The 502,191-nt window shown below is 26.1% G+C and overlaps 4 protein-coding genes across 5 annotated transcripts; 1 reads left to right on the top strand and 3 right to left on the bottom strand.

Annotated features, from left to right (window-relative positions):
* Nucleotides 1–34,083: 34,083 nt before the first annotated feature.
* On the bottom strand, nt 34,084–124,827 carry LOC113549237 (neuroglobin-1-like). The gene is made up of 5 exons (XM_026950445.1): nt 124,664–124,827; nt 119,971–120,323; nt 62,131–62,235; nt 40,195–40,315; nt 34,084–34,689 (listed from the first exon to the last, which is right to left on the bottom strand). The coding sequence occupies exons 2-5, from the start codon at nt 120,225–120,227 to the stop codon at nt 34,525–34,527; spliced, it is 648 nt and encodes a 215-aa protein (XP_026806246.1). The 5' UTR covers nt 120,228–120,323; nt 124,664–124,827; the 3' UTR covers nt 34,084–34,524.
* A 25,791-nt stretch (nt 124,828–150,618) lies between these two features.
* Nucleotides 150,619–183,512, bottom strand: LOC113560319 (A-kinase anchor protein 200). Of its 2 annotated transcripts, none has more exons than XM_026966102.1 (8): nt 183,170–183,512; nt 164,354–164,702; nt 161,781–162,074; nt 151,761–151,889; nt 151,538–151,693; nt 151,330–151,473; nt 151,169–151,252; nt 150,619–150,922 (listed from the first exon to the last, which is right to left on the bottom strand). In XM_026966102.1, the coding sequence occupies exons 2-8, from the start codon at nt 164,549–164,551 to the stop codon at nt 150,842–150,844; spliced, it is 1,086 nt and encodes a 361-aa protein (XP_026821903.1). In that variant the 5' UTR covers nt 164,552–164,702; nt 183,170–183,512; the 3' UTR covers nt 150,619–150,841. The 2 variants fall into 2 exon arrangements, with proteins under 2 accessions (XP_026821903.1, XP_026821904.1); XM_026966103.1 differs by having other exon boundaries at nt 164,354–164,697.
* A 233-nt stretch (nt 183,513–183,745) lies between these two features.
* Nucleotides 183,746–184,926, top strand: LOC113549379 (succinate dehydrogenase assembly factor 3, mitochondrial). The gene is made up of 3 exons (XM_026950651.1): nt 183,746–183,918; nt 184,353–184,541; nt 184,622–184,926. Exons 2-3 carry the CDS (start codon nt 184,365–184,367, stop codon nt 184,811–184,813), a joined length of 369 nt encoding a protein of 122 aa, XP_026806452.1. The 5' UTR covers nt 183,746–183,918; nt 184,353–184,364; the 3' UTR covers nt 184,814–184,926.
* A 14,832-nt stretch (nt 184,927–199,758) lies between these two features.
* LOC113561104 lies at nt 199,759–482,421 on the bottom strand. Its single transcript, XM_026967325.1, has 6 exons — nt 482,002–482,421; nt 222,454–222,656; nt 208,893–209,028; nt 204,466–204,599; nt 203,437–203,767; nt 199,759–200,495 (listed from the first exon to the last, which is right to left on the bottom strand). The coding sequence occupies exons 1-6, from the start codon at nt 482,057–482,059 to the stop codon at nt 200,395–200,397; spliced, it is 963 nt and encodes a 320-aa protein (XP_026823126.1). The 5' UTR covers nt 482,060–482,421; the 3' UTR covers nt 199,759–200,394.
* Between the last annotated feature and the right edge of the window lie 19,770 nt (nt 482,422–502,191).

Raw genomic sequence — 502,191 nt, 5'->3', positions numbered from 1 at the left:
TTTTATATTGTTTTTATTTTTTAATTGATGAAATAATAAATTCAATGTATTACAGTGGTTATTACGTATTATTATTACTACGTCTATCTGGATTTGAAAGAAATGAAATAAATTGCACACGTAGAAATTTCTTAAAAAATGTTTCACTTTTTTTAGCTTTTGTAGTTTTGCCTAATATTAGTAATTGAAAAAGTTGAATATAATTTTTTTTTTAAATAACATCGAAGTATTATTTTATTCTTGTAAAAATACTGCGAGGAACTTATAAATATAAAATAAAGATAAAAATCATCTTTTTTTTATTATGTTAATAATATAATACATATTTTATTCAACAATTCGTTAAAAATTTGGATATTTAATTTTTATTCGTAAAATATATAGTTCAGAATTAAAATGAGAATAAATATATAGTATTATTTGTTATGTTGTTATTGATAAATAATTATAATACATGTTGTAACAGCTTATAAATGTAGGCATAGACAAATTATTTATTTTAATTACGTATTATATTATTATTTATCATACGTTGAAACTATTCAAGTACATTAATAATATTATGTGAATGTGTTTTTCAAGATATATAATACTGATAGATGGACCCTTGGCTACTTCAACATTATTGGAAATGAACCGACCAAATCATTTCTTTCTTAAATTGTCTCACATAATGATATATTAATACTATACTTCTTAAATTAAAAAAACAATTTACAAATGCATGCTTACATGGCATACACAGCGATTGTCACAATCTACAAAGTTACACAAAATTAAGCAAAATATATATTACTGACCTTTCCTTCTTGAATTCTCCAGAATGTTCAAAGTCATCAATACTACACTAAGAATAAGCCACACGTAATAATTTTACATAATTTTTAAATGGCCAAAAACGACACCCTAATATGTACTGTTTACAGAGTGCGTATCGACATTAAATATATTTTTACCGAATGCCGTTTATACGTACAAGACAGAAAACATTTTTTGCTCCCAGAATCACTTGCTTTATTGACTCCAACTCTATATTTCCATCCCAATAAAATTGCCAATCTACTCAACAATAATATTATATAAACACTCCTTAACGTATTATAAGTATTAATTAGTAGTTACGACTAAGTAGTCTTTTTATTATAATTTACTCATTTTTACACTTACACATTATACATATAATGTAATTAGTCTTGTCAATATCACCTAATAGCTATTTCCGCCACGAGTTTATTTAAATTAATTAAAAAAAAAAAAAAAACAAACATTTATAGAACATATATTTATTCAGTGGTGGTGTGAATTATTTTTTACAACTTATTTGTTAAAAAAAAATACCATATACTTATAATCTGTCCCGAGGCCAAAAGCTCTTTATGTTCGTATATACATTATGATATTATTGCCTAACTAAGTCAGTAAGCCACGGGGTGCAAATCCACAATTCCCTGCTTATAATATGATATATATATATATATATATATATATATGCTAACCTTTATTTATTATAAATTACTCACGAGAGTAAAATTGGTCAGTTTTACGTCGCTGTAGCACAAATATTAAGTATTCTTCATGTAAAATATTAAATTGTATTCATCATTAGTTTATCTTAGTACTTAACAGTTATCTTACCTATGTAATCATTTTGTGCACGCACAAGTGGACATTTATTTGAATCTTTAGGGGGGGGGGGGGCTAGAATAATTCAAAGTAAAGTGACCCGTAGGATAACATTTTTATAAAGTTTCAATTTTGGCTTAGTCCTCCTCTCCACTGATAATATGTAATATTTATGACTGTATGAGAAAAAACATATCAATCGTACAGGTAACATATTAATTCATCAAAATCCAATGACTTTTAATAGTGCCGATGACTGCTGTGTTAACTGGATGACATTGATATTTTATCAAAGAAAATGATACGTGTTCATTTATTTTTTAACGTTTTGACGTTATGTTGTTTTAAAATACACTATGAGTTTATCTATGTTGTCTAGAGTATGGTTTATCAAATTCTCATATCCCCTTATAAATATATGCTACTACAGTATGTGGTGTGTTTGCAATTAGTATCCAGCCTTAAGGTTTATTCGGCGTACCCGCCAGAGTGAAATATAATTCTCGATTTATATTTTACTTAATCTTGGTTATTAGATAATAAGTTATTTACTTATTAGCATTTCTTATAGTATAATGTATCTTTTGAATTGATTTAATTACGAAACATTTAAACAGCCTTGTTGATAATTAGTGTAGTGTAATCATTTAAAGTTTAATTATAAGTCACCGAATATACACGTAGCAGGTACTTATAGGTAAACCATGTTTGTCATTACTTATAATTTATAAACGCGTTATACCTGTAAACAACGCCGTTATTGAGTTAAATTAGATAATTTTAATCCATTCATCCATATTGTATATTTTCATTTACAAATATTGTGAATAATTAGTATTTGGCATCAGTTACACTAAAACGTGAATATCGGTATATTGTTATGATTATTTGAATTATAATTATAATATTATTAATATTGATATAAGCTTGAAGCACGCATATTTTGCTATTTTGGATCAAAGCTCCTGGCTTTGTTAGTATTTGGCATATGATGTGAATATATTATTATGAATTATGAAACTATATTGCGTATATGTGTAATGTGAGTATACACAAACATACACATAAAACCACTATATTGTATTGCAGAGGCACCGAAGTCAATTTTTACAGATATGGCTAAATAATATACATTTGGTAGTATAATTTTCTTAAAACTTCAAGTTAGCGAGAAAATTAATTAAACGCGTTTCAGCTTAGTTAATTAAGACACGCCACTGCTTTTTTCACATAGCTAATAACATAAAAAAAAAACTTAACAATTAATATTGTTTGTTTAGATTTTTAAGAGTTTTAAAAAATAAATATCTTCTTTGATTTAAAAAATGAGTTTTATAGACTGTAGTTTAGAACATTGTTTATGTAATATTATTTTTGAAAAATAAAACTGTTTTAATATTTATAATTTTGTAGATAAAAAAATATCTTGCTTTAAAATGTTAGTTAACATACCAAGTTAAACTATAATGTCAAGAATTTATAAAAAATCAATTATAAATTTAATGCGGCGGCTGTCGTTGAAAGCAATAATACTTACCTCTTTAATTATCACCACATTTAGTCATTTAGATTCTGAGCAGGGTGGTAAAAATGTATTGATTTTAAAATTATTTTTTTTTTTTTATCATATTTTAGAGCAGTAAAAATCTTCAATTTTCGGAGTTGATTAAGTAAAATAAAATTTTGGTTTGTGACTAAGAAAGCTCGAAAATGTAGTACAAGATTACTCATAAGTTGTACTTATACGGCAGGTTAACAATTTAAAAAATATATTGAGACATTTTTTTATATGTACTTAAATTTTAATATTTTACAAAATTCACAAATTGTTTTTTCTAGTAAGTATGCAATTAATATTTTAAATTAATCATAGCTAGAAATATTGTCCATAAACATTTTAATACAAGGTTTCTTATAAGTTATATATTTTTCGAATAATAACAATTATAGTCATTTTGTTGTAGTTTATAAAATATTATTTGTGAATCTTGATTTTTAATTTTTTATGCAACAAACCTATTCAAAAAATTCTATTGCATGTCTAAATAATTCATAAGGTATAAACAATTGGCTGTTGAGTAATACATAGATATAATTTAAGTTGTTTCAATTGTTTTTAAATAATAAATAATGATAATAAACAGAGCATAATATTATGATTTTATGAGTTAAAATCTAAATTGTCTATTCATTCAATAGCTTCAAGGGTTACATTTAAAATGTTTTCATGCTTTTCGCGTGTTGAATTTTCTCTTTGGGTAGTCTTATTGTGTAGTGTGAGATATACGATATCATATTTTAGTTAGGGTGACCGCAGTCATTGCAGCTTGGATTAGGAAAATAGGAACAATGACCCATTTGTGCATAAGGTTCATCTCCCGTATCTGTTTCGAATCCGGATTCTGTATACATTAATAGCAGTCGGTAATAATAGTAATGTTACCTCTATGAAATATTTTCATAATAATTATTACAATACAATTTATGCAGTTTACTGTTGCCAAAAATTAGTTCTACCTTCAATCGACCGTATTATACTATTTACTAATAGAAAAATAAATAACTTGTATTATACGAGTATATAGATATATAAGCTGACAGACCGTCTTAATTATTTTTCGTTGAATTCAACTTTCAAATTTAACGCTTCCATTAATCGATATAGCTTGTGATCTACTCAATAACGAGGTAAATTTAATACCTATACAGTAAAACGCATTTCTTGGTTTTTTAGTCGTAAAATATGTATCATAGAATTCTATCTTAAAAAAAACGTACAAAGCATATTTTTCTAAGATTTAAATAAAGAATGATAATACAAATAGCATATTTTGATTAAAATAAACACAAAATAACAAATGCACGACTTCCTTAAGGTATATAAAAAAAGTTCTGTTGGGTCAATTTGATAGTGATCTGAGCGAATATATTATTCAGATCTTCGAAATAAATAAATACTCCAAAAAAATATAAAATATAGAAACTTAAGAAACTATCTTCTAGGAAATAATAAATTAACATTTTATATAGGTAGGTTTAGCTATCGTTACTAACTATTCGACACTATTCAAGTATACGTATTTAAAAAATAATAACATTCCAACTCGATGTTAAACGTAACACTACGCTGAGGATCAGGACGACTCCGTAAAAACAAAACTGCGAAGTAATATGGTAAATTAAACATTTTCAATAAAACAGTATTTACGAGTCACTATTTGTCAGTTAATTATCGATTAGCTTTGAATAATGCAGTTTGCAGTACAGTCATGTGCGAATATTTTTGGCGCAAGATGAAATTTATATAATTGTACACCATTTTCAAGGTACTTTGATTCTTCGATTTTTACTATAACAAATTTCGGGGGACAATTTACGAGCATAGATAGGAACTGTAAAACTTGGCACGTAATTTATAATGTAATTTATACATAGGTTTTCACTTAAACATTTTTTTTTCGTTACCAATACAATTATTATTAAAAACACCGAACATACGAGTATTACGAAGTATCGTCGTATCATTAGTCATTACGTTCTTATATTTTTTTTATTTATATAAATATAGTATTACTAGTATATTATATAATAATAACGTTCTAGATGACTAAACATAAGTGACTTTATTCGTGCGTACGTATGTTTATGTTTATTTAAATGAATACGCATACGCATAATATTATTATTAGTGTGTATTATACATTTCAATGGTTTATTCAACTCTCATCGGTTTCACATGATCACGGGCATATTGCACTACACGGCGCCGCGCCCTTGTTACTTACCGTCGGTATATATACATATATATATATATGAATGTATAGTTTGTCACTCACTGCGGCATATATACGTACTATTATATATTATTAATATTGAAAATTTACGGTCGAAAACGCGCAGCAAAGGCCGTCAGAAATGCAAGTGCGCTTTATTTCGACGGCCATAAACATTTGATGTGTGAGAAACGCACACGGCACGGTTTTACGGTTAAAAACATTTCGCCTGTGCAGTGTAATTAATTCGCGAGTTGTGCGCGTGAATAGTCCCGTGTGCTCGTTATACGCGCCTATTGCAGAGCGTATCGTCCGGATTTGTTCGCACTTTGCTCGCGCGACGCGAATCATAAAAACCCTACATGCGCGCGTCACTAGCACAAATAAATATAAAGAAAAACCGGATACACTGCTCGGTGAGCACTGTTTTCCATCGATTCGATCAGCTCGTTTTGCAATAGCCGTGTTTGAGATGTCGATGCTAAATAATAATTTGAAAGCAATTATCACCGTATTTGTAAACGGATATGACGAGCGGAGCTTGTTAAAAATCGGAGCTTATTTAAGTGTTTCGTCGGCATTTTCTGTACGGTTGTTATAGACAAGATCTAAATATCTCCTTTTCAAAGGCCCGATTTCTGGTATCTATAGTATCATATAGTTATGCCATTTCATTACGATTTTCTAAAACCTATTAATATTTCGGCCGAAAGTTCGTAGTTAATAAAATCATCAACGGAAAACGCGTGGCCCACAGAGAAAAGCACTAAAACCCCTATATGTATATATATATATATTATAGTAATTTTAGCGGCATATGTGTAAAAGCGTACATATTATATATGATTTTAATCGAAACGCTGTGCTAAAACGTTTATCTGTTTATTCTCGTACGGAGAATATGTATAGTATATATATATATATGTGTGTGTGTGCGCCTACGCTCTTCAATATTCATGGAATATACTTTGGACGGTGGACAAAATATGTGTACGTCCCTTGTCGCGTGGCTTAACATGGGACAATGTAAAATATTATTTAAAACAATAGAAACTTTAAAGGCTAAACTCTCCGAGAATAATTTATATGGCGTATAAAACGACTTCCGAAAAAATACGTATATGCGTTCAATATTCATATTATACGTAGGTTTCTACAAAAATATAATATACTATTTTCCTTACGAATAAATCTCCGTTAAATCGATTTCACATATTGTTGAATGTTTATTTTTTTATAAAATAATTATTATATATATATATTAGGCAGGTTGAGAGTGATTTACATAAATTGTATGATATGAAATTACATGTCTCGGTGCGTGTACTGCTAAAGGTCCAGAATTTAATTTACGGCTGTATCTACATTTAATACTTGTTACTTGCTACAAAAATTTTAATCCAAAGAGTTTTTTGAATAGATGTTTAGACATTATTAAAGTCGACAATTATACAATAAGGATCTGTGTGCGAAGTAATTCCAGCTATTTTTGAGAACGAAAACATTCCGTGGGACATGAACGAAAAAAGCATCTGTATGATCTCGATGACACCACAGAGCAATACCTTCATAGGTGAAAAATACTTATCGATGGTATCAATAGATATCTGAATGGCTTTACCTCAAAAATAATCCCCCTTTGTGTTAGTTTAAAATCTACAAATCAATAATCGTTGCAATACTACAAAAGTATTATAATTTTTACTGTTAAGGTAATAAAAATACATAATGACATTTGGAATAAAATTATATCAACGGTCAATATATAATACATAGAAAACGTAAATTCTATATTATTATTCTTATTATGCATAACTGTACAGTGTACAGTATGTACAGCACAGTTCTCGGTATTTTGGTGATTATTAGTTAATTATTCAAGAAACTAACAACGAAGCAGCAGAAATTATTCGAAAAGTCTAAATGTCTAAATTAGTTTTACTCCGAGATCGCATTTGTAGAATATTAATTTATTTTAGTCAGCAATCAACAAAATTCTTATTTTAATCAATAGGTTAGGAAGTAGGAACTTTTTTATAGTTAATTGGGTATTTTAAGCATCCTAAATTTATTAATAAATTACTTTTTTTAATTAATTAATTAAATTATATGGTATTCGAGAGGTCCCTCTATGTAACATATTAATGCATGATATTCGTAATTAACGTTGGTAGGTATAAAAGTAGAACGAGTTTTAGTTGAGTACACTACAAATTTTACTGACGAAAAGGAAGTTTTATCTAAAAATAAGTCTATTATTTAAAATATTTGAAAAAATATTTTTTATTTATTCAATGTTAAAATAAAAATATGTATCGTCTTTCACCATTATTATACTTCTTCACCACAAAAATACAACTATTCAATGTTTTAGAAATATAATTTTTGGAAATTATTACTTTGTTAAGATAAGATCAAAAATTATGATTAAAGTGTATATAACTTTGTAGTTGACCTAAACAAAAAATTATTTTTCATGTTTTGTCAGGTATTGGAAAATTTCACTGGGATACACACGGTAAAACACTTTTTATTGTGACAATACTAATATTTTATATTTATTTAAAATTATAAATAACAATTATAATAAGTTTCTGAAAACCTATCAAATTAATTGATTTTCCATACTTTTGTGGTTTCTTGTATCAATCAAAATTTCCATTTATTGTATTCTTTGTTACCAAACTTTCATTATTTTTCAAACTTTATATAATATTTTTTAAATTATTAAATTTTGTATACGTATAATAAAACGAAGCCACAAAAGAATTAGAAAGACCAAGAAATATTTACATTACAAAACTCGGAATAAAATATTATCAACTATAAAGATATTTATTTAAATTTATTTATATCATTAATGAGAGAGTGCTTTACTGGGACAGTATTTAAAAAAAAAAAATACGTAAAAAGGTGTTCATAAGTATGTGAATTTAGTTAAATTTAGGAGTTATACGTATGCTATGTTTTTAGGTGTTGTTATGGAATTCTGTATATTTCAGCTATAAATTATGATTACTGTTTTACACTTAACCGTTGTATATATTATACTATAATTGTTTAATTATTATTTTATAGGTACATTTATAGTTATGAAGTTATATTAATTATAAGTTAATTTAATTATTAAATTATTAATGGTTTACTTTACGTCAAACGAATTAATTTAAAAAACAAATATAAAAGTTCCGGTGTAAGTAATATTTTTTAAACATTTTATTACGTACCCATAGCTATTATTGTCATAAAAAAATTTTCTTATTATAATAATATTGTATATTAATATAATAAATTTTATTGTTAATAAAAAATGAAATTATAAATATTTGGTGAAAATTTAAATTATCTATGGTTATTTGTTTTAGTTACATCAAAAAACAAATTCGATTTTATTGGAAATTGGATTTACGTAAAATTCTTGTAAAATTCACGTTTTTTTTTAAATTTTTGTTTGTTTTTATCAATTATTAGAATAAGTATTGGGAATTTTTAAGTTTGATTTCCTTAAAGTAAAAACTAGGTCCAGTTTTATATCCAAAATCATACATTCCTACATTTATTTTGTATTATCACTAAGTCTCACAATACATGTTTAACTATATTTTCATTTTTTTTTCCAGCTTTTATAGCCGGGTTTGGTCCTTCGCTGCTTCTACTATTTGATTCCATCTATCTTTATCTACATTCTATACTCTCTTTTAAATTTGATCTTGGTGCACATTTTTACTGAGCTTTGATTTAATTATATGTCTATTAATCTCTGTCTATTGGTCATACCCTAGGCGTCTTCCCGTTGATAGGGCTTGTCATTTACATCTTTTATTACTATTTCTCGGTTTCATAAAAATATTTATAATAATTATTATAGTATAATTTTTCATTCAGCTACATATTAGTGTGCCGAAGCAGTCTCGTTTCATCCCTTATATTATATTAATATTTTATTTCAATATGCTTTAAATTGTAGTGGGTGTAACTAAGTGTCTTGTCTAATATTCTTAAATAAATCACAGATACAGCGTATCAGAGATAGACAACGTTTTAATTGTTATCTACCACGTAACAATATGTATAAAATTAATATTATATTTCTAAATTATTCTAATGAAAATAAACTCATTAAGTCAACGCTGTGTCGCGTAGATATTAAACTATTAAAGATGTCTCAAAATGTAACGGCGAAGAAGGACAGATAATTGAAGTTTAAATCTGAATTTCCTGTTTAAAGATATATTACGACGTACCTAAGCTAGCTTGTATTATGTGTAAGCCATAAATTGCAACATACGCATGGTTACCTGATTCTTATGTTAATGTTTGAGATATATTTTGAGGGTTAATATTCAATGAAATATTAATACAGTGTTATACAAGGAAATAAGATAGAAGTTTAATTATGTACTTTTGACAAAACAAAAGTTAAAAAAGATTTTTAAAAAAATGAAAGAATAAAAATCTTCATAAATTGTTTATGAATATAAAATAAATTCTTTAATATTATTCAATGACTTCAGTAATATTTATATTCATTGTAATAATAATAATAATAATAATAATAAAAACCGTATGCAATGTACTTAATTGGACTAAAATATAAAAAATGCCTATAATATACATACATTCAAAATAGACAATAATTCAATAAAAATTTTATTTTATCCTACAAAATATTAAAAATATTATATTATATTTTTGAATATTTTATAATTTTTTAAAAAATAAGCGTATTTTATAAGATCTAACTTAAAAAACTTTGTAAGTTCACAGCAATGGCTTGTACGACATGCAAATTGTTACAAATCAAAAAGAAAATGTCGATATTATTTCTTACGTTTTGGTGAAATTTGGATGTGCTGTACCTAAAGTTTGTTCACTTCACAGTTTATTAACATTACACGGGTGAAAGGGTAAGTTTTAAATTACTTACTAAATATTGGTTGGTATTGCTATATTGGTTTGAATTTTACATATAACGTGAAACGGGTAGGCAATTCGATGAACATGGTTCAGCGTAGCACATGATTTTATTATACGAGTATGACTAATGAAGAATAATGTATTGTGCAATGTGCATGTAATAATATTTTATGATTTAATAATTTCATGTAGGTATATAATATAAAACATGAGTTTATCTATTTAATAGTGAACACTTATTAATTCGAGTAGTAATAACTTTATTTTATAAGTTTTTAATTTGATAAATTTTTATTTATATGCATTTAATAATTAAGAAGTAGGGACGTAGAGTACAGGTAGCTCATTATAAATTTCGTGGTGTGTACGGAGTTTTTTTTTGACACATACTTCTAATATCAACTTTTTTAATGATGATAAATAAAACAAAAGTGGGCAAGTGGGTATCGCTTTGCTGTATAGTAGAAATAGAGAGTAGGTCGCTGGTCTCTATAATGGATGTGTTAAATTTGAATGCAATGACAGGTATCATTGTATACGAAAAACGATTCTGAACGGAGATGATTTGTCAGTCAATGATAATTAGTAAGATATATTATATTATTACCTATATTTAAATTTTAATATATCATTATTTTACATGATTTTGAAAAAAATTTTCATTTCATACGCTCATAACATTTTTTCTATATTGACGCTGAAATTTTTTTTTACAGTTACCTGAAGGAAAACTTATGGATAACTTTGTATTGGATTTTTTAACCTTAGGTATAAATCACAACAATTTTATGAATTTTCAACTTTAAAATTCCTTGCAAATTTTCGCGATTTTGATATATTTTGTAAATTTTTGAACTTTATATGCTTATAAACAAAAATTGTGACTAACGTTTTTTGATTTTTTTTTTCCACGATAAGTAAAACTTATAATAAATCTTGTATTAAATTTTAAAGATTTTTTGAATAGCCAAATTTTTTTTTATCGGCATTTCAAGAAAAAAAACTTAGAAAAGTAGAAAATTTCAAATGTCTCTAAGTAGCTTAAAAAAGGTCAAAATATTTTGAAAATTTAATTGTAAATAGATAACGCTAATATAAACATTTGGTGAAAATTTCAAGTATTTACAATGATTCGTTTTTGAGTTACAGCAAAATCAAAAAATCAATTTTGTCGAAAAGTGGTTATGCGTAAAAATTCCCGGTTTTCCGTTATTTTTTCAGGGTTTTTCCCGACACTTTTAAAAATTACTGGACATTTTTTACTTTTGACTCCCCAAAGTACCAACTAGATGAATTTTCCTGTTCAAAGAGTGGCTGAAGTCAAAAATCGAAGCATTATTACTACTCCGAAACGTGATGACAGACACAAAAATAAAAAAAAAAGTAATAAAAAAAAACACACATCATTGTAAAATCAATACATTCATCACGCCGTTCAGAATCGACTTGTATCCATAGGTATATTTTCGCGTAATATTTCGCAGAAGATTCCGTTTTCTGATGTTTGATGTTTCTATAATAATAATAATAATAATCCAATTCAATTCCAATTCTTTGGTTGATAAAGTATAAGTGTGATACTGCTGTATATATTATATTTTATACTTTCCGACTTTCGTAATAGCATTATAATAATAATTACAAAACAACTATCAAGTATGTAATTATTTCTATTTATTTAAATGCGTGCTGTAAGCAGATGATAAGAACATGTTAAATTAAATCAACCTCAACGAATGAAATGCATACCGATTGGGTTAAAAATAAGCAGTTTAAAGAAATAGCTAACAGAAATTTAATTAATATTAATTAATTCCATTATAGAATTAAACGTTGCAGTTTGCAGATCATACATAGATATAAATATATAACGTACATACTTATAAATACAATTTAATATACATCTATTGGCTATTAAAAAAAAAAGTACAAGATGTTTGTGTTGTAACTTATAATATTATACATCTTTATTTTTATATTTTCACAATGGGTTACAGGTATTTAAACTTAAAATGTTGACAAAAAGAATGATTCAACGAAAATCGATTATTTTTATTATAACGATTTTCATTATTTTGTCGTAGTTAAAAAAGATTACTTGTAAAAAACTTGAAACGTTTTGATATTATGTTGTTATTATTATTATTTTGTATGCAATTTTTTGTTTTTTTTTTCCTGTGCGGTGATATTGATTTATGCATTATTATAATAACAATAACATTTATTATAATGTATTAAATTTGTATTTAAAGAAATATAATTGGTATGACAACTAAGAAGAAAAATATATAATTAAAACTAATAAAAATGCCAGTTATAAGTTAAAAGTGGGGCCAGCGAGTTAAGTAACCACCTATCTCTTAGCAATTAATAATAAAATATAACGAAGTTTTAGAAAAACATTTAAAAAACCAAACCTTATTAATGAAATATTGCGATTAATATGAGTAAGTACATAACTCAATGTTTCCATACCCCAATTCGTAAAAATTTAATCAATTTGCTCAAAAGTGTTGTATTATACAATATTCTGTAAATGTATTATACAACATTCTATAAATGTATTATTTAACATTCTGTAAATGTATAATACAAATTCACTGTGTTTTTATCCGCATATCGAGTATTATAAGTGTATAATAATATAATATTATTATACGTTTCATTATATGCTGTAATGGGCAATCGTGTTTAATCAAGTGATAAAATAAAGCTTTTTTTCATATCCCTTAGTACTTTTCAATATACACCTATTATACTATCCCAGATTTCAAAAGAATTAAAATTTAAAATATTTTTGTATTGACAATTTACAGGTACAAAGGCGTAATCCTCGTGTTACTAAAATACACAGAATTTCAATGCTATATAGTACCACCACCAATGTAAAAAGCTTAAGAAAAGCTTATGCTAACGTTTTTTTTTTCATTCGGTATAAATTCAATTCTCTGTCTTTTAGCACGAGTAGAAAATAATTCGGGTGACGAACTCACGTAATAAGGATTATGGTATTGCATGGGATGTATTTAAGCCGTTTCCTTACAGAACAATATGAAGGAGTGTAAAAGCTTTCATACCTTGTGAATTAATAATTTTAAATTCATTTCCCTTTTCTACATCATTATACAGCTATATACAGCTACGCGTTGTAAAATATCTGAAAATTACCAATGATCAGCGGTTAATTAAATCATATCCGAACGTAATCATTCATTAAGTATTTTCTGTGGAAATGTTAAGTATAAGAAATACTTATTATTTATTTTAGCTTATGTAATAAATAATTTAAGCATTATTTACAAAAATATAGTTTTTGTTAGTATATATATTATGATTAATTATAATGGCAAAATAAATTAAAGAACATCATGATACATATAGGGAATTGAATCAGGGAATTTTCAAAGGTGAGCAAAAGAATAGTCATGTTATATCGTATAACTTTTTAAAATGTTTTTTATTTTTTTTTTTATATATAGTTTATTGTTCTGTAACTGAACTTTCTCTTATTACGTATTAATAAAGTTATATTATATTAAGTTATATGTATTTACAAACTAATTACTAATTATAAGTTAAATTTATATTATACTATGTTATTTTAATAATATGTAGATAAAATAATCTTTTCACAACCACAAAACATAATACATTTTATGTTTAGAGTAATTCGACCTTTTATCAAATTTAAAAGTAAGAACATTATTTGGGGCTCTAAGTAAGATTTTATTGAATTTAAAAACAAGTTTTTAGCATTTTAAAATTAAAATTTATTTTTAAATTTAAAATACCTACTTACTCATAATAGTTGCTTTAAAATTAAAATATCAAAGAAGATTACGGGTGACTAAATAATATTCTTGCCTTTAAATTTGATAATAAATAAATTCACTATTTAGTCTGTATTATTAAATTAACACTCAACAGTATGTAAAATAGATTATTCTGAACTTCAAAAATTGTTTTGTTACCTATGCGTTAATAAGATGGAAAGAATATATACGGGTACAAGTCCTCTCAAAATATTCTTATAAAAATAAATATTTGTTTATAATATGTAGGTAATTAATACAAATTATAATTTGATGCACATTCTGTGTTTATCCCTTCTTCTCCTCCAACAAATGGGTATAGGGATACCCTTGAAACAGACAGTAGTATTAGTATTCCTATTTGATAATAAATAATAATAATAATATATATATATATATAATGATATAAAATGGCTATCAAACTAATATTATATTTGAATTCTATAATAAATTTCTACTTTTGAGCTCTTAAACTACAAGCCAATTCGCTACCAGAAAAACCTCTCTCAAAGTTTAAGACCGTTTTTAAATTTAAATTGACATTAGATAGAGAAAATGTTTTTTTATTGATTTGTAGTGTCATGGAATTTTGACAAAATGAATCTTGAATGTGTTTCTATATTACTTCTGGCAGACCAACCTAACAGAGCCCGCCTTTTTCCCGACAAAGCACATATAAATATATAATAGTCTTTTATTCTGAAATATAAACATTTTTCTTAAAAATATATTTTACGGTATACACAAAACTGTTTTAACTGCTGATCCTCGTCATAATCATTTAGTGTCATAACAAAATTGTATGCGGTTAGAATTTTAGGAAACTTATTTCGTGGTGTACATTGATAAAGGTACTTACAAAAAATAAATTTAAACCATTTCAATATTTTCTATTATATGTAATATAAAAAAAATCTGCAAAGAAACTCGTCGGGTACGGTAAACTAGGAAACCCTCTTAACGTCGAATGTACCCAGGCCAATAGCTAGGTCTATCGAACGAAAAAGTGACCTAATAATTTTAGTCATGCACGCGCGCAATTTCGGTGAACTTGAAAATGGCTAGCCCGTAACGCCAACTTGTTTTGCGCGTAAGTATCAGCCGGATGAAGTTTGTATAAAGGTATATACAATTATTATATTATGTATCGATAGCTGAGAATTCAGTGGTTGTTGTAAAAATATTTGGCGAGAAAGTAATATGACCAGACATTTTACCGCTGCAGATATTGAGATAAATGTATTTTTGTTAGCTATTTATTTTATTCTGCTTGCTTAATTAATAGATAGGTCAATTATCATGTAAATAATAGATATTTTAGGTACTACGACACACGTTTTTTCAATCAATAATATGGGAGACTAAGATCCCCCTTTTCCTACTAATTTTGGGTAGAGGCGTCATTTGGGGGGGATCAGGGTGTGCGATTGCACCCCTTACTTTTAAAATAGTTCCAATTGTCCTGCATCCTGATAAAATAATGCACAATTATTAATATGATTTAAATTAAATTGTTTTTTAAATATTTTGATTTTTATATTGACATTTATCAATATTGGTATACTGTTAATCATGATTACAACTTTAAATTACATTTGTTGTACACAAATATTGTGCTATACATTTTTTTTGTATTTTAGTTTTTAAATTGATTTTTAATATTTATGTTAATGCATTGATTAGGTTCATTATGTATGAAAATAACGTACATGTACGTAGTACATCTTATTTTTATATGGCCTGGTGAAATTTCAAAATGGCCTGCTTGATACTTTGCACACCCGAAAAAAAACCCGAAATGACTCCCCTGATTTTGGACTATTTGTGCGTATGTACAAATTGTTAACTTTAAGTGATTTAAATATACATAATATAGTATAGGTAGTAGGTGTTGTAAATGATAATAATATTTATCTTAATTAAAAGCCTATTTCATTTGATTTTATTCCGTTCACCAGTTATGATGAATATAATAAGTGATAATGACGTATAATATATTAGTATGTTATGATCAAAAATAACGTGGACGCCATTGTTTATTTATTTTATTGAATATATAATATACCCCGTTAAGACACCATGCCTATTATGGATGGTGAGAATAATAAACGTTATGGTGTGGTGTATTCAGTGATTAGATATACTATGTGTTTATGTACCTACCGATAAATTATAGTGAGCGGTCGAGGAATTAATTATTGTTTCCAGCTAACAGTACACCTCGGCATTATTTTGTACCTGTGTGTACAATATACTTTTGGAAAGACCTATTTAACATTTAAATATATTATCGTCGTATAAGTCAGTACCTACTTAATATATTATATACTCTATGTGCATGTTCGTCCGGTGGGCACGTTATAGAAAATACCCTGCACTGACCACCACTGACCCCGCCACGTATAATATAATGGGTTGTATTCAAGATATATTTTTATTAACAATGCGAATTTCGCCAGTAAAAATAATGTAATTCACATTTTTTTAGAAGTAAAATATTATGTATAATTACGTATACAAATTACTTAGTTTATAATATGAACAATAAATTAATGTACGAACATAATAATTTTCTTCCACGTAAAAACTTTAGTCAAATCACGAAGATTAAAACGCATAGAAAATAAATAAAATACAAATTAGTTGAAATTTTCGCGTTAAGACTAAAGACTTTTTTTAATAACTATACTCGAGTACTTTAATGTATAGCATATAGTTTATTATTCACACAGTCACATGCATTATTCTCATTTGCAAACTTTTCGATTAAATTTAATAAAGTTATTTTAACCATTGATAATATTAGGTTCATATATTCTGCGGTATTAGTGTTGTTAACCATTTATCTATTTGTATAGTTAATGTAGGTATACTCTATATAAATTAACAAAACCATAATATGAATGTATCAACTGTTTCCTAGGGTTAGGTATGCCTTATTCTTGTAATATATATATACTCATCTGAATAACATTTTTTTTATTATATAATTTGTCATACTGTATTTACTACAACTTCAATAGTAAAAAAACAGGGAAAGTCGCTTTGTTATTTGGTTATGAGTGCACATCATCAATGAATAAGCTATTGTAATGGATGTAATAAATTCGTATTTAATGATAGAACAGTATGAACAATTATTCTGAGCGATGACGGTGTGTGTTTATTATAATTTATTTATATCACTATTCAATTTGGTAATATATTTTTTATTGTTAACTAGTTCGGTATCGGTTTGTCCAAAAATGTTTTGATAAAAATACCACATATGTATACTATTTACTATTAGTTATTATTATGTTATACTACTCTTTATTAATATTATTAACTTTTAATTTATAAGTGATTACTGTAAATCGTAGAACAACTAACACAGTATACGAAATATAAATTTAGTATATGTCGTGGTGTTTAGTATTTTACCAAGATATATTTTTGATTTAAAAAAAGATTGAAAATTAAATACAAGGTTCCTAATAAGTTGTTTTATTAAAAGAAATTACAAAAAAAGTCGATTTTAATTTCACAAAAAAAATTATAATTGCTTTAAGTTAAAATTTTAACAAATTTCGTCAATATCACGAAAATTAAAAAATTATAAATAAAATATTTAATTTTAAAATGTAAAGATTGCTCATATTAAACCTCTTTTTAGGTGGTTAAATAACATATATAATATAGCATCATAAATATTAAATACATATTATTATTAAAATTAAATATTTTTAATAGATAAATAACAAATGCAATATTTCTTGGAAAAATAAATCAATCTTCCGTAATACAAATAGTAAAATAAATCATTTTAATAATTATATATATCATGAAATGTACTTAGTCATATAGGTTGTCAGATTCTTTTTAGAAATATTTTTCGTACACAATTATATTATATCATTTAAGTCAAATGTGTAGCACATCTATTACATTGAATCCCATCTACTCTCAGCAGAGTACAGTACCCACTTGTCCACTTTTTTAGTTTTGTTTTTACCAATTACTTAGTATTTTAAATTTTAATTGAAGCATTTGTATGCTTAAACAGGTAATGGTAGACACATAAAAACAAACAAACAAACAAACAAACATCTAAACGATCAAAAATGTAACAATAAATAAATAATTATATAAATAAAAATATAAAATCAGTACAAAATTATAAAATGAAATGAGTGCTGAAGAAAATATATTATTGGTTAAATTTACGTTATTTAAATAGGACTGTGTCTCTATAAATAACACCAATGGGCGGTGTTAAAACTTCAACTTTGAGTTATAATGCCTCGTACTCTTGTTTACTACGTACACATAAATTAATTAATGCAATTTTTATTTTTTTAATCTTTGTATTTTTTTACATGCATATTATCTATTGATTTATTATTATATAAGTTGACTATTTGAATAGAAAATATATTTAAGTAATGTTATTTGTAAAAACGTATTTTGTGATCTGTTAACTGTAAACTGAATGTTGATAATATTTTATTTTAAGTCGTAAGTTATAAGATTTATAACAAGGGAAAATAGATTGAGATACATTATGCTATAATATTATAGACGATAGTGTATATTATATACAGTATATTCATCATCCATTTGGATTAAAAAATATTTTGTTTTATTTAAAGAGAAATTGGAACAGTTTTTTTTTGTTTGAGTAAAATAATCAGTCAAGCGGAACGTTTGTCTAATGTCAGCTTTTATGATGTCACTAAATAGTAAATACACGTATTATATACGTAATAGCTATTAGGGATAAGTATGTAACAAAGGCAGCTTATATAATAATTCGCGATTTTGTTTTTTTACTAAGTAGTATAAATATAGCTGTGGTGGTTTTTATCATAGAAGGTACAAAACAGTCATTTATTTTTTATCCACTAATAATGCATTGTTTTTCTACATTCATACATACTATGTTTAAATAAATTTATTAAACGTTTTATAATAGAAAGGACAAAAACAAGCCCACTAGATACATTATTTAATGTAAAAATGTGTGCAATGGACAGTAAAAAAAAAAAAAAAATAAGAAAATAAGTGAAATAATCATTTAAAAGATAATAACAATGTAAAATTCGTCACCAACAAAGTTATTGAAATAATATATGCAATGTCAGTAGTCAATAATAAATTACTATTACGTATGCATATTATTATTATACTGTTCGGCTGGTAAACGAGTCATGGCGGTAACGTAATATTAATTTATCTTGAAACCGGTCGTATAGCGCTGTCTAGCGGCTTTGCTCAGCGTCGGTCACTACACTCGGTCGTCGATTGGGCTATAAACAGAACGTTATGCCATCGCTCTACCTTGTGACGGAAATCAGGTGGTTCACTTATATATATACTAGCCGGGCCACGTCAACGTTCACGGAGGTCTGTCGTACGGTTGCCGTCCAATTTCGCCGTATGGTGAACATAACTATTCCGGTGGGATACATAGTGATTAATGATAAATGGTAATAATAAAAATAATAATAATAAATCAGTGAGTGACGGGTCCAAAAGGGGCTCCTCTCACCCACTGAACACAGCGGCGATGTTCCTTGAGAACAACAACGTGATGAGCGGGTTAATGTTCACACACTTATAAAATAGTGTGATACACACCCGCACCTAACCATCGCGGTGCCGTACGTATCTTTGCCCTTCGTACAATTTTTTCGTATTTTGTTTTACAATAATTGGGGTTAATTTTATACGAGACTCTTTTTAATTTAAGAATTTATCATTTTTTAAGCTGTTACCATTAGATTTTTTCCCTTAACAGAACTTATACATTCAATTTTTAAACTTAAATTACAAATTACCTTGTTCTTCAATATTCATCGTAAATATTGACGATATTATGTGTATTGTGTTAACTAAACTACCATAGGTGTAACTAGTTCTTTTAATTAGGGGGGGGGGGGAGGGCTAAATTCCTAAAAATGTTTAATAGCATTTTTTTTAATTTGATTTATTGTTTCTATTGGTGTTTACAACTGATTTGAATGATTATTTGTTTATATGAAACATTATATTTTGTAATATTGTAGGTAAAAATAAAGTTAATACTAATATGTTTATATGCACATACATTTACCCGAAAATTCTGGGGAGGGGGCTGAAGCCCACTGAAGCCCCCTAATTACGCCTATGTTAACTACAACGGTAAAATAATTAATGTAATATTCATTATTACAATGAGATATTACTAATAATATCATATTCTTTATTTTTACAAGAGGATATATCAGAGCACCCAGTAATGGAATTACAAAACACATTTTAAAATACCGACGAATAATACAAATAATGATTATTGGCTATACACTTACGTCGATTATCGTAACAGCGGTTAAGTTATCCTTTAACTTATTTACTGAAGCTACACGGGACAATCAACAATTACATTTCGCCGTTTTAGGCTAAACGTGTTTTTGAATTGTTAAACCCTTGTGGATATTGTTTGAAAATTTCAGTTTGGAAACGTTTTGCGCTGTACATTTAAGACACATAAATGGACTGCCGATCAGCGATGTGTAAATATGTATTCATACGCCTGTCTGTTACATCATTTTTAAAGACGACTATACACAATTTAATTTATTTCATGCTTATATTCAACGAAATGGTGAAATTAATATTTGCAACGAGCTGGTAAAATGACCAACATTATTATATACAATTATTATCGTATTCTTAAATTTGAATAGTAAAAGTATTACATAATATTGTATATTAATAAATGATAATTTATTAATTCAAATAGTAGGTGCTAACTGCTAATAAGGCACCTAAGATCGATGAAGTTATTATTAATGTGCAATATAGTTTTGAGGTGAGTAAGTATTAAAGTATTAAACAATTAATTATTATTCATAAAATCATAATCATTATTATCTTTGATGCCATCGCTCAGTGCCGCAACTAGACTTTAACCAGGCCCACGTGTATAGTTACATACTCAGTAGTTAACTCAGTAATTAGGTCCTTCATTTTATATGCAATAGTTAATATAAATCCAACATTAATGATGTTAATGTGATGTTTGTAGATTCTTAAAGGTATTTTTAAGTTAGTTTAATTTGTCAATATCGACATATTTTACTCGTTATGAAGCCAGTATCCGTATTATAAAGTTATTAAAACATTTTTATTAACCAATACTATGAAGATTACTAAGTCTTAATAATAAGTATAATAATATTAAAACTCGTTGGAGAAATAATATCAATAAAAAATTGATAAAAATATCAATTAAAATTTAAAATTATATTACTATACATTGGGTTACCAAATTTAGGTATAATTTTTATTTTTGAATATTCAATTACAAATAAAACACGCTTTTATACCTCTGAACTCTGAAAAATAGCACACAACTCAGAATGTGGGCTTTTTGATTTTGATTAATCGTAAGTTAATAAATGTAGGTATAGTGACTTATGAGTTTCAATAGAAACCACATCATATTATTAAACATCGTTCGATATAGGTACATATTATTTTGATCAAATACAAATAAGACATTGGCTATGACTGTTTAATCAAAAATTATTGTATATTAAGTTAAAAAAAACTTTATTGTTTTTCTGTCGCATATAATAATTTTAAGTTGTCTTATTTGACGTTAATATTTTTTTGTCCTTGCTCTTTTTCTGTAATGCCACCATCTTGGTTTACAATTTTGTTTTTTTTTTTAAATATTATAATAACGACTAGTGAACAAGTTAAAATCGATGTTAAATAAATAAACTTTGATTTTTTTTTAACAGTATTTAAACAAAATCTTAAATCGAGACTACCAATGAAAATAATAATGCTCAGTTATAACATCTAATATATTTTAATAATTATTTCTAGTTAATATTGAATTATAGTGTTAGTATTTAAGTGGTAGAATAGTTGTAATAGCTATAACAGCTGTATAGTTTAACCACAGAGTACTGAAATTGGTTATAAAATAGATTTTATCTACTAGGTGGTAGGATGACAAAACCTAATAATCAAATCAATTTTCACTTTTAGTTATCGTTTTGAACCATTTATACTTTTAATTTTAATTTTTATGACTGCAAACCATAGAGTAATAAAGTAATACGTAATTATTTAATAAATCTGTGCTGCAAGCCATTAAAATGTTCTGTAGTTATGGGTAGCTTTGTTCACATTAAAAACATTTAGTTTTTATGTTACAATTATCAATTGTTATTCGTTATTACTTATTAGATTACATTACACTAACTGTCAATCTTTTTTCCTAATAATAAAATATTTCATGATAATGACATACGTTATAGTGACATACTGATTAACCGATATCATGATTTGCTAATACATCATATTGTTAAAAATTAATTATAATTATTACTTATAAATTATAATTAAAAATAATGAACATTACAATATAAGTAAATTATTTGTAAAAATCAAGAATATTATCAAAGTTAACTATGGCTATATGCCTATACAAGGACTGTTTGAAAATTTTTCCGTACATCTGTTTTAAAGATGAAAATGAAATATTATTACTTTTAAGTAATTGAAAACGTGTCATTTTGTAGCCTAAAATTGTTATTTGAATTCTTCTTAGAATTTATTATTATTATTATGTAATTTAAATTTAGAAAAAGGTTATATTTTTATTTTGAAAATAATAATACTTCTTTTGATTTTTGATACGGGGTGGATGTACTAAGTTGAGTTTTAATTTTTTTTTTTAAATTTAATGCAATATAGTTTCCTTGTGAACTTAAGTTATAAATACTGGAATTAATAAAAAAAGTTGAGCATAAATAGATAATAGTTTTTTATGAGTATTTTAATTACAAAAAATTTTGAAATGTTAACATAATTTGTTAAAATGGGGAATATTTTTAATTTTTTTTATAGTAACAAATTTGTAGTCATTGAAATTTATAGTATTTATACTTGTATTTGAAGATTTTAAAATTAACAATGCATTACCTATATACATTTAAATGTTTGGTAAACAATTATATTAAATGCAATATTATCTATATTTATAGTCGATTGATGTAAGTTGTAAACATTTTTTTATTTATTAAAATTAATATGTTTCAGCATATTACATGCTATTACAAGTTGGAAACATTTTAAATAATAAAGTATTTTTAATTTTTATCGGTATTCACTGTTAAAATATGTATAGTTATAAGTGAGGGCGAGTCTTAGTCAGATAATGGATAAAGGACAGAGTATACGTCATAGTACAGTACATGACAGTAGTAGTTCTGACTATTTTTTTTAGTTTAGTGACTTATGTAGTTATGTGTGTCACACGCATAAGTATATCTACTTATCCACCTGCTTTTTTATACCAACAGATATATACAAGTACGTCACACCATAGTTGAATAAAAACACCTAATTATGTTTTGTAGTAGCAGAAATATACAAAATGGAAGTAAGATCATCTGCTTTATGAAATATTGTGTACACGTGTTTTTAATTTTAAATCTAAATTATTCTATTCTCTTTCAAAATTGAATGTAATTTTCAACAATTAAACAAATGCATCTGCAATTAGATTTATTATAAAAGCTTTTGAATTATAATGATATTATATTATGCACCATCTAGTTAATTATTTATAAAATCAACAGCATACATGTGATGGCGAACAAACAAATTATTAAAATATATAGGCTTATGGTAATATTAACCGTTTTTGTATATTTATATATATATATATAATATTTAGATTTCAATCTTAAATATTTATATATTATTTAAAAAATCTAAACTTTAAGCCAAACAAATGCATGAACCAGTTAAAAATGATTTGAATCTTGAATAATTTGGATTTTAGACTTTCGATAGGCTAATCTTACTATAATATTAAGGATATCCTATATTATATATTATTGATCGTTAAAAGAAGATCCCTTTTTCTTAAATATATCCCTTTAGTTCATACTTGTTGTTTAAATATTGTTATATCGTTATCGTTATACAATATATTATGTTATGCTATATTATGTGCACTCTATTTACTTGGGTGAAATTCCATTTTGTATATATAAAAATAGAAAATTATAAATATGAGTATTAAGCAATATATCATTATTACTTTAAATTTTAAGTGAAACGGTGTCTCACTTGCCACAGCTCCTAAGCCGTCACTATCAATGCGTTGTACAGGATTTTCTTCGTTAAAATCAGATTAGTCAGCCATTGGGCTGACCAATTCATATATTTTATAATTCAATAATTCAATCATACATTTTATAACAACTTTACAATTTATAAAAGTTTTTAACTTATTCTTTAAAAATATTTAAATTATTTTATTATTAATAAATAGTTTCTATACTTAAATGTCTTTCAGATTTTATGATAATATTCCCTTAATTTGGGCACTTGGATAAAAAAAAACTAATACAAATTGAAAATCCCAATTGTTTGGCGTCCAGATAATATAAGGATAGTTGCAATAATAAGAATTGTTGTTGATTTTCTTAATAAAAATAACATACTCATATAAGTTATACGTAGGTGTAATATTATTGGTGTCTATATTTACCCATCTGTTGTCTATCGATAAAATATTATATAAATATGTATTTACTAAGGTTCTAATCTCGCAATTTTCATATAAAGTAAAAACAACTGAAATATAAATTATTGTAAACTTATACGATCAGTATAGTGTCGTAAAATATAAAATATATTTTTAGTTTCTATAAAATAATAAGAAAATATCAGCTGTCAGCTGTATTGTGTCACGCATATAAAATAGTGTCATGCTACATAACACGCACCCTTAAAAACGAAATTGTATTTTTAAAAATCTTTTTATTTAAATATATAATGCACATAGAAAAAGAAACATGAAAATTTAAAAACGCGTTCGAAACTAACTTTATTATAATCTATACAAAAATGCCCTATTCAAAGGTCCATTAACCACGTATAGAAAACAATATATTTAATGGTTTATAGTCTTAACTCTCAGCTAAATGCACGCGCGTCGATCGCGCATGAGCAATATTTGATGTAAAATTCCCGCACGCGAATGGAATATCTATATGTTATTATTATGCAGATTGATATTTTTGAATTTTCGGTAAAAACTGACACGCAGGCTCTCTATGCTATTTTTAACACTTTCAACTACACAACACGTAGCGTTTTAAAATGATGGTCGGTGGAGCGAAAAATGTTTTATTGTATCCATAATATATGGTGTCCATATTAATACAATGTTATTACACATACCGAGTATCTGTAACACTGGTATTTGGTAATATACCTACGTGGTAATTTACGAGTATGTGGAAAAACATTACGAATAAAACAGTTTTTATGTAAAATATTTAAATATCAACTATACTATATAATATTTATATTATAGAAACATGTTCGAATAATAACCCGTTTTAGATGTATACACTGTAGCGGTATTATAGTCTTTTTACAATAGCTATCGCATGTTATAATATTATCAATAATTTGTTATTATATTGAGTGACTAAACTTGATAAATTTTACACGTTCTACTCGTGAATCAGTAATCGTATTATATCGGTTAAATTTCGACGTCAAAAAATCCAAATCCGAGGCACCTAATTCGGATATTTGCTTTTAAAGTAATATGGGAACCAATAATTCAGATACATATCATATTTTTATATGAGAAGTAATTCGGAAACACTGGCGATGCACATGACGAGTCACATTACGCCGGATAGTGGTCGTTTGCTATATTTTGTACAAATGTACACACTATAAATAGCACTTAGAATATTGCCTATACCAAACTCCTAAAAAACATCTATGGTACAATCCCCTTAAACTAATGTCGTAGCCTTCGGTCGATACGTTTTCATAATAAATATTTGTTTACTTAACTCAGCAAAAAAAAAATTGAGTTATGTCGTGAGCTTTATTGCTTTAGTTCAAATAAAATATAACTACCTACACACCCACCTATTCAAAGCTAGTCTTAAGTTATGTTTTTCTCTCTATGAATGGATAGTTATAGTTTATAGTTTAAAATACACATAAGATTGGTGTTTTACTCGGGTAGAAAGTGGATACAAAAGAATGATTCTCAGAATTTTGTGTTACAGATATATATTCTATTTCGTACGACGTATGTGTATGGGAAATTAAACTCTCGTTGTATTTTAAGATCTAAAACTATATTACATAACATTATGGTTAAATTATATTTATAACCTAATAAGGTATTTATGTTAAAACAAGCACAATGAAACAGTTGGTGGTTTCTGACATAAAAAAAAAAAAACGAGCAAAGCGGAATTAATATGTAAATATAATAAATCAGAACGTTCTGTGAGACAGTGATCGACTAGAATGTAAGATAATTTGTTGTGTTTTTTCGAGGTATTATAAAATACACTTTAAATATCATGTATACATATTACATAGTATACCTTCTTGCGGTTCTTAAAACGTCATCATACTTATTGGAAATCTGTATATAATGTTATGTAAAAGCGGGGAGTAGGTATTTACTTATATAACTGTATGTTTATGGTAATGATCTGAGGATATTATTAGCTCGTTTAATAATATATAAATTGTTAAATTGCAATTTCATAAAATTTAAACTGCCATTATGTTAAAAATTTAAATTGTATTTCATAATAAGTTGTGATTTAGTTATAAACTTATTATGTAGTATAAAGTATAACATATTTTTATTTTTAATCGCGTATATATCCAATTTAAGGTATATCGTAGTTGTCCATAAACTTAGACACTGTGGTGCTGTGGTGATATTATTATTGTTATACTACTCTTATTAATAATACTTACTAATTTTGTAAGTAAATGCTTGTATAAGTACTCTAAATGCTGTATTATAGTATACATATATATATATATATTTTGACAGTACTTACATTTATAAATTAATAATATTTTAGTGCTTCGACAGGTTTACGCATCGCAACAATAATGTACACATGAAATTACGTTAGAAACACGTTAAATTCGTTTATAAAATTAAATCTACACGCATTGTACATCTGTGTCCCGAGCGCATAATAATAAACATACTAATAAAATATTTATCTCGTTTTCATAATAGTTTATATACCTATTTATTAATTAAGTCCTTAATTGGGCTCATTAAGTTACAGTCGGTCCGATAGATTTGATTTTAAATATAATATTATAGTATAATGTATAATGATTTTATCTGTTGGAATTGCCGTACAATATTTTATGGTAAAATTGTGTTTTTGAAACTACTGAACTGAACACGAAAAATTTATTTCACACTTTATCGAAACTTTTTCATAATTTCGTCGAAAAAAAAAACAGAAACTTATATTATGTAAGTTATTACAAGTAAACTGTATTTTGACCATATATCTGTTAGCCGTATATTTTTAGTTTATTGATAGTTTTTCATACTGGAAATATTTAGTTAAAACCGAAATAAAGCTTTATCTTTCAGGTTGAATAACGAATAAATTGTTACATTGATTACAAATAAAATACATTCAGACATTTCAAATCGTTATAGATTCAATTTGTTACATATGTAACAAAATAAACACATAACTATATTACATATTATTTATATGTATCAGTGCGTTAGTAAAAGAATATAAAACACGAATGTAATTTGTTATGCGATACAAATAATAAATATTACAAGCTTTAATTGTGTTTTTATTAAAAACTTGATCTTTTATAGTCGAGAAGTATATCTTTTTATTTATATTTGTTATAAATATTGTCATCGTTCACAAACAATATATAAATATATATATATATATATATATTTTTTGTATTATTAATAAAGAATTCTTTTATTTATAGCAAAACAAGACCTTTAACTCAAGTTTAAAAGTTTAATAATTAGAAAAAAATAAAAATATTTACTAATAGTAATAATAATAACAATTTATTTATTATTCAACAAATATTATGTGGTTATTCATCTGATGATGACATTCATACTACTATAGCATCGTTGATTTTGTAATATATTATGCTTTGAACAAGAATTTTAACATTTTTATCAGGCTATTGAAATAAGTCCGATAAAATTTGTTTGTCACTAAATCGGGGATGACAATGCGACGGTCGATAACGGGTGTATTTTCCCTCTGTGTGTGGAGCTTAAATAAGAGCATCGCAATGAAAAAGTATTAAAATCCTGGTAGATTTATGATTACGATTTGACCCTAGAGGATTTACAGACACATTTTTCCCGGGAACTTGCAAAACATAATAATACTACACAAGATAGGTATTATAATAAACGTCATTTTAATCAATATCGTTTTATCTAGATTTTTTTTCAACACCTGGAGACCTGCATGACTGCATGATGAAACATAAACGAATAAGTATTTGTTCGACGTTTTATTTACCGAGTATTTATATAAATGTTTGATACTGTATTTAATATTCACAGTATTATACTTTAAAAGACGTCAACCATGATTTTATGAGAAAAGTTGAACCGGTAGAATTAACAATGATTTATATATTTCAAACCCTATAGGTATTAATACAGTTTGACTTTTACGTGTACTGCATTCAGTAATTCGTAATAAATAATAATACTAAAAACAAATTTATAATAATATATAGGTATATATATATATGTATTATACTATTGAATTTTATGTTATTATATTCTATTCTTTTTTGTATTTATATATGTAGTATTCTGATTTTTAAATGTGGGTGAAAATCACGGTAGCATTAATTTGGCAGCTTATGCTATATATAATACAAAATACTTGTTCCCTAAAAAGGTTTTTAACTTAATCTCGGATGTATATATTCTTTTCTAGGTACCTTAAGTCGTTAATAGTGTGAAGCATTTTCGAAATGGATTTTAAAGGTATTTTCAGTATACTATTTAAAAGGTCGTGATCACAATGGCCAAACAATTTTAAACCTTTTGACTTTTTTTGAATTTTGTTGTGTTGATGGAGAATGGAAAAAAGGATTTATTGTTGTACAAAAATAGTATAAATCAGAGAAGGGTGGCAGCGGTTCGTTTTAATAACAACGGACGCTACAAATTGAATTTATTTTATTATGTTATATTTAAACGATTCATTTATTTAGTAGAAAGTACTAGAAAAAATAAATTAGAAAACGCTTCTTGATATATAAGTTGTGTGTTGTAATATAAAACCTAAAATAAATTAAAAAATTACCTAATTTATTAAATATATCGTTTGAAAATGTATTAATTATTATATCCTATTGGCTCTTTTGGTATTTTGAGATAAAATTATCAAAGGTTAAGTATTTATAAGCTTTTAAAGAGTTGCATTAAATATTTGAAACGTTATACTGGGCTATTTATAAACTAAATAAAAATGATTTATTTGAACGGTAAAATATAAATGTAATTGTTTCTTTCTATTATTTCTTTTAAGTTTTCACTAATCCAAATATTTAAATTAATTTTAATAATAAAATCATATTCATAATATGATAATAATATAAGAACTACGTTACTTTTTAGACGGATATAGGTTAAAATGGTTGAATATAAGTTATACAAAGATAATTACAAAGACTATGTTTTAATTTTAAAGTGCATTATTTTTCAGGCGCTTCGGGACAATGCATTTTAAGCACATAATTCGTTTCGTATAGCTGTCAAATGTAGATACTTTAAATGTGAAATTTTTATTATTCATATTTTTAAATTTTCAGGTAATTTTATTTATATTTTTTAAATATAACATCAAAAAATTTTGTTTGCTCCAATAGTATTTAGGTATTTTTCATCCGTACCAAACGTAAATCAATAAATCATTCAATTTAAGATGGTGATAATGTATTTATATATCTACAGCGATTATCAGATGAGATGACTAATAGGTCAGTTGGAATTACATCGCAATCGCGTTCATTACAATTATAATTACCTTTATTCATGATGCGAGGGTATTTGGTTTTTAAATTAGGTATTGTTTATTTAGTTAACATAAAGAAGTGTTTAAGATACAGAAAGTTCAACCAACGTTTTTCTAACACTTTCATGACTCTAAATAAAAATTTGAGCCGTTTTAAGGTTTTAAAATTCGAGACTTAATAATTAAATTCCCACGAGAGTAAGTTAAAATACATAAATATAAGAAAATAAATTTGTTCGTTTTATTGCTTGTACAATAAGTTAAGTCAAATAATCGTATTATTTATATAGGTTACCATACAACAATGATGAGAAAATTAGAGTTGTAACAATTCCACGGGACAGATAATAATTAACTAGTAGTGGTCTGTTGCGCGGTGTGGTTATACGTCATTTGCCACCATCGGTCTCTCACATTCATTTTAATTTCGTTTCTTATTTTCATTATATCGTATATCATTGTACACCACGAATTTCAATTTAACACTACTGGAAAAATAAAGGATTCCACATTTTCAGCAAAATTGTTTTATTTTAGCTAGGGGCGTGAGGGAGTTCGTAGTTGAATATTGTTAGCGATTTTTTTGTTTGCTGATTATGCATTTACCACCGTACGTAGAAGCGTAAAGGAGTTTCTAGGAGTTTTGTGTTAAGTTTTTTGAGAATCAAATATAAATAATATTACATTTTATAATATGGATTTGAAAGTGTAAAAAATGGTGGGGGGGGGCAGTAGATAATCGTTCTAGTTTCGAGTATACATAGAAATTGAGTAAGTCATTGTAATGTATTTACTGTACCAAACCGAAATCATCCGCTTGACCATTTAATGCGCCTAGTTAATGAATTTCAAACCAGCTCTCTGCTTAGTTCACGATCACTGCTATAATACTTAATTAATCTTTTTCTGCGCATCTTCTACCCAAATATATACATTCTGTACTGTTGGGCTCTGTCTGTCATTAATAAATAAACAATAAATAATTAAACTTTTACTTAATATAATATATCCAATATAATTAGTATTCATTATTCACTGCAAGGATAGTGATTAGTGAGGTACCAAATTTATAGAAATCAAAGTAAAGTTAACACATAAAATGTCATAGTACAATATAAATTATATTTATTGAAAATATTTTTGCTAGGTAGACATGTAGGTAACAGTTTGAAATTAAAGTTTTAAAATCGACATTTCCCCTTGATTGTAGTTATAAATTCGTACAACCCACAGCAGTGGCGGTCAAACGGGGAGGGATGTGGGGATAGATCCTCCCCATGACTTTTTTTCTTTAATATTTATAAAAATTAAATTTATGTATATATTATACTATAATGTTAATGTGTTAAATGTTGTTTTATTTTTTTCTTAAAACAACGCCTATGAGCGTTTATTATTGTTATCTAGATTGTACTCATTCTAGGAACAAAGCTGTTATTATTATTAATATGTAGTTGCTTGTACAAAATGTACGGGAATCACCCCACTTGATGATTCGTGAATATTCAATAATAATTTAAAATACACTCCTTAGTTGTTATACATAAAGTACTAATTTACCTTATTTAAAAAAAAATTAATATTAGGCATAAGTGCATAATTATAAATTATATTTTAATGATTAAGTATATTAAAAAAATCACCCCCCCCCCTTAAAAAAAATGATTTTACTGCCACTGGTGCATAGTAACTTACACATTTTAGTGTGTACCTCATCATTAAGTAAGTCATAATGTAATTTGAAATACATGCGTTAAATTTGAATTCAATAATAAATCATTGATAAACGATTCCAAGTTTGATTAATTGTGAATTATATACCATGTATAGAAAATACTTATTTGAACATTTTAAGTATCTGTGTTTATATGTTTTTAATTTACAAGGAAATAAGAAATTCGATTTTAACAAAAATTGGTTTTGCGTAATAATTCCAGTTGCATTCCTATTTTTTTTTATTTTTCCAAATTATTAAAAATGTAACGATAATTTTTACTTTTGACTTCATCTCTGTAAGTACTAATTAGACACATTTTCCTACAAAAATGATGCTGAAAATGAAATTTGAGATATTATTTCTACTCTAAAAAGTTTTTTCAGAAATACATGACATTATAAACTCATAATTAATTCTTAACATTTTAATGCTAGATAAGTAATAATTAATTAATTAGAAATCATAAAAATATACTAAGAATACCTTTTTCAAAAATAGTTTATTTTAAATTTAAATAGATAAAAAAGAAAGAAATTTATTTGGTTTAATATTTTTTAAATATAAAAAAATTAATATAATGCATTATTTATAAATTATAAGCGTTATCAAGTATAGTGTCTTACCACCATTTGAGATTTAAATCTAATATTGATCGTATTCTACAATGTTAAACTAAAATAATAATAATTCATATACTTACTATGTACTTAAACATGCTGATTTAACTGTTTTCTGTTGTTTATTGAAAGATGTATGTAAACGGAGTTGTATATTATCCTTATTCATCTCGTGTTGTACATTATATGAGCATCGAGGGATGAAAGAAAAATATTTAGGACTGCAAACTAGACATTTTTGTATATAAAATTGTAATTGGAAACTTTTATTAGTATGACAGAATACAGAAATGTCAATTTGAAATGTGTGCTTGTGGTTTCTTAAACGTCTAGAATCGATCGGAGAAGTTATTTTTTGATGTTGGTATTGGTGAAATACGTGATTAGGGTTGCGTATAGTTTTAAGTGTCTAGTATTAATCTATTATAAATTATCCGTGTATACTGATAATGTTAGTAGTTATATATTTTATTTGGAATTTATAATGTGTCATTAATGTATAATACATACATTGTGTGAAAATTAATTAAATGCAACAAATATTATAATTTGGCTTAAGTATCAGGTATTGTATGTATAATCACAATAAACCACTATTGAGTATATTAACCAATAGTAATCAAATAGCTGAAATTAATAGTATTAACTATTAGGTAATATAGAATACAAAGACAAAGTTACATCGTAAGCGCATACCGAAAAAAAAAATTATAAAGAAAAAATATCGGATTTTTGTCAGTCGCTACCATCTGCGCCAACTCAAAGAAGAAAATATGTAAAACCGCAAAAAACAAAACATAAACAAATAACCATAAAAAAAGCATTTAAACATTTCATATTCGAAATAGTTGTAACATGACATAGATATCCACAGAACTTTGCTAGATTTTAAGTCAAGTAAAAAAAAAGTAAATGCTACAAGTCCTAAACCCTGCAGGTTATAATCATCATTTTTGATAAATGTGTATATATTTTTATAGTTTTATAAATAATAATATATTATATAAGTTTAATAATAGATTTGTTTAGAGTAAGATTTTTAAATAAATTTTTAATTTATAAATTATGATCTAATTTTATTTAATCTTATTAAATATAATAATTTAATTTAAAACAATATTTACATTATATATTTTAGTGATGAAAAATTAGTTATATGAATTTAAGAAAACTATTCATAGAAAAGACATTTATTATTATTATTTTTAAACCTGAAATATCATCGTTATGTTTTTGGTTTGAAATAACCTTATAAAATGTATTATAAATTTATATTATGTGACTGAATCACGATATAAATTATTTATGTAGTATTAATAATGTATTACCATGGTAAAAATTGTTAAAAACGTATACATGTGTCAGAACGAAACATTTTTAATGTTAGGTATAACGTACAACAGCTGTCGAATGGTTTATAGAGTGAAGTTTATTTTATAAGATTTTATTTTATAATTTTCTATTAATTTAAAATTAAAAGCTAAATAAGTTTGTTTTGTTAAACACGCATAATTATGTGATTGTAATCAAAACCATATTCATATAATTATGTATTAATAAGTATTAATAACACGTATTTTGTGTCTATTATTGTTACGATTTGAATAATGACATATTAACACTCTTTGTTAATGAATATTCACATAAATAATGTATTACCAATAATTTAAATAATTTGGGATTAAAAAGGATAACTCATATTGCAGTATTTAAACGCCATTCATATCGATATCATGTTGTTTTTATTTTAAGTCCAAGCAGTATAATAACATGGTCATAACCGTTCACATTAATGCAATAATAAACCTACATCGTTACAATATTATTATCATAACTATTAAATATATATATTATAATATAATAAATATTATATTTATATGTTATATATATATTTGAATTTAACTATTATTTGCTGTACAAACAATGCCGCTGTTTTGTAGGATATTGACGACTTAAACGAAGAAAATATCGTGCGATTTCTATAATATAATAATATAATGTAATATAAATGTCTAACAAAACTTATGTTGCGAATAATAATAATAATAATCTTGTCTAAGTCCAATTGCAGTATTGAATAGATAAACGTTGTATCGTTATATAAAATAAAAATAGAACAAAATTATTAATTCACAAAATAAAAATCATAATCATTGGTGTGTACAAATGGGGACTGGTCGTTTAAGTGGCAGTTTTCTTTACTTTGAACCTTTCTTCGGCCGCCATCGAACCTTTCATAATGTACGCCATGTTCAAAAACAATGCTGTCCACGCCGAGTGCATCTCCTCAGTCCATCGGTCGACTAGCGACGGTTGTATAGCCATAATAAATTGAGGTCCGATCAACTGTAAGCAAACACAACGGTGGAAAATAGTTGAAAAAATAAACACGACACACATAATATAAAATATCTCTATCACATCATATTATATATACAGTACCAAATCACACGACAATGCAAAAGAAAATTAGTAATTACAACATGTAAAATATCATTTAAGATAAATTAAATAAATATTATTTATTCATTCTATAGGACATTTGATTAAATAATGAAATATTAAAAATTTTAAACGAGACGAAAAATATTATATTGATTTATTTTTAAAATTATTTACCTATGAAAATGTATAAAATCTAAAGCAATCAGCTTGTTAATGAAATAGTTTTTGTTTTTTTTTGTTTTTTTTTATAATAAAATATCGAAAAGCCTCTCGGGACTTGTAATTTGATCGATGATTTTATTTTATTAAGTATTCTAAATAACACGTATGTATAATCTATATACATTAATACATTAAAAACAAGTTAAGAGAGATGAATGCTTATATGACTAGTATTTTTTCATGGCGGTGTTAATAATGAATAATGATGCTTTGTGAAGATGTCCTATCTTGTTGTTTTTTTTTTCAAATTAAAATGTTTGCGAAAATAATAAAATTGGATAAAAACATAATTAATATAGTTCACAGTTTACGTGTAATGCATAATATATATGTATAAAACAATCAAACAGTGCGTGTAGTAACGTTTGAAACGATTTATCTATATCAGGTATCTACATAAAAAGCTTTCAAACATTTTAAACACAACCATTCGGAGAAGAAAAAACTTTTATACTCGTACTTTATACATGGCTAATGAGCATATTAAACTCCCCGTTCACCTACATTTTCATTTAAAACTTATAAGACACTATTAACAACTATTTTACAAATGATTTGCATAAGTATTACAACGTTGAGCGGTGAAAGTGGTTAAGAACATAACATTTAAACATGTCATCATATTTAATTAGTATTAAATACGTTTGCACGATTTTCCATTGCCTACAGCAGTGAAAAACGGGAATATACGATATTTTATATTAATAATTTTAAATGTAAAATATAATAGTGCATAATATTATGACGGTAGGTATGTAGAATACGTTCTAATACGAATTGCTACCGGTCATTTGCGTTCAATCAAATAAAAGTGCTCGCACGAAGAGCAATTATTACGAAAAGTTCGTGTATCGACACCAAAAAAAAAAAAAAAGACACATTTTTTCTCATCAATTGAACTGTTTAATATACAATTCAGCGAATATTTAATTACTATTATTGGGGTTTATAATCAAACGTTTGCAGAAAACTATAGTAGAATAAATTGAAATTGCTTTCGTTTCCGTTAAGTCCTTTTTTCTATTTCCCAAAACAGATTAATAATGGTGGCGACGATTCGGCAGCGGTAATCAAAATACATTGTGCTCGGCCGCTGCGTGCCGGAACGACGACGTTGTGCTGTGTAGTAAGTACGCGAAGACCGGGTGTGGTCTAGGTTAAGTGCACGTGAATTATCGTCCTCTCGTGGGTGTTTTTATCGTTCGGGGTCGGTACGAAAAAAAGGCAGAGTTTTCCTAGTGCCCAGGAGGAGGTGTATATTTATATTATGCGTGTGGTGCGTGCGTAATTATTACTCCCGTTACATTCCGCAAGTCCATTATCGTGCGCGACCAGTTAGTCCTCGGAGTAGGAACTGCTTAGTGTTCCGCGAGAAGGTCTCGGGGACGATTTTAATTCTGTTAATAAGATAATACAAAATATATACGTTAATAGGTGTTATATTCATCGGTTGTCGCACATCCTATAATTATTGAAGAAATCACCAGAACCGAAATTTGTTATCCAGTCATTCGATAAAATGATCCGTAAGAAAGATTTAAGGAGTTTGTTTGGACGAAAGAATAAAAATATATGTTATTTAGAATGTCATTAATATAGTTGCCAAACACAAAAATATAATTGGACGAGTGGTCTTGTATACTAATTTTACAAATGACAAAACAGTTCGAATTAAGTCAATTTTTTTTATTGATTATTATGTCATTCTTAGATAGTGAAAAACTTTGATTTTATGATTAAAAAAGTTTTTCACATTATAATATTAATATTTAATATTGATTGTGATTAATACCAAACAAATTGTTGCTCAACTACCTTTGACAAAAAAATATTCTTTATTTATTCAGAAAATATCCTAACCTAATTTTAAATGTACAATATAATTGTCAATTTTAAGTAATCGAGTCATATAAAAATTGGTTTTTTATAAAAACGAAGAGAATCAATAAGTTTCTTGCAGGTGATATACTGATATTAAAATAAACGTACCTACGTACATTTTCCATATGGCACTGTGTAACTAATTAACAGTGTACACATTCAATGTAGGTTTATTTCCGAAATGCGCTATTTATTTTACAGTTTGAAACATATTATTTCTCATTTATTGACAATGCAAATTATTTATTTGAAGAGGATAATTTTTTACATGACAAACGTTTTCGATTATGTTTTTACGTAATTAAAAAGGGCAGTTATTAAATATTTGTTCAAAATATAATTTTAAATTTAATAAAAAAAAAAAGCAAAAAATATTAGGGATTTTTATTTTGTATATTTCTGTTAATAACACAAATAAAAAATAAATAAATACAATGTCTAAGTAAATTATACGATTAAATGAACTATAGAATTGTTTAAAAAATATAATTAATAATAACACGATACAATTTTATGAAAAAAGTCGGGAAGTAGTCTTATAAAGTCATTAAGTTGACTAGTGCAATAAGTGTTGACTTAGAGTTTAATGATAAATCATAGCATATGAAACACACTTTGTGACGTATCAGTATTAATTTCTAAAAAATATTTCTAAGAATATTTTTTTTGTTTGTTTATATTACTATTATATTAATAAGTTAATAGTAGTTTGGTAAATTACACTAATCTTGCCAATAAAATTATAGTATATTATTAACTATTTATCATATTATGTATTTATGTTACATTATTGTATTATCATTCATATAAATTTTATTAACTTAGAAATAAAACGATGTGTATAAGGGCGTCGTATAAATAATTTAAAACTAATGTAAATATGTTTAATTTCATTAAGAAATGATAATCCAAGATGTAGTGGTATGGTTCAAGTTTCTACGATTTTATTAATTTTTCATATTATTTAAGTAACAATTATAAAAATATCACAAACAATTGTGGAAATTAATACATTGATATAAATTAATATAAATTATTCATATACCAAAATTAAATCGTTGATTACCCATTAACATTTTTTTTACCACTATGTATCATTGCAAATTTGCTAAGGTTTAAATCAAAGTCTAACCCCTAAACATGTTTATATTTTGTCTGAAAAATACTTAAACAGTTTATAAGTGAACATTTCTATAGCATCGTAGATTATAAAAAAAAATCATCAAGTAATAAAACAAATGTTCTCCCTGGAAGGGATATACACCATAATTTAATGTAGGTGCCAAATATACATATGATAGACAGCAAAAGTTATTACTTATTAGTTATACTTTTTGCGTAGTATAAACACTAAAATCGGTACCTATACGCTAGAGTAAAAAGTTCTGATAAATGATAATACCGTGTTGTTGGTAACCCGTCGTAAATACGTAGGACGACTTAAAAAAAAGTGACCAACACTTAACAGTTCATTTTTTTACCATAGGTTGAGCATATATTTTTTATTAAAAATTAATTCATTGTGCATGTCAATATTTTTAATTGGGCATATTTTCTTTTCTCTCTGTACCAAATTATCAAATATCACGGAACGAGCTAGTGTTGGTATTCGCTGTCAATATTGAGGCGGTACGTATAACAGAGATAGAGAGAGAGGGAGAGAGAGAGAGAGAGATAGTTTAAGTATAATATAGCACCTTAGAATATGTATACAAATCGTATTTGCACGGATAGCAAGCTACAGTAGGTTAGTAAATTTCTATAGCATTAAAGGGCTGCCTGAGGAACGGAGTCGTTAAATGAATACAAAGTAAATGTTCCTAAGTCGTTATTTACTGTGCACCAGTATACATATAGAAGCTGCGATTTGCGTTTGAATATTTCAACCGAGTGAGCGCGACTTTGACACAAACTGTATTAATATTTATTTTCATTCGATAATAAAATAATATACGCATAATTCATGATACATTATTATCACCTAGGCAACACCGTAGCTGCTCCAGACGGGTAAAACACAGAGCCGGGTTTACGGGCCTATTTTGTCCATCATGTCGTGTCCGAAAGTTGTTTTTGGGCCAACTCTGTCCAGATAGATTGTGGTTAGTAAATGATACCATGATTACCACGGCTAATCAGAATACGATAAAAGCCTCACGGATAGATAGGTACGATAGTCGTCACAGCAGTAAACCACCAGCTTAACACGCAATGAGATATCGAATATAGAGTATAAAATGAATAATTGATGATTAACGGTGGAAATGCCTAATCACACTGTTAGTAAAATAATGGTAATAATATGCATCTATTTCGAAAATGTGTAAATTTAAGCAAAAAAAACCGTATTTGACCTTAAACAAAATAATTTTATTTTACTCACAATATCCAATATTATATTTAAACGATACCTAGGCTAATAACCATGGGTGTTGGAGCTTTTACAGTTAATAAGAAAACAGAAAAAAATATGCAAAGGTTTTAATATTGTATTGTTTAAAAGTACAGAAACTTTCACAAATATTAATACAACATATGTTGTATTATATATTATCTGTGGGTACTACTATGATTCGGATGAAATTCAAATCAACTGAATAATATATAAGTTCTTTGTGTAAATAAACAGTGGAATATATTAATGGAAATATCACCGATTTATAGTAATTAAATATAAATTATTTCAAATGTAATACGTGATAAAATTAATGATTAGTTGTATAGGAAAATATATTGTAATAGACATCATCATTTTAAGTTGAATAAAATATCGGTATAGGCAAGACAGAACAAAAAAAAAAATAAAAGAAAATATCACATTTACGATTTTTATTGAAAATATGAACGATTGAAGAGTGAAAAACAATTGAACAGTGAGTTTAAAAAAGTACATTTTTTACATTGGTGGACAAGTATTATAATATATTATACGCGGATTTACTGTTAATAGATATTATAAAACTATTAAATATTTAAATATGTAAATATAAATATTATTTAATTTAGAGCATTAAGATAAATTAATATAATTGAAAATTCCATATATTTAATCATTATAAAATTGTATGGATTTTGTTTAAAAAAAAAATCGTTTGAAATAAACTTAACACAATATCTTATGAATTTTAAAGTACACTGTGCATTCCATCAACACTTTATACAGACATTATACAAACATGTACACCGTTACCTACCTTGTATCTCGTCTAAGATGGGTTGGAATATGCAGTTTAAATTAATTTCATTTCGTTGAAATGTCTAAACAATAATTATTAAGACAGTACTTAAATCGATTATACTCACGTCTACGTATTTTTGTTTGGCGCCATAATGATAGTGTTTCTTGCCCAAGTCTCTTAATAGAGTTTCCAATTTATCGGGTTCATATAAACGTGCGACAGCTTTTTGCACGAACGCCATAACTCTGAAACAATAACACATAATGTTAGTTATTAAATGACAATTGCTACGTTGATGATATTAAAATAGTATAGGTGGTGTTATTATATAAATGTTGAAGGGGGTCAGCTTTTATCAGATTAGAGATAATCCAGATTTTGATAAACTCTTTAGATGTTATTCACGAAATTGCATTAGGTAGTGTACTAATGTGCAATTTAATTATCAGAGACACAAAAGCTAAATACATAGAATATCATTTTTGTTACGTAATGTGTTTTTTTTTACATTAACGATATAAGAGAAATATTTCGTGTTTCTTTACAAATTGCAATATCTAACTATTCTAAACGTTGAATAATGTTGTAATAAATGACAACAACTTTTATAATGTAAATACAATCAATTATAATAACTATACAAATGCACTACATAATGAAAGTCAGTAGTAGAATATACAATTAAATAGAATTAATAATTGAAATAAAAATATTATTAATATTTTGTGTAAAATTGTTTATAGAAAATAATTGTAATTTGCGGTTCGTTAATGCGGGGTTTGTATCAAAAATGTTTAAATATACATTAATATAAGATAACCAATACTAAAACTTTAGTTAGACCATATATAATGAAATATTTCTATGTAAATACAGGGATATAATATATTTTTATTCTGTCCCGAAAGACTACGCGACACCTACGCTGACCAAAACGGCCGTAAAATAATATCAAATATCAACAATTTGTCTTATTAAGCTACATTGGAACCATGAAAATATAATGAGTCGAGACGACGAATAGATGCGGACATGACTGGAATATTATATGTCCAATACGACTATAATACTTAGGTACATAATATAATAGTATAGCACTATACAGCGCAGTCGCGTAGAGACTAAAATATTGCACTTGACCATTGCTTAATATGACTACCGTGCAGTTCTGCGTCTAGACTGGAAGTTTTCATTAGTAAATAAGTTAACCCCTAACTGCGGGTTTAGGAAAACGATAAATGCATTTCGTCACACATACTTCCAAGAAAATGATATTGTACCGTTTATTTTAATAAATCCTAAATATATGTGGATATATACAAATAAATAAATACACATTTATAGGGAATAGTTTTATATATCGATAGGAATCGTCGACATTTCATCTAATACATCGTATAATACGAAACCTTCGCTCTCAAAGTCACTTTTATCAGAGTATTCCATTTTTCCTTCTATTAACCCGTCACATGCAAACTGTAATAATATTTTATAATGAGTTTCACTGCGAGTGATGGATCGTTTCAACATCGTAACTAGTAAATGTAAGACGTGTACGCCCATGAATTATTGTTTTTGTTTAGTGTGCTAACTATAAACATATTGACTTGTTCTGCCGAAGAACCGATTATTGTCCTTTATACGTTATAGTAGCGCGTAATAATAATAATATGAGTAAATTATTTAACTATGTACGTGTATAGCTATGACAAGCTAACGAGTTGTCGACTAACAAATATAAACATTATTTTTTAAATATCGTCTATAATTATTATTAAATGTCAAAAACACAAAGGGCAAAATACAGCACGATATTATATGAAAATGAACAGGTATATTCCGAACCGAATTCGTAATCTGTTTTCGAGACGTAGAATAGATGCCGTGTAGTTATTTTTAGTCGATTATTCATGTTCAACGCACATTGGACAACGTTTGTTAATCTTAACCAGAATACCGTTACAATATTTTACTTTTATGTAATATTATTATTTATTAAAAACTTAATGGTTACGTAATATAGACAAAGTTCTGAAATATAAGCTACGGAGCAATATGAGTAGTGTTAAGAAGAGAGAGAAAGTGAGCCTAAGCGGATGGTATGACATTAGAAATCCAAATGCACATTATTCTTGCAAATGATTCATCAGTAGCATAAACGAGTGTCACGAATTTAATATCGAAACATAAACTGCAGGTAGTTATTTCGCGGAGAAAAAGAAGGAACTTTAAAATTAACGGAACAAAGGAGATATGAAAAATCTATTCTACCCGAAAGTAACTTTTTAAGAAAATCTAAATTTGCTTGGACACTTCTATCAGCTGATGAGAACAACCGAAAAATAATATTTAAGAATTGGGAAATAATCATGTGACAGGAGATCAACACTTTTATTGCCTATAATATTAGTAGATCTCCTTTTCTTGGAAATACGCGTCAACAGTGCAAGCTTGTGGTGCAGTAAACCAGGCACGTATACAAAAAAAAAAAAAATTCGAGAAGGGTTTACAAAATATAGCAAAATAAAATGTGCCAAAACATAATAAAACAATTTTTTCCGAATTTCTCGAAATTATTTCAGGGGGGGGGGGTTGAACTCCAACCCCAATCTCCCTTCCCCATTTGTATACGCGCCTGCAGTAAACGTATCTGAATGTTTCATTCGAACATCTCTTTCTTAGACTACGACGCCAAAGACAGCTCGACACAAATGTAACAGATTTTGGTTTTATGTCGTTTTATATACGATTTTTATTAATATCCATTGTTTGTGGTGACGAAAACAGAACTATAAAAATTGCAGGACGTGTGACGTGACGTTATGCATTACAATATCCCATCGTCGTGGCGAGGATGATGACAAAGGATCTCCAGAGATGGTAAACACACATACACCTTATAATAATAATAACGTACCGTAAATTTTTAATATTTATATAATACATATAATATGCAAAATATGTATAGCGATGTTTTATCGGACGCTGCGAAGTGATTTACCGTGAGGTGTGTTTACACGCGTCAACAGTGGATGTAGGTTTCCCATAAAAAATATGTACACGCACACAGGTTTTCATTAATAATTTATCAGTATTTGAGTTGGACACGCACGAGGTTTTTTGTGCTCCATGGTTTTAAGTAAACACCAATTTTATCCGACGGGCTTATAAACGATATTTTGTTTCGACGCACGTCCTACCTATTAGGTCAATACATGTATTGGTAACCGTAGTATATTATGTTAAGATTATAATGGTATACCATTCTTAAATAGTATTTAACCATCTTTGTAATAATTATAAACTGAGCTTAATCGAGATGAATAGACAAAGGTGGTGTGAAAAATGCGAAAAACACATTAACAAGAGAACACGGTGGGCATAATAACAAATTTTCACAATAAGCAACTGAAATAATGTACCGGAAATTTTCAACCATAGGAAATTAAAAGATATACAAAAATAAAAACGTTAAATTTAATGATATTTATAACATTGCATACGAAATCGACTCTGAGCGGGACGTTGAGTAGTCTTTATTTCTAAGGAAATATTATAATTTATTTACATTACTACTATTAATAATATATTGTTCTATTAGTTGAATGCCTAGTACCTGTGATAGACTTATTATTGACAAAATCATTGCATATACCATATTATAGTATTATATATATATATTTTTTTTTTATTGATCTTAAAAAAAAATCAACAGTAAAAGTCATTATACTTACAGTACTTAATTTTTAGTCTAATTTAACTAAAGTATTAACAAAATGTTATGTTATAATTATCCTTAGATTGTATTTTATTGATTAACTTGGTTGATTTTAAGTATAAAATTTGCTTTTTATGTTTAGGATTGGGTCCAAAGAGCAGTTTCTGCCATGTTGAAATTTCGACGATCGTTTTCATATCGTTATCATTCTGCTAATAAGTGCTTTATTGTGAGCGTTAAGTCACATCCTTCACATATAGAGAGTCCTTCTATAACCACGAGAAATACGAGAGTAAGTCATTTCATTACATATAAGAGTTGAATTTTCCCATTTGAATGTTGAATTCTTATTTGGCTTAGTTTGAATGTTCTGATTAGTCTAGAATACGAGTACGTGCTATTTTTTTCTTTTGTGTATTTTTATAAATATTTTAAATTCATCATAGGTAATATAAGTTAAGTTAAGTTTGATATATTAAGTATATATATAGTATATTAGATATATTAAGTTGGATATAGTGAGTTTAGCATTTCTTAAGTTTCATTTCTCTTTATGCAAATGTCCAGGTATCATTCAGATGAAAGATATTTGGTTTTTATTTTTCATTTTAGCTTTGTCTATTTTATATGAGAATTACAATATCATTTGGATTCGTTTTGTTGTTTATGCTGTTTATAGCGTTTAAGGAGTCACTAAGAATAATATACTTAGTGTACTTTTTATAGATAATTATTTGAATAGCTTTTAAAATGGCAAGTACTTCAGCTGAGTAATTTGAACAATCCTTAGGTAGGTAGTTTGTACGTTATATTGTGGTTTTCAAATATTATTGAAATGCCTATTGCTTCTTCTGACGTGAAAGTGTCTGTATACAGTATACACCTTTTGATGTTTTGTGGAATTTTTTTAATATGCTTTTTAAATATTTCCGGCACTGTTTTATTGTTTTTTAGGGTATTTGGTTTTGTGATAATTTCATATGTGCATTAATTAATATTATATTAGGTACCTGTTATCAATTAAGAATTTAGTCGAGGTAGCAAAAAGATTGGTCTTATCATAAATAGTAACAAAAAAAAAAAAATATATAGTTTGTCTATTCAAAAGTCAAAAGATAACATCACATATGGCGAAGAAAAAACAATCAAATCATATAGGCAGTCATAAAATGGAAATAAGATAAATTAAGATCAAGGAGAGGAATTAGACGATCACAAAGGGTTCACATCAAAGAAGACCCGAAAACTTTTGAAGTGCTGAACGGGGAAAGAGATGACACTACTACATAGAGAGATACGGAAAGACAAAGTGGAAGCAGAAATAGACCGAAATAGCTTAGATTCTAGAGTAAGGCTAGACAATAATGATATTATATTTATGACTTTATGTCATACATTATTGCTATTAACTTATACTAGTCAATACTCAACACCACGTGTTTGATAGATCGTTGTGAATGGTTAAGTTAATTGTACAAATAGCTTGAAATTATTAAGAATACTTTAAAAATATTACTGAGTATATAAATAATATATTATATGTAAACACAAAAAGTTTCTAGTCTTTCCTTTTAATATTTTTGAATTACGACAAAATAACAAAAATGGTAAGAAAATGTATTTGTTTGAGTATCCATTTTATTAACATTAGAATGTATCTGTAAATAAAAATTACGCCTATATATTTTTGATGATTATAGGACGCTGTAATGCTAATTAATGAAGAAATGTTTATTCAATTTGCAAGCCCTAGCTATAAAAATTGATTTTTTTTTTTTACATTTTTAACTTCAAAATAATTTGAAAATGTTCGTGATTTTAATGACCTGGGTTAACGTTTAAAGTTTAAACGCTAATAAAAACAAACTATATCTTGATATCTTTTATGTTTTTAAATTCTATTAATTACAACTATACATACGTTTATCAATAGAATGTTATGCTAAACGATTTGTTATCAATATAGTATAAATAGTATAATATCGTAAATATTTAAATCATTTTGATTTGTAATTATTTTTAAATGTGTGTTTTATAAATTTATATTGTATTAAAGAATGACAATAATATAATAATATTGTGGGTCATTATATCAATACGTTAGTTATTATTATTTTTCCAAAATGATTACAATATATCAATACCTATCACTGTATTAAAAAAACGAAATCACAAAAAATCATGTAGTGAGTCTAATTTTTCTACATTTTTTTATATAGTACAAAATCCATTTTATTATTGAAATGATGATCATTTTGTCAGTTGCTAAAAGTATATCTATAAAATAAATGTAAAAATATTAATAAACGTGAATAATTAATACTAATATCAAACTAATACTTGTATTATATTATTATGACGATTTAAACGATTATAATTTAAAAAATATATATATATATATATACATTTTGTTATGTTGTGTATTTTAGTATTTAATATATACGGTTGTACGATTGGAAAAACCGATATACTAGTGGCTTTAAAATATTGGTAGTTTAACGACGCGTATACAATAACGATGCAGTACATATACTCTAATAAAGTTTTTCTATGGGTGTTTGTTGGTGATCGGTGACACCATAAACACAATTTATTCCTTAATGGAAGTAGTATAAAATATTGATGGATTATTGTTATGGCCCAATAACATAATAATATATAATTTGTATACAAAATGTGAAATGCGGATATGATTTTAATAATGTTATGAATTTATGACGATTTATAAAAAATAAATAAATGAGTTATATGGGTAGGTATGTACAATAATGTAGGTTTGGCATGAATAAACTACGCAAATAGCAACATAATTCTATTTTTATTATTTTTACTTTAAATTTTAAGAACAACAATAATTTTTCAATCACAGTTCTGTAGTATCATAAAAAAATCATATTAAAAATATCTGAAAATTATAGGTAACCATTTTGACGAACAGTGGGTGTCAAGTACTTGATTATACAATAGATCACTGTTGTAATGGATGTATTAAATTTAATTCCAAAGATTGACATCGATTATTTTGAAATTAAGTACCTACTAAACATTTTTACTTTTGATTTTCTAAAAGTACCATCTATAGGTACAATTTATTACCAAAAAATTATCTTAAAATTGAACATCTATGTATTTTTTCTACTATAAAATGTATACAGCTGTGTGTACAGACAAAAAAAGCACAAAAACACACCGCTTTAAAATCAATGCATTCACCTCTTTACTTAAAATTTAAATATATATGATAGAATTTATTAGATCTGAGTGAATAGGTATAGAAACTATTGACCTTAAAATTACTTATATATTATAGACGGCTTATCACAAAACTCATTTTGGATAGTAAAATATTTTAGGTATATTATTTGAAATTTAACCAAAATAGTATTAAAGTATTGATTAAATAACAGATAAAATAACACCTTAATTGATAATCCTCGTCCAAAAATAAACGTAGTCACTGATAGATACATTAAAATAAAACAATATTTGACTGGTAAGATGGGTTGTTCTTTTACTTCGAGAAGTAATAGGTATCATATTGCATGTAAAAACAAAGTAAAAATAAAATTATTTCTTCCACCAAATGTTAATACGATTCTTCAAACAGGCGTGATTTATTATATTTATTTAAGTTCACTGTTTAGAACTGTTCAATTACAAGTCGGTTTGTTTCATTTATATACTTCATTGTATTTTTTGTTTTCATGTAACCCGAGAATAAACACTACAATCGTCAGCTTATTGTGCTGAGATACCGGATATTGTGTTTATGATGTTTAAACAAATATATCCATAGACAAATTCATAGTATACGTCCATACTGTAACGTAAACCTGTATCGTTAATACGACACCGTTTTAAACTTGAAAAAAAAAATGGTTTTTTCCGGTCCCTAGAAACTGTTTGTAATAGTTGGTACAAAAAAAAGACCTTATACTCGAAATCTATTCTATCGGCATCAGTAAACTATTGCTTTTTGGTTCAACGATATAACAAAAGCCAGTTTTACACTCGATTATTCACGAACATAATTTAGGTAATGGGTTTGATTATTTTTTATGGGATAGGTATATAGAGTTTTTAGAGAAAATAACTTTAATCATTTTAGTTACATATGTTAAGTTTTTGCAACTAAAATAAAAACGGACTTCTCATTTAGTGATAAACGTATATATAATCAGTTATAAATACAATTGTATTGACCGGGATATTTCATAGGATATTATGCTTCATACTTAATACGGTAGATAATGGCACTATTAATAAAGTATTAAAACATTCTACTATTGCCTATTACAACTAGTAAGAAAACATTGAGCCAATTGAATATTGTTAGAAAATTAAAATATAAAATTGTATTGTTAAAATAACGCTTTTCGAGTTAATATCGATTAATGAATTTAATTTGTATTTTTAATGTTAAAAATAATAAATATTATACTATGTACCAAGAAAATATTTAAAAATATTTTGGATCATAAGTGTTGCAAATTACATTTAAAGATTTTATTTTAGTTACTTTTTACTTTAAATCATTGAGAATCATTATTGCGAACAAATAACTAAACGTGTGTAGGCATGTGCAAAAGGTTTACAAAGTAACATAAAGTACGTACATTTTTATTTGATGTAATATAGAGATATTGTTTAGTTTTATACGGATGCAACTGTTTAAAAAAAATAAAAAAAATAGCTGTGATAATTGCTTTTTTTCTCCAAGTTTTTGGTAGTAACTAAGCCCACACAAACTTCTTGGCAACAAATTCAACTCACTTTGTTAGCGTAGTAATCCACCCATGTAACGTACAAATCCTTCTTTTTGTACTTAGTTTTTTCCCGTCCAACTAAAAAGAGATATCTGTCACTAATTCACGTCAGGAAATGCTGTACTTTTCAAGGAAACCTCTCAAACCCGAACTTCTGACACTTTTAAAAGGGGTCACGTGGATTAAAATCATTACATTTTTCAACGTCAAAATCGTTAAATTATAAATAAATTATTTCAGCTCTATGTCCTTTGATTATATGGGCTGGTTGCTTATTATCTCTCGTTTCAATCATTATCAATATATATCGCAAGTCCTTCGACACTTCAGATAAACGTACATTGGTGGTTTTACTTGTAAAAAATACTTATTTTTTAACAAATTCAAACCAACGAGTTTCAACAGATTTTATTTTTATCATTCTTTTCGATTCAACATAGTCAATATATTTTAATTCAAGTCATTTTATCTTACTTCTTAGTAGTAACAGTGTTTTTCGATATAAAAATATTATTTTTGAACAAGAAAAAATATGAATAAATAAATTTATCGAGAATTTCACTACAGTTCTGGTGATACATTGTATTTTAACTTAACATTTTTAAGTGTATGTATTTTATTATTTATTTATTTCAGCATAATTCATTAACATAATATTAACTTTAATACCACAGATTTGTATAATTGATAGTGTCTAATAAAAAATGTATAATTAATCAATTTTTTTCTTCTTGTTTTTATAACACCTGCAATTTACAACGCATATTTCAACATGTTATTATTAATTTGGTTAATGAAAAGATACGAAAAATTGTGTGAAATACTGAGTGAAATATATTATATAGACATTTTCACCTTAAATATATTGGGTTCAATCAAATATTTTTTGAAATATTATTATTATTTTATTGGTTATTGAATAAATATGACGTAACACATTTATTGCGTATTTTAATTATCATAAATGTTATTAGTACTTTTATGGAATACGGTTTATATATTTCTAAACAGAATTTTTGTATATATAATTATTGTAATACCCTAAAGTGAAATAATTTTAGTGATATCAAGTACCCCAAAACTTATTGTAGATTTTGAATCTCGGACAGGTAAAAATATCTATTTGTGTTGTGTGGAAAAAACCCGTGAAATTCTATTGAGCATAATATAGTTATTTAGTATAAACAGTAGACACATAGATACACTCCATAATATGCATCACGACATTATGTATACACGAATGGCTAGTGATCTCACAGTGGTACGAGGCCATTATTTTTCGCATTAATTATTTTGTTTATACTTATTATATTCATATGTCGTATTGACTTTCATAGTAATTTGCAAACAGGTCAAGGGATATTTCTGAAACACGATTCTCGTGATGTAATAAGGTATTTAATGCAGTATTACAGTTGTAGATATTCAAAGTCCAAAGATATGCTATGCGCGTAGGTCATAACCAAATACCGATTATCTTATTATGGTATTATGTTACCATATGTTGTGTTAGGTGGGGAGAACTAATATATTATTTACGACAACCGAATAATATTCATTTTTATCTTGAACTAACGTTTTAAAAATGTTTATTTTAAATGTCCTGCAGTGATTACTGGTTAGTGTCAAAGTTGAAATGTTGAGTCCTTCTATAGCATATGTTAGTGATCAGTCGGCTAATAAATTGACATACTTGGAAAATACTTAAATGATACCATTTTCTTTTAAAAAATACAACTGTATCTTATTATTGTACATTAAGTTACATATTATAATGATGTAGGCATATAGGTATATACATTTGTCTTATATTATTATTTAATGAATTTATAAATATATATATATTATTTAGAAGTGAAATGGGTCCTTATATATTCACTTTATAAACAATTCTATTACAATAACTGTTTAACATATTTTAATAATAACTGATTTAGTAATAATTTATTAATGTATATAATTAAAATTAAATAGTTTAAAAATATTGAGTTTATATTTTATGGAGAAAATCTGCCACCGTGGGATATTATATTTTTGGAACATAATTAAAATGCCTGGTTATAATTGTTGTCGATGAAAATTAAGTGTATTTTAAAAGAAAATGGACTCTGTCTTTAGACAATATCACCAGTTTCATTGATGTATCATAAATCAAACTTTAAAATGTTTGCTTAAACTGTAACTAGCTCATAAAGGAATTCATAATCAAAAGTGTGAACTAACTTCATAAACGTGCTCATGTTTTTCTGAATAAACTTATTTCATTCAAGTTAATTAGTAAATCAACTTATACGTTTATTTGTATAATTGATATATTGTACATAATATTAACTAAATTTTTGTTGTTATAATCATTCTATATTAAAATTAAGTGCTAACTTTAATGCCTCAATTTGTAGTTTTATTTTCGACAGTATAATATGTATACATGGCCTGTAACAGTAGACCATATTATTCGACCATAGTTATTAGAATGTTGATATGATTGGAATACATAATATTATATATTCTTAGTTTATGCATATTAAAAATGTAATATATTTGCGAAAGATATTATTTGTTTTCAGCATAAAAAATACATTAGTTAAAAAATAAATAAAAACGTAGAAAATGTATATTTAGTACAATAGTATGCGGGTACTGTTATTCTCAGTAAAATTTCGTATTCAGCGGTGATATAAATGCAGATATTTTTCATAAATATATTGTAATCATATGTTGTGTATATTTATTTTTAAATTTAAAATTCACACTGAAGTGTCATCACTGGATGAATCTTCCCTCTCGTCTACAAGGTGCTTTAATAAAATTGTTATTATTTTACTATATAGAAATCGATTTTAACTATCTAAATGAAAATAAAATTAATTTAAATTTATATTTATAAATAAAAATCTTGGAAAAAACTGGGTTCCTGTTGTCTACGGAATATATTTTTTCCTCGAAATCTCGGATCCCTATAATATTAACTGTGGAAACTAGTAACCATGCATAAAGCATAATATAATATTATGATTATATTGCTATCATGTAAAAATATAAAATGTAATATGGTTGTGTCCATAAAATGTCAATAGACGGATGGTGGTTTAGTCCATATTCTCCCGTAGGCAAGTTATGGTAAATATTCCGCTAATTCATGGATTGTAAACATAGAGTAACTCTATGACTGTAAACCAAACTCTATAGAAAAGTATATTTTCTTAAATCAAAATTCCAATCCATGGAAAATTTACTATGGGTTATTGCCCATAAGTTTGTATTATATTGGTTTATACAATATCAACTATGTTTTTATAATGCTATTACATTTACCTATGTGGATATAAACCATAAAAAAATACAGTTGATTCGCATCCCTGATCTTCAAATTTTATTTTATATTCATATTATTATTGAAATAAATATTATTTGGCATTTATTTCTAATATGTTACAATATTAAGTCTAAATTATATGTTTGATAACATTGTTTTTACTTTGTTTTCGTTTAATTTAATTTGTATTTGATTTGTTAAACCAATAATTATTATTATTTACTTTGTTATTAATTATTTGGCTGTAATTTATTTAATCAATTACTTAGATTTACAATGTATATTTGACACATTTACATGTTTAGCATATGATTAAAAATAAAAAATATTTTATATAATTTCTTGGAATAAATTATCGTTTATGGTTTAATTTACAAACATTCTGAATTTAGGTATCATAATAGATTATCCTTTACCACATATTACATACCCAATTAATATTATTAATTCATAATGAAACAAATTATGAACGGAATTATATACCTATATGTATAGAATTGAAAGTTAATAGTTTATTACATTGTAACTAGATCGTATATTTACTCTTGAGATTTTAGTTCAAATGGTATGAAATAGCGTATTATATTAAGATAAGGAGTGAATTAATAATGATTTATACGAGAAAATTATCAATTCAATTTTATAATATAGTTATATAGGTATTATAATGCTAGAAAAATATTAGTATAACATTAAATTTGAAAAAATGCGAATATTTGTATAATTCTAAGCACATAACATAATTGTGTTGTATTATACACGTATACCTATCATGATGAATCATTACATTACTTAAACATTTATTTATTAACGCCCGTAAGAACTCAGGCATAGTACTTACATGAAAATATCACATGCTTAAATTTAGTACAAAAATTATTAATATATTATATAAAAGATACTTAGTTAAGTAGAAGATTTAAGATAATTTTAATTAATATAAAATACTTAGAATAATAGAACTTAGATAATCAACAGATCAGTTGAACAATATACAACATAGTTGTAAAAAAAAATTGTATTAAGCAGTATTTAAAATTTTAATATTATAACAAATTACAATCAGTGAATCGCATTCCTTTTTTTATCTTAACAAATTTAAAAAATATTTATTTATTGCGTAATTGGTACATAAATTGTAATTTAATTTATGATAATATTATATAATATATTATTGTGTGTATATGTATTTTATCCCAAGTAAACAATTGATTATTGTAAAAAATGTTCAGTTAATGTAGATTTACACATATGAACCACTGAAAACTGCCGAGTAAGAACATATTATTAGTTTTTATCGAAACACCGAATATTTTTTTAGCTAACTTCCTCACAAAATCGTTTTAATGTACGTTGATTAATTAAATGTTTTACATTTTTGGTAATACTACGCTGTTATGCTTTGTAGAAGTGAATAAAGCAAAAAGAGTTCATAATACCCGCTCTGTATAATTGTCTACTATTTTATTAAAAATAATCTGTTGTATAGTGCAACATAAATTCATTAATATTATGTTTTTTATTAATATGTACAAAACTTCAAATTCTTTAATTTAATTTTCATAATAGTGTTTTAGAAATTATTTATTAAGCCATTGCTACATAATATATATGTATGAATGTTGTGCTTATACAGTAGAAACACTAGAAACGTGTAATAATATTGACTATAAAAAAAATCGTCAAATGTATTAAAAATGTTAATGACACATCATGCACTTCGGAATTTCAAGATAGCTAAATGGGAAAATATTAGTTAACCGGAATAAGTTGTGTTATTCACAAGAGCCCAATGTTGAACTATTATGGTATTTTTTCTTCGTACGGTTGTATGCTATTTGTTGTGTTTTTGATAGCCCCAAACAATTCACACCAAATGATGTTATTCAGAGAACGCAAAGCACTCTACTTCACCGTTTACGTTACCTTCAAATAATATTTACCCAATCATATAGGTCACGTCAGCCAATAAATTATTTATTTGGCCATCGAGTTATAAAATCGTGTGACGGTAAAGTTAGTTTACTCCATTTGACAAAATTATTAATTTATTTACAAAACTTTGAACAACTGGGGATAGTAAGGAAACAAACCAACATTTATTATGTTAATTTTTAAAATTTTCGAAAATTTGCTGCAAGTTAGTTAGATTAGGTGTTCCTAAATTAAAAAGTATTTATAAATTCATGAATGTAGTTCTAATGTTTGTTTAATACATTTATAAAATGACCTATTTAAAATATAAAGAAGTCCATACATTTCCATTGTATTGAAAATTGATATTTTTTGTTCCATTACAATTAAAAACACTATGTTGAAGTAGGTACGACATAAGATACATTTTGTACATATAAAAACAGTTTGATACTTATGAACGAGAGTAAAGAATGTTTTTTTTTTCATTTGCATGTTTGAATATTTTTCAAGTATACTGTACTCAAGTTTTAACTTTTAAATGTATTATAAAATGAAAATGTTCAAATGAAAAAAAGTAATAACATTATAAAGAGGATAAAAAATTAAACTTTGTTCAGAAGGTACAACAGTGTGAAATATTTAGTATATTATGGGAAAAAAATATAACACTGATTAATCTTTTTTGTTTTAAATATAACTTTTAAACGTTTTTTTTTAAATATTTTTAAGTAAATTCATAATTTATAATATTTCAAAAATGAGTTACTCATTCTGATAAATGATTATTATATTAATTGTTGTATAGTTTAAAATAAATTTAAATTCGTATTTCTATGAATAATAATTGTAATTAATTCTTAGAATAATTTACAGTCTATTAAATGGTTACAAAAGTTTGTTTTGTATCTTTAAATTTGTTGTTTTGTTTTTAACTTAGTTTTGATAGTAAATGTAAAATAAAATTTAGATTTTAATTTCAACTATAATTATTATTAAGAAGAATGCGATAAGCTATTATTATAAATAATTAATTGAATACTTATAATAATTATTTTTTATGGTATGAATATTAACAATTTTTAAGAAAATATATTTAGTAAGTAGGTATATTATTTATCAAAAATTATTTTTGTTATACATTTAAAAATATATTTTTTTTATAAACTTTTTGAATTAAATAATTTATTCTAAATATTAGCCACACGTATTTTAGAGCATTTTATTATTATTATTATTATTTTTTTTTATAATTAATAAATTATAATATTAATAGACAACCAACATATTTTTTAATATTCTAATCAATTTTGGATGAGTGATTAATTAAATTAATTAAACATAATATTCCCTCAAAAAATTAATATTGCAGAAAACTTGTATTAAAAGCACTTTACAAAATATAATATTGAATGGATACAAAAAAAAAAATAATAATAATAATAATAACTCGGTTATATTGGCTAAACAGTTACATACAGACTTCAACACATTTTAATTGATCACCAGATATATAATATTTACAATTTACAATTTAACATAGGACACTACCTGCACGTGTCTAGAGCCTACACTTACATGTGTTGCTCAGATTAAACTCAAAAGACAATATTAAAACGTTAATTTTTATTAAACAAATCTTTCAATCTAATTTAAAAAAAAAAATCAAATTTATTTGTATAAAAGTAATTTAAACTAAAAGTGTGGTATATAATCTGAACCAATGGCCATATTATAAAACTTAGGCTAAAGTTATAATAATCAATAATAATAATAATAAAATCAATTATTATTGAATTATAATAAACTACACTTAGTGTATTAAATAAAATATCAAATATGTATTTTGCAAACAATGCTGTAATTTTTCTTTATAATATATCAAAATTAAAATCAAAAATGTTATTAAAATAAAGAAATAAAGAACAAAAATACTAATTTTTGTTTGGCTAGAAGTGAATATTATTATTAAATTATTTCGAGTCAATATACGATTATTGTAATTAATAAGATATAAAAAAAAGTACAATAATAATAATAATTTTAGAATATTCTATTAAGAGTTCATTCTTAAAATTTTTATTCGACGAATTTATAGCATTTTATTAAGCTATAATTTATCATCACCATAAAAAATGTATTTAAGTTATGTCCATAAATAATTTTTAATGTCATTATTTATATCAATGGTGTACATAATATATATAAATTCTAACATAAAAAGAGATTCAAGTATTCAACAAATTATCAATAAATTTGTTCGTAACCTGTGTGTTAGTTCATTTCATGTTATTTCTTTAATTAAATAATAGATAGAATAATAATATTATATTTAAAGCATTGTAAAAATGTTAACGTCATTATTAACAAATGTCATGTTTCCTTTTTACTAAAAATCTATAATAGTTATTTGACTGACATTCGGTTATAAATCATATAATTATTAACTATAAGTAAATAGTATTATTTTTTTAAAAGAGTTGAATGACCATTTTATCCTTACTGAATCTAATGAATATTTTATGATTTTATAAGGAAAACCCAATCAATATTCTTACCAAAAGGGAAGTGGCAATGGTTAGAGTAATAATTATTATAAATCGTGAAAATAATTATCCGGTTCCGGATCGTAATCTGTATGAATAAAGGGACTGACCGAGTAGACTGTCCGCCTATTCGGTTATATAATACACACACACACACACACATACACGGGCATGTACCCCGTAGAGTGAGGTCTTTCTCTTTATGCTCTCCGCCTCTTTTGTTAAACGCGCACAGTGGATATATTATTATGTTTTATTCACATATAGAACTAATACAATTTGTTTGTACCATTTTTTGACCGTTGAAATATGCTTACCAATTTATTTAATTTTAATGTCTACATTAATAAGGTATGCTAATGCGTATAAAAAGGATAAAAATAAAATATAAAATTTAGTTAGACTTTAACGTTAAATAAACATAAAAAAAAAATAGGTACCTATTACCTATTACCTATCTAATAGTATGCCACGCCATTATAATAATATATTATTTTAGTCTATAATATATAGGGCACATATAGGCTATATATTTTATTGATACAGGAATTATTCCTAGGAACGTATTTGATATTTATGATCATTTTAGTCGGCATTATTCGTGTTCAGTTCAATATTATTTAGTATTGTTCAATATTTACATTATGACGATATTATTTTAATATTATATTTTAACCTTAGGCAAAAGTAGATAATATGAAAAATATTATTTTTTTAAGTTGTTTATTTTTAATAAAAATAAAAATGGTTTAAGCCTAAAATTTCTCTTTTAGACATATTTTATTTCATATATACAGTGACGATATTCCATGTAAGAGTTTTGTAGTTTTTGAGTACTTATCTATAGTGCTATACTCATGATTTCATAAAAGTAAGTTGAATGTTTCAGTCAGTTGAATACCATGTCTATAAGTTGACAGTATTCTCTTCATACATACGTAAAATGCTGCAATATTATAGAGTAATATGAATCTATTCACAGTATTTTAATGTAAGGTGTTATTGATTGAATAGTTGATAACGATAATTAAATTATATTATAATTATTATATAGTATAAAAATATAAACTATATATAAATTATTACTATAGTGATTAAATATATATTAACGTAATAAATACAATGTTTTTGCAAAAATTAAATCAACCTATTGCCGTAATACGACCTATAGTTAAATAAATTACTTTAATATAAATATGAAAAAAAATGAAATGCACTTAGTGATATATGTTGATTCACCGCCTACGTTCAGAATCGTTTTTCGTATACAATGATATAATATTGAATTCAAATTTAATACATCCATTATAGTGATCCACTCGACACCAACTGTACAGCAGAACGGTATCCACTTGACCACCTTTTTAAATTTATTAATATAGTTGTTATATTATAATGTAAAATATTATGTACACTATTTTATACTATAGTTCTGTGTCACGATAAACTAAGTGAAACTAGTGACCTATAATAACCAATTTCTGTATTTTATAATTTATAAAATGTATGCTATTATTTTTTTAAATAGTCAACAAGTATTAAGTATATATTTTAAAAGTAATTAAAAATTATATTTATGCTATTATTACATTTACATTTTGATCTATACGTTTTGTGGCTATTTAGTTCTGGTTGATGCAACATGGTAATTTTATGAACTATTTTTGAGTTGACTAGTTACCAAATCAAATATAAATTTAAGCTAAAAAAACAAAAATTATACCTACGCGGCAGTGGACTATGAATAACTATAATATCTATTAATTGGGTTGTTATTCAATTTACTATCTACTAACTACAGTTTAAAATATACAAAATTCAAAAGCCTGACATTTATTATTCTTTCTGGATTTTATGATTAAATCGTATGTATAATACAAATATCAGTTTTGATTAATGTTTATCTGAGTTTACGAGTATATCTTAAGTTAATTTTAATTTTGATATAACAATTTTGTATTTTATTTACATAATTAATTAATTCATTTTTCAAATTAACTTAATCGATGGTAAATTAATTTTGAATGAGATCTTAAAGTTAAAGTTAATTGTATTTTTACCACTTCATGTTGTTAGCCATGATAAATGTTTACCAGAAGTTATACCGCTGTCTACGAAGAATAAAATCATAAGAACAACAAACTAACTTAACTTGAATTATAAGTTAATTATTTTTAAAATTAATTTTAAACTTATACTGGGACTAAGTAAATATTGGACACTACACAATTCGATTATAAATAATGTTCAATATTTATAATATATTTAATAATTAATATCTGTAAGGATTCACTCAATGCACTTGTCAATCTAAAATTGAATTTTTATTCAAACATTCTAGCTATAAATAAAAATAGATAACCGCATTATCTCTCAGTTAAATAAGAACATATTGGTACTTTGATATAGACATCAGTCCATTATAGCAGTAAAGAGGTCGACAAAGGAGTTCGACACTCAGTAATGCTATTATGGAAATACACTAGAGCATAATTCCAGTCTAATCGACATGTATTAGGATATAATTATATAAATTATTATTGTTCTTACTTATGGGAATTTTAATGGTAACATACAAAAAATAATAAACGTAGAGAAATTAAATTCACAATCAAATATTATCCTAAGCCCCACCTCTTTTAATAATACAGATGAAGTCATTATTAGCACATTGCGAATAGCCAATAAAGCATAAGATATCCAACAGCCATTTTATGATAAGATAGGAACTAGTATTAAACCAAACATATAAGAAACATTTAATAGTGAAACACTTTTTCATCTAAAAATCTAGACATTTATGCTAAGCCTACATAAACTGTCCTTATCAACCTATAGAAGCTGTGAACTTACAAGAAGACAATCTTAAGAAAATTCTTTTCTTTTTAATAAAAATTAATATATTGTACAGCTCAATTTTGACGCTGTACAGTATAAACTTTTTTGTGACATTAATGAATATTTATTTTAGAAGTTGATAAATAACAATCTTAGTAGTTAAAGGTGTAATAATAATAAAAAAAAAATATGTATTTAATTAATCTAATACTTCAAGTATATATATATATATATATATATATCATAGATTTTCGTTTTAAATTTTTAATAAATAAATTTTAAATCTGTTATAAAGACTTCTTTTTAAAAAAAAAAAAACAAGACATTTATCACGATACTTTTTCAAGCAAAAGACTTATTATTTATTATGTGTTGACGTGTTGTGCTGTCGAAATAGAACAACCTCAAAATTTTTCTCATTTATATAATAGTATATTCTATGAACATTCAAACATTGTATAATGTTTTTTTACCAAATTCTCCGTGCCAGATGCAAGCCTGTTTTGATAAATTACCTATTTCTTAGTTTTAAATTTTGAGTTTTTTACTTAACTGACAGCAGAATAACCACGTTGTTATTAATACCTGTCACCTGTCTCTTGACTATTCTCAGAAAATTTCAAAGAAATCCTTTTTTTATGATCTATTCTTTTTAGTGTATTTTTTGCTAAAAGTACTATGTACCCATTTCCCACAGAGAATCTACTTCTATGAAAGTTGAATCATTGTTTAATAAAAGTAAAGTATTCTGGATGTTTACTTTGTCTTTGGTATTTACTCTGTTGGTTTAAGCTGTGTTTGGTTTTTTCCAATTAACTGTCTCTTTTTTAATTTTTTTAAAAACTATGTACTCAATATATTGAAATGGTTATTTAGTATTTAACGTTTTACATTCTATGAATTTAAATTTGAATTCATTCAAAACTATATCCAAATTATAAAGGTCTGTTAGAGGATTATAAAACATACAAATATATTTTTATAGGATCTTTTCGTTCACTTAAAAAGTTGTTATTGTTTGTATGTTATCCTATATTGTCATATATAACAATACGTATTTATGTATAATACATATACGTATATTTTATTGTTGTTTCTAAAATGAATTATAATATTTATAACCATTAAAAATTAATACGGTCTAACGTCTCATCCAATCAAATATATTCAAAACGATATTTCTATAGTAAACTCGACGCTATGTACAGAATATCAGGTAGGTGTTTGCTACGAAAATATTGTCGTTTAAAATCTGATAGTATTAGGTTAGGATTTGATTTTTGAACGCATTTTATGTATACAACTATTGACTGCTTTGCTTTAGTATACGTCAAGAGGTCTGTTGTTTTTACCTAACACAGTAGTAACTCGTTTGCATAGCAACTTTATTCTTATGCAGAGCCTACGAGGGAATTTATTCCTACATTGAAATTTTAACCTATGTATAGGTACCTATTAAGGATTTAATATTTGAATAATAGGGGATTAATCGTACTTATAGACACTTTCATCCAGAAATTATAGTTAATACGAGCGATTCGAAGAGGTTTGACGATTACCCAAACTATGGTATTTAAAGCAATTGATTTGAGAAGACGTGTCTAATATTACAAAACGATTATATAATAAAATAAATACGGATAATATATAAATTTAAATGGAGTGATCAAAAAATTAAAAATTATGAATGTTTAAAAAAATGAACTATTAATAATTTAATGAAAATACTACGGCTTACTAATAATATAACATATATTTCATAGAAAAAAGATTTAATAACGGATGCTTATAGAGCATATGCGAGAGTTGTTTTAAAATTTAAACCGTTATTACGATCAATAAATGTTAATTGTTACACAGCCACTGAAATAACTGTAATTATAATTTTGACTGAAAAAAAAACAAGAACTCAAAGGCTAAACATACAATTATTTAAGATAGATATGGTAAAAACTACAACTTCATTGGAATGAACATAAACTGTCAACAGACACCGTGATAGAATGTGGTAATGGATTTTGGTAAAGGTTCTTAGAATTATGCAGAACATAAAGGTTTCGCTAAATAACACAGCATAAATGTAACTTGTGAAGTATACAATGGCATTGTTGTGGCAGAACTTTAACGAAAATGTTACACCGAAAAAAATGTTACCATATAGCTTAGTCTTGTTTAGTTGTAACTTGTCTTATTGTACGTAGATAGAAGCAGACTTGGCAACTTTGGTAAATTATAAATCAATGATAAACCGTATTGGTTTTGTAAAATAATCTAAATAGAGCTATTGGCCAAAGATTTACACATACATAATTAATATTATTATGTTTGATAGGTATAACGTACTTGACGTTTGTACAACGTTTCAAAATTATTATTTAAAAATAAAATATTACTAATTATATATATTAAATAGACAAATATTAGAGGTATTAATGAGCATATATTAAGTTTTACATTGTCTCAAAAATAGGAAGATCAAAACTATAAAATTATATGTTACCTATGCAATAATATCGTACAGTTATAAATGCCAATTATTGCTATTGATACTTATATCGTAGTAGAAACAATTGTTGTGATGATTGATCATTATTATAATTTACTATGAATTTTAAATTTCATGAATAATTAAAAATATTATAATATTGAATTATATTTTATGATAAGCTATAATACATTATATACGAGTATAAATATAATATTAAACGTTATAAATCCTTTATATAACTATGATGTATATTGTTGGTTAGATTTGGTTGAATTAAAACCAATATATTAATTTTAATAATTAATATTGCGTATTAAATTTGAGTACCTAATTGAATAATTGAGTATAGATTTTTAATCTTTAGGTGGATAATAATAAATTAATAACTAATATTCTGTTAAACTAACTATTATATTTATTTTATAATAACAATAAGTCATACTAAGATGTATTTTTTATATATATTTATAGTACCTTAAAGCATGATCTCTCAGCTGTCTGCTGTGTTTCAGGTCCTCTAGATCAACTCCTTTGAATGGCATAAAGGATTGTTGAACATCTGGATGTGTTTCAAAGAGGCTGAAAATATAATAATGTATAAAATGTACTTAATATCATTATTCATTGGTAGTACTTAATAAAATACGATAAAAATAATTGTACTTAAACATTTATAAAATTGTCATGCTACTCGTATTACATGAAACAATCGTTTAAACTAGATGTCAACTATTAACAATAATCTAATAAACCATAAGTATTTATGAAATGACTTAACAATATTAAAATCCTGAGCTGAGTGTTGAATGAAGTGGTTTTTTAATAATTGGGGTTTCTTAGGTTTCTCGGAGTAAATTGAATTTAGTTAATAAGTTTGGTAATCATAAGTAATAAAATCCTACTATTTTTTTTAAAAAAAATGAAAAATAAACACGGTCTGATATTTTGAGTCTAGAATAATTCTAGATACTATTAATACTGTTCTTAAATGTTTGTTAACAAACGTAGTATGCTACTTGATATTTTCCTCTACAGCATAGAAAAAACATTAAATATTAAATTATATTGTACAATATATAAAAATATTTTTCAAATTATGATTAAAAAACAATGTATTGACGATATGCAATGCTAACGAAATTATATAAATGATCTGTTACTAGGGGCAAGCTTATCTAATTACGAAAAAAAAGATTGTGTTCTGATTTTGTTATCTATTTTTTTTTTTTTTGGTTGTTATGGCAACGTAATCATATTATTCATTAGTTGTTATAGGAGCCAGCGACCTACGTACCATAATATTATAACATTAATTGTGTCTATATTATTGTTTGGTTGTCATAGCAACTGTTACGTGAAATCGGTAAGCAAAAACAATTTTATATTTAAAAAAACCGGGGAAGTCGCTTTGTTGTATAGAAAATGTCAACCGTATCTCTTCAATGAGCAAGGCAATGTCGTGGAAGTGTTAAATTCGAATTTAATGAAAAATTATTTCATAATATTAAAATACGATTTTGAACGGTCTTTTAGTCTAGTCTTTTAAGAATAATACATTTTTACTAATTTTGGTTAAAAATAAATAGTATACAATAATGTTATAATATAATAATAGTTCTTCCGAGGCATAAAGCCGATACTTAAAATATTTTCTTTCGGGTAGCTCTACAAAAAAAGTCGGTAATGCTCAAATTGGGTAAGCGCGTGGTCCATCTTATCATCGGCCATCAAACTTTAAAAAACACCAGCAATAATACATTATTGCTGAGAGGTCATCATCTTTCTGATGTAATTTTCAAAACTCTATACTTATATCAAATAGCATTATATACCAAATAAAATAAACATCATATCAGTAAGTTGCGTATTTTTTTTCTATTAGCCTTTAAAAACTTCACTGTCTGTTTTGTTGCACTTTGTATATTATATATATATATATTACGTAAGAAGTTTAATTTTCAATGAAATTGGTTATTGAAGTGAAATTCGAGAATTTTTTATCGATGCTCTTAGTCGTTTCGTTGTAATTGAAACTTTTTTATACAAAATAAAATGTATCAAATATTTAGATTAATTTTAAGCTATTATTTTACGATACAAACTGCAAAGTACATACAACAGTACTTGTATGCTATATAAAATGTTATATTTGTTATAATATCGTTGTAATTACTAATATATGCGATGTTTTTGGCATAAAATAGTTCATCATACCGTATTGCTTATTACCAGCAGATATATAGCAACGGAAATAAATTAGGCGTATGATAATATATAATTAGACGCTAAATAGAGGTTGACACCGTCACTGTTCAGAATCATAGGTTCGTATGCAATGATTTATCAGTTCGAATTAAACGCATCTATAATTATCGAGTAGGTCAATGCAATATTTACCTACATATCCAATGAATGGGTACACTCAACGTTTACTGTACAGCAGATCATCGAGCGACTTCTTTTAAAGGAGTAAATCGACGACTCCGTGTTTCGTACATAATATTATTATTATCGTATACAAAACAATTCAAGCGAGTTATATGATATGAATAATGAATTCATATACATGTTGTGAACTAATTATCCGTTACAGTAGCGATCAACCGATATACAAACGCAAAGTCTTTTACAGAAAATTAACAATGAAAATATAATGTTCCTATAAATTTTGCGCGTCCTTCTTGCCTTACTTTAAATCTTGTGATTATTTTTTGATGATAAATGGTTGTCATTTAATATATTTTGGAACAACTTTTATACAATTTATGTGATGAAAGATGAATTATGATATCCACTGATAATGTCTACTCGCAACACTATTGTTATTTTGTGTTTCCGTGAAACTATTTTTAACAGATATCAATCATTTGTTAATTTATATTTTTTTAGATGATGAAGATTAAACCAAAAGAGAAAAATGGACACAACACTATTGTTATTATTTGTACTTTATAACACGTATTTGCCTGAACGATACAAGGTATATATTGTTGTATTCAAATAGGTATGGTAGGTATATTATTATAGACAAAAACACGCAAAATACATTTCAAAGTATTGATAATAAAATTAATTTTTATCTTGATTACATTTCCAGTCGTTGAGTTTGAAGTTAAATCAGCGAGTCAACTTTTTATACAATTATTTTTTAAGCGAACCGCTCGCATAATATAATGTAATCTTCGATATTGAATAATAGCAAATACATGGTAGATACGAAAAATTGTCGCTGCGACACCTAACCATGCGTTTTAAGTCTATATAATAATATTATGCGTGTTGAAAATAATCTTTTGTGTGTTTGAATTTACTCTTCCCCTCTACAGTCATGACGATGACGTTAAAATTAATTTTCAACCAATTTTTTTTTAATCAGTATTTTCAGATATTTGTCAATTACAGTGACAGCTTATAAGTTTTTATTTTCGACGAGTGTTCAACAAATAAAAAAAATTGTGTTCTTTGTTAATTGCGTATATTATTGTTTAGTATATTTACTACACACTAATGATTAAATTTTCATAAAAAATCGTAATTCTTCTATCAAAACTAAACAGATAGAATGTTTTAATCAATATTATTGAATTATTATTATTATTTTTTTATGTGGGTTAATATCAAATACTGGATTTGTATTTCATTGATATTGGCTTATGAATATCTGCTTTAAAGTATTGAATGTATTATCGGTTTCATATCAGAAACTAATTTTATTATAGGCTTATTTTGGATATTGGAAAAAATAGTATTGGTTCACAAATACTTAGTTTATCGCTTAATAAGTTTTTACCGATCTTAAAAACTTTGAACATAATATTTTTATAGCTGGTGAACTAAATATACTTTTTAATGTTAAATAAACTTGAATATTACCAAATTAAAATGTACTGACCAATATTCTATACAGATCATCATAAAATGTTATGCACAAAACATTGTGTCACTACTCACTACATAAAAATGTAAATGTCATATAATTTCTTAATACTATAATATGAGAGGGGGTAATCTATCATATAGTATACTTGAAAATATAGAATTTTAACTGTCTAAAAACTTTAAAATTTAAAATACGTTAAAATGAGTATTGCATATATTTTGGAAGTATTAATGATACTTTAAATTTTAAAATGATAAACGTATGTACTATTTCCATTTACAGCTCAAGTGAAAATTTTATTATTGTAAGTAATTTTCAGGAATATACTGAGAATAATTTCTGTATTTGATACATTTTTTTATAAAAATACTAAAAAGTTATACTTAATTATATGATTAAAAATAAAATAAAAACTATAAATACCTATTGTATCGTGTAATAAAATATGTATCCCTTAAAAAAAAAAATGCAAGTGCTTTGTGTCGATTACTATCTTTTCGGGGTTTAGATAATGTAAGTCAGTACTTAGGATATAATAATCCGAACCACCTATTATGCATTATGATAATTAATCAGAAGTACCTATCATCGATTTTTCTAATAAAACGTATTGTGTACGTGGTTTAATGGTGGATAAATACAAAGTTTAAAACAATAGTGATAGTACAAAACTCATTCAGCATTCAAAGGATATCATATTATTTGACATTTCATCTATTATTTTAAACATTTAAACACCTAAGAATAATAAAAAAATTTTGGTATTTAGAACCAAAAGTTATTGATTAATTTATCAAGTCAAATAATATATTCTTTAAAATATTTATTTCGGAATATTACTATCCAAACAAGAACGATCGGTCGTCTAAACTTTATAAATTCGCACGTGGTCTCTATACTCCGACCGCTCCTTATTATTACGCGCACGCCACACAAACCACAGCACCATACCCCATCGCCCGAGAAACCCAATTTAAAGGTCGAGCGAAGCGCGGGGAAATGTCGTATGCAAACAGCTCGACGGTAGACTGCCGTCGTGTTATTTAGTTTCACATGCTAATATGTAGGTACATCGTATTGGCATTTAGCATTCACGATCATATCCGCCGACTATTGAGGTGTTGCGGTTCTCAAGAATTCTATGACCCATTCCACGGAGTACGTAAATAGATAAAACAATAGTTAATACAGTGAAACCTCTCTAAACGGACACCTCTAAATTACGGACGCTTTTTACCGTAAATATTATTCAAGTGTATTTTATTACAATGTGTATTTTGCACATTATTGTACTATTATGTTTTATCTCATCCGTTGTGTAAAATACTAAAACCACTGTATTATTTAGTAACTTTTTTGTTTTAATAATAATACAAAATTATTATAAGACGTATATTCGTATACATGACGTATACATTGAAATAATATTAAATATACATGCGTGTATTATTATTTTATATTTATATCCTCTTTCATCCAAATAGCGGATACAATTTCGGTGACTGAGAGTGTCCGGTAATTAGAAATTCCACTGTATTATATATTTACATACGCTTATATTATAACAAATTTTAATATTTACTACGAGAGTGTATTTTAGATATTTTGATAACATATTGTTAATGTGTGTGGTGTAAAATATACACCAACAGGCAACAGCTTATATTATTGCTAACAATTTTATCATGGCAACAATATTAAGAAAAAAGTCGAGACTTCGAGATATTAATTTAAATGTAATTTATTTAACAATAAGTTAAAATATATTTAAAAAAAAAGGTTTTTATTTTACCTATAAGTATTTAATAGATTTCAAGTATCTCATGAAATTATGAAAACTCGGGTGGCGTCCATGCTCACTCTCGACCAAGACCCCGATCTCAGTGGTGAATTACGTTCTCTGGGGAAACATTTTACCCTCCTATCTCTACAATTGAAAATTTAAATTAAACGTCCATCAACTACTGATCCATTTTTAATACATGAAATAATGAATATACATTTTGTAAACACAAAACAATAATACTTTTAAAATAATTCAAATATTTAATGACTACAAACATTATTATTTATTTGTAAATCATTATCCGGTCTCGTTTAAAATCTCAGTGTCTGTTTGGTGTGATTGATAAAACGTGTATAAATCACCCATCTGAACGACCAGAGCGCGTTTTGTGTTCAGAGACACGCAGTACGTCATAAAAACCCGCGTTAACCGTTAATTTATCATAAATTATTATTCATAAATATAATCAACTAGTGGTTCAAACTGGATTTTTTTTATGCATATAAAAATAACATTTGAAACACTCGATTAAAATGTACTTACGTACAAGTATAACATTATAAAAGATATTAACTATGAATGTAAACCATAAAAATAGAAAACTTTTTTATTTTTAATGTTATGCTGATTACAGATTAAGTGATTGTCGAAAAGAGTATTATTTTCAAAAATACTTACATTTACCTCAAAAAAAAAAACGACTGTTTGGTGATGAAAAAAATGACATTCTAAACAAGTACAGTTATTTCAATAGTTTTCATGGGTCTATATAAGAATCAAAGTTAGGATTAAATAGGCAATATAATATTGCGGAAACCAGAAGGAACAATATATAATTATACTGTAGCCGTTCATTGGTTTCATTTTTTTCTTCCTTTAAAACCATAGTCGACTGTGTACAAAATGAATTTATTATCCTGGCGAGGTTTATTATTAAAAAGGGATAGATTCACGTTCACGGGAAAGGTAATGGAATAACCCTCTAATAGTGTCCAGTGAAGTAATAATGGAGACCCGTGGAAGTCATGTACCTAAGACGAGGGTTTTATTGGCCAAAATGTCGGCGGTAATTATACTGCTGGTTTTCTTGGTTAGCAATAGGTGGCGGTGGTGGACGGGTGTCGGGTACATAGTGCCTATATAATGGGCAAGACGACGAGGTGGTGAGTAGAATCCCGTTATAAATTATTCAATGGCATATTCATAAAAGTGCGTAAAAACAAACAAACCCTTGCAAGACCCTAATGAGTTCTTTTCGTCGGTCTCTCGGGTTGACAGTTCTGCAACCTTTACATTGGCTACATTATTCTTCTCGTCAGTCTCATCTATATTCATTGGAAAATAAAACCATCTATTGCGCTATAAAATACGTTTAGAGGGAAGGGAATTTTCGTTTATTATATTTTTTGCAACCTTTATTTTTAAGTGTACTTTTTAAATTTGTATTTTATTTTTAATCTGTTTTACCTTTAGTCATGACTTTATTTAAAACGGTGCCTAGGGGTAAAAAATGTGATTACCGGATGGAGAACTATATAAAACAAGATTTTGGCATAGAAATGTTTTGTTTGCCAAACGGATAAGCACGTCGTGTATCGGTGTCAACCGCTTTCAAACGTGATAATAAATATTATAAATATGTAAGCGTTCAACTGAAAACATTATAAAAATGTTGTATAAGTTAAAGTTCATAGTCACCGTGAGGTCATTATCATTTAGTGTAATATGCAATAAAAACTAAATTGTACAGTTATTATTATTATTTTTTAAATCATATCAATGTATTTCGTCATTTTCATGAACACATGTTTAAATTATATTTTTTTTATATATACATTTACTATTGATATATTATATTAATTTTTTTACTTTTACGATCGACTGAATACTAGTGCGTATACATTTTAAATTTTTTTTTTTTTGACAACATCATCAAAATTAAATACCATATGCCCAGATAAGAAGTAGCTATGTTGAGACAATTGTATGTACATATATAAGTAATTTTGTTTATAAATATGTTTTTGAATATCTTACTAAGCAATGAGTGTTTAATTTATCAAATATCATATTAAAATAATTATATATATATATTTTATAACTCTTCGTACTATTTATTATTTACACCAATTGATAGTGATCGATAAAACATATTGTTCCAATTCGTCAAATGGCATTTTTGATCGATATTTCTTTGAATCAAAATATATTCCATGCAGGTAAGTCTAGTACCTATGTCCTATATACGTGATTTATTTATACAAATTGGAAACCTTTGACTAACATACATATAAAGTAGACTTTTACTATGTCAAATTTTTCTATCTCGATTTTTCGTTATTTCGAATTCTCGAATTACATTGAAATCCCCCTGAAACTACCATTACACTTAATATAATAGTGATTTGATCTCGATAACTCGAAATAAAATTAGTCGTTTTTCGTTATCTCGAATACACAAATAATGTTTTTATTACGGTAAGAACAAAATATTAAGAAGTACCTATATTTAGTATACTGAAGTATAGTGATTGTGATTTCACGTGTTTGTAACTAATATATTTTGTACTCCTTCATATAAAATATAGTGACATGGACAATACGCAGAAATTAAATGTGCTTAAAATTATTAATTTTTATATTCTTTCAAAAACAAAAGTAATATTAAACAAACTTTAATGATAGATTAAAAAAAAAAATTATTTATTCATTATTTTAGTTTATTGACATGCATGTAGTATTAGTACTTTAAGCATTCAAATTATTTACCAATTTTTTCAATTTTTTTTAAAATTTTTATAAAACTTGATACCTCGAAGGTTTTGATATCTTGAACTTTTTCCTGTTCCCCTTGAGATTCGACATAACAAAAATCTACTGTACTTAAGGTTTATATATTTTAATGAATTATTTATCATTATATTTACTGTAAATCGATTATTTAAATAAAATATATCGTTAAAAAAAATTAAATATGTAACAATTGTTTATAATATTTACAATCAAGAACCATAGGCGTTCGCAGACTTCAATTTCCGGTCGAACCTGTAACAATTAATGTCCCAATATTTGGACAGAGCCCCAAATTTTTTTTTTAAACATATTAATATACATTTCAATAGTAAATTAAAAACTGTGTAAATAGAATCAAGTTGTATGTGCACACAATATTAATATGATAATTTAGTAATTACTAGACATACATTTTTGAAGTTAGAAATAAAATTATATAAATACAATTATGTATGTTGTATAAAAAGAAAAAACACAATACCCAAAATTTAAAAAAACTTGGTTTAATGAACAAAAACTGTATTTACGTAATATTATATTATATAAACTTAATTATGTAATAATTTTAATTGAAGAATAATAAATATATTTTTCTATTTCCCATAATTTTAAATTTATCAATGACCATGTTTTTCCACGAGCCTGCTAGTGCAGATCCGCTTATCTTAATATTAAATAAACACGATGTATACACAAATAAAATTATATATTTATGTATAACCAAACTATTAATGTCCATAGCCGTGGTATATACCTACTACATATTATTTTGTGCACAATATTTTTGTTATAAATGAATAAATTAATACATTTTTCTTTGTAGTAGTACACAAATATTTTAAATTTTATTTCACTACTACAAAAAATAATATTTTCATGATCTTAAATATATTGAGATAATTAAATTTATACCTACACAAATTCGAAATATTATTATAACCCTAAAAAGGATTTTGGTCTAGCTCGACCAGCTCGTCAAGTGCGCACGCCTGTGTCAAGAACCGTTATAAGAAATCGACTAAGGACGTGATTGTGTTTATTTGGGTAATTACGCGTTAATTATTATTTATTAGTATTAAAGTATTAACTGCGTTAAAGTTAATTGTAAAAAATACCTATATTCTTCTTATTTTATTGGAAAGTTTTATTATTACACTTATAAAAATAAATATCTGGTTATGACGGGTGTTAGCCTGATATTTGAGAAATAATAAATAAATGCTTCACAGGTTAATCAGTTATTTATATATAAAATATAAATAAATTATTACTCTTTTAAAAATATTTTTTTTTCCTTTTATTTTTTTATTATTGTTTATACATTTATTTGAATTTGTTTTTACAAATTAATAACAATACGACTTAAAAAAATAGGCAAGAATGTACACCTCTTAGAATTTAATTAGTAAAAACTAAGTATGTAAGTAGGTTCTTTAGAAATAGTAGCTATGTTTTTAATATTAGTACTACATAATTGCTGAACGACATCCACCTGGACATTATGTACGCATTAATCCATAAATCAATACATACATTACTTGGTCCGACTACCGAATGACATTACTCGTCAGATGATATCAGTCTCGTTTCACACATAAATTCGTTGATCGAGGACTTGATTTACAAAAAAAAAAAAAAAATCATAGATTTAATATTCACACGATAACAAATTACCTATTTTACATTTATAAATTCATTATAATGACGTACAATATAGCCATTAATTACGATTTACAAAATACACAGACAATAATAATAGATCATTATGTGGACAGCAGTAAAAAATAATATTAGAAATACTCGACGTACTTGATTACATTATGTACACGATATGAGATCTATAGAATAGCGCGCAGTCATCACCGCGACGCACGACGTGTCGGGCACGTACGTATAACACCGAGAAAGCGATATGGTGCCGGGAAATATTCACTATAGCACGTGTCACTAATGGCGAACGCCGTTCACCAGAATCCGATTTTTTCCGCCCAAAGCAACGGCGGTGGTGGGCCCCAATACAATAAAGTTTTCGAAGACGTTTCGATTTTATCGGCCGAACTGAAATCCGTGACACTTAGACGTAATATTGGTCTATAAAACTATGCGGAAAAGGTATATATTGTACGGTTCATATATACATACGACTTTAAAACCATCAAATCGAACATGCACCGGATGCGCAGACCTTAAACGTATCGCGACGATATTAAGCCGAAACACTATTATATAGGTACGCGGTACAGTGTATGATATACATAATATAACATATAGTATAGGTATACCTAGAGATAGACGGGATCAACGAAAATCATTACAATAAAATAGTACAGTTACCGCGTTTAGGTTGTATATACGTATATACGTTCGTACGAATAAAAACGACAACAATAATGATACTTTGCGTATATTATTATTATCGTCATCATTATTATGGTCAATATAACAGAAATATATTATTATAGTCACGATAACTGTGTATTATATATAGATATGATGACGATCGACTGAAAAACATACTGTCTGTATTCGAATTAAGTACCTACAATATCGGGAAAACAAATTGTACCGTTACACGGGATTTGGGTTGAGAAAATAGTTTCGGAGCCTGAAAATTGTAAATAGATCGGCGCTCGGTCGTTACCCATTATCCTCTCGATGCACACAATTTTCAACATTCGATCCGTCAAACGAAAGCTTTTGAATTTGATTTCAGCTCACGACATTAGGTATGTCATTGTTTACTTAAATCGTTTGTTGGGAAACTAGCTGTATTAGATAATAGTGATTTAGTGGCTAACTATAATATAATACGCTTAAATTTATTAATTTCTAATAAACTAAAACATTGAATTAGTGTTTACCTACACGTGGATTACAAGAAACTGAAGAAGCAGTACGAGAATAATCATAAACATAATTACATTATATAATACATAAAATTTATCAACACGATGCTCTTTACGATTGGTTTTTCACTTACTGCATTTAATTTTTAACTAAAAATCATCTACCACACAAACAAATAACCATTATTATAATTTATTAATTATATTAGGATACTTTACCATGATACTAGCATGCGGTACATAATCCTCGCGTCAGAAATTTTAATTAGCATGCGTGTATAGTCGCGATATAAGTATCCATAATCGCGTATGAGGTTTTTTTGTTTTCCTGTTCCTTTATCATTAACTTAAAAAGAAGAATAAAATGGTTTAAAAAAAAGATAAAAATTAATTGACTAAAAGTAACTCTTGAATTCCCGGTGAGTTGATCTGACAGTTACAATTAATATTATTACTCTTAACTGTTCCATAATACAGTGCTATTGTAGTCTTGAAAAATAAATTATAAAAATATTAAGGTTATATATATATATATATATATATATATATATGTGTGTGAGTATAATGTACATAATAATATATACCTACATTTAGAGTGTGCCGTATGCTATATAGTAAAAATATCAATGTGGATTTTTAGTGCTGTTAAAAAATATAACATTGAAGTTTATGTTCAAATATTATTTCTATAGTGTGTTTTTTTTTTATCTCAGTTATGTGTATGTAATCAGTTTCTTGGATAGAATATGTGTTCTAAAGGCTGTATTACATACATCCTTTGACAATATTTTACACAGATTTTACCAGCGGTCAAAAAAGTTCTATAACATTTTTTAAAAGTTCTATTGAAACAGTAATAATAAGTTTTTTTAACATTTCTTTTTTTTTTAAAAGAATAAAAATAACTAAAATATAAAAATTTTCAAAGAAAAAAATGAATGCAATTACCTAAAAATAAATGTTCTTAAGAAAAATATAAGATATAAATAAAAATTTTCAAGAAACCAATAAATAACTTAATAATATAAGTTTAAAATTTAATCGTATAGAATTAAATTACAAATTCTAACTTTGTAGGAATATATATTATAATTATATAATATATTTACTTTCTATAGTGCGATAAAAGTTACGAAAAACTACGAAATTCCCTGGATTACAAAAGTTATAAATACAAACAGTATTTATTTTTATTATTTTATAGCGCGTATAATGGATCGTATATTGGATTCTAAAACATTGAACATAGTTCAATCAATGTCAATACATAAATTACATTGATGACATCTAAATTTAAAAATTTAATTAAGATATAATAACATTTCACTATATACTATGAATACTACTATAGCATAATAATTAATATTTAATAAGAAGCATAAAAGCATTCGTGGGTCCGAAGGTGAAATTTCGATCAACACACTATGATTTGTCGTATGTATGCTAAAATGGATAAGACATGAATTTTAGAATTTTGATTACAAAAGTTCTATTATAATACACAACATTAATTTATATTTTGAAAATTCATAAAATAAAAATATAAAAATAACAATAATAAAAACCAGATATTTCAATATAAAAAAAAAAAAAAAAATGTTAAATATTAGTATTTTTAGGTTAACAGTTAAATTGTGTCATTGTATTTTCACCTTCAAAACGACGTATTTAAAATTACATGGTCGGTAATGTTTTTTTTGTCAAAAATCAAAATTATTTCGTTGTTGACAAATCTATTTTTGTACTGTTGCGTTATTCAGAAAGTACACAAACATAGGAACTAAACATATTGACCGATAATTAATTTTAAAATTATTAGACAGGTGATCTAGAACTATAAAAATATACAAATACGGCATATTAATATTGTATTATTTATTTTTTTCTTTTATAAGACGTACAATTTTGTCTTGATATTAATTCCGTGTACACAGATCTAATGGTAGTAGTTTACTCCTGTAATAATATATCAGTAATTTAATCAAAACCATCCCTACGTCAAATTCGTGCATTAGTTTTGTTGATATTGGTAGTAGTTTGAATGGCACGTATCTACCTAAATAATATTATTTTGTATTTGAATATAACACAATAATTGTGATATATCATAGAAAGTTAATCATTTTACTGAATATAACACTTTCTGAATAACGCCAACCGTACAAAAATAGATTTTGATTTTTGACAAAAAAAAAACATTACCGACCATGTAATTTTAAAACACCATTATATAATATCACTTGTAAGTTATTACTTAATTTTTTTAATGAAAGTGGTTATGTAAAATACAATTATATCATATTATATCATACATGAAACATGAATAATAATTCTTTTTAAAATGATCCTAAGAGTGGTGTTACAATAGGCAATTTTTAGAATCGTAACATCGTCGAACATAAGTAGAATCCAATGAAATTTCAAAAAATAAAATAGTTACCTAATTTATATTTTTATGCTTGCGAATTAGAATAAAATAAATAACCCTTGACAATAATATCTGTATAATATACGTATTCATAAATGGATAAACGTGTGAAAACGTGTACTTATCTACTGTTTTATAATACTGTTATGGTTATGATATAAGTTAATAATAACACAACGACGTCATCGCCATGAGGTTGGATATTTATTTAAAAGGATTTCTGTGCTTTTAAATTTATAGCCGTTAGTTAGCAAAGAGACGTATGCGATGACAAATCGCTTTTTTGGCCAGGTCATAAAAAATATAACTTAGGATTTTACACCTTATAGCGCTTACCGGGGTAGTGTTAACCGTGAGTCAATTTACACGAGCGCCGATAACGACGATAAGATTATCGTTTCGGCCAACGGCAAAAACAACAACAGTATGTATAGACGTATTATAGCTAGCAAAAAATATCAATAAAGTCGACTGTTTATTTTGTTAACATAGAAAGGAGAAGAAAAAATGAAGAGGATTTCTTAAACGGGAGAGACTTTTAAAAAATGCGAAGAAAACACAAAATATGTGCACGCATTTACGCACGCGCATGCATTACTTAATACGAATGAGCTCTGTTCCGGTTCATTATTCATCGATAACACAAATGTATTTTTCGATAAACTGCCGCATCCAGCAATCAGATTCTTGCGTAGTAATGGGTTTTTTTTTAATTTTGTTTTTTTTTTTTATTGACTTGGTCTGGTCTGGTAAACGCCAACAATTTCCACAGATAAACGACGAATTCAACTTGGAAAATTTACGGTAATGGTTTCTTTCTGGCCGTTATATAAATCTATCCTTGTTTGGTCTGCACACAGGTTAACTGCCCTTCGGAGAATTAAGGTGTCAACGTGTATTTTATTTATTTATGAAAAATAAACGGCACGGAGACTGCAGGTCTGATGTATGAGTATATATCATGCATGATACACATAATACTATAATAAATCAGCATTAAATATATTTTAATAATTTATCGCGCAAAACCACGGCACTAGCACGCATTCTATTTGTTGTTAAAGTTTTATTTAATTTCCATTATACGTATATATGTATAAATATTTTTAATGAAAAAAGAAGATTGTTGAGACGACGTATTCTTTTGACGAGAATGGCAAAAACGAACGATGATCGGTTCCGTTAAATGTAATACAACAAAATCCACGTCGCACAATTCCCGGTACGCTATAACGTACTGTTTAAATATACGTAACAATATTATACACTGTTATATGTAGTGAATAATACGTTGAACTCTCAATCCTCATTATAAATTAGGTATGTTTGCGATCCGCTGTACCCTACTTACCATATTCAGTCTGAATAATATCTAACAGTTGTCGTGGATCACGTCTCTTTTCACAGCGCATAAGAATAAAAGCTGGGCGTCGGTGATGGGTTAGAGTTTTAGATAAGGAGGGGGGGGGGTGAATGTTGAAGTGGATCGCGGAAAAACGAACACGCCGAGTATTGAAATGTCTATAGCATATTGTTATTAAACGTAAAATGAAGTCGAGAGGGGTAGTGTGATTATAATGATATTAGGTAAAACTCAAGTGATTTATTGAAAAAAAATCTAACGTTACGAGGGTTGTGTCCGAACACTCTATAAACACTTACCTATACGCTCGCGCGATAATATAAACAGTGTCATAACAGTGCTCGTATCATAATAATTTACTGCGGCCGTGCGTGTTACAATCGTTGCGAAAACCGTGCAGCACGAACGTTTTTTTTTTTTTTTTTTGAAATAAGGTTAAAGAGACAATTTATAATGCATAACAGTTTTAAACGAACGGGATGAAAACATTTCAAATAAATTATTTTTGGTTTTTTTTTTCTCGCTTGAATGACAAGTGACAACAATAATACAGGAAATATAAAGGTTGGATTTTTTTTTTGCTCTATATGATATACGATACGTATAATATGTAGGTATGTATATAATAAATTGTATCATTAATAAAAGTTCGGTATATTTGTGAAATTGTCAATATTCGTTTCAATCCCATTGTTTTTTTTTTTTTTACTTTTTATACCACATGCATGTTTAAATTAATTGTTCGATTTTGACTATTATAACGATTTTAAGCCGGCACGTGTTTAAAAATACGTTTAATATTACAATTAAAATACGATTGGCATATTGTAAAATAATAATAAAAATAAAAATCACGATTATTAGTTTTATACAGTTTTTAAAACGTTTATGAAACAAATATTGTTATCTAAAATTTATTCACAAGTTATATACTATTAAGTCACTTTATATTAGGTACAATTTTTAGTTAAGCTTTTAGTGCTTTTGCCATATAATTAGTTATACGTTTTCATAACTCAAAATTGTATTAGCTAATTATATTAAGGCAGTATTAACTTTAGAATTTTAAACAGTGAACTACATAATTAGTCGTAATACAAACCGAATATTCGATCGTATATATAATATTTATGTATACATTTTGTTACTATAGATGACTGGAATAATGAAAATTTATTTATATGTCATTTAATATAAAATATCCTTCCTGTTCTATTCGAATAAGAACTAGGATATATTGTATCTTATCCGGATGGTCCTTTAACTTCCTGTTGTAAATTATACATTTATAACTATAATTAAATCTGTATTATATGTACCACTCAGACATGCGAGTAGTAATAACGTAGTTGTTTATTGTCTAAATACATTGTTCTAAATAACGCCCTGTGCAACGTTGAAATTTGGTATGGTTTTATTATTTTTAGATTCTTTGCAAGGAAGTTAAACTATCGGATTTACACCAGAGTCTTTGATTTTATTGTTTTCGAATTTGTTTTTTTACGTAATTGAAATTTAGTATTTATATTTCGGTAGAAAGAGCGCTTAAAATGTGGCATTTAGCTCTTGTTACTAGCTATTGGAAATTAAATATAAACGGATGACGACACTTTAAAAATACTATACCGAGAATTTCTCAGTTGTTTTAAAAAGAATTGCGATAACCTTAATAATTATTTCGGATAACGTGTTTTCGACTTTCGTCATTTCCTTTGTTGTTATAGAGTACAAGCAACAGCGTTAATAGTATATCGTCCCATTCCAGTCTTATTCTGTAGTAATATAACGAGGACTTCACCTCAATTGCACTGTGCCTTTAGATAAAAGCCATTCAGTATATAACACTTTAATGATTCTGAATAGCAATTAAATAATCGACTTTATTGGTATGTTGGTTGACTTCGAAGTGTTTTAATTTAAATCCATTAAGAAAAACACTTACGTAATATGTAGGTAATACGGTGTGATGTGTATCAAAATAATACGTAATAAATTAAATTTTCAATTTTAAATTTAATCAATGTAAGTAATTAGCATTTAGCAGAAAAATTCATTACCTTTTTAACTATATTTTATCGTATATTGGTATGAAAAAATTAATTTTTAATACTTGAAATATTTTATTTATTTATTGATGATACGATTTCAGATTTATTCAATCGTATTTCCAATGGTTAACTTAATATCGTAAATCTGTTTTAAAATATTTTTTACAACCTAGAAATTCTCGAATTTTTTTACTATTGCTTTCTACTGTATAATTAATATAAAACCATAAAAAAAAGTAATATCCTTACAATTCTATTTTATGTATTATTATTATTGTAGAAAAGCTTCTAGCTTTAAGGTCCACATAAATATTAAAAAATAAAATAGACAGATAAACCTATTTACGTTTGGTGGAAATCTAAAGTTCTGAAGTAGCAGCTGGTCATTATTTATTACGCCATTTAAATACAATTACCTGTTCTTCACGTAAATCCATCCATTTACTTAACTGTATAAGTTTAAATGCATATTTATATAGGTGCGCATTAGTTGTTGTGTTAGTAAACATTTTAAATGTATAATTATTATTCACTTATCAAGTACTGTTGGTATAACATTCGATGATTTTTAGAGGCTTCGTTTAAAATATGTAAATGTATTATAGTTTATGTACAGTAAAAATTTTATGATGGAATTGCTATGTTACAGGTGTACCATTTTGTTATTTTTATCCTATAAAACCAATAACGTATCATATAAATGGTGATAATATACATTTTTCTTTATCTTTTTATTTTTAGATTTAAATATTTTTTGTTGTTAGTCAGTTTTTGATGCTTTTTTTTACCTAGTTTCATGTTAAATCAAAAATAATTTTATAACGTAATGTGGAAACCTGTATAATGTGATGAGAGTAGAAATTAAACGATAAATCATAGATACTGGTTATAATCAATCTATAATAATAACTTAAAATAAAGAAGTAAAAAAAAAAAAAAAACAAACAAATGAGGATTTCCAAAAAACTGTTTATCCCATAAACGTAGCAAATTTTTAATCTTCTCAATGTTGCTTTATGTCAAAGTTAAACAACCCAGAAGTACCATGTATATTACTTTTAACTGTCGTAAGTTTCAATTTTAATCTAGGTATAGGCAAGTATGTGAAACTAGAAAAATTTAAGATACCTACGGTATTCACTAAATGTTTACTCATTCTATAGTACAGTTTGTGAGATTAAATATTATTTCTAGACGATAAACAAATTATCATTTCGAATTCATGGTTTTCTAACTTCAAAAAATAGTGAGATTTATATTTCAACATTTGTTAACACATACAAATTAAATGATTATGTGACTCCCCCCTCCTATTTAAAAATTATATTATTTAAGTGTATGGGAAATGGAGGCATTTTAAAATATGAGGATAACACATATGTTAGTTAGTCTTTTAAATGATATCATTAAGTAACTATAGAATAATACGATAAATTAATTAACTATATTATTTAACACTAATTAAGTATTCATTAATTTATATGTACATACCAATTTATAATTGCGACGAAGAGAAACACAATAGGAAGTTTACATAAATATATAATTTGGATATAAGGATAACATCATAACTGAATACATCGACTATATATTTTATAATTACTTTATAATTTTTTTATTACGTAATGCTTTTGAATTAGTAAAAAAATAGGGTTGGAATTTTTTTTTTGTTAAATGTTTTAAGTGTTGTAGATGCATTATTGATTCATTATAGGTTGTAGACAATTGTACATTTAATTGAGAAAAATGAGTATAATATATTAATGTGACATTATTAATAGGTTTAACGTTGTACAAAATTAACATAACTTATAATCATATCTCATAAGCGAAAACATTTAACTCAAATATGATATATGTAGTTCTAAATGTACGGGTAAATACATATTTATTGAATGTCACAATAGAATATTACACTCTTACTCTAATCAAACTTACATATATTACTGAAAGACAATATTGACCTTTAGATGTGGTAAAGAAGCGAAAATCATTAAATTTCTCAAGACGAATAAGATATTTCATAAATGTATAATGAAAGAACCATTCCCACTTTATATGTACATAATATAACTCTTATTGTGTCTCTTATACACAATGTAAATAACTTATACTTCAAGTGTAATATTTTTTTTCTTTTTATGTAAGTTTCGAAATTAAGTAAAGCACGGCCAACAAAGATAAAATCGAAAGCCAATAAGAATTAAAAAAAAAAGAAGTTAATTAAACAGAGAAAAAAACTGTAAAAACAAATCACTTAAATCAATCATTGAAATTGAATTTATTTATTTTTTCTAACGTTTGTATAGTGAATTTATACACCATTCACTAAAATAAACGACGATGATTAAATTGCGGTGTTTGGTCGCACACCATACATTTCACAATCAGATTATCACTGTATTATGAGAGAAGATTGTAATTTATGTCTACTCGTAAACTGCAGTGTTACGGCAAATAGCAATAATAGGATAGCGCAAAAACCAGGTGAGAAAATAAATTGTTTGGCTATAGGGGATATGGTTGGATTGTTTTTTTTTTGCGTGTTTACTGATATAAACAAAACAAAAATAAAAGTTTCAATTCAAAGGGTTGGTTGGGGTAGAGGACGTGACGGTTGTCTCATTCAATTTCCTTGTAAATGAATTACCTGCCTACCACGGTGACGAAACGAGGCGACACAGCTATCAATATTCAAAAACGTCCCAACCATTCGTTCTATATACATTCCCGTTTTACTGTTCACGCTTTACAAAAACCTAAAACCCCACGTCGTTACACTGTTGCAGTATAGCCGTTCCAAAAATACATTACACGCATTTCCACACGTGTATCCACAAAGCCACGGGTATTTTTCACGGTGAAAATATACTATATAATTGTATTTGTTTCGGGCTCATAATAAGTTTGTATTTTTTTTTAATTACTTAACGTTTATCTCATTATTTATGAAAGAATTGTGTACCTACCTATCGACTACGCCCGTACGAAAATTTGTTCGTATTGAACGAGTCGAGACGTATATGTCCATATACCAAATAATGAATTAGATATTATCTACAAGTCCTGTACCTATGTTGTTTTTAAGGAACTTAAATGTATGCACTAAAAATCAACCAAGTAATTATTCTGACTCGCTGTAAAAACATTGAATATATAAATATTCTTATAAAATATTACGATTATGTTTCAAAATCAAATTTTAATGTTTAATCATACTCTTAAAATTGTATTTATATACAACAATTTGTATATCCGATGTAAAAGTCAAATAATAAATTAAAAAAATTGTTTAATCGCTGCAAATTTTATCTTTCGTGAACCTGGAAATTATACAAAATGCTTATTAATTTTTAAAATGTAAAACAGTCTTAATTGTATTAAGTACTTAATAAAAAAAAGTCTATAATGCATGTTAAAAATTAATAAAATCGATAAAATCCCATAATATTTCCTATAAGCTATATCTTTTGTTTAAAGTCATGTCAATGTTCGACATTTTACCGTCATGAAAAAATTAAGTGTTGGTATAAGTTAGTTATTTGTTTCGTTTTACCACAGAAATAACATGAAATAGCATAACATTATAGATATCTTAATTAATAAATTTAATAACAATACACTTGGCTATTATATTATATAGCTACCTTTCTTATGTCTTAAGGATACACATACACTATGACGTATTACAAACGCAATTATTTATATCAAAACGTGTAATGAAAATATTTCTTAAGTTTTCCAACAAACAAACTCGTTATAACTTTCCCGGGGGGGTCTGCTACTAATTACAAGATTTGCGGTAATGAAAGTACTCATACATTTGTGATTTAATTGCGTACCTTTTGAGAAACTATCATTGTGTCTTTCTTCGGGGCTGTTTTATTGAAATAACTCGCATGTGAAACGTGTAGTTCTGATGCACAATGCACGTTAGCGAAGAAAACAAAATATGGTGTTTAAACAGACCTTAATCGTATTGGTTATTTTAAATGATGAAAACACTTAAAAAATCAATTAAAATGTTTGGCATGGTTTTAATATTTATTTTTTTTCAAAGTAAATTTGATAAGTAGATAATTAAATCACATTGTATACGAATACGGAAATCAACATGTAGTTTATCACAAAAAATGTACTATCATATCGTGATCTGGTGTTGATCTCGAGTGAGGAGGACCTCACCTCTTTTTTTTACTTTTCGTTTATCAAAGCTTAAAATCGGTATAAACATTATATCATGAAATTTATTTTACATATTATAAACAAATTAATACTGAAAATCTGTATAATATATTCCATATTAACTATGTTTTTATAATAAAAATCTAATAAATACTATTATAATAACTGTATTAACATAAATATGGAATATTGTTTCAAAAACATAATATACGTAAAGATATTCCTAGTAAATTGATTTAATCATGAAAAACAATTGTTATTATTTAAAAGTTGGCAATGAATGGACATACTTTTTGCTGAAACAACTCATAGTTAAAACTATTCATAATTTTAATGGGACATTGTACTGTCTTAAGGTTATAAATTATAAAAAAAAAAATTGTTTATTCCAATTTGTTATAGATTATTTATTTGGCGGGTAAGGCGTTAAAAAAATTGTTTAATTAATAATACCCAGTGAAACTTTATGTCAGATACATCAAAAGAATAATTATTAAACGAGAAGTGATTTAAAGTTTTCAAAAAGAGATAAGTAATATATTTTCTTATTTTGAAAATTAAAATGTTAAATTAATTGTAACGATGAAAAAAAAATAAGAATAGAAAACTCGTTTAAATCTAGACTAAAATAGTTTATTGAATTTTAGGTAAGCATAATGGTTATTGATATTTTAAATATAAAATAACAAGGTTTATGGTTTTTTTTATGAAGTACCATAAAATTTAAAATTTAATTCCTACAATCTTAAGATAATAATATATTGCAAAATATAACTACACGACTACCATTATTTACCGTTTTAAAAAAAATCATTATCAATAAATATTTAATGCATATATTTACATTTTATTATGAAATATAATAAATATAAAATGTTTTCACATAATCCACAAGTATAGATTTTTAATTTCTTATTAATATTGATAAAGAAATAAAAATAACTTCAATCGAGTTGTTCATTTTTTTTTTGTTTTTTATTTTTTTTTTATTATTGACTGATTTTATAGTACATACTTACTATTATTATAAATAATTTTTGATTTTTTTATTCTAAACAAACTAAATGGTTAAGTTTCAATTATACTGTATACAGATTATTTACGCATCAGTGTAATAAGTATATTCAATCAAAATAGAATATACATTTTTCAATTTAATTATTTAAAAATGTAAAGTCTTTAAAGGTCAAACAAAATCTAATTAATTTTAAGTTTGCATTTTTCTTTTATTCATTAGCTCTGTTTGTGATTTATTATTATTAAAATCCACATTTCTAATTAAGCATTTAATAAAATAAATATATAATAAGAAGTATAAAAAGGAAAATAATAACTAATAAATATACACATATCACAATCAAGGAAAAATTAATGTATAGGAAATGAAAGAAAAGTTTAACTAAAAAAAAAAAGTAAAAATAAAAAAAAAGAGTAAAATATTCATTGTAATAGTTTTATAGGAGTTGACATAATTTTACATTTTTATCGATACAAAATTGCTTCGTATTTAACGTTCAAATATAAATTTTCTTAAAATCTATATAATATACCAACTATTTTGTAAAATTATTTCTGTGATCTGTGACAAATTGATTAAATTCTTTAATTAATAACGTCAACACTTCAATATTTTCTATAGCACGTTAATAATATATAGATATATAAAGATTTTAAGTTTATGTATAGTTTATAATGTGATTGGTGTTTGTAACTTAATGATAATACGATAATATTTATTGTTATATTATTATTATTATATATTCTATATTTAATAACTCTTTATATAATTTGGTATTGTAGCGTAGTGAATAATTATAATCAAAATCAAACCATGTGAATTTTATTATTTTCTATATTGTATTAAATAATTGTTTATGAGAAATAAAAATAAAAATATTGTAAAATATTTTAACATCTAAACATACTATTCTGAAACGAGTAAAATAAATTTTTATAAAGAAATGAAATATTATAATTAGGTACCTACAACTAAAATTAAACAAACTTTACTTAAGGACAAACTGTGGAAAACAATAGGGATTAAAAGATAGGAACTTTTGTAAAAGAATATAGTTGTGGTTTATTAATAATTATGCATACACTGCATATAAAATACATTATATAATAAAACATTAATATACAATACAATATAATACATTCATATAAAATTTCTATCGATAAAAATACTTTCAGTTTTTCCTGAATTTTTCAGACAACTTTTCCAATTTTTCTTTCTGTAAAACCTTAATCGGACTATTACAAATATTAAAAAAAAAAAAATAAAATAAACGATCCCATTCGGTTTATCCGTTATGCGCTTATCAAAAAATATTTATCATTTATGTATAATATATATAATTATTTGTATTATAGTACCTAGATGTTTTGATTATGTAAATAAGTTAATAAAATACATACAAAAACGCAATAATTAAAAGCTAAACAAATTACGCCTGACATCATGTCAGAGTTTAATGATTATATATAACAAGATTAAAGAATGATGTATGTAATGTGTGTATATTTTACAGAGTATAAGTTATTCAAAAATAATTGATAAGCTAAAGGTTTAAATTAAATTTAGGATTGTTAATCGCGCGTTTGTCTATATATAAAGCGATCCATTTAATTTAAGACTCTCATTATTTTAGAAAACCCTAATGTTTTTGAAAATATTTCTCTTGCATGATTTTAAGTCGTTACAAAACGTTATAATATATTTGATAATATTTTTATTGTTATCATTTTTATTGAATTAATCACTTTTTAATATCAGCATACATTTTCAATTCAATATCTTAAAGAAAAATATTTTTTGAATTATTTAGATCTATGAAAATTATATTCTTTACTAGTATAGCTTATCCATTATGGGTTCTTAAAATTTAGAAAATCTGAGTAGCAGAGCAACGTTTTGCGTGGTATTTCTCTACTACGCTAATCTTATAGTTGAAATACTGATAACTTATAATGTATACTCGTCCAAAATTAAATTTTTTTATATCGAAGTACTAAAAAAAAAAATAACTATAATTTGGAATAACGTATATTATTATTAAAAAAGGTAGTACATTTATAAAATAGAAAAATTTAGTATTACCCCTTGAAATTATTTTCACAAAATATATAGATTTTAAATAAACACGATCTTACGTTAAATGTATCATCCGGTATAAATTACAGATATTTAATAATTGAATAAAATTAACTATTATATTATTTAACTTATTGTGATAGTACCGTAATTAAAATTCCAAATCTGTCATATAGTTTCTTAATTTTGTTCTGAATTTTCAATACGAGTAAAAACTTTATAATTGTTACATTTCGTAAAATCGTAAGTCAGAACTTAAAATTGACATTGAACCACCATGGTAAATAAATTAAATTTCAAAGTATTCCTATGTGGGTCGATTCTTGTAGTATACGATTTAGGAGAAAATGTGAATATTACTTATGTATGCTATTAACTTTGTATCATAAAAAAAAAAAATTGTATTTAAAATTTATTATAGCAAGAGATTGTCATTAAGTAGTCTGTACTTGCACGATGTTTTGTGTAGAACGAGTAATAACTTCAGAAAAAACTGTTACTGAGAGAATTCCAGCCTGTAGTTTAGCGAATTATGTTAATTCCTTTTACAAAGACATCAAATTTACACTAATTTATAAAACTATGCAAATAACTTATGCTGCATAATTATTTGTGATGTATAATTTATATTTATATATATATCTGTGATTAAAGAGTTCATAATAAATAATAATATATTTATATATAAATGCATACATAATTTTTTACAAAATTAAGTTAAACCAGAAAATAATTTTAGATATATAGTAATATTTATTTGTATTGAATAAGAATACTTGTTGGCATAAAGTCATGATAAGAACAATTGTATGTAAACATTCATAATTTAATGTAATTTCTTATAGTATTCTTTACTTTAAATTTATAAAATAATTTAAATCGTATTAATTATTTGTATACTGAAATGATACAGGTAAGGTTAAAATAAAATTATGCACATAGAGATACATTTTAAATAAAATTAATAATTATAAATTACGAGGAAAATTAACAAATAGAAATATAACAAAACAAATGGTTATAATAATAATAACTTAATAAAAGAATATAAAATAAAAGAATAATAATGGTTAAATCATTTGACAAATGTACGTATTATTTATACCATTTGACCGTGTTTTAAACGAAGAATAAGTAAAATTAGAAAAAGAAAATAATTAAAAAAGCTATAGTTCTATTGAGGTACAAAATTGGCTTTGTTAAGTAATGTAGGATCATACATTTTGACGAAAAACACAAAATTATTATCTATCCTTCTATAGTTTAATGATTTCATATCAAAAATACCAAGAACAAAAGAGACATCATATGGAGAGCAATCAATATTTGGTATAAAATAACTGAGCTTAAGACAGTTTTTTTAAATTTGTTCCACCTAAAACTAACTTATTGACAACAGTAAATTGGTTTTGGAAAATTGTACCATATTCCAAAACAAAGCGTACAATAGAGCAACAACTAATTTCACAAAGGAAACTAATTTAAAATCAACGTAAAAATGCTTTATTTAGCAAAGCTATTTAATAGCTTTATAGGCCACATATACAGCATGATAACGGTAACACAAATTTTTTTTTATCAAATATGAAGCTAACCAATTCATTCTTAGGTTATAAAAAATTAACCCTATTAATTAAATAATAAATTACTAGAAGATTACGAATTCTTGGATAATTCGAAGCACTACATTTTAGAACCTGAACTAACTGTCCATAAAACTATACAAATGATGTCTTCCTGGAGGTACAAGCAGTAAGAGAGAATTCACTTAAAGTAAAAGGTTGATATCATCTGCAAAATAAGGAACTGATAATAACTCAAGACAAACAGAAGACCATTAACAAAAACTAAAAACAAAAGAGGTGACAAATGACTACATCGTAGAACACTAGAAATAACCAGGAAGTAATCAGACTAAATACCATTAATTTTAAAATACTGTTTTCTTTCATGAAATAAACCATGGTTGTTGAGGTTCACCAAAACAAGATTTTTGTTTTGAAGCAAAGATCAACACAATAAAAAAAACCATAGAGAAATCACTGTAAATAACTTCAACCTAAAAATATCAATCAAAAGCCAAATTATGGTAACAATTTGTTTTAGAGCCAAATATTTCTCTACATAATTAATCATTTAACTAATCTGAGTGTATTAAATACAATGGAAATTGTTTCAATAATTAGACGAAAATGAAACATAATTAGTATCTATGTGACAATTTGAAGAATTCTAATTTATTAATAAATCCTGCACCATTAAATCGATATTAAGTGTTAAAGAGTTATAAAGTATAAATATTGGACCTTTGCGATTACATAGGTTTTTCAGAGATCTCAATATAGTTGTCAATCCCAACAATAATAAGAATGGCTTATTTTTTTTAAGGCCATTAATTTACACCGTCATCAAAGTGAAAATAGCATATAATAACAAGAGTGGTCCACCACAGCGTCAAAAAATACCAGGACTATGGGTACACTTCAATCTCGCGTAATCATGCTTCCAGCTACGTCAAGTGTTACAGGAAAGTTCACTTTTCTGTAGTAAAAACAGAAATAAGTACGTCTTATGTGCGGGTGCTCATATTATATCCAACACTTTGACGGATGTAAAAACTACTACAAAATATATCTTCTCAAGCGCTGCTTAATAATCGTTCAAATCATCACAACACTAATACAAAAATATACGGTGTACCTTTTAAACTCCGTGCGTCTTGCTCGTGATTAACTATAGAAATTCCCGTGTTGCTTCAATAATATTAATGTTTACAATAATTCTAAGCGTGAAACATCATTGCCAAAATACCTTTCAGATTTTACTTCGTTAATAAATTAGCCCTATTCTTTCCGTTCTTATCACTGTATTGCATAATCAATATGTTCCAATATATTATGTATTGTACAACTATATATTAGAATATATTTTAGTATTGTACCTGTACACTTTCATCGTAAATGGTCGTCGTTGTTATTATTATATTATGTTAATAATAACTCAAGCTTAGTCTCACTAATATGTGGCTTATTATTATCATTATGTACCCATGAATGTAATCCCATAATATCCTTACATAATATAATAATCATGCTAATTTATATAAATTGTATTACTTTATAAAAAGGAAAAATAAATAAGTAATAACATATGTGATCGAATAAAAAGAAAACAAACTGTGTACTACAGTCTACAAGCATATAAATACATGTTACAATTTATAATAAAATAATATTATCTTACATGTTGTTTTTGGTAATATATTATAAAACGAAGTAAAATAAATAAATTCAAACTAAATTTTTACTCGATGTCACATATTTCTTATGACTTAAATACGAAAACATATTATCATTCAGCAAAAAATAAAGATACTTTTGATGCCATCATGATTATTATACTTTGAGTAAAATATGTCTTATGAAGTCAACATATTATTTTGAAACATTCATTTATAGAAAATGTAAGTTCATCAATCATAGTCAAGGTAGTATATGTATTAAAGAATATGAAATAATAAAGTTTATATTTTTATGTTATATAACCTTCTATTTTAAACAAAAACGAATAACTTTGTTATGGACGTATTGTATGGTAAAAAAAAAATATTTAGTTAACGATTAAAACAATTTTTCCATACTGTGGTCTTCGTATCATTGTAAAGATATATACGGTTAACTATTTTTATTTTTTTTTAATTTTAAATATCGCTTTTGGTTAATTCCATTACGTAAGACATTTCCATATGTTTTTAGTTTTTGATTTTAATTTCATTCCATTCATGTAATTTAAATGAATTAATCTTTATGTGGAATTAAAAATTTTTCTGTTTAAGACTTTTTTCTTATTCTTTTTTTTTTATTTTTATTAGGATATTAATCTAATTTCTATCATCAAAAGATCCGGAATTTGCGTTTTAGAATAAAATAAGATTTTTCAAAAAAACCTGATATAGAATAATACAATTGTACTAACTAGTGTTATTTATATAACTAATCAAATATTATTTTTGAAAATAAGTTTTTTCTACTGTAAAATTGTACTTAAATTTTTCTTTTAATAGACATTACGCAACGATTACGTTGTGTATATTTTATTTTAAATTACGGAATTAATAAATCTGTACCTATAAAAGTTGCTTTGGGATGTGTTAATTAGATAACTACTGAGATATAATATAAGCAAGTACATTTATCTCAAGATTAAAGTAATTATTAAAAAAAAAGTATATAGCTATGGTGTTTTGTATTAAATAAATAGTTTAAAAAAACAAATTCAAATTTAATTATGTTCATAACGACGGTACAATAATGGACCAGTGAGAAATTTAAACACACACCAACAACGGAGTACGCAATAAGTATAAATATACACGAAACTAACATGTTTGTTTTAAGTTAAGTTAAACTAATGGCCCTTGCAGCCGATGTTTCAAGGGATCAATAAGAAAAAAAAAATAATATTATACCTACCACATTAATGTTTGGATCAACACACTTATGGAGGAATATGGTTGCAATCCTTCCAGTAAGAATTACAAAATAACGAATGTATTCAACAATCGTACTCGAATGATTAATGTGTCCGTGAAAATAAAAATTTAAAAAAAGGACATTTCAACATTGTCCAGTTAGTTGGCGAAAAAACTACGCGAGTATCCCGAAAGACATAAAAACAACCACACTAATATATTTTCCGATATTATAAAAGTTTTCATCGCGTTATAAAAACTTTAATCTCATTCCTCATTTTTCCGAAATAATAATACTTTTTTGGTTCTAACTCCCAATTCGTAATCCATAGTTTTTGCTGTTTAATAAGCCAAGGTTAAAACAACAGAAAAATATCAACTGGTCTCGTGTATTTGCATACAGGTTTGTGTTTAATTATCGTGTTGTATAAAATGCGAACTTTTAATGATAATTAATAACAAGTGAAATCGTCAGGTGTGATGATTAAAAAATATGGTTCAATAATAAATAGAACAAAAATATTTTATTTGATATTTTACTTAGAGTACCGCTTATTTAAATTTGTTGTCTGATTTCTAGCTAGCATAATTACGTGGGTTCTTGATAATCTCTCAATACAGTTTTCGAGGAATGCATGATCAAGTTACTATTCCTGTTATAATTACTTTCTAGATTCTACTTATTGAATGTATTTTTGAAACAGTATTATATTGTTAGATTCTATCTATCAATTCTACACATATTATAATATTATAATTTATACACACCAAATTTGTATTATTAGATAGGTTTTATTAAGATTTTAGACATATATCATTTCTTATACTGGTAAATTCTACTATTAATTACGACTTTTTATTTAGTTTTATGCTGTAAATAATATTGGTTATCTACTGATGTTTACAGTTGACACAAAAGTTAGCAAATAATAATTCAAATGTTCTGTTTAGAATCAATTAATCCAAAGTACTTCAATCTATTGATTCAATTGAGAATGAATACATAATGTATTTTTATATTGAAATAGTGTCCTTAACCAGGTTAGAGTATTATGAATTGATTTGCTTTTATTTATTTATTTTTATTTAAAAATTTTGGTTTTTTTTTACTTATTCAAATTAAATTGGAATCTGAAGTAGACATCATAAAGGCAGGAATCAATATCGCACAATTTTTTTTTTTTTTTTGAATACAGTTAAAACAAAACTTATTGAGATTATTATATGAATAAAATAAATTCTAATGTATCTTTTTATCTTTGTGTTTGTAGTTTATAGAACTACATACTTACAGAAATAGTATTAAAAAAAATTCAAAATCATAATAATAAAGAATAAATATATTTATATCATATTGAAGAATTGTTTAAATCTGTTTGTTTAGCATACATTCAAAAATCTAAAAGGTAATTAATGTTGAATTAAGTTAAGAAAACACAGAATTGATAACAAAGATTTTATGATTAGATAATGAGGAACTATTTACTTTAAAAATAAGAAAAAAAATTATAATTTTTATATTTTTCCATGGTTAATTAATATATTTAATTGTTTAATTATTATTAATGCTTGCATGTTAATAGTTTATTGATTAATTTAGTAGTGTTTTTTATAGATAAATGGACATAAATCTGTCAACTTTTTTTTAGTACTTTTATTAGTTATATAAAAGCTATGTTGATTTAACATTTACATAAATAATTATTACTTTTTGTTTTGAACTTATAGTTAGCTATTGATTATACAATTATATTTTCAAATTAGGTTAGTACACTTTTGATCATCTACTGATGTTTAAACTATTTAAAGATATTAAAGATGTTATAGCTGAAGGAATATTAAGCTAATAAAGTTTGAATATTCTCAGTAGGTAACTTAGTTTCAAGAAATTGTCGATGAATTAAAAATAACGATGAAATTTACTTTTTAATAGTTATATTAGCAACAAAAATATAATAATAATAATAATACATTCCTCAAATTACGTATAATGTAAATATATTTCATAATAATACGAGGATTGTATAGATACATATACATATATTTTGTAGAAGATAAAATCCCATGTCTGAACTTTAAATTCAACGCATGTAATAAGAACTGTGTCAGTATCCGGTTAAAAATTGTCAAATGGCATGTTAGACTATTAATTTATATTCACATACAACACATATAGGGAATACGATTCATTATACTCGTCAGGTTTTGTTAACTTTGATTTCGATTTTGTTTTATTTTTACGTTCATTACCACGCCATATGTTTTATAATCAGTAAGCGTGTAGATAAAGTATTATTGAATGCGAAAATTATACCATGGTATTTTGAATAATCTAATGTAATATATAATTCAATTGGCAATTTACATGCAGCTTATGAAAATATTTGAGATCCCATATTACTTCCAACGCTGTGCACTCCTTACACGTTGTTTGGATTTCTTTGAATCACTGAATCCAAATGTAGGCACAGAATATAAATCCTGAGCATTTATAGTACGGGAGAAGTGCGTTTGGATTAAACGTACTGTGAAATACGTGTTTGAGTCAGTTCAATACTATAGCAGTTATATGCGATCGATGTGATGAGACTCTATATTGACTATTATCATTCTCTACACGAGTATATAATACATTTTTAAGGCTCGTTAAAGCCTTTCAAAACACAATAATAATTATTAACAATAATAAATCAGTAATTTAAGATTCGACTAAAAAAATATCATAGTTGTAGTATCGAAAATCTCTACACAAATTGTATGTGCGGCATCATTACAGTACCACTCAAAATATTGAATTTAAATTTTATTCTATTATAACTTTTAATTTATAAATGATATAAATTCACAAAGATTTTCGTTGCTCAAAAGTGTCTTAATCATCATAATATGTGTATTATTTTTTTTAAATAATATATTTAAATTAGAATTATTTAAATTAAAATCTGAATTTGTATGAACTGATTTATTCTGATATAGTTATGATAATAAACGAAATTAAAAAAAAATATAAATATATAAGAAAAATATTATTCATTTTAGATTCTGAATAAAGCGATCAATGTATTGCTTTTAAAATTATGTGTGTTTAAAAATAAATATTTATACGTACAGAATTTCAAAACAGTAAAAATGCTTCTATCTTAAAATAATTATTTGAGTACAGTAGTCAATACAATGGGGAATTGAAAGTTCTTCATACTTTTTCAAACATTTATAAAAAATCTCTCAGATGGTTATCAATAATGTATGATTTAAGATATCAATAACAAACAATCAACGATAAATTTGTTGTTTCCGCACACTTAAAATACTAGTACATAACAGATTAGTGACTTTACCGGTTTTATTTTTTATATGAATTCTCACATGACAAATTTAGATTAGATTATATTATCGCAATATATATCAATATTTACGATAATGTTTTCAATATTTTCATATAATTAGATTGATTTTTGGTTAAAAAAAATCTATAAATTTAATAACCTTATTTCATCATGGAAATAGTTTATAGGTTTTATGTGGAGAAAATTTAATGAAGTATACTATTTAATTATATAATATTTATGGAGAACTATATAATTCACCTGTGAGTAGTGTTCTGTCTATAATCTACACTTTACTATGTGCTTTTAATTATAAGATAAACTTTAAATAGACTTAATTAAAATACTATGAAATATTTTAAAATTTGAATTCTTAATCAAAATATTAAATTAATACGCAATGCCTCTATTTTAAATGTGATTAAAACTATATTTTAGTACTTAATACTAATGTGTAATTTACTCGTTAAAATAATAATTATTTAACATAGTTTAAACATTTTTTTTTTCAAGGATATTATATTATTATTCATTCAATTTAATTTAATACTTATAGATTTTATATTACATACAAATTACAAAATTACACCAATGTAATTGAATTTATAAGGATATATTCAGGTTCAAAAACTATTTTAAATGGGTCTGTTGTCTCGCATAATAAACAAAGATTCTAACCAATTTTGGGATTTAATTTTAAAAATACAATTTATTTTGTACACAACATGAACTTTTATTGTTGGAATAAAATAGATTTTTTATATACCTAATCACGATTTAAAAAAAAATATATAATTATTAAAACAATTAAAAGTATTATAATTATAAATTAAATTATTATATCGTGCTGAAACAGTGATTGTCAAACTTAAAAGATAAAGAAAATTTAATACCCTTATACTCGTATTACCGTGGTAATTATTTTTTTTAATTAATTTTAAAATTATATAATATAATAGTTCTTTTGTGAAATAATTAATCTATGATGAGATACTAATAAATTATATATAGGTAGGTATATAATCCTTATCGTATGATTTAAAAAAAAATATGCATTTATATTAGACTCTATTAATAGTAATTACGTACAAACGAATACACAATTGATGTTGTAATAATTAAAATATTACAATTGTTAGGGATGTATTATAAGTTGTGTTTAAGTTAAAGTAAAAAAAAAAAATTAATAATAATATTACAATAAAATAACATAATTAAGTAATTTTTTATACATTGTACTCTGCCACAATAAGTTAATAATACAAATAAAAAGCTTAGATTTATCCCAAAAATAAAGATTCTATAATCAGAAATCAGAAATCAGAAAAACATAATTATAATAAATAAATATTAAACCTATATTTTTCATCAAATAGATTTTTAAATTTGTTTAAATTTATTTTTCTCAAAAGCTTGATTATATTTTACAAGTTTTCCAAAGTTATTATAAACAAGAAACCACCATTATCATGTTATTAATCTCAACTAAGTTATATATTTTAGGTATACACACAATAATTAAATAACGTATGTAATAAATCTGACTCCAGTTAGGTTTATTTTGTTCAACCGTAACCCATACTATGGTAATATTTAACTGATGTAGACAATAAAAATAAACTGCTGATTAATTAAAAACAAATTTTTTAAATATCTTTAAAAGTATTTGTATATAAAAAAAATAGTAGTCTTAATAAGTGGTGTAAGACCAGATTTAAAGAATTTATTATTGTTTAAAAATTGGCATTTATAATACAAGTCATAGAATTGTACTAGTTAATTTAACGGATTAAGTTATACATTATTTTCATATATTTCTTTGAATTTTTTCGGCCAACTCTAATATAATAATTTTTCCGTATGACAAAATAGCATACTAAAGATACATAAATAAAAAATATAAAAGTATATATCCAAATAAAACACGATTTTTTATAAAATTAAACATTTAAGTATAAGTATATTCTTATATTTATATAAATTCTTTTAAGTAACCGATTATCACAATTTGTACAATAAACTAAAAAAAAAATAATAATTCTAATAAATATAATTATTTAAGTAGTATATAATATATTATTTTGTTAAAAAATGTTATATATATATATATACATACATTGATCTTTCAAATTTTAAGTTTTAAATAAAAATTTAAAAGATTATCGTTCGCGTTGGTAAAATAAAGTTGAGTAAAATTGAAAAAATTCTATCTAATTTTCATTTTAGCTAGAATGCTATATATTTATCATCCTGCATTTTATTGGAGTTGATTTGTTGTCATACTTGAAGAGTAAAAAAGAAAAAGAAACGTAGGATGACGTCAATCGTTTTTAAAATATACATAGTAATAATGTGTAGTCATTTATTTTAAAGCACAGGAATAGTACCAGAAACTACTTTAAAATTACTGAAAAATCATTATTAAAAAGCTAATAACCTAAAGATATACTGTAGACAAGCGATATATAATATTACTCGGTAGTTTAATCTGTGTATTTCTAATAGAATATAGCTAGATTCTATTCTATGGGGAGTTGGTATGTTTATAGTAGGTAGGTATTTAGTTTTCGAGCGGGCCCAATAACAATTTTTCATAAAAACTTTTTCAATTTAATCAACGTTAAGAAACTACACGAGAGTACATTTTATTAATTTCAATATGTATTCCATATAAATTAGCTTTATATAACATTTGATTTCTCATCGTCGTTTTTTTTTTTTTTTAAATTATTTAGCGTTCGATTTTAATTAATTGTCGTGTACAATAAATTTGTGTACACTATTTTTTATTTACTCTTATAAAATATCGTTTAAATGAATATGAATAACAGTAATGTTATTTTAATTTTGATTGATACTATAATATAATACATGGATTATGTGTAAATAATCTAACCTTACTATTATGGAAGGAAGAAATGGAAACTGTAATGGCGGTGATGTAAATATTTAATATATTATTACAGTATTAATATGATAAAATACAATACATTATTAACTACGGAAAGTGTATTAGATAGACACTTTACGTGCGTGCCTACACATGTACTTAAGTGAACAATGTTATTATTTCTACCATTGATTCGTGTAATTTGGAAACCTCCAGAGTATGAAATATAGCGTGCAAGGAACCACAGAAGGTTTTTCGATTATAAAACAATTGTTGTCATTATTACAATATTATATTATATTATTTATATACGTATTTTTTCAATGTCTTATAATAATAACAATACTGTTTTATATAATATTACTAAGATATATTATAATATTTATTTTTTTTCCTGTATATTCATAGACCGGCGCAGTGTATAGGCAATTTAGGCACGTCGTTGTGTACGTGTTATTCAAACGGTAGCCCGCATTGTTGACGATAAACCGATTTAATTATAGGAATCTCATCACTAAGACAATATAATAACATATTATTATTATTATTATTATTATTACTATTACTATTATCATATCAAGACACTACCAACCGCGGACACGGTTTAATACTGAACAACGGAAAATTCATGGTTTCCAAACAGCGTGAATACGAAGTGACTGTTTTAGTCGCACTTCACGGTTAAGACTTAAAAGGACAAGATACAATCCCTGTTTATCTAATGAGCAATATGGCGCGATTTCACTATGCAAAATCAAAACTGTACCATCTAGGTTAGTATGATAATATTTAAACAACTTAAACCACATTTTAAGATAATAATTTAGACTCCGAGAGAAACGATAAATATTAAATATATTATATTTATAGACTTATAGTAAGAGTTTAATATTATACACGACGAGTACTTAAAAAGATGCTTCTATTTTCAACGTTAGGGTGGTTTCGGATAAGAAATTATAACTAGTTTGTATATATGAAAGGTCAAAAAAATTCCCATTATTTTTTAAAATAATTAAGAAAAAGAGAAATATTTACTCAAAATCAGTTATTAAGAAAATCGTTTATTATTATTATTATTATTTTTTTTTTTTTGGTGTTAAATGAAACGATAAATGTCATAATTCTTTATTGTCCATTTTATTTGATATTGTTATTTTGTTCTTTTGATAAACGGTGGCGGTGCATCTTGATGTCACGTGCAATTAAGTTCTTATAATGAATTTATTATATAATTATAAGCTCTGTTTTCATACTAAAAACTGCGCCAGTTTGACTGAATGAATTGTTATAAAAATAAATTATTTAATGATGCGGTAATCCGATTTCTAATTTCGTTTTACCCACAACAAATAATACTAAGTACTTATTTAATTAGTTATGAATGAATTGTATTGTGTGTATATTTGATGGTCTGGAGATGACAAAAAAGGAACTTCCAAAATATATATATATATATAAATATAGGCATATTTAGATGATTGTATTTCACACTTATCGATCGACTATTCTAGAACAGTGCTCACGATTAATCAACAAAATTATAATTTTCTATTTTATACACATAATATGTTACTTCATTATCGATAAAAAAAAAATAATAATAATGTATTTTAATTTAAATAATAAATGTTTCATTGTAAATATTACTATAGTATCACAGCTAGATATATTAACGAAATGTGTACTTTATTGTGTTTAATGACTTTTAAAGTGACGTTTGTATAATATATACAATGGTCGTACATTTAAGGATTTGTTTATATTGTCCACGATTATAATAGACTATAGTGTTATTATGCGTAAATTATACATTATATCTAAATAAAACGATACTAGACCTCTAGAACTGGCAATATGAAATATAATACTCTATACAAAAAGTACATGATATTATAATAACTAATATCATTATGTAATATGCAAAAACATACTGGATAATCTAGGTACTTAGTAGTTTGTATAGACTATACATTCAATTATAAATATATTTATTACTTAAATAGTATGGTTTGAATAATACATATTATATGACAAGGATAATATAATAAAATAATATGATATAAATAATAAAGATATTATACGTATAATATGAATACAATATTGCTCTTTATGGGGATAAAATAGTTCATAAAAACCTCGAAGTTTGGATAACATTTGAAGCTAAATCAAAGCAAACGGCGCTTTTTGATTTAAAATTAATGATTTATTAAAAATACATAACATAAAAACAAAAAAATTTTACTGATGGTCTTTAATTCGCATAAAAACCTATGGTATCCGTATAAATTATTATAAATGAGAACAGTTATACATTATCTATTTGTTTTATGGAAAAAATTATATATTTTTCTTACAGGTGTTTGATTACGTATTTAGTTTAACTTGAATTAATTATTATTTATGTTTTTTTCATTTAATTTAAAATTTCAAGACACCATATCTTGTGATTAATAGAGTAATAGCTTATAAGAGCGATTTATAATAATTAGAAATAATCTGTCTTAAATCACATCGCCTACATCATAGTATAATTTTAAATCAGTGTTTTGATAATTCATTATATTTAAAAACCAATTATGCTAATATTTTGGTTTAGTAAAAGTAGTATTTATAGAGGATTTGTCAAATCGTATGTATTTATAAACATTTTTGTTAATATTATTATGCCTTTGGAAATTAATTATTGAAAACGTGAACCAACAACTATTTTAAACTATTATGTTACGGTATAATTTACAACGTATTGTTGCAATTAAAAGAGCGAACCTCATTGGTCAATATTACTAAAACCACAAAATATTTAAAAAAAATGTTGTTTTGAAATAAATACATTTTTAGCATCTAACTTTAGAATTAAAACTAAAATTCTATTCGACGTAATATTTTTTCGAAACTGTATACTGTAACTTTCAAAATTGTTCAGATTTATCTGAAGTTTATTTCCATAAAACGAAACATATTATAGTTATGTTAAAAATTAATATCAGTATCGTTTAATTTTATTATGATGTTTGGTATAATAAAAGCTTTAAAAGAGAATCATAAAATTAGTATTGCACAACTTTATCTTTGTAGTATAATAATCAACTGTTTGCTAATTGCTGATATGTTTGTTATTAATGCCGATATTATACTAAACGAAATCAACAACTATATAAAATAAATACAGTTCTAAAATCGAAACTAATTTAAATGTTCCATTATTTTTTTGTTTTTACAGTATAACTATATAACATTTGTTTATTGCGGATATTATCAATGCGCTTTGCTTTAATAGTTTATAATATTGCAACATCCCGTAAACACTAATTTTGTACTGAAGCAATAATTTTTATCAACTACTATCATTGTACATGAAATCAAATAATATTTGTTTTACATTTAAGTTATACAAGTGTTTTAACAAACTGATGTTCGTATTAGAAAATATTTGTAAAATAATTTACACAAATGTAAAATATAAATTTAAAACCACGTATAAAAATCTTTTTTGACCAAATAGGTACTTAATTAAAATTAAATAAATATATATTAATATTTCGCTTATATTTGATGTTGTGCTCATGGATTAATATTGAAATTAGATGCTTATATTTTAATGAGTTAACCAAATCAGATAAATTATATGTAAACTTAGTTCTTCGTATTAAATTCCTTATAAATCGGAGTGGTGTTAGTTTGCTTTGGTGAATGTAATTAATATATTATAATATAATTTATAGTGTGAATGAGACTGGATTATTAAAAATTCCTATATATGCAATATGAATAATATAATAATTCTGTTAATTATAAATAAATAATTATCTCATGCGATTTGTAAAATACAAATCTAGTTGCTTTAAACATGTAATATGTTAATATATTTATTACATTTTATCACGTATCTAGAATCAAACTAAATTTTAACAAATTAACTATTTGAATAATAAATTTTTATTTCAAAACAAATACATTTTGATTTTAATAAATTTATAATCGATTTGTTCTCAATAAATTTATTTATTATAGTATTAAATTTTAAAATTCTGTATTATATTTAAGCATTTGTTAGAACAATGAATTAAGAAATATTAAATTATAATATAAATTATTATTATTATAATATTATTACAGTAACGAAAGTCAACGAAAGGACAAGAAAAAGGATAATATGAGTTTTTCGGTAATCTGCACAAACGCCACAAACAAAAAGTAGCAAATGACATTTTGGAAACGACGATTGAACGATTCCATCATTAAATTTCACATCAGTGGTATTATTATGGTGCAAAGTTGATGTATACCAATACGCATACATAAACGAAATAGGTAAGTTTGTTTGACAGACGATCATGAATGATGTAAGGCACGTTATATATATAAAAATATATATTATTACATGTATATGATATACAGTAAATCCAATCATGTAATAATACGCTATTGTCAAACGTAATACCATTGGACTTTTATTTTCTTATGAATAAAAACATTTTCAAAAAATACGTAAAAGAATATAAAACTTGTATATTATGATAGTATTTATAGTTTGAAACTTTTAAATTCTGAATAGCATAAGAAGGTTATCACTTTAATAATGTTCGCATATATTATTACGTCTTGTTTTTTGAGTTTACATTTGACGGGCAGTAATACTTTTCGATAATTATCATCCATAGATGTTTGAAATCGAGCAGATAAAAAAAAGAACGAATTAATTGTATTACGTTAAAATCAACAAAAATACTATACATTTCTATCATACAACGTTGTGAGCGAAACCACATTAGCTTTAAATATATTTATTAATATTTATATATTATAATATTATTTATTGAATCGACCTTGTCAATATCAAAAAAAAATTTTTTTTTTTCTAGAGACTGAGAGTTTGCTTTAAATCGTTTACAAGCTAAAATTTAGAATTCAATTTTTTTCATCAAAATTATCACCAACTTTTATTACCATATAATTTTTTAAGCTATCTCTATCGTTTTGTACAGAGCAAAGGCTAAAATAACAATTTTTACAAGACTTAAATGGTGTAATTTACATAATTTATATTTCATTAATTTAAATGCTATATTTAATTTAATTAAATATAATTTACACATTTTATTTAAGGCATGCAATTGAGTGCACTCTTCAACTATAAAATGTGGTAGAAAATAAAGATATAATTTAAGGTTATAATAAAGGTTTACAAAAATATAAATACAAAACTTGATAATAAACTTTAAAAAATTTAGAATACGAAAATAATTTAAAACGAGCTATAACTATAATTATTTATTACCATATATTTTTTTTATAAATTTAATATTGTATAAAATATGCATTATCATGTTGTAATGAAAAAAAATTACATTTGCATCTATGCTAGTATTTTCCATACCAATTTTCACATATTAGAATATTATTGAAATTTATTTGCATAATTAATTGCTGAACTTAATACTAATACAATAATATGATCAATTTCTTAAAATTATTTTAGGGCTTCGTCTTAAATAATATTAATTTTATCTTTTAAGCGATAGGTTCTAGTATCCAATGTGTAAGTTAGGATTTTTAAATCTACTCGATTAATGTGCAAAAATAAAAAAATTGTATTAAATGTTCATATTATTCAATTGGGGAAAATAACATTTGTTTGGTTTCGTCATTTTCAAGCTGTTAATTCAATTATGTGCGTGATAAAATATAATATTTTTATAGTAATTGATATTACGTTTTTTTTTTTTTTTTACAAATCACAATCATTTCATACAAACATTTAAAATATTATACGCTATAAATTATTATTATTTTTTGCTATACACTGTAGATGTTAATAAAGTAAAAATATAAATTATAAATATATTATTGGAATCGGCTTAGGAAATAATTATTGAAGATTTTTTTTTTTTTGCAATCTTGAATTGCGTTTTTGACAGAAAATTGGTGAAAATAAACTGATATCTATTTTAATAAATATATATTATGCGCAGTGATTAATCAAACATTTTTTGAATGCAATTTTTTTCAATTAATAGTGAAAGACGTAAAATAAATTGTAAAAAAAAATCTTAGTATATAAAACATGGCCTCAAAGAAAACTTAACACTTCCAAAAATCAGTAATTGAATAAATCCACTGCTAAAGAAAATAATTGAGGAGGGTAGTTAGCTACACTGTTTATGTTTTAAAAACTGCATATGAGCAACTCTTTCAATCTGAAACGAGTTTTTTTCATTAATTAAAATACAATTGAATTTATCGTATTGTTTAAATAAAAAAAAAAGAGAATTAAAATAATTTAGAAGATTAGAGTACTATACAGAAATAATGAGGTGATTAATTGAAAGTAAACTAATAAAGAATCACAAAAACTATTTGATTTTTAATACTTAAATCACACAAGTGTGTTATATTTATGTTTATTCAAGTGTTTTATTTCGTATCACGGTTCAGTTACAAATTTCAAAATAAAATAGCTGTCTTTTGATCATTATTAATTCACTATATTTACATTGTTTAACTGATAAATAATTTAAATTACTATGAAAATTGCACTAAAAAATATTATCAATTTAAAAATATTTATAAAGTTTATATTGATACTTTGATACATACTATTGCAGAATTAAAAAAAGTAGGGTGTAAAGTACTTTAAAAAAAATGCAAATTTAAACTTTTTAAATGACCTAGATAATTCAATTATAATTTATGAATGTTTAATGAGCGAATCATTTTTTTAAGAAACCAATTGAAAATATGGTTTTCTTTGATTTAAAATATGGTTTAGACATTAAGCTACGTTGGTGTAAAGCGTAAATAATATAATAAGTTGAGAGTTTGAACGTTTTAAATTATATGTTCCACCTTATAGGTACCTATCGTTGTTTTAAATAAATAATTAGTTCAGAGCTTATTCGTAAATTAATTGTTTTTTTATTTGAAAAACTATTAAGAGTTAAATGCCTAACAGTCCCATAGTTCATAAATTAGTCTTGAATGTCCAATTTCTTAGTAAGTACTGATATAAATATTCAAAAAAATAAAAATAATATTTTTGTTAGTCTGAGAATAGATTTATTTGTAGCGAAATGTTCAATAAAAGAATTCTAATTTTAGCATAATTTTGCGGTTTATTACTATATAGTATTATTGTATTGTGTTTTTTTTATCAAATAAAATGTTTACTGCGATGTTCCTCCTTATGACTAAAATTTAGTTTTGATTGAATAACTTATGTAAGATTTTAAATAAATTAAAGTTTTCTTAATATTTAAGCATTTTATTTTATTTTTTTGAAAATTGTTAAAGTAACTTTTCTATAAATATGAATGAAAAACTATTATAGTAAAATTTGGAGAAAACGGTAATAACTTCAAAATTATACACAATATAAAATTCTTGATATTTGATATCATGCATTCTCTACTTATGAAATTGGTAGACTACCAATAATCATCTTGATAGAGATTTTGAACTAGTGACAAGTACGATATTTCTTTAGATAAATGCACTGCTATAATTTAAATGAACATGAGTGGTACGATGTGGTGAAATTAGATTTCAAAAATATACATAATATAATATATACAGTATACACATAAAAAATAATTTAAATTTATTATACTTACCCTATTGTGTATAAAACAAAAGGTAATTGATCAAAATTATCTGATTTTTTTTATGAAAGTAGGTAGTATGTGAGCTGTCACTTACAGAAAAATCCAATATATGAAACTACCTAATAATATAATCAAATACTATAAAAATGATTTTAAAATAATATGTAAAATATAAGAGGAATATTATAATAATCTCACATGGAAAGAGATTTAAGAATACAGAATCAACATGATATTTCAGAGATTGTATATATTTTTATTTTGAGGTTTATATTGTTTAATAACGTACACTATAATGGCTCAAAAAACTATTTCAAAACTTTGAATTTAAGATTAACAATGTATTTATTGATTTTTTAGGAAAATAATAAATATATTCAAGCAATATTTACATTAATGTTACAAATATATTACGATGTCTAATTTATCATAATATAATTGAATCGTATTTTAAAATTCATTTTAAGTTTATTAAAGTACAAAAACATTTTTTTTTTTTCAAATCAAATGTATACAAAATAAATAACCAATACTTTAGAAGTATTACAATTGTTATTTATATATTTTTTAATGTATCCTCATTTCGCATCGACAACTTGGGCTTAGCTATTAACACTAAATTTCAGTAATAAATTGTTGTTCTACTAATAAAATTATCATAACTTTATCTAAGTTGATACTGTATACTTGCATCTTAAATATTTTTCGATAATTTCTAGTGCTTTACTTTAGATTTAAAGAAATTACAAAACAAATAAAACGGAGCTATAAAATCTAGAACAAAATAGATAATATTTCCAATTGATAAATAAAGCTATAATTATTAGAATTTTTGTGAAATAGGTTACTATAATTCTTCTCAGTGTTTAGAATTTTTTTAAATGAAACATTATTTTTATAAAATTCCATACAAAATTTAATTTAATAAGAATAAAATATTATTCAAACTAAAAAAGTATGTAAATTTTATTATTTATGAAGATTTTAAATTCAGATTAATTTTCGATTAATTAAAAATTACCTCAAAATAGATTCATAATACATTAAGGAGATTACCTTTATGTTAAAAAAAAAATAAATTATTTAAGTTTTAGACAAGACTTTTCCGTGATTAAATTCAAATTTTCAGGAAAGTTATATGCCTGACTTAATCTATAATAGTTTGTAATACGGACAAGACTTTCTGTAAGATCCTTGTAAACTTAAAACTATTGTTTTATAATCGAATATATTATAAGTGGATATAATAATGAGAATCAAAAAATACTTATTATTTGTACTTTTATTTTAAGCTGAAAATTATTATCTATAACTATCCATTATATTTTTTAAGTATAACAAATAATAAACACATTCATAATATATATATTTATTATAAAACATCATTTAATATTAAAATGAAAATGTATTGGATTTTCAAACACAGTTGGTTGGTCTATTGAGAAAATTAAAATTATACAAAATAGTAAATTATATTTTTATTATTAGTTCCTTATCAATCTTTAAATATATTATGATTAAATTAATTTTGAAATTATACCTAATTGTTTATTGTTTTGTAACTCAATTCAATAAACGATCTGTATCTTGGATACTAAGAATAATAATAACGATTTATCGATAATCGTAGATTACAATTTTATCAACCGTAATAAACAGTCTGGCAACTGCAGAATATGATGTTTTATATCATAGTTGCATTGTAGAATTTCAATTTTTCAATATTATAGTAAATAATTGATGGTGAAATATATATTCACTAGACATATTAGTTAACATTCAGCTAATGATTTATTGGAATTAATAAAGTGTGGACATTTCACATTACGATTGATAATTTTGTCTGTTCTGTTTAACCATGTTATTTTTACAAAATCCTTTCTATTTTACCATAAGATTTAATGTTGTGAAAAATGATTAAAATAAACTTATAAATTAAAACTGATTATAAAAGTATGTAGGAATGTTAGTATCATATCATATTATTTACTACATCAATGATCTTAAAGATATTGTTAAGATATAAATTGAAAATAAAGTTTATTTATTTTATTCGAAACAAATTTAACGATAGGACGGGATTAAACAAAAAAAAGCATTACAAAAATAGAATAATAAAATATAATATTTAGCTATGCAAACAGATAAATAAAATTAGAAAACTCTATCTAAAAGGACTTTTATATTGATATTTATATAAAAAAAAAAAAAACATTATTTAGTAAACCTTACGGCGCAAAACGGTATTTTAAAATCTAATGATAGTCCTAACGATATTTTCACGATTTCAAAAGAGATGCTATCTAAAAAGATTGTTTTGTAAGTAATTCCCAAAGTATCAAAGGACAAATCATAAATACTTTGTATTCGTGCAGTTTTATTTGATGTAGTACAATACGACTTTATTAGATTTATCTTATAAAGAAGTTAATTACAATGTTTAATTTGAAACTAAGCTATACACTGGAAATCTAATCTTTCTATTCATACAATGTATAAGTTAGTCACAAAATAAATAAATTATAAATAACTTACATATTCTATATAAAATACAATGTATATTAATTAAAATAAATTGTATTGGAAGGACACAAAATTGTATTCATACCCGTATTTTTATTGAGCAGACAAAAATATTTAGATTAAATTAATGACTATATTCGTATATTCGTATATATAAATACATATAATATAATAGATATTCTATTGTAAAATTAATTAAACATTTTATTTATAAACTTTTTTGTATTTTTGTTTTCTTCATATTATACTTTTAAAATAATATTAGAAATAGTTATATTTATTACTGTATTTTAATTCTTTCAAAATATTTATGATAAAGTTAATTTTACCACAATGTTTTCATTTCATTTTCATTTTTTTTTTTTTTATATCAGCGAGTGTGTGTTTGAGTTGAATTTTATGCTCAAATGAATTTAGGGATATACAGATTTTTTATCAATAATATTCAAATTATTTGTGATGTTGATATTCTAAACTCAAAATTATTTTTAAAAAAATATGATAATAACTTTTTTCAAACAAATACATTGTTATTCATTTATTTTTCAATAATAGATATACTTAATAAGTATTAATTAAAAGCAATCTAATCATACTTATTTTAAGTTTATATAAAAAAAAAATCAAGTTTTTATGTTGAAAAATAATTAATTTATTGTTCATAGTTTTTAATTTACGTTAAAATGCTTTTAGTTTTTGACGATAGATAAATTCATAAAAGTTACGTCGATTTTAAAGACAAGTACATCGAGTGGTTGACTCTCGTCACTCCGCTTCACCTTAACTCTGGTTTCCTTCTTTAAAAACGCCATATATGTCACATTTTTAAAAAATAGGTCAAATGTAAAATTATAATGGAAATATTTGTTTGAGCATTCTTCTTAAAATGAATCAATAGCAACCTTTTTTTTCATTTAAGACATGTACGTTTATGTTACTTTATTATATTAAAATAATATTTAATTTTTTAATGTTTCATACGATTTTAATACATCATTTTTCGATATACGTATATTATCAAGCAATTATATGATTATTTTTAATTCTTTCATATGAAATTCACAAATTTACAACAGTGTCATAAGACAGGTTAAAGATAAAAAAATATCTTTAAGATATAATAACTTACTAATACTGATATAATTACAAAAGGTTTAAGAGCTTTTGGTTTTGGATTCTTTTAGCCAATTGGGAGGTATATTTTAAATTAGAGACAAAAAAAAATTGTACTTCACTAACACAAAGATAACTTAAACATGTGAAATAAAAATTTATAATGTGACACAAATCAGTATTTCTATTAGGCTCATTACGAAAATTTGAATAAATCAATATAGGTTATAAATAATATAAACAAAAATATAATAAAACAACTGACGAAAATAAAGTGATATAGTATAATATAGTAAATCAAAATACTATTTTAAAATTATTTAACATTGAGACACAATCATCAATAACCCTCAGCTTTCTTCGATATTTTGATTTTAAAATGAAAAATTAGTTTAAAATTTGAAACAAATATTAATTTACTAATTTCATAAGTATGCTTTTATGTAACATAATGATTTTTTAATAATATAATAGACACACAAAACCATTGTGAATTTTGTAGTGAACTTATTAAAAGTTCAAATAATCACAAATTGAAAAAATGTAAAGAAACGTAAATATGTATTATAAAAACAAATCACTTATAATGCCGAAAAGTAAGTCATGTAAGTCAATAATAAAAATAAGTGTTAATATCAGTTATGTCATAATAATTGTATTATTAATTACTTATTCGTATTTTATTTCGATAACATAATTCTTTTATTTACTGTTCGTTTATTAAAACCAAGTACGTAACTCGAAAAATTAGAAATGATTAAATTTACATAAAAACTTTTTCTGGTCATTCAAAGTTGTTTTTAAGTTTAATAAGAAATAATTTTATTCATCTATTGTTCTATAATTTTTATACCTTTTAAACGTTCACGAATTAAATTAAACATATGTATAAGCAAAAGAACAAAAAGTTGATAACAAAAGCCGTTAAAATACAGAAAGTTCAAAATAAAGTTAAATTTATTTTTAATATAATAACTTTTCATGAAACTTCTTGAAAATAGTTTGATACAATAAATTGTTCTGGAAAAAAAGTTAATATGTGCTGTCGCGTTTCCAGATTTACATCAATAGCAGGTAAGCCTTTGATATATTTCTCACTTACTATTTGTCCCTATTCAAATCTTATCTAAAAAAAAAAAATACTTTTCTTACGATCAGATTTACATATTGCTTAACAAATACTAAAAGAATATTTCAATGTTCTGAAACATACACCTGTGTGTAATTTAAATATTTTTCCTTCGTGCATTTTTAAATAGGTTGATACCTTATTTAGTAATTAAATGTTCATATAATAATATAATAAATTATGAATTAAAACAAAATTGAATCTCAAAAACACCATAGTTTATTATATTTAAATTTATGTACGAGTATTGGTAAAATTCAGGTTTCCTGATACAAATTATAGTTTAATAAATGTTTTAACGATAAATAATGATGAATTTAAATTAATTTATCTCTTCATAGTAACAAAATGAACGTTACAGGCTCACGAATAAATAAATATTAGGTAAATATTATTTATTTAAGGCAATTATAAATAAACTAATGTGTATATCATTAATATACACAATAGATAATATTATATTAATTATTCTCCAACATAAATGTTTGGCCAAGACATTTTTCCATGGTTGAACACTCGTTAAGGGAAAAGAAGAATACGATTAATTAAACATTAATCAAACTTAAAACTTGAAATAAGAATAACCATAATATTAATGATTTAGACAATTAAATATACAAGTATTCCTATGGTGTAAAGGACATAATTTTGTATTAGAAAATGTAGAATACCGTTCATTAAGTAGAGATAAATAAGTTAAATTGGCGGTGTGAAATTAATTATATTCCAAATTGTTGCACAGAAAGTCAAGATTTTTTTTCTTCGTGTAAATCTAAAAACTAGTGACAAACTTCAAGATGCGTATTACAAAAAAAAAAAAAAAAATAATTATAATATTATATCTTATAGTTGTTGACGCAATATTTTTTACGAATTAATTAATTTTAATTATATAACATAACTGTACTTAATAATAATATTTAACTAGTTGGATAATAATAATAATAATCATACATAGTAATCATAGTTTCAATAATACTTTGCATTTATTTTTAAATTTTTCGGCTAAATAAAAATAAATTAGCATTCAAATGAAATTTTATTCATTTTGTGGAAGATACCATTTTTGTGGTGAATAATGTTATATGTGAACACAGGTTCATATTACTTATTAAATAATAAAGCAAATAACATATAATTATAATATATCATACAAAAATCCTTTATCGACTAATTTTACTACTTAACCGCTTTTTTTATAATTTAATAACGATAAAAAATTCAATAACTTCAATTTTAAGTTCCTTCCATTTTTTCACATAATAACATTCCTTTGTTTGTTCTAATACATTTTTTATATCTTATTTAAGTTTATTTTACATCGGTATTTGTAACTATAACCATGGGGCTGCATTGCCACACGCCTGTATTTTATAAATATATAAATTAATTTTTAATAATTGATAATAATTTATGAAACAATTATTAATATTCACCCATAGTCTTACATTTTATTATAGTTATATGGATTTTTAATCAGAGCGAAGCATCAAGATTTTATATTTATACTTAGCACATACGTCAAGATGATAAATATTTAGTAAAATATGACAAACTAGTTTATTGTACGTACAAAATATAAATATTATCATTTATATGGTAATATAATAAATGTGGTTGAAAAGTTTAACTGTGATAAAATTTTCCAATAAGTGTACCTATCAACGCGCTTTATTCAACTTAATGGTGTATTGGTAAAATACTAGGTATATATAATAGCACTTAAAATATTATGCTTTAGAATATTTATGTATATTGTACATTTCACATAATATACGATTTGAATAGATGAAAAGGGCTTCAATAACGGGATAAATATGACCGTGAAAACATTTTGAAAATAAAAAAAAAAGGAATCAGCAAAAAGAAAAATTAAAAATTCAGTCAGCTTTCAGTTCGTCTTACATAATCAACAGCATACCACGTATTTCGATCGCTACCGGGTGATTTATGAGCCCAAGGACCGCAGTATATCCTATGTACGTATCTTAACACCTAGAGAATACATCGATAAATCAACAGGAGACCCTTTCTTATCTGTTCTGTGCACAGTGCGATGTGGACACTGATTTTCAGACTAAATATACTTTGTTTAACAACAACATCATAAAGTGTTAGTTTATTTTGAACATAATAATGCCTGCGAACATAAATTTGTCGGGTGTCATACTAAAAATATTCAATCAATTAAAAACACGAATAAAACGCATTCATAGGTTGTAATTAATTAAGATTTATGTCATAATCATAATATAATTACTATGATGTGTATTTTTCGAATTAAAAATCATAATTTTATTATATTTTATTTATATAAAAAATTCAAACGACTTAATTTGTAAATTGTAGAAAAAAAAACTATCTTTTTAAAAGAAATACTTGATATAAGCAAAAATAGAAACAATTCCATTTTGATATTGGGATAACAAACAAATGTGCTGAATTATCCCAAGAAATAACAAAAATAGTAGTGTCTAAAATATTTTGATATAGCACTTTAAGCTGTAACAATAACTTCCATTCACGAGAACAATTTATTATATACCTACAATAATATAAAAAATATCAAAGTAAAATATTAAAACAAGAAAATACCTATAATAAGAGTGATTTTGAAAATAAAGTTTAAAAACGGTCTGTCGTATGTAGTGTGTAACTATAGTATCGTTGTTAACGATTCAAATATTTGTAATTGCTACAATGCTAAAAATATTTCAATAGCAATTGATAAAAAAAAAAATTGCACTATTTGAATTATTTGTAATGTATAACTTCAGATAATGATAGTGATCCCGCACTGTTGTTTTAAAAAAAAAATGATTTTTAATTTTAAATATTATTTAATTTGATGTGCAAAAAAAATGGTAAAATATCTTTAAATCATGTCATAAAATTGATATTATACACGTTTAAAAAAATATATAGTACATTTAATACGATTTTGATGTGAACTTAATTAAAAACAAATTTACCAAAAAAAAAAAACCAATTTCAAATATTAAAACATTTAAAACAGAACAAAAGTTTAAGTAATTTTAACTTGAAAAGTTTTGATGAATCTACAAAATTGACTGATAAACGACTAGTAAAAGTTAGTAGATTCTCCACAAATAACCGAGAAAATCAAGATCCTTTAAAAGTAAAATAAAATATAAAGGTATATATTTCAACCTCCTCATTTTTAGATGTTATATTTTAAAGTTACGTTATTTAAACATAACCTAACCTTACAAAGTTAAATTTAAAGTGTTTAGTTATATCAATATCTTGATTTTACTTTCATCAACACTATTTCTAATTAAATTCATTTAAAACTATTATTCAAATTTATTTATAATTCAAGACAATGTGGTTTTTTTTTTTTGCTCTCGTGCATGTTTAATGTAGTACCTACTGCTAAAAATAATCAAAGCCTATACAATAATAAAATATTGAAATGTACTCGTAAATTATTTATACAACGTACGACTGTAGTAAAATCCCAAAAGAATACCGGATTCCCAAATGTTAATACTCAAATAATAATCATAACAATATTTAAAAATATAACCTATGAATGAAACAAAACTATTATTTTTTATTTGCGTGTTTATACCTTATACGTCATAGTATTAGTACTTGGAAACTAAAATACAGTATCATGTATCTCAATGCTAGTATGCTATATTATTGATACTGTGAAATAATAATGAAACAAAATGGTAAATATTCACATTCAATGAACCACTTGTTTTTTTAGTCAGATGCATTATGTATAATTATAAATATAGAAATATATTTATATTTATATTATTTAATGTATAATATTTTTATTTATCATAAATGGCACGATAAATACCTAGGAAAAAAATCATATTTCATTTGCAGTTTACTAATTGCGGCTAAAATTACTTTTTTAAATACCAATCGCGCTCTAAACATTTTAGGGTCAATAGACCGATTGCGCTCAAAAAATTTTACAATACTTAAAAAAAAGTTATTAATTAATCATAATTATTACATAATATATGAAAACACTGACCTATTTTTTTTGTGAGTATTAATACACAATATAATATAAATAACTAAATATATTTTTTCCCATTTTACAAGTTATTTTTTGATCGTCAATTATTCAAAATCAAATAGCAGCTATATTACATTGTAATTCGCTTCATAAAATTCCCGATACTGTTATAAAATATATTATACCCAGTCACTTTAATCAGTTATCAATCGATCAATACGCGAGTTTTAATTTTCAAGCATTTTATTATGTGTTATACAAGCGCAATTGGTCCATGCCCATTTCATTATGTATCTCTATGTCGTATATTGTGATATTTTGATTGCCAAACTATTACTGTGCAAATGTGTTAGGTACCATATTTTAAACTATTTTAACGATATATACGGATAATATGGGCAGTGCATACTTATATAGAATATTAAACAAATTGAAATGTAACGACATTAACGGAACAAACAAATAAATTAATAAAATAAAATCCATTTTAATTGTTTGTATACAAATTTTTTATCACTATTCGGGCAATCAGCTAACCAATTTTATGGTAAAATCTTCCGTAATAAAAACATCAATAATATGTAGTTTTAAGCATAGCAAGTAATTTATTTGCATTTTCATTGCGTGGATATTAAATTAATGTGTATTTAATGTAATTAATGTATATTATTATATATATATATAAACTATCATAATTTACATTAATGTACGTACATAGAGTATGGTAATTACATGTTACGTATATATTTGTACTTAGGAAAACGAGGACTAAAACTTATTTTATTTACTGAAACAAATGTATCTAATTTAATGACCCAGAGTTGGTATTTTCACGAGTAATATTTATATTTGTAAAACATAAAAGAATAAAAACTAGGTTAGAATTTATATATTTTAATTTAATGAGTATGAGAGATTTTGTAACAATATTATTTTTTTATTCGACATTTTCATATTTTGAATACATAATAAAAAATATATTATTGCATTATATATTATAACAGCGCAGTTAAAATAAAAAGTTTCTTACGTTTTTACGTTTAAATTTAAAATTCTCAAGAAACAGAGATTCAATTAAAAAAACAAAATGAATTAATTACCTAGGTATTTTCTTAATCTTTGAATAAATAATTAAACTCGGGTGATTAACATCAAATTAAGCACGAGAAAATAAATGTTTAAAGAACTATCATTTTCTAATAATACTATCAAAGTGGAATTTAGGTATATAAAAAATAAAAACAAATCACAAATGAATCACATTTCATAGTCTCTTGTGTTATAGATTGAGCAATCAGCTTTTCTACTAACAAGTGTTAACAATAATACGAAACGGTGAAAACGGAAAGTACTCACGTAGGTACTACGAGCCCTAAGTGCATGCAACTATGAACTATTAATATTATTTATTGCATAGCTTATTAGAATACGAAATAATGATTTCATTACGTTTCACGTGATTACACTAATTCAAATGGTTATTAAATGAAAATCGTTAATTCCTGTATTATTGCCATTAGCGTTCATTTTTTTTACATTTTTTTTTGATCGATACAATTTAATTTAAATGTATATATGTATTATTACTATTATTAGTGCATATTTATTTTACTGAAAATCAATTATTATGTAAAAAAGGTTGTGCATTTTTGCACGAATTGTAATGATAACAAAATTTAAATATCTTAATAAAATACTTTGGTTTTTATTGAACCGACTTACATTAAAAATAAAATATAAATTTAATCGAGAGTGAAACGTAAGATAAACATGTATTAAACAATTTTTTTTTTATTGAATAAAAAAATTACAATTAAAACAAATCCAATAATTTATTTAAACAATGTATGAATGTACTATAATGTATAAATAAATATTCAAATATACATTTTATGCAAATGTCAATGAACTAAATATAAATAATTAACTCATAAAGATTCGAAGTAATATTTATTCAGTTTTCATTGAAAATATACCAATTGTAAATATAAATATCATTATTCAGTATAGGTAAACATACATTTGATTCGTGTGTGCTTTTTTTGAATTTTCTATTAACTATGATATATATCTGGACCATATTGATATTTAAAGAAGTATGTAGTTCTTTTTCAAACTTCAGAATGTTAATATGCAAACAAAAAGACAATAAAATAACTGTTGTATTTTCTAATGGTGAATACATGTTTTGTCACCATTAGATATTAAAGCAATTTTGTTAGTTACAACTTACATGACACATAATAATATCTAAATATTTTAGAAAGTTCATAAATTTTACCCATTTACATGCGAATAATAAAAATGGACAAAAATATAATTTAACGAAGGTATACAAAACTTTACACAATACGTTTTAGCATTTTGGCTAAAAACAGAACTGAAAAGGATTTTAGTATTAACGAACAATCTGCATTGTTTATTATACTGGTAGGTAGCAATGACAGCTGCCCGTGAAACATTATAAGCACAACATGTGCATTTGAGAATTTGATTGCAATTATAGATAACTAAATATTTGGACTTAAAACGTTACGAAAACCTATTTGAAAGTAATATGCAGTAATAAATATACTAAGTATAAAATTAAATAAGATACACTTGATTAGGAAATTATCCAGAGTAACATAATATAGAATATTATAAAAATATAAAATGCAAACTTATCCGATAAGATAAATGTATAGAATAATATGGGTTTAATATTTTTCTTACAAATAAAACAAGTTCAACTAAAAAAAGCATATTTTTTTAGAAATATTAAATCAATGATTTGATACAGATTAACTCACGTTGTGATATTTTTATCAACTGCGGTCCATCATCCGTTGGGACACCCAAAATTATAAATTGTTCAATAGATTCTTATTATTTCTCATATATGATTACACTAATAAATTGTTACAGTATGATTATTATTATTACTATTTATTAATAAAGTAAATCCAAGTAGCTAAAAAACGGGTTATTTGACAACTGCCGGTTATATAAATAATAATATGTATTTAAATATATTGCACGTTACCTTTTTTTAATCCAATAATAACATTTAATATTAACAAACAAGTTTTAAAGATTAATTTCCCCAATTAAAATCTCTGGAGAAATGTTTAAACGAAGTTATCTATAATATATTAACTAATTTATTTTAGAAACTTTACACGATAAATCAATAATGATTGTTCATTGCTCACAGCTATTTTATAAAAATTATTCGCCTATAACTTAGAAAACGATCAAGTAGGAGTAATTAATAAGCATTTGTATAATATACGTATATAATCATTATCACTCAATAATTTATATTTACAAATGTATCAAATTTATAATTAATACGGTCAACTAAAAATATAACAAGACACAACTAGAATACTGCAAGAAAACTTGTTTATACCTAACTGCACTACTGCAGTGATATTACATTCCCAATATGCCGGTATTGGTTTTATTTTCAATTTTCCACAAATATTTTTAATCTCCATTAAATACTTACCAACCTGAAGGATTTAAAATGAATTAATGATTTTGCTATTGTTTTTCTCGTTGAAAAACTTTATATCATATCATATAATATCAAAAAGATAATATAATGAATAAAAATCGCAAATTTATACTAAAGTGAGTTTAACAATAATTCATACTGTTTGTCTAGTCAGAAACGATGTATATTTATTTTTTAGTCTAATTTTTTCCATTCACTGTACTGTATTTAGTACTACAATTATGTTAAATGTATGATCCTATGGGTGCCTATATGAATTTGTTCAGCGGGACTCATTATCCTATTTAAAGATTAAATAAAAATAAAATGTAATTTAAATTTTTTTCGATTTACTCTAACCATATTCCATACGTGTTAAATAATACCATAGAGTTACATTTTTTCCAATTATCCTAGAATTCTGCCTATAAGTACGAGATAATAATCTCACCAACAACACAAGTTTCAAGAAATGCACTGCTCATATTTGACAGAATCGTGTTTGTACACTTCATAAATATAATCGATGATTTTAATTTTCCGTTTGACATAGTTATACTTTCCTGGCACCATAATTTATTTATTAATTATTGATCATTTTACTTGCAAATACAAGTAGAGATGGTAGCAAAAATCATTTGATTATTTTTTTTTTAGTTTTATTTTTTTACGATTTATTCTCCACAATAGCTGTTTGCTAAATACCATTATAAATTGCCTTATAGCTATTTGCACTTAAAATAGTTTTTGAAAATTATTTTGAATTTCTATACATAATAGTATGCAAACAATTATGCAAATATTATAATTATCAATACCATTTTGTCCCATCTTTACTTTTGGTATCTTCAAGGTTATTTCTATTAAAATATAAATTGTACACGTTTGAAGAGACCCATATTTCACTTATCTCGTCAAATTGGTACTAGCATTGTCACTATCGATTATTAATTTCAACAAGACCTTCTTTAAGATCTACTCCAAACTAATTCGTCTTTCTTATGGTATTAAGGTCATTATTGTTCATTCAATACTCAATACAGAGTACTTACAGACTAATGCTATTTCAATATACGTATGTAATTAATGTACACATTACAAATTATAGATTATCAATTATTTATAAAATTAACGTAATTTATATCCAGTAATGCTTATAGGTATTGGTGTTAACTACTTTTATGAAATATATATATATAATACTTTATAACATTAAAATATTTAATAGTTCATTCTTTAAAGTTATATTTAAAAAATGTTAACTAAAATCTAAAACGGTGGATACATAGGTACCTAATATTTCAAAGAGAAAATAACATGATGCAATTAATAACAAATTTGTATTCAAATTAATTATTTTGACAGCTAGGTACTTTGTGTTGAGTGAATCGTGTGTAATTTTATATAATCCTCATCCCAAACCCATATATTGTCTAATTAATTATATAACAGTAAATTAATATGTTGAATAGTTACGATTTAGCATTTTTATTTATTTAACCGCTAACATTGTGTATCTTAAATTCTGACCATTTTGTATATTACTAGCAAGGTTTATTTATAATATTACATTTCCAGTTATAAAGCCTTAAATATCGCATAAAAATTAAGTTTCACTATGATCAAATTACATAATCTACCTGATATACATAAAAAATAATTCCAATTCCAATTAATAAAATACCATAATAATTAAGTAATTCATAAATAAATCAATTAATATATTACGTGCATCCAAAAAATTTAACAATTATATATTTTGAAATTAAATCTGATATTTAAATATATCAGAATGTACATAATTTAATAAATACCAAGAGTTGAGTATAAACACTATAATAAATTAAATCCATTAAAAAGACATCCTTGAATTCCAACCACTTTGTATTCGATTGTATTAGTCAATTCTATTTTATGATAGTTACAATAAATATAGAACTGTTAAATACCCTACGTTTTTATATTAACGAGTACCAAATCATCATTGAACTTCACCATTTAAACCAATACTATTATACAAACAAACGAAATATTTACAAATTCCTTATCAAGCATTAAATCGGCATATATCATCCAAATATTGGATAGAATACAAAACTACCCATAAATATTGTATTGACCACTACTTTTCACTCATGAATCACCAAAATCTGTTTATAGTCATGTAAGACGCAATAAACATGTCTCAGGGTTCGTCGAATCAGAAAAATGATTCCACAACGCTTACAATTTGTTATTGTAAAATGGCACATATGAAAATGTCATTAGTTAATGACTCTTTATTAAAGACTTAATTTTAAAAGTAACGAAAATATGCTTATTGTACAAATAAATTATGTTTAGAACGTTTATATAATAATAATAAAAAAATATATTAATGAGTATCACGAGGCATACAATGTATTAAATTAATAGAATAAACGAAATATTTTAATATGTATTACATCATAGCACTAATTTCAACCGGATTATGTTATGTAGGTATAAAAAATTATAACATGAGCGAATGCATAAAGTTCAAAGCAAATTTTCCATAAACATTTTCAATTTATTAAAAACACTTTATTAATCAAATAACTATTTTAATAATTACATTTTTAATCAAACTCTATGCATAATTATATGCATTATACAAAATAATATTTTTAATGGCGTATCTACATATAATAGTTTAAAACAAATTTTTCGTATTTCAATTTATAATATTTCAAATAAAAACTAGAAAAACTATATTTTGCAATATTTAATTAATTTAATGTTACATTATTTTCCAATGCTCTAATAATTCAGGGAAATTGAATTTTACTTTAATTAATTCATAATATATTAAAATGGAAACTATTTAAAAATACGATTTACCTAAAATATAATTTCTAAATAACACTCATAAAATAATAATATCATCAGAATCAAAAAATTAATGTATGAGCAATCAATACTAAAAATGTTTACATTAAATGATAATATTGTACATGTTATATTATATTTCTTATGAATTTATGATATTCTTTACCATATTGTTTAATATTCTATTTGTATGTTAATTTGAAACATCGAATAATAATTTATAAAAGTAATAATAAATTTATTTTTAAAATAAATCGTATTTACTTATGTGTTATTTTTAAATAAGCAGTATACGTATAACTAATTTGTTAGGTTAAAATATTATTCCAATTTAAATAATAAATATATTTTTAAAGCTTAAAATTACAAACTTGATATATATTTTTAAAATTATTCCAAATAATAACGTTGTTATTTGTGTAGATTTCTAAGACGATTGTATTCACGATAACACCATGTTTAATATTTTTTTAAATAAAATTTAATATTTGTATAGTATACCTTACGAATGTGATGACACCGACTTTTGCGATATCCTCCTCTAACAATTTCCACATTTCAGTGAGCAACTCTTTTTGCCGCATAGTCAGCGGTTCCGGTGGAGGCATAGCCGGTGGTTCTGGCGGAAATTCTTCTTCTTCCAGAAAAGTATTTTGCCTGCTCGAAAGCCGTTTGTTGTGTCGTGTTGAGCCATCTTCGCCCGTAGAGTCTTGCTTGGAGAATATTGATCCCCTTCTGGTCGTCCCCGCGTTTCCCATCGAATTTGTACAATATACACGGATACACGAAAAACAATTATAGAGAGACAAAGATGTTCACTATCATTTTAGATTCTTCGTAATCCAAAAATTCAACTAAAATAACATAAATGTAAAAAAAAGATTAATTTTCCACAAAAAAAACATTAAAAAAAATATTGTTTTGAGTTATTTTTCATAATATTTTAAATACAAATATTACATATATTATGACACACTAATATCATTAAAACATGATCCAATATTATGGTTGCTAAAAAACGGTTTTATCAATTTTTTAAATTGTATAAAAATTTTAAAGGGATATATTATCTTCAACAATATGCATATTTAATATAGTTAAATGTATATATTAATTAATTATATACATATAATTTAATAATAGGTAAATAAATTTTCATAAATACTTACAAGATTTTTAAAATCTAAACTGAAATTTTAACGGAAGAGTTAAATGATTTATTAAATTAAAGATACGAGTACGAGAAACATAATAAAATACATTATTTACTACATGAAGACATCAACTGGAGTCAAGTATACCAAAAATAGTTATTTTTCATAAGAATAAAAATATGAAAATATTGTATTTCGCTAGTCTTGGCCTGTGTGTAGTGTTTTAAAGTTATTTTTACACCAATTATCAAAAATGTCTAATTATGTAACTACGACTATACCTTTAGGTTGTTAGAAATGTGACCAATATACATATATATAGATATTATAATTATTTGTTTGATCATTGAATGTATTATTTTCACTGATTTTACTAAAAAGAGCAGGTAATAGAGTATTTTATATATTTACTAATTTATCATAATTGTATAGATGCAACTTAATACTAGCTAAGTATATTTAAAATGTTTGTACTATTAAAAAAATGATTAACTTATATTATAGTATATATATATATATTATAAAACGTTTTTAATCAAGACAATCGACTTAAGTAAACTCAGGACAGCATGTGCACTGACAAAAGCATTTTGACTCGGCTTTTCCCATTTTTTCGAGCCGACATTATTTTGTTCCTTAATATTTATTGGGTCCACTTACTTATCGATCATAATAAATTATAAATATTTTTCTTTTTAAAAATTATATGTCAGTTATTTATAATTATGACCACAGCGTTATTTATTTACAATATAATTACATCACTGTTGTTTCTTCATTTTTCTTCCAATTCAATATATTATGATTTTTTTTATTCATTTTAATAATTGAATTATTACAATTTGAGATTCGAAAATCAAAACATGGCATTTTTTATATCAAAGTAAGCTTATTGAAAATAAATTTTACTTCATACGACCCACTACTATAGATACGTAAATATTAGAAACATAAGATTTTTTTTGATATATCCATATCAATACAGTTTCAGAAGAATATTTTACTCCTAAATCAAATACAAGCATACTAAGGAATCATTTTTTTAACATGTTTGTTTAACACTATAATAGCATATATATACATTTTTAATCTATGATATAAACATTGTTTTAGAGTGTGCCAATTAAGTAAAAATGAAATTATTAATATTATATTTTACATAAAGTGATATTAAAATAAAAAAGTATATATATCTATTTAGTATAAAACTAAAATATATTTTTTTATTTTTTTTATTTTATCGAATAATGATACTAACAGGTGTACTAACTAACTACTAACTTTAAAGTGGCGATTTACTTTAATTACACGATAATAATAACTCAATAATTTAAAAGTAAGTTAAATTTTCCTCCTTAAAATAATGAAAATTAAAACTTTTCTTAAAATATTTAGAGTTTAATTTTAATATATAATATACCTAATTGGTTCTATTAATTTATAATTATTAATTTTTTAGTGACGCTCAATCGTACAAAGCTAATTATATACCCGTATTTTCTATCATGTGATTTTATATGATTATTATGATAATCTTCTTTCCTTATTCTTAATCATAATATAGGTACATTGAATTGAACTTATGATGCAATCAATAAATTGTATTTTATTTGTATTAACGATATTTCTTCAGTTACATAAAAAAAATGTTATGTACAGTTTTTGTAAAACATGAATAACGATCATTAATCTTTATATAAAACTTTTAAAAAATTGTTGGTGTGTCTACATTATTTAGTATTATTGTCAGAAATAGAAGTGTTATTAAAGTGACTTTTAATTTAAATTTTTTTGTATGTGGGTATTTTATCTTTAATCATTTTAATAATTTTACTAAACAGTTTATGAACTGTATATTATTTAATTTTTATAGAAAATACTTTTAAACGTATGTAATATCTTATATTATAAAGTATTTAAATAATAAAAGCAACATATCTATAAAATATGTTATTTTATTTTATTATATTTTAAGTTAAACTTGAATAGTTTTATACTTGCTATAAATACGAAAATCGATAACATTTTCACTGTCACACTTTCATATAATAAATTATAAATTCAAAAATGTTTACTGTAGAACACCAACAATTTTCATACATAATATATTACTTTATTATATTATACATTGTGTATGGCATAATGTGAAATTTACAGTGGAAGCTTGTAATTTGGATGAGAGTAAATCATTTTTAATATAAGGTTAATATTGTAATATTTGATGATAGTTAACATCACTATAAGCAGATGTCATAAAAAAATAAGATTTTATAATAGACACATGATAAAAACATAGAATATACTACACAAAGCTTTCAAATGAAAATATAAATATTTAATTAGATAAAATACAGGGTGTCCCATTTTTTTTTTTGTTTCATCATTAACTTTTTTTACCTAATTAATATAATAATATAAATAACCATATTTATTATAGTGCTGAATATTTTTTGATATGTCTTATTGCCTTAATATAGTTACTATTCTTTTTTTTTAAAATAGACAGGCTTAGAATCCTCTTCATTATGGTCGAAAAATATAATCTATAGTCTGAGGTAGGTGGTATCTTGTGGCTTACATATAATCATACTTGTAATAATTTTATAAAGAATACTTATGTTTACACTATACAGTATATACTACGGCCTAATAGACTGTTTAGATATAATAAATATGTATTTACTTTTATTTAATTGAATTTAACTTTTATTCGTAAGAAAGTGAAAAAATAGGAATGGATCTTGATTATTTTTTTTTAACACAGTTCATGTGATAAATCAGATTCAGGGCTTTGATAATATTTGAAATTATAACGAAAGTTGTATCAAAATTTAATAAGTCAAAAAAATATATTTTTAATTTTAAAACTCAAGTCTCCATGCTTTAGTAGAACAGTCGTATACTAATGAAATACTAAAAAAAACTATTTCATTGCCTAATTTAATGATTTCTTTTCACTTTTTTGACAAATAATATTGATAGTTTATAGTTTTAAAATAATCCAACGTATAGTCAATACCAAATAGTGGGAATATTATACATGATATAATATACTTTAAAATCGTATAATATTATATTATTCGTATTGGCACAAAATTACAATGTACTGAATATATACTATATAGTCCGTACAGTAGTCTATATACGGTTATTCCAACAAACTAAAACAATAAACAAATATAGATTAACTTCTCACCCATATCATAATTCAAAAATGCTTAATCGAATTTCTCCTCGCTGTTATATTATAATATAGGAGTACATAGTATTATAAGAATGACAGTGGCTATGATAAAATGATGTACCGAAATGCCTTCACCGAGAAAAACTCGAGCCCATTAACTCGATAATACGGAAAAATATGGTTTAATATCGAAATTATGACGATATTATTATTCGCATAACCATTCGAAACCAAAAATATAACGACGTCTTGACGCCGCCGTGGATGCGGTGGCCGAGATTGTCGTACAACGTATAACAACGACGAAACGTCTAGATATTATAGCGTTAGTTCCTCGATATTATTTTACTGTTACGAGTAAAACCGACTACCGAACTAAAACAATATAGTAAAAATAAAGTGCGCCAAACGGCGAGGAAAGAGCCTCCTGAAATGTACCAAACTTGCAGTTATATTACCCGCGGTAAACCTATATAACAGTAAAAGTAAACACGCCACGACTCAACCGATTTGCGAGCGAGCTCAATAACCATCTAAATAACGTATACGAAACACTTCGGATGTTGTTCATTCTAAAAACGAAAATATATAAACTTATTGTAATAAAAAAATGCATAATGAGATCGAAAAAAAAGCTGTAACAATATTTATGCACAAAAATTTTAAAATTTAATCGACAATAATAGATCCATTCAGTCGTATTTCGTACAACGGTAAAACTCATATTATAAATAATTTGTATAGTTTCCCGTGTTTTCCAGGACCTCTGCGCGAGGCTATTCGGAGAGATCCAGTGATCTTCGGATATCGTGATAAATAATATATAATATATAATGTAAACAGTGACCGTACGTACCAGTGTCGACGGAAAGCTGAATGGAAATTCGGACGGCAAAGAAAAACGCAACAGCGACGGGGGCGGTGGCGACGACGAGGACGACGATTTTGCGAGAGACTGACGGACGTGGAAGAAAAGTTGCGACGGTGGTGGACGCAGCGGTAAGACTGGTCGGCGCGCCGCGTCCACGTGTGAAGTTCTCGGTGGCGTGGATGGCGCTCAAGTTCGGACAGCGCGTGCGTGTCACGTGGTCGGCGGACGGGGCGGGTGGCCGAGAGATGTCGCGGTGCGCGATCGGACGAAGACGCCGTTGAAGAAGAGGTGTAGTTGCGTACTGTCCGTCGATTTTACAAGAAATTTCAAACATGGCCCCGGAGGATTTACAGAGTATTTAATTTATGTATATATATATATAATCGTAGGGGTAAACCCTCTTGTAGAATGCGGTAGTGCAGTGAATGACAATAATTAGATTTAGTGTTACACTACAGTATCAGTAATCATTAACATTATATTATAAAAATTAATAAATGAACACAAAAATACAATTATTAAATAATATTGAATTAATAAAATTGAATAAATCATAATATATAATATAGTAATAAGAATTAATTTGCAATTGAATTTAAAGCCAAGTAGGTTAAACTTTACGGTTAAAAACAATAAATGACGTAAAGAAAGAGTCTATATAATCCATAATTGTAATTGCTAAAGTAAACGATTTAGGGAAAAAAGTATCGGGACTTTAATTATACCTATCTATAAAATGGTATATGAAACGAGTTAACTTTTCCCAAACGTTAATTGTAATACTAAACCCTATCGTAGAATGCAAATCTGAAGAATGAATATGACCATATAACAAGTCATAAATAAACATTATATCGGTAACCTTTCTCCTTACCTCGCATGCTAATACCTCACCCTAATTCGCATATTATATAAGTTTTTGTTATTAACGACATATTATTTAGTTAGTAACTCAGAAACTTTAAAAATTTAAATTGTACATTTTCAATAGGACTAATGGTAGAGTTATAACTAAGTGACCATCATACTATTAATCCCAACTCAAAATGTGATCTAACGAGTGAATAGAAAATAATTTTCAAGGCATAATTTTTTTTAAATTACCTGTTTTTAAAACCTAGCATCTAAGAACTTTTTACTACAAATATTTATGTGTGATGTGAAAGACGAGTATTTTATCATAATACGACATATATTTTAACGAAATCGACAGCCTGTGTATTTTCAGAAGTTGCACGTTTGCTTCTATCTGTACGTTGTATTTGATGAGTATTTAAAATTAATAATAATTTTTGTTGGATAAATTTAAAAGAAATATTATAGTATACCAATAGTTATGCGAATTTAATGATGACTGCTTAAATAATTAATACCTCACAGAACTATTAAATACCTAATAATGTTTCAATAAAAATAAATTAACCCGTAATTTCGTGTCAGTTGAGAATGTAAATATTTTGATACTTATGACACACTTAAATATCGTTCACTATAATATATATAAGCGGTTTAATCTAGCACTAATCAGACTTTTTTTCATAAATTGATCGGTATTTTTGAGTAATTATTTAGTGGCGCTTACAGACGAAAACAATTATAAGAACATAATATTATATCATCTTAATAGTTTTAGAAAAACAATAACACGCACTATGTAGTGTTTAACCTATGTAGATAGGTACGTCATTACTTAAATACAATTTAAAATATGTTATGCCAGTCTAATATTGGTTGATATTCGAGAGATCAATTTTCTCATTACAGAGAGATCAAATTCCCTGTACAGATAAGAGTAGTATGAACTGTTGATTATTAAAAAATATTTTATTTTCTTTCAACAGAGATTTATGATTCTCGTGCATATCCAACATATCCCCGATGGCCGAAAAATTCGTTTCAAAATACGATATTTAATATATATTTACTTGCTTAAATATTTATAGTCTTATTATACTATGTTATAAAATTGTCTATATATAAGATTTTTATTATTATTATTAATTTAATTACAATATACACTTTTTATGATAATTTAAATAATAAAGAATAATATTTTGAGACATAACATGAATACGCAACACACTATAATATATATTGTATATTTGATTCATACTTTTTCATACTTTCGATTCCTGAAACAATATAACCCTAATTACTTATCGAATCGCTTCTTTGATACAGGACAATTATCTTTATGAATAGAAAAAAATTATCAAATAAACGTGAATAAACATAGTTATAAATAATCACATTTTTAAATGTTATTTTTTGATTTTATAGACTTAAAGGTAATGGGTTATCAATGAAATCAAAAAGGAATTTTAATATCATACTAAACAATATTAAAAAGTTTCAAATAGTGTTTTCAATATGAATTGGAAATTGAATACAGACAAAATTTTTCAAAGGTCAGCTTTCAAATTTTCTAATAAATTAAAAACACTCAAACATTCAAACTCGATTTGAAAAATCCCCAGTTAAAAAAATCTTTATCATTTGTGTTACCCAAGTTTGGTTCTATTTTAAATTTATTTTTATTTATTTTTAAATAAATTTCATTGAAAATGTGAAGCAAAATAAGTTTCAAAAAATTCAGTAAAACATCAAACATTTTCAATCACACGATGACAGCCATTTAAACACCTAGGTAAAGACAATTAAACCTAACATAAAATATCACATTTTTTTTTTTGACAAATGACTCAAATCATTTTTATTTTTTCAGTATAAATAAATAAATTATTCATTGCAATTAAACAACTATACAAATAAAAAAATAAATCATTGTATAAAAAATAAAAATAAATAGTTGAGTTAACTCAATCACTAACATATTATTTTAAATTTATCTCAATTAAAAAGTTTTATAATATTTAACAAAAGTATAATATATTTGTTATATTATTCATTTATAAATAAATTAGTAATTACTATAATTAAGGATTTTTCATAAGTTTATTAGACAACTATAAAACCGAATTTAATAAACATATTTTTGACAATTTCAGTTAAAACTTAAAACATTATTGCTAAAACGGCCCACAAATAAATCTATAAACAAGTAAGTAAAAATTAAAAAATAATAATAATTTAATCAAGTTTCGATTTCAAAAGTATAACATTAAACATTTAGTAAGAATAAAATATTAAAATATTTTAGATATTACAAGGTAACAAGTTATAAATCAGTTCTAATTCAATTGGATGTAATTACTTAAAACTTAACTGAACATTTAACTCTTTTAACTTACTCATTTAATTTTTCAACTTTAACTCAACATATTTCTCCTGCATAGATTTAAAAAAAATGTAATTTTTCTTTCATTTTTAGTTTTGTATTTTTTTTTTTTTTTTTTTTTTTTTTTTTAATAAAATTGAGAAGAATACTCTCAATATCAATACAAACTTACTAAAAATATTATATAATAATATGATATATAAAATAATTTTTTTCTTCAATTTTTTTTTTTTTAATTCTTATTTTATATTACAATTAATGAGTTATTTTACCACCATAAAAAGGTCCAAAACTTTTGTATAACTGGAAGTTTAAATTATAACGATCACATTGTGTGGGTGGTGTAGGTACCATTGATGTTACGTTGAATGTCCATATTAAAGTTCCAAAACTATCTTGAATAAATATTTTCACCACGTTAAACGTTGAGTAAATAAAAATATTTATAATGATCCATAAGAACTATTATGATAGACTTTTCCAAGATAATAGTTGAGGACCACTTGCACTTTACGTAAAAAAAAGAGGTTTCGAATGTAACAAATTATTATTAAGTAGGTCACTATATTAGAGATATATTAAATTTGATTTCAATAATAAAATCGATTTTGTGAAGTGAAGATGGGTGAATCTACTCAAGTATAACTTAAATTTATTGGTGGAACTATAATTTTTATTATAATTATTACATACAACTTACAGATTATTATAACTAACATACAATAGAGAACGAAGTGAATAGATATCATATACATAGCTCACAAGATTAATTCTATCTATTTTGAAAATTTTTCTTATAAATTATTTTATTAATATTCTAGTTATCTAGCTACTATATTGAAGAAAAATTTAGAAAAATATTGGGTTTTTTTTACTTTTGACCCTCCGAATTACAGGTTTAAATAAAAAATAGGGAAACTATTTGTCTTATCAGAATTCTGTGTATATAAATATGAAACGTTGCCTACATCAATATGGTACACAACATCGAAAAACCCTTTATAAACTATAATACGTATGCAAATATAAGAGTACCTACCATCAACAACCTAATCTAGAAAATATCCCAAAATATAAACAAAAATTCATTTTTTCGAGCAGGTTGCTCTGATAGCGAAAAATATTACAATTCATATAAACATTAAACATTAATAAAAAAAAATATTAAATTGATTTTACGAAAGTAGTTTATGTTTTATTTTAACGATTAAACGTAGATCACTGTACGGTATAATCATATTACATGGCAACTAATATATGGCAATTCATATAAATGATTTGTTATTTAGGGTTTTAAAATCTTTATATAATATAATATATAATTATAATATATCTACCATGGCTTAATCGTATTAGGACTAACAATGTTGGCATGCCAAAAATAAGTACGTGCATTTTGATTCGAAACGGCTGTATAATACGTATAATATCCCATATTTTAATTAGTATTTATGTAACAATTGTGTATCTATTTTCCATAGGATGTATAATAGGTACCAAATTGAAAATATCTGTTATCAATGTTTTCTAAAATATGATACCTTCTAAATACTTTCTAAATGTAATAAAATAATTAAACATTGTTACAATAGATATTAATTGTATATTCTTTGAATGAATTTTTTTTTCAAATTAATTTTTCAATTGCAATTTGTTTTTGATTGGAAATAATACTAATCCATAATATGTTCTTGTTTGTTTTTATATTAACATTATTATGATTTTACAACGATGATATAAAATTAATCAGCAATAAACAAATTGATATAATCTAGACGTTAAAATAAAAAATAAATAGATTTTTCATTAAAATACATATTTCATATTTTTTTCTAAAATACCTATTTTATGTACCCATCGATTCCTTTTATAGAAATAATAATTAAAATCAATAAAATTCCTTCTATATAATACAACCATATTTTCTTTATGGAAAAATAAATTTGAATTTTTTAAATCTTTGATAATCGCGGAAAATCTGAAAATCTGATCAGTATTAAGATTGGTGATATTAGTGTAAATTAAAAAAATACTATACGATACACTACAAATTCCATTCTGAATTAAATATATTCTCAAATAGACATCAAATAATTGTCATCAGTAAAATAATGAAATATAACTTGATAATATAATATTATAAATAATTATTACATATACTACTTAATTTTTTAGTTCACATATAACTGAAATAATTTACACTTATGCCTCCTTGACTGGATGATGTATTAATATCAAATAATTTGAAACATTTATAAAAATGTAGAAAATAAAAAATAAAAATTCTTCCTTTTCTTGTTCTTCTTTTTTTTCTTATTACTATTTTTTTTTTTTTTTTTTTTGTAATATAACTGCAAACAAAATAAATATTAAATTTCTAATTTTGCATCAGGAATTTAATCTTGTATCACTATAGTATTTGAACTGTGCCTTTAACATAAAAATGTATTTTAAAGCAAGTAATTATGTTTGAAATTAATTTTATTATAGCTATAAGAACTAAATAATATACAATTCTCAACAATTTTAAAATATTACTAGAGGTATATGCTATTATGTCATACGTGAATTTCGAACGTGTTAGAAACAATATATTGACAACATTTATGTATTATAATAGAGAAAAATGTTTATTTTGAGCATTTTTGTTGGTTATAAAGTAATAATAATATATTAAAACAATTTCGATTAATGTATTAGTGGAGCTATTTTTTTTTTATGAGAATAATATTGGTATAAACATTGATGACTGAATAACAAGTAACCATCTAAAAGTCGGTTCATTTAATATGACTACTGATTGGACATCATCTCATGCATTCTTTTCAATTATCTGCGTTATACTCAGAACATAATCAGCTTTGTTTTCGTTAAGTTCAAGAAGGATAAAATAAATACGTTCATTCATGTTCAGAATGATCCATTTTACTCTGTAATTTTTAACATAAAAATAAATTGACTTATAAAAATATAGGTAATCCAGAGTCCCGTGTAAGTTTTTTGCTATTTTAATTTTTAATCGAGTGATGGGCATTCTAAAATTGTAATTTTTTCTAAGATAAATAAAACTAATACATGTATTATTATACTACAAATTATAAGTTTAAAAATGTATATTTATTATTTATAAAGCTCAGTAAATAAAAAAAAAATGTTTAACCATACACTTATTCTTTATTTAACTTAAAAAACATATTTTATATTTCCACTTTGTTAAATATTATTTAAATAATTATAAATATTTTAAAAATAATGTACTATGAAAATAGTTTAGATTTTAGTGCTAATTATGATATATGGAGTTGTAAAAATGTAATTTTTAAATATTTTAATACATATTATTATAATGAAACACGGTTTTTCCACCACAGTTGACACTCTACAGCTAAATTATAATACATAATGTTTAAACAGGTATTGTATTAAGAAATATTACACAAAATAGCACACAATTAGTTTTTATGAATAAATTATTTAAATGACTTCAAAGTCAATCCATAAAAGTTTTTTTTACTATAATAAAAGTTTCATAAATTGAAAATTCATCAGAAAAAAATCGTTTGTAGTCATTTTCAGAAATAAGAATAGAAGAACAATAAGTATACTTCAAGTATTATTTTGTTGGCAACTGTTGCATAGCAACTGACCACAAAAATAATTACATACATTGTCAATAGATTAAAAAGTTTTATGGTTGTATCAGTTTAATGCTAGTTAAGTTCTTAGCTCCGCTATAATACATATAATTTAAATATAATACGCTTAGTTTTGTGTACATAAAATAAGAGGAAAGATTTTTCCATCTCAATTCATCTCACTATTTTGTCAATATACTTGATTACATATAATTTGAATATATAAATATACAACAAAATATAAATGTTTTTTTTTTTTTTACTAACACGCTCCGCTACAATCAGCAAATAACAATTGTAACATAGTATTGGTATGAAAAAAAAAAAAGAATGTGACAACAATAATATTTATATTGTTTGGAATAAATAATTTAATTGCAAAAGATTCAGCTGATCGCTTTATTGAAAAATAAAACTTTAGAATAAAACTCTACATTAAAAATCACTGACTTGTATAAACACGACGAATTTTTCAACAGACCAATCATTTTCGTTTCAGTATTTGTGTATATAAATGAGATAAATAATATAGCATAATCCGCACTGAAGCATATTCAGTATTAAAAGTGTAAATATATATTTAAATCACAGTGTTAGACACAACATTCCTATTACAAAATGTTTAAACGTTGCTCGATCAAGAATAAAATACAAAATTAAAAATATTTATATTAGCTTTTGCGTTAAAATTAATTTTAACTTTAAACAAACATAATTGTGTGTAGGAATTTTGGATATTTCAAGATTTTAACATGAACAATTCATGATAAATCTTGTGCTAAATGTTTAACTATTTAAAAGTTTTTTTTCTAAAAATAAAAACGCATTACAATCATCACACACAAAACGAAAAAATTGAATAGTAAACAGCAGTGCTAAATAATTCAAAATATTTTTTAAATTGTATCATGTCTAGTAAATTTTAATTTTAATATTTGGTGAGAAATTCAAGACTCAACAGTTATTTATTTTTTAATAATAAATTGAAAATAATTTATTTTGTTTAAAACTAAATTTCAGTAGAAAATATTAATTTGTCTCCTATTTGAGTCAATAATTAATTGTAGGTATGAGCCACGACATAATTTTATCATTTTTGAAAAACAGATGATCGATAATTTTGTATTGTAATGGATTTATAAATAATGTCTAAATGAGCCAGACTTTTTTTTCATAAATGGAGCATACTTCATATTTTAAATATCTAAAGGATAAAATTCTTTGTATTCTAATTCAGTTGCGATTCTACAACATATTTATTTTTTTATGGATTGAATTGTTTTAAAACGTACGTTTTAAATATAATACATTACTTATATTCTTACAACTATTTCCATACAAGGTATATTTCTATTTCCCCTTGAAAAATGTCAACATTTTTTAAAGTTACTTTTTCAATATTTAAACGGCCCATATTACGAATGGCATATTTTTAGTCTCCCATTCCAATATGATTTAGATTAAAAATTAACAGCAATACAAATCAATTATAAATATAATATTTTTATTACAAATGTATAATATATATATATATATATAATTTATATATACTATGAATGGTTTAATACTTTATAGTTTCAATAATAAATAAACAGTAGAATCAAGGGCAGGCCCTAGGTGCACCAAACACAGTGGTGATAGACGATAGTGAATATTTAAATAGTTATTTATGTTTGAACGATATGTATACGTAGTCATATCCAAGGTAATTCTGTATAAATATTGAATAGTAATTTTATCAGTAAATGTATGTATTTTTGAAATCATTGCTATCATATTACTCGTATAATAACTACTTATACTTATACAGTATATTATTAATATTTATTATTGCAACATATTTTGCTTTATGTTTCATATATTGTTGAATTTTATTTGCATAAAATAGACAAGATAAAAATTAATTAATTAAACTCTCACTAGATAAAGTTATTATAATATTTTTTTTTTAACATAAAAATGTGAAAATTTGTATAACCATAATATTTAACATACTATACCTAACATAGTAATATATAAAATAATATACAATTTAATGTTGGTATTATATAATTTTTTTTCATAAATGTTAACGCCAGTTAAAAGCTTAGCTACCTCTAAGACTTACTCTCAATAGAAAAATGATAATAAATTATTCATAACGTAATATAGTTATAAATACAAAATTAATATGGTGTTTATTTTAAGTTAAGAAGTAGTTTTTATTTTTACTATACTATATACTTTAATATAATGTAATAATATGTTATGAATAAATACTTAACATATCTGTGTACCTATAATATTAACAAGTACATTTTTGACTTATATCAGATGTGCAAGTAAAACACCTTATGTTTTTCAATACTTTTTTTAAGTTCATCAAAATAATAGTTTTTTTTTTTTAAATGAAATGATTATTATTTTTGAATCTTAAAATATAATGTAGTGTAATCTAACCTAAGGCATGATACTAATCAGAAACATCAATAAGGAAATGTTAACAATAACTAAAATATAACAAAATAATTTATATAAGTACACTTATTCCGTTAAAATAGCTCGCAAAAAATCAGAAATTAATAGGTACACAGAAATGGATACTCTGTTAATTCTAGTATTCCTATAATTATTATCGTTTATATTTAAAAAAAATTGCACACCATTCCAAACATAAGAAAATTCAAAGGGCAGAATACATACTTTTATTTAGTGGATTATAAAATTTTAAATCTCTATTATTATATTTTTAATATATATATATATACATATACTAAATCGTTATTTAATACTATCAGTAAAATATTTTTTAAATATATAATATTCGTTTGAACCCACATTTTTCATAATATTGCAGTTTTATTGAGTTAGCTATGGTAAAAACTTACAAAAAAATTGAATCGTCGTTATGTAACCGTGTATTATTAAAATCATAATTATTTGTATGAAGCAGGATACTGAAAATGCTTAAAATTATATGAACTCACTTCATATAAGACTGACGAATATCCTAGTTAAGCTTCTCCTATAACAAAATCCAGATTAATCCATTGGAACATTATTTAACCAAACATGAAATTTTAATTTTAAAAATCACTTCTGTTTGAACACGTTAGTTGACTCTTTTTTTTAATTAAAAAACTTTATTGATATTATTTTTATACGTTTGTTTTTAAAAAAATGTAAAGACAGCCTATACAAATGTTATGATTAATGGAAAAACTCTCCAGAACCGTTTCTTATCAGTAAATTGTAGTTTCATATTTGATGCATAGAGAATTAATACAACAATATAAGATTTAACAAAGATACTATGAAATAAGATATGGTCATAGTTTTTTTTTTTTTTGTCCCTGAACCAACGTCTTACTGATTTGATAATGAATGAATTGTATTTATTTTGATAAATTTAGGATATTTACTGTTAATTTATATAATCGAATATTCAATTTTTTCCGTTTAATACGAAATTTAAGCCAAATAAAAGCATTCCCAATTATGCTCATGAACACAATCACAATTACAATTATAATTTTAAATACTATAATTTGACTCAAATTCGTATCAATAGTTATAGTCGGTATTTTATTTTAGACTTTTGTATTTAATGCTAAGAATAAAAATTTACTTTCATAGTACGTTTATGTTTTTGATCAATCACTTATGGCAAATTATTAACTCAAAAATACTATACAAATAAATGTCATATGCTAGGTGTATAAGTATACATACATGTATTTCTATTTTTGATACATTGGTTGTTGTGTAATCGTATTTTCTTATGCGTACTTTAATTGAATGTTAATTTCTCGATTCTGTTTGCTATATATCGAAATCGAAACAAACTTTAAATGACGTGTTAAAAATGTAACAACAACTGTAAAGTACCTACCCTAATGTCTGTAATCAATACTTTATTTTATACATAATATTTTTTAATACTAAAATCATAACAGACAAATGCAATGAAATAGCAAAGTTTATTAACAATCAATGATAGACGAAAAATAAACAATTATTTAGGTATTAAATGTTTCTAAGGCCATATTGTATGGATAGAGAAAAAATTTAATAATAGTGTTCAGAAATTAACGTGGTTAAAATATTTTAATGAGTATAAATACTATAGTGAACTTATGATTATTTGTTCGAGAGAAACCCGAGATGAGGAGTTAACTATATATAAGTAACTATTATAGGTTATAACTAATAGCTGTAGGAATGTATTTTGACCGCGTGTCCACTTTTAAAAGTATCAGTAAATACCTGGTTAGTAATTTTAAATTGTTAAAGTTAAGAGGATTGTCATTATAACTTTCAATAGTAATTTTGCTTCATAATTTATTTTATAAAATATTCAACATATTATTACATCAGTAAAATGAGCATTAAATTATCACTGAATCATAATTAATTTCTAAGGGTAAACTATTAAAATAATTACCAATATAATATTATAATGTTCGTACGTTTAATTGACTTAACTTACCTATAGATTTTGCAATTTATTATACTAATAATGATTTTTAACTATTATGAAATATTTTAACAAATTAATATGAAAGATAACATTTTAACAACTTTGTATATAATTTAAAAAAAAAAAATAATAATATTTTATTTCTCATTAGTTCAGTTAATGTCAACGTAAAATGCTGTGTAAATAATAATTTATTTTATAGAGGATGATAAAAATTAAATAGAAAAGGATTTCTTGTGTTATAAGAGGGAACATAAAAAAGACAGAAAGGTGTATGCCATGAGCATCCAAAGGGCAAAGACTAGAGAGCCACTAAAAGATGAAAGAGAGCTTAATTTTGATAGAGACTAAGATAGCAATATCTTCAAGGGTGAAATGGATAAAATTATAAATTATTTTTTTGAAATTGTTCAATTTTTACTAAATAGTCTGCAAAAGACAAAAATATATACCGTTGATTAGCCTTATAAAGATAAAATTAAACGTCATTAAGTGCATTTTATACTTTATTAGCATAAAATTGTTGATGTTTGAAACTATTCTGCTATTACGTGCCATAGTTAGCGTATACCTTTATCTAATAATTACATAATATGTTAAGTATGAAATTAATTATACTACCTTTTGAGATTCTGATTGAATTTAAGACTTAATGGATTCGCCTCAAAATGTCTTTGTGTTTACTGAAAGACTTCATTATTTAAATAATGAGAAAAAACCAATAAAACATACGATATACTTTAAATAAACTAAATAATATAACTAACTAATGTTTCTTAATGAAATTATTTAGAAAAAAATATATATCCTACACTATTCTTAAGTAATTTACTTATTCAGTAATAGCATTTTCATTAAAAATATTTTTTATTATCTATGTACTATAATATGATATTTTCATGCTATCATGAATTATTTACAAATTGAATTAGGAAAAAATATGTATTAATAGGAGAAACAATCGTGTAATGTAAATAAATATATATATAGATATAATAATAATAATTTTAAAAATTAAATTATTTATTGTGTATCTCTTGTACGTGTATAATTAATGTGAGTAGGTACGTAATAAACATTTATGGAACAGATTTTTGAATTCAACCAAATTCAATTTTTTTTTTTAAGATCCAATATATTGTGCTTCTACTAGGTAAAATTATTTTATCAAAACTAATTATTAATAGTATAATAAAACGCATTAACTATTATATTCACCATGTTAATTAAAATTCACTCAATCCTTTAAATATAATAACATCCAGAAAGTTTCATTGTCAGTAGACGAATACAATACAAAACTTTTTACTATCTTTTATAAACAGCAAGTGAAGTAAACAGTTTTTTAAATTTGAGTTTGAATTATAGCTATATTTAGGTCAAATATAGATAATATTGTATACGAGTAATTAAAATTATAAAGTGAAATAATCTATTCAGTGTGTGTTGGGGATGAGTTAAAAATGAATAGATCATAATATAATAGGTACATAAAGTAACACAAAATACCGGTCCACCTATCCTCGTTACCAACTTTACACGTTTCCATGCACTCATTTCGTGTAAAATGTAAAACTCCATTGTGATTCTGTGCAGAATATTATGTAACACTTACACTTAAATATGTTTTTTTCGAAAATCTCTATTTAGTTCACCTGTATCCAATCTCACTAAAAAGTTAAGAAATGTTAATAAGATATGATTTTCCGATTTTGCGATTTCATTGCTATTCCATAAATCTAAAATCTTCTAAAATCATTCACAAGAATGCCCTTAATAGAGTAAACAGTGGCACATGTGTGTGGTCGTGTGGTATGATTAACTATTAAATTACGTCATATCATTAAAATTATGAATCAAATTTAGTATACTTAACAACTTAACGTAATATATTTGTGTAAAACCTTATTTTTATTATTTATATTTAATTTAATTTTTTATTCACGTATACTACGCTTTCCTATTTTGACCAATTTAAATAAAACACCTATCATATTACTTGTTTATAAATAATATGTTTATAATAATTACTATATGTTTTGAAATTTAAATTGTTATTGAAAAATATTTTTGTTATTATTATTTTACTTAAAAATTAGTGCATTCTATACATTTGGTTATAAGATAAGCAATTATTCTTGGCAAAATCTTTTGTTTAAAGGCAGTGAAAAATTGGTTTTAATAATATGATCATGTTTTTTTTTTTTTAAATGAATTCTATGTGTAACCTTTGTTTCATATATACAGTACACATATTATAATGCTTTAAAAGTTATTTATGTGACAACTGTTGTTTGAAACATTATATTTCGTGGATATTATTGCGTGATCCTATTTTGGTTTTCATATTAGTATTTAAGAAAAACAACTCACGGAAATTTCAATAAATTTTGAATATTATGTAACACTGAAAAATATTTTTTATTAAAATGCATTCAACATAAACGATCTTAGCAATCGTTATTGAAGTTATTGAATGTAAAATTAATACTACTTAATATACTATTTATTTAGAAGTATTATATTACAGACATGAAATAATTTCCTAAAAATGTTTAAAAATCTAACTCATAATATTGTTTTATAATCCTTTAATTGCTTATCAATTATAACAATAGTTTACCAATATGGCAACATAACACAGTTGCAATGTCATACCGTTATTAGGAACTTAGGTGAACTGAGTAAACAAGGCGAGTTTTTAACACACCTATACCACATACGCAATGTGTTTTATCAAAGTATAAATTCATATATTCTTTCAGTACATTGTATTACACACAAAATATTTAAATTGATATTATAAAAAATGCATTAATTGCATTAGTGGATGAGTATCATAAAATATATTTTTCAATATAAACACTATACCTATGGAAAACTAATGGAAAACTATTAAAATACAGTAATATTGATAATTAGGTATAATCTCAAGACTGAAATACATATTAATATTTTTTATGTTGGGTAGTTTAAGGCAAGATAACTCATAATGTGACTATATTACAATAACTAGTAGCGCAATCTATCATTAAAAATTGAATAACAATTTCTATTTTAGTTTTCACGCAACCATGCTTAAAGGTACAACATATACTGAAGTACCTTTTGATCAACTATAAAAAAAAATGATGTGAGATATATTAAATACTATGATAAAATAGACAGTAATTTAAAAAAAAATTGATTGAATTCTACTGTATTGTTGTCGTAGTTAATACTTAATTATACGCCTAGTGTGTATGCCCGTTCATTGCATTCGAGAAAGAGTAATTATAAGTGTTTTTGTTGACATTTTTTTTCCTCAGTTACGAGTATATAGGTAGGTGCTTAATCTGAGTATGTGCGTCGACGTATCGGGTGTTGGCCATGGCCTGGTCGCAATTATAATGGCATTTTTTCATGTGTTTTCCAAATCACCTCATCACAATCTGAAGAAAAAAAAATATGTGGCCAGAACACTGTAGTATAATATATAGTATGTAACAAGTACGGGCTATTTATTATATTTCCGTATTAAAGCGACAATTTCAAAATGCATAAAAACAGTTAAATAGAGAAAGGAATTTTAATCCAAAAAATAAAAACGATAATGTATAATACAATTTATATTAGATTATTAGATTTTGAGCAGGGTTATATGAATGTATTGATTTTACAAATATGTATGTTTTTTTTTTTTTTTTTAGTTGATGTGTGTCTGTGTGTCTGTCGTTACCTTTTAGAACAATAAACATTCTGTATCAAATGTATTACAATATTTATGCAGTTTACTACAAATGTGTACATATAGTTCTACGGTTGTTTATAATATTTAAATATATACCTATTAATAATACAACGAAGGCAATGTTTTAAGCAAAAATCAATTCAATCTATCGTGTTACTAAAAATAAAATAAATTATCTACAATAGAAGAAATATAAATATATAGGTACAACAAAATATACTTGGCAATAAAAGCTGACCGTCTTAACTCAGAATCTTTTTTTTATCAGTAATTAATCATTTATCATTGTATTAAAAATTAAGAAATCCATTACACCGATCTTCTCATTTTGTCAATATGCATTCATCATTCATTAATTAAATTAATCAATTTCAACTTATACAATTCAATACAAATCAAAATATTACAATCTCCAGCTTCCACGATAACATAATAATTGTAAAGTTAATTTATAAAATATATAAACATAATATTTAAAATATTTTCAAATCATTTGAATAATCAAATTCACGACTCTGAATAACCTAACTAAACAATAGAATAAATTTAAGTATTATTTAATATATTGTAAATTTAAATTTAAATATAATAATACAAGCCCACTTAATTCAATTAAGTAATTATTATAACTATTAGTTAAATTTATCAAGCATTTATAAATTTAAAAAAAAAGCGGGTATCGCTCTACTGTATAGTAGAGATGGAGTGTGGGTCCTGGTCACTATAATGGATATGTTAAATTTGAATGCAATGATAGGTATCATTGTATACAAAAAAGGATTATGAACAAAGATGATTTGTCAGTCAATGATAATTAATAGGATATATTATATTATTACCTATATTTAAATTGTAATAAATCGTTATTTTATGCGATTTTGTAAAAAATTAAATTTCATACGCTTATAAAATTTTTTCTATATTGACGCTGGAATTTTTACTCTTATTTGAAGATAAACTTATGGATGACCTCGTATTACGTTTTCTAACCTTAGGTATATATCACAAAAATTTCATGAATTTTCAACTTGAAATTTCCTTGCGAATTTTCGTGATTTTGATATATTTCGTATAAATATTTGAACTTCAAATGCTTATAAACAAAAAGTATGACTAACGATTTTTGATTTTTTTTTTATTTCAATAAGTACAACTTATAATAAACCTTGTATTAAATTTTAAATATTTTTTGGATAACCAATTTTTTTTTATCGCTATTTCAAGAAAAAAACTTTTAAAAGTCGAAAATTTCAATTGTTTATAAGTAGCTTAAAAAAGGTCAAAATATTTTGAAAATTTAATCGTAAATAGATAAAAACACATATCATTGTAAAATCAATACATTCATCACTCCGTTCTGAATCTAAAAGGTATAAATTCTAATAAATTAAAATTAATTAAAACTAATTTAATGTTATAAATCGAAATGAGTATAACAAACAAAATTATCAATGAGCGATAAAAGATTAAAATAATAATAAATTATTGATGTTACGGAGCATTGGAACGTGGAAAGAATGAATGTATTCCTCAATTATAGTCGTCACCATGTCGGAAAAATAATTTAAAAATGATTTTAGTCAATCATATAATCAACTCATTTATTATACGTGTTTTTTATCATGGGATAATTTTTCGTTCCGATACACGATTCATATCGGGACTCCAAGACGATGTATTCAAATACGCTAAACCGATACTTATGGGAATCTTAGGTTGGTGTTAAATAAATAAAACTTATAAAAGTTTAAATCTTTGTATTTTATTAAATTGTACCTAAAGATATAATAATATGTGGTTTCTCATATTTTTTTATTTTTAGTGAAAATTTAGTGGACCGTTGAAATAAGTATTGATTTTACAACGACATGTGTATTTTGCCTTTTGAAACTATTTAAAATGTTTCTCGTTTTTAACTTTGATGGTGGAATCAAAATAAAAATGAATCTATTTTCTTTTGTTTAGTTGATACTTTTGGATAGTTAAAATTTAAAAAAAAAGTAATTCTAAAATAACTAAGTAAAAAACTAAAAACAGTAAATGTTTACAAAAAATCAGTTTTTAATAAAATCATTAAAATTATTATTGTAATTCAAAAATAAATTGCTGTAAAGACTTAAAATTGTTACCATATATTCATATATTGTTGTTTATATATTCATATAAATATTAACTAGACATGAAATATTTTGAATTTTTTATTTTATTTATAGATGTATTAATTTTTTGACATTTTTTAGTCTTTTTGATTTATAACTATATTTGTATAATGAATATAGATACAGTTTTTTAAGTATGAAAAAAATAAGGGTGCTTGTGTGTTGTCTATATAATAATTAAAAAATATCGAACTTACATAGTCTCAATATTTTTTAAAAGATCCTTACAAAAATCCCTAAAATTTTTATTCATTTTTTATAAATAACTATAATTAGGTAATTATTTTAATGCCAACTTTTAAAAAGTTTTAAAATTTAAAATTTATGTTAGTATAAATAGTATAATCTAATAAAAATGAATGTATTTAGAATTATTTAGCAATTAAATATATTTTTTTATAATAGGTAATATAATTTTAAAAAGGTTGGCAAGAGAGTGTCGTTCTACAGTATAGTAGGTATATAGACTGCGGAGTGGGTCACTGTAATGGCGGTGATATATTTGAATTCAATGATACGAATATATTATTGTATATGAATAACGATCATGAGTAGAAACTGTCTGTTAGTCTATAATATCACTAAGTAAATTACATGGTGTATATTTTGAAATTACTATAAAAATAATTTATTTTACTGTTAATATTATGATAATAGTTTGATGTTTGATTTAATTTTTTCCACTCACATTACATTTATTATTTTATTTCAGAATTTAATTATTATAATAATATTATTTATACCATTAACTGTTAAATATAGTATATACATATATTATTAATAATAATACGAGGAATATTGTATTACATTTTTAAACCTTATTTAAATGTTATTTAAATTTATTATGTTATGAGTGGAAAAAATCTAACAAATAAAAAGTTACTCGTTTTAAGTTACACTGAAAAACAAAGTATTACCTAAATATTAATAAATCCATTGAACTAAAATCTATACTCTATAGTGACGGAAGAACAGATCATAATTTATCGATAAATACACTGAAAGGTACATGTAGGTTCTATTGTAACAATTAATATCTTATAACATTTTTCTTTAAAACAATATTCATTTTATTTTAAATAATAATAATAATAAAAATATATAAAAATCTTATTATGTTTTTGATTCTCTGTTTAAAAACTAGGCTTGTGCTAAATAGTCTAGAGTTACATACATTAAAATGAAAAACTGATAGATATAATAGTTATATTAAGTTACAAATACAGAAATAACAATAATAGGAAAACAATAAAAGAGAAGAAATAAAATAAACAAATACATAAATAAATAAAACTAGCAAATTATAGGAAGATTAACAAAATTGTAAAAAATAATAAATGGGTAAAATAAATAAAAATAAGCTAGCATTAGCTGCTAAAGTGTAATCAATTAATGAAAAAAAATCTATATTGTACGTAATTTAATTTTTTTCATTTTTATAATATATAAATAAGTACTTAATTTGTTTTAAAAACCATTTATCTTAGAATGAAATCACAATACAGCAATATTTTATATTATGTACCATAAAATTATATAGGTATGAGTATATGACTAATAAATGGTAATAATTTATGATGTTAAGTAAATATTTTTTTTATTTTTTTAGTTGCCTAAATAAAAAATAATTTAATAATTTATTGTTAGTATTGAAACAATAGAGTGCTGTAACAAAATATAATATTACATAAAATATAGTGATATACAATACAATAATATCATGTACAGTTATATTTGTTTACTCTATTATTAAAACTTGTATTTATATCTTTTGTAAGATAGGTACTACCACTACTGCCTACTTAGTTCTTAAAAAAATACGCCGTGAGAAATTCAAGTGTTGCAATACCCACGAGAATACCGTTATAATTACAATTACATTCATTATAATCATATTAATTTTAGAATATTTTTAAAGAAGTGTTGTTAAAAAGAAATAAAAATTTCTAATAAAAAAAAAAAGTTAATCCATGACTATCACAACACGTATAATAACGCTTTATGGTGGTTTTAGGTATATTATATTACCTATTCGACGTTGACTTGATTTATTTATAAACTGCATTATTATAAGTGTTACGACGAGTTACATTATAATAATTATAAAAGGTGCTGATAGGTACTAAAAATCGGTAATCAGCTGATAGTGTTGTATAAAGGTAGGTATAGGTATCTTAATAGTTCATAATGTTTTTAAGCAATGATTAATTGATGGTTTTGAAAATTATTTTTTTGTGGCCTATAGGTTATACGAAAATAAATCATCAGTTTTTAACCACATGCTTACTTAAATTTCTTGACAATATTTTTTCGCAAAAATAATAATATTGCACAATTTATAATACATTACAAAATATACAATTTATCAAATATTTAGAATATATTTGTTGATTTTTTCAATTATTCAAGAACATGAATCATTGCAAAATTAATAATTACCACCTTATTCCTATTCGCTTAGCTCTGAATGTAAACGTGCGTATAATTTTGTTTTTTAATATATTTGGACTACTCATATTAACTATATTATGAATATACAGGTAGTTCAATAGTTGAATAGATAACATTATTAAAAACTGAAATTTAACCATAAAAAACTATTAAAAAAAGTTGGTAAATATTTTAATCCTTGTATACATATCAATATTATATTATTATAACTTATAAGATATAGAAAATAATGACAACAGTGTCAGTGTGGTACTTTAAAATGTTTGAATAAAACTAAAACAAAAATGTAAATACTAATAAATTTAAGTAAAATGTATAATGGCGCTCAATATTTTTAGCACGAAATAAAAGAAAAACAAAAAATAAGTAGTTAGTGAATTTTTTTCAAGAATGTATAATTTTTTCATCAAATACTAGTCAAAAAAGCACCACTCTTATTATTCGCTACCAAAATTGACTTGATATTTTAGATTTAATTTATAACCGCTCTTACATAGTTACAAGGCTAGTGGCACATTCATCAGGACATATATCCGCTTTGGAGAGATGCTCTATAAAATGGTAAACGAGAAACCGGCCAGACTGCAATTGCGACTACTCGATACGATCCATCTTTGCAGTATCTCATACATTATACAGGCGACTGCCCTCTCCGCGCGCATTGGACGTGATTTCGGAAAGACTCCGCGAAGCTGCTGACAGAGCGGTAAACTGGATAAGGACGCTCGACATCCGACTGTAGAATGTAGACACTTGGATCCTTAACTATCTGACAACACTGAACACGGTAAAGTTTCCCTTGGAATTAACTTTAAGCTATTTTTAACGCTGTCGGTCGTGTGATTTATACGACTTTATCTAGTTTGTGAGTTTGTCACACTTGCACATCACACCATACGATCACGACGATGTTATAATTATAATGGTTATAACGGCCACTGAGTAAAGAAACTTACAGAAACACTATCTATATAATATCATATAGTATCGACTGATGTTTCCTAATAATGTTTAAGTGTCTTAGAGTAACAAAATAACAAAATGCACACAATATACTTGTATGAAAAAAATATACGCTTTGATTAAAAATAAATAATATATACCCGGGTTTAACAATAATATTATAAAATAATAACAAGCATTATTTGTTTACTATATCTAACGGTGTTCTTTACAGGTTTTGAGAGATTATAAAATAATAGTATTCGATGTGAGACATGCATCACATATTATGGAATGAAAAAAAAAATAACATTTACACCTATCCACAAGTAAATAGTAAATCTCAAGTGGGTATCTATAATATTCGTTAGGTACGTTATATTACCTGATCACAGCAGGTACGTTTTATAAGTACACAAGTTTTCTCTATACACAATTTACACCCGCTATAAAAACCAAAGGACTAAACAAAGTAGATACAACTGTGAAAATCACTTTATACATCCGAATTAATTCGGTGGCATAGTTTATTTTAACCCATATCACAACTGCGCGACTTGAACCGTACCACTGTATCAGCGTGGGTAGGTACTTATAATTATTTATAAGTCACGTAATATTTTAACAGTTCCAGTAGTGCGTAATCCAAACGTATTTCTTCAGATAATTTTAAAAGTTTGTACTTAAACTGTGGGTTATGGTTTTATACGGACATACCTTCCAAGTTCTAATCACTAATCTACACTATTTACATGAACTATATCTACCTATGTATTGTATAAATATGTCATGTCCAAGTATGGAAATAATAAGAAAAATTCTTCTTCGGAAAAATATGTTTGTCATATTTCAACAATTTATATAATATAATAAATTACATGATCAGTTTAAAATATCTTACGATTTCAATTAATTATTAAAATTAATAGATACGGTGGCTTGATGACTGTACACTACACTGATAAAAAAAAATCCGACATAGCATAGCAATTATTCTAAATTTAAAATGGTTTAATTTAACTGTATCTATGCGTTATATAATCTGCCCCCTCCGAAATAAAAATCTATATACAACACTGAAGTTACTTATATCTACATTAATATTTTTTCAAACCTCAATAGATAATTTTGCATTTACATAGGTATTTTATTTTATTGAAATATATAAATACACCCCAAACGGCGTGAAAATATAAAATACCTATACCGAGGAGTTTTGAGCATCTGATGAATAATATAATATTATTTGTTCAGTAAACTCATTTAGTCGTTAAATCTTTTATTTAACTATGTATTTATAAAAATTAAAATATTAAGTTTAGTACTTATTTTTAATAATAATATGCAATTTTTAATTATTAACTACAATAGTGTGTGTATTATCTTTATTAATAATTATAATCATTGTTGATTAACTTATAATTTAAAAGGTTTTGAATTTAATATAGTTTTTATCAAATTAAAAACTATTAATAGGCATAAGTATTATATATATATAATATCTATACATTTACAAAAAATATTATCTTTTTTATATTGTGTTATTATAAATTATTATAATCATAAACAATATTATAAGTACATGTTTACAGCACGTATAGGTACAAAACAAAATTTCGAGGGAGGGGGGTTACAAAATTTAGCAATACAAATCGTGCCGCAACATAATAAAATAATTATTTTCTCATTAGTCATTCCTTTTAATTATTTTTTTTGGAAGGGGGGAGTTGAACCCCAAAAATCACCATGTAAATGTGCCTGCATGTTTATATTATAAACAAAATATTTTTAGAGGTGCCATAAAAGAAAGCATCAATCAGTTTTTCCATTATACAACATCATTTTATAGTATAATACATTTCATTTTAAAGAATTATTAAAGGTTCAAGTTGATGAATCGTAAATTACAAGCTAAACAAGTAGGTAGGTACTAAAAATCACTAGAATAGTACAAAATTACAAAATCCTATAAAAAAAAAAAACTGAATGAACTTAAAATCTTTGTTATTAGTTATAGTGAGAAATAAAATGTCTCAATAGTTTGAATAATTATCATCATATTATGCTATAACTAATGGTATTGTCTTGAATTTTTTTTTATAGATAATTCATATTATAAAAAACTATATTAAGAGTATATGGTAATTTATTGGTTTCTTAATATTTAGTACCTACTTTATGTTTTAAAAATAATTTATTTAGATTTGTTAATTTCATCAATTTGGTTGTGTTGATTAAAATTGTATCATCTCAATTAAATCTTTCAAATTATCTTTATTTAACACACAATATTATAATAGAGTAAGGTATAACATTGTCTCGGGTATATTCATTTGTTTGGCAATACTATAACAATAGCACATGACCTTTTTCTCATTGATATAAATACCCAATGTTTTTTTCCTGTCTGTTTTTGACCACCAACCCCTAATAGTTTTTCCCATATAATTTTATATCATATTTTCCTATAAAGAAATGTTAGATGAATTTTAATGTTACATTTTTAATAATCTTAAATACAAATCGTTGAACCTGAGTACGGAATAAGGGGAATATGAGTATATAATCTATATTCGTCAACTTGCCTCAGTATATACTTTTATGGAGATTGTTATTTAATATTTACTTTATACCTTTACCTACTAAAATTAAATTTCACATAACATCAGTAATATTCAGTATAATAAACTGATATATATATATATATATATAACATATGTATCTAAACGTATTTGAAAATCACCACTAGATATCGTAATGTTTAAGATTAAATTAGTCAACTTTCTCCACTTTTGCCCACCAATTATTAAGTCAATTTCAAATTAAATTATGTCCCATTTCATTGATTGAATATTCGTAATATTAATATGTATACTCAATCAATGGTTATACAATAGTAACCATAATTTATAATTTGTTATGTACTTATGTACATAATGTAATATGGTTTTAAATAATTCATGTTGTTTTTTCCATATTTCCTGACACAAAAAAGGTAGAAATCGAAAAAAGCATTGCACATAAGACTACATAATTATCATAATTATAGTAAAAATAAATCTGGACTTTTTACCACTACCAGCACCAACATAAAATGTATTAATATTTAATAATATATCTACAGCAGTGACGGCTCAAAAGATTGACTTAAAGTGATGCACAAATCATTAATAAGATACCTATGTAGGCTGGTAAAAAATTCTAATTTTATTGTAAATGTACTAACATACCCAAAATAATATACATATTTAAATTAAATCTTTTAAAACTCTATTTAATTTTGGTCAACTAGAGCACAATAATGAATGTGTACTCCACAAATTATTTATTCGTTAATAGACACACTTCTCAACACAAGAAACATTTTTTTTTTTTAATAAATAATTTAATTGATAATAGATCAATTATAATTTATTATAGGAACATTATAATATAATCTTATATTAAAAGGACACCATACTCACATGTGTTGTCTCTATCTATATCTAATATACATCATACCAAATTTGCATTCATCAGAACACATTATATGACGTTAGCTTTAATATTAGAATAAATTTACCTATGATCAATTTTAAAGGTAAGAATATTATTTAGAAAATGGCATATGCTTTTATTAATATTATAAATGTAAAACGATAAAATCAATATAAGCATGTCATTTTCTAGATAATTTTCTTACCTTTAAATATGATAGTAGGTGAATTTACTCTAATATTAAAGCAACAAACATCACAAAATGTGTTTTGATAAACACAAATTTATTATGATGTACATAAGTAAGACAGAGACAATGCATGTGGGTATGGCACTATGGCGTCCTCTTAATAAAATCTTATAATTTATTATAATCAATGTTTTGTACCAAAGAGTAAGAGGAAAATTATAATGGATCAATATATTATAATAACAACTCATTAAAAATTTTTTTTTTATTCTTTTTTAATTAAGTATTTTATCATGAAAGAAAAAAATGTTCATATACATAGGCTAGTAGAGAAAATAATATACTAAATCTACAATGAAGATGGCTTGCATTAGCATACAACTTATCCATAAAAATAATTGATCATTCAATAATGATCAATTATTGTACACATTATGTCATACAATGCCTAAAATAACTATAATAAGTAATAACTATCATATAGTTAACATATTTGAATAAAAATTGTATAATTATTGAAAAAAAACCGTTAAAAAAAAAAATTATAATATATGAACCAAACGAAATGTTGAAGCTAAAAATTAAATTTAATATAAAAGAACAATCTAAAAAGCAACATATTTTACAATATAATTATTTATTATTATTCTCCTTACACCAGTGAAAAGGCTTGAGCTTAAAACAACAACGCTAAATTCTCACCAGTTATCAAAAAGTATATTATGATTAATTTGATAATTATTAAAAAAAAATAGTATATATTTGCACCAAATCATTGGTCATGACAAAGCCATGAACTATCTACTTCTAAATTTGTAAATTTTATAAAAGTACAAACGGTTTTAAACTTAAAAAATTTTTCATTTAAAAAAATTACACTTACTAAATTTTATGAAAGTAACTATACACTTAAAATGTAAAATTTGTTATAATAATAAGACAAAAATAATATACAGTGTGAATCGCCTTTGGAAGATGTAATGTGAGATGGAATGTACCGTGTATGCGATAATTCGTTTCACATAATTATTGGGCATATATGCCTCATACCAAAAATATCATAATATTATAACTAAAACTCACAACAATTTTTCTTTTTTAAATTAATACTAAATCTTTAATTTGGGGTGAAAATAAAAATAACAGATTTTTTTTTAACGTTTTATAAATATTTTTAAATTAAAATAAATACAATTAATTGCTAAAAAATGATATATATAATATAAATAAACTTACAGAAATTAATATTTGATCAAGTTGAGTCATTTTTTTTGTTTGTATATATTTATATTACATATATAAATAAATACAGGCATATAAGTTAATAAAAAAAATAACTATTTAAAAATTAAGCTTGGTCCGGGAATGTATTTTGGTTATAAAAAATTTGAGCGTTACGTTTCATTATCAAAAGAGCAAATATGTGTAAAAAAGAAAGATATTGTATTTAAATCATATTATGACTTAACTTTTAAAATGTCAATCTAATGTTATTATACTTAGTTATTTTTTAAGTATAAAATCTAATATAATAATAAATAATAATAAAAAAAATATTTATATTTATAAACAGCCGATTAAAAAAAAAATTGTACAAAAAAGTATTATGTCGCAGAGATTTGTTTTGTTTCAATTTACAAAAATCAAGTATAAAAATAATTTGAAAGAGCAATGCATAAATTTATTTATGATCATCAAAATGGGAATGTCTTTTTAGTTATAGGATTTAAAAAAAAAAATTAAAGAGGAATTTATTATGAAATAAAACATTTTTTTTTTCACATAAAATAGTAGGTAATAACATTAGTGTAGTTTTCGATAACTGACGTCAACGTTTAGTGAATAATAATAATAATAATAATAAAAAAACGCAGAGCATCTTTTAATTGCCTTCTTCGTGTCCAGCATCACCATTTGTTGTAACTGCTATTGCATCACATACACCATTTACTTCATGCAAGTCCTGTAAAGTAATAAACAATGAATCAAATATCAAAATTTCTTAGTTTCCAATATTTTAAACCAAAATTGGACGGACATAAAATCAAATCAACTTTCATAATGAAATTGGAAGGTATAATGGCATGTCCACAAAATAAACTATGTTTATCTAATGAAGTTAAGCATAATATATTTTTTCTAAGTATAAACTCAAGGGAAATAATAAGAAAAACAAATTACAAAGAAAATTTAATATAAAAAAACTTACATTTGAAATTTCATTTGTTGCTTCAATAATATCAGCCGTGTTGGATAACTTGATTGCTTCAATTTTTTCAGATAAGGAATTTAACTGAAACATTAGATAATTATTATTTATGTATACAAGTATAATACTAAGTTATAAATTAAATAAGCAAATTTAATTACATCAGGCGAGGAAGGCTCAGATTGTTCACTTTCAACGTGGTTACCATTAACCAAAGGTACCTCAGCTACTTCTTTTTCAATATCAGAAGTGTTTAAACCTTCAGGAGGTTCAGCCAAACCTTCTCCACCACCAACTGCTTCATCCTAAAATAGTCACTTATTTAGGATAAAATACTTGAACGTAAAATAAAATAAATATTTTTATTACCTCAGGTTCAGCTTGTACAACCTCAGGAACCTCAGTTTCCACTGGTTGGACTGGAGCAGGAGTTTCAACAATAGTTGGTGTTGGTACAACAGAGGTTGCTTCTACTGGGGGAGGACTACTTGGTAATGGAGGCGGAATTTCAGCCACATTTGTGATCTGAAATAAAATAATAAATAAACAGATTAATACTAAGCTAATAATAATGCAATTATTATGTTTTTACATTTAATTCAACAGCTTCAGGTTCTTTTTCTTCAACAACAGCAGAAGGTTCTTCAGTGACTTTTGGAACTTCAACAGCAGATTCAGTTTCTGGTTTAGTTACTTCTTTTACGGTTTCTTCTTCGGCCACCTGGAAATAATATTAATTAATTTATATTTGACAATTGACTAGGATAGATTTATTTTAGTAATGTGGGCAAGGTCAAAAATTGTTAACAATCAAAAACGATTCACGGGATATATGTTGAATTTTTTTTTGTATATTATACAATGATCGAATTATGTTCAATTAACAGCGACAATAAATAAGCAAGTCTTGTACCACTGAGAGGTCAACAACTAAGGAGGATTCTCCTATTAATCAATTCGCCCCTACGGGAACCAACTAATAAAATATACCACTATAAATAATAAAGACATTTTTCATTCTTTCATTCAGCCATCTATTCTATACTCGTTAAGGGCTGTTTAATATAATTTATATTATAATATACACGTAAAAAAGAATAATAAAAAAAAAAGTAACTGAGTAACTGGTAACCATTTACATGAAAATAATTTAAACAGAATATTCAAAACTATACTCAAGATAAATCAATATTTAATGTTATTAAAAAAAAAAAGATTACTATTTACACGATGTATTTTTTATAAAAACAATTTATTTAAAATATGTTTATAATTTAAAAAGACACAGAGTTGTAAGAACTACATATAATTAATTACTATTTAAGTTAAGCATAAATAAATTATCAGTGTTAAGAATATAAAGCACTAATTCTTTTTTTTATTATACCTTTGGTAACAAAGCAGAATCTCTAGACGACATTATAACGGTAACGAAATAGGTAGCAAATTTCACTTAAATTTCTTAAAATCGAGATAACACGCGACCAGCTCAACCGAACTAGACACTGTTGCTTAGTGTTGGTGGACATTATATTTATAGCGCCATAAAGTAACCAGTATTATGGAGGGACGACATGATGATGAAACATATTGTTTACAATTAATTTTTTTTATTGATTTGTTATTCTGATTGATATCGTTTCCCGCCACGCTTACTCGATTTTCAGATACGCTTACAGTTGCTATATACGCAATATATGAGTAGTTGCATAAATTTTTACTAGGACGATACGTGAATGATCCTTGAACAAATATGATCAACCGTGATGAACAGCAACAGGAAAAAAATAATGTAGAGAATCGAATTATTTATAATAAGTATGTAGAAAAAAATCAAACTCAAACATTTCAAATATTAAAGAAAAACGTTATTCGTATTGTTTTTAAAAATACTAAAATCTATAATTAATAGCAATATATTTAAACAATATTAATTCATTTAGTTAAAAAAAAATAAATTGTATATCAATATTAATAAGGTTATAATTAAGGACGCTAAAAGATCTCAAAAAATTAAACAAACTAAATTTATAAAATATATTTTTTTTTAATTAAATAGTTATTACGATATTTGCACTATTTTCTTAGGTAAAGTGTCATTAACTTTAAAAATCGGCTACATTTATGATACCTAACAACATTGATAGACAACTTGTAAGTGGAAAATGATGGAGTTTTATTAAAATGATGGATGAGTTAGTAGTATTTCTGATCACTTTTTTGTTATACAAATTTTGATTTTTTATTAGTTTGGAAATAAACTTACAATTACATGGAGACTTAAATAGTTAATGATTTTGACATTTATTGTACGTACAATTACCTAATAGAGTGAGTTATTTTAATTTTAAATTGAATTTATGTACAATAACTACCAATATAATTGCTTTAATTACTATAATATTAAATTAACAAAGATAAGCAAGTGGGTACCACTCTACTGTAAATAAGGTGTCGATTGGAACACAACTATGAAAGTGTTAAATTTTGACTTAATGATATAAGTTACACATTGTATACGAAAACGATTCTGAGAGGTCTGTCTGCCTATATCACAAACTATATTTCACGATATGCATCGCCATTAAATTAATTTTACCCTTAATACTACGGTAGTAAACCTTTTCCAAAAACATTGCATTTATTATATTATTAGTATATATTATTCTGTAAATACCTTAAAACAGATTAATATTATCAACAGATAATAATAATATATTAAAGGATATCAAAAAATATATCATTGATTAGGTATTATAGTAAAATTCATACGTAAACATTTTATGTTAACAGAAATAATAGTTTTAAATTATATCAAAACAATCATCATTTTTTTAATTTTTTCCAAATATGAACTTATTATTTAACAAAAAGTAGACTTCTATAGATTTTATGGTTTTAGTATGAATTACTTGTGAGGAATCTTGTATTAAAAAGTTTTATTGAATTAATACAAAATAATTGTCAAATCATTTTTTTGTGATTTTGACAATTTTGTCATAATTTCAACTTTAAATGCATAAAAAAAAAATCGGTGATATTCATTTGTGCACAGTACACAATTTTTGACCTGTAAAATGACGACTCGTTTGCGTATACAATTTAGACTTATATTGTAACTTAGTACCTAGTGCAAGATAGTAGACAAGATTTATCATTTATCGATAAGATACACGTACTAATTTTGAATTAAATAACAATTTTAGCCGGATCAATTCGGCTATGTTTTGAGTTATTATATATACCATATTTACCCTAGGTATAGTTGAACGTGTGATGTTAATGATACTATAAAGATAGTTCTAAGTCTGTAAAAGTGAGAAGGAAAATGTTTTTTGAGTTTTGGTAGACTTTAGCAGTTTTACTATAGTTTATGTTCGTAAACGAGTTTTACGTATGGGGTCATTTATCGCAGGTATTAAAAATTCGTGTGCTCAAGTAAGTTGTGCATTTGTACACAAAAGAGTCGCAAAAAAGGGTAAATGTACGCAAACGGGTAACGCCCAAAAAAATGTTGCCTATATAATATTTTTGTATAGATATAATAAGAGATTATGTGGGTTTTTTAAAACATTTTTAAGAATTTTGCTCGAAGGAATAACTTTTAATAGAAATTAATCCCGTAAAATAAAGAAATCATCCCTTTTAAATTTTTGAAAAAAGAAGCATTTTATTGCCCCGAAGGTGGACATATTAAAAAAATTATATTGTAAAACCTAATCAAGTCATTGCTCCACTCAATCCATTTAGGTGCGGCCATAGTTCTTTTTCACTCCGAATTTAAAACTTAATGATTTTGATTGAAAATTCTTTATATAATCGTTATTTTGACATCCAAGCAAAAATTAATTGATTTTGCAACATTTAATCTTTTTAAATAAACTCAATAAGTTTTAGATTTAGGACTATGAATTTTACGCCAATTAGACTTTATCATAATATTTGGGTACAATATCCATATACATATATAGATTCAATGATTTTAATAAAATATGTTTATTAGAAAGGACATTTATGAAATTATATGAGTGATAAATAAAATACGACCATAAATAATTAAAGATATATGATTACATTTCGTAAGAACAATATCAATTGATTTGAATCAGGTTAGACCTATCGTATGTCTAATGCCCTACTTTGATCATATGACAAATGCATAATAAATACACTGATTTCTCCGATTTAGAAGTATATAAATCGAACTATTCTATTACTACTCCAGTATGAAAAAATAAAAAAAAATGTTAGGATACAAGTTATAAGTTACCTCACAAACCGATACCTATAATAGTTTTTGAAAGCTATGATTTATAGTTTGATGACAGATTCGATTTAATTGGTTTTATGTTTTCAGTCTTGAGAGTAGAGATGAGAGCTCGGGTGGTGATACGGCACGAATTCACAGAAAATATAAATATTATAAGTCATATATCTAATTCAATTTTAAAATAAAATGACATGTATATTTATTTAAATTCTATATAATTTATATTATTATAATATTATCTATAAAATGACTAATCAAAAATTATGAATACGTTAAGTCTAATTCAGATTATGTAAAATATAATATATTATTATAAAGGAATTTAAGAATGTATATTAGTTATTGTATTGTATGATATACTACATTTTTTTAACTATCAAAATAGCACGAGTTTAAAGTCCTTATTTAACGAATATTTTCACTGTTGAAAACAAACAAATATTGGATAGGTATTTAATAAGATATTGGGTTTATAATTATTAAAATATAACCTTATCCTAACCTTCAAAACATATATTTTATCATCACAATATATTACATGGTCTTTAAAATACCAGCAGGTTTTATCGATTTATTAAGTCGCATTTTATTTAAAACATAAATAAAATAAAAAGTAATGTGCTTACTAATGTTTAAAAACATATCTTTGTAAAATTAAAATACTATTAAATAAAATGTGATGAAAGAATTATACATAGTATATATTATTTGAACGATTCTTAATCGTTCTATAAAATACTTTTAAAAATACTAATTAAGTCAAATAGTTTGCATTTTTCTATATATATATATATATAAATATATATAAGATTGCTATGGTGTGTTCAGGAAAATTTTTATGGTCACGAATAAAAAGATAAAAACGATTAAACCTAATGCAGTATATTATTGTGAATAGGTATTCTATTAAACATTTATTTTGGTTTATGATATATGAACCACCATCTCGTTGAAAAATCAAAAATGGCGTACTTGACTTCCGGAGACAAAAGTAACAATTTGATGAATGGGAATAACGCGCAATGTATTCATATTTTATAATATTACATTATCGGGGGAGCAGAGCAAAGAATATCTTATGGCAGCATCAATTTATCAACAGAGTATCCCCAACATGTTTTATTAACCACATTTTATATTATAAATAAAAAAAGTTTCAAGTATACAACGTGACTGTTTATTTTTTTTCTGCGGGACTAAACGGGTCTTTTCATGACGTAAAAAATATTTCCTCACATATGTATACCATCCAACTTCCTATTGTTTTTTCTTAAAATATATTTTAAACAAGCATTCTATCCCATATTACATTTAGTACACTTAATAACATTTCAAAAAACTCGTTTATCTCACGTACCTCGTAGAATTTGACAATTTATTATTATAATGACTATTTATAATATATATATATATATATATATATATACAAATTGAGTACGAAAACCTAGCTAATGGTGGGGCGGCAGCAACGTATCCCCTCGTTCCGCAGTTACGCGCCATTTGAACATCAGTAGCGACAGTAGCAGTACTTAACAGTCAGTGTATGTGTTTGTGTATATAAATATAATACACTATTGCGGAACACCACGCCACAACTGTTGGTAGGTTGGGTCTTTGTCGAAAAACAGAAGAAAAAGAAAAAACTAACATGGTTCAATGTACCCTGGCAGCACATAAACCGGTTGAAGACACGACAAAGCTATATTATACAATGCCACAATATTGTGTGTATCGGGAACTATCGGTTAAGAGGAAAAACGAACAACGCGTCTTCCGCTTTTGTTCGTCTTCAATGTCTCCGAAGGACGCGATCTTAGGATTTTACAGTTACCTTCATTGTTTCTTACATACCCTAAAGGTTTTCCCGCAACTATATTATGTATTTCTTATTATGGTTCTTATGGGCACCTATATTATATGTGGTTTTTCTATTATTATATATCTGCTAATTTCCGGAATTATGATGGTAAACAAATAACAGTTATAAGAACAATGCAATACATTTTATTTTTAACTATGACCTACATATACAATTTTGGGTTAACTAGTTTACCAGCTTTTAACTGATACAAAATTCTAATAGATAAAAATAATTATGAGTTATGACCAATGAACAGTTATCACTATTAAAAATCACTATTTTAACAATTTATCTTTTGCTTTGTTCAATTATTATTATACTAAGGCACTGAAATATTAAAAGTAAGCACATATCATTTTGCTTTTTAGTAAAATGTCAAAAATTAAACGATTACCTATCAAATAGGTGGTACCTATAATATTTTATAATCGATAAATTAATTATAAAAACTGTATACATTAAACAACTATAATCTTATGAGAGGCGTTTTCTAATAAATTGATTAAGAAATATGAGCTACAAGTTGGACTGTCATTTGCCATTGTTATGCAATTTACAGAGTTCTAATAAAATAACAATACATGAAAACTATTGCTAGGCATATTATTATCCACACTTCAAAAGTTATAAAAAATTATATCAGCAACATATTTTAAGAATTCTAGATACAGAAAAAACATTGTTAAATACATATAGAATCAATTATCAAAGCAGAGAACAAGATTAACGATAATAACAAGGAAAGAAATACAAATACATACTTAATAGTTTATCATATTTTAATTAGTAAATAATGTACCTTAATAATAATAAATATGACTGTATTAACAGGGCGCTAAACTGCAAAAGTTTGTTATTTCAGTTGCATACACTAGACCAAAAAGAGCTTCACGAAGATTTATAATAAATGTTGTAAAATTAAAATTAAAGAAAAAATATTTTATATTAAATGCTACTGAAAACAAATATATTTAAAAAATAATTAACATTAAATTGTTATAGACACAATATAATAAAATTACGAAAACCATTTCGAATCATTACAACTTTTAATAGAGTTGACAACCACACTCTATCACTTTTCAATCATTCATAAAATAAATTTGTAAACTTATATTCCCACGTATAACATAAACATCGGTGTGACATCATCTTAATTTTTTTTTGTATAAACTACAATTGTATTTAAATTAAATACATACTCAGTATGCTGTTGTTTTTTAATTAATTACAATTTCAAGTTTTTATGTTTGTATATATATTTTTTTTTAGTAAATACTTATACATTTATATGCACAAGTGTATTTGAAATAAGATAATGACAAATTCCTAAGATTATTTTGTTATTGAACGATAAGAATAATGGCGCATAAGATAAATCACTACATACAAAATATTAACTAGAGCCAGAATTTAAATAACGATAAACCATGATTAAAGGAAAACGTATTAAATTGTTTTACTAAAAAATTAAAGTATAAAGTATAAAAATAATAATAAAACTAATTGCTGAAGCAGAATTCAAATAATATATTAAATATCAATTTTATTTTTTAAATAAACAAGCAATAAAGTTCTTATCGTTTTTTTTTTTTTGAACTGGTAATTTATTCAATTCACATTATATATGATTATCTGATTGATACATCTAACACAATAAACTATAATCACTTAAAAATATATATATTTCGCACTAAATTTCATATCGTTTTAATGCAATTCAATCAAAAGGAAAATACGATTGATCTACGCAATTATATCACTTATGGTTTTTGACGATAGGTATAGTAACATGGTGTTTTTAATTTATGCTTTTTCTAATTTGAATACAATTGACAGGGTTGTACTTTCAGAACATCTTATTCACACACCTTGTATACTGCCAATTAACTAGTAATATGTGGATTTAATTGAGTAAATACTGTCAGCCGGGTTGTGGGTGGAATAAAATATAATAACTATCAAACGGGACAAATCATGATGGTAACCGATGTGGGCGGCGGATATATTCAATTTTGGGATAGTCGGTAACCGGCCGGTTTGATATTATAATACGTACGTAAACGTTACAGCTCGGGCCCACTATGCAACGTGTTGCTATGGATACTGGGGCGTCGCGACGGGTCTGTAGCGATCGATCGTGCACGTCTCGCGTTCTAGACCCTCCCAGACCAGATATTTTTTTCTTCTGTATGACAGTTTTTTTTTTTGGCTTCATGCCCTCGTACAATAATTTTTTTTTGGTCAACTACCTAGTTCCCATTACTTTTTTCGGTTCACGCATTTATTTTTTGCGACGATTCTTGCATTTTTTCAACCACACAAAAGCTCATTTATTGAACAAACGGCTTATACGATTTTACCATAATTTCATATCGGAAACCACTGCAAGTATATTACATTTGTGACTTTGCACGAATATATTTTGGTTGAGAGCCAAACGTTTGAAATTTAAACGCGTTTTAATAAAAACAATAGTTCGCAGCTACGTTCTATTTATTTTAACCATGACCTATAGTTACAAAAACGTTTATGTCATAAGAATATTAAGTCATGAAACATTAAGTAAACAAGTGATTGATTTTTTTTCAAAGTCTATTTATCTCGGCAAGTTTCAGCACAAATTAAAAAGAAATAAGTACTTGATACACTTTATTTAAATAAAATCCATTTAATTTAATAAGAATATACAAATATATAATATAATATATTTTCTGATTATAATAAATATTATAATCGATACAAATTTGTTATTATTTATAAAACATATACTTGTAGAAGCTACATATCTCACAAATAACCACAAACACGTTATTTAAACACCCAATGGACATATTTTTATGTCGACAGTTAGCTTTACGAGTATTAGTTCTAGTACGCAAAGTACCTCTTAGAGAAACTGCTCTTGGAGTTAAGTAAGAGGAAGTCATTATTCTTTACACCCACTCTAAGAATCACTTTTCATTAAAATTTAACAGTAGAGGGTTACATTATTTATTATTAATATACAACTTGTTTAAACAAATATCATAACAGAACACATTTTCAGAAGCCTTCGGGAACGGGAAGAGTATATTATAAATTATAATGTAAATTGTTTGAATACTTATCAAGGTGCGGTTAACGGATAAAAAAAAATACTTCAGAATTAAAAGACACAACATTATAATAACTTAATAATTCCTTGATCGCAGTTTCCTGTAGACAAAAGTCGTGTAGCGCATATTGTATTCGAAGAAAACCCTCAAACTATATCCACGTACGCCTGAATATAATAAGCTATATACTATCATCAAAGAGGTGCGTTTGTAATGTTTATTGTTTAGGCTGACAATTTTCAGGCGGCTATTGTTGTCCATTTTTAAGAAATCAAAATGTTATTAATCCTGCTTGCGCAAGGCACAAATAATATACCAATACTGTAACCCTTTCCACATCTCGTATACTTATCCGTTAATAACAACAAAAAATTAAAACATAGTAAAACTCGTGACTATCAACACACGCGCGATCTAGTACGTTATATATCTGTACAACAATACCATTAGAGGAACCAATATATAGGGCTATCACACATCGGGTATTCAAACAAGTCAACGTCCTCCATCCAACGTGCTAGGTTCAAGGTTTCACGATTGCTTTTGTGACCACGCTGCTGCCAAGAATAATATATAAAAAAAAGTAGAATATAACTTACCCAGAACATTCTAAACTAAAACAAGAAAAAACTAGGCCGAAAACTAATAAGATGATTTCTTCTGATCGCTAATCAAATACTAAAAATATTTAAATTTAAAAAAGTGTATATTAAATAATTTAGTATATAATCTGAGCTTCAAACAAAACAATAATAATAATAAAATGGGGTGACTAAATTTATATTGAAGGATTTTGGGATTATAATTGTTCCAAATTACAATTAGGCCTATAAAAAATACCTACCTTTGTATTATCAAACATTACATAAAATTACCAGAGATCAGAATAGATAACATTATATACAAGTAATATTTGTTTTAAAGTCATAACGATTTATTATACGTGTATATTATTACTCACTGTAAATTACATTGTAATACAATTATAAATTATAATATTATGATCTTATTAAATACCAATCATACATTAAATTCGCTTAAGTTAACTATAAAATTAAGTATTTTATAAGTAAAACCCAGATTTATATTAAATACTTATTATATATATTTACAAATTTTTAGTTAAATTTCTCTATGATATAATTTATTCCGAATCTTAGTCAATAAAGAAAATTTTGGCGACGTGGGAAGTGACGAGAAAATTAAACCAAAACAGAAATAGACCGTCTTAAGTTTGAGGAACATTAAGTTTAATAATATGGTTTAAAGTATCATCTTCAATAGTGATGATAATGAATAATATATCTATTTAATAAATATTAAAAGTGATTGTTATCAATCAACTTAGATTTTATTTTAAAATTCTTAATTTTTTTATCTTACCTCTTCAACTGTTTCGGTTTTTACGTCAACAGCAGCTTGTTCCTTTACTACCGGTTTAGATTTATCTTTCTTATTGAAACTGATATTTCTGAAGGACCAGGATTTTTTCTTCTTACGTTTTTTTTCTGCAGATGCTTGTACCTCTCCTGTAGTGGTTTCGTCAGTCGGAGTCTTAGATGATTCATCTGCAACAGCGTCTACATCACCATTAGCTTCAGAAATCGGTGCTGCGACTTCAGATTTTTCTTCTTCAGTTTTAATAGGTTCTTTGACATCTTCAGTTTCAGTAGTTTCCTAGAAAAATAATAATTATAAATTATAATACAATACTTACATACAATAATTCAATTGTATTAATATAAAATTCAATTAAAATTGATTTAAGCGTTTATAGGCGTAGTTGGTTCATAAAAATAATGATGACAATATTATAACATACAAAAAAAAATCAAAATAGCTTTAATTAAAACTAAACTATTACACTTTATTATCACGTTTTAATGTATATTTTATGAATGCTAAATTCAAACAGTCATATAACAATAGATCCATTTTCCATTACTGATTTGTTTTGTCATCTAATGATGATTTCGTTTTATTAATATTGAAACATCAAATTCTATACCATATAATATTACTATTTTAAGTATTTATACCCCTCTCTCTTATAACAGCTGTATTTAAAACTAGCAATCATCTCTTAAAAGGGATTAATACATTTAAAACCTATTAATAGCGACAGATCTTATGATAAAGAACAGGTAATTCGAATAATTCGCGTTAAAAATCAAAATCATTTACGATTTTTTACAAAGAAACCTATTTTCTTAAACTTTTTTTTTTAGGTTATTGGAAATTCAACTAAATACCAACGCAATTAATAATTTATTCTCTTTATGTTGAGGAACGTAAAATAATAAATTCGTTTGATATTATTATGACTATTAAATTATATTTTACTTATGTAAACCATTTATTTATATTTTCTGATCAGCTGTTTATCTAAGTTTAAATATCTTACAATGGATATTCATACTATATTTGTGTTTAGTTATTTGAGCAAATACAAAATATCTAAAAACTTACTTTGTATAAAATTTACTATAATACTTAGTTAATATAAAACAAAATGTTCGCATCATAAACTTATATAGGTTCATATTTCATTTAGTATAGTATTTAAATAGCGATATTGTAAGTATAATATACCTAATGTTAAAACATAATAAACATAATTTATCTAGATAAATTAAATAAAGTTTAAAGTACAGATGCGCGTGACAAACAATAAACGCTGATTTTGTGTTTAAGTAGCATGAAAGGATGTTAGCCGGCACAACTATAATATAAATATTAAATAACAATAAACTAAATTTAAACATTAACTACATTTTTAATATTTTTACACTTCAGGATACGTTATTATTTTAATATTCCATTTTTAAGGCTGAATATTTTTTTAAACTTCCTATTTATAAAAACAAAATTTTGAACAACTCAAAGGAGCAATAAATCATGGTTTTTAATGAATTTAATCATATAATAAAAATAATATTCTGAAAACGTAGTTTTCTAAATAATGAATGTGTTAACAAGGTAATTGTAGAGTTATGTAATTAATAATATATTAAAAAAAGTACTTAGGATTTAATATTGTATATTATATTGATATAATCCCTATCTTTTTGAAAATAAATAATAATATTATGATACTAACATAATTATTATAAGATGAACAATTAATGTAATATGGTAATTTCATAAAGGAAATATAATACTAAATCATAAAATACAATTCAATTTAATTCCTAAATAATTTATATTATATTTATAAAATTAAATGTCCGAGTTATAGTTATTTTATAGTTATTTTATTTTAATGTTTTAATTAATAAGAATTCAAAAAATATAGAAAATAAATAAGTTTTATTTTAACAAAAGATTCATTTTTCTAGAAGAATCAATTTATTCCTAAATAAATATGATAAATTATTATCTGGCCAAATATTAGATAATGGTATTTATACTACGAATATTTCACTACTCGCATACCTACCGTAAAGACAAACAACTAAAAAGATAAAATAACTAAAAATCAAAGGTCTAGGTCAGATTACAAACCGAAGAAAACCGTGACGTTGAAATTAACATAGGTTAAAAACTTAAATGCTCAAATGCCACTGAATATTTTAACTAAAATCATTAAGAAAATTATACAGTTATAGCGTTTTAATTATACTATTAATAGACTTCTTAAAGTATTTTTTCGTTTTGAAATGATTTTTGGGATTAAGTATTTATTATAAGAAGGTAATAATAAATATTTTATTTAACAAGTGTTTATTATAATTATTGATATTATTTAAATGTCTATACCTATATGTTGCTATAATACTGTTATTCAATAAAATGTCAATGAATGGATGTCTTTTACAAAAGTATAATCATAAATAATACTAAAATGTTAAATTGTAAAATATCATACAACATAAATTAAGTAAAATATTAAAAACGAAATAGTATTTCATAAAAAAAAAATATCTAACATAAAATAAAATAATACAAAATCAAACCTTTTCATCTATATGGGGTGTTGATCCATTCTGTTTGGTCGTTTCTTCTACTCCACCATTTGCCTCAACAACTTGTTTTTCGTCAGCTGAAGCAGATGTAATTGTGCCATTTTCTAAAGGTTCTCCAGCTGCTACTTTTTCTGCTTTTGTAGCTCCGGCAGATATGTCTACAGATCTTTTGCTTTGTCTGGCTCCCATATTTTGATAATTAATAAATTAGTTACCGAAATGAAAAACAACTAGTTTGTGCGTGTATACAACTTAATAATTAAAAAGTAAAACACTACACAATGTTTTTCTGTTGATAAACAGTGTTCGATTTGTGACACAGCTTCTTTGTCAAACTATTCTGAAACAATAATAACGAAAATATCAAAATTAGTTATCGTTAGCCCCACTACTAATCTAAATGTCACACCAATGCAGCCTTATCTCTAAAAACACTGGACTAAATTGTCAGCGGGGAATTTGTTCATTGAACATAAAAAAATATAATTTATTTAATACTCAGATTATTTGTTTTTAACGATTTATTTATTATATATTATTATATCATATATTTATTAAAATTAAATATTAGTAACTAAAATGAGAAGTCAGATGGAATAACTAGTTACTAAATAATAACATAAGCGATAGTAACAATTAATATTTAACCAAAACATTTTGGGAATCCGTTGATAGTGATGGTTTCCGGTAATACACTGCGTTTAAAAAAAAAAATCTCGTGGTTTATTATATTACTATAAAAATTATAGTGGAATGAGAATGCATAAGGTACGTGATTTAAAATAAACGTCCATCTATTATACGTGCGTTGTATACCAGCGTGTTGCACTGATAATAATAAAAATTAAATAGATAGACTAGTGGATAAGCGATTGACTTGGCCACCAGACATAATTCAATTTGAACGGGAATGTCTTGCATACATCCTGTGATCATTACCTTTGTCCTTGAACCGAGTTGTATTATGATATAAGTTATATTATGCTACTTAATACACTCTTGCTATTCTAATATGCTATATAGTACACACCCAATACAAAAGCAAAATGTATAGTATTAAGTCGAGATTGTGCCAATATTGAAAGAGAAATGTAATGTTATTTTATTTACTACAACTTAATAAGTTTAATAGTTTAAACACTGTTCATGTCAATATTTATTTTACTTTATTGTAAATATAAAATAATTAATAATTGGTATGAGATACAATGGCATGTTTAATTTTATACCTAGTTATAATGTAGGTACAATAGGTACACATACTATATTTTTCGAATTTAATATTTAAATATTTTCTAATATTATTATTATTTAAAGTCATTAAAAACTGTTTTAATTATTGTCGTACATTATTATATTACAACATATTATTTTTAGTTGGATGATTAAATTATCTTATTTGTCTGCATAATTATGTGGTATATACATTGTATAATATATACTTTATGTGAGATGTAGACCTTTGCGATTAAAGAGAATCAATTTTGATAAGAAAAATAAAACCATACAGCCGTATAATAATAGTACAGACAGAATATAATTTTCGTTGATATATTTGATAAATTAATTCCAATTGTTGTTGATAAAGTAGGTATGATTTTTTTTGTAAAATATTAACTCAACAATATTAAGACGCTATAGAAATAAAATGTATTTATAATTTTTTTCACTACTATTATCATTAACTTTTAATTTAAATTATTCGTATATTAATTATTAAAATTACATTTTTATTAAATATAAATTATAATTGCATATTGATATAATTCATTTTAATATAATAACGTTATTATAAACGTTTAGAATAGGTATGATAACCATTGCCATTAAACCTAGCAAAACTGTATACTGAACACTTAACATTCAACATTTGAATAAAATAAAAATAAATTAGAAACTATTTTTATTTCCCTAATGTGTTTCTCTAATTTAATAAAAAAAATATAAGACAGCAACTATGTAATAATACTGTACTCTGATCAATTATTTTATTAAATAGTGACGAATATTAATGATCTATTTTAATTTAAGGTCATTAATAATCGATTGTACTCTACTATTAAACTTATCACATTCCTAAAACGTTAATAAATTCCAATCATGCCGTACCTTAGAAGAATTCAAACGATCTATATCAATAAATAAAAATGTTTTTAATACCGATTATACCTACAACAAGAAAATGTATTAAAATGAATATATTTTTATTTCAACAAGTAAATCTACAAAATTACTAACTAAATATGGATAACTTTAAATTAATAAATCAAAACTATACAAATTAAAAAAGTATATTATTAATGATTTTTATATAATAGGAATAGTTGTATGTAAAATATATAAATCATATTAACTCTGACAAAAAAAATTCGTTATTATTGACCAATTAAATTAGGTAGGTAGTAAATTATAATAATATTGAATACATAATGTAAATAAAATAACATTTTTATTTAACAATTTGAGATTATTTTATTACATTTTAAATAGTTTAAAAAATGAGAATGAAAGTTCAAACAACATAATTATCAAATTACAAATTATTATAAACTTTCTTATTAGCAAAGCTATTAAAAAATTAAAACATTGTATAGGTTATTATTTCAGTCAAACAAAATAAAAACTAGTATAATAAGTGTAAGATGTATGAGACACGGTACTTTATAATTTGTAGCATATACGATACTACAAAATATTATTAACATTTAATAATTATAAGCTCTACATTTTGTTTTAAGGAATAACAAATTATACTAACTAGGGAAATCTAGATGACTCCAAATAATTAAAACGAGAAATATAATTTAAGTTAAGTTTTAAAGGAGAGCTTTTTTTTAAATTGAATTACTTGACATAGTACCCTTTTAAATCATAACTATTTATCTACTAGTAAAAAAGATAATTATTAATTTGCATTGTACGAGTGCAAATAAAAAAAATATGTATATAATGTAAACGTTTGCAAAACTCGATAAATAAAACAACTATTCGACATCCAAATTCATGGACAACTTACAACGTTACACAATGTACTATATATACAATAAACATAAGAAGACACTTTCTCCCCTTTCGTCTGCCCCAACCGACTAGGAACTCGTGACTCATCGTCGACGCCAGTGGTTTTCAACTGTTCCACTGGACAGAGGGTTGTCGAATGAGTCATTTATCTTTATATTGATTTTTTTTTATAAAACTTAGTATTATAGTTAGGTACAATATATTTGCATATTTTTAAACCTATTTAACATATTTACTTGGGCATATTCGTAATAAAAATTAATATAATTAAGTTATTACAATGTTAATAATATACCATTTTTGAAGTATTAAAATAAAACATAATGATAAAATGAACAACATACATTCATTAGGTAATTAGTATTATCTATATAAGTTAAATAAATTATTATCAAATAGAAAATATGATTAAAATAAAAATTTAAGTATACTTCTAAAATGCTTAGCAATGTTGAAACTAGTAATTGATACTTGACGTGGTGATTAGACAATCTCTCCTAAGCCATAGTATTTTTTTTAAAGGGACATTTCAAGTGAAGGTTTAATAATAAATAAATAAAAAATCAGAAATACAGAATTGTATGGCAAAATATCTAGTTTTTTTTTTAAATACCTAAAACATTTAAAAAGTTATATTACTTTATTTGTAATATAACTTATATACATATCTTATTATTTAATAATTAAAAAAAAATATATTTTTATCAAAATTATTAAAAATACGGGAAATAGCACTACAAATATAGAAGTCTACGATAATCATTTATAAAAGTATTATTATGTTAATTACTTATTACTTATTGTACACTTGTATAGATTGTAATATTTTAAAATAATTTTATATTATTTTTACAAAAAAAAAAAAAAAAAGAAGTATAATTGAATTTTTTAACAATTTCTATAGTAATAATTATTATAATCATGATAATAAAGATTATACGGTATGCGATTATAATGAATTTAAAAAATACATACATAATATTAGGTATGAATAATAAATAAAAAACAACGACCTTGCTCGAAATTCAATGTCGACATGGCCAACACTGACCCGTGTCGCGAATTGTGATAATGATGCGTAATAACGATTCATTCAAATGACTCACCACGGTATTGATCTCTTTATATAAATTAGTCAGTTTCAACGATGTGATCCGATGATGAGTAACAAGAAAACCACTGTTCTATAAATAAGGTACCTGTATGCTTATAGTACAGTCTAATATAATTATTTTAATAATATTAAATAAGAGAAAAAATCTAATAAAGTTAAATTATAATAGTTATTATTTACATTGAATATACTTGAGATATAAATTCATTCATCCTCTGTTGACATAGTTCAGACATTTTCTAGCCAATGATGAATAATAGAAGGTGTATATTATAAGAAGGTGTAAATAGTAAGTTTATTTAAGATGCAAATTGAAAACATTTCAACACAGTTTGTTGTTTTCGATGCTTTTAGAAGTAATACACATTTAAAGCATTAACACATTTATTAAACATAATTAAACACATCCATACGTTAGATAAAATAATATAACTATAATGAAGTTTGATATTATTTATTAGTCTGTTAATAAGACGAAAAAAATCGGCATTCAAATTTATAAAACTGCTCTGATTTTAATATTAAATTATTTCTAGAAGAAAGTTTTCATGAATTGAATCTAACTCATAGGTTATAATATATTGTAGATATATTTATCGCAGTATAAATACCTAATTCAATGCAATTTTAACTAATGATTTATAAAAATGTATTTTTCTATTTATTTAAATAATTTTAATTTAACGAACATTAATATATTAGAATTTTATTTTCTACATCAATACTAAGTAAAGAATTTCAGTCAACATTTTACGACTAGGTCGTAAATATGATAAACTGTTAAAATAAAATTGCAGAATAGCAATCTATAAATATATTATATTACAAAAATCGATTAAACGATCATTGACACCGTTTCATAACTGTTTTATAGCTTTAAGCCCATAACAATTTTCACATAATCCAATAAAAGTAATTTATAAAGGTGATGGAATAAAATAAAAGTATACGTTAAGGAATATATGAATATGAATCTACTACAGTGAATCTTATACTTGATTAAAACATAAATAAAAAAAAAAACTGAAAATTATAGTAAAAATTAGTTTAATTATTCTCCATTTTATTTTTCATTTAACATTAAATTAATTATATATACCAAAACACTAAATGGTATTTAAATCTTAATGAATGACAAAAATTGTATTCAAATTCAAACACTAAACTATATTATATTACAGTATTTAAAATATGCATACACTTTTACAATATTTATAAATTTTAGTTATTGACGTTATTGTTATTCGTAATGTATTTCTCGATAATAGCTCTATGTATATATGCATCGGAGTAACAATGTTTAAATGAGTATATGCGTAATATTTTGAAGACAATGAAACCTAAAGAAAAATACTAAGTTATGACAATAATACCATAAACTAACTAATTTAATTTCACTATTTAATCTAATTATTACTTTGATTTACTCTGATTGTACATCAATATTGATTTGTTATTTGCATACAAATCAATATAACTATTATAAACAAAGATCAACAAAAAGTAATTGTTTCTAAACTGTGTTAGGAATGCCTAATATTATATTTAGTTAGTTATTCACACAATTCAATAAATACCTATACAAATTGAGTAATAAATAGCTGTTTATTTTACAAAAAAAATAATAATAATAATAATAATAATAATAATAACAATAATAATACGTTAGACATCGTTCAAATTGATGTTGGTAAAAACAGATTTTTTCTAAAATTATATGTAAAAAGAATAGGTTTTAATATTATACCAACAATAATATACGATGTTAACATTTTAAGATAAACTTAAATTCATACTTGGATATTTTATGTTATAGTTTTAAAGTCTAAAAAAGTTATATGAGACATTTAGTACTCAAACATACTTTGTAATAGTTATATATATATATACATTTATTATAATATTATGAAGTTTTAATATTGAATCATTTTAATGATGTAATTATAACATAATCAAATATATTGTTTTAAACTGCGTAAATCAACTACATTATATAATATTTATAAAATGAGCCTCTTTGTCTTTGTTTGCACACTCCAAAATGTAGATAAGACTGTATAAAAATCGAATTTATTTTATTTTATCAACATAATGTTTATAAGTTTATAACATTTTTTATCAAAATATTGTTTCAACCAGAAAAATATTACATATGCACGTGGCTTAATATTTATTATTCATATCATTTGATTGGAACAATAAATGATTATAAAAATAAGCATATTACCTATCTGTTAATAAAATATAATTCTTACTATCTCAATATTAATACAAAACATTATCGTATAGGAGGTAAATCTAATTTACTTGACGAAAATAAAAACTGTTGTATGCATATCAGGGGAAAAAACTAATCCAAATGACTATCTAATTAGAATACAAAAATATCAAGTTTCCTGTGGTCACGGTTTCGGTTTTCATTGATATAGTCTTGTCGAATTACATTACTCGTGAGATATGCATTACACAAGTCGATTAAACATGTAAGGAAGTTCACAATAGAAAACAAATACTGTTGCAAATAATTACCATCAACGGAATGTCGCTTCAGTTTAAGTTCGGAACTTATAAGACATGCAGATCACCTAACCATTTTTGTGTATATAAAGTGAACTATATTATAGTAAAGTGGTACTTAGAAACATAATTTCTTTGTATTCAAAAATTATAATATAACTAATATAAAAATTTTAAAGAATAATACACTAATAGTTTTTTTTGTTAATATTTATTATAAAATCACAACATTGATAATAAATATTAGCAAACATCCTTTCATCACTAACTATATGTAATTCAGTATGATGCACGAGTTTAATTAATAGAACATCTGACTAACATAACATTTACTAGTATCTTTGGTATCTTTTTATTTCTTAGAATATCAAATATAGTTAAAATTTTAGGTTCAGAAAATAATCTAATTCACCATGTTATTTCTAATATTGAAGTGAATAGATTAAAATTTATATTATCTAGGACCCCGCTATGATTCGTATGATATTTTAATTTTGTAATAAGTTATGATGACTTTAAAATTTACAGCAAAATCGACATGTTATGCGTTAGTGACAGCTGCAGATATGTAAGTGTATAAAAAAATGTGATTTTAATAAACTTAACATTGTCGTATTTATACATTACTAAGTGTTTAATTCATATATTGTTGTAAAAATGTAAATGTCATAACATGTTAGGTTTTAAATATAAGTAATATAACACACAAATATAATAATGTCTATAGAAGGCTAAGCACCAAGATAAAATGTACAAAAACTCAACCACCATGTTAGTTAATTCTACAATACATTATCTTCAGAGCTATGTAGGGTTTTTATGAACTGCAAAATGATTTAATCTAACTACATAGGTTCTACACTCTTAAAAGCCTTCATTGACCCAACTTTAGAAAAATATGTTAAACATTTCATTGTAAATACAAGTTAAAAACTGTAGTTTTTTGAAAAAAAAATTCTATAACTGATTTAACAAAAATGAAAACAAACGTATGAAAAAACCCAAAATAATTAAAGAATAAATTACATATATATATATATATACGATCTAAGAATTATTTGGAATGTAAAATAATGTTATTAATTATCATAAGAGATTTGATCAGTGTAAAAAAGAATACCATAAGCAGATAACTAAAGCAGCAATTTTTTATACACATTTAACAGGACTTTCAAGTGAAACTGTTCCTTGCACTACTTGTACGCTCCTAATTAAAAAGCCGTAAAAACGTTAGGTTTAGTTTTTCACTTTTTATTGTTTAAGAAGGCTCTCAAAGTTATTGCTTTCGATTTGTTACGTGTTCGTAATTTCACTATTATTTATTCCGATCGCGACGACAATGTAAATCCGGCGCACGAATGTGCATTAAATGGTGAAGAAGTGCTGCCACTAGTTCTTATTGTAAGCGCGATGGAAATTACTAGCTACCTCTTTACCATTCCGTTCACACACAACAACGACGCACTTTGCTTTTCAACAACGAAATGAATAATACTGTATTTTCACTATCAGACTACAGGTAATTGTCTAACACGGACCAACGATTCGTTGGTTTGAATTTTACTAACAATAAACCAATCCACAATCTTAATCAAAATATTTGTAGGTAAGATATATAGTACGCACTTTAAAATATATACCTAGAACGTTTTAAAACGAATAATATAACACAAATTACTTTATTAAAAAAATGAAAAAATATCTATTCGTTAATTATAATATTTAATAATAACCCAATAAATAAATGGTACGTATTCCAATAGTCCGAATAGTCCAATACTATGTCCAATATTAATTTATCAAGCAAACAACAAGGATATTTAAACAAAGAGTAACTTAGAGCCTCACAAATAATAATATACTAACATTTAAATATAGCCATAAGCAATATACAATGCATAAACACAGACTAAGGAAATCTATTTCCGTGACAAAACATCCGGCAGATTCTTGTTTACTCAAAGAATTCAAGCATCCGAAAATAGGATCAAAAACAAACAAGAGTCATCCTCGTTTAAAATCTGGGAATGGTCAACACGACCATACCCAGAGGCAGAACGAACCGGTTTCTAAACGCCATTTCATGCTTATAAAATGTAATCTTAAGTACTCATATGGAAACTACTTATTACTGGATAATTTTTCACGGTTCAAGGTCACGGGTCGTATGTACTGAGGATTGTGTCAGATTACATAAATAAATAAAAATAATTTACAGGACTTTAACAATGCTGCTAACGTTGTTCCTTCACAGCTCTCGGGAGAGGAACGAGTTTTTACTAACCTGTATGACACACAAGGTGATGGAATTAATCTATATCAGCCAATGATAAACTTGGTGCCCCTCTCAATTGCTAAGTTTGAATCCAAAGAGTTGATCAACAATAGAATCATCATGCTTATATCTTTATATTTTTTTTTATTGTAAAAAATATGACCTTCCCAAGGGAATGGGGAACGAATTGAAGATTTTCTTATGTAGGGTTCTTATTCTCTAATGTCCACTAGTTGTTAACGGCGAAAGTAAAAAAAAAAACTGATCTGAATATATTAATAAATAACTAATATTTTACTTTCCATTGAATTGGTATAATTATGGGTATAACATTGCTATTCTATTTCTAAAAGAGCATATACATATAATAGTGGAAATTGTTTTAGTCATTAACAACAAACAATTCTAAATAGATTAATACCTATATCTAAAATAAATAAATGGATTATAAGAATAAAATATTTGGTATCGAATTATGTGGTCAAACTATATTTGTACTAGATCTTATTTACCATCATAATGTCTACTTATGGTATGTATACCATAGAGATAAATAAAACGGGTAAGTACATAATATACCATAATATGAAATAGGTATATATATAATACAAGTTATTGAAAATGATTTTTAATTAAGTAATTTAAATTATTGCATTTTGAAAATTATTTCAATTGCACTTATATGAAAAATATATATGAATTCGAAATTATTATACAAAAATTATTATGTTTTGCTTAAGTGAAAGCATATATTATAGTTAAAAAAAAAAGATATTTTAATATATTCTACACACAAAAATAAATAATAATAGATTGATATAGTAAGTAAGGTCAAATTAAAATATAATTTACAGTTAAGAATCAAGAATCTAGTTAGGTGGTCATCAAGCTCAAATCATCTAAAATGGGATTTACACTCATCAAATAAATTCTTGACACCAGAAAAGTAAAATCGAACTACTTTTAAGTATACAATACTAAACATCTGTGACCACGTGAAGATAAAATTGTAATTGGTAATAATGATAAAATGGTAAGTATACCTAAGGTATTTATTTTAATATCAAGTGAATAATCATGTTTTCACGTCAAGGCGGTTTCTAATTAAACAATTATCTAAGATGTAAAAAGTGCATGTTGAACCATCGATTAATTACATAGAAAATATTTAATTATTCAAAATTGTTACTATTGTTATTTTAATTCGCTAGAAGCAATTTCAGCTTGTTATGTCTTTATAGACTATTTTTTACTATAATATGTTTTGATTGAAATTAGAGACTAGCTAGAGTTCAGTATTCAGCACACGTACTAGAAATAATTTAATAAACAAACCATAGAGGTTCACGGTTTTAAAATTACTTAATATAAACAAGAAGATAGTCCCAATCATTTTAGATTATGTTGCGCAATAGGTACATAACATTTGAATACTATTGCAAAACGTGAACTGTTCAAACAATATATAATTTACCACCTTACTGTTGATAAGGATACTGCAATACCTATATAAATCGTGAGTAGAATATTTCTACTGTCAACATTAACTAAGTTATTATTGTGCAACCGAATTCCAACAAAAATTGCAAAATGTTTTCTTTACGACGTAGATTTAAATTTATATTAAGTATTATTAAATAATATCATACCTAATATATGTCTGTAAAGTTAGCCAAAGTTACGCCATGTCAACGTTTGCAGAAGGAATAAGTTAATTATTTATAATTACAAGTAACTATAATTTAAGTTCAATTCCTGAATTTGAAAAATTTAACATATGCACTTTGTTCTGAGTGATTTTACCGAGTGATAATGGTGGTAATGTGGAAAAGGGTGAAAATTATGAACAAAACACACCTATTTCTTTTGATACATTTTGAACGGTTAACTTATAATTTTTAAGAAAGACAAGATTTTATCATAACAGGGGTAATTTCAAATATGTCTAAAATATGCTTATTAATGTATTTTCTAGGTAAAGTCATTACAAAAAAAAAAAAAAAATTGAATATTTTGTAAAATAAGTATGATAAAACGAACGATGATTGTAATCTTCAGATTATCAGTACTTTGTAGTAATGACTATACTTCACCGAAAGATAATTAATTACATTCCGATGTATAGTAGAAGTATCCTTTTACTTGTTCTTATTTCATACAAGACCAATTAATGTATGTTGACACAATACGTAGATATTTCAGTTTAAAATACTTTAATAAAATGTATATGGCTACACCCAATTAGTTGAGTAATTTTTGGGTAGGCCCGGATATTTTACTTATTGAATCTATACTACACCTTAAAAAAATTCACTCGGAAATGTAAAAAGAAGCAAAACATCAAAATAATTGAAATGCGACATAATCGTATTAAATACTATCAAAAATTAAAAGGAATGTCTAGTGCCATGATAACAACAAATACAAAAGATGTATGTCTTGATTAATACATACAAGAAATATAAAATTTAATACTTTTATACAGGAATCATTTTTTTGTATCCAATGATTTATCAATGTATTAAAAGACAACACATACACAGTGACCAACTCAATGACGAACTACACTCAACTACTACTATAGGTATAGGCCACAGCGAAGCGGTTACCTACTTTCTCCATTTTTAACAAAAATTGTATTAACAATATATATAAGAACTTGATTTAAAATGGTTTTAATGATCATTGGGGCATTATGGGATCTGACTTACATTTTATACCGAAAAAATTATAAACTTAACATTAGAAACAATGCAGTTTTGAAGCAGTTAATGTGATCGAACAAAAATCTCATCTCGGTATTTACAAAAAGAACAGAAGGGAATCTTGGGGGGTCCTAAATGAACTAAATACTAAATAGTACAAAGAGTTTATTCTTAGACTCTCGAGGAGAACAATTAAAAAAATAATCTTACGGAATAAATTAATCAAACATCACGCCGCTAGACTTATCATAACATGTACTCATAATGGATTAATTACCACAACCGATGATGTACGATTCGTAAACACGGTTTATTATCTTTAATTTCTACTTAACACTTTATATAGGCGTTAGCAAAAAATGAATAATCAAGGTAGGTATTAAAAACTGTATACCTACTTTTTATGAATTAATATAAATTGTATAGTTGTTATTATTTTGCTAAGAAAAACAGAAAACACGTATTTATTTCTTGTTAAGTATTAAAACATTTATACTTAAAATTATTTTTTTTTTAATTATATACTAATTTACAAATACAACCAGCACGTATAAAAAATATATTTAACATTTTTAATAAGAGTATAGTGTAAACTTTAGAGACTTCGAAATTGTAGCTTATCGATGAAGAATCAGATCATATAATCGATACCTGTCTCGCAAAATACTAAAAAAAAAGAAAATAATTTGAACTTGATTTCCCGGGCGTTTAGTCACTGGTCACGGACTGCTACCATTTTACGTATATAATTTTGTAACAGTAAAAAATAAAGAAAGAATAAAAAAATCGGTATCTCTGTATTATAACTCATTGTTATGCCCCCACTACGAATTTAGAACGTATTCTGACGAAACAAAGAAATAGTTGGTTATAATCGAAATGGCTTACAAAGTATAATAAACTCGTGTGTATTATTATCATTATTATGTTATATGAATTCTGACAAAACACCAGGTGAGCATGTCCGTTTTAGTATAACTAGATAAAACCAACTACAGCAGCACCAACTTACTAGAACAACTATTATCATACTTTTAAACATATTATTTATTTACAAGAGTGTAGATATTAGGTATACATTTATTCATAAATACATATTATATAAATACGCGGAAAACATAAAATACGTAGAATATAATATTGTAATGAGACAAGATCCAAAAATCATAACGTATGACGTAGATTTTAAACAGTAAAAATAATTAAGTACTCATTTTTAGGAATTGATATTGCTAAACTCTCGTAGAGATAACACTAAAAAAGCAACGAGTACGGAGTACATTGTGTGTTTCACAATATAATCTGACAAATTGTTATTTTTTTAATACCAGTCAGCAGTAAGATAGCAAATATTAAATATATCGATAAAGAACAGTATAATATTATGCATTAATTATAATATGTAATATTGAAATATAACGATCATATTCGTGCGATGGTGATGACGAACACTGACAGTCAAGAAGAGGATCGTCGACGTGTGTTGCATATAATATACGCGATACAATACATTCTACGTTAAAGTACAGACCCTTTTAGTCTGGAGATATAAAATTTTCGCAGGTTAATGACAACATGGCCAGGCTAATACCCTGCTGCAATGCGTTGTCGCACTTGCACTCACTCACACACACTCGTATAGTCTTATACAATCTGACTAGCGATCACCATATTGCTCCCCCACACGACTACATAATATTAGCTCAAACATTCCATACACACTACGTATACGTCAAATGGGCCGGCGTCGCCAAAAATACAGAGTTGAATGCGGGTTACATACAAAACTTATTTTGTCGTGTAGCAATTTACACGCGAGTACATGGCACATAACGATGATTGTCTATATAGATATTAAATAATACAATAATTATTATCGTTTGATGACTGCGTACGTTAAGTTTTAATAACGTTTTAATAACTACGCGAGCAAGCATACACACACACACACGCACGCACGCACACACACACACACACACACACACACCCGCGCGTATTTATCACATCTAAGAAACACGTCAGACGATCGATTATGTCTGCATGTCTGTAATATTTTTAATTGACAGTAATTTCGTCGGAATCACGACAAATACACAAACAGCTGAATTAAATTTTTTTGTTGCCGCTTCGCCTACTAGTTATTGATAATAGTAGCAGTCAAAAATTATAAATTTTCAGGACAACAAAAATAGTCATAAATATTCTACTATAATAATCCTAAATATTAGGAATATTATTCTATATAATAATTCAACAGTAAAAATAATAAACCTAACTAGGGCACCACCGCTGTTACCACACACCACGATGACGTGTTTAGTTTCAATACCGACCGTTTGATTCGATGACATATGGCTCCCGCACGAAGTTGTATTACAATATTGACAACCGGTGTCGGCCGTTAACATAATATTATAATATAATCGCAGTTGACGACGTCAAAAATATTTTAAACGGCGCCATTAGCGCAATTCATACAAAATACCATTAGACAAAAAAAATATGGAATGTGTCTGCCGTCGCCAGTCGATTCCAAAATAATATGCTTCCGAAAAAAGAGATACACATAACACATTCCGCCATACGATATAATACCAAGATATTTACTATATTTATAGAAATTAGATGAGGGGTTGTTATTTGTTGTGTGTAGAATGATCCAAAATAACTATTTTACGGTGTGCTACTATAAACAAGTCGTAAAATGAGAATGGGACAAAATCCATTGCACAAGGGGTAGGTTTAAAATTAGATTAATTGTTGTGTGGTTATATTATTTCGTAGGAAGGCGCAGTAAAATTATTTTTAAAAACTACTCAACACCGATGTAAAAAAAATCATCTACTTAAACTCTTTTATTTTCATTTATTCGAAGATGTACCATACTAACCATTCTATAGGTAATCTGTATACACGAGGAACAGGTTTGACTGCCCACGCGGGTCGAATAATACGAAAGATTTTCTATTGAACTTGGTAGACATGACTCATCAGCACCGATTTGGTTTCGGTATAACGAGTAACGACGCATAGTATTCAAATATCTAAGGTCAAGGAGCAAAATAAACCATATCTCCACTCATACATATGTTTATCAGGCGGTACGAAAGAAAATATGGTAGGAATATATTACGTCGTATACAATATATAAAGAAATAAATTACATCTATTGGCTTACAGACTGGCATCAGACAGCTGTATCATTACATTAATAGTAGTTATTGTACGTCAATTGTCATAAAAGTAAAAATTATATTTATCTAACAAAAAACAATTTAACAGGTAATTAATGAAAGCTGAGAAAAACATGGTAAGCGGAGACTTTAACGTTGAGTCGTTGATGCATCACATACACTAGATATTATACACTTTAATACGGTAATTTTTTTAAATTAGAACTTAAAAATCATTAGTTTCAAGTGTTTACATTTACTTTTGGGCAGGGCTTATGTCAACGATCAGTATAACTAACTAAAATGATAGATATTACAAAAATAATAGCAATAATAACTCGATAGTTGGCTATCGAATAATGAAAATACATAATAAAAATGTAAATACAAAAAAAAACCGATTTTAATTAATTTACGTACATGAAGTGTTACAGACAATCAAGCAAAAACGTAAGCACAAAAACAGGGATAAAAACTTTAATACAGACAGTATATTTGTAATAACTATCATTAAAGTATAATAAAAACAAGTCTAATTGGACGAAATATAGTTAATAACGTACGGCTTGGTATAAAGGGATAGAACTCAAAAAACTAAGTATACATAATGGCTATTTAAGAAGGGTACAACACTGAACACACACATATTATAAGATATTTATGCCCTCATGTATAGTAAATATAATAATTGCTGAGGGACGATAGACAATTAATAATACACAACACCACACGTATATTTTACTTTTCGTTTACCCGCACACAAGGATATAAATTCGTTTTTACGATATTTTGAACGACAGTACGTGGTCAACCAGAATAGGGTTGCCCCATCCATTACCAGACGCAGGCCACCCCTCCCATCATCAGTAGAGGAGTAGTATTACAAACGCATTTTATAAATATAAACATACGCAGATAGACGCACCCCAAAAATTCGTCTGTGCGACAATGGTTGACGGCGACGGGCGGGCGCGCGTTTGCCAGCATTAAACACACGGCAAAGCCGCGGTACGACGCACCCCTATCCTGATCACACCCTCCCACGAGGCGCGTTTTACTATATGAACAGTATACGATACACTGTATAGCAATATTATATTGGTTTCACTGACGGGGTAATTCAAACACACAACTCATATTTTTATTATTATTATCACTATTATTAAGGTCACGTGTTTAATGTCTGAAATTTTTTTCTCATAAAATACATTATTCAATCACGAACAAAGTAAAAAATAATATTTCACCACGCCCTTTCACACTCTTGCGCCCGCACCGAATACCTGAATGCGGTTATCGAGGGCGCGGACACGTACGCATGCATATTCTTGAAGACGAAACGTTATATCACATGAAGTAGAGTATATTAGAGAATAAAATATTATATGCAGTACGATGGTGGTGGTGGTGTCCGAGTAACAGCAAGCAGCTGCAGATGGTCGGGGGACGGGTATTGACGACGACGACGCAGAACCGGTGAACCGTGCGCGCGCCTCGCGCAGTCGCATGTTGTCTTCACGGTCTCGGCCGAGTTCGCATCCCGATTATTGTATTATAGAGTACCATTATAACGGACAGGGGTTCCAAAACGTGTTCATGGACAACTATTAATATGCTATACAGCCAAAGCATGGAGAAGGCAGAGAGGCCGGGTCATGGGCCATGGCGTGGCGGCGGCTGCTGTTGTTCTTACTGTTCTCGCTACACCGAGAACTGGGAAGATAAAGGAATATATTTTATTTGTCCTAGCAAAATTTAATCTATGGGCATACCGGTGAAAACATATACGAGAAACACAACGGGGAATACTGAGTACACGGACACCCGCATCCAAAAATATATACCTGCTGTCAACAAGGAAAGGACGACCGGAAAACTAGAGTAGAGGTACACAAGGTCGGCCCGTCGTCCCCAAAGAGCACATTGAGTTGACAACAATAATAATATGGAATTTATGCCACAACCGATATATTATCAAAAACACGATGAAGACTTTTCTATAAAATTAAAATACCGAAAACAATAAAATATACATGAGAAAAATTAGATAGTTCGAGAGAATTTTTAAGTTAGGTTTTTTCTTTACAAAAACGACGCCATAATAATGCACAACCGGTACCTACGCACATAATATTACACACTACATACAATCGTGATTACAGACTGAACAATTATGAGGCAATTATAGAAAAGGTAACGACGTTACTGTCGTCAAGTACAATCGGAATTCGGAAACTAGAATAGTATAGTAAGGTTGGGAGAAATACAACGTTGCGTAACAACACAAATTGGTCTTAGAATCTATTTACGAAAATATTGATTAGGTAAAGTCAATTTGTATAGTGTGCACCGATTCGCTTTGGATCATTAAGTTGACAAAATGTTTAATAATATGTGAACGCGATTAAAATAGAATACCACATGTCTTTTAAGTGAAACGCAAAATTGCGTTTCTTTTAATAAATTCTAAATAAACCTAATCTACCTTTGCTACGTTTAAAGTTTCTAAAAAACCAATTGCGCACACGAGAAATATATACGGATTTCAATCCGATATAATAGTTAAGTGATATGAAGTATTATAATAATACTGTATTGTAAAAAATCTGCTGAGGCATACGAAAAACCACATCGACATTCTTTTAAACATTATCTCTTATGCCACAATATATTCATATAGCAAAATTATTTATATCGACACCTCTGACCTATCAAATATATTGTAATGAGTTTGGTATGTTCATGAATGATAATATGTAATTTGATTATCACATTTTTTTTTATACATTGAATATATTAACTTGTTATAGATACCTATCATATAGAAATATCACTGAAAATTGATGACTTAACATTAAAAAGATAGCATTCAGTAAATACCTTTAATACACAAAAGAGGTAACGTTTTACTTTTTAACATTTCGATTCTGCATAAAAAAGAAAAAATAATTTATTTAACGGAAGTTGTGAACAAAATATTAACAAGTCCGGAAATTGCCTAAGGTCACTGAACAGTACCTACTATAGACACAAAAAATGAACTAGGTACCTAATACTTATTACCTATGTTATTTCAACATGAATAAATTACGTAGGTATGTTCTACGCATTCTGGTCCAATTTTATGTAATTTTCGAGAATTATTGATTGGTATCAAACTTCATTCAATAATAGAATAAAAAAAAATTACCTATTTATCATTGTGTCTACCTAGGTATATGCAGACCATTCATTCTGATTGAAGAAATAGGTTTTAATTGTACTTTACTAGAGTAATACACAACATGATATTATATTTAAACGTAGTTTTTGTCTTATTCAAATACGCGTATGTCTTACAACTATAGTACAAAGCATTGACATCATTTATTTCATCGTTAGGTAAGGCTAGCACTAACGATATACTAATTAATAATTATAAAGCGTACAGAAAAGTTTGTATTTAAATAATAATGCGTAATATACTAATATACTAAGTACCTACTCCCGCCCACGGACTATAAAAATACGTTATTCAAATTTAAAATAAAAGTATACTTTGAGAATCCCTATATAGTCGGACAAAAAACATTTTCCTAATCGACCTATACAACAAAACAACGTCCAAAAAGATAAGAATACGGTTTGAAACTTCGAAAAAATAAAACAAAAAAATCATAATAAGGGCGTGGAAATTATCGTAAACAACCGCGGCAACAAAAAGGAAATAGGTACTACACAGATCGAGGGGATTGTAAGTAGCTGAGACTTGAACGGTGGGTTAAGTTGACGAATGTGCGCGAACGTGTGTATAAATGAAATACTTAATACACGGTTTTAGTCTGTTTTGTTTCTGATTTTGTCCTGGGGAAAGGGCGGGTGCGACAGTATCTGCCGACAATGGCGACCGTAGGGGCAAGATAGAGAAAAAGAAAAAGCTACACGGAAAGGGTGGTAACTACGGCGTAACAATAATGGCGAATAAAAAAGTAATAATAATAATAAAAAATAAAAACTACTCACTTGACAATTTATTATAAGACAGTGTCGACTTCGTCTGATGAATCTGCAATACCGCGTAAATCACTACCCAAAAAACACTGAATCGTATTATAATGGTTGACCGAACAGGAAGGTTCGAAGTTTTATTCCAACGGTATAAAAATATATTTTTTCTATGAACGGGATAAATAAAACGTTCAACGTAAATATAAATGCGTGATGTAATGTATACAAAATAAATGTATTTATTATATTGTAACAAAATGAAAAAAAAATTAAATAAATCACGAATATATTATTATATCGGCGATCCACAGTCAGTGTGCGTGAAGCATCGAAAACAACGACGGTCTGCCGGAGCGGCTTGGAATCGGTTTTGCCGTTTGCCGTTCAGTCGTAGCCGCGCGGCCGGCTAGCCAATCGCAGTTGTCCTTTACCCACGCCGCCATCAATGCCGCCAACTTAGGGTGTGGTCGACACAAGAATACACATTTACATCTCTGATGCGGACCTACACTGGTGCATTGCACCAAATTATGCGATTGTACTTATCACTTATCATCACTTTTTCGATAATATTGATATTTGTTATCGCACTGAGGTCCGACTGTCCGAAAGACATATTATATTACAAATTACAATATTCAATTTTCGACTTTTTCGTAAAGTAATAAATTAAGCACTAAGACACTCCTAGAGTCTTAGGAATAAAATATAAATCAAATAGTGTATAGATAAAAGTAAATTCACAATATCTTCAGAAATTACATGTAAGTATTTAAAATATTTAAATTGCCACAATAGCATTATGTCAGTCTATGTTTAAATGCCAATTTTTTGTAGCTTGACTACCTCTTCCATACAATAGTAATAACAGTAATACATGTAAAATTTGAATACATCCTATCTGAATTGACTACATTTTCATTTAATTATTGTCATAAAAACAAATGGATGTTATTCTTATTTTCCATCAAATTAATTTATTAATTTATTATACCTACCTAATGTCAAATATTTTAGAAATCCGTGTATTATCTGTTCATTTATTCATTACCATTGTACATAAAATAAATATGATATATTTTTATTTAATATAAAAATAAATTTATTTAAGAAGCAATCTGTCCAAAATAGAGTATTTTCAATTGACACATATTAACAATAAATATGATACCTAAGTGAGATTTGTAATTATTTTTAGGCATGCTATGTGATGTCCGGTCTAAATCATGTACAAAGAGTTCGTTTGTTGTACAAAACTATTTTAAGGTTACACCGTGGTTTACCAAATGAATTACAAGAATTAGGTCAAACATATGTTCGTGATGAATTTCGCAGACATAAAAACTGTAACCCTAAAGAAGCTGGAATATTTATGTTGGAATGGAGCGTATGTATAAATATGTTTATTAATTAAATTGATTTTTTAATCATACTTAAATAATTTATATAATATTATTTTTTATTTAGAAATACACATTAACACTATCAGAGCAGCTGTTAAAAAATGCAAAATCAGATATTGGTTTTGGTAAAAATATTGATACACAAGATGGTGTATTAGACTCTTTCACAGATGATCAAATTGTACAACTTTATAATTTATTTAAAGAAACAACGGGAAACCAGGATGAAACAATTGAATCTGAGCTTTCTAAATAATTTAATTAGGCAATAAAGATTATACCTATAAAGGGTAAAGAAATATATATTTATGTTACCATTTACTTTATAACTTTGTTAGTTGATTTTAAATAGAATATTATTGATACTACTTATAATTTTTTAACCTGTTGAATATTAAAATTATATAAAATACATCATGATTTTAGTATATATTTATTATAAACTAATTTAAATACCAAAAAACTTCAAAATTATTTCAAATATTATTTACTAAATATAAAAACTATAAAAATTAAAAAACATTCTCATGTAAATATTCTTTAAAAATATACTTAACTCATCAAAAAGTACTTAATATAATTGGTGGTTCAATAACATTAAGTGATTTTAATTGTTCTCCATTTGTTAAATTACTCGAGTTAAACATTTTGATATGTAATTAAGAACTTTTTTTGTTATACACTGATGTATTATAATGATTAAATATATTATCTAAAACATTATATAAATATTTTTTTTTTTTTAATTGTTTTTTGTAGTTGATCATAATACTTTAAAAAATATTTTACTTAGTAGAATAATCTTCTAAGCAGTATTTTAAGTGATTGAAGTATGACAGTCTAGTTATTTCTTAAATGTTTTCAATCAATTATTATAATAATTTATAATTTATAATGCTATATTATATTAAAATGGAAATTACTGACTTGTTGATAGTTGTATCAATAAAAAATTTGGCCGAACTATTAATTAACCTGTTTACATATTATCTATCATTTATAATATAAAGCCAAATAATATTTTATTAATTGTATAAACATTGAAACTAATAAGAAATACATCAAGTTTTTAATTATATATTAAAATAATTTGTAAGGTTATTACAACAATTATTGCTATTACTTTGAAATATATGAGTATGTCATTTATATCATTGGAAACAATGTTTCTCACTCGCATAGAAACTTTTGAGCAATAAATAAATTAATGTGTGAATAAAGATTTTGTTAACAGTGGTATAAGTTGTGTTTGCTAACAAAAGTTTATAAAATGCCATACCTTAAGTTTAGTATTAATAGTTAATACATGTAATATACATACATTTATAACATTATTTTGAAATACAAATGGACAATAATTGTAATAATTGTAAACCTGGTACTGCAATGTATTATAATAAACATATTAATTTTAAATTATACCTGATATTTGGGAAGGTAGTACAAATTTTATAATATATTAACTTGACCACAATTTTTGATCAATATGTATTTGATAATTTGATACGTATTTTAGTTTTGTTATGGATGGCTTTTTAAACTAAACATCTTATTTTTATTTTCGAGAATCATTTAGCATTACATTTTATAGAATATAATTCTTATAATCTACCAAATATATTTAAAATACCTTTATTGTTCTATGACACTTCAAGTTATCTATTTACATTGTTATAATCAAGGTATATAATTAATGGTCAACTGTCTAGTGTCTACTAATATGTGCAATGAATTATATTATAAAAAATTAATTTATTATTATTTTCATGAAAATGAACAATCTATTTATTTTATTTATCATATTTGACAATTTGTGTTTTACTATATTGTTAAAATAAAACAAAATTAAATGTTAATAAAAAAATATAATTTACCTATTACCTACAATAGTTTAATAAGGATTTTTAATGAAAACAATTAATAGTTTTATTATTTCTGATTGTACATTTTTTTTTAGTTCTAAGTGTATGGTTCAGATTTAAATTTTTTCTTTTTACTCCTTTTTTAAATTATAAAATATCTAAAGATTGTTAATTTCTCTAATCGGTAACTATAAATTGGTCTTACTAGTTATTGAGTTATTTTATTCAATTATAAAAATTTTAATTTGTTTTTAGTTCATACAAATTTTAATTTTAATACCAAGGCTAAAACATAATATAGAACAAAATTCCTTATAAGTTAATTTAGTATTTAATGAATTAAAAAAAAAGTCTATCATAAAATAATAAACACTAAAGCCAAATGATTTTGTAATCACCTATTTAAGTTCTAATTTTAACATCATTAAGTATTCAAAATTTAAGGTGGAAGTATCTATAAGAATCATTTACCCATTAATATTTTTTGTTATTTTTTATTGTTCAAAAAGTATAAATCGTTAGGATTTAGGTATACATTTTGCTATCATATACTTAAGCTTGTATTAATAATTACCACCATATCTACACTGGCTACATTCAATTTTTTTAAATTTTTAGAAAATTTTTTTAACTACATATTTAAATCCATGAAATGGTTCTTATGTAGTATGTTGTATTGACAATTTACATTATAAGCTAATAACAATTATTTATCATAAACTCATAATATTATAATAATATAGGTAGGCACTAGATATGTTACTTATGTCCTATGTGGCTATGCATTATAATGTATAATTATTTAGGTTTTAAAATAATTATTAAATTAATCCAAATCTATATATTATGCTACATAATATGTTTTTGGTAATTGTAAATTACTAGATAATAGTTATACAAATAAATTATAAAATATCCTTATCAAAAATAGAGGCTAACACTCATTCACCTCAGATCGGAATCAATTATTTTATGTGCATTAAATTATCATAAAATTCAAATTGAACACAATATAGTCATAGGTACCTTAAAGTTATCTGCACAATGATAAAATACTCTTGCAACTTATACTAACATGCCATAAGATACTAGAGTAATTCCCTCAATTTCTTTTTTTTTCATTTTTTACCAACCTTAAATTTTATTATATATCTACCTACTATTAAGCAATTAAAAAAATAATAACGTACCTAATTGGTGATATAATACCTAGTTATTTAAGTATTAGTTATTACTTATTTTAGTACTACAAACATTTTTAAGCTATTTATTGGCAGAAGAAATGTTTTATATAAATGTCGATAATAAATTATTTGTTGGTTTAAAATTCTTAAAAATGTACCTATATAAGATCTCACGTAAGTTGTTCTCATGCCTATATACAAATATGCAGTCAGCACTTTTTTTTAATTTACATTTAAATTATAGTATATATAATAATACTAGTATTTTAGTACAAAAATTATAAAATTTAATAAAATACTTCTAAGTATAGTAGATACTGGGATAAAAAATTTTAAAAATGTATTAACTTGATTATTTTTTATAGACATTTGAAGTTAAAATCTGGACAAAATTACGTATTTATCAATAAATAATGATATGTTCATTATTTTGTCATAATTTGAAAACATTCGTGGGGACTTGAAAGTTTACGTAATATGTTAAAAATTTTAATTTACATAATGATCAATGACATTTTCAAAATGTTGTACATGAATTCTAAACAATTAAATATTTATTAAATAGTTAAAAATAAAACAACAACAGGAAATATTACTTATAGTTGGCTTCTTAAAGTAAGTAATTCACTGTCACTGTGATTTAGCACTTATTCTTATACTGTACCCCAGGGTTTAGGATGCTGGTTGTGTGTTATAAAAAAAAGGTTGACTAATTTTAAAATAATATTATCTAATTAAGCTGTTTCATGGTAAGGTGGTTATTGACTAAAAATTAATAATAATAAATAACAATATAATGAAGTATAGGTATATAAATATATATTATAATTTATAATCATTAAATACTAATAATAAAATAAACGTTTAGTTTTTGGTAAACATTAATTAAACCAACAGTAATACTAGTCAGTGGTTGTTGTCAGTCAGTTGTCAAGGGGAAGGGGGTAATACACTTAACATCACCAATCATCGTGGGCGTAACTAGGATTTATTAGTTACAAAGGCTAGAGGCCTAGAAAACCAAAGTTAAAAATAATTTGAAGGCTAATTGAGGCTAAAAAGTAAAAACTTATAGTGGGGCTAAATACAAATACGAAATACAGGAGGCTAAACCCCCTCTAAACCCCCCCTAGTTAGGCCAATGCCAACCAAAATCACTACTCTTTATCAGAAATGTCAATAAGTATATTTATAAAACTGTTATTTTTAAATAAAAAGTAAGGACGAATGAAAATATACCTACCTAAAAATTGTGATGTAGGAGGTTAGTAGTATAACATATTTATTATCTACTGAGTATACATAAACTGACAATAATTAAATCATTAAACAAGAGGGTTTAATTTTATGCAAACAAAAAGCACAATAAAAGTTTGTTAGTACTTAAAGTCTTGAATAGTCGAACATTAAACTTAATCATAAGTTAATGACAACCTTCTGAATAGAGCGATAGTGTGAATATACGACTATTATAGTGAATATCAATTATGTGATAAATAATAATGAGTTACACTGTAATAAAATTACAATTTTCGTATTTTAGTTTGATTCTTGTATTATTGAAATTATTTAAAACTGTCGAACGTAAATGTATACCTATACCTATGATGGTTATACATATTTGTTATAATTTTTAATACATGCTGTCGTAGCTTCGTCCTGCAATATATTATGAATTTATGGTACCTATAAAAGTGCTAAACAGATCGCTGAATATTCAAATATAGCTTAATGATATTTTAATCATTAACTATATGGATCCATGTGATATTTGTGTAATATTATATTGTATGTATTGTTTTGATATCGCTTATTGATAGTGGTATGTACCGCGCCGACCCAGGTGAATTTATATTTATTATAGTTATTACGTATCCGACAGTGTTCGTTGCGAAGTTGTGTCGCGAACTATTATGTCGTATTATTATGAATCAATAAACAGACAATATTTATTCACGTATAAGTGCTTATTCTATACAAATATTACAATCCATGATCCATCGCACCAGCTATTGCCGTAAAATAGCAACCAAACGCCTACTATTAGTAGTAGCCAGTAGGTATATAATATGGTTTATAGCCGGATGATTATTGACAAAATGACAAATGACAATGATGACGATATGAATCGTTTTCAATCATATTAAATTTAGCAGTAAGCACTAAACAGAACTACCAATACTATGGGAATTAATTATAATATTTTCGAACAAGTACTTAATACATCAATATTCAATATTACAATTAAGTGTAGCATTTTCTAAAATTGTATTCAGTATTTCTCAGTAATATTATATTATATCATCACAAATACAAAAAAAAATGTTATACCTATATCGGCTATATTGATAAAAAAAAAATTACCAACAGGAGATCTACCCTTCTCCTGATAAATAATACGCCACTAATAGTAAAACTAATTTAATAGTAATATTAAAAACATATCAACCTATAACGAAATATATTGGTACTTAGTGATATAGGCTGTCAGACCGTTTACGCTCACTGCTCAGAATCGTTTTTTGAAGCTTGTAGGTATATCCTATATATGTTGATATATCATTGAATTAAAATTTAACATGTCCATTATAAATATCTACTTACTAAACGGCAGAGCGATATCCATTTGTCTGACGACCATTTCCATTTTAATATTTGTTGTTATATTGCAAATAATTTATTATAAACTATCAAAGTAATATTATAATATTTACAATATACAAATACTATATTATTTTTTAATATTGACTATAATTTTAAATAATCCTAATTTACCGAAGACAAGTATCTTATCCATTTGTCAAATATATAAATTACCTCTGATAAGTAAATTATTATAAATTATTTATAATAATTTAAAATATTGTATTCATATGGGTTATTATAGGTATATAAATGTATAATAGTGAATACCTACTCGACCACTAGTATAATATGAGGGATGATTGCATTATGTTCATTTCAAAGAATAGATATTTTTTAAACTTCAAAATTAATAAATCATAAAATTAAAATATTATGTTCAAAAGTACTGAAGTCTGAAATCTGTTGATTTGATAATGATTAAAATTCTACAATAATTACTACTTGTTACAAGTTCCTTCTCTATATATTAAATAGTTAACATAATATGTTTATAATATGTTTATAAATGGCTATTTTTTATATGCATGCAATTTTTGTTTTAAAAATACATTAAGTCAATTATTATCTTGATTCATATTTTATTATATATAACACATAGTATTAAAACCCTTTCCAGTTTTATGTTCAATTAATTTTTAATAGATTTTTGATTATAAGTTATAATTTTAAAAAAAAATGTCTAATTATATAATTATAATTAGAAATTTTTGAAAGCAATAATAGGTATATTCGTTAATGTTCACTAGAAATTATTATAAAATAATCGCCAATCAAAATAAAAACAGTATTTCACCTTGAAGTTTTTTTTCAAAACCTGTTTTATAAAAACTGAATAGTTTTTAAATATTATGGTGACAATAGATTTTACTATTGTACCATTACTTGTTGCCTTATATTAATAATAAACCAGTTAAATTATACGCATTTATCAAAAATGCTGCTTTATCTGATCAAAATTGTCGACATTTAACTTTTTTATAAACAACTATTATTTGTAAAATTCATGAAAAAACTGGAGTATTGAGATTTGTCGGCTAATTCAATGCAAAGAATAACATGGTTTTTTTAAAGTATTATTAATATTACTACTAAATTTAGACAAAAAAATGTCGGAATAAAATATCCTCATTAAAAATAAGAACAATGTTCCATATGACGATAATTTCCATTAAAATGTAAAATATTTATGTAGCAATATTAAATTAGTTATAATTATAATGTATAATAACATGCTCTTTAAGGGGTTTTATACAGGCAATTTTAATAAAATATTAACGATTTCAATTTAAGATTTTACATAACATACTGTTGTTTGTTGTGTAATCACTAGATGATATAGAAAAATGATTTTCTATGAAAAAGAATTACTAGTTATAGGTAAAATTGGAACTTATAATAGAAACCAAATGTACGCCTACGTTCTACACCATAGATCATAAGTAGAGTACAAATTTTGAAGCAATAAAAAACTAAAGAAAGGCTCTTAAAATAAAGCAACAGAGCTCTACAAATCTTATAAAAAGCTTAAAAAAAGCATAAAATTTTAACCATTTGTTCATAAAATTATTAAAAAAATGTATTATAATAAAATAGATTTCTATTCACAAACCTGCTGTTTTTCTTCTTCCACAGTTCATCTGTAGATTAAATTTATTCTGTTTAAGATAATTTACAAAAATAAATTTCTGACGTACAACGAAAGGTTGTCAATAAATTACTGAACAGGTACCTACTTTTATCGATAAATCGATAGATAAAAATCAAACAAACGAGATAAAATATCGATTGAGTTTTGTTTTCGAAACACATTATTTACTATAATAATAAATATTAACTTTTTAAAAACGTTTATTTATAGAACACATTTTGAAAAAATGTTACAAAATGTTGCTTAAAAGCAAACAAAGTACTTAAAACCCCCAAAAGAGCATTCAAAGTAAAAAAAAAAAAAAAAAACAAAAACAAAAACAAAAAAAGCAAAACAAAATTTCGTGCGTTTGCTTTACCAAGTGGCAAGTAGTATTATACATTGAATTAATAGCTGACAGCTTCGTTTTAGAGCAATAGAAAAAAAAGCAAATGTCTTTAAAAGCCTAAGGAATAAGATAATATCTATCGTGTTGAAGCGTTTATTTTTCCAATGAACAACCAGAACAACGATATCTCGTTTAAAATGAATTCATACTAAAATTTTATAATTATTAGAGCCTAGTGGTAATAGGTAGTTAATTACGCGTCTATCATAATTTAATCAATATAATGTGTTTAATAAGATGTGATTTCTATAGATGTAATATACTTAGTAGTTTATATAGGTTATTCAATAGTATATATATATACATTATACACACTAGACGAAGATGATGATGATTGATGATCTCAAGTTTCACAGCAAGTTTGATATTGTTGCGTCCTGATTTTTCCTAAGTGTTAGTACAATGAAGCATAGATCTAAAATCTAAACTCTAGTTTAGGATTCTGGAACTATTCATTATGGGTACTGACATTGATTTTATCTATAATAATTAATAATATTGTTGTTTTGCGTCTGTATAATATTCTGTATGTTACGTCATAATAATTACATATTTTTATATATTATATAGATAGGTATTTTATTCAAGTACATAATTTATTATTATACCGAATGCCGATTATAATATAACATATAATATTATATAGGTAGTATATATATATTAGTGTGATAAACACACAAACCAAATACGAAAACGTCATAATAAGCCAACGTTATAATTACCAAACACCTAGAAACACAATATCGTATTAGACTGTACATTATTTGATGCTAAGATTAGACCTATATTATAATAAAGTTGTATACCTACTATACGTAATACAGTTTGAAGTGAACACGCCGCCGTCATTATACACGAACGAGGGCGGATATGGGCGCGCTCGAGGCAATTTGTCTCCCTTGATCACTATAAAAAGTTATTTATACTGACATTTATTAAAGCCCGAGTTACATATTTCAAGCCTATAAAAATGTTTTATCATGAATTATATAAACAATTAATAGCTCAATCATATTTTGGTTATAAAGGACGGATAGAATAAAGTCATAAACTTCGGAGAACTGTGTACAACATATATATTCTATATATAGACTGGTAGGTACTTTTATATAGTACCTACTGCAGGGCCACTCGCTTTCGTCACTTCAACGCAAGCTAGTCTGCCGGAGTGTACTTTTATTAAAGTGTACCTATTTATATATATTATTATTTTGCATTTTAAAACAACCGTAAATAACTAAAACAGGAAAACGACTTTATTTAAAATTCTATTTATACATAAAATTTTTCAAATTTAACTCGCTTTAAGTGCACAATATAATACACAAAAAAATATTGAAATTATTGAAACATGCACTTTTTTTTTCTTATCTGCATTACGTTGTTTATTACTTGTCCTTGATATTATGTTATGTGAATATATTAATGGGTAAATCATAACAATCAATAACTAAGTGCCTTCTAAAGAAAGGTTCAACTGTTTTAGGTTGAGGGATAAGTAAAATAGAATCAATAAACTACATGTATGTACAATACAATATAATATAATATAGAATACTTACGAGTATAAATTATAATATTCAAGATGGAGTAGTGTAGCAATTAGCATTATAAGAATAAATTAAATCAACAATGAGTACAGCAGTTAAAACCACAAAAATGTTTAGGCTGCACCGCCTTTAGTAGAACATTCAACATGATATTGTACTATACTATAATACACATTAAATGATACGTAGTTTTTCATACATAAGTAGTTATTGAGAATTATTATCTATTATTTTAACAATATTAATAAGGTAAATAAATTAAATTACTGTGAAAATCAATATAAGGTAATTTAAAATCTAGAAAAAAAAAGAAACTATTCTGAAAATAAAAAAAAACATTCATAATAATATTAGCGATTTATTGTACGCTATATTATGGTTGTGTGTCACAAAAATTAAAACGAAAATTGTGGACAATTTGACTAGACCGACTGAAATCGTAAATCATTGATCTTTATCCATAATGTTTAAACTTATACATATATATATATATAACGCTAACAACATAAACTTAAACTATAAATATGTTTTTGCTCAAAATTAAAATTAGTTTAAAAAAACAATTACCCGCGTTCTGTATTATTATGATACTTATCACAGTATCGTACACTAATACTGTACGTAAATGGCTGGTAAGTGTTATTATGGGTATGGATATTTAACTCGTTACGATAATAATATGGGCGTTAATTAAATCGAACCTCGTCGTACATAGCATGAGAACCATGAGTATTATATTATTTATATTGAGGTATAATATATAGAGGTACGCGTAGATGTATTTTCACGGCTAATCGTACTTTGTGCACTACGTACACTTGTACGAGTGCACACATTGTGTTACATTATAAAGGTATTTTTGTGCGATCGAACGGATGATCTAATATAAACAGGTGTAGTACCTGTTTATTACTGAAGTGAGAGCAGAGAGGGGAGTGTGGTGTTGCTAACAAAAAACGTGGTCTTTTGTCTTTCGATATCTGCAGAGTTTATGTCCTCATTTTTAAATACATTCTAAATTATAAGATTTTATTAGGAGGTTCAGACTGTATTTACAAAAAAAAAAAAAGTTGAATTGATATTTACAGCTGAATGACCAAGAAAACTAAATAGTTTGTTTTGAAAACATTAATAAAAACAAAAATGTCATGTGTATGTATATTATATATCCATTGAACCATACTTATACGCAGGACCGGCTCAAGCGAAAATAGTGCCAAAGGCAAAATCAAATTTTGCCGCCTCTAAAAAAAAAATTGCGCTTTCATTTTAACTTAGCCCCTCCACTCCCCCTATTCTTTATGTGACCAATGTGACCATACCTAAAAGAAAAATTTTTTTTTTCAAGAAATAATAAGTAGTGTTGGAAATATACCGAAATATTTTTTATTTTGTCATATTTGTATAGTTATATAATAATTAAATACTTATTGCTTTTTAAAATATTTTTCATTTTTGCTTTGTTCAGTAAGTTGTGAAAATCTCTAACGATTAATTGGATAACAGTGTTTAATATCTGGTTGAAAAAATTGATATTAAAACTTTGTTTTGGGTTATGAATAGGTTTGTTTCGTGATTCATATATACTCGATTGAGTAGATATCGCATTGGCCGTACTCGCCGAACAAGTAGTTTGAAAACAAATAATTTTATGCCGTACGGACGTTATAAATATATTATATGTATTTATAACTATTATTTAATCATAATTATTAGGTACCTATATAATAATTGTTTAAGTGTTATGTTTTATTTTATTACCTATATCATCATGGAGTTGTTGAAATTAGAGGTCTAAAAACGAAGAGTTTTATTTTTATAGATAGCATCTTAAATATAGGGAAAGGATAAAGAATGGAATGCAGTAGCTAAGCAAACTAAAATGGGTAATAAGTGAATTAATTTTTTTCATTTATTGAGCATTCAAAATATTTGTAGCAAGTCTAATTTGTCGTACGCTTCTAACGCATCGGACGTAATTACAATGGACATACTTGCGATTTTCGAATGCATTGCGTCAAACGCGTTGTTGAATAGTTCACATTAGCTGCAATTCGGATTTTATTTACATTAGACATTGCGTAAGGTAATAACTTTAAACAATATTATTTTATTTTATAGGTAAGTAGGTTTTCACGGATACATTTTTAAAAATATTTTTCTTATATAATACCAATAAAAATAAAAAAACGTATGAGTTAATTTTGAAAATGCCATCCCAGCTAAAGTGCCGCTCTAGGCAGGTGCCTAGTTTACCTATACCTTGAGCCGGCCCTGCTTATACGGCTGCACTTATTAGATTTTCACTAGAGTAGTAATAATTAAAAATAATAGGTAATGCATATTATCTAATTTTACACTAATACTTACACATTTCGAATAGAAAAAAATTATTTAGTATGTATAGGAAATAATAACATAAACATTTGCTGAACATATTAAATATTTATGGTTTTTCATTTTTGAGTCAAACAAAATAAAATTAAATCTAATTTATCTATTATGCGTATAAATTCCAATTTTTCCTTTTTTTAGATTTCCTTAGCTTAAAAAGTACTATACACTCAACAGTAAAAAATGTACTTGGAATTTTTATAAAGCACCAAAGTACCAACTAGATCCAATTTGCTATCCGAAACCACCCTCAAGGTTTATAATATTAGCATTTTTCTTACTACTTATTGTATATAAGTACATAAAAAAACACACCATTGTAAAATCAGTGCATTCATCGCTCCGCTTACAATCTAAAATAATAAATCATAATCAAAATTTAATTATAATTAATATTTAATATGATTTTAGCTCTTTTTTATATTTGATTAAACGAGTATGTTGAAACTTGTAGTACTGTAGTAGACAGAAATGTCCATTCAAAATTAAGTGTGTTTTATTAAAATTATAGTCATATATAATTGAGCTTTTAAAGCGATACTAAAATGAGTTAAAAAATAAAAATTAGAAGTTCACAGTTTTTAAATAGTCGGACTGGGAAATTTTTTCCTATGTAATTTAAGTTTTAAATCAAATTCTACTTGATGTTCTTTAAGGTCTTTAATAACATTTTTTTTTTGTTCTTTTACTCACTATTAAGATACAAAAGTGCCAAACGATTGGGCTTTTGGGTTACCAAAAATAACCGTTTAATAATATAATATAAGGGGTGACTTCTATAAACAATAAATATACATATTGCTATATAACAAATTTAATTTGATGAAGTGCATCAGTTATCATTTATGTCATATAGTTTAATTAGTAGTGGATATTATGCATATTATATAGAGATACTTACCCGATGGGTTTTATAGGTTGGATTGATAAAAATTACAATAATGTGTTGTAGGCAAAATGCGTTGTTAGGGATCGAAGTTTTCAGTATAAAACCGTTTCTAATGCACATTTAGATGTCAATCACGTCGTTATTCGACCGGAAATATTAATTATTTCCAAATAAATATCAAAACTATCGGCAGTTTTGTTTTATTATTTTTAGTATATAACTTAGTATGTATATAGGTATATTTTATAAACTAAATTGAATTACCTATGGATATACCGTAGGCATATAGTAAAATCAGACATTTTACTAAATGCCTAGGCATTTAGTCAAAGAATTTAATTTCTATGCAATTACACTATCCGTCTAGAGTCTGGACTCTAGACATCTAATTACATGCCTATTTCAAGTCAGGCAAATAATAAAAATGAAACATTTTGTATTATTTTAAAAATTTAATTATATTTTCTATTAATTATTTATTGCTATTAAATAAATAAAAAAAAACTATGTATTATTTATTAAACAATATGTAAAACACGTATAGGTACATGAAATATGTTTAATTTCGTATTTATCGGTATTATTGTTTAAATGAATATAAATATGTAATTACTTATTAGATGTGATAGTACGAGTATTAAAAATGAATAAAAATGTTATATTATAATTACAAATTTTTGTAAATTTTTAGTTATTACTTGTTGTTATTTGGTGGCATTTGTTGGAACATAACATTTTTTTTTAAAACAAAAACACTGATTCGTTTGACATTGCCGCTCTCCTATATAGTACTCATTATTACTCGTACTATAGACTATATAGCATATATACTCTATAATAAACTCGTAATATCGTCTACGTCTATTACACCTAATTATATAGTAATGACCTATACATATATAGATTTATGATTTAAGTTTTAAAACAATAGTACCGATGGACACAAAACTAAACATATTTTATATACCTACGTGTTTTACACATTAATAAATAATACATAGTTTTTATTTTTTTTTATAAAATAGCAATAAACAATAAACTATGTTGAATGTTGATAGAAAAAAAGTGAAATTTATTGACGCAGAGGTGTTTTTGTTGTTGTTGTTGTTATACATACTACATAGGTACCCGAAATTATCTCGTTACATTGTTACGACCTAAATTATTGCAATTAAATATTAATAGAAAGTAACGTGTACAACAAATTTAATTTAAATGTTAATAACTGGTAGATAGGAAATACCGATTTTCCATATGCTGTACTCAAGGGATACATATTTTTAATACAACGTGTACAATAATTTCTAATAGCTTCCAATGTGTATTTTATTTGACTCATTTCAAATGTTTGTCAAAAGTCGAATTCACCAGATAAAACGTTTAGGATTTATCATCAATAAAATTAACCTATATTTATTATTTTTTTATCTTATTTATATAAGTAGGTACAATTAAAAACGGGTTCTAATTTAATTAGAAAAATAACTTCCAAAATAACGTAAATAAAGCGATTAAATATTATTATTTTATATTTTATAAAATACAAAATTCTCACACAACATCGTAATAAACGGTACTGTGGTTACTTTCTGAGTTATGCCATAAATGTTATTATTTGTTGAATATTAAAAATCATATAATAACAATATATAATAAATATGCAATAAAAATAAAAAAAACCAACTCCTTATTATTGATTTTTTCAAAAATATAGGTTTTTAATATTTATTCGGGTGGTTCACTTTTGTTGTTGTTCGTATACGTTTTCTATACTCGCATTACACGTAAAATGAAATGTTATAGCGAAATAACATATTATGTTACATTGGATAGTACCTATTTAAAAGTGTTTTATTTTTATGTTTCTGAAAAATAATGACTATAATACTATACTTTAATTTTTGAAAACATTTGTTACATTAAATTATGGGGTTGGAATTTTAAAATAATTAGTTGGTACTGAGAACAACTGCGTGTACAGAATTTATAAGAAGAATTATCATAATCTATTTTTTTTATTTTAAATAATTTGTCGAATCTTGTTTATGCTATTCTAGCCTGCACTTTTAGAAAGTTTAACACGAACGGTTAATTTAACATATACTTACATGGTAACATCTTATACATGATGTAATGTGGACTACGATTATAATTCTGAAATAATATTTATGGAATGGTGCAGTTAATACATCATTTCAAACATCCCGTATAATATTAATAATAACAATAATAAAAACGAAAAAGTAAAATAATGAGTTTTAGAAAAATGTAAATGTATATATAGGAGTGCAGTTGAAAAATAAAAAATAAAAATATGACAGCTGTATGTTTGATACTATATAATTTTATTAGCTCCATCTGTACGACGATAAAACCAGGTGGTGCGTGTATAGTCGAAATTAAATATTCATTTTTCATTTGGGAGTTGATATAAACAGAGCCGCGGTGCACGGCGGACTTACAAATAAAAATCCACTATTAGGTTTTATCCATCTGGCACAACAATGGTTTTAATTGTAAAATTAAATATTTATACTGTTTTTGACTTTCGGTAAGAAAGAAGATTTGTTCGTTATCGAGGAGTGAATAAAAAAAGAAAAACCATCGACATTGTTTCATCGTAATAAAATGAATACACTATACATTTTACACGATTTATATTTCCAAAGATACAATATAGTATAATATTATTAAAGAATTTTAACTACAGGGTGTTAGCATATTTTCAAGCGGTGACTAGCATAATATTTATCATGATAATATAACAATATTATATTTAAATATGTATTATAATATATATACAGCTGGCGACTTTTTTCGAGAATCAATAGATATAATCGGACCACGCTCTATCCTCATATGGTATTATTAGCTTATGTACATGATAATATATTCAAACACTAAACAATTTATATAAATAAAAATTCAATAAAAAATATTTTACAATAAAATAGTAAATAATAATAATTATTTAACAATGATTGAAATCGTTTTCAAAGTTTACAATGTAAACAATAGATTACAAGGAAATGTAACAAATGAAGGATGGTGTTAAATTATAAAACAATATACATACTCCATTTATTTTGGAGACTGATTTTCAAAACACAGTAAAAGTCTTAGGTATTAACATTTTAAAAACTAAAATTAACTTATGACTTAAAATTGTTCATATTTTCTTTTCTTTTTTTTACTAATTTTTTTTTAAATATTATTATTGTTAAAGTATCATTTTCTCACATAGGTCTGTGATATTAATTAAATTGCGGTAAATCGCTACCGTAGAAGTACTATGAACAACGACGCTGACACGTAGACTGCGATCTCGTTGATGTTGAGTGATTGAGCAGTATATATGGAAGGCGAGTTGCTCGATGCTGTAAAAATAATTATAAATAAATATTAGTTATGCAAAACGATGTTTATAGGGTGAGTTTTTATGTTATTTTTTACGCACTTATAGATAGGTAAATAAAATCGATAAGAGTAATAAACAGTAATTGAATAGTTTAATTTATGTACCAGTGAAAATGACAAATATTTTAGTAATACAAACATTGTTACAGTAAATGTGCATGTATAAATAAAATCGTTGTATTGTAGGTAACAAATCGATTACTCGAAATTTTAGGTCAAGATGATTTTGTAATAGATAGAGTTATAAAATGTTGCTAAATCGTCGATTCTATTAATATTATATAATATACATTGGGCTATCATATACATAAATTTGTTTTACGTGATGATCGGGTATGGGCGTGTTTCAAGGGTTACATATTAAATTGATGTAGTAAAAAATTCAGGAATAAATACGAGTAACTATATACTGTATTATTGAAATATTTGAAGAGCACTGTGCGTGACATTACACTACCTATATATAATTGAGTGAGAGGTGACGAACAAAAATAAAATTATATTATAAATGTGATCATTATTTGTTCAGGGTAAATCCTCAATATGACCAATATCATATTCACATCCATAACAATCGATACCATAGATATCAGGATTTAAATTATATATAGTAAAGATGTCAAAAATAATAAGAAACTTAAGATGTTTAAAGATGTCAATATTTTAATATAATATCATGTCATTTAAATTAATTTAAATTATACGAAAAATTGTTATATTACAACATTTTATGTTTATACATATTATAATAATGATAATATTAATTTATTATCGTAACAAACTAAGTATAATATATAGAAATAATATATCTACATAATGTTTATTAGGTACCTATATGTATAAACTCATGCTGAAACATGAATCCAAAAACTGATTGCGATAAAGTTAAGTCGATTTATAAAAAATTCTACGAGTCTTAATATATATTTATATTTACCGGAATGAATAAATATCTTTTAAAATTTTTGCACAACAAGAAACCAAAAATCAGATATTATATAAATCAAAAAATTTTACAAACACGAACTTTTAACATATACAGTTGTACATTTCAATAGATATTTTGTATAACTGATTTTGCTGCTTAACTTTTTTAGCATATATTCTAAAACATTTATTATTTAGTAGCTTTTAAGAAATATTTGTATGGCCATTAGTATAACATAAATACAACTTATATATATATATATATATATATATATATATATAAACAAATTTTAATAATTAAATAATCCAGGTTTATATTGTATTTGATTGAGATAAACGTGTTGTTATTTAATAGAATTACCTATCTTTGTTATTTTTTTTTTCAATAAAACTAAATATATGTAATGATTATTAACTGTGTGTTAGAATTTGGATGTTTTACATAGAAGAATTAAAAAATGTATCATATGTTTAGTACCTGTACGAATAATTTTGATTTATACAAAAGGACACGACAAGCACTATTTTTATTATCGGAAAAATGTTTATGAAAAAAATAAAAAATAAAAATAATACAGATAATTAAATGAAATATAGTAAATCGATAAGATTTAATATTTAAATAACAGGGCCACGTACTTATAGGTGATATTATTATGCTATGCGATTTTCGTGAAATCATGATGTTTGCCAGAGAATTGTATCATATTATGCAGATAAACGGCGGAGGACCACATAGAGAAACGCATTATTATATCATATATTATAAGGTTGCCCACGATGACAATTTCTCGACAGTTGAAAGCCAAAGACTTACCTAAAATTTATGCCTAATATATATGCTATATAATAATCTATATTATTTTGTTCACCGGCCCTCCTTCCTATCTGATCTTCTTCGCCCTCACGCATAAATTATGGGAGCTCTAAAGTGTCAAACGTCTTTTTATTCAAACAAATTTTCTCAACTATTCTCTTGATAAACCAGAGATCTATACGTTGTGTATGTTAATTTGGAAACCAAAATAGTTCAATATACTCCATGTGTTGTACTATCTATGACAATATTGTGGAGTTGAATATTTCGACTTCTATACAGGATGATTCTTTTATCAAACAACACTCATTATTTCCAAAAATATTAATGTTTTTAAAAAATTTTTTTATGTAGTTTCAAGTTGTTAAAATACAACGTTTTTATTAAAAAATTATATTTTTAAATATTTTTATCCTTATAATTTTTTAAGTTTTTTACTTTTTTGAATGACAACATAGAGTTTTAATTTCATATTCCAAAGCAGAATAATTTTCTGAGTATTTTGATACATAAAATTCGAATTTAGGGTGAGTAGTTTATGAGTAATAATTATTTAAAGTTTAGACAAGTGGAGTAGTGGACAAATATTTTGCGGGGTAACCCCGTACCACTCCACTCCGCGCAACTAAACTTTAAATACGTATAACTCATAAACTACTCGCCCTAAATTCGATTTTTATGTATCAAAATACTCAAAAAATTATTCTGCTTTGAACTATGAAATTAAAAATCTATATTGTCATTCAAATAAGTAAAAACCTTAAAAAATTATAAGGATAAAAAATATTTAAAAATATATTTTTTTTATAAAAACGTTGTTTTTTTAACAACTTGAAACTATGTATAAAAATATTTTCAAAAATATTAATACTTTTTGAAATAAAGAGTGTTGTTTGATAAAAGAATCACCCTGTATACCTTATTTAATAATTAGCTATTAATTGTCCGGATCTTTCTTGAAAAAAAAATGACTATTCTCTTGCCAATTTCTCTATATGCACTAAAATAACGCGTCCAACAAATTAAAATTCCCATAAATTTCATATACATTTATTTCATCTTGACTATCATTCATAAATTATAAACACGTTTTACTGGCTTTGCGTAATATGCCATTTTCTCGCATTAAGCAAAACGATTGGCAGCGTCATGCTTACCGTGAACAGGATCAGCTCGGGAGTCGGCATCTTGTTCGTCGCCGGCTGCTAGTCCGTCTTCGGCAGCAGGCAATGGCAGTCCAGCGGCAGGTCGCGGTCGATGAGCCAACGCGCTCTGCTCTTTCGACTTCCAGTACACCGTGCCCAGTGTGGCCACACACTTGAGTTTCATGTCCCGATCGAGCCTGTTCCGGTGTTGCTGGTGGCCACCGGAACCTGGCGCCCGGAAGTGTTGCATGCCAGCCTCGAACTTGAGTCCCAACGTGGTGACCATCAGTCCCTCGCGACCGACGTAATCCGTGTACGGGCCTCGCAAATACGAAGAGTTTACCTGCGAAAACGAACATCACATTATTATATTATTCAAATTTAGGACCTGGAATTGTATATGCATCTACATATTTGTATTGATTAGTTAAAAAAAAAAAAAATAGCTAAGTAGGTACGTCATAAATTCGAATTTGGGCCTATTACCAAATCATAGAACTATATTATATGACATGAACACGTATATTAGATTACAGAAAGTGGATTCCGTGGTAGAGAGGCATACACTACACTATTATGCCAGTGGTCGATAGAGATGAATCCGGAAATAACGTGATTTTTTTTCAGTTGGTGATGAGGTAGAAGTAGGAGCAGGGTCAAAACAAAACCTTAAGCCGCCAGACGTTACTAAGGCGAGCTGAGTACTCCTTTCAATCAAAATGCCCTATTGATCACTATACCCAATTTTTTTTTTTAATATTTAATATTTACATAGGTAGCTATTTAGAGTTTTTTTTTTTACCTTTTTTACATTAATCTTTATAATGTAAAAACTATTACCGTAATGGTAAAATTTATATTTTACTATGATGTAATTACATGACTTACATTTATATTTATACAAAGTAAATTAAAGTTGTGTGTGTCATCTTAAATGTAATCTTTATTATTATATTTGTTTTTATTAAAATTAAAACCATTCAAATTGAAAGTTATAATTAAAAAGACATTATCTTAATATACAAACAAACGTATGCCAACCTGTTCGCCATTGATATACCAGGCCAGCTGTACGGCGGGTTTCGATCTCCCGGAAGTACAGTTCACGTTAACAGTGTCTCCCGGTTTGTACCGGTCTTGGCCACCGGATATGCGAGGTCCTTCATCGGGAGGGGCTGTAAAAAAATATACAATGTGAATATAATATATTATAATAACTTTAAATTGCGTAAAAAGAAATATTAGAAAAACGTTCAGTTTTCTAATTAATGAGGATACTAGAGTTCTTGTATAAGCTGTACAATTAATAATATATTCAAAAAAGTACTAAAGGTAACATATATAAGGTGTAACTAGACTATTTGACAAATTTCCATTACAAATGTTATTATGTTTGTTAAATAGTCCTGTTACACTCTGTATATATACATAAAGATTAATGCCATATACATAATCCATATCTTATAATAAGTCAGCTATTATCATCATGGACTATTTTATTCTGACTTAATAAAGCGTAATAATTCAAAAATTACTTTTTGAAATTGTGATTTAAACATCAACATTTCAAAACAAAAAAAAAAATCGTCTTTTTCATTTATAGTAAAAAGGAGCAGTTTTCGTTGAAAAAAAAGTGCTCATCGTCACTGGTATTCTTGAAGTCATAAAAAAATCTAAGAATATGGTAGTATGATCTTTGAGCATATTTAAAAATACCGAAATTCTGAATTGTAATGCATGCATAGACTGAACCAGCAGTCAACATCATAGTGAACCCGCTTTATTATATATTATTATGGCATATAGGCCACGGAGTTTTTCCATATCAGCCATAACTGTGTAAGGGGCTATCGACGAAAACTACCAATCCTATATATATATATATATATTATATACATTATGTCCAATAATAGGAACACGCATCGTATATGGACTTTATTAAATTCTGAGGAACGTTATTTAATACGTTCCGGTTGTAGGAGACGTTTCGAATAAAATGCACGTGGAAATGTTTACGTCAATATCAATACGCGATTCGAGACTTTTCGACGGTGGTAATCCCACACGTAAACTGTATATAATACACGTAGGTAGACTGTACTCGTAATTTTGTGGTTTAATTTTTTTTTTTAAACTAGTTTCATGCCGGTGGAAAAAATATTGTCGCAACTCGGTGTCCAACGTCGCATCGTTAATCAGCCTATTCGAAAAACTTTTACTCGTTTTACAACTTTTTTCTTGTCTAGCGATATTGCGAAATAACATTTCATTATAGAAGTTTGAAATGTCTATGAGAGGCATCGCAACTAACTGCCACAGGAACTTGTAAACGAAATATTTATTATCTCTGTCAAGTCGGAGAAGAGTGAGAAGACCAACCTAATTTCGACTTTTAGTCGGGAAAAAAGTTTTTTGTTTCAAACGGGGATCATTAACTTTTGGACATTTATGTATAACAAAATAAATAAATAAATAACATTATAATAATGTGAATACAATTTATATTTAACAGGGAGTTCCAGGAAAAAAATTCGAGAAAAAATATTTTATTGGTATTCTAAAAAAAAGAATACAATTCAGTATCAACTTTTTAAAATTTTTATTTTTAAAATGAAAAACCTTTACTTTTTACCTCCAGAATATATTAAAACATATTTACCTTATTGTGTCAATTTATAGAAAAATAGAAAAAAGGTTTAGCTTAAACTTATTATAAAGTAGAATGTTGACAAAATTACTTTTGATTTTAAATTTTAGATGAAATAATTACTGGTTTCAAATTAAACGTTAATTAATAATTATCCAGATCTACGTTAATGAGACAAAATAATAGGTTCTAAATATCCATGTTTTTGTATTTTGTCTGGCTTATTTTTATTTGAATTTACTTTAACTTATAAAATTGTATAAATTATAAACTATCACTTTCAAACAATGATATAAAATAAACTTAATAAAATAATTATTGCGTATTTATTTTTAGTAATTTTAAAATTCTTTGCATAGTTGCCGAAAATGTTTTCCTGTGATAAAGAAGAGGAAAAATAATTGTATTTTGTTATATCATATTATGAGTTGACATTTCATTGATGTTGGTGTTGTCATTGGCATAAAACACATTATATTACATATTATTTTATTATGTATAATAATTTATAGTCAAAAATGTGAACTTACATTGTTATTTAAACGTTTTTACGACCAACTACACAATCAAATACCATTAATTTGTATAATTTGTCGTATAGAACCTCGGTGAAGGTAATATACGCGTGTGTTATTCTTGAAATGTATGCGTTAAAGCGTCCTAATCAAATTTCAAGAGACAGTATGACGATAGTGTCCTGACCTTAACTTTTAAACATAATACTATAAAAGGTAGCATCTTTATAAAAGATAACGCAACATTTTGTTACTTAAATCATATAATATTATAATAACGATATCGCACATCCATTAAGTTTTTTTTATTGTATACCTACTCTGTGTTATTACCAGTAGGTATTTTAATAAAATGCCATTAAGCGGCAAGTCATGTATTACACACACACACACACACACACACACACACACACACACACACACACACACACACACACACACACACACACACACACACACACACACACATACATACATATATATATTGATTTATTTTTATAAGAAACGTAAGGAGTCATCATGAAATCCACTGCAAAAGATAAATTTTGCTTACACACGTACACACATGCGTATATTTATAGTTTTTTGTTGTTGTTTTTTTTTGTCCCTGGCAATAAACATTTAGAAACGTAATCGTAAACGTCGTAATGATCCTCCGCCGTTAGCGCATATAATTTACCAATCGAATCGATTCGGTTATATCTACGAGATTACGCATATAAGCGTATATTCACCGAAAGAGCGGTGCACATATACATATATTATATAAGTAATATACTTGTCTACCACCTTCGGTTCGAGTGGTAGACAGTGGCGCGCTCGAGAGGGTCGGATTGAATTGGATCGCCGAGACAAAGGCGCGCCACCGAGTTAAACCAATTTGCACGTGCGACGACAATATTCTCGTATATATCGGGTTTTACGAGGCGCCGGGGACCGAGGACTACGGTGGATGTATATTGTTCCCGGTCGTTTAAAACGCACTAAGGTTGAATAAATATTTGGTCGAGTACCCGGAGACTTTTACGTGTAATATATACTCTTAGGTCCTTCTCTCTGATCCTTCAGTGTAATAAACGTGTAATAATATGCACCTCGTTGACGACGACGACGATTAGGAGACGGTATATACATAGTAACCTAAATACAATCGGTCACTAGAAATGTTTTTCTCCCGGTAAAAATGTATTGTTTTTACGTGGAACCGAATGAATCTCAGCCAATAGGAAAATTACAAATCATCAAAGGCATTTTCTTGTGCAAGGACTAACGTCTTAATCATTATTCTACTAGAATGAAAGTCATTTGACAGCGTATAAAATATATATCAGACGTTTTAAATTAATGGAATTTAATAATAGCTATACACTAGTAGTAAGTAGTCTGTAATAGTAGTAGTAGTAGAATTTGGAATAACTCAGCTATTGTTAAGAACAATTTACGTCATTTCTGACTATAAACAATAGTTTTTAATATTACTCATTTGCTCTTATATTATAATTTAACAAGTTATGATTCCGCGGTTACTACGTCGAAAATTACGTTATACTAAAAGGTAACTAATAATGTAATCTATCTAGGTAAGTCATTTTGGCAAACATTTTTAAAATGTTCCATTACCAATTTTCTTTAGCATAAAACAATAAATCAAAAAATTTCGGCAGTTTAAAAAAAGAAAATGGTGTAATTAATAGTACGAGTTGATAATTGAAATGACAAGCATATGTACATGTGGTTATTGAGCGAATATCATGGTTTGGTGGTATACATTAATTAAGTATTTATATATAACTTTTGGCTACGGTATAATAACATTTATTGATCACTAGCTAAAAAGCTTTTCATAGGGTTAAACTTTCAAACGGTTTTCCTCTTCTGCGTAGTTTTACGGGTCAGACATAATCGCAATTCGTTTGATTTCAATGTATAAGGTGAAAATTATCACAAAGTAAACAATAATATACATTTTATACCGTAATAAAATGTAAAATTATTATTGTCTATTTGAGTTGATATTTTATTCGGGTTTTTAATTAATTGGTTTAATTAAAAGCACATAAATCAATTTGTTTGTTACATTTTTCATCTTTAACGTCTGTGTTCGTCTGTTTAAATTAACAATATTTTTCTTCTCAAATAAATAACGGTTTAATAAGCGATCGAGTTAATAATTTATTATTGTTATGAACGGTTTACATTAATGAATAATATATTGAACAGTATTTAGTTTTGAGCTGTGGAAATTAGAAACCTATACGAAATACGTATGGCTATTGAAGTGTTGTCGTAGATAAAACGAAACTCACCAACTGTAAGCATAGAACTGTGGTTGGTAACTGTTTGAAATGACGGGGCTTCGGCAGAGACTTCACAACGGTATTTACCGCTACTCGCCAATTCCAGAGGCCTCAGAACAACGCTTTCTGCCGTAGACAGTTTTTCCTGAAATTCAACAAAGAGCAATAAGATGTTAGTATTAATTAGCGAATTGTCTACAAGCATACCAAACGTAAATCGCTCACGTTCTTTGGTATTAACTATTAACATATAATAAGTAACTATTGATTTAAAAAACGTATAATATATATATATAATATCAGGTATAATATTGTAGGTTAGGAGTGAGTGTGCGCGTCAATCGTCAACCGACTTCTACACTTTTCCAGACGTGTATCTAAAATGTGAGTGGTTTCGTCACCAAGATGTTAATAATGTTAATATCAATATCACGAAAACAATATGACATGTGTAATACGACCTGTGTGATGTTGAGTTATAATATATTATCATAACAAAAACTATTTTTATCAAACGCCGTCAATGACATGCGTTTGTGGTAAGTATCGGAGACGTAACCGCGCTGTAGAGGTTAATAACCATAATAATAGTTATTATTCTTCTTGTTTTATATAATAATATCCACATACGTATTTAGTATGTGTCACACTATTTAATAAGATTGCGTTAAATTTACCATCAAATGCTCACGCTATAATTTCTATCGAATTAAGACCGTGATAATGGCTTTGCGAGGTGCGCCCCCTAATACTCAGTGTGTATTATGTCACCGGAAAATGCATATTAGTGGGTTCTTGTCAAACATCTTCTAACCACTCCCATCACAGTCACAACAGACCTTTTACTCTCTATACCGAATTTCCAACTAACTGCAGGATAACTCATCACGTATCGTCGAGTTTTATGTAAAACACCCGTTTAGTGAGTTCAATCACTTACTTCCACCTACTTTGTGACATGCACAGTTATTATAGTATATTATATAATGTAAATACCACATGCAAATGGATTTAACAGTAGATATGGCACTATATGGAACTAGCTAAAACAATGTCATAAAATACAGTATCGAAACACATAACTTTTTAACTACGTCGAACGACACGAATGTTTTTTATCGATGATGTCGGGAGTGTTACATTTCCCCTTATGAAGAAATTTAGAAACATCTCGTCTTTCTATTATGTTGTCATGTGTTATTATGTATTAAAAATATAATATACCTATACATCAAAGTCGTAAAACCTGTATGGCAACTTATTTTTACCAGTAAATATTAGTATACTTATTTTGGAATTAAAATCACTTTTATCATTTATATTATATTCGACATCTGATTACTAAAATTGACAGTTAAATTTATTATGTTGCATGCTAGGATAATTTTTACCGATGAAGTAACTATTGAAAAATATGTTATGGTATGACATACAGAAATAATACACAGAAAGTAACATTAAAGTCAAATGTAAAATTTCGAAGGGTAGATTAATAGGTTTTAGAGCGTACTCGAGACACGTGAGTAAAAGAAAAAAACAATTAAATGTATTATTTCCATCGTCGTTTGTTCAGTATACCCATAAGATACAACGGATATTACTCTGTTCTATAAAGAAACTTAAGCCAATAGACAAATCTAGACTATTTCACATTCTTGTGAAAGTTAATATTAAAAATGAGTAGTTGATGAGTTAAATAAAATATGAATAGGTAGGTATATGTATAATCAACTATGAGCATATTATGACATATAAAAATATATTAAAGTAACAAATTTAAATATTTATGTAACACGGCGCTTTGCTTATGCAATTTTATTTAAATATGTTTTTTTAAATATCAGCGAAGGCAATATTCTACACGAATGCTATGATAAACGGCTTTGTTATAGTAAATAAATCACAAATAAATAAGTACACATGTTCAAATGTTAACGTTTATATCATATAATAATGTGATAGATTATTATGGATTTGAAATATTCACCTACATAATCATATCAAATTGCAACATTTAATACGTTTAATGGCAATATTAAATTATTAAAAATAATACTACATCTAAATATAGAATTTTAATTCAACCAAATAACTTGACAGTTATTATTATTGCGTGTCAATAAAGATGGTCAATAATTTATCACTGTTGTCTTTCCATGTAGGAATTTTTTTTTTTTATATTGACGAGTATTAGGTATTATAACATGTATATATATATAAAAAAAATATGTTCCCAATTATATTATTAGTCTATGATTATAACAAGCATATTATATACCTACATTAAATTCGTAATATTATTTAGAGACAAACATTTAAATTAATTTCGTACAATGAAAAATCCGACCAAGGATATAATAATAATGATGTAATATATTTTGCCACCACCCGTAAATTATAGTAAACCGTGTATCGTTATCTTGATACACAAGCAGACGATTCTACTATATAATTCAAAAATGGGAAGTGAAGGTGATTTCCGCAAACGAAAAATCAGGATGCTTGGATAATAAAAAAAGATATATAGTCCATTTATTTTGTTATTTTGAGTACACGTTCGATTAGTGCGACATTAAATCTAATGTAAATCAACCAAGTGCGATTTTACATAATTTGTAGATCGAAAAAATATCTTATTTTACGTAAGATGGTATATTTCAATATATTTGAGTAATATCCCAATCGATGGGCTTGTGTAGTTGGTGACGGTTCTGTTAAGTTATTATAATACTGTGTATAGAAATACAATTTTACTTAAAATAACTACAAATTGTATAAATCTATAGAATACATGATGTTATTGTAATGAAATATTCTAACTTATGTATTATACACAATACACATAAAGGATTGATGTTTAATATGGAACCTATTATATCAGCCTAAATATTATACTATAATTTTTATTGTATTAATTAAAATAATTTTTCTATTACAATTTTTTTTTTAAGTTGTATAAATTATTTATTTATTATATTATTTTTAAATATATTATATAAATGCTATTTTTTCATAATACGTATGCTATTGTTGGATTTCTTGATTTGCAGTTCACACTTTTATACATCAAGAAGAATGAATAAGTATTATTTATAACTATAATATGAATATAAAGAGATTCAGCAATTATCTACCCGTTTTTTTAAGTTTTATTTATCAATAATACAGTTATTCAAAATTTGATTTTTAGAATTTAAATAAACTTAGACTATATTTTTAAATTTATAAGATATTTCGTACCAACTAATAGTGATTAATCCTAGGGAGATAAAATATTCTATTGATTAAATCAGAATTCTATTTTCTACTGTAAATGATTTAATGAATAATTTGGATGTATATAGTTTGGCATGAGTATAGTTATTGTAACACTCTGTACATACCAGTAAGGTTAAATACAATGTAGTAATATGATGCAGCAAGGTTACCTTTAGTTACTATTTTATTTCAAAATATCTATCGAATTATCACTATTTTTTTTTTTTTTTTTTTGAGATATTTTTACATGATTAAGAATTATGTTTAATTCTTATCGTATGATTTGTATTAATTACCTATAAAGTTTTTATTTTTAAATTTCATCAGTTATTTCAGAAATTTAAAGAATAACAACCGACAAGTGAAATAATTCTGAAACGTGTGGTGAATTATTTTAATTAAATAAGTTTTTGTTATATTGTTTTAATTTATACTCTTATATAGAAAAAGCTTGAATTATTTCTATAAAGATGTTAAATATTATATTTATTTATTTTTAAAATGTAAAATCATAATTAATTATAAAAGTTAAGTAATGAATAGCATATTATATTAATAAAAAATTAATGCATCAAAATTATTTTAATATAATCATTAAAAAAAATATCTACAATAACTATAAGAACATTAATTAATAAATATTCGTTTATAAATTAAGAAAGTCAGCAATAATAATAATTTATTTTTAAGATGTATTTATATTTGTTTAGATTAAACAATCTTTTTATAATTGCGTTTTTATTGATGTTTTACAGTGATTATAAGAGCTTTTTGAAGCAAGAGTGTTTTAGATTTCACCGAATAATGTATACTTTGCTTTTCAATGTTTTGGAAAGTTTACTTTTCTTAAGATGTTTATTGATTAAAACGGTATTTTTCTTGTTTTGGTACTCTTTACAATATTAAAAAAAAAAACAAAAAAACGAACCTCTCATTTGTTTAACGAATTTCACAGGAGAGTGTTTATTTTTCCCAAGGATCAACTTCAATTTTCTTTTAAAAATATATATTTGAATTTATTTCACGAATTAATAAATTTATTTTTTAATATAATTTTTGTTTAATTTACTTGAAAACACTTTAATTTCATATCTATTACTTAGAAATCATTAATGAACATTGAACATACTATGTACAGTGCATATTATATTCTATTAGAATATACTAAAAAAAAAAAATTAATTTCGTTAAATTGTTTATTTAGTCGATCATACAAATAAAGTAAAATGTGGATTTGTTTGAAAATATTTTTTGAATTGAAATAAATTTATTTTATGTATATAATTCATGCAGAAAAAACTGTTTAATATTCTGAAAATTTGTATAATTCATTTTTGAATATTTAAAAAACTATTTACGTTATACAAATGCAAAAATATCGTTTTATATTATATTCTTTAAACTTTGAAGTTTAAAACTTTATTTGTTATAAGTATATTGTTTTATAATATCAATATCATAATGTAATAACTGTATGTAAACTTCATAAGACACCTGTTGGTTCTTAAAACGACTGACCCAAGATACATGAAATTATACCATCGAATGCGCATATTGGATATGACACTCCCATAATGTTACATTTATAACTGTATGTTCATGTTAATATTATACGAACTGGAATTGAAAATTCCATGCAACAATAGTGATATTATAAAGATGTATAAACACGCCACCGATAAAATGGGGAAATCAGGTACGCTACCTACTTTTAAAGCACAAAAAAAAAAACGACATAAAAAGCAACGGTCAAGTCTTCATTTATATTTAATTCGGAGTGCGTGTTTTTTTCTCTTTTTCTTTTGCTCATTTTTTTCTACATTTTTCATCCTTTTTCCGTCGGATTTAACGGGGCGCTTGTATAGGTATATGTGCTATGTACGCGGTGACGGGGGTGTGTTTGTGTTTGGCGAGGGCTCTAAAAGGAGCGACGACATCATGAATATGTTTGCGCACGAACCCGCATTAGCCTAAACCTACGTATATTGTACGGACGAGTTTTCAGGATTTATTTTATTTTTGTGTACAATATACTTCTTATATTCAATATGTGTTTACTACCCCCGAACCATCCTCGGACCACTGCCACCACCTTCACAGATATTATAACTTTGTGGGTCATACACCCCGATTACATATAACAATCAAACATTAATAGCAAGCGACGTCGACATACTCCGAACTGACCATGCGTGAAAAACAGAATTAGAAACACGCCGTTATAGTATAATATATAATAAATTGATGAATGCTTGAGAAAATCGATAGACTATTTTATTAGGTCGGCATAAAAGGAAAACGTCTTAAACATACCACTATATAAATATAGCGTAAATGGTCGATATCTTCAGATAAGACGCATATTTTTCCATACTCTATTCGGAGGTTATAGTAAGTTTTATAGAAGTTAAAAAAGGAATTTTTTCAGAGTACTTAGAACTTTGCCACATCTCAATATTTCTGTTTTATTTTTATGCATAGAAAAATTCACTCTTTGCTATGTAATTGAATTGTTGAATTCAACCGTCTCTGCATTAAGTTATATTGCTATAATAGTATAGCTCTCTCACGCCTTTCATACCTACATATTTTTTAAATATATCGGGTTTAAGATAAATGTTTCAACGTAAAAACTTTAAATGGACTGTAAAAAACAATTTTAAAAGCATAGATACTGTTTTTTCAAAATATTTCAAAATAAAAATTTATCAAATTATTTATTTTTATGAGTTAGACGTAATAATACGTTATATTTTTCAGAATTTATTTTGCAAATTACAATATTGTAATTTAAAATGTTTATTTATGCGTTTTCATTTATACTTTTACATATACATATATGGGTAGTTTGCGGTATATAAGTAAATATTACTACGCAATAAATGTTAGTGTGTATATAATTTATGTGTAATGTATAAGGTATATAAAATAAAAACTGTATCGACCATATTATTTTATTTTACTATAAGTGATATTTGAATTAATGCAAATAAAACCTTAAAACTTCTCCACAGAAACCACAGAAGTTCAATTGAAAACGGTAACAATATGCCTGTTTTGTTTTACATATTTATATAACACATCAAAGTTAGGTTTAATAGGACCACCACTGTAACTGCAGTGATATTAATTTAAATTAAAAAAGAATAAGAAATTAAATACTACTGGTATTATAAACGTCCCTTGTTTATTATCCTTTGTGGGATGACCGCAATTTAATGTTTAATTATACGTTTGCGTTTAATATGCTATAGTATTATAAAACGTGTTGTGTTTTGGAAAATTCCTCCAAGCGAAGTAAATCGTAATTCCAACCAACATCGTTTATAATTATGATTTCTATACTCACACAATGCAAATTATATTGAAATATTCTATAATATTAAGTAAAAATTGTTATTGTATTATTATAATAATATTTAATTTTTATTTGTGTATTTATATTTTACATTATTATATATTTTTTAGCAAAAATTCATACTAATACGCACGTAACATGCATTTCATTGGACTAAAATTTTATTCACTCAGTAACAATGTAATAGCTAAATATAGTTTTACCACAAATTGGATTATAAATAGAAAACTTCATAATTAATAATTTATTAATTTTAATCAATATTTTAATATAAGTGTCATAAGTATGATAAGTTATTTAAATAAATTATATCTTTCTGTAAAATAGTATTGTCATACAAAATTCACGTGAATATAGCGAGTTTGCTAACGAATAAAGTTTTAAAGCAATTTATGAACACAGATGTACACCTATATTTAGTAGCGAGATTAACTTGAAAATCATAACACTAAGCTATATTTTATGATTATTTAACAAATTCAAGGCAATTATCGTTAACTAGATAATTTGGTGATATATTTGTTGAACCTAAATTGGCCGGGTCTTAATTTCGTAGTTATGCTAAGCCACTAAAACATGTACCTATTTAAGAGTAAAATATTTCAAACGAAATGGGCTAATCAATAAACATAATTAGCGATGAAAATACAATTTTAATATAATACGATGATGATAATATTTTGTTTAAACGATTTATATCCTGAAATTGGTTGAGAGAATCGAACTAACCGTAAACTATAATAGCATAGGCTCACGACAGTTAAGACAGCTGACCAGTTGGCATGATAAAAAAAAGGAGATTAAATATTGTTTTATATCGTCCTTATTCGTTCTGAGTAGGTAATCTGCAGTGACATATAAAACGCAAACGGAGCAATTTATAATAATAAAAAAAAAACTATATTAATACATAACAATTGAACTCACTGATTAATTTAAAATCGGTATGTTCATAGTTACAGGTAATTACGAAAGGAAAAAACGAGTAAGTAGAACAATTCTATAATAATTCAAATATCAAATAATTATTATATGAGATGGGCACACGTGACGATAACTGACGGAAAAATGATAAGGAATGTTATCAAAAACTTATCTGGAAAACGTGGATGGCCCAAACAATGGGTATTAGACAGAGACAAAATAAAAGAACAGTTAATGTATCTAAAAGATTGGAAGACTCTATAGCGTTTCTCAACCTATGGTACGCGTACCACTAGTGATATGCGAACAATATCTTCTTTTATAAAAAAAATTGGAATAAATCATTGTTAATATTACATTTTTAGGTTTATTTGGTGGTGTGGAGGTCGTTTGTAATCGCAATAATAAATAATAATAATAATAATAATAATAAGAATTGTACATATATTTAATTTAATTTAATTTATTTTTGTACTTTAAATACTTAATTCCTATCATTTTGTAATTCATAATAAAATAAAATTCTATACATGTAACATAAACGTATACAATATTAAGTAAAAAAACAATGGTCAGGTGGTACGTAAAAATTTTTAAACTGTGTAGATGGTACGCAAATATAAAAAGGTTATAGAAATTTAGTTGAATTTACTACTATAAGAGCTTCAAAGGCATGTAAAGCGAAAAAAAAGTCATAATATCTATTTATTCTATTTTAACACATTTTCTTATTGTATCTATCTGTACAAAATGTATACAGTGAACCTATATTATATTGTAATGTTTGTTGCGGACGAGCAAGTGTGGATACGGTATACTACATTATTATCACGTTGTAGGAATGTCGGACGGATTCTATTTTATCCTCTATACATAGTAAATGTTATATTTTTTATATTTATCGGGTGTTGGTTTTATAATAGGTATTCACATAAAAAAAATGTATATATTTATGAAAGTATTTAAGTTAATAATAATAAATACTTAGTGTATAAACATGTGTAATTTACATTGTTGTAATTAGTCAAGTACTTATCAAAAATAAAGATACGTAATTATTGATTGACTCACAATGATAAAATGTATTGATTTTAATCGAAAAAAAAAATAATTAGGCGAATCAATTACTGTTTCATTAAAAAGAAATATTTATTGCTTATTACACAACGTCAATAATTTATTTTTATATAAAAACTAGGCTAACCTATTTATTATTTAATTTTTTTTTCGATTTCTATTTTAATTTATTAATTACGTAAATGTATTATGTATTTTACTGTATAGTCGTTTTCTTAGTGCATTGTTTATTCTGTGTTAACACCAGCGGATAAACGTATTAATACACACGCGATGTATGTGAGTTTTTAAATTTGTAAAACTTAATTTGTTCTTATCTACATAAATGTGGTTGTTAGATAAATATTTTAGGTGCGTTATCTATAAAATCTTAATTAAACAATTTTGGATATCTTTTTAGAAAAATGCTTATAACCTAATCCGTATAGTTTTAACAATAATATAATTTATTTATTTTCATGAATGAAAATTCTCTAGAATATTTTGAATTATTAAATATACGTTCACACCTTAAGTCAAAACAAAGTGCTTGTATAGGCCAGGAACTGGACGACTCTAATTTAATAAATATTATATCTTGTGTACGCTAGAAGAATAACGCTTCATATTTAATTATTCGATGGTTGAATAAATGATTTTCACAAAATTAAATTTTTGTTTTTATTTATTAAATTAATTATTATTAAAATACTTCATCTATTTAAAATGTCAATTTATAATAATAATACTCATAAAAATTGTATGCTTTGATTTTTAATTTAATTTTTTTCGCCGTGATACTTCAAAGCATTGAATAATATTTAAAAATCTCTTTTATGTAATAAAGAGACAAAAGTAGGTTGTCAAACATACAATTCAAAATCAACATGACTTCTTAGAATATTGTCAATGCTTAAAGTAACCGAAACCCTACACACAGCAACATGTATATTAGAGATGAAAACAAATTGTACAGTGAATGTCTAGAAGATATTACATATTTAAATGCAATTTCAGTGTAATGTTATTATTATCAAATCCTACGAATATACCTTATTGACATAAATTATATATAATATATTGAATTACACACGCAATATGCATATAGGTTGCAGGTATAATACAATACTTAATAGCTTTCAGCGTGGTAAGTTTATCGGGTCAAAGAATTCCAGTTGTAGTGCCGTATAATTAATATGGATTCGTCTCGAGTTTCCTCTCGATCCGATCGGATTCACAAATAACCGATTACATATATTAAACGCAATGATAGTGTTACGTCGTTGAAAAAATAATAATTACAAAAACCAAATTATCGCCACGAAATGGTATTGGTTTCGGAAGTGAAATTCGAGGCGACCAAAAGAAAAAATGAAATTTTTTAATTTTTAGTACCCTGCCCAGGAGTAGCGAGCAGCCCTCGACTGGTGGTCGAGTTACCGCGAGTCTGGAGGGGATGAAAAAATACACCCTCAGTAGTGGCGGCCGCGCGTCAATTAGTCTCGGGCCGTGCCAGGTGTTGTTGTCAGATTTGTGCGCGGAATGATGGAACGCGAACGTTTTGGCCCGGAAAATTAATGCCCGTTTTGTACGGCGTGCGCAAAAACGTTCGCGCCTCGCTTATACAGTTTTCAGAGACCCCCCACCGGTGCGTGTGCCTATCCACCCGCCCGTCATTTTACAGCACGCCGTATATATATTGCAAAATTTCGTTGTTCGGCTTTGTTCTTACCTCCCATCCGCATCTGATGGTAATCCGTAGACTCTAGTTTTGTTCTTCGTGGGGTGCAATAATTTATTATTGTATTATACTTATACGTGTTTGTACACGCCGTTGACGCCACCGATAAGTGCAATACGCGCAGTCTATAAAAATATCGAAATTCAGTCGTGATAACGATGTTGGTGGTGGGGGGAGGTGGGGTTATATTAAAAGGCTCTTAATTCAATAAGTACACATTATTGACAGTGCACCCTAATGGGTACAGAAATAAGGGTAAATTCACAACAAAAGTGCTTTAAAATGTTAAAACATAACCGGGAATTTTGATTTATCTGGGTGTCTTCTATAAAAGCGTACATTACTGACTATAAATTACTAGCCAACGCACGGAATCAAAATAATCATTTCAAAAGTCACCTTTTTTATCTATAATTTATCTAAGGATTTGGTTAGAATTGGTGGCTGATTGTAGACGTATTTCCTGCAGGTTACTGGTTAGATAAACGTAATCTAATTAATTAAAAAATAAACACCTCCTCGCTAGCAAAAATGAAAAAATAAATTTAAAATCTTCACACAAAAATCGTCCAGATAATTTATGTTAGATAAATATATTTTTTTAATTAGATTGATAAAAAGATATTTGAAATTATTTTATATAGATAAAATTACATAGATGATAAACAACACTGATTATTACATCGTAATTATGCATAATATATTTATTGTCACATTTATGGTTAGAAAAAATTTCAACTATCGTACCGAATATTTCTAATAATTTGTTAATATTATAGCGATACCTGTTATTGAAAAATAGATATATTAAACGTTTATTTTAATACAAAACTAAAACTTTAAAGTTTGTTTTATTAGAATCAGTAAAAATCATTATTTTTCTTTTTAGATTAATTTATCACCAAATTAGTATTAGTAATTAATCAATTAAGTTTAAAAGCCATTTTTTTATCCTGTCATAATTGAAATGCATTAATTGTACAACGAATCAAAAAAAAAAGGTCAAAACCTCAGTAATCAACATATTAAATTCCTTTAAACATGAATTTTCATATCTGAATTATTTTACATCATAAAAAATGAATAACTGACATTGGAAATTTACTATATGGATATAAAAACATGTTTTGTACAATATTTCCGGTACTCAGAGAATGTTATTTTATAAATATATATATATGTGTGTGTGTGTGTGTGTGTGTGTGTGTGTGTCATCATATAGTTAGAAGTTACTCCATAAATATAAACATATATTGAATTCGTATAATTTTTCAATATGTTGATACAAAGTATAAACACTAAAAATAATTGAGAAATGTTTTATTTTTGCATGAAATATAATAATATGTGCTGAACAAATACTTATTTTTAAACTGTACTATATAATCATGTATAAGTCAGATCAAAAAAGCACTTATCATGATTAACTTTAACAATTTTTCACGTCAGCTTTTAGATATTTTTTTAATTATCAAATTTGTACACAAAACAAGGAAGTCTGAATCATGTATGACGTACTTAAATATTAAGTATGTGATGGGCTTAAATTATATTTATTTCTTTGATAACATTTCGTTTGTTGTTTCTTATAAATAATTTATAATCAATCTTTAGAAATAACTCAACTATGTATATAAATTGTTAATTAAACCTTCAATATTTTTTCAAAGAATAGTACATTTTCAGTTTCTTCTTAGATTATGATTATTTCATTGATATATGATATATTGCATTTAAATATTTCTTGGTTCATCTTTTATTGAAGAATTTGCAATATAGACTAGATAATAAAACAATTGGCCTATATTATGTTGTGTTTGGTTTGTTACTCTTTGAAGAACAAAAAAAAAAAAAATATGTTATTTTCTCGACAAGAATAATATCTTCTGAACAAAGTATGTCAACACAGATTGTAAACTATACTATTCCTTGTTCAGTTCAATTCCACTTTCTTTTTTTTCATTTCGTTTGTTTGCTTCGGGACAATCAGTGTTTGAGTATTGCGGTTTTTAATTTAAGACTTATACTTGTTATAATATATTAGACAGAACAGATTTAGTAAACTTTTGTTTTTATGAAAAGAGCCATGAATTATTAAAACAAAAAACAATTACCGAAGGTAAAGATGAACTCTACCAAATTAGAATATGTTTAATAAAGTGTATACTTTAATAATGGGCAGCTGCGATTGTAACGATTGTTATTTAAATGTAACAAATTTCAAAACGGTGTTTGAAAGGATAAAAATGTTATTCATTGTCTGTTATAAACAAAATAAATCTAATAATTAAAATATTATTTAAATTTTGAAAAAAAATTGTATGCATCACATATTTTGTTGTTAAAAATTTTCTATCAGTTCATTTAGAATTAAAACTATAATATAAACGCAAATACACTATATGAGAAAAAAACAAAAAACATTTTATAGTTTAATACAGTTTTATAATTTTATAATCTGTAAATAGCAGTTTTTTTGTTTTTTTTGTTATTCAACATTTACTAATGCACCGGCAGCTTCGGACATTTGTGTGCTTTATGGAGGTAATTATGGAATTCGAATTTGTTACTGTAAGTTGTAGAACTATTGGGTTTTTGGTTTAGGAGCCCGGCAGCGGCGGTAGCGGTCGGTTACACGGCAGTCGAATCTATTACGTGCGACATTAGAGACCGATACCCGGGACCGAACGCATTAAGCCAGCTTCCACAAAAGTTCTGTACAAACTCCAACGGCAAAAGTTGTATTAACAACATTTTTCATTAGAATTTAAATGATTTCGATTTTGAAATTATCTCGTCCGTGTTTTCTTCGAATCCTATTTAAACAACGCAATTATATTGTACACTACGTTATTTCTAACATATTGGTATTTTCTTCCACAACTATAGCTGCTGTTGCATTAATAATACCTGACAATATAAAATGTAAGAAATAAATTCAATTTAATATTGGGTTTTTTCCCCTTAAATGTTGTTTACGTTTATGTAGTAAATATATGAGGTATGATAAAATATTTAATAGTGAATACTGTGTGTTAAAAACTAACGTATCGAACTTTGTTCCGAAATTAAATACACGCATTCACATAAGTATAATATGTATTCGAAATGCGGTGGGAATTTGTTACGCTGCGTACAGAACATTCACTGTAATATTTTGCAAATGAAAAAAAAATCGAAAATAAAAATATAGTTGCATAAAATACAAAATTGTCTAAAATCAATGTACTTACATCAACGTGTACTCCCGTAACATCAAATACTTGTATTTCTGGCGATTCCCCGGGCAGGAATCTATAAAACTCGTTCCCATCTTTGTACCATTTGACCGTGTACAATTTTTCACCCTGTAGGTCATATTTGCACTCTAGTCTTGTACTGTTTCCCACGAGAGTATGTTCTTCGATTTTTAACTCCGTAAGTCTGAGGCAAAATGCTGAAAAAATAAAGATATTTTATTCGTAACAGAACTTAACAAAACCAGTACCTAAAAGTAATATTTGATAATTATATTTTACGAATTAAATATTTTTTATTTATTTATTAATATTAGGGTTGTAATAACAATGATTATCAGCCAAGGGTGGCGTTTAAATACGACTATGACTTTTTACAATAATATAGACAACATATGATATTTACAGTTTTTTTTATTTAAGTCTATATTTGTTTAAAAAGTTTAATAAATATTTTTAACAGAACCTATAAGTGAAATGTGTCGGTGCACATTATATATATGCATAAGCAACTTGTCTGGGGATTTGTATCGTTTATTATTTTGTTATGATATAATATATTTACATTTTAAACATTTATATTCTATAAACTATTCTAATTATAACGAAAAAAAGAATGATTTTAATTTTTTTATAACCACGTTAAAACTACATGGTTGTTAAAAATAAATAAATATCCAGAACATATAAATTAACCCTCAAATTAATTATATTTATTATAATGTGTGTAACTAAATTTATTTATTTTAATACGTTTTACACTGTTGAACAATTTTATCATTAATATGTATTTTTAAAAGTAAACGTTTAATTAACTTTGAAAGTTATTAAAAACATGAAAATAATAAATCTTCTTTTGAAGGTTCGATTAGTAAAAATTTTAAATCATTTAATGTACTGTCAGTGGATTTATTATTAAAAAAAAATGTATGGGTTGTAAATAATTTAAAAAGCTGGATAAATGTAAATTAAATAGTAAATTAAAAAGGAACCATAGCTTATGATGCTTAAGTATTTTATTTCAAAACATCATTTGATGAAAGATTCGTGGTACCTCAGTCCTACCTATTTTGATTTTATGCCTGCTATTATAAATAGTTATTTATGTCTCTAGGTTAATTAATGCGGATCTATTAATGATTAATTCATATCGAATTTTGTTTTATTTATATTTAATCTTGTGTTGATTGTCAATATATTATGAAATAGTTAACTTTCGACTTTTAACACAAGCAATGATGGTAGATAATTGTAATCAATCTATGTATATAATTGAGATGAATTAATAATAATCATAAAACAATAATAAAAGTGACCATAATAATAGATAATAATTAATAATTTTACGAGAAAAAAATTAAAATTACTTATATTTATTCTTCAGGAAAATTAAAAATGGTCTAAGTATTTATCGTAGGATCATGCCTAGATTAATTGTTGGGATTGCTGAATAACGATTTTAAACATGTTAATATTTCTAATTACATTATTAATGGTTATAATAATATTGATAAAGCAGATGAACACAAATAACTCCATTAATAGTAGTTGTCAAAGCTTTGAAAAATAATTTAAGTGAAAACGTATTTTTAGATTAAACGATCACGGAGCAGCAATGAAAAAAAAAATGTGACAAATATGATTTGACACAGCTGCTTTTTTAAAATTAATTTTAAACTCTGTTTTTATTTCCAACACACTTATAAAGTGTCGAAAGAACGTAGGATATTATATTGAAAATTACTTGAAACCCACATACATAGATGTATTTTGTGGAAGAGATCCTCGATAGGTGTACGTTACATACACGATCACTTAACCCACATTGCACAATGTTATACAAAACTTAAAAATGGGTCATAATAATATGATGTTGCGAAAAACAGTGCACTGCTGAATGCTCCTTCAATATGTATGTAATACTATATTATTAACTACGTCAATAATTAAACGTGTTTAAATATAGTATATGCATGCTAAATAAAAATGAATTGACTTATAGCTCATGTTATTATATTTTTATTTCAGATATTATATTGATGTATTTCATTATTGTTATTATTTATTTTTATAAATAAATAGAAAATGTTTATCAGTCAAAACTGGTTATTTTATTCTAACATTTTGTAACATATTATTTGTAATTTTTCATTTGAAATTTACAATAATATAATCATCACAAAGTCAATAAAATATCATATTTATGCTCACATATCGAATGTATACGATAATATGATTATATAGGTTGTATATTATGTGATATAATAAGCGTGACGCATCAAACTTTTATACAACGTACAATTTACATAACCTATTATAATTTTTATATATTATGTGACGTTCACGATAGTATATAATAACAAATATCATTCAATATGAACAGCCTGGTAGGCACTTTGAAAAATATATAAATAACAATATTAGACATAAATTCATCGTCGCGGACGGTGAATGTTTCTGAAATTCAGATACAAGTATATAAGATAAAAAACTATGTCGTAATCTATTTTTACGCAGAAATATTTTTTACGTGATTTAGAATTTTAGATAATTTCATATCCGGTATATTGTCGTATAAAGCAAAACAAACTAGAAAAAGACAAAGAGAGAAAAAAACCATTATAGTTTGTATAATATTTTTTACACGTGAAATTATCTGAAACACGACGAAGGTTATTAAAAGAACAAAGTGTTTTCATATCAAACAGAGTATTCAAATTTACGACCGTAATAATAATATTATTATCATTGTTGAATAATAATAATATTATATACTTTTGTATTATACACAGATAAACACGGCACTCCGTGCTAGCAATATGTGTACACCCATGCGTAGGTATATCGCTAAATTAGTTTGAGCAAGCATAATAAAAAACGAGAACAAAACATATATTAAATTAAATAAAAAAAAAATTATAAAATCGAACATAACGCATTTACTTATTTATGTTTTTAAATTTTATTTTATAACATAATATTTTGCGAATCATTACATTTTCTTTGGCCCTCAATAAATATTTGTTGTAAAATTGTTGCTGAAGCAAGTTATTTTTTAGATTATGCGAAATATTTTGTTATAACCATAACCTTTTTATAAAATTTGAGGTATAATATGAAAAATAAAAATCATTTGGTTGTTATAAATTAAAAACATTTTATACAATGATGAAATAATTTATTATATTATATACGTCATAACTCATAAACTCATAATATTATAGTATTATACGTGTTATGTTTTTAATATAATATTATTTAACCACTAATTAAAAATATATATCAGGATAGAAAACTATATATCGAGATAAACGTGTATAATTGAATTAAAATTTAATACAATTATACACTATACATAATAAATAAATTTGCTATTTATATTGTGTTATAATATCCATGAATAAATAATATTGTTTTTAAATTGAATTTAGATTAGGTACCTAGACCATGGGCCTTAATTTAATACTAGTTAAGAAATGTAATATTTAAAAATTTAAACCAATTAAGAGAAATATTTGTAAATAAAATATAAGTTAAATTACATTAAAAATGCATCAAAGTTATATAATAATACACATGACGTACAATATATATTTGTAATATATTTTGTATTTTATTTAGTAACATTCCTGACTAAAAACACTTAAATATAGTGTTAATATTTTCAAATAATAATTTTTTTACTACCTGGGAATAATTTCATAATACGTAACTATTTGTACTAACTAAAAGAACATTAAGTGATGTTACATTATTTTGAAGTAAAAATCACTTAAAAGTTAGATTGACGAATTATAAACACCGAGCACAGTACGATAACGTGATCAAACCATACTCGAAACAGTATTATTATTATGATTAATATAATCTGTACAAATATTTACTTTCAAAAAAATGTATTTATTATTCATTATAAAAATTAGATGATATGATGTGGTAAGAGAATAAGTGAATGAGGTATTGATAATGTAGATAATATTTAAAGATAGTTAAATAAATGCAACGTAGTTCGTATAATATATTATGTTATATTGTCTATAAAAATTAATTTTTATTGAACATAATTTAATTAATATTATAGTATACTTAGATACTTCTAATTGTATGCAGTTAAGATAACTAGATTTCAAGTTAAAAAGCAATTAATATATTGGCTTAACGATTACCTGTGGATTTCGTTTAAAATGTACAGTTTTGAATAATTAATAATTAATTTAAAAATGTCAAAAAGCCGATTGGAGATCGAATATAATTGGAATTATATAGGTAATATTTTCAATAGAATCATAATTTCTTTACGATTTAATATCACCATACACACCACTATCTTATGTAAAGGCGAGTGAAATGAAAATAATAGTATTAACCAATACTATTGGTTTCTGTAGAATGTATATAAGTTTTTTTTTTTAATAATATACATTAAACTATTTCACACGGAAGTAGAGTTTATTTTTTCCTTCAAAAATATTAACAAAAATTATTAGTTTTCAATAATAATAAAAAGAAGAGCTGATTTTAAGTTAAAATTATTGCATCTTATCTAACTATATTTTTTTCGATTAGCAATAAATTGTCGATAAACGTAACAAACAAAAATAGTAATAAATTTAAACACGGTCTAAATTTAAAAAGCTACATTTAATATTATACTGTTGTTTATAGACACTATTGTATATATATTATAAATTATTACTTTATAATAAGAAGCTTTCACGACTTCACACAATCGGAATTCAGAGCACGGATTACGCGTAGCTTCTTCGTGAAACGAAAAATTGTATTTTATTTATTATTATTATTTTTTTTTTTGTCTTTCCTTCGGCATTTCTTTCTCTTTTTTTTCCGCCTGCTGTCAACGTCCCGGACACCAATCGTTTTCACAAATTGAGCTGATTCGCCAGTCGGTTGGTTGCGTCTTTATCATCGCGACAGGGCAATACGTGAAAAAAAATATAATTTGATGCGTATATAATATGGATATGTTTATACTTGGTGTATATATATAAAAACAACGACGAGTATAATAGGTATAGTAAGACCGTGTATAGAACATTCGCGTAATTTGTTATTATTATATGCATGGCCAGCTGCGATTCAACTTTTATTTTATTTTATTTATTTTATTAACACCAATAACACCCCCAAACAGTTAATAATAAGTATATATTATTACTAATGCAGATAGATAAGAAAATAATTCAGCATGTTATGGGGTATTATAATATATAATATTTAAGTTGAATTGACTAATTATTTACATACCATTTTAACAATATTAATGAAAAAAAAAACCAGGGTTTGTAATTTTATTATTAGACAAGAGGAGGTGACAGACTATTTCTAAAGAAATTATTTTTATTCATCGATATTATTCGGTGCTTAATCTTAGGAATTTTTAATTTTAATAGCTCAAAACTTAATGCTCAATTAGCGAATTTTTTTGGAGTAAGTACGACTTGCTATTTTAAGTAACGCATCTTGGCTTTAAATTAAGATACATTCTTTGCCTTGGTCAGTATTTAAAACATTATACAATTAGCTTAATCACATTTAATAAAAAAAAATAGGCGCAGAGCCAACGGACCCGCATAATGCACACGTAGTTACGAGGTGTATGGTGATGATGGTGGTGGAGGTTAAGAATACTGTTTCAGGTACAATAATAATATATCGGAGCCTTTTTAGGGTACACAACCTTCATTAGAGATGGAAAACGGCGCGCGAGAGACCGACAATGCAACAAAAACCTTGTAGGACTGACCCGTAGCGAATAAAATGAAAGATTGCCTTTCGCCTGGGGGTTTTACGGGTGGAAAATGAAAAAAGAAGGGGGAAAAGAGATACAACCATATACTGCAAAATATATATAACCTATCTCGCTAGGGAAATTGGGTATTTTGTGCGGTTTTTCGTTGTCCGACAACCGTTGTTTACGTATTGTTTGCCGACACCGGTGATTTCAGTGTGAAAAATTATACCGTCGAACAAGGGGAGTAAAAAAAGAAGAAAACCGTTAATGAATATGACTCAAGGCCACAAGGGTATGGAAATAGAAACAATTGGGTTACGGTCTGTGTATAGTGTATAGTATATACTGTATACGTTTGAATATCAAATTTTTTTACCATTATGTATACGTATCGGAAAAAAAAATCAAGCAAAATAAATAAATATACATTTTTATAATAAGTACCAATAGCGAGTATAAAATAAGCAATAATGCAGTTTTAGTTTTAGATTCTGAATGAAGCATAAGTATTGGTTTTACGATGATGTTTATATTTGTTCGAGGTTTATATAAAAAAAAAAAGTTTTAAAAGTATCGTGGGTTCGACATAGAACAAAGTAATTATCAAAATTGAAACAAGCATTGGTCAGTATTAGTCAAATAGAGAATAATATATTTGCTTTTCGAAAGCGATGATCTATCACTGTTTTTGAATTCAAACAAACATACTATACAGTCAACCATCTAACTATAGTTGTAGGACTTAAAAGCATATTACATGTTATATACATGGAAAACAAATTATCTAAGGACCAAGGAAAGTTTTTGAATGATCTATATAATTAGAAACTCTATATGGTCAGTGATTGTTAATTAATATATGAAAACATTTGCATTTCGTATAAATAAATATAAATTTTAACATTTGTTTAGTTGATAGTCTGAAAACTCGACAGTTTACTAATGAAACACGAATGAAATGATAAAAAAGTAACACTTTCATATAAATTAGTATTTTATGCCTCATGGGAATATAATTTAAGAAAATAATTAGGTTTGAAAAAAAAATACAATACAAACAAGGCTTGCATATTTCGTAATAAAATCCGAAACAATTTTAACACATTCGTCTTGAATTAATAAAATTATAAGCTAGAAGCGAAGGCGGGTAAGTCGCTAATTGACGGGCTAAAGTTTAAATCTGTTGGGACTATTTAAACCGGATTTTACACATGGACTACAATGCTGACAAACATATCATCTAGTTGGTGTGTGTTTGTGTGCGACGTATTTTGCTTACTCCGATGTGTACGTTGTCGAGTGAAATGGGAAATTTTAGAGAAACGACAAAAGTTTAGGAACGTCGAGGGTTAATTCCAAAAACAAGCGCTTAAACATTCCTTGCTTTAGAGAAAAAATTTCCTTCCTAAATGACCCATTGTTAACTAAGAGAAAGGATATGGACCGAGACTTGAATCTAAAGTTTTGTCTTCATTGTCATTACGGGTATTATGGGGGTCGTGTGGGCGGTGCTCATCTATGAGTTTCCAGTAAACATCCGGTTTATACAAGGTTTCAAGAAACGCTGTTATGAGATGGATACTCTCTGAGATTATACTACACATACAGATTTTAAGAAATATGTATATAAGCTTTACTGATATAAATACGTCATAGTCGAATAACGATGGTGTCGGTGTGAGATTAATATTAATATTATGTACTAGTGTAAATTATATAACTACATAATACACAAATCTTCAAATACGAACCAAATATAAAAAAAAAGTTATATTTTAACAAAAACATCGCGATAGAGGTTCACCCAATCTAATTAAGTGTAGGTATTTTAAAATTATCGTGAATTATTTTGTGCCTATTAAATATAATATCATACTTGCGAAGTTAACATTATTAGTGTACGTTGATTGACCTTTTTAAGAACAATAAATACAAAATATGAGAAATTTGAGACTATTACATTCAATAAAAATAATAACAAACTGTAAACATTTTAGTTATGAGAAATATTTTTAACAAACATATCTCAAAAATAAGTAAACGTTTATACAAAAAAAAAAAACAATTTGTATTAACTGCGTATATTATACGCCGTATAAAATATGCCACCTACAGCAGTAGGTGTATTCGATGAAAGCTTAAAACTGCATCTTTTACTCTGCAATAACTACTTCATAGCTACTCCACGGTCAGGTTTCAACACCTGCGTCTCAGTCCCCCGGGTCTTATGCAAAATAGCCAAGCGAGAAATCCGACTTTTGTTTTATTTTCACATCAGATTTATCGTTAGGGATTCGCCAGTTTAAAAGAATAGGTTCAGTTTTTATCCGTTGCCTTTTTTTTTTCAATCCTCACCACAATATAGTGGTTGAGGAATTGTATGGAGGTGGTGCAAAAAAAATAAATAAACAGCAATAAATTTAGGATTTTTTGGATATACTCGAGACTTGTAAATTGTGAACATTTCTTGGGTAACAATTATTTATGGTGTAGCAAGAGAACTGGATTTAGATGTTCACAATCTGACAATTTAAAAACAAAAACTTTGACTCAAGATAGAGAAAATTTTTCGGCATAAGTACGATTTTTCCCACGTCTCCCTATGAATTATGTGCATTTATTTTAACATTATCCACATTTTAAATTTAAATAAGTCATGTTATATCTGTGATAGATAAATATATAGTTTATTTATGGTGTGTTTAAATCGTGTTTTATAAATATTAAAAAAAGGAGTAAATACTTACTTAAATGCCAAAATTATAAAATAGTTTAAAATAAAATAAAATATAAGTACAAGTACATAATATGTAGGCATTATTAAAATATTATTTTGTTTGATTAAAACTTAATTCTGATTTGAACATCATTATGTGTATTATAAATCAAATTGTACAATGTATAATTATAATGTCTAATAATTTAAATATGTATGTTAATTTGATTGCATGTTGCCATGTGGGTATTTAGTTTTATAATTGTATTAGAGATGGTTGTGTAAACAAGTGTTCATATTAAATTATTAATGGTTATTCAATCAAAAACAATAAAGTAATTTCATAAATATTGAGTTAGAAATCAATTTATTAGGCAAAAAGTAGACAAAATATTTCAAAACCTGTCGAATGTTTATAATGAATTAATTTTATGTGAGATGAAACAGGCACTTAAACTTTCTATTGTTCATTTTTTTAATTTTTTAAGTAATACTAAAATGTATTTAAATATGTATTGTTGTATTCAAATCTGTTATATAAAACGATTATTGATAGTACCTATTCAAAATAATTTTTTTTCATGCATAGAAATGGTTAATAATTCGAATTTTTCAAAAAAAAAATAATTTAAATATCCACAACTTTAGAGTTGACAGTGTTAACACTCAATATAAATACACAAAAAATATTTAATCATACCAAAACTAAATAAACGTATATTCATATAATAAATATCTATTATTGCGTATATGCCTGCGGGAATACGAGTTTAAATTATTACTGATCACTGTATAGATGATTAATCAAGGTAGTGAAAACTAAAATAAGAACATTTTCGTTATTGACTTTTAGTAGTAAACAGTGGTGCTGGCGATAGCCTTCGTGAATCGTATATCAGGAGTCGGTCCATTAAACTTGTGTGCGATATTCTGTTTATCTCGGTACTACGCATTATTGTTTAACATCTATCGCGAGTGGATTTAGTGTTAATTTCATTATTGTGATGCAAATGGGGCGTGTCTGAAAATTGATTTTCGCGAGCTCACTCCTCGGGGTGTGTATTGGTGTATATATAAATATAAATAAATACATATATATATAAACACATATACGCGGATAATAGCGTCAGATTCAATTATAAGCAACACATTTTCGCAAAAGGATTTAGTGTTACGGAGTTGACACGTCGCAGCCTTCACCTGATGATTTCTGACAAACATTAAGAACATCCACTTCTCACGCACACACGAGACACGACACACCCAAACACATATGACCGTATGCCCTCCTCTCGTTGAAAAGGCACTGTTTGTCCGCCGCCCGACAACCGTCAACACACAACTACGGCAATGATAAAACGAAGACCATTTTACACGGTGGTCGGCGGCAGCGATGAATGTTTACTGTACAAATGGACAGCAGCGGGAAATCGACTGTGATGTTTCTCCATACACATACACCATACACACGCGGGAGGGATGACGGTTATTTAGTAATTCCATTAACAAAAGGTTTCCTCTCTCTTTACGTATAGTCGCAACGTGCGAGGATCAAACATAACTGACCGACCGTCCGACTGGCGTCCATAGCGAAAACGAGCCGTTGAATAATATACACTGTGTAATAATATATGTGCACACACGACGTCGACGACGACAACGACGACTATAGCTACGGCTACGGCGACGTATACGGATGATGAACATTCCCGGCATCGTTCACCACCCGAGGGCGTGGTGCTGTTCAAAATCAATCACCGAGTATTATGTATATACTAGCGGAATTAACCGATTTCGCAAATGGTTCGGGGCGCGTATAATATAATATCGATATAATAACCTAGGATATCGACCAAAACGATAAACAACGATTGGAAGGGGGTTTTCGTAATACGGCGTATTTTAATATAATAGGTATATATGATTATATACAGTTTGCAACAAGTCGAATAAAATATGTTCAGTTGTAGATACTATAATATTTATGTGTTGTTAAATTGTATTGTCATGGTCAAAGCGACTATTTTTTCTGATGTATATTACATAATAACATGTAGTTTGGATCGTGTCACACATTTGCTTCAGTCTATACAGTGTAGCTATATTGAACGGGCCCATTTTTAATAATTTGTTGTATAGAATTACCACAGTTTAATAATTATAGTAAAACGTCGAATAGAATATTATTTTTAATAAGTTAATTAATTAATATAATATTATAAATGGTATGAATGTATAAATAATACACGTCCGCCATAAGTGTTTTTTTTTTTGCGATATAATGCAATGTAGATCGCCATTTTTTTCAAAGTCGGACATTATTGTGTTTTTTGGGTCGGCGGGACATTTAGCTTGAAAGCGCAACTGTGCCGTCTAAAACGGGGCGTATACTGGTCACGTTAGTTATAGATCATATTAATAAATGTACCTACCTATATTAAAATTTTCTTTTTTCGATTTCGTTATAGCTCACAAATATTTACACACGGTAAGAAATTAAAAATATTCAGACAAATAGGTTGGTTTATAAAAAACACACACACACTGCTTACAAATGTATTAGGTATACGTAATTATCGGTTTTAATTGATTGTATATATAACATTTATATTTACTTCATAATCGATAGTACAAAATATGTATTATTTTATTCAAAGAATATACGTATAATATAACAGTTTAGTGTTAATCGAAGAGTAAAATTGAACATCAAGATAAATGACAAAGAAATGTCGACAGCAGTAAGGCACAAATTGTTAAGACAACTCGATGATTGATGACGGTCTTTTGAATGACCTTTACTGATCTGGCTGACACGTATTTTGTTACAGAAATTGAAATAGATAAAAAATAAAAACCAAATATTTTTTTACTAGTCAAATATCAATAAGAATTCCGCAAAGTACAACTATAAATAATTAAGCATTCAATTATAATCACGAAACGCTATAAGAGGATAGTATTCGGTGTGTACAAACCTGCCCTATGATAAATGATAATACCTTTATGAAAACAAGTTTTATATAATTATACACAATATGCATGTTATACGTATAAATTACACTAGTTAACTGGTTAAATTTAATATTCAATATGATAATATAATAAATTTGAAAAAATAATTATTTGAACACAATATTAATAATCTAATGTACATATCATACTATAATATAACAAGTACATATTTGATGCAATGATAAATATTTCAAAAGAATAATTTATAATAGAGTTTTAATAATTTTAAAATGTTTGAACTACACCCCCATCACTCAAATTACAAAAAAATCAATTAAATGTCACTAGTATAGTTTGATTTGTGTATGTATGAGTTTTAATTTTGATTAAAATCATAATAATATACAACGTTGAATTATAGGAGTATACTGTTGATTAAAATGATACAATGTGCTTGAAATGAATAAAATAAATAATACTAAAAATCAATATTGTATTGCATATTGAATTTAGAATGATTTAGAATGAAATAATGAAAACATAGTAAGTTTGTCGATGATTTAGTCGATTTCCAATCACCCGATAACATTTTTTTAACAGTTTTTATGTAAATATAATTTAATGAAATAACATTAGATAGTATTATGTTTTGAAGAATAATAGTTATATAATATATTTATAACGAATGATTGTGAACATTTATATTAAAAATTATTATGTAATTTTAAAACAGATTTTTTAGTGTCCGGTTTAAAACACGATTGAAACTCATACCGACAAATATTTAATCAGTTATTGGTGTAGGAGTACATAAGCAAGGGAGTGCCAATAATGGGTATTAATGACTATCCTCAACGACGACGGAATAGGAAATAATAGCAATTAATAATATCAATTATACTACTTTACGAATTTTTGACAATAAATAACAGTACAATTCATTATCAGTTACCTACTATATTCAAGAGAAAGCAAAAAGCAGATATTGTCGATATAGGTCTACTTACCGGGTTTAAAATTAATTTTACATTAAAACAAACAAAATAATACTCGATCATGTACATATTATTTAATGGTTAGGTCAATTTATCAACAGGCGCTAAAGAGAAAATTTACTTATAACAATTGGATTAAGAGTATTTTTCTTAGTCGAATACCTAGATAACAATAATAAGTAGGTGGCAAGATATTTTAAACAAACAAACTCTATAGTCATAGTCATGAATCGTAAAAAGAGATATAGGTACCGTTTACGCCTCTACGGGAATATACGACATTTTACGATTTATAATATAATGTTGTGCCTTAGTGAAAGATTATTATCGTTATTATGCCTGTTTCGATAAAAGTATATAATATTATTGTAATATTAGTGTGACTAGATTAATTTCAAAATGTGGCATTTTATTTTTGATTAATTTACATACAATACATGTATTTATACTTATGTTTGAAAAATATCAGTGGTTAAAATTAAAAAATATTTTTTAAAGCATATTTTACGACCGATACTATACAGTTTGCATAACTGGAGCGAACTAACAGTGGCTCCTGTTTAAGGTTACCTTTACTGTTTAAGCACTTTCCCTCCCACCTCTCTCCACCATTTACTCTTTCGAAAATAATATAATATAATGAAATATAAATAGGTATACATAACTTGTATATACATGCATTGTGTCTTAATATGTGTACGGCGCTCGCCATCATTGTCGTAATTCAGTCATAATCGTCAAGATTAGGACAGCGATGTTATACGGTTCTCGGTCGTATTTTCTACAATTATAAAATTAATGTGGAAAACATTAGTGTCGAACAAGTGAACTAATCGACCTCGGGACTGTCGGATGATTAGTGTTGACCGGTATAGTTTACGTCAAGAATGACTCCCGTGTATTGTATACGCAACCCAACAGTGATGTAGTGCCGTTGTTTTCCACGATAGCAGAGTACAATAACAATTATTGTACCATCACCTATAGCCCAAATCTGAGTGGCCGGGGAGCCGTAATCGATGGATTAATTTCTGTTAGAGAATATAAGGAACGAGGATCTCTTCCTCGCGGCAGACCAAATAACGCGCAAGCAAATATTATTAAATCTTTTACACGTTTACATAATACATACACATATAATATAATATAATATATGTATACACATAGGTATATTAGTGTATTACATATATATAAATTATATCGCAAACGTTGGAGCAAACGGTAGTCTCGTCAACAAATAATCGTCTCTGGTAAATAGTCGGGACGCCAAGGGAATAAAACCGTTGCCGCAACCGCCATTCGAATGTATATGATATGCGTGTTATACCTATTGAGCCCAACTATTATATATATATTTCCACAGGAGTGTTTGGATACCGAAGGCGGAGGCGGCGACGGTCTGCAAACAGTGTGGTCTGGGAAATTAATAACTGTTTGTTGTTGTTTCATCGCCCGAGACTGCGTGTTTATATCGCTGTACTCTTGTATTGCTACTGATACCAGATTTAGCGTATAGGACATCTGAGAATGCAACGGACCAATCCGCGAAACAAACTGCGTGCGTAGTATGAACTGCATCGACAAACGATAAGGTTTAAGAATAGACTACTATTTTATTTATATTAAGCCACTGTTATCTATACTACAGCGTGGACTTAATATACATAATATTTTAGTGTTTTGTTATTTCATGACATTTATTCTTTTGAAATATTTAACGAATACTTTATGAAATATTCCACATAGCTGAAAATAAAATAAAGTTATCATTTTGTTGTTGTCATATTTCAGTATCATATTAAAATAATTTGAATACAGTCACAATATTAAGTGGAAAATAAATTAAATTTCAATTTTAATTTAATCGATGAAAAAAATCAATAAATATATAAACGTATGTGCATTGTATGTTTATACACAGAGTATTTTCTTTGTATTATTTTAATGTTAAGTTAAATATAGAAATCAAAATTTACAGTTACTTCCGATACTCTGCACATACACGTATAGTATTACACATGCAACTAAATATATAATCTTTAATTATTTTAAATATTTATTGTAAATAAAATATTAACAAAAGCAGATTAACAATACACGTAACATTTGGATGCGAATGAAAAATATTCAGCTAATACATGACGGAAATTTGAAGTTAGTTGATAACAACGATAATTTGTGAAATATATAAACATTAAATATTCACGTGACCACTTGGAATCTATAACAGCAAGTTTAGTTTAAAATTTAATTTCTTTACAAAGAAATACTGGGCTTCACTAAGAAAATATCGCATAGAGGCTAATTAAGAAATCAAATCAAGTAAACTAAAATAGTATTCTGTAGGTAGATAAATAGACACGCAGTGTACCTATATCACACATACCATAGAATTTAAACATGTAAGATCTATTACATGATTTCGATGCACGTGTATCAATCTAATTGGAAATTAATAATGGTTAATTATTTAAAATTTAAGTTATTCATATTTATTAAATTGACTGGACATTTTTTCGACACGAATACATAAAGTCTAAAAGTAATAATCATAAAGTCATAAAATAAAACATTATTTTAAAATATTATTTTAGTTTAAAATTATTAAATTATTTACTTATAGTACAGGAAAAACATAGTAGGTATAAGAATACGCGTGTTAATGTATTATACTCACGGGAACGATTTCCGGTACCCGTAACCTTCTGAAAATGACTAGGAGTGCCAACCCTAATCACAATTATCAATATTGACGAAGTAGTATAAATCTGTAAATTTTGTGGAGTTAACAGAATTAAATTCATGCCTTAACTAAAATCTCTTGAGTATATTGTGAACAACCAAATCACATTCTTAAATTTACGACGTGCAGTTCTACCGATTTCGAATTTATAAAAATACTTTTATGTTACTAATACAACTATAGTGTAAAATAATAATAATAATAGTTGTGAATTTATGGTTATTACTTATTATAAAAGATGTTAAGCAAAGTTAGATAATTTTTTCTTTGGCTATTTTAAATTAAAATCAGGCAAATACAAAATTTTAAATGTGAAAATAATGTTATTTTTTGTTAGAGATTTAAATGTATTTTGTTTTGTGAATTATAAAAAAAGTCATGCCGTTTAAAACGAACTGCATACATAACTGTATCATAGCATTTTAAAAACATTTTTTAATATCCTTTAAATACTACGTACCTAATAATAACAAAATTGTATGTCGTATATTGTGCACCATTCATATAATTTTAAAACGTTGGTAATATTCGACCAATCAGTGGTTTATTTTAGCACCATAATATATAATATAATAATTAATATATTTGTGCAGTAGTGTTAATTACGATACAATAGTATAATATTATCTTACTTATGTACTCGCGGCGCTAACATATAGGGGATATGCATTTTTTCCGTATTAATTCCATAAAATACACTATTGCGGCGTTGAATAAGTACATCATAAATGTAGTGTGCCAATATTTATATAAAAAAAAGTCATTGGGCGGAGAGGGGGGGATATGACACCGAAATTCCCCCACCGGGGTAATTACGCCACTACTGCCCTAACGCTGTATAATAAATGATATCGGTATAATATTATATATAGATATGTCATATACGTACCCGCTTCAGTGGTATATTATCACTGTTAATTTATCAGCAATACCTATCGATGTGTATACTGCAAATAATACACATAAATGTATTATATATATAATTATATAGTACGAGCATACAATAGCTTTTTGTCTGCCAAATCGATTGATATACGTCATATTATTTCACACGCACACTTACACCCACACCAACACATGGAAATACACACGCACACACACACACACACACACGCGCGGAAATACAAACGTGGCGGAGGAGGTGTGTTATAAACGGGAATCGTGTGTGCGTATTATAATATAATAATATATAATATAGCGTTACCGCACGGACGCACGCATTACACACGCTCGTCGCCGGGCGGCGGCGGTAATCACGCGAGCCGTATAATTTATAAACAAGGAGCTGATGGGTTAGATACGCGTACACCCACCGTAGCACCCCGGGCCGACTTGACACGCCGACTGTTGTCACTATTACTGCAATTTGCGCGGGACGAGGCGAGACATTATACGATACGAGTATACGGAAATGCAGTCGAATTCCCGGAGCCGTGTGATTCGTATTTTGTGTAAACGGTTGGGATGTTTTTTTTTTTTTATTTTTTTTTAAACTATTATTCCACCATAACAATAATAATAATATGTAATATCATTATATTATAATTGTCAGTGTGTTAGCCGTCACCCGTAACGAATGGATGTGTACGATATGTATACGAAAATAACCTCTAATGGATTACAAAAAAAATAATATTACAATAATTGGTAGGCACACTACCGGTGTTGTACGGTTAGATAAATTTAATTCCTAAACACCACATGAAACCGATACTTAATAAACCGAAATTTAATACTATTACTCGTATACGAGTAGTAGTATATTTACCGCAAATACAAAACCGGGAACGCGAGTATAATATTGACAATATTGTCACAGCCAATGGTTGACGTACAATGTCTATGATGTCGTCCGCGCAAGCATATATATATATATATAAATAGTTGGTTTTGAAAAATTCTTTTGAGGTCTAGAAGCAGACACCACTATATAGTCTATATAGGTAGTGGATGCGGGAAATGTTTGTAATATTTGTTCAGTCAAGTACCGAACAATTTTGTTCCAATTATCCCTTTAAACATTAATTGATAATGATAAATTGTAAAATCCATTATTAAATCTAATTGCATTTTTATTTTTTAACTGATTTATGCTAAAACCATTTCAACTATGATCACTGATGAACATATAAATTATTTTCATCACATATGAGTACATCTATTTTTTAAAAATGTATAGGTTAATAAGTTATGGACATAATATTACCACACTACCACCGGTATAACTGGAAAAGTTGAATTGAATGAATTATTTAACTTCCAAATACGAAATGTTAAACATTCAGTATTTCTATTAAGTAATTTTTTGCAACAATATTTTCTATTGAAATCATCATACATTTTATGAACAATTTAATTTGTATCTAAAAAATATTATATGGTTAATTATTTTTTTTTTGTTTTAATAAAAAATAACATACATCTGATAATTTAACAGAACATGCATGCATAATGTATATGAGACAAATAAAAATATTTTATAATTAAAAATATGTATCTAAAGCCAGCCATATAACGATTCTCTACATTTATCATTAAATTATAGCGCAATCGATTTCGATACATAAACTCAGAGTTAATGATTATTATTTTACATGGTTTTATTTTTTATTAAAAAAATTAAACTGTTTTAGTTTCAAATATCATAATATTAGTATATTATAGTATAAGATGATTAGATTTAAAATTTTAGATCTCAATTGGTATTGTTTAAACGATGTTCCTCAAGTTGTGTAGGAGCATTAAAAATAAGAGGTCTCGGGGTCACAATTTCGTACTTGACCCTCTGCCAACTAAATACAGTATACAAAAAGCAAAAACCATTGCACACGCGACCTAACACGCAAACATATATATTTGTACACATTAATAAATAATACAAGTAGAATTTAGTAAGTGTTCGAAGGAATTATTCCTATTGAGGTTCAAATTGGTTTCAAACAAAAATAATGCTATTGTTGTTATCGATAATATTTGATCCTATATGCCGAATAAATTACGGAAAATCCAATTATTTTTGGTTAATTAACTTATATTCAAATACAATAATCACTGTCCTTAGAGCACAGTAATAACATTAAAATATTTACTATTTCATACAAAGTTTTACAAAGTTCGAGTGATAGGGTTGGAAAAAGCTTTTTGGACTTAAAACACAAATAGGTAGGTACTGTTGTTTTGAGTAAATATTAAAATATTATTATCTGGGAATAACTAGTTGAAAAAAATACATTCAAAAAGTTTCACCTTTTGAAAAAAAAATAAAGATATATAAAGGGTTAAGCATCCCTGTAGACTAGTGATGAATAAATTGTGTACCCTTTTCCAAGTTGACCTAATATAAAATATGTTTTTATCATAAAAATTTCATTAAAATATTAACGTAAATATTTTAATTATTTAAAAAATTATATTATGTTTGCATTTGAAGCAGCAAAATAACAACAGAGGTAATTAGAAAAATACTATAGTATGAAATGATTTATTGTTATTAGGTAAGTAATTGATTTATTTTTAGTGCTTAGTGTATGAAATCGAAAGATTATGTATTGAAATAATTTATTTTGTTAACACCCCAAAGGGTTAAGAGTATATTATTATATATATAAAAACATATAATAAATTATCCAAAATGACATGTGATATAACAAAAAACTTAAGGTTAAATTTACAAATTAATTACGTCATGTGTGTATAGTAATAAATCAAAAAAAAAAAAAATCATCATCTATAATTTTATTAGTGAAGGAGAAAGAGGCACATACCCATATATAGGGCTATTTAAAAAGTAAATATTTTTATTTGGTACTTCTATAAAAGGGATGCTTTACATTGTAATTATAAGGAATTATAAACTTCTTAACTAACTAGAGGAACTTATCATAACGGTATATTTGAATTAATTGATTACTGTTAATCAATTTATAGATAAAAGGCACATAGTTATAAAAGCACCTAAATTGGAGATATTCTAAACCTAATATTCTAGATATATTTTTGATCTTTAAATTTTTCACAATATAAAATAATAATTGTCTAATATAATATAATATTTACTATCGAATATCCTATAATATGTTGAATAATTTTCTTCTCCTCATAAAAAATAATTTTAATTTTAATGATTTACGATGACATAAACAAATATATACATACTTCAGAAATTAAATCTAAATATACCAGTTTATTTTTATTTTGTTATACATGTCGTAGGCCATATGGAAAATTAGTTTTTTTTTTGTAAAAAAACTAGGCTTTTTGCAATGGGGTAGCCCGTTTGCGACTACTTATTATTTTTCCAAATAACCTGCTGTTTTTCAGGCTCATTGCATACAGACTAACAGTAGTTAGGCCTTATAAGAACTACAATCTTTTTATGGTAAAAACCATTTTAATTATTTTATTTTTAGTGTTAATGATAATAACACAGTACAATATATATGTAACATAAATGTAAAATGTAATATTCTAATTCATTACTTATTACTTATTAATTTTGTACAGTTTTTGACTACTGAATTACTAGTTTTATTATTTATTACTAACAAAAAATAATAATAATAATAATAATAATAATAATAATAATAAGTATTATTATTATTTGGACGGATGTTGTGAAAAATGTGTCAAGTCAAAAATGATGATTTTTTTAGGAGAAGAAAAAAACGTTTCTATTCATTCTTTTTTGTTTTTAATTTGTTGAAATAGTTATTTCTATCTCATAGAAATACTAATATTCAGATTTTCATTTAACTTTAAATCTTAAATCATTTTAACTTTTGTAAGTGACCTGACATTAATGACACAAACAATATCTGACTTGACACCTTTTGCACATATTACTTAGTTGTAATAACACCCACTAATTTGGTTTTATAAAAGTCAGAGCTATCAGCAACAGCTATCATACTATATTGATCAATACATACTATTTTTTAAACTAGTTAGATAGGTACCTAGTATCTACTTGATTTATTAACAACTTTGAAAAGAACAGTTTTATAAAATATTATCTATGCAAGAAAATCAATAAATAAATCTATAATAAATTAAAATTTGTAACTATTTCAATATTTTAGTAATGGAGGTATTATAATAATAGTATAATACCCCAAAAATTATTATAATTTACTATGTGTAGGGAATACTAAGTCAAGTATTGATGTTTTAAAATTCAAATATGATTATTAATTATGACAGAATAATAATATACTGCAATATTATACTTACTCCAATAAATGCGATGATAACAATATAAATCCCTATTAACCTTACTGAGTATGATATTAATATTCACTTACTCTTACACAATCTATATTTTGATAATCATATTTTTCATGATTTGAAGTTTTATGAAATAATGTGTTCAAATTTCTACAACAGGATAGCTTAGTACTTGCCGCGCTAGTAGATATGACATCTTACAAAAGTGTATACAAAAATATAATTTTATATAATGGTAATTGAATGTAATAACATTTATAATAAATTTTGCACATCAATATAATATGATAACAATCAAACAACTAGTCAAATAGTCAACAACTGTACAAAATTAATAAGTAATAAGTAATGAATAATAATGTTACATTTTACAATGTTATATAATACATATATTGTACTGTGTTATTATCAATAACACTAAAAATAAAATAATTAAAATAATTTTTACCATAAAATGATTGTAGTTCTTAAAAGGCCTAACTACCGTTAGTCTGTATGCAATAAGCCTGAAAAACAGCAGGTTGTTTGGAAAAATAATAAGTAGTTCATTGGTTAGCATTTATAATATAACTAGGCTCCTTTGCATTGGGGCTACCCCAATGCAAAGGAGCCTAGTTTTTTTACAAAAAAACTAATTTTCCACACGGCCTACGATATACATATATATATATATATAAATATTATTTATTTGGATTCCTTAAACTCAATGTTATTTTTATTTGTAAGAAAGATTAAAGTAAATATTTATTTATTTTGAAACTTGAGTCCTAGAACGTTTATTTAATATAGAGACTATTCTACCTATTATCATTTAAGAAATACTCTTTATAGTTTATAGTGAACATAATTTAAAATGCCTTTAATTTTAAGTTAATCGAATTTTAATTTAAATGAGAATACCTAATTGTAAGTTAGTACATTGTGGAAGTATTGAAAATAATGGGAATGAAATAGTAATATAAATCAGAAAAATTGAGTTAACATAGTAGGAAATGCATTTTGTATCGTGAATTACACATATATAGATGCACGTACAATGTACATACACGTATACATACCCATAAGATACAAATAAGAAGAAGCTTGTTTCAGTTAGACATCTGCGAGCAAAGTAATTTCTATAAATACAGAAACGTGATGCTTCGTCTTCTTTAGTCAATTTACATGTCATTATAAGTGAGCATAGAAAGTCGCCCTCAATTTAGCCAATTAACGAAAGTGAATGCCATTTGAATATTAGAGTCACATTGAAAGTTTTTAACAGCGAGGCAATTCAATAACGTTCGTATAATTTCAATTATTAAACAAGCTTATAAAAAAGAGTTTAAAATACATCATTTTTAGTTTCACATAAGCAGTAGTAAAAATTATATTTGTTTTTAAAAAGTCAAATTGACTTCCTATGCTATGATCAATGTTAAATGATAAAGCAAAGTGTATATTATCTAATCCGTAAATCTTAATGATTAGAAAATGAGTATAGCCGTTTACAAAAGTTGATGTTTATAAAGTTTTATAACTTTAAATTATTATAATTATGTAGCATGCACGTGGTACTCGCTGTAGGTAAATATATAATGTAAGATGAATATCGATAATTTTTATGCAGTAAAAACAATATTACTATCAATAACCTTAAGTTTTAATACAATGTTTTGTAAATTTTTAAAATCCATATATTTAAAATTAAAAATTATATTTAAATTGTATTTTTGAATCACAAATAACATAGTACTAAAAAGTAAAAACTTTAATATATGCATTAAAAATTAGTATTCACTAACAAACCTGAAACCACTAACTATGGAAATAAATGCAAACAAGTCTTGCTATTCGTTTTAAATTTACTACAAAATAAAATGATTACTAATCATTCAAGTATGACCCATTACATACACCTTAAAATTAGAAATCATTAAAGATTTTAAAGTTTATATAAGAATATATTTTCTTTATTTAGTTTATTATTAGAAAATATAGACTTATAGATAAGACAAGAATTACCAGAATTAGTGATAATGAGTGCAGAAAAATACAAAAAAATTTTGTTTATTTTTTAAACGATTGCCATTGGGTTTTTTAATTTTACAAATACCTATTAAATTACATAAATTATAGAAAAAAGGGCTAAATTTATGTGTAATTTTTAATTTTTTCCAAATTAATCTATAGTACATATTTTATATCAATTAAGTCAGAACGACGTATTTCACTATACAGATTACGATTTAAGAGTATCATCATTTAATTCGTGAATTTCGCCCACAACATATGTACGAGTATATACAATTATCGAATTATCTTTGAAAATCACTTTCTATTTGAAAAAAAATCACTCAACACCTGCACAGTATAATACTTCTTAAGCCCAAATGTAGAAAAATCGGCAGTTAAAACTGATTATCACGGCATCTGCGATAATTATTCTGTTGTTTCGTGTACTCGGCATAGCTGGCGGCAGTCATCGATAATTATAATCCGACTAAAGTTGTGATAACGATAATACAAAATGAACCAAAATATAAATATCATTAATTCAACCGCCGTGCATACTAAAAGCGATAAAAATAAAACAAACAATTAGATTCGTCCAGTTACATACATAGTGTAAAAGTGGTATTTTCAATAATGCTTTTGAAATGGATACAAGTGATTGTGAAACGCAATCAATTAAATTCATCGGTAAAAGAAATTTCAAATCTGACGAATTCTTCCGAAATAATATCAAAAAAAAATACGATAAAAAAGTATATTTTCAACGACAAATAGGTACTCCTGTCGCTGTCTTACCGTTGATGACAATTTTGAGATAGACAATACATTGCGGCATTTATCAAATACGTCTCTCGAAGATAATATCAAAGAAACGACAGAAGTGCGGCCATAAAAAAAAGGTCTAACATTTTTTTTTCATACGCCATAACAACTTCTAAAAAATAACTTCCTTTTATTTTAACTTCAAAGATCAAAAAGTATAGATACTTTGTACGTCTAAGGTAAAATATATGTGAATTAAGCTAAAAAAAAAACTATTAACTTTGGGTCCATTCCTGAAGTCGAAATGCAAAATACATAATAATTGTCATTACCGCGATTTCGCCAAAAATTTAGATCCAAATTATCAATCCACAGTTTACAAATCTCTATTGAGGCCTATTTAGAATCTGCATTCTATAGACCCAATCATAATAATAGGGATGTGCGAAACTATTTCAAACCTGCACCATTGAAGTCTCTCAGTCTATCACTATTTCCCTAATTGTTTAGCCCCCTTGATATGCAGTTAATTAGTTTTTAGACAAAGATTTAAATTTATACTGACCAAATCTGATAAAAAGGGTTTCACTCAAACTCCAATACTATCCAAACCCTTTAATCTCTAATTTATTGTTACACGCTCTTCCTATAATAATAAAACCTTCCATGTCGCCTCAAGTCACAGGTACCGTAACATACAAATTAATTAGTATGATAAATAATATATAAATTATATTTTGAAGGTTTCTAACAATGGCTTCCCAATCATGTGATTATTTTTTTTTTATATATACGTTTATAATTATTACTATGTATTTTATCACTATTTATTTATTGTGTTTAAAATACAGATTTCAATTCCAATAAAAAAATAGTGTAATATTATCATGGTTCTTATTTTTTTTTTTTTTAAACTGCATCGTTGTAAATAGTAATGTAATTAAATGTAGGTAAAGTAGACGAAACATCAATATGTATATAAATTATAAATACATTTGTAATAAACATAACCTACATATACAAATGAAATGTAGTCTTTTCTAATATGTACGCTTAGCAGTCAATTCATAGAAATAGTTTAAAAATTACATTTTTCATTCATTGTACAAATAGTATAACATACAAAATGTAATTAAATAACTTTTGTTCTTATCAATATATATTATTTTTAAATATATAATCCATAATAATAATAATATTTAAATAAATAATAATAAGAAAAATACAAGTCGCATAATTTGTTAGAAATCTCTGTTATGCTCTAAATATACATATAGAATATCTCTCTATTTTATAAATACGCGGCGGTCTTACGACGAAAATTAAACCAAAAGTAATTTTCAATCACACGAATAATAACAAACAATCTTGAATTTCGTGGTTTCTCAGTTAAATACGCGAACATATTATATCGACCACCCGCTTTATCGTATACGTAGTAATACACTACACTAATTACGGCGTGTCAGATTGGAATAGATATATTTATATGTATATGAAAAAAATTTAACGAAATCGATCGTGCAAGGGTCTTAAATAAACACACATTCTCTTATATTATTATTAGTATGGCCGTTGTAGTATAGGCAAACGACAATATGATTCGTCAATAACGCGCAAAAGTTGTCCAATAAAGCCGGTCGTCGGACTAAACAATATATTAAGGAACAATACGAGTACGCCGCCGCAGTAGACGGACACTGCTGTGACTGGACTCGATAACGACAGTCCGTCTATTCGAGCCGACGGAAGAAGTTTTCGCATTAAAACCCGTGTACATTATCGGCTGAAAGAACTATATTATATAAAGTTCGTGTGACATACACGACACGCTGATGCGCAGTACGTAATAATAAATAATAATAAAGAAGAATGGGGTCAGCTAAATTCCGGTTTTTACGCGGTTCATTCCTATACTGCAGCCTACGAACTTCTTCATCTTCTTCGCGCTCTTATATTTTTACCCTGGCCGCCACCGCCGCACACGCAAGTTTTCCTGCACAGATCCAGATAAGTAAAGCATATCCAAAGTTCCGGGCCGTTTCGCCAGGCTCAAAAGTTTCTGACATGGTCGTAATTTATTGTAAGCCGCTGTAAATCTGGTTTCGAATTAATGTTTAACCAACGGCACGGGTTACCCTCACCCACGACCGCACGACTACTTTTCGTCGATCTCTCGGTACAATATTATAGGTATTCCCGCAAGTCAATGGCTTTTGGCGTCTGTAGATATTATTATCGTTGTAGGCTAATGCACCGACTGAAACGGCACACGCAACGTCGCACGATGTATATAAATACGACTATGCGTTGAAAAGGGGGAATTTTTTTTACCGCAATACACGCGCGGTTAAATTTGCGGCTATACCACGAAATATTTGCGATTTTCGATAAGAGTGGAATTTATGGCTTGGCGATTGTACAAAATACGTAACTGGGGATACGCCGTGGCTGGTATAGCTCGACGAATCATTTAATGCCACAAAGAAGCACGCATATACGACACGGTACAGTGTCGGTATCAGTAAATCACGCTATGTCTACGACGATGTAAAAATATGCATTTATTTTATAACGCGTTTAACAGATTAGAAAAGTAAATGACTTACAGTGGGTTTGAAGCAAAACTTTTTTTTTTTTTCAAAGAAAAAATAAACGATTGCCAACCACCACTTGATTCGGATCATTACATTTTGCAAATCCTCCAAAGTCGATTATCATAATTTATGTGACTAAAAGTTCATGCAATTTTTTTTAACAGAGTGAATTCTATCGTTATTAAGGTGAAATTATATGAATTATAAAAGAGGCTTTAAGAAAAAATATAAAATTTAATCATTGTCTTCACATTGTTGAAAAGTTAATAAACACAGCTATTTATTATTTTGGTTTATTTAATTAATATTTCAAACTAGAGTAACAATATACTAAAAAGTCATTCTATAACGTATGAAAATAGATATGGACAACGTGTTACAATATGAGATTCATGAATTCTATAAGATTAATATTTATTATCTTTTAAAATTAAATACCTATGTACTCAAACATATTTAGAAAAAAAAATTTTCATGATACAGATTATTAAAAATCAAATAAACATATTATTAGAGAAAATTGTCTGAGCATTAACATCAAATAGAATTTTAATTCTGTTTTTTTTTTTTTTTTTTTTATTGACCTAAAGAGTATAATTTAGTAATTACTAATCATATTAAAATTATAACTTGATTCAAAACCAAAATATAAGTACTTAATAGTAATTTGTGATAGTATTTAATCATTCTGTATATTGGTGATTACTTTGAGGATAAGGTCAAATTTGGTTGTTAACTGAAAAGTAAAACTCACATTTGCATGAACTTAGCCGTTCTATAGAACTGATTAAAACTTTTACTTATAAACGAACTACCAAAGTGGAACAATACTGGATCAACCGGACATGGTTTTAGCCTTAACTTAAAACTTTATACTTTTTCGCCATTCAATTATAAGTGCATCCATTATATAATCCATAATGTTTCCCACAAGAACTTTCCCAGTGTTAGTTACAAATGACTTTTTAAAAAATGTTGTTTTGCTTATAAGCTAATAAATATGGTTGGAAGAGATATAGATTTGTTTGTATTATTTAGACTTTTATATGACATAACAAATAATGATTTATATAATGGATTGGAGACGTGATAATAATGAACAAAATATTTACGGTCATGTTTAACAGACGTTAAAAAAAAATCTGGTTTGGGAATCCTATTTTTTGTTGAATTATATTTATTTTTTTAAATTCAGTTTGGGTCATTATATTTTATTCATAGAAATACCCAAAGCTCAGAATTTCAAAGTGTAAATTCAATTTCACCAAACGTGGACACAAATCAAATTTGCATTTTATGCAAACAAATATACAAACATATTATATAAAACCTTGTAATAGGGTACACGAGCACACAAAATAACATGTTATTTCAACTAAACAAATGTTAGAAGTTAGATTTTTCAAAATGAACAGCACATTTTATTCGATTAAATCTTAAAACCGTAAAAACCAATTTAGATTCCTACCAAAATTGTAATTTCTACAAAACAAAAAGGTGGTTTAGTATCTAAAGCCCAGTATCAAAATATTTAAATTTAAGTCATAATCAAATATTTATGAATAAATGTAGTTAGGAAAGTAATCGACGAAAATACTTCTAATTTATCGATCATCACAATTATTTTAATAAGTAATAATTCTAAATAACGATTTAATGTTTATTTTATATTACACGAATCATTCTGTACTTGTGTGTTATTATTTAGTATTGGGTATTTTAAATGTTAAATTTTATTAAAATATATGATGTAAATATGCGCACCTATAAAAGTTTAAATAATACAAAATAAAAGCACATTGGAATGTAACAATATAAATAATATTTTTATTTAAAAAAAAAAAATTAGGACTTTACTCGAGCATAAATATATTTATAATCTCAATAATTTTATTTTTATTAATATTCAGTGTACTGTGTTGATTTACTATCAAGCTGTGACCCCACTCTCGATCATAAACTCCGATGGCGTGGACGAGAAGTAATAAAAAATATTTGAAAATGAAAAAAAAAACTAATTTTCAACGGTCATATGGGCAGGTCGGTGCGCGTTTGTTTCACTCCGTTCTATAATATAATATGACTGGTACTGGGGAGCATAATACAAACCATTCATATACCTACACTGTGAAACAAATGATATTGAATATAGGTATACATATGTATGTGTATAGCGATGGGCAGAGACAAGAGGAGGGAATCCGCTGCTCAGGTGCCTTTTATTCTTGTGCGATAATAATAATTACTATTATTGCCAGCCAACGAGGGAGAACGGGGTAGAATTACGAAAATACGACCAGTAACCGAGGGCGATAAATTCTATTAAAAGTCCATAATATTTATTCAATAGACGAGGTAGGACTTTTTTTTTTCAATGAAACCTATAGGATGTTCATAGCGTATACATTGAGTTTGTAATTCGGAAAAAATTAACGACATAATAGTGAAGTCTATCGAACAAAAATATAATATTTAAAACATGCGAGTAAACCAAAACAATTTATTTGATAATTTTGATTTAGATAAAGAATATGATATTGTCATAATCATTAAACATTAAACATTTTATATAAACAATTTATTTTCAGTACCATTTTGTATAACACTCTGAAGAATAACAATTAATACCTTTATGTGGATTACAACATTATTATTTTCTTTTATATAATACAATTAATACGCATAAATAATGATAATATTATCAAAAATATGATACTAATGTTTAACTTGACATAAATTTCAATGTACATTTCATTATATTTTTTTATAAATAAACCTATTATAATGAACGAATGTGTTATTATACATTGGTGCCTCGTTAACAATATAGTACTTATTTTATAATGTTTTTTTTTTCGTAAATTCTACGGAATTTGAAATACTCGTGCAATAACAACTGAGACTGGTGCTGTAAAATATAATATCTGATACGTTGTTTACAAAAATAATCCAAACAAATGACACTATATAGCTTAAGGTTTTTTTTATTTTTTCGACCGAAACCATATTCAAGTCCGTCGAACCGATAATACGTAGTCCGTGAGATGATACACGAACAAAAGATTATCACAGACAATCGTTTTTTTTTTTTTCACACGATATATTATACTCTGTTGACGGCCTTTGTTTGTATTACGTAGATCTTCATAACGAGGAATATTCAAATCTCATCATTACGTCAGGAATGTTATTATGAATGGTCTCCAGTTATTATATCTTTGATACTGTCTCAAAAGATGATTATGCTTCAAAAAGGTCAAGTGCGTCCAGTAAATACCTACTGGAGAAAATAATTTAAATTCCAACGGGCTAAGGTACTGTATAAAATAATGAAACAATAATAGAGTTTTGATAATTATACAAATGTTATCGTAAAACAATGAATACTAATAACTTCAAATTAAATTCATCTAAATGTATAATATATTTTATATTTCAACTATAAAACTGACTAAATACCCTAAGTTGTATAAAAATATCAAAGAGTAATTACTACTTATAACGGTTGTGTGAGTGTTAATTCCATTAATATGAAAATAAAATGTATACCTAGTTAGAAATAATTAAATTGAACGTGTGATATTGTTCGTAACATATGTTCTCCTTGGTGAAAAACACTAAAATTATAGATTCAAAATTAGTGTTTGGACAGTTTGAGTATGTAACAGAATTAAAGTAGGATTTGAAATTGAAGATGAAACAAAATAAACTCATTACTCCATTTTATTTTAATATATAAATTCGTGAATGTAAAAGTTTTAAAAATAAATAAATATTTTTTGCTTTGTTCAAAAAATTGGTCTTTGTATTTATACTTCACAATTTATTGTGTCGTTGGAGAATATGTAGACGAGTCTATAAAAAAAATCTATGTTTATTTTTAACTTTTAGCCATTTATATTTTGGTATATTGATAATTATATAATTTTGTTAAAAAAAAAAAAATACACTGAGTAGGTAGTATAAATTTGGGGTAAGTATTGTGCAAACGTTTCATCCCCATGAGGCGATAACACACAAAAAAAAAAGGTAATATAAATTTAAAAACATTATTCAACAATAATAACGTTATTTGTATTTATAGTTTAGTAGCTAAAAATATTAAAGCTAAGTTCTTTTTTTTAGAAATATGACTGTTAACCGAACTACAATAGTAGCATGCTTTCAATGAAAACAAATATGACGTGCGACGTAACTTTTATAGATCTTTGCCAGTATATAAAAATTGGTTATACATATTATATCATCGAGTTTAGAAAAATGTTTTTGTTAAACAATTTTTTTCATTAGTTTTTGAAATACTAGAAATAATTTTTTACAAATTGAGGGAACAACAAATTGCACTCTTTGCGTGACGGAACATTTCACAACTAGCTAGGGACACGTATTCAAAAAACTGAAAAACTGGTGCACATAATATTAAATTATACTCAATAACATATTTTGATGATTAAGTCACAGGGCAACGGGCTGGGTTATACGTCAGTTATAATGTTTAAGCACAAAAACCATTTTAATTACCAAAGTTTATAACGCAGTCAGAGAAAAACTGCCATCACGTGGCGCGCAGAACAATTTATACTAATAGGTAACTGTACAATACTCTCTTAACAAGGAAGATATTTTATTATTTCATGGTAATAATTTATCAATATATTATAATTTATAGGTTATTATTACGTTTTATAGCCGTCTATATAATATTATTTTTGACCAACAAATTATTATTATTATTATTTTTAAACGCATGTTTAAATTTTTACCGGAAATTAAAACCTCAAATATTTTTATCCTACTATTAATTTATGATTTAAGCGAATATTTACATTATTGTCTCAGAAACTACTTACACATACGCTTGTGTTACTCTACGTCTTCATAACATGGCGTTAGCATAATATACACGCAATCGGTATCAATTTATATGCCTTGTGTATTTTATTTTCAATGCAATGGAAACATTATTACAACTATCGAATAATATTTGTACTTACTTGTAGATAACTTCATATTTTTTTTTGTTGTACACAACATTATTAGACAGATTATACCATTCGGTATCCACTTGTTTCTACGACTTACCCCAGGAGTTGAATAACGGTCACTTTACATTTTTGGCAGGTTATCAAAATCTCATGGGACCTTTTATAGGATATTGACACCTCTTTTAAGTTGCGATAGTGTAAGAAAAAAAAATAATACTACTTTTAAGGGACTTCGGGGGAATGCGATACAATTTATGGAAAACGACATAGTGGCATAGTGTATTTAGAAAAATTCATGATTAGCAGCCTATACGGTAAATTATCTGCTGAATGATACGTGTTAGATATTTGTTGGTACATTTTGAAAACAATTCATGTTTTTGTATTATTTCAATCAGTAAATTGATATCACAAGCAGTTTTAAATAAATAAATATAATATTTTAAGACAACCTGTAAACATTTATAAAATAAAGATGTACTTAATTACATTTTGAATTGAAATTTCTTAAAATATCATTATTTTTTTTTTTAAATTACGGTAATCTTTATATTTATTTTTATATGTATATTTTGGTAAATTGTGTTATAAGTATAAATGTTTTCAGAAAAATTTTAAAGATACTATATAATTTTGTAAATAATTTTCATTCATGAAGCTACAATTTACTTAACTTATTTATTTTACAGATTTTAAATATAATTAATTAAAAATGATAAATTATTACTTTTGTTTCAAATTTTTATTCGTTTATTGCCTAAATTAAAAATAATGTATGCATTTGTGCATGTACAAATACTTTCTTAGTCGTATTAAGCTGTATTTAGTATCCAAGGAAAAACATTTAAAAGATTTTCTCTCCTTCTGCTAATATTACGAGGAATAAAGCCGTAAAGTTAGAAAACGTGACTCTGTATTGTAGTTTATACTTTATAATATATAAAACAAAAATTCAATAATCACAAACTTTCGTTTCTAACCACATCGAAATCGATTTTATATTTACACAAATAAATTGATAGATTTAAATATTTGAGTACTACACTTCATAAATGTAACTATATACATTGAATAGATTCTGTTAATTGTAACACGGTATTTTGAGTAACCGGGGTTTGAATATTTGAAGTATTTAGTTGAATTTTTTATTTAATTAATATTGTAATAATTTTTAAATTAATATGCGGACGCCCTACCTAACTTAACGTATAATTTCACCAAGCTGAGACGCCCCGGGGAAAATGCAGCATTAGGTCCTCCCCCGCTCACACATTACCACGGCCAACAAAATGTTGTAAGATAAAATAAGACTATTTTGCATTACTCGTTAACACTTGTTCATTATAGTTAGTCGTAAATAATAAAAACTAAATAAAGCCCGGCAGGACGTCGGCAATGGTCAGGTTTATGGCACTTGTCTAAATTCGACCAAAGATAGTATAATATAGTATTATACTCAAAGTAATTGTTTTTAAGAAATCAAAATAATAGTTTTTAATTCATTGTACCATTTTAAATGTTGGTATTGTTGGTTGTCATGGTCACTAAATACACTTGTAGAAAAAACTGAACACTTAAAAATACCAAGTACTGAATACAAAGCCAGCAATATATGATTACTACATATTAACATCATTAGCGTGACTAAAATAGACTTTGTGGTGTTTTACTCTTTACATTTCCAAGAAAAATGCCAAGTTTCTTATTAAAAAAACATGAGTGACAGTTGTATTTTTTTCATATATTATATAATATAGATATATATACAATAAATATCACGATAACAATGGTTTGAGACTGGAAAAGAGGAATTGGCAATTATATTTTTATTGATAGACGTAATATATTGCCTAAGAATAAAAATTCGCTATAACAATATATTTTTCTGAAAACAAATTATCCATATGCGTATGTTTACAATTACGTAATTAGTTTATTACTATTATGAATATTATATAATAAAAAAAGGGAAATTTAGCAGGTAAATAGTTAAATTTATGATGGATGGGTGTTTGTGCAGATTTTTTTAAAAAGAATCACGTCACTCGTCTTTGCTTCTAGGAAATTACCCTTTAATGCAGGTTGAAACGATCGCGTTATCTCCTCAATAAGACCTTGACCATACACATACTAAACACATACCAAGGATATAAGTGTATAGACGTTGATAAATCTTTAGGGTGTCTTCTGAAAATAAACTAAAATCGATTGAACATTTTAAATTTTACAAAGATCGTATAAGGGTGACAGAAAGAAGGTAAGTGTTAAACGGTGTAAAAATATAAGTGAGTGGTTGGAACAAAATGTTGTTACCTATTGATAATTTAACAAGTAAAACTGAACGTTAAGAAATTTAATTATGTAATACGTATATTCGATTTGAATTTATTTATTTTACATTTCAATAACCTAACTTAAATATGGTTAACGGAAACAGTGACTTGCAGATAATTAATATTTCGAATTAAACAAATTCATTACTTTTGAAGATGTTTCTATATAAGTTTCTTAGCGATAAAATAGGAAATATTTTTAAAAATTGAGAAATGAGTATTTCTTACAACCGAAGTGAAAAAGTGACGAAAAATAATTAATTTATTTTGCAGACATTATTTATAAACTCTTAGTGGATATAATATCACTTGAAATCAAAAAACTTTAACAAACTTTGTAAGACGGGTGATGGCATGGATGATGTTATTCTAGACCTCGATAAACCATTTGATTAGATGACACCAAATACAAATATAATATTATAAAAAAAAGTAATTTTTGCTAAATTTAGTTACATTAAAAAATAGTAAGAAAAACATTCTCAATAATTGTCAATTTAGAACAAAAACTAACTAGTTAAACGTATAGTCTTGACCCATTTTACAAATTTATGTTATTTTTATATTTCTTACTCCCACTATTAGTATATTAATAGCATTCGTATTTAGTCGATAATAATTTATTGTTCAATTACATAATGCTTTATTACCTACTATATTATTATTTAAAAAAAAAGAAACCAGTCTATAATATATAGGTAAATTTTGAACTTTTAGTTTTAGTAGTATATATATATATATATATATATAAAACATTGTACACTATATGTAGCCTTCATTAGCCCTGATTTGTGTATGCTCTACGAAACAATGTGTACACTGTGCAAATATATTATACAAGTACGTTGCGAATTAAAAAATATTTGTATTGTGCTTTTACGAATTTTGATTTTATGTAACAAAAAACATCGGCACTGGCATGCAAACAAAACAGTAATACCAATTACTAGAGTTATTGTTCACAGTATACCAAGATTAATGATTTATTCTATCTAATAATAATTATTATTATTATAATTATCAATTATTTGAGTTTTATTTTTAGATTAAAATACTACACCTAAATAATCATCATATTTATAATAAATAGTATTTTTATAGCATAACGAATAAATATGACAATAAGCAAAAAAAAAAAAACACTAAAATAATATAATAATATTGTGTAACAATTATTTTTTGTTAGTTATTCACAAAAAATCTAACCTATAATCATTATCACAAATATTTGATACTTAAATTAAAATAAGTGCTATTTAATTCAATATACGAAATATGTGTTAATTTTGTCATCAAGGCCAAAGTTCACCATAGTATTCAAATAAATAATACGCAAAATAATGAATTTAAAAATTAACACAAAGAATTATAAAAGTAACTAAAGATATTTACCGGCAGTAGCGTGTCTAGCAAAAAATAATTGAGTAGGCCAGTTTTGTTCTGTAGCGTGTTAGTGTGTTTATAACTATTACTGTTTATTAGGGAAGATTTATCTTATCGTATGGGTTATGGGTATGATAATAATATTCAATAATTAATATTAATAATATTAATATTAAATAGTAACATTTTTATTTTTGATAAAAAAAAAACCTAACAGTCAAATAAAAATTGGATAGGCCCGGGCCTAGTCGACCTACCCTGTAAACACGCCACTGTTGACTGGACATTGAACATATTATGTAAACTCATTAAATTAAAAGTATCTCATTTTTTTAAAAATATCACAAGTTATATTTTATTTTGTTTTTAATATAATGTGTCATGTTCGTTCATGATTTTAATTTTTATTACTAATTATGCAATAAATGCATAATAATTGTTATATTTTATTTTCAGCAGAAAGTGGGTTCATCTAATTTGGTATCATCCCATTTCGCCGAATCCCACTTTGCCGACAAAAAAACCAGTTGTATACAGATTGATAACAAATCCCATTTGGCCAAATGCTATTTTTTCGAATCCCATTTTTCCGATAAATTTTTACTTTTTTTAAAAAGTTTTTTTAAGCTTTTTTGTTCTAATCTAAAAGAGCTTGATATTATGACTCAACAAAAAATGTAACCAAGCTCAACTGAGGAAAAAGTACAAAACTTTAGAAAACCGATTAAAAACGGCAAAAGAGCGGTAAATACTAATTAATTAACTACATAATTATAATATTATATTAATACCTCAAATGTATATTTAATTCAGATTTGGAAACGGACAAATATCTATTATGGAATATCTAGATAAGATTATTTACCACTTCCATCTTGAATAAAATTATAAATTTTTGACAAATGTTTTTATATATTTTTATTAAATATTAATTATTTTTATGTAATTTTTCATTTACTTTTTATTATTTTACCATTTTATTTGACTATATATTTTAAATTAATATTATAAGGAAACAAAATTCTATTTTACTATCCTTCGGCGAGATGGGTTTCGGCGAAATGGGCCCAAATCTTTAATTTTACATATACGTTTCATACGAAAAAGGTACAAACCCTATAACCTACCTGTTTAATGTAATGTATAAATATAATGTACAATGCCCCAGTGTCCAATAAACTCTTCTTAGAAGAATGATAATATGTCTCAAAAAAATATGTCATAGTCTTACACTTCTAGAGAATAAATTAGGTAAAAAAACAATAATTGCTATTTTGTTAAAAGGATTTTGGTTTGTGTGGTTCTGAAGATAAACGCGATAAGCGTTCATCATTTATATCTATAAGGACATAAAGATCCTTTGCGACTTATTCTATATTTGTATACCAGTATTTTGATTATGTTAATACTATCTAATTAAAAAAATACATAATGTGTTATATTTACATTAAAAACCGTTAGATGTTATTTTCTGATCCGTTATTAATATTTATTTTTGTCATTTACCAGAGATACAGTATACGTTTCCGTGGGAGGTATTATATTATTTTATTATAGCGTACCGGTATGGCTTGACGAAAATATGGCAACCCTACAGCGAAATAATAATATCGTTACAAAGATGTTTATAATGGAAATGTTTAGTAAATTGAAAAAAACATCTGAAAGATATATTACGTAAAAAGTCATAAATTTAGTAATGCAATAATATTAAATTTGATCGCTTATAAACATAAATGAAGATTAGCATTTATATTCACAAAAATGTATAAACATAGATTTAAATAATAATCTTTACTTTTTATCTGAATACTTTTGACAACTAATTGATAAAAATACAATTTATCATGGGAATTCAAATAATATAGACATTGAATATAAAATTCATTGCATTTATACTATACTTTGTATACATATATCTGTCTAAATGGATTTAGGGTATAGAAATTTAGCGTAGATAATTTATACTATCAGATAGCAGATTTATATTTGCAGGACATCTATGTTCATTAATAACTGAAACCCTTAGTTTCTGAAATGGCCGTCGTAATTAAAAACTCAGCCGTTAAAACGCTTAAAGTAAAAGTTAAAAAAAAAAATTTAAATTATAAAAAAAAAAAAATGCACAGGTTCTTTTGCTATCTTTCCAGCAGTATTTTTGTCGAGTTGATTCTTCGCATTGTGCGATAAGTGTTAAAAAAATGTAAAAAGTAAAATAACTAGGGAATCGCTTGTCGTTTGAAAATGCTCTCCGGTGTAACACCGGCCAGCCAGGACTGCGGTATATATGTGTTGGGGACTGGTAAAAAGGTGTACAGGGCAAACTTGTTAAGGAGAAAACTTTTTTAATCTGTTCCCAGCAGAGTCCCAAGGGCTAACGAGCAAGGTCTCAACGGTCGGGCGTAGGTAATTAAAAAAAAAAAAACACTTCCCACCTCACCGGCAGCCGCGTAGGTCACGCAAAATTAACATTAATTAACTACCAAACACCCGACGACGACCCAGGATTTACTATGTATATTTCATACTTGCAGTTACTTTGGTTTCTCATCTTTTTTTTTTATTTTCGCCCACCGTATAAACGCCGTATTAAACTTTGACAAATATCAAAACCTCCGATATCATTACATCACCACAGGCGTGTCACCACGATAGAGGCCCCTTTCCAACGAGATGTATTTTCCTACCAAATATAGTATTTAAATTGAAAATGTTAGACAACCTTACATTTGGAATTACCTCTTTAAAATTACAATAATAATTTAAATCAGACTGTGCTATCAAAAAATTCTGTTTTGATTGTCGACCGGACACGAATAGCTTGTCAAATTTTAACCAGATTCCATTTTATAAGTGTAGGTGGACCATTATAATATAGATACGTTATAGCAGGTAATGCATCACACTGATAATTTGTCAATATAAGGATAAAACAAGAATCACCGTGAGAAAATGTCACATAAATGGCCATTAATGAAAAGTATCGAGTATCAAGTGAAATTTACACATATTTAGGATACAGTGTAATATTATATACAACATATATTACATTATACAATAAGTAACAACAGTTACAAATGGCGAAGTGATAATTACAGAAAATATGTGCCAAAATATAGTCTAGCCGTGATGATAGTTCATTTGATAGCGAGGTGCAAGTCATACACAAAATAAAATGTATTTTCAACAAACAAGGAATGCATTAGGGGGAAAAGAATTAATTTGTCCATAACTCAGTGATATTTTCGGGAATATAATAATCGCCAGTATTTTAATAGTATGTACGCCGATACAACGACTGGTTACTTATTTTAGATATACTAGAATAGACAATGGACATAAATAAACAATATTGAAATACAATAATATAAGTATGCATTATTGAGATTAAAATGTCTAGCATATTTTATCTGAGACTGAGTGTTCTAATTATTTATAATACTTAAGGGGAAGTCTCACCATCCATATATCTATCATAGAAAATGTTTTGTACAGCACAAACATTACGAACGAACACAGTGTTCTTATAGTATCTAGCAATTTTTCGAAATACATAAAATACCTAAAGAAGAACTTTATTTATATTATAGCATTTCTCATTTCTCATTTTTTTTTTTTTTTTTTTTAGGTAACTTAAAGAAAATCAAAATTATTCATTTATAAAGCTTTCTGTATTTTTTTTTTTTACGTTATTTTGTTAATTATAAACTAGTGTTTATTGATATCAAAAAATAAAATAGTTACGACACAGATAAAGTTATCTTCTATGTAGTGTGAAAATTTGTTAAATCTACTGTAAATAATATACTCGTAAGTTTGTCTCACGCGAAACCGTTTTTCTATATAATCTTGTTATTACGCAACAACCATTTTTGGTACTGACACGGGGCCACTTTTAAAATACTTTGAATATTATTATTTAAATATATTTAAGATTAAATATTTTAGAACATCTCAAAATGTCTTTAAAGTTACTTATATTACACCCCTTAATTAGCGTGTGTGTCACGTTCTCTTAATAATATAAGTATTTTATTATTATTTTATATTATTTATTGTTAAAGTATTGTACACAATTTTGATTTATATTGGCATTTATGAGATTTGAGCTTTATTTCGGTTACAATATATTATTGGATAAACAATTTTTAAGCAAAAACTAACTTGTCTTAGTTAAACGTTTAAAAGATTAATTGAGAAGAAATTTCATCAAAACATTTACTTAGTAATTAAGACTGAAATGGATATTTATACAAGATAGTGCTTTTAAAACGTTATAACTAAACCATAAAATAAAGTTTAAATTATGTGTTTTATTTCTTGGAGAAAGTTGTGTACGAGAAAGCCACAAAGTTATATAAAACATATAAATTCAATTTAATGCATAAAAGCTGTAAGTATAATATAATGAATGAGTAATTATTAAACAGCAAAAACTAAAATTTGTTGGTTTAATTAGGCGGGTATCAGATATGTAATTTTACAAACCACTCTAAATAATAGCCAACGCAGATGACTTCACGACGATAATGATATCTGACAGTGATATGTAACATTTTCAGGTTTAGAAGAGGATTTAGTAAGTGTGCATGCTACCTGAGTATACGCTGAAATTCTACCCACAGTTTTAAGATAATATCTGAACCTTGATTATAAACTTAACGTGAACTGTAAACAAATATATTGATTGATATCATAACTAACAATGACCGAATATTTGTCTTACCAGTGGTCGACGCGTCTCGGGATCACCTCGGGCGCGGTTTTCGAAAGATGTTAATGGTCGAAACCCGATAAGACTATCGTTTGGATAAGAGATAAAGAGGAATATATATATATATAGAGAGAGAGCAACGAATTAATAATATCCGGTAATTTGTCTTCGGATACGGTCGAAGAGGATCGTGTCGTAGTGCCTCATAGAGGGGAGTGGAAATGGGTGGGCAAAACAAATTATGGTCCGATAATATAAATGATGACACGACACGGCCAGGCGGTCGCTACTGCAGAGACCCTCAGCCGAGCAAGGGTAGGAAAAAAACCATGGAAAGAAAAAATATGCGGGCTACCAACGCTAATGGCAAACCGAAAGTCCCTCCCATACTTTATCGTCCCTAGTTTGCCGATTTTTCTTTTGAAATTCAAACTACCCTACTAACACCGCAAAAAAATATCGGCGCATAATGAACCGGTGGTGGTGTAGGATCGTGCTAGAGGTGGCTGAAGTAACGCCGGCGTCGGTGCGTTTGTGTTGGCGAATCTAAGTCTGTTTTTGACTTATATCGAACGCTGCATTAGAACGACGATGTTTATTAATAGCTTTTTATTTGTTATGTGAATTTAAATGGTTTACTATTTTCGTATTATTTCCCATTCTTGCCACGTTTTAAAGTTAAATTAATTCACTGTATTCTATACGATTTTACTTCGAGCTGAATATTATTTTTACCAAAATAAAACAATAAAGGATGCGTTTTAGATAATAAATATAAATACAATTTTCATTAATTACGATTTATAAAACCATTTAATATAAAGTATAAATGAAAAGTTTATATTGTGTAGAGTTTTTAATGAAAATATACGAAATTTTTCATAGAAAAATGAAATAAAATATTGTTTGAAATGTAAAAGATTATTTTAACGAACTATAATGTTTATTAAAATATTGTTGTTTGCAGAACAGTTACAACATGAATAAATAATACACCATGATATAAATTGCAGTTATAGCAAAGTTTGCTGTATTATTGTAAATTACAATAAATAGTTGGATAAATTTTAACTATTATTATACATTGCACTCGTTTAAAACATTAAATAAAATGGATTTAAGATTATAATTTAATAAACGTTTAGATCTATACTAAATAGTGAGTCAATAAATGCACATAATGTTTTATAATTGAAATTACCTGAAATAATATCGATATACAACACTACAACATTTAAACACTGAAAAAGTATTCGAAACGGACAAACGGTTATTCACTATAACTCAACTATTCTTTCACAGAAATAAATGATATTCATTCAGGGCGTAGGTATCTATTGGCAATATCGGTCGCTCCTAAGAATAAAACGGGACCACTATAATACGTAGAAGAACCCTGCGAAATCACCTTAAATTCGGTAGACAACAACGATGAATAATAATATAAATCCATGATGTACATATTTCGGTTAAATTCCAATACGACGTCTTTTCAACGGTTCTATCCAAAAAAAAACACGACGACGCCCATGAGCATACACATAAATATAACAATACAATTTGATGTGTACACGAACGACGGTTGAAAATATTATTTACAGACTGATGTGATTTTAACGAAGAACACCATAATCCGGGTCAAATTGTGTACTATTGAAAACATTAAAAATATGAGTTTTCACTACATGTATTCAGATATTGAACAATTCTATTTTTTCTCCGTCAGAATATAATATAATACAAGATTGTAATTACAATAAATTGTATAAAATAAAATTTAGCATTAAAAATGACTGAAAATTATAAATTATAATTTTTTAAAAGACTGGGCCAATAATGACAGCATTTTGTGCAGTTACCATAATCATATCCTGCGTGTATCTAAATAAATGCTGCGGCTGTGACCGGGAGAGTAGGAACGTCTCGTATTTCTTATTTTTGTACGTAGAGGACATACATTTTATTTTTTTATTGTATTTATTTCTTGTGAAGTCCACGTCATAATGCGTATTATAGCGCTGCTGCTGCTGAATAAAACAATAAAAAATGCTTCGAAGAAGATAGCAGCAGCGCGAGATTTTTCAAACACCATGGCGTGTGCCAGGCTGGGTGTCAGCTGGCGACCAAATTGGTTGAAGCACTACTTTTATTATTTCTAGATTTGCGAAAGAGGAAGGCGTTAGATTAAAAACTCCATCGCCACCGACACACACACACCTTGAGAGAAAGTAAATATCATGTAATATCATGTACGGGGTGATTCTGTTATCGCTATATACACCGTCCTTTTTCTCGATAATTGTATGTTTAAAAAATATTTTTTATTTCAAGTCATTACTCATCAGTCATTACATACAAGATATGAAAAAAGTAAAAAAAAATACGTAAATAATGATAACCATAAAAATTATTTAAAAAACTTTTTTGTTACCTTCAAAAATTTTGTTTCGCTTGTAATTCAAACTATAGAAAAAAAAAATTATAATTTCAAAAAACACTTACATTTTACAGACACGATAATATATTTTGTGAAAAAATAACCACATACGGTGTATATCTATTTAAAAAATGTATTTTTGTATGTTATAAACTATATATAACTGAACGTATAAAATATTATACATAATTGTCGGAATAAGCGAAATGTTGTATTGTCAGAGAAGTCTGATGCATGAGCGAATGTAATTTTTTGTTGCACATATAGTACATCTAGTCTGAATTTTTTAAATTTTCGGGATATTATTCCACCTGTACTTCACAGTATTTTAAATTAAACATTCTTCCCGAACAAAACGTATTTTAAAATATATCATACAAGCATATATGTAAGTGCATAATATTATATTATAATATACGTATAGAATCTAACACCAACCTTCACGCGATTGTACAAATCGGAATTCTACGTCTAAGAACTCGCGTTAAATGATTCTCGTTTCTACTAACGAGACAATTTTGAATGTATATATATATATATATATACATACACATATGTAAGTATAATAATATAGTATAAAGTATAAAGTATATATATATATATATATATATATATTGTATACGATTGAAACGGGAAATTCGATTGAACAGTCTAACAACCAAAACTGAACACTACTATGTACTATGATAAGTGCAGTGGCTATGCGATTGCACCCAGGTGGTTTGTTATACACTTATCAGTTGTTTGTATTTTTCTTTGGAAAGATGTTATCAACTATTGGTTATAATCGAATTATTTATTAGATAACAATTGCAATTTGATGAAAAAATAAATAATAACAACGCGATTACGACATGAATAAGTCACGGAAATCGTTTTGGACGTCTATTTTATCATACAAGACTATTATGGACGATAATTAAGATAACGATTTATGATACACGTGTGTTGAGAGATTTTTATATTATATTTTGTTAAATTATAATATTCTAGATATAAGTTTATTTTAAATTTTAAAAATGATGATTTCGAATAATTAACAATTTAATAAATTAATATAAAAAAAAGTAATGCAAGTACATTTTTTAATATTGATGCGTCTATAATATTTTCTAACTAATCTTAATTCATTTTTGGTAACTAAAAATATTTTCATTGAACTTCGGAAAGAGTCCTATTTTGTTTAACTTGTATACAATATACATATTATATTTTTCAAGTTTTTATTGGTATACAGTATTGGTATAATGTGAGACATAATCTAAATTAATTAAAATTTACTTCGAAGTAAAGTGGAATAATACATTTACTCTTCTAATAGTGAGTAAATTTCAATTAGTATTCATGTGAACATTTACATAAATATAAGTGAATATCATCCTTCCATAATAGAAAATGTGCTGTAACGTATTTTAAGATTAATATATATATATATATATATATATATTTAGGGTGTTTATTGTATATAAAAACAGATATACATATTTTTTTACTGATTCATTGATGGCAAGAATTGTTATTTATTTTAATATTAAAAATAAAAAAATAAAACTTTCAATTTACAATTTAACTAAATATCTAATAGTTATATATGAAGTACGCGAACATTTTTTTTTAATTTGTAAAATTGTATATATTATAGAGTTAATAATTTTATTTAATTTCAAATTGGTTCATTATTATTGAAAAGTGAATATTATACTGATGTTTAATATATTTTAGCACTAAAAGTTCAACGGTATAATATAATATTAGTTGTGTAAATTATTATTACATTGAATTTTGAAAATAAATTAATACCTAAAAGAAAGGCATTTTAACTGCAGAACTAACTGCATTCTATAGAATCCATGTGTATATACATATTAAATAATCAATCTTATCAAATTATTATTTAAAAAATGGAATGTTTTTTATCATCATTTTACTAACGTAAATTTTGATTTTGTTTTTTAAAAATAGATATCTATTTATTTGGAAAACAAAACCAAAGGCAAAAGTCTAGTTTTTCGTAGTTTATTTAATTTGAGCTTATAAAAAATATGAATATTATAAATTATAATATATATAAATAAAATGAAGTATATTACATAAAAAATAAAAACTACAGAACTTATCAGTAATACGGAAAACAAATAATATATTATTATTACACCTAATATATTTTTTTATAATAATAATGTACACAAATTAAAACATATTTTATTTGCGTGTAAAATCGTTAAAAACATTGTATTTGGAAATGCGAGGAATGTTTGTATAATTGAATAATGGCTTGTGGCAATTTGCCACTCTGATCACCCCTTTTTTAAACTGCAGAGGACCGATTTTGAATACCACGTTATGTATACCAATTCTAAAACAGACAATAGATTTGACAACAATAGTAACACTACTATCCAGCCCTAGCACTGATCAGTGGCTGTGATTTTGCCTTTTCATAAAACAATTAGTCAAGGACACAACGGTCAAGTATATAAATCTAACTCATATCGTTATCGTAACATATTACATATTAGGTGTTTATATATATGTGTGTGCGTGCGTGTGTTTTAGAATATTATTTCGAATAAAACTTAAAATATAATATATATAAAATATTATTATATTCACACATACGTATGCCACAAAAATTACCATTACTTAAAGTATGAAAATTAAGTAAAAAAATATTAGTTATTGTATTATATATATATAGTTAAGGTTATTGTATATTTTGAATGTATACAATTTATATTCCATAATTCGTGAACAAAATTAGTGCGAACATTTATACTGTATCGCTCTCGTTAAAATGTATAGATGGTTTTGATAAATTTTGTAAGGATGTAAAATATATAATACTCAAACGTTCTTTACTTTATTGAGCTCAATTTATAACAAAAACTCATACAACACATTACGGATTTAATAAATATGTGGAAAAAAATGACGGAATTATCAAGTTTCGTTAAATATGGAAATAACGAGTTTTAAGTATTCATAAGCTTACGATAAGGCTGGTAAATGAAATATATTTTTTATTTTAAAAAGTAACGTTTAAGCACATTCACAGATATCCAATAAAATAAATAGGTATAAAACAAAATGTTGTAAAACCAGAATTTCTAGTATATGTTTAGGTATCATATTAATTATATTAGTTTTAAAATCACGGAATAGATTAAAAAATTAATTACACTTTTAAATTGTCTTTTTTTTTTTGAGTTTGTCGAAATAATATTTAATTTAATTTAATTTAATTTTTTTTTTTTATGTATAACACTACTTCATCCTATCATCAACTCGATTTCAAAGTCTGGCTATACTTTCAACACTGAGGTTTTGTAAGGTTTTTTCTTCGCTCGCTCTGCCTATGTTAACACCACAAGCTCATTTATCACTGTCGACCGAACACGACAAGCTTTTAAAAGCGATATCCACAAGGTTCGGTTCGCATTATTTTCGAATATAAAAAGAAGGGGAAAATTGTTATACAATATATATCATACACATTTATATAAAACATACGTATTATTATACCAGAGCAAGTAAAAAAGGGAAAAAACAGAAAATCGATTGCATTGAATTGGCGGGAATTCATCAGAAATATATATATATATGAGTGGCACTCTTAAAAGTTTTATTGGTAATTTAAACCCAATGAAACTGTAATCAGAACAATTTGTTGTTCTAAGCTTTTTCGAAGAAAAAAAAAACCAACCGTAGAAACCAAAACAACTAAATACAGTACTTGAAAAACTAATAAAGGTTCATCGTAACGTATGAGGACTAAATTAAATTTCAAAGAATCTATCTATTGGTTCTATTTGTTTGTTGCTCTCTATATACATACAACAGTGATTTAGAAATACCTACTTTTTTTCTGATGACTTTTTTATAAGTACCTAGTCATGAAAATAATGCTGATAATTAAATCGTATTATATACATTGTGTGTTATAATTAAACTGGTCTATGGTACAAGTGATGTATATTTCGTACCGTCGAATGTGAATCACAATAGTCTTAACCTATCTGATTGATAAAAATGTGTGTAAGAACGATTAAAATTAATGTTAGGGTATAGGTATGGAAATATGAATACAATGAATAAACTGGTAGGCGTTGTTGTACGATTTCTGAACAAATAATAATTATTAATCATACGTATAAAAGAATTATGGGAAAATAGTTTTTATTTGCATTGAAACTGAAGTAAAAAAATAATGGACGTCATTTTTAGACCAATGAATGTGCGTATTAACTTGCAAAGGGCTAACTTTATACTCATCGTCGATTGTTTATGTTGACTCAATATAAAAATAAAATCAATATGAATTTTTGTGTGCTAAAATAATACTTTTGAGACAAACAAACCATATTTTAGCAACCATATAACTCACAAACAGATGAAATAACAATAATTTTAGTAATACAAACAAAGAATGAACTAAATAATACTGTTTGAAAGCAAATTGGGACAACGGTACTAAACGTTTATTTATATTGCATAACGTGTAACACGGATTGAACCAAAATAAAGTTTTCTTATCTATAAATTTATTGACAGTCTTCAAAGTTCAGATTTATTTAAATGAGAGTAAGATTAGAAAGAGTGTAGGAAATTTATAGTCCAGAAAGAATTATTTTTAGATGTTCAGGGTTTTTGTTGATGTTGAAATTTAACATGTTTGTTGAAACCATAACATATATTTCATGGTTATAGTTCTGTCATTTAGTTATAATACAATGCAATATATACTCGTATTAAAAATGGTAAATTGTAACATAAAGTGTTAAACATCAAAAGTATAAACAGTGTGTATTACGAAACTAATGCATTTCGCGAGAGAGTGTAACTCAATAATAACAATTGATATTTGGTACTCATTTATTGATTTAGAGCGAATACGAACCATTTTTTTCGTTTTTTTTTTTTTTTTTTCATATACAATAGTCAATAAGCAATAAAGTTATTTCAAAAACCCATACAAGATATCATGTAAAATTTAAAGCTCAATAATATAATGTTTATATTTAAATATTTATTAAGTGAAACACCAAAGTACTAAAAACACTTTCAACAAAGAACACAAAGTTGTGAACAAAGTACACTTATAGAATAAAATAAAGAAGTATGACCATAGTCAACATAAAAACAATATGTTTTTACTTAAAACATATGATTATAAGACATACGAGTTTTCTCGTTTTTAATAATATTTTGATTTCTTCCTATAACTACATAATTTGCTCAACGAATGATTCTATGCAACTTCTCGCGATATGCTGTCATGGTGGAATTCGTATTTATGGCTGCGTATCTCGGGGGATATCACAAAATAAACGAATATCGTCGGGTTACAGCACGTTTTCTCGCTGGATAGACAACAAATTAATTAAACGTATACATTTATATGTATTGGTTTTACAATGAAAGAATAATTTGTTCTTGGTTTGGAGCAGAATGTATTGTTTTAAATCTTCAACTTCAACGGTGGTTTCTTTTTGAGTTGATTGAAATTTCAATCAATTTATTAATCCATAGAGAGGGTCAAAAGTAGAAACATACCAGTACTTTGTAATATAAACAAGAAAAAACTAACAAAAAGAAGGTAGGCAAGTGGGTACCACTCTGCTTTACATTATAAATGTCGAGTAGGTCACTGTTATTATAGCCGTTATGGATCTATTAGATTTGAATTCAATGATATACTATAGTTTACGAAAAGCAATTCTGAGCGGAGACAGTCCGTCAACCTTTATATCACTAAATATATTTCGTATTTTTATATATATATATAGATATAGATATTAAAGTCGTTTAATATACTTCTAGTATTAAAGTAGGTTGTATAATATACATATAAATATATACACAGGGTATAACAGATAGAACTGACTTTTTGAATAAATTTTATTCTAATTAATATTTTCAATTTTTTTTTTTATGTTTATTCTTTAGTACTAAAAAAAAAAAATTAAAATTTGATTAAAATTTTTTTGGATAAATTTAAAATAGTTAATTTGTGAATCTGATTATAAAAATAATTTACTATTATATTAGGTGGATAAAATTAAGTTCAATAAATATTTATATTAAACATTTTGAAGCTATAAAAATCAATTTAGATGTTTACGTAATTTGTCATTTAAAATTATTTAATATTTTTAATTAAAAAAAAATAAAGAATAAATTACATTTGCATTTCAGAAAGTATAAAAATATTAAGGATAATAAACTATACAATTAATGGATGATTATAAATAACTGATTAATTAAATGTTTATGTTTAGCTATCTGAAGTTAGTAATTGTTTTCTAAGTATGTAATGTAATATATACAACACCGTATTGATTCTTGCAAACTTTGTAGGTAACTGATAAAACATCAAATAAACAAATTGTGTTACTATTGTTGTTTAAATTTTATTACTCAAGGAGTAAATAATGATCTATACTTAAGTGCCTAGATAGTTGTATCGAGTCCGTGTGGGATGTTTATTTACACAAATCCATTTGTTAAAAAGAGAAATTCTTTTAACTTAATTTTTGATTTATTACATAATACTAAGATGATAAATAGTAATACCAAACCTTTTTTCTTCGAGAAAAAATAGATTTTTACTTGTCTTGAGTATTTTGGATTTTAACTTACCTGAAACACAAAAACATAAAACTAATAAATGATCACATTCAAATTATTTTAAGATAGAATTAAAAATACATAAAAATACAAATATATTAAACTTAGATTGCGAGTTTATAAAATAAATCTTACTATAAATAATTGTATAATAAAAATAAAATACTTAATACAATTGAGTGAAAAATTAATACTTACAGTTAAAGTAAATAAGAAACATTGAATTAGTTTAAACTTATGTGTAAATCAAAATAATGTAGTTTGTACATAGGTTTTTTTCTTTTATTAAATCATCATAAATTACATAGAATACAAATAATTTCAGATATTTTACATGATTATCTATCTCTTTTAAGCTATTAGCTTGTGTTAGAGATAGAGAAAAATATTAATAATTAAAAACATAATTTATATTATATAATTAGCAAACTAAAGTGATGGATACATTAGAAATTAAAATAATATTAACAATAGAAAAATTTTAAAAAATGAGATAATTTTACATATTAAATATAACGAAACATGTTTTGAAGGCCTTAGATTAATTAAGAAAATAATCAATGATATACAATTTTTTTAATATTATATTTGGAACAGTGAATATTTTTTTTTTATATTGGCATGGCATACAGTTAAAATATACAGGCCCTAGATAATTTACAAAAGATTAACCAAAAGATTTATAAGAATATATAACAGGTATATTGCACTTTAAATTTTCTCTTTTACAATCCAACAATTTGTAATCTTGACCGAACCTTTTAAAAGTGAACAAAATAACAATTTTTTTTTATAGATAAATCTAGTCGGTAAAACTCTCAACTCCTTATAAGTTTGATTTATAGAACCTTGCAGGGAGTACTTTTTTATTAATAAATGGTATTAATAGTATGAATAATTGCAATATTTAAAAATAATAAATAATATAATATTATCATAACTTATGATAATATTATAGTATTTATTATTCATAAGTATCATAATAGAAGTATACTCTGTAGAATACAAACGACGTATAGCTAGTTGTAAAGGTTTGTGTTATATTATTATAAGTATAATTTTAACAATTCAAAATAAACCAAAAAAATCGCCTACTTGGAAGTTTGGATATTTCAAATGATAATATAAAAGTATAATAAAAATTATAAATATTTTTATTGCGTAATTAAATAAGTTTGACATTAAAATTTTATTAAAATATTCTTTGTGGGGTTGAAATTCGTTGAGGCGATTATTAGCATTGAAAATACACATAAATTATATAATTTCAGAAAATTTAAACCCCTTAAAATATGTAAATTATTATATATATTTATATAATATTATTTATGTATAACATTTATTCTATTTAGAGTGGATCAGTAAATATTTATAAATTCTATATAAAAAAACTAATATGATTATTTGTATCTCACGATAATTAATTATCAAACATTGAAAGACAAAAAATTCATGTTTAGTTGATATGTAGTAGATTATTTTATATTGATTTCGCGCACTGGTTTAGTATTCGTATTGAACATTTTTTTCTTCAAAGATACAACGCTAAATATTGTGGGTATTAGGAGATATTATATATATTTTTATAGTAATATTTATTGTTTTATTTTAAATTGTTTTTATTTTTAGTGTAAATTACAATAATAATAATAAGATATTATGTAAAACCATTCTAATTTCGATTCTGAATGAAAGAAATAATATTGAATATAAGTAGTTCATGCCTTTATGTTATATCATAATATGATTATTTAATTAATATATACAGCCAAATTATTCCATATATTTGTAATAAATTATCAATGATTAATATTATTATCGTAATACAAACTAAAATATAAGTTTATCTATAAGTTTTATACTATTTTAAATGTATCAATCTACGTGATTTATTTTGCTAATGACTGTATACAATCTTATACTTAACGCAAGCGTTTAAAATCATACAATATTTACTTTTAACGACTTTCTACTATGATAGGAATTTAATTACGAGGATGACAGTGCACATACATTAGGAAATAATTGAAAATGATACAAGTGGATGAGATTTAAAATTACAATGTATGATTTATTTTGATTTCATTAAAATTCAACAAAATCCAACCAAAAGGAAGCTAATCAGCGTAGAATAAATATTTTATGACAGACAATAAATGTTTTACGTTGAAAATGTGATTTTAATTTCAGGGTGTAAGTTTATCAAACCAAAGAACACTTCAAGAACCACTTAAACCAGACTTTCCTAGGAGTACATTTAATCTTCATTCATTTACTTTATTTTATGATTCCTTTTTATAGTTATATTTAACGACCAAAACTTTTACCCGACATTATAGTAATTTTCCGTGTACATAAAACGCCTGGAAACGTTTTAATTTTCGGTATTTAATTACATTCAGTCATCAGTCAAAGAAAGTTAGGAAATTATGTCCATACTATTGTATGTATTTATTACTATCGCGATCAAAATATTGTATTGTATATAATTTAGTATACACGCAGTTGACAAAGAAATCAATCGCATTATTTTTAAAATTCATTTCACGGCTCGCTTTCATTACAATGTGATGTGTTAAACTTTTATTAAATGTAGAAATGATATTTTAAATACAAAAACCTTGAAATTAATAACTTGTACATAAAAAAAAAAAAAATAGACACCTAATACAGTTTGTTTAGATCATTTGATAGAAGCTAAAATTGAAGTGAAAATTATTTAAATATTATTAGAACTTGTAAAAGTTTTAATCAAAATTTTGTAACACATTCCAGGGATTTTGAATCCAGTTTTTTAACCATCTAATGATTATTTTATGCTCGTTAAAAGTATTCAAAGTTATCTAATTTATATAATCATAAAAAAATAATACGTTATAGCATATACGTAATAATTGTAATAAATAAATACACTCGATTTGTTCAAAAACGTGATGGATAGATAAATAATATTATTTTGTTAAGTTTTAAGCTTTACGTTTTAGTAAAAACGTGTTATTAACCAACAAACAGTGATTTATGTTTATACAAAAATATGTCATAATCGCACAATATCGATTTAAAAATGTATTGGACTAAAAAAAATAAAAACTTTTAGTAGAAAATAAAATTCCTACTAATAAAACATGAACCTCTCGGAATGAAAAATAGCTACAAAAAGAACGATACACGCTTAAATGCATACTGTAGGTGTAAAACCAACTTTAGTGAATTCAAAAAACAATATAACATTTTTAAATTATAACAATATAAATATAATTACTGATTCAGTGGAATTAATTTAAAAAATAATAACAATGTGTTTATGGAGACTATAGTAAAGTAAGCAACAAACAACGTAAAAGAATAGCATGGAAAATATCAAATATTACATTCGAAAACATCAATAATTTGTAATTTAATAGTACTTATATATGAATTAAAAAATAAATGTAAAATATGCATGCATAATTGAATGATGAACTGTAAAATATTAAATTAAATTTAGAAATTTTTAAAATATTTTATAAGTAAATTAAGGTGTAATTATTTTAGGTGTGTAATCATTATTTCGAAAACAATTAATTTTAGACGAACACTTTTATATATTAAAATTTAAGTTACATACATGTTTCTATTTTTCATTACCTTATTTTTCAATCTTTTAGAATAGCTGGATAATTCAGTATCAAATTCCAATTTTTTAAATGAAACTCGTATATTTATAATTTTATTATCTGAAGTAAAATAAATATCTGTTGTCATATTGAATATATGTAGCTTTATATTTAGTCTTCAGTTTTCACGGTAAGAGTCTTTAAAATGAAATTAATATTATAAGATTACATTTTCATTAAACATTTAACCTTTTGATAAATAAATAAAAAATAAAATGATGATTATTTTTTTTTAATTAGATTAATTAAATACTTTTTAAAATAATTATGTAATAATTTTAATAATGTATATCATGTTATTTTAAAATGTACTTTAGTAATTCTAAGAGATTTTATATTTTTTGAAGAATTTTTTTTTTTTTTTTGTTCACAATAAGCTCGTTATTTGTTAGAAATTATTTAAAATAACCTACTTTATTAAAGGGAAATTTTGTTAAGGGCGTGTTTGAATAAAAGTAGATAAATCAAACAACTGTCTAACAACCATTTTTTTCATTAACTTCTCTTTTTTTTTATGATTGATCAATATTTCAGATTATTGGCCAAGTTTCAACAAATAATTTGAGCAAGTTAAAAAGAAAAAATACAGGGTAGAAAAAACCAACAGTAATTAATACTATATAGATTAATTAAGCAAAAATTATATTTAAAAAAAAAAAAAATGAAAAAAGAAAAATAGTGAAAAGAATCCAAAGTTTCAGAGGCATGCAATAGAAATATGTAAATTTATGCGATAATAAGCTGATGAGTGGTGTGCGGGAGGGACGAAACGAAAACTCCATGTGCTGTTCCGGTTATTGCAATGGGAATCAAGGTGTAATGCTCTGGATTTCCCATTATCCACACGGTTCACTTAATTGCTTGGTCTCTATCCGCAACATTAAGCATCTGGAATAAAATACACTATCACCACCCTTTCTTCGTTTTCAGTTATTATCGGTCCTCCCTTGGATATAAAAATCCATTTAATTCACGACCTCAATTTATAAATACACCCTCGACGGCAAGGGAAAAAAATAAATGAAGATGGTCCGTTTCATTAAGCATGGGAGTTATATATTTCGACATCATTAAAAAAAATAGAGAAAAGAGAGTAAAAGTACTCATATACTGCCATATATTTATAGAAGAGAAGAAAAAATGATATGGGCGAGAAGTGACAAAAAAGAATATATGAATGAGTTGAACAACACAATAAATCTCTGACCGCATGGGGAATAATGAATTATTTTCTTACTCTACCTAATAGTGTTACATCTTGTTTCTTATTCCATACCCACTATGATATTATTGCGATTAAGGGAATTTTTAATTTGTATTTATTGGTTATAAAAAATATTTACTCAACTCTATTAACCATAAATAAAATAAATATTTTAAAATTCAATTCATCATCTAAGTTAAAAAAAAAAAAAAAAAAAAAATATGAAGTTTAGACAAACAGACGCAAGTTTAGTTAATATTATTTATATATATAAACGTACCGAAAAGCGTGAAAATAAAACACTTATACATTTTTGTATCAATCAAAGTGTAAAAGATAGACAAATCCAATTATAATATAAAACAACCTTTTTTCGAGTATTGTATCTAAAACAATAGCTGTCTATTCTCCGTATTGCAGCGACAGCGGATTTTGTGCACCCCAATAGGTTTTTTAATTAAATATTGCAATCAATGAATACGCAGATTATTCATTTATTTTTAATTTATTTTTTTTTTAAATAAAAATAATAATAAACAAAATTGACAGGTTAAATTCGAGTATTTGTATACAATAATAAATGAAGAATACCGGATAAAAAAATATATATATTTAATTTGAACGTGAATAAATAATAATAGAGAAAATGTGATTTTATCATTTAAGTAAATAAACGACAATCTTCCATGTATATTATGTACAGTGTGTCAAAAATGAAATGTTATAGTAAAATGTTGTTTTAAATAGGGTTTGCTTTTTTTTTTTTTTCATTAAAGCCGCGAGCACATTATTATTTACATATTTTCGACCCAAGTAATCAGCTTTGTTGGAATTTGTAAGTGTATGCCATTCATTCAATTATTTTTTTTTAGTAAATTTACATAGCTATGGTTTCCTAATTTGTTTTTTACACCATTAAATTACAGGTACTCATGACTTAATACACGAGTACAATATTTATCATTAGCAGAGCATAAATGTAAAATTGCAAAAAAAAACTTAAGTAGTTTTGAAAAAACTATTAAATAAAAAATAAAATTATAATATGCTATGGTTATAAAAAATGTATCTTGAATTCAGTTAATAACCAGAATCACTCGGTCATAATTAATTATATTTCTATGCTACTTTTATTTTGAGTATCTAAATATAATTTAGGGTAGTAATATAATTTGCAATATAAAAATATTGTGTAAATATTGTCTATATTACTATAACAGTTTCTAGAACTAATGATTAGCTAAAATTGATTAACATCAGATAATAAATTAAAAACCACTCGATGCAGATAATAAAATAAAATTATCATACAAAAACAATGGAAACCTCGTTATAAATAGGTATATATGATTAGAATATAATATAGCTCCCTTGCTTTTGCGATGTAGTAATAATTTAATGCCAATTTAAGGTGTTTGAAATAATGGAATATAGATGGGAAATTAGCACTTAGTTTTGCGACGGCGGCGATCAATTAATAAAAGCAAATAATGTAATAATTTAGTAGTTACTCTGATTTTTAATTAAGTTATTATCATAAAAACTTAATGTCATTTGATATCTTTCTCATTGTTTAGACAATTAAATTATAAATGTAAATATTCTTTGCTTTTAGTTTATAATACTAAATAATTTATACAATTATGGCGTTGTTATTTTATTATAAAATGTATTTATAAAGTGAAAAACATTGTAATACCCACAACATTGTTATTTCGTAAAATATAAGATAAATGTGTATTATCTATTTTTGTTTTTTTTATCTTAAACTTGTGTTGTGCACAGTTTGTAACATGGGTTGGCTGATTAAGTGTCATATTTTATAAAAATTTAAATAATTATTTCTAGTAATTGGTTTTTAAATAAATTTAAGTAAAGTTGTTAAAATAATTTGTTAAAAATATAATTTATGATATTTATATGAATACTCAAGAAAATAGTATTGAATATTTTTTTTTGTAAAATTCAATGAATTAATTTATATTATTCAACTGGCATAATCATGATTTATCTATGATGGCAGTGTACACTATAAAGAATATTATATAGAATCAAGATAATGAAAATTTAGCGTTTATTTAATAAATTACTTAAATTATTTTTAATATTATGATAAAAAATATGATAGTTATACACATGAATAGTTGTTTTTTTTTTAAATTGTATTATTTTTGAATTTATTTTTCGCAACTAAAAGTTATATTATTATTAACGCCCGTAAAATTGTCTGAGCTTTATCCCCTTCGTATGTAGGTATATAACAATAATAAAGTGTATGTATCCAAGCAATATAATTTGTCGTCACAGCAGGTTTTTACGTAAAACTACAATCTCTTGCTGCCGTTGGCTATAACAAGTAAAACATGTAAACGAATATCTTATCAAGCTAAGGGTCGTACTGGAAGAAGTAGTAAATATTTAGTGTAATATTCATAGAAATGAATAACTTTAAAACTATGTATGATTTTGCTTCCAACTGACGATATTTTTGGATTTCAATTTTTAAGGTTTAAAGACAATCTATTTAACTATTCTTAATAAGTTTGATTTAAAATTAAATTAAATATATAAATGATCTTATAAAATAAAAATATATTATTATTCATCTACCAGTATTTGCATTTTTATATTAATATTTTGCAATAATTTATTTTATATAGAAATATAAACTTATAGGTACCTAATAAGTAAATTTAAAATAACAAACAAAAAATTGAAATCTATTGACGTAGATATAATCTATTTATTTTTAACAAATAACAACCAAGAATGTTAGTAAATGGTGATTATAATAATTTGTTTAAAGATAAGTGTTTTATATAACTAATTGATAGGGTTTCCTAATAAACTAATATAAATTTAAAAAATAGTAATCCATTCTATATTTAATATACATATTTTAATATTTATATAAAGGAAACAATGATCTTCGGATCATTCTATACATTTTTTATTTTAATTTTAAATATTGAACAGTTTAATAAAATAATAAAAAAAAAAAACCATAATGATGCGCCTAAAAATGTACTTTTGTTTAGATCGCCTGCTTCATCTCAATCATTCTTGACTGATCTCTGCAAATCTTGGTTTTGTTACAATAAACGTGTAATGTGTTAGACATGAGCATTACAACAAACCATGACATATGTGAGCTAATTTATTATACCAACTATAGCATTAACTGTTTGAATCATTTGAAAATGTTTATTACACATAATATTATGTACATAAAACTATGCCATTGCTTCCCAGCGGTATGGTTTGGTTTGACATAATACGTTATAATTATAATAACACTATTTAGATCAAAATACCCAGCATAATAAATACTTAAATATAACAAAATATCAAGTTAGTAGAATATAATCTGTTGCTCTCTTTTCCATTACATACTCAGGAAGTCGTATCATTTCAATAAAAAAAATAGGTATTTACACCATATTTATACAGTCAGTCTTATGATTATCATCATAGAATCACATATTTAATTACGGCTTAGTACTATATGGATATTAATATTATTTACATTAAAAAAAAAAAAAATAATTGAGAAATTATAATATAAGTATACTAAGCGGATGCTAATTTGATAATTATTTGAAAATAGGAGAGTTAAGCATCCAAATCTCGACTACTAAATTTCACTTGTAAACATAAAATATTATAGTATAAATAACTTACATAAGTAATTCGAAAAATTAAAAAATGTCATTTTAGCATATTGACATATTGCTATTCATGTGTACATACATATTGTTTTGGATTATAATAAAATTATGATCATAGTAATTTAAAATTTCATGGAAATATGCATTGCCATTAAGAATTTGTTTTAACCTACCACTGAAGTTTTCGCATAACAAAGTTGAGTATAAAAAAACGTGTGTAACATTACTATAATATAAAAAATTTTACTAGTACTAAGAAGGATGAAGATAATATATATTTACATAATGGAATTGTTCCGCTTGACCCTTTTAATATCTATGGATATCGGGAATGTTGTTAGATTTTTCCAGATGAAAAGGAAGGGGCAAAAGTAGAATATAAAGGATTTAATGATATTTCTCGATATTAAATCTGATTAAATGTTCAAAGTGTCGCGAAAAATGAAAATAGATTAATAAAATGAGTGTTCTATAGCTTTGAATAAAATATAAAAACTCCAATAGACTTTAGGGAAGCCAATTGAATAAAAATATATTTAACGAGAAAATGTTGAGTAGGAAAGATGTTCGTAGATTTAAAAAAAAAACTTTTAGGATCAAACTTTTTTTTTTTAAAAAACACCGATACAAAATAAAAAGTCAATTTATAAACTTCATCCATACCACGTACTTTATTCTTATGTATTACTAAAATAAAACTTTTTGTTTTAGATCCTTTTTTTAGCATTTGTTTAAATTGTATGATGATTCTTTATTACCTGACAGTGTCCATTTCTTAAAAAGAAAAAACTGTAAATACTGCATCAAAACAAAGTGAACAATTAATTTTCGAAATTCCATCATATAAAAATGAGAAAATGAGTGTATGTCATACATTTTTAATTTGATTTCTGCTTAAAAAAAAAAAAACTCTAAAAATGAGTCATATTAATATTTCCAATCTATATAAGTAGATAGGTTAAGATTTCCTTTTTATATACCTACAAATACAATAACTTATTATTGAATTTAAATTCAACACATTAATTTTAGGTATACTTGAAACCAACTATATATCATGGTGATAATCTACTTAACGGTAATTAGTGATTACCTTTAATTGTTGTATAATTGTATTTTGTTACATTAGGGTTTTATACATAATTATTTTACAAATACAATTTATTTTTTTTAAATATACTCATTTTTATCATCAGTTTTAATGGATTGAAGTTCACGGTCTTACAGTTAACCTAACACAATTAAAACAATCTTAAAGTTCACTCCATATAGTAGTATGTATAATATATTATGAATAAACAATATTTATAGTTGTTGATTAAAATAATTTAGATGTGTAATTATTGTAAGTTAATTAGGTGATTATTGTCAAACTATATAATTTAATATAAATTGCAATTTGTTATTATACCATACAGTTAAATATATATATTGTTAGCACAGTATGAAATGTATATTTTTTAAACTTTTTAGTTCTCAAATTTGTAATAAAAATATTTAAAAATTAGATTTGATGAAATATCGTTATGAAGTTTGCTTATGTATTTAAAATAAAATAAACCGTCAAAAATGACTTAAGTTTTCTTTAAAAACAGCAATTCTGCATTCAACGAAAGTAGGGTAATTCCCTAGATCGTCGTAAACTTGCCTTAGATATTGTATAATATACAACAAAATTAGTATTTAGTTAATTTTATTTCGAGGTTTTTCGTTTTTATTACTTTCGAAAACACGCGCGACTTAATTTAAACAATATTATTTATGCATGATTTAAAATTTAAAATACATTTTAGGCAAGCAAAAACAAACAATCATGAAAACCGTGGCAATAAGATACTTACTAGAAAAAAAATGATTATTCGAAATTATTTACGTACTTAAATAAAAAAAACAGAACTATGTTTAATACAGTACAAAATAAATGTAAGATGATAAACTTGTTTAGATAATAATATGTGTATATCATAGTAAACGATGAATGTTAGTTCACACTCGACTTGAGAACGTACCAATTAAGTGTATAAGTATTTAAGTGCCACTGGATCGTTTAAGTTTCATTTATAATAATTATAAAAGTCATTGCCACTGTCATTATTTTTTTTTAAATGTATTATTCTTTTAACCAACGCTAAATAATGGTAAAGTAAATGCTGATATAATTTAAAGTCTGATGAGACACTATTTACGTTTAGAGTGTTTAGATGACACATATAAACTTTAGAGAGTGTTTACAACATTGTATTCAAACAATAACCACCATTAATAATTTTACTATATCAGAACAATACAAGTTTAGGAATTCATTTTATAAGTTATTTAACGACTAAATACATAATTAGAGACGGGAGATCGGTAACTGTACGTCAATTTTACCAATGTATTTTTTTTTAATCAATACAATTTTCAACCGTTCGTTATATTACTCATATCGAATGAAGTTGATTTGATAATCAAAAGTTAATATTATAAGAATTGTTATGCCCAAAATTAAATTATTTAGAGAGGATTTGGTTCACAAGTACAGGCAAACTTATAACATAAGATCATCTATAGGTTAATTAATATAATATTGAACCGTGTAAATGTTAATAATTTTGAATCTAATGATTTCAATTTTTATAAATATAATATACTAGGTAAAGTGTTTAGTATTTACACTATTTGCAAACAAATATATACCTTATCATGAATTGCGTAAGTGGAAATCGATAAAAATATTATTATTTATTACAATTTATTCCAATGCGACTATAAATAGAAGAAATAAAGATACTTCAAAGTTTAAAATATGTACGCGGACCCAGATGTATGATGTAAGGATTTCCGTTTAGCAAACAAATAAAAGATGATATTTTTTAATATTTCTTATAAATAATAACACTATATTAATATTATCTGCATTCGTTGGGTGGCATATGGACAAAAACAATAATTGTATTACAATAAAACGTGTAGGTGAGGTTTGATTGAGATTTGTTTTTTTAAACAAATTAGACAATTTATGAATATTTTGTAGCAATCAACAAAAATATATGAAATTTATTTGTAGACACATGCGACATTACTGCGAACGGCAGAAAATTCACGTACTTATAACAACGTCACAATAGAACAACCCTTACATTTATAACGTAGTTAAGTTTTCATATTGAAAACGTTATCGAGTTAATGATTTAGTTATTAAATTATTAGAAACCATTCGCTATTTGACGTTAAATAAATTGTAATGAAAAATAAATAGGTAAATCCATAGACGTGATCAGGTCTATGGGTAAATCTAATAATTCTGTATTGGTATTAAACCCACTAAAGTTATAATCAGTAATGGCCCATTATCAACCGATTTTTATTTTCAATTTTTCATAAATTTTTTTCATTTAAAACAGTTTTTTTTTTATTTATTTGCTGTTATTATAGTAACATTATTAACCTTACATTTCCTATTACATAATAACACTAAAACATTTTATGTTTAAATCTATATTTATAATTTAACATGACTTATAAAAACTAATAAATGTGTATATCACATAATTTATAATATTTTCTAATTAAGTATATGTTATAATAATAAAGTAAATAAAGTTTGAGAAAAATAAATTTTCTTATAAAACTTTAAAAAAAAAGTTTTAAGTTATTTTATAAATACATATCATACCTAGTGAAAGGTAACGTTTTGAACAGTTATAATTCAACAAATCATTATGAATACGCATTTTTCTTTCAAGTTGAAATAATTTTATCATGTTTTATTTTTCTTATTTGGTTTGAAGCGATCAATTTTATTACAAGTATATGCATGAATTAATCTATTTTTGAATATCAGCAAAATTTTAAAAATTAATGGAAATCTCAATTTTAAAATTAATATCACATTTTTATAAAGAACAGCATAAGCACCTATTTTATTTGTGAATATCATCTGTAAAAACTAATAATGGACTTATAGCTATACCAAATTATTGTTCAAAGAAAGTGTTAGCTTTCAAACTTTGGTTTATAAAGTTCAAAGTTTATCAAGTTTCTATATTTTGTGTTCAGATACCATATCCTATACCTAAATATAATCGGGTTCCTGTGAATGAATAGCTTATGCAACCACGTTACAAAAAATATTTAACCATGGTTTTTTGCATGCAGGATGTTGGGAAATAAAATTCTTAATAAAATATTTTTCAGCATGTCATAAACTGGGCGTATTTTTTACGTCAAATATTCAAATACATTTGGTAACGTAAATATATGGTTAATTGTCAAATTTATCGCGTGTACACTATACACATGGGTTGCAATATTATATACATATATATATATATATAATAATTGTAATACTTTAAAAAAAGAATCAGTTATTTACATTAAATAATAAAAAGAATTTGCATTTTATTTATAAATTATGAGTAATACACCAGTATAATATAATATTATAAATATATTGTACTAGCAAAAATTGTTGACATATTTTTGAATTATTTCTTTCTGACCTTATTTGTTCTGTTTGCGACAAGTAATTCGAAACATTTTAAGAAGATTTAATTTTTTTATTTTTGTAGCATTTAAATGAAATATCAAATACTCAGGTGAATAAAATGAGTTTTAAATTGAATTAAATCCATTCTGCCATTCTTCGACCACATTATTTAAGTAATTTATTTAAAGCTGTTACAAAACAGTTCAAAATTGTAATTGAAATCATAGATTCGATCGTATCCTTATCATCATATTTGATAAAAAAAAAAAAAAAGCAGAATATTATTAAAAGAAAACGACATTTTTGGTAAGGGTTGTAAGTTTGTAACGTGTCTATTAGTACCAGCTATAGCTACATGTGCTTACATCTATTTATAACACGAAAACACTTAGATATATTAGATATTCTTGAATAAAATAAATCACCGATTACTATTTTAATAGGTAACTAATTAGTTATTAGATATTTTTGCAATTATTTATACAATATTTCTTATTGTGTTTAAATATTTTTAATTTACAGTGACCATATTTAGGTAAACAGTTACAAATATTACGAATTGTACAGTTAAAATGATATTAAACAAAATGTGTAATACTTGGAGAATTAGATATCGACATATTTTTGAAAAATTTGTCAAATATTGAAAATGGAGTAACAAATATTATCATAGCCTTTTGTAAATTCAGATTAAAAATGTCGTACGAAATATATATATACAGATATAGACTCTAGTATAGTATATAATGGTTTTCTGGTGATCTTCTTAAATGTCTATGACATAGACTCTATGTATTTGTACAAAAATACAGTTTAAAACCATATTTTGTTGAACTTGTTTATCGTCTGCTTAAGACTAGCGTTCAATGTCCATGCATATGGAATAGCCATTTCTATACACTATTTAATTTATCTTTCACTGCTATAGTTTAAAAAATAAAACTATTTGGGGACAATCGGAAATTAACAAGGACTCGTCGTCGAACCTCCAGATCAAGCGCATTATATTACTATTGATACATTAAGTATATTAATAAGTATAAAAATCACTAAACATTTAATAAATCAATAGCGATCTAATGGTCACTTAAACATGATTTAGTGGCAGCCATTCAATTTTAAAAATCATTATATGCGACCCTATATAAGGATTCAAAATATTTCCAAAATTCATAGCAGACTCTAGGAATATAAATACTAATTAAATATAAAAACTGAAATGTTGCACACAATTGCCTATCTGAGGATAACTCCACTCCTTGGAGTCTCCACCACATTACCTCGCTTAAATAAATTTCTTATTTCATTTTTTTTTTTTTTTTGCAATTAGTTCTAGTTTTAAATTTTAATTAATAAAGATGGTATAATATTATAAGGGAAGCGAGGGGATATCAATCAATCATTCCCCACAAAATACACTATTTTCTGTACGTCACAATATTATTATATCATATTATGATGTATCCACCTATTTTCTATCCATCCAATGGATGGTGTGTGCGTGTGTGTTTTTAGCATGATCAGAGGACTACAGAGCATTACATCGTCGTTATGCAATACACACGTCATTACCCTATCTGCAGATCTACATCAACTTTAATTCCACAATGTATATATTAATATATTATATTATATATAAATACTGTATCATGAAACAGCCGGAGATTGTAATAATATTAATTACTCGGTCACCGTCTCTTTGCCAGTCGTTAGAAAATATATATTCGCCGGCATTGCTGCTGCCGTTGTCTGCATGAGGAAATTAGTCATCGGTGGCACCCTCCTATGATAGGCGCCGAGCGAGATAGCAAACGGTTTATTGTATGAGGAGGGCGTGAATTGATGACGTAATAATTACAACCGAGGGACACAGAATTTGTTCCGTTAGCGTATTAATTTTAGGAACATCTAAGAACAACATATTAATGTATAACAGTGATAATTGTAACAGAATTATGCATCGTACTAGACCACGTTGGTTTAACTTTTTTTTTCATTAAACATTTGGTGATTTTTATTGTTTTCACGAATTTTTTAAAAAAATGTTTAAAGTAATACTTATTTATGATAGTTGGTTTTAATCATTGTTTTTTTTTCACGAATTTTACGTAATATAAACACATATTTATAGATATTCATAATGTTTTCATTCATTATAGTTTTGTTAATAATATTATTATAAATAATAATTTATCTATATAAATTATGGCAGTATTAAATATTTAAATAAGTATTAATTTAATAAACAAATTAATAAAATCAATACTATTGTCTATTAGTAGTAATTTGTAGTATATTAAGTTAGAAGTAGCAAAAGTTGATCGAATTTATTTGAAATTGAACAATCTCAATATTGGTTACAGAATACAGAATATATTTGAACGAAGAAACGATGTGTTGGTATTATTATTTATCAAGTATTGAAATCGAGAAAAATTAACTTTTTCAAATCTAATTAAAAATAATAATAATACAATTATAAATTATCAAGAAACGTAGGTATTAACTCTCTATTTTCTTTAAAATTATAAAAAATCAAAAAAAGTATTTTTTACAAGAATGATTTTTCCAAAAAGTTTAAAAAAAATTAAAAACAGTCGTTATATAATTGTATAAAAAAATATTATATTATAAGCTACAAATACCTTGATTTCAGAGTGAAAAAAAAAAGAAATAGTAAAGGTCGATTAAATATACCTGCCTATACCTAACAATTTTTATTTTTAAATTTAATATATATTTGCACTAAATGGTCAATATAAATGTAATGTATGTATATGACAATATATACATATTGTATAATTGTGTGGTCATATTATAAACTGCAATGTGTCTATACATTGCATACTTTTGTTAAATTTAAAAACCTACATACTCAGTTCAAGAAATTATCGATAATACTCTAAGTGGATGTGATATATATACCTTAAACCAATTTATATACCACCCTCAGTATACTACGCCGTATTAACAATATAATAATATTATACTGTTCAAATGTACGAGTGTATAACAATTTAAGCTCGTTTCAAGTTGGATAAACTGTTCGTTAAGTAACCTGCTCCAGTCAGATGTTTGTTTACGCAACGTGACTTGAAACTTAATATAATAATATAAAGTCTGGTGTATATTATATACATGTATGAATAATATACATCGATAAAAATCGATTCAAATATATTTTAAATCCCATGTTCATATTTAATAGCGGTAGGTATTTAAGATTACACGATTCTATTCCGGTGGTGAACATTGAACCATTATAATAATACTTATTGAACTGTACAGGATTTCATTCGATATTCCTGTAGTATAATGCAGTACTATTTCAGTATTTAATCATTTCTACAACGGTACGCAGGCAACATTCTTAAAACAAATTACATACTTTATAAATGTATGCACATGTTTAATGAGATGAAAAAATATGAGCAATGCAATTTTAATTATATTTGTATTTTGTATTTTTACAGTATATATATATATATACTGTACATAATGTATTATTTATTTAGTGGACTCAGTCCACTGGACTGTACATTTATTGTTATTAAATTGGTACGACATACCGTTTTTTCTATTCAAATACATAACCACACCTGTAAGTTTAAAATTAAAGTTTTGATACTTTATACTCCGACCTGCATAGATAATAGAACACAATATTACACCAATTGTAAACTGCAGCGTACAATGATTAGAGACTAAAGCTATACCAAAGGTTTCCTAATCCAAATAACCTACTTCGTCAATCTTACAAAATTATGATGACAAAAAGTCATACATTTTTTTTTTTACCTGATTATTTTACCATAGTTCTTTTAATAACACCAGTGACAATATATTTTACATGCTCTTGATGATTCGATAATAACCTAGAAATCTACTTTGCATTGATATATTTGAGTATACTATAGATTTTCTTTCATATACATAATGATATTTCTAATTTTGCCGTATTCAATAATGCATTAATGATACTATCAGTCCTGATGGTTTTATTTGCAAGTCAACACCTTCGTTTCATATTGTACGAGATATAACCCACTGGTTGAAACAATTATAATTAAATTAATGATAATAATTAACCTATGACAAACGACTAATGTCGGTGATAACTAATGTCAGTTTATCAGGCATAATTTCTCCCTCGTATTCTTTATCAATACATAATTGTTATCATAAACCTCTTTAATAATACTTCATAAGCAATGAAATTTCCACGATATTATCCGAAAAAATGTCATTGAGTTAAGTACATCTACAATGTAAACAAACAACTGTCGTCTACCATTAAATTGTATGGACCTATAACTTAGGATAACAATAAGATCACAATATTACTTCGTTAATGAGTACATACTAAAGTTAAAACTGAATAATCTCATAAAGATTTCCGTGACCAAACGTAATAATTTAATTATTAGTCAAATCAACACACTCACAACTTTTGCAATCAACAATCACATTCTATTGTGACAAAGACAACATCGTACCCAATTATAAAGAATTTTCGATATTCAAGTAAAACAATTTGCAAGCGCCGCTAAAATAATCATTTTAGAGTGCCAAAAAATATTTCTAATCCTGCTCTTTAACAAGCCAGTTCGTAGTATAGGTTAATTACTTCTGATTTAAAAACCAATAAAAAATGTCTATATATGTACATTGAATATTAGCATTATTAAAAGTCTTTTTCCGGTATTATATTAAAATTATTCAATCTATTCTCACCACTCATCACTGTATTTAATTCTCAAATCATTTCATAGCCAATAATAACCAGTTTATGTAATATATATATGTATATAAAAACGTAGCATTACCCAAATAAATTAATTTCAAATCTCACAATATTAACACTACCAGATAACCAAGTTTTATGTTTAATGAAACAGTGGTACAGTGAATCTAACAAATACTAACCATAAAGCAACCTGGATAATTTATAACTTAAGTTGGTAAGGTTCTATCATTAGTTGTCTAGTATTTCTGTTGTTTTTTCTTTTATTCGTATATGTATATTTTGTGTTATATATTTCTGTTTTATGCATTTTTGCTAATTTGACTTTAGTATAGATTGTAAATATTCAGTTAAAAAAATATATTATTGATTTTTTAAGAAGTTTAGTTATTTTTTTCTGTTTAACTTGTAATTTTTTCAAGTTTATAAAAATAAAAGTAACTTTTAAACTTTAAATGCAACTTACATCTTTATATAATAACTTACTGATTTAAAAAAAGAAGTTAACTTGTTCTAGTCTTGGTAAAGTTCATAACTCATTAAAGATAATATATCGAACAGTGTAGATCAGAGGTTCTCAACCTTTTCCTAATCCTAATACGACTTATTTTGTCGATTAATTTACAGCATACAAATGAATTAATGAGTAGGTAAAATGACCTTTTTTGAATCTTTCATTGTTTTATTGTTAATTGTAATCATCATGATTGTATTTAGTCTTGTAGCATGGTTAATCTATTACTAAAAGTCACAGATAACGATCAATATCAAACTAAATTCGGATACTGAAGAAAAGTAATTCATATAAAATTATTTAGTTGCAGAACATTATATACCCGTATTTATACATACAATAAAATATACTTTATATATATATATATATTTCGTTAAACTAAGTAATTAATAATATTCAATATTTCATAATATAAAAAGAATATGCAAATAAAATGTATATGTATTTAAATACTTAACACGATTCATCAAAAATATAATTGTGTATAGGAAAAACTGGTGTAGAATATGGTGTAAAATATGCACCAATTGTCAAAACAATTTACGCTACAGGCTTGTAAGTAGGGAGAGTTGTTTATTATTATATTGATATAAAGTAATAAATTCTAAATTCATTCATGTTAATACTAATGAAATTAACCACAGCACTAGAGTAAAAACAATAGTCTTCAATTTTAAATTTACTATAAAATTAAAATCTAAAGGTATTAACAAAACATATGTAAAAAACATACATATATATTTTTAATAATAATTTAATCACAGTGATATAATAATATAATATCGTGATTTTATACGTGGAATTTATTCATTTACAAATATTAATATACACCGTCGTATTTTTAAATTTTAAAATTACTTTAAATATGTGATAGGTATGTGGTTCATTGAAAACGCACATTGGTCATAATGATATATCTGGAAGTTTAGTCATTTTTAAGATATGTATAATAATAATATGTTATAAATATTAAACGTATAATATACGTCATATATAAGAACCTGCTATATTTATATATTATTATGAATCATAAAATGTAATATGCTCATTCATTTTATTTTAAAATTGAATGATATTACGTGTAAATAAAGTAATGTTTATGTTATTTACAACGACACAACAGTTCTATGGAAAAAAAATTATTAGACACGCTAACTTAAGTATGCGATCTATGAATGTTGTGGACTTGGAAAAGGTATAAAAATTAGCTGATATATCCGAACTAAGGGGTGAAATATATATTTAAGATTAAATTCAATTTCATCATAAAATTAAAAATATCGCAAAAAAACGACAATTATTTATCCTATACACAGAAATTGTAATCACTGAAAAATAAATTGAAAATTACAATTGTTGAAGTATTTTGAACATTTTATTCATAAGATTATAGTACACCATCAAGATTCGAGAGTTACATAACCATAATATATTAATTAATTGTTGACAGTTTGTATTCCAATTACCAAGTGATTCTTCAAATAGAATTTAATGTATCAAACGATTTTGCTATAATTTATATTTATCTACTTTATGAAATACTTCAAATACTAAACAGTGATGCGAATACTGATTTGATTAACTACCACTAATCAAAAAGAGTATCAACCAGTATTTAAACCTCACTCAAAGTATACGCTGCTTATATATTGTTTGATTGTCCTAATTGAGCCAATCAAACAAAACCAACATCGTTAAATTTATATGTGTATATGTAAATTAGACACATACCGAAATGTGTAATAATATCATCTGAATTCACACAAAATACAAAATATTATGAGGATGAAATTTAATAAATTTAATTTATAAGAATAGTAATTTTTTTTTAATTGTATTCTTTAGACGTAGGTACAATCGATTCGTATTGATTTTATTTTGGTACAAATACATACTATTATTAGATACATATAACAGATATAACACATACACTATATACTACTATACTAATAATAAATATGTCATGACAACTTGAAATGGTAATTGATCGGGACACTGATGACTTAATAGTTGATATAGTTAAATATAAATCAGATCATGATTATACGCAGAGACAAAAGTAAAATGACTACAATATAACTGAAAACTCTATAGTAACGTTATAAAAGCGATCAAGAATGAAGATTCATATCATTTTTCAAAATGAATAGGTTCGTATTAAAATATATTACACTAAATAAACCGTAGTTATTGCACGGTCGGTTGTTAACAGACAAAAGATAAGAACCGAGTTTTTCTGGCGTATCTCGATATTGGTCAAGTTGATTATCTATATACAGGTACCCGGCGGCCAAGAGCATTGATTTATTTTGCACAGAACGTATCGGATGCTTGACTGTTTGCGACATATATAAATACACACTAGACGAAACCACAAGCTTCAGGCTGTTTTTAGTATCTCTTGTCGATCGACCTAACTGACGCAGGATAAAACTAGCACACTTAAACGGTTGGTGAATATACTGGAATGACATCCATGTCTATCGAATATAATATTGGTATTTGTGCTGGATGAGGTGGACCGTCCTTCAGATTTCTTTGCGCTTATTTATTAAATATTAACAACTTTATGCCGTAACCGAGAGGATTGCTGAATCAAGTGCATATATGTAAATCGTATATATATATATATATGAATAATATATCCGTTGACCGTTCACATCTCGCGATGGCTAGCCTGACTATTGGCAGTGGGCAAACGAGCGAGTTGAAAATCATAGTAGTTGTAAAGTATAGAATATTCTATCATGATAGAAATTTGGCATCAACCTGATCCAACGATTACCAAGAGAACAAATAATAATATAGTTCGATGTCACATATTCATAGCTTTTCGAACGAACGCTCTCAGGTACTATTACAGTGCACAATACAGGCGGATGGCCGAATCACCGACCTGCGTCAAATCATTTAAGCAATGCCGAAGAAAAATCACCGATCACTGCAATTTACATGCGCTTGTGCGTGACCGTGCCAGGTATATTATTACGAATAACAACGTTTAAGCACATATTATATTACACGCGTTCATCAGATACAACTGTGTCAAAATTAGCAACACTTATTAGTTATTAAATACACTTAATATAATAATGTAGTCCACTTTTATGTATTTTCCATTGAAGAAACACCATTGACACTGCATAGTGGTCCGCAAACCATAATGTGATTGATATTCAATCCAATAAATTTATGCGGACTTTTCATTATGAAAACAAATATTGAATATTCGTTTATCCATTAATGTATATTTTTATTTTAACACGATTTATATATTTTTAAGGTCCAAACATTCGAGTTAAATTTTAATACTGCAATTACTATTATTGTTATTTATGCATATAACAGATTGACAATTTATGATTTTACATCAATTATCGTTTATTAAAATTATAATGCTCGGAGATTGGTTTCATTATTTTATAGAACCTATATGCAATGATAAAATTGTATAGAAAACACGCATATAAGATGATAATTTATATGTTTAGTATTATTTACGTAAGTTTTAATTTCCTATTGTTGTGTTAATATTTATAAATTACATAAATTATAGAGATAGCAATACATATAACTTCAGTCTTCAGTTACACAAAATAATAAATGTTTTTCAAACTGCAGTAGATAATTACTAATAATTTAAATAAATATTCACTTATGAGTGTTTGCATTATATGAGAATAATCGTAATTTATGTGAAATAAACCACAGCTAGTTGATCTATTGGAATTAATTATGAACAAACAAATGAAAAAAAATTTAAACATATTCATTTTCTATGACAAAATCCCTATGTTTAGTGAAATACACTTTAAAAACGATATGGTGCATTTCAATAATCTTAGCACGTGATTGACCTAGTTAAACAACCTGCAGTTCTTAAAATCAACAAAGAGACACATTACTTATATATTATTTAATACTCTTGTTATTTCTTATACCTATTACGCACCTACCTACTCTGAACCATTTTAACAATGACGTCTTAAGTACTCATTTATAATACGAGTATAATACATACATTATACATATCAAAGTATCACAATTAATCATCCGTAAACTATGCTTAATTACATAATCTATTCATTAAAATAAAATGTTCAATTAAACCGTAATATTATCTCCCATTTTATAGTATACATCCATTAAAATAATATAAATAAATAAATAAATAAATAATGAAGAATATTCGGTCCATTAACTGATTGTTTCTAGGAACCGCAATGAAATTGAAGTCCTTTTGGAAACGGGCGGTCACTAAATAAACCTTGAATTTGTGGTTTGAGAAAGTTCGTTTACCCTCTTGGGATCTTTTGTTTCTGTTTTCATGCTGAATTCTGTATTTTTTCATAAGCTATTTTTAGAAAACTACTTAATGAAAATTAGTTCTTTGACGATTCATATTGTAATAAATCGTTTTAGTTTAAAGAAAAGATTTCATATATGTGTATAGTGTATACATTATACACTATTTCATTGTCAAACCATCCAATCGGAGTACACGAATTTTAACTTTAAAATGGACTGTAGATTTAAAGAAGCGTACAATTTTCGAAATAAGAATAATAGATTTACTAGAAGAGAAATTATTTATGAACAACAAAAATATCAAATAAAGTCATTACATAGGAACTTTTTGATTAATTATTTAGGTACACAACACAGTTTAAAATATAGTTTATACTACTAGGTAAGTGTATTGTTTGAGAAAGCGTCAGATATATAAAAGGGAAGTAAATTATACGGGTTAATAATTTGATATATTTTAATCAGTTCAAATGTATAATAATTAATAGAATATGGTATACAATTTTTAATATAGTAAGAGTACAATATACATCTTAGTTAACCATAATATAAGCTCTATGGATATAATCAAATAATTATAAGATGTTTACAATATTTAAGATACAATATTATTAAACGAGAGAAAAAAAAGTATATCAAAGGTACCTATAACAATTCCAATAGTAATTATTACAACTATAGTATATATATTAATATATCACATATTTATACAAAACACGAGTTTAAATGGAATACTAACTTAAATTGTTTTGAAAATTGAAGATACAAATATTTGGTTTTGTAATGGGAGACGTTTGTAAATTATAAAAGAATAATTATATTTTTAGATATTAAATAATCATAAATATTTAGAAAAAAAAATTGAATAGCAATATAATTTATAGTTAGTATAGGTTTTTTTTTAGATGGCCTGATAAAAAGTACAGCGGAGTCCCGAAAAAGAAAAATACTATAACTGCTTCATAATTTATTAGGAGGACTCTTAACACATGGTCAGTAGTAGGAATTCAGCCAAATTAACACAAAATAACAATATACCAGTGTACCAAAAAGGTCAGGTACACTCAGGTGAAATAAAAATAACCCACGTCTAATTGTTTTTTACTGCAGTGTATAATGCATTAAAAAAATAGTATTATGCAAGAAAAACTAATCACCGCGTGAATAAATGTTCTATAGGTACCAAAATAACGTTTTAGATAAAAGTAAAAATCAACATATTATGATTTATACTTAGTATTTAATAAATTATCAGTATTAATTTTTATTATTACTTTCATAAACTATACTATTCTTTACTTGGTGTTTTTATACCCCGTGGTGTCTAGGGACAATATTACAGCGTCAAGATTATACATTACACGTTATGAGAGATACTTTTATTTTGTTCACTTATTTCACATTATTCTAAAATAAATTACTAAAATAATAAAAAATTTAAATAATAAAATTATGAGTAAATATAAAGGTTCAATATAATATAATTGACTTAACTTTAGATTACAAAACTTCATACTAGCGTCAAAAGCAGACTCTCAGTTGTAATAGGTGTAAAGTATACCTCGTCATAGCTATTTTAATAACAATATTACATTTTATCAAATGTTCGTATCGTCCACATCCTCTATAATTTTAAAAAAAATGTTTCCTTTTGACTTACCTAATTAAAAACTAGATTATATTTGAAACCACCCTCAAAGTTAAAAATTTGGTGCATTCTCTTCTATAAAAAAGTTCTTAAGACACAAAATAAAAAAAAAAAAAATCACACATTATTGTAAAATTAATACATTTTACACTTCTATCATAATCAAAAATACTTTAAAATACTTATATCATTATTAAAACAATAATATCACAGAATAAACAGAAAGGAATCTTAATCATGATTAACACAAACTAGACAAATTTCACTCAGAATATTTAAATTTAAAAAAAAAAATAATATATATTTATTATAATATATGTAGGTATATATAATCTGTATATCAGAAAGGTTAACTATTTGTTTTATCATTTCTTATGCCTAATTTTATAAAATTAAGTTAATATACTTACTACAGTAACTTATAGCTAATATTTGTATTGTTAACTATTAATACTTTACTATAATATTGTTAATTTAAAAAAAAAAAAAACACTGTTTGTTAGGTGGACAAGGGCACCACCTTTCGAAACGCTACCACGGCATCTATACATGAGTAATGACCCTATTTTTTGTCCACCAATTTGTATTTCTCATCAATCCCGGATGTATACAATAATATTATTAAAATCTTAAAAAAATTAACGGTGTACGTTAAACGTATGGAAATAGGAGATTTTTTGCCTATGTCTCGTTTTTTATACGCATACTCATACGACTGCAGCGCATTCTATTCACGATACTCGGAGGGAGGATTACGATAACGACTCGTCGTTTCAATTATACGCGAGCACGCGTGAGTCATTGGCAATCCAATTTAAGCACAAGTTACGTATCGCTATATTAAACATTTATACACCCTAAACGCATATTCCAACGCTTCCTGAATATATTCCTATAGACGCATAAATATGCGCACAAGTGTGTGTGTGTGTGTGTAAACGATCGAACTGAGACCATTATTTCGTCTCGTCGCGCAAAGATGGCAACGACCGATTATGTAACATATATATATAATATATCGGAACACATCGTTTTTCTCCCCTCAGAACATCGACGACGAAAGCACATCGCGAGGGGTTTGCCGACGACGACGGAACAGGAATGAAAACAATAACATAAAATACGCGGCGGCGGTGGCGCTTGTATACGGTGCACTCGCCCACGAACTCACTCATACGGTCGACCGCACGCAGCCGTTACTTAAAACATTCGTATGGACTTACGCGATCGACCGGTCATCGAACGTTCCCTTTACAATATATTATATTTGCACCCACGCACGGAATAAATGAGTCATTTTTCTATATACATGTTATTATGATGCGGCCGGTCTGCAGTCGGTGGCGGGGTGAAAGCGTGCGGTGTTTGATCAACACGCGGTCGTGCGATGCTGATGAGGGGGGGGTGCGTTTGTCACGTGGTTTGGGTCGGGTAAATGGGGAGGTGGTAGTCACGCGTATCCGGCAAACCGACTTAAACGGTCCCGTCGGTAACGTGAACCGCCACCGCCGACCGACTACATAATATTTATACAATGTGTGCATTACGAGCAATACGAACATATTTTACCGTTGTTGACAAATGTAGACCGTCTTTCTGACGCAAATATAATGGGAATGTACACTACTGCATAGAAAACGTGTACGCGGTTTTTGAATTCTACCCATGATAATAATATCCAGTAACCTGACCACGATGATATAGTAATCGCAAATTATTACGTGTTACGTTAAGAGATCCTATAATTAAAAAAAGACAGCTACATTATATAAACTGTAATGTTCCTATGTGAAGTTAGTTCACCGGGCGAAACTATACAACTTTGGAAAGCCATTTTTGTATCATTTCGAAGTAGGTCCATTACGTGTGCGCGGGGAATCGAAATTTATTCGACATATTACACATTGCATCGCTGCTCCATACCACTTGGACAAAAAAGTATCAATCAAAATCTTTTGACAAAATAACCAATAAACTATTCTTCACTGGTATTTATAGTACAGTAATTTGTTTTTATATAGTAAATAATGATGTGAAAATAAAATTACCCTTCCTTCAGTGAAATTGCATGGACGAAAGTGTCAGTATTGAATGATTTCTTTTTTCAAGTCTTCATAATATTTAGCAATTTAAGAACCAACAAGAATATGCTTTAATTCCATAAAAAATAATAATAATAATGCTTTTTGTTATCAATATCCCCCAGACGTTTCGTTGATTGAAAATATTTTCAACAAAAACCAATATTCACGATGTAGGTACTGCTAGTTTTATGTGCAATTTAAATTGACGTAGGTGGCATAATCCAATGTCAAAATCAAATTAATTTAACTGTCTGCTTAATAATATAATATGAAATACGAATGCATATAATAATACACATTGTACTCGAAATGCCTTTAAACGGATTTTATTTTTTCTAAACATTATTAAAGGAAGAGCGCAGCGTATCCCGTTGATTTCTAAAAACCTAGATCTCAAAAGCCAATAATACATACACACACATATATATAGCTTAAAAACGAAATATGGGAGAGGGCTCGAAGGAGTATCGGTAGAATTACGACCCGAAGAGAACGGATGCCCTACTCTTATACTACAGTGAACAACTTCCTACCGGGACGTCACGTATATATTTTATATATATATATACCCGTGCGTGCGCGTGTGTGTGTTTTCCGTTTAAGGTAATGCGTTTCGGGCGTACGCCGTTAAGAGTTTTCCTATGTTAGCCATTCGGTTACCGTCCATGTTCGTACACACACGACCAAGACACACGACTGGACGAGAGTAGAACTTCAAAGAATATAGACTAATACAATTTCAACGTTTGCCATATCTCAACTTGTATAATGGTCAATGGGATAGGGAGGGGGATAGTTTTGCAGAAAAGGATAGTAATCATTATCATATATGAATATTACCTGTTATTTCTTTAGCTACCACTGCTATTATTGTGTTAATTACGGAAAACTCAATTTCGTTGCAAACAAGTTACAAGATTAACTCTTTGAACCGTATGTAATTCGAACTTGAAACGCTAAAGGGTAACTTAAAAACAATACGAAAACCCCAAGCTGGACGTTCGTTTATAATTATATATCATCCAATCATTTCTGCAACTACTACAGTTATTGTAACACCGCATCGCTGTTTATTCACTAACATGTGAAAACCTAAAAGGCAGATAAATATATCACAACAAATTTAAATATACTGTATAAAACAGAATGTACCTACCGATATTTTTATGTCCAATAAATGTTCTATTTTATTTTGTGTATAATATACAAGATATATCATTATTATTAATATTTATCTACAATTTGCAATCATAATAATTAAAATTACAAATAAGACAAAAAGAAATTGTTACTTCCATCTCTTGAATAATTTCGATGTCATATAAACTTCAATACCAATCACAGTGAGTGAATTAATAATAATTATATAGAGTATCTATAATCTACAATATTTGGTATAATCGTATGTAACATGAAGATAATAACTGTAATACAAACTTTAGATGTACCTCAATGGCTCAATTACTCTATCATATATCAAAAGACAGTGAGTGTGTGTATTTTAATATATTGTATTTACTAATAATGTAGTATCGTTCATGACTTTGATTAAATATATTAGTTTGGGACTATTTAACGAATCAAATCATGAATATTTTAATAAAATATATGCGGTTAATACTTTGATATCTATATGTAAAATTGTACTAAAAGGGTTCTAGTTAGTTTTTTTTTTTATGTACACAAGTGCGTAACAATAAATATGGTTATACTAATGTAACATGATAAGTGCAAATTTCTAATTTAAAATCATGGTAGAGATTGTTTATAGAAGCTGAGTAAACAGTAACAAAAACACCGAGCAATGATATAAGTGTGTTTACCCTGCACGAACTGATGCTAATAATGATAAACAATAATAACCACATTATATTCCATATTATGTAAAGCGACGAAAAACACGAGTTTAGGGTAAATGTATTATATTTCAAATATCATTGTATTTTGTTATTAAACGTGACACTCGAGATTTAATAGACATCCAAAGTTTGTCACGTAGAAAATCGTATTAGACAGCAGTACAGTATACCTATAACAAAACAAACTTCTATAATAATTTATATTTTAAAAGAGATAATTAATACTATTAACAATGATTTATAGCTTAAAGGATTCACAAATAACTGCAGACTCAACGCGTAATATTATGATAATATATAATTGAATAATATATTATATTAATTCGCTGCGAGTTGGTACGTTAATGAAACTCTTACTTTTATATGACTTATTATTACAAAATTCTCCTTTTCAATACGCGTCCAACAACAATATGTAAAATATGTACATGTACTTAAAAACAATCAATTATACAGTGATATATAATTCTCAGATGTATAATTACCATAATATATCACATTGTAAGACTGCTGTGTGACTCTTTTTCTTCATGGCAATAAAATTTGATTCAAACATAACACACATATAGCATCTTATATTTTAATTATAAAAATACGCTATTAATACTTTTTGTTTGGGCATACATTTATTCTAGTGTCTATAGTATATTATAGTATTCTTTGTTCGAATTGTATTAGAAAATATTTTTTTACAAGCATAATATACAATATTATAGTCAAGGAACATTGTTCCATATTAAAGCGAATACTGATAAATGTTTTAAATTCATGACCTAGTTGGACATTTTTCGTAAGAGTTTACATGAACATATTCATTTTGTTATTCTACTCGTTAATAACATTTCGCTGTGAATATTTCCCATGCATAAAATCGCAATTGCATGAAACGTCCACTTAAAACAATACCCTTTACACCAACAACCACTGTTTATTTATTGCACTCTAGCGCCACTTGACGTGTTTCCAATTGAGATAGGTAGTGAAAAAAATTATATATATATATATATAAATATTCATCATTATTATTGTATAAGTTTGTTTGTAGGAATATATTTTATACCACGTTATTGTTCGGACAAGACTATTAAAAATATGTATTTTTACTATAACTTTGATAAATTAAAAAACATGTACCTATAGGTATATATATAGGTAAATATAAACGTCGCAATAAAAATAATAACTTCATCCTAATCATTTTAACTGTACAATATTTACACTGCTTAAATGCACTATTATTTTCTATAATAAACAATAAATTACCATTTATACTATTCGTGAACATTAATTATAATACGATTTAGTATCAATACATTATTGAAGTATATAAATTAAACATTAATAAACAATTAAAATTGAGCAAATGCCAAAAGTGTATGTGGTCAAATTTGATTAACTAGATACAAAGAAAATGAACTTGGTAATAACATATGTCATATTAATAATAATAAAAAATAAAAATAAAAAAAACGACACATAAACAGTTGTCCCTAGTTCCCACACATAGTTACAGGACAATTCAGTGTTAGGCATTATAATAAATGTATAAGTGACTAAAAATCATCAGATTTTAAAATAAAATTGTAATCGAAACTTCAGTTAAATCACGCTTTCTGACATTTTTTATTAAATCTCTAAAGTGAATAGGGAACTTTTTAATAGAACAATTAGAAAAAAAATATATCATTCCCAGACTAAACATTCCTTGCGATGCTCAGAATCTTAGATATTATAATTTATGATTGTACTCAGATTTATAAATCTTACTTAACGTGTTATCTTCAATAAAGATACATATTTAAATTACAACAATATCAAACAATATTTATTAATAATATTTTAACTCAACTTATTTTCCAGTTCACCGTCCATAACCATACAATCATACATATCTGCTAGAATCAGTTTCATATATAAAAACGAGAGTACTTCAAAGAAAATGATCTGTTCCTCGACTCTTCAACATCCTTTCAAAAAATCGACCAGCCTCTTCAAACATTACACTCGCATAAAAATGCTGACGACATAAATATATTTTACGTTCATGAAACTTGGTTATAACAAATGCCAATATCACATAGCCTAACTAAATAACCATGAAACGAAACCAAAACGAGATACGAGTATTAAAACAAACGAAAGCCAATCAGTGAATGATATTTTTAAAAGAGAACAAAGACCAAAAATGTACATACATAGATATAATTCTTAGGTAATTAACAGAGTTATTAAATATACTATATTATAATATACATAATAGGTATAAGTAATATGCAATATTAAGTATAACAATATGAACTAATCAAATTTTAACTTTTTATAAAAAACTTCTATCAATATTCAACAACCAAATATATGAAAATGTAACCACTCTTAAATGTAAAATAAAAATTAAGCCAACATAACATTAGGTATATATAATTATAATCAATTCTTAGAAAAAAATTATAAAACTATTTTTCCAGTAATATTATATTATTTTTATTTTAGTAACATTTAAAGAATAGAAAAAAACACAATTTACATAGAAGTATAATAAAATACAATCAGTTATCACACGGAAAACGTATTAATATACATAGTTAAGTATTAAATTTGAGTAAAACTCTAATATAGATTTTTAATAGGTAGTTAAAATATAATTACATATGATATAATGTTACGTAATATTTAAATATTTTGATGTCATATTTATCTTGATAATTTTTAAAAAAAATTCTTACTAATTCTTTTTTGTTTTGCCGTTTAATTAGTATGGATATATATTATACGTATATAGAAATAACACGTCATAATAAATTAACTGATTTAAATACGATTGATGTAAACGGGTAATACCATTAAAATAATAATTACAATTGATGGTTATACAACTTAATTTCACAAAATAGAGCCGTGAACACGTCGAAATCCTCTAATAACGACGTTTCACCATTCTTTCAGCAATACCTCACAAGATGACTTAGCAAAATACAATCATGATGTAGGCCCAACGATAACGATACGCCGGTACGCTAGCTATCATATTAACTGCCGGATATAACAATAAGTTGAACCATAGACCTTAAACGAAATGCTATACCAGTATAAGGTCGTCTATGAGATGAACAGACATCACAGAACCGCAAAATCAGTAAAATAAATGTATTACTTAATATATGAAAAGGTACATAAAAATCGAACTTTTATTATATTATTGTATACCCTCTTCTCCATATCACATCATGTTCTCAGTGATCATAATATTGTTCTAAACACAGTACGTAAATACCCACATCACGTATCATGACTGTGGTGATAAGGACTAGGAAAGGCGATTTTAAATTTAATAATAATAATCGTATATACATCCGTGCCCTCAGACCATAATACGAATACGTGCGCGGTGCGCCCACACCAAATATGAAAAGCACTTGAAATATTATACTGAGATAATATTATACGCTCTTAAGCATGCTCACTGGTGTATAAACTGTTAAAAAATGTACAGCATTGTGCATTCCAATAAAATATGTAGAAAAATAAAAAATAAATCCAATGAATAAATACATCTATTAAGACACATTATCAGGGTCATATATTAATAAGAAAAATTTATCAAAAAAGTAACTTATTAGTTATTATTAATATATTAAGAATTACAGATCTTATAGATTCTGTGGCATTATTTAAATTCATTACATTACACTTACTATTATTATGATTATTTTTTAATCGACATTTGTGTTGGGTTACCCTTATTCAACGATGATAAATAATATAATTATTTTAATATTTAGTTATAATTTTAAAAACATAAAAATTATAATATATGAATTAATGTTTTAGATAAGTATAGGGTTGGTATACGTATAATACCTATAGAACTATACTATGAATAAACAATGTAAATCATCGTAGGTATATATTTAATAAAAAACAACGTACTTACTATTTTTTCACCGAGTAAAATAACAAAACGGGTATAAAATTACATTACAAATAATTTACGAGAACCCTATTCAACCCGCCAACAATTTGATTGCCGCCTGCCGGTCGAGGGATTTGTTGTTTTTTTCAATTTGTCCCCATTCCACTGGTTGTTCATCCGCAGCCACACATTACAACAGACGAGAATACATGTCACGTATTGACCACCGCCAATACCACCACCGCCACCACCACCACCAACACTACCCGGCTTTTAAATCGACAAGCGGCCGCGGCCGGAGAGATAAATATAATTTATAAACGGAATTTCGTAAAACAGTCGCGCTTCACACGCGTTGTGTAGTTAAGCTCTCTCCCGCATACGACTGTGATTTTAGGGAGAAAAAAAATTATCGAACGTTGCCAACACGCGTGACTGGTTTTGCCAAATCGCGTATCAACAACGTAGCAAATTAGACGGAAAATCCCATTTCGACGACGAGAAAGATTGTTATCGTCGAATAAAATCAAAGTAAGGAATACAATTTTGTCCACGCGGTCTCTCCCACACCGAGTACTATGTGGTTGCCATGACGTAACATGGCGAAGGGAGTAGAATGTATAGTTGGATAGCAGCAATATTGTAAAAGACAAGAACTGTGTTTAAACAACAGTCGTTCACAGATTTTTACTGCACGCTAAGACCAGTGATTTAGAGAAGGACGTGTGTAATGCGTTGCTTGTATCCCAATACTGTAATCTACGAATTAGCGACAAATAAATTGCATGTAACGATTGGCCAAAGAAATAAATATCGAACAATTACCCCTCAAAAAAAAGGTGTAAAAGGATGTATTTTTACCCATACTGAGTAGTTTTTATTGCGAAAGTTTTCGTTGAAAACAACGGTTAGTGACAGGCGAACGCTGTGTTTTTAATCGCACCGGCCATTGTTTTTGTTTTGTATTTTGTTTGTATTGTATTGTATTATATTTTTTTTTTTTTTTTTATTTATTTATTTATTTTTTTTTTTTTTTAAAGAGGAATTAATGAAAAAGTTTGAGAACAGTAGCTAACATATTTGTAATTCTGCGGTCGCATAAATTGATGAGGTGAAAAAATGTTATCGTTTAACAAACATTTCGGATTAAATACCTGTTGAATAGAACGCAATAAATAGAAATCGGAGATGAGTTTAAAATTCCATACAATATCTGTGAATTTTTTGCATCTATTCCTGAAATCACCACACTACTATTTTATCTTAACTATTTCTTAAATCATAATATTTATATTATAATTTAACTATATTGTATTCATTATACTCTTTATCTTATATTATCTGTTAAGCGTTGACATATTTTGTCATATTTTAGACATACATTATTCCAATAAATACTTCTGTTATTTATGCATACATAACATAAAATATTAATATACTATGTATAAAAAAACTCCCACTGTTAAAAACATAACATAAATTTTGTTTCAATAATCAAGAAAATCTAGAACCATTTACAAACTTGGTTTTGATTGACCAATATTTATTTATGATTGATGATAAATGAAAACAGAATAATGATTATTCAGATGTTATGAAAATATTTTATTATAACAATATAATATTTACATAAAATAAATTAAAAAGAAAAAAATTAAATATAAATATAATTTTTTATATTAATTAATATTTCAAATATAATTTGTATACATATATAAAAATGTAAATGTTGATTGATATTATTTTTATTTGACATAATATTAATAACCAAAAATAATAAAATGTACAAAATTAACTGTTCAACATTATTATTAAAAATAATATATATATATATATATACACACATATATATTCTAGTACTATATTTTATTATTTTTTAGAATAAAATTAAACTAAAAATTTTAGTAATAAAACTCACAAATTTTAAAAAAATTAACAAAAATATGTTTATAGATGTAAAATTTAATATTTATTTATACATAAAAATTAAACTATAGTCCTAAAAATCACAATCCGTTCAAGTATTAAAAAACATTTACCTAAGTAGTATAATAAAAATTTTATAAGATGCAAAATTCCAATTCCCAAAGTCTTTAAAAAAACTACATCAACTTTATTTAAGCTTTTATTTTAATAACATGATATACTATACAATTAAATGTGTATAAATAATAAACAAATATATATTTATATAAAGTAACAGTTTTCCTAAAGATTTGAAGTTAGACATTATCTAAATTCCTATAGCTTATATAATTATTATTTGTATTTTGCAATTAATAGTAAATCAAAAATACAATATTAATTTAATACCAATTATGATAAAATATATTTTACAAATTATACATATAATACATAATATTAATACATGATTTTAATAAATTTAAACAACTGTTCATTTAGAAATTTCACGTTCTAGGAATTGCATTAAAACATAACATGCCTAGTACCTAGGTAGTATACCATAAGTCTATAACAGTCTATAACTAACAGAAACTGTTTACCTTGCCGAGACAAGGATGAATATGTTCGGAGGAACAATAAAATAACTGGTTGTAATAATAGTATCTAGTAGATAATAATAACAATAAAAATAGTGTTATATTATTAGTTATTAACAGAATAACGTTTGAATTGTTTATAATATTTGCACTTATCGGAAATTAAATTTATTAAGTAGTAAATTAGAATTAAATAACAATGCGTTAGTTTTTTTTTCAAATGCAAATTTCATCTACAAAAAATGTACTTTAAAAATATATTAAGCATAATTATTTTTGCATAAATATCAGGCAGTTCATGTTATTCAAAAATAAAGTGTTCAAATCTGAGAGGTTAGTATATTAAGTATTCGATATGCCCAAATTAATTTTTATTCGATTTTATTTATGTTCAAAAATGTTCCAATTATTATGTTATTTTGATATAGAATATTATGCAATACCACTGAGCATAAAAAAAAAGCGCAATTCAAATATTTCGTACTTTAGACAGAACTTTAACATAATGAAACAATCAAAAGTAATTTTTGTAAGATATTGAAAGAATAATCAAAATAACATTCTAACGTTTTTAAGAGGTATTTTAAATAATTTATATTTTAACTTAATGATGTATAGTATTAGAAACATTTGTTACTTTTTAATTTATTTAGTATTGTTATTATTTTTTTAATGATATAATTAAAAAAAAAATGTATTTCAATACATTTTTTTTTCGTTCACAAAAATGGTCTCTATTATTAGGCATAACCTTATAATTAAATCAAATGTCATATAAGTACCTATCTCGAAATTATATCCACACAGGTTAATACATTTTTCATCAAAATATATGGTTTTAAATTCATTGAACTGCATCTGTAAATATTGGACGTTGGATTACTAAAACAACAGTGTAATCACTGTTTGACTTACATAGATCATAAACTAATATGATACATAAGTGAAACCGATGACGACGACGACCGTTTAGAGGATTAAAAAGGGTGATCATCCACTTCCACGCGTCACTGTTACACGAGCCGTTTATCACAGTAGGTCGTCTGGAGAACAAGATAACTACGTGTAGTGTGCGTAATATAGTATAATACGTTTATACCATGCACGCTACACGGCGGATAATTATTATCAGTTTTATGTTTCCGATCTAATTATCACTAAATAAACAGTAAATTAAACGTAGTGTAAACACCACGACGACCGGTAGGGAAAATTTTCCCCGGGTATATTTATATACATATACAATAATCCTGTCCGTCTTACCCACCCTTAGAAATTGTTGTGTACGATACCCTACAACAAACTTTAATTCGACTTTCTCTGGTTCTGATATTAACTTCGGACTAATGGGTGATTTGTGGTGTTGGCAATCTGCTGTTGGATACGCAGGACTAGAGAGATATTAACTTTCGTCGGTGGCTGTAGTAGTTATTGGTGGTGGCGATAGTTGTGGTAGTGGCTGTGTTGGGAGAGAGGCTTGGATGGTTGGTGGTGTGAAGGTTTGTTGGCGGAGTGGTGGTGTAGACTCGTGAATTGTGTATATGGAGAGGCGGGCAAAAGGCATATACAAAGTTCTGACATAATTGGTGCATTGTTTCCATCACATAGTAAAACCAAGAAAGAGAAGTGGAAGGATAGAAGTATAATGTACTCTCTGTGAATATTGTGCGTTATACCTAGACAGGCGAATTCGATATTTTGAAAAGACTCAACGACCATCCATCGTTGAGTCCCTATCTATTTCAGATAAGGGTTTGTCATTTTATTACTAAAAAGCAGAATGGTCAGCAATACGTCAACTACATATAAAATTAACTATTGTCTTTTTCATATTATTTCAAATCCACATCTACGTTTATATTTGATACAATTAGAAAAGCATAAATAGGCAGAACGTTAATATAATAGGCGACAACCAAAAATAAAAATATATCTTTGATTTAAATATATGTAAATAAAAATAAAAATCTTAACAGTTATTGAATTTACAACGGCTTTTAAGTATTAGTTGAGATTGCATCTAGTTGTTTGTATTTATGTGAAAATTATGTCCAGAATTAAGAATATTAAATAATATCATAAAATTATTAATTGTAATTTGAGTGTTTTGTAATGTATATGTCAAAGAAAAACGAAAAAATATAAAAATAGATTAATTTCAAACTAGAGGAAGTCAAGTAATAATAAAGCCAGTATATGAATATAATACAATACTTTTGAGTTAATAGAATATCTTCTAACCATGATTGACCTAATCATGATGTTTTATAGATAAATAAATTAGATACTGCAGATGATTATCTGGACATAAGGTATAACAATACAATGTTTCAGTGAGCTAGTTGTTCCTCTGAAGAAATGAATAAAAGAGAAATTTTCAAGTCAATTTAAAAAAATAATAAATAAATAAATAACAGTATAAAGTGCAAAAGTTTTGACCGAATAAATCTTGTTTAAAGTACACTTTACTTCAGAATATGTATTTTTATTTTATCTTTTAGTTGCAATATTATAAAACAATTATGCACTGATTAACTGATTATTTTTTGAAAAAATTAAAATTATATGATAATGTTTAAATAATATTCTTAAAATGTATACATTGAATAATTTGTATAATATAATTTTGTATGTCAAGTTAATAAATTAATAAGCTTTAAGGAAAAAAAAATTAACAAGTTTTTTTGTTATACAATACATTTTGAGTGTCACTCGTCAATGGAAGTGTTAAATTTGAATTCAATAATAAATCATTTCATAAGATAAACGATTCTAAGTGAAGAAGGTCTATCAGCCTATATTTTATAATTTATTTATATTACTTACTATCAGTAATACAGTAATGCAGTATTTTGAATTAATTTTTGCAAAACACATTCTTGTAATATAATTATTAAATTATATTAATATTATATCATATTATTTTTTAATTATAAGCTCTTGTTAACTCATAAGTCACTATATATACTAACAAATAGTGTGGATAAGATTGTCGTATAAGTATGTTTTTGAAATCATTATAATTGTATAAATAGTTTTATGAATATAATATTTAAATATTAAAAAAAAAAATTGTGTAAGAAAATACAAATATTCGCCAAGAATGAAAAAGCCAAAAAACAACAAAATTACAAAAATTATTTTTTTTTCAATGTTTTTAAAATGCATTAAGAAACTAAATATGATGAACCTGGTACTTACAACATTTTAAAGTTTCTTTAGAGTATGTAATAAATAATTAAACGTTATTTCTATACGATTTATAAAATTTAAAATTACAATTTCTTAAAATATAAAAAATATTATTAAAAAAACTAAGTCTAAATTCCTATAAATAGCTCAAAAGACCCAAAATAAAATTTGAAATAATACGATTTTATTAATTTGACAATATGAACAGCGGTTATTAGTTTTTAAATTTCAACAAAACAAATTAAATTAATTTTAGCAAAATTTATTGTGTAAATATTTTGGATTTTCAATACTTTATTTTATATTATTTTAAAGTATTTTTACTAGTATTAAAACTGTCTGAAGACATCAAAACAACTATAACCGAACCGATCATTACATTAATTAAGAATCTAAAACGATATTAATTGTTTATACTCCGTAGAATATAAGGTATTTTTTTCTAATCATAATGTTATAATACTATGTTTCCGTACATAGGTATCAAAAATCAATAAATCAATAATAATAAGAGTAATAGTAATAATATATCAAATTTAAATGAATATATTTAGAAATCTAAAGATGTATTTAAAAAATAAATCCCTATAATATAACATATTACGTGTAAACCGATTTGATGCTTTCACAGTCCCTTAAATATTGTTACCAGTAAATTGTTATGTATTCATAAGTCAATGTATTGTGGGAATCAAAAAATCAAATATGTTAAGTTCTAAGTATGAAGTACTTATATATGCAAAACTATTAGCAATACTAAAATACGAAATTTCGATCTTAAATTAGTTGTGTTCTATTTCTGTAACTTTATGAATCATAGTATAAAAACTTGTGCACCCAAAAAAACGCATATTACAAAACTAAAATATGCATACCTTTTTTCTGAAAAGAATTGTAACAGAGCTGAATTCAAAGCATTATTTTCCACACTTACCTAAAACAAAAAAATACAATACAGTTAATACAAAATGCTCATAAAAATACACAGCATTATTAAATCAAAGGAAATTGATAGTTGATTAATTATTTGATAACGAAAGAACACATCACGTCACTAACAACTCCATTAACTATAAATGTATTTTGGTCTATAATAGTTAATGCATATTTTCTGTATTATTTAAAGGCATAAAAAAACCCAATTTACCTAGGTAAAAAAAAAAACATATTATAATAAAACAAAAAAAAATTAATACATTTATTTAATATGATACAATTTTATTCAAATGATTAATTTATTTAAACTGTAGAAATGTTAAGACATTTATTATATTTTTTGTACTAAACATCAAATTTAATTTATTAAATAAAAATGAAAATAAAATTGTACACTAACTGACAATGATTGAATATCATGTATACGAAAATAATAAAAATAATGAAATAAATGAAACTTTTAAAACGCATAGTCAATAAACTCTTGCAGTTCATTTTGAAGGTAATGGTAGTTCATCAAATATTATTAAATCTGTGACAGCATCAGTTACGGAGGTGTTAACTATCGAAGAAAAATCACTGTTAAAACAATTTTATATTACAAACGTTTTCACGCTCAATTTAAATTTAGACAAGCCATCGGTTATATGAAATTCGATGATTTAATTTCGGTTTATATATTTTTCGTAATCTGCTACTTTTATTCGACGAAGTTGCATGTCCATATTGTAATTTTAAAGATATGATGCTGGAAATACAATGGAGTACACTGCTATTATAATATGCTTGTCGAGCAAGATCGGTTAGTATGTGGGCATATATTCAAATATTTCGAACAGTTAAAGTATGTACCTCTAAAACGAGGTTGGAATAAAATTGATTATTATTGTGCATCTATCGAGACGGATAGGTATTATTATTATTATTTTTTTTTTTTTTATGCGTTTGTTGAATTTCCACTGACGATGTGGGCACGTATCCAATATGAGATAGAGTAGTGACAAAATGATAAGCCTTCTTGATGTCACACGCTACGGGCGTGTTGGCAGCAAACGACTTTTTGTAGATATCATAACCACGGTTACAATGCACGAACTGAGCTAATAAAAAAATGTTACGCAGCCAAAGGACTTTTTCTTGTGCAAACTATAAAATTGCACCCCGAAAACTGATATAAAAATTGAAAATAAAATATCCCGAATGATACGACCAAGAATGTTTGGACGGACATACGTAAGCACGTATAATACTCGTGATTTTCGTTCAACATGATAGGACATAAACTATGGATAGATACTTACGAACGAATTTTTTTTGATGAAAATGTATTATAAACTGGAAATTCTATATTGGAACCTGTCTAAATGGTATTAAAATGAATCCACGTAAAAAATGTCACCTCATATATTTATTTATTATTAATACAGAAAGCGTCTGTCCGAAATAAATAAATAAAACCGCATTCACCCAGGGGGATGGATTATCTCTTTGCTATCTGTGGTAATGCATTCCAAGAACACTGTAGTACCATTGCGCCTGTGAATGTAAATTCGATTTGCCCAGTATAGGTAGATCGTGTTTGGCCACAGTTTCGAGATTTCCGAGAGGTAGGTTATATATTTCTTTCTTTTTTTTCTTTACCAATTCTCTGCAGTCTCGTTTCTTTGACGATTACTACAACATTTTTTTCTCATTTTATTCAATTCGGCGTAAACTTGCAAGTGAAATAATACTTTTTTTTTACGGAATACCACTATCGACACTGAAATTAAATTCAAGACACGCTTACGGTAATTGTACAAATGAGAATCAAAAGGATCTATACTGTGTGGATGCCAGGAATCTAATATATATGTTTATTAACGATACAATTTGAAAGGGAAAGACTTGTTGTTTTTAATAAAATTTGAACTGTTGTTAATATTCCAAACATATCGTTAATCTACACGAGGCAGGGTTAAGTGAAAAATCGAAGGTTCTTTTGTGTGTTAAAAGTTATTTTGATTTTTTTTTTTATCACATGTACATTTTTTTTTTTTTTGACATAATCTATATATCAACCGTTTAAATAAGGTAAACGTAGAAAACAATTAAAAAAATCCTTACTCGACAATAATAATCTGCAACCATAAACATTTTTCTAAATGGACACTTTATATAAATATAAATAAATAAATAAATAAGTAAATATTATTTTTTTGCAAACATTGTCATAAATTTAATGTTAACATACGAATTCAAGAAATAAAAAAAACACGTATTTCAAATAATATTACAGAACAAATTATTCGAACAGTCATACAAGCGCGCGTTTGTTCTTATATTTCATACAACATACAATATTTGTGTAAATATAATAATCATATGCGTACAAATAAATAACGAGTGTAATAGTTTGGAAAAACTGAAACAATAATATATCCGTATTTACACGATATTTTGATTTAATTTTATAGAAAGTTAAAACTAAAAAAAAAAAACTTAACAAATGTTAATTATTGTGTTCTATAGTGCGGTTTTTAAACAGTATTCAAGATTTCAAACGAAAATATAGACTCTTAGTTTATATAGAAAGTGCACCCGAATCAATTAAGGAAAGTTTACAGAGACCCTTGAATACGGCACATTACCTACATAATTATATATATTATTATTAATAATAATAATAATAATAAAAACACTGTTGAAAAACGCAAACGAAAAATAAAAAATCGTCATAGTTTGGTTAATAATACCTGTTGCCAGCATGACCGAATTTACCGACCGACATTATTTCGATTTACTATCAAATTTCTAATAGGCGTATTTATAGTGTTGCATATATTTTTATAGATTTTTGTATCGTCAAGTTGGAAAACATATTTTACGGTTCAAATTTAGTAATTATGCAAATGAGCATTAAATAATATGTACAATTATTTTTAAAAACATTTCAATCGGCAATTGTAAAATTTTAAAAATGAAGACTGAAGAACTTATTTAGAGCTATACTTTACAAAATTACAATTTATAATGTATAATTAATTCAATACAGCCATTAACAGTAATTAAAAAATCATAAAATCAAAAATTAAAAAATATATATAATTTTAAAAAATACAATATTAGGATAAATAATAACATTTTTTCTATTTATACTTTGTTCATTACAGCCATATTATAATATGAATAGTTAATAAAATAAAATTAAGAATCAAAAAATATATATAGTTTTAAAAAGTATAATATTAGGACAAATAATAACATTTCTTATATATTCTTGGCTCATTACAGCCATATTATAATATGGCTTAAATTTTGTTCAGTGATTCTATCGTTATCACCTACCGTTTTTAAAAATGCTGTGCAAGTTTTGACTGTACTTAACCTCACCTGAACTTAGAGGCCGATTTATTTTACTAAATTTCTATTTTGAAATTATTTTCAAGCTTTTTTCGCGCAATGATACGAATTGTTCGGCTGGATGTAGTGATAATCATCAGTTATCGTATACCGCAATAGTTATTCGATAACGTATTAGTATTTTTATAAATACTATGGTTTTGCCATTTTGGTCAAAAATACATTTTGATCGAAAAAGTACATATCATAGATTTACTTTAACAAGTTAAAAGTCTTGTATAATTTACAAACGGAGCGCGGCTTACATTATACATTTTTAACAAGGATAACAATTTGGGCGGAGTTTACATATGCCCTATTTCAATAACACGTGGATTTTCCGATTATAATAGATGCATATAAATCATATTGAATTCAGACTTGTAATAAATAATTTACAAAATACTTGTTATTGATCTTTAAGAAAGATTTAAATTACATGTAAAACGGTAATGCGTAGTAATTATCGAATTGTTCTTAAAACCTTATAAGTAGTTAAGTGCAATGGAATTATTCAAGAAGTTCATAAAGGCTTGCATAGTAATTGATCGCATCCAACGGTCTTTAGCCGCCTACAGGGAGGGGGTTAATTATATTGCATGATGCTAGGGTGTAATTACCAGCATCTACTGTAAATATTATTGGACGTAGTATACTTATATATATTAATATCATACTCGAATAAATAAACAATTAGGTTGTAAATATTACGAGCTTGTGTGTACAACAATAAATAATAAATTCCAGTTGTCACTAATTTTACTGTATCGCGATTGCTATGATTGTGTTATATTATAATTTATATATATTATTTATAAATTAATGAAATACAGTATAAATAAATGTAAAATCAAAATAATAAAGTATTTTTTATCGAAATACATAACATTAGTTAATAAAATATATTATATAAATAACTGAAGTAGTGGATTATTGATAAGTACGAAATAAACTACACTGAACCAGCAATAACAGTTACGTCATAAACTCAAAACTTATAGTTTTTATAGTCAATGACATTAATAATAAAAAGATATACCTACTGTGTTTTTGATTATTAAAGGTTCACAAATCAGTTGCTTAATATTCAATACTAACATTATCTCAACTCATCAATTATCAGAAAGATATGAATTAGCATGTGAAAAAAATTATTTTTAATGCTTAAATAATTAAAACTTAGTACTATATATATTTAGGTGTGTCAATAAGAAAATGATCAAAAAATTCAGAATAATCCGTTTCATTAATGTTACTATAAAATATATTATATATAATAATAATAAAATACACTAAAAAAAATTATCTTGTAACCTCATACTTTTACAAGTACCTAGTTGAATTATAATTTATATTTCAAAATTCTCTACTAAAAATGATGTTATGTCAAGTTTTATAACAGAAAGAACAGACATTAATGTAAGCAATTTAAATTCTTTTAAATTGTCCACCCCGTAGTTACATCAAAATGAATAGTAAAAGAAGTCTTAAGAAGTCTTAAAGTGCTATGTTTTTGGAAGATCAGAAAAAGTGGTTTCATAAAATATGAGTTGTTAACATTTTTTTCCCAACACTTAAGAGTTATGAAAAACTGCTGTTCACAACAAATGAGATATTAAAAATAAAATTAAACAATGGTTTAGTATTTCTTTACAAATTACAGTGATAAAATTCAAAAACTTTTATGATAATTTGAAAATTATAATAATAAACATTTTTAAACTAAAATAAAGATTCGTATACATAGATATATTTCTACAATAGATGTTTTTAAAGTACCTACCTACTTTTAGTTTTATTTATCCAAAACAATTAATATGATAAGCGTATTAGGAATATTCACAAATAGTGCAGTTATATTTTATAGCAAAGTGAAAGATATAATTTATTTTAGAAGAGACCGACGAGGCGACGAATTAAATAGGTATATTGTGTAGCTTAAAAAATTTAAAAGTTAAAAAATAATAATAATAAGTTTCATAAATAATTGTAAAATCAAAATAACGATATAACTCGTTTATCAACGATAATATTGATGTTTCAAATAATAAACAATTTTAAATCAATATTTAAATATTTTTTACACATAAATAATTTAATATTTCTCAAGAAATGGAAAAATTTACTTTTACATCACATGATACAAACCACAGGAGTTTACCAATTGCGCGCTTAAAATGACCTTTTAATATACTAATTGCGCTCTGTCTTATTTTGGCTGTCCAATTGCGTTCAGTTGTTTTCAGGATTTATAATATTATTTTACATTACACCTAGTATATAAAAATATGTATTTTAAATAGATTTTTTCAGTCGATACAAAAAATTATACAATGAACGTCAATATTAATAATAATTGTACAATATAAATCTACACCAAATCATACACATAGATACACGTCAATAATAAATAATTAATATACATAAAAATATAAAAATATAATTACAATTTATGTTTTTCATTTAATGTTTTTTATGTTTTACTGTAATAATAAGAAACTGATTTTAAAAATTCTTTGCTAGTAATTTTTCCGAATTTGTATTTCTCAATAATAGATTCTATGGCCACTTTTTTCACTAAATACGCTCGGTCTGATGTTTATTTATCTTCTTCAGAACTGTTTATTGCAATATAAGTGATGGTTTGTGTTTCTATAATTGCTTTTAAAAAGACAAAAATATTTGGATGTGAGGAATAAAAATTTGATGAAAATGAAGCGTGAAAACTTTCACATGCATTGGTTGTACGTTCAGAGCTTATTGTATTCGATGCCCACAGTATGAGAGGGAATGGAGAGGTTGATGATATGTAATTTTCAACGATATAGTCAGTGAATTTAGTAACATTTGAATTCGTTGGCTTGATTATCATTAATTAATTTTTAAAAATATCCTCCATTTCATAGTGTGGAAAAAGTAACAAACCAAAAATTAAATGTAGCCATTTTCCTATTTCAGAATCTGTGTTTTTATACTCAGTTTGTAGTCCACATCTTTGGATATTCCTCCACCAAGCTTGTGTTAAATGAAACCTACAACCTGCCAGACTTATTGAAGGCCAGACTTTTTTAACAGCAAAATGAATCGCTTGTTCAAAATCGGCAACAACTGTTTTTGGACTAAAATAAAGGTTAAAAGTTGCACATTTACTAGTCAAAACTCGAAATAAATATTCATAGGCACTAGATAACTTATTTGGTAGCAAAGTAAATACTAAACTGCTGACAAGGTACCTATTTACTATCTATTTTTTTATTAGTACACTTTTTGATCGTTAAATTTCTATAAATATACAGAATGAATCATAAACAAATTACAATATCGTACATTATTCGTACATATAAATGGCATACCATTGTGATTTGTATTATTCCATATATAGCATATGTCTGTATAGTACCTATTAGACAGTGTGTGGAACGTACAAATTAGGTAGATAAATAGGTGAATAACGATCATTAATGATAATGAAAACTTGTTATACGAGTGGTCTATCACTCAAATGCATACTTTATAATATGTTCGTTAATAATAATAAATACAATACTTTATATTTCGCCCTACGTCGAGTCGGGATAGGTACTATTATCAGCTTGTAGCTTGTATTTTCTCGTAATTTCGTATACATTTTGTTTTAAATTAAGTATATTTGAATGTGTATTAGTTAGCTATATTTAATTGTGTATATAAATATGTAACTTTTTCCGCCGTGTAGTAACTTACATATGTCCATGTAAAAATAAGGAACCTAAAATATAAGTAGCGCAATCGGTGAACTGACCTAAAATTAAAGCGGCGCAATTGGTATACTGACCTAAAATACAAATATTGTTTTAGGCGCAACTGGTCCATGCCCCAAACTACACTTACTAGATGTACAATTTAATTACACATCACAAATATGGAATAATAGGAAAATATTTAGACCCTAAATTTCATACTTAGAGTAATGTTTATACATTTGCGATCAACTTGTTCACTATGTATTAATTCTTTTCCATTGCAGATATACATATCGGTAGATACCTATAATTTATAAGATTTAATTAAAATGATTTTAAATTTAAAATGAATCCATTTATTTCAAGAATTGTGTGAAAATCGACTATCAAAGAAAAATAAGTAGGTACCCAACAAAGAAATATTTATGCATTCCATTAAGTAAAATGCGAATAAGTAAAATTACATAATTTTGGTTTTCTATGGACGCATTTCAGTCAGTAAAGAAAATATGTTAAATATCTATCTTTATCTATCCTAATGGAAATTTAATAAAATTAGTACTTAAAATAAATACCAAGTTGTTAGACTTAGTAATTTCCTGAGGCATAAAAGTAACCATAATTGCAGATTTAAATACATTTCGTAGAAATATTTTTCAAATCCAATTATTTGTAATTGATTTAAATTAATAAGAGCGCAAATCAAATACACCATAGTTAAACGGGCGCACCTAACTATTCTATTTCACTGGTTAACAACCTATAAGGCTATAAGCTTGGATACATGAATTAATTACTATAATACAAAATATTTTACGAAAATTATTTCAAACTCAAAAATAACTAAACTAGTATACATTGATTTATTGCCATAGTGTGATTGAAAATATTGTCGATAAATAATAATTTAAATTCAATTTGAATAAAATAAAATAATATAATAAACCCTAGCGAAGAAAAACTGTTCCACATGTTAAATATTCAAATAATAATTAAAAAAATATGTAATATATGACGTATATAGACGTGTGGTATTTTTATATTTATCGTACAATCGTATGGTTAGATTATCTACAAACGAATATCATAATATACATAAATATGATTATAATATGACTTGGTAACTAAATATTTTACAGAATATAAACATGTCCGTCACAGTTCATCAAATTTGACCTTTTAGACCCTATAAAAGAACAATGAAAATGTTCGGTTGTAAAAAAAACGTGATCATGTATATATACTAATGAAATTTTTCATCAGAATTACTTCCGTTTGATTTATTGCCAAATATAAGTATACCTATACATTATTTGATACCATTTGTTTGAGTTATGTTTTGTTATTAGAATTTTGAACTGTTGTTTTCATTTTTTTTAAGGGTCTTTTCAGTATATATTGATAATAAAATATATTTCCACGATTATAAGTAGAATAACTAAATAATAAAATATGTAATTACTATACTAATACTCAAAATCATAAAATAAGCACAAAAATATTTAAAAAAAAACACATCACACAATAAAAAAAATAATTACATGTAGGTATCTAAACGATCATTGGGTTTTGATCTAATTCGTTATGTCATTTATTTTTATTTAGAACTATTTATATAAATAGTAACTTAGTTAATGTGTTCATTAAAAAAGTAATTAATAGACGAGAATAATCTCTTTGAATTTATTTAAATACTCATCACGGGGGTAACTGTACAGTTATATATTTCATTATACAATTTTGTCAATTAAATATATTGAACATACCACAATGATGTGAACTTTTAAAAATATTTAAAGCAAAACCAAGACCAACACCTAAAATATAATTTACCTTCTATCTACATCCAGAAGAACTTGATATTCTAAAATTATAGATATAAGTATAAATATTATATCTGATGGAATAGGTATTTACAGAAACTTATTCAAATTGAAAGTATGCTACAAAAATGTAAAAACAACACCATAACATACTGAACGATAATATATTGTGTTAAGTATATAATGATAATAATAATTATTTATTTAAGGAAATAATATTTAAATTACTCATAAGACAAATTATAAGTATAAAAAATAATTTGCAACAATTTAAGAAACAATGATATAAAAAAAAATATTTATAAATATAGCTTTACACAAATCGCATTTGTTTTTTTTTTATTAACAAAAAAGCTGTAAACTCTGTAAGGTAACAAATATTTATCTCATTATAGATTATTGTTTAATAAACGCGAATTAGCAGATACGTTATTTTATCAATGTATTACTGAGTATGGTTTTATATTCGATATTTATTTTTACTTAGATTTCTACGAAAATACATTTTAACTTTTCCTAGAACCTTTAGTTTTGTTGTCTATTTTAAATGATCGGCATTAGTAGGTACCGATACCGTCGTTATCAAACGACGGATGGTATTAAATTTATCGGAAATTATTTTTATATTTTTCTTGGTAATCTAATAGGTTTTTCTTACACAATTCGTAAAAATATTAACCCAAGGTTAATTAAAATGTTCAATTATTGGGATTATAATCTCCAAAAATTAAACGATGGTAAGTCGAACGTTTAACATGACTTTCGAACTTTTGATTGAAGTAGGTACTACTTTTATCCTGATTTGTTAAGTATTTAACTCAAGTATCCTTTTTTTATTAGAAGTGTGGGAGTAAATTACCAAAATAACATCTAGAGGTTGTTGATAATCCAACTTTGAGTTTCACTCCGAACATACTGTGTAATACCAAAATTGTAAACACCTTTAACTCACACCATATTTGTAAGCAATATAAAGTAAACCTCTTCAGATTGTTCGTATGAAAAATGTTTTTAAGCCACGAAGCGTACATGTATGGTTTAATACGTCCTGATTAAATCGTTTGATAGACTATTTCGACCATACTGCCTTGGTCATCCATAATATATAACTTTTTTTATCATTATTATAAAAGTTGCTTATAAGCCAATATAGTTTGAGCATTTTTAAATAATGACATTTTTATATTCATAAAATCATGACCATCGTCGTCACTCCGATCTAGTATACAAATTACAGATGCAACAAACTAAATAAATGGTAACCGGCCAAAAAAGCGAAAAAAAAATATTGAAAATAAAAAAAATGAAACTAAACTATGGCGAAAAATAATACGTCGAATATTTAGAGGAAAACTCTTATTTTTTATATTAAATATTAAACAGAGAATAGGGAAAAACTATAGATAATAATATAATCTTTATTATTCTGTCATTATTATTGTGATTCAAAGTAATATCCGTTATCGCTTTTACCGTGAATAGTGTACATCGTATACCTAAACTATATGGACATCAAATAGTTTTGTGCGACGTTCGACGTCGTGACAATCGTTGACTAAGTGTTGTGCTAATTATTTTATTTCTTATATTTTATTTGAACTGTATTTTTTAAATTTGATTTTTGAGTTATGGAATTTATTAAATCTAATAAAAAAAAACTTTTACTTGTATATAATTATTACACTTATAGAAAAGAAAAAATGTACAAGGAATCGAAGTATTAGAAATGTATAGATATGCAATGTCAGAGCATAACCACGTTCCAGATATATGCAAGTTAGAAGTAAAAAAAGAAGTCGAGAGAATGAAATCCCAAGCACTGTCGTCACAAGATAACCCTCAACAAATAATCACTTCATCGCAATTAAATCCAGTGATATCAGGTGCATTACCCGAAATATCTAGTTTAAAACACACGTTAAGAAGAGTACGCCAACGTAATGATCGTGCACCGACGAATCCTCAGTAATTCAAAAAAAATTCATTATAAATACTTGGAATTTTCACTAAATGTTTATATTATGGTTATCTATTTACGATTAAATTTTCAAAATATTTTGACCTTTTTTAAGCTACTTATAGACAATTGAAATTTTCGACTTTTTTAAGTTGTTTTTTTTTAAATGCAGATAAAACAAATTTAACAATCCAAAAAATCTTTGAAATTTAATATAAGGTTTATTTTAAGTTGTACTTCGTAGTAAAGTAAAATCAAAAATCGTTAATCACAATTTACTTGTACTTATTATAAAATATCTTTTCGCTATTTTCCTTTTCGCCTTATTTTTTCGATATTTTGGCCTATAATCTAAATAAATATGTAGGTACATTCCAAACAACTTATTAGATATACATTAAGTACGTAAATACTGAAACTGTAGGCTATTTTATAAATTTATCATTTAATCGACTTTTCATCAAACTAACTTAATATATTTTTTAAATCGTAAAAATAAATTGTAATAATTTTATACCTAGTTCGACTGATTGAACTAAAAATTGTATAGTGACAAATATTCTTCATAGAAAAAAAATAACTGCTAGCAAACAGTATATTAGATTATATACATATAGTGGGATATTGATCATAAGTTAGTCCAAGAAGAATACGGAAAATACAACTGATTGATTTTTTCAAATAATAATATAATATACTATGTATGGGTAGCTACAAAAATCAGAGAAAACAAATAAATTATTAGCCTTCTCTTTTGTTTTTCCAAACACTAAGTTGTACTCAGATAAAACCAATTATTCGTTAGTCACACCAATCTCGAAAGTTTTGTACAATTAAATTATTGGCCAACAATCAAGTTCACCTGTTATATAATATATATATATAGTATATACCTCATATATGTATGTATAGGTACAGGTATAAATATATAAATATTAGCACGACTAGTAATTATTATGAGCATTAGAGAATGTTTGTGTGAGTGTAGACACATAAATATGTTATAAGTATCTAGAGTATAGACTTACAGAATCTTCGCCGCGGTGAAACACGGAAGAGTATTGCGGCATGTGAGCATTATTAAGAAAGAAAAACAAAAAAATTTTTCATCGGGAAACCGAAATTTCTTTAAGATTTTTCCGATTTTAACAACCAGATAAAAAAATATGTTAGGTCACGCACAGTGCACAAATGCTCCAAAATTATGTATGATGGTAATTTTACCGTATCGAATAATCGCAATTTACTGACAGGCAGATATCTCCTCGCCAAACCCACAGCCAAAGAAAAGGACGTTACAATTAAAAGCTTGACGTAATTATCACAAAAAAATGATGGTTTTATAATCAGATGTTCTAAAAATGGATATACATGAAACTAAAACTAAAGTTATTTCAAAAACGGACTAATCAGTTTATTAATATTTATGTTTTTTGTTTTTGTAATAATATCTAATTGTTTATATGTCTCATATTTCTACTATGTTCAATTTTCACGAGTAATCCCATTGCACTAAATTGTGTAGACTTATTTAATTTGAAGATAAAAATGTATTTGACAATTAAAATAAAATGTAACTACAAAAGATCGTATTTTAAAATATTTTAAACAATTATTTTTTAAGAATTGTTAAGCGTTTCTCAAGAAAAAAAATATTTTTCAACTTTTAAATCAATTATATAAGTTAATCTATGTACAATACAATCTCATAGTGAAAGACTATGCTAACATTTTTAAAGATGAATAAATAAAAATTAGCAAGAAGTCGTTTTCTGAATAGAAACTTATGAGACCATATTAAAAATATTCTCTAAAATATTTTTGTTTGGTACAAGCATAATATTATTAATTATGTTATGTTTCATTAAGAATCTAAAACAACGTTTTATGAATTAATTAAATGTCTAATGCTTATAAAGTTGTTATAACATTTATAGTTACAATGCCATATTGATTATCTCTTACGCGTACACTTGAAAAACTTATGTAGTTTGAATTAAACTCGAACCAAAGAATAATAAAATTAAATTCTTTCTTAACCAATCGATTTAAAGAAAACTAACTAAATGTCTGAATATATATATATATTTAAATCGTCTACATGAGGTATTTATAAACAATCGAATGGGAATTTGTATTCGTATATTATTATAATAATGCAAATACGTTAGAAAAAATATTTCGAGATCTACAGTCTCTAATTGTTGCAGAGGTTTTTGAAACGTACACGCATACCAAAAATTCTATAAATATATATATATATGTACATACAACATATATAATATTATGATCTCATAATAGCTAATGTTTATAGGGCAGCAGCACCAGCGATAAGACACTGAACTACATCATGTTCCCTCGTCAACGACAACGATGAACACGACTTCAGTTTTTATCTTTTTTTTTTTCCGTGCACATGTACGTTAAAGAGTATACACGAGCGTCGAAAAGTACTGGTCGTAGCGAAATTTACACATAATTAATTCAATTAATGTCGGTAGCGTAGGGCAAAAGTTTCGCTTCAATGTTTACTTTTTATCGTCCCATAACCAAACTTCCCATCCACTTACCCGGGCACATTATTATACCGCACTTTGTTAAATATTTACTAGCCGAAAAGTCATATACATGTATATATATAATATAATAACATATAATATATTATATTATATGTATATAAACGTAAGCGCGTGTGTGCAAAAATAAGAAAAACAGATACGAAATAAGGTAAAATGCTATGAACAGTTCAACAGAATACTGAGACAAACGTATCGTCGTAATGTCCTAATAAAATGTATATTAAAGACGTATAACGAACGACAATAAGAGACAGAAAAAATATAAATAAATACATAAAAAATATTGTTTGCAAATCGAAAATTAGACGACTAAACGAAGACTATAGCGTGACACGCTAAGGAACGTATGCGAATGAGTGTTTTCGCACGTATGTGTGCAAGTGGAATTGCGAGTATAAACTAATATCTATACGTCGAAAAAATGAAATTATAGAGTGTATCTATTCAGCATACCTCTTAATCAGAGAATATTGCAATGGTATAGACCTAAAAGCTCTACAGGAGAGTGTCGGTCGCTATGCTAATAAACGAGAGACTTATATTACGAACCTTCTAACTATTAGTGTACTCCCAGTTGAATAATTAAGAAGCACACTTCACTTCATATTATCTCCTCTATACAACCAAGTCAAGATTAAAACAATCTTGAGTATTGAGACTAGCTGATATTTTCAATAGGCTGAAAACAAAACTTACACGGTCTGTCAATTTTGTTCAAAACTCCGTAGGAAAAAAATGTTTAATAAAATCCATCCACGTTCTACTTGTTTGCAATTAACACGTATTCCATTTAAATTAATGTTCTTATTTTGTAAGAACCATGAAAAAGTTAACATTTATTTTTATTGTAATTTCTTATTGAATTTTTAAGGTTATAAAATCTAACAACGCCTTTATTATTTGTATATATTATATATTGAATGATAATTAATATTAACAACTAAATATTATTTCCGTACATGCAATTCAATATGTATAAATATTATTTCTGATAATTTATAATGCCTGTGCAACGTTAATTTTCCTCTGAATAACATACAATTTCTGGCTGAACGTTGAACAACAGACATCACGTTACACGTATGTGATATATAATATAAAATGTAATATGTATGCCTATACAATATATTGTACAATCATTAGAGGATGTACACTCAAGTCTACATATTTAATAATTCCACTAACTGTTTGAATAGAACGAATAATTGATAAAATAATTGATACGTTACTGTAAGTACACATTATAATTGCCTGTGTAGTGTAATTATATTATTATTTTAATACCAACTATTTAACTATTGTGTGAGCAATACGGAGAACACTCATAACTATGATAATAAATATAGTAGTTCATTGGCTTCATGCAACTTGCGCCATCTTCAAGCGTAATGAATACTTAAGGAAAACCCTTTGTGCCAATTTTAATGTTAATCTCTACGGATTTTTCCCATAGCTCTCACGCAATACATTTTATGTAATTAAATCAAAATACAAATTGAGCCGGGACTCATGATAGTATAAACCTACTACATAACTAAGCATCGGACTTAAGGAATAGTTTGCACAATATAATTTAAAATTTAACTGTTATTCCATTAACATTAAATGATAAAACAAAATGTTTACTCTATTTAAATAAATGTAGCAAAAAGTATGTATTTAGTATTACATTTACTCGTGAACCTATACACAATTAAAAAAAAAAACTATCTGAAACGATTTTATTTATTATAATATATTATTATTTACGTCATAATTTAATTAATACTGATTTTTCAGTACATTTTGGAACTTTACAGAGAGAATATAATAAGACAAAATTATAAACTAATTTTTTTCATTCTAAAATAAATTATTGTTTTAATCGTGATCTTATTTGTATATTTATAATGTCTTGAAAATAATTTAAGTGAGTTATAAGTATCCAATCAATAATGCAATTCGCTATAAACTTTTCGTTCATAAAAATGTTTCAGTCTGAAAAAAAATGATGTTACCGAGTAAAAATCAGACATTATTGAAAACAACAAATCTCTTTCTCTGATCAAAATCTAAATTGTTCCTGAGTAAATACGCGTAGACTAACACATACTCGCATTGCATTATTGCTGCTTATTAATCATTTACCATGTCAACATATTCAACTGGTCCCAGCAATAAATTGTGCATATTTTGTTGTATACCATTATTACAGTCTCTTGCTGCAAATATTATTATTAAACAAGGCCTCGGTGTTAAATGTTTACATCGCATTTGGATACATCATAGAGTGGAATTTAAAAAAGAACGATCATTTTTTCCTTTTTTTCTTTTTCCCAGAACGATTTTTTTCCCCATAATAGAAAACGAATGCAATTTAATGCAATTGTTAAAGAAGATTACTATTATGCTACATGGCGTTTTTCGTAAAAATATACATTTCAAAGGAGGCAATTTTTAACAAAGAACATTCACTGAAAGCCATTATATTTTACATTTGTACTTGAAAGGATCTATTTTCAAGCGGAAAAAAATTAAATTTGAGCTTATTAACTATAACATTCCCTTAATAAGTATTTTCTTAAAAAAAAAAAAAATCACTACTGTTATTATTATAATTTTACTTTATATAATAATTCAATTTTTAAACAATACAATAGGTCTTAAGTTATTTTTGATTCTTTAATAAAATATGTTTTATTTATAAATGTTATAATAAAAATTATAACATCAAAATAATTACTAAATATCTCATTTATAAATCATTAAATTTCTAAATTATCTACATATTACCATAATACCTATTAGTTAATAATATTTTTTAATGAACATGAATAATTTTAATATAAGTTTAAGTACGTTCATGTAATATAATAAAATTGTATATATTATATTATAGTGACAAATATTATAATATATATATATATATTTTTTCTACAATACTATACCAAAAATTATTATATGTAAATCAGAAGGGTGAAATTTAATTTTAAATATAAATTTATTATTGTTACCGTAAGCAAGCATTTTAGCAATCCCACAATTTTCCTTGGAAACGATATTTTTATGCATGTGAACTGTGAGTAATAATATCAAAATATATGTCATTTTTTTTTTTTTTTTTGCTCTCATATGTATTCGAAATTTATGAATAGAATGATTTATATCAATCCTTCCTTTCATAAATTGTATCACAAGTGGGTTATTCGGTATTTATGCATGTGACGGTATTAAAATCAAATGTTAGAAATCTATGTCACTATGTATAAACGATGTAGTTAAATCATTTCTATAATATATAAGTAATTATATAAATATAAACGAACAAGTAGATAACCACTCTAATGTACAGTAGTGGTGGAATATTTTTCATCAGTGAATGGGTTATTATAATTCGTAGTAAATGCTTTATATTGTATGTACAAAATGTAATCAGTATTTAAAGGTCAGATTAAAAAAATGGAAAATGCTGATTTCATTCGTATAAAAGACCATGAAAGAATATTAAAATGTAATAAATATATTTAGTATAATAAGTAGAAAATTCATAAAAAATATTATAACATTTGTCATAAATTAGTTTTTTATTAAGCGGTACCAAGGTATACAATTTTAAATTTAATACTTGTACAATTCATTATTTTAATCTTTTATTATTTTTAAATAAATATGTTGACTTATGTTTTTGACTTAAGTCATTTTTTCAAAATTTAATTTTTACTGATCACAAAAAAAATCTTAAACGTGGTTACGCTACACAGCAACTCATACGAAATTGTTTGGGATAAATATTAAATTTCATTGTTTTACGTAGGTTCATGATAACATACGCAATCGTGTTCACAAAAAAGTGCATCGTATGCAATCGTGTGGTACCCAGTCAGTCGACCTAGGAAATTTAATATTATATTTATGTTGATATTAGAAATTTATTTTTTTAGTACCTATTAGTTAAATTAAATATGTTTTTTATAAAAACATTGCATTTGCATATTTAAAAACAAAGTTTTAAAATTAATTTAGTTTCACTAAACTTGTACAATATACTATATAATCTGTATTATTACTATTGGACTATATCAGTACCACAAATATTATTAATATTATTATTATTATCGTAGTTACGAAACAATTATTTCAATAATAATAATTTTATCAAAGTATCGTATTTTGTTTTTAATTTAGATATTTTGATAATTTTGCTCCCTACCAGTAAAAAATAGATAACATTTTATATCAAAAACTACTACAAAATGATGGCTGTGGTATCTTTTATAGTATAAAAGTGTCTTCAGACTTCAAAAATAAATAAACACAATATTGTAAAATCAATATATTCATATCGTTTTACTCAAAATCTAAATTATACATACATTGTAGAGATAAGAATTTAAAAATCTCTATTGTGATGCTTGATACTTACGTATATATTTTAATGCTCAAAATAAATAATTTATAATAAATGATTGAGTATTATACATGATAAAAATAATGAAACATATTTTGATAATTTATTTATATATATATATATATATTGTATTTATTAACTGTATTTTTTAAATGTTATCCAAAGTTGACATTCATTGTAAATTATAGTAAAGTATATTCGTTACATCAATTAATCTCATTGTTTACTAAAAATATCAAAGTGGAACGATCTATCTATCTATAAATTTATAATCGTGAAGATAATATTGAATAGTTGTAATACTATTGAAAAATGTCATACACATATTCCGCAATACAATAAAAATGCTAGTTTTATGTACTAAAATATTAAATGTTGGTACATTTTTGTATTTTCAAAAAATATATTTTAGAGCTATAAAAGTATATCGATAAGTTTCACGTACGGTGCTAATATTTGGTAGGACATTTAAAAAAATTGGTTAATGTTTTAATAATTTAACCAGGTTATATTCAAATTAAAATATATTTATTTCCCTCTAGCCTTATTCAATATAATTTAATCCTTTAGAACAGATATTATTTTCACAGTACGTATAGCGTAAATTCGGAATACGAACGAATCAAAGCTGAAGCACCGCGGGGCTCAAAATTAATACCATTATTATTTAATATATACCTTCTGATCTTCTAACTAATGAAAACACAATTCTTGAACTAAATACGCCGATGCTATCTATTCAACCTCGAAGAATTAATATTGAGAAAATATGAATTAAAAAAAAAACAATCTTAATATTAAAAATTATCAATGGACAAAAAAATGACATAAACCTATACCTATTTCAATCTAAAATCTTAAAAATAATAATATATATATTTAACAAAAACACGACACATTACAATGAATTCCAAATTAAAACATAGTATCAAAAATTACATTAAAACTGTATTGAATAAAATTTCAAATAAGTACAACTAACAATTTTGAAAATATAATAATATTAATTTTCTTAAGAATGTAAGTATTGAAATCTTTTCGGATATGAGTCATTTAAAGTTATTCCATTAGAAAACTTTAAATTGTTATTCGTAACGCAAATATTTGTAATCCGCTGTTTTGCTGACTAAGAATAATATTGACAAAGACAAGAACTCGTTATTACAAAAGATGCTATGGGCTACCGTTATAAAATTATTAGCCATATCATTAATAATATATTTGCTGTTATAATCAAAAAAATAACAATGATATAAAAATGTATTCAACGACAAAATAATAAAACATAGCCGAATCTAAGATAATTGTGACATCAAATGTGGAAGTCATATATAATTTTAAACTCTAACATGGTTAAGCTTGAAGTATTTACAGATAAATACAGTTCAACTAATAATATTGTCTCCCGTCTTATATTATAATGAAATTCATTATCCAACTGTAGAAATGATACAAATAAAATTGTAGTAAATATAATCAATACCAATCAGAAACATGATATAACAAAAAAAAATATTGTATGATGTTGTACACATTGGCAAAATGTTGATCAATCATCTCACCTCTTTCACTAATATCAGCATTTGCCAGAAAATAGCGAATGGTTTACTGTCGTATTTAATTTAAAAGAAGTAATATACAGTAACATTAAAATTAAGAAGCTTGATGGAAATGGATTTTTTGGTTATTTTTTCAAACATATTTTTTGTTAAAGTTGTCGAAATTTTATTTGTGAAAATCAGTGAAATAATGTTTCAAGTACCTTCTATCCACACTGCAAGTAGATTAGATTTTGAATGTAAGAAATAGTAACGTACAATATTTACATAGATAGCTCGCAGCACAGTAGCAAATATATTATAAATTGATATTTATCATTTGACATAATTATAATGAATATTAGAGAGAGTAAATAACGCACCATGTATCATGAAATTGGAAATTCCAATTTTTTATCCGAACAATAAATGATTTTAAGTAATGCGAGGGCGTTCAGTATTCATGATTATTTTTGTAAAACTATTAAATTCCTAAGAACTTATATTGTACTGTAAATTCTACGATACACATCTGTCCCGAATTACAATTAATAATTGAATTATGCCAATTTATTAAATCAAGCTAGTAAAATTCCATTTATTTTTTAACGTTATCGACCTTTAAAACTTTATAAAAGACTTCATTAACGTTATCTGCAATCATATTATAAATATGATGTATGGTTGTATCCATGTAAAATATATAATATTATATATTATTATTTAGGTGTTAACATATACTCGTACATTCTAGCTATATTATAAACTATAAAAAACGTAGTTCGGAAAACTAATTTTGAATAAAATGTATTTATGTACATCACATAAAATATTATTGTAACGAATGTGCAATTTAAAAACTGGCTACAAAATTTAAATATTATATTAACTACAAAGATAGAATATTTTTTTCCGAAAACCGACTGTACCATACTCGTTACATCCCGCGTAACAATGAATAATGATATAAAACCCTTATAAAATTGTATTTTTTCTCTCTTGTTTAGGTTTATTTAGGCTAACAAACACAATATCTAAAAATACTTATAAGATTATGTAATATTTTAATGATAATCAAATACATCTGATTGGATCAACGTATACAGCAATATGTGTGTTTTTAATGTATCAGAATTATACTTTCATGCTGAGTACATAACATGATTAAGTTGGAAAAAAATCAACCTCATCATTACTTATAGTAGTATTCTAAGAATATATTAGTTTTATATTCACATTTATATTAATAAAAATCTAATTAAAAGATTACAATCAATATTTTAAAAATATTTATCAACTGTAAGCTCGATGTAAAAGTGCTTAATATTAAAATATCAATGTTTTTATTACTTTTTAATTATAATATACTCTTGGTGCATTAATCCTATAACCAAAAAAAAAAAAAAAAAATTAGTGAAATAAAATATCACCCCAATATAAAATAGACATTCGCATATACATTATACATAAATTTATATGAATAACATATACAAGTCATATATTGAACGGAGTGACTGTCTTCTAGAGAAATATACATTTCGAAAAAACATTTGAAGTTATTAAGTATCAACATCAGTTTTAATAATTTAAAAAATAAAAGTATGTAATTTTTTGTGTACTAATCAATAGCTAATTAACCTCGTAATATACGTACTTTCTACTTATATATTATCAAAGATTTAATCACGTTATTCTGTATACCCAGACGCTTTCCCGCGTGTTTGATGCACAGACATTAAGAAGACAATTTATTTTGAAATCATAAAAAATTCACAACTCGAAGTGTTTGCCCGACACTGCATAAAAGGATTGAGATCCACTATTAGGTCGTTTGACTGTTGAGCTTAGTATCTACTTTGATTTTTCCATTAACCTACAATTTAGTAGATATTAAATAAAAAAAACAAAGCCTTAAACATAAATTGGTTAGGTAAATGATTACTAATAATATTAATGAATATATACCTATATATATATCATAAGAAATCAACCAGAAAAAACCGGTGTTATATATATGATATCATATTATGTTGTCGTGATTATTTTTAATTTAGAGATATGATTGAAATGACCAAAAAATCAACAATATAATATATTTAATAATTTTATAAAAATTTTATTTTCATAACAATAAATTTATTATTCATATTATTTTGTATTTTAGCTGTAATAACAAACAGGTAAAAATAATTAAATACCTTACCAAATATTATAGAAATATTACTAATACAATTAAATTTAGAACATTTTTGTCATTAAGAACGTGTAGTGTACTGGTGTATTACACAAAATACAAAGAAGCAAAAACAGAAACGCTAATATTTATGAAAAATCAATATGAATGGCCCAGGTGATTCCCCTAAGACCATCTATCATCGATTTAGCAAACGTTAACCATCACCATTTCAAACGTTTATATTTTCTCACTAAGTGATATTTCTTCATACCTTACATATTCTATGTTCAGACATTTATTATTTTTTTAAAGTTCACACATCTGAATTAATTTACCAATACCTTTGAGTTTATAAATTCAGATATAAGTGTGTGTGTGTGTGTGTGTGTGTGTGTGTGTGTGTGTGTGTGTGTGTGTTGTCAAAAACACATATAATATCAAGTATATGATAATATATAGAGGTACAATCGATTATTATAATAATATTAATAACATAAGTTATATATTTTTAATACAATTAAATTCAATATTTCAAAATAAAATAACGTTAAATAGTTAACCACTCTGCTATATACTAAGTACTATTTTTTATACTAGTCTTCGGAAACAAAAAAAAAAAAACTAACACACATAATTGTAAAATGGATACTAACATGCATCACTTAGCTAAGAATCTAAAATTATAAAAAATAATATCGGGAAAGTTTATACAGTTTATATCGCAATAAGTATTGCTTATAAGTTTTATTATAGAGTTGTATAAGTAGGCAATCGATTCAGTTGAAAATTACACAAATGTATTTTATTGTTTATTCATGTTTGTATCCTAAATTGACTGTTACTATATATTATAGTTTTCAAGTAACCACATATCAATCAAACCTAGTTATAAATGGAGAATAACTTTATGTTTAAATTTAGTATCGGGAGATTATTATTTTACAATACCATTAAATGTTAATACATACAACTGTGCGTAATCTCAAAATTATCACTCGAGGCGGTCATTTTAATCTTGACATGTAGGATCTGCCTGCAAATGAAGGAAATAAATAATCTCTTTGGTGATATTACAGTCACTGCAAACGTGCTTCGAAATACGTATTTTCCTATTCTCACCCACTCAATATCTCTTTTATTTTCTTGGTGTAGTTCGCAAACTGTATATAAATTTGCCAGCGCAAGCGCAGATTGAGAACAAAACACAACCAATAATATTTCCGTTAATCGAACGGAATGCGTCAAAAAACATTTGTACAGTACAATGGTTAATGGAAGAAATGTGTAATAGTGTTATTTTTCACTCCGTGTACGAGACTTATACTAGCACACGCCTGCATCCACACATACAAATGTTATATACGTATAATCTACATATTATAATTGAATCTCATTCACGACGCATAGGAGTTTAGGGTTAGAATTTATATTATGAAACATAAAATACTAAAATATAATACAACCACAAGGCCACAATGACTTTACCAATTATTTCCAAACTAACGTTGAGTGAAAGAGAATAAGCTTATAATATAAAAATAAAATTGAATTAAGTTACTTATTGTGCATATCCGTATGAATTTATCATATTATCGATAGGTTATGTTGTTTTTTATCAGCTGTCATATCAATTTTATTAAGACAAATCAATTGAGTAGTCCATCATGTCTAGTAGTCTGTACTTATGTCGTATTGCCGTTAAATTTATAATAAATAAAATATCATACATATTTTATAAATCTATTTGTAAGCTTAAAAAATGTATATACACTATGAGAACCAGAAAAATTCATCATAAAGTCAGTTAGAATTTGACTTTCTTATTTATTTTTAATTTTTGGTATGTTAAAATTAAAAATATAAGTATTTTTATGTCTTATCACATCACCTACCGATTAGGGACGAGTGTTTGAAAAACGTGAGTGCCCTATCTTGGGTAATTACACAACGAATCAAAATAAATAAATTTTAAAAAGTCCCGTCATATCACCAGGTAATCGGTATAATAATATTAATAAATGAAAACATCAAAAGTCTAATCAAGTAATTAGTAGTCTATTAATATAGAGTAAGAATTTATCTTTTTATAACACACATCACATTTTTATGTGTAATATTCATAAAGATTAAAATTAGTATAGTAATAATAAATCCACCAAAACGCCATATTATATTATATCTTAATAAATACGTTGCTATTACATATTTTTCTGTCTTAGTATTTCTAATTTCCAAACGATGAAAACACATTTGCGGAGGAGTATGATTGGTGTCTAGTGTAACAAAGTTAATATAACGCACTACATATTGCTATAAAATACGAACATCGAGTTGTACAAAATTATATGTCATCGAGAAATTACCAATATGTAAAGCAGAAATAAAGCATATAATATGTATCTCTATAATTCCATTAATTCAAGAGACAATCAATTCGTTTACCGAAAACAATTAAATAAAGTAATCTGCACCCATAACCATACCTACACGTATATACATATACCATCCAACACGCATAGTATATATACATGTTACAAATGTAAGTCGAGAGGCACAGCATTGTCTCGATTTTATGGTGATTAAAACGATCTTTGTGGAAAATACATTGGTGGTGAAGACAATAAGAATATTACCACACTACGGTAGAACAGTTGAAGGGAATATATTGTAAATATAAATTACTATATTGTGTGTTTGTGTGTGTGTGTGTGTGTGTGTGTGTGTGTGTGTGTGTGTGTGTGTGTGTGGTGTGTGTGTGTGTGTGTGTGTGTGTGTGTGTGTGTGTGTGTGTGTGTGTGTGTGTGTGTGTGTGTGTGTGTGTGTGTGTGTGTGTGTGTGTATGTGTGTGTAAGATGCCATGTATTAGGACAATTTAATAGTCCCATAAACAACATAAATTGAGACAACAATGGAACATTCAATTTAAATATTATCATATCGTAATAATCATTCCGTCTTATCGAACACAATTAACCCACCTAATAACCTAAATTCGGATCTCAGACAGACGATGTTAAGTTTCATTGGATACACGATTAGCAATTTATACAAAGGAAACGTCTAATAATAATAGACAACTGATAGTAGACTTAATATTCCAATATGATTATATGAATATATTCGGTTATTAAACAAGATTCGGTGTACAATATTAAGTTCCACTTACCTATATAAATACATACAACTAATAGCAATGGTAACACTTTAAACAGTTTAAAACAATGTATGTAAAATAATTAATAATTAACTAAAATATTTATTTAGTTTTAATTTTTTTTTAAATATAAATAATATGATGTAGGCATTAAGTTACAATAAAGTAATAAATAACTATAGAATCAAATAATACAATGGAAAATATTATGATAGATTAGCATTATTAAAAGTTACGCTAGTTATTAGCAATCGGCGACTTCCCCGAAAATGATGACATTAAAATTAATTGTAGCAAATAATAAAAATTAAAAATTTCAATATCTTCGCCAAAACAACAAAATTAATTTAACACAATAAAAGCCATCGAAATAAATGTTATTCAGTCGGATCATTAATATTAATCGATTATAATATTTCAAAAATAATTAGACATAACTTTGCCAATTATCCAGAACACTATAAAATGAATTCCATACATCAAAGTTTGTTATTGGAAAAAAATCATGTTTGAAAAATTCGGAATAAGAAAAAAAAATATTGAGTATTTACGTTTCAGCAGGTTTGAGATTGGATTTTGAGTTCAAGAGAAACTGTCACCGCGGCTATATTGAAAACATAATGAACTGCATAGGTTTCTTACACATCATATATGTGATGCAGTGAAAATACCATGTCACTTTTTAACACAGAAATGTAAACACACATAGTGAACATTTGAAAAACGAATGTCGAATAGATATAGTCGATAGTTAAGAAAATCAGGCATTTTATTTGTTAAATAAAATAAAAAATAAGTGAAAAGAAAATTGTAACCAATCCGACAATTTTCATCATCAATAATAATACGTCTGATGGTTTTATCGCAGCATTCATACACATTATGGGACGCTATTTTTCTGTATAATTCAATAAAATAAATGATACGTTTATTGAAATTGAGCGAAAAAAATATTTTAGGATCCGTACATAATATATTTTATGCAGGTTATAACTGTCCAGTTTAATAAAATACACATATAATCTATTAATTGAAAAATATATAAGTATAATAAATAGCGTAATATAACAACAGTGTTTTATATCAATATTGCGGTACACGCAAAAAAAATACGAGTCGAGGCAGATATCATCGTTTCTTCGGATGACTTGTTATTATTAAAATTTAGTACAATACTATGATATACATTATAGAGTATGTTTGTACGTTAAAATGAGACGTTAGCACTCGCACAGTGACAATATGTGGTTATTTTTTTGTTGGTTTTAAAGTAATTTAAACATTGTTTTCTCTGCCACTGGCGTTTTTTTTTTTCTGTGACTTACAAGGTCGGTGTCTATCTCAGGACAGCGTACAATAAGAATCTGTGAAGTAGTGCAAATAATACTTATTGACGTGCTCTTGTTTTCTCTCGTAAATTTTCACTATTCCTTGGACTTTGTCCTTTCACTACATTGTAGTACTACCTCTGCTGTGCAATACATACATATAAGGTGGTTATGGTTATCTGTTAGCACTAAATAACGTATAAAAACTAAGATGATTGGACTTGACGGTAAGACAAATTATGATAAAATATCGAGCTCAGTAGTTACATCAATACATTATTTAGGGTAACGCACCTACACCCTAAATGCTAATATTACATTTTTTTTGTTTTTATTTCTCATTAATTACAATTATATAATACTTCATTGTATTATTTAATATTTTGTTGTCCTGTTTAAAAGGTCGACCACAATCGTATTTTACAGATGAAGTTACGTCATAATTTATGCAAACTAGTACAAAAACACAAGACAAATGGAGAAAATATTGACACGAGAACATGCAAGTTATTTATATATAAATAAAAAAAAGTAAGGATTAAAATAATTAAAAGCATCGCGTTAAAAAATAAAAAAATGATGTATTAAACAAGATCTTAAGATTAACTAAGACACTATCTATCGAAACTTTAATGGTGTCAATATAATATGTTAGTTGGGATTTAAAAAAAAACAAGTATTTAGACTTTACAGAGTATTCAATTTCAATGATCTCATTAGACTTAGATTATTTTCTATGCATATTATACGAAAATAGTATTATATCAATTATATCAAAATTCAATACACAATGATAATAACGAAAAATAATAATTTTTGGCGCCGAAATCAAATTTGTGTATAAAGATATTATCTTAATATTCAAGTTCGACGGTATACATAACCATATTTGTAAAATATATTTTCAAAATTATAATTATTTTTTTTTTTTCGTTATCAAATTCGCCGCTGGCCGATTATACACGTGCGGAATAATTAACGTAACTATCCAAAAACATTCGTTTATTATGTGGTACAAAATAAATTCTATTTGCAAAATTCCAAATAACAATTATTTTTTTTTTTTTAATTTTATGTTTATATTTTTTTTAATTGGTATTACGTGCGTTAAACGTTGCATATATTATTTACTATACGTCTTAGTGGGTTGTATACAGGTCTGTTATAGAGACTGAACAGTCCTAGTTATTATTGTTTAAATGTTTAGTAATACACACGAACAAACATTACTATTTAAATATTATAACATGTTGAACTTATATATTATCAATATTAATTGTGTTATTATATAATGTGCGTGAATAGTTATGAATCATATTATTATTTAGGTATGTTTTATGTGTTATTGAGCTATAATGGCTGCAACTAATTGTTAGCATTAAATTCCGATTCGAATACTCGCGAGTTCGACATTATAGTATAATTGAATATATATAATACTATAAAGTCAGAATGACTAAAAATATATCTATGGGAACTGCATTTAAATTACCATATTATTGACGTTTTAATGTATACATTGTTAGGATGTACATTAGTTGTACATAAAAAAAAAATATTTATACTTCTATTATTTTTACATTTTGAACCATCATAGCAAATTTTAATATCAATAAGTGTATGTATTAAGTGAGTATTGTAATTAAAACGCAAGATAAAGTTTAAGCCTTTAAAAGTAAATAGAAAATTAACTCGTATTATACTGCTCGAATGAATATAAACACATTTTATACAAGCATAGTTATAAAAGAAGTTTTGGTTATCATCAATATGTTCAGCAGGTAATATAAATTTAAAAATATTTACGTAACAAAATGAAACTTTAGTTAAATTAAATTAAATGCAACAGAGGTATTTTATTATTTTAATTTTACCATTGTGGCGTATAATTTGATTAAAGTTTCTTACTCAAGCGTTCCTCTATGTTAAACTATAATTAATTATTATTTGTAGGCTCACGTTGCCATTGTTAAAAAGAATATTTAATGCTCATTAACTGAACATAATTTAGCTAAATTTACAATAGCTATATAATGGTTTTTTTTTTTTTTTTTTACGAAATGATAAAATAAGACGTTCAATATTTTTACGTTTTCAGGCTGTGTTATTTATGTTTAAGGGTTCGATATTAGTATTTTTAAGCGGGAATATATTGGCAAATATATTTTATAAATATGAACAATTTACCTGTAAACATAGGTTTCATAAATACATTTACAATGTCATAAGATATAATTTGGAAAACTTTAAATAAATTAAAACTATTGAACTATTTGATACTTATGTAATGTTTTATATGTATTTATAAGTTACAGTGACAAACGAAGAATGTGTACAATACAACTAGGTGTCATATACTATTGCATTGATACAAATAGGAGGGAAATAGCTTTGCAGGAATTGCCCCTCTCCCAAATATCCTACCAAATAATCCTAAATACAAAGTTGAGTACTTAACACTAAGTATGGTATGCTATTTTTAGTAATGGGTGTTAATACCTCCCAACATTTTTTACTAATACGTAACATTTAAAGCGGATAGACTGGATAGAGTATAAAATAATGAACCAAACATCAAACAGTTATAGAAAGCCGATGGATGTACTTATATTTTGGCTAATCTCGTCCTACAATGCCATAATTACATATTAAAATAGTTTATTTTATAATACATATAGTATCGTATTAACTTACAATTAGTAAACATTAGAAATATTATAAAAAAACATAAAACTCCAGACCAAGAAAAATATTGGATTTGTATTTCAATTATTTCGTTGTACTGATACATAATAAATATATATATTAATTTGAAAATCGACTGTTCAGTTAATAATTTTCATAAATAAAATACGTTTCTAACCATTAACGTAAAAAAAAAAATACAAAATACAAAACTAATAAGAAGATCAAAAACTCTTAAATATATAATTACTAAGTTACTTTAAACTTTTGAAGCACATTCATTTTTAAAGCAAAAAACAAACAAAATATGTTAGAATACAAATTTAAATAATAATTTAGTAGAAAACCAAACCATCGAGTCTCATCACATCGATAAATTGATATCAATAGTAAAATGTATACAATTATAAGTTAAATAAACTCTCAAAAATGCATAATAAAGGTTAATACTAAGTAATTAATTGTATAGATGCAACCTACTGTTTGTCCACATAATGACTGAGCATATATTTTCAAACAACGATAAACAAAATTATTTCTAGAAAGTTCAAAAATATAATTTATATAACTAAAAAGAGTATGGATTTATTATATAATATATTTGAAGGTATCTTGACCATAGTAGTTATATTTAAAATAGTGAAAAAATAATAATAAGAAAAAAATTGAAATTTACAAGTGTTGCATTGTTGATAAGTGATTAAAAAATAAAAACTTTTTTTAGATGAAACACCTTATTGGTATCATTGAATACACGGCATGGTATATATCATATTGGATTCTAACGAAAAAAGACGAATTCTACAATAATTTGTCTCTTGCCAAAATGTCTTATTCCATATTATTCACGATGGGATGAAAATATTACAAGTTCCGAGACAGCAATGAAAAATCCGTTTTGCGCTGTCTGAATAATAAAAAAAGAACCAGCACGCTCATGTACACACGGCCGAGTAAAACGTATTTAAACTGCTTCAAAGATAAACAAATGAAAATAAACAGCATCGATTATACTAAGTAAACAACGGATAACTGTTATCATTACATCGGATAATAATACACGATGCTAACTAAAGAGAAAGTTCTGTATTTTTAATAAGGACCTATTTTTATTTAGTGCAAATAACACTAGGTTAAAAAGAAAAGTTTAGAATCGTCATTATTTCATGAATAAACTTTGATTAATTGTATTTAATATTTTAATATTTGTTCCTTATTATATCTTATTAATCTTTTTTAAACATAGAAATATAGATGGTAGAGTATTTTCGGTTGACCACGTGCTCAGTTTATATTGGCCAAGTATCGATTTTAAAATTGAAATAAATAACCTACTAGACAAAATGACCTTTTTAAGTAACAGTAGGAAACATATAATTAAAGATATATATTTCTGTATTTATGAGAAACGAACCAAGTATAATCAAAATAATATTCGTATGTCGTCTATAACAACCATAGGATTGGCAACAAACATTTAACTTTTTTTTTTTGTAAGCAACACACATATTATTATATATATTTTTGTTTTGTTACACAATAGATATGGTATAGGGTGATTTTTTTATATCATAAACCTAGTAATATCTTATTCAAAAATCGTACGTTTTATTTCATTTTTATTTTTTTGTATTTTAATTCATAAACAATTATTGTAGTCGTATGTTTACCTCATTAATATTTTAAATTCACAATGTTGTCATTAATATATTACTGTTACTGTTATACATGCGCTATAGTATGAACTAGAACCCAGAAACATGGGTGAGTCACACACATTAATGACTAATGAGCATTTACTGCGCATAAGTTTGCATAGCACGCACGTTCATACTATGAAAATTGATTACTATCATATTTTTATATTTTATTGAACACGTTTGAAAGCGGTAGGTATCCAATAACTTTTCTACAATAATGCACCTATATTGCCTACACATATCGCCGTGTCATAACCCAACATTTTGTGTTAGGTTATACTGCCTATGATTAATAATAATTACTATGAAAAAAAGTCTGAATAAGAGCTGAACCTAGTATCTGACAAATCTTTTATAAAGAATTAAATAAATTTACTGGCTTTTACTAAGTGAAGATAATGTGATTACACATTTTTTTTTTTTTTTAATATTTATATATTTATCAAAAAATTTACATATACATAATATGATTATTACTGAATTCCATTAATATTAAATCAAAGCAAAATTGAAATGTATTAAATACAATTTTATACACTATAACATTAAATAATAAAAATATCTGTAAATAATTGTTGATTTATCTTTTTTAATTATAAAAAAATAAGTTTATTAATAGGTACAATTTTAAATACTGAACAACTTAAAATATACATAGTTAAATACTGGTTATTTAATTTAATTATTAGTTGATATATTATCACCGGTGATATTGGTATAATTTATGTTATCGAAAAAATACACATAATATAATATAAAATATCGTAACATTAAAGTACTTATGCAAAAAATGGTAAATATATAAAATAAGTGTACGACTATCGCTGCCCTTTAAAGCGTTAATTTTCAACTTTTCTGGTAGAAAATTGGATATAATTGATGTTTAGAGTCAACGATAAAGATATCCCAATGTTATAGGAAAAATGTTAAAACTTACAGAAAACAGAAATAATTATTCATTAAATTGATTGGAGTAAATCAGTAACAACAATGAAATACAGTTGAATGGTATAATTGTATAGCACAGATATATTATGTAAGTTTTAATGCGATCAAAGTGTTAAGTTGTATTAGAATTTACGAATTAAATAAAGATTTCATGAAAATAAAATAAACAGCAAAGAACTTAAACATGTTGTAGATCATAAACGGAATGGCTGACTTTGATACCAGCAATAAAAGTTAGAAACTGTCAACAAACAGAAACAGTTAAGGGTAATGGGAAACCATGATATCGAGATTTTGAATCACAGCAGACAATTTATCAAAATCATAAAGATACATAGTCGGTTTAAATGACGTGATGGACATTCGCCATTTAAAAAAAATCATTAGCGAGTGCAATACTATCAGCATACAAAGGGGTAATAATATTATTGCGTCGCATATGTTTTTATCGGGATTATAAACGATAACGGGCACGCGTCGTAATCACAACATAAAGCAAGTTGTTGAGTTGCAACATGAATAATACATAGTATTATATAGAAACACGCATGGTAGTACCTACTATGAGTGCGTAGAGAGAGAGAGAGAGAGGTGAGTGTGTGTGTGTGTGTGTGTGTGTGTGTGTGTGTGTGTGTGTGTGTGTGTGTGTGTGTGTTATAGTAGCAGTGAATGTAGTTGTATTAACATTATAATCGTACAAGAAGCACCGGCAGCAACATCAGTTGTATCAGTGTGTAAAAACGGTCGTATAATAATAATTAGCATCGTCGCTGTCGCCGTCACCGTTGTCCTTCTCCTCCTTAACCCACTCAACTTTGCAACTTGCCGTACAGTAATGGTAATATACTTAGTGGCGCGTTATTGTTATTATTATTATAGTATCGTGTGTAATGGACTGCGCACACAAGATCGGTTCTTACGAGAGTAACTGTTGTAAAACGTGCGCGGCGAGGTGGTGATGATATAATGCGTATGAATATAATTTGCGTTCAGCCTTTCACACCCGACGTCGACGATGATACTAACCCCTTTCTGTGCGTAGTAACCTCCGCACAACTACACCACAGCCGTCGCCCGAAGAACCGGCAGACGGGGAAATAACGACGGTGGTCTGAATATTAGCAATTATCTTTATGGAGAAAACACATCATTATTACACCATATACAGACGAGTCTCTCTCACGTTAACTCCGCCGGTCCTTTGTCGTGGTTACTAACCACCACCCACCAAGGACTGTACGCATACTTATAACATTCTTAATGATTTAAGCGACGCAGAGACGATGACTTCAACATCTTCCCTTCGCGCCCAGCAAAAATAAAACAAAACCCAAACGACAGCAAGACTACATTATTATATAGCGGTACAGTTGAGTGGACGACGGAGAGACGACAGTGAAGAAGAGGCTACGGAGTAATAAGAGGCGGCAGCTTTTACAATAGGACCAGTGCGTCCTACACCTGGGCCCATATTATTTTAATAGCATTCGCTGAACCACGCGTATAAATACACGTCACGTGCACAACGAATGTTTTTTTTTTTTTTAACATAAAACCGCAACAATCCAGAGAATTCAAAACATTTACAACAACTCGTTCCGTTTTGGGATTTTTTAACATTCAATAACTTTTTTATGCAATACACACAATATAAAAAACTTATCGCTGTCACGTTAAATAATTATAAATACAGTATCCTAATTGCTTTAAAAAATTAACGTAGACATTTTAATAAATTAAAGTTTAAGTGTGATACTGCAAAGCAAGTTCGGCCAATGCAATGTAATTTGTCAATTAAGTACATACGTCGGCACGTACCATATGTAATAAAAATCAGTGATGTCATATTTAATAACGAACTGTAATACTAAGTTAAATTTTGTAATCGTAGGTATAATTAATCTACTAAAATGTATAACAACCGGTCATTATAAATTATTTAAACAATTTTTTTTTAATTAAAGTTAATTTGTATAATATTCTGAAGACAGATAAATATCAGATTATTTTCGGTATTATAAAATTAAGTCAAACAATTTTCATTAAATAATATCTAATGGTTCAATAATCAAATGAATAATTTGCTTAATCATAAAACCGTTAAAATTGTTTATTTTGCTGTGAATTCGGAGCCAGTCTATTGAAAACTTAAATAAATCTGCAATTGTATAAATATCTAATTAATTGTTAACATTATAAAATAAGCATATTTTACTGAGGGCTAGGATGTTATTGAAGTTATAGAAATTAAAAGTTGAAATAAATAAACTGCTATATATACAATACATAAAAAATGCGAACAAATTTATTAAAAATACAAAGACAAATTAAAATTATTATTAATTATTAGTTACCTAAGTTTACACTAGTATTTTAAATATTTGACTATTCGACATATATTTTTTTTTAAATAACTATTCAATTATTCAAATTTTTGTAAAAGCGGTTGGATTAGAATGATAATTAGACGTCGTGGTAAAAACATATGTTAATATAAAAAGGTTCTATAGAATGAAAAAAAAATGTGTTTTAGAAAATAATCATTAGACTCTTTTAACTTCAAAACTCTAAATAATATAATATTTCTATAGTACTATTGTAATTATTCGCATTACTATCATAGTGTTGAAAGATGTTATCGAGACAATTAATAATATTTTATTATAATATATTCTAAAAGTTTAAGACAATTTTCTTGTACTTTAAAGTGAAATGATGAAAAGCTAAATGCACATTTGAGGTTTTGGCATGTCTGTTAGAGTGACGAAATGTTTCCAGCACAAAATATATTATAATGTTTACTATATAATATAATAAGACGGTTGGCGAACATGTTAAAACGCCACTAGCGGTAATCTGCAACGTCTGACAAGCGATGTCTAATGGCTCTTTTCATGTTGTCATCGTTGTCCCGTTTACTCAATTCGCAAGGACAACATTACTATTGTTATAATTATTAGATCATTATAATTATTATATTATGTTGTCGTCATATTTGTATCATGAATAATGTTAAAAATTCAAATAATACAGCGGTTACCGTGTATTCAGTAGATAACAAAAAAAAAAAAAGATTTAAAAACACTGCTAACATTGATAAACGGTTAAACGATTTATTGTAGTTGTCAATTTGTCGAATTAGGCACATATATTAAAACAATGCAAACAAAATGTATTGTAAAAATAGAACGATGAGATAATATATTCCAAAACGAAATCTCAAAACATTTTCTAAATCGGCTCTTCGTCATTTATCAATAATAACAGTTAACATAGTATGTAAATACGCCATGAACAACACTACAACATAATCCATATCAGTTCTTCGTTAACGGTGTTCTCAGTAGATATACAGTCGTAAATGTAAAATTTACCGATGTCGTCCTAATGTTTGTAGAATAAATACGCCAATTATTGGTAAGGTAAAAACGAACTTTTTACATAAAAGAAAATTAGCTTCTATACATAACAACAATAAGAGAACCTAAATCTTCCATCTTATTATAAAATAAAATATATTTTAATAGGATAAGTTTGTATCGATAACGTAATCGTTAGTGTAGTATAAAGTATAATAACTATAAAAAACACACGTGGAAAAAAATAAATTTAGTTTAAATGTCTATCATTAAATCGTTTTACTTACAGCATTATATGCACTCATAATAATGGACAAAACCAGAAATAAACAAAATAAAGTTGTTCAAAAATAAAAAATATATCATAAACATATTATTATTTATTATACACCATGTTTACCAAATAATATAGAAAAAATGATTCTATTATCGAAAATATTAATGTATAGAATACAGTATCAATGAATTATAGAATAGAACAATATAAAAAGGTCTAAAATATTTAACTTATTGAGTATCGTAAAATAATTTCCAAACGGGTTGATTAATATTAGATAACCTCCTTGTTCGCTCAATTCAGCGTATTATATTGAATATTAAATTTGAAAGACATAGGTAAACTACAGAATAAAAAAACGATCCATAAACGTATATCTGTAATAACTGAGCTTGGTTACATTTCTCCTAATATTTTCTATGGTTGTCAGTATAGTTTCTATGCGCTTATCAAAACTTTTGAGAACATCGATAAGCCACCTCTTCTAAGTAAGGAAGTATAATCTATACTAAATTTAAGATCATCTTTAAAGATCCTGTATGAAACTTTTTAAGCTTTTCTTCCAGTAAAAAAAATGTCAGAAAAGAAAAAGATAATTAACAAAAAAAAAAACATTATATTGATAACTTACTAATAAATAGTTCCTCACTTGGATTAAAATCAAAAATATTTATTTAATGTTAAAAATTCTTTGATCACCGTGAAAAATGAATTATTGAAAGCTATACTGTAAAAATCAAAGACAACTTAAAATAAAAAATAAAAGACTATCTCCACCTAAGATCTGAATAAATCGTTAAACCGAAATTCTATATTTATATGAACACAAAGTCTGGGTAAAATCATAAACAACAGATGCAGTAACAACTACGGTTTATATTTACTTTTTACCTTTAAATCTTTGAATTAATTTCAAACTGGTAGTCCATAATTCTTAGTCTTTACAAATCTTCTCTTTACCCCTTTGTTGTTATTTACACTGCTAATCAACATTATATTATACGTTCTATAAAAGCGTGAAAAAGAGGATTATTTTATAAGTCTTTAGTAAAAGGCCATACCACCGGTGAACATCCGAGAAATTCCCATTTATTTATGTCAAAGCTTTACAATTTTACATAGCAGTTATATAAAGATTTCGATTGATTAAGTTTTACAAGGCAATGTTTATTTCATAAACGATGCTTCTAATCTGCAAATATTTTCAACATCAGACGCGCATACCTATAAATAAAATAAAATGACACTAGCAACTGCAGATATTAAATCAATTAGTAATTTAACTTTTATTTGTAAGAATATTGTAATTATTGTATATAATAACATAATTTTGAACATTTTTCGTAAATTTGTAAGTATTATTTAATTTAGTGATTAATAACTACATATATCTCCACAATTATAAAGTATGTAAATATGATACATTTTTATTTTAAATGAATAAATGCAAAAGGTTTTTTAGATAATCCAAAAACGGATTGATTTTAATTCGATAAAACATTTGTTTATAAACTCAATGTTGTTTAATCAGTAAAACTAAAAATAATAACATAATAGAAAGTGTGATATAAATGGGTTGAAAGTGGAACATTTTTTGGAAAGAGTAAATGTAAATTAACAATTAAATCACAATACAATCATATTATACAGGTAAGACAACAAAAAAAAAAAAAAAACACACAAAAAAATAAAATCTAAAAAACACGGTGGTATTTATAATACACTTATCTACGGCATGACCGCTGTAGATTCCGTGGTTCGTTCGTGTTAAAAATACATTTCCGAGAGGATTAAGAGGAGAGGGTAGCTTTTAGTTTCAGGAGCAGCTTATACTTATATTATGAATCATTACTGTGCGAGCACATTCAACGGTCGTTGTATTATAATTGTATACTATTCTTACACGGAGTAAAACACTGAAGAAGACTCCAGAGTTTACTTTGCACATGGTCACGTAAATTTTTGTAGTACAACCATAAATACTAAACAATATATTACAAAATATACTCGTAGAGAATATTCCTCAATAGCCAATGATAATAATATTGTTATATATTATAATTAGTATTAATATCATGTATTTATCAAAGTTGAACAAGTTAATGATTTTGTTCTTAACTCAATTAATAACAAAAAGTTAAATTAATTTTTGTTAACTTGATTAAGTGAAAAGTCAATGAACAATATTCTTAAACCTTTTAACACTAAGAAAAATGTTTTTAATAACATGAACCTGTTTTATAATAATATAAAACAATTTAGTGTTTATTCAATATTTCTATATGGTACCCCGATGCAGTTTTTTTGTTAATATTAAATTAACATAAATAAAATATAATAAAATTGAAATCAAATAAATTAACAAAACTTCTGTAAATAAATATGTAATTCATCAATTTCATGTAAAAAAAGACAATTAAGTTAAGCTAGTAGTCAAATTGAAAAAAAACCCAAAATTAACTAGTTAAGTTAAAAAGTTAAAATATACTTAAAACCTTAACTTAACAATTCATTAATGCAAATCATTTGTATGTATGCACATTAAGCCAACAGATACATACGTTAAGTATTTTATACAACCACATGGTCACAAACCGAATTTATATATTATACGATCGACAGAAAATAAAATTTATATTACGGAAGCCACCTCGACATTACAATATAATTAGTACTATTATTACAGTACTAAAATAGCGAGGAGAGAATAAATTATTCACCACTTTATTTTTTTCTCCCGTGGTAGCTATTTGAATTCAATGCTCATAAAATAATAACGATACAAAAAAAAAAATACAAATCCTAACAGGGGGTGCGGCCAGTAATGTATATAATAATAATAATAAAACTTTAGCGCAATTACTATTTGATGGTAAAATAATGTTTTATTGGGATACTGAAATTATTTTAAACCACGCCTGCGAGTATATCATTATAGTATTTGGTGTTTTACATTAAAGAAAAATAAGGAGAAAATGAATAAAAGGAATAATAAATCAAATTAATAATTTACTCTTAATTAGTTTTTTTAGTATGAAAAAATAGAAGGTACATTATATTTTTTTAAAAATTTGAAGCATTTATAATATGCGTAAAACAATAAGTAGGTTTTAAATTTTACCCTAAACAAAAATTATAAATATTAATTATTAGTGATATATAATGCAATATCATAAGCTACATTAAGTATTAATATTGCTGTTTATTGTAATACATAAAAATAAATATATAACAAAAAAATATCATTGTTTAAAGACAATGACACAATACAACTAGATACTATGATGATTTTTGTCAATCATTTCTGTAATTATTTAAAAACATAGTTTCTGAAAAAACTGTATTTATAAAACTATTATTATACAATTGTTAATTTAAAGAATATAGACTATAACCTTCAAAAACATAGTGAACGTAAAATCCCCAATAGAACTTTATTATCATATAATATTTTAATATTCCTGAAATCTCCTAAAATTTATGAAGTTATATTTTGCTTATTTTTTTTTAAATTTTTTTTTTTAGTTTAAGACTTTTAAAAAAAAAAAAAATGTATTAAAGTAAAGACCTTCGTAGATATAAATTGTATTATAAATAATTAGATAAGATGTAAACAAATAAATCTAAATTTAAGAACAGATAAAATATTAATGGAGTTTGAGAAATCCTAATGCGGATTAAAACATTGAAGATTCACATATAATATAATATATTATGGTTAATACCCGTTAGGTAGAGAAAAATTACTAATGTAGTACTCAATACTATAAATAAAATATAATTATGTATTATATTTAAACCATTCATTAATTACTTCATAAAAAGGACTCAAAAGTTATAAAACTAAAAAAGAAATTTTTAGTGCTTTAATGCACTTAAAAATACCAAAAAAACAAAAATAAAAAAACACTTAAAACTGGTAAATATGAAAAATAAAATTGTAAACAAAAATTCTTAGATTTTTATAATACAAATTATATGTATTTTTTTTTCTATTTATAAAACATGGTAATTGGTATTTTGAATTTACCTATAATTAATAGTTAAATTTGGCAAGTATACATGACGAATCCAATAATTGCAGTAACAACAATGCGTCTGAAAAACATTTTAATAGTAACCAAAACTATTAAAAATGAAAAGAATACATTGTCCTATATCATTGGCGATAACAAGTGCAAATAGCGTACCCACTATTTAAAAACCAAAATACATGTTTTGGTTTACAGATTTATTTACTTTATTGGAATTATATTGTTTATTTTCTATGTTAAAAAATATACCTATTAATAGCACGTACAACTTTAAATTAGAAAAATAACACTATAGTCCGTAAGTATGCATAAATTAGTAAAATAAAATATCTTATAATTGCGTCAAAAAAGTGTACAAATTTGTATCTTACGTTTGATGTTCTATAACTTACCAGAGAACAATATCCATTTGCTAGCACTTTCAAACTCTACTAATAAACATAAAAATAGCCAAGTCAATACTTTTCTGGATATTAGTGATCAAAAAAAAAAAAAAATTAAGTATACCTCAATTTTATTGCGGTTCAAAATCGATAAAATGTGAACATGTTTAAATAGTATTCTATTCAATAAAAAAATTTTTAAAAAAAATGATAAAATCAACAGTGTCAATCTAATTTCGTAGTTGTGATACACTTAATAGATGTTCACATATTATGGTGGACAGAGATATTGGGTAAACTCATTAAATTTAAGCTGTTGTACTTGACTAATTAATAAACGAAAGCAAATATGAATATATTATGAAATAAATAAAGCCATTATATAAATTCTGGACAACCAATTCATAACTCACTTATCAAAATAAAATATTAAAGAAAGTACTGGACTAGCTACTTGGTAGCAAGTTTGATAATAAATATTATATGATTTATATTTAAGATATAAATATTTTTAGTAAAATATATTTGAAAGCTAAATACATTTGGCAGTTTTTTAATCGGCAATGGTAAATGATAAAAATTATTAAAAGGATACTTCTATTAAACCTATTTTAACCATAAATAACACATAAAAGAATATATATACATCATGCATTATATATGATTTTAACCTAATGGTTCTAAACCAAAATATCCTAAAAAGAAAGTTATCAAGACAATAAATATATATTGTATATCTTGTAAACGAAAGTTTAAACTTAATCAAGTCTTCGATGGTTCAGTGTCTTTTGTTTATTTACTTTTATACCAACCTATATATTTTTCTACTTGAATTTTTTTTTCCAGGGATTTTGAGTTTAAGATATATCGTGTATAAAGCATTATATGAATAACATTTATAACTTGAAGTACCTATTTTTCAGAAACTTTTTATTCCGGTATTCTGACCACAATACATGTATGATATGAACAATGTACGGATAACATATGTTTACATATTATGTATGAATAAATAATAAAATAGTACAATACACTATAGAGGTTATTCATGACATTTCTATATTTATATTTTATACTTTTTCAAATCAAAATATCACTCATACAAAAACATAGGTATATATTTTACGTATTTTTCATAATATCAAAATATTTACTCCTCAATGGTTTTAATATTTTCTGCGAGTATAGAATATACTATGTAACAGCGTGTATTATATACACAATAAAGCATAAGAAAAATGAAAACTAAACTCCAACATTTAAATGGAACCTCGATGAAACCTATTGTATTGTGTCCACCTCTAAAGTAATATTTTACGCAATAACGTATGATTATGACTCGGTGTTTAGTATAAAATATAAATGGGTCTCGTTAATAATACAAAAAATAAAATAATTTCTAAAAATCGATTACTAAATTTGTGGCTTAAATAAGTATATTATTAAAGAAAAAATATACGTAATAATATAACCAATAATATAAATTCTTGAATAAAATATATCATGAATTAATTTGAGGAAAGCATAAATGGGTCTGCTGGTCTGCAATGACATAGTGAACAAGTTTTTTTTGTTTTTAATTTTTATTAATATTACATGTTTACAAACTTGACTACGATTTAAATCAATTTGATATATTATTATACATAAAATGTTATAATAACAAGTATTTTATCGCACACGAATTTTGATATGTAAGTAGCAGACACAATTTTAAATTATTATGCAAACAATTTATGAGGAAAAGAGGAAAAAAACCGTGTCTAGTCAAAGCAATATAAAAACCACCGGAAACATTGTCAAAATAAACTATGTGATATATTATATGAATAAGCATATTTTCATAGAGCAATAAATTCTTGCAATGTTTATACCATTGCAACCATGATTGGCTGTAGGAAAGTAATGAACTTTTATGAAAATAGAGAAAATAAGGTTTTCAACTAGTTACTATAGTAACATATTATATAAAATTACTATAAGGCTTTTGAAACTTCGTATTACTTAGGGCAACATAAGACTGGTTGTCTATTTATTTATTTATTGTACACACATATATAATGTGTGTATATATATTACGAGATATATATAACGAAAGATAAAAAGCTTGCAAAAATAATATTGTCACTAACTTATAATATAACTACTTTTTTTCAAAACTCAATTCGGTACCGAGGTCAAGTTAACCTAACATGATTTAATCCAGTTCGAATTCTCGCAATTTATTATTATTATCATTATTTTTTACTCTTGTAATAATACTAAAAAAATAAAAATAAGCTACTACTACAAATGTATAATATTTTTTTCCGCTATTCTCCTTGACCTAAGAATATAAGATATTTATCTGGATATCTACCATATCGATTCAGTTTCCATAAATAAAGTTCATAGCCGAAAATTTTAGAGAAAAGGTCTACAGTATTTTCCGATATATTATGTGCTACAACTTGTACCACAACACTTTTATCTGACTTCAAATTTTTTATTTTGTCCTCTCCAGAGAATACCTAGCCGAAATTCAGAAATATATATATTTATATATGATTTTCGATTTAAAAAGACTTATTCGAATCGTTTTTCACAACCGCACTTTTTTCCACATCCACTCAAAAAACTTCAAACTAATATAACACTGAAACCAATCTTTCTATGACAGTTCTTGATACAACATGCAACATAGTATGATTATTATAAAAAAATTGATAATCATGCAACAAATAGCGATGAAGTTAAGATTTTTCTACCAATAGCATACTATTACTATCATTAGTATTAAGAAAGTAAATGTTATGACTTACTATTTTTATATTAACTATTAATCAAATATATGAACAATTATCGTTTTAAATAGTTTGAATTTGAATTATATAAATATTAAACGTATCGAATAGTTGTAAAATTAGAATAATAAATATATTTAAAAATGGATTCAATACCTAAAATTGTATGTTTTTGTTTTTTTTTTTATTATAATATAAATTAAAAATTAATAATAATTTTCATTATTTCATCATTAGTCACTGAAAGTTATTGAGCTATTAAGCCATTTGAATATTGTAGACACATTGAAAAAAAATTAAATTTGTACGTCATTTACTTATCAGTAAAGGGTTGTGAGTATCTGAAAGTCGCATGGCAAGGATTTACGGTTGTCGAATCACAGAAGGCTGGAATTCGAGGCCATCCCTTTTCAGAACATACAAGTTACGACGATGCGCCGAAGCGGTGTACGGAAGCAGTACGTATACAATACATACATAATAAATAATATTAGAGTGAAAAAATAACAGTGATAGTGCGGCGTTGTATGTCAGGAACGGCGGCCCGGATAAGTATACAGTGGATGAAACCGTGGAATTCAGTTCCCGTTTTATATTATTATTACGATATACGTACAAATAACAACGGTAACGACAACCACGACGACAAAGAACGTATGTGCATTGTGGTATCGAGCGGTACTGGTGGTTAGGGTTAGACTATATACGACGGAGTGCTGGGGTGGTAAAAGTGAGTGGAATCCCTGCAGTGGGTAGAATGGAACTCGAGAAAAACACGGCATCCATAAATTGTCTTTACCTCTCCGTAACAACGGCTCGAACACTCCCGCGTGTGTGCCGGCAGCGCATACTAAGGATTCGCGAGTATACTATACACTACCTATACCTATACCTACCAACCTCATAGTGAAGGACGAGTACGAGAAACTGAGTAGGGAGCATGCGCGAATAAAAATAAAACAGGATCAGGAAAAATAATATATTATATATACTTTTTATACGTGTATGCGAAGTATAATACTGGTGTTGTGGGCGAAAGGGATGGGCTAATATTGCATTTTAATTCGACGACAGACGGGCGCGCATAAATTACGGTCGCGATGCAATCAAATTGGGTACACGGAGAAGCGGCTGCGAGGGCGTGAGTCATAATTCCTAGAAAGGAACCGAAGCAGACGGGGCCATAAATACACTACACTGGGCCCGACCCTTTTTGAATGTCTCGCGTGACGTCTAATTTGCGAGGAGCTCTCGGTTCCTTACCCCTACCAACTGACGCCATCGCCACACTACGCTAGTTCACAGTGATTCATACAGGTGTGTTTTTCTACTCGTGTATCCTCCATTCCACTACATTTTTGGAGCTGAGCCGAAACGACAACCACAATCAACGTCATTATAAACAATGCAGAAAACACTATATAACTGCTCTGCAGTTTATGATATCGAACACAATAATACTCAAGTTTATCAGAAATTCAAAAAAAAAATTGTTTTATGATCTAGGGCTTTTTTTTTAATGGATATAGTTTTAACAACAAACTCGCCTTCTTAAATTTATCTATCAATCTATCTATCGTTTTCCGTTATTCATTATAAAATATCTGTAAAAACCCCATAAAAATCAATTCATCCGTTTCAAAGCATTCCCAGGACAAACAATAAAGACAAATGTGCCTTTGTGTGTAATTGTGTATCATAGGATATTACATTTAAACGTTCATATTTAAAAGTCACAATGTTTATACGATTTGAGTACTTTTTAAATGTGATATAGAATATAAATAAAAAAAATAATAATAAGATCGCTTTTTGACTTCGGAGATTCAACTTTTTAAATCTTTTCATTAAATTTACTTTTTGTCATACTGTTGGTAGAATATAATGATACATTTTTAGGTTTCATGCATAGGTACTAAATTTTCTTTTTGAAATTTTAAAACATGAAAAAAAATAGACGTGAATAACTATTGATTAATAGTTTAAAAAAAAAAATAGGTAAAAATATACTTGATATAATGAGCTGGTTATGTATTTATGTTAGTTGAACGTAAAAACGTATTGATATCGAGTGAAATTATTGTCATGAAATTAACTTTAAATTATAGGAAGAAAAAATGAAATAATAATTAATAGGTATAATAATATATTAATATAATTTCTGCTCTATGCCAGCAGCCAGCGTTAAGCAACCAATACTTATATGACATATTTCTACTAAGTATAATAGTAATATAATCTACATATAAATGGCAATCATATAATATATAACAAAAAATATTCGATTTTCGTGATTCAACGTGAATTTATTTATTAGTCATCCCTTTTATCGATTAGATCCGTATTAGTGATCTATAAGATTAGAAAAAGCTAAAAACACCATCCAAGTCTCAAGGAATCTATAAATATAACTTTTATTAAAATCGGTCCAATAGTTCCTGAGATTAACCCAAATAAAAAATATATTTACAGCTTTTTATATTAGTATAAATTATATTATACGCTGTATAATATATAATCTACAGTATAGTTAGTATAGATAACCATTTGGTAAGCATTGAGAATTTTAACTTCAACAGTTAATAATGCAATATTAAAAAACTACTTATAGAAACATTTATATTTAAAAATCAAATATATTTTCAATAAAATTAATAAAAAGAAAGAAAATTAAACCGACAGCATATGGTTAAAAAATGTAACACGTTATTATCTTGAGTTAATAATTTTCATTAAAACTTGTTATATCTGCAAGGATTAATTGCTTAAAATTTTTACAAGGAGTTTTTACAAGCGATGAGTAGATTGTTCTTATAGGAGTATTTTGACTAGACATTTAGACAATCTAAAATATATAATTTATAATGCATATTTATACTGTCTGCTTGATGGAGGGTTTTTAATGTTTCTAAAATGAGATACAGAATGAAGGGGAAGCATTACAACTAATTACATAAGTATTTTACACTTAATGCCATGCCCAGTTCGAACAAAATTGTTTTATTTTATTGACGTGCTTTCTAGAATATTCAATATACTACCAATAGCAACACGCGCATAGTGCTTGTCTCGATTACCAAAGTTGTACGTTTAGATAATTTGTAAAGGTTTTACAGAAGATTTATCGCATTAAGTGGAAACGTTTATTGACGATAATACCCAAATAATTGAGCACATTAATCCCCGGGGAAACATCAGAGATATTAGACCGACGTTAGCGTCAAGTAAGAGAAGGGATAGTTATATGTGACGCGCATAAGTTTCAATTTGTTGACTTACCTGTTTATGTATATATTATTGAACCTTTTAATTCAATTAAAACCGTTTAGATGATTTGCATAAATATTAAGGTAAACTTCCTAATAAATATTGACATTGCAGGCGTCCAATTCCAATAAATAAAAAGAATAATTGTATTGAAACATTTAATACATATTATCCACGACCAGAGCCATCATATATTCAATAATACTATAACGCACACTGCACTGTAAAAATAATAATAAGAGACAAGTTTATAATTTAAAATTCTATCTGGATATTAAACAGTCACTTAATTTTGTTTATTTCACAACAAGAAAATTGTAAGTTATGATAATTTTAAATTTTAAGACAATGTTAAATTATTGGTAAATTAAAAAAAAAAAAAACAGAAATTCAGTTAAAATTTAATTTTAAGTACTTTTTTGGTTGGTTCGTTTTCTTTATCCAAAATACTATTTAACATAAAAATACAATAACAATAAAATAAAAACATAACTATAAAACCAAAAATTGGCCCATTTCGGGCAAACTACAATAGACTTATACTCGGTTGATAATATTTTATTCTATTATTATTGTTTTATCAATAAGAAATTATATAATTTAACAATTCAAAATAAATAATATAACTTAAAATCTTAACTTAAAAGTTATTAATTATTTTATGTACTTATTTCAGAGAGTTAGTCTAGATATCATGTATTAACTTAGATCATTTATTTATTTAGATAACTATAATAAAAATAAACGAGATAATTTCTAGTTTTTCTAGACAGTTGAAAGTCAACCTAAGATTTATACAGTTAAGTATTATACTATTATACAATAAAAATAAAAATTGTAAAATCCATTTTATTCAAACACCTAAATAAACCTCACTAGGACCACCCTTATCACATATGTTACGAGAATCCACCAATTTTCAAATATATATTATCATTTATCGGTGACTATTTATTATAACTTATAATTACACAATTGTGGGTATAAAACAACTCTTATCAATTGTATTCACCTACATTCTAATCTAGAAAATTATTATAATGAAAAATTAAAGAAATAAAGGAACCGGGTGCGGCTTTGGTGAACACGGAGACAAGGGTTATATTGTTATTACGTATTTGAAGTTTATAAATATTACGATTTTGACCATTATGTAACGACAACATTTATTATACACAAACGTAATAATTCATAGTCTTGTATTTTCTGGGCGTTATACACAATAATAAAGGACGTTAATAAATTGCTTTTCAAGATTAAAAATATATATATATGAATGCACACTACTTTATACACAGTAATGAATTAGAGGACTTAATGAAACGGTAGTAAATAACTACAGGGACTACTTTCAAAAAAAAAAAATCAATGAATACATTAGCCATTGTTGATTATGTTATTATAGTAACATGTCATTATACATCCATGAAGTGCTTACCTCTCCACCCCATTCATTTGCGACATATCAAGGTTTAAAAAAAACAAAATACATTTAAAAAAACGCTATATAATTGGAAAATATTTTTTTCTCGAAATAATTTTATACATTGACATAAAAACCATCTTATGTTCTCTGTATCAATTATATCTTAACATTAACGAACAACCCTAAACAAATATATATCAAAAGTAATGACCTAGTAATAACCAGTTAATATTTTTGATACTTTTAAACAAAAGGAGTTAAATAAAAGATTTAAGATTCCTTGTAATTATGTGACAATTTATGTAAACATCATAACAACCTAACCCTCAAAGTTGAAAATCTAATAAATATTGTTCCAGCTGCTCCAAAAGATGATGACTGATGACAAACAAAATCAAATAGCATATACACAATTAGAAACTCAATATACATTCGTCGCACTCAACTCAAAATCTAAAACACGATATATATATATATATATATATATAATTATGTGTAATATTTTAGTGTTCACTGTTCTACCACGAAATTAGAAATAATCAAACGACAACTACATATAATAAAAACAAATTTCTCAATAAATATAACATATTCATTCAGCTACAAAGATAATAAAAAATGTATAATACGTTTATACACCTTTCCTAAAATTAAAGAAGCAATAGTATGAGGGAATATCAATCGATATCAGTTAAACGTATATATTGATATAAATATAAAGTTTAAAATATCTATTTTTAACAAACCAGTGTTAATATAAATGAGTATTACATATATTATGGAGAAGCCAAAATCCACTTTAAAGTTTCTACTTCGATGGCAATACCAACGGCGGTGGGCACGATCCGGTTAACCAGCGTAAACACATACTTGTAATTCCTTTGGCTTACAACTTCATAAACGAACAAAGGTAATATTTTCAAGACTATGCTTCGCCAACCGAGAAAATGTCCAATACTCGCATTGTATGTGATGGTATTATCTACTTCCCATTTATGTGTGCCGATTTCCGCAACGACAACATTTACCACGTTCACATCGCACGCCGACCATAAAACAACCCCCCAATAACAACAACAAAAACAACAATATAAAGCAAAATATGCTATTAATTGGTTTTTAACCGTTCACATTTTATAAGCATCTTATATAACTGTTAAACTACTGCTGATATAGTTTTATTCGGCACTTCCGAACAAGTATGTTTCCCACATTTAAAATATAAAAAAGTATTAATATAAATGTTAATGAATATTTTTATATTATCAACATATTATACAATAATATACTAATAAATACAAAATGGACTAAATTCAGCATTAAAATAATTATAATAATTTTATTCTATATAATAATTAATAACAAATAAAATAATAATTTTAACAGTTTATAATTTAATGAATGTCTTAATTTATACTATAAGCGATTATTGATTGCCTCATGTGATACTAATAAAAATTATTATTATTCTAATACAAAATAAATAATTTTAGTTAATCCTAGTAATTTGTAAAAACATAAAATGTATTAAAGGCAATACTAAAATATTTTACTGTTTTAAAAAAAAAACTTATAATCTAAGAAAGATGTAAGTCTGCCACCCATGAAGAAGTACTGCCCTGAATCCCTATATAAATTAGTTAAATAAAATAAACAAGGACATACACATACAATTGTAATCAGTATAACCAACTTGTTTCAAATTGAAACATTAAATATACTCAAGTACAAACAAAAAAAAAATTATCAAAGAAAATAATGTCAAACATAGAAGAATAAAAAAAAATGCAATCACGTTTCATTTATGTTATATGAGCTTATAACTATGAATAGAAATGAAACCTGGTAAATACTGAGTAATCCACTAATTTTCATAGATAGTTCTGTTTTATTTTACGTTTAATATTATTGTTTATGGTTTCATATTTATTATAAAATCAATTAAAATTATTGGAAAGTTTTAAATTAAAATCTATAATACAATTAATTAAATGTGAAACCTATTATAAAAGCTAATAATTTAATGAGCAAAAACATAATAATCTACATTTGAAAATAACTAATAGCTTTGTGTAGATATTAAATTTAAGAATATAAATCTATAATTATTTTAAATAAAAATAAAACATTTTTAAATGATTCTTATACTCTAGCTAAGTAAATATTAATTTTGATACTCAAAATATACAAATAAATAGGTTAGTTATTTTGTACATTTGCAACAAATACAACAATAGTATATTTGGACTATTTTACAAACCATGATATAATATTAAATTAAAATATACTCTTGTAAGAATCATTATTGTAGCAAGAATTTAAGAACATTACACAACAATGAACGAAAATATTCCAAATATGTTACTTATCAATTAATTTAAATAAGTATTTTTAAGACTCTCGCCAAACTACCAATATGCTTAGAAATATATGACCAAATCATTTAAATAGTCTTTTATATTTTTCGGTTATAGCAATCAAAATTAACTATTTAAATAAAAAACAAGAAAAAATTCCTTTCTCAGTTGGTCATTACAATTTTAGATACCTAACAAAAAAATTATTAATATAAATATTATAACGTTTTTTTCCAGAATTAGCTTACACAATGAGTGGATTTGATGGATATTTTTACAACATAAATAAAAATGTATAGTTGTTGTACATTAAGAAGTTAAAATATATATTATATAAAGAACGAAATATAAAATGAAAATTCATTTCGATTAATATTTTAGTTTAATCCAAGCGCAAAAACAATAGTACATAGAATACATACAATTCCTCATTGTTTAGCCATTTTTAATTTTAAGCTTTGCGGTCTTGACATTTTCATTCAAAAATAAACAAAATCGTAAAAAACAAATAAGACGGCATTTAACTATTTTTCAACTAAAAATAATAAAAAATAAAAAAACCTAATTTCAAAATACCCATTATATTTTTGTATTCATTAAAATAACGACATTGGTTTTTTTTTTTTTTTTTTTTTTTGTTGCCTTATTTATGAATAAAAGACAGATTTGGATCATTGATAATAAATCACCTGGTTTTTTGATTTAATAATAGCAATAGCAATCAGTATTGTGTAAAACCAAAAAACGATTTCTGATAATAACTAATCTAATATAGTAAAACTAAAATATAGTTTAAATATGAATTAAAAATTAAAATATAATGTATGTTATCTATACGAATATATATGAATTCAATAAAAGTAGCCATTAAATTTTTATTACAAATAACGATGTTATAGACGTTAACGATAACCTACACGTTTAAATGTAATAATTTACATCCAATGTCTTACTTGTATACTGTGGTTGATATATTACACATGTTGTAGCTATATAGCACCGGAATCGCTCTCCATTTATAGTACATTAATCACTTACCTGAAATACATAAATACAATATATTAAAAAAAAAAAACACATAAAATCAGTTATATATACAATTAAGTATAAAATTACAAATTAAATTAGTTTAGAAACAAGCAATATTTTATTGATTTGTTATTTTAACAAATTCTGATGTAGAATTAAAAATCGAAATCTTACAAACATCATAAAGACTCAACTAAAATATATTAACATCATATTTTTAGTATTAATTTAAAAAGAAAATACAATTCGTCAACACGTAAATTATATTTGTTTTAATATAATATTTTCATATCCCAATTGGTTACGACAAATTGAATTGTTATTTACTCTGCAACAATATACAGTATATACATATAATATATACAGTATAGATGGAAAGAATATTTTTTCATTTTTCAAAATTGAATACCACGTTTTCATAATAATTTTTGTACATTTTTTATATATACCATATAAATATACAAACTAAAATTAAGATTGACACTAAACACAAATACGATAAGCAATATTTCCATAGCATTCTCATATCACATAAAAAAAAAATAAGAATAATGATACAAGAATAATCTTATAAAACAAAAACTAACTGAACAATTTCATTAAATAACCTATTACAGATAATTCTTGGCATTAATCGCTAAGTAAAAACAAAAAATCGCACTGTTTAACGTCTATTACATTGCATATAAAATAGTTTATCTTATTAATTAGATTTTCTAGAATTTAAGATGTAAATAATATTGAAGTTTTATAATATAATGAATCTCTGAAAAGTGTATTCCAGAATGTCTAAGAAAAGAATTTTAATGATAAATACGAACAGCAATCTCTATAATACCACCGGCAGACCTAAATACAAAACTGTTACTCTGCAGCCATTATTTATGTTTTTAAAATTTAAATTTCACGTCATACATTTTCTGCGAATTCCCGGAGCTTACAGTTGTCACACACCAAGCTAGGCTCTATTTAACGTTTTACATAAATTGACACAGACACAAAGAGAAAAATTAATATTTTTCACAAATAATATATGTTTTTATATTTACGTTTATATCCATACGAAAATTGGAATTAAAAAATACATTTCAGTAATATACTTTCATACTTATATTTAAAAAGAAAATACTAAGAACAGAAGTATTTAAAAATGATTAAGATTATTTTTCACATAATATTAGATGCACTGAATAAACCCCGTGTTAACAATATTATATATATTTATCAGTAATAAGTATAAGTTATATTTATAATAACGTTACCTGAACATTATACATTCAATTTTTGATAAAACAGTATTTTTTTTTTTTACATTTTATATTTTCATATAATTCCTGATCCTTGAACTCTAATTTTGTACCAAATGTAAGGAATAATAATATTGTATTATCAAAAATACAATCTATATTATTTTTATCAAACTTAATATTGACAAATGTGAATCATAATAAAAAACTTATTTAAAAAAAAAAAATTAATCTGTAAACAACATTTCCCAAATAAATGATGTACGTCAAATTTAACAAAAATAGCGAGAGTAAAGAATTGGAGCAGGAATTGGAAAACGAGATATGTAATAAAAATGAAGGTTTCTCATGTATACTACGATAAAAAGAAAGGATACACACTCAACAGAGACGCCCCTTCGAACTGATAATACCGAAAAACGGCGGTGACTGGAGATGTAGAGAAGAACCGCAATGTATTATATTAACAATAGGGTAGTAAAAGCGCCCTTTTGTGTTTAGAACAGACAAATCACACTTAAAATCAGGTACTTTTTACACACACACACACACACATATATATATATATATATATATATATATATATATATATATATATAGACTTTGGCGGACTCTCGAAAAGCTTCCGTTCATAATTCAGAGACGAAAATGTCTACTTAGCTGTTTTCACTCATCCCTATCTATATATGTGTGGTGCATCTCTCATCACTGGTATAAGTGGTTATTTTTGGCCCTTTCCGCATTTTTTTTACTCCGTGAAATTTAAAATATATATACACTTATTATGCATTACAATAATTATATGGTTCTAAAGTCACCGGTTTGGAGTCTTACCAATACAACAACAATAATAATAATGTCATAATATGTGTGTGTGCATGTGTATGTATATATTAAATTTAATTAAATATAATTCTTAGGCTTGAAATCTCAATTATAATTAAATTACTCATATTAGTACTGTGTGTAATGTACACACAATAATAAAACCAACATGCAGTTATGCTAAGTATATTACAAGATTATAATATTAACTAGATAAAGAATTAACTGGTAAAGAAACGATCGTTTAATAAATAAAACAGTGTCTGACCTACTGCTGTTGAAACCGCTATATTAAGGATTCGCCAACATAGAATAAAAAATCAAGAAACCTTGTTTTCAAAAGGTCTACGGAAAACTGCCTATATAGTACTTTCAAGGTATTCACGATTTTTATTTCAGATTTTCAATTGCGTTCGAGTTCATAAAGTTTATCGTCTGTGTCGAAATTCGATACACTCTAAAAATGTAATTTAAAAGAAAAACACCAAACTGAGAGAATTGAATTTCTTGAACAGCAAAACAAAAAGGATAAAATACGCGCGTACAAGATGATGTCTAAGGTTAAATTTGCATCAGGAGGGTTGCACCCCTTTGTCAACACTATAACAGTTTATCCAAGGATATATTTATTCTATAGAACCTCGGTATAGTAATGCGGAAAATATATTATTTTTTAATTGTGACTGGTTATATTTATATCTAAATAGAAAAAATAAATGAAACGTATTAAAGACAACAATATAATAATATCATGTCGATTATCGATTTTCTACAAATCAAAATGAACGTATCACTTAACAAAAATAGATTCATTTGAAATCACATATTGACTTTAAAAATATTACCATCCCTTTATAAATTAAAAAAAAAGTGATTGTAACCTTGTAATACGATTATATTTTTTTTTTTTTTTTTTTTTGAACTCAGAGAAAAGTCAAAATGCGTTATTCACTTAAAAAACGTAAGTCTTTAAAAGCATTATGACAGCCAGTACCACAGAACACGGAAAGTTTTAGAAATTAATTGAAAAAAACTCAAAGACTAACGTTACCAGTAAAACGATAGTAAGTATAGTGACGGCCGTATTATTGATTTAAATACTTTAACGTTTTATTTTGATGATTATGAATAAAGTAAAATACTATTTCTATAAATATAATGATCACATTACATCTTGCTGGTAACGTAATAAGGAACAAATGTATATTACCTACACATAATAGTAAAGACAATATAAAAAGATTTCAGATTTTCGAAGATACATTTATAATATTATATAGAAACAGTAATATGTAAGTGCAGACTTCACCGCCTACCACGAATCGCGGGTAATCGCATTACGCGACTTGTGTCATTAGACTATTTTCGAGTCTACCTCAGTCATTATCTGTAGTAGAAGCAGCAACCGGAAATTCGCAGACACCGCCATACGCAGTGCGCATCAAAGTATGCGTATATCGTATAGGTATAAAATATATTACCGCGTGTCACGTCGCATTAACGTCCGGTAAATATAAGCCGGCGATAGTAATAATAGTATTATTAAGCGACGATGGTTGTACTGTTAGAGGTAATAGTTTGAAACAATAATTATGTATCTAGTTGAAAAAGTTCGTACTCGAGATAACAGTTACAACGTGTAAAACCCCTATAGCTCTTGTGTAAAGTCTAATAACTAACTTTAAACGCCAATAGTAAACACGCTACTATAGATTGGTTAAAGTAAACAAATAAAAATAAACAAAATAATCCAAATAAAATTTTTCCTTTTTCTTTTTAATTTAGAAAACTGTGTCTTCTAAACAATATTTTTATTGTTTAATTTAATTTGATTGTTTCCAAAAAAAAAAAAAACAGGAATAAGCACCTACTTTTATGATTTTATGTGTATATATATATCAAATTTACTTGTTATATTATAATATGCGTATAGATTGTAAAAAATAAAATAAAAACTTTTCTTGATACTTGTAAGAAACTCTAAATTCCCTTCGGAAAATATTTTATATTCACAATACACAGAATGGGAATAATAGGATTCGTATTCATAGCGACGATTGGGAGGAGGCAATGAAAAGCAAACCCCTACTATTTGGACATAAAATCTCCTAAAATCCATTTTTTTTTTTTTTTTTTAATTAAAAGTGTTCATAACTCACAATAAGACATATACAAATTGTCCACTACAAGGAGATGTTTTCACAATAATACATAGAACTGGATTAAATTCACGTTTCGTATTATTCATTTCGAATACAAATATAACACCACCTTAAATCGTAATCAACATTACCTCTAATTAAGAGAACCTAACAAACCTATATGAATATAATAATATTGTACATATATATATATATATAAAATTAGTATGTAAAATTATTTATTTAATTTTAATTCCGAAAAATTCAATAATATATTAATTATGATAAAATTCCTGTACAATTATCAAATAGATATATTTAAATTGATCGTTAAATTATATTTTCGTTTTTTAGAACAGTATTATACACAAATTGGAAATACTTGTATTGACAAAATACATCAACGTTTTATAATTTTATCAATATACCAACTCTTATCAAGGTCATAATCAACTATTATTAGTTTATTGGTTGATTTTTTTTTTTTTTTTTGAACATGTTTAACATTCAAAAATAAAAATTAATTATCACAATTAACAAGAAAATAATAAATACAAATTGGACAAAAATAATATATTTTATGTTCAACTAATTGTAGAACTTTTCTGTTTATAATAGAAGTTTATCACGAATTGTGATATGTCAATAATATTATTTTTAAGTATACGTTTACATCGTAAAATATATATTAAACATTATAATAATATGCACTAAAATGCGAACTTAAAAGTCGCAATAAAATCACTAATACCAAAGGAAATTAATTTTACACATAACGATAAGACATGACCGCAATATTATTATATATTTGTATTACTTATCCACTATATCTAAACTATAAGAAAATGTGTCCGTAATAATAGTTACTATGATGACAGTCATATTTCTGAAAAATATAGTTATGGCTTTTTAGTCAATAATGTCAATGGTACTTCGCAATTCACAAGATATGTATATATTATTATTTTTATTATGTTTGTTCTTTTTTCGATTGGCCCGTGAAGATAATACGCAAAAACTAATTCGCATGACTTTTCATTTTTATTTTTTGATGAAACTTTAAAACAACTCATAAAATATATAAAGAAAACCAAACGAGATCTGAAGATTTGAAGTGATTTTTGGCACACAACAAATAATATTCCGTCTGTTTCATAAAACTATTAACTAAGACAATAAAATAATTCAGAAAATTACATGGAATTATATTTAAATACTAAATTAATTACTTAATCAATAATCCAGTGTCTAAAACAAAATGGTTTTCTCGTTGTTTAATGTTCATATTACACTATAAAAAATATGTCAGACCTAAATAATCTATAATTTAATGTAGTTTAAAAACTTCAAATTTAATAAAAAAAAGTGAAGTAATATCTAGGATATAAAATCAAGTGCAATTTAACCAAAACATTTGAAAAATTTGAATATTTTTAAAGAAATTTAAAAATCTTAGGGATAATAAATATTGTAAAAATAAAACCAAAGATTTAAATATATATAATAATAATAATACCTAATCAAAATTTGGATAGCAGTTATGTTACAAATGTTCAATATATATATATATATTGAAAATCTAGTTGTTTTGTATTTAAAAATACAACAATTGTTGGTAGAAAAAGTGATTAACATATTAAAGTAATGATATGACACAGAAATACCTAAACGTATTAGCTTTTCAAATATTAAATGTTGTACAAATTAAGTTGTACGTAATATTAATAATCAATGAATCAACGGTGATTATAAGTTATAGGCGAATTTGTACAGAAAACAATGACGGCCAAAATGAATGTAGTGGGCACCAACTTGTTGATTTTATTCAAGGAATACGTATATGAAACTTTGAAATGCACAATATTATACAATTTCACTAATGATCCTTAGAAACACAAATCGTATTCTAATATGTGTGAGATTAAAACCAACTATACCTGTGCAGCCATCTTCACCAACATGACTGTATTAGTCTTTATTTTAATTTTCACTACGTTCAAGTTAACAATCAAAAAATAACAAAGGATTATTAATTATTATTCTTGTTATTTTTTTGCCAATTTTACCATTCCGTCTTACGTGGATATCAGTATATCACAAAATAATAACAGACAATCTCTAGGTTAGGTCATATTATATATTAAGCGACATTATAATTTACAATACGTATATATTATTTTTATGACGGTCAACACACTCGCACGCATTCACTTATAATACCGTCTACTAGAAAATGCATCAGGAGATTATCATCGGGAACTTAGGACGACTATGACGAGTAGTTTAGGATCAACAAAAAGTCTTTATACCACAGCCATAGACTACTTTACTACTAGCGATAAAAGCAATTTCATATATTTTTATTCTTTTCTTCTTTTCTGTTTTTTTTTTTTTTTTTTTTTTTTAATTTAAAATACATACTACAATATAACATTACGATAGTGTGTGTGTGCACACGCCCGTCTTCATTATTTTTTATCGCCATTTTGAATTAACTCGGCAAGCACACAGAAGAAACAGAGGATAGAATACGAACTCGGTTTGTCATTGACTTAACTATACGGCCCTTCGAGTACAGAAAATAGATGTTACTACCGCAATAAAACAGACAATGGAATTTAAAAAGAAGAAGTATTCATAAATGTATATATTTATACAAAAAAAAAAAAAGAACGAGTGATTGACAGCGACTTGGAAGGTTTTTGTTATACGAGGGTGGTGATTCTCACGTGCAACGTCTAACCTCCCTAAAAATAAAACGTACCTACTTCCCTTCAGGCAAGAATGTGACACATATAGATATTTATTTTTAATTCTACGAAACCATAACATGCCACACAGAAGAGTGAAAATACGAATATTGTATATCAATATTCAAGATGACGACTGTGACGTAATCACTAGAAAAAGTAGTCGATAGTTATTTATTACCTTCTTCCTCTTAAAATGTTCGAGTGAGAGAGAGTGTATGTGCTTGTTGTTATCCCCTCGAAGTTTTAACAAAATAAAAATAATGATTTAAAACACAAAGACCAATTTATTACGAAATGCCATTAGGTACCTAAAGCTAGTTACCCGAAGAAAGAAAAAAAGCGTAATTATTTTTTTCTTTTTCGATTCCATTTTTTCCTTTTTAATATACGATTTCCTTTATACGAACAGTCGCTTATTACTTAGGCGATTGTAATAACCCAGATTAGCTCGTTTTATTTATTTGTATTTATAATAGTTTCATTTAAATCATAAACAGAAAATATGTTCAAAGCAAAACCCATCTAGACAACATCAACAAAATGTAAAAATTAATTTAATGACAATAAAAATAAAACAAACATTGACATAATTTATATATTGTTGTATAACAAAACCACGGTTGAGGACTGTTGATGAAAATAGTTTTATACATTATATATATATATATCATTTATTACAATTTATATTGTTTTGATTTTATATACAATATACATCACAAGATGTCAAACTAAATTTTTCATTTTTTTTTCGATTTATTTTGAATTGAAATAATTGATAACATTTTAAATTAAAACTGATAATTTTGTTTGTCATACATTTTATAAAATTATTTAAATTAATATACACGTTGTACAAATATTTAACGATTTAGAATTAAACATAAATTAATTTATATCTCAATATAATCATATTAGTAAGGCTTCATAATTACCAAAGTCTCGTAAGATAATAGCCATGAAGAATTTTTCTTAAGTGTAGCTTATATACCTATGCACAATTTTAACCTTGATGGTAAACTTTTTGGTCAAAACAACGAAAAATATATTATTTTAAATTGTATTTTTCAGTTGCTTTTATAGCTCCTCATATCATATTGCGCCTGTGCGAATGAATAATTTTTGTCTGTATGAATTGATTTATTTGATTCCATAAATATTTCGACGTTTATGATGCGCATCATAAACATACATAAAATACGAAAACCGACTACGAGGTATAACTGAAAATCAATAAATGTACTTAAGTCAATACATCAACGTATGCAAATATAATATCGTTATCATATTCACATAGGTTATAGAGGTGGATACTATAAAAAAAATTACGCAAAAAAACGAAATTCGTAATAAATTAATGAGTCAAAATCGATCAATTGGATGTTTAAAAGCGAATTCAAAATAAATGATCATAAAAACATATTAAATAGTAAAAACAACGTTATAACGTAAGTATAACGAAAATAAAAATAAACTTTTTTATATTGAATATGTATCGATTTAGCTCATTAAGTCACGGCATAAAATATGAATGCATTATTCGAAATTTTAAATCATTTTATCACCTTTCAATAATAGTGTAAACAGTAAACGAATACTGTTGTTACTTTAAACAATATACGTACATGAATCTGAATGTAAGGTACTAGTCTTATTTTTTCTCTATAGATTTATATAACTAAGTATACCTAATATCTAATAATGTGAGGGTGGCGTTATTACTCGGAAACGTTTAAAAACCCTACTTAAATGTTATTACTGTTATTATCATTATGATAATTAATTTTTTACCACTTGTGCGATTTTCCGGTAATTTTATTCAATTAATCGGCTTCCGTGAAAGTAGACACAGCGCTGACCATTGAGTGCGAATTAATTTAATTTGCAAGTATAGGTACTATACACTATAGTTACTCACACAGTATCACTCTCTAAAACTTACTAACACTCTCTAGCTGCGCCATTAGGAGAGAAGAAATAGCAAACAGCCCGACATTAAGTTTTATTTTATTTTTTAAGAGTACATACGAGTATTATGTGTATTTCTATATGTGTGGTGTGCAATATATAAACAAGTTCAATAACACATCGACAACCACTCTATTCTCTCTTAATTTAACACAGTGTTTACCTATTTATTTAAATTTTGATCTGTTTCTATTTTTATATACTTACCACCTCGCCAAAGATTTACGAATATTTAAAAATGATGTAATAAGGTCTAAAGTTTCAAGATGGAATATTAATTGCATATAAATTGGATCTATGATTCAAAGTGCGGACGTCAGAAGGCTATATATATTATTAATACATTATCCCATATAAATAAACATACCTTGTACTTGAAACGAATAGTCAAACCCACCCACACAAGTCACAAAAGTACAACATAGTAAATTTGCGTAGGTATAACAGAAGAAATTTTGCGTTGTTGACTATATTATTTAAGTAAATCGACATAAATCAAACTTAAATTTAAGTATTTTATCTGCGATTATAGGTAGACTTTTATAATATTTAAATTTTAAAGAGTTTTAAGTAAGTACCTACGTGTTTTTAGAATTACTAGGTTATGTTTAAAACTCAGGGTATTTTATAAGTACCACAATATTTTTAATGGGTTATAATTGATAATAAACAAAAAAATAAAATATGAATTAATAAATACTGTGCCGATGCATATCTTGTAAAATATATTTTATAGTTGTACGCTGCATTGTAGTTGATAAGCGTGGATTTTTAAATGATAATAATTCAACTATAAGAATGAGTTAAACAACCTCACTTAAATAAATACAAAAAAAAAAAAATCATTGTCAATTATTATGTGTACAAGAGAACAATACACAGTCAAAACCATCATATAACTTTGTAAATTATTATTTTGAACTCCATTTGTGATATTGTCATAGTTCTTAGCGTCAAACATAGACTAACATGTTTCATAAGGCTTTTCAATATACTCCATTTAAATGTCTATACAGGACATTATTTATTTATAGACTTGAGTAAAACGTTAGGCCTATATAATTTACATAATACAAAATATTTTAAACTTCAGCATATTTAAAGTAAAAAATAAATAGTAGGTAATCATTTAATTTGATTCATTGAAAAACCTTTTAAAATCATAAACAATAAAAAAAAAATCAATTTATTTATTAATTTTAATTAAATTAATCTCCTTTTAACATTATAAAATAAATATATATGTAATAGTATTATAAGATTAAAAGCGAAACTAAATGTCATTATAAATATACATAGAAAATATATAATTATTACAATAAAATCAAGATAAGACACAGAGACCAAGTGTTCAACACTCGTTTCTAGCTATTCCTTCTTTTCAATGCAGAACAGCGTAATCTACTATCATTTTCAATTTTAAATAAATGATAAATCATCGCATTTAAAGAAAGATTCAGTTTAAAGATCTAAAAGTAAAATAAATTTGATATTTTTAAACACAGACATTCAATGTCAAAATTGTACATATTATTTATACATTATTATCCTTAAAAATAAATATTTTATCCCTACCTATGTATAATATGAATATGAACTTTATTAAAGTATGGATTTTATATAATTCCAAGTACAGTTACATACAATAAAATATAATAAGGTACAATTATATAATATTATTAATAACCGTACAAGAAACCATATAGTATATAGTAAGAAATGTAAACCAAAATTAATTGATACACTATGCAGATTATTATTTATTATGCATGCATGCGTCAATACACGAATTATTAGTTGAAATCAATGTGTCAAATTGATCGAAAGAACGCTCTTTATAAGTTATTTACATTATTCAGGTCGAGTTGCCCGTCAATTATAATTAACATCGTCCGTCAATTACAGATTAAAAACTTACTAAACGAAATTTGATTAAAAAAACATATATTTATAGTAATAATAATTATAATTATAGTGAAAAAAAACACATATTATACCTTCACACTAGCACGCATGTTATGGCGGAAGAGGGTAGCCGCCTTCAAGGCAATTATAGAGGTGTGGTAGCAATTTGCCGAGCGGTGGCGGCGGTGGTATATTAAAAACGAATGTGCGGTGCAATACAATGACCCCCCCTACACCCACCACACATACACACCACTACCACACTGCCAGCACAACCCACACACACTGACACAATACCGTTTCTTTCATCTACCTTGTACCGCCCACTAGAAACGAACAGCTACCGTGTAATTTAATCAAAAAGAAATTATCAATTTATTAATAACAATAATAAAAACTAAAGGTTAGGTTAAGTCGGGCGCGGCCGAAAGGTTTCCCTCGAAATTCCCGGTATCAATTATTTGTAAAACGCGTACATAATAGAACATAAAAGATCACCGCACGCGCCAAGAAAAATCGGACGACGCAGTTGATGGACGTGCGTAAAACTACTAATACTGTTATATTCGTCGTCTTCTGTAACATCAATATTATTAAAATAATAAAAAATTACTTTTTGATTGATGTTTTATTATAATAATATAATACAAAGAACAAAAGTATTCAGATTTTAAACTGGAAATTAAAGTCAATATTTATAGGAAGAAGACGTACATTTTTGTTTGATTTAGTGACTTTATATACATTATACACTCTCCGTCTGTGTATATATGGTATTTTAAAAGTGGTTGAGGAATAATGAAAATACAGACGTTTGAATGGTGTTTGTACAGCAAACTTATGTTCAAGCGATGTCTATGTAAATTCGAAACTTTAAATGCGTAAAAGTTTATTGAGATCTGAATGCATCTTAGAAGTATACAAGATCGAACGTGTACTGCAGGCAGGCAATGTTATAATAATATACTATCTATCGACCTCAATGCCACAGCCACTAAATTATTCTTAACACAGATGTCAATTAGCAATAAATTATATATTAAAATATGTAATACGAAAATTCATCTCGGTATATAATATTTGTTTTAGATTTTTTAATTCGAATAAGAATTATTACTTATAAATCTCTTGTAACATTTTTAAGCTTTAAATGTAATAATATACGAATAGACAATTAAAAAATTGATTAACAGAAAAATAATTTGCGTATTTCATTATTTTAAAAAATTTTGTTAAAATTTGAACTCCAAACAATTTTCTTAAAAAAGTCTTTGTTTCTGCATTTTCAAATCGTAAAGCAACCACTTAAACGAAAAATTTTCATGCTTTTTAAATAATAAAAAAAAAATCTAAAATAATAATTATAAATCCTTAGTTTATGGCTAATCTTAATATTTTGAAAATATCATTGTAAAAAAACGATATAATATGACGTAACAGAGTGAAATATTTCTCGTTAGGATAAATCTTAATCACGTTAAAAAATAAAATCGTTGAAAAATCTATATTCTACATGCGAATACTCCAAATTTCAACTACAAACTTAAAAAATTATTTTTGATTTATGTTTAACTTTTTTTTTATCCAGAAATTAAGAACTTGTATAACTTAAAAATCGCATTACATTTTCAAGCTTTCTGACTTAACATACAATTTATGTTTATAAATAACTCAAAAACAGTTAAAAATAATTGAAAATTAAATCAACTGTAGAAAATTATAATCTAAACATTTGAAGAATATTTCAAGTATGATTGTATATTTGATTGTAAAAAAATAACAAAATCGATTTTGTCAAAAGCTGGTATTGCGTAAAAATTTAGTTTTCTTAATTCTTTAGAAAAGTACCTGGGAATTTTACTTTTTACATCTTTCCTCCCACCTCTTCTCACAAGTACCAACTAATTTCATTTTTCTATCAGAAAATGTATCAAAGTTCATGTTTGAAGCATTTTTACTACTTCAAAAAGTAGCCACAGACACACTCATCATTATAAAATTAGTGGTTAAACCAATCCATTCATCATCTCTCCACTCAGCTTAATAATCTACTTTATACGCTACCTATAAGTATTTTCAAAAAATTATCATAATCAAAAAATAAATAATAATTGTATAGTAAGTAGTTACTTCACTATAGATAATTCATTGCTCAATAATCTACATTTACGATGGAATGAAAAAAATAACTATTCAAAAGGTTAAACTATTCTGGTATACGAAGTAGATACGTACACTAATTAAATCAATCATAATAAATAACTTGTAAACAGAACTTGTTGAATATCTGGCATAAAAAAAATGTTTCTTTGATGATTGTAGCATCATTGCTAACTACTCTAAAAGGCGATGGCGCACGCAAAAATAAATAAATTAATAAAAACACACATAATTTTAAAACCAATATGTTCATAATTTCGTTTGAAATCTAAAACTATATACTATTGCACAATCAACAACAAAAAAAAAAAAATAAACATTTTCAAATAGTTATTCATAAATTTAATACACAACCGGCATAAACCTATTTAAATAAATTGACATATTTAAAAATTAACTGTTTTAAAAAACGTAACTTCAATGAATAATAAATATTACCTAATAATAATAAATCTTATAAATTAAAAATACATTAAATAAGTATTACAGTTACATTATACAAAAGTATTGTATTAATTGCCTACTTAATATTTGCCATACATTACCTATGTATAATGATATTTTTCTGTTTGGTTAAACTTTACAAACACCGAAGACTATTTATTGCATTTGCACATCCCTCAACAACAATAAATAAAAAATAAACAATTCGTATTCAGAGTAACTTTTTAGCAATAAAACATGTTTCAAAGTTGTTATTATTTATTACAAAATTTCGCTTGCCATAATAAAGATTATAATTTTTATAAACTTTTCACAATTCAAAATTATATACCTGAATGATTCATATTATTTTATAATTGGTTTGTTTTATTTTTTTTTTTTGCGAAGTTTAAAAAACAAACAAATCAGATTTATAATAAAAAAAAAAAAAAATTAAAAACTTAAAAAAAACAATAAATTATAATGAGTTTTAATTTGTTCACGTAGTAAAATAAACCAACTAAAGAATAAAACTACTTGCATTGAAAATGACTCAGGCTCTCTTTGAAATTATTTTTACATTATGTTCAGCTAACTTACTGGTTGTTGATGTTAATTTTTCAACATTGTAGCATATGATTAAAATCTTCATTACAACTCGCCAATAATCAATATGATAAACCAGTAGTTTTGACGTATTATTCGTAATATTGTATATATATATATATGTATTAAAAACTTAAATACCAGTAAATTTAAAAAAATAAATAAATTCTTTCAACGAATATCGCTCAAACGTTTAAATTATTGTGACTATCTGTATGCCCAATAGAAACGAGTCGAGATGGTCTGAAAAACCTAATAACCAGGATGATGCATAGCGAAAAGCGCGACTGGAATTAATAACAACGTAATACATAAAATACGAGCATATTGTTTTTATTACTATTTCGTGAAATGCCATGGGGAATACGGTTTATTTATTGCACACACTATTTTTGGTGATTTGTTTATCACCGCGATCATATTGGTTTCTTTGGGTAAAATTTTATTTTCTGATTCCCGCCGAAGGCAAAAGTGAAGTGGGTACAGGCAATGTAATATTTGAGCAGGTAGGGTAGTATATAATATAAAATATATTGTCAAAAATAATTTGTGACGGTTCACTTGCCGACATCCAAATACGCGACTGTTGTTATTAAGGTATATACAAAATATAATATCTCTTATGGCGATTTAATGTCAAACGTTTTATGTGGTATACACCAAATGTACATTTAAAAAGAAAAAAACAAAAAAGAATAACGTGTAGCCTTATAAATAACACCAAAACCTATAACGCTACTTGCAGTGATGTGGAAAACAACCGACACATTTTGTCCAGCGTAACATTCCAATACAAATATTTTTCAGGCGAATTGTGTGCGTGAAACAAAAAGTATGAGATACACATACTAGTTTCAAACACAAAGCTCGAGAAAAATACGGTAACATTTAACGACAAGTCTTACAGCGTAAATAACGGATGAACAAGTTGGTTACGTTTCCCCCAACGTACAAGAGTCGGAATAAGAAACTTTAGTGTACCGGTGTGTGTTATTTCTTTACTTTATTCTTAGTTTGAACGTAATCATAGAACATAACAATGTATTAATTTTTAATAAATTTATTGTGTAGCTATATGTAACACGATCTGTAATCGTTCGGCAGACCTTGATAACTGTAATAAATATTGATATTAATCGCTGTTATAATATGATATACGCGTGATACCTATACATACACAACTAATAAAATATAAATCAAAGAACTGTTTTTTTCCCAAGAAAAAAAGTAACAATAAATATAAACTCGGACAGAGAATGAAATAATAAATCCTGTTTACGCGGTCGTAATGTTATAACAATTAGAAACTTATGTTAAATGGAACGTTTTATTTGAGAATATAATCAATATGCTTACTATATACACATTCTATATAACATACACAATATAAACGATTATCGAATACCATATCACTTTTAGCTAGTTTCTACTGACAACTCTGATCGATATGACTTTACAGATGAATTTAAATTATTAGTAGGTAAACAACGATAATGGACCACAAAGTCGAAAATAATGATGTACAAATTTAAAAACAAACACCAGTATGCAATGTTGTTACTACATAAACTAGAAAAAAAAATATAATGTAATTTATAAAATAATTAATAAATTATGAAAATTTATCATATACGCTACATTATATGCGATTAACAGGCACGAAAACACCACCACGAGCATAATTGTCGCCGACGTATGTATAATACTATTATCACAACGTTAAGTTTACGAATTTAAGCAGCAACGGCGGCCGACCGTCACACGCAATCCCCGTGATAATGTTAGTAATCACCGCGCACCGTCGGTTGTCAACGTCAAAGCTAACGTAGCGTTTGTTTCGTTTGGTTTCGCTATAATGTGCGTCAAATTAAATACACGCCCGCGTAAAGGTAGTGGCGGCGACTACAGAAATTGAGACAAATCGGAGCGACAATAATATTTCCATTTATTCTATGGTTATCGTGTCACCTAACCTAATATTATTGTTTTATCAGATAGCCGTAAAACCACAAAACTATATTAATTGTTATACGTAACTTTAAACAAACAATAAAATACATTATTATCATCAAATAATATTATTGAAAATTGTATAAAAACATTTGTCAAATAGGTACCTAACGTGCGTCGTGATAGTGACACAGGCGCAATTATTATGGACAATATGGGCAACCTAACCTTTAGAAAAAATGTTGATTTTCTTGCTAATAAAATTTTAGAGTTTTCACAAAAATCTAGATTTAAGTTACTTAAATTAAATTTTTCAATCGCAAATACATTTAGATATGCAAACAAAAATTAAAGAAAAATTCCCTACAATGATTTATACCCATTATATGACTTTATTACATTATTGAACTTAGTTATAGTTGATATTATATGCAAATATAATATAATGGTATTTATTTTTATAATTTAGAAGAAATGTTATTATATTTTTATTTATTTAGAATGGAAGGTGTTTATTTAATCTTTTGGAATCAATATATATGTACGTATATATTTAACTTTCTTAAAAAAACATTTAACTAAAAAATACACAACATGAATAATAGTTAAAAAAAAATAAATCTATAATCCATTTATCTGATAAAGGTTGGGTTTGCTGATTTAAAATTATGACGTTACATAAAATAATTTTATAGCGATTTTACAAATATTAAATGAAGAAAACAAAGCTTATTCTGATAGAAATTCCAATCAATATTGGCATGTATAAAAAATATTGGTTATTTAAACATTTTAATTATATATTAAATAATAAATAATATCTTTTGATGTATAAATATAGAACAATGAATGATTTTTTATAACATACTATTGTTTGGTTTTTGTTATTTTTTTTTTTCAAGTATTTTTCAACCACGTGTTGAAACTTGAACGTTGATAAAAACTTGTTTATTTTTAATGAAGTATTGATTGTAATTAATGAACTGAGCAATAAATTACAAAAATAAACTACAGCCTTAGGAAAGACGACTGGTATTCTTAAAGCTGTTATTAAGACTGGAAAAAAAAATTATGAATCATTTTTGTTATTATATAAAAATAAAAATAAAAGAGTTTGCTGATAATCATGACATTTTTTAGAAGTACCTAAAGAGTATGTAGTAAATGAAATGTTTAAGATTTGTAATTATACTTCCTCAGGGGCGTATTTAGAAATGTATTATGAGCCGGGAGGGGGCACAAACAAAAAGTTCAAATTAGAATACATAGAGTTATACGTAATATCTCATAATTTTCATCTCGATAATTAATTATTACGGTGAATGGAAGGAGAACAGGCCCTACGCCCCCCTTAAATATGCCCCTGTACCTACTATCATTTAAAATTACACACATTTGTAACATTAATTTCGTAGTTTAGATTCCAAAAGAATTAGATAAACATCACACAGCTTGAAAGGATTTTTTAATAAAAACATTAATATCTGCCAATAATGAAAGTCTTGTCGATTTTGTTAAAAACTATTTGAAAAATTAAACATATTTTGTAATATTTTATATAGTAATAATTCATTTAAAAAATATTTTTCCGACAACTATTTGTTATTGCCTTCTACTATCGATAAGTTTTTCTTGATGACCTTTGATGAAAATCAACAATTTATTAACCACTATAAAATTAAAATAAATTCCTACCTAACAACATATTATGATTATAATATTTTATTATGCATATAATTTCAGAGTTTATTTGATATTGAAATTGCTTTAATCACTTAAAGCAAAAATTGTGGTTGCAAAAATGTTGTTTAAGACAAATAAATAAAGATTTTATACATTTAAAAATATAATCGAAAATAATTTATATTAATATGTATACAAATTTTTACAAGTAATTTATTCACTTTCTTTTACTATATAATAACATTTATAACTAATATTCATAGTTAAATAATAATAGAGACTCTAATAATATTGTTTCAATTTTAATTTTTAAGCATATGTATCAATTTGTAACTCTCTATCTTCGCCTAGCTTACAGAAGATAAATAATTCAAATGTACAATTGATGTAAAACTGTATATTTGATAAAAAATAAAATAAATAAATACTGTATTATTTGCAGATAGCACAAAAAATACTGTATTATTTGCAGATAGCACTTACACTACCGATTAGTTCTGCAACATGTGAACGATCATTGTTTGCTTTATGTAAGATAAATAAATACATTTCTTAGTTTTAATAAGGTATGGCTGACTAACAGATTTATCAATACTATACAAAGAAAAATGTATGACAAAATTAACTACCGTAAATAAAATTATAAACACATTTTTAAAGCAAGATAATCATATATATTTTGTTTAAATTACCTATAAATTGTAATACCTATTGTATTAATTATTATAAAACATTTTTGCTCAAAAAAAGTCATTAATTCTTTAAAATTATAATTTAATTAAAATACCCAGAAAATACAGAGCTTAGGCACCCTTTGCTTTTTTTATTGAAATTGCACCTATGATTTTATGTTCTATGAGTTTCAGTAACATTTTTTAATGTAATTTAAAATAGAAAGAAACTGTCAAGAGGTGATTTTTTAATTAAGTTTTTTAAACTAAGATTTAAAAAAAAAACAAATATCTCTTAGTGTAATTAAAAACTAAAATAATAACCATAGGAAAGCTTCGGAGAGATACAAGTAAACGGAGTTTTTACAAAATTCAACTCTGAATCGTTGTACGAAAACGATTATTTATAATTTCTTTCAAATTTAATACCACGAATCACCGGGCGCTTCCTGTTTGTGCACATAATCCCAAAACTTGATGGTTTGCGCGCTATTCTACGAACTTTTTGTTCACAAATGTTTTAAAAGAGCCATAATATGTTTTTTTTTTTAAACATGATAATAATATAATATATTTTATAAATAAATAAATAAATAGGTAAAAATAATAATCATTAAGAACTTATGTGTGATTGAGTAGTACCTATATATTATAATATTGTATTATATTTTTTTAGTTTGCTATGTACGTGATATTAGTTGTAAAATAAGTTTGACATATTAACAATTTAAAAAAAAGAATTAATTACAAATTTGGCTACGTCTCCATTTATAAATATTTTCATATAACATTATTTTCACATAATCCTTTTTTAATGATAATTTTTTTATTATTAACAATTTTATTTTATTATATTATACACATATATTTTCAATATTAAATTATATTATTTCGCCAAGAACAATTTAACTTAAATATTTATTTGGTATAATCCACATTCATAAATCAAAGCATGAATTATAGTTTTATACTTATTTGGATTTATAAATATATGTATATTATATAGTTTTGTTTGATTTAACGTAGGAAAAACACATAATTAAAAAGAAAATAGACAATAACTTATAGGAAAATCTGTATGCAAACGGGTTATTTAATTTTTCAAAACTTGTGTGTAAACAATCTATAATTCTATATAATCAGGTGAAATTAAAGAAAAAAAAATTTCACAATCGGTTTCACTCAAAACATTTGCGCTATCCGTACCGTAATGGTAAAATAATTAATCCACGTTGTCTTACCTATGCTGGGATGGGTTACCTATTATACATAGCTGAACAGAATATATTTTCAAGAACTCAACCATTTTAACTCAAAACAACTGAATATTTAACACATATTAAATATTAATATAATATTTAGAATTTTACGTACTACTTAAATTTAAATAAAGAAAATAATTAATCTGTATTTGAGAGTGCGAGTATTTACATCGTTTATTGTGATCATTGATATTTATTATTAACAACATAAGACAAAATTTAACGATTACTTAAAAAAAAACTCTTCCATAACTATCATCGGTAATCCTATCTTAAATTAGTATTTTAATCTGAGTTATAGAACAACAAATTAAAAATTATATCATAAAATTATATTATTTACATACAAATTAAAAAAAAACGTTATTTTATTAATTATACATTATTATTAAAGAATTATACTACCATAATTGGTAATTTAAAACCATGCAATACATTGAAACTAATCGTCTAACTACGAAAAAGTTGATTTAATAAAATCGCCAACAACTATAAATAAACAATTGCTAACATTTTGAGTGAGCAATGTTTTTTCACACTAATTAATCAAGAAACCCTAAAAAAAAATGTATAAATATACTTTATATTGCTGGAAAAATTTGCATCTAATTTCTGATGTTTATGGTAATAAATAATTTACTACTAAGTATTTGAACAAAATAAGTACATAATATATTTATAATTCATAGCCGAAAATGCATGGTATTAAAATTATAGAGTAAAAATAAAAATTGCAAAAATTTGTAGATACACTTAAAAAAAATATTTCACTATTTAATCAATAACATATAAAATAATTATTTTATTCTTATTAAAGAATTGACCACCTTCGACAATAACCTACTATTATAACAAATTAACGGTATGACAATTTCAAAATAATATTTTGTAATGATAAATAGTACTGTAAAAGATAAACATGTTGTATAGCGTCAAATCCTTAATATAATACCACGTTATATAACTGCATAACATGATGTTAAATACACGCAAATATCGTTTTTATTCGTTTCCTGCGGTTGCGTGGCACCAAATAACACGCTACTTCTGTTTGACTTTTCTTCGTCAAGAGTTCCAAGCAATGTTATTTGTGTGTATGTGTTTGATAGGGAGAGTTAAATGCGACTTTAGAGGGTTTAAGAGGCATTTTACAGACTCTCAGACGTAGTACACGTGTGAGCGCGAGTATCCATAAATCTGCTGTGTAGTCTACCGCAGAGCAAACATTTAGTTATACGCCAGTGTGATGTATTTACTATTTATCGTAAACGTTACGGACGAAAAAAATAACGAAAATCCCTGTTAAATCTGATTCCCAGACACCCACATGAATTGTAAACTCGTGTTTTATAAACATATATACATATATTACAAACTAATATTATCATAGTATAAGAGACCTACCTCAACACATACAATAAAGTAAACCGGCATATAACAGTAGTTGGGGCAGTAGTACAGCGCAGACGAAATTATTAAAAACATTGATGGCAATAAATCTACATAGTAGCTGATTTCTAACTCAAACGTGTGTCCTCTATTATGCATAATATAATAAATAGTACTGGCATGCGATCCGTCACAGTATCTATCGCATGGTTATTAGCCATCGCAGTCGAGAACAAAAACCACCGCCGCCACTACCACACCACATTAGCCGACGAGGACAACCACCGTTACCGGTGATAAATAATTCAACACTTAATCAACAAAACTTTGGTTGACCTGATCTCATAAATATCGTATGACTTGTTAAAAGCATTTTCGCTCCGTTATTTTAAGTTCTACAACAATAATTGTTTACCGACACATCACACGTGGATCAGTCACTGTTGTTCATTGGCCACCTAACCATCCTGCGACTATGTAGCTGTTTTATGAACCATGTATATGTATATAATAATAATATATACCTATCTACAACTACTATATTATTATAAGGTATAATATGTAGAATTGCGTTGTGCATTATTACTTATTACTATTATCAGCAAGGCACTGATTTAATACTTAGAGCAATTACCGGACTAAAATAAACTACGAGAAATACTTTAAATTTGATCTTCAAAAGATGAAAATATAAGAACATTATTGATTATACTACATTAATCATAATAGAAAACTATGAATGCATACGAACGGAATCAGCAATCAATAATACAGTTACACAAATGTTGCAATGGCCTTTGTTTCCATGTAGAAGTTTTACAAAATTAGTTGATATTATATCTTAATACGAAAAGTGAATATTTTTTCATTCACACAAGTGAACTCATAACATTATTAACTAGAGCCCCCCTCATTACATGTCCTAAAAATATTAAATAAAAATAGAGCAATTGAATATATTAAAAATGATCAAAATTGCATTAATAAATCTAACATGGTTAATAATGTAAAATAAAAATTATTTATCTATATTTAACAATTTGTAAGTAAAACAACACACAAAGTATTCCGTTAATAATTCTACATTCAAATTTTCGTCCTGTAATAACTAGAAACCATATCTACATATAAGTATATTTTACAAACACGGTTAAACTTAATTTCTGCAGGTAATTTTTTTAATTTTTAATGTGATTTTTTTGTGATTAACAAACAATGTGTGACCACAGCTTCGGTTGTATTGTATATAGTAGTTCATTACTGTTTTACACGCTCAAAAGTATACATCACATGGGAATAAGGATTATGTTTCATTTTTGTTTTGTTATATTTTATTTATTTTTTGTAATGTTAAGCTTGGAAAAAAATGCCGGTTTAACCAAACACAGCTACAAAACGTTAATAACAAATGTGTGAACGGCAAAATGACCTATAAATCAAAATAAAAAAAAAAAATATATCACTTCGAATATGCCCCGATAATCCCTTTTTATGAGCCGTAATTTGCGCACCCTGGATAATATTTTGTTTCACATTATTTATATTTGTTTTTTTCACGACTCCTTAATGTTTTATTTTATTTTTTTACGGTTATATGCGTTATACAGCAGTATAGTATTATATTATTAGTAATAGCGCCGTCACGGTTATCCGAACGCGGTTCTACGGGCGGCGGCCACAGGAAAATTATGTCTATATAATAATATGCCGTATATAATATAATAGTTATGTGTAGTGTGCGTACGCGTGTGTAAGTATGTCTGCAGGTATACTTAGCGTGTTCGCATTTTATTTTATTGTCAACAACGAATTTATTTACCACACCTATAACCTCTATGCAATATCACAATAACCGAACAACGCCTGTGTTCCCCTCGACACAACTAATAACTCGAATATTAAACACACACTACGGACAACAAATACAAATTGTGAGAAAATTATAGAATAAGAAACAAGTAAAATAATTCGATTACGTTGTTTAATTATATTTAACCAACATAACTGTACAAAAATTATATTTGTAAATACAATAGAGCTCAGATTCTAATAGATACTAAATAATTATACGTGTATATAATATACCTATAAACGCTTTCTTGAATTAGAGTTTAACTTTTTTAATTTTATTTATTTTAAGTCTCTAATGATGCAAATCATACAAATCTAAATATGATTTTATGAATCAGTTGATGATGAATAAATAAATTGAATTTGAACAATAGACATATACTATGTTATATATATATTACAGTAGACTTTTGGTAACTCGAAGTTCATGAGAGGGGGAGCATATTAAAATTTTCGAGTTATGAAGATCTTAAAAAAGTGCAAGTGATTATATTCATTATTGAGCACTGGCACACGGTGCATGATTAAACAACCAGGCAGCAACAAATTTAAACTGAAATATATTGTATTCTATATGTTGTATATAGAACTATCAATGTTCAACTTAACGATAGTCAACTGTAATGGTTGAGTTTTACAAATCGCAGTGATAAACTATATATTTTTAGTATTACATTTTGATAAGAAAATACGAGGTCTTAAAAACTTGTCCAAATAGTTTTCGAGTTAGTGTTATTGTTATTTGAAGGGTAATTTTATTTGTTAGAGTTACTGAGAGTCGATTATATATACACGAATAAAATAATATACGCATGTATAATATTGTTATTCAACTTATGAGCTAACAGTATAATATTTCTTCTTTCCAGGGTAATGTAGATTTAAATATTTAAAATATACTATTCCTACCTACCTGAACTTTTTTATTGCATACGCAATAGCCACGTCAATCATCGTTATTAAATTTGTATTTATTTATATTAATTTTTAGAAATGTCATTCTAATAATTTTATATATTCAACAATACTCTTATAATTTTATATTTTTGACAGATTCCGTACAGCACCAATTTCTTGAAATGACAACGCAAATCGAAAATTAATTATTTAAATATTGTATATACATTAAACATTATACAATGTAAAATCTAAAAAGTTTACTAAAACTTTAAAAAGTTCAAAGTTCACCATTATACTATATAATTCGATGTAATTTGACAAGCGCGACGTCGTGTCAAGACTCATAAGCGATTTCAAAATCAACTGAAACTAAAATTGTATTAAAAAGGAATTATTCTAAATGTTAAATATAAAAAAGCTTGTTCTTCTTCATTTCTTAGATTAATACATTTAATTATTGATAACACACTCTCAAAACAAATATAAAACATTAATTTTAATAACTACCTTTGTACGTGCAATGAACTAACAAGAAATTATATTACAATACTAAATCAACGTAAAAAAAACTATCGATTTCAGTGACTCAGACTATATGCACATTGGTTAATATTAGGAGGGTGTCGGTGTGTAATAACATTAAAAAAAATCCAAAACAAACGGACGTGACGTTTACACTCGGACACCCACCCCTCTACACGATTTTGCGGATTCAATATGGCCCCTGTGTAGAGTGACTATCTGGTCCTCGTAAATAAGGCGTTAGCAGTGCACTAATATTATAATTTTATTTTAATATAATCTAATGTATAAACACACGTTCGTTTTTTCTCCCTGACCAAATATCGATTTTAATCGAGTTGCCAAACAAATCAAAAAGTGCAGTATTATTATTCATTTATTATTTTTTTTTTTTTTACTACCGATCCTGTGTAAAACACATACGCCAACGTTAACCCAACAACAACCTGCCAGCCGCGCGCACACCAGTTTAATACTGTATAATTCGTTTTGGCGACGCCCCTTTGGGTAATCAACTAGAAAGGCTATTTTACACCCTCGATTAAGGGAATATTTCAACGACAACAATTACAGATCAATATAAATATATATAACGATCATAATAAACACACACGATTATACTTGACAAATATATTTGATTGGTAGCGTGTAAGCCAACACGCACATTAAATTCAAATAATATAAATAAATAATACAAGATTATTGTAATAAACACTTATTTTCCAGTAAAATAAAACTAATAATTCCAATAGCAATAGGTTAGGTATATACTGAACAATGCATGTTATGCAATCACTGAATCGTATTATTATGCAATTTGTATATAAGTCCAACGAAGCGTAACATTTAGTATTAATGTAACCAAATAATATATATAAAACATGTAATGTACACAAAGTAATTTACAACAATTTAAATATACATAAATATATTTTTTAAACGTATAAATATTGTGCTGTTTGTTTCCATTATTCTCATAAAAATAAATAAAATAAATCGTGTGATTAATGACTATTTCTAATTCATTTTTAGCTTATCAACTTGTCCATAAAAAATAAAACAGGATATGTGATTGATCAATTCTTTTATCAACAATTTAAAGGCTTGATTTCATATTTTATAGGAAGAATAATAGAAGTTTTAGTTAAAAATTGACTAACACTTTACACATAAATATCCTAGTTGTACACTTTCACAGCTAACGATAAAAAAATACGTATCTATGTATACAAAAATAGTTCGTAAAGTACTACAGACACGAAAGGCTTAACAAATAAATAAATTACAATTCTAGACAGTTTGATATTATGATAAGACTATTTTTATTCGGAGGAATATCGTGTGATAAATAATTTAGGTAAATTAAAATTTAAAACCTGGATGTCTAATTATGATAATACTATATAGCATGTGTTTTGTTAATATAGGCTTAGACGGATACATATAGTTGTTTTCGTGTATACAACACAGTACATACACAAAATATTTACCTATTCAAATTAAGGTATAGGCACTATATATAATATTAGTAGTATAGTATAATATAATATAATATATATTATAAAGGCATAAATTGTCACATACTATTCGTTATGTGTATTCTATATTATGTCCAGCTTTGTATAATGTAAGTAGATGTATATATATATATATATATTATTATTAACAATATACATAGAGTTAAATAAATGGGATTATTAATACGTTGAATATATACGTTACAGAATTGCACTTCTGTAAAAATTATATTTTTAATTTTGATCTTGAGTGTATAGATTTTTTCAAAAAAAAAAAAAAAACAAACAAACATATATTGATACTGATACTAATATACTGTAACTAAGCATGAAAAATTATTGTATATAATATTCCTAGTCAAATAAATATTACTGCATACGATTTATATTTAATAAGCAAACATAAAAAAAATAATTAAATAATTAATGGGTAGATAATATAAAACAGTTTTTTAGCTTTACAATATGCATTTGCATGTGCATTAGATTTTTTTTCTTAAGTTAAATAATGATTTATAGAGAAAATAAGATTTAGTTATTAACTATAGAATGATTTAATTAAGAAACAAAGGTGAAAGAAATTTTAGATGTAATCAATAAATATCAAATATATGAAGGATTTTATAAATAATATTTCATAGTAAGAAAATAATGAGAAAAGTAAAGGCAAAACACTCAGAATCTAAAAAAGAAAATACTTAATAGCTAATAATGATGTCAATGGCGATTAAAGACAAAGCTATCGATGAAGTTCCTAAAACTAGATCTATCTAATGATGAAAATGCAAAAAATTTATTTTATTGCTTCTTATATTATTTGTAGCTATTTAACTTTGGTTTACGATACAACACTAATAAAAATATAAGAGACGTCGAATGAGCTAATTTTATTTTAATTATTTAAACTGTTATTTGGTATAAATACTTGGGTAACCCTTATGTATTTTTAGTTGTACAGTTGTGATTCATTATATTTGGCAACTTCATTAATGTAAATGTCTCCTAATATAAAATTCGAATTATACATCTGAATGATTCTATGTATTTAACCATACTAATCTCATTAACTTACTTTGCCGATTTCAATATGAATTATATTAATACACATTAATGGAATTTGGAAAGTGTTTTTTTAATGTTTCATCTAATATTTTCAACCTATATTGATTTGTAAAGGGCCACGAATTTCGTTTTTGAAAATCGAATATTTTTTTGTTTATATATAGGGTTGCCATTAGCTATAGAAATAGAAAAAGGTTTTAAAAAAATGGTATAGACTAGTTGATCTATCATGCGTTGTTGTGGAATTTTATTTATAAAAAAAAATAACATTTAATTTATTATTTGTTAGATATTGAAATGTACAACAAAATACGTTGTTCTTATGTTTGTAGTCTATAGACTTAAGAAAAATATACTCAACCGATTTTAATAAAAGTTTTAGAGATTTTTCTTAGAGATACCAGAAAAGTTTATAGAATAGTTTGAACCATATTTTAAAATATACCAAGTGTCATATTTAAAATCCACCAAAGGCTGATTTCCCATTTCGGTGATATTAGTTTTAACTAATCGGGGTACGCCGATGCCTATGTTCCGTGAACTAATAAATAATTTAACTAACTTTTTCAAATTTTAACTAATGACAAAGATGATCATAAATTTAATTTATCTATAATCCAAATAAGAAATAAAAAGTACTTTGTAAGTATGAAGAAATAAATGTAACAATTTATCAAAATAATGTATTGTGATATCAGTCTAAAGAAAAATGCTAAAATTATCAGATAATAACAATATTTTAACAGGAATGCAAATACATTAAACATAATAACTTTAAAATATCAATTTAATTCTAATTTTTAATAGATATTTCAATTAATTATAAATTAAATCAATAGTATTCTTATTAAATACCAATAAACAAACAATAAACCCGAGTTCGTGAGTTCGTATTTCTTAACACTAGTTACTAATTACTATTGTAACATTGTCATATCACTGTCATAAGAATTATGAAAGACAAACGTTATCAATAAATTATCAGGTTTCTACAAACAACAACCACGCATTAGATATTTTTTATTAAGTTGCTAATTAATTTACAAATATCAACAAATATTACAATTTAAAACAGAAGAAAAATTACCTAATTACATTTATCACCTTTTTAAAGCCTTGATTAATCTGTGAGTTTTGAAGATAATTTATTGTTCTAAAATACCTAACCAAACTCTATTGGTTCCTGATCAGTAATCACTAAAGTAGTATAATATTAAAATAAAACAGTATAAGTTACAGGTACTTACCACAATTAAAAATTTAGGAATATCTTTAATACCTACTCCAATCTAATATAGTCCTAATGATCACGGAACACTCCAGAATAACCAAGTTCTAGAAATTAAATTGGGACATTCTTACATAATATAATAATATAATCTGTGATTATTTATAATAATATTAACAATCGACAATTAGTCGACAGTTACACGTTTTATTATTGTAATAGATTGATATTTTAATTCTTATGACACACAAATTATCTAGATTATATTTAAGTGTAACTTAAACAGTGATCATAAACTCCTACGTATAATATCATTGTATTATTATCAATAAATATTGACATTTTTAAAATGAAAAACAAAATTCAAATGTCAATAGCTTCTTATATAATTGACGCCTAAATATAAGCGACCAGTCAAAATTCAAAATAAATCGTATATGATTCATACTTCAAAAATATAGTTTCTCATTTGAATTGTAAAAATTATCCCTCAAATCTTCCTTGTTTAATTAATAAAATAATTAATACTCATTAACATGTCATGTCCATCTAGATAATATGACTCAAAGTAATTTTCATATAGATGATTTTTTTTAATTTAAATATGTCATGCTGAAATCTACTGTCAAATAACATTTGGAACACCCTATATGTACAAAAAAATCTTATAAAAAACTTGCTTTTGTATGACATTAAATTGCACGAAATCATTATCGACACATCATAACGATACAAGGCGGGATGAACACATCACATTACTTTTATTAAAAACGGTTGAGTGTTATCGAAAAATAAACCTCGTCGACGTCATATGTCTCGTGCAGCAGATTCTTCACATTACTTGTAGTATTTGAAAATTACTATCTATTACTGTCGCATCGATCAATCAGGTGACTGATACCTAGGGAAAGGAGTGCAATATACACAGCTACTTAGCTGCAGCTTACTACTACTACTACTACTACGTACCACCATCACCATGGAGTAACAAGCTCTTGCAAGAGCTTCCCTATCCACGGGTTAACGGGAAGAGGAGGGACGAGTTTAAGAACTTGGGATAAACCAAGCGAACACGGCCGATTGCCAAACACGTCGAATACCTTTAGCGTTGTTGGCGTTATCGCGTGGCTGCCGTCACCTTTCACACCTGGACGAGCGCAAGCAGCTGCCACCGCCTGTGTTGTTATCGGTCGTATCCTCCCCCTCATCATCTTTCTCTTCGTCATAGTCGTCCTCTTCATACTCACCCGTGTCCTCGTTCTCCAGTAGTTTTTCCTATCCCAACAGCTCTTCTGCTTCGTTTTCACCCTAACGCTCACCACCGTACTATGTTCCACCGTGTCGTAAATTAATCCCATTCGAATAAGGCCGTCACGTATTCGAACGGGATCATTATATTTATATGTCAACATTATTATTATTATTATTATTTTTATTATTATCATGTAGACCATATTATATACATATAGGAAAATATTATGTACGTGCATAGACAAGTTATAAAAAGCGATAAATTATAGGATTTTTGAATACGCCACTGCAACGCAAGCGCATTTCGCACGACCGCTAAAGAGGATTTCGCAGCGAACGAAGATTATTTTTTTATTTTTTTCTGCCAATAGCTGGCGACCATATTTATACGATTCGCGTGTTGTATACACGATGTTATTATTATGCAGTAGCTAAATAGATCTTTATCGGTGAAATTACGGCCGTCACACGTTTGCAAATGTTTACTAAGTAGGTAATGCATAATTCAACGGCTTTTAGAAAATAGCTTAATACAACGTACTTTTCAGTTGTTACAGACCTATAATAAAGATTAATAGTGATTTATACTATTTAATAAGCACTATAAATACATTATAAAAGCAAAATGAATATAGCTATATTAAGTACGCATGTTTGATTATTATTGACATAATTCAATCGAAATATTGACACATCAAATACCAACGAACCAATTATTACACCCCCTATTGTTTTACTTGGTTATCTACTTATCTTATAGTTACAGAATAAACCAATAAGAGCTTTCTAACATTATTGTTTAATAAATATAAATATCTAAATAATCTGTTGATATGACAACTCTTGAAAAATCTTTAAATTTATGATTAATTCATTAAGAAATATAATCACAAACAAATTATATTCAAAATCAGTTACTAGGTAATAACAGTTTTACAAAGACCTAACCATCAAAATAGTAGGATAAGAAGTTGCTGTTTTCTGTAAACGCTTTTATGATAGATTAGAAAGTCACAAAAATCTTCTAATAAAATGCTTATATACCCTTTCATTTCCTGGGAATCCCCGTCGAAGGCTCAAAAGAAAATAGTGCAGAGACCTTTTAACTTAAAAATTCCATAACCTAAATTCCAAGTTAAGTGCTACTAGTGGGTGGCTCTTTATTCATGCAATTCAAATGTTTTTTTTATTTTCATGTTACATATACTTATTGTGCTTAATTATGTATATTGTATATTTCTTTAAAACAAAAAAATAATAATAGCAATAAAAAAAATATTTGAAATTCCAAAAAAGAAAATCATCTTTTTAAATTGAATTTTTTTTTTTAAAAAATAACTCCGAATGACAAAATAAATAGATTTAGGATAAGTTAAATCAATAATTTATCGATGATAAGATATTTATATATCGTGATACTTATTATTAAATATACATCGCGCCGTTAAATTAATATTCAAATGCAATGTAAAATAATGTTGGGTTTAATATTAAAAAAATATATGTTATAAAAAATATTAAATATCAATGAAATATGCACTTTTTCCTTAAAATTGACGAAAATTATAAAATATGCATTTTCAATTTTTAAACTTGCCATCGTATAGTTCGAATTTCCATCTTAGTCTACGATAAATTGAGAGTATATTGTGCAATATACAACTCCTATAATTTCCAAACCCTAGACGTTACCATTATTCTAATAAATTATTTATATATATTATATTTTTAATAAATAATAACAATACGTATAAATTACAAACAAAAACATTACATATTTGAAAACCACTTTGAAGTAGGTAATCATAAAGATTTACTATGTGTACGATCATAGCTATCTGTAACATATTAATAAAGAGTTAATCATAACTAAGTTATATTATTTCAGCGCAATATAATGTATAGATTTTCATTCCAGTGAAATTTAATCTCCAATTACTATAGGTTTTGTTCGTCGTTTCAACATTTACATAATATACTATCTATTACCGCATTGCAACCGGCATTACGTATCTTTACTCCCGTAGGGTAACTGTATTATTGACACTGCACTCAGGAGGGCTTGTTAAATTCTACTCTATAAGATCCTTATAAACACAGGTATCAAATTTGATATAAATATAATGTGTTATTTTTAACAGATCATATAATAAACTCAACCACAGGATGCACGATAAAAGAAAAACTTCATAAATGTTTAATAATTAAACATAAAGTTGTTCTTTATATCGACGGAAGTTGTAGATATATCGCTTTGATATATGATATGGTTATGTAATATATCATATAAAAATGTGTATAAACTATAAACATTTTTTGTGTGTGTGTGTGTGTATGTGTATGTATTATATAGTATAGAACATTTAAATAAATAATCTAATCAAGAAATGGATATTTACGAAATTTAAAAATTTATGAAACTTATTGTTATTGGTATTATTAATAATTTAAAAAACCAAGTAAACTTATATTTTAGATTACTGTAAACATAATATTTTAGTTATTAAAATTGTATAGATAACATCAAATTATTGAACAAAATAAGTAATATTAAAATCCAAGATGAAATATAAAATAAAATTTAATATAGTATAATAATGAACGTCTAAAAATGTGTCAATAACCACATTTTTTATGACAAAAAAAAATAAAAATAATAATATATTAATGATTCAAATGTTATTTGAGTCGAATACATAAAAGAATACCAGGGAAGGATAGGGTAGGTAAGTACCTACTGAAAAAATCTTAAGCTATGGTTCTTTCTCGTTAAGTTGGCCAAGTTTAATGATGTCGAATTAAGTCGATAGCTTGTGCATAACGGTGATCGGAAAAGCTAGTACCATATCGAGTTCTATAATCTCTACACGCGCCCCTAGCTTTTAATAGCTTTTCACACGAATATATCCAATAGATTTGGCACTGTTTTTAATGGAATTTTGGTTGTTTGCTGAAAAAAACATGGATTATTGTTTTTAACTTATGCCTTTGATTTAATTCAATTTTTAATCATAATGTAGAATGGTAGCTAAAAGCGTTCACGTTAAAACCAAATTTTAGGGCTAAAAAAATAATAATAATAAACACACCAAACATTAATTTCCCATCAGCATAATATTCTGTTAATTCATTGAATACCACAAGTTAATATACTGGCCCAGTTATAAATACATAATACGTATACAACAAATATTTGTTTGCAATGAATACATTTAACATTTGCGAATACAAACGGTAACTATTACATATACAAATATAACACTACATGACGTTTATTTTGATTACAAGTTAAAGCTATAGATACATGATATTATTTTAGAATGCAAATTGACAATAGTATACTAGGATAACATTACAAATGACATAATATTTAGTAGAGCGAGTAACTACTAAACAAATTGGCATACGCCAATATGAATTAAACAACAAAAGTAAAATACTAAATTTATAGAGCTTTCGGATTCAACGTGAATTAAGATTCATGTGATCAACTGATAAAATTTAAATATCTGTAAATTAAATACACATGTAATTAATTGGTAAATCACGGATGTTTATTTCATGTGTATTAGATGTCCTGAATGAATAGTGTTGCTCTATGGCAACAATGTCAAAAACAGGTATTATACAATAATATTTGAACTTACAACTGTTCCACAACCAAACATTCGTATTAATTATGATATAGCAAACAACAAAATGTATTTTTTAAATTAATTATGATACTATATTTTGATATTTGATTATTGAAAGTTAACTGTATTATCAAAATATTAGTGACTTCAAAATATGTGTCATACAATAATATTTATACGTAAAACATCACATGCATCTATTTCGATTTTTCTATTTGCATATCATTTTGATAGTATACTATTTTTCAAAGATATTCAAGTGTAAATTAATAATATATGGCTCATATTCAATATTTTACACCAATACAAACAGATTATTGCTATTGACTAACACCATTTTAGGGTTAAATTGTAATATTATATTTAAAAAAATATATACAAGTTAAAAATTACTATAAAAAAAAAAAAAAAAACTAAAAAAATCTATACCTATTTTTCTAAAAATAAATGTTTCATAAGTAGTATTATCGTAAAAGACAGGACAGACAAAGTTAATGCTCTGATTTCAAAATAAATAACTTATTACCGTTCACTACTGTGTAAAAACTAGAATCAATTGGAATATACTAAATGCATTGAAAATAAAATTCCACGTGTAATAATAAACACGTCTAATATTAGTTTTAAAAAAAAATGCACGTGAATTAATTAAAAAATGCATGTGAATTGAACTACAGATGAAAAAGAGACCTTTACTAATTTCTATCCAAAATCTCCTGCATACAGAACTAATATCGAACTTATATTTACTGGCATGAGCGTAAGTAAGAAAACGAAAACGAAGAACAGTAATTTACAACTAAAACCAAAAACTAACCTAACTATATACATTATATATATAACAGCTATAGTATCTAATAGCTACAAATGTTATTGCTCAAAAATTTGGTTTGCATTACAACCTCCCTACTCCCTTTTCATTATAGCAATATAATAAAACAAGTATATTATACTCGACAGATTTTCGTAAGTGATTTCGTGTGTAAAAATCACATTCTAGAATACTATTTTTCTTTTCAACAACCACCTTTGCGCACACTGCCACAACAGCTACCAAAGTTTACAATGAAAAACTATATAAGAATATAGGAGGTTCTTATTTAAAGGGGGGAGGAGAAGAAAATAAAAAGATAAAAAAAAGGGTAAAGGAAAAACCATAAACTACTACGACAGAGAATATTATACAATATTTAACAGCCTAGCGTTTTCCATGACGTTATTACCCTATGCAGAATTTAGTGAAGATCATAACGCAGCTTCAGGGTTACGTATACACACAAACACACACACACACTATATATATAAATATATTACATGATATATTATAGTTATACGTAAAATGACCCTTTTTGTCTCTATTTATACAATGTTTTACCTACTCCATATGTTACGGGTCCAAGCTACACTAAGATTAGTTATTAAGCGAATCTTACAACCGTTACTTTAATAATAGGGCCTTTAAAATACTTTAAACGAGTAAAAAATAATTATATTTTAATAGACTTAATAGATTTAAGTCTTATAGTTATTTATTAATAAGCTTTTTGACAATAAAGTGTATACGTACATTTATTATTATCATACTTCAGATTTAAAATTGAATTTAAAATTGGTTTTAAAATATTAAAATTATGAGTGTGTAATTGTACTTTATAATTTATATTATAAATTTAAATTTAATATATTAAATTATCATCATTATATATCTAAAAATGAAATCTGTTCAAAATATTTAGACTAATTGTATGCAATTTATACTACATAGGTATATCTTACTTAAACCTTTCTACAGTTCATGGTATTAACTTATAAGGTATAAGTTAATAACAACAATATATATATATATATATGAATAAATTTAAAAATCCTGAGAAATAAAGGCTGATACCTACTTCATCTCTGCTCAGAATCGTTTTTCAAATATAACGATCTATCATTGAAATCAAATTTAACATACCCATTAACATTTATGTCTTACAACCTACGTACTAAATGACGAGATAAATTTGAAAACTGCATTACAGCCAAGTAACAATTTTTTTGACGTTAATTCCCCGAAATGAAATTATTTTTCTTTAATATCAAAGCAAATACTGTAAAAGTTATTATTTTATGAAAAATTTAAAATAGATTTATCAAGATCTAATAAATAAAAAATGGTTATAGACTGATACATATTACGTTTATAATGTAGATTACATTATGCTATAATTTATTATAGTACCTTCTACAGTACCAGGTATATGTCAGTACATACTGTATTACTTATATTGTTATATGTGTAATAATATAAACAAATATATAATACATAATTTGTATACAATAAACATATAATTTTTAAAATTTAAGTATAAATTTCTATCCTATTTTTAAATAAATAAAAGTGTAAAAATGAGTATCTATGACAATGATATTATTAATTATTTACAGTAGTAAATAAAGAAAATAAGATAAGAAATAAATTGAAAAAATACCATTTAAATCAAAAAGTTACCTTTTGTTTGAAAAATAACAAAATTTTGGATTATTATATTGTTTTTACAAATTATAATAGTAAAAACGTGTCAAAAAAAAAAAAAAATATTATGAATACGAGAAGAAAGAATATTATATTAATTTTCAAAAAATGGCACTTGTATTTGGTGTTAGAAGAAACTATTGATAGCATAATATTTAAAGCCAAGATAAAATAATGTAGAAGTGTATTAAGTAAAATGTATTTTATTCTGTAGGGAAATTGAGCAATCGGTATCAAATATACACTACATAATCTATTATTATCTATTATATAAATGATGATATATTTCAAAAGATTATTTTATTATATATGAATTATTGTCAAAATAATTTATACCTATAAACTTTTCAGGTTCAACTCAAAATTACTGAAATTGTTTTAAATATTCTCATAAACACGAATTTTTGCTAGTACATATTTTTTATAAAATAATTGAAATCAGTAAAATTACATACAGTTATTCCAATAATTTTCTGAAAAATATATTTCTGTATGATAATATAGAACCTGATATATTACACAATTTTGTAATAGAAAACACACACAAAATAATCAAATAAAAGTACTGCCACAATAAAAAGTTTCTTTGTATATTTAATAATTTATGACAACTGCAATACATAGATTCATCGTGCATGCAAGTACTACCAGACACAATGATACGCGTCAATTGATCTATAAGCAGAAACATTTTCTTCTTTTGTGATAAATAATTGTATATGAACGAATGACTGAGGCATATTTATATTTTCATAAACGCATTAAAAGATATTACAAAACCGAAAACTTTTAAAATATGATTTGTTTAAAAATTAATTAATTATTGATTACGAATTTATATATTTTTTTTTTATATATATATAATATGGTCAAACATTTTTACTAAGAAAGTTAATTAACTGAAAAATTTCAGTCTTAAGGTATAATAATTTGTGTTCACTAGATTTAATGACTTGACTTTTGGAACTTCTATTTATAAATCTTTATTATTAATGTATATGCATTTACAGTTTATAAAACAAAACATAAAACATGCCCTATAGAAAAAACAAGATCAAAACGAACAGAGATCGATTTAAATATTTAACCAATTATTAAGTTAATACGATAGGGAAAAAATGATTAATAGTTGTATAAATATTCATTTATTCGTATTTCGAGATATAAATATTAAAATATTTTAGTCAGTCACCGTGAATTATAGATACTTTTTTTTGTTTTTATTTTATATCTACTTAAAAAGTGATCAACTTATTAATAAAAAATACAAGGAAAGGGAAAATATAGAAAATATGTCAACAAAACACAATGGACGAAACACTTTACATATTTCTTAAAACAGTTGAAACATTTCATTTCAATTAAGAAAAGTTCTGCTGAGATGTGAAATTCGAACGTCTTCTATGACATTCATTATTCTTATTTACTCTTGCGGTATGTACCACTATTTCTAGATGAGCATATTTCTCCAATAATAAATATCAAAGATGACGATACCAAGATATTAAAATATCCAGTACCTAACAGAAAGAAGAAAAGTCGGAAAAGTACGTGTCTAAAAACATCTTTCCACGTAATGGACCACAGACAATGACAAGCATAAAAAAAAAATAAACACACACACAAGTACAGATTTGCATGGGTGATGCACCAGAAAAGACATGGAATTACACGTGAATTGTGTGAGACGTTGAATAAATAAAATATTGCGCGCTATCTCGTGAAATGTTCTTTTTGAGATCCACATAACGAACGTGTACGTGCGTTTTAGCATCAGAGAACCTCCCCCTGAATTTCACATTTTCGGAAAATCTTTATTCAACTTAAACATAAAAAATTGGAATAAACTCATTTATACATAGAGAGAAAAAAAGGATCGATATAAAAAAATATATAGAATAAAATCGGTAACACAAATAATATTCTCAAATTTCGCAATCGTTTGACTTCATCATTACTACATGAATTTAGAGGGAAGTTGCAGTTCATAATACGAACACGTAAATAGAGAAGGGGAAGTAACGCACCGCTCCTGAAACCGTGACGAGTATTCATTATTACACTAACTCAACCACTATGTGTATTTGATCAGGAACGTTTTCGACTAACGTTGTGGAAATCACCGTTAAGGTAATCCGTATCCGCTTGGTAATCAAAACCTCAGCGTTTACTTCATCCCCCTAACAATAATACTTAAATATTTTGAAAGCAAATTCGGGTAAACACAATTATCCAAACGAGATGTAGAGAGAAATATGTGAATAAACTACTTTCTTCGGTGACGATAAAACAATTCAGTATTTAACGTAATAATAATATATGAAAATATTTAGTTTTATTTTTATGCTAAATATATTAATATAATAATGTTATATTAAATATTATCATTTATGACTAACGTTAAATTAAATTAATTATAATTATACATGAAACTTAAACCTAAGATACAGCCAAATAGTGCAATAGTCCTATATTAAAAGAAAAAAAAATTGGCATATAAAGTTTGACATTAAATAGTAAGAAAACATTAATAGATGTCTAAAGACATTCATTTTCTACCTGCTTACAAAAAAAAATAGTTTGCGGATTCAACATTCAATTTATCACTAGATTTCCAATTCCAAAGTCATTATTTAATCGATTCTAATTCCAAAAGCAATAATACCCTTATAAATTCGCCAAAAAAAGGCCATTATCGGAGTACTTAGAGGGGATTGATTTATTAAATAAAGCTTACAGAATTTTCATGATATTCATCGTACCAATTATTATTATTTATTTTTAATACATACAAATAAAGAATAATTATTTTGGTTTTTAAGATACAACATTTACCAGCCATAAAAATTCCATTAGTTGAAAACTTGTAATAGTTTTCAAAAATTAAACTACCAACTACCGGTATTAATATTGTAAATAAATAATAGTCATATAATAATGATTTTTTTTGTAAAAACATTCATTAAAGCGATACCTAATGCATTTGTATCTCTTTATAAAATATAATATATTAATAAAAAATATGTTCAAAAATGTATATTTTATTTTAATTATTTTACATGTGTACAGTAAATACATAATTTAATTATATACAACATCTATATTAAATTAAACCACTCCAACGACAATCATTGTTTTGTTTTTTTTTTTTTTTACCATCCCAAGTACCTACTCCACTTACAAACAATAATTGTTTTTTAAATATTACGGACTATCGCCAGAGTGCAAACGTGATGCAAGAGGTGAAAATATTATGAACATTGTTATGCAATTTTACTTTAGCAGCTCCTCATTGCACACACTATTAATTTATACAACGATATCGTGGCGGTCCAAGATACAATAGAGCAAAATCCCTACACATTTTATGCATAATGTAGTCTCTTACCTTTTCAGCGGATAATTTCTACCATAGATTAAAATATAACCATACGTTACGCTTACCTGAAACAAAAAACATAACATACTAATAAGTATAGGTCATTGTCATATTATGTACAATAATATTTATATGTAAGTTAATAGACATATGATAATAAAGAAATAAAATAAAACGTATAAACAATTAAATTACTATTACTAATAAAAAACGACGAAAGAAAACTATTTTCATAAAATGTCACATAAAATTAACCAAAAAATCACATTACAATACAAAACAAAAATTATTATGTGCACAATAACCAAGCTAAATAATATTTGGAACAATGAAGAATATTACGCATAAACTATTTACGTAGGAAGTGAATTAACGATGATAAATTAGTAAGTTTTAATACCAAAGATTAGTATACATTACGGTGGTAAATAATAATACTCTGTTAATTTTACATCAAAATAGAATTATTCAACAAACACAATTTTAAATAAATCTTTCACGACGTTTAAATTTAAATTAATATTATTAAAACTCTAAGATCATAGAAAATATAACTATTTATTTAACTTTAAAATATTGTTTTTCATTTAAATAAAAATAAAATATAAAAATAATTCATAATAATATTATAAAAAAAAATACGTTATAATATTACAAATCTAAAATTAAAACCAACATGTTATGTATGCAGCACGTGATAAGTAATTAAAAATTAAAATATTCAGTGAAATGACTTGATAGTTAATATTATATTTATTTATACAAAAATATAATTAAAACAATGTTAAAGTAAAAAACATCCAGGTGGATTTTATACATACGTTTAAGTTTTTCAATATTCATACATGGCGTGTCCCTATTATATACACACAATGCTAATTTAAAAAAATATTCCACGACTGATTACTAAAAAATTGAATCATTATATTACGTTCTTTTGCATACAAATATTACACACAAAAAGTTGATAAATTTTAAACAGAAAAACAGACAAACGAACAAGAAACAATAAACTATAATAGGTATCTATATATTTTAATAATTTTGTATAAATATATTGGAAATTTATAAGTATGCATAATATTTTATATTATACTAAACACAATTGTTAATGAATAAAATTGATTAAATATAGTATAGTAGAAGACTGACGTTATAAAAATTATAGCAATATACTTGAAAAATGTCTCATCGAAAACCATTTTTAATAACTTAAGTCTTAAATAATATATTTTATGATTATTATGAGTCATAAGCCATAATTCATAATATTAAAGCAAATAATTATTTCTACAATTCACAAATTAATAGTTTTTGATTAGGCATTTAGAATTTAGAATTTATTTTTGGCTATTATCTCCAGTCAGAAGTAATGGTAGCAATAATAGTAAACGTATTATTCAAGGACTGTAACAGCGAACGGAGCTGATTGAGATTTATGGATATTCGGACGAGAACGACAGGTTTATTACTAATAATGTGGCAAATGTATTATAGCGATTTTCTCATCCACCACTATGAAGTTTTTAGCGGCGGACAACGCAAACAACAAATTGAACCCGGAAAAGCACAAATATATATATAATACGACCGCACGTGTGTGTGTCGGTGTGATATAGTGTGTATTTTTATTATGAAAAACCGAAACGTAACAATATTTCATTTTTTGAAAGGTCCATACACCTTCCCCATCGCGGCTTGGCGATGAAGCGGTAGAGGCCAGCCGACATTCTCTCCCATCTATCCACAAGGGAGGTCCACGTTCATATTTGATGACGGCAGTCCGTGGCTTTTCTTGGGTCTATATTTTGCTCACCATCACTGTCCACCTACCCAGTATTTATTCCTACAGCCATCGTACTCTAGCGGGTTTCGCCTTACGTTATTCGCGTCCACACCCCGTCCGTCTATATGTCTATATGGTGAGTTGACGTATTAAATTATACGTCCATTGAACACGGATGAGATAGTGGGAGGAGGTTATTGTGTATAGTGATGAAGTAGTAGTAGAGTGCGGACAGTAATCTTTGTGTCCCAAATGGTCGACGAACATGATCCTATGGATATCATGGGATGTGACGGTGGATGCGGAGGCGGTGATGGTTGTACATAATACTTATATATATATTTCTTTTTTAATTTACTGCGGATCCGTGAGATGAATACCTAACAACCGGCATAATAGTACTCCAGGCGCTTAAAAACTTGACAGTCACTCGGGTGTTTTTTTATTATTATTATTATTATTATTATTATTATTTCTAGTAAAAATAATAATTGTTATGCACGACGAGATCCGGGGTTTCACCGCGCCGTCATCACTGCGGCAACCGAAATCCTCAACAGAGATAATATGATAACGTTGTAGAATATATATATATATATATATATATATATATATACAAACTGAAATCCATCACGTTTACCACATACGTCTATATAATAACTATACACACACACACACACACACACACACATATATATATATATATATATACAGAACATAATATAGGAAGGCATATTGGTATATATGATAGAGTTTACGACGGCGGGGATTTGACTAGGTATACGATTCATGCATTGTGTAATTTATTCTGGTCACCCTAGAGGTGGACACGCGTCGTTTATGATTGTATTCAACGTTTTTATTATTATTATTATTTTTTTTTTTTAATACTGCTGTTTGTATTATATTATAATAACGCAAACCGAACAGTTGGTATGGTTTGAAAAAAAAAAATAATAATAAATTTTGATACACCTAGGACGAGCGATGGGTTTTAAATTAGTGTACTTTATGCGGAAGCACGAGTGCGCCTGGTGGTCGGACGTCGACGGTGGCTGCTCCCCCTCCCCCTACTCTTACCACCACAACACCAACACGCAGCCGGTTTCGGTGTAAAGACCAGAAGCGGCGCCGCCAAACGTGACTGCACGACCCACGTCGCCGCCGATACGCTGCCGACGACGACGGCGTGCATATGTTATTCACCGTTTCCCGCCGCCGCCACAAACACCACCACCACTGTCGAGAGTCATTTATAAAAAATATTTCACTCTGCCTTTCTCGTTCTATACGCGGGATCAGAATACAAAATAAATCTCGTACTGACATGATATAATAATATTTAAACGTACGCGCGCGAAAGATGAGGTAATTTACAGAACAGATTTAATAAAAATCAAAATCTGTTTATTTTTAATTAAAATTACCAGATAAAAAAATTAACTGTGTAGGTATACTGCAAAAATATATAATGAACACCTTCGGTGTTTGCAACATACATTATATACACGGGACGATAATATAGCTGGTTAGGTACAGTAAAGTCGTTTAAAAGCTACACGTTCCTATCGTGTGCATTAAATTTTGTAATATTACATAATGAAAAAAATAAAAGATGACATAGGTACCCAAAGTTAGCACGCGGTTATATTTCCCCCCAAAAAAACATATTGTGTACTACTAAAAATATATTATTTAACACAGAATATTTATAAGGTCCAAAATCATTATTATTGTATTATAAAAGATATTTTATTTTTTTTTTTTTTATCTATGGTTACGATTATGTTTTAACGCGTGTTCTTAAGATGTGAAAAATTCAATTCTTCACACTAACCGCACACATGACCACACAACGTATGAAAGCCAAGCATGTAGAAGTAAGGAATAAAAAAAAAAACTATCAACTTTTTAAATTACATTACTTCAATTATACCAAACAATTCATAAAAACTGTATTCATAAAACAAGACATGATATTTATGAAATTTAAGATGAAACACAATTTCCATCTTTAACTGGTAGAATAAAAAACGTTTTTAAATTACTATATTGAAATAGTTGTGAAACTACAGTAGAATAAATGATTTTTCATGGAACGTTTTAATGATTTAAGCAGCAAGAGATAAGCCACGGTTTCCAATTCTAACCACAGAAAAGTTTAAATCTCCCATTCAAATGCACTTCCATAGTTTAAATGTACAATAATTACGGCATAGTAGCCTGGCGATATCTCTTTATAAGAATGCAAGTAAATTATGTTGCGTAACGTTTCATAATAATCATCGGTATAAAAATATTATTCTATGTTGCTCAAGATAAAAATGAATACTTATGATGATAAATTTTAATTCAAGGAGCAAAGAAGCATACTGTGTATTTATGATTTAACTAGTACAATCAAAGTTATTATTAGTCAAGTTATAAGGTTCAAAGCAATAAAATATTATGTATTACTTGTATCGTAATTGAAGTAATGAACAAAAAAAAAAAAACTATTATTCATATTTATTTATTAAACCATTTAGTTTTCGCGTGAGACGAATGAATTTAAGGTATAACAGTATGCCTATATTATATTGTACTTACATTTAACGGGGCCATATTATAATTTGTTAATAGTAGTGGTTTCGTTGTTTCCCTTTGTGTTATATATAAATATAAAGTTAGATTTAAGTATATCTAATGTTATTTTTGATATTGTTTGAGTTGAAGCAGTAATAGTCATTTTTAAATTTAACAACAGCCACCTACGCTAATTTTCTCTACACTGAAAATCCCCGATAAGTGGGGCATTTTTTTCTATATCCCTTTCTTTCGTACACTCACGAATTAAAAATATCCGGATCGCGTGACAGTCTGGCCCTTTAAAAATAAAGCCAATACGACCCTGACGTGGCTGTCAGTTGTAGAGGGACCGGATAAAGTCAGAAGAATCAGTGATCGGCAAACAATTCTACTACCTCAACTCAACCCCATACAATAACTCCTATAACTAAGAATTTAGATAGTTGATTATTTTTTTACCCGTATTCCGATTTGGTTTGTACGATGTTCAACACGCGTTGGTCTTCCCACCTTCGACCTTTCGTCAATTTACAGAGATTTATTGTGAGTAAAAATTGCCGCGGGTAAACTATACACTATAGTAGAAAGAAAACACGTTAAGGGAGAAGATGAATCGATCGCCACCGCCGTACACTTGGCACACAGCCTACACAATAATATCAACTCATTGGTGTCAAGAGGGCACCAATTAGCTACCAAACTCCTACTCACCAAATCCATTCCATGCGCTGCAATGCGAAAAAATCTACAAAACACAATATACAAGGACTGTAGAGAAAATTGTCTTTAAACACCAAAAGTGCAGCGAAATGTAAATGGAAAACTCAACAGCAGTGGTAACACAACCAGCAATAGACTCGGCACGGTTTGGTAACATCAAATTGGTACTTACCGGGATAGAAACAAAGGAGTGAGATAGAAAAATATGTATACACATAGACAGAGACAGAAAAATAAACAGTTTCTCATTGAACACTATGTAATTATACAGTTATTTCTATGCTAACAATTTGGGGTAAAATATTTCTCGTGGATACTCAAAAATAATAAATCCGTTCAATTGCCATTAAAATAATCAAGAGAAAATAAAACCAAAATTTTAGTAGGTCATTCTTTGATGATATTACTAATTTCATAATTACTAACAAATAGGATTTATTGGACAAAAATAAAATGTGTTTCAATCACAACACGTAAATTAATCATATAAACAAATAGATTATTGAACCTATTTAATAACCACTAATGTTTTAATTTTAATGTATTAGATTAAACATTTTTATTGAGAAATTATATTATATAACTAATAAACAATGTTTTAAGAGATTATTGAGACGCAATTAATAATTTCTAACTTATCGTATAATCAATAACAATCATAGTAAATTATGGATTTAGATTAGTTTTAAAAATAATATTTCAGGAATAATAAATTATTAAGGTGAAAAACTTTTTATTTTAATATTTAATCGGGAATTTAAATTATCTGATGTTATAATGGGGCAATTATAACGTTCATTAACCAAAGTATATAAATATAAAACAATTATACTTTTTCGTAGCTTTAAAATAAAATAGTTAGAATATCATAAGATAAACAAATAAACATATAATTATTATAACTTTATGATCATACAACTAATACAAAATATATTAAATACCACAAATACAATATCTACTAACATAAATATAATTAAATTAATAATGCACCATTTTCATGACATCGTTGATAATAAAATAACATGAATTAATTATAAATAAAAAAATAATGTGAATAATATAGTAAACCATTTAAAAAGAAACTTAGAGTTGAATCATAAAAAATATAAATACATTCCTGATGAAAATGTTCTATTATCTTTTTAGGAAATATATTGTTAACAACAATAATTTTAACATAAGTTTTTTAAATTCCATAATTTTCGTTTAATATATTCGTATATAATTTACCTAAAGGGAAATGTTTTTAAGGTCAATGGGAAAATTACGAGTTATTTCGTATTATCGCACACCGACTCGCGACCTTATATAGTATATGTATATCCCCACGACGCAACGGCACAACGTTAAAATGCGTATAAACAACAATAGTGTTTTAATTTAATTATAACGTTAAAGCGGCTTAATGTAGATATTTATTATACATTATATTATACGCATGTACTATAATGAACTCATAATCATAATAATATAACAGACAACTTTTTTATCAGTGCGTTAAATAATGTATATTATAAGTGTCTATTTTATTTTTAAGTCAATATGCTACTAAAATAGAAGTCCGTCAACACAGTAGTGAGTCCCAGCTATATTTAAGAATATAATCAATTTTTTTAGAAAAGATACCTTCGGTATCTGAAAGGATGTATCTAGTATAAGTCACCAAAATCTCATAAAGTGAACGGTTCCGGTGGTACCTTCCCGATAGGTGGATATCAATTTTTGGCAGTTGCACCCCTGCCGCGTATCGACAGCTTGACAAATAATGATATATCCTACGGTAATCGGTCACGTCTCGTCGGCAAAATGAAAGTTTAGCGAAAAGAAATTGGATAGTGGTCGCACCAAAGATATGCGATTTTGCATCGAGTTTTTTACGTGGTGTCATGTCAGTTTTATTGTACTTTTACGTTTTGTCGGATTTCGAGAAAAAAAATATAAGTATACAAAAAAATCTATAAGTCACGTTTTAAATTTTTGATCAAAGAAAAATGTGTTTAAATAAAAATAAATTTCCAAAATCACATATCTTATTTTCAATAAAAAAAAATACTCTTTTTTTAGTAAACTTATTTTTATTTCACAAACGAAAAATTACGTATTCAAATGTAAACTGTCAAATTTAGATACTAACCAAAGTCAATCAGAATAAAAAGAATATGTATATGTATACTTGTTTACCTATCTATATTTTATATTAAGTAGGTTTAGAATATGTACACCTACAACAAATCGTTTTGTATCGAACTGCAGATAGTACCAAATTGTGTACAGAGAAATATGTGTCGTACATTATACGAAATAATATTATGGGCTTTTTGTTTGACGTGTTGGTAGACATGTTGTCATCTCGTGTAAGCTCTTCAAACAAGTATAATATATTTTCCTAAAAACCGTCATACATATACAAATATACAATATACAAAATATAAAATAAAATAAATAAATATTCTCGGCTTTTTCTTTACATAATATTTCACGCTGCATAAACGTCCATTAAACTTTAACGGATCTTTAAGCATTAAATAGAAAGTAGTAACCCATGACCCACGATCGGTTCATTTTAACGAGCCGTTAAATTTATCAAATTTTTATGCAACCCAGTATAATAATAATAGCTGGTATTCAAATAGTTTATTCAAAGTTTAGATAATAATGTTTTAACTATAGGTAGAGCAGGCACCTAAAAAATTATCTCGTAGTTATTATATTTCAAAGGATGAAAAAGGTACATTTTGTAATTTGCATACATTTCTTAAAAGAACAATAAAAATGTAAAAATATAGATACCCAGATAAAAAAAAAACACATTTCAGATATAATATTAATATAAAATGTGTATTTTTTCACCAACTTTGTAAATTTGTGATAATAAACAAAATACCATTTACGTATAAATATTACAATAATGAATATTATAAGGACTTTATCGGTTATTAAATAATAATAATAAAAGTATTATAATAACATTTAATACATTCAGCTCACGAATAAGCCTTTAAAATCTAACGCACACTTTTCTATATGTAGCCAATCAATTGTTCTCAGAGGACATGACAAACTAATAAATTCCACGTCTCAGGTCTTTGCGTGACACGGCGCAATACAGGGGAAAAAACAAAGCATAACACTGCAACGCACAAAAAGTAATTTTTTAATCATTGTTATCACTGCGCGACTACCAAAACTAATCGATATGTACGTGGTAAAAATGGTTTTATAGACACAATCGTTAAAATATTATCGTAGCGTGATACCTAAGCTACCCACCGCGCGACCAACGCAGTGGTTATTACTATACTTTTAATGCGCAGAACGATTTCATAATATATGCAGTATGCACTCACGGTCTACATATATGTATAATATATACATAATAAAGGTACGATTGCCGGGTATTGCGGGGGCGACGGAGATTCCAAAGGACTCAGGGGTTGGTAGAGGTTAAACAATAATCGTCCGGTCGGTCACGCATATACAACAATTTCATAACTCGCGGCGGCGAGAAAACTACACGAAGTCGGTTGTCGGCACAATGACGTCGACGTCACAATTATTATTGAAGTATGGTTGCGATATTATGATATTAACTGCGTTTCGCATAATATAATCACCACATCGCGTACACCTATTCTAAAACCTCGTACTTATTATAATATCATCATTATTATTATTATTATCATGATTATTATGCAACAAAAGCGGTTTTGAGTTTTTGACGTCTGAAAACGGTATAGGTAGGTATTATCGATTTTCATACGATGGGTAGGGGGTGAGTGAGAAGCGAAGGGGAAGGAGAGAAAAAGGCATTATTTTTTTTTAGTCCTAAAATACAACGCAAAAAAATAACAAAGAAAAAAATAATAACAATAATACAATCGTTAATATAATATAGAATAATACGGAAAAATAATATTATGTTTTAAAGTTAGTTTTGATAAATTTTAGTAATTTAATTGGTCTTTCTTCCCCTTAACAAAAAAAAAAAATATATTAATAATAATATAAAAATCGAGTGACCCCATATGTTGCTGCCCCCCGCGCATTTGACCATCGCCCGAGCACACCTGGTGACGGTGACGACCGCGCGTACACGAGCCAAACACGACTGCCGGCGACAACTGCAGCACATGTCGGATGTCTACCCGTAGCTCATATAAGTCTCGACGTCACAGCAGCCGTCGGCGAAAATGTGCGTTCGCTCACATCACACACACACACACCTTTTTTCGTATTGTTTTTATTCAATTTTTTTACCTTGCCTGTGTGAAGCCGTGCACCTGGTCGCCATCACCACCACCTCCAACCCATTCAGCCCGCACCGGGAACCGTTCACCCTAAACGCGGTGGTAGTTACCTATCCCCTTCCGGAGCCGCCACCACCGCCGTGTTTTTCGACAAATTTTTACCGTGGCACGCGACACACGCACACAACAGACGCGCATAATCATAATAATAATTTGTACTCACTACTCACGTTAAAAACGTGGCAACGTCACATTACTCATCCACCGTCCGCTGCCGAAGACTGGTGTTCATTTTTTTTTTTTTTTTTTTTTTTTTTTTTCATAACAACAATAAATAATTCTTTGTACCTACCTATTTATAATACGACGACGACGACAACAACAAAAGAAAGCGAGAATAACGGAAAAAACCACAAAAAAATCTTATCGCAAAAAACATCTAACAGCGCAAAAAAATATAATGTTTTAACGCTTTATTACCGGTCTCCGCGAGAGGTGATAGCAAAAGCCACACAACGTACCATCATATTATTGTACTATGTTCTGAGCGAAATTTATCCGATTATCACGCGCTTACAATATACAGCCGGGAAAATATGTATTATATACGTTCACCGCCTTAACAATATTGAATGACGGCTTTTAAAAATCAAATAAAAATCCGTAAGGTCGTCGGCGGTGATTTAAACTGTGTTTGATAGCTGACTGAACAAATCGACAAATAGTAAGAGATTGCTGATCACGAATACAACGAAAATTGTATCGCGATTTATTGACGTTTTCCTAACTCATGCTATGTGTACAGAACTCTTTATAATATGTGTATATATTATGTAGAGTAGACTATAACGAGTTATCAGAATTATAATTCACTTCTAATGAAGAGTGTTCGCCTGGTAGAATAACACTTTAATTCCCGGTGCTATTCGTGATGCCGGAAATATAGTAAAAATATATATTTTATGATTAAAATTGTAATATTTTGTTTTTGTATCGGATTCATATCAACAGACGTGAGGGAAAATAATGTACAGAAATATGCATATTTTTAATTTATCCGTTCATAAAACTTTAAATTTTAGAGCAACGAACAACTTTATTTCATGAGTTTTTATGAGAATATTATAGTAGTATCGAGGTTATCGGTTGTATCGAATATTTGAATGCACCATTATATACAGCACTTACTAAGTAATACAAAACCCGGTAATATAAGATGTAATATTATGATACATGCCCAGTTACAAATCATTATTAAAAATAACTTAAAAATCAATGTTATGTCAAAACAATAATGTGTGTTTTGACGGAAATGATACATCCCATTTTGACGAAAAATAATATAACTGTGGTATAATAAAATCATGTGTGTCTAATGATACATAATAATGTCTATTGATACGTATACATATATCCGTCAAATTAATAAAAAAAAGAATTATTGAGAAAACTCAATTTCTTGGCTAAAAATGTAAATTTATAATTTCAATTTTTAGCCAAAATACATGTAGGTATAATATCAATCAGACAATGCCGGTAGAAAATATATTGAATATTTTTTTTGAATAAATGAGTGAGATAATCGATCATCTGTTCAATTAATCCCCACATCAAGTGTTTTTTATGATTTTTTTTTTTTTAAACAAATTTAAAAAAAAAAAACAAGTTTTACGAGTGACAGTCATACAATTACTTACAATCGAAACTCCGAGTACAAATACACAAATTACAAACAATTTATTCACAACAGTAATACAACTATTATAGGTACATAAATTCAAATACTGGCAATATAGCCAAAATACTCTATACCAATTTTCCTCAACTTTTTTACTGTGGCAACTCTCCCCCCTCGAAAATTAAAAGAAAATATTTTAGCGTCTTATAACGTTTATTATATATACACATATAAATTATTATTAAAAGTAAATACTATTAATACGATATATAATATTAATAATTATTTTTAAATTAAAATTATCAGTGTTTTTATTGTATTAAAATGATTTTGTCTGTGCTTATTTTTAGACTTTGTAAAATTTATAAAACTACCTATTATCGTAGTCGTTAAATTTAAACACAACATAATTATTTAGGATTGAAACTCTTCAAATTTTTTATACAAATTTAAAACATGGGTAAGTAGTCCTAATCGATTAGGTATCAATTCCCACATAGAAGTATACTGTACACCACAATTAAAGATATACAGATTGCACATCGACTACTGCTAAGGTGATATACGAAATGACTATTGCAATAAATAAAGTGTAGCGCTCCAAGCGGAAATATTCTATATTATAAATGTTTTATTTGAACAATTAATAATTATCAATGATGATAATTGATTCATATTTCATAATATTGTTATAAAAATAATTAATCAACAGTAAATAATGACAATTTATTGTAAAATAACCATTCAATTATATTTTATTTCTATGTTAGTTCTAAATGTTGACATATGGACGCTTGTAGTTATTTTTTCTGCTGTTTTATATAGTGACTTTGTAAATCAATATGAGAGCCGTTTATTATAGGGCGATGTGCAACCTGTATATCTTTAATCATGCTGTACACTGCTCTATACTACGATAAGCTACATACATTTATCATCGACTTGTTAATATAATAACGCGTATATTTAATAAATAAACTTACAACTGATAAATTTAGTGTTGCAAACACAAGTCGGCCACAATCACAATTGTAATGTCTCGGTTAGACCCTTGGCTTATGCACATAATATAGACGCAAAAAAGGTGTGGGTTTAGCCCACCTGTTAAAAACGCGCCTCTTTAACAAATATTAGTCAACAACCAGTTTTTTTTTCCATTAGACGATCTATTCAAATTACACGTGTAAAGATTGTTAACAGTGAGTTTTTTTCATTTGTTTTCACACAATCGATACATATAGGTGACAACATTTTAGTTACACGCATTATCCGTGAGATGAGTATTATATCTAGTAAAATCTACAAGGCATGCTACGGGGTAAAAAATTGCTAATTTCAGAACTATATATACTTGTATATATATCTTTAAAATATCACCTCCACTATAGAAGGTAGGTCTTAATTTATTAAGTTATATATGTGACAAATTACATCAATAAGAAATTATGATAGAAGTACTATTGAGAATGGTCATTATCGTAAATACCTTATTAACCATTACGCTGTAATTAATTTTTATAATTCTAACATTTTCTATCATATTATAATCGAAATTATCGTTTGGGAAGCAACTTACCGGTTGTAATATTGAAAATTCTTATCAACAATCTTATGGGACATGTAAGTAACATGCAGCCATCTATAATATAAGATATATGGTCCTATCATGTTACAGCGTTACGGGTAAATGTCTAAATGTTGAAGTCCTTTATTTAACTTCATACAATACAGTGATACAGTGTTGTTTCTATATTGTTCTGTAGTTTTGCGGTGATTATGGTTAACGTTACTGACGAGTGGGTAACCGTGATAATTAGCACGTCGTTGGTTAGTCACTAGTCCGAAGAAAATGCGGTGGTCGTGCAAGCTTTTTATCTTCACCCCAGCTGATTTTCGATCAAACATCAGTTGTTGTACTATCTGCGTAAATTAATGCGCAATTTTACGATATCTAGATGAAATATATATATATAGTACAACTGTTTATACGTGTGTTTACAAATCTTATCACTTCTGGTCTATATCGCCCGTTTTCCGAAGATTTTAAGTGCACAATGTGTCAAAGTAAGATGCACTTAGTCATCTATATATATATATATATATTATTTACATGTTCCTCGTGCTATGACGGCTCTATACCGAAAGTTTTTTTTTTAATTTTGATTACAATTATGCCTAATGTCTAAAATTCAATGTAGAAAAAATTAATAAAAATATAGTTACATTATTTCAAATTCTAAAAAACTACATATTTTAAAAAAATGATTCATAAACTAAAATATATACTTATTCAAAATAAGTTTTTGTTAAAAATGTTTAATTTGATCATAAATACGTGTTTAAGCACAATACTTGAAAAATCAATACGTATTATACTATATGGAGGACAAAAGGGAGAGACGTATTTTGGGGGTTTAATAGGGGCGTTTTCGCTTTTTATATGGGCATATTTGCGATTATATTTTGTACTTAACATTGTAATCTCGGAAAACTTTTTTATTTATCTCGTAATTATGCATCAATGAATCATATATAACGACAAACAGAAAAGCACTGTACCTTGAGTAAGTGCTATGATTATTATTTTCCTTGATAACAAAATGTTGACATTCATACGTTAAGAGGGAGCAAGTAAAATAGTACCGGTTCCATGAGACAATTAAATACGTTTCTAAAAACGTATTCAAGATAAATATATTCCAGTACATTTGTCGTGTTACCACTTTAAATATTAACAACATTATTTTTTTGACAACATTATCAAATATTTTATTACTATTGACTATCGAGGATTAAACGGCAGGGCTAAATATAATTAAATACAACATCAAGTATAAGAAACACTGAAAAATGAACAACAAATAACGAGCGAATGTCGTTCTTCTGGAAGCACGACTTATAGTAGGTATTCCAGCGGGTGATAATGGCAGCTACATAGTTCAGCTTGAATCCGATGCCATTACCGATTAAGTTACCTAATCATAATTTGTATACAATTATATCCAACATTATTACTGTATATTAAGCTAAATGTCTTCGTATATTTATGCAACATCAGTGAAATATTCGGTTTTTGCAGGAATTCCGCAAGCTACGACTTTGAGACGGCAGTGACAGACCGTATCACAAACTAACTAAAATATATTGTATAATGTATAATTGTGTCAGAGCTGTCTTGTATTAACCAAGGTGTAGTACTATAGTCTAAGTGTCGTTTTTCTATTAAGAATAAGTCTAAATATTTATGTATATCAATCAACTATTATCATTATATGATAATATATAACATTATATAAATTCTTAATATTCGATGATTATGTTACATTAAATTGTTGGGAACTATCTATACTATTAATAAGTAGGCATGCCTAATATTAAATCTTATTAAAAATGTTTATAATAAAATCTCAGGCCTCAGTATATACATTCAAAGACCATCAGGTGCACGACTTGTACTACTTGTCCCAGACATCCTTGTTTCCGCCTAAAATTTATCTTTTGGATTTCATCCAAATGTCTTTTTTTGCTCAAAATTAAATAAAAAAGGAGAAATTACTTTAACCTATGGAATTATTATTCATTATAAACGATAAAAACATTTTGATTACCAATTACCAACTGAGAACTTTTTTAGAAAACGTAATTATAGAACTAATACGTGTAGTGTTTTAATTGATCTAAAATACACTTTTTTTAGAATATTATACAGTAGGTTATGCGTAAAAGCGTAAGAGCATTTAAAACATTATTTTTTTTAAATATAATTGACATAATTCTTAAACTTAAACTTATACAAATGATAAGTATATAATATATAAATAAATACACATTTTACTTAAATAATTATATATCTACACACTAACTACTGCTATTATTAATTACAAAATGTATAAACGTTTGAATTATTAACCAAAATATAACACATAGATTTGTAATAAACTCATATCGTGTTATCAGGTATTATATTTTTATTTGTGCATTGTGCTGTTTGTAATTTGTTAAATTTGAGTCACAGATATTTATTTTAAAAATATTTGTGTTATTAATTTTAATGTAATTTATGTCTATTATATTATTATATTTATTCATTATCTTCTCTAATCAGTAATCTATTCCTATTTAAATGAATGAATTCGTTGTTTAGCAAGACCAGATCATACAAGCACGCAGCTAGTGGTAACAAAAAATATCTCTAAAATAATTGTTTGTGTGGGCGAGATTATTCTATTTGAGTTTAAGTAAAAACAACATGTGGGTGAAAACTATAAAGTTGGATCTAGACGAAAACAGGTTCACCCTGTACTTGCAGTAATAATTGCAGCACTCATACTGAAACTTTATTAAGTAATGAACAAATATAGATATTAAAAAAAAAAAATACTCCTTTTCACAATATTAAAATACAATTTTATTTTATTCTGTATAAAAATGTATATTTAATAATAAATTATAAATTGCAATTGCAATTGCTTGCTTGCTGTTTTAATACAAAAAAAAAAAAAATAAATAATGTTTCATCCTTGATGGTTAATTTATGAATTATAATATGTTAGTTATTTTATAAATATTTAATATTACAGGTATAAAGAGGTATAATATAACAAATTACCAGTAATTAATGGTCGATAAAAAAAAAAAATTCAAAGCATACGTTTATTTATGAGTTTTAGTATTTTACGAATACAGTAAAATTAATATTAAATAATATCTTACTTCACGATTTACAAAGCTCATACTCGTATATTGCACAATTTCAGTATATAAAACAAGTTTTATATAATTTCAATTGTATACAGCCGAATGCAAAAAAAAAAATGCCAATGTACTAAAAAATTATAGACGTTTCATATAAAATTGATAACTCGTAATATGGTATTAATTCAGCGTTATACGAATCGAATCTTTTAACCTAATTGTAGCAGTACACAATAATAAATATAATATAATATACTTATATTTATTGAGATCAAAAGTAGAGAATAGAATTGAGTGAAACAAAATCTGCATCAAAGAGTATGTACTTTAATTTATTTTTATGCCAATGCATTTATTATTATTATGTTTTTATATTCATTTTCAGATAGTATAATATTTTAGTATCACTCAAAAAAGATATAGAAATCAAAAGCATAGCAAGTTTTAACGAAGAGTAAAATATGCTCTTAAAAAAAATGTCAGTACGTGCGGTCGTAAATTAAAAAACGTTCCAGAGACGGGCAAAAAGCTATAAAACTGATCGCATATTGAAATTCGGCCAAATCGGTTTATTACGGTTACGGAGTAGACAATAAGAAAAATTGACAATCAGTTAAATAAAAATATAAAAACATCCGATAAAAATAACTATCTTTTAATTTATCAAAATATAAATTTAAATAATCAATAAGCTGATAATAAAAAAAAATTATATTTTTGACAAACCATGATTATAATTATCCAAAAAATCTATATTCTTCTAAATGTATATATTATACGCACTGATAATGTTTTGCAAGTTAGATTTGAAACTAAATTATATTCAATACAATACAAATAAAAATAAAAAAATGTACATTTGCTCTACCTCTATCAAATAATAAAAATAATTTATTATAAATTGATACGCTAGACATACTACATAGTATACGTCACTTATATTGAGTATAATATAATAAGTCTGTAACACTATAAATATCATTCCATATATAATCCATTAAGTGAAGTTAAGTTTAATTTTTATATTAAGTAAATCCAAGAATATCAGACATCAAATTAATTAACTAGATAATAGCAATTTAACCATCAAATTTTGGATCTCAGAATAGAACTTGAAAAAAAAAATAATAATATTATATTTATATTGAATAAAAATTATTACAGAATGCTTTAAAAAAAAATTAATATAAAAATGTTATATCACCAGTTATGATAGTTAGAGCCAACAAATTTAAGACTATTGAGTCAAAACTCGTGTTTGTATAAATTACTTTTTTTAAGCGGAAAGTGTCAGAATTAGCAAACAAAGTTTTAAATGAACTCCAGAGTACGCTTTTTAAATCTCTAAAACAATAACAGTCGGAAACTAATAACTACTCATATTTTTCAAATTTATTAGTCTCAGCTACAGGAAATGGATGGTCATTTTAACTATACCAATTCTGAAGAAAATCTTAATAGTTAACCAAAAACTTTTTTCTCGCATTAAAAAAATATAGCAGTTTGAAGAAACCTTTCGTTGAATCACCACTAAATTTTAAAACGTGGAATTGATAGTGTTTTCTGATACCTTTATGCAGAATACATCACAATATCAAAAATACGATTGAATTATGTTTATTGTTCATGGACTATCTCAATATGTGTCATTGAACACGTATCGTAATAAATAAAAATCCATCAAACCTTTCAATGACGAACACGATTTTAACAAATAATTTATTTCGCCCTTCAAAGTTAAATAAATATTGTAGGTAAAGAAATAAAAATGCTTTTGGGCTTCTTCTAATGTTGTTATGGTCAAAATTGTATTTTATAAGTTAAAATTGTAATTATATATATTTAATGCATAAATAGTGAATAATTATTATAATTTATTGAAAATCATAGATACATGTATAACTATAACTACAGTGTGTTTCAAAAACACTAATTCACTCATGAAAAAAAAATTAAATGTTATGGTTAATACCTGACGATTAAAAATAAATAATAATAATATATATTATACTGTTAACATTAAAAAATATATATTTTTAAATAACTAATATTGCATTGTTTTATTTTTCCTTTAACACATATTTAACACATATTAATGCTTAATAATTTTGAAGATGTATTCAAACACATGTAATACGTATTTTGGTATGTATTATCAGTTTCACGGAATATCATATACTGTATATAAACGCATTGTACTAAAATGCTTGTGTTGCATACTTGCATATTTTTTTCTAATTTACCCTACACTTTATTAATTAGTTTGGGAATGAAACTGACACATATCAAAAGATTCAAAACCTCTGGCATAGTATATTATATTAACATCATTGATAGGTAGTTAAAACTTAATATCATATTGCCATGTTGGATACTAATATGTAACGACAACAACGGGATAATCCATAAAATACTCTGGGTTCCTGATAAATATATTTAAAATCCTATTTTTTTGAAAACAATATAATGTATACACAAATTAAATATCTATCGAATTTCATTAAATTATATTAAAATGGAATAAAATAATAACCTAAGGGTGTCCAAAATAATTCTGTCGAACAGGCGATCGTACTGGCCTACGAGCATACTCTCAGTAATAGGGCGTCAAATACTAGTCAAATTTTTTTCTTCATTTGAATTATATTATATACTACGCGGAAAAAATATTAAAACAATCGGATAAGAACGGATAATTTGGCAGATTTGTGGAATCGGGTAGATTGGAATAACTTCGTGTATTTATAAACATAGGTACACAATTTTGAATTTCGTATATATATGTATATACGTTTCCACATGAGTTTTGTATGCAACATTACCATTAAATGTATTTACCCTCATTATTATAATAATTGTAATTTACATTTATCTTGTAGTTAACGTCTACAAAATTAATTTAGGAACTTTTGATAATTGATAATGCTACCATCATACAAAAAAAAAAAATTGATAGCAAATATATAAATTATTTATTTATTAATTAATTGGTACGCCTTTTTGTACAATTATGTAGCAGCCATAACATTAGTTGATAAATAAAAGATAGTGTTTATAATTTAAAAACTTCAAATTTTGGTCCCGATCAGGATCTAATTAACAACTTCATTATAGGGCGGGTGGGCGAAATAAATATATAAATAAATCGAGTTATACATCTATTATTTCCTATAGCTATATTATATTTTATGAAAAAATATTGTGTAACTTTTAAAGTTACCATCGGTGAATCCAAAGAAAATGTTTGGTAATTTTTTGGAACTAATTATTATGTATCAATATAATTAACAAGGGAAGAAAATCGATATTTTTGAAACAAACCGACGAATACTACAACAACTTACTGCAGTCAGCTATTACGACAAACAACGTGTGCACTATTTTATAGTTTTTAAAATTAATAATATTCCGCTTTACGGACGCTATACTGCCATTTTAAACCATCAATAAATTATAATTCCCATTATGTCATCGTAATGGAAATATCATGGAATGCTAAGAGATTTATGAGAATTGTTTCTTTAACATTAAAATGGTAGACATGCTAATAAGTTAAATGTTATTATATAATACTAAAATGAATAAAAATAGAATTTTTCACATTAGGCGACGGAAAATGAATGTAGACAAATAGCCATGGTAAAGCTTTATATAGTAAGTTATTGTTGTAACAAATATTACACATTGGCGGTTACACGAATATGGAGTGGGAAAATCGTAAGCATAACAAACGAAAACGAACTTTCTTGGGATATAATTTAAGAGGAACAAGCGGTTGTACGCATAAGACGACCGCAACGTGGATAAAAGTTAATGGCGAATAAAAAATAAATGATAAGCACGGGTTACATAGGGTTACGCGAAATACAATTTACACTTGGCCGTTTTCGAGATTTATGGGATACGTTAAAAAAATAAAGATTGAAAATATTTAAACATCCACCAGTATAATGCGTTTTATCGATTTTAAATAATAAATATTATGAAAAATCAAAATCGAGTTATTTTTTCAACCCTCCGCATATAATTTAGCTTAAACAAGATTGCACGCACTGAATAACAAAAAAAAAAAAAAAACAAAACAAAAAAAATTAACAATATTCTACAAGAGACCCTTTTCCCGTGTGATTTTTTTTCTTTTATTATTATTAGTATTATTAAACTACATCGTCTACTTTGGTAACTTTTTTTAATGGCGACAAGTTTCTAAATGGCCCAATTTGATTTTTTTAGATCTCGAGCAAAGCGTAAAAGCTATTAGTTTTATATAGGGACGCGTTTTTTGTTACTCTTTTGTATTAAACACGCGTCTTATACAGTTATTCACGATAAACTTTATTCACAAACGATCCTCGTGAATATATCATACACACACGCGCGCGTATTGAATTAATCGAACGTCCGTCTGAAACGTTAAATTTGATAAACCATTTGCGCGTACATTTAAAAAAAATCACCTGAAAATCGATTATCGTTATAGCACTGAGAAATGGAAGAATGTAAAAAAAACCATTTGCACATGAAAAAAAAAATATTTTTAACTCAAAAGATAACATATAAAATTATAATAATAGCTCATGAAAATAAATACTATTTTAAAAATATGATGAAGTCAGTCAGAGCCCAGAGGATACTATATAACGACGTTTAAATCAGCTACACTGCGAATCAAATTGTACAGAGATATTGAACATAATTACGAGTAAATTACACCACAATATGCATATATATATAAAAATGTATTATTTTATCAATAATAATAGTACAGATAAAATTATGATATTTATGTTACATTAAAAATTCAGTGCGTTATAATTTCCTCAGATTATTTAAATCTACCCATTATACCTATTACAAGCATACCTACTATTAAATCAATCAACAATTAATTTTAATTTCAAAATAATATACATAGACACCTATGTAACTTAGTGCATCAGTCAACCATTTTATTTAAAGATTCATTGTAGGAAAAGTGAAAGATCATTCACTACTATACGATGCTTGTTTGTATTTATGCGTACGTATTATATTTTTTTATATAAAACCTTGGTAAAATAGTCGAGATTATAATATTAACTATTTTCTATTATTGTTTTACGTAAAATTCGTATAATACATCAATCAACAGTCACATCCCAAGACTCTGAAACGAATGTTAAAACCCCGATATAATTAATTATCTTATAATATCTAATGTTATACAACCAAATGATACAGAATCTTTTTAATAATTATTATAAAAATATTTATAATGTATAATTAAATTATATTTGTTTTAAAAATTATATATAATTTTCCAATTTAATTTTATATATTGTAATTATAACTGTGTATAATAATCACACAGTCTTCGCAATTACTTACACATTTAATTATTTATAGTATTACCATTGATTATAAATAATATAATAGTATTTATAATCAATGGTATTACTATATATAGGAACATAAAACATAGATTTCCAAACTCTTTTTTTGTTAAAATGGGAAATGAGCCTTTTTAATTTTTAATGGAAAGGATCAATATTGATTTGACGAAAACTAAAAATACCTGGATTTGAAGGATTAAAAGACAAAAGTGTACCATGTACTAGATATTTTAGTCTTCAAATAGCGATAAATGTGCATATCATCAATTGTGTGACGTACAATAAACTGAATAAATTATATAGTATTAATTAGATATGCACTTGTTTTTATTTTCATAATATTCATTGAAATAATTGTATGTATAAATTCACCGTTTAAGTTTTACTGCACATTTTTTTTTTAAATTTGTGCTAAAACGTCAATCTATACATTTCAGGTTGACGCTACACCTGCATAAACTGTTTCCGTCTTACAAATGCAAAACATATCAGCAAAACGAATTTTATTAATTAGCTTAAATATTAGAGCGAACTAACCTATTATTAAATTTAAAGATGTTATCACACTGTCTGTGTTCTCTTTATGGTCTTTACTTTATTTTAATTTTTAAGTGAATTATGACTGCATAAAATATTAAAATTCTCATAACCTGATAAAAAATCAAAGTATCGTTAATAACCAAAAGAAAACACAGTTAATGTTCTTACCATACAGTTTGATAATAGGTCAAATCACTCTAATATTAAAACTAACATCCGAGTAAGACAAAACAACTTGTGCAAGTATGGCGACATAAATAACGGATTTAGTTAAAATTATTTCGATTTTAATTTATTTTGACTGCAATCAAATTTTTTGATGATAAATACCCAATTTTTTGTATTCGTATAAATAATTTACGATGGCCAAGGCGTAGTATCCATTTACCGGAAACTAAGGAACTTGTTTTTGAGTCTGGTCGAGTTGGGAATCCAACAGCCACCGCTATCAAACTTGCCTAAACCAAGACGTTCAAGTTCCGCATACTCAGGCAACCGAACGATAGCGGACGGCTCATCGTCATCTGTCCATGTGATCCCTTTCCGATTGTCTGTATCATATGACCAACCACGTTTAGCTGCAATAACAACTTGTTTAGCTTGTTCGGCAATTTTACGAGCCTGAACTTTTTCGTTCTGAATCACAGTTGTTCGGCGTCGACGGTCACACTCAAGTTTAAACCGTTTAGCCGTTCGCTTGAGTAACTCTACTGGGTGCAGTTGACTATCACCGGACGCACAAGGTGGTGGCAGATGAATATTTCTATTAGAAACGTTATCTTCTTCGTCAGCCGGCGGTGGAGGTTGCAACGTTGGAGGAACAATGTTTGTAGGCGTAAAACTTCGAAGCGGCAAATTTTCTTCATCTGTTGACGGTGAAGGTGGTGGTGGTGGTGGTGGTGGTGGTGGTGGTGGTGGTGGTGGTGATAGTGATGGTAATGGAGGAACAATCATCAACGGGTAATCTTCTTCACCGGCACGACTGCGTTGGGGAATGAAATCAATATGAATAGTATTATGAGTAGAAGGAGATGGCGAGGGTGGCGGTGATGGCGGTGGTGGTGGAGTAGATGGATGAAGAGGAAAGGAAGAATAAGGAGAAAGCGGAATAGATATGTGTGTCATAAGCGTGTGATTAGAGTGTGTGTAATTTTCTTCAGCAGCCGGACGCTGAGATGTAAGAGGTAGCGTAGGTGTAATATCTCGAAGTGGATAATCGTCATCGACAAGCGGAGAAGGATATTGATGATCGTGATCTAAGGCATCCACTTCCACGGTCTTCCGAGACTGTCGCCGCTGTTTTCTGGCGGATTTATTTTTTTTCAAAGTCACTGCATTCGTAGCCGTAGGCTTAAGATCGACGGAATTCGCGAAACCGATGCGTTTTGTCAACTCTGTTCGGTGAACAGTAGTAGCCATTTTTCGAACGCCAAACCACCTCGGATAAATCGCGGTTTGGGAGTTAACCGTGAGGGGGGGCGGCGCGGCAACGAGTCTTAAGTACGCAGGATACCTAGTCTGATAGTCAGCTGAACGGTAATATGGGGCCCCGAAGCTCCCACTGGAACTGCCATCGAAGTCCATTAAAACAAAAAACTAAGACTTAGGAAACGCTCAAATTTAAAACAGTAAAAAAAAAAACAATTGTTCAGTATTTTAATTCATTTGGTTGTGGTCCGTTTGCCGGCACGCTTACGATTTCCGATTTAGGTTAACGTCTCTATGGAAATGTCGTAAAAGAAATAATAAAACAAAAACCGTAAACGGAAAATCATATAACAGATACGCCACTATATATGTCTAGAGGTATATTACAATTGCCACTAGTCCGCAGCTGATACCATTGTCATCGTCATCCGTCCATCATCACGACCGCGGGCGTTGTGTTTTATATTCTTAACGATTTGTTTACTAGAATAAATTAACTATCGATTTTAAGTAGACACAACAGACAGACAAACAAAGAAATAAATAAATAAATGTATAAAAGAAACTGCCAACGAAACGGACTATACGAGTATATATTATGATACAACGAGCAGACCTGCACCATTCAGTCATACTATGATGGCATTCTGACACGTTTTATTTTTTTATTTTACGCGTATTTTATTAGTGTCCTAAATATTTTCGACTGTTAATAATATCGTCATTATTATTATGATTTCCATTAAACATATGTACTTGTGTGAAATACTGAAATCAGTTGTAATTAATACAAAAATATTATTAATTGTGATATCATAATTTCAGTAAGATAAATATAATAATATAAGTGCTAGGTTATGTAAAAGTTCAACTATAAATAGTCTATTAAATGATAACGTAAGTTAAGGATAACTTAGTTGTAAAAAAAAATATTATTATTCGTGTTTAATCATTTTATCAAATTATAATAAATTGTACCTAACATAAGTACCTTAGTAATAATAAGTATCATGTTTGTGGAATCTTGATTCTCAGTTGATTTATTTTCAGGAATTTAAAATTATTACAAACATTCTTTGCCTATTCTATTTCAATATTATTACATTTATGTAGATTTAATATATAAACGGCTATGGTTTGACATCCTTTTAAAATCTTTTGACAAAAAATCAAAGGTAAATGTTATTTCTTATGAGACCTTAATAAAATATATCATTATTTGGAAAACATTTTTTGTTTATTTGTTTTGAATACAGCAACTATGCAAATTAAGATATAGAATAATTTAAAACGTATCGCTGGAATTAAGTGTACAATACAAATATATTAATTAATTTGTGCTTGTATAACAGTTTTAAATATCGATAATTTTTAATTAAATACAAATTATTTACAACAAATCCTAAAAAAAAAAATACTATATATAATAAGATCAAGTATGCATAGAGCCTGATTAAATGTGTGTTTCAAATAATAAATTGTATTAATGCATATCACAAATATGCACATTTAAACTTTGCATTCGAGTTTACAATACTTATCATAAAATACATTTGCATATTGTGTCCCTTGAAAATAAGCAAATACGAAACAACTGGAAACCGCATTACCATTCAGTTTATCATAAAATTGTATTTTAAAATAAAAGAAACATTCCAAGTTGAATATTAGTTAAATCGTTTGATTTGAATTTTAAGCCTTAAAAATTGCATATAACTAAATAGGCTGGTATTGTACACGGCCAAAATTATACACTATATACTAGTACACAGCGATCATTGGTAATTAATTATTAATAAATTGTATAATAATAATGTCCATAAAGTATAACAATTATTTGTAAACACGATTTTCAGAAATTAATTAAATCAATTGAAAAATAATATCATAACTGCGGGATACATCCTCTACTAATTGGATTTCTCAAGTTGGTATTACATCCATACGATATGTTATATGTTATATGCATATTATATTATATATTACGGTTAAAGCGTTGAATCAGTTCCTACTTTATGATATAATTACCTATAAGTAGTTAACGAAACAACAAAAAAGTAATAAAAATGTAGCAAATGATTGGTATTTACACTTGTTATTTTATATATTCATATCGCTAATGGTGTATAACATAGAAGGCAAGAATATCAATTAAAAAAAATTAAATTAATTATTTGGCATAATATTATACCAATTAATTATCTTTTAACTTCAAACCTCTTAAATATTCGATATATTTTTATATCCCATATAATTTCGGCACCCGAAAGTGGAAATAATTTTTTTAAGGTGTTTAAGTTATATTTATAAAGAATTTCGTTATAATAAAATCGTGATAAAATCCAAAAACCGTAACACAGAAAATGTCAACAAGAACACAACAAGAATACATGCGAGCTCGACGTTGTAGAGGCACGACCTTTCAATATCATGCTACATCACTGAAACGGATTATTAATAAACTTTAATAACCGGTATAAAATACAACTAATATATTAATATGACAAACTATATTTTAACCATAATAATATAAAGAAAAGTTCAATTATTATCTAAGTGGTGCGGCAGCACTTAGATCTGCAGTTTAGAATGTTAAAAATATAAAAGTTCAACTAAAAATAATAATGAGTAAAATATATTTATCACTTATAAAACAAATAAGACAAATTGTAATTTTGAGAACCTTAAAAATGAAAATATTTCAGTAATATTATAAAAATAGTTGTAATTAGACAATTATTAACTAAATCGCACACTTATTTTAAATTTATGGACAATTACGTTTTAATTAATTGTAATTGTGACAATTATACGACGATAGTCATTATTATAAACATAAGAATCGTTATTTTTATTGTATGTTTATGGCAAATACGACCACATACAATTAAAAACATTTAAAAAGTTGAAACATTGAATTAAAGAAATATGGTTAAGGTTGTAAATATTTTGAATAGCTACACGTGAACAAATTACATTTTTGAAAATGGTCGAAAACAAACCAGTGTTATTGATATCTATTATATTGAACATAAATCGTAGGTTTAATAACATGGACATATAAATTTCGATTCTGTACAATTGTATGGTACACATGCGTATAACATATAATTTGCTGTACGCTGAATAAACAGTATCAGATTTTGTGATAGGTGAGACCCATGTATGGGAGGAGGATGGAGAGGAGATATTATCATCAACCACACCCAAGTTTTAGTTAATGTTTTATTTTAGGGCCTATTTTATATATAACTGTTATTGTTGTTATTATATTTTACTCGTAATAATATTTTTGAAAATCAGCTCCGTTATCTATTTTTCATGTGTCGTATTATCAGTTGTATTAGATTAAGTAACTACTATATTTGATAACGGAAGTGTCCATAAATTAAATCAACGTTTTGTCCAGGGAAGTATAAATAAAACACGCGCACGCATGATAGGAAAAGTGGTGAAAAATAAATAAAGTGGAACGGTTTGAAATACTAATATTTATTTTTTCAACCAAAAATGTACACAATAAAAACAATTTTTAAAGTAGTTTTTTTTTTTCATTGCAAAAATTGAAGTCTATGTTTAATTTAAGTTATAGTAACTGTGCATTAATTATACAACTCTCCGTACATATTTGGCAGCCAATTTAACAGAGAACACCATTGCCGTTGGACGCCGCGAAAAATACAGTCCATTCGGAATATTGCAAATTCGATTTGGTAGACTTTGAGAAATACATATACAACACAGAGCCTATGCTACAAATATCCGGTTAACGACTTGTGCACGACCGGATATTGTCCGCTAGACATCATAACACCTCTCGCGTACATAATCCGCCCTCTCGCTCTATTTCTTCTCTCTTCTCGCATACTACTTCAGTCCACTACGATATCGACTTAATCTATTGTTTGTATATATATATATTTATGTTCTCTCGGTTCATCTACACGTCTAACTTTTCCCGACCGCCGTAACTACCAAAACAAACTTTTATCCGGTCCGTTTTATCCACAATAAAGTGTCTAACCCCTGTTCTCCTCTGCACTATAGACTTACTTCTAGCCAATTACATCGGTCAACAACAAGGTTATGTAACTGAAAATAAAAGTTACAAGATTCGTACAAACACGTCATAACGTTAGTATCGAATCTGATTTCCGAGGGATTCGTTCGTACAATAATATTGCTACGATAGAGTACAAAAGCATTGCGCTTATTTTTACGGCACATTCTTGTAATTTTAAAAATATATTACACAAAAAGAATAAAAATTTGATCATTATTTTAAAAGTCTTTAAACATATAATAATTTACGTCTCAATAATCTCCGTTACAAATTTATGAATTAATCGAACGATTTAATTATTTGCAGTTAATTCAAAAACTTATGCGTTACAAAGAATCCTATTAAAAATAAGTGATACTTGGTCTATTTTTTAAAACATATAAGTTATAAAAATACATATTCTTACTATGAGTATAAGACTGTTAAAATATAAATGTAATTAACACTTTAATTTATTAATAAAAAAAATATTGATACATTTTGGTACTTATGCAAAATAACAAATATTTTGTTTGAAACTTCATAGCCAAATGAATAATTAATCTAAGCACGTGTTTAATTATCTATATGCTACTTTTATGGTACAAAATAAGAAAAAAAAATATGTTCAGCTGTTGTCGCCTGACATTTAAGATAAAGGTTAATACTACTATAAAGCTTATATATAACATAAACTTACAAAGCAAGTTAGAGTATCATATTGATCCTTACTAAATATAAATAAATGCGTGACCCATAATTTTCTCTATTTAATGACTTTAGTATAGTGTCATACATGTTATCTATACTACTTTTAAAGAATAACATTTTTGAAGTCTAATCCTATGGTTAAGTTTATTTTCAGGCAAAAAGTATCATAGTTCAACTAAATCACGCTATTTATTTTATCAAACAATTTAGGAAAAAAAGTTATTTAAGTAAAGCGAAAACTGTGAAATACTATTTCAAAATAAATATTAAACCGTGAATATGTAATGTTTCCACCATAATGTATTTTTAATTTTTTTAAATTTAAATTACATCACATTATACAATAAATACACAAATGAGCCAATTAATATAAAAAAGTTTCTAAAATAATAATTGTTATATTAAAACTTTTTACTTCATACATAATGATCAAATATACATTACACAAAATAGAAATGAATTCAAAAACCATAGGTAGTATTATTCAAAAAGTCTAAAGTACCAATTCGTAGTTTGATTAATCTCGCAATAACCCCTATAAAACTGTTTTATGTTTTCGACATTTATATATATATATAAAAAAAAAAAATCATGGAAATTTAACGATGCGGGGTTTTTTTTTACATATGTTAAACCATGGTATTTATCGATTTACCAACTAACCCCTATAAGATACTAAAATAAATTATACATAATTTTTAACAGTCCCATAACAAGGGTGTGTAATTACTAGTAGGTATACACATTGGAATATTATGAAAATAATGATTATTGACGAAAAACATGAATCAATTTATCTAATATTTAAACAAAAAACAGTATGAAACCTTGTTGAAACGAAAATTGTAAACAGAAAATCAAGTTTAACCCAATGTGTACTCGTATTAACGCAAGGAAAAAAATACCATTCATTTAGATATACAAAAAATTTTAAAAACACAATCGCAGATGTGCAAGCCAATGCAGTAATACAATTGTTTAGTATAATATTATTGTTGTATGTTAACATACATTATATTTATTTTATACATTGCATATTATTATTACATTTTTATTCTGCACGGATTGTTGAGTACACGAAAATTGTTCAGTCTCAAAACACGACGCAACGGAACGAAATGAAATGGGAGGAAAGACACCGCAAACTGTTATTCACTGGCATTTGAGTTTATATACCACGTATACTGCCGCAACTGAAATTCGCCTATTCGCTTTAGTAGTAATGGTCGTCGTCCTTGCGTTTTAATTGAAATCCGTTGAAAATTTAACAATCTCTGTTTTCTAAAACATTCACACACACGCGCGCGGTTTACACTACCTCCATTCACCCTTCTGGACCGTCTCATCCAAGAGCAAGCTCCTGAGGTTTTTCAAATTCGATTTTCACTCGAGTCCTCTGCGCGTTATTCTCTTGAGTACTACGGTGGCAGGGACATTCATTGTTCGCGCTTGTTTATGACACGGTTATCGTATACGAGAGAGATCTTTAGCATTGGCATAGGTGGAGGTGGAACTGAAGAGTTTACAAAGCGTCCGTAATTAATTACCTCTAGATGAGCACAGAAAACAAAACGGCGAGCCTTATGTATATTTTACTCGCCAAGCAGCAGGTATATAATATCACATAAGAAAACACGCTACAGCGGTGACGGAGTGATGCATATTATTAGGTGTACTATTATTATCATATTTATAACTATTATAATAATATTATTATTAATTCAATTATTAAGGTGACTGTATTTTTAATATAACAGGGTATACCGCCATTATTTTAATCTAGGCCGGGAGAAAAGGAAAGATACGGAGAAAAATAGAGGGGAAGAAAATTGGTTCAGAGGCGGAGGTCAGCGCTGTGGTGATTTTCACGCGAAACATTTTGACACCAGTATAACATGCGATCCATTTTCAAATATAATGTGGCCCGTATTAAAATGAAATTGTAAGTTTTACCGTGGAAAGTTTAAAAAAATTGTTGTTCTATTATAAAAAATATATTTTGCGAGAAACATTCTGTCGTTCAACGTAAAAATAGCATTAAATCAAAATTATGATATATTATTATTTTAGTTGTAATGATCTTATATTATTATGATAACAATTAATAATGTGTATAAATTGCTTATAACATAAAACAGGTATATATTTTTATTTACTATAGAATAGAATAAGTGCAGTTTTGTCATTGTGGAAAATAGAATATAGAAACGTGTATAAACAACTATCATCATAATTATGTATTGTGAGGATTTTCTTTCATATAAATTGTATATTTCATTTTGTTTCGGTTTACCCATATATTTTGAAAATTAAATTATGTGCTACCTTTCATATCTTAAACTTATTCATACGTTACTTTTTTTCATATTATATTTTATTTTATTTAAAATGAGTTTTTTTAATAATCTTAGCTAAAATATAATTAACAAATGTGAACACTATTTAGTATAGATCATCTGAGTCTTAACTTATGCATTAAAGAATAATCCCACAATTAAATGTAAATTATAATACAATGAAAAAAAATATTGCAATATGTATACAAGCACACCTCGTACACAATAATAAACGCATTAATTATAATACAATTGGCATCGAAAATTGTAAATGTGTCGATCATGTTGATAATGATATCATCTATACAATTTAAGTTTGTAGGAGAATGTATGACGTCATTATTTACTCGACATAATGAAAGCCGTAAACAAATACATTGAAATAACAAAGTACGAATTTTATAATATGTAGATAAAATAAACAAAAATTCAGTTGATAACAGAATAACATTGTCTTAAAAAAAAAAAAAAAATGGAACTTTAATAAACCGTAAAAAATAATAAATTTTAATTGTTTTTTCTCTAGTAAAAGGTAATTAATAAAACAATAAAACTTTAATATTACCGAAAATATATTTATGTAAAATATAAATATATATTATATATTTTTTTTGATTTCTACCTTAAACTCTTAACGTAAAATCTATAGATATAATTTCGAAAATGTATTTAAGTACGACTTACTTTGAACCCTACATATTATATACTACAGTGATTGACCTAGTTGTATTAGAAAATTGTGTTGTATTTCTTAAAACAGACTGGAAAATACGACCACATTAGGTTCCAATATATGTCACTCTGGATTAGAAAACATGAGACCCATAACTTAAAATAAATGGCAAACTGGCCATTTTTTTAGTTGTTTATTTGTTTTATCTCATTTCAAGAAATATATTTTTCTCAAAACTATTTCTTTTCTACAATCTTTTAAGAACAATTAAATTATTATATTAAATTATATTACCTATTATACAAACAGTAAAGTCATAAATAATACTTACAAGATATCTAAACCGAAAATTAAGTTTATAAATGCATATGAATTAGTTCAAATTAATACGATGGTAGGTATATTAATATCAATCACGTTTAATAAATTATAAGTATAGAATAAATACTTCACAATCGTCGGATCAAAAAATACGAACATAAATTATTCTTGCATACACCTTTTACATTTAAAATATACATTTTCTGATAAGATGTACTTCAATTAGATTGATTTGTAAAATAATATATTTTAACATTAAATTTTATAATATCATTAAATAATAAAAATGAATAACCAATCTTTAGTAAAACATGGTAATTGAAGAATAAATTTAACAGTAATATTGTAATAATATTTCATAATATCTTAATGTAATATGGTAAATATTCAACAATTTTTAATCATTCAACTCCAGACCTTTAATTGGTTTAATAAATTCCAAATGAATTAATTTTGGAATAGTAACAAAACCTTTAATGTCTTCCCATATATGGGAAATGTATGTTTCTTTATCCCGGTAAAAATCTAAAATACCTTTATTATTTTTTAATAGAAATAAACAAGTTAATAACTTTATTCCTGATTTAGAAAAAATATTTTATATAATATTGTTGAACAAATTTAATCAAATGGTACAGTATTATTATAAAGTAGGTAGATTATTTATATTTTTTTTAACGCAGCTTAGTTATTTTTGTTATAAATGTAAATGCTAATATATTTTACTTATAACCTAAAAATCTTTATTCTTATATTAATAAAAGTTTAATTTTACAGTTAAATGAAATATGTGCTGTACCTTTTGGCATTCTTATATCATTAGTGAATAGTTCATATATAACTTTTGAACAGAGTACCTAACTACAGACAGGACATACGTTGATGCATCGTAATTTCTGGAATGCAAAATCGTCGACAGAAATTTCAAATTAGTGATTGGTTTACCCTTCATTAACCATTTATATTTGTATGTACCGGTTAGTTATTATTCCCTGGAGAACTTAAGTCAAACTCAGTGAAATTACCGTATAATTAGTTAATCATCAAAAGTCCATACACGAGACTTAAACTCGTATAATTGTAGACAACAATTTTGTTATTACAAGTATAAATATTAGATTTTAAATATGTGAACATAAAACGTTTATAAAACTGGATCATGAAAACTGCAACAATTCAAATACAGATATTTGGAAAATGAATCGATGCAAAAATTTTCAATTCCTACTCAGCATGCGTTTAAAAAAAATTCAAAAACCCGATGCTCTTATTATACTACGTATTAAAATAAAATATAAATATTCAAATAAATTATCCAATTGTAGTTCAATATAAAATAACACCTAATTGCATGTACACTATACAGATAATTTGTATTAACAACTAAATGAAATAATTATTATCTATTTTCAATCAACTGTATAAACAAACCATCAATAATAATTACATTTTTTTACTATTTATGCCAGTTATATATATAATAAATAATCAAAGATATGTTTTCTTGTCTTGTTAACATTTTTTTTTTATATTATGCAAATTATACAAATTCAGTACTTTTTTATATGTACCATGTTATTTTATATGTCTACATTTTGACATATTATCAACGAATCTGATAAAACATAAACGTCAAATACGATCTATACACATTTTAAATTTTGAGTCAGATGCAAAATATTTATTTGAATAGGAATAACAGTGTCCAATTGGGTTACACGTCAGTCGGAGCGATGTAAATAATAAATTCAGCCCAGGAAAATGATGTAAGAGATACAAAATACATTAAATAAAACTTAATTTAAAATAAATCCTAAAATAAATCCTAAAAAAAATGTATGTTGACCCGAAACTACAATAAACACAATGCATACAATAGGTGCCCAATACTGAATGTATGGACACACGAAGTGCAATACTGCTATAGCATGATATGAATTTACTGTGAATAAATAAAAATTACTTGTCAAAAGTATGTCCATACCTATATTACAGTCGGTACAACATTATTACCAAAACATGCCAAAACTAAGGTAAACTTATGATATTAACAAAATATAAAATCGATCTTACATTAATTGAATCATTAATAGCATATAAATAATATTAAATTAAAATAAATAAAAACATTATAATACCTACGGAAAAATATATTTTCTATGTAAAATTATACAAAAAAAACCTTATTATTAAATATTTAATTTATAAATAAAAACAACAATGAATACAATTTTTGATCAATTACATAATTGATAAATATTATATAAATAAGAATGTCAGTTTAGGAAATTACTTATTGAAAGATGTCGATTGTGGTCAACATAGTAAATCGGTTTTGCCATAGTTTTTGATCATTTTAGACCGAACAATAAAGAACATACATACCAATAAACATTGAGAATTGGCAGCTCAGCAATATCCACCAGATCCTTGGTAAGAATGGGAGGGTCATTTCATCGGATCAGACGTCGAAAAAAGAATGCCAAGGTAAAGGAAGTGGCGAAGACGTGGATGGTGACTTAATATACGCCAATATCTCCTATCCCTAAGGCTATATGTCTGTATTATACGGTTTTTCGGACTTTGTGTGTATATGTGTATGTATGTATATATGTATGTATGTATATATGTATGTATGTATGTATGTATGTATGTATGTATGTATGTATGTATGTATGTATGTATGTATACGTGCAGTTAAAGGCATGTAATTTTTCTTACCGTTTCATCGTTCGCTAACCACCCCCAACTTCCTACTACACCAGCTCTATCACAACGCCACAACATCATCATTTTCTCCTGTTGTTTCTCTACTCACCGCCCATCCAAGCCTATCACCGCTGAAGTGGCGAACAGTAGTGGAAATGAAAGTCCGATATATACACTGACCATTTCAGATACGAGCAAGAGGAAGTTAAAGCTTCTTCTGGAAACGACAGAGGGTGGTAGGGTGGCACAGGAAGAAACGTTTTGCCGATCGAGTGTCTTTATCGTGTATATATTATGCCATCCACGTTCGGGACAGAGGCTCCTTTTTAAAATGGCCACGACTCTTTCGCAGCGGTGACACATTTGTCCTGCCAAGTGGAACGGTTCGATTTTTTCCTTCGTATACTAGCTATACACTATACTCACGACGAATTTTATAGAACGATCACGATTCGGCTAATAGCTTCTTGACCAGAGTCTCAACGAAATAATTGTAATTTACTATTAAAACCTAACGTATATATATATAGTATACGCCCGATAGAACAACGATCGTAATGGATTAGTTACATTTTTAACCAAGCTTGCCTGAGAACCCCACCTTATTTCAGAAAAAAAAATCAACACGACTAAAGGACATTGAAAAAGCTTACAGTCATATATTTATGTCCTGACGGTGTAACTAGAGTGGAATATACTTTTTTTTAAGAGGAATGCTTGAGTACATGAGTAGATTTCGTTTTCATTACTAGTAATGTGTTCTATCAATATTGTTGATAGAAATTGTCGAACACTATTTTACAAGACACACGACACCGTAATTTGTTTGTCCCTATAAGACGTCGACATCGAGTTACTTACTATTCACCAGTAATTTCTATTAGACATTTGAAACACGACCCTAATATAAATACATTCAATTTAGATAATACAGCTGATATGAATAGTTTTATACTTTTGTTACATTTTTTTAGCAATATAAAACGTATTTATCATTAATACATTTAAAAGAATCATCAAAACAATTATTTTATAAAATGCATAATAATAATAGCATTATATATACAGCTGAGAACAAAATTTAAAAAAAAAAACTAAACTATTCAAAAAAATCATATAGGTACACTTGGAGTTTTAAGTTTAGATATTCGAGTAATATAGATATTATGCATTAATTAAATTAAAAAAATGAAATATAGTTTGGAATTAATTATAATAGATTGTGAAAAGTTTGTTTTCTATAATACTTTCATTTTAAGGAAAACATTTTTTTTTAATTTGTTTTATTAGACCACTTAAATATTGAAATATTGAATTACTAGTAATTTCCTTCATTTGAGTTAATATTCGCTAAAAAATAAAAAAAATTTATGTCGAAATAAAGCATAAACTCTGATAATTAGTGACGAATTAGGGCTAAAACATTTACCCATTCTCTTAAAGAACTTAGTAAGTTAATTCATACATTTTTCAAACACCCTAAAATTTGCACCTTTGATAGTCGAAAGAAAAAAGTTGCAGCTTATTTGTTTACAAATAATTTAAATATGAAATCGTTTTTTAAATAAATTTTTGTGATTTAAAGTTTTATACAAGACATTAATTAATATCTCTCATATAATAATCGTATTCTGAAAGTAAAATCGAATGGCTTTCAATTTAGACGATGATTTATAATCTGAATTAATTACACCACCCTGTCACTAAGAACTTCAAATTCCATTTCAGAACACAATATTTAAATAATTTCATACTTTTTGAAAATATTATTTAAAAAATCATATCATGTAGTAAACAATAAATAATGTATAATGATTAATGAGGACTAGGAAAAAAACACCCCTTTGAAGTTTGAACTACAATCTACCCAGTTGTTGACCAAATGGTAGAAAAAAATAATGTGGAATTTTAGACCAGACAATGAGCCATAATGTCAATGAATCGTTTGGGTTAGGACTCGAAGGGTATAGGCAGTAGTAAAATAGTGTCATAATAAGCTGACAATGGATATATATACAATATAATACAAGACAACTCAAACTTATACTAGTTATTACTTATTAGACATTATAATAAGTAACCACCCATTTTTTATTGTTTTATTATTTTTTGTTTTATAATACTTTACCTTATTTATCTATATGATTTGTTTTTATTTTAGACTTCACAAATATAATATACGAAATATAAATTATATATTATTGATAATTCAACTTATTTCCAACAATTTATAATTTATTTTTAAAATGTAAATACATTCTCAAACAGTAACACATAGTTATGAACAATTCCAAACTTAACTTAATTTTTTTATAAAACAAATGACTTGTTAAGTATTTATTTAAAAAAAAATATAAGGATAAAATATTTCAATTGAAAAATTATACCATACAATACTTTTTTTAGGTTAGCACAGTGGTAATTCTTAATGTTGATGTATAATACATACATCCCTAGTAACTATAATCATATAAATGTATTTTTTATCATTATACTATTCAACTTAACACGTTGGAATCGTTGGATATATTAAAAGATTTTAAGTCACCGATAATATTTTTTAAAACTACATTCAATCGTTGAATCGTAATATTTTAAGGAGCTATATACACCCATAATAGTATCTATGGTAATTAGTAGAATCAAGCCTCAATAATCTCATAAAACGCATTCAAATGATTTTAATTTTTGTTAGAAATGGAAATATACATATAAATATATATTGACTTTGTAAATATAATAATGTACCTATATCAACAATACAAGCTTATTTCTAAATAAATAAAAAAAACTCAAGGCACGTACCTATACACGTGACTGACAGGCCAGTTATAATATATGTTCACTTGATGAATCGATCTATAATCGATGTAACTCACGCATTTTCTAATGAATCTTGTGATTTGATATTCTGTAGGCACACATCAATATCGTGTACCTATACCAACAGTTACAACCTCGATAGGAATTCAGTTCAAATATTTTAATCGAAATTTTAACAAGTGTTTTTTTTTTTTTTTTTTTTTTTTAAGGGGAGTATAACATGGTTAGATATCAACATTATGTGAATAATGTCAGAACCTTGGTGACATTCATCCAAATGCATAACGATGCAGCACTCCGCAGTGATAATAAAACATAATAAAAGGTATATATGAGAAAACCGTACATAATAGTTATGACACAAAATAAACGATCTCAGGTTAATTATTACAATTCCTCGTATATCATAAAAATAGATAAAACCTACTTTATACCTTACGCTGACAACGGTCCTATCAGCCCACCCTATTTTGTCACACAAAAAAAAGTAATCACACCCACACACCTATCTTCTAACGACGAACATCATTTCTCTCATAGCTATATACTCGAACTTACTGTTAAGAATATAATTTATGTATAATATAAATATACATAATCCATCAATCCACACGTGATTTCTCTAAAGATATAATAATTTTTATTTATTTGTTGTTTGGATTCAGTATATTAGCACTGAGACATCCACACACACATTATACTCTAGTTCACATATCTTAATAGATTAACGATTTATTACCAACCGTAAAAACTCGGTTGAGATTTATATGACCGACGAATATTTCTAGGAAAACGACTAACTGGGCGACTGAAGAAAAACGAAGTTTTATCGCGTGTACGACCCGTGCGCACCTATAGGAACTTTGCTATTGCACCCGTCCGTCTACTCAATGTTTAAGATAACGGTGGTTTTATTGTTGGCATTTAAGCCGTTTAAAATTGAAACTGATAACGCGCAGGCCAGAATAGTGTTATACAGCCAGTAAGAGTCCGGGAATACGAAAAAAAGAAAGAACCGTGTATTTAATTAACTTTTATAGGCGAAAATCGGACGAGGCACTCGAGGAAGAGAGCTCTCTAAAATAAAATCTCCGGATCCCAGTATTGTGTTTGCATGGAATTTCGCTCACCCTTAAGCTTTTTGAAGTTTATAAAGCGTCACAATGGAAATAATTGCCCAGTAGCAGATTAAGAACATAAAAATTTGACCTGAACAACATGATATAAAGAATGAAAAATTATTTTTAATTAACACTTAAATTAATTATGTGTTAATTATTGATTAAAAAAGAAATAATATCTTTTATTAAAATTAAGGTTAGGATTTCACTAAATTCACTAAATATATAAAATTTAAAAGTTTTCCATTCAAATCTAGACAATTATAACATACCATTTACCAATATTTTAATCGTAGTAATAATCAATTTGATATTGGCGATTATATGAATTACTAAAACGTTATTTAAAAATAATATTACATTTATTTGTACATGTTTAACTGAGTAATATTAATTTTGCTTTGATCGTATATATATAAATATATGTATATGATTTCATTGGTAGTCTTTTTTTAATGTTCAAAATATAGTATTAGTTACAAACACTAAAATGTTTACATTAGTATAAAAATAATATGCCAATAAAAGTTATAGTAAAAAAATGTGCATATAACTAAGTAGTATGCAAAAACTTACATTATCTAATAATAGTTATAACAGTTTCACACTATTAAATATATTTTTATTAATGTGGTCCTAAGCTTATTTTAAAATAAACGAATATGCAACACTTTTATTAAGTTTAACTGGTTACTCAGATTTCTTTACATTAAAATAAGTTTCAGTAAGACTATTTTAGATAATAATTAATATACTATGTTAAAGAGTAAGACCTGACAAACTATTTATATCAATCTTGCAGTCGCAACAATGAAGTTAAATTAATACTATAAACTTAACCTTCAAGTTATGATTACTAGCTTGTATTGAAAATACTAAAAAAATATTAAATATCAATACATGTTGCTCTTGTACTCCAATCCACTGCCTTAATAGCTATTTTAATTCAAAACACGTTAACAAAAAATAACTTTAATTAAATTCTAATAAATTGTTCACTTCAATGCATATAATTTAAGTAATAAATTGTTTTAATCTGACGAGGTTTGTTAGAATGAATATCTAATTACATTTTAAATAGTATTCGAGTGGTAGGTAGTTCATAAAACTTTTGAAGAATGAAAAATTAAACTTTCTTCATAAAAGTATGAGTGCCTACCTAGTACTTATACTATATTCGTGTTGAGAACAACTTAACCTTCTTGGTATTTCTAATAGATTAAACGGTACATGCAAATCCAATTGGTAAAAGCCATTAGGTTTTTTAGGTTTTTAATAGAAAAAATCAGTATTACTATTCAACCTTTAGAACTTTACCAATTCAACTGTTCTTTCATATAAGACGCGTTTATCATTCCAAACGAAGCCTGGATGTGATAATTTGCCATCTTACTTAGCTATAAACCCCACGATAAGCATATATATTCAGTAACATAAGACGGCTTTAACTTTTAAAGGGATAGAAGGGAAAACAGCGGCTTACAAAAGTGCTATAGACAACGAATAATTGCTGGGCAGAGAAAGTCCGTGAACACTATTTGTCACGGAGAATTACAAGTATTATACTCACGTGAAGCCGTTAATTAGAGAGGATAAACGTACGTCAAACTCGGGATAGTGGTATGTTGTAATAGTACACCCGCCAGGTTTATTTCTACAATTAAAGCAACAAGTGTTTTATATTTTTTTCTAAAGAAAAAAAACTCGAAGATTTCTAGAGAATAGATAATGCAATTTGGTACATGTGTGTAATGTCCCCTAACGCCTACCCATTAATCAGTTTGAAAATATTTAAATAATATCAAAATATATGATAGTAAAATAACTGGTTTTAAAAATAAGTATAGTATACTTATACTAATAAGTACAGTAACATACAATTTTTTTTACGTTGAATTAGACAGCAAAGCATAAATCAAGCATGTAATTTAGAAATATTGTTATGAAATGTATAACCAATGTTATTTTTAATGCGAAATTTAAAAACATAAATAATGTCGAAACATTTTCTAGGTTTTTCGGCAACAACTAATTTAATTAAATATATAAATATAATACTAATCGGTGACCCGTCAAAATATCTCCATTAAAAATATCTCCGTCAAAATATCTCCAACAAAATTATATCCAATACAAAATATCTCCGATAAATTTATTATTATTATTTATAAATATTATTTCACTTCATAATCGTCAAAAAAATTATCTTCAAAAAATATTAAATTAAATTAAATAAACAAATATCAAAATACTATAATCATCAAAAATAAAATATAAAAAAAATTATGTTTTAAAATGTAATGTTTTGAGCGATTCCTTTTAAGTAAAGAAGAACTGGAGTTTCATTAAAGTTTTTTACTACGTTCAATATCATTTCATATCGTGGTTCTTATATTTTTTATTTTTTTTTTTTTTGAGAAATTAATTTTTCTAACTGAACCTGTAAAATAAACATTTAATTTTGAATATAATTTATTTTATTCAATATTTTAAATTTGTATGATACAATACCTCTTGTAAAGCTTGTTCTTGTTTTAAAAATGTGATAAACTTCCAAATGGTAACGTGATTTGCTCCTAATGCTGAATTAAATGCATGGTGCCAGCCTTTAACTCAGTTGTTTGTGCAAGATTTATTTTTCAAAACTCTCTCATAGCAATTCCACATACTGATTTGAAATTTAGGCGGGTGTCTACGATTACGTGATGAGCGGCCGATCCAAGTATCCTCGAAGTAGTCTACTAACGTCGATAAATTGTTTTCATTGTTGACAAAATAAGTTGAGTCAACTAATTTTTCAAAATAATTAATAACTTTATTTGTTAGTACAAATGCCAAAGCTGTCAAATGCCGTACGTGTAATGAGAACTCAACATTTTCAGAGTATATGCATATATCCGTCGTTGATTAAAAGTTGTTTGTCTTTTTGGATTTTAACAAATTTTAAAGGCATATTTAGGTGGTAGTACGTTAACATACATGCGTAACAAAAACCAATGTCACGCAGTGTTAGTAAAAGAAGTTCCGGCTCTCTCGTCTCAATTGTTATCTATCAATTAGGGTACTTATACATGTAAAATTACTTAATCTGCAATAGTAAGCGGATCATGATAGAGGGAAGTACAAAGTATAATCGCTATCACCGTCAATAACATTTTCTCTATCAGATGGCTATAACATAAATCGTTTTTATTAATGTTCGAGGGAATCGAGAGATATTTGATATTGGAGTTATTTTTGACGGATATATTTTATACTGGAGATATTTTGACAGAAAAATTTTTAATAGAGATATTTTGTCGTATAGCCTATTAATTATAATACGTCAAAACAACGTTCTAAGATAAGTGCATTAGTAAAAAAATACCTTTTTAAATTTAAGTAAGTAAGTATATAATAATATAATGCACAAGTTTATTCACATAATTTTTTTTAAGAACTCGAAAAAAATGTATCGGTAATCCAACTTGAATAGTTAAGATATATTAATTGTATGCGATTAAAAAACTAATTAAGTCATTATATTAATTAAATATAAAATAGAATAAAAAATTAACCATCAAATATATAAACTGAAAAAAATTAGGGGACCATATACCTATATACAAGTTTTATTGATGAATAACTATCACACAGATATATTTATTTAAGGGAGAAATCGTTTTATTACTTAATTGAAATTATAAAGTCAACACAGCTGATTACTTATCAATGTAATACAAAACAATCGCTATTGTTCAATCAGAAAGAACTCTTGACGATTGAATGAATGTGACGATAACACCAACGACGTCCGGTACGAATTGTTTGTTCAGGCTCTATAACCCGAGCCCTGCAACATATTCTAACAAACGATCATAGCCCTTGAGAAGTTACTACAATAATACAAAAATCGAATCCGGGATGAAAGGTCTGAATCAATAGTGTATGTAATTGTAAAGGATATCCGTTACAATGTTTTACTCGTGCAACATATATATTTAGATGTATCAATAAATCGTTCAATATAATATAATATATATTACGTGCACATTGAGGTGGTTTGAACAAATAACAAACTAATCATAGTGATTATATAAATAGATTCAATGCGCGATAAACTGATTCAAAAATACAATAACGTACGTATGGCAATAATTCGTCAATATAATGTAGTGTGATTATTTTAATAGTAAATATTCATTATTTTGAAAAGTGTTAACTTTTTTGTAAAATGAAAAGTACACCTCCCTATAACTTTAGAATTGTTATATTTTTTTTACCTGTACAAGTGAAACCACAAATAAATTTTAATGTTTAGATGGATAACTATGTTTTTAATTTAAAAATAAAAAGAAGAAATTTTTTTTTTAATGATAATTTTAAATTTATTTATAATATTTAACGCATATTTTTTTATTTATAAAATTAATATAGGTACAGCTATTTAAAAAAAAACACTTGTTATTAGACATAAGGTGAAAAAAATATGCCCAGTATAAATTGTAAAAATATGTAATACCTACATTTTTATTTTGTTTTATAAATAAAATATACGCCTATCAGTTTTTTGTACTATGCTATCAAACGATTAATTTAAGGTTTATAATTATAAGTAATTATAACATTAAAATATAACAAACAAATCATTTATTATTACCAAAGATCAATAATATTTGTATTTAGAGAGCGCATAGCTCTTTTAAAGGATTATTCATTAAAAAATTGAAATGTGAGGTGAAAAGGAGAAATGACTCACCTGATCTGGTATGAATGTTTAGTACCTGTAAACTTATACGCTCAAGAAGTCTGGAAGAGTCAACCTTCTCATGAAGTAGGTTAATGATAAATAGTTGATCAGTCCTTTGCCACCTATCTTATAGTGCACAGAGATTTAAAGATCTCATGACTGGCACATTATTATGCTGACAGTGCTACATTTTTAGTAGAAAACTGACAAAACTAAGAAATTTAAATTTAACTCATTCAACAAGTTTGCCCTCGGTATTGAAGAGAAAAATTCTCCAAACTATTGATCCATAATCCAGGATAAATCTTACAAGGAAGCAATATAATGTTCGTATACATGGAGCTAAGTTGAAGTTTAATTTTACCAAAAATAACATTTTAAAATGTGTACTTTTTGAAATAATGAGGGCTCACGATTAAAAAAAACCGCCATAGTATAGTAGCAATCATTCCTTATAACAAACTATTTTAGTATTTTTATTTTTGGTTTAAACATTAAAAAATTACATTCACTGGTAATTAAAACTGAATTATCTTTATATAACTTCGATTAATGGCGTAAATACAAGACAAGTTTAGATTATCCATTAGTCACAAATTCCATTAATACTATAAGCATATACTATATTGTACACTATATTCGTGATTCAAAAATGAAATAGTTATAAATACCTACCATAACTTCAATTTATACAAAATGTGAGTAACTATATAGAATTACTATTATCAAAATATTGGCTTTATACAATTATTTAAATCAACAAAAAACTAGGTATATAATTAGACCACACAATTAAAATGGTAAATATTTTATGGAAATGCATAGTAATTTATTTTTTATGATAAACAAAACATGTGTAAGTGTACTTTTTGCGCTTATATACATTATTAAATACATAATATTGATATAAATACTTAGCCATATTAAAATCCTTATTTAGTAGAAGACAAAAAAATATAAAAGGTCAGATCAGCATTTAAAAACACAAAATATTAATACATTTGTTGATGTTAAAAGCTACATTACAAAACAAATGAGGACAAAAAAAAATATGTAGAGAAAAACTTTTTTAGCAAATTCTGTACTGTAAAACTCCATCTCAAAAATAAAGAACCTCTTTAAGAAATTAAAAAAAAATATATTTTGTACATCAGCAATAAAACATATAAATACTAACGATTGATAATTAATAATAACTAACAAACATTAATTATTATTTTTAAGTTGTAGCATTAAATCACTACCAATGTAATGTATTTATTTTATAAATCAAATATATGTCTAAGAAATATAAAACATATAATACTTTTACATCACAGTATATCATATATATATATATATATATATATATATATATATATAATAGTTAGTATGATTTTAATGAATAGATCTGTATATAGATTAATCTACTTAATTATAAAAGTTAGTCACAGCACTTTTTACTGTAAAAAATATTTGTTAATACAGTAGATTTATGTCAATTATTTTGATTGGTAGTTACATTTTCTGTATAAGTACTTGTGCAGTTATAAATTATAATTAATTAATTAACGACACTGCTAAGAAATCAGCTTATACTTTTTAAAGCGTACCTTCCCAAATCAGTAATTCAAACCTTAAAATTGAAAGAGTATGCCACATTTATATTTTATTTGGTAAGATTTCAAATTAATACAAATACCTAAATATACATATTATATAATATCATAATAATTGAAATATTAGTAAACAGTTAAAATGATTATTTGTACTATATTTTTACATTGCTATTATATCAAAAAACTTTTAACTAGTAATCAAAAGTAATTTATCTAACCCTGATTAATTATAATATAAATAACAAAATGATTACATTCTAACAACACCTAAAAAGTTTGCATATGCCATAAAATGATCATAAACAATAGATACATACCTCTAAACTGTGTATAAAATGTAAAGTTTGTTTCATACACCACCATACACAATTATTACAGCAATACTACTAAAACATGACTTACCTAAAACAAAAAATATCAGCACTATAAATTTTAAAATGTATTAAGAATTTCACATAATTAGAATGTTTCAAAGTAAATAGAGGTATACACTTATGTATACAACTCCTGAATACATAAACATAATGGTAACCAATGTAAATTTATATTAAATTCAAAAAGTAAATAATTTGAACCTCTACTATTTGCTAAGTGGGATTTAAAATGGAATCAAATAATTATAATTATGTTTTACGTTCTTCTTCGTATTTGGCCAATATATACATCAATAGTCCAATATAGACATGTGTGAAGTTAGCCCCCAATAAAAAAAAAACTTCAAACACATCCAATATAGGTTAATATGTTATTAACACGCCGTCAATTGCAAATCCATTTTTAAGATTTATAAATCGATATCTTATTCAAACAGGCCATTAAGAATACCATTAAAATACAAATAATTAAAACAAGTTGTATCACAACGGCAGTTTTTACTACATTGATCTGTAGGTCAGCACTTACATCAAATTTAAAAACACTATATATTATACTTCTATACTCCAAATATGCGTAAAACACAAAACATTGAATACACTAGTAAACCTATAACTAATATTCCAAGTTCTGTATATTCATGTACAAGAAAATAGTAGTTCAACGTACCTATACTGTTATAACATAACTAGTTTATATCAGCTGTTAATTGTTATAGCTATGATGTGTCTATAATAGATACCGCAAACAAAATGACAGACTATTTATGTAAAATACCGCTAAGCACCTACACAGTACACATAGGTACAATATATCTTACTTACACCAAACGTTTTGTATTCAATTTTTCTAACATGCATAATTGCAGTGTATGCTATCGTAAAATATATTTCACGTCGACTCCTTTTGCCTTACCATCCTATTACCAACGTCAGCATATTTCAATGTTAATTGGTGAGTAGACTATTAATATTTCGATATGCTTTGAACACCGGTGGTAATGGGTAAAAAGTTGTGGAGAGTTCAATCCCAACAATGAGAATACAAAAATGTAAAAGACGGGAGAGACCACCGTTTTCTCTTTGAAACATATTACATATAATACAGCGGAAAACAAAGCCGACTTTATAACCTTAATGAAAACTTGGTATATTCGCATTACGCCATGGTATCCTAAAAACAAAAGCGGAAAAATGTACACCAACAAAGTTCGTCTGTAACGAACACAAGAACATCAAAAGGGTTACGTGAATATTTTAATCACGAAAGATCTGTCTTCTCTCTTACTCGCAAACACTTTCAAACTTTTTTTTGTCGCTAATTACCTAAAATAACCTTCTCTCTTTCGGCTATGGAATGCCCTCTATCTGACCACAAACTAGCACAATCATAGTGATGTAACTGAGGGCTTTGTTGACATTAATAATCGTAAGAATAAGGACGTTGGTTTAAATTTGTCACACTAATTAAATGGCATGAAAACAAACGTCATTAACATATAATTACGCCATAGATGTAGGTACGCAAATGGATACTTGCATAGTTGCATTAGTTATAGTACCTGTATAAATGAACGAATTACAATAGCTACAAACACACGGATTTTTAGGCAGTTATTGAACGATTTATAAGACATTAATTAATAATGGCTTTGATAACGTTACCAAACAACGTGAGATAATAAGTATAATATCGTATTAATAGTTAAAACTATTGTACCAACGACGTTCATATTAATAGTGAAATAGAAACTGTGTATTATTACATGCTTGTGTACAATCAATCACATATTAATATATTAACCAACAAAAGTCGACATAAATCAACAGTAGGTATTTAAAATAATAAATAAATATATTAAAAAACGAAAGAAATAAATATTTTCAGATAGTAATACGATTAAATATTTTAAGACATTGAAGAGTGTCTTTAAAAAGCTTATAAGCAATAATAAATCATTTCAATAGAAAATTATGATATTTAGAACTAAATTTTTAAAATACCTATAGTCCATAGTTTATTTAAAATAGGTGTTTTTTACACTCGTAATTTTCGTAGTTTTCCAGTTATATTTTTCAAATAACTGAAAATTTCTTAAAATTACTTCTCCGTGAATTTACTTATTAATAAAATAGTAAGAAATAATTATACCTAATTTTTAATCTATAAAAATATTTAGACAATTTTTGTAGTAAGAGTTATGTTAGGCTATACGCCCTAGGGAAGTACAACCACCTATAAATAAGACAATATTTTCACATATAATAGTATTATAGTGTAACCAAATAACACAATACATTTTTAATAATTTTAAATTCGTATTCTTGTATTTTATGATATTCCTTAATTTTAGAATAATAATTTAACGATTTGTAATCAATAATCATTATATTTAAAAACAAATGCTTTCTCCCTTGAGTTCTAAAATACTATAGCCCAATGATCCAAAAGAACTCAAGATTGTAGATTACATATTCTTGCAGGCTCAGAGCTTTTTACAATTTACTCCATATCCACCCACTTGTCTTCGAAATACAATCCTTTGTGCGCATGGTACGTGCATGAAGCAATGTATGATATACACTACATTCTTTATATGCATGTCCCACCTTGCCTATTGAGAGGTTAGTAAAGTGATATTCACCTCTTCAAAGATAGGGGTTGCATTGTAACTCAGACCAGGTTAGCTCCCTTCTCCTTCTCAAAATTTTTCCATGCTCTAAACTATATATTTTTTTTAAATTAATTTCCAACCTAACATTTATTTATAATAAAAGTTTAATATTTAACAGATAATATTATATCATATTATAATCTGTTAAACGTTAATACTTGTTATGTTACAAATTCCATTTCATTCAAATTATATTAAAATAATACACTTTTCAAATTTTAGGTAACAATAACAATAATATCTTAATTTATAATACTATGTAAGAAATCTATTACAAATATGGTACGCAATCAGTAAAAACAACGGAGAAGAGACAGTGAAAAAACAAGCATCAATTATGGTCTGCGATTGTGCGGTGGTAGACAACGAACCTTTTCGCTCACTTCAATAAATCGCTTCGTCGCGTACGTGCAAAAGAAACGCATAATAACTGACGATCACGACGTGATGCGTGATTTATGTATAATTTAAAAATTCCATAAAGACGTATTATTGAAATATTGTTTACAATTTTGTATATTTATATTGCTGTGCTACTACGAACTTTGTAAAAATTATTAATTAGCAATTTACACGACTTTTATTAGAACACAAGTAAAATTTATCGCAGGGTAAATTATCTAACCTAATCGTTTGATTTAGTTATTTTATTTTAATACAAGTCTTCTATACACATTATTAATACGTAAATGTAATATGTATACGAAAAATATCAATTATTATAATATTCAATAGAACCTTTCAAAAATAACAAAAAAACACTCATCAAAATAAATATTAAACATAGTAAAAGCATGACTATAAGATATTTTTTTTAATTAAGAGTTTATAGTTTAGATTATTGACTAAAAATCAAAGTAATAAAAAAATCAAGATTAAACACTAAGATGAATTAAATTATCAATTAACTTACAAAAAAAAAATAGTTAGATCTTCAACAACTAGTACGGTTTTAAGTTATTTTAAACATAAATATTGGCTCTGCAGTTATTATTTGTTCTATATCTATAATTATTAAAGCACCTTATCGAGTTTTGTACGATAATAACTTGGGGTAGCATCAAACAAATAAAACGGCCCCATTTTTACTAATTTAACATCCTTCAACTATTGATTTCCTAAAATAATACAAAACAATTTTTAAATTCTAAAAAAAAAATATATGACATAAATTACCTAATTTCTAAATTTACTATTATCTATTAAATAGTATATTTTGTATATTATGATGACTAAATTAAAACAAATTTTAGATTGACAAGTAAATAAGTGAAGTAAAATAAGACTTTTAGATCAATAAAAATAGTTTTTTCATACGCAAAATAATTTTTGATACATTTTTAAAACTAATAAAATGTAATATAATACATATTGACTTTATTAATTTGATACCTACTAAAATTAAGTTAGGAGCAAGTGCCCAAAATTATCTAAATTCAAAACAATTAGAAAAATTATCTTTCTAAACTTAAGACTCTAAAGAAACAATTCAGTTCAATTTTTAATCTGAATACACAGTTTCTATATGAAACATTTTAACATTGTTCAAAGTTGCAATAATACGAGTATATGCATATGTAACTCATCATAAGTATAGAAGGTTTACTCTGATCAATTCTATATTATGTAATAATAAAAATAACATATTGTTATATAAATTATAATATAATTAAATCATATATTTTCATAAACACAATATGATTATTAGTAAAAATGATCTTTTATAATAATAATAACATAGCTAAATATATGTTTATACTCATAAAAACAAGAAAACATGATCACAACACTCTAGTCTATAAAAAGGGCCACACAAACAGGCAATTACCCTTTCAGTTATCACCATCCATAGTTTGTACATCAGAACATACGTAAGCTAAACAATAAACAGCCATGACAAATGTTTTCTAAAATTAAAAAAAAAATACATTATAGAATAATGCAATCCTTATACCATTCGAAATACAAAAAATAATTAAGTTAAAATTAATTTCATAATTCATAGATATATTATTAATCCTAAACACTAAAAACACAAAATTTTAAATAATTTTATTTAAACCCAAACATGGTACAACATACCTACGCAAAAATGTAATATTGAATAATTATTTACAATTATTTTTAATAAAAATCTAAATAACAGTCAATATAATAAATAATAACTTGGTAAATTTATATTAATCAACATAAAAATGTAAATTCGAATAAAAATATATTTACAAATTTAAATAAATCAATTGTTTTATTAAAATATATTTAATGCCTATATATTGTATTTATTTTTCTGAAAAATAAATAATTATAATATTAATATATATATATATATATATCATACTTAATATTTAACCATATAAAATCATAATATACCATAGTATATTATGCCTTTAAGCCATTAACATCTAAGCTAGATGCAAACAAAATGTATAGCAGATAAAAACTCAGATTTTTGATAGATAATAAAAATCGGAGTTTCAATTAAATGACAATGTAGAGCTTACAAATTCTATTGCGAAAAGTTCATCTGGACAACAATATTAATTCTGACGGCTTAATTATTCGCTCAGAGTAGACAGTGGCGGTGATTTCTGAAGAGCAGAAAAAAGCAACATAAAAAAAGGAAATATATATATATATATATATTATATTTAAAAAAAGGTTACACTGCGAGGAAAAATGGTCGTTTGTCTTTATTTAGGTTTAAGCCGTTTTAATTGATGCGCTCGTTTCGGTTTCGGCATACGCATTTATACGTATTAAAACCCGGGTGCACGGGGCACGGACCGCAACGACTTACCAAAGGACCCATTATTCTTAATGAGACACTTGTTAAATTGCATCGCTTTGGGCAACACGTCTGCAACAATAAACACGCGCACACAATCGCGACGGTGGTGGTCTCTAACCCTCATCCCGCGATGTATGAACAACTATGTATACTCCGATACATTAAACACGCCTTTCTACCAATGACATCGAATTGAACCCAATTACAGTAAGTAGAGTTGGGGAAAAAAACAATACATTACACAATACACAACCGAAACCAAAACCAATTGCGTACAAAGAACACCAGTTCATTTTATTCAAAGGACTAATTATTGATAACAACGCACCCTTGTTTAATGACTGCTATAACATGGTGTTTACCGCACATATTATGATATTGAATAATAATTGTATTTTGTATGGCACATTTAACAATAATAAGAAGAAGGAAAAAAACACTAAAATAAATCATAATAATTAAGAATACGAGAGACAAACTGCAGAGTACTAAGTCATTACGATGAGTGTATTACTATCAGACTATATGACTAGTACACGTAATTCAAAACGTATGTATTACATTGTAAGGTAAACTTTGAATCATTACATTTTGTAGATGAGTATAATATAACAACACCGTACAGTAATGGAGTCATCTGCCAAAAGTGTAAACACATGATCATAGAGAGAGTATAATATACTATGTGAAACGCCATTTAATCAGATGGTAGCCATGATTATAGTACTCTAGCTAAAAGGCCTAAAATTACAATTCACTTTCAAATTATTGAAACGTAAATTAATTATACCTACATTTCAAGACATACGATGAACACCTCTGTTTTTTTATTTAACTTCTGATATCGAAAAATATTAACTTTGTGTTATTTTTTTTATTTTTTTTTTATAGATTATAATAATATTATTAAACTTATGTCAATACAAAAATATACTAAACATAATATTCTAAACCTAAGCTAATAAACTGATAATCGTATTAATGACTAGTAGTCTTTCTTTATCTGTGTGGTCGTATATATGAATATATACAATATGAAGTACATTGTAGAGCATTTATTTAGCATCACACTATTAAATCTCAGAAAAAAATTTCCCCATACATACATAATAATAATACCAAATTCAACTTAATTTTAATATCCCTATAACTAATAAGCAATTTTTTATAATGAATCGACAAGTTTCCTAAAGTACAACTGTAGTTTTTAAAGATATAAACCAAATAAGCAATATGGAAAATAACTCAAATATGAGCTTATTGATATTCACTTTAACTTGTTTTATTTTTATTAAATAATAAAACAAATGTAAAAATATTAACGAATATTTAATAACAAATGTATATTACACAATTATCATAGTTATATATAGGATACTTTAAGCTTTTCTCCACTTCTTAAGCCTTTTTCTGTCATTTCAGTTGCACAGTACGTACTCGTACAGTATAATGAAGCACAAAATAACAACATGAACACGTATAACTAATCTTTTTACATTACAAAAAATATATGTCTAACAAAACATTTAAAAAAAATAATTCTGAAACATATTATGAAATATGATCAAAATAAATGTATTACAAGAAAAGTATGTATCTCACCCAATATTATTTCGATGGCTTACCAGAAGTACCAAACGTAATACAATTGATAATTATTAAAAAAAGCACCATAAATAATTATAAAACTAAGTACGCAAGAAAAAAGGATTAAATCAAATATGAATGGTGCAGAATGTAATATAATTGAGGTAAGTAAGAAATCATCCAAGTCCGATTTAAACCGAATAAAATATATGTAAAATAAATTAAATATAAAAAATCTGTTTCAAAAACGTAAATACGTACATTTATACATTTTTCTTAATAATTCACGAGAGTAGTAATTTTTCAATTATTTCAATTTGTGTAAAGAAGTAGATATCTTTTTTCATACCAGTATTGCATCACGTGAGGATTATAAGAGTTTAAAGCTTAAACACTTAAAATATAAACCAAGTTTCTCACATTTAACATTAAAAAAAAAAAAAAAAGTATTTTTGTGAGATTTTTTTTAGAGACCACGCGTGTATAAGTACCTATGTACCTAAGTCCTCATTTTAAACCGAAATTTCCACTAATCGAATGAAAAACTATTAGAAGTTGTATGAAAAGGCACATATAATACATTTTTCATGTTTGGTGTGAGGTTGGCTGATCTGGGATAATCATTTTGGTTTTACTTAAATGGAAAGAGAACTACATTCACGAAATCCCGCGTCAATGAAATATGATTTTCGAATTTTTTTTTTTCTTCATCTGTCTGTTAGTAGTCTATTCAATTCAGCAGTAATTTATCAAATGTTTTTCTTTCACCAAATTTAACATTTTTCATAGCTATTTCTTTTTTTCACATTCATTGTATAATGTATGCTTTTTAGACACTTTTCCTTTTCGGATCATTTGTATATAAACAATTAAAAAGTAGAAAACAGAAATATTATTTTGTAATATTGTAACATGTTGTTACAGAATTGGTATTTTTATCAAAACCCTGATGATGTATTATTAAACAAACACACTACACACATACTGTCATTCAAAATATCGACTAAAGCCCTCAAGTCATATTGTCTGTGGCTTTAGTCATTTAGGACTCATTGAACCCTGTATATATTGGTAGGGCTTCATCTCGGGCTATATTTTTTTTATTCCCAGTAACAATAAACCCTTTTTGTCATATGAACTTTTTATCGCATCGTTTAACAATGAAATTACTTCTAAAATAACACAGACACTTTTAAGGGGATGAAGAAACCTATGTTCTCGTATTACGTGAATACATAAACATTTTCAAGTATATTTTACGCCAAACTTCACAGCATAAAATATGTATAAGTAATAATAATACATTTTTAACACTTGATGTGTAAACATTAAGTAAATTTCTAATAAATATGCTATAATTATGCCAATAGCATAAATTCATAATATATAAAATAACAAGAATTACCATTATAGTAGATTTTCTTGACTAATGTTTACCATTTAAACAGTACAGAAGTATATTTTAAAGACCATAAATTAGAGTAAACGGGATACGATAAAATAAAGAAAACATATCTAATAAAAATGTACCTTGTTTACAGCGCACCATGGAATTAACAATGTCTTTTATAGTTTTATATGTAACCAAAACTAACTTAATACAAACAAAATAAATAGAGTACAACAATCACTTACTAATTTATTTTAATTAAATTCACTACATTAAATACTTATATACTTGTAATAGTTGTTGCAAATTCAGTTTCAAGTTAGCAAAAACTTTATCAAGTAACATTTTTCTTAAATATTTTTTGTTTTTTTTTTTCTTTTATGTTTATATTGTCTGTTTAACCGTGTTCAATGTAGTATGATATTTAGTATGATAATAAAAGGCACATACATTATTTGCATATGCATCATGATTAACAATATAGGTGTATTCTAGTTATTTTAAATTCATTTAATCGAAATTTGTACTAGGAACACATTACAACAGAAATAAAACAAAGTAATATTGGTAGTAATAATTAAAATCACACGATCCTCATATAGGCAGCACTCAGCACAAATACTAATTAAATTTCTGAACTTTTCGCTGCCGGTCAACATCAACTGTGCAAACAGCTGTGTAAAAATGACGAGATATATACAATAAGCTACTTCTCCGGGTGGGTATACTAAACGTTTTAAGCATTTCCGCATACGAAGTTCACTTAAATCTCAACGGCGGCGGCGGCAAGCATGTAACGCGTCATAACTATTGTTTGACACATTAATTAAAAGCGCCCGGCAGATTTTAATATCGTGGCGAAATGAACTTCACCAAAAGTTTCCGGAAAATGTCTAAACAAGACCAAACTTTAAATGTTAAATACCCAACGGTTATTTTTTTATTTAATTGGGGTGGAAAAAAATTAACCCCTTTTTTGTTCTCCAGTTATGAGGAGCTAAGAGATATACCAACTAATACACTACAAACGTCGTGTTTACTAAAATATACTGTGATATTATGTCATTACCCACCTATATTATATTTACGAGTATAATTGAATATGATATATTTATAATATTATAGGTACATTACATTATACAACATCATACCAATTATTATATTTGTATGACTCAATGAAAGAAACCTCTGTTTCAATTTTAATTTTTGTTATAGCAAGTATATCAGATATCTACCACTAAAATGTAATTATACTATAGTCAAAGAAACTACTGTGATTAATGTAATTATATTATATCACTCAATACACGAATAATTAACTATACTGTATGGATAAATTTAACTACTTACCTACTTTTCATGTTGAGTATATTTAAGAATACAGTATTATGTATCTACCAACATATAAGTTATCCTTACAAAAATGTTTGCCTACCTCATTGAATTGTCAGCATGATTATTTTAATGTAAGTTATTCAAATCAGCAAAAATGTAGAAAAATAATGTATAATTATGCATTATGGCGTGACTAACAATATTAGGATGTGAGTGTAGTACATCCTATTATAACAAAAAAGGTAGAATTTCAATTTCATATTGCACACATATAAACTATGTATATAATAAATTAATACATATATAAATATAAACAATAAAACTATAAACTCACGCGCTTTATTAATTCCTATTCAATGATTACAACGAGCATCACACATTGTTGTCTGAAAACGTTTCATCGTGACACAAACAATCATAATGACTATTTTAAAAATAACCTATGTAAATAGGTCAATTATTAGCATAAGTATTTTTTTTTTTAAATGATTATATAATAAACTACAAAAATTAAAATTATAAGATATAAGGTCATCTAAGAATTAAAAACATTTATACCGATTTCCCTCAGAACACAATAAAATAGAAAGTACCAATATTATTATTTTAAATAACTAATTTTATACTTAAACATATATTGATAACATTTACCTATTATGTTATATTAAATATAATTTCATACATCACACAATTACGTATATTAGTTATGTTTATTGCATATATGTTAACGCACTTGCAAAGATTAAAATTAAGGTAGATACATAACATGGTTTAAAGACACTGTCTATATATAATTATAGCTTCGTAACTTGTACATTCTTTTTAATACCCTTTATATGGGAATGAAATACTCTGAATTTGGAATACTCATGGTTTCATACTATATGACAAGCAATTTACGAGTAATTGTATATACACTTTCAACAGAATAAGTACACTTGATTAAGAGCATGTCAGCGTACTATTTGTTTTCTCTCTCTGGCTTACGTAAAAAAGAAAAATCGTGTTTGGAAGATACAATTCAAATTTGTGTTAAGATAAAAAATATTAAATAACTTTTTGAGAGTTGATTCAATTATTCCTAAGATGTTCTGCTGGGCTAAAATAATTTTATATTTTAATTTTTTTTTTCTGATTGGAAATGATAAATAAAAAGCAATTGAAATAAAATATTAATCAACATTTACAAAGCTATTTTAATGCATTTCATAACAACGCTAACGATCTTGAAAGTTCTAAAAAAAAAAATAGTCAATAATCACCAATCAATTGTCAAATTCGTCATCCATAGAATTATGAACCGTGATGATAGAAATTTAAAGTTTAAACAAATTATTTAAATATAATTCTGCTTAACACAATAAAAAGATATATCTTAATCTAAAAATTTGTAATGACCCTACTTGTCCAATCAGTTTTAAACCAACTATTTCAGACAATTTACGTAAAATTCAACCCAAGTATTATCATAGGACATATTACTTAACTCATTCTTTCAAACAATTCAAAATCCTAGAAAGATTTTATCAAAAAAAAAAAAAAACTTAAGTCAATTATACATAAAAGATAAAATATTTTATAAAAATAAAAAATGACTAACAAATGTTTTAAAAATGTAATCGTGGGTAGTTATATCTAATAACATGCATTAATGTACGTGTAATTTTGATAGTTTTAAATTTCTTAAGTAGGTAGGTACGGCAATGAAAACTATTGTGTGTACAAAAATTTTTTGACCAAACAAAAATTTGTAGCAACATTTTATACATAAAACAAATAAAGAAGACTAACATTTAAAATGCATGTAAATAGCTTAAAATTAGCCTGAATAATTTAAAAATTTCATTATGTATGTAAAATTATAATTGAAATAAAATTATTTTTTTCGGAAAATTTCCGTTTTTTTAATATCTTTTTATTTCCTCCAATTATTTTTAAAAGAACTGTAAATTTTTTAATCTTAATCCTTCTGTGTATCAAATAGATCAAATTTTCATAAAAAAAAAACCATATATTCCTATTAAACCAATAGAATATATTTAACTTCAATCAGAATTAAATATGAATTTTGAACTACAATTTTAATGCCGATGATTCAGCAAGTTAACCAAACTCAAATTAGGCTAGATAAGTATTGATTTTAAAATAATTTGATAATCAATCTATTTTTAAACATTTGTTTGTATAGAAAATACATAATTAATATTGTGTTAAGATTAAAAATTATAATAACAAAAATTGATTTTCTCTATCTTTATACTGAACGTAAGATAATTCTATAATCATTTTTTTAGAAAATATGTCATTAAATTAGCTTCAATAGAAAATTGTTCAGAAAAGGTATTCAAAAATTTAAATAACTATGGCAGTTACTTCAAATGTATAACATTTATTGTGGATCAAATAACATATAACAATACGTTGTCAATCTATTTTCTATACTGTATTATTATTAAGTTAAAACGGCGATATACTTCATGGACACATTATCCGTGAAATAAAAGGATGTTATTTCGCATGTGCTATCTTCGTCATACAAGGCATACCAAAATTTACAATTTTAAAATGCTGATATGTAACTTACTTTTAAATTAAAATATATAAAAAGCATGTAGCCCCGAATAACATTCTCTTATTTAAATTTGATTATAGGCCAATTTACTATCATATTAAAAATAACAGAGTAAAACAGATTGTTCTCAACGTACAATTTGTTATACTATGCATTAGTGAGACAAAAACAACACATGCTTTAAGTGTATACGTTATCTCATAAGCATCTTACTTTCCTTATGTTTGAAAATTCTCGAGCAAATTATCTAAGCGATTATTAACTAAGATTTATTTTGTACGCATACATCAAGTTAAAATTTAAGACCAGCGAAACTAAAATCCGTGTAAAGGACTTCCAACCAGTCCTGAATCTACTTAACCCGTTTCTGAATTGTAACAAAACTTCTGGTAGCGATTCACGTGTCCACATCACTACACAGCGCACTATAAATGGTCTAACTGTGCAAAACAATTTCTATGCGATAATTTATCGTATTAAAGTGAACTTAGTTTATCATCCCTAAAAATGTGGTCACGATAAACCGACATATAAGAATCTTATTCACATGATATATAAAAATAAAAACATTTTGGAGAGCGGTTGTTAGAGGATTGTATAACAAACGTGTTACAAACATCTACACATGGCTCTATTCCGACCATCACATATGATGTTCCGATGTGGTACCAGCGTCAAACCAACTGTGAGACAATCAACATGATAAATAATCACTGTTCACAAAAAACGTGACGAGAGACAAGTACGTAGATTACTGTATCTTTGTTGGTATAAATCATTGAAGAAAATATGAGAATGGCAAAACAAATTGATTAAACCCCGGTATGAAGACGATAAAATTTTTTAAATTTTTAAATAATACGTTTTCTATGTCAGTAAAAGACATTATTTATTGTCATTTGTATTGATTAAGCGATAGCCAAAGCGCAATACATCACATTAATTGTGTTTTCGCATCATTACTGTGCGTGTGTGGTAGGAAACTATTAACTTTATTAAATATTCAAATTTAGCTATAAATAATTAAAATATAATAACGCGTAATATAATCATTAAACAATTTCGTTATACAAGGTATAAAAAATATTGCAATAATAATAATGATGATATTAAATAATTTTCAGTAAGATAGGTACAACCTACTAACGTATTTCGAAGATAAAACAATTTAGAACAAATGTTTAAATTATACAGTGCAATGTAGGGAAGCTCTAGCTTAATCATTAGCATATCGTTAAAGTTACGAAGTGTATACAATATAACATTTAGAAAATAAAAATAATATTCACGAAACAAATTAATAAAGATAATGCTATTTCTAAAATGCTATCCCATTGTCAGAAGTTATACATGAACAATAATAACTATAATTTATCTTTTGAAATTAAATTAATTTCAGGAATAGTTCTGTTTGAATTTGAATACCTACTTTTAGAAATAATTTAAACAGAATAACACTATATAATGGAAAAAGTGGCGATTACGGTGATAATAACTTTACAGCAATAAAAGGAGTAGTAGGTATCTTCTTACACCTCATATTTTTTACTTAACTTTCCAAAAAAAAATTCTATTGATAAAATAAAAACCTACTATACTACACAAAAGCGAAGATCACAAGGGAAGGGATCAGAGTAACGTCACATGGTAAATAAATACAATTGTTCGGCGGTTTCCAAACATGTGGTACTCATTACTGCGTGTTAGTATCAATCGACTCGTGACCGATATTACCTTAGGTACAATTTTGCAACTAAGGGTTACATATTATAATATCTAGACGATTCGATTTTTATACTTTTAACAAATTAAAAACACATTCAATTATATTAATAATTTTTCTATTTCAAACACAAATCGAACATATATAATAACTAACTCTTAAGCCATAAGTATTCTTGTTTTAAATAGGTAGTAAATTTATTACCAAAGGGAAGTATTGATTCTAAGGATCTTAAGGAGTACATATTCAAATAAAAAACTGATAAAAATACTAATTATTAATGTCATAACATATTTATAGTAATTTTCTTTTTTCTTTTTTAAAATTCCATATAGATACTGACTGATATGTTTAATACAAAATAAGTACTACCTATTTACTTAGTAATAATTCAATTAACAGTTATGAAAAATGATAAATACGGAGATAAATTCTGTATAAATATATAACATATATGTAAACATATATACATAGCGGAATATTATTCTACTACAGCACTATGCCGATGTTATTAACTTTATCACCTACTCTAATTATTTACTGCATAAAAAAACTAATAATATGGATTACGTCTTGAATTAATGTATATTTACCATATTTTAATTTAAAAGAGAAAAGAAACATTTATCGTGACCTCGTTGAAATCAATGAAATTTAACTAAAAAGTAAAGTAAATACGTAGTGATGATACGCATAAATTAACTCACTCCCAAGTATATGGGCAAAGAAAAACGATAAAATAAACAAAACTAAAATGCAATATTGAATTTTTTATGACGTTCGATTAATGTGCTTTACATTTTCTTTATGCGACGAATTCTCAGACTTTTGGCCTAAACTCTAGCGACATACTGTGAAATGGAGAGTAGGGTATGTACATCGTTTTATGGCCGCCATCTGCGCGTGTACACCCTTTATTATTCAGTCGTTAGAAGGCGCTAACTGGGGCCAACATTCTTGAATATTACAACAGAGGAATAAAAGAAAACGTTAAAAGATAGTAACTACGCATATTATCAACTCATTAGATGCTTACAAAATAGGAACATCGGTACGTGAATATGTTTAAACTATAGAGCAAGATTTTTAAACTCATACTTTCGGCATTTTGATAATTGCAAAAACACAACACCTTATTTGTACAATGTGAAAAAAAAACGTTAAGAATTTTTGTTTAATGATATCAATAATAACATTAAAATATCAACCATTGTAAAATAATTAAAATATTTTAATACCGGAGTATATTTATTACTAATAATAAAAATAAAAGTGAAACTTAGTTAAGTATATTGGCTATTGTAGTCCATCATAACTGAAAATCAATTAAAATAAATAACCCAACTATTATTTCCAATATTTAATTTATTTTTATATATATTCAAGAACAATAACATAAAATGTATTTTCTTTTTTTAGCTGTAAAAATATTACATACAAAAATTAATAAATTAGTTAAGGTGCCTCAATATTTATTTAAAAACTACATTGAGTACAATCAAAAAGTGAACCTTCAAATAAAAGTTAAATACAAAATAAAGTACCTACATTTTGTTTTTAATATTTTAAATGAAAAGAATAAATATTTAAAAATAAATAAAAAAAATTTTATATATTAAATTATTTAAATTATTTATCAAGATATTTGAAACATTTTAAAATTGTTATTTTTTACTGTATCTTCAAACATATTACCATAAACCAACATTCAGTTCATAACACTTTATAACTGATTAATTACACTACTAGTAGTTATATTAAAAGTAATAAATATTATAATTTTAAATATTTAATATACCACATATTATACCTATTAATAATATGTGTATTTTTTTACTAAAACCAGTCTCATTCTAAACAGAATAAGAAAAATAAAAAGACTAAGCTGACACGACATGAGAAGCTTAATTTTTCAACGAAACCAACAAAACACATTTAACATTGTAAAAACATGTTTTATTAACTTTTATTTGATAAACTAAATAAGCTGATAAACCGCAAAGTTCTTCATTTATAGCATTGTCTTCTCATCTTTTATAGATCATGGTTACAAGGTTCTAAATCTAACAACAACCGTGGTTTCTTGTCGTCTTATAATCAGTAACCTAATTATTAACCAATAATCATGTATCACTGTAGTTATTATATAGATATCAATACTTCTAGGTGTTTTTTTTAATTATTAATAGTAGTTTTGTTAAAAACCTAGATAAAAAAACTGTCCTTTTATCTTAATTGAATAAAAAAGTAAAGGTACACTAAAATATATAAAAATTTGGTTAAAGTACACAATCTCTTTTTTGGGACTCTTCGCCTCACAAAAAAAAACAAACATTGGAAGCAAAAAAAAAAGAAATATTATTCAACAATGTATAAAATACACATAAATCATATCCATTAATATAAACAAATAATACAACTAAGTATAAAACATATCATAAATAGTAATTCAGTTAAGGGTCAGCTACACCAACATTTGTTTTCTCTGTCTATTTCCCACATAATATAGGAACAAAGATATTCTGTATGTCTACGATTACGACTCTCTAATTCAATATAAGGCAAAGACAACTATTATATATTTTATAAAAAAGAATATTTCCTATGCTTTGACCTGATAAATTTTTAATAATTACATTTTTAAATAATCTATTAATGATTAAAAATAATCAAAATTATTTTCAATTAAAACATGCTTATATTTATAAAAAATGTGAATATTAAAAATCTATCCGGTCAAAGCACAGGAAATATATTCTTCTTTATAAAGTATATAATAGCCTATGCCTTAAACTGAACCAGAGAGTCGTAATCGTAAAAATACAGAATATCTTTGTTCCTATATTATGAGGGAGATATACAAAAAAAAACAAATGTTGGTGTGGCGACCCTTTAAGCTTTGAAAACTATTATACATTTATACTTCCATAAACATACAACAAATACGTCCTAAAATAAATTTTCCTAATTCTAACTACTTATTTGCTCATTACGAATCAAGATATAAATTATTAAATTATGCTAAATCATAAGTGTATAAATCTTAATACAATGTTAAAAATGGTTATTAATTTCTAAATGAATAAAAAAAAATTGAATTACTAACATTCCTTTTTTTAACTTATAAGTAAAACAAGTCAAATATGTAATGAACCAGCTTTAATAAATGTATAATATAATCTCTCTTAAAAAATACAACGAAAACAGCACCTTACCACTTTTATAAAACACTAGTTTGTTTAAACTTCATAACTCTCATAACATAATGTCGTCAGTACGTGAGTAAACGATTATATTGAAAAGTTGTACGAGTTTTCACTTAAATTTAAGACGACACATGTACATTGGCACTATGTGCCTATGCAATTACTTTTTCTTCGGCAACATACTTATAAACATATGTATATTGTATGTTACACCATAAAAGTCTACGGTAGATTTTTAAGTATTTTTTTTTACTATTATAATTGTCTATATACCTACGTATAATAACTTTCATATACTGAAACTTATCAATTATCTTTCATACTACACTTATACAAGTCAAATAGACAGAGATAATTTTAAACAATAAATTTATTACAAAGAATTTATTGCTAAATAAATATTTTAATTTCATATTTAATTAATAGATCGGTACCTACGTGGATTAACTTTCTCTGCTCTTTGATAATAAGTTTATATTTTATTTTTAGTCATTTATAATTATTTTTAATCTGCAGCGTAAATTACAACATAAATAATCTAATCTAAATATATAATAATAAGTAACGCCAATGTGGTTAATCACTAATTAAAGCTAAGCATAATATAGAACGTAAAGTAATTTTTATAACACATTACCGTTAGATGATAATATCAAAAAATACAATTGAAACTATGTTCCATAATTTATTAGTTGTATAGTTTGTTAGCTAGATGATTTAATGAAATTACATTAATTAATTTAATTTAAATTTCATTATATCAAATGATTGTAAATATCAAATTTGGGTAAGAGATTCAATTCTTAGCAAATAAAGACCTTCATATTATATTCATAAAATACTTTTTATAATTAATATTTATAATACTCATAAACAATAGCCTATAAAAGGGTGACAAACCTACAAAACGCGTGCCAAAAGTGGCATGTTGGTTAAATTTCAATGGCACGCAAAAAAATTGAAATTATTAAAAAATATGCTGTTTATATAATTTTGATTATAGGAAAAAAATGATACACATTTTAAAAACTATAATTATAAACAAATGTACGCCTACTTAATAAAATAATATAACAAATATGTAACTTTATTTTTATTTTTAGAAAATATAATTTCCTTTGGGTGTGTGAAAAATTGTCAAAACCTTAATTAGAAAAATTTGGTACTTGGTCCAAAAAAGGTTCATCAGTCACCACCCTTGGCCTATAGGAAATAAAAAAACAATAATAATAATTAAATTGTACATAAATTATTATAAATGAGAATATTAAAATCAAAACAGGAAACAGTGTTTTTTATAATAGACGTAAAAGTAAGTTTTCTGAAAATGTATAAATAATGAGTACTATAGTTATAGCTTTTGTCAACTAATCAACTGATACTAACTATTTTAAAATATTTTATCTTCAGTTTAATCGTAAAGTTATCTCAGTTATAGAATAAAATATTTAAGGACACATTGTGTGCATATTAAACTTTGCTTAAAAGAAATTAATTAAAATTAATGCGTAAAAGTGTGTTTAAAGTTTACTTGGAACCGGGTATTGCTTAACAATTTACTTTTAAGTTTTTAATTCAAATATTTTTAAGTAAACAAAAATTATAATTAACATACATTTTGATCAAAATATAAATCCTAAAATCTGATATTTTAAAATTTTCTATATTTATTTAATTCACAAAGGTAATTTTATATATGTCAAACCAGAGCATTTTTATTGTTTTATAAACGAGCATATAACAAAATCAACATTTACATAAGATCAAATAAGATGTTCTTAACTGTATTCATAGGCTCTACAAACCTATTTACTAAATAAATAAAGAAAAATATTTGAAAAGATCTTAATTAATCAATTTTAACTTTTGAATAATTAAAATAAAATAATCGAAAAAAATCAGTTTTTAATCGACGTATGCTTATGTGGTAGCCACTTAAGAAATCGATCTTTTCACAAAAAAATATGTCCGTTCTATAAAATAGAAATGACTTTTTACATTTTGTGTTTAAAAATGCACAGTATTATCACTCAAACTTTACCTTGTGTAGTTTATTTTCTTTTCTTTACGAAATATTTTTTGTACTTAGTTATTTTAAATTTTAGAAACAATGTATTATTATACCATAAACACGGAATTAATGTTAGAATAATTAACTGACACGTTATTTAATTAAAATTTAATATCATATGATATAATTAATAAAATTAATATAATCATTTTTCTTTATAGTTAAATTTTACTATATATAAAATAAATATTATAGCAGAAACTTTCGTTTTTATTATTGTTTTTATATTCTTGTTATCAAAAATGAATACTCCAAAAAAATACAATACCTGATACACCTTTCATCCTCATATAAATATAATAAATTATTATAAAAATATTAGGATCTATTATCTATATAATTTATATATATTTAAAATATCAATATCACTTATTGCAGTTAAGACGAGTATATCTAACATTTAATTTTACTTATACTCCAAGAAAACAAATAAATACCTACTTACTGGCAATAAATAAAATAAATAATAATAAATTAAGGTCGAATACTAGCTATATTTTAATTAGAGTAGCATCTGCTCCGATGTTTCCTGAATTAATGAATACAACCAACTATAATTAATGACGTTTAATGTCATGTAATAAAAGGATTTTTTTTAATTACTGAGGGTGAACCGTAACAATTAAATAACACTTTTCGCCATTCTTTTTTCTGAGTTCTGTTTATTTTTTTATATTTTTTTTTAATGTAACACAAATAACAAAACAAAATATATAAGGACAGATGTGTCTCTATTGTAAGTAATAAATTTGTTGTAAGAATAAAAAGGTTAAAGGGCTAACGCAGTTGGTGTAAGAAAAATTAAAAGTTTTCATTTATCCAAACAATTGGTTAATCGTTATACAAGTGTTTTTTTTTTAATTTAATTAATTATATTGTATTTCACTAAATAATAAACAAAACTTAAGAAAGAAAAATTTGAATAAATTTAAAAACTTAGTACAAACCAGTGATTGATATACAGATTATCCTTCCTACTTTGTTGAGTACAATAGCGTTTCAATTAAGCAGATACAATGAAATAATGAATGTATGATAATGTTGAGAATATATTATAATGTATATTAAAATATTCAGAAAATATATAAATAGATTGTTAAATTATCTAGTATTCTATAACATTAATAACATTTATCACAATAAATATATAATAATATAACATTCGTTATTCTTGGATACGGTAAATATTTCAGTGTTAAATAAAAATAGAAAAATTAATTATTATAGGAAAACATTCCAACTACTTCAAAACCTAAGATTTATTTTAGTTATTTTATATTTAAGGTTATGCCCTGTGAGATTGTCTTCATAACCTAACCTAATCTAACCCTCTCGTGGATTGCTCACTGTATAATATACTCCATCTACTAACTACTCCTACTCATCTTCCTCACCTTCTGTCAAAACTTTAAAACTTATTTAACTATTTAAATACTTAATGAATATTAGTAATTCAACTTTAAGTTAGGTAAGGTAATATTTACATAAATTAATTCTGTAATAAATTGACTATCTATCTCGGATTTTTAAGAAACACGAAAACAAATACTTTATTTTTTTTTTAGTTTAAGTAACACAAAAATTTCTGCGAGTTCTTTAATTACAGTAACTGATTAGGTATACAAATTCATTTTATAAGTATTTCAAGAATATTATTTAGAACAAAATTTTAAATGCGACAAACATGAACATTGAACTACGTTGATTTTCAAATATTACGAATTGCGGTGTACAAAAATAGCTACTTTTTTACATTGTTAACACCATATTATAATTTTGAAACCGAAAATCATGGCAATTAAGGTTTTTACCTACATAAAAAACTTCTCCATTAGTGTAAATTTGATTGATATTCTACAGTAGAACGTAAAAAAGTTTTTTTTTTTGTTCGCATTAAGCCAACATAGAAGAATGTTGGTTTTTTTTTTAGACGAAAGACGCGCTTATCCTTCTGAAGCCACAGAGGTTTGCCACCAGAAACAAGGGAGGACGAACGTAGTTCATCCGGAAAATTTAAGGAGCGGAGCATGGGATTATCAACGACGTTATCTGAAATGACGTTTTGCGGCTAATAAATACAATATAAATAAGAAACCGAACAGCCGGAATCGTTTGCGTCAAAAAAGGTTTAACTGGGATAATTTATTGAACCGCTGGGCCGATTTTCGGTGTGCACCAAATAATTCTGTATCGTCATGAACGAAAGGAGGAAAAGCTTAAGTCCATGCCTCTGCACTAGTTCTTCACCACCCAGCCATGTACGCACAAACCGTTTCAACCGTGGACGGTATCCACCACCACGTAGGTTTAAGTCCCTGAGTATTATGACTGTCGTTGGGGCGGAAATGTTTTTTTTTTTTTTTTTAACATCACCAGCTATTAGAATGCCATATTAATCGAAATACATAAACATTAGACAAATGTTCAATGATTGATGTATATATTTATGAACTTTATACATGATTATTACAGGTATATTGTAGATATACAAACTATGAGTGCGTCAAAGAACTACAAACTCATTAAAATCATAATATAGTAGTTTATTTTATTATTTTATTATAATATCATTTAAATGGTAACATGTATAATAATCCAAAACTGATGAAACAATTATCAATATATATATATATATATAGTCTACTCATTTGTTATACTAATATACCATACATAATTTTGTAATATTTGTTATTATTTTCCCTTAAATTTTAACACCATAATTATGCCCAATATTATGTTCATTTTTCAACCACAAACATATTCGGTAGACTTGTTAATTTTTAAATGATCATATTAAATAGTTTTTAGTTTGGAAGAAACGAAAAATAATAAAAGGATACCTATAGGTAATATAAATATTTAAAACTTTAAAAATATTCTAATTCTAAGTATGAGTTTTAAAATATACGTCTAAATTAAATGTAATACTTACCACGTGAACAGGAAGATAACTCTAACTTGTTTGTAAGAACTTATATACTCGTATAAACTATGTTAGGTAACTTACCTGAAACACAAACCACAATCATTAACTAAGTTTTAAAAAATATTCATAAGAACATTCTAAATGTTAATTATAATTTATAATTAAATTAAATATAATATACCTTTTTGGATATTACAAAATATAAATCAGTCAATATTGTCAAACACGTTTATGCTATTGTATTAATTTTAACTTTTAAATACATAATATCTAGTATAATATATATTTTATAATCACCAGAAATATTTATAATTTCACAACCACAAAGCTTTAAAACAAAAATTGTATAATTAAGTTTGTTAAATAATTCAATATTTAAATTAAATAGTAACAAAAGCACAAAACCCGATCAAAACAGAAAATATTTACATTTTACTCTATTACCGACACACCATGTTTTCATAGAAATGTAACTTATACGATTAAAATTAATATTAATTGTTATCATTTACTATAGAAATATAACAAAATAAATATTTATATATTACAAATTGAAAAAAATGCGTAATCTGTTTCCCAAAAAACATTAAACTGAGGTACTTAAGATTTAAAAAAAATAATAATAAATAAATTAGTCATTTTTCCTGAGTACAGAACGGATGAACCAAATTAAAAAGTTTTAACTGTATATGTCTTATAAGTTTAGAGAATTGTTTTTCTATTAAAATCCACAGTTATTATCGCTCAACCATTAATTTCTCATGTAATTAAAAGTTTAAAAACATGTGAATTGTGGTTTCTTCAATTTTACACAAGCCTTAACAAAATATCTACTACGTAACATTTAGAAAGAAATAATTATTATATATTTATAATGAAAATATATGATTATCAACACATTTATAATACAAACAATTTCACTAGATAAAATCGGATACTTGATATTTTATAAAAACAATATCGATATACTTTAACAACTCTTTAATTAGTAACATAAATTACTATATATTATAATAAACATAATTGTATTTTTTAAATATTATAATCATATTTTTCAATATTAATTAAAACAAAACAATAAATTTACAATTATGAGATTAATATATTTTGAATTATGATAATAGGCATAATGTATATAATTAATATTTTTAATTTTTGTTGAATGTGAGTAAATATTCATTTAATACCTTTATAAAATTATCTAAAATTGAAGCATTTAAAAAAAAAGGAAAAATTACATTATAATATTATATTATTTAAATGTAAGCGTAAAAATCAGAAATTTATTAATTATAACATTTATTTATTTTTTGATGCGTGAAAAATAACACGCAAGGAAACAAATAATTATACATAATTATATACGCCTTCTAATACCTACAGAATACTATAGCATATTTTATCAATAAATAAACTATCGTTTAACGATCTAATTCATATAAAATTTTCAAGAGATATGCTTACTATAATACTATAATTGAAATAAACAAATGAAAAAAAATTACACACATTTTAAATTTGAATTCATAAATGTTCAATACTTATTAATTGAGTAAATGAACCATGAACAATTTTAAATTGGGAATAATTCTTTAAATAATTAACTACTGAAAGGTGCAATCGTGAATATAAACCATCATAAAATTACTTAACCAAGACTATTTAAGTGAGAAAACGATATAGCGATATGGTATGCATAGTACCTACATGCTACTAATTTACAGTAATGTAAGGAATCCATTGTTATTAAGCACAAACAATAACTACTCGTAGAATACTTGGAAGTTTACAAACAATGTGTTCTAATGATCGCTTAGCATAAAATACAAAAATAGAAAGATTATAGTTTTTATTATAGTTTAATAGTTGCATATCTTAAGAATAGAGCATTTATAATGTGAAAATGTAACCATATTAAATTGTATTATATCCAGATATCGAGATAAATAAAAGCACATTGTTTTTATTTTGATTGGTTAAAATGATTGTTATTTTATATTTTGAACTTTCAGCAATCAATGTCATTTTCGAGTGTTTTCTTTTCGGTTTAATAAGTTAATAATAATATTAACTTATAACCGTTTCAACAAATATTTGAAAAAGTACTTGATATTTAAAGTTTTCAGTACTTTTTTTCCGAACAATCAGTTATTTTTGTAATGGCATGTCAAGCAGTAAAAATCATACATAACGCCAGGAAAATGTAAAGGAAGGTACATACAGAAGAAGGTAGAGCATTCGTAAATATTTTCCTGTTGGCAATATACAAATTGGGGATCACATTAGAGGAAAATGTGACATTTTTCACCGGTACTAAAAGTGAAAAATATAAACCGTCAACTGCACAAGACATCGTGTATGACGAAAGAGTAGTTTTTTCATGATGTATAATAATATTGATCTGGTTAGATGTGGCTGCCAAAAAAAAAAAAAAAAAAAAAAACGAGCGCCAAGGTTAACTACCTACTAATCTTACGAAAAATATAAATAAAATTTAATGTGGTATGTATAATCTAACGTTATATTATAGGTATTTGCATGTAAGTTACGACAATACATACATATAATACACAATTTTAAAAGATTCTAAGATTATTGGAACTTGGAATTTCTCTCAAATGCATATTATTTTAGTTTAGAAACATGTTAATTCTATATTTAATTTTAAAATGTTACATCTTTAATCAATGATTAAAAGTCATATAAATATGTAAGGTAAAGTTATGTATAAAAGTTTAATTTAATACATAAATAACTATTTTATTTCCAAAACAAAACAGATCACTGTATCAACAATTAATATAAATAAAAAATGTAATATATTATAAGGTTTTTAAATACGTTATACAAACTGATAACCACACCCAATAAAATGCAAAATAAAAGAAATAAGTAATTAAATCATATCACTATGTTTACTGGCAGGAATTATACGAAAGTTCACCACACAAAGTACAAATCAATAGACTTCAAACATAAACTGAGATTGAAGATATTTTAACAGACCAAAGATGTATATTTTGACTTGTTGATTGTTAGTATAGGTATTTTTAATATTACTATTTTGACGCAAAACTTAAACTTGTATTTCATTATAAACTATTTTATAGAAATATAATAAATAAATTAAATTAAATCACCGGAAATCCCTAATATAACCAATGTAAATGCAAAGCTGTAAGTTTTGTTTTTTTTATTTCACACTCAAGTACGATTAGGCGGCATATACTGCCAGATTTTTTTGTGCTAAACTGTCTTAACTTTCAGATTGTACGTGTACGCAAGAGAATTTCCATTGTTCTGTTAAATAGCTGCATAATTTACACTTGACGTAAGGACAAGAACTCTTTTATTCATGTTATTTTATAAATTGTTTTTAAACAAGGAAAAATAGTGTAAGTAGGTATGTGTTGACTTTGAGAAAGGATAAAAACAACGATAATCTAAATGTTTAATATAATAAACTAATGTAAAAACTTAATAGATAATACATTATTAATCTAAATAATTATTATTCATTGGAAAATACTTAAGCTAAATGATAATATTATAATTAAGTACATCCATAGAAATAACTTAGATAACTAAATACTATAGAATAAATATAAATTTTAGACACATTTTTTTCGATATTAGCCATTGAGTTTTAGATTTCAATTAAAGTTATAAATGTATTGATATTACAACGATGATTATTTATTTATATGGCTGTGATCATTATTATAGTAAGTTTTATGTGGTCTTATCTTATGGACTATGGTTAAACTTATCTTTTCGATACATTAAAAGGGCCAAGTCTTAATTTAATCATTAATTTTAATAAGCGTAACTGACGACACGCAGATTTTCAACAAAGTTGATTTTAGTCAGCTTTTTATAAATAAAAACTAATAATTTTATAAATTATATTAAATATTGATTAGTATTGAAATTACTTATCTCAACAATAAACATAATAAACGTAAAATATTGAACTATCTTCAGGTAAAATATATCATTTAAGAATTTGGTTTTTCTTTTAGTTTTTTATTGTGCATAGACAGTAAATAAATAAATTTTTTTTCAAATACTACTATTAATTATTTCAATTATAGTTTGTTAAATCATACATGGTATATGCTGGATGCCTGAACTCAAGTCTGGTTAATGGTCCTTTTAGGTAGTCAGAAACTGATATAGAAGTTTGACATATTTTTTTTTCAAATTAGTGAACAATAAACTTTTTTAATTATATAAAGGTAATACAAGTTTACAATTAATACAAACTAATATATTCATAAACACAAAAAAATAAAATATTGTCGTAAAAAATATTTTTTTTTTTAGATATAATGACTTAAAAATATAATAGTATGACAATTTTTCAAAACCTATCAATATTTTTATTAGTATATAATTTATAATAATACTAGTTTATAATAATATTAAATTAATGTAGGCTAAAACGTCTATAATTTACCAAATATATATATATATATAAAATAGATAACAATAATGTATTATACATTTTGTATTAAATTTAAATATATTAATAATTGCTAAAATTTAGTTTAAATTTGCATAAATTTCACAGATTCATGAGAAGCTGTTTAATAGTTTTGTGTCTATTTAGAACTAATAAATTTATAAAACATACAAGTAATATTTAAAACACGAGCGTCGCTGAAATCTATTACACTAGAAATAATACAAGCTATAGATTTATAAATATCAACCAGATTAATGTTATTATTAATACAAAATTACCGATGCTACATAATTTGAAAACTATATTAATAAAATAAGGTAAGATTTAAACGGTTGTCGCAGTAAAGTATTTACTTAGTAAACACACAAAACACAACTAAATCTTTTAAATCCAGTTTTTCTTTTTTATTAACACATATTAAGAAAAAATATAATTTAATCTTTAAATCTTTATATTTAAATCTAAATAATTTAGGAAAAGCTACCTTTATTATTTTTTCTGTGCAAAACTAAACAATAAAACAAATTTCTAAAAAAAAATCTTTGGATCAATACTTTAAAAAATCCACTAAATTATTATTCAATCATATGAAATTCAAAATAATATAGAAATTAAGAATACAGTATTGTTTTTATTACATTGTATTAATGAAAAAAAAAAACCAGTGAAATCACTCTAGTATATTTTAGGTCTCGTAAATTGGTAATTTTTTAATTAAGTAAGTTCTCTAATGTATGTGTTAAATTTGAATTCAATGATAAAATCATTAAATACGAAAAACGATTCTGGTGGTATAATGGTATAAATAATTTGCAAGTTTTCTTGATTTCGACGAATTTTGTAAACATTTTAAATTCAAAACCTTATAAAAATTTATGCATTATGAAAGTTGCAAGTTTTTTAGACGTAAAAATATTTCATGAAAAACCCCATTTTACATTTTGGAGTTCTTAAAAAAAAAAACAAAATCGTCAATACGTAGGTATGCAAAATATAATTCAAAAACAAACTAAAAATATCCTAAAATTTAAATGTATATATAAAATTCAAAAAAGATTCAAAATATGTTAAAATTTATTTTGTTAGTTAGACAATAGAAAATACTAAATTTAATTTAAACTTCAAATCTACAGTTTATGAATCACAACAAAATCTATCTTGACAATAACTAATGTTTTATTTATATTCCCGGCCTTCTGTTTAATTTTTTTTTATTTTTTCTAACAATTATTTTGAAAATACTGAATTTTCTACATTTATTTTCAAAAAACCAAATTATCATTTATACTTAAATCAATAATATTGAAATTTTGTTAAATTTTCTAAAGGTGACGTCAGATACATTAGAAAAAACATCATTATATAACCAATTTATATTGCTCAGCTCAAAATATAAAATAGCGATAACTTAAGAGTTGGAAAAAAATATGCATATACATCTTTAAAATAATTCTAAGTAAACTCAAGTTTTTTTACAAAAACTGAAGTTATTAACCAGAACATCGCTGTGAATATTATTGGTCACCTAATTACGATTTCGGGTCTCGTACAAATTCACCCCAAGAGTGCTCTTTAACCACACCCAACCACGTTTATTTTTCGCTTCGTAAAAATGTCTGTGACCAATGTAGACAACACTTAAATGCTACGATTCGATTATAAAACGAAAATTTGTGTAAGTATAATTACGTTGCTTAAAGTTCCTGAGTAAACCGAAGAATCGATAATGTCGTTGACGGCAATTTCGAGAGCAAAAACAGTACTACAATTTCACCTCATGAATATTTAAAAAGAGGGTAGAGACATCGTACCACGTCCTCTCTTAACTCGCTCAAAATTACCTCTCTTCGACAGAATCAAAACCCATGAAATTAAATTTTACCCATTATTGCCAAAGCACATAAAACGCTCGGTTTCGGCTTTCCGTTTGTCCAACCTACAGTCGCTATCCGTGGATTAAACCATAGTACGGTTAGTATAAACCAAAAACGAGAGCCGTCTTTAACTTAATACATATACCTAAAAATATAAGCTTGAAATTAATCGGCTATTCAGCCCTGCCGAAAATGACATAAAAAGGACCATTACAATCGACAGTAATACACGCACCAAAAAGCTTCGTTTATTTATTATTTTATTGCTCTTAAAAAAAAAAAACAGCCATAAGTTGTACCACGTTAATATTCCCTAACCATCTGTTTGGATGCCAATATTAAAAAATCTGTTGAATCTACACAAATATCGAGACAAGTTTGAACGATTCTTAATTGTTTGTTAAATGTTAGGTTTTTATGAAACTAAAACAAGATAGACTTAATATTTAATTATAAAATGTATTACTGAGAAAATTAAAGAAAATCAAAAATCATAATTAAAATAAAATATTTTTTTTAATCCGCGTTTGCTAATTAAACATTTTTAGCAATCAAATCTGTATGCAATTAAGTTCAAATGAAATATGCCCAATAGAAGTATTTAAAAAAAAATACTTAAATAAATACATTTAAATAAGTAACAAATCATTGTATATTAAGAACTCAGTTATATAAGTATATTTTATTGCTCATTAAATGCATATTGACAATTGAATAAAAAAAATAACTATTTGAAATATTTTAATACATAGATAAAATTACATAAAATAAATATAAGTACTAATAATTCAATCATAATAACTTATAAGCAAGACTTGTTGAAGTTGTATCATTACAATATTGATTTCAATAAAGCCTTATGATATGGCTTTGAGCGCTGTGGAAAATCTGGGATTCGTCATCTTGGATAATATTTTAGATTAGTCGATGAAAACGTTTACTAACTTAATATTCCGGCATAAGTAAAATATTGGTGAACCTATAATAGGAATACATTCATGTATGGACGTATGATTGACATTTATATGTCACCGAGACTTTTAACGTGAATAAAAAGCTTATAATGACAGTCAGGACAAAACTTATTCTAAAAAATCATAATTATTTCAATTCAACAAAATTTGCGACAAGATAAAAATAAAAAATACAAATAAATCGTTTTTAATATTGTTTTATTTAAATAGTAAAATGTACATTTGCAATATAGTATATTTTTATGTTATAACTCTAATTGTAATTAAGTATCAAGCATAATATGCATACATTAAAACAAAATTATGTACTATCAAACGTCATATTTAGTATGTACACACATTGTATTATCTTAAATTGTTTTAATATTACCTTAAAAATGTTTTTTAAATATTATGGGTATCAAGTCCTATTAATAAATTAAAATATTAATCAAACAAATAGTAAAACAAATAACATTTATAAATGCTACGCCACCCAAACAATAGTGTTCAAAATAATTATTGTCATTATTAGTTTACTAACATAATTTTTTCATAATGTCTGTTAAAAGAACAACAATTTTTTACGCCAAAAAATTGGGGTGATTTATAAAAAGAAAATAGCAACTTTCTGTTAGCATTGTATCACACAAAGGTGAACAGAGTACAACCTCCCTCTCTCAACCATCTTTTTTTATACTTTTATTACAGTTTTCTTTTGTCTAGGGTTGACCGTAATTAAAACGGATTTCGTCGTTAAAATAATAACAACAAAACCGAACTTGGCGATATAATAATAATAGAGGTGAAAAGGGAAGGGGGAAAAAATGAGAAACCAAGTTGCACCGGAACCATGTCCGGCTCCCCTAGCCCTAATATTATTACTACAACGCATTGTGGCATTTCCCGCGTGATAACAACGATGAAAACAAAAAAGGGTTAAAACACCTCCACGAATGATGACTGAACAATAATAATTATAAAACCACCATACCTAACAACAATCAAGTAGAACACAAATATTATTTAAATCTGAAAGCCATGATTCTGGTAATAACAATTTGCTTTTTAAATACTAGCTATTTGTTTATACATTGGAATATAGAATTTAATTTTAGTGAAGGTCAGACAAAATTTGTGTAGTTGGTACCACTAACCAAAGGTATTTGATGTTCCGAGAATATTTAAAAATGGCTACTACGGAATAATGTAGTTTTTACCTATAAATATAGTTTGTACTCAATATAACCGTCCCCAAAAATAAATCCTAGTTACGCGCTACTTGTAATTTCTAAGCGTAAAATAATCAAATAAAGGAGTTATAATTTTAAAAATTTACTATTTGGAATTATTAAAATATACTTACAAAAATTATAAGTTTAATACTTTAAAACTATTAAATCACAGATTTCTTAAATACTTAAGACAGAGATAGAACAAAAGATCGCTAATCTTATAACAATTTCAAACATTTTAAATGTATAATAATATTTTTACTAAAAGATAAAAAGAGTACAAAGTGTTCACAAATTAATATTTTGCTGTAATTCAAATTAACTCAGAATTTTAAAACTTAAAAAAATGGTTTGTCATAGAAACAACTTCTAACAATAATTAAAATAATATCTTTTATTATAAATGAAAGTTATAACTTCTAAAAAATAATATAATATAAACAAACTTTGTGATAAAATAAATTATAGGGAATATCTAGTATTGATAGATAAAATCAACCAGTCGATCTCTCATATAACATATTTCATTACAATTTCCTATTAAATAGAGTATATTCATAATGAGGGTCATGATTTTAATAACGTTTAAACAAGTTTCAAACATTAATAAATCTACCATTTATAAGCCACAGTTACTCTACTGCCTAATATGTATGAAATAATACAGCATATTAGAAATACCTATAACAAATATGTAAAATTATTTTTCCATTTTAAATAATAGTAAACACCTTTTTACACTTAACATAAATAAAAATTATCAATTAAAGACGCGAATAATATTCATAATAGGGTGGGGTATTTTCCAAAATCAACATCGACTCTTGAGAGACTATGTGTCACACACGCAGACCAGCCTTATGGCCTCGCGAAGAGACTGGCTGATTCGCTGTGCTAATTTTTATGCACTTCATCGATTAATGATTAGTGATAAAAGATAAACAATAGTATATTTTTATTTAGATAACATAAGATTATAACTTAATATTATGATTGTATATTTAAATTATTTTTTTAACTTAAAATGTTAAAAAAAGTTAAATTACAATATCCTATTTCTTTGGTTATTATTTTAAACACAAACCTAATTCTAAAATCAAATTAATACAATCATGCATTATTTTAAAACTCCATTCATTAATGTCTCTAAACTTTTTGCACTATTAAGAAATCCTTATTCTTTCTCTTGATATAACTTTATATTTCTACAACCACCATTTCCGGAAGTGCCGTTTCCCATTGGCGATTTCCGACGTCATTAAGTACGTGGTCACAGAAAAGTTTAGAGAGTTGAGTAAAAAACTTTTGTATTCTAGCATTCCTACAAACATTAAGTTTAGTTTCACGACAGTATTTTAGAAACCGGATACGTTTCAGAGAATTTGCTCTCTTTTAATGTTCAACACATTATTAAGAAATCGGACGTAGAGTTTTACCAAATATTTACGAAGTTTATAATTTGATATATTTTATAACTTAGTGACAATGCTCTTAAACATATTATTTACCTATATATATACATAGCTATATGTCTTAAAAAATGCATGTATTTATATAAAATGTTATATATATACAAAATTATAATTTATATTACACATGTAAAATATGCTAAAAATAGTATAAAATAAATATACTCTATACATAGTTTTTTATGAATATGAATAAATACAGTGATAATGTGTTTCAGATAATAACTATGAGTTTGATAAAATATTGGTTATCCAATAATATAAGTGTGTTAAATGTCGATTTATTATTTATTAATAAAATACTTCGTACATAGTTATCTATTGAATAAATATTCATATTTTAAATGTAAATAATTTAATACTAATTAAATCAGTTTATCACGATTTTATAATAAGATACATGTTCAAGGTAGTGAGATAAGCTATAAATGAATGTAAAATTTCAACCCCCTACATAAATATTTTTTAAAAATGGGTTATCTTTTTCACCAATGGTGTAGTTGAAGAGTTGAAAAAATATTTAGGAGTGTATAATATTGTTCTAAACAGTATTTAATTTAAAAAAATAAATTAATAAACATTGAACAATAACTCAATTATCGAACTCTATTTTTCAAATTTAATGGTAAAATGGTTATAATCATAGTTGTTATCGCATGTAAACCTTAACCATAGATAGGTTAGATTTAGATTTCTGTACATAAGTATTTTATTGAAAACATTTCTAAATAGTTTTATAAGTTATTTACACGTTTTTTTTTATCAGTGAATTGAGACAATCGAGGTACAGAAGAGAAATATTAAGTAAATATACATTAAAGTTTAAATCACCAAAATTGTGAACCGAATTACGTCACTATTTCTCCAATTTTTTTTCTCATTTCTAACAACTTTTGTATATATATATATACACAGACTATAAGTAATTATAAGTTATACAGTTAAAAATACTAGATGAATAATACCGAAGTTCCATCACTGGATGATTCTTTACCCATGTTTACAAGTCACTGAATATTAATATTATCCCGTATGTTTATTAACTATTGTACTATATTGTACAGATAGAAAAATTTTCTAAAAAAAAAATAAAAAATAAAAAAAGATGAATAACAAATTAAAAAAAAAATAAAAGTATAATAAATAAAATAAGTAAATAAATATGTGTTGCTTACATTATAAATTAATGTAAGTTACATTAATTAAAACGAAATCAATCAGGTTTTTATTGTAGTAACTGTTATTGGGAGTATGTATCATATTATTTCTTGCTGCAAAACTTAAACAACTTCTGTCTTACTGTACAATACATAATAGAATATTTAAAAATATTTACTAAAATTTAGGCAATATAAAATGAGAAATTAAAAATGGAACGTTATAAATATTATTCAAAGTTTGTTATATGAATTAAATTAAGTTACCTACCTAAATTAGTAGGTTTAGTATACCTAGACTCTGGCGTATACAGCAGCTTGAAAAATGTACTTGAAAAAAAGAAAAAGAAATATTTCTCGTACCAAACCGTAGTGACAGGTCCCGAGAGATCGTTTTGCATTTATTCTGTACAGGATAAAACTCTAGATAAAGACCGAAGGAGATTTCTCTATTTTTTGGGTGGGAAATCATGAGGGCAAAAGAAAATGGGAACGCCGATGACTCACAAATGTTTTTACGACACATCACAACAATACGTACAGCCCTACCCGTAACCATCTAGCAAAATCAACGGAAAGGGTAGGAAAATATGACGTCAGTACCAAGTAGTTTGGGAATGTTGAGGGGTGTATTGTAACTCCATACTTTACATCAAAATTAGATAACACACGGCTACAAAATCTAATACAAAACTATCCATGCTCGTAGATCAAAAAACATAAATGTTTATTCGAAACTCTTGATCTAACTGAATCGTTGGGTATATTGATGAAAAACTATTAGTCATGTTAGACAGTTTAAAACCTTTCAATATACTTAACACTGGAAATGAACAGTCGTTGTTAAAGGGTGGATTTACATGTATTAAAAAAAAAAACCATGCCATGTATACTCAATGAATAATGCATTAATGTTCTTAAAACCACTTAAATAATATGTTCTTTTGTAGTTAAAATAGTTAGTTTATCATTTGTTTTTACACATGAAGGTTTTAACCATATTCTAGTTGTTTTATTATCTTCTTTGTAGCTTCTTAAAGTTTTCTCTAACAAAAACTTATATTTGTCTACTAATAAACAAAAATCGAATAATTTTAAGCACTTTTAGGTGAGTATATTAAAAAGGCTTAATACACGGTTCAACTACCATTACTTTAAATATACAGTAAAACCTCGATTATCCGAACCTCCGTTATACGAACCCTCCATTATCTGAACTACAATTACCATATCTGAACGTTCTGTTATCCGAACGTTTACAAGACTTGACTGCAGAAAAGCGCGTTGCAGCTCGTCGTCAAATAAAAATCGATAATTTTTCAAAAAAAATATGATAAACATTATATTATGTAATGTATTTTTAATAATATAACGTAGGTAATTCTAATAAAATATTGATAATAATAATAATAAATGTGTATGTACATAATATATAAAATATTTAACTGTTAAAAATTTTTTTTTTTTTTAATTTCTAATATCCGAACTAGGTGTGGTTCCAATTAGCTCGGTTAATCGAGGTTCTACTGTACATACAAACATACATACAAAAATAATAATAAAAATACCCGTAAAAATATCGATTTTCCAAAAAACCACAGTATAAATTGCGATTTACGTTAACATAAAACAATTTTGATTTATTTATAAATATCTGACAACATATTTTTTTTTATTGGATGGATGGATTTTATTGGATGAAAAACGTACATTATTTGTTAACACATTAAGTAAATAGGATAACTATACTACAATATATATATAATAACATCAATAACATTACATAGAAACACATAATGAAAGAAGCCATCCGGTAATGGAATCTATGAAGAATTCCTTATACTCGTTTAATAATTACGGTTATAAAATAGAAGCTTGTTTTTACCCGATTAAAATGTATTTATTTACCTCGACTAACTACTTGGACACTTAAAAATTAATTTATTTTTCTATATTTCAAAACTGAAACTACAGAGAACTACAAGTGACATTTTAAATCGTATGAAACCTAGGTATATTAAAGTTTCTACAAGATGTGTCATATTGTTATGAAAGTATATCTAGATGATTCCAATGATTGTTCGCAACTTTTCCGACTGCATAAGCATAAAACTATAAAAGGTCATAAATCCTGAGGTATTCATGATGGATGAGTTCGATAAAAGTTTAACGCCACACCTCCTATACGGTATGTTGTTATTATATTATACCTTGGGCTACCTGCCTCTGCATAACTACCTCAATTTATTTTTACCCTAGATTTATTTCAACAGGCTTGTCTAGAATAACGTGACATAAAGATTATTGACCATCATTTAAAAATATCAAAAATAAGCCAATACTCAATAATATTATTTATATAATATCACGTATTTATGTCATACATCAATTATTAAACATAAGTACCTACTACTTATTTAATACACATAATTTTCACTACTTAGTTATTCATAAGTTGGGTATTATGATTAAGATTGTTTTTGATTTTAATGTAATAGATACGACCGTAGTGAGATTTAAGGATCAGTAAAATGGTTTATTTTCAAAACAAATTACAAGGAATTCGAAACATGGTTTATTGTTTAATTTACTTATTTCATATAAGCCATATTATTTACGATATATTAATTTAATCCAAGTTAAAGAAAAAAAGTCAAAAATACGTAAAACATACATTTATTTGATTTACCTAATTATTATAGATACCTATAACCTTTTATTAATTTAAATAATAGATTCATTTTTAATTTATATTATATAGTATTATGGTGTTTAGAATTCACGTTTTGTTATATAAGATTTTAATGGCGTCCCTAGGTTGCGATATCCTAAATTTCTGTGTATGTTTTGTTTAATTTAATATATGTTGACCGAAATGGTTTAACGGCCATCTTCAAGGCTATTCAAACTAAACAAAACATTTTCAAGTCTCAGAATACTGAAAGCTATGAGACTAAATCAAATTTACAGTCAAAACAAGAATGAAATTGAAAAACAATAATTTAATATTCTTGAAATACAAAGAAGAATACTTATTGTTTTATGTTCCATACTGTAATTGATATAAATACTAACAAGTAACAAGAGTATACTGTAATATTAGAGTGAAAACTAAACAATAAAAAAATTAAATTAAAATAATAGTAATAATAATTATTATTAAAAATATAAATATATTATTATTAATTATAATTATTGTACATATTGATATGAGATTAGAAATTTTCCTTAACTAACAAAAAAGTATGATTATCTTTAGAAATAAATAAATAATGTGAATAATATTTTACTAATTTAAATAATATGTAAAACTTTAAAAATAATAATTCATGATAGTACCTACTACCTATACTACACTAGGTACACTAGGTACAGTGATTTTTTCAATATATCCGATAGATTAGCAAGGTAAAAAATGATTTTTCAAATGTTTTCCCCAGCTTACACTTAATTTAAAATCAAATAAAACTCATTATATTAACTAAAAAAAAATTCTATCATTATAAGCATACATACTATTGAATTTAATTTTATTCAAAAAATAGAATAGGTAAATCAAATTGTTTTTATTTAAATATAAACAACTTTGTACTTATATAGTATTTAGGTATCTAACAAAAAAAAAAAAAAAAAAAAAAAAAACAATAGATAAATACTTCAACCAATGAATTTAAAACAAACTAAAAATTCAAACGTTAACAAAATTAATAATTATTAAGTGTCTACTTTTACTACTATACGAGATACGTAGATACTTATAATTTACATAATTTAGGTAGATAAAAATAAATAATTTTTTTTTTTGAGCCAACATAAATTATATATTTATTTTACACTTTTACTCGTATTTGTATTGTTTGCTTAACAAATAATAATCAATTATAAATATAAGGCATTGAATAATCGGTTTTAATATGAGACATCGAGATTGACATTAAATAAAAGACTTATAACTATTAGTAATTTAAATTCAAAAATATTTTAATCAATATAGGACAATATTTAAAACACAATGGTTGCAAATTATTCAAAGTAAATAAATGCAATTCTATAATATAAAATTATTTCATTATTTCATTCAAACATAATATAAATATGCATTTCATTTCAGTCGTTTTTAATATAACCTGTAAATAATAACTGCATTAACCATAACCTTACAATAACCTAACATAAAAATAAAATGTCTTTTTAGAATCTAGTGAGATTTAAAAAATAGATAGAATATGTTAATCTATATTTTTAATCTCTTTTAAATTGATTATTTGTAAATTAAAATCCATTCAGTTACGAGAAAATAATGCAAATAATGTCGTACATAACTATTTAAAGATTATTATAGTAAGGTATTACGAATTATTGTAGGAGTGAAATGAATAAATGTTGGTATGTTCAATTATAGGCAATAAACATTATAAATATACCTATATATGTGATTTGAGAAAGTGTTGTAACCATAATGGCATAATAATTCTAGATATAACAAATTGCAGTTGATATCTATATAATTTGCTACATAAGATAAAATTGTATTAATTATTCAATTATTGTGATCAATTATTATTTATTGTACGAGAATCGTAGGTATAAATAATTTATTATTTTCCACAATTGTATAGTAATTAAAATGTTAAAAATTTTTTTGATAATAAACTAACAACTATAAGCAAATTATTCGTAGCTAATAATAATTCTAGAAAGTATTAATTAGGGAATGTTTATTAAAAACAAAATAATATTATAAACACTGATTATTGATTAAAAGATTAATTTACAACAAAATGCATGTCTTAATTTATGAAATATTAAATATATTATTATAAATACTTTCTAAATAAATTACCTTTAAATGTCTAATATAGGCACCAAATTTCAAAAACCCAATTACACTTATGACCTAATAATTATATTATATAAAATTATAAAATGACTATATTATACTAATTAAAAATTATAATTTAAAATTAAGTTATTATATCGAGGTTATTAGTGTGTTGACCAAACAACCAGTGTAAGTATAACTGTATACGATGTCAGTTGCCATAATGTCACCAATAGACACACGAAGAATTCAAATTCCCGAGATACGCATAATAGAAATTTAAAATTTTCCACATTCCACCATAATCTTAAGGGATTCGAAGTCTAGTGAAAATGAATGAAACCGGTTTAAAAACATTGTAAATTACTTATAAGTGAAAAACCAATGTTACCGATCTCGAAACTATTTAAGTTATGTACTTTAGCTGCTAAAGTTGCGTCTATGCTTTAGTCTATTAATAGGCAGACACAATATGAACAAATTGAAATACAACATAAGTAAATATATATCTACATATAACTACCTACATAATAGATTAATTTGTTTATTTCTTTATGTAAGGTATTAAAAACAAAAAGATTAAAAGAAACTGTTTAACCCACCTCCACCTACGCGTGTACGACGTTTTGGTAAACTTTTTAAATTTTAAAGAACAAAATCCAACCGATCCAACAGCTAGTCGGTGCTGATCAAGAGCTTTTAAGAAATACGGTATCTAAATAATAATAATAATAATAATAATGCGATAAAATGAAAAAACACAATATCTACTAACCGTTATAGACGATCAGGTAAAGTGTCCACAGCACTTGCAGTCGGCACCGGGACGTCATGATTGGCGTAACCGTTCCGGGTAGGTAGTAGTTAAGAGTTTTTCGGCCGGTATCACATTTAGAAAAACACGTCACAAACACACACGACGACCAAGTCAGTTTTTATTTCTGATCGAAATCGATTTATTTTCCCCGTTTTCTGACGATTAAATATAATCATTTAACTCATAATCGTGCGGACGGCAACCACACCGAACACCGTGACCAGAAACGAATGTTTTGCTCGAAGACGGTTTAACACGCGAATAATAAAATGTCGCCGTCTGAACGCGAAAAAACGCACGTACTTTTCGAGCAGCAACGACAAGAAAGAGAAAATAACACAAACGACCGAAATAAACGGCAGACCAACACTGACTCCGCATTGCCGAATGCCGGCCTCACACTCTCGCCGCCGCCGGTCCCGTCCAACCCCCTCGTGGCGCGGATCACGACAACGGACCAGGCGCGAAGCCTAACGGCAAACGTCACTACTAGGGAAATACAATATATTATCGTCTCGTTGCTCCGGCAATTTTCTGGCTTTCTGCTATATTATTGTTTTCTATTTATTTTATCAATTATTAAAATATGTTTATCAAATTGTGTAAGATAAACATTTTTCCATAGTTTTTGTAGATATTAGTGGTGTTAATAAATTCACGTCGAATACCGTCTTCTAATATTCGGATAAGCGATTCACGATTATACCCAACACCGGCAACACCAGTGCATTGGTGTAAATTGAGGGGAGCTTAACTTGGCCCCCTACATTTTTTTAAGTTTTCAACCAATTTCAGGTTATTTATTAGAGAAATTTATAAGATGTACTACGACTACTACATAATTCTTCAATAGGATATCCGATAGGTATGTGTTATCTAGGTTCATGTATGAATATTTATATTGTAGATTTGTAATAAAATTAAAATGATTGAACTATACCTATGTCTATATTATACATTAATATATTATTTAACAACAACAATAAAAGGTTATGACGGTAATGTATACGTTGTTAAATAAATAATTTTGAAGTTTTTTTATATATCTTATAATAAATGTTACATTGTTACAATAAATTTATAAAATTTTTATGTAGGGGGTGCAGGAAGCGAAACTCTCCGTGGGCCTGTTTTATGTTTATAATTTTAGCTCTCCCTTCTAACAAGCCAAATGTAGGCTATGCACCAGTGACGCAATTACGAGGGGGGTTTAGGTGTCGCATTCCCCCCTGACCATTTTTTTTTGAAGACTGCTCAACTACATTTATTTACTGATTTAACAATAATTATTATTTTATATTATTGAATGTTTTGTTTATGTTTGGCCCGTGTCGTATGGATACATACCTATATTTATTGCACTGAAATGAGATGCAGATTCTTATGATAAATACATTACCTTTTTAAGTGGGAGGGGAGTTATAAATAAGATGTAAAAACATTTTATCCCCCCAGAACATAACCAAATTACGCCACTGCCCAACAGATTACACATAATATTTTATAGATACAACAATAACATGATTTTTATTGTTATTTTTACTTTTTTTGTTACTACGAGACGCTGATTATGTTTTCTTAGGGCACTATAGATATATTATAGTGCCTTAGTTTTCTCAGTCGATTAGCTATTATGATTTTGAAACTTTTATAATATTATCGTATAATAGTTTTTTGACAAAAACATTTAATTTATGACTTTTCCTATCACAGTGATTTTTAGGTTTTTATTTATTGTATTGTGTATGGCAGCCATAACTATTAATTTTTTAGAAGAATATTATGTTGTAGAACATTATATCATTAAACCAACATAGTTCATAATTAAAAATTATTATAGATTATCCAATGTATTATGTATCACGCCACTCCAGTTTCAGATAAGTAAAATATATTATATTATATGCTTAAAACTATAGAAATATATTGTTTAAAATTAATAATATTCAAAAATCAAACATTTTTCATTAAAAAAAAAAAAAAAAAACGCAAATTATAAATTATAGGTACCTGTTATATTTATTATTTATAAAAAATTATAAATGGTTTTTATTGCATTCAATAATCGCTTATCGCAATCGGCAGTATAGGTTTAGTTCAGTAAACTTACTCAGATAACACCCGTTGTTAAATAATAAATATTAATCCATTTCCAGTAAAAAAACATGCACCATGCGTCGCGTGAGAAAACTCACGCTATTAAAAATCATCATCGACTAATAATTTATTATTATTTAATATCACATAAATATTAAATTCCAATGATAACAGTTATAAAAACGTGGCTTTTAGTTCCGTGTATTTTTATACAGTAGGTACGTATTACGTAGTTTTCAAGCGGTATCCTTTTGTGTTAATATTCTGAATATTCATGATAATATTGAATAATAATATTATGCTTATTAGTATAATAACCTATAGTAAATCAACTGCTATTTATTGTAACAATTTAAAGAAACCGATGTCTCTTGGGCCATAATAATAATCCATACTTACAACTCCTCTACTGCTTTATTGCTATACTCGAGTATTAATTATATTTTGTTTAGCTTCATACGCCGACACGCCGTACGACATAATATAAATAAAAACAACGTTTATAATATTATAAATGCGCATGTTGTGTATATGCTATATACGTAGCGAGGAAATAGTCTATTCTATAATCAATGTTATATGGTACGTGACTAATAGTAAGCTATAGACAATATATTATATAGGTATTATATTTAACAAATGATTTCAAGAGAACAATCATATCATATTATTATTTTAATAACATGATCCCAAAGATATTTCTATCTAAATAAAATATAATTTGTACTTTGGTAATATTCATTTTTATTTAATTATTTAGTAGTCTAAATATATAAAATCCTCATTTTCTATTCAAAAGGTTATTTGAAAAATATTTATAATTAATTTATGTAGTAACGATGTAATACAAAACTGAAAAACTGTACACGATAAAAATAATATAATTTATTGAAATAAAAATTCATAATACTCTCGAGGTTATTAATTTGTTTAAGTTTTTAATAGTTAGGCCTATTTAAGTATATTGTTCATTAATTAGATTTTTTTTTAAATTAAAATAACTTTATAATTAAATTGTACCTAAATCCCTTAATTTCAATTATACTGTATCCACCATTCTACCGTGATTATTAAAATAGTAGTCGCTTATTAAATTCAAGAATCAATACGAAAGATAATTAAAAATGTTTGTTCATACTTAAATTCTTAAAATGTATTATTTTTTATGGTATGTATTTTATATATTTAATTTTATTGCCCTTCTTAAAAACGTATAATACGTTTTTAATTTATTAATAATGTAATAATTAGTGTATAGTGAAGTTTCGAAATGACATAGCTATAGGTATTATTGATTAACACATAGTCACTCAGAAAACTTAACTTAAAACGAATTAATATTGTATTTACGCGACAACGCATATTAAAGACTATAGAAGTTTGTATTTATTTTGTATCCAAGAGTGCAGTTCTAGTGTCTAGTTTAAAAAAATAAGCGCAATTTAAATTATTATAATAACTCAAAACGAAACTTGATAAAATATTTGTTTCATTTTTTTTCATCGGTCGACCGTCGTACTCGTGCAGTATAATATTACAACTTTGTAGTCTTTTGCGAGTGAAATAGTATTATGAAAGAACAACTGTACAATATCCTTTATGATTTATACGTTTGTTTTGTTCAAAATGGATTTAGTTATTGAAGACAAAACTGAACTATAATTATATTTTAAATTTACTGTACGCAAATATTAATTTTAACGGGTAATAAAAGCTATATTGACGCAATATTGTTTCTAAGGAGATATTTTAGTAACTGTAAACTAACAGTTATCGCAGATTGTACGCTTTTATAGACTTACCTCATTACATCAAAAATTTAAAATACAATAACGCACAACTGCAAAAAAGCGTACGGGAAAGATAAATAAATGTTTTAAATATTAACTATAATTAATTTAGTAATAACTAATAATACAACCGTAAAAAAAATATCGTTTTACCAAAAAAATTTAACAAAAACAGTGGTTGTCAAATGGTGGGAAGAGAGGGATAGATCTCCCATGACTATTTTCTTTAATATTTATAAAAATTAAATTTATATATATATATATTGTACCATAATGTTAATATATGAAATTTTGTTTTATTTTTTTCTCAAAACAACGCCTATGAGCGTATAATATTATTATTATCTGGATTCTAGACTCATTCTAGGAACGAGGCTGTTATTATTATTAATATTTAGTTGCTTATACAAGATATACGGGAATTACCCCGTTCGATGACCATGAATATTCAATAACAACACATTTCTCACTTGTTATAAATACAGTACTAATTTACCTTAATTTAAAAAATTGATATTAAGCATAAGTGCTATAAGTGTTTAACCATAAAATATATTTTAATGATTAAGTAGTGCTTATTAAAAAATCAGCCACATCCACCCCCATGACAAAATCATTTTACCATCACTGATTGTTTTAGATTAAGTAGAAAGATAATACATTTTTTGGTTTTACTTTGATGTTATGTACTTTTTACGCAAATCCTATTTTTTTATTAAACCAATTAATGAACTACTGACACTACTACAGTAAAAACTTAAATTTTTCACCAAATACTTTTTATTGGAATTTTCTACATAATATGATTTAATTTTATAATAAATATTTTAACAATATTTGTTTGAGAGAAAAAACTAAAAAAATATTTCAAGGTTATTCGTAAGTTATTCTTACTGAAAAACATAGATGCAATTTTGGGTGGGTGACCAGGGGGGGTTTATACCCCCCCAACCACCCGAAAAACTGTATGACATTACTATGTGATATTATTTATTCCCATGGTATATCCCCTTGAAAAGTTACGATACTTCCCCGGGATAGAAAGTCTGAAATAAACACTGCATATAGACAAACATTTTTTATATTTTACAGTTAACACTTTTACAAAATTTATTAAAATTACAAAAATATATAAATTATTTTGTAGTTTAAAATCCATAGAATTTTTATAATTTAACACACTAATGCCCAACCTTTTTTGTTTGGCGAGCCACTTTGGTAAACAATCATCTCCGAGCGGACCACCAAATATAAAAGTATAATGATCAGTATATCAACAAATGAAAAAAAACCGATTTATAAATTTGTGACGGGCTACACAAAATATCTTCACAGAAACACATGAAATTAAAAAAAAATTAACTTTAAGTTACATATTTATATTTTTATGAGAAATTAAAGTTCTAATTTGTATAACATTAGATAGTCATTACTCACATGTAAAATAACTTTAAATATCCCTCAAACAATTGTTAATTAGTAGTAATTTAAAAAGAACATTATCATAGACATATCAAACATATTTAAATCATATACACTGCTATTTTTAAATTTTCTTTCAACCAGACTCTCAAGTCTCAATTAGGTACCTAAATCCCCAACCAAGGGTACTTTTGATGAAGCAAGGTTCACTTAGTCACTTACACTAAAGCTCACCAGTATAGAAATATATTAATAGAGCTATATAAAAATAAATTAAATCCTAGTTTTTTTAATTTTTTTTTATCCATGACCGACTCAGTGTGGCGGTCGTGTGTCTATTACTGTAGTTAACTTCACGTGATAATCATTATTTGATCGTTATTATTCTAACCGATAAACTACATAAACATTAAAAATAATAATTATGATTCGATGTAACATATTTATCTCACTATTCGTTAACCTTATATAATATATCTCAGTGGAAGTGACTATCCGGCGTCATATTATAGTATTAACTATTGATCCTTAAGTCGTGAATAACTCTTTTATTTTTTTCAATTATGGCCAATACTTTTTATAAGCAAAACCGAAACTACCCCACATTTGCTATCCAATGCGGAAAACTAAAATTTATTGAACATACAACAAAATAAAATAATCATACTATTATACATCACAATGACACAATTAACTACGGTATGAAACAATTTACCCCATTTAACCCATTTAACCTTAGAGCAGTATTATTATGAAATTATGGTAAATACGGAAACAAAACTTTTAAGAATTCTAAATACCTATTGTTCAGTAGAATAATAAAATAAAAATAAAAACTGTAGTAAATAAGGAAATAAATATTTAGAGTTAAGAGAACGTTATATCCGCATGCGTTGTCTCTGTCTTCTACTAATGTACGTCATACCAAATTTGCGTTCAGCAGAACACGTTTTGTGATGTAAGCTTTAATAAGGTACCCTACTATAAATTTTAAAAGTAAGAATATTATCTAGACATTCTAGACAATGTTATATGTTTAGGTTACGTTGATATTATTATCGTTTTAATGTGAGTTATAGCTATTTAAAATATTACAACTTTAAAATGTTCATAACTCACTTTAAAATGATAATATCGATAAAAGCATATAATATTGTTCAGATAATATTCTTACTTTACGTGTTCTGCTGAACGTAAATTTGCTATGATATATGTTAGTGTCAGAAACAACACATGCGAGTATAACGTCCTCTTAACGCGAATTCCATTCAAAAATGCTAATATTTACAATTTTTTTAATTTAATAAAAAATAATTTCTCGTTTTTGATTTAATTGTTTAAGTTGGTTGATAGCATAAAAATAGCTTGAAAATTAAAAAAATTACGATGATATAGAAAGATGAAATTTTGAAGATATACCATGAAATTGTAAATGTGTGGTAGGTTTAGTTTTGTTAAAAAAAATATGAAATTATCCATAACTAATAAAAGAGATGCCTTCCCGCCTTTCCCTTAAAAAGGTTTTTTTTTAATAATTTGAAATGTATTATCAAACAACGCTAGCCGGTCACTTCCCCGGGACACATTCTAAAAATAATATATTTATTACAAATCAGCAATTGATATCATTTTAAATTCAAACCATACTTGTGAAAGTAATTCAAATCTCTTTGTAAACATTTTTTTCATAATAAATACTAATTCTGTATGAATTTGTTTTGGTGATCTTTTGTAGTATCATGATCCCGTCCCTTAGTTCACATTTTGAAGGGTCTTTACTCTTTAGGGAATTTTGAATGGTTCTCGTCAAAGAATATAGGGTGACCAAGCAATTCACATTGCTATGAATACATGAATAAATATTAATTATTGAATTAAAATGTAAAACACTATACGGATTTTGCCGTCTTATGACTAAAATAATTAATTAATTAAACATTAAACCAAAATAAATTCTAAATTAATACACCAACAAATGTACAAAATGTGTGCACATGACATTATGATGGGTCTCTATGAAAATAGTAATTCGTATTAATTAAATATATTCATAATTAATATATTATGTATCACTTACTCATTGAGTAAATGTAATACCTGCACGTTATATAGATATAAAGTCCGGATTTGAAGGTAACATGTAATAAAAAGCACTCAAAACTTAAAAAACTATTGTATATAATATATAAAAAGCAATTAAAAAAATTTATAAAACTGAAATAGGTTTTTACAATTGTCTAATTTATATTAAAAATAAAAATGTATAACTAGATTATTATTATTAGATATACTATCTTTAGTGAAGAATTGACAGTTTAGAGTTAATTAAAATATTTTTATACATAGAAAATTAAATATCAACGTCCATCGAATTAGCTTAAACTTAATACATAAATAATTATCAAGTTCAGTAATTTTTAAATTATCTTATGCTGTCTCTTCAATTAAAATACAGACAATGAGACAATACAGTGAGTTATAGTTTGATATTTTTTAAACCTTTATTTTTTGATATAACTTTGTTAGACGTTTAACTAACTAACGTTAAAATATACTTTCTTGATATTTCTACCCACGACTAAGTTATTAAAAGCATATCCATTGAGTACTTTCTAATAATTTCAAGTATTTTAAAATAACATCGACAGCTAGGGACGTAATTAGGGGGCGATGAGGGGGATAGATCCCCCCTGATCCTTATTTTACAAAACCATATTTACAATATTTATAGTTTAATAGTAATACAATTATAATATTGTATTTTGAAAGTGATATAAAGTTTACAGTTTTCTACTAAAAAAAATGTAACCCCACCTCCCTCAAGGCAAATTCCTAATTATACCACTGCGACAACGTGTTTTGTCTTCGCAAGCTCTTAACGATTTTTACCGTAAATACCAATACAATTATATTAAGATTATTAATTGATAAATGATGATTTAATACAAAATATAAAAAAAAGCTATAAAATTAATGTTTGCCTATTAGCATAGAAATAAACTAAAAAATATTTTTATAAAAGAATTATTTTTCTATCTTTATCCGAAACAAAAAAGACATTGCCTTCAAATCCTAATTCTACAGATTTATATTAATAATAACCATAATATACCTGCTGATTGTTCAGTAAAATATATACTCTTACTCTATGATAATATTTTTAAAGATAACTATTTAGAGCGGCAAACACGTTTAAAACGTATAAACTTATTATTACATAAATATTTTTTCATACCAATGAAATGCATAAATATTTCAACGAAATATTACCTTCACGAAATACTATACGAAAAGCGTAAGCAGACAGAGGCTATAGCTTTGTACTGGGCTCTATTTTTTAAGCATCCATATATAAAACAGCGTTTCAACGTTAATATTATTTTAGTTTTACATATTTTAACAGCTGTTATTTTTTTATAGTTATTTTTCAATTACTAAAATTACTTGGTCAAAGGTTTCCATCCTTGTATTTTGTTCACAGGCGTTCCTAACTAAAAACAAAAACTTTTTTTTTTGAACACCAGTCGCACTTGGGTTTATTAATATCAAATTTTAAGTGAATTTAAGTTTTAAACACTTGTAATTTATAAAATATTTTATAATTATGTTCATCTATCTCTATTCTCTCCATAGCCATGAATTGATAATATGAGTATATATTAATTATATTTTTTTCTACATTATTTTCCATAAAAACTGTACATTTTAAAAATAATTTTCTATTAAGCAGAGTATAGTTTACAACATTGTTGAAAATATTTCATAGATAATACGCAAGTATACAAACATTATAGATATTATAGGTACGAAATACCTGTTTATTATTTATACAACTAAAAACTGCAAGCGGAAGTATCAAAAATTTAAAATGTGCTATGTGCAAACGTTAAATGAAAACCCAAAATCTAGACGCCTTATATACTAGACCTTTAAGGTGTGATTCCTATGCACACGCTTAGAGACGCGCGGCTTTATATCAATGCATAAATGGAACTAACCTATCATAAGTGTTTCCTTAAATAGATTTAGATTTTCCGAACATTATGGACAGGAATGCTTAGTTAATATTGAGATGCTAAGAAAATTAATTTTAATTTTCTGGGTCAATGATGTAATAACCCTACTAGTGTGCCTACTCGCGCTTGCAACCAATAATCATTTTAAAAGAATAAGACACGTATGAAGGAGTCAGCGAAGGCGTATTAATTGGTAATTAAGTTACTTTTTAGTTTGTTTTTTTTTCGTATGAAACAATAGGCATAAATATTTACTTCTGTTGTCATCTATATTATATATCCAAGACAGCGTGCACGTGCAATCGTGGCACAAACATGCGGACGCACGCGCTTGTTCGCTGTGTAGAAATAATAAATAACATGTACGTACGTACCTATATGTTGCACGATATTTTACGATTTTATCAAATGCATTATATTTTTTCTTATTTTAACATCGTACTATGTACACTATATTTTTCAGTGACCTACAATGGCGGGCGGTGGCGCGAAATATTTTCACCCCGTTGATGTACGCACAAAAACGTAGGTAGGTACATATAAAGTGAGCTGCACCTATATCCCGCGATGTAAGGTAATGTGCTGCATGCTGTTTTGTTCGAAGGTTACACTTGTGTAAAAGTAAATATTTTTAAAAAAAATACCTTTTTTTTTACAGATATTGGCAGTACGCGTGGTGCATATATAAATTTAACTAGTGCGTATATACCGGGCGGTATATATATAATGCCGGTACCTATGTGTGTACGACCGACTAGACAAAAGCCTGTATAGGCCCGTGACGGACCTGCGCAGGTTTTCGAAAGGTCGTAGGTATACATGACACATGTATAACTAGCATACTTTGCGGATGGAATTCCCGAACGGCGAGCTCGTTTGGCGGCGTGGCGGAACGGACGAGCCCGCTCCGCACGGCGCAATTCGTATAATATTATATACAATATATATTACGCCATAATATATAAATATATATTCGCCCGCCGCCAACGCGAACGCACGACCCAGAGAACCGTCAGGGTTTGCGCCGACATACCACGCGTTGTTATACTAATATTATTATACTATTGTGGAGATCAAAAAAAAATGTTCGTCCGTCCGTTCCGAGCAGATCAAATAGACATGATTTTTTTCCCTTGAAACATTTTATATCCGACCAAAATCATATTATGGACGTTCGGTTATTATTTTTATTGCGATTATTACTATTATTATTCAAGTTATTCGTTTTGAATATGGAATATTACGTGATGTTTTCGCATTCGATTGTATCATAATAAGTGTAAAATTAATTTTTTACAATAGACATGGTAGTAAAGTACTGCTGTTAGTGCCGAAATGTTTTTTTTCAAAACGTCTACAAGGATCAAATAATACAATAATATTTTTTTAAAAGATTGTGCATCCGAGCTTAAGGTTAAATTAATTTTTTATTTTTCTTATTAACCTAAACATTTGTCTGGACGTTAACTTAAAATCAACTTATATAATTCCCAATTCAGTTTATTTTGAATTTTCATATTACCCAGAAAGATATTTTTGTTTATTACTATTTATGACTATTATTGAAGTTATTATAATTATATGTTCTCAGAATGTAGGATGTATAATATATGTAGAAAAAAGGTTGGTTGTGATTACGACGAATTTCATATTTTTATTTATAGATAGAAACTAGTTTGTCATAATAGTAATAAATTAATAATAACTTATTAAATATGAAAAATATTAGTCAGTAGTCACCCTTAAAAACACTTAAACAGTTATATCGACGAGCTCGGAATAACATTATTTTATAATACTTATTAATACGATTATCATGGATTGTGGCTGTTTCAATTTATATTTCTAATAAATGGGCAAATAGATCGAGTCATTGTATAAGTTACTAAAACTGATATGTTAAATTTGAATTCAATGATAAATTATTAGTATATTACATACGAAAAACGATTCTGAACGGAGACGGTCGTCAGTCTATATTACCATGTTTATTTTATCATTTATACATAGCTATTATAGTAATTTATTTTACTATTAGTAATACGATATAACTAGAGAATAGCTAAAATTAAATTAAATTTTGAAAATGTCATTGGGAATAGTAAAATATAATAGTATGTGAAATAATTTTATGTCTCTACGAATATACATATTTGAATTCCGGACGAAATAACTAAAATCGTTATTTTATGTTAAATATTATTCATTTCTAATTTTGTCAAAATTAGAACTTCAAATATCTATAAAAGAAAAATATATTTTCAATAAAATTTTTATATTTTTGGGTTTTATTATGAAATATTTATGATTAATCCTGTATTAAATTTTTAAACCTTAGCTATAAAAACCAAACATTTTGCAAACTTGATATTTTTACGAATTTTGTCTACATTTCAACTCTAAAATTTTTAAATACTTAAAAAGAAACCCGTTTACCTGTCTGGTTGCCTAACATTGCTTTTTATACACACATTGCACAATGCACATACACTTCGATTTTAAAAGCACTATCGTCTTGTTTAAATGCATAAATTATGCATTTATTAAATTCTAATTTTTAGGATTTTAAAGTAATAAATAATAATCAAGTACCTACTGCTTTAAATATACTTAGTCCAAAAACTTTTTTTAACCTTTTGCAGTGACTATTTTATCATTTTTTTTTTTTTATTTAAAAACTACTTTTTATTAACAAATTACAATATTAAACTCAATTACAAAAAAAAAAATTGATAATTATATAAAGGCATCTTAGACCTTAGTACGAGCCACGAAGAATCTATGATTAATAAAGGCAGGTGACTTATGTACGTCATAATTTAATGTACCGCCCTCATCAAACTCTCGGGAAACGGGTGAATGAGCAGCAACGGATCGGAACTAGGAAGCTATGATAATACTAAGAAAATACATGCACATAATTATGTAGACTTATCACTGTGATGTCATCACACTATACAACACTTTAGGGACGACCGCAATTTCCCCAGATGACGACTAACAGTCGACGCTCACAAATTATCGTGGTTACCAGCTCGCGAGTAGCGTACATCATATATGTATGGTGGTCGCCTCGACCGCAGTATAGTTTCGTTGATCGTGGTCCACATTGTATACAAATTCTAATTCATAGAAATTTTCAATATACTAGATACTAAGATATATTATAGTATATTATATTATATATTATATATTATTTTACATTTTTAAGATTTTTTGTAATACTTAAGTAGTTAAGTAGTAATTATTATGTTTTTAAAATACAAACCCTAATATTTTTTCTGAAAATATTGAATTAAAATTTTACTAAAAAAAAAAATTTGAACGAGTAACTTTCGAGATATTGAACTTAGTATATTAAGGATAATAGATCCATGATTTAGTTTCGAATATTTTAGTAATTAATATTAATCTATTAAAATAATTTATAATTTCATAAAAATGATTCAAGTATAATAAATACTATATGTCTATATCCAATATTACATATATTTTATATTTTTATTAAAACATTTTTAAGGACTATTTTCTTTATAGTATAAGCATTTTAATAATCGAGTACTACTTGTTCCAATTTTGAATTAGGGACATAAACATTATCAAAAAATGTATTCACTTAATAATATTTAGGTATAGTAAAAAAGAGCGTTTTCATTTTAAAATCACGAGTAGGAAGACCAGTGACCACGGAACACTTGTAATACAAAAATACTTTAAGTAATAAGTATATTAATAGAATTAAAAAAATTGAATTTAGATAAATAAATTATTAAAACTAAAGATGGGGTGAGCATATTTAGTGAAGCATTCTGTACTATACTCGCGAGCAGGTAATCGCAATATTTTTCATTGTCAATCTATGGAAATCGCGGTCGTCAACGCCCTTGTTCATTGCGTCTATCGTGCTTAGTGCTTACTGCTTACTGTTGCGATGTCGTTCGAGTAGTGTAGTTTATCACTGTCTAATACTCGTGTAGTCATGTGACTGCGGTGTTCACAGAATTTCGATGATACTGACTATTACAAGCAATGTGATTCGTTGTTGCCGTAAGCTACCTCAAGTTAACTGTTAATTTGTTTTACCGTATAATATTAATCGTGTCAATATACAAATTTTGCATAACGTTACAGTAAAAATAATATTATACAAATTAAATATAGGTAAATATATTTATTTATAACAAGTTGGTGCAAGTAGGTATTTCGTGGTATTTTTGTAGATATTTTATGGTGTGGTATTAATCCGAGTTCGGAGGATTTTTCAACGACTATGGCATTTTTAGTTTTACTTCGTATGTTATACACTTTTTACTAAAATTTTGGGTGAGCAACATTTTAAAAACCTCAGAGATAATTCATCAAGTGAGTTTTGTAGGTCTGTTGTTGAAACACAATTTATAATATATACAACAAAAATAGAAATGCATACAATACGTTAAGATTCGGTGCCAAATATTGATTTTAAGAAGCTTGTTGTTTCTCCTTGGTAGGTTCCGCATTTTCCGTACGCATAAATATTTTTTTTGATTTCGTTCCGCCATTTAACCAACGGCACACCGTTTGAATCGATTTCACGTACCCGCGATCTACATTTCGCGGGCGCGGAACGCAATGGTCTGTAATATTATAATCCCAAGCCGGTTTGTTACCCATGTTCCCATTATAGCGGCCGCAGTGGCGGCTTTGGGGGTGAGGCAAGTAAGGCGGCGCCTCATCTAAATTTTTGTAGCAAATAATACTCTAAAAGTATATTTCTTGTCTCACCGATAGTAAACATTTCGTTAACAATTTTTAACATTTTTATGATTTTATTTGAAAAAAATTTTTCTTTACGAAATTTAATAATATGAATTATCATTTATTTTATTATAGTATAATATTATTATTCTGTGTTTATTACCAAAAATAGCGATAAACCGATAAGAAATGCACGAAACAATAATTACGTAAGCAAACGCTCATATTTCAGCCGGTGGAAATATTCCGATGACGTCAGAGAGGCCGCGTTAAACGTCGCCTCAGAATTGTAACTTGTGTACATTACTTGTATACTAGGGTGCGGATTTGTATGTATTTACATGTTTGTCGCGAATGATTCCTTTATAGAAATATGTTATAAGACTATCTGATTGTTATAAGCTATGGTTCTTATTACATATTTGATCCTAATTACATACTTTTACATAATTTACTTATATTACATATTTTTGTTAAATATTCAGCTATTTACAAAATTAGTACTGTATCGCCCATTTATATTACGTGTTTTTATCTCCTCCAGTCCGTATATGTGTGCTAATAATAATCGTGAATTTCAACTCTGCATAGTCCACACCACGCGATGATAAAACTTAACTAACCTTGCGATACGGAAACTTCTTTTGAATTTAGTCTTACTAATTTAGGGTCTTTTAAATTTGATCCTATAACTTCTGTTGACGTAAAAAATATATTGTATCCTAATTTACGTCGATTTACTTTTGACAACCTAAAAAAGTATATGATTGTCAATTGTTTTGTTGACGATAAAGAATTTTATTACTCTAATGAATAATTACTTAATTTGAATATATTCATAATTAATGTTAATAAAATAATAATCTAATGTAGCGTTGTATAATTTATAATTAAGTATCTATACATTTATTTTATAATTTTTTTTCTAGAATAAGAACATTTTTTTTTTTACATATTTTGTATTTTTAATTGCATTTTTGGATAAAAATCAATACATATTTATGTACATATTTTTGAATTTAAAATACATATAAATCCGCACCCTAATAATTACACACACATGCGATTGTACGCGACTGTTAAATGAGCTGAATTGCGCATGCGCAATGATCATAGTGAGGCGACTTTTTCATCGACTCTAATACTAAAAATAGATGTGGTACTATGGTCAGCTCGTAGCCATGTTTACGGCACGTTTAACAATAACATATAGATATTATTGGATAATCATTAACCGTTAATATTGTCACAGCGCCTGATGAAACCGATTTCATTATTTATTTTATATCTCTCTTGTTCGAATTGTCGCTTGTGCAGTCGTGCTTATTCGTTTAAATTTGTTTATGCGTGTTGTCGTGCTTTAATTTAACATTAAAGTAATTTAAGTGTATTATTATAGTTATAATTATTTTTATATTTTTAAATTCCATTATTATGAAGTTTAATTTTTGTTATGAAGGGGGGAGTGATACATAAGTCGCCTCATCAAAAAATACAACCAAAACCGCCACGATTATGCACAAAGTTCAGTAGTATATATTATTCATTTTCAAGGTAATGTGTTATCAACTTATCCTCTCCTGTTCGTTATTGAACACGTGGTACACAACACGAAATTTGAACCCGGTATTAAAGTTTGACTCAAACTCATAACTATAACATAAAATAATAATGTAACATCTAATGGAAATAAAACCGTTGTCGATTGACGGTAATTGACGAGCTGATTTTCAAAAAAGTTGCTATTTACTAAGCCAAACCCTATTCGTTGCTATAATATTGCAAAATGTCTACAGATCAAAGACCTCTAAAATGTTTTAACAACAAGCCCTCAAAATTGTGATTGCATCATTGAATTGGAATAATGCGTTTCTACGTGATTTGGATCAGTGTATAGTGATTACCCGTTCACTATGCCGTATAACTCGTAATGGTCACCAATTTTATGGCGACAGATGGTATACCGTATTTACCACATTACCACGACCACAGTCTATATAGTTTACATAACCAACGAGCGAGTAACCGCAAAATTTTTCATTTGTCAGTCACAAAGGCGTACGGTGGCCGTTGACCGTTTATACACGTCACCCAACACTCAATGACTCTCGACCAAACCGTCTTCTTGATTCCCAAGAATTATGCACATGGCACATTAGTCGCCTAAACGTATATTATTGTTCCTTTTATTATTATTATCGCTAATTATCGTATTTACGTGTTATATTAAGTATATTAAGGTCCTCGGCCAATATTGAGGGGGGGGGCTTATTATACAATGGGCTGGATTTGTGTGGATCGGGGTTTAACCGGTGACATGTACCGATTACAATAAGGTACAGCATGTGCAAATGTTTCCAATCTATCTATTCTTGGTGACCATATACACATTAGGTGATAACGATAAATTATTATTAATTATTATGTTATTATGTTTGTTATACACGTTAAGTCGTAAAACAATGATAAATGTCACGCTAAGCTGTATCGGTACACACACACACATTGGACTAAAGACATAAACTAGATAGTTATCACAAATCAAAAAGGTCTCGGCAGAATCAAAGGGTTAAAACCCGCGAAGCACGATGGCGCACCACCGCACCAGCGATTAATCACAACGGCAACATTGCAACAACATGGGGCCATGCACGGCAACAGAGACAGCAACAGGCGACAACGGACTATCACAGACGAAGAACGCCATCGGGCGTCTCCATGTGTGCTGCACGACGTCGGGATTTCCTAAACGTAACAACGACCGCTGCCGGCCGTCTCCGATTAGTCGAGATTTTCCGATAATAATGAAGATCGATCTCCGTGCGCTACCAGTCGATATCGACGTGATAGATGAGACCGAGCATTTAAATACGGGTCTGGAGCACAAAACAGCGAATACGCTCTCGTGGCTCAATGGCCAACATCTGGTACCAACGGGAACCTTTTGAACTAAAGCGAACAAAATTACAGTCCACACAGAATTCAAGAGATCACAGGAGGTTAGATAATTATAGTAAATTACACATAATGTATAGAATAAAGATATTTAATACGTATATTATGCTGGTGGGTTTTTACTATTAACCAAACATCACCTCCATTGGCTTGATTTGACCTGATCATGATCGTCTAGTCTTTCTAGTCTTTAAATGCTGTTAAAATATATATAATTATAAACTATAGGTACATAACTTGAGGTCTGTAGCTTTTAGAAGTATCTACGCTTAAACATACCAAAAATCATATTTTAATGAACGCTTAAGAATCAAGAATGGAATGAACGTGCTTCGAAATCTTCATGTATGGCTGTGGAGTATGGATACGTGTATTACTCTTATTATACACTAGCTGAGACTATTTCAGATGTGTATTCAGGCCCAGGGGTCCTATGCACTGTAAGGTTCAAAGAGCGCTCTCCATGACACTTTTGTATGAACATAATATTTGTTTTCATAATTTTAGTCTAAATCTGAAAGTTGTAATATAGCTACTCTTTGTAATCAATGGTTTAAAATAGTGTCATTATTAGAATATTACCATATAATATGTCTTATTATATACATATATATAGTCACTCAGATGCTTATATTATATGGACATCTGTCATTATATATCGTTATGTCCTTATGTAAATAATCTATGGATTCGGACGATATCCAATGACTATCGGCAAGATCTCAACAACTGCATCTTTTCGGCTGTGGTCATGAGTTGCGTAATATATAAATTCAGTGAAATATTTTGTATTCTTAAATAATAAAAATATTCTTTCAAATATATCCAATATATTAATTATTGTGTTCTTGATTAATATTAAATTGTAAATATATCGATATTAAATCTATTTCTTATTCCTTGATTCATCTAATATATGGTAAACTAGCAGTTGAATTAGAGTAAGTTAATTAATCATAAATTAAATCATCGTATACAGAGTGTCCCGTGAGGATTTACCCATTGCAATATCTCGCAGTTTTTTCGAAACTAGAAAAAATATTAAAAATCAGGAAATTGATGAAATTAAAATGTTAAAACGTCAATATTTTCAGAAAAAAAAATTCTACAAAATGGCTATCTTCAATTTTTTTTTTTTTAAATAATTAAATAAAAAAATACATTTTTAACTTTTTTACTAAAAATAAATTAAAACATGAAATATTTGTAGTTCTTGTCCCTGTGAATCTTATTAAAAAACCAGAATTATGATATCTCCATTATTTCAGGAGACATCGCAATGGGTAAATCCTCGCGGGACACCCTGTATATATATATATATATATATATATATATATATGTGTGTGTGTGTGTGTACTTACATGCATTTACATATATATACACGAAAAGGTAGTAAACTAGCTTATGCACGTAATATATATAAACAATAAATAATATACATAAATAATGAATTATATATAATTAAAAAAGGTAAATACATATATAATACGTACATGCTCTATTTTTATATTACTACAAGTACCGCACAAACCCATAGCTCATAACACGCAATAAAAAAAAAATTGTATTTACCCACTCTCAAACATCAAATGGTCAACGAAAGTGTGAACTCTTGTAAGACTTGATGATAATTTGAATATAAACACCCTTTTCAAAAAATATTAATAAATTACTAAAACTTCAATTAATAATTTAACTTACCTAACAAAGCCTAATCACCACAGGTACACATCCTGAATTAAAAAATAAACTAAAACAATACCTTAACGGAGAATCGAAACTAAACGATATTATCAATACTTTTAATGCAAACGGAATACACAACACAAAATTCCATTTTATAGACCTAGTACATTTTCTGGTCAAATTTCAGAAAATATTGATACATTTAAAAAAAAAGTATAAAATATAGCAGCTTGCAAAAATGGGTGGTCTGATGAAGAAAATATAAAATTTTTACAGATCCTCTGTTAACCTTCTATGTCTTTAGGATATCAATAAATCAAATGTTAGATAAGGTGACACAAAATGAGCTGATTTAAAAAGTAAATTAGAGTGTGCACGTAAATACGTAATATATAGATAAACAATATATACCTAATTAATTATATATCATTAAAAAGGGTAAATACATATATATTACGCACACATTATATTTTTAATTTAATACAAAGTAACATTACTTCAATTTTTATTAAAGTTTTACAATGATTATACAATTTTAAAAACGTTTTTCTTCATTCACCCAAGTTGATAAAAATAATTTGATTATTTAATAAAATATTCTTAATTGTTGGTAAAGAGTAAATTACTTGGTTAGACATAGATAGATATTTTTACAATTGGACTTTATTAGATATTTATTAACAATGCATTATTGTTTAATTATAACTTTTAAGCCACGAATTAAGTATGGAGTAGGTACTTCATATCATATTCTAGATTAGCTCAAACGAAAAACCTACAATATGATAATATATTATATATTATGTAATAATCAAACTCATAATAGTAATTAAAAGTTATTTTAGGTCAGTTGAAGGATTTGTTTTGGACATATTTGTATGCATTTGTTTTGGAATTTTTAAGATCATTAACTTTTTACCCCTACATTAATGATCAAGACGATCAAGTAATATTTATTCTATGCAGTATTATAATATTTATGCGTTCTTCTACTAACGAGCATTACGTCGCTAAATGCTAAGTAACTCGATTACAAAATCGTATTCTTTCAACAATTAACAATGATAATATGATGCAATACTGTAATAGTTAATTATTTGTAGTACTCGTAATAATTAAATATTTCATATTCCTCACCACTTTGTTGCTGATAATAACGCGCAAAATTAAATGTTAAAGGTAACTGTTCGGTTCAAACTGTAAAAGTAGTAAATATTCCAACAAATCGGCTGATTAATTTTTATAGACTAATTAAATTATAACCTCCGTGACTCCGTCGGGTTTTTGAAGGCGACCTTACTCAATAAACATCAAAGCAAACCGCTGCCGAGGCCAAAGCTAAGCTGCGATTGAAATAATTATAGTTAAAAACGTATACGAGTATACAATATTATTATTAATGATTTTATTTTGTATATAATATTACATAATGCATACTTGTATAT

This window comes from Rhopalosiphum maidis, chromosome 1 (genome assembly GCF_003676215.2).
Source record: "Rhopalosiphum maidis isolate BTI-1 chromosome 1, ASM367621v3, whole genome shotgun sequence".
Lineage (NCBI taxonomy): Eukaryota > Metazoa > Arthropoda > Insecta > Hemiptera > Aphididae > Rhopalosiphum > Rhopalosiphum maidis.
The sequence above is the reverse complement of the archived record's forward strand: the minus strand, read 5'-3'. Positions and strand labels throughout refer to the sequence as shown.

Bases quoted from the DNA above. Each gene is read 5' to 3' on its own strand.
- LOC113561104 (XM_026967325.1), bottom strand. From the start codon at position 482,059: ATGACGTCCCGGTGCCGACTGCAAGTGCTGTGGACACTTTACCTGATC. The intron at 204,600-208,892 runs GTGAGTTTCGTT...ATTTTTTTACAG, and splicing joins CAGTTCTATGCTTACAGTTG to CCCCTCCCGATGAAGGACCT. The intron at 200,496-203,436 runs GTAAGCATGACG...TTATTTTTACAG, and splicing joins CCGAGCTGATCCTGTTCACG to CATCGAGCAACTCGCCTTCC.
- LOC113549237 (XM_026950445.1), bottom strand. From the start codon at position 120,227: ATGGGAAACGCGGGGACGACCAGAAGGGGATCAATATTCTCCAAGCAA. The intron at 62,236-119,970 runs GTATACTATACA...TTATATTTTCAG, and splicing joins GGTGTCATCACATTCGTAAG to CCTCTTTGAAACACATCCAG. The intron at 34,690-40,194 runs GTGAGTATAATC...GTTTGCTTACAG, and splicing joins CCAAACAAAAATACGTAGAC to TTGATCGGACCTCAATTTAT.
- LOC113560319 (XM_026966102.1), bottom strand. From the start codon at position 164,551: ATGGGAGCCAGACAAAGCAAAAGATCTGTAGACATATCTGCCGGAGCT. The intron at 162,075-164,353 runs GTTTGATTTTGT...TTATTTTTCTAG, and splicing joins CACCCCATATAGATGAAAAG to GAAACTACTGAAACTGAAGA. The intron at 151,694-151,760 runs GTAAAAACATAA...ATTTTATTTCAG, and splicing joins CTGAAGCTGTTGAATTAAAT to ATCACAAATGTGGCTGAAAT.
- LOC113549379 (XM_026950651.1), top strand. From the start codon at position 184,365: ATGTCCGGTCTAAATCATGTACAAAGAGTTCGTTTGTTGTACAAAACT. The intron at 184,542-184,621 runs GTATGTATAAAT...TTTTTTATTTAG, and splicing joins TATTTATGTTGGAATGGAGC to AAATACACATTAACACTATC.